The 576,716-nt window shown below is 45.9% G+C and overlaps 1 protein-coding gene across 1 annotated transcript; it reads right to left on the bottom strand.

Moving 5' to 3' along the window:
• Nucleotides 1-184,148: 184,148 nt before the first annotated feature.
• Nucleotides 184,149-575,092, bottom strand: ENTHD1 (ENTH domain containing 1). The gene is made up of 4 exons (XM_069652811.1): nucleotides 574,926-575,092; nucleotides 356,523-356,910; nucleotides 223,375-223,563; nucleotides 184,149-184,704 (listed from the first exon to the last, which is right to left on the bottom strand). Exons 1-4 carry the CDS (start codon nucleotides 575,007-575,009, stop codon nucleotides 184,514-184,516), a joined length of 852 nt encoding a protein of 283 aa, XP_069508912.1. The 5' UTR covers nucleotides 575,010-575,092; the 3' UTR covers nucleotides 184,149-184,513.
• Nucleotides 575,093-576,716: the final 1,624 nt, after the last annotated feature.

Genomic DNA, 576,716 nt, shown 5'->3' with positions numbered 1-576,716 from the left:
CACTAGATGCAGTGTCTGGGGGCACTCCATTCAGCTCGTAGTGTCCAGACATGCTCGCGCAGGCAAGCGCCTTGAAATTTGAACAGTTACTCAACCTCAACCACTCAGCCTTTTCTTTCATTCTACATTCCAAGATCCAGGATACTTTTCTTGCCTTGAGAAGCAACCTTAGGGTTCAAAACACATGTCGGCTGACCACTTTCTAGACTATCAGTCTACCTTTTGAATATTAAAAAACATTGGGGGTTATTACAAGGTAGGAGGTAACCATGCCGCTATTAGCCGCCCTTTCCCAAGCCCCCGCCAGGTCTACCATAGCTCCCGTTACCTTCTGTTTGCTGGAGCCACATTGCAGTTTTTTCCTCAGGTGTTGCGATGACTCTTTCCATTCGGCTGCTTGAAATAACTCTCATCGCTCTCCACTGTGTTGCTGCGGCTCTGCAGGGTTTCCGGCCTCTTGGTATCAGCGCTGTTGAAGGACCACATGGTCCACCACCCTGAGGTCATGCCACCGTCGGCCTTTCTCCAGTTTCTGCTCAGGTTGGGCCTCCCTCATGTTGGAGAATTCCTCCGACCTTTCCACTGCATCCTCTCGACTGAGGACTTGCTCCCTCTTCAGACTTCTTAGTTCCCAGGTTTGAACTTCCTGGGACTGACAGGCTTCACATCGGGCTGCCCTTTCAAGAGTCCTTCCTTGCTGTTTATGTCCATCCCCAGTGAGGAGAAAGTTTGGTCATTCCTTTGTGTCTCTGAAGAACTCATCATTCCTCCTTGGGCCACCTCTGCCCAGTACTGTCTAGAGCTGTAAAAAAAAGGAGTAGTTTGCTGTCAAAGAACAAGCTACTTTCTTACCTGGTAACGTTCTTTCGACGGGATGTTCCAACGTATTCCTTATCTTTGATATACGTTTCCAGCTTGCTGGCCTCAGAAATTTTTTCTGTAGAGGGCGCTGCGCGTCGACGTCCGCCGAGTAGATGTCCCTCGACGGCCACCGTATCGGCGCCAACGTCACCATGCCCGTAAATAGACATGCACTGCGTCCGTTGCTCAGTTCCGTTTTGTAGTATAAGAAAGATATGCCTGAATTGGTTAGTAACCTTGAAGGAGCGAAAGCTGCAACTACAAGGGAAGTTATCACTGCGGGGATGGATGGGAGGGGCGATAAGGAATACGTCGGAGGAACATCCCGTCGAAAGAACGTTACCAGGTAAGAAAGTAACTTGTTCTTCGAAGGCATTGTGTCCTCCGACGTATTCCTTATGTTTGATAGACTCCCATAGCAGTGGTATGTAATTGGAGGAGGGAGTGATAGTGTTATGTATCCCTTTAAGGGTGGACCGAGTGTAATACCGCTTTGCCAAATCTGGTCTCTTGAGCAGTGGAGGAATCCAGATTGTAAAATTTTGTGAATGTATCTGCGGACGACCATGTGGCAGCCACACATATGTCCCGGACCGGTACCCCTCTCTGGAGAGCCGAAGAAGCTGCGATACCCCTGGTTGAATGAGCCCTGAGGTCTTGTGGTGGCTCTTTCCCTGCTAGTCTATAACATTCCAGGATGGCCAAGATAATCCACCTGGAGATGGTTTGTTTTGTTATGGGTAGTCCCAACTTGTGACCCGAGTATCCTACAAACAGCTGGTCTGCTTGCCTGATTCTAGCCATTCTGCTGATGTAAAAGCTGAGAGCTTGTCTAAGGTCCAGCCTGTGTAGCATTTCCTCCTCTTTCCCCGGATCGGGAGGAGGGTAGAATGAAGGCAAGGTAATTTTCTGAGGAATATGGAATTCAGAAACCACCTTTGGGAGAAAATTAGGCTTCACCTGGAGGACAACCTTGTCCTTGTGGAAGATTGTATGAGGGGGTTTACAGGAGAGAGCTTGTAGCTCACTCACCCTCCTAGCCGATGTTAGTGCTACAAGTAGGACAGTTTTAAGTGTGAGAAATCTTAATGCGCAAGAGTGAAGTGGCTCGAATGGAGTGCCCATTAAGAAGTTTAAGACTAAATTTAAGTCCCATAATGGAACCTGGAATGGTTTTGGAGGGTAAACATTAGTCAGACCCTTGAGAAATTGTACCACTAGAGGAATTTTGAAATACAATGGTTCCTCTGCAGTGCGCTTGAAGATAGAAAGCGCTGCGAGATAGCCTTTTACAGTGCCAACTTGAAGGCCTGAGTTTGCCAAGTAGAGTAGAAACGATAGCACCGTTGGTGTACCACATGAAAAAGGGTCGATATTCTCTTCCGTACACCAGCTGCAAAACTTGTTCCAACGGCAGCGGTATAAAGACTTTGTTGCCAGTCTTCTGGCCGAAAGCAACACCTCCACGACGTCATCAGGGAGATCCCAATCCTTGTACCTCAACCTTTCAGAAGCCAAGCGTGAAGGTTGAGGGTTCTGATGTCTGGATGGAGAACCTGACCTCCCTTCTGCGAGAGAAGATTCTCTTTGAGTGGAAGACAGATTGGAGGACAGATGGACATATCTAGAAGGTCCGGGTACCACGTTCTCCTGGCCCAGTCCGGGGCAATTAGGATCATGGTTTTCCGGAATCTTCTCAACCTCCTGATCATTTGAGGAATAACAGGGACTGGTGGAAACGCGTAGAGGAGTGGAAACTCCCAGTCCACTACGAACGCGTCTCCCAGAGCTCCTCTCTGGGGAAATTCCCTTGAACAGAAAAGATCGCACTTCCGGTTGGTGCTTGTGGCGAACAGATCCACCTGAGGGGTTCCCCAAAGGGCGAAGATCTCTTGAAGGACTTCCTGAGCTAGCTCCCATTCGTGTCAAATTCTTCTATCCGGCTAGATGGACTGCCGATAGAGAGATTCCTTCCCGAATTGCACAAAACCAGAGCTGCATTGCCTCTCTGCACAGTGGTAGTGAACCTATGCCTCCTCTTTTGTTGAGGTAGTGCATGGCCACCGTGTTGTCCGTCATTATCAGGACATTTTTCCCCTGTACTGATGGCAGGAAAGCTTTCAGCGCTAGTCTGATCGCTCTCAGCTGTAATAGGTTGATATGTAGTCTGGACTCCGATGGAGACCAACGACCACTGATGGTCAAGTCGTTGGCATGGGCTCCCCACCCTGTGAGCGAGGCGTCTGTGACTACTGTTATCTCCGGCCATGGTTGCCAAAACAGTTCTCTTTTCAAGATGTTCTCTGAATAGGCCCACACTGAAGGTCGTGGGCTACCTTGTCCGGAATCCGGAGGAGGTCTGACATTCTCCCTGAGAATTGTGACCATTGACTTCTCAGTGCCCACTGAAGAGATCTCATTCTCAGGCGAACCTCTGGCACAAGGAAGATGCAGGATGCCATGAGGCCTAGCAACCTCAAAAAGTCAAAGGCTGGGAGACGTTGGGCTTTTTGAAACTTGGTGACCATCTGTAGAATATCCTGAGCACTCACCTCTGGTGGCGAGGCTTTTCCCAGGGAAGTGTCCAGGACCGCACCAATGAACTGGAGCCTCTGAGATGGTATCATCTGTGACTTCTTTAAATTGAGGGAGAAGCCCAGTCTGTGAAGGAAGAGGCAGACATAATCTAGCTGGGTCCGGGCCTGTTCCGAAGATACGGCCCTGATAAGCCAATCGTCCAGGTAGGGATAGACGAGGATCCCTTCCCTCCTTAGACTCGCCGCCACTACCAACATCAGCTTTGTGAAGACCCTCGGGCGGAGGTCAGCCCAAATGGCCGAACTCGAAATTGATAATGAGAGTTGCCAATTGTGAACCTCAGGTATTTCCTGTGCTTGAGATGGATTGGCACATGGAAATAAGCATCCTGAAGGTCCAGAGATACCAGCCAGTCCTGGAGCTGGAGGGCCTGAAGGATCTGAGAGAGAGTTACTTTTTTTTTTATTACTTGTATTTAATCATAAAGAAAACAGATTTTTACAAGAGCGTTTTTCAGTCCAACTGAAGGGAGTCCACTCCTAGTTTTGCTAGATAAGTAGTGAGTAATGCATGCCTGGCAATTTGATTCAGTGTGGGTGAAATCATGCGCCAACCTCCGGAATCGCCTTTGTTCTTTCCAAGGCCAAGTTTAAAAGTTTTGCGGCAGCCGTGTGCCATTGAGTCTTTTCGCCCGTTATCAGGCGTTTCCACAAAGTATCTTCATTCCCTGCAAAGGAGGTTGCCGTCAAGGCGGAGAAATATGCAATCCTCGCCTGATGAAGAGCAGGACAACACATCAGCAGATGTTTTATTGATTCAATGACCTCGGGATTGGTACATAATCTACAGTTTGTTTTCTCCGACTCTGCTCTAATCGCTAAAATTTCTCCAGTCGGTAAGACGTTTAGACGGGCTTTTAGAAAAGTTCTCATCAGTAATTTATCGGGATATTTCTTGCAATACGCCATCGGTTCTTTTAATTTGTTGGTGTTCATGGGAAGGTGTTCAAGAAGTTTGCAAGAGGATACTGACTCAATGGTGTTAATCCAGTCCCAACATTCCAGTTTTGTTTTTATCCTGGTTGGGTTGTCTTTCAGTTCTGTTTCTGTACACACAATTTGATGTAATTTTTGTTTTTGGTCCTCAGCCCACTTATTCATAGTTTGATTAGAACCCTTTTCCAGTTCTGATGCCATTATTTGGTAGATTTCCAAACTTTCGGGGTGGATAATTTTCCTATATAACTGAAGAGAGCTATGGTCCACCACTGCCTTCAATGACAGAAGGCCAAGTTCACGCCTGATTGGGGCAATCGGAGTTGAGTTTGGTAGACCCAGGACGGCTCTCCATATGTAACCTTCCAATTTTTGCCAAATTAGAGGAGGAATGGAGGGTATGGCATCCATGCCATAAGTCAGTGATGGAACAATCTTTGCCTTGTAGTAATTTATGGCCGGTTGGAGGGAGAACTTTCCGTATTTTCGGTCAACCATTCTCAGCTGTGCTGTCAGACATTTGGTTTTTGACCATAGATTGACTTGCATACTGCTCGCTTTCTTCGACGAACACTCCCAGGTATCTGAACGAATCCACCACTTCAATTTGTTTCTCGTTCAGATGCCAGTGGAACCGCTCCTTTTTTTTGATGGCCCTTTTTTGCAGAATCATTATCTTTGTTTTAGATTCGTTGATCTCCAAGTTGTTGTCTTGAATATATGATGATAAATTATCCAATTGACGTTGGAGACCAACCTGGGTCAGATCAAGTAGGATTAAATCGTCTGCATACAGCAGTCTTGGGATATGAGTCGCACCTATTTTGGGAGGAAATGATCTGATCTTGTTTTGGCTGTCCTTAAAATCTCCTAGGAATGATATAAACAAAGCTGGGGCCAGGGGGCATCCTTGCTTTACCCCTCAACATGTTTGGATGTATTTCGATGTGAGGCCAGCGTTGTTTAGGCGGACTCTGATGGAGGTATCTCTATGGAGGCTGACTATGGGCTCTAAGATTGTATTCGGACAGTCCCATGTCTTCAATTTCGCCCAGAGTTTCTGCCTATCCACTCGATCAAACGCTTGAGATAGATCAACAAAAGCAAGGAAGACTCGAGGGGCACCTGTCAGAACTTTTTCTTTAAGTATCGTCAGACACATGATGTTTGCGCTGGTACTTGCATTTTTCTGAAAGCCAGTCTGTAGAGGATCATAGCAGTTTGCTGAGATCGCCCATTTCCGAAAGTGACACAGAAGGGAAGAGGCGAAAATCTTCCCAATGCTGTCCAGAAGAGCTATTGGCCTATAATTCACAGGGTCATCTCTGGAGCCTTTTTTATAAATGGGAACGATCAACGCTTGAGACCATGATTCCGGTACAGTTTTCTTTGCCATACAGAGTTTAAAAATCGCGCTTATAAGATTTGACCACTCGACTGGATGTTGCTTTAGGTCACAGTTTGCTAGGCCGTCCGGTCCAGCTGCTCTTGATGAATTTAGTTTCATTATTTTGTTGTTGATATCCCTCACATCTGTCAGGTCCACCCATGAAGAGTCCTCCGCTCTGATGAAAACCTCCTTGTTTGCTTCTGGTTCTTGGAACAGATTTGAGAAGTGTGTAATCCAGTTTGCTTCTGAAACTGGATTTATCATGTGTGATTTTGAGATCTTGTTTGGTTTATTTATCACTGCCCAGAAGTCACGAGATTTTTTGTTAGCTAATGCTTTCAGCATCAGTTCAGCGTCAGCTTGATATAAAAGGTTCCTTGAGTTTTTCAGCCATTGTTTGTAGTCTCTGGTTTCTGTTTTTAGAGTTTCCCACAATGATGGTGAATTTGCACTTTTTGCTTTCCTTCTTAGTTTTCTTAACGTTCTGCGTTTTGTGACCACAGTTGCATTGTATTCGTGGGTATGCTCGACGAACATCACATTCAGGGTTTTTCTTGGTTTCTTAAAGGCCAAGAGGAGAGGAATGTAGCTCGATCTAGCCACTTCGTCTTGCACTATAGGATTTGAAGTTAGAATTGTGAACTGGTCGTTAAGTTTGGAGACGTCCGAGGCAATCATTCGTAAATGGGTGTGTTGTGAGTTTGTCTCAATTTCGGACACGTAGAATTGCGAAAGAGTCTCCTGATGTTTACATTTGAGATGTAATAAATTATGGTCACTGTGCTTTGTTTTTATGACATTGAAGGAGACAATGTTGCGGTGTAGAGAGTCGGAGACGAAAATGTAATCAAGAGTTGCCGAAGATGCGACCCGTTCCCAGGTCGGTAGCAAGGACTCCGAAATCGACACTGAAGCCGAATTGTATAGATTGCGAGATTTCATGGTTCTGTTCCAGGCCAAACCCCTGTTTAGCGCGGTTGAATTAGTAGATCGATTTCTTTCATTTGAACTGGACGTTGCGCAGTTGTAGTTAAGATCACCACAGATCATGATATTGAAAGATTTGTAGTTGATAGAGATTTCGTCAATTGTATTAATTACTTCTTCACACATGTTCACTGTTGAAGTCTTTTGGGGGTTCCAGTACACATTTATTATTGCTACCAGCTCTTGTGATTCGGCTTAGTCTTGGAAGTTCTTGAATTCCATGCGGTTAGGACTGCCAGAATTTCATATGTCCTCTTTATCACCTTTATAATTGCTACCCCGGAACCAATTCTAGTCGCTGTAAGTAGACCCGATGAAGGGCGGCCAAGTGGTCCCTTGTGTGCCGGTGATATTTCAATAGAGTAGCCATCGAGTGCCGGTTTTTCGCACAGCCAAGTCTCTTGAAGGCAAATGATGTCATACTCGCTGAGATCATGGCTCTCAGAGTTGGTAAGGTGTACATGTCCCCTAGTGTTCCAAGATGCTATACTTAAAGTATTGCTTATTGGAGTTGTCAAAGACGAATGGGATGCGGATAACATTGGCTTTGCATCCCTTGGTGATTGCTATTTTGCTTGCCCTGCCGTTAAAATGTTGCGGAACCAGCTCCATTTACCCTTCTTTGTTTCATTTTCTGTTTCATGGTGGGTTCGATTGGTTGCTTTTCTTCCTAATGGAGACTCAGTCCGTAGTGGTCTCCTTTCCTGGTCGCGAAAGCGGTCTAATGAGGCTTGATCTGTATCTCGAACAGACTTATGGTTTTGTCTCCTCTCTTGTCTGTAGTCAAATCTTTCGTCTCTTCTTGACTTATTCGGCCACTGGGCTGGTGTTTGTGGACTTTGGCCTCCTCTTCCAGGTCTATATTGGTCTTCGGTTCTAGATTTGAACCTATAGTTCCTTTTTGGGGAAGTCCTGTGGGAGTATCTTGACGAATCTTTCTGGATCGACGTCGAGATCTCGGATAAACTGAACCCTAGGTGTGCTAATTCCAAATAGGCGTCTTGAGAGAGATCTGTCAAAACTCGTTTGATATGCAGGTACGCCTTTGCTAGTTTCTTACTGTGGTAAGGTTCAATTAGTACGAAATCGTCTGATTTTAAGTTTTGCAGAGTTTTAGTCTTTTTGAGTATCTTCAGCACCATATTTCGGTTTAAGACCATATACTGGTCCGCTGAGGATGTTTGCTCAATCTTAAAGAGACGTGTCTTTGATAGGGAAGGACCACTCCGTCTAGCACGATAGTCTCTGGTGTTTCTCGGTGGACTCTTTTTCCGAGAAGAGTCAGGGACTGTCTGTTTTGGAATATTGCGAGTTATCGAATCTGGAACACCGATGGGGTCCATTTCTTCAGATTTTTTTTTTTCCCGGTCCTTTTTCTTCAGGTTTTTTTTTTCGGGTTTTTTTTTGTTTTCTTCGGGTTTATTTTCTTGTGTCAGAGCATTAGAAACATCAGTAGGCTTGATATTTTGAACATGAACACCTTTCGCTGTCCTAGGGTTCATTGGAATCATCTTAGTTTCATCTAGGTGCTGGCTTAGGTCCATTAGTGAGCTCTGGCTTATAAATTCTTCTACCGATCTCGGAGAGGAAGACATACAAATTACTGAGTTATTTGCGCTTTCAGTTGACTCAGGTAAAGTCGTGATTTCTTTTACTCGTTCTGTTTGTTTGTTTCTTTTTACCATCAGAGGGTCCAGAGCCGAGATTGTTTGATCTCCGCTTTTTCTCGGTTCGTTTCTCTTTACAATTTTCAATAATGGTTTACTTTTAGTTGCAGGTGTTACTGATTTTAGTATTTCACTCATTTTCTGTTGGTTAGACACTGTTGTGGTGATATGAGGAAGCTCTTCTGGTTGCCTAATAAAGCCAGGTGCCAGATCTCTAAGCACAGTTTGCCCATCAGTCTGAGATTCCTTGTCCACTGTAGCTGGGGAGGCTTGTTTTAAACGAGACAAAACGTCTTCTATCCTGCTCAGCTTTTCGTCCCAAGTATCGGTACGGTCTTTATTTTTTTTGTCTAGTGCTGTGATAAATCCTTCAACAAAAATCAGTTTGCTATGCATCATTGCGGTTAAAACCGTACTGTCTTTCAATGAGTCATTAATTGCTTCATAAAGCTTACAAAAGGGGGCCAAAGCAATGGTGATAGCTGACATGATGATTGGGAGGTCTGTTTTTTTTGAAGGAGAGTCTTTATTTCCTGGAGTCGCAATTTCACTCAGTCTTCGATTTTTTGGGGGAGATCTAAGGTGAGATGTTTGTTGGGGTGGTTGGTTTATCACATACGGGAGAGCGTCGGAATTAGAAGTCTCCACATCTGAAAACCGACGAACTGGCAGAGGACAAATATCTGGAGACATCACGTATGGACTGGATTGTCGGTCTGGGAGTTTTATAGGCGTGGACGAAGTTTGTAAGTCCTGTTCGAGGGTTTTGGGGCTAGATGGTTTAGAAGCCCCTTTCGGATTGACCTCTGGCGTGCGTGATTTATCCATAGGTGAACCAGTGACCTCCTCTGGGTTGGTGCTTTTTAGATTTTCACCTCTTTCACTGTTCGAATCAATCCTAAGTTGTTTACTTGGTTCACCCCTTTCAGCTAACCGTTCGTTTCTTGGGGGTTCCAGGACTTCTTTCTCCCCCCTCGATTGGATGCTTTCAATTATTTGTATCTGTGCCTGATTTGGCAGACCCGGCATTTCATTGGTTAATTTCCGTGATTTGCGCATCAGCGGTAGATCCTGGATTGCCTCTAGCATTTCAGCATCTGATAGTTCTTTTGTTTGCTCTAGTTTTTTTTTAAATTGTTTATTTATAAAGTCTTTCAGGGCACTTGACAACAGAGGGGCCGGTAGGGTTAACTTCCCTGTTTTTCTGGCTCTGTGTCCTTTTACTTTGACATTTGAGGAGTATGTTCTCTTTCTCTTTTGGGTTTGTTTTGAAGGTTCCTGTGAGAGTTTAGTTTGCGGTTCCGTTGCCGTGGCTTTCTCCACTTGGGGACTCGTCAAATCCAAAAGCGAGTCCATGAGCAGCACTACGCATGAATTGCTTTGATGTGTGGGCAAGTTCTTTGGGAGTCCACATACCGACACCTCCTCTACATCCACAGTTCCCTGTGTGGGACATTTATCACCGGCTATTTCTTGGGGGATCAAGTGAGGGTTTGTTTTATTCAGAAATGTATCTTGGGAGGCATGGTACTGGGCCGCCACCGTACTTGACGTTGAATTTGTAATGGGCGGTGTGTCCGTTGTGAATCCCTTAGTGGGGCCCCTTGATACCGGCAGTGAGACGACATCGTCCTGGGCGGGCTCTGAGCTCGCGATTTTCTCCACACTCGCGTCCTGGTTTCCCAGAGAATCCACCGCATGGATAGCGTTCGTGCTGCTTCCCGCGGCCTCACTCCCCCTGCCTAGGGCTGGGTGCACAGGTGCCTGGGTCGCCCGTCCTCCGACGGAAGAATCCCGAGCACCACTCGTCTCGATTCCGAAACGGGAAGGCAGAGCCTGCCGGGCAGGGGGCTGATTGCGATTGCCAGCGTGAGAGGGTAGAAGCAGCTGTAATCCATCGGAAAGCGATGCGTCCTGGGGTCTCCCCTTGCAAGTCCATGTCACCGGAGTAACCGGGGATACAGGTATGTCTGGTAACATATTTTTGGTTTTGTTTGATTCAGTGATTTGACCATGTAGTTCTATTGGTCTCATTTTTGAGTCCCCTTCTGAGTCTGAATTTTCCGAAGCATTTACAGACGTGTCAGTCAGGGGGGTTGATTGCGAGTCTATTGATTCAGAGGAAATGTTCGAGGTACTTGGAAGTCTTGTTTCAAATCCGGCCACAGGCCGGTGGATATATTCAGGTCTTTGTTCACTGATTCCTGTGGTCCCTGTGATCCCTGAAGCTTGGGTCGGGAAAAAAAATAATATTCGCTGCATTTGTTGAAGTTTTAGTAACGGGAGAGACGACTATCGTTGCTTTTGGTGGTAGACGCTGATGTTTTTGAATAGGTAGCGTAGATTTAAGGTTTGTGATATTACTTTTGGTTGATTTCAGAGAACTTCGTAAAATTCTAGGGAATTGTTCCTGGGGAGGGAGGTTCGTAGTGTTGGTATTAGTGGGTTGGTAAGACTGGTGATACTGAGTCTCCGATATTTCAATCTGATTAAATGTCTCTCTCACCTCTTTCACCTCCATTGTCCTCAGCTGTCAGTAGCGGACTGCAGAAGACTGCTCTCCCTCTGCTCTCGCTCCGCTCACCGCTCCGCGACAAATGGCAGGTTTAAGGCACTTCAGGCAGCATAAAAAGCGTAGAAAGACTGCAGAAGACTGCTCTCCCTCTGCTCTCGCTCCGCTCACTTTTCGGGAGCTGTTCCCCGGTGGATGACTCTGAGGGATATGTAGAAAAGGTAGGCAGTAACCTTGGGCAACTGTCTCCAACGCCCAAGCATCTGACGTTATAGCCTGCCATTCCGTCAGATGGTGAGTTAACCTGCCCCCCACAGGTGTCTTGTGTGCAAAGGCCTCAGAGTGGTTTGGGGGCGGCTGATGCAGATGCCAAGGGTAAAGAGGCGGCTGCTGCTGCTGCGGTCTTAGTACCTTTGACCCGTCCACCTCGGGTGGATCTTCATTGGCCTCTTTGAGCCGGCTGTCCTCTGCCTTTTCCGAATGTGGAATAATAGCGAAAGGACTTTCCTCTGCCAGAGGTTCCTGGGGGGCGAAAAGGAGTCTGGCGGATAGCAGCTCCTAAAGATTTTGCTGCTGCCTTGGAAGTCTGTAACTTTTCCAGACTGTCATCAGCCTTAACGAAGAGCCGTCAAAGGGCATATTCAAAAGTCTGGCCTGTACATCTGGAGCAAAGCCAGACTTTCGCAACCACGCATGCCTGCGGATTGTTGTACTAGCCGCCATGGCCCTGCTGATACTGTCAGCGGAATCGATGCCAGTTTGAAGACTCGCACATGGCATCTTTGCCATCTTGAATGATGTTAAGGAAGGCTTCCTTCTCCTCTCCATCTGGTATGCAGTCAGCCGCTGATGAAGCACACTCCCATAATGTGTGACTGAACCTGGCGAGCGTACATGTGGCGTTGATGGACTTCAACGCCATACTACAGGCAGAGAAGACTTTCTTTGCCATAGAGTCGTACCTCTTGTCATCCCTGTCCTGTGGGACAGTAGGGTAAGCAGTCCTACTGCTGGATGAAGTTGCCGCTTGAACCACCAGGCTCTCTGGGGTCTGGCGTTTTGACAGGTATTCAGGGTCAGCAGCCGCTACCCTATACTTTGTCGACAGTCTTTTATTGACTGCTGGGATGACTTCGGGAGTCTCCCAATTGGATGCAATTTTTCTTTGCAGGGCTGCATGGAAGGGGACCACCGGGTCCTCCTGTGGACCTTTGTCCAATAGATCCGTTAGATCATCCTGTTGGAAAACAGGTGAAGGCGCAGACCAGCCCATAAACTCAATTATTCTTGCCATCAGGGTTCTATATGGTGTTTCGGCATGTTCCCCTGGGTCTGGCTTTACAAATTCCACTTCTGGGGAAGTGTCAAGTCCACTGGCCTCATGAAGTGAGTCTTGTAGTTTCTTCAGCCTCCTTTCTTCAGAGGTGAAATCCTCTGCAGCAGGCAGTGAGGATCTCTGTAAACCAAAAGTTTCTTGGTCAGAGTCTTCTCTTTCTTCATAAATTGAAGAAAGACCAGGGTATTCTGATCTCTGAAATGGAGTAAAGCCCATTTCTAGGGCTGAAGGAGCCAATCTCGTCGTTATTGGATGAGAAAATGTCGAAGTCGTCGACGCCGATGTAACTGGCCTTGAAGGCGTCGAAAATGGCGTCAAAAAAACTGGAAGGGGCCTCGAAGAATTCGAGAGGATCGGGATCCTACTCGAGGGCATCGACGACAGTCTCGGCGTCGTGCCGGAGGCCCTTGAAAACACCGTTGGCTGTGGAGCCTTGGTCCTCTTTCATCGGCGTCGACGATGGCGTCGAGTCGATCGACGCATCGAGGAACCCTTCGACAACGGCGTCGATGGCGCCGACCCGTGCGTCGAAGGAATCTTCGACGCCGAAGGAACCCTCGACGACGGCGAAGACGGTGCCTTCTTACCCGATGGCTCATGGTGCTCTCGGGTGGAATGTTTCGCCGGGTGCTGCGACTCGCAGCGTTTTGATTTTTTGGGTTTTTCACCCTGGGTATCACTCTCGGCTGTCTTCGAGGGGGTCGAGGCCGCGTTCTCGAAGACGCTTAACATTTTCTTTCTGAATTCCTCCCACTCAGCTTGAGAACTGTGTTTGGTGGGACAGGAAACTCTTTCTGGGGACACCGAAGACGACGAGGAATGGGACCTTCGACGTCTCGTTTTTGAGTGTCTAGATCTCAACGAATGGTGGGAGCTGCTTCGAGATCTGGAATAGGAGTGTTTTCGACGGCGAGGAGACGAATGCCTCGACCGACGAAACCTTCGAGGAGGATTTGGCTGACTTACCTCTCTCGAGCTTCCCCTTTCGCTCCCTCAGGGCTTTCGCCGTCATGGACATGCAGTCCTCACACTCCGAACAATGGTGCTCGGACCCCAAGCACCATAAACAGACCCTGTGTGGATCCGTTATTGACATTTTTTTATCGCAGTCTCGACAGTTCTTGAAGCCGGATCGCGGCGTCGTCGGTTCTGATGAAGAAGCCATCGAGAACGATAAGGAATATTCGTCGAATTAGATTTAGATAAACCTGACTGAACTGAGCAACGACGTTCCGAGTCCCCACGAAGCGCGGAAAAACGGAACTGAGCAACGGACGCAGCACGTGTCTATTTATGAGCATGGTGATGTTGGCGCCGATACGGTGGCCATCGAGGGACATCGACTCGGCGGACATTGATGCGCACCGCCCTCTACAGAAAAAATGTCCGAGGCCAGCAAGCTGGAAAGGTATATCAAAGATAAGGAATACGTCGGAGGACACAATCCCTTCGAAGGAGTAGTTTGCATAACTCCGTCCATCTTCTTCCTCTCAGTTATGTTAAGGTCATTTGTATAGCGCACGGTCGCCTGTAGGCATCATGGCGCTGGAGAGGCAGGAAGCCATAACCAAAACACCACCTAGAGGCCAGAGATGCTGAGAATCAGTACAAATAATTCTTTAAGGCTTTCGAAAGTGCAGATGAGTCAGTGATTTCATAGATAGTGGGAGGGTATTCCGCAACTGTGCTGCTACAATCGAGAAAGCCCAGCCCCCCACCTGAGTGAGATGAAAGTAATGCACACAGAGCATGCCAGTGGCCACAGATCGCAAGGGGCGTTTGGGACATAGCACACAAACTTAGCGCACAGATACTCAACTCCTCGATCATAGAGAGCACAGTGAACAATACATAGTGCTTTAAATTGAATGCACTGGGCTACTGGTAACCAATGAAAAGAACGCAATACGGGAGAGATGTGAGCCCCATAGGGGGTCCCTGTTGCCACCTGGGCTGCCAGATTCTGAAAGCGTTGTAATCGGCCTATCAGTCCCTTTGGATGTGCAAGGTAAAGGGAGTTGCAATAATCCAGCCTACTCGGGATCATTGCAGCTGCGACTGAAGGAAGCATGGGCGTAGGACATGGGGGGATAAATCCCCCCCACAATTTTAAGTGGGGGGGGGGGTGTAATGTCATTTATCCCCCCCAGAATATGTGTTTGGTGTGTCGTGCAGGGATCTGTTTTTGAAGTGGGGGAAGGGGCTGCTTACTATGTAAGCTGCCCTCTCCCCCCTGACCCCCTAAGCATGGGGGCAATACCCTGGAGGCAGATGGGTGATCATCTGCCCCCAGGGAAGGGGGGCAAACAAAAAAAGATTATTTTGTTTTAAAATGTAGTTTTGGGTGGGGTGGGTCCACTAGCCACCAGGGATTTTTGCGTGCCCTCTCCCCCTCACCCTAATTGGATGGGGGGCAACTTATGTAGCCCTCCCTGGGAGCGGATTTCTGCCCTTAGGAAGGGTTACATGAGATGCCCCCATCCATTTGGGGTGGGGGGCACTGCAAATATTGGCACAGCCACCCCCCCAAGCCTGGGGCAGTACGTTTTGCCCCCCCCCCCCTCTGGGGGCAGATGGCCACACAGATGTGCCCATCTGCCCTTAGGAAAGGGGCAAAACAAAAATAAAACAAATTATAACTTGTTTTGGGTGGGTGTGGGGGGTCACTGAACCACCATGGATGTTTTTAGTGGAAAGGGGGTGCCCACAGGTGTCTTCTTTTCAGAAATGTATCGGGTTCTGTTTGCCTTGGTGGCTTCGACACCCTAGGCCCAAATCTGTAGGTTGTCCACATGAGCAAAATCTGCTTTGCCGAAAGGCTTGGGGTTATCAGTGGGTTAGCCTTTCCCTTTCCGCCGAGGTAGGTGCATCCACACATGTGAGCTACTGTTTTTGTCGCAAAGTCCCCAAGATGTCCCCTGTGCCCCCCAGATTTTATGTGTCTCCTACGCCCCTGGAAGGAAGTAATATTACAGGAATCAGATGGAGTATCTTTCTCAAAATGTTCAACGGAAAATGCCCAGTCTGGCATACCGCCGATACCTCTGCAGCCATAGAAAGATTGTCAGACATGATAACCCCAGATTTTTGAACTTAGTAGAGGGCACAGGAAGCAGGCCCAAGGAAGAGAGCCAGAAAGAAGAAATCCAAAGTGAGGGATTAGGAGGAGAACCCACTACCAACACCTCCGATTTATCCCCATTCGATTTCAACCAGTCGTGGCCCTTCCACTCCCCCACGGCTGTCTGGCACTTATGCAGACACGCTGACACCTCAGACTGATCAAGGTCGAGACAGATCAGAAGCTGGTTATCAGCGGCGTACGAATAGCACCTGACGCCGAAGGAGCGGATGAGGCTAACTACAAAAAGATATACCTGTTAAAAAGAATGATGGACAGAGCAGACCCCTGGGGAAGGTTCAACAAAAACTGGGGGTTTGTTTGCACCAACTTATGGATACTCTGCGACCAAAAAAAGATGATTTTCCGTCTGAACAAATGTTGCACTATCAGGAGAGATAAAGGTACAAGACCCCACCTCCATATACAGAAAAAACACATGTAATCACGCTTTCCTGAAAACAAGTGCGACACAGTTCGTGGTCATAGGGTTCAAAAACTGTTTATTAGCACACACAGTTCTCAAAATGAATCACAATTTTGCCCTTGAATGATGACACGTGTTTCGGCAAAACAAACAACAAACTCATTGGGCCTCATTACACGGTACGCGGTAAAAAACTGCATTTACCGGCATGGCGCTATTAACGTGTCCACCTAGTCAAGAGGGCACTAATTGCGTAGCATTACAAGTACGCGGACACGAGCATAGCGCCATGCCGGTAATGACCCTACTGGCATGCCGTTAAAGACCCCAAAAAAGCCCTTAGCGGCACCGACGAAAGCGGCGACAGCACTTCCGACCTCCAGAAGCACGCAAATAGCGGACACCGCTATTAGAGGTCACCATTAAACAGCGGAACCGGAAATAGCGTCATTGCACAGGAACGGGAAAGAGCACGGCGGCTGTCTTTAAAAACACAATCCATTGCCATCCTCCGCTCCCTGGACCTGCTCGAGAACTGTGCCATCACAAAGCCACGAGGATCCCTTCACCATGCCAAAGGCCATAAAAAAAGCACTGACCGCCAGCGTAAAGAGAAGTTTACCAACGAGGAACTCATTATGCTGACTGAGACACTAGCAGCAAACTCTGAAGTGATCTGGAAAAAGGCCATCTGATCTGGGCAGAGGTCGCCCTGAAGGTGAGTGCGGTGGGCACCACCACCCGCACCGTCCGGGAGTGCAGGAAGCGGTGGGACGATCTCCGCCTCCGGGTCCGCAGCATACTGTCTGCGAACCGCAACCTGGCCATGGCCACAGGAGGTGGTGCAGATTCACCAATTAAATTGAAGGAGTGGGAGGAGACTTGCGCCAGCACGATTGGTGTCGAATCAATCGAGGGAGTCGGGAGCATGGAGCATGGTGTGGCCACTACATCAGATGGAGGTAAGTGTACACATGAAACAATGCACTGTGAAAGTTGAGGCAACCCCCAAATGTGAGGCCACATTCAGACATGCACACAACCCTGCCCATGTGAGTGTCACACCCCAACACACATATGCACGCATCACCACAGACAAGTGCCACACAGACCCATGCATGGAAGACCCACTCAACAGCCCCATCACCTGAATTCCCACCAATGAAGTCCCAATGCACAGAACAGCATGATGAACTGAATCTGCATGAAGCACGTTGAACCATCACCAATTCCATCCCCCTTTTTGTCCCCCACAGGCTCACATACAGACAGCGAAGAACCTTCCTCTGCGACTCAGGCCCCCCCTGCAAAGAAAAATCCCAGGGCACAGAAGACAGGGAGGAGTGAGCCCCTGCAGAGGGGTAAACATCTCAAGAGCGCCACTGTGCCAATACCGAAGTCCACACCAGCAACAATTGCCACGCCCACTGACGTGAACCCCCCACCACAGGTCACACTCACGGAGGGGCCCCACTCCGCTGCCAAAAGTTCCACTGGTGAGGCAGCTGCCACAGCGCCACTGTCAGATGTGGAGGATCCTATGGAGTTCAGCATGCAAATGCACACCCCAACCCCCCCAGGAAGCCCAGAAGCAACTCCGCAGCCAACACCAGGATCATGTGTCCATGGCCAGTCTGGCGAGGAAAACACAGGAGGGAGCTGGAGCCCACCGCTGGCTTCACCTGATTAACGGGACGTAGATGTAGGCGCAGCAGCCACACCACGAGCTGGCCACAGTGGCCATGACCTGGCCACCATCAGGCAGCGCCAAGAGGACATTACTGTGCTGGTTGGACAGCATGTGGAAGAGGCTGCCCGTCTCAGGGGGGACATCACAGACTGCTAGGCAGTCGAGGGTGGCGATGGAAGCCTGTACAAACAGGCTGTGTGTTGAGATTGGCCAACTGAGGCAGGTCCTTACGTGTATAGCGGACGCAATGGACCGCCAATTCCCACCACCACCACCACAGGGACAGACAGCCTCCTCATCATCATCATCATCAGCCTCCTCATCAACAGGCAGACAAGCCCCCTCCGCCGCTCCATGCGCACCACTCAGCACACATCATCCCAACCTCCAAATGGTGGTGGTGGCAATGGCAATTAGGGACAGCAGGGTCTAGCTGGCACGTGTGCAGCAGGACACCAACATTGTGCAAGGCACATATGGGTTGTTGTGGGGGGAGGGGTGAAAGGGTGTTTCGGGGGAGTTGTGGGGGTGAGGGGTGTGGGAAAGGGTGGTGGTATAGTTGGGGACATGCACTTTATCATCTCATTATACATCAATACACTGGTGACTAGTCAAAACACAGGCCTGGACTTTGTCATTGTGTATGTGTACTTTATTGATGACAGGGTCCATTTAGCGCTTCACCACAGACACAAGTGCACCAATACCCATATCCATCCTACAGAGTTAAATTGTCTCTCAGAATATTTGGTTGATCAGATGCTATCGCACATCGCGTCCCTCCTGGGCATCGCCTCTTGCATGACCACCATCTCCGTCACCTCCGTCCTCATCACCATCATCCTTATCAGGTGGTTGCATTTCAAGGTCAGCGGGCAGTGGCACATTCCGTCTGATACACATATTGTGCAGCATGACACATGCCATGGTGATCTTGGCCACCTTCTCACGGCCGTACAGGAGAGCCCCACCCGACCTGCTTATGCACCTCAACCGGGTCTTCAAAAGGCCAAAAGTCTGCTCAATCACGACGCGGGTACAGGTATGTGCACGATTGTAGTCCTCTTCGTGCCTGTTCTGTGGGTTCCGTACAGGGGTAAGGAGCCACCTCTTCAGGGGATAGCCGGCATCACATGTATTGGGGGGAGGGAGGGAAATGGGGACCTGTTACTGTTCACCTCAAGAGCGGCCTGTACATATCACACAAATCGACTTTGCATTGTGATTGAAATCCACGATTACCAGCATGCATGCAGACGATCTGTGACTGCAATGTGCAAAGGTGAGCTTGACCCTGCAAGTGGACATGCCCGATTCATGCCTCCGACAGCAATTGACATGTCCTGGGTGAGGCCAGATCTTGGGTGTCGTCCCTGGGCCCAGGCAAAATTGGTACTACACTGCTAGTGTACTGCCATTCCGACATCGATGTTGCCATGCTGTGAAGCATCACTTCAGTGGTGCTATAGGTGCGTGGTTCAATGCTATGGCTAGGGGTGATCCCTTTGCATGCATTTTCAAGGGCACATTGCTATATTGATGTTGTGCTGGGCAAATTCTGTATAACTATCTTGACGCCATGTTGCTGATTTGTGTATTATGTGGTGTGGCATGATGTGCAATGTGGATGGATGGATGTGTGATATTTGGAAACCTGGATTGTTCTCAATGTTGTGCAGCTTCAAATTGCATGTGGGTTCTTCTCAAGTACATTGTGGCCTTCCCTGATGGACATTGGCGTACATCTGTATGTCCATTTGTCCTACGGACGGCTGTCTACACCCAGTTAGAGTATGTATCTCCCCTCCCCCAATCACACCCAGTTGGAGTATGTATCTCTCCCCCCCCCCAAATCACACCCAGTTGGAGTATGTATCTATCCCCCCCAATCACACCCAGTTGGAGTATGTATCTCTCCCCCCATTACACTGCCATGTGCTTGCCCTGCTACTCACCAAGTAGCCACAAACTTTGTCCAGCTTATCGCTCCATGTAGCGTGGTATGGTCGAGTTCCGCAGGACCATTGAATCATGGGTTGATCCGTGAAATCGTGCACAACAATGTGTGATTATCTTGTTTGCGTCGCATACCATTTGGGCATTGATAGAGTGGAATTGCTTTCTGTTCCGGTAGACTACTTCATTGTGATGTGGGACCACCAATTCCACATGTGTACAGTCGATGGCCCCGATGCAACTTGGGATGCCTGCCAGTGAATAGAAGCCAACTTTGGCGTTTGCGATCTCCTGGGCAGACAGTGGCAGGAATATGTGTTCACATGCATGCTTCAGGAGGGCATCGAGTACCTGGTTCAGCGTGTGTGAGAATACTGGTTGTGAGATGCCATGCATCTGCCCCACCGTATGCTGGTAGGTGCCTGTGGCCAGGAAGTGGAGCACGGTCACCACCTTCCGTAGAGGGGGGATGGCAGTTCTGATGTCTATGAGGCTCACAATGTCGTCATGTATCATGTCCACAATGCTGGTGATGGTATCCCGGTCCAGACGGTACAGGGTGTGTATCTGCTCAGGGGTTAGGTTAAATGGACTGGCTCGGATCCTGGGGATTGGTGGCTGCCTCTGTGGTATTACTAGGTGCCCTGGTGGTGCTTGCTGCGCCTGTCTTGCCCTCCTCCTCCTCCTCCTGCGTCTCCTCTGTGCTGCCTGTTGTTGCTGCTGCTACACTGCTATCATGTCCTCCAGCCCATGTAATGCTGCTAGTATTGGAACCATCTTGGTGTGGGAAGGGGTGTGTGAAGGGGTGTGGTGTGCTCCTTTTGTGCTGGCACAGTCTCCATTGCCTCCACCTGTGCTGATTGTGTCCACTGTGGCAGGTGGGAACACTCCTCAGTTCTCTTAACGGCTGGTTCGCGATGCCGGTATTAGCACCATGCCGATAAGGGGTTTTTGGGGCTTTACCATGCCGCTATTTGCATGCCCGCATGGCTTGTGATGGTGTGCTATTAGCAACATGCCGCTATTTACGGGATGAAGGGTCGCGCCCCTGCGAACTAGCAGCCATTAGTGGCACCGTACTTAGCAGTGCCGCTAATAGCGGTAACCCGGGTCGTAATTGGGGTTGGGATTTAACGATACCGGTATTTTATTACCGGTAACGTTAATCCCTTAACGCACAACGTGTAATGAGGCCCATTGCCTTGCTTTGCATAGCCCTGATTTGAGAAAATCAAGAGCACACATAATAGAAACAGCAATAAATAAGAAAAATCAGAGTTATGTAACATATCATGTATAACAGCGTTCCAGACAGAGAAAAAAGGGATGGGGATTGGGAAAGGATAAGGAAAAGATACACAAACAAAACATTGAAAAAGAGTAAACCGTAAGTATTGGGACCAATTTCTCAACTAACATAGCACTATGTAACGTAAATGCACATGATTTTTTGTCGAACACAATATACTTTTCATTTAAAGAGTGAATAATTATTAATATGAATGAAGCAGTTAGCAATCAGCCAAAAAACATGGATATTCCAATGCTCTACGCATTGAAACGTGTTCATTTCGTTTGTCGTTAGATTATACGGCAAACCTTATGTAACTGTGGTAAGTTGCTAAGTATACAGTTGGACTTGTGGGGCACCTAAGTAAACCCACCAAGAATCCCATTTCATGCAAGTGTAGATCACCAATTTTAACATGTTAGTTTATTTTACCTCCTTCAGTCATACTCAAATACTCTGCTGCGGTCTGTCGTCGTAATAACTGGGTTAAATCCCCTGTACAAAACCCGGAATTAAGAGCAGTGTATGAGAAAACTTGAAACATACTCTAAGTCCTTGTGGATAGCTGCATAAACATTTTGCAGTCATTATCAAAGGCCATATGCCAGCACAATTTACAAATTGCATATACATAGACCCCTGAGGAACACCGCAACTAAGGTGACAAGACTTCGACGTGAAAGGAGGACGAGAAAGAGTTTGAGATCTATCAGCCAGAAAAGCGATGAACCAAGCCAGTACCTGTGAAATACCAATCTGGCCCAGGCGGGAGAGCAGGGTGGCATGGTCTACGGTGTCGAAAGCCGCTGACAGATCTAAAAAGAATCCGGGCTCTGACCCACTTTCCCCCTGTCAACCAGCCTGGCCATATCGTCCTGTACAGAGACAAGGACACTCTCCGTGCCCCTGCCAGGCGGAAACTGGAAGATTCAAGAAAGGAAGACAGAATAGGAGAGACTAGTGATTCCAGAAATCAGAAACGGAAGAGAGATAGGCCGGAAATTGGAAGGCAGCGCAGGGTCCAAAGAAGGTTTCTTCAGCAGAGGGATGACCATGGCAGCCTTAAGCTCAGAGGGGATAAAACCCGACTGGCAGGAGGTGTTCACAGCCACAGTGATCTTACTTTGCATAGCATTAAGGGCCATATCCTCGGAAAAGAAGACCAGCTGAGACAATGATATACTCAGATAATGAGTCGCACAGCTCCTGAGTGGGTCTAATGGTAGGGGCGCATTTGGATGAAGAGGATAAAGACTTTATCACACTATAAAGTGCTTTTGGCTGGTTTAGAGCAATGTCAATTTTACGAGCAAAATAACTTTTTTTGCCGTTAGAATGGCCACAGTGTAGGCTGATAGGGAAGCCCTATACTGAAGCCTATCACTATGATCGTACCAGAGAGGCACAGCTCCACCTCACTGATGAGATGAGGCCCAACAAGGCTGACAAACGTGTATGGGGTTGCTGTTGGTACTCTTGTTCAGAAGGGAATTGCCATAGCACTTGAGTGCTGGACTGCCCATTTGGGCGGGACAAAGACTGATATGCAAATGGATATTTCCCATCTGTGAAAGGTACAGTGAGCAAAAAGAAGTGGCTTCAAACTCTCAAAGTTGGTTATAACCACTGAACAGGTTATGCCGTGCTCTATAGAGAGAGGGGCGCCTGCTACCTTTTTTGTATGATCGGATTTAGTCAGCCATTTGCGCTCTAGTTGCCTCACCCCCAATCGGGCAGATTTTAATTGCTCCGAGAACCAAGGCTCGGAAGGGAGCCTGCACGGTTGAAAATGGCACAGTGGGGCGACTTCATTGGCGGCAGCCAGGAAAGAAGTAGTTAAGAGATTGACAGCACAGTAGCCGCTACAAATGTTTCTTTAACAGACAGAACAAGATTCTATAAATTGGTTGAACGCCAGCACCGCCGCCAGACACACCACTTTTAGGCGATGACTCAATATTACTCTGTATGTTCTTTTCATTCTTCCGCGTCTTGGTGGAGTCAAATCTTGCATTAGGAAAGCAGGGAGATTTGCAATAACAGACAGTGGTCTTCTCAGGTTGGTGTTCAGAAGACCTTGAGGATTGTATGGTCTCAAAATTAAGGGGGTTGGGGATTTCCCTCACGAAACGGGAGTCCTTGTCCCCATGAAGGGAGTCTCTCCCTGTGAGCTCTCACATTCCGCCACACCTACGGGGGATTGTTGCATAGTGGGCTCACCTCCCTAGCCTTAGCCTCACAGGGAAAGAGCTCCTCTCTGGAATCGTCACATTACACTGAACAGTTTTCCAAGGTTAGCAGAGGATTTCCATAATTTAGAATTACACTCTGGGAGAGCAGAGAGGCCTGCTGCAGGAGTCATGCGAGGGCGGGAAGAAGGTCTCACATATATCCAGGAAGTTTCTGTAATACAAGATGGTGCCAGGCCTTAATGTAAGCTCTGGCCAAACCACATGATCTCAAGCCAATGACCCAATTACAAAGCGGCATACCCCATATAGCACACAGGTGGAATCCATGTCCCTAAGCATCTCTTAATGTTAGGAGAAACTATAATGTAAAAAGCAACTAGTTAACTGGCGAGAAGGTGCTGGAGGGAGGTGTTCAAAAGGGATTGGCAAGTGAGCAGTCTATTTATAGGAGATCAGGGATGAGTGAGTTGAGGGATAGGGCTCTATTGGAAAGATTAGAGGGCAACCACATAATTTGGAGAGAAGTGTAGCGAGGTCAGACAGAGAACATTTTATGTTAGGCCGGTTGATGATGCCACCTTTGAAGTCCTTGGCTCACTTTCAACTAGCTTAATATGGGCCTCTATCCTTTACATAAAATGATGATTTTCCTAACTTATGTGACGTAAAATGATGATTGGATGAAAGATACCCATCTTCCACAGTTGATTCCTTTGGAGAACCTATGGGTATACTGTCAGGTATATACAAGAGAGAATTCACAAACACTAAGCCACGAGGGAGGGGTTGGGTGGATGAACAGTGCTGAATGTTAAGGCGAGCGCTTCTCTCTGCATTGAGATCACCATCTAGGTCTAAAGGTGAAATTACCCAGGCTAGATCTTCCTATCGGGTATCCCTAGAAACACTGAAACAGGAATTGAAAGAGAAGGCTTGGGAATCCCTGGGGGCCGCTTTAGAGGCTAATGATTCCAAGAATTGTTGGGAGTTTTTGGCTCTGGGGCCTTTACACAAGCGTATTACAAAAGGCACAGGGACCAATGTAGAGGCTAGGGCCTGGGTGGAGGATGTTTCCAATCAATACCAAGACATGGCTGAGTCCACTGTTAGGGAGAATTCTCTTCTAAGGCTAATTTCCCTTACCTATAGGCTCACCCAGCAACTTTGCTGGATTTGAAGGGTTTCTTTTTTTCTCCTGCTAAGAGTGAGACCCTTTTTTCCCACTCTTAGGCAGATTGCTAGTGTGTGTTTTAGTTCTATGGGGTTTTTCTCACCCTCATAGGAATCATCTTTTTAACATGTGTGGTACAAAGCACCCTCCGTGCCATACCACAGGGGTGTCGTAGCGACCCCCAAACAGACTCCATACCTTGGGACTGACGACTGTCTCCCAGGGCATGTAAAGTCCCCATTGACTTTACCAGTCAATTATGAACTAAACCAGTACAACCAATCTTACTATGGAAGTACTGGAAGGAGTTCAGTTTTTCCCCTAACGTTCATTTTCGAGGGGGTACCGTACAGTCCCTCTCTCAAAAGTTTCTTGCTGGTGGCAGTGGTTACTACCATAAATATTCGACCAAATATTTTCCTATGGGATTTTCCCATTGTTCGAGGTTACCACTTTTACTGACAGCCTCTAACATACCGCCAGGTTATTTTAATATTAACTTTACTCCGGTAGGTTTTTATTGCCAGAACTTTGATTATATTTCCTTTCTCGTGTCTTTCTCTATAATCCTAACTGAGGTCGGGGATCCTTTGTTCGTCCTTTTGGCAGGATTCTGCACAGAAGTCCTCCTCTAGGCGCCACTGAGTCTGGGGTAGACAGGATGTTTGGGAGGGGGAATAGGCACGCTGGACAGGGTTGCCTACGCAACCCAAGTCACACTCTGCCCCGATAGGCTATGGGGTTCTCCCACCAGGAGAGCCATCCTACTGTGTGAGTGACAGCTAAGCTGTATGAATGGGGGGTCTTGCTGCATAAAAACAGGGTCCTGAGGACTGGAGGACAAGATGTCGCCAATGGAACTAAGAAACTGAAGAGGAGAGAAGCTGAAGACATCTGCAACGACTGAACCACTGGTGAAGCCCAGCTGCAGATCCTCATTACTTTTCTCCAACGACTTGAGAAGATCTTCCTCTGCAAGAGTCTTCTTCCCTTGAGCTGGTGGGGCCAACCAGTTCGCCAATTGCCTTGCCGGACCTGCCTTGGCCGAATCGCCAGTGCCAAGCACTAGAAGACCGGATAGCCAGGCACCCGGACCGCGATTTAAAGGAGCGTACCTTTTATTCGTCAGGCAGCACTGCGGCTGGTTTCATCCCTGGGCAGTGCAGTAACTCGAACCTTCCTCCACAACGAGAATCTCTCTTCCTCTGCTGGATCTCCCGAACTGCAGGAACTGACAGGAACTACTGCCACCGCAGGAGCCTCTTCCACTTTTAAGGTCCGCCAGGCCTCCCGTTTCATTGGGTACTGCTAAAGGTGTTTTAAATCCTTTACCTACCTACTGGGTTGGCCGCCCCTATCCTCTAACATTGTCTTTCACCTTCTGCAACTGCCTTTTTGAATCGTTAAACAAAGACTTGACTGCAGCGACTAGAATATTTTGCTGCTTGGCCCATTGCCCTGTACTGCTGACTCTCGCACAGGCCTATTGACTCTGGCTAAATCTGTTACAGCTGCCTTCTCTAGATTGCTTCTCACCTAGAAATGTGTTGGTGCATTTAATTCTTATAACCACCTTTTCCTTCCCTCTTTTTAAACTTGTGAAGTGATATTTTGCTCAGTTTTCACCTCAGTATTACATATGTTAAAGTACTGTCTTGCCTAACTTGTACAATCTTTTTGGGAAGTGTTGCTGGTGTGTTAAAGAGTGTAACCCTGTATAACCTGTCCTTTCCCTCCCTTTTGAGAAATTGATAGAGTGCCATTTCTACTTGGTGTTCACTGTGCCGTTTTGCTCTGTTTTCACTCTTGCTCAAACTTGTCTACAATTTAAATAGGGAGTTGTTTATACTTTTCTTGACTTGCTTTTAGAACAGTGATTTGCGTGTGCACATCGGAGTGTGTAAAATAAATATATATATTCTTTTTGATACAAAGCTTTGGTCAGTGTTTCCTTGTTCCATAGTATTGTAGTCCTAATGTGAAAACCCTGAATACTGCTCATCTCCCTCTTGAGATAAGTCTGACTGCTTAGCCACAGCTACCAATTACATCTTTGTGGTACAGACTGATACCAAAGGGGATTTATTGCATATACCTGTAGTCTTAATCTTCTGTAGTGCTCCCTAAGGGAACTTCACAGGATTCTGCCTAACATCCACTGGGAGATCTCCAACAAAACTGCTCCTTGTTTTCCGATGGAGGAAGGTCTCCCAGGCTATTTCTAGGCAAGACCATAATTGTGCCCCTGGCCGAGTTGCCATTCCTGCAGATTTGTTTCAATATATGGAAGATGTATGGGCACTTTTGCTTACCTGTACTTTTAATGGCATTTTTCGAAACGGGTGCTATACCATCCTCTTGGAAAAGGGATATTATTTTCGCCATTTTTAAAAAGGGAGACTGTGCTAATCCCTCTGCCTATAGACCTATCTGCCAATAAAAATATTTTAAAATAGACCTATCTCTTTATTAGATACGTTTTGTGAGATTTGTGGTAGAGTTTTGTTGGGGCATTTGGAACAGTGGATATCAGCGCACACTGTTTCGGTAGATATTCAGCTTGACTTTAGGCCTGGGATGGGTACGTCGAAACAGGCCTGAACCTTTATTTATTATCGGCAAGATCGGTGTGTATTCGAGGAGCGCATATTTTCTTTTTTTTAGCCTTCATGTACCTGAGCACCGCTTTTGCCAAGGTTAATTGCTCCAAGGTGTGGATTGTGCTCAGGTCCATGGATTGCCCTGCTGGGATCATTGATGTTTTAAGATTTATCCACAGTGGCAATCGGTCGTGTGTGCAGTATAGAAATCAGGGCCACTGCGCTTCCTTCTTTGATGTCAATCTGAGGGTCTGCCAGGGTTGTGTACTGGCTCCTGTTCTCTTTATGCTATTCAGTAATGGCCTAAATAAGGCCTTGTTGGACACTAAGGCAGATTATCGGAAGATGGGCAATTCCTCTTTTGAGGTAAGCAGATGACACCATCCTTATTGCCTAGATATGAAAGCCCTTCAGAAGTGGATTACTGGGTACACAATTTTATAAATCCTGTGTGTTCATAAAGTCTAACGCCTAAATCGGCGGTTATGGTCTGTGGTCCAGGGAGGAAGCATTTTAAAATGCAGCCCATGGTGAGTAAGGGTTAAGTTTCTTATCTGTAACTCCATTTCTCAAGCATTGGTATCTTCCATAGATTCAAATTCTATGAAGATACCCCATCGCCAAACTGGGAATCCTAGCTTAAAGGATAGTTCCGGGACTTTTTTTTTTATTGTTCCTATGGTTCGGCCATGTGTTTTTAAGCATAAATCGGTAGATCGTAGAAAACTTTCCTATGGACCTTACCCGACTTTTCGTCCATTAACGCACTCGAAAACATCCGCCATTTTATGATAATCCTATCATTTCCCCCCATCGCCCTGGCTCACCTGCTTTTGCGGCACTAAATCAAATCCCCCGCCTCTGAGCCTGACATCAGCAGACGCGTACCGCCCATTTCCCGTTTCGTGTCAACAATCGCTGCGCCTCAGCTAATGAAGTGTCGCCATGGAAATGGCAGGACGCCTCTTTCCTCTATAAGTATAAACACACCGTTTCACAACACACAGCAGCAGATTTTCGAATCCATTCCTCTCTCTGTGTTACTTTGAGTATTCTGTGACTCGTTTCTGTGCTCTGGTCAGCTACCTTCGCCGCTTCTAGGCCTTGTGAACACCTGTACCATCTCTGTAAATTATTTTACTTTCTTTACCACACAATGGCTACAATAATGCCGTATATGTACGAGCCCGAGTACACCGAGGAAGAACTACTGGAAAGGCAAGCACGCGAAAACGATGGGGATTCGGACGGCAGTTGGGAGGACCAGTCAACGGATGAAGAGCCTGGACCATGTCGCATGGACGGCGTCTCCACCTGGTGCACGTGCAATCGGTGCGAGCTAATGCCAACTGAGGAGGAGAACTGCTGCTGCCGTGAAAATTCCAGGTGCTTGGCCTACATTTCGGAAGGCGAGCCAAGTCCGCAATGCATCACCGAGCTGCCAGAGTTCAGGGAAGCCTGCCTCTCACGGACCGTGTTGAGGATGATGATGGTGCTTATGCACGAACTTCGCGGCACTGTTCGTCCGCGTAATCCGAGTAACGAGTAAGTATACTCTGGTTGTGATGTCAGTGATGCCACTACTATGTCATGGTCGTCTCCCACATATAAAATTACATCTACATATCATTCGAATGCATGTAAATTAGTTCCATATTGTGCATTTTCTAGATCGAATTTTTTTCAAAGCAGAATGACATTTTTTACCTGAATCGACAGTGATAAGAAAGTTTTGTCATTTTAATACAGTTTGCATCTTTCATTTTCACAGGTGGTACAGGCTGGTGGCCTATCGTTGCTTCACTTGGTGGCTTCACGGGAGGCTCGGACACCGCGTTCGGAGAGTAATACCTGCCTGTGCGGTACTTGCCATTAGACAACATTTCCCCAGCGACAGTGGACAATACCGCAGATTTTCCCTGGATGTGCTGCAACCGGAACTTTACAATGTGTAATGTTTATTATTTATGTTCAATTGAAATTAAGATCTAAAATAAAACCCAACATATATTTTAACAATGGTTGTTTTGATTTTTTAAATGAATCTAGTGTGTCTCCATTGAATAGTCTTCCTGTGCTTTGTCTCGTCACACCACATGTCTCCGGCCAGCATCCTCCCTCACGCTGGCCGCCCACCTTCAATCCACATAACCGTTGAACCCATATGCAGCAGACATACATATGTTATTTTGCGGGTTGGTGTTAGGGAGAATTCTCTGTTTAGGCTGAATTTCCCTCCCTAGTGAGTCCCCCAGCAGCTTTGCTGGATTTCTGGGGTTCTTTTTTTTCTCCTGCCAAGAGTGAGACTCTTTTTCCCTCACTCTTGGACATGTTGAACTGTGTTATCTTGGACAAACCTTGTGTTGAATGGGCTATGGGGTCTTTTACTCCATAGGGCCTCATGTCTTTTTGTGATGTGGGTTACACAGCACCCTCTGTGCTGTGACCCAGGGGTGTCCTAGGGACTCCCCAGCATAGACTCCATACCCTGGGACTGACTACTGTCTCCCAGGGCATGTAAAGTCACCAAAGACTTTGCTAGTCTTGAATCCTGAACAGAACCAGTACAAACCATCATATTGTGGACGTACTGGCTGGGGCAATTCGATTGCCCCAGGGTCTGTTAGTCGAGGGGGCACGTCTCCGTCCCCCCTGATCGAGTTTTGGCTGGTGGCAGTGGAAACTACTTTTTATATTCGACCGCGAATATTTCCCTATGGGATTTCCCATTGTTTTAGGCTAACACATTTAATTATTTATTTACGGTAGCCTTAAACATACCGCCGGTTTATATATTTATTTTTATAACTCCGGTTGGGACTTTTTGCCAAAACTTGAGTCTAAAATGGCGTTGGTGTTCGCCTCTGTAACTCTGACCCAAAGTGGAGCCCTTTGTTCCACTTTTGGCGGGCTTCTCCACAGAAGCCCTCCAAAGTGGTGCCACTCTGTCTGGGGTACTTAGGAGGGGTGGAGGGGGATTTAGGCACCCTGGACTGAGTTACCTTGGTAACTCAAGTCGCACTCCGTCCTGATTGGCCCAAGTGGTGAGCCGCCCGGCTCACCACTTAGCATGTTTGAGTGACAGCTAGGCTGGGTGAATGGGGGTTTGCTGCATAAAAGCAGGGCTTTGGGGACTGGGACTTCAGAAGTCGCCACAGGACCAAGAATCCGACGAGGGAAGAGCTGAGCCGACCTGCTTCGACGACACCACCCGGTGGAGCCCTGCTGAACCGTCTCACCACTTTTTCCCGACGACCGAGGAGAACTCTTAACGGAGTGGCTCCTTCCCTTGACTGGTGGGGACAACCAGTTTTCGCCTTCTTTCCGTTCTTTGAGGTATCTCGTGGCCGCCTTGCCTGTGCCAAGCACCCCGGCATCCGGAATACCACACTTTACCCCCATACCGCGGAAGTCGGTACCAACCCTTTAACCGGAGGACTCCGCGGCTGGTTTCTTCCCGGGCAGTGCTACGACCTTTCTCTTCTGCTCTTCAGCGAGATATTCTTCTCCCCTGACCGACGTCGAGCCTTGCTGTCGCTGCCTGGAACAACTGCCCCCGCTGGAGGATCCTTTCCGCTTAAGGTACTGTGTTCCGCCTGGCTTCCCTTGCCACCGACTGTACGGGGTAGATTTAGTCCCCGGCTTTCGAACCTGGGAGTGCCTGGGACACTTTGGCTAAACTTTCTGAGCCACTCTAAACTCTTTTTGACTCTTTGCAAGACTTTGAATCTCTAACTAACAGTGTGATCTTGGGCACATTTTCGCTCCGGCTACTCTAAGAGTGGGCCCTGCCTAGTGACTTTTGCTCACCTGTGACTTTGTGCTTCTTTGAGCCTATTGCAAGTGTTCTGGACCTTAGAGTGGTGTGTTTAACCCATTTCTGCTTTTTCTCTCCCTTTCTTGGAAACTACTAGAGTGTCATCTAACGTTAAGCACTCACCTCTGTTTTAATTAAGTGGTGTTAACCTAGAGTTGTCTAGATAGGAGAAAGGATTGAATCTACTTTCATTATAACTGTGTTGAAGTGTTTTTACCATATTCTTTGCTAGAGTGTTTTTTTTACTTATATGTGTTTTTAAATAAATAACTATATACTTTTGAAACCAAGCTCTGGTCAGTGTTTGCTTGTGCTATTGTATGTTGGTACATATTGTGTATACTTTGCATACTGCCTAACTCTTCTTGAGAGAAGTCTGACTGCTCAGCCACAGCTACCAGGTAAATCTGGGTGGTACAGACTGCTACCAAAGGGGTTTACTGCTCTACCTGTAGTCTTAAATCTTTTGCAGTGTTCCCCAAGGGAACTGCACAGGTTTCTGCCTAACACTGGTGTACAGCGGTGGGATTTGTATTGAGTATACATTTTATTGTGCTTTAGATACCTTAGTGCAACTAACCACAAAGCTTAGCACTGAAAAAGTAAAACCTCTAACATGTCAGTTATAGAAAGCTATAGTCAAGAGTCCCTTGCAGCCAAAACTGCTGATTGTTTAAGAGTGCTCTGTAAACATAAGGATCTCCTGACTAAGGGCAAGAAAATGGAGCTGATTGAAAGATTGTTAGCTAACCAAAGTCTGGGTGATGGTTCAGAGGAACCTACCACTCCAGCAACTGTAGATGACAGTGTTGAAGTTAACATGGAGCAAAATGTTGATGTTTCTGAGGAAGAGTCAGAAGAGGAGGGTGAGGCTGTTGTAACTGTCCCCCCTAGGCCTCTGCCTGCTCTACCTGCTGTGCCTACTGGACCTTTACCAGGTCCCACATTTAGTCCTCAGTACTTTGAACTGGAGAAAATGAAGCTAGAATTGGAGTATAAGAAACTTAATGCTCAAACTGACAAAGAACTAAGGCTAAGGGAAATGGAGCTCAAGTATGACTTAGAAATGAAGAAATTATCTGTTGAGAATGTTTCTCTCTCTGGCTCCTCTAGAAGTTCCAGTCCTAAAAGACCCCGGATGCCTAAAGAATTGGTTGGTATGTATGAGCCTAAGTTGGATGTGTTGGATTGGTTGTCTCTGTTTGAATATAATCATGGGCTCCAGAACATCACAGGAAATGACTTACTCACCTGGTTGTTCTCTAGGCTTCCCCCTGTTGCAACTGATGTGGTAATGGAGATGGGGGAGGAGGATAGGAAGGACTATGAATGTGTGAAACTAGCTTTGATAGCTAGGTTTGGGAAGACCCCTTCCCAGTATCTTAAGAGGTTTAGGAACCTCAAAAAGCATGATGGTACCCCTTGGGCTACCTGGGTGAGTGAATGTTTGAAAAACTTAGAGGGATGGATTAAGGGTTACAAGGTGAACACTTATGAAGGTATGAAGAATTTGTTTATGTTGGAGACTATTTATGATGCCTGCTCTCCTGAGCTCAGACAACACTTGGCTGATTCACAGGAATTGGATCCTAGGAAGCTAGCTAAGGCTGCTGACTTGTGGGTTGCCAACAGGGCTACTCACAAGGATTCTGGGGTAACTCAGAAGAAGGATGGGGAGAAACAGCCTAAAAAGGACTCCAAAGAGAATTCTAATAATTCCTATCCCAAAGAGGGCCCCAAACCACAAAATAACCAGGGTAAGCCACATGGGAAACCGAGTCAGACTACTGTACCTTTTGGCCACAAGCCAGAAGGAGGTCAGAACAAACCACCCTTCCAGAGAGCATTCGGACAATGCTATGTCTGTCAGGGTACTGACCATATCAAAGGAGATCCCAAGTGCAAGGGTAAACCTGCAGGGATCAGCACAGTCTCCTTAGCCTTCACTCCTGAGGATGAAGTACAGATGGCTAGTGCCCACTTCGAACTCTTTGCTGAAGAACCCTTGGGTCTTCAAGCAACTGTAAACTTAGAGCCTATGGGTCTGGTTAGTCCCCAGAATAGGGTTGTGTATAACTCCCTACCTGTTAACTCTAAGGTGTATTATGTGGACAGTGTTCTTGTCAATGGCCAGGATACTCCTGCCAGGAGAGACACTGGGGCCAGCAGAACAGTAGTGGATGAAAGCTTCTTTCAACCTGAGGATGTGGCCAAAGCACCCAAAGGTCCCACTAAGATGTCTGGAGGCCCTGTCCAAATGGTTCCTATTCTACCAGCCCTCATTCAATGTAACAACATGACAGTAAGGATCCCTGTCAGTGTTCAGGCTGAGGTACCTGGGAAGGTCCTGTTAGGGAATGACCTAAGAACTCTAGGAGTAGTGTCACATACCCCCAGGCCTCCCAGTATGGAGAAGCAGAACTTAACCAAATTGGCTAGAAAGGCTACCTTGAAGGACCCTTCTAAGCCTGTGGGACCCTCTACTGAGAACCCCACTACAAGCCCTGGTGTTAGTAAGTTGACCTCTAACCCAGGCACATTTCAGGATAGTATGCTAGGAACATGGGCGCCCCAACCAAGCTCCATCATTGTTCCCCTAGTCTCAGAGTCTCTGACTCCCCCTGCTTCTGAGGAAGAGGTGGATAGATCAACTAGGCCCCTCTCTGGACCTGAGAGAACTGGCAATTCTCAGTGCTGGTGGAAAACCAGAAAAGAAAAGTCTAAGGCCAAAAACCTTCAGACTGTTGGACCTTCTACTGAAGACCCCAACTCAAATCCTAATATTAGGGGGGAAACTCCTAAGATAGGTAAGGGTAGATCTAAGAGGAAGGGTAAGCAGGTGCATTGCCTAACCCCAACCCCTCCAACCAAGAGGCCTAAGACCCAACCTGCTCCCACAAGAGAGGTGGTGAGGAACCTTGGAGGCCCCTCTAGATCTAAGGGAATCCTTTATAAGGACCCCTTCAAAAAGCCTAACATAGGTTCAGAAGTTGTACCAACTTCTGAGGGACTGGTCAACCAGATCCCCTATAACAAAAAGACTGATGTTCCTCAAAGGGTTTGTAGGTCCTTTAGCTTGCAAAAGAAAACCTTTGAGTTCTCCCTTAACCATAGGTCAAGGTGTCACCATCAAAATGCTGATGGACTCTCTAGGATGTATATCATCGACTAGAGGTATGAGGTTCATCCAGGAGTGGATTAAATCCTCCTGTCCCTTAGTCTGGGGGGGCGAGTGTTAGGGAGAATTCTCTGTTTAGGCTGAATTTCCCTCCCTAGTGAGTCCCCCAGCAGCTCTGCTGGATTTCTGGGGTTCTTTTTTTTCTCCTGCCAAGAGTGAGACTCTTTTTCCCTCACTCTTGGACATGTTGAACTGTGTTATCTTGGACAAACCTTGTGTTGAATGGGCTATGGGGTCTTTTACTCCATAGGGCCTCATGTCTTTTTGTGATGTGGGTTACACAGCACCCTCTGTGCTGTGACCCAGGGGTGTCCTAGGGACTCCCCAGCATAGACTCCATACCCTGGGACTGACTACTGTCTCCCAGGGCATGTAAAGTCACCAAAGACTTTGCTAGTCTTGAATCCTGAACAGAACCAGTACAAACCATCATATTGTGGACGTACTGGCTGGGGCAATTCGATTGCCCCAGGGTCTGTTAGTCGAGGGGGCACGTCTCCGTCCCCCCTGATCGAGTTTTGGCTGGTGGCAGTGGAAACTACTTTTTATATTCGACCGCGAATATTTCCCTATGGGATTTCCCATTGTTTTAGGCTAACACATTTAATTATTTATTTACGGTAGCCTTAAACATACCGCCGGTTTATATATTTATTTTTATAACTCCGGTTGGGACTTTTTGCCAAAACTTGAGTCTAAAATGGCGTTGGTGTTCGCCTCTGTAACTCTGACCCAAAGTGGAGCCCTTTGTTCCACTTTTGGCGGGCTTCTCCACAGAAGCCCTCCAAAGTGATGCCACTCTGTCTGGGGTACTTAGGAGGGGTGGAGGGGGATTTAGGCACCCTGGACTGAGTTACCTTGGTAACTCAAGTCGCACTCCGTCCTGATTGGCCCAAGTGGTGAGCCGCCCGGCTCACCACTTAGCATGTTTGAGTGACAGCTAGGCTGGGTGAATGGGGGTTTGCTGCATAAAAGCAGGGCTTTGGGGACTGGGACTTCAGAAGTCGCCACAGGACCAAGAATCCGACGAGGGAAGAGCTGAGCCGACCTGCTTCGACGACACCACCCGGTGGAGCCCTGCTGAACCGTCTCACCACTTTTTCCCGACGACCGAGGAGAACTCTTAACGGAGTGGCTCCTTCCCTTGACTGGTGGGGACAACCAGTTTTCGCCTTCTTTCCGTTCTTTGAGGTATCTCGTGGCCGCCTTGCCTGTGCCAAGCACCCCGGCATCCGGAATACCACACTTTACCCCCATACCGCGGAAGTCGGTACCAACCCTTTAACCGGAGGACTCCGCGGCTGGTTTCTTCCCGGGCAGTGCTACGACCTTTCTCTTCTGCTCTTCAGCGAGATATTCTTCTCCCCTGACCGACGTCGAGCCTTGCTGTCGCTGCCTGGAACAACTGCCCCCGCTGGAGGATCCTTTCCGCTTAAGGTACTGTGTTCCGCCTGGCTTCCCTTGCCACCGACTGTACGGGGTAGATTTAGTCCCCGGCTTTCGAACCTGGGAGTGCCTGGGACACTTTGGCTAAACTTTCTGAGCCACTCTAAACTCTTTTTGACTCTTTGCAAGACTTTGAATCTCTAACTAACAGTGTGATCTTGGGCACATTTTCGCTCCGGCTACTCTAAGAGTGGGCCCTGCCTAGTGACTTTTGCTCACCTGTGACTTTGTGCTTCTTTGAGCCTATTGCAAGTGTTCTGGACCTTAGAGTGGTGTGTTTAACCCATTTCTGCTTTTTCTCTCCCTTTCTTGGAAACTACTAGAGTGTCATCTAACGTTAAGCACTCACCTCTGTTTTAATTAAGTGGTGTTAACCTAGAGTTGTCTAGATAGGAGAAAGGATTGAATCTACTTTCATTATAACTGTGTTGAAGTGTTTTTACCATATTCTTTGCTAGAGTGTTTTTTTTACTTATATGTGTTTTTAAATAAATAACTATATACTTTTGAAACCAAGCTCTGGTCAGTGTTTGCTTGTGCTATTGTATGTTGGTACATATTGTGTATACTTTGCATACTGCCTAACTCTTCTTGAGAGAAGTCTGACTGCTCAGCCACAGCTACCAGGTAAATCTGGGTGGTACAGACTGCTACCAAAGGGGTTTACTGCTCTACCTGTAGTCTTAAATCTTTTGCAGTGTTCCCCAAGGGAACTGCACAGGTTTCTGCCTAACAGTTGGCATCAAGCCTCCCGGCCTTGCCTCCTCCCCCAAAAATACTTACCACACCACTTTGTTCAAGCGTTGGCAATAAAGGAAGGCCGTTGGATTTTATTGATACAAAACATGGTTATAGGTAAATAATCAATATGGTTGATCACAATAAATCATCCTTTTGGGCACCGGGTACAGAGATGACCCCCTCTGGCCCGTGCCGCCTTGCCACCACAGGCCAGCCTGCTGCTGACTAACTGCCTAGGCATCCAGGGTCTCCAGGGTGAACTGCACCCATATATTCTCCTGGGAGGCTGAGGTATTTATAAACTCACCCCCCTGCCTTCCATGTACTAGATCCTTCAGCCTGCCTCTTACATGCAGTTAGATGGCCTCTCCTTGGTGAGGCCCTGCGGCAAACGAGTCTTGTCTGCACGACCAGCGCCCTAATCCACACCCCCCCGCCGCCCTATCAAAGGCAGTTTGCACTGGGGTACTTGCGCTGCCAAGTGGAGCTGTCAGGGAGCGATAAAGGCCAAGAGGTGCCAAAGACCATGTACACTTCAAAGTGGTCTATAGAGCATGGGTTGTTGTTCCCATGTCTACCTCCAGACCCCGTGTCTCCTGCCAAGCATCCCCGCTCACGCTGGACGGCCCCCTGCAATCCACATAAGTGTGTCTCCATTCACGAGTCTTCCTGTGTCTTGTCTGCACGACCACCGCCCCAATCCACCCCCCGCCCTATCAAAGGCAGTTCGCACCGGGGTACTTGGGCTTCCAAGTGGAGCTGTCAGGGACCGATAAAGGCCAAGAGGTGCCAAAGACCATGTACACTTCAAAGTGGTCTATAGAGCATGGGTTGTTGTTCCCATGTCTACCTCCAGACCCCGTGTCTCCTGCCAAGCATCCCCCCTCACGCTGGACGGCCCCCTGCAAACCGCATAATGCCACGACATATACACGTCATTCATTCACAAACACACCCCTGTTTCGAATTCTTTATAACCCACTTCATATTTCTAATGAGCACTTCTTTGCGCTTTGCTAGTCAACCCGTGAAGGTGCTGGTTATCTGCTCTTCGTCTCTGTGAACTTCCGTGACCACTTCGAGGAAACTCCTCAGTTTGCAACCTGTGAACTGCTCCCTGTTCTACGACAAGAAACTACTCTGATCCCTGCATCTAACTGTTTGTTCTTCAAGGTAAGGCCATGTACCATAATCATTTTGCGTCCAATTTCTTTTCGTTCAAGACAGTACATGCAAGGAACTAGTCACATGTTCTGAGTTTACATTGGTATTCATAGAGAATTGTTGATCTTTACTTTTCAGAACTTTCCACAATGCCTGCCTGTTCCATTGGCGGTTGCCCTTCGAAGACCCATAATAAATCTGAAGGTACTATAATGCATGTTTTCCCTAAGACAATAGATCAGATAAGAGAATGGGTCCGATATTGCGGATATCCACCGTCTGAGCTTGAAAGTAGAGTCCTAGAAGTCTTTGCGGACAAGAGGGGTGATCGATACCGCATCTGCAGCAGGCACTTTACCTCTGACATGTACTCAACATCATTGCTAATAAAGAAGAACACACCGCGAGCGATGCGAAAATTGCTCTCAACCGCTATTCCCACTCTATTCGTCCACATCCCTCCACTGGTGAGTCAAGTTTACGTATTTATCTCTCGGCCTTGCGGTAGTGTGTAGCATTAGCTAACAATAATTTCCCCATTTATGTATCCACTCAATATGAAGGCGGAAGATTCTCCATCCATGTCGTTATTGCAGTCATCAGCCACTTCAAGCGCCTATCGGGTAATCTTACTTGGCTATTCTGCCACTGACTTGTTTTAGGCATGTAAATCAATAGTTTTAATTTATCGTGTAATTATTTTACCTAATGGTACACCCTTGTACTCGTCCTCTAGTCTTTGTTTTCAGTTATAATTATTGTTATCCAAAATAATGCAAGTACTGTCTTTCAGGGAGATGCTGAGGAGTCCAACGTATTGACGACTACCGTTGATGTCACTCAGATGCTCGAGGTACGTTTCAGGACAGTTCCATCGATGGAGATCATCAGATCTTGCATTCTTGTAGCGTGATTGTTACACACAATGTTTCTTTCGTTTTTAGCCATTGATATGTCCTTCTGTCGTCGCCCTCCTATGTGTCTTCTTTTTTCAATATTGTGTTCATTACTAATGAAAGTCCTATGTTTCAGGGAGTCGATGGAGCATTAGTCCAAGAAGAAGGGGGAGCATGCAGTTACGGGTCGGCGCAACAGCTTGCAGAAGTGTGCACCGCAGTTACATCGTCCCTTGATGTTCTTATGCATTTCGAGGTATGGATACTGACAGTTCGATCAAGCGAAATCATATGACGTGATTACATCCGCTATACTTCCTTCTTTATTAACGCAAGTACTATGTTTCAGGGAGATGACGGAGCTTCTTCTACAAGAACATCACCCCTAGTAGTTGATGCAGATCTCTGGGTGGTGACACTTCCAACGATCGAGCAAATCGAATCATATTTACATATCCATTATTTATTTTAGACAACTGATCATTTGTGCAGGTCTATTTAGATGAGCCGTTGATGCCTGCACAAAGTTTCTGTTCTTTTTATCAAAATAGAAAACCATACTAATGCAATTACTGTGTTTCAGGGAGTCACTGAAGCATCATCTTCAATAATATCATCAATGGAAGTCTATGAGGAGCCCGAGGTATGGATCTTGACAGTTCCATCTAACTAGATCAACAATGCTTGAATAATTGTCGTTTGAATGTTCTACACAAAGCGTTCATTCGTGTTTTGCTATTGAGATGTACATGGGTATTGGTCCCCAAGTACATTTTGGGTTTTTCGATATTATTATACATACTAATGAAAGTTCTATGTTTCAGGGAGTCGATGGAGCGTCAGTGCGTGATGGATGTGCTTATCATGAAAATATAGTCGTTGCAGCGCAAGAGGAAGTGGAGACATGCACACACGAGTCGGAGCAACAGCGTCCTGATGTTGAAGTTCGAGGCAAGAAAGTTTCAAAGAAAAGAAAGCAAAAGAAGGTTCGTGTCCTGGTCACTATATTATGTTGTTTTTCACTGTTAATAGTTCAATACTGTAAGTTGTGTTTAAACTGAACATCCCTTTTCCAATCTGTCCTCTAGTTTCGAGTGGGTGTACGAACTAGATCTACACAGACAGTGAAGCGAACGAGAGATGTTGCTTGTCAAACCTTTTGGCAGGGACTTGAGACTGGAGATGCATCGTGCCAATGGGAAGAATATGAAGTGATTGACAACGGAGCTATACCACATCCAGCCATTGATAGTGAATGTCCTCCTGGTAGTTCGGATGCAGTCGGAGATGAATTCACAGAATCCACACCCGCAAAAACTATGACCGCGAGAAAGTTGAAGAAATTGTCCTATTCACCCATTGCCGGCGAAGGAACAGATGTTGCAATGGAAGAGAATGAAGTGGACTACAATGAAACACCTTCAATATCACTGAACATAGCGGAAGACGATATCAGAGATTCTACCTTTCATGTGAGTGACATGTCCTCAACGTTACAGGCCGAACCAGCTGGGATGCAGAGTGACAGTATAAGGAAAGAGGCCAAATTCATTGTATTCGATAGTTGTTTGATTGATATTATTATTCGGTTGAAATGTGGGCATTCGGTAGGTGGGGAAGTATGTGGGGAGCCATTGATTAATGTGACTCGTGCAATTCGAGGCACTAACCTTAAAATACATGCCACCTGTACAAAATATCATCCTTTCTCATGGTCTGCACAACCCATGCTGGGACAACTGCCAGCAGGCAATCTACTTTGTGCAGCGGCTGCACTTTTTAGTGGTTCAAGTTTTAAAAAATTAGAGTCTTTCTTTCAGTTTGTGGGAATCCATTTCATTGCGAAAACTCAGTTCTACAAATACCAAACCGATTATCTATTTCCAGCCATTAGCGAAGCTTGGAGAATGGAAAAAATGTCTATTGATAGTACATTCACGGGCAAACGGTTCAGGCTAGCCGGTGATGGACAGTGCGACAGCCCAGGATTTTCAGCCAAGTACTGCACCTACCACTTTCAGGACATGGAAAGTAAGAAAATTGTGAGTTCGGTGGTCGTGCAGGTGTCACAAAGTACATCCTCAGTGGCCATGGAGAAAGTTGGCTTTGTAGCATCATTGCAAGAACTACAATCGCGGGGAATGGTGATCGACCTGATAGCCACGGACAGACACGTTTCAATTGCCAAGACAATGAGAGAAGAGTACAAAAATATGAATCACCAATTTGACGTTTGGCATCTTGCAAAAACAATCAATAAAAAATTGTCGGCTGCAGGTAAAAAAAAAAGATATGCAAGGTATTTCACAGTGGTCTAAGTCAATCAGCAACCATCTTTGGTGGAGCTCAAAAACATGTGGAGGGTCGTTGGAAATTCTACTGGAAAAATGGCGGTCAGTAATGCTACACTGTACAAACGTTCACCGCTGGAACACGAACCAACATTTCCACAATTGTGAACATGGCCATTTGTCCACAGAGGAGGCACGGAAGAAGAAGTGGTTGATTCCTTCGTTACCCACTCTCACAAAGCCATTGAAAAGATTGTATTTGATAAAACTATAACAAAAGCTTTGAGGGGACTCACAGAATTCTGCCACACAGGAGATTTGGAGGTGTTCCACAATATGTGCCTAAAGTACAGGCCAAAACGATTGCATTTTGGCATGGAGGGCATGATAAATCGGACTCTTCTAGCGGTCTTGGCACATAACCATAATGTTGGCCGTCAACAAAGTAGGACGACCGGAACTTTAGGGACGCTTCGCTACAATAAGGCCTTCACTAAAAGAAGTAAACAATGGGTGATCAAACCAGTGTTTGAGGATATGCAATATGAGTTTATTGAGAGACTTATTGTTGACGTCCTAGATAGGCACATAAATGGAGTTGTGAACGAACCTGTGCAGGGGACAACTGCATTGCCACCCAACATTGCCTCTGTTCCATGTCCACCTAAAGAAGAGCTCATTGAGAAATACACATCACGGTTTAAATGATTGTAATTTGATTGTCTGTTCTCTCGAGTCTCCTCATGTCGCAGGCCCATTGAATATGTGTATCTATGTAATGTGTAAATAAAAGTGATTGCTCAGTGTACATGCAATGTGTCTATCCAACCTTGTTCATTTGCGCATTAAATTAAACCAAACAGTAATATAAATCATTTTTCAAAAAATATAGAATGTCTCCGTATTTATGGTTCTGTGGGGCTGCAAAGCACGCAGACAAAATGCAAAGATGGAGTGTAAATTTCAAGTCCTGTGAGATGGCCTTACACTGAATGTAGCTAACTAGGAATGTGTGCTCGTTCAAAGTGAAGGTCAACTGCTTTGATTTTTTCTCGGGTGCCAGAATGGCCCACGACTCAGTATAAGGTTCTATTGTTATTTGACCTTGACAGGCCGGGACCACGTAAGAAACGATAATGAATATAATTTCAGAAACGAAAGCCATTTCATGTTCGTTCATTAGAAGAAATAACGTCGGCATAGAAGGAGTGGTATTTCGGGGCTGCCCTACGCACAGACACAATGGAAAATGCAAATATAATGTAAGTAACTCTTTAGATGAGTTTATACCGCAATTTAATTACTATACAGTAGCTTTAAAGACGGGTTAAGTTGTACTTGTTCGTTCTATGTGGCATATTGTTTTGTACTGCGCACTATCTTGGGGAGAACCATCTCCTTTTACGGAAGCACCTCAAAACCTTCCTCTTTGCTTCTGCTTTCTCTCTCCCTCTCCCCTGCTACAACTGGTCCACTGTCTGCGACCTCGGTCCTGGGCCCTTCCACTCTCCACCTGCACTCCCTGTCAACCCCTGCACTGGGGGACTGTCTCAGTATCCTACAGCCCCCCCTTGACGTATAAAACCCAGTTGCACTGTCCTAGCTATGAAATAATTTCCCGACCTAATATATAAAATGAATAATTTTATTAAAGATCTGATGGTGAGACTAATTTCATTTTTTATGTTTTTCAAACAGGTACATCATCCATTATTGTCTGTGTCACGAGTACCAGACACCGGCGGATGGCTTCTATAATCGCCAATTGCTTCTCCGCGTGAACAACGTTAGCACCCTGACCATTTTGTGGGACGATCGCCAAGTACAAGTATGCCCTTACGCGGTACTAACGGCTAGATGCAACATACAGACCGTTGTGGTGGCCTAGTGCCTCGTTGTTGGAACAGCCATGCGATTATCAGTGCGACCGAAGAGCTTATTTTATCGTAAACCAACACCCTGTGTACTGCACACGAACATCGCTTGCCTCAAGACGAAATATTTTGGATCGAGAGCAAATAGAAATTCATTGATCTAAGACCCTGTGTACAGCAAAGGAACATCGTGTGCCTCGAAACAAACTTTTTGGAACGTGAGCAAATAAAAATGCAAATCGCTGAATATTCTCAAAACATTTGATGTCCAATAAATGTACTTTGCCAAATGTACAATCTTGCCGTTTGCTTTTAAACCACAGTTTCATATTCCGAATTGTGGCGCTGTATTGTGAGATGATCTAAGACCCTGTGTACAGCAAAGGAACATCGTGTGCCTCGAAACAAACTTTTTGGAACGTGAGCAAATAAAAATGCAAATCGCTGAATATTCTCAAAACATTTGATGTCCAATAAATGTACTTTGCCAAATGTACAATCTTGCCGTTTGCTTTTAAACCACAGTTTCATATTCCGAATTGTGGCGCTGTATTGTGAGATGATCTAAGACCCTGTGTACAGCAAAGGAACATCGTGTGCCTCGAAACAAACTTTTTGGAACGTGAGCAAATAAAAATGCAAATCGCTGAATATTCTCAAAACATTTGATGTCAAATAAATGTACTTTACCAAATTTACAATCTTGCGGTTTAATTTAAAAGTACAGTTTCATATTCCCAATTGTGGCGCGCTGTGTTGTGTGAGCTCATCTGTGTTGATTTCCTGGTTCTGTGTGGAGTCGCGTAGAAGACGCCTGGGCGCGTTTGCCTACGCAGCACAGTCACGTCACGGATAGAGGCGGGGAATATGAATGTTTTGATCAAGTCTGTTTCAGGGGCGGGGGATTTGATTTAGTGCCGCAAAAGCAGGTGAGCCAGGGCGATGGGGGGAAATGATAGGATTATCATAAAATGGCGGATGTTTTCGAGTGCGTTAATGGACGAAAAGTCGGGTAAGGTCCATAGGAAAGTTTTCTACGATCTACCGATTTATGCTTAAAAACACATGGCCGAACCATAGGAACAATAAAAAAAAAGTCCCGGAACTATCCTTTAACTTTTACATTAGTAAATAAAGATTTCACAGCAGTAAAAACATTGAAGGGTGGTAGATAACAGGAAAAAGCATACCTTGTTGAAAAAGGCTCTGCAGGACCACTCTTCCCATCTTTGTGTCAGCAGCATGTTTTTCTTGAAGGCCGTAATGCATAGTAAACATGCATGGGACGGACCAGGTGGCTGCCTGACAAATGTCTTTTAGGGGCACTCCGGATCTCATTGCCGCAGACGCTGCCGTAGCTCTTATTGAGTGGGCCTGAGCAGGCGCTGTCAGCAGTTTGTTCGCTTTCGCGTGGCAAAAAGAGACAGTGGATGATATCCACCTTGCGATTCCTTGCTTAGAGATAGCTTGTTCTTTGTTTGGAGATCGGTAAGCGAGAAACAGCTGAGTAGAGGTCCTTGAGGACTTAGTTCTGTGTAGGTAGCATTTTAGTGCTCTTTTAACGTCTAAAGAGTGCAATGCAATTTCTGCTGGTGTTTCGCTTCTTGGAAGAACACTAGCAATGTAATCGATGAAAGCTTATGAAATTTGGATAATACCTTTGGTATAAAATGTGGATTGGTTGTAAGGACTACTTTGCCTTTGTAAAAGCATAGGCATGGTTCGGTCAACGTGAGGGCTTGTAGTTCCGAGACTCTCCTTGTCCATGTAATGTCTATAAAAAATGCAATTTACCAGGAGAGGAACTTTAGGTGAGAAGTTGTCAATGGGTATACTAGCGCTTTCATGAGCCTGGTGAGAACCAAATTAAGACTCCATTGCGGTAGAAATGTCCTTGTAGGGGGAAAAGATCTAAACAAACCCCTCAGGAACTGCTTTATAAATCGATCACTGAAAAGGGGCGTTTTGCTTCTTTCTCTGGTATATCTGGAGATGGTTGCGAAGTGCACCTTAATTGAAGAATGGGAGATGTCTCCCTTAGCCAACAACAACATGTGTGGCAGGACAGCCTCTCGACTTGCTGAGAGGGGGCTGAATATCCGGGTGCTATGTACACTGGGCACAGAACTTTTTCCACTTGCTTTGGTAGGAGTGATTAGTGGATGGAGCCTGTGCCGCCTTTATAATGTCTGCACACTCCTGAGATATATTTAAGTGGTCAAACCTCCTGAAGTCAGGGGCCACGCGATCAACTTGAGTGCTTGCGGGTCATGATGCAGCACCTTCCTGCGGTTTTCTGAGATGACGTTGGGCCGATTGCGTAGACAGATTTGGAAATTGCAAGAGGTCAGAGTACCATGTCTGTATTGGCAAATTGGGGGTATTCAGTATCAGCTTCCATGGGTATGTTTGTATCACTTGTACTACTTTCCTGATGACTGAAAATAGTGGGAAGGCATAGGTGAAGAGGCCGGTCCAAGGGAACGCAAACGCGTTCCCGATCGATCCCGCTGGTGTGTCCTGCTAGCAAACTGTGTGCATTTGTGTTGTGCTTAGTTGCAAACAGGTCAACTTTTGGCCGCCCCAACTGGGAAAATATGATGTTTAATTGGCTGTCACACAGCTCCCACTCGTGGGATTGGCTGGTCACCCTGCTGAAGCAGTCCTCAATTTCGTTGTTCATTCCTAGAAGGTAAAAGTCTTGTATCATTATCCTGTCGGCAATGACCCAATGCCAAATGCTTTGTGCCTCCTGATATATGGTTGGCGACCTTGTTCCCCCCGGCTTCCTGAGATAGAACATGGTTGTGGTATTGTGGGTGAAGATCCTGATGGTGGAGTCTTTGAGAACTGGTAGGAACGACTTTAGGGCCCAGGCCACCATTCTGAGCTCCAAGACATTTATGTGGCGACTGGCCTCCTTGGCTGTCCATTTGCCCTTGATGTGGAGGGAGCCACATGCGCTCCCCAGCCCGGCAGGGAGGCATCGGTTATCAGAGTATTGTGCAGGATGGGGTCCTGGAATGGGCACCCCCTGGTGATGTTTATTGGTGTCACCCACCACTGTTAGCAGCATGTGAGTGTTGGTGTGATTTGTACTCTGTCCTCCCATGATCCAATGACCTGGGACTAGCTGCTGGCAAATAACTCTTGCAGCGGGCGCCTGTTGAGCCTGCAGGTATGAGCGTAATGCAGGAAGACATTGTCCCAAGTAGCCTATTACATTTTCTGACTGATAAGCACGCTCCTGGCTTGAACAGAGGGATCAGTGATTGGAGCGTGCATACTCTGTCCTGGGAGGGACTTACTAAAGCTTTGGTTGTTGAAAAATTAGCCCCCAGAAAATCAAGGTTTTTGCATGGCCACAGCGAAGACTTGTCGAAGTTTATCTTGAATCCAAGTCGCTGCAGCAACTGCTTCATTTCCAAGATAGACTTGTGTGCTGCTGCGATGTTTGGTGCCTGCACCAGCCAATCATCTAGATATGGATAGACGTGATGGCCCTTCTTTCTGGTGGACCGCTGTGAGTGGTTCTAGGGACTTGGTGAACGTCCACGGTGCCGCTTTTAGTCCGAATAGGAGCACTTTGAACTGATAGAGTTGGTTTCCCACTGCGAAGCGCAGGTTTCTTCAATGCTTCTGGTGGATTGGAACGTGAAGTAGTGTCTTTTAGATCTAAGGACGCTAGGAAATCATTTTTTTTTTTATAAACTTGTTTAGCTTGCATAGGTTGAGTAGGAGTACAGGGCGACTGCTTCTGTCCAGTTTTCGTACTACAAAGTATCGGGAGTAAACCCCCTTGTCCCTTTGCCGCTTTGGCACCTTTTGAATGGCATTATTTGACAACATTTGCTTTATTTCTTGATTTAGCACTCTTAGGTTGAGGGAAGGAACTGTTTAACAGGGGGATATTTGGTGATTGCTTATTGAATTCTAGAAAATGGCAGAGCCGGACCGCTTGCAACACCCATTTGTCGACTGTTACATTGCACAATTGATGTAAGTGATGTGACAGTTTTCTCCTTACTGCCACAGTATTGGTTGCGCAGTCAGGCCTGTGCCTTCGCCCTGCCCCTTTAGGAGCCGACGGATCCTCTTCGCTGGTAACCTTGGGAGTGCATTTTTTGTATCCCTGCGAGAAGAGCAAAGATTTCCAATACACTCTGGAGCTCCTGGCGTTTGCGGAGTAACTCAATCTTCCTGCTGCACCTCGAAAGGCACGTAAAGTGCATTTGGTCTGCAGAGTGGTAAGTGACCTGATGGTGTCAGAGTCAGCCTTAATTGCATTTTACCAGCTCATCAATCTTGGGGCCAAACAGGTTTTTGCCTTTGAAGGGCGTATCCAGGGCCTTCTTCTGTACATCCGACCTCAAGTTGGTGCAGCGTAACAATCCCTGCCGTCTCAATTCCATTCCATTATTAATTTGCCGAAAGCCTGTCTCAGCCAAATCCACTGTGATATTGATGTTGTGGTTCACGGCCTCTTCACCCTCCTTTAGGATGGCAGGCTTTTCCTCTGGTAAGTGCTCCAGAAGGGGTGCTAATCGGCGCCACATTTCCCGGTCATACCTGGATGTAATCGCTAATGTGCTGACCGCCTTTACTGTAGTAGCTCCTACGGAGAGCACTTTCTTTCCGATTGCATCCATCATCTGTCCTTCGGCCACCGGAGGCGCCGTAATCTTACGCACCTGAGCATGGACTTTTCTGGTAGTAAATAACAGAATATACGTTTTTCAAAAGGCTCTTGGGCCTCCTTAGCTCAACGCCCTCTTTTGTGGTTCACGCAGAACTGGGTCTTAGTCTTTTGGAGGATGATTGGCAGAGTAGGGCACCATGTCCTTTTGTCGCAAACATGAGCATCACAGTCTATATATTCAATGTAGACTAGACATTCATCTGGTCATCAACCCTTCAAATTGCTATTTTAGACTAGGCAAAAAGTTTTTTTTAATGACATTTTTAAACATGATAAATCAGTTTATAAGAGATTATTACAATAACAGTCCAAACATACATAAAATACACATCATTATCAACATTGTCTCCACAAATGTACATTAAGCTGCAACAAACTTGGAAAACCAAGAAAAGTGCAAGTGCTTGAAAGTTTTACAGAAACAAATGTATCACATCTTATTTTGGTATAGGAACATGAAAAAATATAGCCAGAATTTTAAGCCCCCACAGTTTGATCTATGTGGTCGCAATTCTTATACACAACATGCATTTTTGGAAAACTGTTCCAGTGGTCTGGCTACCCGATTCATATGTCACAACATCTATTTCATGATGTTGGAACCCATGCTAACCCTCTTGGGACCAAAAAATGTCCCCATTAGTATTCAGCGAGAGGGGGAGGCGGCCTCCCAGCCAATGGGGAGGCTCAGAATGTGGGCGTTACCACATGGTAATCCCGCTTCCCTGAGCCACCTCACGGCGGGCGCCCGCCATCTCCCCTCGCCGGGAAATCAGTTAAGTCTTTCTGCTACCCCCCCTCCCCAGAATTCCCTCCCCTCCCTCCCACCCCCACTTACCTTCTTTTCTGTCCTTCTAGAGCGCGGACGCGCTTGGAACACTTCTGCCCCAAGTGCATCCGCTCCAAATCTGACAGGCTGTCATGGAAAGGAAGAAGGGTCTATGTGTAGTCCCTTCACCCTTCCCATGGCAGACATTTTGTTTTACTTTTTTTCCGATTTTTTCAATGCCCACCATGGAAAGGAAGAAGGGACTACGTGTAGTCCCTTCTCCCCGCCCCATGGTGGCCATTTTGTTTACTTTTTTTCCTTAACGGGCCGGGGTACTAATGGCAATAAACCCTGAGCCTGTGGGCCATTACCACACATATAATGCTCCCGGGGCCTTCGTTAAAGCCCTCACTGCGCTTGGGCCTGTAACTATGGGCCATGGGTGCATTACCTTATGTGGTAATGGCCCTCAGGCTCGGGCTTATTGCCTAAATACAATGCCTAACTGGTACCGTAGGGTTCAGACCAATCTATGAAGACTGACCTTAATTGATGCTTCATGAATAGGCCAGACTTTTTCAGATTATGGAAATATGTTTTGCCTTCATTTCTTTTGAAATGCCTCAACATCAAATACTGTCATTCTCGTCGCGATTATCATTATTTTTTGTATTTTTTTTAATTGGCATTTCTTAAGTTACATAACAATCACCCCCACGCTCTCCCCTTCTTTTAACCCCTCTTCCCCACGACCAGCAGTATCTTAGAAATATAACAAAACTTAAGTGAAGCATTCATCTTATGTTCCATACATTAGTGGGGCCTTAAGCAATGTCCAAAATCCTAATATTCTGTGGGCATAAATAAATTCTGTAGTCATCCTTCAAGTAGTCCAGCAATACGCCCCATTCTGACCTAAACTTACTACCATCCCCTTGCAAGTTATAGGTCACCCATTCCATAGCTAATATTTGCCAAAGTTTATATAGCCACTCACAGTAAATTGGTGCCACCTCCTTCTTCCAGTTCTCTGCGATCACCAGTTGGGCAGTTAGCATCAGAATCGCACATTTCTTTTTATGTGGCCGATCACGTAAGTTGACCAAAGGCCCAAAAAGCATTTGCCAGACCCTTTGTGTGTTGGCACCCAAGACCTCCCATATGGTCCTATTAACCTGGCACCAAAACAGTTTCAGAGCTGGGCACTACCACCATACATGAAGCCAAGCCCCCTTTTTTTGCAATTTCGGCAACAATTCAATGACGTCCCTTTGAAAAGTCTCTCCAGAGTGTAGTGCCATTGAGTAAGAATTTGAAACCACAGTTCCCTTAGGTGGATGGACCGTGTCGGTTTCTGAATATTGACGCAGAGCGATTCCCATTCCCCCTCTATATCTGGAAGTCCTAAAGTACCTTCCCATTTAGTCATATGTAGCCACTCCTCTCGGGGGGGGGGCGCATTAAATAGTGTGTAGAACAATGAAATCAAGTGAGTATCCCCCGTATGTGATGTAATATATTTCTCAAATGCTGTAAATTGTCTTCCCGCTTGAGCTTTATTTAGGGGCTGTATTGCCCAGTGGCGAAGCTGGTAATAACTAAGTCAGTCTTTTTTCCGAGAGAGAGAAGAATTGTTTGCATTGTTTCGAAAGTTTTAATTTCTTGGCCTACTGTTAGATCTTTAAGCCTTGTACAGCCCCCTTCTTTCCCTTTTTACAAAATCTTTAGTCTCCATCCCTGGGGTAAATTGAGGATTCCCGAATATTGGTGTAAACCACCCCAGGATCGTTATGTGTTTTTGTTTCACCACTTCATCCCATAGATCGCTCACCAGTGCGGTTATCCGTGATGCCTTCATACTTCGAGGGCGATTAGCTTTGGATAACCAAAGAACCTCGGCTAATGCAGCCCCCACCACTGCCCTATCCATAGCGACCCAATATTTGCTATCATCTCCTGTCAACCATTGTTTCAGTATCCTTAACTGAGCCTCCTAATAGTAGGTTCTAAAGTCTAGGAAGGCCATCCCTCCTATATTCTTCGGTGCCATCAACATCCGTAATGCCACCCAAGGTCTTTTATTCTGCCAAAGAAAGGTGAATAAGATACGGTTGAGCGATTAAAAAAAGCTCTTAGGAATCGGAACCGGCAATGCCTGAAAATAGAGGAACCGTGGCAAAGTCTCCATTTTTATTGAGGCCATACACCCCATCCAAAATATATAGGGGATTCCATTTTTTGTAGGTCCCTTCTCGAGGCGTCCAACAATTGAGGATAGTTCGCCTCATATAGCGCTTACATATTTTGTTATAAAAACCCCTAGATACTTAATTGTTTCTTCTGCCCACGAGAATTGAGTAAATCCATGAATTTCTGCTATGTTATTTGCTGTTAATGTAAGATTGAGTATTTTGGATTTTTGTTGATTAACTTTTAGTCCTGAAACTGCCCCAAATTTTGTAAGTTCCACTACTATTGCTTTTAGAGATTCGGCCGGATCTGATAAGGCTAATAGCATATCAGTAAATGCCATTATTTTGTGTTCCCATTCTCCAAATTGGATCCCCTTAACAGTTGGCGCTTCCCTTAAATGTTGTAAAAAAGGTTCTAAGTATAATGCATAAAGCAGTGGGGACAAGGGACATCCCTGTCTAGTGCCCCTCCCTGAGCATATCGGGTGTGATAATTGTCCATAAATGGACAACCGCAAAGTTGGGGATTGATCATTTGCCTGTATTCTCTGCAGAAAACGCTTGCCGAACCCCATTTTTTGCATCGTTTGAAAAAGAAAGGGCCACTCCACCCTATCAAATGCTTCTTCAGCATCTAAAGCGAGGCGTATCTCAGGGATACCCCTTCGCTCCATTTTCTCCAATAGGTGGCAGACCCTTCAAAAGTTCTGAAGGTCTGTCGAATCTTAATGAACCCCGCTTAATCGGGCCTTCTTAATATATGAAGTCTATTCTCCATGGGGTTGCTAAATTATTGGTATATATTTTTGCATCAATATTAATAAGCACTATTGGTCTATACGACCCACACTGTGCCGGGTCTTGAACCGGTTTCGGAAATACTACTGGTTTAGCTTCGTCCATTGATGCCGTTACCTGCCCGCTCTTTTCAAAAGTGTTACATAGGCTCGTCAAGGGGGGGCCGAATGTGACCATTTCTTATAAAATATGGCTGTATAACCATCTGGGGCCGGGGCCTTTTTCGATGGGAGTCTCCTTATGGCCGCTATCACTTCCTCTTCCGTAATATACTCATGTTCCTCCCTATCCATTCCTGATAACTTCAGGAGAGATATTCCAGATACATTTGTATTTAGCAGGCCTTCCTGTAGTCTTTCAAAGGAGTACAACGCACCATAGAACTTTTCAAAGCATTTCATAATCCCTTCTGTGTCCTCACTTTCAACAACCCTTCTCGCCCACTTCGCTCTGCCGAACACTTCCTACTCACTTCTCTTCCACCACCATGTACCGCATCCCGCTTCCGTTCTTTCCAACTACTTGCTCCTTTCCACTGGAACCACCTCCCTCTCCGCCCTATCTACTTCTACCCCTCCTTCCCCACTTCTCTAAAATCCTATCTCCTCCAATCCCCACCCTGACCTCCACTACCTCTCTCTCATTTTGATTCCCCTACCCATCGTTACACCTTACTGTTGCTTCTCACTGCGTCCCTACTCTTTTCATGCTATACCACAGCACTCACGTTAATTGTTGTAATTTCTTGCATATGTTTTCTGTTATGCTTTTGCATAAAGCGTTATATAACATTTTTATAAATAAAAAAAAAATACCATCTCTTCCCCTTTCTCATTCTTAATCTGCAGTATCGTTCGGGTGGCCGTTCTTTGTCTTAATTGATGTGCCAGTAATTTTTCAGCCCTATTTCCCTGAACATAGTAATATTGTTTAGTTTGAAGCAAGGTCCTCTGTGCTTTTTTTGCCCTTAATAAGTCTAACTGTCCCCTGATTATTCTTTATGTTTTCATTGTTTCCCTCGTAGGGTAATTACTCATTTTTAGCATTATGTTTTTAAGTTGGGTCTCTAGATCATCTTCCAGTCGCCTAGACATCTTTTCCTTCAGTGCTTTGCAGGCAATCAGTTCTGCTCTAACTACAGCTTTGAAAGCATCCCACCATATACATGGGGAAGTATACCCCATTAAATAGGCTTGAATATTCTTCTATTTCTCCCGAAAAGAATGTGGGGCTAATTCACAGAAGCCTTTTATAATGGCAAAACCTCATAGGAAAACGCTCTGTGAATCAGGGCCTATGTCCGTTCATTAGGATCCATTCTGGAAGAACTTATTTCCACAGTCCTCTATCTCGGATTGGCATAGTCCATATCGCCCTGAGTGGTGCGTGGTCCGATAATGCTATCTTTCCCGCCAAAACTTCTTGGATGTGGCCTGCCATCCTTGCGATACCCAAATATGGTGTATTCGCAACTGGGTTTTATGTACGCATGAATAAAACGTAAATATTGGTTCCCTTTGTTAGCCCACCAAGCATCTACCAGCCCTAATTGTAGAAATGTATCTTTAAGCTGTTGTGATGGTGTACTCTGCGTCGTCAATCCCGCGCGATTAGTATCAATTCCCGCATCCCATATTAAATTAAAACCGCCTGTCAGTATAACATGACCCTCTGCAATATTTTAAAGTATCTCCATCAACAAGCTTTCCTGTCCCAAGTTCGGTGCATATACTGCCCATATTGTAAATATTTCCCTTTTAATGCCAAATTTCACCATTAAGTACCTCCCTTGTTTATCACTTACCACTTTCAAAATCACTAGTTCAGGAGTATTTATAAGTGTGATCAGAACCCCTGCTTTTTCCTCAACCATATTTCCCTGTAGAATCTGAGGGTACCCGTTTTCTCATTTGTGATTTATCTTTTCTACATATGTGGGTTCCTTGAAGGCCGAGAAAATTGGGTTTTTCGCGTCTCAAGAAAGATCCAATTTTGCTACGTTTTGCAGGTGAGTTTAGCCCCCCCGATACTGTATGTAATTATTTTACTGATAAATGTCTGATCCCACCTATGGTATTCATTTCTTTTGAGTCCCGATCCTTTGTCCGTTCAAAAGTTTTCCTAGATATGTTCGGGCAATGGTTAATTTGAAATAGAAAGTATTTTCACCTGTATTAAACCTTTCCCGGTATGACCTTGATTGTCCTCGCCCCCTAATCGTATTCTCACAGTCATCCTGCTGGTCGGTCTCTATCCCTCTACCCCAAACCCCATACCATCCCTTGCACTCCACCACCACCCCAAACCCTGTTTCCTAAACTTTAGCCCAAGTCGGCTCATGGGTTCCATTGACAACCTTGGGTGAACCCGTACATTTGCCGATAAACTACCTGAAAGCAACCAACTGGGGAAAGGTATACTAACCCCTTCCATGAGATCCCAATCTGGTCCCCTACTTCATCTGCAAGTATCCTGTCGGTCCTCTATTTCCACTGTCCCTCTCCCTCCTCCTCTTATTCACAGTACAAATCCCTGTTCCCTTAGTGTACCCGATTCATCTGAGCGGCTGTGAAAATATATTTAGTTTCGTGTCCTGTAAGCATATCGGCCTAAGCACACTCGCATCACACTGCAATTCTATTGTTGCAATAGTAATGGCCACGCTGTCATTTTGTTTTGTCCGCCATCTTGGCTACATGGTTCTGTTCTCTACTCATTCTTCATTTTCGCTCTGAACGTGGTAGAAGACCGCAGCATGAACTCTTTACAAGACAGGAATGCACATTCTACTGAGCATGTTGTTTGTCTTACACTGTAGAACCTTTATGTCCTAACAGGAGCGTAGCTAATCTATAAGTTAGGTCTGTCTCAACCATGTTTTCTTCACATGGTTGAGACAGACACTAACCATTAATTATAATAATGTGCAGCTGCAACATGCTCCTCTAGAGAAAATCCTATTCCCAAGCTCTAGAGCAGACTGACCTTAGGCTCAAAGCTTTAGAGAAGACCAGCCTTAGGCTCCAGGCGCAACATAGACTGGGGCCATTTACTGATTAATGTCCATTTCTGTTGACAACGAATTGCGGTGAAAACTTGTTGGGATTAAATTTGTTTAAGAAATTGAATGCTGTGATTTATTGTTCTCCACATGGTGTACTTGACGATCTCTCACCAACAAACTTCCGCTTCACAATTCTTGTCTATGCCGTTGCAGAGTGAGTTGAGTAGGGTACCCACACATTTATGGGTGATGAATGATAAGGATGCTGGGATCCTTAACGTTGAACCAGTACAAATAATTTTGAAATCAGGTATTACACTGCCACGTATTCCACAGTACAGTATATCAGTAGAAGGTGAATGTGCATTGAAGAGTATTGTTTCAGATTTTATACACCGAGGTGTGATTGAAGATATTTCTGGGAGTGTGTGTAATAGCCGATTCTACCCATATATAAGAAAGGAGACAATGTTTTGCCCTACCATTTCATAATTGATTTGCGCGCGATTAACAAGATTGTTGCGCCACAGTTTCCGATTGTGCTGGAGGTTACGACGATATTGACTAGGATTCCGGCTATGGCCACACATTTTAGTGTTATTGATTTGAAAAATGCTTTCTTTAGCATTCCCGTACACGCAGATAGCAGGTACCCGTTTGTGTTTACCCTAGGAGGACGTTCATTTACACGAGTTCCTCAGGACTGTACCGAAAGTTCAAGTATATATAGCAGGGCATTGAAAGAACAGCTTGACATGCTTGAGTTGCCGTCAACCTGCACGTTACTGCAGTACACTGACTATCTGCTTATTGCTGCAGACTGAGGACGCTTGCAAGGAGAGATCTGTGCTACTACTTATTCATTTAGCTACACATGGACACTAGGCCTCAAAGAAGTTTCAATATTGTCGACAGGAGGTCGCCTATTTAGGCTATCTCCTGTCAAAGGAGCGAAGGCGCCTGACACCTGAACGTATACAAAGCATCTCTGATATGTCTGTTCCAAATACACGGAAGGAAGTCAGTGCTTTTATTGGCATGGCTTCTTATTGCAGACAGTGGATCCCGAACATTTCGCTTTTGATTAAACCCATGTTGGCATTTACAACGAAGGATGTTCCTTTGCCTTTGCCATGTAACGCAGATTGCCAGAACGCTGCTGTGTTCAGCGCCAGTATTGGGCACACCAAATCATTTTATTTTTTTGTCTTGTATGTGTATGAGAGACAGGGTTAATCTTTGGCTGTATAGACACAGGCACATGGGGGGAAAGAGCATACCATGCAGATATTTTTCCTCCATGTTGGACCCTGTTGCATGCACTTTGCCAAAATGTTTGAGAGCTGCGGCTGCATCAGTGAAACAAAGTGAGGGTATGGTTTTAGGTCGCTCTTTAACCGTGATGGTACCTGACACTGTTGATGTTCTACTAAACAGAACACAGACTCAGCATCTCACTTCTGCTCGATTGACTAGATATGAATTGATTTTATTTGCACCACACATCCAAATTAACAGATGCTGTACTTTAAATCCAGCTGAACTTTTGCTGTCGCCACAAGAGGAAGACTGCACTAATGACATGTCCCATGATTGCCTATGTGTCACAGAACAAGAAACAAAAGGCAGAATTGATTTGAGTGAAAGACCTTTGAAGTCTCCAGATGGGGAACAATTTTGTTACAGTTCCTGTTTTAAGTTACCTGATGGTACTTCCACTGCCGCTTATGCAATCACCACACCAGACACTTTTGTTGAGAGTAGAAAGATAATGCATAATTCCGCCCAGGCTGCGGGGATTGTTGCATTGATCAGAAACTTTCTGAAGGACTTAGCGTAAACATCTATACTGACAGCCAATATGCATTTGGAGTGGTTCACAATTTTGGGCAATTATGGGCGGAGAGGGGATTCTTGACATCACACAGCACTAAAATTCAACATGGTACTCTGATACTACAATTGTTATCAGCACTAGCGCTTCTCACACAGCTAGCGATAATGAAATGCGCCGCACACCAGAAAGTGACGGACGACATAGGGAAAGGAAACACTTTTGGCGATAGAATTGCCAAACAGACAGCTACTGATCCGCACTGAGGGATGTATGTGTTGGATTCGGCTAAATGGGTTAATGACACTAATATGATGGAAGAAGGGGTCGATAGTGTGAAAGGGATTCAGGCTGAAGCAACAGCGGAAGAGATCAAACAATGGAGTGAGGGTCTGGCTGGACTAGATGTTGAGGGTTGTTGGGTAGACAATGAGAAACAAAGATGGATGCTGCCCAATGCTTATGTCACTGCTGTAGTTACTATGGCTCATGGTCCAGCACACATATGCGCGAAAAAGATATGCCAGCATCTAGATCACATATGGCACAACGACAATATCCCGGAATTGCTGAACGTTTGGTTCAGAACTGTATGATATGTTTGCAACAAAACATTGGGAAGGGCACACCAACAATGAAGGGTAGTTTTGGGCCTCCCTCCATGCCATTTGAAGGGATTCATTTTGACTTTATCGAGATGGAACTATAAATATGTATTAGTTTTGATTTGTGCCTTTAGCAAACGGGTTGAGGCTTTCCCCCTGAAAGACAACACTGCACTGTCGACGGCCAAATCCATGTTAAAAGAATATTTTCCTAGGTTTGGTCTGCAGAGTGTCATTTGGTCTGACAATGGACCGCACTTTATCGCTGATGTTATTCTGTAAATCTGTGCGGGATTACCGATTGATAAACATTTTCACTCAGCGAGACATCCTCAGAGTGCTGGTTTGGTGGAACACCATAACAGTATTTTGAAGAATAAACCAGCGAGGATGTGTGCCCACAGTAATTTGAAATGGCCTGACGCTTTACCAATAGCCTTACTTTCAATGCAGACATCCGCACAGTCAGAGACAGGACTTTCCCCATACAAGATTGTTATGGGAAGGCCTGCGAATGTATGGAATGCAACAAGACCGAAAAAGTTGGCTGAAATAGAGTACCCATTATTGTCCGACTATTGTGACCAGTTGACTCAAAACTTGTGTTTGATTCACCAACAGGTTTGAGTAGCCCTGCCAGAGAAATATGCAGGCCCAGGCCATCGAATTCGACCTGGGGAATTTGTACTGTTGAAGAACTTTGAGAGGAAAACGTGCCTTGCACCATGTTGGAAGGGGCCTTACCAAGTGCTACTGGCCACGCACACAGTGGTACTTGTGACCAGCAAGAAACATTGGAAACACGCGACGCACATGAAACGAGTGCTGCTGCCTCTGCCTCTCAACAAGTGCGACAAAAAGGAAATCGATAATCATGCGCCAGTCCTGATCGACACCAAGAGCGATATGAAACCACTTCCTGAGTCCCTGGGACTTGGGGAAACTGTTATTTCTTCTTCCTCTGCATCGACTGACCTTGTTTTGTCAGAGATAAACGACAAAACGATCCCTTGTTCATCAACCATTCTGTACCTGGGGTTTTGAGGTACGACCTTCGACCACAAAATCGGATTTGAGGGATTGACATTAGGTTTTGTAATAGAATAGGAAAGTGTGGTAGGACTACTGCACCCACAAGAAACCAACATTGTGCCATTCCCTCGTCATTCCCCGCCGGACAAGCAAAAGGGGCAGGTAGTGGCAAAGAAGACTACAAGCAAAATTGGCCACGTGGTCAGGTGCCACCAACGGATGAACTTATAAAGGCCATCAGTGAGGCTTCTAAACGGACGCTGAAGACTATACCCGCATTTGGGGCTGCTTGCGTAAAGGAGGACATGGTGCATTTCCAGTTTGATGGGCCTGGATATCAAGGGCCATGGTCCCCGGGGACAAAATGGATGATAATAATATTGATAACCTGCCTTATGGTCACATTAATACCCGTACTGTGGTATTTGGAAAGTGCACATCAACTCAATACTCTATTGCCAACTGTTAGTGCATCTACAATGTCTCCCCTACACGTGTACGCACACACTCTTCGTCCACGCATCTCAGTCATAGAGGGGGGGGTTATAATAACAATACCCTCATGATGATTAAGAATGCAACACATGCTATTTTGAATAAAACCAATTGTTGGGTTTGTACACATCTGCCACAGCATGGTGAGATAGGGATAGGTTGGTGTATTCATCCTCTCCAACTGTCTACTGCATGTTATGCCGCATTCAGGGCACTGTTCTTTGGCCGATGGAACGACAGTGCCACTGGCAACTTTGATGGTACAAATGTTAATGAATTCGATCGACTGGTATTATTGCCTCTAGGATGTTCAGTGTTTGCAAACAGAAGCACCCTCAATACTGCCACTGCTAAGCATTCTGACAAGTATTCCAGACCCTACCAGTCAATGATCTCTTTCAAAATGACTCCAGTAGGGAATAAGGAGGTTGCTCCCCCATCATACACCATAAACCATGTCCGTGACTATCTTATTCGGTTTGAGAAAGAAAGGTTGCCGACCTATGGGCTTGTATGATAAATGCATGAACACAGCTGTTTTGGTGAAAGAATAGGCCTCTGTACCTAGGGGGTTCCATCTATTTCATTTGCGGAAGTGAAGCTTATCCTTCGTTACCTAAAGATTGGCAGGGTACAGGTTATTTGGGAATACTTTTACCTGGGGTATATATCACTCCTACTGCCGATATATTGAAAACTCGCCCTAGGAGGGAAGTAGATAGTGACACCCCCCTGCTAGTGTTGGGGGATATTGCAAAATCTATGATTCCATTGTGGGGACAGATAATCAACGCTCAAGAAATTAGGAAATTGGCTAGAATTTGAGAAAACAATCAATGAGACTACTGATATTATGTTGAATATGACGTTAGAACAAAAGGCCATTAGACTAGTGGCCCTTCAGAACAGGATGGTGTTAGATGTCATCCTGGCACAGCGTGGTGGTGTATGCAAAATGGTTGTGTCCGCATGTTGCGTTTACGTGCCTGACTCCGCCCCCACCATTTTGGAAAGCGATAAAGAGACTATACATTCTAGGTTCGGAGGTATATATTCCCTCAGGGGATTGGGATCTTAGCACATGGTTCGGGAGTTTACTACGAACTTGGGGTTGGAAGATATTTTCTGTTTTAGCTATAATCCTTAGCAAAGTTCTATTTTGCTGCTGCTGTATTCAATGTTTACCTGTCCTGGGCTCCATAAAGGAGATTTTTGCGCACGAAAAGGTCAAATTAAAACCAAGCCCACACTTACCTATACATGTCACTAATGCACTGATCATGCAGGACGTTGCTATAAAAGAGTTTATGGCCATTGGGTCAATGATAGTGATGATTCGGGGTGTTCAGATGTTCTATAAGTTAGGTGCCCGCCTGTCTCAACCATGTTTTCTTCACTGAACCATTAATTGTAATAATGTGCAGCTGCAACATGCTCCTCTAGAGAAAACCATATTCCCAAGCTTTAGAGCAGACTGACCTTAGGCTCCAGGAGCAACATAGATAAGCTGTACAGCAAATGTTACCTTGTACCAGAGAACACAATATGCCCTCACGCACTGCTTTGCCCTGCTCCCAAACAGTAAAGTGTCAATAGGAGGACGGGGGAAAATGCGAAAATGTTGTCTTGGTAATACCATCTATGTGGAAAGGTCATGAACCCTGTGGTCCCCATCACATGAGGGGGCTGGACAAGTGTATCGTATGTTATTCCTGAATGTATATATGTGCCGTGCTTTAGCTATTCAGGGCCATCTCCCGCCACAGTGTCTGTATGCATGCATCGTGGGGTGCTGAGACCCCAGTCTTGACTGCAATAAACACTGCATTTTGACCTTGTGACTGGCTATTTCCAATTCTTTGTAGTAAGGCTCATTTTGTGGTCTTTCACAGCCCGTCATCACCCCACAGTTAGTCTCATGTCCGTTAGTTTATCTCAGCCTCTCAGAGCTCTGGCCTTCCTGTTGTCCCGTTTTATCATCGACCACTCCCAATGTCGACTTGGCTTAGAGGTCCCTCCTTCTGCCTCTGATGATCCTGAAGGGTCCCTTCTGCCTTCCAGTGCCACAACATCCAGGCCTCTTCACATGTCATTACCCGGATATGTCTCCCCTTCCAGGTAAAAAGCAGTCCAAATGGAAACGTCCATCTGTAACGCACCTTCCCCTGATTTAGAATACTGGTAACCGGGCTCATTTGTCTCCTTTTGATTAGGGTGGAGAAAGCCAAGTCCTGATACAGCTGGACTTCTGATCCATTGATGGTTAAGGATGTAGCTGTCCGTGCTGCCCTAAGGCCTCCTTCCTTCTGCCCATAGGATGTGAACACAGCCAGCACGTCCCGGGGTCTGGTTCCCGGTTCTTTCCTAGAAGGGCCCACCCTATGTATTCTGTCTAATAGGATGTCGTCCACAGGGATCCCCAGCAGTAAGTCAGCACAGAGAGTTTGTATTGCATGCTTGAGGTCTTTGTCTGCGGTCTCCTCTCTGATATTTTTGATGCGTACATCGCCTTGACCGATTCCCAAGGTCGTCGCACTGGATTTCAAGATTGTGAGTCATCCGTGCTAGCTGTTCCAAAGTTTCATCATTTTTCCACATGTCTTCTGCCAACTCCTGTAGTGCTCTTTCTGGGTCATCAACTTGCTCTCCTAGTTTTGAAATGTCCCCTTTAATTTCTTTTTTAAAATTGGTTTTAGTTATTAATTTTTCAAGGTTAAATCACAAACAACTCCCACCCTTCCTCCTACCCCTTATCCCCCTCCCCCACCTGAATGCCACGAAAATAAAATTTAACAATAACCATTGAAATAAAGACATCTTACAGCAATGGTTTTTGTACAGCATGTTAAGAAATTCCCAACAGGCGTAGTCTTTGAGGGCAATACTGAATGTTGAAGTCTTTATGTAAAAATGTAAGGACAACATCCCAGTCCTCAGCGAAAATGGCAAGATCCCCTGTAGAGAGTATGTCATCCATTCGAATGATAAAAGGTTCCATACTTTAGCAGACCATTGATATTTTTGGTGTGATTCTTTGTGTTTCCAGTTCTGAGCAATTGTAAACAACGCTGCTAACTGCAATATCACAAATGCTTTCTGGAGAGGTTTCGGTCGGTGTCTGAAATCATTGTCAATCAAAAGTAACAAAGAGATGCGTAAAGAAAATGGAGTTTGTATAGAAAAGATTTCAGAAATACTAAGTTCACTTAACCACAATATTGAGCTAGCACCAGGCCACTTAGCCATCATACATGTTCCCAGTCCCCAATATGATCGCATTCTCTCCAGCAATCATCAGATATAGTAGGTTTCATTAACGATAGGCAGACCGATGTATAGTGCCATTGCACCATAGGTTTAAACCAGAATTCTGTTATTTGAATCGATATAGCGAGTTTGGGGATTGTTCGCCAGAGTTTCTCCCAATCCTGGTCAGTGAACTCTATACATAACGTAACTTGCAAGCATGTTTTGTAGCTTATTTTCGTTTTGGGGGAACCTTCCCCCATTATCTTCTATAGATTGGAGATCAAGGCCTTGTCCCTTGAATTAGATGTCACATATTTTTCAAATGGTGTTAATACCCTGGTGGCTGCTGCCTTCATCGGGAGAGCTAAAATCCAGTGCTGCACCTGAAAATATTGGTAACTGGTTTTATCCCGGAAGTCCCAATTCTTGTTTACATTGCATAAATAGTTTTACCATATCTCCCACAATCCTATCTCCCAGTTTCTCGCATTCAGCCATCTTGCATTCCCTACATGCATTTGGTTCCAGGCCAGGGGTGAATTGAGGGTTGAAGAACAGAGGTGTAAGAGGTGAGGGATAAGTTGTTATTGCACGTTTTCTTACTGCCACCTCCCATGTGTTTTCTACCATGTGCATAATTTCACTCAAACATATGTTCTTTGGGCGATTTGGTCTTGGTAGCCATAAAGCCTCCCATATTCTGGGGTCTCCCAGGACTGATTCCACCTGTGCCCAGCACTTCTCTGAGTTCATGGACCACTCATTTAGGACTAATTTGTGCCGAACAGAAATATGTCAAAACATTTGGAAGACCCATCCCCCCCCTTATCAGATGGTAGCATCAGAAGGGATAGAGCTATCTGCAGGGTCTTATTTTGACGTACAAAGGCTAAAATGGCTTTATATATTTTGCAGAAATATGATAAAGGAACTTTAATGGGTAGCGCTTGAAATAAGTAGAGTGCTCTGGGAAGAGTTACCATCTTCACCGAATTTAGGCGGCCCAACCACGAAATTGCGAGCGGATTCCCACTTTTTACGTTGTGATTCAATATCCTTTAACAGAGGGATAATTGGCTGCATATAGCCCATTAAGGGATGGCATAATCTTTATCCCAAGGAGGTTAATTTGCTCTTGTGCCCATGAGAGCTGTGTCTGACTGCAAATACCCCGTTTCCGCAGGTGCTAAGGATACATTTCGGATCTCGGATTTCTGCCCATTGATTTTCAACCCTGCAACTGCACCAAATTCTTCAAATTCTTTGGTAGACTTGCGTATTGTATGTGACGGTTCTGTAGATATAAGCAACATATTTGTGCTGAGTACCGCCAAACAAAACGCCTTTAACACTCTCCATTTGTCTAAGTTTGGCCAATAACGGTTCCAGGTATAGTGCATATAACATTGGAGAGAGGGGACATCCCTGTTTTGCACTACGGTGAAGAGTAATGAGGGAAGATAATTGACCATTTAGTAATAATTTCACAGAGGGAGTTTGGTAGCTCGCTCTAACCCATTTTATATAATTTGGGCCGAAACGCAGTTTTTCTAACGTCAAAAAAAGAAAGTACCACTCCACACAGTCAAATGCCTTTTCAGCATCTATGGAAACTAAAAGTGCACAGATCTGTTTCTCCACCATTTCCAGTATATGACATACTCTGCATATATTGTCATATGTTTGCCTAGATTTAGTGAAGCCTGTCTGGTCATTATGTATTAATGATGGTAGGATATCTACTATACGATTGGCCATTACTTTAGCAAATATTTTGGCGTCTAAATTAATGAGTGCGATGGGGCGGTACGATCCAGTTTTTCGGGTCTTTGCCTGGTTTGGGAAATACTATTTTTCCTCTGCCATGGAAGGCGATATTTGCCCCGTATGTAAAAAGGAGTCAAACAGCTTGGTAAGAAAGGGAGAGAGAGTATTACAGTATGTTTTATAAAACCTTGCAGGAAAACCGTCTGGGCCTGGCGATTTATTGAGTGGAAGTTCACAAATGACTTGTGACACCTCTTCGGTTGTAACGCTTTTCTAAAATTTGGGTTTCTGTGAATGAAGGTTTAGGGAGTTCTATTAATTTTAAATCGTTTGTCTGGAAAGTTCTGGCGTATCAGATTTGTATAGTTTGGAATAACATGTCTGAAATTGTGTTAAAATACTGGTAGTTTCAGAGGTAATTTCCCCAGATGGCAGTTTTCTTCGTTAGATATTACGGGAGGCAGTTTTTTGTCAAGGTTTGGCTGCTAGGGGGCGGTGCATTTTATTGGCTTTTATAAAGTACCTTTGTTTGACCAATAAAAGCTTTTTCAGCTTTCTTTGTGAGGTGAAGATTTAATTTACTAGCTGCTGCGCGGAATGCTTTCTGTATAGCAGGGCTCGTATTTGTTTCAATTGTTTTCATGATATGTTATAACTCTGACTCGAAATTCTATTTCAAGGGCCAACAATTGTCTGTCTTTTGTCCTCAGCAGCAGCTAATTAGTATTCCCCTCATAGTGGCTTTAAATGCGTCCCAAACCACATTGAGCGAGATCTCCCCATCCATGTTTAGATCAAGGTATTCAGTAATATGTACAGCCATTTCATTTCTGTTAACAAGATTTTGTAGTAACATGAGTGGAAATTTCCTGGACCAGAGCTGCGATATCTAATACTACAGTAATTGGGGCAGGTCTGGAAGGGTATTTCAGTGTGTAGTAATTACCAGCTTACTCACCGTAGTGACCACCTTACTCCTAGTCCATAGTCCCCTTTCCTTCATTCTTGTGGGGCATCTCTGTCCTGTGGGAGGGGACCGGAGCACTTTGTAAAAAGCATCCAAATTTTTCACAAAAATGTGTCCCTCCTCTTTCCTGCGCGGGGCCCGGCACGCGGCCGTAACCCAGCCCACCTTGGCTCCGCATCGCCCATCAGTCCTTTTCCATCGCTGGGTCAAAGACCCATTAGCAATAACAGAGGAACCTTATTAGAGGGGACGGCGGGCGGGTGTATGGAGGAAAGGGGACTATGGACTAGGAGTAAGGTGGTCACTACAGTGAGTAACCTGGTAATACTCCTACGTCCCGTCCCATTTCCTCCATACTTGTGGGAGATTCCCAAGCACTCCTTACAGGAACTACGAGTGGATGGAAATACCCCTTACTGAAACAGGTTCTTGAGCACAGCCTGACCAAACTGAGCGTCAGCTCTAGAGCTCATGTCAAGACAGTAATGCTTACAGAAAGTAGATGGGGAGGCCCAAGTAGCTGCCCTAGCGATGGACTCCCAGGGAACATATTTCTGAAAAGCAACCGCGGCTGCCTTGCCCCGCACCAGGTGTGCATGGATACCTTTAGGAGGTATCAGCCTTTGGACGGTGAAAGACTCGGTGATGCAGGCGGCAATCCACCTGGAAATAGTTGCCTTAGACGCCGGCTTGCCTTCAGGGTTACTGGAGGTCACAAAAAGTTAAGAACTCCTAAGCTCGGAAGTCCTGCCCAGGTAGAACTTAAGAGCTCTTCGGACATCAAGACATTGTAGAACTCTTTCAGCCTCTGAGGCATGGGTCGGAAAAAGAACGGAAGGGAGATCGACTGATTAAGAAGGATTTCGGTCACTACCTTCGTTAGGAAAGCCGGGTTTGTCCGAAGGACTACCTTGTCCTTGTGAAAGACCAAGAAAGGATGCTCCACCGACAATGCCTGGAGCTCACTCACTCTCCTTGCTGACGTAACGGCGACCGGAAAGGACACTTTCCAAGACAAGTACTTGAGGTCTACTGTAGCCATTGGTTCAAACGGTAGGTCCCATGGCGGGTGCGGATTACGAACCGGAGGGTAGAGGCGTGTCAAGGCAGCAAAATGCCTCTTCACCACTGAGTTAGTTAGAAAATAAGAACACAAGTCTGTAGAAAGGTAGGTGGAAACCGCTGCGAGATAACTCCTGCAAGCAAGAACATGAACCCCTGACTCTGCTAGGGAGGACACGAAGAACAGCACCGTGTCAATCGTGGCCACCCTCAGATCCAACTTCTTCTTCAAACGAACCTGTGCCATTTACTCCTGTATTGAGATCTAGTCGATGGTTTCCTGGCTGCCTGGATAATGCGCATGTTATCCGCAGACAAACTCAGATGCTCTAAAGACTTGAACTCAGGCACCATGCCGCCAAGCTGAGCGATTGTGGGGAGGGGTGCCACATCTGTTCCCCTTGGTGAAGATCGGGAGTTACTGGTAACCTGATCGGCGGATACACCAACAAGTGTTGAAGTTCTGAGAACCAAAACCTGGCCGGCCACCACGGGGCTATTAGTAGAAGGGAACAGTTCACAGAGTTCTTCAACTTCCAAATTGCTCGATGAACTAGAGGCAGGAAGGCATAAGCTCTCATGTTGTGCCATGGAATCTCAAGAGCATCCCCCAGAGAGGAGGCTCCCAGCCCCCCTCTGAAGGCATACTGAGGAAGCTTCTTGTTTACCGCCGTAGTGAAGAGGTACGCGAGAAAATCCATGAGAGGACCTCCGCCCTCAACTCCCACTCGTAGCTGACCACTGTCCGCCGGCTGAGGGCATCCGCTGTGACATTCAGATGGCCTGGGATGTGCACTGCAAGCAGCCAGACACCATGAAGCACGGCCCACTCCCAAATCTGGATGGACAGGTCCACGAGGGGGGGGGGCGGTTGTCAGGGGGGGACTTTGTTCCCCCTTGCTTGTTTATGTAATACATTGATACCACATTGTCCGTTCTTATGCGGACCACCTTGTTGACAATGAGCGGTCTGAACGCCCTGAGCGCTAGGAAGATCGCCAGAAGCTCATAATGATTTATGTGCAGGAGCTTGTCCTGACGCGACCAGAGGTCCGAGACCTGAAGAAGATCTAACGTTGCACCCCACCCGAGGAGGGAGGAGTCGGTCGTGATCGTCACTGTGGGGACCGGGTCCTGAAACCCCAGGCCCCCAGACAGATTGCTGAGAGATGACGACCAATACAGGTCCACTCTCATGGAATCTGGAATCATTATCCGCATGGAATCCGGATCCACTGCCTGACGCCATGAATTCCGAAGAGCCATCTGGGTCCGTCTCATTTTGAGACGAGCAAGAGGAAGAGCCAGTACACACAAGGCCATAAGGCCCAGAACCACCAGGCCAACATGCTCTCCGACTGCGCAAACATCTGACACATGGCCAACAGATCCACCATTCTGACCCCGGTCAGATACACTCTGCAGTCGATCGCGTTCCAACGAAAACCCAGGAAGATCAGGTCCTGCAAGACCATCATGGAGGATTTCCGCCTGTTCACCGACAGCCCAAGATGGAACAGGAGCTGAAGGAGGTTGCCCACTGCTGCCAACGGACAAGGGCTACGTAAGAGCCAGTCGTCCAAACAAGGATACACATGGATACCCTGGAGACGAAAATAGGCCGCAATCACTGACATCTTCGTGAAGACACGCGGCGCCGAGCTGAGGCCAAAAAGAAGCACCCGAAACTGGAATTGCTCCTCTCCCAAAGAGAAGCAGAGGTATCTCCTGTGTGGATTCCAAATCAGGACATGCATGTACACATCCTGAAGATCCACAATGCTGAGCTAATCGCCCATCTGCAAAGAGGAGCGTATCTGGCTGGGCGTGATCATCTTGAATTTCTCTTGGGGTAGGAAAAGATTGAACTGGGAAAGATTGAACTGGGAAAGGTCTAGGATGGTGCGCAGGCTAGCCTGGTTGGGTTTGGACACCGTAAACAGACGGCAGTAGAAGCCCTCCCCTCGCTCTCCAAGGGGAACGGGTTCCACAGCTCTGAGGTCCAGAATTTTCTGAACCTCGGTCTTGAGGGAGGGTGAGCCCGACAGCTGAAAAGGAGGGTTGAGGGGTGGGGTAAGGGGTAAAGGTAAGCGGAAGCCCGCTCGAGCGACTGACAAGACCCATCTGTCTTCTGTGATGGTCTGCCACGCCTCCCAATGAGACGCAATGCGTCCTCCCACTGGGGTCTCGAGCGAGCTTGGAAAACCCTCATTTGGCAGGCTTATCGGTGGCGATGCCACCTGAACCTGATGAGGAGGCTGAGGAGCAGGAGAAAAACCGCGTGCGCTGTTGTCTACGGCGGTTATTCCCCGCAGGAGTATCCACTCTGCGAGATTTGCGGTCGGGGAAGCCCCTAAAACCAGAGGAAGGTTGACTTTGCGACAACGGTCTCTGGGATTTGAAAGGAGTTTTAACCAGCATAGACAATGATTTAGCCGTCTGAGTGCTATCCTTGGTTTTGGTGAGCTCTACATCAGTAGAAGAATGAAAAAGCTCCTTACCATCCAATGGACGGTCCAACACCTTGTCTTGCACTTCTTTAGAAAATTTAGTGGCATGCAGCCACGCCTGCCGTGAGGTATCAACCCCAAGCATCAGGCCTCGAGCCGAGGTGTCTATGTGATGAGCCGCCGCCTCCAGGAGATCCTGGGCCAAGACCCTGGCATCGGAAAGGCCTCCTTTAAAGTCTTCCAACTTCTCGACCGGGATGTGCTCCTCAAACTCCGACAGATCTTTCCACATCTGCATGTGAGCTCCCGCCAATATCAATTCGGCGTTGGCCTGCCTGAGCTGCAAGGCCGAGTTGGCGAAGATTTTCCTCCCGAGGGAGTCGAGGAGCTCGTCCTCCTTTCCCAGAACCTGAGTAGCCATCGTGGAAGAGGATGCTGCAGGCCTGTACTGCTAAGTGGCCGCAGCCACCACTGTGGAGGAGGGAGGCGGACAAGAGGACAGGGCATCTTCCGAATAATGCAGCCTGTACCTCGCGTCAATCTTTTTATTGACAAAAAGTCCCGAGTGTGGCTTTTCCCAGACTTTTTGGACCTCGGCCAGAACGTCCTTCTGCAGGAACAGGCCGGTACGCTCCAAGGGAGACAGGGTGAACACCCCAGAAAGCACGCCCTCCTGCGGAGCGGGTGCCTCGGGCACCGGAACATCTAAGAAACTCATCATGTCCAGTACCCAGTCATGAAAGGCTCTGATAGAGCGGGGAAGGTCATTGTTGTCCTGATCGCCTTGAGGTTCATCTGACAGGTCAGGATCCTGCTGAGCCGTGTCAGGCACTGCCTTGTCCACTGGGGACAATGGAGGCAAAGGCGGAAGAGCAGGGGGGGGCACCATAGGCAAGGGAGGCGCCGGTGGAACCACCAGAGGAACGGGTGGAGCCGGAGGCGCAGGTGGACATATCTCCTTGAAAAGCCCTTTGAAATATTCCCACAAGGGGTCGGTGCGCATAAGCGCTTGAAATTTACCGAAAAAGGCATCCTCAGGAGATTGTTTCGGGACCTGAGGAGGCCTCTCATGAGTTGGACAAATCCAGGGACGTAACGGAGAAGGGTGCCACACCGGCCCCTCCACCGTATCCACATAAATCAAAGGAGCCGCCCCCGCGGGCAACAAAACATTGTGCGGAAGAGGCACCCGGGCGTTCCAATCATAAACCAGCCGATAAGGATGCGCACAAGGGACCTTAGGTAAACCCAAGAGACCGAGCCCTACACCAGAAGCCGATGGCGTAGTTGTAGGGGTAGCACCTAACATGGCTGCCGTGGTCGTGGCAGGAACGGGCGCCATTTCGTCCGCATCTGAGGGGGAACTGCGGCACGTGAGGAAGTGAGGCAGGGGTCCCTGTGGATGGATCAAGGGTCTTAATCTTAGCCTTAACATAAGGAACCTCGGCCGAGCCGGTACTATGAGGCCTAGAATGTTTTTGTGACATACCAACCGCCAACTGAGCCTTCAAAGGAAGGACCTCGGCACTGCCGGTAAAAGAAGAACTTTGCTTCTTTGCCACCTCAACAGATCAGGTGTCACCACAAGAGCGGGAATGTTGAGCAACCGCTTTCACCGACAAAGCCTTGTCCGGCCTCTCAGAACTGTTGGTAGCTTTAGCCTCTGTACGAGGGACCTCGGACCCAGGCCCGGTAACAGCCTTATCTGGGCGGGCCTCGAACATCCGTTCGGTAACTACAAGCCCAGCCAAGGCCTCGGGGCGCACCCCGGTTTTGTTTGAGGGAAGCCGACAGAGGCCTCAGAGCGAACTCCGGTACCCCACGACTCAGTACACGTACTCTGGTGTTCACAGGCACCTTACGGAGACCCTCAGAGAAAACTCTGGTAGAATGATTAGGCTCAACGGGCACCTCAGGGCAAACCCCGGTAACAGAGCGATCAACGCCCCTCCCAGACCAAGAGGAACCCGGGAAGGTATCCCCCGGCCGGGGTGCTCTGAAAAGTGAAGAACTTACCGGGCGTTTTTTCTTCTCGTCGATGAACGCCTGAAAACGCGAAGGAGGAGTTCGTCGGAACACCTCCTCCCACCGCTCCAACCGACGTTGAAGTGCCCGGACTGAAAGGGAGTCACAGTAAAAACAGGAGTCCCAACGGTGTTCCGGACCCAAACACTCTAAACAAAGAGGATGGTGATCCGCCCTCACGAAGCGACGGTGACACGATGAACAATCTGGAAAGTCTAATTTGAAAGACATAGACAGACTAGTAAACGAACCCTAGCGAGAGCCAGAGAGGAAAAAAGGGAAGAAAATCCTTGATGATGCAAGTGCGTCCGGCCCCGATCGAGTGGAGAAAAGGACTGATGGGCGATGCGTGGGGCTGAGCCAAGGTGGGCGGGGTTACGGCCACGTGCCGGGCCCCATGCAGGAAAGAGAGGGACACATTTTAGAAAAATATTTGGATGCTTTTTACAAAGTGCTCCGATCCCATCCCACTGGACGGAGAGATGTCCCACAAGTATGGAGGAAAGGGGACGGGGGAGTATATGCGTTATGCGACCCAGCAGTGGAGTAGAGGCCCAGACAATCAATTCGGGAGAAAGATCTGTGAGCATACGAGTAGAACAAGTAGCCTTTTTCCTCCCCCTTCAGAGTGAGCCAAATGTCTACTAACAATAGGTTTACAAATGTATCTAGCAGCCGACGTGATGGGGTGGGTGAAGCACAATGTGTTACATTACTTCCGTCCCAAACCGGGTCCCAAGTCAGATTAAAGTCCCCTATTATTAATAAGTCACCTTCCATAAATAGCTCTAATAAACCCATCACATGTTTCAAAAATCCATCCTTACCTGAATTGGGGGCATATACTATTGCTACTGTGATTTTAATATTAGAAATCCTGATGGCGTAAAATGCATATCTACCCTCCTTATGTTTTTGCATGCGGTGTACCTGAAGACCACGGCCTACTTTGACTGCAATTAAGACACCCGCAGTTTTGCTCATAGCACATGCTTGAATTATTGTAAGATAATTCAATAGGCAGAGCTTGTTCCCATCAGATTTGGAGATATGGGTTACTCGAAGCGCCACCAAATCGGTTGGCGGCGCCTCAAGAAGGTTTCCACCGTCCTAGGTGTCTGGGGCGTGTTTAGGCCCCTGATGTTCCATGTTTAGCACTTGAATTATATATATTGTGTAAGATATGGCAAAGGACAGCGTACAATTGACACATTGCTATTATTGTGAATAAAAACACAACATACTTTTGCATTACAGGTAAGGATCTTACCCATTACACCCCCCTAATCCCAACTTTCCCACTATAATCCCCCCAAAAGTCCCCTGGTATGAGCCACGGTACCCAACGAATTCCGGTGTATCAGACCCCAGGTGTGAAGCAACTATATTCTCAGGGCAATGTGTGCGGTAACCTAGTACCCCCACCTGTTACCTTAACAGATAAGATCCAGGATGTTGTGCTCTGTTTCTTCCTCCCAAATTACCGATATTACAAAGCTTATTACATTCGCTGTTGGTTATTTCTATAAAAATGCCTTATTCAGATGGTTTAGGGGTTGGTCCTCTAAAATGAGTCCTCCAGTCCTCAGAGGTCGATTATTCCCAGAGCTTAAGTTGTTGGGTCGGGCGACCAGTCTCTAGTACAGATCGGTTTTCCAGTTCCTCTTCAATTTGTAACAGAGCCATACCTGCCTCTCAGGAGGTGATCCTATGTAGCCTGCCATTGAGCAAAAATAGCATACCAAAGGGAAAGGTCCACTTATATTTCATCCCCCAGGATTGTAGTGTTTTGACCACTGGTTGCATTTCACGCCTTTTTTGAAGAGTGATCTGGGAGAGATCTTGGTAGAGTTGAACCTTCATCCTGTTGTAGGTGATCGAAGATTGCTCTCGGCCCTTCCTTAAAATCTGCTCCTTTTGTGAGTATGCTGAACATGCGGCCAGAATATTGTGTGGGCGAGCCCCCGGTTAATTCTTTTTTGGACCAGTTCTGTGTAGGCGATCCAATGAGATTGTAGAAGTCTCTGCATCCGCGATCAAGTCTGCAAAATGTGAAGTACAGCATCCTTCAATTCAGAGTTCAGAACTGATTCCGGTAGATTTCTTATCCAGATATTGGATCGTCGGGATCTATTCTCTAAATCTTCACATTAAAGTTTGAGGTTGCCGGTCACCCTGGCAAGGTCTTCAAGTGCGCTGTTTGTTTACTCTCTCCTGAGTCAATTCTTGGATCGCCCGTTCATTATCATCAATCCGCTAGCCAAGGGTGGCTATTTCTTTACTGAAGTCTGATAAAGAGAGCCAGGAAATCACTAAAAACCTGGCTCTTCAACACCACAGACTAAATCTGGAAACCGAAACTGGAAAAAAGATGACGACTAATCCGGAAAGCATACAGACATCCCCGACCCGAGAGGGTAGCTCCCACGGCACCTGGATGGGTGACACTGGATAGACTGGAACACAGGCGGCACGCACGAAGACTGAGCCAACTCCCCCAGACAATCCCACCAACACTTTTGGCCGTTCCTTAGTTACCGCCAGGTACCAAAGTGGTGTGGAATTGTCGAGATATTGGAAATCACCACTCTACCTGAGAGGTTGACATTGGCAGGTGCACTGGCCACATGAGTATGAAGGGAGGATAAGGGGAGCTATGAGAGAGCATCGTAGAGGTGGGGGCCAGAGGAGTAAGGAACCTTGTATGCCAGTCGGACCCAGATCAGGACAGAGCCGCACCAGGGGAGACTGCACAAGACGAGCGCCTGAATTCAGCATAGACACGCAAACTAACCAACCCTAATAACAATTTCCCTTACTGCATACACCTCTCTAACTCCAAACCAAACACAACCAAAATCTACAGCACAACAAACCGCACAAACTTCACTACATTGAAACAACAAAACAAAAACACGCATAGTCTTGCACAACATTACACAACGACTACCGGCCGCAAACACCCCAGGCCCAGCCAACGGACCCACCGGGCTGAGGCTGCCGACAGCACATCATTGCTCTCTTGCACTTTTCCTGCCTCCTCCCACGAACTCAACCTCCCCTCCTCTTACAGAGCCGCCAGTGCGCTAGTGGACCACTCCGGTGGTGATAGTGCGCGGTACAAATGTCCTTTAACATTAATTTCCGTAGTGAAGGAAGTGAACTGTGCTTGAAATGAGGCTGAAAACGTGTCCTGAAATTGCTGAAAACTTTCAGCAAAGTCTTCCTTAGACGCAGCCATTGCAGTTCCAGGGAAACTAATTTTCTTCGCTAGAGAAAGACAACCCAAGTTCAACTGAAGTATCTGTTGCCTGGTTCGGTGTCCCCCAAAGCTTTTTAAGCAGATTCTGTTTATTCTGTTTCTCTTGGGTAACCCTGGTGGACGGACACCCGCTGGGTGAGTTTTTTTCCCCCCGGCATAAAATTAATAGATTGCAAAGGCGCAATGCTTGCGGGTTTAAAGCGATGTTGCCCAATTACGAAGAGTGCAGAATCTGACTGTAGAAGAAACTTGGAGGATTCCTACATCGCCCCCAAGTAAAATGCAAGTACCCTTGCTTAAGGATCCTGTGCCAGCCTGCGTGCCAGAGATTTTCCAGCGGTATCAGCTTATGGTGCCACACGATTTGGGGGTATTCCCCAAATGGATGGCAAGGATTGAGGGCCCACCACGCACTTCTACTAGCCCCTGAATTCAGGCATCCTTGTTATCCTGTAAATGTCACCAGCGTTGCTGTATGCTTTACAGTGCACATATGATCTGCTTCGGGCCGCTGTCCCTCCAATTATATATGCATTAATTTTGGTGCCATCTGAGAGCCAACTGTAATCATGCCTTCACCACTACCTGCTCCGTTCCATTTAAAATGGGCTGAATGCACGGCTTGTTCTTTGCGGGCGGTGGGGGGGAGGGGGGGGGGGGAAGGACCCAGTGCTAATGCTGTTGCATTTGTCATACAATTTATGGGCAGGTTTTCCTACGCGCCACGTAAACGAAAGTCACCAGGGTCCCAATGTCTATGAGCCTGCTATTCCCAGGTGGGCATAGGGGTCCGGACTTGCCTGTTTCGCACCGTCCGCCAGCTGGGATGTCCACACCCACATAGATCGCCTGTAACCCGTTGGCAGTTGTGTCTGTTTTCTCACAGCACCAGTCATCGCTTCTCTGTGGCACTGTGTGTAGGTGGTGGGGGTCTGTCAGGCTGCAGCTCCACGCTCAGTGTGCAGAGTGAGAGGGCTGCTCTGCAATTTTCGGGAGGAATTATAGGCAGAACGCTGCACGCAAGTCCTCAGGGTGTGGCAGCCATCCCCCGCCCCTTCAATTTCTGACACAGCACTTTTAATGTCTGATCTAACTGCCACAATTTGTTCCTGAAAGGAGTTCTGAAGCGTTTCCTTTAGACATTGTTGGTGCTCGGCCAGGCATTGTAATAGTTAATCTTTGGCAATTGCCATTTGCTCTCCATGTTCTTTTGTCACTTTGTGTGGAGACAATGTTTTGGAGGAGCACATCCCGCCAGGCAAATCTTTCCCCTCAGACTGCCAGCACCCTGTGATTGTCCCCTCTGTCCTTGCAGTGCTCACCTTATACTGGGGGGTACTCTACCCTTATACATTGTCCTTCAGGATTCACAAACAGCCCCCAGATCCTGTGCCTTGTCTTCTTTGCTGTAGCTTTAATCCTCCTATTACGTGGGTGGTATAAGGCGTCTCTCCTCTTAATTGCCAGATCTGTAGTTAAGAGAAGAGTGGGGAGCCCGTTGCCCTAATATGTCTCCAGGAGTACCCATGATTTCTTGCAAGCACCCCCAACTTGAGTATCCTAGATGCTATCAATGTCCCAGAGATGTGTTTATCCTATCCCTCAGTGTCCTGTCATCTTGTTCTTCACTGTTCCCCTTAGGGTCTGCTTATAGAATGCTGGAAATGAATCACCTTACACTGTATGGCCCCCTCCTCTGGTTGCGACGTGGATCACTTTGCTGCAAGTACCTCCTCCAGGAACATGTGGTGCTCCACCTCCTCCATTGTGCTCTTTTCATATGTATATATGTCAGCTTGCTGTCAGGCGGGGGGGGGCAGGGTCGTTCCTTGCTGTGTCCCTCACCACGCCGTCTCCTCCACGTCTTCCGTGAGGGTCGCGTTCCTCATTCAAGCTGCACTGCGCCACTTTTTATGGCTTCAGCCGGGGTGGCCCACCCACTCGCACCGCGCTATGATGATCTGTGGATCTTCTTCACTTCCCTCGAGCATGCTCACTTGGGTCTGGTTTTTTACACTACAACTCTGGCGAGGTATTCAACCTACTGTGGCTGACTGAAGGTTATTGTGTAAATCTCTTAGCCTGGACTCATATAGTCCTTTAGGTAAAAGTTTGTAAACCTTTTCCTGTACCACTACAAGCTTCGACAATGTCAAAGTCGTCAACGATGGCTTCGAAATCGGTGCCGATTTAGTCGGCTCTGATGCCGACAGTCAGCAATGGCTACGAAATAGTCAACTTCTTGTGTTTCTTCGATAGAATCCTAGATGGGCTAGGTTCCTGACTTGAAGCCCTCAACAATTTCTCATTGGATCGAGAACTCTCGATGTAACACTGGCTTCAAGCTCGGTTTCGAAGATTTAGCCTTCGATTTCCCTTTGTAGTCCTTATGCGGAGAAACTGGAGCATGGCTTTTCTGCTTGTTCTTCGAGGGGGTCGAGGCCGCATTGTCGAAGATTTGCAGCATTTCACTATGAAATGCGGCCCATTTAGCAGGCAAATGCGATTTCGTAGGACACCTAATTACCTTTGTTGAGGAATCACTGGAGGTCAAAGGTGACCTATGACTACTCTTCTTGGCCTTCATCGAAGAAGACAAAGAACGGCGCGATCGACTTCTCGATCGAGACCGTTTTGATTTTTTGCGTCGGGAAGAATCCCTCGACACCAATTTACCTTTACGCTCCGTGAGAGACTTCTTGGAAGACATTTTCAAATAAACTCACTATTTCACTGAAGTGCACCGTAATTCTCTCTAAGCGTTAGCTCGGAAAAACGGACCTGAAGCCAACAGGCGCTGCGGGCAGTACTTATACTGATGATTACATCGACTGTCGAACAGAGGCCCACGAGGGATATTGACTCGACGACACTGCACAAAGCGCCCTCTGTTGAAAATAAATTCCAAAGCAGCTGGAGTTCATTATTATAAGATAAGAATACGTGGGAAGACACAATCCATACAAAGTGTTTATTGGCTCATTGTTGCTACTTAAGCTAATATAAAAACGTACTCTCTGTAATGACTAATGTACTCCTAGTCCCCTTTCCTGCATACTGTATGGGCGTCCCTGCGTAGGGATGGGAACATTTTTTATCACAAAAAAAAACGCATTTCCCCATTTAAATTTTAGGTGCGAGGAAGCACAGCCGTAGGCATGAGCACGCCCAGTTAGACCTGCTTTTTGGTGCCCCACCTCACTCCCCCTTTTTCGCATTGGGCCAGAAGCCTCAGCCTAAAATACTTAGTAGGGGGGAGGGTGTTGGGTCGGATGGATGAAATGGGACTATGCACTAGGAGTACATTAGTCACTACGTTGTGAAACTTTATTACCCCAACATCCCGTCCCCTTTCCTCCAGCACTGTGTGAGCGATTATAACATATTTAGCCTTGTGGGAGGAGGAATAGTCAACCTTCATTGAGGAAATAAATTCCCCAAAACTGCCTGGCCGAAAGCCACATCAGATCTGGCACCCACGTCTCAACAATAATGTTTGCAAAATTCCAAAGGTGAAGCCCAAGTAGCCACCCTGCTTTTAACATCCTAGGAAACTTGCCTCTGAAAGTCACAGAAGCAGCCTTTCCTCTGACTGCATGAGCGTGAATATTTGAGGGAGAGAGCTTATTCTGTAGTCTATAGGATTCTGTAATAGCAGACACTATCCCTCTAGCTATTGATGCTTTGGATGCCTGACTGCCAGGGGAACTTCCCCCAAAAATATCCAGTAAAGATTCTTATTTACCAAATTACTTAGTTCTGCTGAGATAGAACTTCAGCGTTCTTCTGAAGTCTGAAAAGTGTAGTGTTTTCTCTGCATCCGATTGAGGATTAGGGAAGAAAGTCTGCAGAATAATCTTCTCATTTATATGAAATGCTGAAACTATTTTTGGCAAGAATGTTGGGTGAGTTCTAAGAACTACATTGACTTTGTGAAACACTGTAGGGCTCTGAGGGCACCAATGTGTATTTCACTGATCCTGTGTGCTGATGTCAGACCCACTATATCTGTGGAAGCCATGAGCTCACATGGTTTATGAACTAAAGCTTCTAAGACCACATTAATTTCCCTAACTAGATGAGGTCATTTGATAAACCCTGCAAATGTTTTGGGACTACTGGGTTAGAACTTGTGAAGGACATGGTTTCTGTATTCCTATATGCTCCTGTAGCCGCCATATAGGTGCAGCAAGTGTTTATTTGCACCCGTAATGTGCCAAGCGTGCTGAGAAAGACCGCACCTGATCCATGGAGCACATGACCAGATCCACGTTGTTGTATTTCGCCCAAAAACATGACCACTCACTCTTGTATTGGTCCCTGGTCGAATCATTTCTTGCTTTTTGGATTATCTTTAGGTTCTGGTCTGATAGACCTAGATGCCCCAATGTTAACTCATCAGGAACCAAGCCCCTAGATCTAGAGCGCCCACGCTGGGTGTACCACTGCTCCTCCTTCCTGCGTGAGCAGTTGAGAGCCTGTTGTCCATAGAGGAACTGGACAGTGGCTGGGTAGGTGGATCAAATCTGAGTACCCCCACCCTGTATGGCCACTGAATTACCACCAGGATCGTGATGCATCGTGTTGATTTCCTTAATTTGCACAGTACTTTCTGAATTTGGAGGTTCGGATGAGATGTGCAAAGCATCCCCCAGCGATTGACTGCCTGCAACCCATCCATGACGCTAAGTGATGGCATTTCGAGTTCTCCTTTGTGGCAAAGACATCCACCCAAGGATTTGAAAAGTGGTACCAATGCTTCTGGACATAGGTCCCATTCATAATTCCCCACACCAAGCCTGCCCAGCAGGTCTGCCTCAGAGTTGTTTTTGCTCAGATGGTGTACTGTTGTCAGATGAATGTTGTGGACCAGAGCCCAGTCCCAAATCTGCATAGCCAGTCTGCATAGGGCTGGTGATTTTGTCCCTCCAGGCGTTGTTTATGTAGAACATGGACGTGTAGCTGTCTGTTCTGATAAGGACTGTCTTGTCTATGATGAGTGGTAGGAAGGCTTTGAGGGTTAGTCCTATAGCATGGAGTTCTAGGAGGTTTATGTGTTGTCCCCTGTACTGGTGTGACCATAATCCATGGACAGAAAAGCAACCCAGAGAGGCTGTCCAGCTCTCTAATGGTGAGTCTGTCATGATCATGACAGAGGGCTCAAGTTGGACAAATGGAGCCACCCTCATCAAGTGTCCTTCCATTTTCCACCACCTTAGATCGTGGCTCAACTCCTGTGATATGGAGATGCTTTCTGATTAGTATGGCCTTTCCTGATCGCAGGAGTTTGCTAGATGCAGCTGCAGACTACTGTAAGGAAGGAATTGTATCAACAGTAAGACAGACACAAGTGACCACCGTTCAAGGGTGTTTATTGAACTTGTACAAGGGTGTGACGAACCCCTATCTAAACCTAAATCTACAGATGGGAGCAAGCTACGACCATCAAATAAAAATAATGCAGTCCTAGTGGAGTCTTGTCAAATAAAAAGGGCCTATACTAAAAAGACCTAGTGCGAATCCATACCACTAATTTACAAATAATGTGGGGAAATGTTCATGAAAAAGAAAGAAGTGTTCACAAAATGATAAGTCCGGATATTCGTGCCGTTGTTCTCAGCACAGGACAAGGCTGTAGCAAAGCACACACTCTGGCATCTGCGGCATGAGGCTACAGTTCCATTTTCACAGTTCTTGACCTTCTGTATCCAAGCCGCTTTACTTCTTGCAAGTCTCTTGACTCAGAGGGCCTAGTGTACAAAAAATAGCACGAAAACGTTCTTTTCCTTTTCAAGCATTCAATTCGAGTGTTCATCCTGGATCCTCCCTCAGGGGGCTCAGACCCCTTTCAAAAACAAAAGTTCCACATTGGATCCCCCTCTTCTGGGCTCAAATCCCTTTCCAACTATGTTAAAAATAATTATTTTTCAGGTGACTCACGGTTCACCCCGATACCCTCTTCCGGGCTCAGATCTCTTTAGTCTCTCTCAGCCAGGCTCTGACCAATTGTGCTTTACATTAAACAATCGAAGACTTTCAAATGTGCACATGCTTTAGCTTGACCCGTTGCATGACCACTTGGATGTCAATATTTCTCTCTCACACTCAGCATCAGTTGGATACCTAACAGAGACCTTCGAATGAGCACTCACGTGGTGCCGGACCACTCTGTATGGTATCTTTTCATGGCCCCCCCAAAGTTCAATTATAAAGTTCATCTACTTCCTTTTGCTTCCAATTATATTCACATCGCTCATCCCAGACGCTTCACACGCGGTTCAATTTATACAATGTTCCTGCTTGCAATTTTGGTTTAAAACACCAGCTGGTTTGATATCAGTCTTTCCGACTCGCCAGCTGTGCTGGGTTTTCTGACGCTGCTTTGTTGTAGGAGCCAAGGACAGTACCACAGCAGCAATTTCTCCTCCCACCTTGGTTATCGATGTGGAAGAGCGCGGGTACCTCAGACACACTGTGCAGGTTGGATTAGCCTCAGTTCCTGGTCTTAGATTTCTTACTTTCCAATGCTCATGAAAGTAAGTCTTTCCAGTTCAATGGTGCTTCCCTCCTCACAACCCTTTCTGGTCCTGCCGTCTTTCTCGTTGTATTAAACTGCCATCTTGAAACTGCTGTGTCCTCATGTGTTTTGCTTTGCTCAGAGTCTGCTTACATGCTCTGCCTTTTATCCGTGTGGGGAAGTGTGATGGAAGTCAGGTGTGTGCAATGATCCGTAATTGCCCGACCATGGTGTTGGGACATGTCAGGTATACGGCTCTGGTGTTATTCTATTGTTAGTCTATTGTCGCTCACAGTGTTGGGAAAGGGGTGGTGGGTCGAGTTCCTAGGTATTCCACCTGGTAGGATGGGGAAAAGGTATTACAAGCAAAGGGGATACCGTGTCTCACCCTCCGGTGTCCCACTTACACTCGCTGAAGACCCCTGATCCAGGTGATCCTCCCGCACTGGTCCACCCCCAGGAACTGGATCCAAAAGCGATGGCTGTGTCCTGGACACCTGGGTGACAGATCCCCAGGGACTAGCAGGTGAGACACCTTCAGGTTTTTCACACTACTTATTCTGAATCTGGCATAAAGTACTGTAAGAATACATGCCGCCATGAGCTATATGCTGGTACCACCATACAGATGTCGTCCACCTGCTGAGGAAATGACAGGTCACCTTCTCAATGTCCCTGACTCTTTCCTGAGATGGAAAAATCTTCTGTTTCAACATGCCAACCCCAGATCAAATAGCATGTCCATAAGAGTCTGCATCCTTTTCTAGGCTCCCTCTGGAGATTTGGCCCTGACAAGCCAGTCGTCTAATTAGGGAAAGACCTGGCGACTCTTTACCCGGAGAGCTGCTGCCACTGTGTTCATGATCTTCATGAAAACACAAGGTGCTGAATTTAAAACAAACGGGAGGGCATTGTACTTAAAGTAAATCCCCATCACCGTGAATATAAAAAACGTTCTATGTGGTGCCAAATGGGCACGTGCAGATCTGCATCCATCCAGGTCCACGGAGCAAATCCAGTATCCTCTGCAGAGAGCCTCCGCAATATGCACAGGCATAACATCTTCAACTTCTAAAAGGGGTGGAAAAGGTCAAACAAAGATAGGGCCAGTGTGGTGGTTCTTCAGTGTGGCATGGTTCTAAGAGTAAAATCACAATCGACCTCTTTGAGGAGGGTACTTACTCTACCGCTTGATTCTGTAAGAGACAGCCAATCTAAGCCAATAGTGCTGGTGAGCTTAACCGGGCGAGAGGAGGTGAGGAAGGAGGATGTGGTGGGAGCGGGAGTCGAAAACCTGTGGAAATTAGATAGAATCCAAGGGTCCTTGGAAACTTGGACACGCGTGTTGAGTGCAGTGGAACCGGACACCGCCCTCATTGCTTCTTGGCCTCAGAGCCTGTTGCAGAGGAGAGGGACAAGAAAAATCCCTTAGGAGTTGTGAGCTGCTGTTTGCGCCCGTGGATGCTGTGAAACCTGTCAGGCTGCCTGGGCCTCCTCTCCTGGAAGCCTCTAAAGCATCTGAATGACTTAGTTTGCTGGTCCATGCTGTTATGAGCCTGCCCAAAATAGCTGATGATTTGAGAGCTGGTCTTTTTTGTAAGTTCCTCAAATTTTGTAGCGTGCGTTCATGCTGTGCAACGCATGTCTATTCCAATACATAACCCTCTGCTTGCTGTGTCAATGTGTATTTCTAACGTGAGGGAGAGCCCTACTGGCGGAACCTGGGGCTGTGTATAACTAGGGGTGTGGGAGCCGCCGATTTAGAATTGGGACATATCTTGAGTGTAGTATGTTGTACTGTTCTGATATAGCTAAATTGGTGTTAATAACAATCACCAAGAGCCCAACATGCAAGTATTTTGAATAGTGCTTCACATACAGAGAGATTATGATGCTAGTTTGGAATCAATCACAAATCTATTTCACGTCCCTTAAGTCTCAAAAAAAGTTCATGTGTTTATTTACATGTAGTCTAAATGAAGACAAAGGTAACGTAAAATGACATTAGAACAACTAAGGTAGTATTTGTCATTTTGAATATGCAAACAAAAAAGTAAAGACAATATGCATATACATATGGATCCACATCCGAACTAAACAGTAATCGTAGAGTCATGTGGTAAACATTATTTACATAGAAAAGGACATTACTATTGCCGGGAGAGGATTCAATCCTTTACATTAAAAACAAATTAGGAAAAAATTAATTGCCTTGTAGTTCTTGTGATCCATTGATAGACGACTTCAATGAAAACAATATTACAAAAGCAAATTAACTAGAATAGATCAGGTAGCAACAAATTCGAAGTTTGTGGGTTCGGGAGAGAATGGTTGCTGTCTAGTAGTGGATTAAAAAGTATGACAAAGTACTTAATGAGTGGTATTTAGTGTCCACTATACGATTGTTGGGAGCATTGAAAACCTTGTTATAAAAGGTGAAATAAGAGGGTTGAAGAAAAAAGAAGGTAAATGTTGCAAACTAGTTAGGTAATGGCCAATCCTTGGTCTGTGTCAGGAAGAGGACTTCCCTGATATTGAACGTTTCGGCTTTCAGATGTAGAGCCTTCTTCCGGGCCAGTAGGATGGCGGCAGCCTTTAGCTTGTGAATCCGGGCTGGGGGAGGAGGAGTGCTGCAATCACGTAGTTCTAACTGCTGTGTCAATGTGTGCCACCGAAGACTCCAGGAGGTCCTGGGATATAATATTCACTTCTGATAGCCTTGCCTTGAAGGAAGCTTGCCTGTGGGTAGCGAACTCTGGCAAAAAAAAAAAAAATCTGATATATCCCCTACATATTTTCTGGTTAGCGGCCACTAGTATTGCGCCTGCATTGGCCTGATGAAGATGTAGTCCGGAGTTAAGGTAAACCTTTTTACTAAAGGCCTTTAATACCTTGTCCTCCTTTGACAGGAGGGAAGCTGTGGAAGACCCCGATGATAATGCAGCCAAAGAGTTTAGCATACAAAGATACTGCTGCTACCACAGAAAATTGAGGCTGTGGGTGGGATCATAACAAGATGGTCTCCCCTTCTGGTTGCCTGTACTTGGCTCAAACCTCACTCTACACAACCCACTAACAAAACGTTGGATGCTAACCTTTTTTAGCTACAGATGCCACATTCTTTTGCAGGGGGATACAGATATGTTGGAGGCCTCAAAGTTTGGGTCTCTGCCAGGACTCCAGTCTCTAGCTTTTCCTGCAGTGGTGGAGGGACACCCAGAAATGCAGCGAGGCCCTCCATCCTGTTACGGAACAACCTAGCTGATGCCGACATATCCATGTCCTCTTCCTCATCTGTTTCTAACTGCTTTTTGACCTCAGTCGGTTGCTGATCTTTTGGTGGAGGACCCTCTGGGGGAGCTCTTAACTAAGACAGTGCTGTGTCAACTGGTACTGTAGGCAGAGTGCCAGGTGCAGGTAACAGAGTTGCTAGTACAGGGGCTATAGCTATCTGCATCAATGGGAGAGTGGGGTTCCCATAACCAGTGGAGGTGCTGATGATGGATGTACTGGCAGTGGTTGTTGGGGCAGAGTTTCATTTATGGGGTTACTTCTTTCATAAGATTTTTAATAATTCCTGTCAACTTTTGGGATTTCATTCATCCCAGGAAGCGGTTGAAGGATCTCGTCACAGGCTGCGCGAGATGATGCTTGAGCTGCCACCGTTGGCGTCTAAGAAGCTGTTGGAGGCCTGCTAGTCCCTTGCCTTTATTGTATGCACCCCACCTCCAAATAGTGTAGAAATGTGGTGATGTGGTGTAGGCCATGCACCATGGTGTCTGGCCCAAGGACGATACGACCCTAGGAGTGAAATCATGTGTTGGCACTAGCTGGATGTTTAACCTCGGTCTGGTAGCTGGTTGCATCACTTCAGAAGGTGAGGTGCAACATGAGGAATGAGGTTTCTTCCTCCCGTGCCAAGGACGTGCCATTGCTAGCCGCCATTTTGTCTTCTGAGGATGGTGGCTTAGACACCATCTTGTCTGAGAGTCTTCTCCACAGGAATTCTGTGGAGAACATAACTCAGCGCACAGCCTCGTGGTATATGCATTTGACGGCCCTCAAGAGTGTCTTTGGTGCTTGTGGAGACCTTGGGTATAGAACCAGCAGGCTTGTCGCACTCTGGCCTGATAGTCTGAGTACATGCAAACGGCCCATCCTGCCTAGGCCCAGTAAGAGCAGGGATGCCCTTCAGAGGTCACCCTGGTACTATAGCTGTGAGGCCTCTCTGTGCTGGTTCCAGGAAGGGCATATGTGCCCCTCCGCCTGAGGGCGAGTAGCTCTAGGAGACTCAGAACGAAGACAGGTGTCAGGATCCGATAGACCCCTCCCACCTGATGAACTACTCGGGAAGGAGACACCCTGAAAAGGTTCAAATCCCATCAATGAGTAAAAGAGGACTTGGATGAGGTGCCAGAGCGCAGGGCTAGCTGGGCAAGGTCAAACCCACTGCCTCGCCTTCATGCGCCGCATATTTAAAGTAGAAATGCGCTTTTTCTGACATTGTGATGCTCTGTCTTGGGTCCACTTTTATATACTGTATATACTTCATCTTTGCCTTCTTTAATTTCAGAAAACCATTTTTAGGCACACTTTTATGCTTATGACACTCCAATTTTTCTTTACTTTACCTCATTTGATAACTCCATTCATCAGCAGTCTTGAAGTAGTTCATTCTTGGATGTCTCCTCACTTTCTCTGTCTAAATCCTAAATAAATTAAATTCTTTTTTACTTGATTCATTCTCTATTTTTTCAGCTTGTTTTTCTTTCCTTCAGCTTCCTGTCGGGCATCAATCTTGCAACCATGGCTTTATTTTTTATTCCTCTTTCGCATTACAGGCCCAGATTCCAACCCTACTTCAGACTCATCTTTTTGATATCAAGATGATGTGTCATCTGGTAATCTTTGCTTCTACCAACATTTTCTTAAAACTATGTTTATCTTATCCTACTTATTGTTCTTTATCTGTTGCTCTTCCCAACTATGCTTTTTTTTCTATTTTGCATTCTGCTGTGAGAATTTTGTTTGGTCTGCATTGCTCTTCCAATGATTCCCCTTATTTGGCTCAACTTTGTTGGCTTTCCAGTTAAACTGACATTTGAGCGTCAGTTTCTTTGTTTGATTTTTCAATGGATTCATGCTTTGGCTCCTGTTTATCTTTTTTCCTTGATTTTTTGTATCACCAATTTGGAATGAGGAAAAGGAGTTTGAGCTCATCCATGCAAAATGTTAGTTTTCAGAAATATCCGAATGAGCAGTGTGACATTAGCTCATTGTGGATTGTGTATATAAGCCCGATTACCAGTGGTTTACATTTTTCACATGTTTTATGTCAGATGAGCATTCACACTAGTCTAATGAAACGAGTGTCTACAGGTATATCTACATTAATATCTATGCACGGATATAAAAAATATATGCCTTTTATTTGTTGTGATAGTCTGGTCAGTAGATGAATAAAAAGTAATGGTGCCAGTCCAGTACTATTTATCTTTTTTTATGTGGTCGCGTACTAACATTGAAGTAGTAGACGGGCAGCAGAGTTACTTGGGTCTTTTCATCCTAGATAGGCAGCACATCACCGCAGACTAGGTGTAGTCACTCTAAGGGCATTTAGACTCTTTCGATAGGGACGTTATCCTAGTTGTCTTGTCACATGAACTATGTCTTCCCTCTTTTTGTGGATGAGATTTTATTGAGTTGGGTGCTAAAGAGGGTGTTTTGCCCAACAAGCCAATTTTGTGTTAAACTGCCTTAAATGAGACAGTTCTGACAAGCTTCTGCTCTCTGAAATGCCAATTGCTCCCTTAGGAATCGTAAGATCCTGGGATGACATTGCTCAAAGGAAGGGGTCTAGAACAATGTGGCTAGGGCTGGATACAGGGATCAGAGGATTTAAGACGCGTTCTAATCCCCAAAATCTATTCTATCCGCCTATCCTTTCCTCAAAGCATTTTGTAACTTATTTTTTCAACTCCCATGTTTTCAATATTTGATCCATGAAGGGCTCTCCGAGAACCTCTGGGTAGGGCCACCACAAAACAAAATTCAAATAAGTCAAATAGGAGGCCGCTAGTTAGCACAGGCAAGATGGCTGCATGATGTAATCCTCCCTTGCCGTCCGGGAAACAATGGCAGCAGGATCAATGGAAAGCTGCGCCTCTGAGCACCGGAGTGTTGCTGAAGCCCCCAGGCACCTTTGTATTGAGAAAGAGCATATGGGGAAGCAGTGGCCGCAAGGCAGAGAGGCTAGGACAGTGAGGCCTGCGACCCGGGAGCGACTTGCCAATGTATGGTCCTCGGGAGGAGAGGCCCCACCGGGCAGAGCCGACGATTGCGCTACGCCAGTGCTGGCTGCTGTGCGCTGCCCGGTCACATGGCCCACATCGGCTATACAGCATAGAGAAGGAAAAGTGAGAAGAAAAAGGAACTGCCCCCAGCGGCACAGCAGGGCACTCGACCTGGTGGCGAACAATTGTATACGCAACAATAAAGGTAAATGGCGCCCCCGCCGCCCACCCCCTGCGATCTTAACATCAACGCGAGAAAAGATCCCAGTGAAATAACTTGCAGCAGAACAAACATGTGGCGCAGGCGTATAAGCAGTGGAGCTCAGAGTGAGAAGCATGGTGCACCACAGCAAATCTAAAGCCTATGCACTAAACGAGTGAAGTCTGGGTGAGCGGTCCCCCTCGGGTAATTAACCACACCAACCCTGCCACACTAGGGAGCATAAGAGCTTCAGTAGGCAGGGATCTGCAAAGTGACACTGAACGCGAAGAGAACCAACCATAGGGGGATCCCGGAGAAAAACTATGCAACACATATATGACAAAGAGAAACAAAGACCATCCCACGAGAGCCCGACAGCTCAGCAAGTAAATGTCCAGCACAATAGCGACCAAGCGACAACCACAGCGCCTAAACTCCCATAGAACGTACAGAAAAAAAGTGGTATAGATCAGGAGCACGGCTCTGAACAAAAAGGCTACCGACACCTTCTGACATCTTATCCCAGAATCAAACGGGATTTCGAAAACAGATGGGTACGGCAAAGCAAATGCAACCGTCTTATCACATCTCCTATACTCAATCAAGAAAAACTCAGCTGGCACAATTAACATGGCCGCTTTAGATTTGAGCTCTGCTTTCGATTGTGTAATTCGTGACATGCTATGGAGAAAACTGCAAAAGTGTGGATTCCCTGAGCGTATTATTCAGTTGCTAGTATTACACACAGATACGTACTTTAAAATTCAAATTAATCAAGAAGGTGATGTAAGAGAACATTCAGACTTGCACAGGGCTGAAGTAAGGTTGTAACCTTGCTTCTACATTGTTTAATCTATATTTGGTAGACATTGATCTTATTTGGAATCAAATACTATGCGTCCCTGCAAAGCTTGGCCATTTAAAATTAAATGGCTGGCCTACGCGGACAACAGTTTGTTAATTGACAAAATTCCTTTTGGACTGCAAAATAAACTACAGGCATTTGCTTCTTTCGCACATGATCACAAACTGCGCCCCAATGTAGCAAAGTCAAAGATCTTAGTATTTTCAGGTGGGAAAAAATTGCAACGATTTATCTGGGCTATTAATATTTCGCTGCAAAGAATTTCAGCGCTAAAATACTTGGGCTTTGATGTCACAAGTGTGTTTTCTAAAAATCATTGGTACAATTCTTTAGTATTAAAAATGTGACCGTTGATTTCTCAACTGAAGATTAAATTTCAAAAATACTGTAAATACTCATTAAGTCCTGCCATTCAATTCTATTTGTTAAAAATGTAAGCTGTGCTGTTGTATGGTTTGGAATTATGTCTCCATGATATTGATCAGATTCTCAACTCTCTCAAAGCTCGTTTATGGAAGCAAACTCTGGGTCTGGCAAAATCTGTACCAAATGCATGTATACGTATAGAACTGGGTTTATTAAGTTTATCTTCACGATTTTTGTGGCATTAGATGAATACGTTTGCCAAAATGCTACATCCCCCAGGAATTCAATTTATACTGAATTTGCAAAGATGCTTCAGTTAGAGCATCCACAATAAGTCTTATTGTTTGGCTACGCTAAAAAAAAAAAAACTATATCAATGGACTGGGTTGCGTCCCAAGAGGAAATTGGTTCTTGTCATATCAGTAATTTGCACAACATTCACTCAAAAGGCTACCGAGACTAATGTATATTGAGTGTTTTCTGGATGCCCAAATATGTGATATATATATATGCGGTTTCGTATGAACGAGTTGCATTCGCTAGAACGCATTAAGCATTGGATGCTTTCTGGTGTAGAGGGATGTAGATTTTGCAACGTGAGGTCACAACCAGAATCTATCAAGCATTTGCTCATTTATTGTAACTATTTTGAGAATGACAGAATTGTACTCTTGGGGGAAAAGAATGTCATGAATACTAATTTCTCGAGGGAACTACTTTGGTCAAAATGTATGAACAATCCCTTCAAATCATTTATGTGTGTGTGTTGGGACGGTTTGTTTAAAATTGAAGCTGTATTGCTAGAAAGAATGAACTGTGTTGCAGCTGACTGACATTAAATGCACATTCTACAAGAGGTAGGGAGTTAAGAAGTTGTCTTATGAACCTTAAACGACCATTACTCTATTCTGTCGCTTTAGGTGTTGATTTAGTGATAAACATTCTATGTTTGGTTGTTGTTATTTTGAGTGCATTAGAGTATTTTTAAACACTGAGGACAAAAACTGATTTTAATTGTACTGGTTTTCTATATCTGTAGTTTATGTCAAGCTGTTTCTTTTGTCTTTGTGTTATATTTCTTATGGTGTGAAAAGTTTCTTGTAAACTGAAACACATGGTATTAAGGCTACCGACACATAACTGCCTCCCGAAACAGCAAACCAATCATAAAAGGGCGACTTAAAGTAAAGTCATTAGCCCCACTTCAGCCTTGGACCGCCTTAGTGGAGGAAGGAGCCCAAAGCTAATATAGCTACCTCGCAGACAGAGCTGTATCCCAGGACAAAGTCAGTGTCGCAATTGTTCCGTCATGACCCCACAGCAATGGGGGAACCTCCACAGTCGGTTAACGCTGCAATACCAGGTGAAGACAAGACCTCAACGAACGCAGATATTAGACTGCTGCTGGAGGAAATTAGATCGATGAAGACCAGTGTTGCAGCATCAATATCAACAGTCCAGGCAAGCGAAACCAAGCTGGAAGACAGAGGAGAAGTGGTCAAAAATTACCAACAGTCAGCAGCAGTTGCAGATATAAAGACCGAAGGCCGCTTTCAGGACCTGGAGCAACGAGAGGCAGACTTAGCTGCAAAAGTGAATGACCTAGAAAACTGAAAGCGACCCGCGAACATTAGGATGCTCGAACTGAAAGAACCTCAGGGAGATACTCCACAGTCATTAGAAAACAGAGTCAAAGCTCTTGTTGAGGCCGTCTTTGAAGTGCCTCCAACACCAGCCATTGAGGTTGACAGAGTACATAGATAAGGCGGTCCTCCCAATGGCCCAAGATCAGTGACCGCAAAATGCCACCACTACAGGCAGAAAGCTGACATCAACAAAGCAAAAAGCCAAGACAGAATCGACTTCAAGGGGTCAAGTATATGCATCTATCAAGACCTGTCCATAATCACCCTACAAAAAAAGGAAAGATTGTGCACCATTAACATGGCTCTGGGATCAGGGCACCAGATCTGGCTGGGGATTCCCCTTTTCTTTGAACTTCGGAAACAGAGGAGAAGACTAAAGAATCACAAGTGGCGATAAAGCAGCAGGGGTACAGCAGAGATTGCAAGGAAATGACATGAGCACCAATTTGGGTGAAAATATGAGAGGCACTGAACAAAGAGGCCGAGTTCAGAACGCCCACCAAACCGAGGAAAAGCATGAGCATCAAGGAAGTATCAAAGAGTTAATACTCCATGATCTGGCCTGGCACAGGAAAAATATTTTCGTACCTCTCCAGCCAGGGGCAGTCTATGTGAAAGCGACGCATACACCAGTGCTTTCTTTCTACTTCTTTCTAAGCATGGTCTGGCATCAGAAGTAGGGCGCTGAAGGCAGGCACCCAAGAAGGCTCTGCCAAAACCACATGTGCTATGAGCTAAAGGGACTTGCTGCACCCGTCACAAAAGGATTATAGCAACTCAGCACCCAGAGGGTTATAGAACCACCAAAAAGCAGCCCTCGTTTTGCTAAGGGCATCTCTCTCCGTTTCTGGTTTACAATGATCTTTTTGTTGCCTTTTTTTTCTTTTTAGAGTTTTAGGGGTGGGAAGGGCAGCGGGCAGTTGGGGGAAATGGTACTAGCAAATTGGCCAAATGGTCTACGTTCTGGAATGCGTGTTTTGTGCAAGCAATATGTTTTATAACAGGCAGTAGCTACTAAGAGAATACATTGAGCAACTGGTTTCCTGGGTTAGTGTCAGTCAAGCGCATATCCTCCAACACAGATGTCGATTAACCCTCTGATTAAATGCGGCACGCTAAATGTAAAAGCACTTAACTCCCGCCAGAAACGCTCAATAAGAGTTCAAGCATGCAAAGTTGGATGTTTTCTTTGTACAGGAAACCAAATTCAAAAAGGAGGTAAGAACAACTGCTCATTGGAAGGCAACTGGGAGGAGTTGTCTGTGCCTTTAACTTAATTAACAAAAAAATCTGTAAGCTCAAAGCTGGGTCGGCGCCCGTCCCAGACGGCTATACCACAGCCTTTTATAAAACGTTTGGCCAATCTTTGGCCCCATTTTTGGTTAAGCTATATAAGAACATATTAGCAACTGGAGAAGCACCAACGTCCTTTACTGAAGCCAGAATTATAGTGATACCTAAAGAAGGGAAAGACAAAACGGATTGCGCCTCATACCGCCCAATCTCTTTAATCAATGTGGATGTGAAGATATATGCGAGTATCGTAGCAAACCGCTTGGGCAGCATTCTGCCAAAGCTTATACATAACAATCAGAAAGGATATGTTCAGGGAAGACAGGGCTCGGATGATATCCACACTAGATCTAATAGCTGGCTTGAGTGAGGAAGACAGACCAATGCCTCATCTCAATAGATGCTGAAAAGGCATTTAATAGGTTCGAATAGACATTCTTGGATGAAGTTCTTCGAAAGGGAGGCCTGGGAGAGCAATAGATCACAGAAGCACCAGCATAATACAGAAACACGTCGGCCCAGGTAGTAGTAAATAGTGGAGCTTCAGAGAATTTTCAACTAAGCAGAGACACGCGGCAGGGATGCCCACTGTTATACGTCCTCATGATCGAGCCACTGGCTCAGGAAATCCACCACACCAGTGTGCAAGGTTTTCAAAGGAGTGGTTGTGAATACACACTTGCCATTGCGAATGATATTCTTGCATACATCACATTCCCTGAGGTCTCAGTCCTGACCTTGTTGCCAATAATCAATTATGGCCTGCACTCAGGGTTTTGAATCAACATTCACAAAACGACAGTGCTACCCTTGTTATCAGACAACTCCTACACCAAACAACATACAGTGTCATGGTCTACAGATTGGCACAATTAGCATCAGGTACGTGGGTGTGACTCTCACAATACAGATTGGCGATCTATATGAGACCAACTACCCAATACTGTGTGCCGCCATCATGCGAGATCTCAAAAGACGGTCAAGAATGACTATCCTGGGCAGCGCATTGTACCTAAATCAAAATAAACATGCTCCCTAGATTGTGGTTTCTATTTCAAGCCCTTCAGGTAGTGGTTCCCGGGGAGGTCTTACTAAAGATGAAAAGGGAACTTCTCTCCTTTCACTGGGCAGGACAAAGACCACGAATTGCGTACAAAACTTGTTCTTCCCAAGAAAGAAGGTGGGATGAGCTACCCAGACATAAGCAAGTACTATAAAGCAGCCCAGCTCAGGATAATAGTGGACCATTGAGGGAAAATAAAGAGAAACAATGGGTCACCATTGAAAACATTCTCTTCACCCCGGTTACGATGGTAGGATTGCTGTGGGTCCCCCAGAGCAGACTTACCAAAAAGATCCAGACCCACCCCATATTGGCTGTTTTCTGGGCAGTATGGCGACCAGGGCAGACGTGAAAGGTATCACTACATGGCCTTCCCCACTGAGCTGCATATGGGCACCCCCAATAAGAGACCCAGTGGTAGACTTGGAACATTTCCAAGAATTGTATGAAGCAGGACTGACCAGGGTTGGCCAAATGTTGAACAAAGGTGTGTTCATGCCCAATACTGTCCCAGAACAAGCGATGCAGAGACAAAACATCCCCCCCACTCATCGATCTACAACTTAGAGGGGTTCTATCTGACCATTGCTGTAAAGACCACTTAAAGAGGCCCTTAACCCCCTTTGAGTGCATTCTTGACTCCCACTGGCACAAAGGGGTTGTCAGAAATATATACAGCATTACCAACGAGAGGTCATCTACCCACCCCCGCACTCAGACCAGCTGGGAAAAAGGCAGAGCTGCAGGAAGGTATAGAGATCTGGCCCACCTTTTACAGGGCGGTTTGGTCATCAACAGTTGCAATGCAGTATAAAATGTTGAATTGTAGGCTCCTGTCTCGTTGGCACTCGACGCCGCTCAGGCTCTCAAAAATGTATGCAGGGGTCAGCCCGATTTGTTGGAGGGGATGCACACAGGTCTCAGATTACTGGCATCAATGGTGAAGTTGCCCACAAGCACAGACTTATTGGAGGGAGATGTTGGGTTGGGTTCACGCAATCGAAAAGATACAGAGTATGCTCCTCTATTGCTGCTATTCGGGGTTGAAAGGAGAGACGAGGACTATTACTTGCCACATGCCTCCGAATCTTTTTCTGGCAGCAAGAGCATGCTTAGCGCAACAATGGAAAAGTAACACCCTTCCGTCCAAAGTGGACTGGCTCAACAAAGCATTTGACATTTACGAGATGGAGAGCCGCAAGGCAGCCCTCATGGAAACGCACACACATGTAGAGGCGGAATGGCTCCCCTTCATGGAATTTTACAGGAAAGAGCAACTGGGAAGTGACCAGTCACAGGCTATGGGATGATCACAGCAATGAACACAAAGTTACCGCTGGACATTCATTCTTTTACACAACCTCTAATCACGTCACCGACGCCTCGAATGAGGTACAATGGTGAGGGAACACCAGAAAGACCCTTTAAGTGTCATGAGAAACCTGATTTGCCAATTTGCCTTCTTAAATTGTTTAATTATCAGCACCACAAGCCCCCGTTTCGGGGCAGTGACCATATCCCTGTGACACTAAAGTTTGGGAAGGGGGCGGGGATTTGGGGCTTTTATTCCTTTGTTAGCGTCCAATACGTAATTGAGTTTTCAGTATTGCGTCATTACCACAGAAGGTTTTAGTATAATTTTTGTTTCACTGCACACAGGAAAGTTGGAAAATGACGGGCATGACCGTTTTTTTTTTTTTTTTTAAAAAGAGGTCCATGCTGTCGCAGCGGTGTGCATTATCTTTGTAAGTTATTTTGCTGATTATTTTGCTGGAAAAACAAATAAAAATCTAATAAGAAAATAAGTAAAATAAATAAACTAACAACCCCCTCCAATTGAAGCTATTAAAGCTGTGTCCATATAACAAACTGACAATAAGCCATCCTGACATCATAACCTGACAATTTCATGCTCAATTTATCAACCTTGAAAAGAAGAAGGGCTTCGTCAGCCCAGCTGGGATTCAATTCAGCGCTCTGAAGTCTGAACACAGGTACCTCAGTACCTGAGATGAGTGATTTAACCCTATGGGCACAGGTCTGACTCCTGGCTTGACTAATGTCCTAGTCTGACCAAGCTGTGGCCTGGCAAATGTCTTGTTCAGAGTACAATATAAAAATATACAAGAGTACAGTAGGAAAACATGCCCTCCCTTTTTCGAATTGTGGTAATGTGACAGCCTGCTGATGTAATGTTTCAGAGTCATTGCTTCCTCCCACAACATACAGTGGAATTCACAGAACTTCCTAATTAACTAACTGTGGTGCATGATGGGCGTTTGATGCACTTTAACATGCATGCATTTCGGTTACCTTGTTTGACCCTTTTCCCTGATTTATTTCATTCTGGTAAACCGCAGTAAAGTAGCATTTATATGCTTTTTGGGATTAAAATGGATTAAAAAAAACCAGTAAACCTAGCTAGGCAAAAATGATACATGTTTTATTATTTAGAACGTTTTCTATCTGCTCTTAAAGAGTGTCGCGGAGTACTGGACATGCGTGGAGATATGATTCACAGAGCGTTTTCCAATGAGATTACGCCATTATAAAACACTTTGTTGAATCAGAGTGTTTATGAACGTTTATGAAGTTCTGATGGAAAAGGAATATTTCTTGCGATGAGTTTCCTCTTTTAAAACAAGGGAGGTCATTATTTCTGCTCATAGTCATAATAACTTTGAATAGCCTCAAATTGTAGGTGATTCGAAGTTTCTGGCAGTTCTACTCCGCCAGTTCTGAAGAACTCACCAGATACTTGAATGACATTGAACTCTATTGGGTAAACAACATACTGAGAGAACCACTGAATCAACCCATCTCGTTAGAGGAAATACTTCAAGTAATAAAAGAGCTCCCGAACACCAAGGCCCAGACGGGTTGATCGATGAGTTTTATAAAACATTTGCACCCCTCCTTGCCCCCATACTACTGCAGGTCTTCGAGGAAGCGCTTGAGACAGGAACCTTACCCCCGACTTTCCGTGAGGCCAATATGATACTACTGCATAAAACTGGGAAACCCCCAGATGAATGCAGCTCAGAGACCGATCTCACTGATCAATCTTGACAAGATCCTAGCAAAAATCCTGGCCACCAGACTATTACCCCTGATGCCCGCACTGGTACTAGCCGACCAGGCGGGATTAATTCCTGTGCAGAACACAACATACGGTATAAGGCGAATGTTTGGAGTCATCGAAGCGCTAGACCCAACCCTGCAAGGAGTAGCAGCCCTTCGATGCGGAGAAGGCCTTCGACTCCATAGAGTGGCCCTTCCTCTTCGAGGGCCTGACAAGTGTAGGCCTCAGTAACTACTATATCAAACTGGTCGCCCTCCTCTACAACCAACCGCGCTCACACAAAATACTAGGCAAGTCCAGGTCAGCGCCTATAGACCTACAACGTGGGACCAGACAAGGGTGTCCCCAGTCAGCCATCTTATTTGCGCTTGTAGTGGAACCCCTTGCCTCAGACCTACAACCCCGGCACATACACAGAGGCCTGTCCTTTGGCCCACATAAATTACTAATATCCCTATACGCAGATGACATCGCCCTCTATAGAGGTGACCCCATAGAGAATCTGAACCCAGTACCTCGACATCATTAAATTCAGCACTTTCTCAGGCCGAAGAATTAACCATAGCAAGTCGATATTTCCACTAACCTCAGCGACCCGAGAATTCCTAGGAGACTACGATTTTAAATGGGAACACAGTAACGTTAGATACCTGGGCATCCAATTGTCCAGATCCCACCAAAACCTCTTTCAAGACAACTATGGTTGTGTAACAGAAGCGCTCCAAGTAAAAATCAATAGGTGGAAAAGGCTACCACTCACCCTCCGGGGAAGGGTATTGTTGGTTAAAATGGTAATCCTCCAAGCTTCTATACCTATTCGGGAACATCCCAATACTAGTGCCTCAAAAATATTTCCAACAAATTCTTAGTATGGTCCTGGAACTACTTTGGGCGGGCAAACCAGCCAGAGTAGCATACAAGGCTCTAATCCAACCAGTGACAAAAGAAGGGATGGCACTCCCTGACCTAGAAAGATACTACTGGGCAGCACAAGCTCAGTTTCTGGGCCATTGGTACGCCACTTGTTTTATTCGGCCTCACGTCCAACTAGAAAGAGCTCTCGCATCTCCCAATTTGCTGAGAGCAGTCATCATCGGCCTAACACATAACCTGCACACTACCCTAAATCCAGTGCTATCCACCATTTCATCTGGAAGAAAATGGCACAGAAATGCGACATCAAGGTGAGATACTTCCCCTTTCTTCCCACAAAATTCATACCCGTATCCCACTGACCTCGGAGAGGGCCTATCTTAACTGGGCGAATAAGCTACAGCTACAGACCATGGGCGATTGGTTCTGTGACGAGAATTTCATTACATTACCACAAGCCAAAACCCACGAGGCTACCACAGCCCTAGACACATTTATCTACTTCCGCCTCAGGCCATCGCTCCAGGCCCTCTTCCCCATCTTCCCACAGCAACCGCCAACATGGCAGCTCCTCCGCGGGGTAATCCAATCACAAGGGGAGGCCAGACTTGTGTCAATGATTTACAAAACCCTTCTAGCCTACACAACCCCACAGCTTACAGCACCTAGGGCAAGATGGGAGAAATCTCTTTGTACGTCAATACCTGATGAGGACTGGGAATTACATCCTATGCCAAACAGAAAGTATCATTAAATACCCGATATAAACAAATACACCTTAAATACATACACCAGGCATACCACACCCCCGTCAGACTACACTTCCACCACCCCACTATCCCACCATCCTGCAGCCGCTGCAACGCCCCACAGGCTGATTTCATACATCTCGCATGGTCATGCCCGGCCATACACCAATTCTGGGAGATGGTACTGGAAAAGACAACAATCATTGGCACACTCCTTGAACCCGACCCCAAAATATTGCTCCTTGGGTTGACCAAATACCTGCCACCCTCAGTGCGCAAGTTGTGTTGACTGCTGCTGATATTGGCTGGGAGGATCGCTATGTCATGGGGAAGAGGAACTCTCCCCCCCCACAACAATACGACAGTGGCTGAACAACATAACATACTGTCAGGACATGGAATCAAACTTTATCAGACTCCTCCCGTTGCATGCGCCACCCCCGATATTTGGGGCCCGTAAATCTCCAACTTAATGTCCACTTAGAACGATAACTCATCCCGAGACTCTTCCCCAGGACCTATCACCAGCAAAACGGCCCAGCCCACGGATCGAGACTGACTGTACCGAATACGGATTAAAAACACAGTAGAACCTCTTTAGCAGCGGGTGGGAGGGACGGAGGTGGAGCGGACGCAAAGGGCGCTGGTAATGTAGTTTCCTGTTGTGTTGTTGTATGACCTGTTGGAAATACCAAAAATAAAGGTTTAAAAAAAAAAGGAAAGCAGTGCTCAGGAGGGCAGGCTCCCATCACCGATATACGCCGTGAAGTTAAGAGATGCCTCACTGCCCTGCACGGGCCTGGCACAGGACAGCACGGCTCGTTTTCTAGTCTCCCCTGCGATAGAAACACAACATTATTTTGCATTTTTTGGCCATGAGACTAAATATTTGTTATGGTTTTCGGTCGGGGTTTATAAAGCATGATGAAGGCTTGGAACTTCACAGGAGTATTACATGATACAATTGCATATCTTGAAGGAACGCGTGAAATGATGTGCGTGAGGCGCTGCTGTGTAAGGATGGACGAAATACAGCGCAAGGCGTTTGGGAGCCGACTGAGATACGGTGGCGGCTGCGCCACTCCATACCGGATGGGAATGCGTCAGATGCTGACGGTGATCGATATGCCATGGGGGAGAAGGGCAGCCCATTTTGTTGGAATGCACGTTTCTCATTTACAACCGCAATATTTCGACTCTTCAAAGCTAAGTGGGTATTAAAGTGTCACGTGAATATTTTCTCATATCATTAACCTTCATCTCCACCTGCCAAAAACTCCCTTGGCATACTAATGTTTCGGCAATGTATTTCTCTCCCAGGTACTCATATTCTCGCTCCTAAAATAAGCTTAAGCAATGGTTTTCTGACTGGAGAAAAGGTACAGTTTATGGACCTTGCCAACAAAGGACAAGGCCTTGGATCAATTACTGGGCACAGCTGACGATTTTTGAGCGCCATCAACTGCTGTATTGTAATAGAAATGATTCAGTTAAAGATATTTCTGTCTCAATTCCATAAAACATAATAGCCATTTAAGTGCTTTTAGAGTGCCTTCATCCGCTGCACTTTTAAGATATGTATTTTATGCAAATAATATTGCCTAAGTATAAATGAGTTTCACTCTCATGCACACAGATAACAAAAAGGACACACTTGACCTTGTACAGATCTGAGCTTGTGAATCTAAAATTATCCATGTAGAACTGGCTCTGCTCTCAGACAGCAGTGCAAACTTGCCTGTTCCAAAGATCTGACAGCACCAGGTCTTGGGCACCATTGTTGTCGCTCAAGAGGCACACATTTTACAAACACAGATAGAGTTATACCACAGGCTAGGCTACACATCCCTTCCACGTCCACCTACAGACAGACGAGATGACACTCAAATGATGAAGATCATACAAACTCAAGCGAATCAAAAAAGGATCGTGAGCTATACAAGCCGTACAGTTTCAGGGCTCAAATAGCTGAGCGATCTCTCAGTTTTACAGATCATGCAGACTCCGGCATCAGACAGCAGCGTGATCCACAGGTTACATATGATTTAGTGTCTTGCCATATAAACATCTTGCTGCCTCATGGTAGTCTCGGCCTACAGCTCTACCACACTCACTGTACTGGTTACCCACAGTACTACTTGACTGTAATATGTGTCCTACAGCACCACTCCCTCACTGTAACCCACAAGTGGCAGCAAATTATATCGCTGTATGTTTGTACCCATTATATTTGCTGTAACTAAGCTTTAAGTTTACTTGTCCTGTTGCGCACAGCTACCTAAGGGTTCGGTGCGCATTACCAAATAAATAAAACAAACAGTATCACTATCAGTTCATATTTCTAACCACAAAGGCTGCAGCTTCACATTGCAGAGCTATGCCCCAGGCTTCAACAACCTTGCAAGTCCATACACTCACAGCAGACACTTTGTTTTTATGTTTTTTAAAAAACAATATTATAAATGAATACATAAAGCACATGTTTGCAGACTGCATAATTGATGAGACATCGGGTAATCCACCACTTTGGTAGAAAGATACTTATTCAACATCTGTTGAAGAGAAATCTCTCAGCAGTATCTTCATACCTCCCTGCTCCAAAGGGGTGGGCTGGCCTACCGGGAAACCTGGAGATTTCCCAGTAGGCCTCTGCGCCCTGGGCCTCTTGTGTGATGAACTATTTTATTTCCAAATGTTCCGATAGGAAAAGGGTTGGGCTTGTGTAAAATGGGGCCACTTTCAAAATGATTTACAGGGCCTCTTTTGGTATAAACCTTAAATAGAAAATAGGACATACACAAATATAACATATAAACACACTAGCAGACAGGCCGCATTTAGCACATATACGCAATCAGTCAACAAAAATAGAAGATAGAACAATTTAGAAGTGTGCCCAATAGCCTCTGTGGAAAGTTGATCTAGAATGAGCCCAATAACTGCTCTTTGAAAGTTGAATCTAGAAGTGCGACCAGACGCTTTTTGAAATGGTTTTAGAAATATGCCCAATAACTGCTGTTTGAAAGTTGAATTTAAAAGTGTGCCCAATAGCCTCTCTGGAGAAAGTTGAACTTAAAAGTGTACTCAATAGCCCCTCTGTGTATTTGAAGTGTGCCCAATAGCCGCTCTTTGAAAGTTGCATTTAGAAGTGTGCCCAATAGTCGCTCTTTGAAAGTTGATTTAGAAGGGTGCCCAATAACTGCTCTTTGAAAGTTGAATTTAAAAGTGTGCCCAATAGCCTCTCTGTAGAAAGTTGAACTTAAAAGTGTACCCAATAGCCCCCTTGTACTTGAAGTGTGCCCAATAACTGCTCTCTGGAAGTTGAATTTAGAATTGTGCCCAATAGCCTCTCTGTTGAATGCTGATTTAGAAGTGTACCTAATAGCCGCTTTATGAAAGTTGAATTTAGAAGTGTACCCAGCTGCTTTTGAAAGTTGATTTAGAAATGTGCCCAATACCCTCTCTGTAGAAAGTTGAACCTAAAAGTGCACTCACTAGCCTCTCTGTATATTTGAAGTGTGCCCAATAGCTGCTCTTTGAAAGTTGAATCTAGAAGTGTGCCCAGCTGCTTTTTGAAAAATGATTTAGAAGTGTGCCCAATAGCCCCTCTGTGTATTTTAAGTGTGCCCAATAGCTGCTCTTTGAAAGTCGAATCTAGAAGTCCGCCCAGCCGCTTTTGAAAGTGGATTTAGAAGTGTACCCAATAGCCTCTCTGTAGAAAGTGGATTTAGAAGTGTGCCCTATAACCACCTTTTGGAAGTTGAATTTAGAAGTGTGCCCAATAGCTAAGCTCTTTGAAAGTTGATTTTAGAAGTGTGCCCAGCCGCTTTTTGAAAGTTGATTTAGAAGTGTGCCCAGCTGCTTTTTGAAAGTTAATTTAAAAGTTAGCCCAATAACCCCTCTATGAATTTAGAAATGTCCTAATTACACCTCTATGAAAATTAAACTTGGAAGTGTGCCCAATAGCCACTCATTGAAAGTTGTATTTAGAATGTGTGCGCTTTAACACCTCTGTGCAAAGCTGAATTTGGAAGTATCCCAATAGCTTCGCTGTGAAAGTTGAATCTAAAAGTGTGCCAAATAGCCTCTCTGTGTAAGCTGAATGTAGAAGTGCTTAATAGTCTAAAGTCTCCTCTACACAAAATTGAATCTAGAGATGGACCTAATAACTCTATACAAAATAAATCTTGAGGTAGACCGAATATCAACCCAGTGTTGAATTTAGAACTACGGCCAATAGTCTAACATCCACTCTGTACAAAATTGAATCTAGAGGTAGACCTAACACCATCTCTGTGTGCACTTGAATTTAGATGTGTACCTAATAGCCGAATATCATCTCCGTGTAAGTCGTACCTAGAAGTGCACTTAGCAGCACCTAAAACCCAATAACACCTCTGTGCACAGTAGAACCGAGAAGTGCACCGAATAGTCTAATATCATCCTGGTGCAAATTGAATTGAACTTAAAAGTGAGCCTAAAACGTTCCCCCACTGAACTTAGAACTACAATTAGAAAGCCCTCCTAAAATCCACCTAAAAGCTTGTACCAAGCAGGAGTACACCCACTCCCAGAGTTTGTTGGAAACTACCACCGTGGGCTGCCCCCACCCTGCCTTCCCACCGTCCCCCACTGCCCAAATCATTCCACCCCCTTTGCATTTCCTACCATTCCCCTCTCCAAACATCAAGTCAGAGGGGCGCGATGGCGTGCCAACCACCCTAAGACCACTCTTCCCCGAGCCCCTCCACAGACCAGCCAATGTTAACCATGCCCGCTCCAACAGGTACCCCGCGCCCTGCAATTATCAACCCCCCCGCCTTGCCCACAAACCCCTGCCAACTCCCCCCGCCGACCAAACCCTTTCCCCTCCCTAAAAACTGCACGCCTAGCAAGAACCAAGGCTGCATCCCTCTCCCTCCATTCCCCCTACCCTCTCTCATACCCCAATCACCACAAAGAGACTAAAGAGGAAACGTACATGGTCCCCCTCAATCTCTCAGCACTCCTCACCCCCCCTGTCTCGACCCATCACCTCACTCCCGCAATCCCCTCCCTCCCCCGTTGCTTCACCCTTCCTAAAACCCCTCTCCCTCGATTTCTCATCAACCAACTGAAACTCCTAACCACCCACACCCCACCTTCAAATCCCCCGAACCAAACCCGATCATCCTAACACATGCAGCTACCCAACCGCGCCCGAAGCCCGCCAATCTTTCTGTTCGCCCACTATTCCCATCGAGCAGCACCCCTCCACCCCTCTCCCTCCCCAGTCTCCACGCTCTTCGCCACCACCTTCCGCTCCAGCCCCAAGACCAACGTCGCCTACCGATGTAAACTGCATCCTATTTATTGCCTGATCCGTAGCGAAAAACAGACACTGCATCTTTGACCTCCTCGCCTCTGTCAAACCAGACCTGGTCTTTATCACCGAAACTTGGTTCTCTGACGACTTCGTCCCGATCGCTAAAGAAGCCTTCCCCCCCTGACTACTCCCTCATCCCACTGAACCGTCCCTCCAGAGGAGGGGGAGTAGCATTCGTCTTCAAGTCTCTCTTCCACACCTCAATCATCGACAACCAACCTTCCATTACTTCCTGCAAATCTCTCATTAGACTATCCCTCTACCCGTCGCTCTCACACACCTTCCTAATAATTTACAGGCCCCCTGGCTAGGATAGACAATTCACAAACAACCTCTGCGACTATGTTGCCACCCTTCAATTAAACCATCTCAACCTCACCCTTCAACATATGGCTCGACATCCCCACCAACCCTATGACACACTCTCCGGTTGACGGTTTGGACGCAATTAACCGCCAACCCCACATAAATGGCCCGACTCACTATAAAGGACACACTCTTGATGCCATCTTTAGCTCCAACACCGTGATTCATTTAAAGCCCCCTATCCTCTGGTCCGATCACTTAATTCTCTCGTTCGCCATTCACTCTCCCAACCCCCTTCCTGTACTCGAATCCCACAACTCCCGAATCCTAAACTGCAAAAACCCAAGCAAAGAACTCCACAAAATCATCTCCGAATTCACCAATCCGACTTGCAACACAACCGCCCCGACCCCCTCAAAACCACTGTGTGACTCACTCTCCGTCCACTTTTACACCACAGCACTCCAAAGAACAAAGACTCTACCCACCAAACTGGCTCTCTTACATCCACCAAGCAGCTCTCCTCCCATACCAGCCGGCCCGCCAGCTGCGACCACTATGCAACCAACGTTCGAATCCTGTAGTCCATTATCACCAGAACAATTTCACAAACTCCTATCTGCCCGCAAACCATCTGGCTCGCCGCTAGACCCTTGCCCAGCCACAACCCTCAAAGAAATTTTCGCTTCCACCTGCGCAGGAGAGCATGCAAGATCGATCATAAATGCCTCCCTTTCTTCTGGTATCTTTCCCGATGCATTCAAACGGTCCACGTCAAACCCCCAATTAAAAAACCTTCGCTCGACCCTCTTGAGCCCAAAAACTACCGCCCCATCTCAAACACCAGATTCCTTGCCAAACTCATTGACCGAACTGCCTACTCCCAACTAAATGCCTTTGTCGAAGCCAGCAATCTCCTAGACCCCGCTCAATCAGGTTTCAGAGCCCGTCACAGAACTGAAACCACCCTAACCTCTATTTGGGATGACCTTAAAATGACGACAGACTCTGCGGGATGCGCAGCACTGATTCTTTTTGACCCATCCACCGCCTTTGACACAATCAATCACTCAATCCTCATAGACCACCTCCACTCACTAGGAATTTGTGGAACCGCTCTTAAATGGATAGCCTCATTCCTCAAAGATCGGTACCAAACAACGATACTCTCCACCTATACCTCCCAAGCCCGACCAGTCGAAACAGGAGTCCCACAAGGAGCATGCCTATCCGCCCTCCTGCTCAATATCCATTTGATCACCCTCCCACCAATAATTCGCTCACACAAACATCCTGTGCTACAACTACGCCGACGACTCAACTAATTCTAAAACTCCTGAACTCAAAACCCAACTCCCGACCTGACCTAGCCTCCTGCCTCGTCGACAGAACTCTGGATGACCCAAAGCCACCTCCTGTTAAACCCCTTCAAGACAGAAATCATGGTATGTGGCAACTCCGAACTCCTTCCGCACCCACTACCCTGGCCATCTGCCATGGGCAACTCACCAACCCCCTCCAACTCAGTGAAAAATCTTGGATGCACCCTAGACTCTGACCTAACATTCTCGCGCCAAGTCAACATCGTCTCAAAATCCTGTCACTACCACCTTAAACCCCTTAGGCGCATCTTTCCATATCTCTCCTTTCCCAACAGACTCTCTGCGGTCAAATCAATCTTTATATCAAGACTGGACTACGCAAACCCCCCCTTTACCTCGGAGTTCATGCATACCAACTGAATAAACCCCAAAGAGCGCAAAAGGCGGCAGCCAAATTGCTACTTGCGCTCGGCCCAAGGGACCACATCTCCCCAGCCCTTAAGACTCTGCACTGGCTTCCAGTAGCCCAAAGAGTGACCTTCAAAACCTTGTGCATCTCCTATCGAGCACTGCATAAAACCAGACCTCAATATCTTCAAGACAAGCTAAAACCCTACCACCCCCCCCAAGCACCCTAAGATCAAGCTCAGCCGGTCTCCTAGTCATACCAAAGACAAACTCAATCAGGTTAGGCGGATCATCTTTCTCAGCCTTGGCGCCCACGCTATGGAACTCACTCCCACCCCACATCCGCCTAACTGAGGACTTAATGTCCTTCCGCAAACTGCTAAAAACCTGGCTCTTCCCCTAAAAGCAACCCGTACCAAACTAACCCAAACAGACCAACACCAACTCAAGGACACTAATCCATCAAACCACCTGATATGAGAAACTAACAGCTAACAACCCTAATATAAACTAGAAGGGCAAACAGAATTAAACGAATAAAGTAGATCGAAGCTGTGAAGAGATTAATAAGAGCAAAGCATACAGAAACAGTAAAGTGATTTAAACTCCTGAAATGAACAGAATGCATGCAGAGTGAACGAAATGAATGGCGCAGATGAATTAGCTAGAATGGATAAATCAGGCAGAACAAAGGAGTGCGCTGAATGGAAGAATACATGAGTGGCAGAACAACGTAAAACAGGTGAATGTCCGGAACGGATGAGCGTACAGCAGATAAGCGTGTGGAGCAGATGAGTATGTGGAGCGGATGAGTATGTAGAGCACATGAGTTTGGATAACGGATGAATATGGAAGTACGGAGAGGGTGTAGATCGCTGGAGCAGATGAATGTACAGACCGGACAAATATACAGAGCGGATGAGTGTATAGAACAAATGAGTGTATAGATTGGATGAGTGTATAGCGCAGACGAATGTATATGGCGGATAAATATATAGAGCCGACGAATGGATAGAGCGGAGTGGATAGAGCGGATAGAATGAATAGAGCGGATGAGTGGATAGAGTGGATGAAGCAGATGAGGAGATAGAGCGGATAAGAATATATGGAACAGCATATTGCTGCTGATTGCGTGTAAAGCACAAGTATCTAAAGCCTATGAGTGTGGGGAGCAGATGAATGCCTAGAGGCGACGAGAGCGTAGAAGGGGACGAGCGCGTAGAAGGGGATGAGCGCGTAGAGAAGAGTAGATGGAGCGGAAGAGTAGATGAGCGGATAGAGCTGATGAGCTAATTGAGCGGATAGAGCTGATGAGCGGATAGAGCTGATGAGTAGTTAAGTGTACAGTGAGGATGAGTGGACAGAACGGACAAAGGCATTGAGCAGAGTGTAGAGATGAATATATGGAACAAGATATTGCTGTTGAATGCATGTAAAGCACGAGTGCGGAGAGGGGCCGAGTGCGGAAAACGGGCGAATGCATAGTGCATGTGAGGACAAAGCAGATAAATGCCAAAAGGAACGAGTTCCATGGATGTCTGCGTAGAGTAGACGAGATCGTAGAGCGAACAAGCACCGACTGCATCCAATACTGATGAGTGCGTAGAATGGATGAATGAATGCGTACAGCTGCAGAATGCGTAAGACATAGGACAGACAGGAATGCATGCCGGGGGCAGACAGGAGGGGACAAACAGGAGTCCATGCGTGACGCAGACACGAATGCATGCGTGGGGCTGACAAGAGTACATGCCTGGGGACTGACAGGAGTACATGCGCGGGGCCGACTGGAGCGTGCAGAGGGGCGAGCCAGAATGCATGAGGGCGTGGAAAGGACCAGAGTGTATAGAGCAGAATAGGATGCATGGAGTGGCTAGAAGTGCATGGAACGGACTGGAGCGCATAGAACTGCATGACGTATGTTAGGCAGAAACCTGTGCAGTTCTCTTAGGGACCACTGCAAAAGATTTAAGACTAGAGGTGTTGGCAGTAAACCCACTTGGTAGCAGTCTGTACCACCCAGATTTACCTGGTAGCTGTGGCTGAGCAGTCAGACTTCCCTCAAGAAGAGTTAGGCAGTATGCAAAGTATACACAATAGGCACTCAGATACAATAATACAAGCAAACACTGACCAGAGCTTTGGTATCAAAGTATATAATTATTTATTTAAAAACACTGTTGAAAACACTCCAGCACTCTTATTGTAAAATATTCTAAACAGTTACTATTATAATATATACACCCCTTTTTCCTTATCAGATAAGTCACTGTAAAACACCACTTATTTTCATACAGAGGTGAGCGCTTAACTAGATGGCACTCCAATAAGTTTGTGAGAAAGGGAGGGAAAAAGACAGAATATGGAAAGTTATACCACTCTAAGATTCAGGAACACTCTTAGCAAGGCAGAAGAGCAAAAGTCACTGGTGAGCCAAAGTCCAAAGGCTGGGCCCCCTCTTAGAGAGAGCAGAGCACAAATGTGCCCAAGATCACACAGTTACATTAGGCTTAGAAAGTCTTGCAGAGGGTTCAAAAAGAGTTTAGAGAGGCTTAGGAAAGTTTAGCCAGGGTGTCCCAGGCTAACCCAGGTTCGAAAGCCGGGGGCTAAATCTACCCTGTACAGTCGGTAGCAAGGGAAGCCAGGCGGGACACGGTACCTTAAGTGGGAAGGATCCTCCAGCGGTGGCAGTTGTTCCTGGTAGTGGGTGCAAGTTGTGTCGTCGTCCAGGGGGAGAGAAGATCTCGACTTGGAGGAAAGGTGAAGGTCGTTGCACTACCAGGGAAGAAACCAGCAGTGGAGTTTTCCGGTTAAAGGTGGTACCTTTGTTTCGTAGTCGTGGTAAAACGTGGTATCCTGGTTGCCGGGGTGCTTGGCACAGGCAAGGCGGCCACGAGGTACATCGGGAAGGCGAAAAGACGGTGAAACTGGTTATCCCCACCAGTCAAAGGAAGAAGACTCTCCGGCAGGAGATCTTCTCTGTTGTTGGGAAAAGTGGTGAGGCCGTCCAGCAGGGCTCCACCGGTGGTAGTGTCGTGGCAGGTCGGCTCAGCTTCTCCCTTGTCGGATTCTTAGGTCCTGTGGCGACTTCTGAAGTTCCAGTCCCCAAAGTCCTGCTTTTATGCAGCAAACCCCCATTCACTCAGCCTAGCTGTCACTCAAACATGCTAAGTGGTGAGCCGGCCGGCTCACCACTTGGGCCAATCAGGATGGAGTGCGACTTGAGTTGCCTAGGCAACTCAGTCCAGGGTGCCTAAACTCCCCTCTACCCCTCCTAAGTACCCCAGACAGAGTGACACCACTTTGGAGGGCTTCTGTGGAGAAGCCCGCCAAAAAGTGGAACAAAGGGCTCGACTTGGGTTGGAGTCACAGAAGAGAACACAAACGCCATTTTAGAATCAAGTTTTGGCAAAAAATACCAACCGGAGAATTAATATTAATTAAATTAACCGGCTGTATGTTCGAGGCTACCGTAAATAAGTAAATAAAGATAGTAGCCTAAAACAATGGGAAATCCCATAGGAAAATATTTTCGGTTGAATATAAAAACTGCCACCAGCCAAAACTTGATCAGGGGGGGACGGAGACGTGCCCCCTCGACTAACAGATCCTGGGGCAATTGAATTGCCCCAGCCAGTACGTCCACAATATGATGGTTTGTACTGGTTCTGTTCAGAAGTTAAGACTAGTAAAGTCAATGGTGACTTTACATGCCCTGGGAGACAGTAGTCAGTCCCAGGGTATGGAGTCTATACTGGGGGGGTCACTATGACACCCCTGTGTCACTGCACTGAGGGTGCTGTGTAACGCACATCACAAAAACACATGAAGCCCTATGTGGTAAAAGACCCCATTAAACACATCTAGATCCAAAGAAACACACTCAAATCATGTCCAAGAGTGAGGGTAAAAGAGTCCCACTCTTGGCAGGAGAAAAAAATAAACCCCAAAAATCCAGCAAAGCTGCTGGGGGACTCACTAGGTTAGGAAATTCTGCCTAAACAGAGAATGCTCCCTAACAACGTATATAGTATGGTTTGGAATGCAGAGAACGTTTGAAAGGCCATACAACCCATCATATCACATCACCATGCTTACTCTCTCCTTTACATCACCACTCAACTAGAACAGAGGGATACTATGACACCATTCGGTATAACTGTTCTCATACCAACATCCGCCGCTCACTCCACATCACTATAAGTAAACACTGCTGGTTACTCAACCCCAAGCCAGGCGTTCTCCTCAGGCCTAACGCAGCCACTTCCGGTCTGGATAAATCCTGCCAGAACGAACACATGCTCCTGATCTCCCAACCACCACACCTACGGCTAAGAAGCAGCTATTACACTGATAACGCACGAGCTGCACACATACTCGGTGCTCACACGCACCTTTTGACACTCTCTCTACTGATCTGAACTTCGGTTCCCGTTCAACCTACCAGCGCCTTCAGACCATACCAATGGTATATAAGGCGCTATATAAATGCAAAATAATAACATTTTTCAAAATCCCTCAACAATTTCATGCAATCATCATGCATATAACTGATTGAAGGATCCCTACATATCCAAACGATAATCTTATCCGTCTTCTTATACATTACATTCTCAAATACAGATATTTGAAGTTCGCCAATCTAATACTTGTGGTTTCTTGCTCGTTTTCCTGATCGTCAATATTTTTTTTCGTTACTATTAATCCCTTATATAGCCAGCTACCGTGACCCTTGCCCATGCATGTTCACATCCATGAAAAGAATAGCTTGAAACGGGTGGCTAACAGTGCATTCCCTTATCAAACTAATTATTTCCAATACCTCAGACCGAAACCCGCTAACTCTTGAACAGCTCCAGGACCCACCCCTATTCCCACAACCCCCAAAATTAATATTATCTAGCAAGCCTACCACTTTAATCTTCCATTTCCTTTGTTGAAATCTGAAAGATCATGCACGATTGTTAGGCCTCAACTATCAAATGGTAAGGAAAGTCTTTAAGCATTCCTAAAGATCTTCCCTTTTCAACTGCTTATCATCAAAAGGCGAAGGCTGATCTGCTTTTGGGAAACTTTTAGGGACTGACAAGGGCAGTCAGCAGTACCAGCACGCTGTGCTGGTGTTCGAGTATCTTTTTCAGTTTCATCGTTGGAGGCGTGTGCTCAGAGGCGTGTCCCGAGCCCTCCTTTCTACTTACCCTCAGTCTTCCGCGAAGCGGACCGCGAAGGGACTGACAAGGGCAGTCAGCAGTACCAGCACGCTGTGCTGGTGTTCGAGTATCTTTTTCAGTTTCATCGTTGGAGGCGTGTGCTCAGAGGCGTGTCCCGAGCCCTCCTTTCTACTTACCCTCAGTCTTCCGCGAAGCGGACCGCGAAGGGACTGACAAGGGCAGTCAGCAGTCCGCGGGCCGGCGCGCCTGCGTGCGGACTCTACGCTGAGTCGCTCTTCTACAAAATTTTCACGGCTCTTCAGGCTCGGCGGATGGCAGCCCTGGACGAACCTGGAAAGCTGAAACCTGGACTGGAAGAAAAGCGCCTGCTGAGAAACGGCAAACCTCGCCAGCCGCCGACTCATAGCAAGGACCATGTAACCTCGCCTGAGAGCGTGGAGCAGTTGGCTACTCAGAGGCTACAACGGATTTCCCGCATTAAACACGCGGGCAAAGGGATACAGGTAAACACAACTCGCCCAGCCGAGCTGAACGAAGTAAGTGACTTTATGTTCCCCCCGATCGAATCCTTGGGCTTAGATAGTACACCGTCCTTGACGGTGCCAATTGCTGAACTTGATCAATCGATCCCTCAAGAGGCCATTTTAACAATGACATGTCCCACGTCTACCCACACACCCCCCCCACCGTTACCCAATATGGTGGTCAAAAGCCCAGAAGTGGGGTGGGGAAGCCAGAGAAACCTAGAGCTGACCCCTCTGTATGATACGGGTGCGCAAGCGACCCCGCCCGAGCAGCCCTTGACCCCTATACGGGCCTCGGAGGGGGGGGAAAGCTTAACACCGTCCCGTATTCTGGACCCCCCGATGGAGCAAGTGACGCGTACGGGCAATAGTAAAATGCCCCGGGCAGACCCAATCCCGTTTTCGCTCCCAGGGGAGTCAGTAGTAATCATGATACATAATACAGAGGGAGCGGCGGCAGCGGAGGATTTACGAACACCTCCGGGACTAGATGCCCTACTTTCATCCCCCCAACTGCAGTTCGAACTTGCTGGTGAGGAGGGAAGAAACGAACCCAGGGGATTGGAGATCGTAGGGTCTGCTCTGGAAGAGGGGGATGGTCAAGTTACCACTCCCCTTTCTCGGTTGGAAACTCCAAAGCCCAGCTCCAGCTCTGCGAAAACACCTTCATTTTCTTCTAATATCCCCCCCCAGCCCCCACCAGATGCGGTTGTTGCAACTGCTAATACTAACGAGAATCTGAACAATTTGCCGAAACTTTCGGGCGGCTCCCACAAGATGTCCTCACGTAGGACGGTGAGGGCCAAACCCCCATATAAAAGAGGTCAGGTGGGGGGCAAAAAACATCCTATCCCTCACTGCATGGCAACCCTGAAAGAGTTTTTTGGGAAAAAAACACGAATGGAGGGTGAAGGATACCAAGACGTATCAGATGCAGAGCTTCTGGCCATAGTTGAAGAAAGAGCCTTGCTCCCTACAACCTCGAATTTTCCCGTTAAGACGCCTGCTCTGCTGGAGAAAGCGGCGAATACTGTTCCACACTTAACCGCCCAAGGGAGTGGGAGCCGCAACTTAATATATACGGGATCAAAAGTTATAACAGGGTGGGACTCACTACAACCGGTAAATGGTGCTGGAACTTACAAGCAAATAGAGGGAAGGGGGTTAGCAGAATCCCTAGCGGGGGAGATACATTTGCCCCAGGCTCTGGCCAATGGCCTCCCCGCGCCTCCCAAAGTGACCACCCCCCTTAACCCTCGATTTCAGGAGCCCAGTTTGGATCCACACATCAGCGGAGAGGGCCCCCCGCATGAGAAAAGTTCGACCCTCACTAAAGATCGGGGCCCATTGATGCCTCACAGATACCTAGGCGAACCCCCCTCTAACCAAGCGACCGAAACTCCCTCGCAAAAAGAGGATTTCACAACCATCCTAGCTACAGTAACCATCGCGTTGGCTCCATTCGGAAACCTATATGAAGCCATTAGCGACACCTTAAAAGATCAAACTACCCTGATCGCTCACATGCACACCAAACTGAATTTCCTAGAGGGGTTCATTACCGCTTCTCAACAGCTCAAAGGCCAAGATGTGGAAGGTACGAGTGCGGGGAGCAAACCCTTGTCAACGGTCCAGTCAACCTCCGACCAACCGAGTCCTGAAAACAGGCTAAGAAATGTTCGGGGGTCACAACCGACCGAACAATCTAGCTTGAGAAAACCCCATGAGACGACTCAAGGACTCGGGTTGGGTCGGGAGATAGAGGTGGGCATTAGGGCCTCTGATGGACCCCCATCTTTGACGACTGGTGCAACACAGACGGAACTCCGCACAAAGGGGGATCAGTCTTCGAATGAATCAACAGACAGGCCAGGAAGGAAAAATGGATCAGTGGCTCTCACCATCCCTGAAAGTGCAGCTATTCAACCAGTTGTAAAACCAATAGATTTCTCCAAAATGAAAATTCCATCTACCTTCGAAATATTTCAACACAAAGGCCAAAGTGAACTGGTTAGTAAGGGCAAAAAGGCCTTAAAACATAAGCACCCTCAACAGCCCGCACAAAAAGATAAAACAGAAAGTAGAGGCCAAGGTAACCTAGAAAAACCGACCCCACCAACACAAAATCGCCAAGTTTTCAAATTAAAACCCGTGGACAAGACACGGCAGGACCCACGGAGCCCAGAGAGGTCGCGAGAGGATTCTTGGAACTCATTAGACCTAATGAATATGAGTACATACACGATCGAGGACTCAGAAGCAGAAATTCTGCAAGCGCTGAACCAAAAAAGAAAAAAACCTGAAAGTCGCAATAACAGAGAAGCAGATGAACCGAAATCAAAGGCCCTGCTCCTTGATTCTCCTTCGACCTCGCCGCATGCGGCGGAAAAAACTTCTTTGTCACAAAAAAGAGAAAGTAGGAAACTGGGACAACTGCGAGTTAAGGGACATCAGGGAAGAAATCCAGGTGAAGCACACCCCCGAGACCCTCAGCAAAGATCGCGCACCCCAGGGGAGATAAACCCTTGGGCCCAAAACGACAGAAAAAAGGACCGGAATACTGCAATGGACAAACCGAAAGGCCACTATAGATCCAGGGTTCATGCTCTGTCGAGATCAACAGGTCGGCAGGCCGGTGGAGCCATCCGTGCTAACCGCTCGCCTTCGCCTAGACAAAGGAAAACGACAACAAGAACTTTTATTCTGCAAAGAACACACGCTAGACGGGACAGGTGGACACTGAACCGCAAAGCTCTACTCAAACTGTTCCAGGAGAGCCGGCTGCCTCATATCGACGTCACAAAAGACATAAAAATCTTGGAACCGAACCCTAACGGAAGAACAGACAGCTCGTTCCTACACATTGGATCGAATTATATTCAAGATCAAATTTGGAAAGCAAGAGACAATTTGCACAATCTTGGCTTCGATTTGGCATACGCGGGGGAGGGTAATACATCGTCTGTGCCCCCGCAGGAGCGGTCTCACTATCGATCAAGTCAGCAGGAACCCGATCGAGGCACTCTGCCGCACAAGTTCCCTATCGGGGAACAAGCTCTCGGTAAATATGTTGAAAGCCGGTCTCGGCGTGAATCCAACGCTCAGAACACGCAACGGGACGTGAATAGGAGAGCGAGTTCGGAAAGGGAGCTCTTACCGGGATCGCACTCGACACGCAACGCAGCTCACAGAATATTCCAACGCATTGAACAAACAGATGCGACATTGAAGCACGGGAGAAACCTATCTGGAAAAATCGACCCTGTTGTGGAGGGAACAAGATACAGTAGGTACTCCCCGAAACTCCAAGTCAGAAGGAAATAGCCACCAGAGGGTCCCTCTAGTGGCCCCCTCGGGAAAGCAGTGGCGCCCAAGGAACCCCTGGAAGTATCGTTGAAACTGGGATCGTGGAACACCAGAGGATTTGCCCATCTAACTGTCACATCAGACGTCAACCTTGGGAGTTTCGACGCCCTATGTCTGCAGGAAACATGGCTAATCGAGCCTCCCACGCTGGATGGTTTCCAACTGGCACATTCACCGGCTCAAAGAAGCGAGAGGGGCAGACCGAGATCAGGCCTTATCACCGCCATAAGAGTGGGCTCCGGCCTATCTCTGTCAAAGACACTTTTGGCTTCGGAATTCATTCTGGCGACGCTCTTGGAGTGGGAAAGGACGGAAGGTTCCCTAGAGTCTAATCACAGCACAGAGATCCTCTTGATCAATGCTTACTGGAACCCAAAGCGAGTGACCAACGACTATTTCCTCACTCAAATCGAGACGTTAATAGATGACTTTCTGATAACATCTACCTCAAGCGATGTGATTATTGCTGGAGATCTGAATACTGATCTAACCCTTCACTCCAAAGTGATCCATAGTAGAAACAACATGTGGCACAACCTTCTAAACGCAAGAGAGATGCACATCCTCAAGCCAAAAGACGTGAATAATCTCAAAGCCATTCCAACTTGGGAGAGAGAGAATCAAGAGGCAATAATAGATTACATCCAGATTTCGAGGAGCCTACTACCACGTTTCTCATCTTTTACAATCATCAGGACGCAGCATAGCGACCATAACTTGCTTACCTTCTCGTGGCTATCTTGGAGAAGAGAGGCGGTTTACGACGCTCAGAACCTGGTAGTAAATCAGAGCGGGACAAGGCTGAGACTGTCAGAAATAACTATTGCCAAAATAACCACCCAATACAAGGCACGGATGCTGGTTGGCCACCTGCGCCCAGAAGGTCGGATCGAATACCTGCCCCTTCTGACAGTGTACCACCGGAAAAAAGGAGAGTTGAAGCATGAAACTAAAGCCCCGCTCCACACCTACAATGAACAGCTAGTTGTCCGAAGAAAGGGGGTCAGAAAATTGCAACGGGAGGCCGCAAAAACAACGTCCCCAAGTAAGAAGGCTGAAGCGATTAAGGCAGCAAAAACCTACAAATCCTGGGTGAAGTCAACAAAAGCAACCAGGTCCCAGGCTGACGCGGAAAACATGCTGCGTGCCATTTGTGGCCATAAGGCACGCGATTTCTGGTCACTGATCAAGGGAAACTCCAAATTAGTGAACCAGGCACTGCAAAATTCAATTGGCGAAAACACATGGCTATCCCACTTTGAAAAACTTTACGGAGTCCTAGACAAGGAAAAAGAGAGCAAGGCTCCTTGTTCTGGGGACCGGTGGGAAATTCCCCTGGACCTGAATACAATCAAAGGAAAAATAACACAGCTTAATGGGTCCAGGGCGGCAGGCCCCGACGGAATAACCAACTTCGATATAAAAAACAAAATGGAATTCTGGGCACTTTTCATCAAGGAGATTTTCTCAAACTGTGTCAGCCTCTCGACCATCCCATCATCATGGAGACAAGCGATTCTGGTCCCCATCTTTAAAAAGGGAGCAAAAGATAATCCTTCACACTACCGCCCTATCGCTTTATTGGACTCGATAGGAAAGCTCTTTGGTGCCCTAATCCTGGATAATTTCAACAACTGGATTTCCGCGACTGGCCTGTCGGACCCATTCCAGGCGGGTTTCGTGAAAAACGTCGGAACTGCGGTAAACATCTTGGCGGTAAGCACACTCAGAGCTAAAGTGTTCGAGGGCAGCCCGAAGATTTATATGGCTTTCATCGACCTGGTGCAGGCTTTTGATCGGGTAGACAGGCAACGTCTTTGGGCAAAATTACAACTTCACGCCTGTCCCCCAAGGATACTGGAGCCCATAAAGGCCTTATACACGGACACCACAATATGTGTTCGACTGAACAACCAAGGCCATTTATCCTCTTGGATGAGTACGGAAAGAGGAGTAAAGCAGGGTTGTCCCTTAGCCCCTGCTCTGTATAACGCATACACGGCCGATTTCAAAGAGTATGAACCTAGAGTCCGGATGTTCCCCCCAACATTGGGATCCAGCAAAATCTCACGCCTACTATACGCGGACGACATAATACTCTTTGATGTAACCCCGATCGGCCTTCAGAGGCAGATAAATAACCTCGACTCCTATTTAAAAGAAAACAACCTCTTGATGAACCTGGAAAAGACAAAGATCATGATCTTAAGCGGAAACGAAAGGAAGCTGGAGAAATTCACATGGGCGGTAAATAACACCAAAATTGAATTGGTGGACAGCTTCAAATATCTGGGCGTTACCATCAACAAGAACAGTAATGAAACAGTGATGCAGGAGACCATCATGTCCAAAGCGAGACCGCTCATCTCACAATCTCGGGCAGTTCTGAAAAAATATGGAAAATTCACTATGGCGCCAGTGGTGACTTTTTACAAGTCTAAAGTGATTCCAACTCTTACCTACGGTGCAGAAGCTCTACCAAATCTTCCAACATCCTTTTGGTCAAAACTGGAAGGATTTTATTGGAGAAAGGTTCTCAACCTTCCTGACTCGCTACCAATGGTGTTAATAAGAAGGGAACTCTCTCTACAATCGCTGGTCTCCATAGTAGCCCGCAACGAAGCCATGCTATTTCGAAAGTCTTTACTTCCAAGCCCCCCTCTGATCATGCAAGAAATTCAACATGAAATTCAGTCGGGCTCATGCAAAATGCTAACAAAATGGGCGGCAAAGATCGACTCAATGCTAGAGGGCGCTGGAAGCTCTAAAAACGAACTAATCTACAATCCTTCTAAGTTTAAACTGCGTCTATTACATCAAGACTGGATCGATACATTGGAAAAAGCAGCCGCATCGAAGCTGTTTACAGATCTGCCTCCACAGCTGACAAAAGTGAACGAACTCAAGTCCTACTTGTTAAAAGGGCCGGACTCAAACCTCAGGGTGAACTTCTTAAGAATCCGCCTGAACATTCTCCACACAAGGGAAGTCCTATCCCGAAGAAAATTGGTTTCGGACGACGCCTGCAGATTCTGTAGAAAGTCAGCGATGCCAGAAACCATAAGACACCTCCTGTTAAACTGCCTAGGAGTCACGGGCCCCCGCATGAGACACCTGGGACATTTGTTTAAAAACCTACACATCTATGATGAAGAGGAATGGTGGTGTCGGCTATTAAGTGGGGAGAAGACCACTTGGGTGATCGCGGTGGTGGGCTTCTTCCGAGAAATTGAACTACTTCGCTGACGGGGAAGGTATGAGTGGGCAGGTCTACTAGTTGGGCGTCCTTACCTCGATTTCTCCTGGGGGGTAGCTGAACCTCACTCTGATTCGGAATCTGAATTCAAACCGAAAAAGATCGATCTGATGGAGCCCCTCAGGGAATCACGAGATGTTGGGGCTCAGGACAAAGAACGATCGTGGGAATTCTGGAATAGTTAATGTGGAGATTTTGTCTCTTTTTCTACTTTGTAAAAATTGTTTCATACAATTAAATCAAATAAAAAAAATAAAAAAAAAAAAAGAAATCAAAAGATATTGATGCTGGATGCAACAGAGCAAGTGCATTTAGATAAATTGGGTTAATGATGCATTACTGTTTGTTTCTTCTTTGTCTTCTAGAAAGTAGGAGGAATAAAGCACATTCTAAGCCTTGGTTGCTGAGCTCCTTACTTCCCAAAGTGCCTGCAGAGGGGGAAATTGTTAGCTTACCTAAATCTCCAAGCAGTTTCATTCCACATCCCTTAAAACAATACCATGTGAGATTTCTAATGGTTGCTATGGAAGAGCATCATTATCAGAACAAGTGTCATCACTTGGTCTGAATGATGGCCAGAAAGCGATTACCAAAATTCCAGTGACAGTGGCACATCTCAGACTCCGGGGGATTTATTTGTTATGCTACATAGATGCTTCTCCGATTAGATTATCTTTCAGAAAAACTAGAGCGTTCTGCGCTCTTTGCATTTGGGTCTTTTTTCAAAATATTTGCAACAGTCTAATCTATCACTAGTGCAGATAATTCAGTTTCTAGGGAAAGTGTTGGATACACCTTGAGGTATGATCTCTCTAGCTTCAGCCATGTGGAAATCAATGGGACACTTTATGAATAGGTCCCATTTTCCCGCTTTGTGGTTTCAAACTAATACGTCTTTTGGCTTCGTCCACTGCTGTGGAAGCTTTTGCAGAGCTGAAAACATGAAAAATTACCTTCATGATGATTCAGGTTCTCTTTGTCTTTGATCTCGTTGTTCACAACTGGTTGGTACAGCAGGCTATAAACAGTGTGGTCACTTTAAGATTTTGGAAAATGTGGAGCCCTTTAACACACGTGTGTCCCTCTGTCTGCAAGCTTCACCCTCAACCCACATTACCACACCCAGATCTGATTATATATATATATATATTTTTTTTTATTACGCCTAACGGCGGTTGTGGCAAAGCATTTGCTTTACTGGCCATGGCTGGATGGGTGTGATGGAGGGAGAGCAAGGACTAAGAACATGAGTAAGGTAATTTTTAAGTTCTGTCATCCTGCTCTCCCTTAAAATGGAAAGGGTGGAGGAGATAGCAAATACTAGAGAATTCAAACAAACAGGCTGAGAAGCAGCTCCTGGTCAAAAAAGCATCTTTTCTAGAAGACGCATACACTGACTAGTGCTTGCAAAAAGAAAGAGGAGTAGCCCAAGTGGCAGATTTCCGAAATAGGGACCTGCCTTATAAAGGCCACTGAAGCTGCCTTGATTCTGTTAGAATGAGCACAAAGTTTCTAAGGAGCCACCAGCCCCCGCAAGTTATAAGCCTTCGCTTTGCAAGAGATGCCCTACTTAGCTTTAGCCGCTTTATTTAGTGAAGCCTGTGAGGATCAGGGGCGTGTGGTTGCCCTTCCCGCTTCCCTCTTCTGCCCAGGTGTTTCTTGTAAGCTGTGGGGCTAGGCCACACCCCCTTCAGCTTCAAAATCTTCTGCATGAGCCAAAGCCTGTTGGGATCAAGGGCGCAGAGTTGTGCTTCCCTCTTCTGCCCAGGAAGGCTGCCATAAACCGTGGGGCTAGGCCATGTCCCTTCAGCTTGAAATCCGCCTGGACTTCCAAAGCCTGCGGGGATGAAGGGCGCGGGTGTTGCACGCCAGCTTGGTGTTTGGTGACCGTAGGGTGGCAAGGTCTTTGCATCCTGTGTTTGTGTTTGTGCCCTTGTTCAATAAGGCAACGCCTAACAAGGAAAGTAGGGAGAGGATCGCGTTGAGAGGGAGGTGACAGGGAGGAGGCCCTCGTGTTTTGAACTGCCTGATCGGTCCGACGTCACTATCGAAGGTTGACCCCCGCTTCTGTTCCCGTTTCCATTTGCTTATCATAGTCAACATGACAGCCACGACTGCATTGGAGTACACAGCTGTCCCCTCCCTTCCTTTATCCCCACGTACTTTTCCTATGTTTAACCCATAGAAAAGGAAATTGATTGTAAAGTGGAAACTGCCACCATCGTCATGAGGTGCTGATCCTAAAATACTTCCTCATAGCCCCATCAAACTCACGGGGGGGCGCCTATCACCTGATAAAGGAAATACATCACTTCCTTGGGAGCACTTTGAATGTTTCGGATTGTGAAATTATTGTCCGCCCCTTGAAGAGGCTACTCATAGTGCCACCTCAGAGAATGTATGAAGTGGTAGGGCACCTGATCCATGCAAGGCTAACTCGGGGAGTTGTGAGACACTTGCACCTACCACACTTACACCTACCTTTGCTGCCCTTACTGCCCTAGAACCAGGCAATGCTGTAGTCCAACATTCACTTGTACCCCCCAGCTCTGGCTGAGCCAATGCCCCAAATGTAATATTGCTCATTACTGACAGTGTACATGACCGACAAACTAAGAGCGCAGTGTCTAGTATAGTACCACACTGAAAAGTCTGCAGGGGATCGGTCACCTAAGATCGACTTATGCACATCATCTCCAAGCGAGCCTAAAGTCCATAAAGATGAGGTGCAGGACACGCGCATTGAAAAAAAAGACCACCAATCGAGTGTTACCCAAGGTTGCCTTCCAACTTGCACTGGGATACCTGTCACTCCAAACCACTCCCGGGCCCAAATGTCTGTAAATGTGACTTGGCTTTAAGAGAACTGGCTGATATAAAGAGGCTGCTTATTCATAGTGGAAGATCGTCGGGAGGTGGTGCTACGGAGGCGTCAACCAAGTCTGGAGGCTGCTACAAGGGCTCCTCATTCACCACCCGTTAAAGCATACAGGATCCACTGAGTGGCTGTAAATCCAAGTGCAATCCTTGACCATGGCTTCCGCCTGCCAGAAAAGTGGTTTCTGATGCATCATTAGAGGCACAAAGGGACTGGATAACAGATAGGCAGTCAGGAATGGTGCAGGAGGCAAGGAGAGAATCAGAGGGAAGTCTTGGGTTTCATCTGCATAACACTAGAAGTGAGGAGAGAAAGTGGAGATCAGGTGAGCAAGCAGAGCGACAGATGTTAAAGAGCCAGGGTGAACGGTTGGAGACCTGGGGGAGGCCATAGGTGGAGATAGAGGTTGAGAGGAGAAAGAGCCCAGAATAACCTGGGAGAGACGGTCAGTGAGGAACGAGGTCAGCCAGTCAAGTGTCCACTCTGGGATACCAAGGGTATCATTGAGCCGTTTTATGAGGATGGAGTGGTTGACCATATCACATGCAGGAGAGATCAAGTAGAATGAGAACAGCGGGTGAGTTAGATCAAATATGCAAGCAGTACTTCACGTGTGTTCAGGAGAGCAGTTTCCAAGCCTCTGGTTGCTCGCAATCCAGATTGATGGTCGTGGAAGCAACCAACAAGCTCAGTATGCTGGGTCAGTTGGGGAAAGACCAGCTTTTCCAGAAGTTGCCCAAGGAAGGGAGTGAGAGTTGGGGCAGTAGTTAGCCGGACACGAGGGGTCAGCAGAAGGCTTTTTCAATAGGGGGTGCACAAGATAGTGCTTGAGGGAAGAGGGGAAATACCCAGTACCAAGAGAGTGATGGCAGAAATCAGCCAGGGCAAGAGAGGCAATGTTGTCCTTAATAGTTCTGAAAGAATAGGGGGAGACCTGTTTGGAGGAGACCTTCATAGAGTGGACAACCCTAGTTACCTCGTCCGATGTGATAGGAGAGAAGGAGGAGAGGATGGCTGAGGGAGGATGAGAGGCTGGGGCGCTAGGGGGATGGAAGGCGGGGGGGGGGTGGAAGAAAGGGTACACAGGATGTCCTGAGTTTTTGCAGTGAAGTGGGTGGCCAGTGCAGAGGGCCTGGGTGGGAAGAGGGGAGGTGGAGACTGCAGAAGGATTGGCTAGTTCCTTGTAGATGTTAAAGAGTTCAGCCATGTTGTTGGATAATCCAGAGACGTAAGCCTGGCTGTGGGCCCTCTTCTTGGAATGGATGGAGATATGATATTGCCTTTGGGGAAGGCGACAGGCCAGTTTGTCAGAAGATAAGCATGAGGTTTGCTACTTCGGTTCTGCAGCTCTGTACTTGCGTTTCAGGGCTGCTAGATAAGAATCGTACCAAGTGTTACGTTGGGAGGCATGTTTCAGGCGAATACGCATGACTGGGGCAAGAATGTCAAGAGTGTTGGTGATTGCGAAATGGAGTTTGCTGAGAGCAGAGTCGGAGGTAGAGTCTGCAGTGGGATGAGAGGGGGTGAAGGTGGATGCAAAGGCAGCAGCTGACACTTGTTTCATCAGGCGGATGTTGGCATCCAACATCCAAGGTTGGCAGAGTTGGGGCAGGTGGGCTCAGAGGGTGGAGAGGACCTAGGTGAGAGGAGGGAGTGGTCAGACCAGGAATACAGGGAGGCGAGTGGTGGGGAAAGCAAAATGTCAGAGTGGATAAATTCACCGCAAGTGTGTCCAGCCGAGTCGGTAGGACCAGAGGGCAGAATTGAGAGGAAGAGCAAGGTGCAGAGGTCACGGAAGAGAGTGGCTGCTATGATAGAGGAGTCAAGGTGGATGTTGAAGTCACCCAGATGGAGTAATTTAGGGGTAGATGTCAGGAGGAAGAGAAATCAGCCCATTCTGTGAGGAACAGGGAGATGGAGCGAGGTGGCCTATAGATTGTGGCAATGGTCAGGGAGGAAGTAGGAGAGATGAGCAGCTTGCAGACCAGGCTCTTGAAGGAGGAGTATTTTTGGGAGCGTACAAGAGAAGGGACCCACTCAGGTAAGATCAAGGCAACCCCACCGCCAGCATGGCTAGGGTAAGTATTTGAGATGATCTTGCGGCCGGCAGGGAGAAGGGAGTCAAAAGCAGTGACTGAGCTGGCATTGAACCACGTCTCGGTGAGAGCGAGGATATCGAGGTCAAGGTCTTCGAGAAGGAGGCAGATGTCAGCAGAGTGTTTGACAGCAGAGCGAGCATGAAGCATGGCTAGATGAAGCAGGTCTCTGCCTTTAAAGGTTTTGCAAGGAGGGGTAAAGGAGTGTGGTACACCAATCAGTCAGAGGAAGAGAGAGAGCGAGAGAGCGAGAGAGGAGGCGAAGGAAGGAGGTTGATGAGGGACAACAGGCGCCGGTCAAAGAGGCGATGGTTGGGTTGAGGACCTTGAGCCATGATAGTGCCATTGCGATAGACATTAATGATACACCGGGATGATAAGCCCACCAAGAGTACTTCCCATCGAGTGCCACCATTAATGGGTGGGGAGGTGTGACGAGAGAGAGTGGCGATAAGATGAGGAGTCCAAATTTCTAGGGAGGGGACAGAAAAGAGGATATCAGTGAAAATCTGGTAGGCCAGGGTTAGTGGTCAGGATGTTTTTTTCTTCCAGACTTTGAGAGAGGGTGGGTAGGTCATAGTATAGCAGTTAGAATTGATGGGGGAGATGGCGAGTGCCATAAGGGTGGGGGAGAGGTGAGGGTGGAGGATAGAAGGAGAAGACTGCATGCAAGAGCGCAAACTCACCAGGTGGCCTAGCAGCCGGAAAATGGCGTAGGGCACACAGATGTAAGGCACAAGCAAATGCAGATTAGCCACAGAACACACAGGTGCATTAGAAACACTTGAGTACAGAGAAGGGAGAGCCAAGTTGTAAAATCAAACCTACAAATCGAAATTTCCCAAAACGCACACAAATGCAATGCAAAATGGGGGTGCAAAGTTGTACAAAACACACCCAAGTTCGAATTTTCCAGAAAGCACACAAATGCAGTAAAACAGGGGGTGTAGTAAGGCATAGGAAAGCAGAAATTGTCTTGAGGCACATCTTGGATCAACATTTGTGGGTTAGTGGAAAGGTATCATGTAGTGCAGAAGAACAGGTTACTTCTTACCTTGTAACGTTCTTTCGATGGGATGTTCCTCTGACGTATTCCTCATCTTTGATAATTTGTCTCCAGTGTAGGGAGAATTCTCTGTAAGGCTAATTTCCCAAACCTAGTGAGTCCCCCAGCAGCTTTGCTGGATTTTTTGGGGTTTATTTTTTCTCTCCTGCTAAGAGTGAGATTCTTTTGCTCCCACTCTTAGACATGATTTGAGGTGCTCCTTTAACTTGCCATGTGTTTTATGGGCTATGGGGTCTTTTACTCCATAGGGTCTCATGTGGTTTTTTGATGTGGGTTACACAGCACCCTCCGTGCTGTAACCCAGGGGTGTCGTAGCGACCCCCCAACTTAGACTCCATACCCTGGGACTGACTACTGTCTCCCAGGGCATGTAAAGTCACCATTGGCTTTGCTAGTCCCAAATTATGAACAGAAACCAGTACAAACCATCATATTTTGGACGTACTGGTCAGGGCAATTTGATTGCCCCGGGGTCTGTTCGAGGGGGCACGTCTCCGTCCCCCCTGATCGAGTTTTGGCTGGTGGCAGTGGATACTACTTTTTATATTCGACCGCGAATATATCTATGGGATTTTCCCATTGTTCGAGGCTACCAACTTTAATTATTTAATTCTTATAGCCTCGAACATACCGCCGGTTTATTTAATATTAATTTGCCGGTTGGTATTTTTTGCCAGAACACGATTCTAAAATGGCGTTTGTGTTCTCTTCTGTGACTCCAACCCAAGTCGAGCCCTTTGTTCCACTTTTTGGCAGGCTTCTCCACAGAAGCCTCCAAAAGTGGTGCCACTCGTTCTGGGTACCACAGGGGGTGTGGGAGGGGGTTTAGGCACCCTGGACTGAGTTACCTTGGTAACTCAAGTCGCACTCGTGTGATTGGCCCAAGTGGTGAGCGGGCCGGCTCACCACTTAGCATGTTTGATTGACAGCTAGGTTGAGTGAATGGGGGTATGCTGCATAAAAGCAGGGCTTGGGGGACTGGAACTTCAGAAGTCGCCACAGGACCTAAGAATCTGAGAAGGGAGAAGCTGAGCCAGCCTGCAACGACACCACCTTTGGAGCCGTGCTGAACCGTCTCACCACTTTTCCCAACGACAGAGGAGATCTCCATCCCGGAGTCTTCTTCCTTCGACTAGTGGGGATAACCAGTCTACCTTCTTTTTGCCTTCCTGGAGCATCTCGTGGCCGCCTTGCCTGTGCCAAGCACCCCGGCAACCGGGATACCACGTTTTCACCACTACCGCGAACCGGAACGGAAATACCTTTGTACCGGAGAACTCCGCGGCTGGTTTCTTCCCAGGCAGTGCAACGACCTTCATCCTTCCTCCACGACGAGATCTTCTCCTCCTCTGGACGATGCTGCGACTTGCACCCGCTGCCAGGAACAACTGCCCCCGTTGGAGGATCCTCTCCATTTAAGGTACCGTGTTCCGCCTGGCTTCCCTTGCAACTGTTTGAACAGGGTGTGTTAAATCCTCGTCCCTCTAACCTGGGACACCTTAGCTAACTTTCCTGCACTGAACTAAACCTTTTTCAAACTCCCTCCACAAACTTTGAAGACTCTGTAACTGTCTGATCTTGGGCATCTTCCGCCTGGCTCCCTTGAAAGTGGGCCTGGCACCTAAACTTCCTTGCTCACCAGTAGACTGTGCCTTCCTAACTTGCTGTGGTTCTTTAGAAAGTGTTTAGTGTGTATGCTTCCATAATTCTGCTTTTTCCTCCCCTTTTTATTTAACTTGTTGGAGTGCCACCGAACGTTAAGCGCTCACCTCTGTCTGGAAATAAGTGGTGTTAACTAAGACTTGTCCAACGAGTAATCAGGGATGTACATATGATAATAGTGATTGTGTTTTGAACGTATCTTACCAATTTAGTGCTAGTGTTTTATAAGTGTGTGTTAATTATATACTTTTACACCCAAGCTCTGGTCAGTGTTTGCTTGTGCTACTGTATTTCTGTACCCATTTTGTATGCTCTGTATACTGCCTAACTCTTGAGGGAAGACCGATTGCTCAGCCACAGCTACCAGTGAATTTGTGTGGTACAGACTGCTACCAAGTGGGCTTACTGCCAAACACCTGTATTCTTAAATCTTTTGCAGTGGTCCCTAAGGGAACTGCACAGGTTTCTGCCTAACATCCAGCTTGCTGGCCTCGGAAATTTTTTCACTGTAGAGGGTGCTGCGCGTCGACGTCCGCCGAGTCGATGTCCCTCGACAGCCACTGTATCGGCACTGACATCACCATGCCCATAAATAGCCACGCGCGGCGTCCGTTGCTCAGTTCCGTTTTAAGTCATGCATGAATTGGTTATTGACCTTGAAGGAGCGTAAGGTGCAACCACAAGGGAAGTATTACTGCGGGGATGGATGGGAGGGGCGATAAGGAATACGTCGGAGGAACATCCCATCGAAAGAACATTACAAGGTAAGAAGTAACTTGTTCTTCGAAGGGATTGTGTCCTCCGACGTATTCCTTATCTTTGATAGACTCCCATAGCAGTGGCTTGTAATTGGAGGTGGGAGTAAAAATGTCATGCATCCCTTTTAGGAATGAACCGCATGTAATACGGCTTTTCCAAATCTGGTCTCTTGACTAGCGGAGGAATCCAGGTTGTAAAATTTTGTGAACATATGTGCGGACGACCATGTGGCAGCCACACATGTCTGGGACCGGTACCACTCTTTCGAGGGCCGAAGAGGCTGCGATACCCCTGGTTGAATGAGCCCTAAAATTTGGGGTGGCTCTTTCCCTGCCAGTTTGTAACATTCCAGAATGGCCAAAATAATTCACCTGGAAATGGTCTGTTTTGTTATGGGTAGTCCCAACTTGTGACCTGAATATCCTACAAACAGTTGGTCTGCTTGCCTAATCCTAGCCAGTCTGCTGATGTAAAAGCTCAGAGCTCGCCTTGGGTCCAGCCTATGTAGCCTTTCTTCCTCTTTCCCCAGATGGGGAGGAGGGTAGAACGAAGGTAAGGTAATTTTCGGAGTAATATGAAATTCAGAAACCACCTTTGGGAGGAAATTAGGCCTCACCTGTAGGACAACTTTGTCCTTATGGAAAATTGTATGGGGGTAGAGCTTGTAGCTCGCTCACCCTCCTAGCAGATGTTAGCGCTACCAATAGGACAGTTTTAAGCGTGAGAAATCTCAGCAAACAAGAGTGGAGTGGTTCGAAATGGAGTAACCATTAGGAAGTTTAAGACTAAATTTAAGTCCCATAAGGGAACTTGGAATGGTCTTGGAGGATAAACATTAGTTAATCCCTTGAGAAATTGTATTAATAGACGTAGTTTGAAATACGATGGTTCCTCCGCAGTGTGCTTGAAGATTGAAAGCGCTGCGAGATAGCCTTTCACAGTGCCAACTTGAAGGGCTGAGTTTGCCAAGTAGAGTAGAAACGATAACACCGTTGGTGTACCACATGAAAAAGGGTCGATATTCCCTTCTCTACACCAGCTGCAAAATTTGTTCGAACAGCAGCGGTATGAAGACTTTGTTGCTGGCCTTCTGACCGAAAGCAACACCTCCATGATGTCATCAGGGAGGTCCCAATCCTTGTACCTCACCCTTTCAGAAGCCAAGCGTGAAGGTTGAGGGTTCTGGTGTCTGGATGGAGAACCTGACCTCCCCTTCTGTGAGAGAAGATTCTCTTTGAGTGGAAGACAGATTGGAGGGCAGATGGACATATCTAGAAGGTCCGGGTACCACGTTCTCCTGGCCCAGTTCGGGGCAATTAGGATCATGGTTTTCCGGAATCTTCTCAACCTCCTGATCATTTGAGGAATAACAGGGACTGGTGGAAACGCGTAAAGGAGTGGGAACTCCCAGTCCACTACGAACACGTCTCCTAGAGCTCCTCTCGGGGGAAATTCCCTTGAACAGAACAGATCGCACTTCCTGTTGGTGCTTGTGGCAAACAGATCCACCTGAGGGGTTCCCCATAGGGCAAAGATCTCTTGGACTTCCTGAGCTAGCTCCCACTCGCGGGAGACTGCTGCCTGCTCAGAGCGTCCGCTGTCAAATTCTTCTCTCCGGCTAGGTGGACTACCGATAGAGAGATTCCTTCCTGAATTGCCCAAAACCAGAGCTGCATTGCCTCTCTGCACAGTGGCAGTGACCCTACGCTGCCTCGTGTTGAGGTAGTGCATGGCCACCTTGTTGTCTGTCATTATCAGGACATTTCTCCCTGTACTGATGGCAGGAAAGCTTTCAGCGCTAGTCTGATTGCTCTCAGCTCTAATAGGTTGATATGTAGTCTGGACTGCGATGGAGACCGACGACAGCTGATGGTCAAGTCGTTGGCATGGGCTCCCCATCCCGTGAGGCGTCTGACTACTGTTATCTCCGGCCATGGTTGCCAAAACAGTTCTCCTTTCAAGATGTTCTCTGGATAGGCCCACCATTGAAGGTCGTGGGCTACCTTGTCCGTAATCCGGAGGAGATCTGTCATTCTCCCTGAGAATTGCGACCGAGTTCAGTGCCCACTGAAGAGATCTCATTCTCAGGTGAGCCTCTGGCACAAGGGAGAAGCAGGATGCCATGAGGCCTACCAACCTCAAAAAGTCGAAGGCTCGGAGACGTTGGGCATTTTGGAACTTGTTGACCATATGCAGAATATCTTGAGCCCTCACCTCTGGTGGCGAGGGTTTTCCCAAAGAAGTGTCCAGGACTGCTCCAGTGAACTGGAGTCTCTGTGATGGTATCATCTGTGACTTCTTTAAATTGAGGGAGAAGCTCAGTTTGTGAAGGAAGTGGCAGACATAATCTAGCTGGATCTGAGCTTGTTCCGAAGATACAGCCCTGATCAGCCAATTGTCCAGGTAGGGGTAGACGTGGATCCCTTCCCTCCTTAGACTCGCAGCCACTACCGACATTAGCTTGGTGAAGACCGTCGGGGCGGAGGTCAGCCCAAATGGCAGAACTCGAAATTGATAATGAGAGTCGCCAATTGCGAACCTCAGGTATTTCCCGTGTTTGAGATGGATTGGCACATGGAAATAAGCATCCTGAAGGTCCAGAGGGAGGGCCTGAAGGATCTGAGAGAGAGTTACCATCTTGAACTTGTCCTTCCTGAGGAACTTGTTCAATTCTCGTAAATCCAGGATGGGTCTCAGTCCTCTGCCCTTCTTTGGTATGAGAAAGTAGGGGGAGTACCAGCCCTTGTTCCTGTCTTGCTACATGTACCGGTTCTATGGCACCTTTCTCTAGCAGGTCTATAATTTCCTGCAAGAGGAGCAGATCTGGAACTTTTAGACAGCTGTGCCCCGGTGGATGACTGAGGGATGTGTAGAAAGGGTAGGCAGTAACCCTGGGCAACTGTCTCCAATGCCCAAGCATCTGACATAGCCTGCCATTCCGTCAGATGGTGAGTTAACCTGCCCCCTACAGGTGTTTTGTGTGGAAAGACCTCAGAGTGGTTTGGGGGCGGCTGATGCAGATGCCGAGGGTAAAGAGGCACCTGCTGCGGCTTTAGTACTTTTGACCCGTCCACCTCGGGTGGATCTCCTTTGGCCTCTTTGAGCCGGCTGTCCTCTGCCTTTCCCGAATGCGGAATAATAGCAAAAGGACTTTCCTCTTCCAGAGGTTTCTGCGGGGCGAAAAGGAGCTTGGCAGATTGCAGCTCCTAACGATTTTGCCACTGCTTTAGATGTCTGCAACTTTTCCAGACCGTCAGCCTTTTTACCGAATAAAGAAGAGCCGTCAAAGGGCATATTCAAAAGTCTGGCCTGTACATCTGGAGCAAAGCCAGACTTCGCAACCACGCATGCCTGCGGATTGTCATACTTGACGCCATGGCCCTGCTGATACTGTAAGCGGAATCGATGCCAGTTTGAAGTGACTCGCACATGGCATCTTTGCCATCTTTAATAATGTTAAGGAAGGCTTCCCTTTCCTCTCCTTCGGGTATGCAGTCAGCCGCTGATGAAGCACACTCCCACAGTGTGTGACTGAACCTTGCGAGCGTACAGGTGGCGTTGATGGACTTCAACGCCATACTACAAGCAAAAAAGACTTTGCCATAGAATCGTACCTCTTGTCATCTCTATCCTGTGGGACAGTAGGGTAAGCGGACCCGCTGCTTGATGAAGTTGCCGCTTGAACCACCAGGCTCTCTGGAGTCGGGTGTAAGTATTCAGGGTCAGCCGCAGCTACCCTATACTTGGCTGACAATCTTTTATTGACTACAGGGATAACTTCAGGAGTTTCCCAATTAGATGAAATCTTTCTTTGTAAGGCTGCATGGAAGGGGACCACAGGATCCTCCTGTGGACCTTTGTCTAATATATCGGTCAGGTCATCCTGTTGAAAAACAGGCAAAGGCACAGACCAACCCATAAATTCAATAATCCTTGCCATCAGGGTTCTATAGGGTGTTTCGGCATGTTCCCCTGGGACTGGTTCAACAAATTCCACTTCTGGGGAAGTGTCCAGCCCACTTGCCTCATGTAATGACTCCTATAGGTCTTTCAACCTCCTTTCCTCAGAGGTGAAATCCTCTGAAACAGGTAGTGTGGTCCTCTACAATCCGAAGGTTTCCTGGTCAGAATCCTCCCCTTCTTCATAGATTGAAGATAATTCGGGGTACTCTGACCTCGGAAATGGTGTAAAACCCCTTTCTAAGGCAGAAGCAGCCAAACTCATTATTGGGCGAGAAAACGTCAATGTCAATGTGACAGGCTTCGAAGGTGCCGAGAAAACTGGAAGAGGCCTCGAAGAACTCGAGAGGATTGGGATCCTACCAGGATGTCGACAACGGTCTTGGCGTCGTGCCAGAGGCTCTTGGTATCACCATTGGCTGTGAAGTAGCCGTGGTTTTCTCTTTCATCGGCGATGGCGTTGAGTCGATCGACCGATGCGTCGAAAAACCCTTCGACAACGGCGTTGATTGCGCCGATCCATGCGTCGAAGGGATCTTCGACGACGCGAAGACGGTGCCTTCTGACCCGATGGCCCGTGGCGCTCTCGGGTGGAATCTTTCGCTGGGTGCAGCGACTCACGGCTTTTCTATTTTTTGGGGTTTTTCACCCGGGCTATCACCCTCAGCTGTCTTCGAGGGGGTCGAGGCCACTTTCTCGAAGACGCTTAGCATTTTCTTCCTGAATTCCTCCCACTCAGCCTGAGAGCTGTGTTTTGTGGGGCAGGAGACCCTTCCTGGGGAAACAGAAGATGACGAGGAAGGGGATCTTTGACATCTTTTGAGTATCTCGACGAATGGTGGGAGCTACTTCGAGATCTAGAATGGGAATGCTTTCGACAGAGAGGAGCCGAATGCCTCGACTCAGCCGAAGAAACTTTCAAGGAGGTTTTGACTGACTTACCTCTCGAGCTTCCCCTTGCGCTCCTTCAAGGCTGTCGCCGTCATGGACATGCAGTCCTCGGCTCCCAAGCAGATCCTGTGTGGATCCGTTATCGACATTTTTTTTACCGCAGTCTCGACATTTTTTGAAGCCGGATCGCGGCGTTGTCGGTTCCGATGAAGAAGCCATCGAGAACGAGTTGGATATTCGAGTAAATGTAGAAGGTTTATCTGACTGAACTGAGCAGCGATATTCCGAAGCCCCACGAAGCGTGGAAAAACGGAACTGAGCAACGGACGCCGCACATGGCTATTTATGGGCATGGTGACGTCTGTGCCGATATCGTGGCGGTCGAGGGACATCGACTCGGCAGACGTTGACGCGCAGAGCCCTCTACAGAGAAAACATTTCCGAGGCCAGCAAGCGGGAGACGAATTATCAAAGATAAGGAATACATCGGTGGACACAATCCCTTCGAAGATATCTTACAGGAACTCTTGAAATGGGAAAATAAGGCTCCAGTCGAGGATAGAGTTTGTGCAGTAGCTGGCTGCATGCTGGGGAACTGATCTGGGTAGGTGAGAGGTGGTGGGCAATGTGAAGTGTTCTGGAGGAGCCCTCCCAAGTCCCTCACAGGCTCAGACAGGGGCCTTAGTTCAGGGCCTTCGTGATGGGGGCTGGCTAACGCCTGCTGGCGCACTCAATTGGCCCAAGTACATCTGTAGAGCCAATTAGCTTCATTGTTATGCCATCTCCATGGCAACGCTCAGAGGCACTCTGGTGCCTAGGGAGAAGGTGGTGGCCATTTGCAGGAAGGATAAATGTGCACAAGTAAATGTGGGCAAATGCACACACACACACACGGTCAGTGCGTGCTTGAGCAGATTATGAAGCTCAAAGAGCACAGCATTTAATATGCCCACGTGGGCTTACCTGTGCAAGTGTCAAGGAATGGAAATTGTCAGCGCAGTGTGTAGTAAGCTCCTGCTCTGTGGATCACATTGCAGGGGCAGAGGCTGGTGCTAGAGGGGAGTGGGAGACCAGCAGGACCCAAGGAAAGCAGAAAGTGGCAAGGCTCAGACAGGGCCCTTAGTTAAGAGCCTTCGTGATGGGGGCCGGCTAATGCCTGCCGGCGCACTCGACTGGCCCAAGTAGATTTGTGGAGCCAATCAGCTTCGTTGTTGTGCCGTCTCCATGGCAATGCTCCGAGGCACTCCAGTGCATAGGGAGAAGGCAGAAGCCATTTACAGGCAGGCTAAATGTGCGCAAGTAAATGTGGGCAAATGCACACACACGGTCAGTGCCTGCTCGGGCAGATTATGAAGCTCGAAGAGCTTTAGAAGAGCTTAGGGTACAGGGATACCAATCCTTCTCCATTTCTGCTTGGCAAGGTACCAGCGGGAGACCATATGGAGGCCTTTTCTGGGTGGAATGGCATATTTGAACTTGGCAGGTGTGTGCTTAGCTGGGAGGCTAACAACATAGGGCCATACCAGTTTGTTATGGGGGATTTATTTCATTTACAGCTGGAACCCCTCAGAGAGCTGGATGGGCTCTGGCCTGATCAAGATGAATCATGGGGTATCCCAAGACTACATAGTAACCCGCCCACTAGAACACACCCCTCTGCGGTTGAAACTGTCTGAGTCATTAATAGCCTTGACCCTAGTCCCTGGAATGGCCGTTTTAGAAAGGACCAGCCAGCAAACCGCACATATAATAGCTCAAAGGGCAGGTGAAGGATTGATTACGTACTGATCCTGGCCTGGGAACAGACTCATGTTGAGGTCCTTCAAAGACAGGGCAGCTACCACAGACCATTAGTATTATTGCTTAAACCCCTGCTCAATGGTACTGCACTCCACTATGACTGTTGACCTAACGATCACAGGCCATGCCCGTAGGTCAGTAAAACGGAGGATCTTGGAATCAAAAGAATGCATAGCCAATATATATATATATATATATAAAGAGAGAGAGATCATCACACACATTGAACAACTTGCTACCAATGGCTGTGGAGACAAAGAAGTGATTGAGCGTTTTGATAAGATAATCCAAAGTATCCAGACATGGATGGTCAGCTCTAAACCCATTATTAAGAGGGACACTCTAAAGAGGGAGAACTGGTTCGACGGTGCATGTAGAAAAGCTAAAAAAGCCCTGGAAATATCTATCAATTCAAACCAGGACATAGAGTCAATTTACAGGAACTAAGAAACAATTATAAATCCATATTGAAGAACAAGAAAAAAGACTTCATGCAGACAAAATGGGGAGAAATGCTTGATGCCATTAAGCAAGGGGACATTGCAGGTTTTTGGAAAGCAATCACAGGTAATGATCTAGATGGTGGCATTGCAATACATGGCAGCATAACCCCAGATTCTTGGCAGGGCCATTTTGAGGCATTATATAAAGAACATGAAGGCAGGTTGACCCATTGCCTGACTGAAGATATGATAGCCGGGGGTCAGTTCCAAAGCCTCCAGCTTTCTTTAAAGGATGTTGAGGACGCCATCAGGTCTCAATGGGAGGGAAAGCGGCTGGCACTTTTAGAATCCAAGTAGATTTACATAAAGGGGAATTGAGAATATGGGTTCCAATTTTATTGAGGGTCTTTAATGCCTTGTACAAAACAAATGAAGTCCCCAGATCGTGGCAGATGGCAGAAATCGTGCTGCCGATGTATATTAAAAAAAAAGGGGGCAGGGACAAGCCTGAAAATTACAGCTCAATATCCCTGCTGGACAGCTCTAGCAAGATCTATGCAAATGCACTTTTGCAGCACATACAGGCCTGGGCTGACCCGGAGGGTTTACTAATCCGAATGGTGTACAGCAAGACTTTATGTAGCCTTCGTTGATCTAAAGACTGCCTTTGACAGCGTTCCCAAGAGGCGGCTAGGGCAGGTGTTGGTGGCTAAAAACATCCCTGATAGACTACTGGAACCACTCCAATGCTATATAGTAACAACACAGCGGTGGTACGTTGGAGTGTAGCAAGTGATGTGACAAATTCAATGGATGTAGCTAGAGGGGTCAGACAGGGTTGTGTTCTAGCCCCTCTACTCTCTTTTGCACCAGTCTCGCGAGGATAGCTCCGGGGCAACGTGCTTGCCTTAGAAGCAAGAAGACATGGAGCAACACAGGTTCGATCCCCGGGTCTGCGCTTAGAAACCTCTGGGTATTAAGCGCGTTATAAATAACCTATTATATCATTCACATCAACTGCATTATAGAGGAACTTGTGGCATCTGCTCAAGATACACCTTGTCTCTGGGATGAAAGGATCCCGGCGCTGTGTTACGCCGTACTCCTCGCAACAACCCCGGCAGGCTCACACACATCCTCATGTGTTTTGAAAATAAATGGGGGGACCTGGGCCTAGAAATCAATATCACCAAAACTGAAGTTATGGTATTTTGACCACCACATGGGGAAAAACAACCCTCCATGTGAAAGTGAGAAGCGAGAAACTGGAACAAGTCCCTTGGTATGATTAGCTCGGGATCCGGTTCTCAGGCAACACTTGCTGGGGTCCACAATTGCTCAAGACCATGTCTAATTTGGAGAAATACAGTGGCACCAACAAAGCGTTTTTTTCTTCCACACACAGGACGTCCCTTTTAGACCAGCATTCGAAGTGTATAGGGCACAGGCAAAAGCATCTGCCCCTTATGGATTTGAGATTTGTCAATAATATGAAACCCCTGTGTACTGATGAAAATAAATTGAGTCTCTGCTGCTGCTGCTCCTGTGAAGTGCCCAATGTGCTTGTGCGATCTGAATGCAAAATGGTCCCAATTGATGGGGAGGAGGAGTTTAGACCTGCTTTTTACTGGCTTTGAATTTGGGCTTCCCCACAGCTCAAATACCTTGAAGCCTTGAGTCATTTAATGACATTAGATAGCCATCATCCCCTGGCTGACATGTTTAAAAGTGCTTTATTATGTTAGGCCTGAGACCCACAGGCGACCCACAGGCAATCACAAGGAAGGTCAAGACAAGGGTACAGTTGGCTATGAACTATCAAAATTGCATCAATCTGCATAAACTCGTGGCAGTCCTTATCTTAGGGCCCAAATACCTGGCAAACAAGGGTGAACATGGATATGAGGGTTATCTTGATATCTTAAGCTCCCCCATATGCGTGGGCCTTATTTATAGAGTTCTGCTTGGGCTTCTGAAAAGTCCGAAAATGTACACAGCACTGGGCCAACTTGTATGAAAGTAAATGTCCTGCCTGCGGGGCTGAGGAAGAATCAATGATGCACTTTATGTTCCTATGTGATGTCTTAAGACGTCTGAGGATTGTTTATCTCAAGCCGTTTGTCACACCTGAAGGGGTATCCGCAACCCCTCTCTAACCACAGAAGCCGAAGGGAGTACGACCCTCCCACCTTGGTTGTGCACATGCCCCTGATGCATATAAACAGGTCACCATGAGAGCCAATGGGGGAAGTGGGTTAGGGAGAGGTTGTGGATGGGTAGGGAGAGTTTAGGGTTACCGGAAAGAGGGTTAGGGATGCTTAAATGATCAGTACAGGGAAAAAAGAAAGAAGAAAAAAAATACAATATACATGCAAATGCCAAACTGTCTAGAACCCCTTTTGCTTGAGTCAGATGCTTAACACCGACAACCCTGTCCAGTTTCCTGCTGCCAACTACCCTAAACATGAAAGCACACACAATAGATATGATGTAGCCACATAACACATGGAGAGCTGCTCTCTTACCATAAACCATGCATGTTGACACATAGTTCACGTGAGAGAAATGAACATAAATAATACAGCATTGAGATTCTTGCCACCCTCCCCCCAACTCGCTTGGCGGATATCAAGGGTACGCACTGAGGGCAATGTCCAGTTATCCTATGTTCTATTTAGTTCTGCTGTTGGTTAACGACCTGTGCCAGGTCTTCCTGACACACAACTCAGCATTGAAAGAAAATTTCACCAAAAACATTCACATGTTTTAACCCTGTTCCTTCACAGGAGTTCTTTTCGCAAAGCTGTCCACATTTTAAGCTAAGCCATATTCTGCAGACACACTGGATTATACATTCAAGGGTTGTACTAATCTTTGGCTTGGAATCGCCATGCAACGACCCAAAGCGAGTAGGAGAAGGCAATAACATGTGCGCCGGTAGGCAACGCACAGTTCACTGAAGCAGCCCGGGAGCCCAAACACTCCATGGGATTCACCACCACGGCCCGGGATACCAGACCTCCGCTGGCCAGCCTTGCCCCTCAATCTTGCTTTTTTCCACTGTTAGGGAGAATTCTCTTTAGGCTGAATTTCCTAACCTAGTGAGTCCCCCAGCAGCTTTGCTGGATTTCTGGAGTTTGTTTTTTTCTCCTGCCAAGAGTGAGACTCTTTCTCCCACTCTTGGACACGATTTATGGTGTTCCTTTGACTGTTAATGTGTTTTATGGGCTATGGGGTCCTTTACTTCATAGGGTCTCATGTGTTTTTCCTATGTGTGTTACACAGCACCCTCCGTGCAGTGACACATGGGTGTCATAGTGACACCCCACCATAGACTCTATACCCTGGGACTGACTGTCTCCCAGGGCATGTAAAGTCAACATTGGCTTTACTAGTCCCAAATTATGAACAGAAAAGAGTATGAACCATCATATTGTGGACGTACTGGTCGGGGCAATTCGATTGCCCCGGGGTCTGTTAGTCGAGGGGGCACGTCTCCGTCCCCCCTGATCGAGTTTTGGCTGGTGGCAGTGGATACTACTTTTTATATTCGACCGCGAATATATCTATGGGATTTTCCCATTGTTCGAGGCTACCAACTTTAATTATTTAATTCTCATAGCCTCGAACATACCGGTTTATTTATTTAATATTAATTTGCCAGTTGGTATTTTTTGCCAAGACTAGATTCTAAAATGGCGTTTGTGTTCTCTTCTGCGACTCCAACCTAAGTCGAGCCCTTTGTTCCACTTTTTGGAGGGCTTCTCCACAGAAGCCTCCAAAAGTGGTGCCACTCTGTCTGGGTACCACAGGGTGTGTGGGAGGGGGGTTTAGGCACCCTGGACGGAGTTACCTTGGTAACTCAAGTCGTACTCTTGTGTGATTGGCCCAAGTGGTGAGCCAGCCGGCTCACCACTTAACATGTTTGATTGACAGCTAGGCTGAGTGAATGCGGGTGTGCTGCATAAAAGCAGGGCTTTGGGGACTGGAACTTCAGAAGTCGCCACAGGACCTGAGAATCAGACGAGGGAGAAGCTGAGCTGACCTACCACGATGACACCAACGGTGGAGCCCTGCGGAACCGACTAACAAATTCCCGACGACAGAGAAGATCTCCCGGCTGGAGAGGCTTCATCCCCTGACTGGTGGGCACAACCAGTTTACCTTCTTCTCTTCGCACCCCAGACCGTCTTGTGGTCGAATTGCCCGTGCCAAGCACCCCGGCAACTGGATAGCCACTTACCACTGGACCGCGAATAAAAGGACCGCTCCTTTTACCTGAACTCTGCGGCTGGTTTCTTCCCTGGCAGTGCAACGGACTCCTGTCTTCCTCCCCGACGAGATCCTCTCTTCCCCGGGACGAAGCACCGACTTGCATCCGCTGCCAGGAACAACTGCCCCGCTGGAGTATTCTCACCACAGGTCCCGTGTCCGCCAAGCCTCCCTTTCTAAAGATTGCTACAAGGTAATAATAACCCCTTAACCTTCTGGACTGGACTGGCCGCCTTCACCCTCTAACTGGTCCCTTTCTTTTGGTCCAACTCTTTTTGAACCTTTGCAAGACTCTTGTGCACTGCAACCGTGTGACCTTGGACACATTTCGTTTTGATCCCCTTAAAGTGGATCCGGCCTACTGACTCTAAACTCAGTGTTACTTTGCCTTCCTCTCTTGTTGTGTTCGTGAAAAAGTGTTGGGATCTGTTTCAATTTATTCTCTGCTTTTCTCTCCCTTTTAAAACGAATGATTAGACTGCCATCTACGTTAAGCGCTCACCGCTGTCTGAAAATAAGTGGGGCTTTACTTAAGACTCGTCTAATATTCTTCTAAGGGAGTGTATATCTTTTAGTGACCGTGTTTTTGAATTGCTTACTATTAGTGCCTGTGTGTTTTTCTAGATGTGGTTTTAAATAAATAATTATATCTTTTACACCAAGCACTGGTCAGTGTTTACTTGTTCTACTGTGTTCTTTTGACCTATTGTGAATACTCTGTATACTGCCTAACTCTTCTTGAGGGAAGTCTGACTGCTCAGCCACAGCTACCAAGTGAATCTGTGTGGTACAGACTGCTACCAAGTGGGTTTACTGCCAAACACCTGTAGTCTTAAATCTTTTGCAGTGGTCCCAGAGGGAACTGCACAGGTTTCTGCCTAACATCCACTCCTGCCGCATCACGCCACACCCTGCCCGTGCTCCTGAAGGTCGCAACAATCAGCGCCTAGCACATGAATGTGTGGGCCTTTACAAGCTCGGGTGGCACAAGCTGTATGCTTGTTGCCGCCGAGCCCCGAAGGAAATGTAGTTTCTGGGTCACGCCACGCTCCACAGCCCACCAATCCTTACACCGTAGTTTACTCTGTATGGGATTTGCACATTGAATGAGGCCATGGCCTTTTGTAAATCAATGTGTAATGGCGCAGTGTGTATTTCGTCTCCAAATACATTGATAGAGTCTGCCTTGTGAGGCTTCACTTGGATAAACATTAAGCTGTTACCGGATTAAATGCAGTTCCTTTGCTGCTGACCAGCGGTGTTGCTAGGTCTGGAAAAGACCCGGGGCTATGCTGATGTCGGAACTCTCGGGACTGGGGCTAGCTAGTCTTTTGGTTGTAGCGCCTGAGATTCTATCCAGGGCTACAACCGAAAGACCAAGGGCTATAGCTCCCTTAGCCCCCACCTAGCAACGCCTCTGCTGCTGACAAAATATTAATGTGGTGCTCGCTGTACTGGCATTTACATTTTTCAATATATGGTACGATATTTGGACAATGAATGGGAGACTGTTCTGCCTGCTCAGAGCGTCCGCTGTCAAGTTCTTCTCTCCGGCTAGGTGAACTGCCGATAGAGAGATTCCTTCCTGAATTGCCCAAAACCAGAGCTGCATCGCCTCTCTGCACAGTGGCAGTGACCCTACGCCTCTTTTGTTGAGGTAGTGCATGGCCACTGTATTGTCCGTCATTATCAGGACGTTTCTCCCCCGTACAGACGGCAGAAAAGCCTTCAGTGCCAGTCTGATGGCTCTCAGCTCCAACAGGTTGATGTGTAGTCTGGACTCCGATGGAGACCAACGACCGCTGATGGTCAAGTCGTTGGCATGGGCTCCCCACCCCGTGAGTGAGGCGTTTGTGACTACTGTTATCTCCGGCCATGGTTGCCAAAACAGTTCTCCTTTCAAGATGTTCTCTGGATAGGCCCACCATTGAAGGTCGTGGGCTACCTTGTCCGTAATCCGGAGGAGATCTGTCATTCTCCCTGAGAATTGCGACCACCGAGTTCAGTGCCCACTGAAGAGATCTCATTCTCAGGCGAGCCTCTGGCACAAGGGATATGCAGGATGCCATGAGGCCTAGCAACCTCAAAAAGTCGTAGGCTGGGAGACGTTGGGCATTTTGAAACCTGGTGACCATCTGCAGAATATCTTGAGCCCTCACCTCTGGTGGCGAGGCTTTTCCCAGGGACGTGTCCAGGACTGCTCCAATGAACTGGAGTCTCTGTGATGGTATCATCTGTGACTTCTTTAAATTGAGGGAGAAGCCCAGCTTGTGAAGGAAGTGGCAGACATAATCTAGTTGGATCCGAGATTGTTCCGAAGAAACTGCTCTGATCAACCAATCGTCCAGGTAGGGGTAGACGTGAATCCCTTCCCTCCTTAGACTTGCAACCACAACCGACATTAGCTTGGTGAAGACCCTCGGGGCGGAGGTCAGCCCAAATGGCAGAACTCGAAATTGATAATGAGAGTTGCCAATTGCGAACCTCAGGTACTTCCTGTGCTTGGGATGGATTGGCACATGGAAATAAGCATCCTGAAGGTCCAGAGATACCAACCAGTCCTGAAGCTGGAGGGCCTGAAGGATCAGAGAGTTACCATCTTGAACTTGTCCTTCCTGAGGAACTTGTTCAATTCTCGTAAGTCCAGGATGGTCTCAGTCCTCCGTCTTTCTTTGGTATGAGAAAGTAGGGGGGAGTACCAGCCCTTGTTCCTGTCCGCTACAGGTACCGGTTCTATGGCACCTTACTCTAGCAGGTCTACAATTTCCTGCAAGAGGAGCGGATCCGGCACTTTCAGAGAGCTGTTACCCGGTGGATGGCTCTGAGGGATGCGTAGAAAAGGCAGGCAGTAACCTTGGGCAACTGTCTCCAATGCCCAAGCATCTGACGTAATAGCCTGCCAATCCGTCAGATGGTGAGTTAACCTGCCCCCTACAGGTGTCTTGTGATGGGAGACCTCAGAGTGGTTTGGGAGGGCTGATGCAGTTGCCGAAGGTAAAGCAGCTCCTGCGGCTTTCTTTCCTCTACCCCGTCCACCACGGGTACATTTTCCTTGGCCTCTTTGAGCCGGCCATCCTCTGCCTCTTCCATATGAGGAATAATAGCGAAAGGACCTTCCTCTCCAAGAGGATCCTGAGGGACGAAAATTGGTTTGGCGGATTGAAGCTCCTAGTGACTTAGCTGCTGCTTTAGATGTTTGCAGTTTTTCCAAACTGTCATCCGTCTTTTTACCGAACAGGGAAGAGCCGTCAAAGGCATATTTAAAAGTCTGGCCTGTACGTCAGAAGCAAAGCCGGACTTTCTCAACCACACATGTCTGCGGATTGTGGTACTTGCCGCCATGGCCCTGCTGATACTGTCAGCAGAATCAATGCCAGTTTGAAGGGACTCACACATTGCATCTTTACCCTCTCTGATGATATTTAAAAATGCGTCCCTTTCTTCTCCTTCCTGGAGGCAGTCAGCCGCTGATTAAGTACACTCCCAAAGAGTGTGGCTGAACCTAGTGAGCGTACAAGTCGCATTAATAGATTTTAAAGCCATGCTACAGGCCGAGAAGACTTTCTTAGCCATGGCATCATATTTTTTATCATCCCTATCCTGTGGAGCAGTGGGGTATGCAGATGTACTGCCTGATGAAGTTGCAGCCTGGACGATCAGACTCTCTGGAGTAGGGTGTTTAGATAGGTATTCAGGGTCAGAAGCAGATACCCTATATTTCGCTGACAACTTCTTGTTAACCGCAGGGATAACATCAGGAGTTTCCCAGTTAGTTAAAATCTTTCTCTGTAAGGCAGAGTGAAATGGAACCACAGGATCCTCCTGTGGACCTTTATCCAAAATGTCATTGAGGTCATCCTGCTGAAAAACAGGTGAAGGTGCAGACCAACCCATGAATTCTATGATTCTTGACATTAGGGTCCTATAAGGGGTTTCAGCATGTTCCCCTGGGTCTAATTTGACAAATTCCACTTCAGGGGAAGTGTCTAAACCACTTGCTTCCTTTAATACATCTTGAAGGTCTTTCAACCTTCTTTCCTCAGGGTCAAAAGTCTCTGGTTCAGGTGATGTGGTCCTCTGCAGGTCAAAAGGCCTTTCTTGATCTGAGTCTTCCCTTTCCTCATAAATGGAGGATAAAGTGGGGTGTTCTGAGTGAAAAGGGACAAAACTCATTTCTAAAGCAGAAGGAGCCATCATCACTGGCCTTGAAAAGGTCGATGTCGTCGACACCGATGTAAAAATCCTCGAAGGCGCCGTCAAAGGCGTCGAGAAAACTGGAAGAGTCCCCGTAGAACTCGAAAGGATTGGAACCCTGCTCGAGGATGTCGACGACGCTCTCCGCGTCGTGTCAGAGGCTCTTGGCCGAACCGTTGGCTGTGGAGTAGCCGTGGTTTTTTCTTTTATCGGCGTCGACTCAATCGACGGATGCGTCGAAGAACCCTTCGATAACGGCATCGATGGCGCCGATCTATGCTTCGAAGGGGCTTTCGATCATGGCGTCGAAGATGCTTTACTTCCCGGTGGCTCATGGCGCTTTCAGGTCGACTCTTTCGCCAGGTGCTTCGACTCACTGCGTTTAGATTTTTTGGGCTTTTCACCCGGGGTATCACCCTCAGCTGACTTCGAGGGGGTCAAGGCCGCTTTCTCAAAGATGCTTAGCATCTTTTTTCTGAATTCCTCCCACTCAGCCTGAGAGCTGTGTTTTGTGGGGCAATGTACTCTTTCAGGGGAACTAGAAGACGACGACGGAGATCTTCTACGTCTCTTTTTCGAGTGTCTAGACCTCGACGAGTGGTGGGAGCCACTTCAAGACCTAGACCGAGAATGCTTTCGACGGTGAGGAGACAAATGTCTTGACTCTACCGCGGAAACTTTCGAGGAAGTTAAAACTGACTTACCTCTCTCGAGCTTCCCCTTATGCTCCCTTCAAGGCTTTCGCCGTCATGGATAGGCATTCCTCACACTGCGAACACTGGTGTTCGAGTCCCAGACACCACAAACAGATCCTGTGAGGATCCGTCAACAACATTTTCTTCCCACAGTCTCTGCATTTTTTGAAACCGGACCGAGGAGTCGTCGGGTCGGAGGAGGAAGCCATCGAGTACAAGTCGGTTTTCTCGAGGAAATATGTATATTTTGACTGACAAACTGAGCAACGGTATTCCGAGGCACACGAAGCGCGGAAAAACGGAACTGAGCAACGGACGCTGCGCGTGGCCATTTATAGGCAGGATGACGTCGGCGTCGATACGGTGGCTGTCGAGGAACACCTACTCGACGGACGTCGACGCACAGCGCCCTCTACTGGGAAACATTTATTTTCCGAGGCCAACAAGCTGGAGATACAAATATCATAGATAAGGAATACGTCGGAGGACACAATCCCTTCGAATGTATGTTTTGGTCCAGACCCTCAACAAAGGAGCATCTAAAAACAGAGCAAATGACATGCTGTTTTTAGATGCTCCATTTTGACAAACGAGCAGATTACCTTATTCTCAAAGGTGATCTGCGCATTTCCAGGGGGCTGAGCTGTACTGCAAATGATGCGCTGGCCAGCTGCATTGTATACATTAGTGTGGGGAGGAGCGCACATCAGACACTAATGTTCCAAAGGTTCCTGACGCATTTCACTGTGATGGGCTCTTAATGGGCCTGCCAAAGTAAAATGTGATAGAAATATTTTTGTTATTTGTTTTAGGAATAGAAATACACCCCTGTGCGCATATTCCAAGCAGGCACATGGGGTTGCCTTAATTTTCTGCACATTTTCTTTGTTTTTTAATTTGTTTTTATTCGAGTTTTCAGAACAAGTCAAGAAAATACAGATACATTGTAAGGAACATATTAAACTCAATAACATTCCAATTCAGCCCCACCGCCCAACTACCCCCAATTGTCAAGTCCACAACAACATTGTTCCTCTTACCCCCCCTCCCTCCTTTGGAACGGTGTGTCCTCTGGTTACCATGCTCCTTGTAACCGATTTCTTGATCGTGATTTGTGCGTGTGCGTCTGACATATCAACCATTAGGAAGTGTGGTTGCTTCTTTGAGATCTAATTGAAACAGTTGTAATGGTCTCCTCCGAGGGACTACCTTTCCGTTTGGAGTGGTTAGTCAGGGAAGAATCATCATTCCCTTCCGATACTAGTTAACAATATCCCAGGATATATTTATTCACAAAGTCTCCACACAAAAGTTCGTATTGAGTGGAGTTCCCGTGGAGTGCTGCAGTGATTTTTTTCCATTATGCAAATATTGGTGGCCACATTTACCCATTCATTCTTTCCTGGTACCTGGTCCGCTTTCCACCTCATCACTAGGGTGGCCCGTGCGGCTGATAAGAGGGCACGCTAGCCCTGTTACTCTTACGTTCATCTTCACATTCTTCAAACCCAAATATTAGAAGGGGGGGGTCGGCGGTTCGTTGAATCTCATCCAGGTCTTTGATCCACCACAAGACCTCACTCCAAAAGATCCTGATACAGGGGCATCCCCACCACATGTGCCAATAGTTTGCATTTTCCACACACCCCCGCCAACACAGTGGGCTCGTTGACTGAAACATCTTTGAGAGTCTATGCGGGTCATACTGCCATCTATGTAAAACTTTAACGGCATGCAGCTTATACTGGCTGGCTATTGAGACCTGGAAGGCGGCCTTACACATTTTCACCCACCTGTCAGGATCAATTTCATCACCCAAGTGTCTCTCCCACCTACATTTTAAATTTAGGGTTGATCCTTTTCCAGCCTCAATCAGCTCCCTATACATAGAGATCGAGCCTTTAGATTCGGTTCTCGAATTCAAGAGCTTTTCAAAGGGGGTGAGGCCCCTCTCGATCTTCTCCCTCCATTTGTCCCTCATGAAGATATCCTTGAGTTGTAGGAATGGGAAGACGGGAAGGGGGCCCAGCCCCAGTGCTTCCTCCAGCTCCGAAATTGTGACAAAAGCCCCCTCCCTCATAGTTGGCCCACCCCTCCAACCAAGCTCACCTTTCACCAGGTCTGAAATCTACCGTGGCTGGGGACGTCCTCTCCGACTCCAGGTGTCCAGATGTGGCTCGGGGGGGCGGCCACGAAGTGATTCCCCTCACGTTGGTCCCTTCTCTCCATGTGTCCCATATGGTTCCCAGTAGCCGGTCTCAGTCTCCTGATTAACATTTTCCTTGGGACCCACAGCCATTCAGCAACAGTTGCTGGGGCCAGTTGGGAGTTGTCTAGTTCAATCCATTGGAGTCCTTTCTGCTTTCTCAGATGAGGGACCAGGATTCTCAACTGAGCCGGTTCATAATACTCTGAGGTCTGGTAAGCCCACACCACCCTTGCTCTTGGGTCGTGTCAAGGTCTCATAGGCTACCCTGGGCCTCTTTTCCTGCCACAAGAATCGTAAAGTTGCCCTTTTTACTTTGTCAAAGAAGGATTTCAGCATTCGAATCGGAAGCATCTGACATGGATAGAGGAATCTAGGGAGACAGAACATCTTAACTGCATTTAGACTTCCTATCCAAGATATCGTTAACTTCTCCCGCCTGACCAGGTCCTCCCCTAGAGTAGGGGAGGGAAATTGGCGTCAAACATATTTAAGTCTCTTGTGATGTTTATGATACTTTAGAGTGTCACCTGTTAGGTAGAAACCTGTGCAGTTCCCTTAGGACCACTGCAAAAAGTCTAAGACTACAGGTGTTAGCAGTAAACCCAATTGGTAGCAGTCTGCACCACCCAGATTTACCTGGTAGCTGTGGCTGAGCAGTCAGACTTCCCTCAAGAAGAGTTAGGCAGTATTTAGAGTATACACAATAGGGGCAAAAACACAGTAGCACAAGCAAACACTGACCAGAGCTTTGGTATAAAAGTATATAATTATTTATTTAAAACACACTTGTAAAAATACACTGGCACTAATATGTCAAGCAAGTTCAAACACAGTCACTAGAAATATATACACCTCCCTAATTAATTATTTGACAACTCTACGTTAAGACACCACTTATTTAGCAAAACAGAGGTGAGCGCATAACCATAGATGGCACTCCAATAATTTGTTAAAAAAAGGGAGAGAAAAGGCAGAATAGGAAAATCACACAGTACCAACACTTTTAAGAGCCCACAGCAAGTCAGGAAAGGCAGGGTCTACTGTACAGCAAAAAGTTCATAGGCCAGGCCCACTCTTGGAGAGCAAGGCGGAATGTGCCCAAGATCAAGAGAGTGGAAATGCACTCAAAGTCTTTGCAGGAAAGTCAAAAAGAGGTTGGATCAAGTTAGAAAGGTAATGTTAACAGATCCGAGGTCACCCCAGGATATAGAGTCAAGGATTTACGGGACACCTTGGACAGTCTGTTGCAAGAGAGCAGGCGGGACACAGTACCTGAAATGGTGAGAAAGCTCCAGTGGGGGCAGTTGTTCCTGGCAGCGGGTGCAAGTCGGGGCTTTGTCCAGGGGAAGAGAAGATCTCGACGTGGAGGAAAGCTGGAGGTTGTTGCACTGCCAGGGAAGAAACCAGCCGCGGAGTTTCCCGGTTAAAAGGTACTACCGTTTTATTCGCGGTAGTGGTGAAGCGTGGCTATCCGGCCGCCAGGGTGCTTGGCACGGGCGATTCGACCATGAGACGATCCAGGAAGGCAAAAGAAAGGCGAACTGGTTGGTCCCACCAGCTCAGAGGGAAGAAAACTCTCTTGGAAGAAGATCTTCTCTGTCATCGGGAAAGTGGCAAGTTTTGTACAGCAGGGCTCCACCGGTGGTGTCGTTGTAGATGGCTCAGCTTCTCCCCTCTTCAGAAGTCGCCACAGGACCTAAAGAATCCAAAGTTCCAGTCCCCAAAGACCTGCTTTTATGCAGCAAAACCCCCATTCATCAGCCTAGCTGTCACGCAAACGTGCTAAGTGGTGAGCCGGTCGGCTCACCACTGGGCCAATCACACAAGAGCGCGACTTGAGTTGCCAAGACAACTCAATCCAGGGTGCCTAATCCCCTCCCACACATCCTGTTGACCCCAGACAGAGTGGCACCATTTGGAGGGCTTCTGTGGAGAAGCCCGCCAAAAAAGAGGAACAAAGGGCTCGACTTGGGTTAGAGTTTCAAAGGCGAACGCAAACACCATTTTAAAACCGAGCCCTGGCAAAAAGACCCAACCGGGGAATAAATATTAAATAACCCGGCGGTATCTTTAACATTGCACCAAAAAGTGGTGAGTTTAAAATGAAAGGGAAAATCCCATAGGAAATATTCTGGTGGAATATTTTGCGTGGTATCCACTGCCACCAGCCAGAAACTCGACAAGGGGGGGACTGGACAGTGCCCCCTTGGAAAACAGACCCAGGGGCAATCAAATTACCCCTACCAGTACTTCCACAATATGATGGTTTGTACTGGTTCTGTTCACAATTTGAGACTAGTAAAGCCAATGGTGACTTTACATGCCCTGGGAGACAGTAGTCAATCCCAGGGTATGGAGTCTATGTTTGGGAGTCACTATGACACCCCTGTGTTACTGCACTGAGGGTGCTGTGTAACATACTAAAAACACATGAAGCCCTATGGAGTAAAAGACCTCATAGCCCATAAAACACATTACATAGTCAAAGGGCATTCTCAAATCATGCCTAAGAGTGTGAGAAAAAGAGTCTCACTCTTAGCAGGAGAAAAACAAAACCCAAAAAATCCAGCAAAGCTGCTGGGGACTCACTAGGTTTGGGAAATTAGCCTTAACAGAGAATTCTCCCTAACATCGCCCCCGCTCTGGGTATGGAAGACAATGGATTCTGAATGTGTAGAAGTAGGTCGTCTGCATAAAGAGCCGCCTTGTATTCTTTCCCGCCCATCTGAAGCCCATCAATGTGTATGTCTCTCCTATGTTTCTGGGCAAGGGGCTCCAGAGAGAGGGTGAATAATATCACAGAAAGGGGCACCCGTGTCGGGTGCCCCTTCCCATGCCAAACCAGCAAGAGTAATTCCCATTCACAAACACTGAGGCTTTGGGGGACGTGTTTACAGCCTGTATTTGGGACAAATTACCACCTGGCACAAGACCCCTCTCAAAAAGCCCCATTCCACCTTGTCAAAGGCCTTTTCTGCGTCGACCAAGAGGAGGGCCGGATCGCTAGTCATCTTCTGTGATTCGTGAATCAGATGTAGCATCTTTCGCATAGTGTCTGCCCCTCGTCTCCCGACAATGAATCCAACCTGAGCATTATGTAAAACGGGGCATATGAATTTCCAACCTGATGGCGAGGACCCTCGTATAGATCTTGGCATCGATATTTAGCAAGGATATGGGGCGATGTGATCCACACTGTTTGGGGTCTCTCTGGGAATTTACCCTAATGAGTGCGCGCGTGAAAGATTCCGGAGCAATACCTGTCTCCAGGATCTTGTTGAAGAGGTTGGCCATCAAGGGGAGGAGTGGGGAGAGGAAGGATTTGTAAAACCCGGCAGTGTAGCCATCTTCTCCTTGGGGCTTTCCCTAGCAAGAGCCTCTTCACAGCCTTCTTAATTTCCTCGGCAGATATGGGGGCGTCTAGAACAAGGATTTCATCATGGATGAGCTTCGGCATCTCAACGTGCTAGGTATCTACCTAATCCCAATTGTGTAGGGTTGGTCTCAGATTTATACAACGCCTGATAAAAATTTGCAAACGCCTCTGTAATTTTCCCCTCTGTCCCCTGGACAGCACCACCTCCCTCTATAGACGCTACCCTCCTCTCAGCACGTTGACCCCATAGCCTGGCGACCAACAGTGTCCGCCTTGTCTCCCTTTTGATAAAACTTCTTTTTGAGAAGTTGTAATTTTTGGACTACCTGCCCCTCTTCAAGGAGTCGAAGCTCCTCCCGCTTCCGTTTGGTCTCTAGGATCTTTACTTTCCTACTGCCCCCAACTTTCCTCACCTCTTCGTCTAGTCGAGTTCTCTTTCCTCTATTTATTTTCTATTAGCCCCCTCTCGAATCAGCCACATTGCTTTCCCCGCCTCCCACACAGCCATCCTACAGGCCTCTCCAGTGTCGTCTTAAAGTATTCCCCGATTTCACCCTCCAGTTCAGTCTTAAAGACCAGGTCTTTCCAGAGAGATTCATTGCATCGCCACCTTGATCCCTTGCGTGGGAGGCCTTACCAGCTCAGGTCTACCGTGACCATGTCATGGTCTGACCACATGACCGGAACTATGTCAGACCCCTCGCTGCATCCCTCAGTAAAATAGAGGTAAATCTAACATCTTTATGACCCACACCCGCCCTCCCTCTACTGGTTCACGTGTACTGGGGCTACCTTCTCTCTTGTCCAATCTGAGATCTGCGCACATATTAAAATCTCCTCCCAGGATTACATGCCCCAAGGCCTTCAGCATTATTTTGGGGGGGATCGTCTCGGCGAGAAAACGGGACTGTCTCGAATTGGGGGAATACACTGGTGATCGTAACCTTCTGCGCCACTCCTGCCAAAATTAGCGTTCTTCCTTCTACATCTGCCCATACCCTGCTGACCTCAAATCCTTTGATGCGAATCCCCACTGCCGCTTTCCTTGGGGGGGGGGGGCAGAGACCCAGTGTTCGGTCCCCATTCTCGGGTTCAATATTCTGTTCCTCCCCACGAGCATACTTAGTTTCCTGTAGGAACATCATGCCCAGTCCTGCCCTTCGGAACTCCCTGCATACCAGAGATCTTTTAGTCAGGGAGTTCAGACCCTTGACGTTCAGCGTTCCCACCCTGAGGAGACCACCTCTCCGAGATTCCTGATCACCCGCCATCTGTTATGTACCTTAGATGACCCCTGTATGGGGATTGACGGCCAGGCATGTAAGAGCACCCACAGTATCGCAAAATCATAGCTTATAGATGATCCTGTTCCCCACCCCCATCTTGCCCTTCCCGCGCCCACCACTCCCTCCTTCGCCCCATACCCCTGACGGCGTCCGATTCAACCCGGTTAAAGTCACCGAGTCAAGTGCAGACCACCAATGGAGACCGTTGCCTCATGGTCCTGCCTGAAAAACAACCAAAGTAACGTTGAGCCCTCTCCCTCTCCCCCTCCATCCATGCCAAAATCAGAACCTGAATTTTATAATCAGACCAATATTATTCTTATTCCTCCTCTCCCCCTGGCCAATGCGTTCCTAGGATCTAAGATGCCGAATTCAGATAATGCGTAAGGTAGCATTTTAGCTCACTAGAACTGGTGAATTCTTTGACATCACCACGCCCGTGATCAGGCCCCCTGCAGAGTCTTTGGTATAACCAGTCGCCCACTCTTGAGGATCAGGGTCGGCACACTTCAGTTTGTCATACTCTGGGTGACCACGCAATACTCATAAGATAACATTAACCCGGAGACCCCCCCCCCCCAAGCACTTATACAATAATGCGTGTTCAGCTCTCACGCTGCGAGGGGGTGACACGTGGCCTCAAGGTGACATGTTGATTATTATTGCAAGTGTTTAGTCTTCTGCATCCCGGGAAACATTTCCACTTCTGTATTTCCTGGAGCCCGGAATACGTCTTCTCCTTGGGCCTTAGATGCGCCACTGCCTCTCATCCCTGCTCTTCTACTCCTGATCTGGTCTCTCCTCGTGTCTGCCTAACAAGGCTGTCATTCAGTTCTTAATGTCTTTAAGACCTCAGCCTCTCTTTTTTGCCTTCAAGCTCAAATGTAAAGGAGAACGTGTAGCCCCATCTATAACTGACTCCTAGTTCCTTCAACCATTTTGTGAGGGGGATGCACACCCGCCTGAGGGCCAGATTGTGTGAGGAGAAATCTTGAAATATCACCCTCGCCGCTTCAAGGGTGATAGGCCCGCTGCGTTTAGCCTTCTCCAGAATTCTGGCCTTATCTTGGTAATTATGGAAATGAACTAGGACAGTCCTCGGCCCTCCTGCTGTGCCCCCCGGTCTGTATCCTTTCAGTTATAGGCTTGTCAATGGCATTATCTTCAAATAAGAGTTTCATTATATCGTGGAGCGTCTTTTTCAGGTCCCGGTCGGATTCGCCCTCTTTTTCCGGGATTCCAAAAAAGCATAGGTCGTTCCGCCTCGCTCGATTTTCCAAATCGTCCATCTTAAAATGGAACTCCTCCCGCTGTTCTATTTCGGTGATCCTTCGGTCCATTTGAGATTCTAAGGTGTTCGGCGATGTTTGGTTATTTTCGACCTCTTCGAGTCGCTCTTCCATCTTGTCCATCCTATGTGATTGTCAATTTTTCCCCCCCGTTGTTGGCCCCCATATTTTTAATCTCATCCAATAGAGCTGCAACTTCTCCCTTGGTAGCTGCAGCCTCTGCCCCCGACGCCGCCATTTCTAATCCTTGACAGGGATCGGTTCTCTGGCTAGGCCAAGTGTATTATACAGTGCCAGGTTCTGTCTTATGTCCATGGATTATATGACGTCCACTTATGTGAAGGTGCACAGTTGTCAACACACTGATAGTGAATAGGCTTTTCTATCTTCGCTCAGTGGAGGCAATCTTCACTTGACGCAATTGCGATGCTTCTGACCTGGAGGAGGGCACACGCCCCAAGCAGCTGGGGGGGCCCATCCCTCACAGGTTCATGTGAGCCAGGTTTTCGGCAAATTCTTGGGCTGACTTTGGAGAGGAGTGTCAGAGGGGGCTGCTGTACAATTTGAGAAGATCAGACGATATCTCACTGGGGTGGGATTGCACAACCATGCGGGGTGGGGTGAGAATCACGTGTACTGAACAGGTCTTTATAAATTTCAAAACCATGGTAGTTGGGGACCTGGCGAAGATTCACAGTCATGAGGGGGGGAAATCGGGTCAGATATTCGACCACTTTGGTCAAGGTCAGCGTGCGACCCAGAGGCTGAAAGGGCGCCTCCTTGTCATGGCTCCGCCGCGGATCTATTCTCGTTTGGGGGCTTTGAGTTGTCACTGGGTCCACATAATGTAACCAGGTGCGTGTAGGGAGGCCTCAGGTTTGTTTCTCCCTTCTTCCCCTTGGTCGGGCCCGCTGTGGCTAGAGCCAGTTCACTGACTTTGGAGGGAAGTTGGGGGCCCAACCCTTTGTTTCCCTGGGGAAACACGTCTATCCGGTTTGGGGCCAATCTCACTCTGCCAGGGAGGAATGCAGAACTTCTAGAGGGGTCCGGGAGTAGTCCAGTCTATTATGTCCGGCCCAGTCCCATAGATCATTGACCCAGGTCTTTCTAGGAACTATGGATACAGCCTTCAGGGGGGGCCAACTCCTTCTGCTCTGTTGCACGACTGCCTATAGAGGAATGGGACTGTGGCCCTAGTGTTCTCGAATGAGCTTGGGGTGTCCCCCTCGAACCACTGCCAGTCAGGGTCATGTGTGACCCCCCGCCTGCTCCAGTGCAACCGTGGCAGTCGTGTGTCTTTGCGAACGTTCTGATGGCTGGGAAGCCAGATCTTCTAGGGGCCTTGTCCGTTCCTTATTTGCTACTCCAGATGGAGGGGTTAACCGGCACCAAACCTCTCCCCCCCACGTCTCATGAAGGCACTAGTTCAAATCACAGTTCGTTAGAGGACCCAAGTGGGAGTCAATGGGTGCTAGAAGTGTAACCCGTTTGTTGTGGCAGATTATGGAGCTGATGGGGGGGGGCCTTAATATCTCCTTCCTGTGCTCCGGGTTCCCACTCACATCAGTAGGTCTGATGACCCAATGCCATCCCCGGGACCCATCCGGAGTGAAGGAGGTCGTCTCAGGCTTAAGAGCATATGTTCTTACGGGTTGTTGGGCCCAGGGGTGAAGCGGGTATCCTGCTCGGAACTCTCCAGTCGCTGGGGACGGGATGCCCCAAATTTGCTGAGGTCATCTGGGTGGGTCCGGGGACTCTGAGAATGGTAGCCCTCTCCGTGCCAGCCCCGAGCACACCACAGGAAGGGTGGGGTGGGGGGGAGTCAGTCCTCTTCCCTCTCCGCAACACTCACCAGGTGTGGAGGGAGTGGAGCAGGGACCAGAGCGGGGGCCCCTTTCCCCGGGTCTCATCCATTGTCTAGCAGTGCAACACAGTCGGCGCGTCCCTGCTTCAGTTCCCTAGTCCGGCGTGGGGAGTGGAGCAGTATCCTTTCCACGTCATGCGTTTCGGGTCGGTGTGATCAGTCGGGGCACCCAGCCTTCTCTCTTCTCGGGTCCACGACTGGCCGGGGGGGGGGGGGGGGGGGGGGTCTACGCGTTAGGTCTTGTATGGGCCCATGCTGCATGGAACCTATGTTCTGCAGTGCCCCCAGTCGCAATCACAGGCCCAGGGACGTTTCTTTTGAAGCGCTGTTGGTCTGGTGGTCCTTTCTCTGGCAAAATAAATCAGATTTTCTCTGCTGTTTTGTTCAGCTCGTGGGGGGTGAGGGGTGTTCATACACTACAGCACAGCATTAGTTTTGGAGTGGGGGTCCCTAGGTGGGGGCTCATGCCACATTCAGGACCGTTGGGTGCAGAGCTCATACAGAGTTACACTGCATCCGTGTGCCCCCTGGTGGCCAATCTCTTTTCTGCACATTTAAAAGTGCATCCTGATTAAAAATTTGGGTGTGTTTGTAAATGTGCAGAAATGCCCCCTAATGTGCGCACATGCGCAACGATGTAAAAAAAAAAGCCATCTGAATCTGCACATATGAGATGCACCCATTCAAATATCCTTTGTGTATTGAGCTGCTCCTTTTTGTGGCATAAGTGATGAGATGTGCTAGCACTTTTCATTACTTGCACCCAAAAAACATGGAGAACTTTTTTTGCAAAAACAGCAGTTTTTCAGAGGTGTTTTGTAAAAAAAACTGCGATTGTCGTGCTTTTTTTTTTTTAAAACAGCCATTTTGCAGAATTTTGCGGGATAAATTAAATCACTATAAACTGGAGGGTCTGGTTAAAAGGCAGGGAGCGAGTATGCAAACATGCCCAAGACCCCTCTGTGTACAAATCTTTTTGGTAGGTTGTCCCCTCAGGTCTAGCCTTGTCACAATACAGGTGTCTGTATGCAGGCGTATGAGTATACTTAGCATGCCCTGTAGGAGACCCCATTTAGCCAGCTTCTTCCAAAGCCTACCTCTACCGACCAGGTCAAAGGCTGAAGAAAATTAATAAAGCCCCAAAAAATGTTTGGACTGTTGGACCGATTTGCCATATTATGCAAGATTTCCAAAATCATACCATTCAGAGCTGTGCCCATATTTTTATGAAATTGTGACAGGAATTTGCTGAGGTGCCCCAAATGGACCGCCCGTAATCAACCTCCCTTAAAAGCAGAGAGGATAAATTCTTACTCCAAGAGAGTTATCGTTCAGTAATTGGTCAGGTCCAGTCAGTCGGTTCCCTTTTTTGAGGACTGGCATGCTATAAAATAGTTTCGAAGGATCTGGTGTTCTCCTGCAGTCAATATTTAAAAATAAGGTGTACAAAATAGTGCCCCAGAATTCTGATGCCGATTTCATCGTCCTATCTGATAGCCCATTCAGACCAGCAGCTCAAAAGTTAATGGCCCTTTTAATAAGGAACAAGAGGTCATCATAGTAAAATGTGTGTGCCCATAGACTAACCGGTACTTGCCGCATAGTGTCTTGGTTCTCAAGGGGCTCAGAGGTTTATGCAGGTAACATACCTTTCAAAGAGGCTGCTTGCTATTTTAGAACCAAATCCAGGAGTAGCTTAATCCCATAAAATCATGTATATGAGCTGTTCTTCAAGCTTGATATTCCTTTCCCCAAAAGTAATGTGCATCTTTACCGAATAGTGTGCACTGTGTGTTTAAAATAAAGTTTAACAAGGTATTGATAATGAAAATGGCTTAATTCAATTAATGGAACAAGTGCATATAGTTCTTTTGGAGTTAAAGTGTTAATGTTAGGATGATGTGCAGTTGCTTCTTTAAAAAGCATAAGTTCTTCAAACAAACCATGTTGATGGGGCAAGGGTTTGCAACATGCAATTTAATTCTGATACTCTTTTACAAAGATTGTCTTGTTCCTCACAGGTTTGCTAAAATCTTTGTAATGCTACTTCCTAAAACTTGATCTCTAGCTCCAACTTTTTCAACTAGAGTTGAAGCAGTCATATTTAGATAACGGTTTCCTGTATTAAGGGTATGAGCAACGCCATAAGATAGGTTTGCTAATTCACTTTCAAAACGCAACTGAAACGTATATTTATGATTTACTCTAAATCTTCGATCTGCTGAATACATGCAACTTGTTCTATATTTGGAAGCAGATATTTATATTGGCATGTCATCTAATCTTCCACCTCTCCTGTTGGGAATAATTGACCAAAGAATCTTTCTACTAAGTATCTCACGCACATAATGTGCCCTTTGCTTGTCTCATTTGAAATTATTATATGTAATCAAGCATAACTTCTTTTAAATGTAAAATGTGGATAGTGTATTCTTCATAAACGTTTTCTGTATTTTGTAGTTCAAACATTTCAAATTGTGGCTGTTTTGTCTATTACATCTTGAAGGTTTAAATTGATCTTCAACACTTCATTTTTATAATGTTTATTGCTTGCTTTTAACCATGTTAAACATTGTGTCACATTGTGTAAATCAACACGTTCTTGCCATAAGTTTTAAATTGTTGGTGGCACTCCATTAATCTTATCTATAAAGCTCAATATCTGTATGTGTGTGTATGTTTGTCCGGCTATGCAAATCCATACTGTTGAACCCACGTCTACCAAATTTGGCATGGATTGCTCATTTGTCTGGCTCAAGATTATAGTCTATGTTCGGATGCAAAAATTCTATGCAAAAACCGTTGTGTGTGTATGTTTGGCCGGCTATACAAATCCACAGCATTGAACCCACTTCTACCAAATTGTGCATGGATTCCTCATTTGACTGCGACAAGATTGTAGTCTGTTTGGATGCCAAAAGAAAATGTACTCTGTAGTCACCCCGATTTACTAAACTAGGTACTAGAAGGCAAAATTCAGGAAAGTGTCGAATCTGGGAAATGGCAAAGTTACAGTTTACTTCACGAGAAGAGGGCATAATCAATCTTTCTTAGATATTTTATCAAATGTGCTGGAGCCATTAAGTGACTGATACATGCCTCCCAAAAAACGATCATCACTTGGAAAAGCTCCATCTGATGCAAAAGCAAAAATCAATAAGGCTATAGCAGACCCCCACGTGCATGTCAGCTACAGACCCGGGCAACGCCAGGTGGTACCACTAAAATAGTGCATTTTCAATGGCACGACTTTGACCTAAAGCTTCAGCATTGTAATTTGCCTTTTAATGCTTTTGTTAATTCGTTAGCTGGTTTTTCCCTGACTTTAAACGTACAATTGTTTGAAAAAGACATACTAATTGGGTAATTAAAAGTCCATATAAGTTTACATCTTATGCACATTTTAGAGTAGGTTGGGGTTTCATATTGCCCACAATTGAACCCATTGGTAGATTATTTTCATCAAAATATTTACAATGTAAACACATTGTTGCATTTTCTTCTCATGGGAAATAAATACATAATAGGTCCAATCCACATTGTATTGCCCTCTTTGGGGATTGTGGTTTTTCCATCTAGATTAATCTTTTTGACTGACTTTATAGGTTAGGCGTCTATAACGTTCATGTACATGTAACAGGTGTTTGCTTACTTCAAAAATCCATGTTTAAATTTGTTTATCGTATAAAACTTTGAGGATCGCATAGGTGTTGTAAATCAATACTTGAGTTACTGTTTTCATTTGTATCTTGGAAACATTCTGAATGTTCGGCTTGTTTGTTTGCAAGATTAGTAAACGTTGCGATTCCATACATTGGTGCAATTGTAAAAGTGATTCTGCTGTTTAGCTATATCCATTTTCCAAACCAAATGTATAGTATAAAGGCTATATTATGTGTACCAACCAAGCGTTGGTTTAGCTAAAAAACATATGGCCCAAATTTACTAAGGAAGATACGAGTCATAAGTCAAAGTTATGATCGATATAATTCAGAACCTATGTGGAGGCAAGAAAAAAATATATATTTTTTCAACACATCTTTTTATTGTTTTTTTAAGACATACAGCTACCAACCAGAGGTTGGATATTGGCGTTACTTTTAAAGCTTGATTTCTGTAACATGAATAAAAAACAAAATCAGAACCAAACAGTTTCGCCGAGAGCGCGAAGAAAAAGAGAAAAGGTGGGAGGGTGGGGAGAGGGGAGACAGGGGAACATCGATTTTCACAATAAGAAAGCCGTTTCGGGAGTCCGCTTCCTGCAGTTGCATATTGGGGCGGGCGGCTTTCCTTGGCCTAAAACCGCCAGACAGAATAAGGGTTTAAGGTTTGGCCCAGGCATGGCCTCGGGAGTTCCTTTGTCTCTTTTGCTTCCGTCGGGTGCTGTTAGTCGAATTTCTCCATCCAACGCAGGGTTGGGGGTCGTTTTGCCACCCTGGGAATTGCTGCGGCTAAATTCAGCATGTGTTGCGCATGGATTTATCAGCAATAAGTAAATGATGCTTGGGCCGGTGTACTAGGGCTGGCCTACAGCCGGCCTACAGCCTGTAGGAGTAAAAATGTGTATATGCTACACCGTTCACAATGTGCAAATAATGAATCCACACCATATGATATGGAGTAAACTGTGTCTATTAGAAGTAGGTTGCACACAGACCGCCAGCACTTCCTTCCTCCAAGATAGGAAAGTAACAGCTGGTACAGAACTAAATTCAAGTCTAAACATTCTACACTGTAACCTAAGCATTCTACACTACATCACACACCTGCTGTGCAAACATTCCACTTAGAACATCATATACATCCTAGATAATCTCCACTAGTAACTATTTACATAAGCATCATTATAACATCTCCCTCATTTGTCACACACACAACTTCTCACAATGGCAATCCTATTCTTGTTCCACACTTGTCCTCCACATACTCACACCACCCTTCATCACAGCAACAACACGCACAAGATCAGAATATAGCAAATGACTTTTCCTCTTTATCACCCTTTTCTTGATCCTCACCCAATCACCACATTCCGCTCTAAATTCCTTCTTGCCTCTTCTCCTATTCTTCCTCATAACATTCTTCTTTCCTTTCTTTTAATTTCTTCCTTACCTCCTCAATCACAGTCAGCTTCTCCTACTCTCCCCAACCAGGGCAGACTAACTTCCGAATAAGCTTTTCGACCCCTCATAAATTCAAAAGGTGACACCCTTGTAACAGAATGCGGGCCATCCTCAGCACACACCTTTTCTGAACAGTGGTTTTCCTGTCCACACCACACACACCAGCCATCCGAATCCCTTCCTTAATGCACCTATTCATCCTCTCCACTAACCTGTTCCCTTCGGGATGGTATAACGCTGATTGCTTATGACTTATATCACAACTTCGCACATAATCCTTGAAACAACCACCCATAAACTGTAGGGCATTGTTGGTTAAGATACTGCTGGGAAATCCCTCCCTAGCAACATTGTCTCATAAAAATGCAACTATATTTTCACGATTATTCCCCTAATAACTTTACATTTACACCATCTCGATAACATATCCACCAAAACCACCAAATATATACCTTGAGCAAAACCCATATCAACCGGACCAAGTATATCCATGGCCACATGATCCCCGACTTTCTGCCGAACTTCATTCGACATCATGGGTTGTTCCTTTGCCATGACACCCTTACAACTCTTAATACATCCTGCAAACTCCCCCAATTGTCTTTATCTCCCTGTCAAAACATGGCCAACAGTAATCACTCCTCAAGATAGCCTTGGTTTTACTAATACCCACATGTCCTTTGTGGGCAATATCAATAATCCTTGACCTAATTACTCTCTTTGGTAAACCTCACCTTTCTTAGGCAATCCCGCTTCAACATAAACCTTATTTTTGATAACACCTCATCGCCATCTACGGCCCTTACCCACTCTTCCTTACTTATTATGCCATCACACGTTACAAAAACCAACTCCATGGTATCATTTTCCTGGCTTTCCTCTACCTTTCTACCTAGCCTGGATAAACAATTAGCTAAGACATTGGGCCTAACTAGTTCGGCGGTAGCCAGGCCTGCATTACAGGCACGGCTACCGCTGAACTCGCAAACAGCACTGCCACCCGCGAGTGGGCACTTACCGGCCCATTGCGAGTTGAATGGGCCGGTAATTGCCCATTCGCGGGTGGCGGTAATGCCAGGCTCTTCATCCCCATTGTACCACATAGGGCAGAGTGGGGATGAGGAGCATGGATGCACCGGCACCGTTTATAACAGTGCCGGTGCATCCTTGTGTTTCCCTCGCAGGTGTCGCACAGCCCGCTAGGTCAGATTTGGCGGGCTGGCAGGGACCCACAAGGGAAACTCGGAATAAGGCGGTATGGTATGGACAGTGCCATACCAGCACCATCCATAACGTCCCGCGAGGGTCGTAATGCGGCCCATTATCCTTGCCTGCAACCAACCACATCTTGAGCCTATGGCATTGTAATCGCATAACCCATCCTGCAACACGCCTTGAAACCTTATCCAAACCCTTGCATTCTAAAATGGCTTTCAAAGTCTAGGGTCCGTTTTATTACAAAATCTGTTCCCCACACAACATTCTTACATTTCTCAACAGCCCAGAAGCAACCTAATGCCTCCTTTTCCAATATCTCAACTTTGCACCCCTCCATCCTCTGGGTGCATGTGCTATTATCTCCTATCCTTGATTTACTCGCGACAAAACCGCTCCTATCCTTACTTCACTGGCATTAACCGTGATAATATTCCTTCTCCGCGTATCAATTTTTTTAGTGGTGCAGCAAGATCAATTTCTTTTTTAATATTCATAAACTCCCGACTACACTTTTCATTCCAAATAAACTCTTCACCGTTTCTAAGCAACATTCTCATCTCCACAACTCTTTCCGAGTAGTTGTGAACACATTTTTGATAAAACACTTACATTCCTAAAAAAAAGAACGTAAATCCCCCTTAGATTTGGGTTCAACGACATCCTTAATTGCACTCGCCATGGAACCTTTGGGCTTTATCCCCTGCACAGATATCTCATGGCCTAAATACTCTACCTCATCAACACGAAATTCACACTTTTCCACCCTTAGAGTTACACCGCTTGATCCCAAAATGTTTAGAACAAATGTCTAATCTTTCATCATGCACACTTACACTGTCCCCACATACCAGTATGTCATCCTGAAAACAAAATACTCCTTTGATTCCATGGAATAATTTATCCATTATCTTTTGGAAAACGGAGGACACAAACAAAAAGGCATTCTACGAAATTGAAACATGCCTTCATGTGTAAGAAAAGCTGTCAATTTCCTACAGTTCTCCTCTAACTCTACCTGATGATCTGCTGAAGCCATATCTAATTTGCGAATATTTTCCCTTGTCCGACCATGGCCAGCATCTCCCCCATATTGGGCAATGGACAGGGGCGTAGGAGATACATAAAATATGGGGGAGGAGGGACAAGGGACCTCTTGGGGACAAATATCACTGTATAAACCAAGAGAAAAGAAGAAAAGAAAACCGAAGAAAATTAAAGGATGCAGCAGCAATGAACATGTCTTTGTATGTTGCATTTCTGGATTTTTCATTTGACTATGAGCTCATGGTAAGAGAGGAAATTACAATGACTTCCAGTGGGCCACAGCTAGGACGCCAGCTCGTTAAGAGGCAGATCACCTGTAAGTGGACTCCTGCCAATTAAAGGAGTTGAAGCCTTTTCTGCCAACTGCAAGTTGCTACGTTTTTGTGTGGGGCAAGGGGATGTGTGTGCCTCTCGGAATGGAAGGATGGGGGTTTCAAAGAAAGAGGAAATCTTGTTTGTACTTCTGAGTAAGCCCTGTAATGGGAGTAGAGGGACCAGGTGTGTGATGTTGCTGCTTTGACTGTCCTCCGGGGGTCCGGGGGGGAGTTGGGGTGGAGTATTACAGCAAACGAGGATGAGCAATCGCAAGCCCACCCCCTTAAAAGCACTCCCCAGGTCAGCGGCCGGATGGGTCGGGCCCGGGGAATGCCTAGTAGGTGGGGTGTATGTGGACCCATGGCAGTGGCCAGATGGGCAGCCTGCTATGTGGGCTGCCCCTCTAGCGCCCCTGCAAGGGCCGAGCAAGCCTCTCACAATGAGTCTGGTCCCTCTTATTCAATCTCATGCTGGCTTCAGAGCCTAGCCTTTCTTTGCCTTTGTTATTCTGAATGCAGAGCTGGATTCTGTTCCCTTCTCCTTTAACATTTGCTGCAAAGCCTGATCTATTTGATTCTCTCATATGTTACTAGGACGGCAGAGCATGGGTCCTCTGCCCTGTTACATTATTCAAAGAGCCCCTCTGGCCTTTCTTTTTCTCTCTCTTGTCTCACTGCTTGCCTGCTTAGTACATACCTCCTTGCTTGAACACTCAACATTCTCCCTAACACAGCAAAGGCAGCTGCAGTCTGTGTTAACTTCTATGTGTTGCGTGTCTTGAATTGGCTTCTTATGTACGCTTTTCTGTCTGCAGGGGAAAGGCATTTGCCAGTCACTACCATTAAGGTTCTACCTGGCCATAAGAGGGCAACAGCTAGCCAATATTGAAAGAACATGGGCATATTATGCCAGAGGCTGGCAACTGCCTTCCTAATGCCTACACAAGAGACACACCTCTTGCCTTTGTTTCTAACAGTAATTCAGTGGATGAAGAAACGCGAGAACACATATTGCTTATAAATGAAGGGGATGATGTCACACTTGTTTAAGACATTTTGATCATGCCAGGAGCTATTTTCCAGCTGCAATTAAGCAATTACCTTTTAGACTTCTGGCTTTAAATAACGTTAGTATCACCTGGAAAGCACAGAGGTTGCTTAACAGGGTTCCTTGAGCACGAGGGGTACCCTACTCGTGGGCATGGATGATTGGAGGGCATTCTTCCCCTGGTTTGTAGCCTGGCCCCTACAGCCATGATGGGGGGAGGGGCCTATTACTTTTGGTTGTACGTACCCTTTGAGGGTGGGCAGACATTGCCTCCTGCTTTAGCCCACTAACAGCTCTGTTTTGCAACTTTATCACACAGACCGGTCAGGTGGCATGTAACTCAATGCTACTAATGTTACCAGCCTCAGAAGTCTGGAATCCTTTGCCACATCAACTAGGGTACAGGCTTGCCACCTGAGACTTACCCATGTCGGCATTTGTCGCCCTGTGGGGAAAACCCACACAGAAAGAGCAGGGCACAGTGCCCTTGTGGGTTTTTCACACTTCTTCCTTTGGGTGGGCACAATTCACTCCGCAGAGAAAGTGGCACATGCTGGGCAACATTCTCCCACTTTGACAATGTCACGCAAAGAGCGAAATTGGCCATTTGAAATACCTCTGTCGACTGCTCAACGCGAGATGGCAATTAAGGGCATTTGCCAACGCACTCAAGAAGCACAGGACACCCTCACCAGCAAAATGCCATGCTCACTCATTCCTGATCAGGAATTGGCATTTATCTGGGGTCATGTTAAATGTTATTTATATATTACATGTGTAGCATCACGCAAAAGCCCTAAGCATCAAGGCGCAAAGTAAACTGCATGGAGTGGACCACTTCCATTGGCGCACGTTTTTACTTTTCCGCCACAAAAAGGAAGATTAGCGTAAAAGGCAGGTGAAATCACATTGCTTTTCCACTTTGGAAGAGTGTAAATACCACGCGCAATTAGCGATTTCTGGCGGAATTGACAATGGCTTCCTCTGGACTCCGCCCGCTTTTACCAGGTTTAATTTCCAAGCAGATCCCAGAGGAACCCCTTTCCTTATTTAAAGCATGAGAATCCATGCTGGCAGTAAGGCCGCATTTGTCTGGTGGAGCGGGAAATACATGGGGTCCTGGTGTGTCCACTCTGCTCCCGAACTCCACCCAGAAAATGCACGAAAATTTGGCCAATTAGAAAAAGCGACAGTAATAGTGTTTTCCACCACTTTTTTCGAACCAATTGACCTGGAAAATGCTGTGTTGCATCGGAAGCTGAATGCATTCACTCTGCCTATTATCCCACCGGAAGATTAATCCAGGTGCTGAACACAATATTCCTTTGCACAATCTGCGTTTGGAGCATTAACTAACTGAGCTACCTTACAAAATGTAATCTCCACTGGGGTATTACCGTCTTAACCCCTTAACTGCCATGAGTATTTCCCCCAGGTGCCAAGGCCTTTTTGGTGATTTCGGTATGTTGCCATTCAATCCCTTATAACCTTTGTTACATGAGATATCTCCGCCAAAGTTGGCCCCTTCTCCCCCCCACCCACATTTAGGCAGCCGTAACGCCACCCAGGAATCCTAGTTTGCTGTAGGGGGGTGAGAGAAAATAACCAAAAAGGAGAACATTTGTTTTTTTTTTTTACAGAAAATGCCAATAAAATGTTGTACAAAGAAGCCTGTGGTGTTTTCCTTGTAAGAGCTAGGAACAAATGGTTTGCTGTGCTGGATTCACCATTTTCCAGGCTTTCAAGAACAGACTGAGTGGAAACCAAAATAACATTTTGATACATACATTTCTGAAAAGTAGACAATATTACAAGTTTAGGAAGGGGTGATTTGCAAAGGTCAGGCAACAACTATGTGGGGAAATATTCCATAGTTGGGTGGGGGGGGGAATAAAAAAAAAACGGGAAAATGACAGAAAAAAACTCTGGTCACCCACCGAAACACACAGCCAACACATGGCCTACCTTCCCGCGTTCCCATAATTTTCCCGAGGAAAACGGTACCCGACATGTGTGGGTGCACCTACCTGGGTGCAAACGGAAAAGCCTAAAACACTGGTAACCCCAAGTCTTTTCGCACAGCTGATTTTCAGGAATTTTGCTCACGTGGACAACCTACAGATATGGGCCTATGGTGTCGAAGCCACGAAGGAAATCAGGGTACCCCATGCATTTCCGAAAAGAAGACACCCATGGGAATCCACAGAGGTCTGACTTGTACGATCACCCCATAATTTATGACCCACAATCCCTGACAGTCTGAAATTTGGTGGAAAAAACTCATTTTTCACTTTGTCTGGGGATGTGGGTAATGCATTCAGAGGCGATTAGCGCAAGCCAGAAGTCTGGATTCCCACAGGTGTCTTTTCAGAAATGCATAGGGTAACCTGTTTTCCTTTGTGGCTTAGACACCCTAGGCCCAAAACTGTAGGTTGTCTCGCCAAACCCTTTGGGGGTTACCAGTGGTATAGCAGTTTCCCTTTGCGCCCAGGTAGGTGCACCCACACATGCGAGGTACTGTTTTTGTCGGGACACCTGTGGGAACGCGCGAAGGTAGGACATGTGGTGCTGGCGGCATGTTTCGGTGGGAGGCAAGAGGGAAATGTCTGAAAATTGTCGTTTTCACCAAATTTCAGACTTTGCCGGGGATTGTGGGTAATACATTCTGGGGCGATTCGCGCAAGCCAGACCTCTGGATTCCCATGCGTGTCTTTTCGGAAATGCATGGGGTTCCCCATTTTCCTTGGTGGCTTCCACACCCTAGGCCCAAATCTGTACGTTGTCCACATGAGCAAAATCTGCTCTGCCGAAAGGCTTGGGGTTACCAGTGGGTTAGCCTCTTCCATTTGTGCCCAGGTAGGTGCTCCCACACGTGTGAGGTACCGTTTGCGTCGGGACACCTGTGGGAACGCAGGATGGTAGGACATGTGTTGTTGGCAACGTGTTTCAGTGGGTGGCCAGAGTCAAATGTCTGAAAATTATGTTTTTTCCACCAAATTTCAGAGACATTTCCCTCTGCCCACCCACCGAAACACACCACCAACAACAGAGGTCCTACGTTCTCACAGGTGTCCCGACAAAAACAGTACTTCACATGTGTGAATGCACCTAACTCGGGCAAAGGGAAAAGGCTAGCCCACTGAGAACCCCAAGCCTTTTGGCAAAGCAGATTTTGGTCATGTGGACAATCTATAGATTTGGGCCTAGGGTGTCGAAGCCACCAAGGTAACAGAGAACCCCATGCATTTCCGAAAAGAAGACACCCGTGGGCACCCCCCTATCCACTAAAAACATTCATGGTGGTTTAGTGACCCCATTCCCACTCAAAACAAGTTATCTTTTTGTTTTTGTTTTGCCTCTTTCCTAGGGGCAGATTGTGCTAGCATTCTACCCCAAGGGAGGGCTACATGGGATGCCCCCCATCCATTTGGGGTGGGGGAGAGGGTCACCCCCCTTTCTACTAACAACATCCACGGTGGTTCAGTGGCCCCCCCCAGACCCACCCAAAACAAGTTATATATTTGTTTTATTTTTGTTTTGCCCCTTTCCTAGGGGCAGATGGGAAACATACTGCCCCAGGCTTGGGAGGTGGCTCGGCCAATATTTGCAGTGGCCTCCCCCACCCCAAATTGATGGGGGCATCTCATGTACCCCTTCCTGGGGGCAGAAATCTGCCACAAGGGAGGGCTACATAAGGGGCCCCATCCACCTAGGGTGGGGAGGAGGGGGGGCAATCGGAGGTCCACCTCCCTTTCAAACAAAAATATCCTGGTGGTCTAGTGCCTCCCCTACCCAATACAAGTTATAATATATATATTTTTGTTTTGCCCTTCTCTAGGGGCAGATGGGCACATGTGTGGGGCCATCTGCCCCCAGGGGGTGGGGGTTCAAAACATACTGCCCCAGGCTTGGGAAGGGTGGCTCTGCCAATATTTGCAGTGGCCTCTCCCCCCCAAACCAAATGGATGGAGGGCATCTCATGTACCCCTTCCTAGGGGCAGAAATCTGCCCCCAGGGAGGGCTACATAAGGTGCCCCCCCATCCACTTAGGGTGGAGGTGGGGGCGGCCACCCACTTGCAAAAATCCCTGGTGGCTAGTGGTCCCACCCGCACCCACCCCACCCAAAACTACGTTTATAAGTTTTTTGATCGCCCCCCCTTCCCTGAGGGCAGATGATCACCCATCAGCCCCCAGTGTATTGCCCCCATGCCTTGGGGGCCTCCCCCCACTTCAAAAACAGATCCCTGCAAAACAAACACATTCTGGGGGGATAAATATTACATCCCCCCCCCCAATTAAAATTGTGGGGGTACTTGTCCCCCCCCCTGTCCTACGCCCATGGCAATGGATGGCGATCTAGGAAACACACCTGTTCAGCTCTCGCAAATCCACACAAACATAAAATTGTGGGGGTATTTGTCCCCCCCCTGTCCTACGCCCATGGCAATGGATGGCGATCTAGGAGCACACACCTGTTCAGCTCTCGCAAATCCACACAAACATAAATCACCTGATGGTTTCTTTACAATTACTAATGGGGTCGTCATTCCACGCCACCTGCTCTTTGAATACTTCCATGTGCAATAACCTCTGTAACTCTTTATTTACATCCTCTCTCAAGGCTAAAGGTACGGGTCGTTATTTTGCATTAACAGGCACACATCCTTTTTAAGAACAATATGATGTTGCATTCCTCTCACCTTTCCAACACCTTTCTTTAAGGCATGTTTGTAAATATCACCCATTGATGTGCCTATTTGCATCACCTGATCCACTCTATTGGGATCTAATCTCACCATTAAATTCTTTTGAGCCCGCCCACCCCAGGAGCATCAATCCCTTTTTGGGGATATAAACCTTTCCTTGTGCACCTTCCTTTTAGCTCTAAATCAACCTAAAAATATCCCAATAACTGTATTGTGTCTTCATTATACCCACCGGGGTTTATATCTGTGCGCATAGCCCCTTGCATCTCTTGTTCAAAAATTTTCCTACACATCAATGATATTTTAGATCCCGAATCAGTCAAACTATTCCTTACATTCGCTCCTACATTCGCGTACGGATGTTCACACTCATCACCATTAGAATCTTGTACAACATTCACAGTAATGTTCTAAACATTGCAATTCTCTTCCTCATCAAATCCTACATGTCCCTCCTCATCATTGACCACCATAATTCTTCTTTGGTTAAATTGATAATTTTTACAACAGTTCGCGAAATGTCCACGCCTCTTAGGCTCTGTGTGCTAAGTGTTTCTCCCTGGCCACGATCAGGAAGCAGCAAAATGTGCGTTACTTGCACATCTAAAACATAAGCGCTCCCTCTAACCCTTTCTCTCCCCTTTCCATTTACTGGGCTTGACTTCCGTTCTTTCCATCACATTGGGTTTTTCCTTCCCTCTTTTGCCTCGCATCAACGTTTAACAACATTTAATACTTTGACTTTGCCTTCGCTGTTGTCTTTTTCTGTTATTTTTGCCACACAGAACATAGAATGTTTAACTCTCTTCTCAGTGTTAAAAACCTCCTCCAATGATGGGTCATCCTTCAACCATAAACGCTTCCCTTATTTTGTTATAATGTATCATGAACTGATTTCTAATGTGTTCATAAAAGGATTCCTTAAACTTGCACGATAGGGCTAAATGTCTCGATGCTGCAACAAATTCTTCACTCTCCCCTTTCTCTTGGGTCCGAATACCAAAATGATATCTTTGTAATATTGCGCTTGTTCTAGGGTTAAAGTTGATATCCAACTTTCTCACAGAAGTGTCTAGATCAGATATGCTGTCTCCGTCCCCTTCTTCTGGAAGAGGTGGTAATGTGTTGTATACACTTTGTCCCTCGTAGCCCAAAAAACGCATTAGTAGTGAAACTGTCCTATCCGTTGAGTACAAGTTGCCACATGAAGCCCTTATATAGTGAAGGAAACCCTTCAACACAGACCATTTCACTTTCGGAGGCCCTGGAAATGCCATAAAAACAGATGGGCCTGGCAAACCAGTTAAAGCCATGTTGCTGCACATTTTACACTGGACCTATGTTTACTTGGCTGTTTTTCAGTAAAATTCTATTTCACCCTTGTGTTATCCTTGCTTGGATATTTCTCTCATGGAAACCATTTTTGCTTCCTATCTTGTGGAACTTTGCTTCTCACTGTTTAAGGTCAGGTCAGTGGTTTTCCTTTCCTTTTTTTATCTGTCCCTTTTAATTTTCTCCTCTTTTGCTTCTTGGGTGCTTGGTACACAAGACCTTTTGTACACAGTTTCACTTTAAATACATACGATCATGTTTGGAAGATCCGTGCATGCTCCGTAGCCTGAGGTCTGCTTTTGGAGGTCAGACAACACTGCACGCATGTGCAGCGTGTAAGCGTTGATGGATTCACTTCACTCGCTTTTGCGGCCTGAACAGTGATATTGTAACGCGCATCCACGCTATGCGCCATCCTCCTCTCCTTATACTCGGCTCCAACCTCAATCCGTGTCCCTCAGAACACCAAGGCCTTCACTACTGGTCCGATGCAGGACCAGACAACGGTATACCACCGTAGTAATAATTTAACGATTAGGTGGGAACGAGCCTTCCGGAGGCACTGTCTTTCTCTCTTTGTTGTTCTTCACTGGATGTGTCTCATATGTCTTTGCATGTTGGCCGCTGCATACGCCGAGCTAGGCAGAGCGGCTTATGTTACTTGTCCCACGTTGACCACTGCAACGCTCTCTAAACAGCAGAGCGGCTAGGCCTCATTTGGGTGCCGGGGTTCTGCCTACTTCAGCAATCCCATCCTTGTCGCCAATGTAAACTGTTTATTAGATGTAGGTTGCACAGAGACCCCAGCACTTCCTTCCTCCAAGCTAGGAAAGTAACAGCCAGTACAGAACTAAATTCAAGCCTAAACATTCAACACTGTAACCTAAGGATTCTACACTACATCACACCTGCTGTACAAACATTCTACGTAGAACATTTACATCATATATGGGGATGGGGAGCAGGTGCAAGTGGATCTAGGTCACCTGGCCTAAGACCCGCCCACCTGGTGCCTTCCTGTTTGCTGCTCTTTTTCACCACTTAGCAAGCACCACCCACCTTCTTAGCCCTGCCTCTTCCTCCCTGCTCCCAACTATTAGATCAAGGGTGTGTCTCGGTCTTTCTTCATCTGCCCTTCGCGTCCTAGGGGAATTCCTGTTTGGACCCGTTCGGACCCAGGGACCGACCCCCTGCTCAGACAGCAGGTAGGCATGCACTAACATGTGTTACTCCCTCTGGTCCCCCTGTGATGTTCCCTTGTGCCCCCCCATTCTCGCACACAGGTGTTGCCTGTTTTCCTTGATTCTTCTACCCTGCTCACCCTGACCCCACTCAAGCCCATTTCTGCAGGAGTCTGTCCTGATACATTCGGGTTTCACCATCACCGTCTTGTGGACAATGCTGGATTTGACTTTTATGGATTTCATTCATTCACGGTGCGTCACCCTTTCTCAACTCTCATGCTGAACTTTTGCATCTTGTACTCATGGTGGCCCTGAATCATGCTGTTCCCATCTTCATCTTGTATCCTGGCTTGCAACATTATGTGTTACTACTGACTTCTGCAATTGTATACTCTCCCCTCTTGCTTCTCCACTCTTGACTGCTAACTTTGTTCTCTCCTCCTTTCCCTTCTCCCTTTTCATATCTCCTCCCCTTACTTTCTTCTATGCACTTACTCTATCAGAATTGTCCTTGGACCTAGTATGATAGCAACCTCGTCTGTCTCCTCCTCCCTCCCCTTACTGCTTTTTTCCTCCCCAAGCCCCCTCCAGCACTATCTGAAATGTCGTCAGGCCTAATCTGATAGTCGCTTGTTTTGTTCCTCCCCTACCTTTCAGCACCCCTCTCACTCACCTCTTGTTTTTTTTCCGGCTCTACTAGAAATGTCGTCAGGCCTAGTACGGTAGTTGCCTGTCCGTTTCCATTTCCTTCCCAGTCTCCCCTTCCCTTCCTTATCTATATTTTAGCTCTTGCACTATCTGAAATGTCGGCAGGCCGAGTACGGTAGTTAATTTCACATCCTTACTGTTCATGGCCTGTAAGAATGTCATTGTTTTTTCCCTTGTTCCCTCCCTTGCCTTGAAGCGCTTTGAAACACATTGTGTATAGGCGCTATATAAATAAACTATCATATCATAGATAATCTGCACTAGTAACTATTCACATAAGCATCATTATAACAGTATAGTTTATCACCCTCAATGTGGGACCCGATATCAAAATCTTAGTCCACCTAATGAGACCAAAGATCCAAAAAGTACTGATATTACACTTTGTTTTAATCAAAAAGTTCCATTAATTTGTTATGGTCACAGTTACAATCACAATTTCAAATATTTCACAATGTTCAATGCAAGATCCTATATTGTCAATCACATACATGACTATGTCTTAATACGGTTTACCAATTGTTTGAACATAGCTCACAAATATTCAACAATTAGTTAGCTCAGCTTCTAGCCCCAAGTCATAGCATTTTGCTCAATTTCAAATCTTGCCCGACATACATAACATGTAGTTTCCCTTATAGTTAATACAGTTAGATCAATTTTGCCGCAGATAGGGAACAATGAGTAATATTGGAGGACAAATGCATACATAGGGTGTTATTGTCTCACCCTGTGGTGCCATGTTCTGTAAATTTGTAACTTCTGTAACTAAGCTGTAAACCTACTTGTTCTCATGCGCCCTGCTACCTCAGGGTCTGGTGCGCATAATAAATAAACAAACGTGGATTCAAGCTAGGATGACAGCATATTCAATATTGGTTAGAAATATTCCATCACCAGTGGTTTTGCTTGTGCTGATGATCACTCGGATTGGTGAGATTTAGCTCCTATGTTTAAGATATCAATGCCTGTTAAGGTATAGGTCCACCGCCATAAGAGAGAAGTTCCTGGCTACCTTGCACTGGTATATTTGGAAAGGATGGGTATCCACTTTTTGTGCGGTTGATACAGTGTACGTTTATTTAAGTGGTGACTTATAGTCTTAACAGAGGTCAGCCGACACATGTTTCGACCTCTAGGGTCTTTATCAAGGCTTGGGTCCGTGAGGAGGGTTTTTTGGTTCTGGAGTCCCTGATGGGGCCCCAGTTAGGGAGGAAATTATTCTATATCCCCGGTAATGCCCCTGCCACTTGCAGCATATTGCTTAAGTGTGTAACTTGCAAATTATGTTCGTCTCCAGTTGCCGCAACTTCAATTCTTGGTCCCCTGCTCTTGCCAACTGTGGCTTTTTGCAAACAAAAATCGTATCCCTGACTTCCCATTCCATTGGTGCTTCTCCGGCCATTGAGAGGCCAGAGGAAACCTCTGGTGCTGGCTTCCAAGTGTTGCCAAGTGTTTGAAATCTTTTATATGAATTGTCACCCCATTGTTGTGAACAAATGACTTGGAATTGTTATAAGAATATTTCCCACATTGAATGATGGACCCAATTTGTTCTCGAGTGTTGTTACCCTTGGTATAGATAATGCCAGTCTTAAGGTTACTCTGGTCATGGTCTAAATGCAATATATGACAAAGTTTCATGTGGAGACACCTGGTCCTGTGGCAATTATCCCTAGAAATCCTTATGCAGGAAGCACTCTTATAGATATCCTTACTGTGAGCCAGATACAGATTCTGAGAGAGAGACAAAAAAAAAAGAGACCTAAGAGAAGTGCAAGGGAGGAGGATTATGAATTGCATGATTTGGACAGTACAGCACATTTGGGGAACATGTGGTATCAGCACATGATAGCGGTGGTAGAGAGTACTTCTGAGGAGGTTTGCTATGTATGTGCAATCATTCCTTATGCTATGGGAAAGTTTATGCAACACCCCAGGCCCCAGTGGATAACCAACTCCTCGGAGGTGGGAAAACAGCTGTGGGGATTTTGTGGGTGGGATTGTGATCATGCATTGCTGTTCGGTCAGCGCGCGAAGTGTCTTTTATGCCTTAGTCTGGTGAAGACACCCATAGGCCATTGCATAGGACCTTGCATTGTGTATTGGTGGAGAATCAGCAAGCTGGTACTTTTTGGATTGCCAGACAGGTGAACGAGCGTCGGTGCGTGGACGGCACCTGCGCACAATTGAGGTGGTGTGCCAAACTATGGCAGAATTAGCTGTCTAAACTGAATTGTGTGCTTCACTGGTACTATACATTTAGAGTGTGGTCTGAACTATTCAATATCCAGCTTTCTAGTTGAGATGTTAAGTTCTTTTAATATTTGTACATAGCCTCTCTCTTCTTCCAGTGAAGGAAGTAGCTGAGTATTATGAATATCTGCCATGGTTAATTCACTGATGAGCCCAATTTTTTCTACTGCCACCCTTCTTTCCGGTTTATTCAAAAAGAATTTCCTGAATTTCAGTTTTCTGACAAACTTAAATAAATTAATTTGGAATTCAATCAAATTACTCTCCTTAGATGGTTAAATGAGAGGCCTTTATTTAATACTAAGGTTTTCCCTAAACTGAGTATTCTATCCGATAAACGTGTGACAAAGTTTGTTCCCTTCCCCTCCTCGGTTTCCTGGATCCTGCTTGTGTTAGTCTTCTTGTTTGATCTTCTATGTCTCTTCCTAATAGTTCCTCCTCTAGTCTGGTATGTGTTGTAATATTTACCTCAAAAGGATCTTGGACTCTCACTTGTATCGTATAGGCTTTTTGATTGCCCCGCTTGTACCTCCTGATCTGGTTTAAGAAAAAAAAACTCTTCTGCACTGTTTGTTTTTCAGTCGGCCTCAAGATGCTTGTCACGCTACTTGGAGCATTGGATTCTATGTCAGATTCAGAGTCTATGTCCGAACTTCCTGGAGAGGATGCTCGGGTGCCATCAAGTGAATGTGCTATATTATACTATATAAGTGTACCTGGTACAGTCTTGATCAGCCAGGTAGTAACCATACTATAGCACATAGATCACAAACAAAGATCAAGACCCAGAAGTGATATACAGAACTGATTACTTCTAATCAGACAACTTTCCTTTTTAAAATAAATAATATTTTTTCAACATAACCTCCATTTTGCAATCTACAACATAATAAAACACTCTTCATGTTAGGGAGAATTCACATTTATGGCTAATTTCCCTCATCTAGTGAGTCCCTCAGCAGCTTTGCTGGAATTCTGGGGTTTATTGTTTCCACCTGGTAAGAGTGAGCCTTTTTCCCACTCTTGGGGGTGTTTTGCCATGTTTATTTCTACTGTTGTGTGATCTTGGGCTCTGGAGCTACACCACGCCATGAGCCCCACTTTTTGTGTGTGTTACAGCACCTTCAGTGCAGTGACACAGGGTTGTCTTTGGGACTTCCCACTGACTCCATTTTTCTGGGGCTGACTACTGTCCCCCAGAAACAGGTAAAGTTGCCATTTACCTTATGTAGTCATTTCAACTGCAGACCCAATACACCCCATCTTACATGGAGTATCGGAAAGGGTTAATTCCTACCCCTTTTTGTCTTTGCCTCTGAGCTTTATTTTGCTCTCTTAACACCAAGACATGGCTGGTGGCAGTGGTATCTACCCTAACATTTCTACCGCGATTATACCATATACACGTGGTACTGTTTTAGGCTATTGTATCAGCCTCGAACTTAAACCCGCTTTTCCAAATACTTTTTATTTTGGCTCCGGTTGGGTTTTACCGCCATTTCTTTCTGTTAAAGTCCTTCTTATGTTTTACTTTGCGCGGCAAACCAGGTTTGCCTTCTTTGTTCGCCGACCTTTGGCGGGCTTCTGTCCAGAAGCCCTCCTTTGTCGTCTGGGTGTCTAGGTGGGCTGAATGTGAGGGAGGGGTGCAGTCACCCCCTGCACTGGGTCTCCTTGGAGACCCGAGTCGCACTTTGTATTGATTGGCTGAGGTGGTTGTCTGGGCCGGACAACCCCCCCCCCCCTGCTGAGTGATTGACAGCCAGGCTGTGTGACTGGGGGATTTTGGCATAAAAGGCCGGACTCTTGGGCTGGAAGTCAGAGTCGCAACTGGAACTGCAAAGAACCAAAGAGAAGCAGAGAAAATGGCTGCTGCAACTCCCAAGTCCCGGTGAAGCCCTGCTGCAGTCTACCCTCCAACGACAAGAGAAGATCCCGTCCAGAGTCTTCTTCCCTTGAGCCTGTTGGGATCAACCAGCTCACCTTCCACAGTCAGAGGATCCTCTTCTCGGTCCAAATCGCTGCACACAGCTGTAGTGGTCCGGATAGCCATCTGAAGAGCCTCTGTTATAAAGGAGCGCACCTTTTATTCACCATTGCTTCGCTGCTGCTGGCCTCATCTCTGGGTAGTGCAGATTGCTCCAGACATCGTCTTTGTCGCCATGACTGAAGCTCCAGGAACCGCAAGTCTGCAGGAACTACAAGGAACAAGTGCCGTAGCACCAGCTTTTCTTCGAACAAATAAGGTACTGTGTCCGACTTTGAGGAATTGGGGAGAACCCTTTCTCCTCAACCAAGGCTCGTCCTCCTTCCCTCTTATAACTTTTGCTTCCCTTTTGACAATATCCAAGTACTCCCGGCGATCTCGAATAGTGAACTGTTCTATCCTTGTGATCCTCGACAACAGGGCCCTGTCCCACTTGACACTGGCGCAGGCGTATTGACTTTTATCTACGTTTTAGAAAGTGTCTTTTGATTCTATCTGCCTTGACAAAAGTATTGCCTATGATTTTTATCCCCAATTTTCTTGTGTTAATTCATGTGCTAAGTTTGACTACGGCAACATTTCTCTCGCGGGTACGCTTTTCTTTCGTAAGACCGAACCGTCATTACTGTCAAAAAGTGATCGCGTAACAACCCCTGGTAACCTTTGTTTCACAACACCGGTCTGTCAAAAACAAAGGTACTTACCTTGAATTGTTCTGCACAAGGGGAATTGGTTGTGTGTAGTGTATTTACAGTGTGGTTTTAATTTAGTAGAAGCGAAGTGTTTTGTGAACAGATGGTCTAAAAATAAAGTTTACTTTTTAACCAGAAACCTTGAGTCAGCGTTTGCTTGAGTCACAGTGATTGTAATCCTTTCTGTAATCTCTACTACTGCTCATTTGCTCTTGAGATAAGTCTAGCTGCTCAGCCACTGCTATCACTTTTTCTGTGTAGTATAGGCTTGTACCAAAGGTGAAATTGTACTACCACTTGTAGTCTTAATCTTGTGTAGTGGTCCCTAAGGGTACTGCACAGGATTCTGCCTAACACATGTCACTGTTGTTTTTACCCTACAGTTCCACGAGTACATGCATACCAAACTGATCATGCATCACCATTTAATATCCCTCTCGACATAGCAACCAACTAGAAACAATATATAGGTCCTTTAAATTGATGGAGGCTTTACAATAACACTTTGATTATATTTCAATATACCCAATTGCGTTTTAATGCTGTCTATTTCTTAAATAGTCATGGACACACGTTTCAGCCAGAATATATGAGCCCTTCTTTGATGCTCCAGCTTTCCTCAGGACAGAAGTGGGTGCCGTACTATGCCCCAATATAAACAACCTTTTGTACTCCTAGCGATCTCAACCATTAAGCTCTGGACCTTGTAACTCTAAAAGGTTCTTCCAAGTAAGACTACGTTGTTCAGTCGAGGGGGGGCTGGGTTGCACCAGTGAATAACTATGGTAGGCTGGTTGACTCCCTTGCCCAGTTCAAGTCCGTCACGGAATGGGGCATGGTTATCTTAGAGTAGATAAAACCAACTAACTGTAAAGGAGATTGTTTGCCCAGCCGCTATTGTTAAATCTTGCTCCACACTATTAGCTCCTCTCATTGCTAAATTGTTAATGCATCCTTCCAGGGGAACTATGTGCCACTCGAGATGAAGCAGGCCTGGATCCCTTTTGAAAAAACCTTCATTGGATCCTGAGTTAGCAGGAAACGATCGCCAGATAGATCACAAATATACCTTTTCTCCTGAAAATCTTGGACAAAACTGCCCATTGTCAAATTCAAGAATTCCTCGGCCGGCATAACATTCTAGGCCCCAAGCAATCAGGTTTCCGAAGCTTTCACAGTACGGAATCCAATTTGCTCGACATGAAATGTAACAGCGTTCATCTCTGTGACAGAGGAAACACTGCATTACTGATGCTTCTGGACCTCACTGCAGCTTCGACCTGATATTATTCTATTTTGGTGCCAGACTGCAAGACCAAGCCTCATTCTCCTGTGAGGCTGCATCTTCGGTTCAATCCTTCCTGACTAATCTGACGGCAAGAGTCTTCTATGCCATAGCAGAGGGCCATTCTATCGTGTGTGGTCCATCAGGGTCATGTGTGTCCCTTACTCTTTTTAGAATACACTAAGGGGGAAGAGGGGCACTACTCATTCTGCTACAAATTCACTTTAATTGTATGATATCCCAATAGTAATAAATTACTTTGATTTATGGAGGTTCAATGTTAATTTCAGGTGCAACGGGGTATAGTCTCTAGGCCGTCAGACTACAGAACCATAAAATAAACGAGGCCTGTTGCCAACAGGGAACCCTTTTTGCACTCTTAAGGGACCGAAGTCCGGTGAGGTTTTATTGGGTGCAGGTGCAAGCTACTAGTCTAACTCGACTCCTTACGCCCATAAGGTTAACCTTTTTCATGAAAGCAAACATCCAATATAATTAAGAGCGTCAATAGAAGCAACAAAGAATATTTTAATTTTGTGAAGGTGGATCACCCACCAACCATCATCACCCATTAATACCAGGTATGTAATTCAAATTTAGATTAACAAAGATGAACAATATTCCTGACAAGAAATCCTATACAAATCAAAAGACGATGCATAACAAATCAACGCAAATTGAATTCTTGACAAAATTCGCTTTTGGTTTTGTGAGCATCAGCATATTACTCCTTTGTGATACAACCTATATATTATTCATTGAATACAGGTTACTATTACTCCATTGTGATACAACCTATATATATTATTCATTTAATATAGGTTACACATAATACAGATCATCCAAAAAGCTAAAATGTTGTGTCAGCAACAACTATGACCAACGCGTTTTGGATGTTACATCCATCTTCACGGCTTTGAGACTTAGGCCCTCATTCCGAGGTTGGTGCAAAGGGAAAACGATGCCAATAAAGGAATACCGGCATCGATTACTGTTACGGCATATTCTGACCAACCAGACCGCTATTAACGGCATCGCAAAGTATGATGTAGTAAATAGCGGTCTGGTCACACACACACACAATGCACCATGCCGGCATTAGCGGCATGCCGTAAACCGGAGTAGATCACAAGTGAGGCGGACATGCAAATAACGGCCTCATGAAGGTGGAAAAAGTGCTTACCGGCACGCCGTAAATACCGGCATCGCTGACATGCCGTAAAAAGCCCTGAGCAGTGTTCCAAACTGCCACAGGTGCACACAATCAGCACAGGTGGAGGCAATGGAGTCAGGCCCAGTACAAAAGGAGCACACCCACAAACCACACCCCCTCCCACACCAAGATGATTCCAATAGTAGTAGCATTACTGGAGCTGGAGGACTTGCTTGCATTGCCACAACATCAACAACAACAGCCGCCACCACAGAGGAGAAGGAGGGTGAGGGTGAGACAGGCCCAGCATGCCCCACCAGTGCAGCCACCATTACCACGCCGGCAGCCCACAATCCCTTGCATCAGAGCCAGTCCCTTCAATCTAACCCCTGAGCAGATCCACACCCTGTACCCACTGGACTGGGACACCATCACCACCACAGTGGACCTGATACACAAAAACATAGTGAGCCTCATTGAAATATGCACCGCCATCCTCCCCCATACCCCCCCTCTCTACTGAAGGTAGTGTCTGTGCTCCACTTCCTTGCCACAGGCACCTACCAGCACACAGTGGTGCACATGCATGGCATATCACAACCCTTATTTTCCCGGATTCTGAACCAAGTGCTGGATGCCCTCCTCAAGCACCCAAGGGACTACATACCCTACCATGGACTCTCCAGGAAATATTTGATACAAAAGTTGCCTTCTATGCACTGGCAGGCAGGCCAAATTGTGTAGGTGCCCTCGACTGCACGTGGAGTTGGTGGTCCCGCATGCCATGGAGGTGGTGTATCGCAAGCAATACCATTCCATCAATGTGCAGATGGTATGCAACACCAGCAAGATCATCACACATTGTGCCCGATATCCCGTATCAACTCATGGCTATGGTCCTGCGGAACTCCACTCTACCATGTTTCATGGAGCGACATGCTGGAGGACGTGCCAGGCTGCTTGGTGAGTTGCCTGACTGGGCCATGGCAATGCATCGGGGTTGCGAGGTGGGTGGATGCATACTCCACCTGGGTGGGAATGGGGGGGGGGGGAATGCATACTCCACCTTGGTGGGAATGTTGATGTGACTGCACGATGTGCACATCACCGAACACTGTGCCCCAAAGCATCACAAACGGTACATGACACCCAAATCTCATAGTAATGAAGAAAGGTTGGCACCTATCACTTTATGACTAACAGGTAACCACCCCACATCCCACAGCACATGCACCACCCATCAGCGGCCCTCACCCTCCGCAAGGCCATCCTGCACCATGCAGTGCACATGCACTATGTTGCTGTCTCCAGCATATCACCACACAGTACAATCATCCCTGGGAGTGCATTGAACTGAACCAACTAGGGAATCCACAGTGTCACCGGATTGGCACACCCACAGGAGTGCTGCATGTCAACATGGAAATGATCAGCGCTGAATGCCCAAACTACTGCCAATGCTCCCTCCAAGTAAATCTCATAGAACACAACACATCACTAGTTAGACTCCAACACTGCTGTATGCATACACGATGCACGTGCAGCGAGATGTCAGTGCGCACCATGTATCATCTTGAAGATGCAACCCACACCATTAGTCCATGGCACAGGACACAGAGGGACTTAAAATGGGGTCAATGCATCCAGGGACATGTGCATGTGGGCAACGATTACCTGCAGGCATGTGTAGTACAGCTGTCCATCATGAATTGGCGAACATTTACCTTCATTCCCCTCTCATGCAGGTGATGGTGGCTATCCCTTGACCCCTGTCCGAAACCCGCAACAGGCACGGGGAGGACTAAAATCGTTCCCGTACACGTGTGGTCATAGAGCAGACCTTTGGCCTGTTGAAGGCACGATTTCGCTGCCTCAGCCGGTCGGGTGGGGCACTCCTCTACAGGCATGAGAAGGTGGCCAAGATCACCATGGCGTGTGTAATGCTGCACAATATGGGCATCCACCGGAACGTGCCCCTGCCCCCTGACATGGAACTGCTACCACCCGATGATGAAGGGGATGAGGAAGATGCGGCAGGACATCACGTGCTGTGCGCCAGTCAGTGATAGCACAATATTTCTGACATACATGTCAGCAGAGGGGGGACATAATGTTTGGACATAGGGCACTGGGTGTGGGGGTAAATGTACACTATGCACTGTGAATGATTAAATGACACATGCGCAATGATGAATGTCCACTCTGGTCTTTTTCACACACAGTGTATTGAAAGTAATATTAACGCGAGTGACAAAACCCTCCATGACCCTCACCCCCCACAACTCCCTCACACACCCTCAGCCTCCTCCCCCCACACAAGTCCCATAGAGTCCACAAAGCCTACATGAGGCTGCCAGAACATTCACTCAGCACTCCCAGAGCCAGGGGGTGGCATGTCCCATCGGCGCAGTGCATGGACCGACCGGCGGAGCGGGCTGGTTTGTGTTAAACTGCTGGTGGATGGTGAGGCCTCCTGCTGAGGTTGTAGGGCGGGATGACCTGCCTCCAAAGCATCAGGAATGCGCCCTAGCACCTGACGAGGGCCCAGACCTCTTCGCAGAGGCGGTTGGTGTTATCCGTGAAGGACCGGTCCAGTGCTGACAACTCTGTGCGCCACTCCTCCCTGGCATGACGTTTGTCCTGCACAAATTCTATGAGTGCAGTGAGCAGGTCAGCCCGCTGTGGTACTGCGGCTGCACTTGTGGCTGTGCTGGGAAACTGGCTGGCATGCCCAGCCTGCACATCCTCCCTGACACTGAATACTGGACTGATATGTCCCTGGGTGTGGTCTTGGCCGGACTGCTCTGGGGTGTTGGTGTTCACGGTATCGCTCGTAGATACCTGGGGGATGCAATTTGGGTTGGGGTGTAGACAACATCCATTATATCATCCTCAATGATGCCTCAGAAGTCATCCTGGCTGTCTTCCACTATGAGGGGTGCCGTGGCCGCTACCTCCCCAATCACACTGGATTCCTCTGTGGGGTGTCTACAGGTGTCTCCAGGGAGAACAGTGGGTGGGGCGTGCCCTCCACGGGCCTTGATGGTGCTATGTGTCCCTGCGGTGGCTTGCTTGCTGGGACACGGCGCCCCCTGGCTTGTCCCCTGGAAGTTGACGGACGGTTGCTGTCCTCCTGGGACCTTTTACTGGGTGTGGCCTGTGCAGAGGTGGTGTCCTGCTCTTCACTGTAATGCTCACTGCCTGTGGGGGTGAAAGAGGGACGGCATGAGTGATGTTTAGATAGGCATCATACATACATAGGGACGAGTGCTCATCCACACAATTGTGGGTAATAGGCATTTGTGTTGGAAAGGGCACGTCATTTCATACATGGGTGGTAAATGCAGCCATATGTTGGTGTCACTCATGTTGGCCAGGAACAGTGCTGTCTGACATGCTCACTATTTTAGTCATGCATGCTGTGTGCCTCCTGGAATTTTCTACTTTGTGTGGTATGCGTCATGTACGATATGGCCTTGCAGCAGGCATTAGCATGTGTCTCACTTGCTTCGGCATACTTTACAGGGAGTGTGTGTGGCCGACCATGGCGTGAATCTTTGGACAGACATTGGCATTGACTTTCATCAGATTTGGCTTAGCAGTGTTTACTTTGGACACTCACCCCCACCAGAAGATGTTGTGGCGCCACACTCCATCTCTCCTACGCCTTCAATTGATTCTGGGCCAATCATGCTTGCACATGTGTCCTCTCACAGGGTGAGCTTTATGGGTGAACTTGGTCCTCCTCCGGTTTCCAAGGCCTGGGTGCGATTTACCAATATGTTGCACACCCTTAGGCGCAGATCATCCCACCGCTTACAGCAATCCTTCACCATGCGGGGTGTTGCCCACTGCACTAACCTTCTGGGCAACAAGTGCCCAGATCTCTTTTTTGCAAAGCACTGCCTCTCTCTTCATGTTGCTGCTGAACACTGTGCCTGCATGCTCATGCAAAGTGTCAACGAGCATCTGCAGTTCGTCCTGACTAAATCTCTCATTTCTGAGGCGGGCAAATCCCTTAGTCAGTGCTTTAGCCATTCTTGGCTAGTAGGTGCTTTTCAGTCGATCAGCAGTGTCCCAGGGGTCCTGTGTGCTGAGGATGGCAATGGATTGTGTTTTTAAAGATGGCCGCCATGCTCCTTCCCGTTCCTGTGCGATGACGCCATTACCAGGTTCCGCTATTTAACGGTGACTGTAAATAGCGGTGTTCGCTAATTACGATCACTGCCATTTACGGTCACCGCTAATGTTGCATTGGACTATGTTGGAAGTGTAATCTGCGCTTAGCTTCATGCCAGTAAGGGCTTTTTGGGAGCCTTTTGCGGCATGGCGCTAGGTCCCTTACCGGCATGGCGTAAAGCTCGTGCCCGCGAAGTCATAATAGTCCTTTATTAGTGGGCTGGTGCCAGCACAGACACTATTTGCGCTGTGCCGGTGAGGGACGTTAGTTACCTCCAAACTCGGAATGAGGGCCTTAGTGTTCCAATTTGTTCAAATTACACTATGAAGATTCAGTCGTACACCTGGAGTAACAGATGTATTGGTTTAATGTGATTGTTTACTATATGGACAATGTCTGTTGATTATTCAGTTCACAAGTACAGGGGTACACCAACCTGTTGTCTTTCACTGTAGTGTGCAGAGGTGTAAATGTCCTGTGCAATGAGGAGATGATGTAAGTTGAAACTATTTATGTGGAATGTCAATTACCACAGGGTGGACATGCGAAAGTAGTAAAATATATAAGCATCCTACTCACCCGCCTGGTGGAGTCAACCCAACCGGGCAGAAATAACGTGACATAGTCAGCTGCAGTTTGCCGAAGGGTATCTGAATCACCCACTGTGGAAAAAACCACAGCGAGTCATATATAAATGCACAATTGAAACGTATTCGCGACAATGCATTGCGTCGGATCGCAAACATTGCTCGCTTATAAGTGCATGTATGTATACAGTCGAGACGATGTGTGGAGTTCCCGGCCTGTCGAGGCAACGGAACCGCCATGTCACAGACCATAATGTTACTAGAGCCAATGTGTTCTACGGGCTAACTGTAGCAGAGATATAAATGTAGCCATTAAAATAGGTAGTCGTCACCATTCATGTAAAGGAACATGATGGCGGTTTATGAGAGTATAAATGCTGCCAGTATGTACGGTCTTTCCCTTGGATAGCAAGTGTGCCAGCGATGTCTGTATAAACCATACATCCCCTGGCATTGCTAAAGCTGTTCTTACCTGGTCTTAAACATCCAAGCCGTCTGTCTAGAGACAGCGCAGCTGGAGTAATTAATGTATATATAGTTTCCATGGTATACGGGAGTATGCGCATCAATGCAGTGGCAGCAGAGTCTGTCATATTACTGTGGGACATGTGAAGTGTCATTCAAACACCAGAGCTTGAGGGGTATCTTCTAATGAATCTACATAAAAAGTGTGTGGTTGGCAAAAGGTATACCCCGCCGTTTCTGGCCCTGGCGGCAGAGTGAAGGATTCTGGAACTGTTTCCTTGGCAACCACATGTCTATATACCGGTTTGGAGGCCCCTAACACCTGTTGGGTGTGTCAGAGCTAATTCAGTCAGTTCACAGCGTTATCACAGTGCCTAAATAGCAGATGTCTCGACCTTGAAGCAGGGGGTCTCCTAGAGTTGAGCGGATAGGTGGCGCGGCATGGATGCCGCAAGATTAGCATAGATGGGGCGCAGGGCATCTAGCCGAAAAATATCGGCCTGGTGCCCAATGCTCGCTCATGTGTAGTAAACTACATAAAGTAGTCCGATATAATACAATGAACCATAAGTAGCTGTCTGGCGAAAGTAGATCTACAGTTCTCCAGTGAATATTGTAGAGGCTGGGGACAGCAGCATGGGAATACTAACCCTATTTGTGGGGTCAAAAGACCTGCTTTATGCATACTATGTGTATCAGTGTACATCCAGTGACGAGTATCAGTGTGGGGACACCATCTTCCCTTTGGGGGTTGACCGGTCTATGCGTATTCTAAATATGTAAGTCTAAGGCTGTCCGGTGCTTGCTGTATGGCCACAGTCTGCTAACATTCTGGTGTTTTCAAGGGGAGAACATGTCAATGCGCCCACCCTGGTGGGGAATCCTGATGGCAATCCCCCACCTCATTCGCGGAATAAATATTTCAGTTCACATTCTTATGCCATCATTCTCCTGAGTCACATCTTCTCACATAGATAGACCATGCATATTTCAAACAAAACACATCAAGTCAAATTTGCAATTCATTCCAGATGGGCTCAATGAATCAAGTAGGTCTATTCAGGTGATCTCCCTCTGCAATAGCTTTTTATGTAGATCGCCTCCTCGGTTTCCCAATTTAACCTGTTCCAGTATACCGCATTTCAATTGTGCTATTGTGTGTCTAGCCTCAATGAAATGTGAGGAGACAGGGGATTTTAGATTCTTTGTTCGAATGCTTGACTTGTGTTCTGTCCACCTGAGTTTGACTTTGCGCATTGTTATGCCCATAGTATAGCCCACATGGACACGAGTGCATACAATATGTTGGTGGCATCACAAGTGAGTGTGAGTGTGTGAGAGAGAGAGAGAGAGAGAGAGAGAGAGAGAGAGAGAGAGAGAGAGAGAGAGAGAGAGAGAGAGAGAGAGAGAGAGAGAGAGAGAGAGAGAGAGAGAGAGAGAGAGAGAGAGAGAGAGAGAGAGAGAGAGAGAGAGAGAGAGAGAGAGAGAGCGAGAGAGAGAGAGCGAGAGAGACAGAGAGAGAGAGAGACACTCGGGGGACCAAACTCTGGAGCTGGGGATCCATTTGGCGCATGGACCAGTTCGGTTTGATGATGATTTTTTTTGGATCTTTTAATCCTATTGCTCTGTAGGGAATGTGTCGTCACGTATACCAACTGTTCTCCTTGTTCCAGTGATTTTGTTGTCAGTAAGGTATCTCGATGCACATACTCTACCCTGTTGGCAATGTTGGAACTAGAGCAGGGATTGTATCCCCTCTCGACAAACTTTCCTTCAAGTGTAACGGCTTGTCTCCTGTATTATATATCAGAGACGCTTCGTCTGTACCTCAGGAACTGGCTCAAGGGCGCGCAGTCAATAGTGCGCTTAGGGTGGAAGCTGGTAGCAAATAGTAAACTATTCCCATGTGTTGGTTTTGTAAAGATTCTCGAATTTAGGCAATTATCTTGATGGTAAATTTTCACATCCAGGAAATTGATTGTAGTGTTACTGGTTTGTGTCGTGAACTGAATCCGGGGATGCATACCATTCATCATTTTGAAAAATTCCCCCCCCCCCCAATTCCTCCATTGGGCCTGTCCATATAAAAAAACACGTCAATGTACCGGACAAAGATGGATGGGGTTGCCATCATGGTGAATTCAATACGTGTTCAGTTTCCAAAAAAAGCATGTATGCATTGGCTTAACTCGGTGCCAAGGCAGCACCCATGCTGGTGCCTGAAAGTTGTAGAAAAAAAATGTATCTCTGAACTTAAAGGAATTGTTCATTAGAACTACTTTGAGCAGCGTGAGCAGAAAGGTCTGATCTAAGTAGCAACCATTCTACTGCTGCATGGACAATATATGTATAAAGCGAGGTTACGTCCATGGTGAAAAGTATGTCCCGTCCCTTCATGAACCGTACACCGTTCAGTAGAGATAGAAAGTGCATTGTGTCTTTCACATAGGTGGCACTACTTTGCATCAATGGGTGTGTATTTTCCAAGAATCTCAAGGTGTTGAGATACCTCTGCTTCATCCAGGACTTCTTTGATGAGAGCACGCAACTTCAGTTAGATCAAAGGTGACCTCTTTGTAGGTCTCCTCATCTATCAATTGTCTTTCTACTTCCTCTAGGTAGTCTACTTTATTCATTAAAACCTGGGCTCCCTCTGATCTGCTGGTTTAAAGATGTCAGGATTATCCAGTAGACCCTTGAGGGTCTGACGTTCTCTATGGTGAAATTACCACGTTTCTTCTGATGGAAACGGAGCTCGTTAAATTCACCTAATGCTTTTTTTTCAAAAACTGGGGATGTGATTCTGCACCAGAGGGTTGAACGTGCTCTTGGGTGTTAGTTCTATGAAATCAGATGGTTCCTCCTCTGTAAATTCTTGTTCTATGGAGTCAAAGAACACTTTCAATTTGGAGTTTCCTCATTAGTTTAAAGAAATCGAATTTCTCTTTCAATAGGGTACTAGGGTATTGGGGTACAAATGTCAGGCATTTCTGTAGGGCAGTTTGTTTTGTGCAGGTGAGTTGATATGAAGAGATATTGAGCTAGGTCTTTTTTCAACCGCTTTCTTCCTGTTTTTTTCTTTTGTCCCTTTCTAGTAGGTCTTTTAAAAATAAAATGGGTGTCTTCGGCCGATGATCGAGGATGAAGGCTCAGCTTGGGGTATAGTTTCCTGTGTGGTCTCAAATTCTGCAATTCAGGAATCCGAGGAAGTTGTTTCAGGGTTAGTTGCCCCTGTCTTGGGTGTATGGAGATGAGACCCTCAGGGCTCACTGCCCGTAGTAGTCCTGCCTGCTGTAGACTACAACGAGTTTATAGTATTGTGTCACGGCCACATCTCCTAATCTTCTTCACCTCCAACTCTTGTTTATATTTGGCCAACTTTAGATTTGTGTCCTGGAAGACCTGTTGTAGCTGTTCAGCATTGAAGCCCACACTCAGGCTTGTTTTAATGTTGTTTATATCTTCTTCTAAGGCACTCACACTGTGTTCCAGTTCCTCAATTGTTAAGGAGGACAAGCAAGCACTTGTTTAGAATCTGTCGCCACCTCTTAACAAAAGGTGGGGTTGTCCTTGCATAAAGTTGGCCCCAACTTTACTCTTAGTCCCCTTGGGATTCTTTGTACTTTATGAGACTGTGCTATGCTAAAGTTGACGCGTGTAGCTTCTGGTTAATTTCCCGAATTGTCCATTCCAACTCTTTGAACGTTGCCTATGGGCTTCCCTCTTCACTAAAACCAAGTACTTCAGCTCTGTTGCTGGTTGTTTGATAAATTTTAGCAAAGGACATAGTGAACCTTGAGTGATTAGACTCAGGAAAGCAGTGTGCTCCCTCGGATTATGGCCTATAACGAAACTAGAATACACAAAGGGGGAGAGGGGAACTACTCATATTCACTTTAATTGTATGATAACCCAATGGTAATACATGACTTTGATGTATGGAGGTTCAATGTTAATTTCATGTGCAACGGGGCGTAGTCTCTAGGCCATCAGACTACAGAACCATAAAATAAACAAGGCCTGTTGCCAACAGTGAACCCTCTTTGCACTCTTAAGAGACCTAAGTCCAGTGAGATTTAATTGGGTGCAGGTGCAAGCTACTAGTCTAACTCTACTCCTTATGCCCATAAGGCTAACTTTGCGTGAAGGCAAAACATCCAATATCATTTTTTTGAAAAAGTCACTACAAACATTCAACAAAAATGTTTGTTGTCAGGGTGGATCACCCACCAACCGTCATCACCCAGTAATACCAGGTATGTAATTCAAATGTAGATGAACAAAGATCCACAATATTCCTTACAAGAAATCTTATACACATCAAAAGGTGATGTATCTTCACCATGCCTCTATTCAAGCTGTTGAAGTCAGGAGGTAGAATATATGGCAACTACACAGATGACACAGTGCCCTATTCTGCTTACAGGCAATGACTCCCAGGATTCGGTGACCATTTATACCACCTATAAACTCCTGGATGGTATGAAATGGATTGGCTCTTAAGGCCAAAACTGAAATTATGATAGACTGCACTGCACCCAAAATACGAAATCTGGACACTTTCAAATTGCAGTTTGTAGTCAGAGAACCTTTTCCAAAGTTAAGACCTTGGAAGTTTTATATCCTACTACATCAAACACCTGGCCCAAATCAGACCATTCCTTGGTTCCTCCAATTGTGCTACCCTGGCCCGCACCATTTTTGGTTCTCATCTCGATTATTGTTCCACCCTGCTATTGGGCATAGGAAAAGTGGAACCTAATCGCCTCCAGGTGCAGCAAAACAATGCTGTTCGGGTAGTCAACGGTTTTCGAAAATCCAGTTAGGTGTCAGCAGCTAGGCGTTCCCTACACTGGCTACCCGTTGGCAAGCGGATCACTTTTAGGACTCTGTGTCTCACCCACGCCTGTCTGTATAGGAAAAACCCTGTCTATCTGTCAAATCAGCTTTCATGGCTCCCAAATAGACAGGCCCTGAGATCTAAAGTAGAATCTTTTAAAGTTGCCATATGAAATAAACATAGGAAACCAAAGGCAAGGGTCACATGGGTAAGTACCAAAATTGTTTAAGTACTCATCGATTCGAATAAATGAGGAGAGGAGAGGCTCAGTCAGGTAAGCAGTTATAACTTCATATTTTAATATTGATCAAAATCATAATAGCATAAATATCCATAATTCGTTCACACATTAACATCCTTAAAAATCATTCAACTCTGTAATGTTACAAGGTAACTTTATCAAAATATTATAAAGACTAGAGATTAAATCTAAAAATAGCCTATCTATTACTACTTAAAGTGATGCATAACCATCTATGTTGTGATACATTTCATTAGGTTATGATGGAAATGCTGTCGCAAAAAGTGCTTGGTGCCGAAAAGTGCTGTGCCAAAATGCTATGTGCCTACTGTAGATACAGAATCATCTACAGCATCTTAAACAATACAGTTTCGGCAATATGATATAGTCTCGTTCAATCAATAGAACTGATGGTCGCCTCTAGAGTACAAATAACATTGGAGACACACTGGTACAAGGATTTATACATAGTTTGCAAATAACCCAGTGGGTCCCATAGTTGAATCGCTGTAATAATCCAAGCTTGATTGCAGATCTCAATTCTGATAGTAGCATCAACCCAGATAAAAACATTTAACACAGCAACTGAAATAGGAAAGAAGAACAAATAATAGACATTAAAATAAAGAAAACTGACTGAACCTCAAACAGACCACACATTATAAAAGTGTAGGACTATCAATATTAAACATAACATGTTCACCTAGATTAGTCCACACGAGCTGCAGAAAACCAATGCTTTGTTCACGCAGCCCAACAGGTAAAAAGATAACCAAATTACATCTGAGTAGACAAAAAAGTGGAGTTGGAGATATATCTAAATTATCCCAACCTTCAACACTGTAGCACAGTGAATGCTAACCCAAGACATACACAGAGTTTCACTTCCAAAAAAGTACTAACCTCCGATTTTTATTATTTCCAAACTTGGAGTGCAAGGAAGTCACTGGAAGTTAAAATCATCTGATGTTGAACTGTGTTATGTCCAAAATGTCAGAGAACTTCAAAGGAGTGAAGTAAGAAACAGCCCTTTAATAGGGGCTGGTGAAAAAACAGGAATGAATGAACTTGTCAGACCTAAAAGTTGCAGAGAAATAACTATAGCAACAGCCCAAGAAAGATATGGGAACATTGAAATAGACTCAAAGGCTAGATCATGGTCCGTTTTCTGAAGTGTCATATGGGCAAATCTCAAGGTGGATAGTAACACCCAGACATTGTATTTATAGGTGGATTCAGTTGGCCATACTTCTGCGATGGAGTTTTTGCATAGAAGTGAAATTCTATAATGCTGCGGCTCGAAAACGTAAGACTGAGATTAATAATAAAAAAATAACAATCTACTGCAGGCGAACTGTTGAAAAATAACTAAAATGAAGAATCATATTCTTTGATTTATTTATTCATTTTAGACGTCTAGTCCCATTTCCTTTGTTCAATCTACTGTTAAGGGAAATTAAGTTCATCCAGAATTTTGATTTTGGCTCAGTCTTACAGGCAGTGTAGAACCCTTTCCGCCTCCGAGGCAGGGTTCGGAAAAAAGACAGGAAGGGAAATCGACTGATTCAGATGGAATTCGGTCACTACCTTTGGTAGGAAAGCTGGGTTTGTCCAAAGGACTATCTTGTCCTTGTGAAAGACCAAGAAAGTATGCTCCACCGACAATGCCTGGAGCTCACTCGCTCTCCTTGCTGACGTAACGGCGACCAGAAAGGACACTTTCCAGGTCAACCGTAGCCATTGGCTCAAAGGGTTTATGGCACAGCGCCGCCAGGACTACATTTAGGCCCCAAGGCGGGTGCGGACTAAGAACCGGAGGGTAGATGAGTGTCAAGCCAGCAAAATGTCTTCACCACCGGTTTAGTTAGAGAATAAGAACACCGGTCTGTAGAGAGGTAAGCGGAAACCGCTGAGAGATTAGTCCTGCAAGACAGAACATGAACCCCTGACTCTGCTAGGGAGGATACGAAGGACAGCACCGTGTCAATCGTTGCCACCCTCGGGTCCAATTCTTTCTCCAAACACCAATGACAGAACCTGAGCCATTTACTCTTGTATTGGGATCTGGTCGAGGGCTTCCTGGCTGCCTGGCTAATGGGCATGTTATCTGCAGACAAGCCCAAACGCTCTAGAGACTTGGCCTCGTGCACCATGCCGCCAAGTTGAGCGATTGTGGGGAGGGGTGCCACATCTGTTCCCCTTGGTGAAGGAGATCTGGGGTTACTGGTAACCTGATCAGCGGAAACACCAACAGGTGTTGAAGTTCTGAGAACCAAAAAACTGGCCGGCCACCACGGGGCCATGAGCAGAAGGGAACAGTTCACAGAGTTCTTCCCCTTCCAAATTGCTCGATGAACTAGGGGAAGAGGCGGGAAGGCGTAAGCTCTCATGTTGTGCCATGGAATCTCGAGAGCGTCCCCAAGAGGGGAGGCTCCCAGCCCCCCTCTGGAGGCGTACTGAGGAAGCTTCTTGTTTACCGCCGTGGCAAAGAGGTCCACCTCTGGTGTGCCCCAACGCAAGAAAATCCATGAGAGGACCTCAACTCCCACTCGTAGCTGACCACTGTCCGCCAGCTGAGGGCATCCGCTGTGACATTCAGCTGGCCCGGGATGTGCACCGCAAGTAGCCAGAAGCCATGAAGCGGCCCACTCCTATCTGGATGGGCAGATCAACCAAAGCAAAGGTGCCCACCCCACAGGCAACGAAACACTGTGCGGAAGAGGTATCCAAGCATTCCGGTCATAAACTGACCGATAAGGATGCGCACAAGGCCCAGACACCAGCCCTACACCTGAGGCCAATGGCGCAGCTGTAGGAGTAGCGTTCAATATGGCTGCCGCGATCGTGGCGGGAACGGGCGCCATTTTGTGTTCACCTGCGGTGAACTGCGACACGTGAGGAAGTGAGGCAGGGGTCCCCGTCGATGGATCAGGGGTCTCAACTTTAGCCTTAACATAAGGAACCTCGGCAGAGCCGGTACTATGAGGCCTGGAATGTTTCTGCGACATACCAACCGCCAAATTAGCCTTCTCAGGAAGGACCTCGGCGCTGCCGGTAAAAGAAGAATTTCCCTTCTTTGCCCCCTCAACAGATCTGGTCTCGCCGCAAGAGCAGGAACAGTGAGAAACAACCTTCACCGATAAGGCCTTGCCAGACCCTCAGAAATGTTGGTAGCTTTAGCCTCTGTACGAGGGACCTCAGACCCAGGGCCGGTAACAGCCTTACTAGCGCGGGCCTCGAACATCCGTTCGGTAGCACCAAGCCCCACCAAGGCCTCGGGGCGCACCCCGGCATAAGAGCCAGTCGTCCAAATACAGATACCCATGGATACCCTGGAGACAAAGTTAGGCCGCAATCACCAACATCATCTTCGTGAAGACACGCGGCGCCGAGCGGAGGCCAAAAGGAAGCACTCGAAACTGGAAGTGCTCCTCTCCCAAAGAGAAGCGGAGATATCCCCTGTGTGGGTTCCAAATCAGGATATGCATGTACGCGTCCTGAAGATAAACAACGCTGAGCCAATCGCCCATCTGCAAGGAGGAGCGTATCTGGCTGGGCGGGATCATCTTGAATTTCTCTTGGACAAGAACAGATTGAACTGGGAAAGGTCTAGGATGGTGTGCAGGCCAGCCTGGTTGGGTTTGGGCACCGTAAACAGCTGGGAGTAGAAGCCCTCCCCTCGCTCCCCTAAAGGGAACGGGTTCCACAGCTCTGAGGTCCTGAAGTTTCTGAATTTCGGCTTTGAGGGAGGGCGAGCCCGACAGCTGAAAAGGAGGGTTGAAGGGTGGGGTAGGGGGTAAAGGTAAGCGGAAACCCACTCGAGCGACTGACAAGACCCATCTGTCTTCTGTGATGGTCTGCGACGCCTCCCAATGAGACGCAATGCGTCCTCCCAGCGGGGACTCGTGCGGGCGCGGAAAACCCTCATTTGGCAGGCTTATTTGGCGGTGCCACCTGAACCTGAGGAGCGGGAGAAAAACCGCGTACGCTGTTGTCGACGGCGGTTATTCCCCACAGGAGTATCCACTCTGTATTTGCGGTCGAGGAAGCCCCTAAAACCGGAGGAAGGTCGACTTTGCGACAACAGTCTTTGAGACTTGAAAGGAGCTTTAACCAGAACAGACAATGATTTAGCCGTCCGAGCCATCTTTGGTTTTGGTGAGCTCTACATCAGTAGAAGAGTGAAAAAGCTCCTTACCATCGAATGGAAGGTCCAGAACCTGGTCTTGCACTTCCTTCGGAAACTTAGTGGCATGCAGCCACGCTTGCCGCGAGGTATCAACCCCGAGCTGAGGGGTCTACGTGATGAGCCGGAGCCTCCAGGAGATCCTGGGCCAAGACCGTGGCATCGGAAAGGCCCCCCTCTGAAATCTTCCAACTTCTCGACCGGAATGTGCTCCTCAAACTCCGACAGACCTCTCCACATCCGCATGTTAGCTCCCACCAAAATCAATTCTGCATTGGCCTGCCTGAGCTGTAAGGCCGAATTGGCAAGATTTTCCTCCCTAGGGAGTCCAGGAGCTTGTCCTCCTTTCCCAAGACCTGCTCCGTGAGTGGCCGTCACGGAGGAGGATGCTACAGGCCTGGATTGCAATGTAGCTGCAGCTACCACTGTGGAGGAGGGAGGCGGACAAGACGACAAGGCCACTTCTTCCGAAGAATGCATCCTGTACCTCGCGTCAATCTTTTTATTGACAAAATGTCCCGAGTGTGGCTTTTCCCAAACTCTTCGGACCTCGGCCAGAACGTCCTTCTGCAAGAACAGGCCGGTACGCTCCAAAGGAGACAAGGTGAACGCCCCAGAAAGCACACCCTCCTGCGGAGTGGGTTCCTCGGGCACCGGACCATCTAAGAAACTCATGTCCAGCACCCGGTCATGGAAAGCTCTGATAGAGCGGGGAAGGTCCTCGTTGTCCTGATCGTCTTGCGGGTCATCTGACAGGTCAAGATCCTGCTGAGCCGTGTCAGGCACTGCCTTGTCCACTGGGGACAATGGTGGCAAAGCCAGAAGCGCAGGGGGAGGCACCACGGGCAAAGGAGGTGCCGGCGGGGACCACGGAACGGGTGGAGCCGGAGGCGCAGGTGGACATATCTCCTTGAAAAGCCCTTTGAAATATTCCCTCATGGGGTGGGTGTGCATAAGCGCTTGAAATTTACCGAAAAAGGCATCCTCAGGAGATTGTTTCGGAACCTGAGGAGGCCTCTCATGAGGTGGACAAATCCAGGGACGTAACGGAGAAGGGTGCCACACCGGCCCCTCCACCGACGTAGCCACATAAATCAAGGGAGCCGCCCCCGCGGGCAACGAAACATTGTGCGAAAGAGGCATCCGGGCGTTCCAATCATAAACCGGCCGGTAAGGATGCGCACAAGGAACCTTAGGTTCACCCAAAGGACCGAACCCTACACCAGGGGCCGATGGCGTAGTTGTAGGGGTAGTACCTAAAATGGCCACCGCGGTCGTGGCAGGAAAGGCCGCCATTTTGTCCTCATCTGAGGGGAACTGCGGCACGTGAGGAAGTGAAGAAGTGAGGCAGGGGTCCCTGTCGATGGGTCAGGGGTCTTAACTTTAGCCTTAAAGTAAGGAACCTCGGCAGAGCCGGTACTATGAGGCCTGGAATGTTTCTGCGACATACCAACCGCCAACTGAGCCTTCGAAGGAAGGGCCTCGGCACTGCCGGTAGAAGAAACTTTCTTCTTTGCCCCCTCAACAGATCTGGTGTCACCACAAGAGTGGGAACGGTGAGCAACTGCTTTCACCGACAGGGCCTTGCCCGGCCCCTCAGAACTGTTGGTAGCCATAGCCTCTGTACGAGGGACCTCGGACCTAGGCCTGGTAGAAACCTTATCTGCACAGGCCTCGAACATCCGTTCGGTAAATTCAAGCCCAGCCAAGACCTCGGGGCGCACCCCGGTTTTGTTTTTGAGGGAAGCCTAAAGAGCGGCCTCAGAGCAAGCTCCGGTACCCCACGACTCTACGAATAGACCCCACAGGAGGGGCCTCGGAGCGTACTCCGGTGAACACAGGCCCCCTACGAAGACCCTCGGAGAAAACTCTGGTAGAATTATTAGGCCCGACAGGCACCTCAGGGTGAACCCCGGTAACAGAGCGATCAACACCCCTCCCGGCCCGAGAGGAACCGGGAAAGGTATCCCCCAGCCGGGGTGCTCTGAAAAGTAAAGAACTTACCGGGCGTTTTTTCTTCTCGTCGATGAACGCCTGAAAATGCCTAGGAGGAGTTTGTCCGAACACCACCTCCCATCGCTCCAACTGACGTTGAAGTGCCCGGACCGGAAGGGAGTCACAGTAAAAACAGGAGTCCCAACGGTGTTCCGGACCCAAACACTCTAAACAAGAGGATGGGGATCCGCCCTCGCGAAGCGACAGTGACACGATCAACAGTCTGGAAAATCTAGTTTAAAAGACATAGACAGACTAGTAAATGAACGCTAGCGAGAGCCAGAGAGGAAAACAGGGAAGAAAGTCTTCTGAGGATGCAAGTGCGTCCGGCCACGATCGTGCGGAGAAAAGGACTGATGGGCGATGCGGAGCCAAGGTGGGCGGGGTTACGGCCACGTGCTGGGCCCAGCGCAGGAAAGAGGGACACATTTTTGAAAAAAAATTGGATGCTTTACAAAATGCTCCGGTCCCGTCCCACAGGACGGAGAGATGTCCCATAAGTATGGAGGGAAGGGGACAGGACCTAGGAGTATGCTTTTTGTATCTTTAAGGGCCTGTTACTGAATACGCCGCTAGCACCCTCGTGGTTTTCAGGAGCATGTAATGCATTGGTGCCAGGAACATCATCCTGACACTAGTGTATGCAAGAGGGGTGGCCAGTGCATCTCTTGCCTTGCTCTCCAGCCCCCCTGAAATAAGGTGGCCTGCACATTGCTAAAGAAAATGCACATGAAAACAAAACGCATCCTCGCACGCCTTTCCTTCGCGTTTATGAGAATCTGTCCCAAGCTTTAAAGTGTCTTATTTTTACATACATTTTCATACCCAAGTTAGAACTGTGTTTTCAGACTAATTTTCCAGTTAACCAAGCATCAGGCAATTGGCCCAGGGAGCAGAGTTCAATGCAGTGTTTGGAATTTCTAAATCAACGGATAACCCTCATACATAAGCAGTCATAAAGAAGCTTACAGAATTAATATCGTTCCTCCATGATAAATGATATGTCCTCGGAGTGGTGTACATAATGACCCCCTTAAAAATACTATATTTTCATTCTTGACATGGAGCCAAACCCAATGTCTAAATAAAGGTGAAGTTTCTATTCTTACAAAATGTACACTCTCATCAGTGGTTCCTCGACAGGCGGTGCCAGGTACAAATGGTTTTATGCCAATGCTCCTCTCCAACTAACAGGAAGTCATGGTGGTGCTTGTACCAATAAGGACCATGAAAATAAGCATGGTCCAGGAAGAACAGAACATTCTCTGCTTGCATTTGCAGGATGGATCTGTTGAGATGTCTGAAGTCCACTGTTGGTCTCATGCACTTGGGGAGCTCAATCAATAGAAAAATATTCGGGGACATTCCCTGAACTCCTTGTTTCCTGTGAATTTATATGAACCACCTCCTTGACTTTTTTCCGGAGCATGCCCAGCTGGGTCACTGCCTGTGGCAGATGTGAAGCCAGGTTGTGGCTGAATTGTAGGGTATGCGCCAGACCCAGAGTTTGTAACAGTCACTGGCCCAACAACTTATTTTCCCACTCTGAGGCAAAGTGGGATATTCTTCCCCCAACAGGTGGTGGAGGCATCCGTTGGAGGTTTTCCAGGCTTGCTTTTGTTGCAAGCGGTGTTGCTGATAGCCACCCCTCCTTGTTCTATGCGCGGATTTGTAGCCTTTTCTGTCCCCTTTGTAGAACCTGATGCTGACAGCATTATATTTTGTGATGGTTTCAGCCGCTAACTGCTTGCTTAAGCTGAATATCTGCTAGCAAAATATTGCTCTGTTCCTGAGCGAAAAGAGTTGGGGCCACATTGTGTTATTGACTCTAATTCATTAGCTGTATTTGTATCTGATCCACCCCTCTCACCCCCTGCCCCACACTTAAGTGGTCTCAAACCCATTCCCAAACAGCTGTTCACTGTTGAACTGAAGGTCAAGAACTTTTCCTTGCACATCTTGTCTGACGTTTGTGCACTTCCACCCATCCCACCCATGTGCCTGTTCATTTCTGAAACCAATGTCTGCCCCTCACATGCTTAGACGAAAGACAGATTTTGTACAAGATGCCTTGGGCTTCTTTTTGTCTGTCTTCAGGTAGATTAAGTATTTTTTTCAGGCATCTTTGTCAGAAGGTGATGTCACTAATTAGATTTGGCGCCCATTGTTGCACTCCAACAGCCAGCACAAATGTAATTGTGAAGCATCTTTAGAACATATGTGCATCTTCTGACCTGGATCGCCACTGGAAAAACGGAGCAGGGGTTTTGAAAATCCGAAAGGCCTTTATGCCAAATGTTGGGGACAATGGGGTAGAAACACAATCATTTCCCTCCTTCAAATGCAAATAAGTATCTGCCTTTTCAGAAATGTTCTGGATCAGAAGTTCAAGTGCATTCATGAACCTCTGCATCAGGGAGATAAGAGAAGGAGTTCCCAAATGACAAACCAGCAAGATGTGATGAGTGGGGGCATCCTTTGGTGTTTTGTAATCTTCCCATAAACCATCACGGAAGCTGATGGATAGACCCATTGGTCTGGTTGATCGGTTACATCAAAGTCACCATTCTCATCCTTTGGATGGCTTGCATAGTTTACCGAACACTGGAACGTATTCATGTTTTTGTCCTCCCCTTCCTCGAAAAAGGGAGATCTCACCTTTTTCTGTGTCTTAGGTGGGTTGTTTAAGGGGTTGAACAGAAGCTTTTTCTGTGCATCAAACTGCAAGAATGGCTTCCATTGATTATATGGTTTCCCCAGTAACAGAAGAGACTCGATTTCGCCTTATCCCTTTCTTTTACCTTCTTAGTCTGCTTCTCTTCTTTCTTAATAGCTTTGTTCTTCTCTTGTCATGTCTTTCTCCATTTGACTTTTCATTTGCTTCCTTCTATCATTTTCCCTTTGCTTTTCCAACTCCTACGTCCTGAATCCTACCATTCTGACCAGAGACTGAATTACCCTTATTGAGGTTCTGCATTGCTTCTTATCTGACTTATAAAACAGACACTGTGTTCCTCGTTCTCACCTCTATCCCATCCCTCATCCTCTCATCCCCGTTTTCCACCCCTCTCTAAAGCCTCTTGTATTCTTTTGCTTCAGCATTCCAAGCCACTGCTCCTCGTTTGATCCTGTTCCCTCAGCTCTCATTCCCACATATGGCCTCACTTGAGCTCGCTTTTTTATTCTTCTCTCTAGTGGCATCTTTCCCTCTTCCTTTAAGCATTCTACCATTGTTCTCATTCTTAAAAACCTCTTGATCCTTGCTTGCGCCTAAATACTAATCTTTCTTCATTCCTTTCTAACCTTGTGCGTGTTGTCCACTCTAATTCTTGATCTTGAATCTAATTCTCCCTTTCCTCCACTACAATCTGGTCCCTGCATTGATGATTCCACTGAAATTGCCAAATTGCACATGAAACATTTTCTCATTTCCTCTCACGATTACAGTCTTCCATCTGCAGCTTTTGATGTGGATCATTCTATTCGCTGCTCTTCATTTTTTCTCTTTGTAGATCTGGTCCAGCTCTTTCCTGGTTCTCCTATTTTCCTGGAAGAAACAAAGTTGGACGGATATGGCACACTATTAGTGGAGGTAGTCCTGTAATGGATTAATGTGTAAAGAAGGAAATTGAAAGAAATTAGAGAATAGATGTGAGGTGCAGAGGAGAGATAAGCAACCTTGACACCTAGGTTGCGTAAAGTAATAAGAAACAAAAAAGTTCCCAATTAAGGAACTCACGTCCCCTGCACACTTTCCAATATCTGGATGACCAGACCAACAATTTGTATTTTAAACAGTATTTCTAATAATATATTTATAAAGAAACATTTAGCGTAAAAAAGCTTAGGGAAGTCAATTCTTGAAGAAATCAACATTGTCAGAGTAGGTCACAAGAACCGAACTTCATGTTTAATCTTGTTATTGAAATTGTGGAAGGCCCAAAGCGTTTCGAGTGGTACAACACTATTCATCAGGAGCAAATCAAACAGTTCTAAGGAAAGGTATGTACAAAATTTACATTAGAATAATGTTTTCCATTGACAACAATTTTACAAAAACGGCTTGTACAACCAACTTGAAAACAGTATATAGGCTAATTAAATGAGCATCATTGGCGCTAAATATGCTTACGAGGTGAATTGACACCCAAGGGCTAACATTTTCAAACTCAACAGTTCCCTTAATGTTACAATTTACAAAACAAAGTGAGTCAGCATCATGAGCTTACTTAATAGACTGGACTGTGTTTTAAGAAAAATGGTAAGGTCATGTGGTGGTTATAACAAAAGTGGACTGAAAAACAGAAAAGGAAATTCTAACCTTGTGAATATATAAGAATATCTTCGAGCGAAGAGATGGTGGATCCAGGAAAGGGATCCCAAGTAATCGACCAAGCAGTACTAAATTAGTAATGTCAACACACTCATATCTGTAGAAAAGGAGTGGGCATCAGAGACTAGTAAATAAGTGCAGTAATCAGGAAAGACTTGAGCAGTAAACTTAAAAATACACTTACAATTGATAGCGATCTATCTGGGTAGTGGAAAATCATCTTTAGCCATGGTGAGAAACCCACGGTAGTCAGGAAACCAAGTAGGTGGCTTGGAAATACTTAAATTGTAGCCAGTGACTGGGAGCTTTGTTCAACAGATGTCCCAGTCACTGGCTACAATTTAAGTATTTCCAAGTTTACTGCTCGAGTCTTTCCTGATTACTGCACTTATTTACTAGTCTCCGATACCCACTCCTTAGGATATCAATGGCTACTTTCATTTTTAACGCAGTTATCGAAAGGGTACTTCTTGAAGCGGATTGTCCCCAGGCCTGCTCTGTCTGCTTGTGATGCATTTCCACTGGGGTCGCCCAGTGGTCTTGAATTGACACATGCGCCTCCTGCAGGATGGATAAGATACAAGGAATGCCCGAAGAGGGGGAACTCTCAAAGCTACCTTTCAATTGTCTATAGATGGTGCACTTGATGGGAGTGTGTATGAAGGAATCTATACCTTCATGATTTAGCTCATTAACCACTTTCAACTTAAGTACCGTTATTTTTGTCGATCCGTGATAAATCTTATGACTGGTGTTCACCCCTTGGGCAGCCTCTCTCCACTGGAGAGAATTGGCAGTAGTGCCCCAGGGTTCCCTTCCCATCTTCTCCTTAAATTACATTCTGTTATTCCTCTTTTAGAGGGCATTATGGCACCAGTGGTGTTTTGTTCTGCGGTGAAAACTAACCTTTGTGATTTATTGCAGGTGAGCTCAGAAAAGCGTTGGCTACGGAACCTTTTTTTTTTTAACGAGAAAAATGACAAGTGCTCCTGTAAACATCATGCACAGGAGTATCCCCACTTGATAGCCCTACTTAGCTTAGACAACCTCGCTTTTGGACTAATGAGACTTTACTCTTCTGACTTGATAGCCAGATGTTCCAGAGTGTTAATGTTATACTGCTGTGAGGTTCCTCTCCTGCTGGACGAACAAAAGATTGTGATGCGTTTGCAGCCAACAGCTGTTGTTGACCTTGCTGCTTCCTTGAGAATTGGCAAGACGGGGACAACCTGTATGTTTCTCCTTTGGGAGTCCCGAGGGAGACGATAATGTGGCTGTAGTGAAATCGAGATAGGGTGGGGTCAGTGTCAGATTTGATAGCCTGCAAGGCCTCATCCATCTCCTTCCTTACAGGGTATCTCAGTTGAAAGGCACATTAAGTACACTGCCCTGAATCATGGGCCTGGGCATAGTGCCTTTTAACCAGCCTTGTCTTCTCAATACAGGCCCATAGCCCATCTGTTAAATCCAGTTTCTACCAGATCATCCATGATGGAGATTGTGTTGCGTACGGCCTGCACACCACCTTTTATGGTAGCTTTTGCTTCTACTTGCATGACCTCAGGTACACGTTCAAGGAGTGGTCCCATTTGGAACCACATTCCCCTATTATACCTGATCAAGGTGGTTAAAGAATGTTCCGTCATAACTGCCTTAGCACCAGTGCAGAGGAAACTCTTCAAATATGGAGGGCCAAAATGTAAATTCTTTTGTGGAGCAGTGGAACATTCTGGTGAAGGATTGCTGGGCCTCGTAGAGGCTTTCTCAAAACAAGCGAGTCCTGGATACACTGTCCCCTATGCCATTTGGTGCACTGTACAAAAGGTTATACCTCTTCTCTACTTGCCCTTTTAAAGCAGGGGCTGAATATGGATTATACATGGACAGCAAGACTTTTCAGCATATTGGGTGACCAATTTATCACTGAATGAAAGCCCCGTACTCCAGGGTGGTGCATCCACCAAGGTCCTCTCTGGCGGAGCATTGTTGGGGCCACATGGTCATCCCATTCATTGTGATCAGCTCCATGAGTTGAGGTAGTGTCGATGCCACCTCACTCATAGCAGTCATGTTTGTCTGGTTTCAGTGGGACTGGAGCCTTCTCAGTAGCAATACATCCTCCACCACAGGCTGAGGTACCAATATTTCCTCAGAGGAAGTAAGTTTGGCTGAGGCTCAGCTGGTACTCTCACATTAAATTCCCAATTCAGCATCTTCAAAGGGAATATTATATGTATTGCAACTGCGTACCAGGAATCTGAAGGGCTTGATCTGGATCGGCCCCTTTTTTCCGGCAGTTACTTGTTCTCTCCCCCCCCCCCCATCAATATGTTGCGATTGCAGACTCAGTGATGGGTTTATGTCAGGCCTCAGACCCCTTATTAGCCCCGTAAAGCAGACTACCAATGCTCTTCAAAATCATTATCAATGTATTGCTGTACAATTTCGTAATTCCTTCAGTGGAGAAAGTTCATAGAGACGCTTTTGGATTTGACTGTGCTCCCTACAGTAGATAAAACTTCTGTTGAATGGCCCTTTGAAACCTTTACATCCATAGATGGCATCTGCTTTTGTTTCCTTATTGGTGGTGGCCGGTGGCCTGTGTCCTCTGCCGACGGCTGCCTCTTGGTTGTAATAGTAGCTTCCAAAAGAACCTTGGACTGTGCACTCTGGTATGAAATAGCATTTTTTGATGTGGTTGTCGATGGTAACCCTCACAATGAAAGACATGTAAGCTATAATATGCTCTCTATTGTGCAGGTGTTAGTGCACTCGTGGATGAAAGCCTTTGTTGGTGGCTGTATGCTTTCTTGAACACATAACTGATATGTAGATAGGGGTTGCTCTGTATCTTGAAAAGCTGTCTAAGCTTATTCCTGGCTTGAGTGCTCATCGCAGACCTCGTTGACACCGCTTTCAGCGATGCCCAGAGGCAGCTGTTTGGGCATGTGGCCCTCAATGACATACAATTAGGTGGTGCATAGCTCTGGATCATGGAAGGGTGTCTATACTTCTCCATAAGCAGAGTGTTGGTCGACAGTTCTGTTGACAGCACAGAGACGAATGGCAGAGTTTTTGTTTTCATCTGGGGAAAACACCAGATACTTCACTTGCCTGTTAGTCTAGAGACGGTCTCCATTTGATCCCCATGAGGAGGAGTAGATTTTCCATCATCTGGCTCTTCTTGATAAAGGATCTTACCCTTTTCGTGCCTTTCTTTGAGAGAAGGCGGTACCTTTTGAAGAACCAGCGAGTCTGGACGGGAGCATTCACTGAGCTAGAGGATGAGGCACATATCTCCCACAGGTTTTGCTAAGAATTTGTGACAAAAGGACTACTACTCTGCAGCAGTACAGGGATGGTTACTGACTAAAGCGTCTAATCATCCAACACCACTACTGACCCAAAAGTAATCCCAATCAAAGGTGAAACAAGGCAAAGCATGAACGGTAGAACTCCTTTCCCTCCTAGCACAGAAACATCCAAAACAGCAATACTACTGTTGTGCCAAAAGAAAAGAAATGTCCAGTCCAGGTTCTATAAAGCTACAAAACTTTAAGTAAAAATACACACAACTAAGTAAAAGTGAACTCGGGTTGAAAGACTGGGGGCATAAGGTAAGCATTTCAGTAGTACTGTTCAAGCTGACTGAGACTGCCTTTAAAAAGGTAAAACATGGTGTGTTAAATGTCACTGGGGCCCTTTCGAGTAGTGGGACAAATTCAAATGCCTTTCAATCTTGTTCTTTGACCTCGATGGAATTGATCGAGGAGCCTGTGAGCTTTTGGAGGCACAGATTCAGCATTGGGTTGATCACCATGGCAACCGGGTACAAATCACAATGCATTTCACAAGCAGCAACGTGAATGGGCATGAAGCAGCTTGGGACAGACAAGCAATGTCCGGGTTGGCATAGCATAACTCACAAGCGGTTCTAAGTGGGGACCAGAATCAAAAATGTAAATTTAAAAATAACGAGCAACATTTTTACCTTAACAGTTTTGTCCCAAAAAAAAAAAAATACCAATTTGTTTTATATATATATATAGCCCATCCAACAAACACGTGTGCAAGTTCCCCCCCCTAAAGTGCTCCACTAGTGCATATATTGTGCAAAATACGAATAAAGGGTGCAAAATACGAATAAAGGTTTAATATGGTGGACAAAGGAAGTAGCCGGGATGCGTAAACTTCTGCCTTATTCAGTGAGGCTATAGGACCCAAGATTAAGAAACCAACACAATATGGACAATCTAAAACTATTCAACAAACGATGTTCACATTAGAGAAACTACATAAAAAAGAAACTAACAAATGGTGGGAAATTAAGTCTCTTCAAAATTATATAGACAATCAAAGGATTCCAAGAGGTTTGAGAATTTTAACCATTCCCACCAATGAAGATCCAGACCCCGAAATGTTGCAAGAGTGGAGAGAAGCTACCAATGAGTGCTCATTTAAAATGCTCCACACATTAGTTAAATACGCTAAAAGTGACAGAGCAAAAGCCCTAAAGGACATAGAAGAATTGGAAGCAGTAGTCTATATGGAAGGAGATGCAAGCACTACTAAAGATTTAAAAGTATATATGGACAAAAATCTCTAAATATGAGGAAGAAATCAAAGAAAGAAAACAAAGAAAATTATTGAGATCAAGATTAAGCAACAGGACGAATATATACTTTTGCAAAGAAATATGACAATAAGGAAAGGTATTCAAACACAGAAGCAGTTGCAAACACCAAAAATCTCAGAGGGCAACTCAGAAATAGAAAACAGAGCAAGCTCCTCAACAGATTCCTCCATATCAAGCAACAATGATGCAACACCTCCAATTTTGAAGAAATTAGGTTGTTACATCAAGTGGGCAAAACACAAGGAAAAGGCCAAAACAAGAACAAATCAAATCTCGCTTTCCAAACAAGAGGAAAAGGAGACGAGGGAGAATTGGACAAAGGAAAAACCAAAACGAGAAGTCAATCGAGAGGCCGTCAGATGCCCTCTGGGAAAAACAGTAAGTAATACCGACAGACCAGAAACCTCAAGTTGTCAATTTGTCAAAAAAAGAACTAAGCAGTACTGAAGAAACGGTACTTGAAAAGGGATTATCCTTTTGTCTAATGTCCAATTATGACTACACACAATCACAAATTGATTTACATTGCTTTATTCGAAAATTAAGATTGGTGAAATGTTTTGCAAACAGTGATAAAACAAAGTCAGATCAGAGAACCAAGAAATACCGTCGGAACTAACAATCAACGATATTCCAATGTTAAACACCCTTGACGCTCTGTATATGGAAAATGACACTGGACCCAATGACAGTATTCCCGAACAAGATCAATGGACTACCAGAATTGCAACCAACTTAACAGATGCAAGACCATTCTGTGATCTCAAAAGAAATCGAAGTTTCATCCTCAAGTCCAGAATACACCGAACATTGATCTATTTGAAGATTTGATTATAGAAGAAATGAAACAACTTGCTGTCCTGACTACAGGTGTCCGCCAACTCCCGTTCCTCCCCGCTCTCCTCACCCGATTCCAAGTCCTCCAGGTGTAGTAGTCTGTGTGAGAGGTAGTCCTTGTGTGAAGAGTGTCTTGAGAGGAAGCCACAGTGAGCGCTAATAAATAGCAAACCTGGGACTTCCTTCCCGCGAACAGGCAATTGCGAAGGGAATAAGCCTGAACAGGCAGAAAAAACCCTCCGATGAGAAAAGCAGCTGTAGATGGTCCAGAGCAGGCAGCGGGTAGCAAAGTCCTTGAGGTAGGTAGCAGATGAAAGCAGGCGAAGCCGGAATCCAATGTAGAGGAGGAACTGGAGAAAAGGCAGAGCCACTGGAAGGGAACCAGCTAACGCCTCATCCGGAAAATCAGCAGAGAACCGAAGCAGCTGGGAAGAGAAAACACAGCCGGGAGGGGAGCAGCAAGAGGCGGGTGCGGGATGGGAGCTGCGGCCGGCAGGGAGGCGGAAGAAAAGAAGGGAGCGAGAGGAGAGAGAAAGCGGAGCAGAGAGAGGAGAGAAACGAAAGGGTAAGGCGGCCCGGAGAGGAGTGGACCGAATACCAGAAAGGTGGCCAGAAAGACCAAAGCAGGAAAACTAGCGTCAAGACCCAAAGATGCGAGGAAACGCGGTAAGGAGGGTTACAATGCGGCGATCGCTGGGAGAGGGAGAAAGTAGTACTACCCAGCGGCACCATGTTGGAAAACCTCTAGATCGTCAAGTGCGCTGTGAAAACAACGTAGTGGAACATCCGCTCGACCTTCCAACACATAGCCGCCAACACAGATACAGACGCCAAACAGGGCGGCGGATGACACTTGCTTCCCACCCAAATAGAATGAACCACAATGTAACACAAGAACAACAAGCTATACAAAGTTTACAAATGGACAACTCGATAGTAATAAGAACGGCGGATAAAGGAGGCAATGTGGTTGTTTTCAATTAAGAAGACTACACAAAAGTTTTACGCCAATTAAGAAATAATGAAAACTGTCAGAAACTTTCCAAAGATCCATACAAAGATTACAAGATTGAATATGATATGAAACTTAAGTGGTTTGAAGCAGGTTTAATCTCGTGGAATGATAAAAAATATTTGACTAAGGATTTTCCAGCTACTCCTATTATACATTTCATTTCCAAATTACACAGATCTGCCACCAGGCCACCATGCAGGCCAATTGTTGCATCAATTGACTCTTTTAGAAAATACTTCCAAATATCTGGACAGATTCCCATTTCCTTTTGTTGAAACTTTACCATCCTATACACGGGACACAATCGACTTTGATGCAAATAGATCAAATACCGTGGAAATCCAGCTATTTGCTGATCACATTAGATGTAGTCTCGTGGTACACATGTATTGGATATGAGGAAGGTATGGATGCAATAAAGAGATTCCTATCCACAAGATCTTTAAGTTACAGAGAACACTCTCTAGTGCTACTTGAAATGTTAGCATTCTGTTTGACACAACTCATTTATGTTTGATGACCAATGAAATACCCAAATATGTGGCACAGCGGTAGCCCCCCACATTTGCAAATTTATTCATGGGAACATGGGAAGAGAAGCTATTTGCACAAGAATCAATGGACATATACACCAATAAAGTTATTATATGGCATTGATATATTGACGATTTGTTCATTTTATGGGAAGGATCAGAAACAGAGTGGAAAGACTTCTTTCATATCAAACACCCGTAGCAGAAGTCTAGAATTTACAGAACACCACAGTATAATTGAAGTGATCTTCCTAGATATTAAAGTGAAAATTGCAAACAATCAAACAGAGGTGTATAGAAAACCAACCAGTACCAACAGTGTTACATGCCAAAAGTGCTCATCCAATGAATCTCAAGAACAGCATCCCATACAGAGAATTTCTTTGTATTAAAAGAAATTGCAGTGAAACTTCTACTTTTATTCAAAATGCCAAAATAACAGCAAGGAGATTCCAAACGCGAGGCTATAAAAAAAAAATCAGTTATTAATAAAGCCTATAATGAATGCAACAAACTGACCAGGCTAGAACTACTGACTAAAATAACAAAAAATGGAGACAAAGGCGGATCATAACAGCAAAAAGGAAGGAAAACACATAAGGTTTACTACAACCTTTGACAATGGGGCAAAAGAAATTAAGAAAATGCTGGCCAAACATTGGTATATCTTGAGAAATGATCAAGCCATCAGACCAGTAATAAATCAAGTGTCACATTCAGAAAAGCTAAGTCTCTACAATTTAAAGTGTCTCCAGTCTAAATTGAAAACAAATCGGCTAAAAAAACCAGCAGGGTTTCAAAGATGAGCAAAATGCAAAGCGTGCAAATTTGGACAAAATACAAAGCAATACATCCACCCTCGAACAGGGCGTGATGTTAAGATAACTAAAACGATATATTGTAGTACCAAATTTGTAATATATGTGATAACCAGCAGTTGCAATCTCTGGTACATAGCAAGTACGAAGCTGGAAGTCAAGGTTAGAATTCTACAACATCTCAGAGCGATTAAAAACTTGGACCCACCTTACCGCCAAACATTTCTCTGATGTCCATGGAGGAGATATCCAGTCCCTTAAGTATTTTGGCATTGATGATGTACAGCCTCTAATTAGAGGGGGCAATAGGGAGCGCAAATTGCGACAATTGGAAAGTCGATATATAATCAACTATAACACTAAATCCCCCGGTGGACACAAGGATGAAGAAATGTACACGTTTATAGGGGAGTAAGATGACTAAGAAATAAGTCCAATATCCTGAAATGGAAAGACACATGGGAAAAAGCAATTGGAATGATGAGCTACATTTAGCTTAAATGTCAATAAGAAGTTTAGTTAGTATTAACCAAAAAGATGTCGATGTTGGAACTGAATTGCAATCGAGTCCTCTCACTGATTAAGTGTTTTTTTAAGTGTGATTTTCTAAAGTGTGACCTTTTTTCTTAAATGTATATTCAACTGTGGTTTATAAAGGTTTTAATTTTAGTTCACATTAGCACTTAGAGATCCTAGCATTTAGCATAATTGCTTAAGATGTTTTTGCTAACACCATACGACTTAAATTTAAACAAAGTGAGGCGAGAAAAAGATCAATCTAGTCACTTAAGACATGAGACATTAGAATGTGGTTTTATAAGTGGGAATATGTATATACTCACTTGACAGGTGGCGGCTATACAAAGCAGGTGAATTTACTCAGTTGAACCAAATTAATATACAGGTGTGGACACATTTGAATGGCAAATTACAATCTAATGAAATACTCAATTTTACACATATTGTACATAATACCAATGCTGTATCGTGAGGCACTATGCACTATATAAAATAAAATTATGAATACGTTTTGAAGTATATAGTATATCTCTGTCTGGTATTACAATCAGCCAATATTGCATGAAGTACCAGGTACTTTATTTGAGGAGACATTCAATCTCTTCAAGCATATGCAGCATATTTGCACAGGATATTACAATCAGTTGATATTGCACTATGCACTTTATCATAGTTTATATTGAATTTTTAATCAAATAACTAACATCTTTTAATAAAAATTTAACAAATTATTCAGTGAGTAATAACATTTGCCAAAGATATAAGATCATGAGATTTCTCCCAAGAGAATAATTGAGATCAAATCCAAGTTAAGTACTAGTCACCTTAAGATCTCAAGCATAAGGTTTAATAACATAGAATGAATGTACACATGTGTATATATTCATATACATGCGCACTCTCATTCCACCTGCATAATTATAAGTATAAATATGTCGTCATTTATATGAAGTTTGCCTATATTTTGTCATATGTAATCACACATATTGCTACATGTCTTCAATGTGATTGTTTGCACTTATACTTTATAATATTTATCTTCTCTGACTAAAAGTCAGCGGCAAAATATACCTATCCAACATGGCCGCTTCCAACATACAAAAATAGCGGTCTAGTGGTTACAACACAGGAAATGGAAACGAAGCCAAACAGGAAACATAATATAAGTTGATGTAAACATGGTGTTAGTCTCAATCTGACGAAGCCCAGTTTGGGGTGAAACGCGTTATTGCAATTTTTCATGGGTGTGCTCTTTGTAGTACATACCAAAAATAAAGGTCAATTTTTTAAAAATGGAATATGCACGAGAGGCATACTTTGTTTGGAGGAACGCTGGATGGAGAAGTGCCGCTGCTTACCTATATATATATATATATATACATACATATATATATACATATATATACATAGGAGTTAAAAGTAGTGGGATTATAAACAAAGGGAAACGAGGGCCTTGGGTGCCCCCCATATTAAACAAAGGGAAAAAAGAAAACAAAAAGGGTTTGTTTTCTGAAAAATGGTTAGTTGGAAAAATCACATGTAACCAGCCCAGAGTTGTTCCTTTGTCCATGGATTGCTATGAGACACAGCTCAGGGTCCCCACCAGAGAAGGCAATTCCTTATTCTGCCCTTCCAAACCAGGAAGGTTGCCAGAGCACTAGAGGGGCTGCCTCTTCCAATAAGAGGAGTCCTGGGTACTAGTTTCTCAGCAGGCCGGCAGGCTTTGGTCCAATCAACAGTCAGTCCAAATGTTCCCCAGGAGTGGGTAGGGGAAGACCTACTAGGAGAGATGCGTCTTCGCCTCTATGGCAAATGACTGAAGCAGAGGGTATTGTAACCAGGTTTCAGGAAAATCCTTCTTCAGTAGTCCAATGTAAGGGGAGGGTCTCCCCCTTATATAGACAAAATTCCAGAGTGGGTTGGTTCCCTTGTAGCCTCCTGTAAGGGGTCCTCTAGTCCTGGTTACTGTGTTAAGAATCTTATGCTTGGTGAGGTCATATCCAGTGCACTTTGCCCGCAGGAAAGGGGAGGGACAGGAATTTAGGGAACCCTAGAAAAATGCAAACTGATGGGACCACTATGTGGACTGCAGATCATTTCTGGGATACTCTAAATCTGCCTACTTCAAAAGGACTCCAGTAATTACCACCCAGTGCCTGTCTTCATGGAAGGTGACAACTCAGTCCCAAGGATGACAAAGGCGGTTGCTGGGGCAGAACACATATGGATTTTCCAGGGCGAAGCTCAGTCGGAGGCAGTGAATTCACATGAACCCTTGACCGGAAAGGTCACAAGTAACCAAACTGATTATACAGCCACAAGCAATTAATGTAATTGTATTAAGTCACATCAATTGCTTGTGGCTGAATAATTGGTATCCAGTGAAAATGGTGCCAACAAAAAATGTAGATTGTGAGAACATCATGGTGAAAATACCATGATTTGGCGTAGCATAGGGGTTAGAACAAAGAAAGCAGTAAGCTAAGTGTAAGAGCTGTGGTTAAGGTAAAGCTAATGTCAGGATTAGAGCAAGGTTTAGGGAATTTGTGGAGAGGTAGTGATGAGGTCGGAGTTAGGTTCACTGTTCATTTTCTGAATATTTGATTTTTTTGTATTGAGTCACATGCAAATGCAAAGCTTTAGTGTGCTGAATGGTTAGTGTTAGGTAAGGGTTCATTCAGGGTAGACTAAGCGTTGGAACTAGAGTCCGGGTAAGGGTTAATAATCGAGTTAGGGTGATTGTGGATGTTAGGTTTGAGTGAGTGTTATGGTTACAGCCTTGTACTTGTGTATTAAAAATAGATTTTTTGGCAACCTTTTTACTAACCGTATTTTCACACTTTGCATTGCTTTTATTTTCACATAAAACTGCAAAATTGTGTAATCCCAGCAGTCACAATCAGACACATCTTACCTTTAGATACTCTTCTGCCACCAGACTGCTGTCTCATCATTTTATGAATTTAAAACTGCTTGTTCTCGGTCACAAAGAGAACTCAAAAATGTAAATAGCTTGAATTCTTTACATGCCAGCTAGATGGTATCTTACTGAGGTAGTTATGAATGTTCCCTTGAAATCGTAGACTTCTACCACTTACTTGGCAACAAAGAACAAGTTATTTCTTACCTGGTAACGTTCTTTCAGTGGGATGTTCCTCCGACGTATTCCTTATCTTTGATAATTCGTCTCCAGCTTGCTGACCTCGGAAACAATTTTCTCAGTAGAGGGCGCTGCGCATCGACGTCCGTCGAGTTGGTGACAGCCACAGTATCGGCGCCGGCATCACCATGCCCATAAATAGCCACTTGCAGCGTCCGTTGCTCAGTTCCGTTTTGTAGCATAAGATAAGTCATGCATGAATTGGTTATTGACCTTGAAGGAGCGTAAACTGCAACCACAAGGGAAGTATTACTGCGGGGATGGATGGGAGGGGCGATAAGGAATACGTCAGAGGAACATCCCATCGAAAGAACGTTACCAGGTAAGAAGTAACTTGTTCTTTGAAGGGATTGTGTCCTCCGACGTATTCCTTATCTTTGATAGACTCCCATAGCAGTGGTGTGTAATTGGAGGTGGGAGTAAAACGTCATGTTTCCCTTTAGGAATGAACAGAATGTAATACGGCTTTGCCAAACCTAGTCTCTGGACTAGAGGAGGAATCCAGGCTGTAAAATCTTGTATGTGCAGGCTGTATGTGCGGACGACCATGTGGCAGCCGCACATATGTCTCGAACCGGAACCCCTCTTTGGAGGGTCGAAGAGGCTGCGATACCCCTGGTTGAATGAGCCCTAAGATTTTGAGGAGGCTCTTTCCCTGCTAGTTTGTAACATTCCAGAATGGCCAAAATAATCCATCTGGAAATGGTCTGTTTTGTTATCGGTAGTCCCAATTTGTGCCCTGAGTAACCTACGAACAATTGGTCTGCTTGCCTAATCCTAGCAAGTCTGCTGATGTAAAAAGCTTAAAGCCCGCCTTGGGTCCAGCCAGTGTTGCCTTTCTTCCCCTTTCCCCGGATGGGGAGGAGGATAGAATGAAGGTAAGGTAATTTTCTGAGTGATGTGGAATTCAGAAACCACCTTTGGGAGGAAATTGGGCTTCACCTGTAGGACAACTGTCTTTATGAAAAATTGTATGAGGGGGTTTACAAGATAGAGCTTGTAATTTGCTCACCCTTCTAGCAGATGTTAGTGCCACTAATAAGACAGTTTTAAGGGTGAGAAATCTTAGCGAACAAGCTCCACATCAGGAAATTTAAGACAAAATTTAAGTCCCATAAGGGAACTTGGAATTGTCTTGAAGGATAGACATTAGTTAATCCCTTTAGAAATTGTATTACTAAGGGTAATTTGAAATACGATGGCTCCTCTGCAGTGCGCTTGAAGATCGATAGCGCTGCGAGATAGCCCTTGATAGTTCCAACTTGAAGGCCTGAATTTGCCAAATGGAGTAGAAAGGCTAACACCGTTGGTGTACCACATGAAAAGGGGTCAATATTCTCTTCTCTACACTAGCTGAAAAATGTGTTCCAACGGCAGCGGTATAAAGACTTTGTTGCTGGCCTTCAGGCCGAAAGCAACACCTCCATGTCGTCATCAGGGAGGTCCCAATCCTTGTACCTCAGCCTTTCAGAAGCCAAGCGTGAAGGTTGAGGGTTTTGATGTCTGGATGGAGAACCTGACCTCCCTTCTGTGAAAGTAGGTTCTCTGAGTGGAAGTCGAATTGGAGGGCAGATTGGCAAGTCTAGAAGGTCCGGGTACCACGTTCTCCTGGCCCAATCCGGGGCAATTAGTATCATGGTTCTCCGGAATCTTCTCAACCTCCTGATCATTTGAGGAATGACAGGGACCGGTGGGAACGCGTACAGAAGCGGAAACTCCCAGTCCACTATGAACGCGTCTCCCAGAGCTCCTCTCGGGGGAAATTCCCTTGAGCAGAACAGATCGCATTTCCTGTTGACGCTGGTGGCGAACAGATCCACTTGAGGGGTTCCCCAAAGGGCGAAGATCTCCTAAGGACTTCCTGAGCTAGTTCCCACTCGTGGGAGACTGTGCCCTGCCTGCTCAGAGCTTCCGCCGTCAAGTTCTTCTCTCCGGCTAGGTGAACTGCCGATAGAGATTCCTTCTTGAATTGCCCAAAACCAGAGCTACATTGCCTCTCTGCACAGTGGCAGTGATCCCACGCCTCCTTTTGTTGAGGTAGTGCATGGCCACTGTGTTGTCCATCATTATCAGGACATTGTTTCCCCGTACTGATGGCAGGAAAGCTTTCAGCGCTAGTCTGATCGCTCTCAGCTCCAATAGGTTGATGTGTAGCCTGGACTCCGATGGAGACCAACGACCACTGATGGTCAAGTCGTTGGCATGGGCTCTGCACCCCGTGAGTGAGGCGTCTGACTACTGTCATCTCCAGCCATGGTTGCCAAAACAGTTCTCCTTTCAAAATGTTCTCTCGATAAGCCCACCATTGAAGGTCTCGGGCTACCTTGTCCGTAATCCGAAGGAGATCTGTCATTCTTCCTGAGAACTGCGGCCACTGGGTTCTTAGTGCCCACTGGAGAGATCTCATTCTCAGGCGAGCCTCTGGCACAAGGAAGATGCAGGATACCATGAGGCCTAGCAACCTCAAAAATTTGAAGGCTGGGAGATGTTGGGCATTTTGAAACTTGGTGACCATCTGCAGAATATCTTGAGCCCTCACCTCTGGTGGCGAGGCTTTTCCCAAAGAAGTGTCCAGGACCTCTCCGATGAACTGGAGTCTCTGATGGTATCATCTGTGACTTCTTTAAATTGAGGGAGAAGCCCAGTTTGTGAAGGAAGTGGCAGACATGATCTAGCTGTATCTAAGCTTGTTCCGAAGATACAGCCCTGATCAGCCAATCATCCAGGTAGGGGTAGAAGTGAATCCCTCCCCTCCTTAGACTTGCAGCCGCTACCAACATTAACTTGGCAGATGGCAGAACTCGAAATTGATAATGAGAGCCGCCAATTGCGAACCTCAGGTATTTCCTGTGTTTGAGATGGATTGGCACATGGAAATAAGCATCCTGGTGGTCCAGAGATACCAGCCAGTCCTGAAGGATCTGAGAGAGAGAGTTACCATCTTGAACTTGTCCTTCCTGAGGAACTTGTTCAATCCTCGCAAGTCCAAGATAGGTCTCAGTCCTCCGTCTTTCTTCGGTATAAGAAAGTAGAGGGGTGAGGGGACAGTGTGGGAGTACCAGCCCTTGTTCCTCTCCGCTACAGGTACCGGTTCTATGGCACCTTTCTCTAGCAGGTCTACAATTTCCTGCAAGAGGAGCTGTTCCCCGGTGGATGACTGAGGGATGCGTAGAAAAGGCAGGCAGTAACCTTGGGCAACTGTCTCCAATGCCCAAGCATCTGACGTAATAGCCTGCCATTCCGTCAGATGTTGAGTTAACCTGCCCCCTACTGGTGTCTTGTGAGGAGAGTCCTCAGAGCGGTTTGGAGGCAGCTGATGCAGATGCCGAGGGTAAAGAGGCACCTGCTGCAGATTTTTGTATTTTTAACCAGTCCACCTCGGGTGAATTTTTTGACCCCTTTGAACCGGCTGTCCTCTGCCTCTTCCGAATGCGGAATAGAAGCGAAAGGACTTACCTCTCCAAGAGGTTCCCGAGGGGCGAAAGGGTGTCTGACAGATTGCAGCTCCCAGGGATTTTGCTGCTGCCTTTGAAGTTTGAAGCTTTTCTAAACTGTCATCCACCTTCTTACCAAACAAAGAAGAGCCGTCAAAGGACATACTCAAGAGTCTGCTTTGCACATCTGGAGCAAAACCAGACTTTCGCAACCAAGCAAATCTCTGGGTTGTACTTGCCGCCATGGACCTGCTGATGCTGTCAGCAGAATCGATGCCAGTTTGAAGGGATTCGCACTTTACCATCCTTAATGTTTAGAAACGCTTCCCTTTCTTCTCCCTGCGGAGGCAGTCAGCCGCTGATGAAGCACACTCCCAAAGTGTGTGGCTGAACCTTGCGAGCGTACAAGTAGCATTGATGGATTTCAACACCATGCTACATGCAGAAAATACTTTTTTGGCCATAGAGTCATATCTCTTGTCATCCCTGTCCTGTGGAACAGTAGGGTAAGCCAATTTACTACCCGATGAAGTTGCTGCCTGAACAACCAGATTCTCCGGAGTTGGGTGTTTGGATAAATATTCAGGGTCAGCAGTAGACACCCTATACTTGGCTGATAATTTTTTGTTAACTGCCGGGATAACCTCAGAGGTTTCACAGTTTGCCAATATTTTCCTTTGTAATGCCACATGAAATGGCACCACAGGATCCTCCTGTGGACCTTTAACCAAAATGTCTGTGAGGTCGTCTTGCTGAACAGCAGGTGAGGGTGTAGACCACCCCATAAACTCTTATCCTTGCCATCAAGGTTCTATAAGGGGTTTCTGCATGTTTCCCTGGGTCTGGTTTGGCAAATTCCACTTCTGGGGAAGTGTCCAACCCACTTGCTTCATGTAAGGATTCTTTGGGGTCCTTAAACCTACCTTCCTCAGGTAAATTCCTCTGGTACAGGAGTTGCAGATCCCTACACTAAGGTCTCTCCTGATCCGAACTCTCCCCTTCTTCATAAATAGATGCTAAGGCTCTGGAATGATCAGATCTTGGAAATGGTATAAATCCCATTTCCAGAGCCGAAGGGGCCAAATTCGTCATAATTGGCTGAGAAAACGTGGATGCGGACGTTAAAGGCTTTGAAGCCATCGAAAAAGGCGTCGAGAAAGTTGGTAGAGGCCTCGAGAGTATCGGAATTCTACTCAAGGTTGTCGACGACATTCTTGTGATCGAGGCTCTGGGTATGGCCACTGGCTGTGAGGTGGCCGTGGGTTTGTCCTTTCTCGGCGTCGAAGACGGTGTCGATTTGACTGACCTGTGCATCGAAGAACCCTTCGATAATGGCGTCGAAGGGATCTTCGACGACGGTGTCGAAGTTGCGACCTTGCCTTTACTCGAGGGTTTGTGACGCTCTCGAGTAGTTTCTTTCACCAGGTGATGCGACTCGAAGCGTTTTCATTTTTCGGGTCCTTCACCCAGGGTATCACCCTCTGCAGTCTTCCAGGGGGGGTCGAGGCCGCTTTCTCAAAGACACTAAGCATCTTTTTCCTGAATTCCTCCCACTCAGCCTGAGAGCTATGTTTTGTGGGGCAGGAGACCCTTTTCGGGGAAACAGAAGAAAAGGAAGGGAGATCTTCGACGTCTTTTTGAATGCTTAGATCTCGAAGAGTGATGGGAACTGCTTCGAGACCTAGAACGAGAATGTCTTTTGTGATGGTGAGGAGACGAATGTCTCGACTCTGCCGAGGAAACTTTCTAAGAGGTTTTAACTGCCTTATCTCTCTCGAGCTTCCCCTTACGCTCCTTCAAGGCTTTCGCCATCATGGACATGCAGTCCTCGCACTCCAAACAATGGTGCTTGACTCCCAGGCACCACAAACAGATCCTGTGAGGATCTATTAACATTTTCTTTCCACAGTCTCGACATTTTTTGAAGCCGGACCGTGGAATCGTCGGTTCGGATGAGGAAGCCATAGAGTACAATTCGGTATTTGAGGAATAATGAAGTATATTTGACTGAAGAACTGAGCAACGATCTTCCGAGGCACCACGAAGTGCAGAAAAACAGAACTGAGCAACGGACGCTGCGCATGGCTATTTATGGGCATGGCGACATCAGCGCCGATACGGTGGCTGGGGAGGGACACCAACTCGACAGACGTCGATGCGCAGCGCCCTCTGAGAAAAAAATTCCAAGGCCAGCAAGCTGGAGACGAATTATCAAAGATAAGGAATACGTCGGAGGACACAATCCCTTCGAAAATCGGGTTTACACAAACCAGGATGGAAATTTCTGAAGTAAAGCCCCATTGCAGCTACACATGCTGTGGGCATGCCAATAACTCGTGCCCAGCAGCATGTGTAGAGGGGCTATCTTATATGTGGATGTTGGCAAGTTCAACAAAGCACCCAATGGCTGTCAGGAAAATCTGGGTACAAACTGTGCAACACCAATTTGAAAAAGTCCAGAGTGCTTTCTGAAAGTAAGACCGTTTAGCAGATCCCTGGCAGAATGCATTTTTAAGAGCTCCAAGTTTTGAAAAATCTGGGAGATTCGCTCTAGCAGGTGGAAACCCATCACAGAATGTAAGCTACTGGACACAATTGATCCTTGAGACGCCGGTTGGTCTGTCTCAGTTGGTAACCACTATAATCACGGAAGGATTGCACTGGAGACTAGAGCATCAGTCGGAGGAAAGCCCTCAGGGGAAAAAACCTGGGGAGATCTTGAAGGCTTCTTGGAGGATAGAAGGGTGAAGGCTACTAGCCAGTATCATGAATAGATAATGAAGAATGCAGTACCCAGGAGGGAACAGCGTTTCAAGGAGGTAGGATCCAAGGAGGATGGAAAGAAGAAATTGCAGCACATTTCATTATGGGTGCACAGAAATTTGACCGAATCACCCCCGTCCTACTACAAACTTGTACCCAAAACTGCACTGTTCGGTATAGACCTCTCTCCCACTACACAGGACTCAATTCTAGGTGTGCTTCGACTGGTACTCACAATTGCACTGTTAGGTGTAGGCCTCTCCCACTATACAAGACTCAAATTGTAGATGTAGCCTCCATCTCTGCTTAATATATGCCGATACCTGCTACAGTATGAAAGCCATGACCACTGGTATAGGCCTCCCAATTCTAGACCTGGACATTAATTGCCCCAGCCGAGCAACTTCGCAGCCTACGGTACATATATCATACACCATTAGTGTGGACACAGGCTGCAGACATGGCCAAGCATCCATGCACGATAGAATCCGCCTACAGCAAAGCACATGCGGTCTAGTGCACACAGCCATCCAGACAAACACCTGACGTACCTCAACACCTCTGCCACTAGCATACAGAGACTACCACCCAAAAGGAATTTGTTATAGCTGGACTCACATAGACTCAACAATAGCAATCTATCTCTAACCCTCAACAGCACCCACCCACGTGTCTGACCTTTCTTGGGCTGCTTAGTCGCGCCTTGCCAGCCACCCAAGTACTAGAACGGCAACATGCACACAAGCATCCCCTAAGCTAAACCCCCTAGAATTTTCCAACCAAATCAACTGTCACCAACGGCGTTCAACCGAGGAAAAAGTGCATTGAGGCCACACAAGTGGGGAAAGAGTGCTATATAAATAAACAAATACAATTCTGGATGTGCAGCAGCTTCACATTTACATATGTTTAGGATTGTGACAGAGCCCTCCACTTCTTGATCGATCGCATATAACCCACTAACCAACACCTCAAATTTCTGCATACTGAATTCACACAAAAACCCACACAACCATCACTCTGACAGCAAACAGCACAGACTTCACCACAACACATCGATCACAACAACAGCACCCAAGGACCTGCTTTGATCCTATATGCACAACCAAGCTCAGAGCACTGTGAAAACAAGACTGAAGCTGCCAACAGTACCCCACCTCTCACTTGCCTACGCCCTCTTCAACCACTAAATAAAATATCACTTACCCACCCCCCCCACCTTTTTTGTTTACAGATCCGCCCGAGTGCCTGGAGACCATTATACTGGCCTAGTCTACAGGCCAAGATGCTGCTAACGACTGCATGCATCATCTACAAAACAGTCACGAGTGCCACACCAGCATACCCGACGGCTAGGCTCCACAGGTCTGGTGGCACACTCATTGCGCAGCAATTTGAACAACTGGCTTGAATCACGCAAAGGGATAACTAAACAATGCTTCTCTTTTCACACACCCACCCTCTGGAACTCCATCCCGGTATTGGGGCAGAAGTCCCCCACAATTCTCCAATTTTAAAAATCCCAAAACAACAACAACCAGACAAAAACCTATCACTATGAATGCACAGACTGATGTACAGATGGCCACTCACAGTACTGTTAAAATATGGCAGTCCAAACGCTGGCTATTAACACCCTTTCACAGCACTCTACTGCTCTCAAGCAAAATCCTCACTTAAAACAATAAAATTAAATAAAAATAAAAAAGAGACGGGTAGGAATGCATGCAGGAACGCACAGAAGAATTAGGAGCAAAATAAACAGACTTGAGAAACACACATTTGCTCGAAGGAGGCTGAGCATTGTGATGCAACGCTTCTGGCGGTCTCAAAGGAATGGTTCGGTCAAAAAAATGGTATTGCCCCTACGGGTCGGCCATGTGTTTTTAAGCCAAAATCGCTCGATTTTAGAAACATTTCCTATGGACCTTACCCGAGTTTTCGTCCATTAAACGCACGTGAAAACAGGCATCAGGGAGCTGCCATTTTGTGATAATCCTATCACTTGCCGCATCGCCCTGGCTGACCTGTTTTTGCGGCACTAAATCATATCCCCCGCCCCTGAGCCTGTCATCAGCAGACGCGTACCGCCCATTTCACGACACCAAAGCACGTCTCGTGTCAACATTCGCTGAGCTTCAGCTAATGACATGTCGCCATTGAAATGGCAGGACGTCTCTTCCCTCAATAAGTATCAGACCGTTTCACAACACACAGCAGCAGATTTTCGATTCCATTCCTCTGTGTTACTTTGAGTATTCTGTGACTCGTTTCTGTGCTCTGGTGAGCTATCTTCGTTGCTTGCAGCCCGTGTGAACAAATACCAGTACCACCGCTATAAATTATTTTAGTTTGTTTAACACACAATGGCTACAATAATGCCCTACATGTACGAGCCCGAGTATACCGAGGAGGAACTACTGGAAAGGGAAACACGCGAAAACGATGGGTCTTCGGACGGCAGTTGGGAGGACGATTCAACAGCTGAAGAGCCTGGACCTAGTCGCATGGACGGCGTTTCCACCAGGTGCACATGCAATCGGTGCGAGCTAATGCCAACGAGGACAACTGCTGCTGTGAAAACTCGGGATGCGTGGCCTACATTTCAGAAGGCGAGCCACGACCGCAATGCATCACCGAGCTGCCAGACTTCAGGGCAGCCTGCCTCACACGGTCCGTGTTGAGGATAATGATGGTGCTTATGCACGAACTTTGCGCAACTGTTCGTCCTCGTAATCCGAGTAACGAGTAAGTATACTCTGCTTGTCATGCCACTCCTATTTCATGGTCTTCTACTATATCGAAAATTACATCTATATCGAAAATTACATATACATATCATTGTAACGCATGAAAGTCGTTCAATAGCGTGCAGTGTCTAGATAGCATTTGTCCGAGCAGAATGCCATTAGTTACAAGAATTGTCATTGACAACAAACGTTTATTAAACTTATCTTGGTCATTTAAAAACAGTTTGTTTCATTCCTTTTCACAGGTGGTACAGGCTAGTGGCCTATCGTTCCTTTACATGGTAGCTTCACGGGAGGCTTGGACACCGCGTTCGAAGAGTAATACCCGCCTGTGCCGTTCGTGCCATAAGAGAAATGTTCCCGAGTGGCAGCGGTCAGTACAGGGGATTTTCACTGTGCTGCAACCTGACCTGTACAATGTGTAAAGTCTTGTATTTTTGTGTCATCAAAATAAAACACCACATATATTTTAACAATGCTTGTTTGGATTTTTTAAATGAATCAAGTGCGTCTCCATTCAAGGATGAACGTCAGACATCTGTGCTCCGAATTCAGGTCGCTGTGAAGCAGGGTGGTCACTATCTACGCTAACATAATATATTCTCAATAATGCATGCACTAAATAACACTTGTTCAAAGTCTTTCAGTCGGTTAGGTCTCTATAAAAGAGACACATATCTATACTATCAGCATTGGATTATACAGGCCTTAGGTTAAGGGTCTTGAGCACTATAATACACTGTTTGAAGTGTGGGTCTGTGCTCACATGAATCTCCGGTATGTGGCATTTGTTATTGATAGGCAATGATATACTGAAGTAGGGGTCTAATGTTAGTTGGGGATCTGCTAGGTGGGCATCATGGCGTGGTCAGTGGTCTGGCACATGAAGAGAATACCTTGCAGGGACACAGGGTCAGAATGGCAGTAAGTTTCCACTGGCAATGGTGCGTGGGCAAGGACACGTTTGTGGAGATGAACGAGCTATGTGCTTAGCTCAGGCTGGTTCACATGCAGGACAGTGATCTAAGAGGAAGCGTGATGTGTTACATTTATTAGCCGTTGCAAATACCTCTGGAGTTTTCCAGTCAGAGTGGGAACGAGGGTGGGGGCCATGTGCTCTGCGCAGTGAGGCCTGGTCACCAAGATGGAGTGGAAAAGGGGTACAAAAATGGATTCCCCGTGTCCTGCTCAGTGGTCCCATCTACGCAAATGTCAACCAAACATCACATAAGGGCAAGGGGCGAACCCACTACTGGAGGCACTTGGTCCGAGTTTCTACTGAGAAGTAAAGGATGAGAGGGGCCTGATGGCCCCTCGCTCCCACACACTTGCCTGCATGCCCACCGGCCCATCCATCCCACCCCCCTCTATCAAAGGCGGTTCACACCCGGGGATGAGTGCTGGCATGGGGGCTGTCATGGGCCTAGTTAGAGTCTCTCTTTCAGTTTGTGGGACTCCTTTCATTTAAAAAACGCAGTACTACAAATACCAACATGATTATCTGTTTCCGGCCATTAGTGATGCTTGGAAAATTGAACAATTGTCTCTAGCAAGTACATTCGAAGGCAAACGATTCAGGCTAGCCGGCGATGGACAGTGCGACAGCCCTGGATTATCTGCCAAGTACTGCACCTACCACTTTCAGGACATGGATAGTAAGAAAATTGTGAGTTTGGTGGTCGTGCAGGTAACACAATGTTCTCAAAGTCCTGCCACTACCACCTCAAAAACCTTAGGCGCGTCTTTCCATATCTATCATTTCCTAACAGAGTCTCTGCGGTACAATCAATCGTCATCTCTCGGCTGGACTACGGCAACCCCCTATACCTCAGAATCCATGCCTACCAAATGAACAAACTTCAAAGAGCACAAAACGCGGCGGCCAAAGCGCTACTTGCGCTTGGTCCAAGAGACCACGTATCCCCAGCCCTCAAGACACTGCACTGGCTCCCAGTAGCCCGTAGGATAGCCTTCAAAACCTTATGCCTCACCCATCGAGCAGTACATAAAACTGGACCACAATATCTTCAAGAAAAACTAATAGCTTATCACCCCACTCGCACCCTCAGATCAAGCACAGCCGGCCTCCTAGTAATTCCTAAGACAAACTCAGTCAGGTTGGGCGGAGCATCATTCTCAGCCCTAGCCCCAACCCTGTGGAACTCTCTCCCACCCCACATCAGGCTAACCGAGGAGCTAACAGCTTTCCGCAAACTACTGAAAACCTGGCTCTTTCCCTAAAACCAACCGGTTCCGTTCTAGCTTCATCAAAATAACACCGACCCAGCGAAGCACCTAAAGCAAAAGCAAAAGCAAAAGCAAAAGAAAAAAAAAAGACAAGACTGTATCAAATATTCTCAAAATAAATTAAAACGATTAATGTAGATCTATACAGTGAAATCAATAATATGAATTACTCAATGGATAAAAGAAAAATAGAGCATAGGCGAGCTTGAAAAGCCGATGAGTGTGGCAAACGGATGAGTGAGAAGGGCGAATGAATAAAGACGATTCTAGACAAGTATTAATGAATGTGGAGGATGAAAGCGGTTGACAGGTGCGTCTGGAAGACGGTTGAGTCCACAGACCTGATATATAATACAAGCAAAACCAATGGGGATGACGGATGAGTATGTAAACCAATTGACTGTAGAAAGTCGTCCGAGTGTGTAAACCAATTGACTGTAGAAAGCGGGCCGAATATGGAGAACGGCTGTGTGTAGAGAGTAGAGGAAGGTGGAGAATGGAAGAGCATGCAGACCGAAGGAGCTTGTTGAGCGAGGAGAGCATACAGAGCTGAAGAAAGTGGAGAACAGATGCGCGTAATGAGTAGAGAAAAGTAGAGGGTGAGAGGCCGGAAGTGGAGTTCGACTGAGTACCAACGTGTGGAATGCACATAGAAGATGAACGCTGCTGACAGATGATTGTGGAGAGCGGATGACTGTGGAAGGCGTATGACTATGGAAGGCGGATGACTGTAGAAGTCGGATGACTGTGGAGGGCGGATGACGGTAGAGGGCGGATGACGGTAGAGGGCGAATGACGGTAGAGGGCGAATGACTGCAGAAGGCGAATGACTGCAGAAGGCGGATGACTGCAGAAGGCGGATGACTGTGGAGGGCAGTGAGTGTATAGAGCGAATGAATATGAAGAGCAAATAAAGGTGGTGGACAGATGAATGTGGAGAACACATGAATGTAGAATGCGGCTGAAAGAATATGGAGAACACATGAATGTAGAAAACAGTTGAGTGTACTGCGGGAAGAACATGGACCGCGGAGGGCTTAGGTTAGGGAACGGCTGAGTGTGGCTATCAGCTGAATCTGGCGAGCGACGGTGTGTAGCGAGCGGCGGAGTATGTCAAGTGACCGAGTGTGGTGAGCAGCTGAGTAGGGCGAGAGAACGGGTATGCGTCGAACGAACGAGAATAAGAGCGAGAGAACGAGTGTACTCAAAACAGATAAGTACATTGTACGAAGAGTGAATGGACCTGATGAATGCAGAACTGACGAGTGATTGGCAGATGAGCCTCTGAAACGAATGAGGGCGTAACAGATGAGCCTGGGGAGCGGGTGAACGCACGAAACAAATGAATGAACGGAACAGAGCGCATGACTATGCTAGATGGAAGAGTATGCTATACGGATGAATTCGCAGAGCCGATGAAAAGTGCATAAGAGCAGATGAGAAACTAAAACACATCGCACGGGCCGGACCCCCCTGAATTGCGTGATGTGCAGACTTTGATGTGGAACACAAGGAACTGTGGTAAGAGCATACTTCACTTCACACCCCACGCAAGTAGAACACAGAGATACTATGACACCATTCGGTATAACTGTTCTCATATCAACATCCGCCGCTCACTCCCCATCACTCTAAGTAAACATTGCTGGTTTCTCACCCCCAGCCAGGCGTTCTCGTCAGGCCTAACGCTGCCTCACCCGGACTGGATAACTCCTGCCAGACCGAACACATACCCCTGATTCCTCAACCACCACACCTATCGCTAGGAAGCAGCTACCACAGAAATTCCGCACCAGCTGCACACATACCTGGTGCGCACACGCACCTTTGACTCTCTCGAATCGCTCCACTGACCCGAACCTCGGTTCCCAAGGGCGTTCAACCTACCAGCGCCTTCAGACCATACCAATGGTATATAAGGCGCTATATAAATGCAAAATAACAATAACAATAACAACATCATCAGTGGCCATGGAGAAACGAGGATTTATAAAATCAGTGGAATATCTACAATCGAGGGGAATGCACATCGACCTCATAGCCACGGACATACATTTCAATTGCCAAGACAATGAGTGAGCAGTTCCCACATATCAATTTGACGTATGGCATCTTGCTAAAATCAATAAGAAAATCTCGGCTGCAGGGGAAAAAAAAATTTCAGAGTGGTCCCAGTCTATCAGCAACCATCTTTGGTGGAGCTCCAAAACTTGTGAAGGGTCAGTGGAAATACTACTTGAAAAATGGCGGTCACTGATGCACCACTGTACCAACGTGCACCGCTGGTCAAAAAACCTACATTTCCACCAATGTGAACATGGCCCTTTGTCTCCAGTGGAGGCACGGAAGAAGTGGTTGATTCCATCTTCACCGACACACAAAGCCATTGGGAAGATTGTTTGATAAAACTCTATCAAGAGATTTGAGGGGACTGACAGAATTCTGTCACACAGGAGGTTTGGAGGTGTTCCACAATATGTGCCTAAAGTACAGGCCAAAGCGCTTGCATTTCACCATACAGGGCATGAGACATAGGACTTGGCCCATAACAAGAATCTCGGACGTGAACAATCTAGGACTACGGGTAATGTAAGGATGCCACGCTACACTAAGGCCTTTTCAAAAAGAAGTAAGCAATGGGTGATTAAACCAGTCTATGAGGAATGGAGTTCAACTTTGTCAAAAGCCTTATTGTTGCTGTATTAGAGAAGCACAGATAAGGAATTTTGAATGTTTCTGTGCAGAGCACTGATCCATTGCCACCCAACATTGCCACTGTGCCATGTGCACCCAAAGGAGAGCTAGTTGTGAAGTACAAATCACGGTTTAAATAATTGTAATATGATGTCTTTTTGTAAATAAATGTTATTGTACAGTGTACATACAAAGTTGCTAACCCTAACCCCTACCTTCACCATCCTGGGTGGCGAACAACCTGGGTGTCATCTTTGAATTCTCTCTATTCACCTCATATTGCTGACCTTGTCTATATGTGTATGTATATATTTTGTTGATGTAACTAATTTTCGCAATCTCATGTAAATGCTGCACACTGTTAACCGAGGGGAGGCTTGCGTATTGCAAATAATAAAACAATAAATCTCACTTTCAAACTCCTCGGGTACTTTATACTTTCCCTGACCTTCCCCAAAAAATTAAAAGTCTCAATAGTTATGGTTCTTTGGGGCTGCAAAGCTCGCAGACACCGAGGACCAAATTGGGGGCCTTAGAACGCGCCAATCGAGCCATTGCAGATGGGAGAGAAGCCAGTTCGCATTTGCACATTGAGGCGCAGTACATAGATGGATTCGAAACTTCAAGTTCACAGATGGCTTTACTACGGGATGTTGCAAAGAAAGAATGTATGCTCATTTCTAGTGAAGGTCAGTGGCTTTGATTTTCAGCTTGCGGCCTGAAGAGGCCCACAACTCGCACTGGCAGTATAAGGTTCTATTGTTTTTTGACCTTGAGAGACAGGGACCATGCCGAAAGAACTTCATTTGAAGGGGGCGGGGGGGGGGGGGGGGGTTTGGGGAGTGCAATAACGTAAGAGACGATAAGGCAGAAAATTCTGAAACTAGACCGATTTTCATGTTAGTTCAGTATACGAAAAATCGTCAAGAGCACAGTGGGATTTACGGACTGCATTACGCAGAGACACAATGGAAATTGCAAATATAATGCAAGTAACTCTTTATACGCTTTTATACCGGAATGAAGAATTAATGGATGGATGCATGAATACATGAATGAAGAGCTAGGAAAATGTTTGTGGGATAGTCCTTGTAGCGGGCACATGGGCATGCAGGTCCACATTCCACACGCATGTAGACAAACTGTCGTTTCTCATTGTATGCTAACCTCGATTTATTTTGTTACTTTTCTCATTGATTTTAGAGCCGAACATACTCCATTGCACTATCCTTCAAAGCAAATAGTTTCAGCTCGGCCGTAATAAATAAAATGAATAATAATAAAGATTGGCTGGCGAGACTAATTATAATTTTATGTTTTCAAAACAGGTATATCCTTCCCTACTGCGACTGCCACCAGTTCCAGACCCCGGCAGATGGCTTCAACCACCAGCTGCAGCTTCTTGTCAACAACTGCACCACTTTGACAATCTTATGGGACGATCGCCAAGGGCCCATATGCCCTTACGCGGTACTAGCGGCTAGAAGCAACATATCAACCTTTACGCTGGCCTAGTGCCTACTTGATGGAACAGCCTTGCGGTTCACCGTGCGACCAAAGTGCTTCTTTTAACAAAAACCAACACCCTGTGTACCATAAAGGAACAGGACGTGACTCACGATAAAACGGAACAGTTTTTTCAGATAGAGATAAAAGAAAATAAATGGCATTTGGAGTTCATATGGCAATTGCTGAATATTCTATAAACATTTAATGTCAAATAAATGTACTTTACCAAATGTACTGTGTTGCTGTTTGATTTTAAAGTACAGTTTCATATTCCGAATTGTGGCGCGCTATGTTGTGAGTTGATCTGTGTTGGTTTCCGGGTTTGGTGTGAAGTCGCGTAAAAGACGACTGGGCGCGTTTGCCTACGCAGCACAAACGTCACGGAGAGAGGCGGGGAATATGAATGTTTTGATAATGTCAGGCTCAGGGGCGGGGGATATGATTTAGTGCCACAAAAGCAGGTCAGCCAGGTCGATGTGGCAAGTGATAGGATTATCACAAAATGGCAGCTCCCTGATGCCTGTTTTCGCGTGCGTTTAATGGACAGGTCCATAGGAAATTTTTCTAAAATCGAGTGACTTGGGCTAAAAACACATGGCCGACCCGTAAGGGCAATAAAAAATGTTGACCGAACCATTCCTTTAACTTTTTATGCTTCACAGATTGTCAGGAAAGAGCCGCTGTGCCTGCCATTTTGGTGCAGGGCCTTCTGAGGGCCAGAAGGGGATCAGATGTGGACGTCTCAACATTGCCGTCATCTTGGAAGGAGCTAGTGCACGCCTGTTCCTGTGGCTGGTTAATGCCGTCAGGTGCAGAGTGGAAAACTGCTAGTGGTTCCACAGGGGCCAGTTGGCATAATTCTCAACACAAAATTCCTTGCAGATATCGCAGTTATCTGCAATGTCATTTGGATGTTAGCAGGACAAACGGTCTGCATGCTTGTTCTACACCAAACTCCTCTGCCCACAAGATTTGCAGATCCTAAAAAGGGACTTTCTGGACTCCGACATGGCAAAAAACAAAAATCCCAGGAATGTGTCAACAGCCTCCTCTGAAGCCAATCTGAGGGTGAGGATCTCTCCTGTTGCTCACTCCCTCTTGGAAGCACATTGAAAATGTTTTAGCTTAAAGCCTTTGTCAAAGAGGACAACTTTCATCAAAAATTTAGACATGTCTATTAAGTAGATACATCCATGTTTAATCAATGCAATCCATGTTTAATCAATGTTTTTTGAAGAAATAATGTGCAAGTCCAGAGGACTCCCGTTTGATGTGTTGAAAGAATCCCAAGATGGCCTCCATGCAGGAAGTTAAGGCCCTTTGTAATTCATGGGGTGGGTGGAAAAGGGCCACATCATGAGATGATTAGGTGACTCAAACAAATGGATCTTTAAGTTTAAACTGCAGCTGTTAAATGTACCAAGCACTCCCAAGGTCACCTCATGGAAATTTCAAATAATTTGAATCTATAAATGATCCAATAATAGAGAACATCATTACACCTTTGCTCATCCTTTTTGAAAACCTAAAGACCATATTTCCTCCTGAAATGCTTTGAAGGGCTTCCTGATCCCTTTACTGCCAGGAATGACGAGCTGTGGCCTCTTACCAGCACTTACTACGCCTAGAGATTGTGGCCGGAGAGGGCAAATTCAAAATGTATTCAGTGTTGTGGATTGGAATGAACATATGCTTTTTTCAAGTGTACAACATGTAAAACTCAAAATCGAAGGCATGCACACCACACACATAGGCATTCAAAAACTAGAAGTGGGCAAACCCCATAATGAGCTTGACCTAGAGATACTGTTGGTGGGGATGCTTACAGGCTGTTGTAGAAATCTGTTTTATGTCATGGTCTCTGATATCGTCAGCATGTTCCGACTGGCTCCTGAACCTCATGGAGGGCGACATTCGAATCCTGGTTCGGCGGGAATCTCTGCGCTCATTTGTCAACAGGTTCTCGTCGGTCAGAAGCTTGATGACTTGCTTGGCTTTCTCTCGGACATGGGAGCCTGTTGGACATAGAGAATTACAATGAAACATTTAGCACATGGTGTATCCAGCAGAAAGGAATATGAATGAAATATGAGGAATCATATTGGTCTTTCAAGGCAGTCATGAATGGCATACATCTACACTCTGTATGAATGGCCTGTGTGTTATCATATCAATATCTTTGCTCTTTGGAATTAGCATGTTTCTGGGATCCTTGTCTTTAGACATGTAGCCATTGTGGGCCAATTTGTCTGATGTGAATGAAATACTTTGTCAAAACACCTCACAAGTAGGATACTTTTGTGGGCAAGTTCATTTCTAAATCATGTATTCTCTGTGGTAAAAGACTGGTGTCTGGATAGGTTTGTAGGCAGCACCCGTGCAATAAGGAAGAATCATGTTAAATTCCAGTGATGAGTCTGGCATCCAAAATGGAGGAAATTCTTAAGACTAACCCTAGAACCTATAGCCTGATGAACTCTGAAAAGGGATGAATACTATTTTCAGAGTATGCAATAATCAATGACATATTAGGCCACATTTGCCAGGACGTAAAAAGCAAGATACTGGCATAAACTGACACAAAGGATAACATTGTTTTGAAGCATATCAGAGAAAACATTGGGGCTCATTTTCGGCTCTGCTTTACATTAATGAGACGTAAAAGCCGCCTAGGGCTTATACATCTTTCATAAACATTCCACCCCATTTTCAACAATTTGTTTGGCGGAGAGGAGGGGCATAATGCAAGTTCCGTTACCCATGCTCCCTTCCACTCTGCCATACAAATACTTGACCATTTGCACCTGCATGCATTTTCAAGTGTGCGCAACTTCTAGGGATCCTACGGTGACCGCCGACTTTTTGCACCAAAAAGCAGGAAAACTACATTAGGGATCTATTATGAAAGCTGCCTGCCACACATGGCAGGCAGCATTTACACAATATGCGTGGCAGAGTGCAAAAGGGGAGGGCAAAAGGTGGCGTACACGCTTGTACGACACATTTTGCACTCCACGGTGCAAATGAAGATCCGGCCGTGAGGGCCCATCTACGTGGAAGTCTACAGGTAACGGCCCCCGCCGCCGAATTACTGGCTCATAAAATTAGCAATTGTGAGAAATGATCCTATTGATTGGTTGTGCGCATTCCTAGTAATATTCTGCTGGATCAGAAAAGTTGCTAGAATGTTATGCGGCAGCAGTCGAAGACCACAAGGGTAATTTCTCAAAACCCCCTTGAGTTGAAATGGCTAACAAACTGAAGGGTTTTCAGTGACTGCGCTCCCAACCAAATATGGTCAGAAAGACAGTCTAAAAGTGAGTATTGGGATCAAGAAAAAGTAAAATTACATGAATGATTACGGAGACATGGGTATTGATTTTTAGTCATGTAAGAGTGCACACAGGATATTTCTATAAACATGAACAATTTTTCAACAAAAGAGCCTACCATAGAGTTATTCAAACAAAAATGCCAATTTTTTAGTCAGGTGAAAGTGCACACAGGATATTTCTATAAACTTAAGACAATCTCAAAATATGCCAATTCTTTTCAAACAAAAATGCCAACATGTGTTTCAACCCTAACCGGACCATCCTCAGGGCGTGTGAGTCTAAGAGTTACTTTGTCTCAGAAGAAAAAAAAATACATTACTCTGAGAGATAACATTTGTTCATTTCCACAAGGAGTACATAGTCACCATTATGTACAAAAAGAAAGTATGCCTGATGTTACATTCATCATTCATACAAAAAAATTATATATATATATATATATATATATATATATATATATATAGGAACAGAGCTGTACATGTAAGTATAACAAGAGGAGGAAGGGGAGTAAGAGGGAGGGGTTGGATTAGGGACATAAAACAAAGAAAAAAGCCATTAGTGGTCAGTTATATGTAATTATCAAACTTACATAAAAGAATATATGAAACCTGGTGAGCACAAATTATAGCCCGCTAAGGGAGTCCAAAGCTAACAATATGGTTAGTAGAACGGTGAGGAATCTATTTGAGGTACTTGTAAAACAGAACTCTGCGCCCTTTGTCTTGATTTAGGAACTTGGTATTTGAGGTCACATTGACCCGGGTAACAATGGAGTCCTTGATTCCTCTACTCCATTAGGAAGGTGCAGTTTGTGTTAGAGAAATTTTACCCTTCGGGTGTACTCATGCGCCCAGTAATCGTATTTCTGAAATAATATTTGCTTCCACACGATATCAATTGGTGAGAGATTTATTGCCCTATATTGATGACACGTGTTTCGACGTCTACACCGTCTTTCTCAGATCAGGGCTTCAAAAATTAGTATAAAATGTGATTTTTATAATTTACGAAAAATAACAAATAGTCCTAAAGTTGGTTGCAAATGGCACAATCATCGTCATGTCGTTTGGTAAATAAACAAATAGAATTACACAATGACATGTTTCTTGTTAAGCAAAATGAGTATTAATGCATACATTGTACAACAAACAAAATTAGAAAACATGCAACATAGCCATGTTAGGAGGGGGAGAAGGGTAGGAGGTTTGAGGGAAAACAAAGAAAAGAAAGAAAAAGAAAAGAATACAATTATATTACCATTCATAAGTATGGTACAAAAAATTGAGAGCCTTTTTGTCATCTTGGCTTATTTCCTCTTCATTATATTCTTACCCGATAGTGATTACGGCTTGAAAATGTCTTTTCTTCCAGTCATGGGACAATCCCTGTCCTAATTTACACTCTCTCAGTCAGTGAGTCTGTTTCAACATAAAAAAATTGTTGTAATTCCCTAACTGAACATTATTGTGCGTAATGCATTTATAGAAATTGAGCATTATAGTGTTAGTGTTCTTATTCTCTCTTGACTATGGCTTTGCACGGGCTCAAATATTTTTACTTAGCTGTCACGTTTGTCAAATTCCGTATGTTGGCAAAAAACCTTGTTTATGTTTATTGTGTGCCTTGAGGTTTATTTACGTCTTGCGTGTCTTATTCGCCTTTGGGCTTAAGTCTATTTCAATTCAGTACGTAAGCAGGGACCATGAGGGTCCACGTGTTGCTCTTCTGTTTCAGGGAGTGATGGTGGGCTAGTATTGTTGTAAAAACGTACCTTCGTCGTCTGCATGTTGTGCCTTCCTGTCCTCGTATTACTCTTTCCGCCCGATTGCAGTTTGTTTATGGGCTTGCGTTGCTAAGTGCATTAGTCCTTCTGCTCTTTCTATTTTGGCCGCCATGTTTTGGGCCGATTTCAATATGTGGTAAAGTGTCTTGTGTTTACTTGTCCCAACTCGCTTCGTTTAATGAAGCACGTCTATACAAAACAATTTCGGTTGCTTGTGGTGTTATTCATATCATTGTCAATACTAGATGTCTTATTTCAAATTGATATTTTTTACCTCTACTTCTTTCTTGAAAAATACATGTTCCTCCCTCTTATGTTATGTAGTGATCTTTGTATGAGAAATACAGTTCGATTTAACTATAAATATTTCATTATCACCTATGTATAGTAGATGTACGTTCCCTTATGGATGTCTGCTTAGTGAGTTGGGCTTGTTTTTTACTTTTTCGGAACCCGTGAAAAGTTACCATTTGTTCATGTGCTCTGATTAAGAGACGATGTTGCATGCCATGAGTTGCATGCCATGAGGATTTTCAATCAATGTTACAGCAAGTTGTGCAGATATAAACATCAACATTTTATTTTTCATAAATTGTAAAAATCACATTTTATACTAATTTTTGAAGCCCTGATCTGAGAAAGACGTAGAAACACGTGTCATCAATATAGGGCAATAAATCTCTCACCAATTGATATCGTGTGAAAGCAAATATTATTTCAGAAATACTACGATTACTGGGCGCATGAGTACACCCGAAGGGTAACAATATGGTTACCCGAGATTACCTGTCTAATGCTATGCCACGAATTAGAGAGACATGTGTTTTAGCACTCGGTGTTCTATTCATGTCTTGCAATTCGAACGTTTCCTTATTGTCAGGATCTGGAAACCAGGTACCTTGCGAGGAGCGTAGTAGGTTGACTTCCTCTACTACACCCTCCGTTTCTGATCCTGTCAACACAAGGAACACTCCTGTGGGAGAGCGTATTACTCCAGCTGCCTCACAGGCCCTTCGCAATGCTGATGACCCTTACCTTTCGAGGGTCACAGTTGTGTGTATGTACTGTGATGCAGTACTCTGCAAGGGAGGGGGGGGGGGAGAGACTTCGTAGTGCTTTCAAGACTACGTTTTCTCAGAGCACAAGAAGACCTGCCCACTACGTAAGTAAGGCCCACCCGACATCTTCCTCTCCACCCGCCCTTTCCTATCCCCGTTATTGGTGTCCTCCCTTACACTAGGAGAGGAGGGGAAAGGAGGGTGTTGTGTGTAAAAACCCAAAAAAATATAAAACAAATTTTAAAAAAGGCTCTTTTCAGAGCCGCCTTTCACAGTTTGGAGCAGGGCCCTGTGTATTTTTTAGATGTCCGCGGACATCTTAAATTTTGGGGTGCTGCCCTATCATAACCATTGCACTTTTCTCAGGGAGGAAGTGGTGGCTCTGAAAAGAGCCTTTTGGTGGTGTGTGTTTAAATGGTCAACACCTACTGCAAAATGGATGGCTGTAATTCCAAAAAAGGTTGCAATGCATTTTGTACATTTCTCAGAAAATATGATTGCCAGCATAAGTAAGATGGACTCCATCTCTGCGAAAAATGTATGTTCTGCGAACATAATATTCTCATTGTGAAAAGAGGACATGCCAACATTAGAAAGGCACGAACAGCCTTATTGACATTGCGTCTCGCTTTCTCCATTTGTGGACCAAATGAAGAACGCAGCCACATTTGTCTGTGCAATCCGAGAAAAGAAATTACTTGAGAATTTGGAAACATGTCCATGACCTTCCCAAGTCCTTCGTTCATTGCAAATTGCAAAGAAATTCCAGACACATGTCCTAAACTATTCCCTCCACAATGAATAATCATTGTGTTACTTTGGAGACAGAGCATCATCCAGACAGAGAGGTACCAAGTCCAGCCACTTCATTCCACGCACTCCATGCCAGTGCACTTCCACATGTGGGAATCCAAGATCTACAGCTACTCCACAGCTTTCTGCATGCACCTTCAACCAATGTATCCACGAATCTCCCAAAATCCAGACACTGTTTTCTGAAACACACAGCCATAGCTATCTGTTCTTCTCTCAGGAAAAAGACTGACAAACGGACACAACACACCCACTGAACTTTACTGACCAATCCCTTGCTCTGCTCATTCTCATTTCATATCTCCCCACCCCAAAATCCCCATATGTAATATGCAATGTCCGCGGACGTATTGTAACATGGACAGCCCTTCTACCATTTCCACTTCACTCTGTGCCATTCCCTGATTGGACACAGCTAAACAGTCATAAGCTAAACAGTCACACAACCATCCACCAATCAGATCCAAGACCTTGACATCTAACTCCATCATCATAGATCAGCACTTCAAATGTACTGTTAATCACTGAGTACAAGTGTCATATCATTGGAAAGCACCTACTACAACAACTACTGTCAGCTCCACGATTTCTACTTGCAGCTGCATGAACACAAACTACAGGTATGCATATTTTCTGTATAGTACATGTACAATTTATATAAATGCATAAACAGATTAACTGCCTTTTAACCTGTATAAACTATAAAATGAACTTGTCATTTTCCCCCCATCTGCTATAATCAACTGTCACTTCCAAACCTATCTGCCATTTAATTTTTTTACACATATTTGCAAAGCATGTTGATCATATTTAAAGTAAAATATAAAGACTACACAGTCAAACAAAATTGCATGCACACACTGTCTACATTAACATCAGTGCTATAAACACAAAATTACTAACTTCTTTCCTTTACAATTGCAGTGAAGACCACTCTTCTGAAAAGCAGCAGCAGAATCTGAAGTACAAACAACTTAGAAGTAACCTGCTCATTCCACACAAAAAAGTAAGTTAAATACCACCATAATATTTTTACTGTTACTCAAACACACTGGGGTTCATTCATGGTATTTCTGCACCAAAAAAACAGATTGTGCACCATTCTGCCCACAAATCCCAATTTCTTAAACAGGGATTTGCAGGCAGAATGGCACACAAATCCCTGTTTTTCGGCACACAAATGACATAACTCGGCCCCTAGAATGTTAGTATTCTAGAACAAAGAACTGTTTTAATTCTATGCCAGATTTACTATTTGTGCTTCTCACCACTAGCTTACTTACTGTCATCTGAACCAGAGTATAGTAACATACAAATTCAAGAATAGCCATCCCAACTGTAGTTGCCCAATGCACAATCACACACCATCACATACATCTTTACCATCATACTCAGACACTATGCACACAGCACACATACATTGCAGAACAGCTCAACCCATACCTTCTTTATTTTTTTCAACAGACCCCAAAGAATGCCTACCAAAAAGCAAGTCTGTAGAAAGCAACGCAGAAGTAGAGCAAATGAAAATAAGAAGTGTCCAAAATAAGCATCCATCTCTAGCAGAATGTGTACAAAAAGTTCAAACAAAACAGCTAATACAGTCATTTAGCGAAACAAAACAAGCTTCAAGTACAGAAAGTTTGCCTCCTCTATCAAGAGATAAAACAAAACAGAAAAAAATTAACAAGAATTCAGGTACCCCTACTGATAAAACTGCTCCTATAAATCTTGATAGTGTCAAGTAAGCATACCAAAAACAAAAAGAAGCTTAGCAAAAATGTTCCGCCACATAGTCCTTCAAAATCTTATAAAACAGGAGAGAAATCATGCACAACCCTTAAAACCTACCGTAGAAAATTAATCTTAGAAGCTTTGATACAGTGCAATCCTTCCCAAAAGAAAGTTATTTATTTTAGTGTTAAACAAAATGAAAACCACTAACAAAACTAATGACTAAATTACAAAAAAAAAAAAGACTTCGCAATAAACGAAATGTAAAAAAAAAATAACTTAAATATCTGTGGAGGTTAATGAAGTCACACCACAAGCACAGAACCTTATTTTCATGAAGAAGCATACAAACAAAAGCAAACAAATACAATTGCCATACATAGCAAGCAGTGGACGAGGTTATGAAAAAGTTAATACAATAATGGAACAAGAAATGCTTACAAAAATATCGCCAGAATAATCAGAATTGCCTCTCCATTCGACTGAACCACAACGTCCAGTATACAAATGGCCATGCACGTCAATGTGTAACATTCCCAAAAAATCTTTCAAGTCTTTACGCCAATTCCTCAATCAGTATGTGAAAGGCAAAATCAAAACTACTGCAAAATATGGATACCTGTCCAGTGCGCATATACACAGAACTAGAAGGACATTCATTAGCCTGCATTTCAGGACCTATTTGCAAAACCACCTTCCATCATATCAAAATCAACACATCATTCAACTATAAGAAATCTAGTCTATAAACGGTACAGTGCTAAAAGTCCTGCTTTAGCACCAGCCAATTTAAATAACATTCTTCTACATGGTACAGCCAAAGACCTACGACTATATCCAGAAATATTTTGGAAGTGAAAGCCACTTAGAAAATGCAATAGCTTTACAACAGACTAGCAACAATTCTATGCATGGCAACCTACTACACATACAAAAAAGAAATACTGCATCTAAAAGTACATCTGCTGAAGTACCAAACCATGTGTGTGTTGCCTCAGAACTTTAAAAGTAACAAACTGTAGACCTAACTTACAAAATAGAAGACAAGGAAGAATTGAATTAGCCCTCTACCCTATAGCAAAAAAACAAATACGAAATAACTGACCCCTTAATACTTTGCAGTTACTGCACTATAAAACCACCAAACTCCTTCACGTGCAATCACAAATAATTTGGAATTATTCCCACTAACAAAACACCTACAACAACTCAATTTATACGAGAGCATCAACAGTGCACCCCTTTCAAGCAATAATACACCTTCAACCAAAAACAGCAAAATTACCTTCCTCTGAATTGGTGAAAGGCATTTGTGGTAAAGTAGTGCATTTACCATTAGATCTAAAACAAAATGTGCACACTCTGGGAGTGCAACATCCAATAGAGCAATCTTTAATTATCTTATTAAATGGTGTACCTACAAAAGACAAACATGTGTCAACTGGTAGACTTACATAAAGTTAGACAAGCCTTGCAATATTTAAAAGACAATGAATACTACAAAGAAATGAATAAGCTTCTTCGAGTCACCAGAAACTGGTCAATTTGAGCTTCTAGATCCTGCTACAGTATCCAATATTTTAGACCATTATACAATTCATCCATTCCACCTACTGAGTTGCTAGTTCACTTTCAATGTTACGAGTTGCACACACATTAAAATCAGGAACACACTTTCAAAATATGTCAGCTATGCAATTATTACGAAAAAGTGCAAGACAAAGATGGTTTTACAATCAAGTATTACAAATCTATTATCAAACATGCGTGGTACTAAAGAGTACTGGTTCCGACACCATGGAGATGTACGTTGTATGATAAGAAACCTAGGACCACCCACTTGGTTTGTTACATTAAGTTGTGCAGAATATGCATGGGAAGATTTACATGATTTCCTATGCATATCAAACAAAAAGATATAACACCTGGAGAACTTTGTTTTCTAGATCCTGTTAATGTTTCAAGATATTTTCACCATTGCTTCATTGCTATGCTACACTATATTTGTAATAAAACTGTTCCTCCCCTCAGAGAAGTGCAACACTTATACCAAGCCAGAGGAGCACCACATAGCCACATGCTTTTATGGATTAAAGATGCTCCTAAATTCGGTCAAGACAATGATGCCACTGTGTTACAGTTGAACGGAAAATATGTCACTTGTGAAATTCCATCAGAAGCAACAAATAATGATCTTCATGCACAAATTTTACAATTTTAAAGACACAAATGTGGCAAATAGTAGTCGCAAATACAAAAACAAAGGGAAATACTACACCAAATGCTGCTTGGTTTCCCTAGACCGGTTACAAAAACAGGTCAAGTGAACAACTTCATGTCTTCAGTTAGACATAGTGTAAAGGTAAATCACCTAAAAATACATATTACATAAAAAGAACAGAAGAAGCAAAATGTATCAATGATTACAATGCAATCATTAGCCCGCTTATGGAATGCAAACATAGATGTGCAGTACATTGCAGACAATTCCACTGCAGTTTCACGATATGTTACAGCATACTTAACCAAAGCAGAAAAAACAGAGCTTCAAGACCTCTGGAATGACCGGTCAGACAAAACACTGTCTCAGAAATTGTACAGCTTGGGCATAAACATGCTCTCCCATAGATAATGTGGCTCCTATGAAGCAGCAGATCGTTTAACTAGTACTGCTTTGTATGGAAAATCTGAATATAGTATTCAGAAGTCTTGGTCCTGCTAAATCTAGAAGAGAGTTCAAATCATACGACATAGAAACAATAGCCACAAATGATCCCAACAGCCAAGACATTTTGAAAAACTATTTGCTGGACACATACTACCCAAACAGAAGTACCACTTTGGAAACCATGCGTCTATACTACATAGCCCAAAACTTCATACAAAAATATTTTAAAACCCGATGAAAAAAAAAGGTAGATACAGAGTGACAAATTGTGAAGGCACGTTAGTAAAACTCACCAAACCAAGTTTAATTAATCATATCAAATTGTCATTAAAGACTCAACATAAATAACTATATTACCTGTCCCTGCTACAACTCTTTAAACCATGGAGAAGAGAAAATACTAGATAACTATGACTACTACGAAGACGCTTTCAAAGCAAATGAAAGCACTACAACCAATGTAAACTTTACACACTACAAAACAATGTTGCACAATGAACAGCAACACGAAGAAGAACTCCAGGCCCAACTAGTTAAGGTGTCATGATCTCTGCTTCCAAAAGGTCAGGGTTTTCCCCAACTCCCTTGGAAGCAGATCCATAACCCAGGTTCCGAGTGCCAACCAGTCCCAATTGGGACCTTTTGGACCCAGTCCTGGCGCCAGTGGCACCAGGCTCATAAATATGCCCAGTCCCAGCGCTGGAAGCGCCGGGCTCATAATGCTTGGGTGGACTTACCTGCAGCAGACCATGCTGCTTACTTGCCTGCCAGTTGAGCCTCTGATCCTCTTCTGTTTGGAACTACTTTTCCTGTTGGGTGGGGCTGGAGCCACTCCCTAGATTTAGAACACTGGAACTCTTCTGGAAGGCAGGAACTCTTTTCTTACCAGGAACTCTTTTCTTACTTAGGCGTGGCTGTGGAAGGAGACACCTAAGCACTACAGGAGGCTATTTAAACCACACCCGGTGGATGAATCTTGCTTTGCGTTATTCTGCACCCTCTGCAGCAGGACGCTCATCGTGTCTTCTGCATCCAGTCCTGGGCCTAAGGAAAAAGGCTTACCATCCTGAATCCAGTCTTCAGCAACACCTATAAAGACAAGAAAGAACAGGTTAGCATTCCGGCATCTGAAAGGCAAAGGCTTACCTACTCTTCGTGCGCTCCGGAGGTCTTCATACTGCATTCCGGCATCTGAAAGACAAAAGCTTACCAACTCTTTGCACGCTCCGGAGGCCTTCGGCGCTGCATCCGCATCTGAAAGACAAAACAAGGTGCGTTTAAAGACATTGGGGAACTTTAATACTCACGTGCCATTACTCCTTTCCACATCTAATCCAGTGGGTATTCCGGCACCCTGCAGCCGCTCCGAACTCGTACCTGCAAAATAAAAAGACAGTTAGAGCGCATCGTGAAACAGGCAACAAGCGCTTACTCACGTGCTTCCAGGCGCTTCTATTCATCACACGGGCTCCATCTTCAACTCACTTCAGCCCGTCATCCGCCATCGCCGGAACCCTGCAAAACAAGAGACATCATTACTAAAGACATTTGAATGACTCGAAACTTACCGTTCGTGCAGTAAACGACGGACAGCAGTCCTCTGAAGTCAAGAGGCCTGTGCTACCTATCCAGTGAAGAAACTGGCTACAGCACCCTGCCCCGAGGCAGATGGAGAGCTTGGCATTCACTTACCTAAGGTGAGAGCGTTAACCTTTGGGGGTCTACAGGAGAGGAGAAGAGGAAAGAGATAGGGACACCCCAATAACCCCAGTTCATCAACCCCATATTTTCTATCTGCAGACATCTTACTCTACACGTCAGGCATACAGTGCACAGAGGTCCAGCCCAAAGAGCCAACCGGGTGCTACACATCACTTTTGAAGATACGGTAGTCGCCCAGTCAAGACCGGCGCCTCTGCGAGAATCAGGTGAGCGTTACAGAACGCAAAGCCTACCGCAAAACTCTCGCCCAGGCGCTATGGAAACCTCGGATACTGACCCCCTAGCCCGGTTACTTGGGGAACTAAGGGCAGAAGTGCATGCAACTCGTCAGGAAACGAATGCTCTAAGAAGGGAACTAATTATTTCCAAGGAGAGAACAGACAATCTTGCTAGACAAGTGCTACAGTCACAAGCCGGACAGACCCCGTTACCCGCATCAGGGGCAAATCTTCCTTCAACATCCTCTATGAATCCAGTGCAGATCAACCTACCTGGGAATGTACCTCTGGCCCCGCCTGAGCGATTTTCTGGTGACCCAAAGAGGTTTGCAGTATTTATCAATCAGTGCCGGTTGCACTTCTTATGCCGGCCAGCAGCCTTTCCAACTGATCAAGCTAAAGTAGCTTTTGTACTTTCGTACCTTAGTGGCAATGCGGCAGACTGGTCGATCCCTCTAGTTCATCAAGATGATCCGGTTCTCCATGATTTTCAAGCCTTTCAGCTTAGTATGGAAAAACTGTTCGCAAGACATTCACAGGGGCAGGCCTTGGACAATGAGCTTCTTTCGTTGCGACAGGGTAATCAAGACCTTTTGGCTTATATTGCATCTTTCAATAGACTAATAGTGGAAACTCAATGGCCTGAGGACAAAAGGATTACGCTGTTTTATAGAGGTCTACGTGGAGAGCTCAAAGACGTTTTAGCCCAAGTAGTGAATCCCCCACAAGACTGTTCGGATTACATAGAGTTGGTCGTTCAAATAGATCACAGGCTGCAGAACAGGAAGGCCGATCGTTCCAAGTTTGATGCTCGAGTATTTTCCAAACCGCCAACTCCTTCCAAAGGAGTAGACTCCGGGGAACCCATGCAAATAGGGGGTCTGAAAGGTCCTCTAACACAACGGGAGCGGGAAAGGAGGAAACAGTTGCAATTATGCCTATATTGCGGAAACTCAGGGCACTTTCTTCGAGACTGTCCGGGGACACCTGCCAAGAAGGCAGTAGGAGCTGCAGTTACCAAAGTTACAAACTCTGAGCAGGGAAACGACCTCGCCCGACAAGAATAGAGGTCCTCTTGCCGAGCGTAAAAACCAGTTCCGTGACCTCGCATTTCGCGATACCTATGGTCCTCATTAGCCCTGATAATCCGGATCGATTACATGCAATTGAAGCTTACGTCGACAGCGGTGCCATCGGCAATTATGTGGATCATGAAATGGTTTTGAGGATGAATCTAACTCTTTGTCCCAAGGCTGTAAAGGACGTCATTACTACGGTGGATGGTACGGAGATAGCCTCCGGGCCAGTAACGCATACCACTCAAGAAGTGACGCTAGTAAGTCAAGATGGACACCATGAGAAGATCGTGTTCGATGTGATCAAGGCCCCTCAGTTTCAGATTATTCTAGGAATACCTTGGTTAGAGAAACACAATCCTCTGATCGATTGGCGAGCAAGAACGGTCCAGTTTCCAGAATGTGTCTCTACTTGTCACCCTCCACCTGGTGTTGCACTGGCCGCAATTTCTTCAGAGACTCCCCAGTTACCTCCCGAATACCTAGAATATCAAGATGTTTTCCGGAAGGATCAGGCTAACTCTCTACCTCCTCATAGGTCTTATGACTGCCAGATAGACCTGATACCTGGATATACTCCTCCTTGTAGTAGAATTTATGCCCTCACCGAGCCTGAGAACCTTCACCTTCGACAATACCTGGATCAATACCTGGCAAATGGGTTTATTCGTCCTTCCAAGTCCCCTGCTTCTTCAGCTTTGTTCTTCGTTCCAAAAAAGGAAGGAGACCTTAGAACTTGTATCGATTATCGCTCCCTGAACCAGATCACCGTTAAGAATAGATATCCGTTACCTTTGATCCCTGAACTCCTGGACCAAGTCAGAAAAGCATGCATATATACAAAGCTGGATCTTAGAGGAGCTTACCACTTGGTACGAGTAAAAGAGGGCGATGAATGGAAGACGGCCTTCCGCACCAAGTATGGGCTATTTGAATATCAGGTCATGCCCTTCGGACTTTGCAATGCCCCGGCCGCCTTTCAATATTTTATGAACGATGTCCTCAGAGAGCTCATAGATGTATGTGTTGTTGTTTACATTGACGACATCCTAGTTTATTCTTCATCGGAATCTGAACATCAGAAACACGTGAAAATGGTCCTCGAAAGATTGCGTCAACACAAACTTTTCGCTAAGTTGGAAAAATGTGTTTTCAACGTGACTGAAGTTGAATTCTTGGGATTCATATTATCACCTGGCGGAGTGCGTATGGATTCAAAGAAGGTCGATGCAGTTCTCAAATGGCCATCACCATCCTCCGTAAAAGGTGTGCAAAGCATGTTAGGCTTCGCTAACTTTTACCGCAGGTTTATCCCCGAGTTCTCTCGAATAGTCCAGCCCATCACTGCCTTGTTAAAGAAAAACAAACGTTTTGAATGGTCTACCGAGGCGGAACAAGCTTTCCAGGATTTGAAGACTAAATTTATCTCTGCACCAATCTTAAAACACCCTCGCCCCGAACTCCCCTACATCGTGGAAACTGATGCTTCAAGCCTTGCCATGGGGGCAGTTCTATCACAAAAGGACCCGGTAACCAATCAGTTGCATCCCGTGGCATTTTGGTCCCGCAAATTCTCGCCTCCTGAAGTCAATTACACGATTACTGACATGGAACTTCTGGCTATCAAGTCTGCCTTTAAGGCTTGGCGGCATTATCTGCTGGGGGCCCGACACACCGTTACTGTGATTACGGATCACCGAAACCTGCAATATTTGAAAACCGCAAAAGCCCAATCCTCTAGACAACTCCGTTGGGCATTATTCTTTGCCGAGTTTGACTTCATAATTACCTATCGACCTGGTACAAAGAACGGTAAAGCCGATGCCCTTTCTCGGATGGGAGTGGAAGAACACTTGATCAACCCTAAACCTGTACCAATCATTCCCGAACAAAGAATTCTGGGTGTAATCGCCACAGAATCCATAGAGGAAGTTAAGGATAAAGCCAGGCAACTTGTAACTCCAGCAGATATACAGAATTGGCATCTGCAGGGAAAGGACTTTGCAGTAAAGGACAACTTATTGTATTTCCAAGAACGATTATACCTACCCAGCACAGATTTACAGAAAAAAGTAATCTCTTGTTATCACGACTCTTTAATGGAAGGTCATCCCGGTATAGCCAAGACCTCAGAAAAGATCAAGCGCTACTTCTGGTGGCCGTCTTGGAAAAAAGATATCAGAGACTTTATAATGTCCTGTGGAGTATGTGCCCAAAACAAGAGTCAAAAGGAAAGACCAGCAGGCCTCTAACGCCCTATTGACATCCCACCTCGCCCTTGGCATACGCTTTCTATGGACTTCATCACCGATCTACCTCCATGCTCCGGATACAATACGATTCTAGTAATCGTGGACTTATTCTCCAAGATGGCGCATTTCATTCCGCTCAAAGGCTTGCCAACAGCAGCAACTCTGGCCCGAGAATTTCTCGAAAACATCGTCCGACTGCACGGTTTTCCTTCGGTTCTAATTTCGGATCGAGGTAGTCAATTTATTTCTCATTTTTGGCGAAGTTGCTGTCGGTCGGCTCAAATTGATGTGAGACTATCGACCAGTCACCACCCTCAGACCGACGGACAAACCGAGAGGACCAATCAAACTCTGGAACAGTATTTACGCTGCATGCTGCAACAAACTGAAAAAACTTGGAAAGATATCCTTTGGATAGCCGAGTATGCCTACAATAACTCTGTCCATTCGGGAACTGGGAAAACCCCGTTTTTTCTTTTGTACGGCAGTCACCCTCGAACCTCGGAGTTGGATCCCCTCCAAGATCTTGAAACACCAGCAGTAGACTACCTGCATTCTACAATCACCCAAGCCTTTAAGGAAGCTGTTTCTCACCTTCAAAGGGCTAAAGAACAATACAAGAAAGGAGCAGATCAACATCGGAAGTAAGCCCCTCACTATCAAGTAGGGGATCAAGTCTGGTTATCCACCAAATATCTATCTCTAAAAGGGCCACGCACATTCAACCCAAGATACCTTGGTCCCTATTCCATCACTACCATAGTAAACCCAGTAGCGGTCAAGTTGGACTTGCCCCCGCACATGAAGATACATCCGGTCTTCCACGTCTCTCTATTAAAACCCGTGCAACCTCAAACCCGACTAACCAAATCTCCAAAACCTATCCTAGTGGATGGAGAACTCGAGTTTGAAGTCAAAAGCATTCTGGACTCCAAGATCTCCAAATCTAAACTATTCTACCTAATTGACTGGAAAGGCTACGGCCCCCCAAGAGAGATCCTGGGAACCTGCTGAATATGTCCACGCTCCTCGCCTAATCAAAAGATTTCACCGAACATTTCCTGACAAGCCAAAACCCCCGGAGAAGCCCGGTTTGGGAGGGGCCTTGAGGGGGGTACTGTCATGATCTCTGCTTCCAAAAGGTCAGGGTTTTCCCAACTCCCTTGGAAGCAGATCCATAACCCAGGTTCCGAGTGCCAACCAGTCCCAATTGGGACCTTTTGGACCCAGTCCTGGCGCCAGTGGCACCAGGCTCATAAATATGCCCAGTCCCAGCGCTGGAAGCGCCGGGCTCATAATGCTTGGGTGGACTTACCTGCAGCAGACCATGCTGCTTACTTGCCTGCCAGTTGAGCCTCTGATCCTCTTCTGTTTGGAACTACTTTTCCTGTTGGGTGGGGCTGGAGCCACTCCCTAGATTTAGAACACTGGAACTCTTCTGGAAGGCAGGAACTCTTTTCTGACCAGGAACTCTTTTCTTACTTAGGCGTGGCTGTGGAAGGAGAAACCTAAGCACTACAGGAGGCTATTTAAACCACACCCGGTGGATGAATCTTGCTTTGCGTTATTCTGCACCCTCTGCAGCAGGACGCTCATCGTGTCTTCTGCATCCAGTCCTGGGCCTAAGGAAAAAGGCTTACCATCCTGAATCCAGTCTTCAGCAACACCTATAAAGACAAGAAAGAACAGGTTAGCATTCCGGCATCTGAAAGGCAAAGGCTTACCTACTCTTCGTGCGCTCCGGAGGTCTTCATACTGCATTCCGGCATCTGAAAGACAAAAGCTTACCAACTCTTCGCACGCTCCGGAGGCCTTCGGCGCTGCATCCGCATCTGAAAGACAAAACAAGGTGCGTTTAAAGACATTGGGGAACTTTAATACTCACGTGCCATTACTCCTTTCCACATCTAATCCAGTGGGTATTCCGGCACCCTGCAGCCGCTCCGAACTCGTACCTGCAAAATAAAAAGACAGTTAGAGCGCATCGTGAAACAGGCAACAAGCGCTTACTCACGTGCTTCCAGGCGCTTCTATTCATCACACGGGCTCCATCTTCAACTCACTTCAGCCCGTCATCCGCCATCGCCGGAACCCTGCAAAACAAGAGACATCATTACTAAAGACTTTAAAAAGACATTTGAATGACTCGAAACTTACCGTTCGTGCAGTAAACGACGGACAGCAGTCCTCTGAAGTCAAGAGGCCTGTGCTACCTATCCAGTGAAGAAACTGGCTACAGCACCCTGCCCCGAGGCAGATGGAGAGCTTGGCATTCACTTACCTAAGGTGAGAGCGTTAACCTTTGGGGGTCTACAGGAGAGGAGAAGAGGAAAGAGATAGGGACACCCCAATAACCCCAGTTCATCAACCCCATATTTTCTATCTGCAGACATCTTACTCTACACGTCAGGCATACAGTGCACAGAGGTCCAGCCCAAAGAGCCAACCGGGTGCTACACATCACTTTTGAAGATCCGGTAGTCGCCCAGTCAAGACCGGCGCCTCTGCGAGAATCAGGTGAGCGTTACATAAGGACACTCCTGACAGTCAACCTTCTGTAACAGGAACCCAAGAACCACTGGGACAGCCGCTAATAGCAAATGAGGCAGAATTAGCTATGACAGAAGTAGAACACCATGTGTCAGTATTAAGATAAAGACTTCACTATACTACAATCAAAACTAAATGATTAGCGTAGCATTTTTCAAGAAAAAAAGAAATTGCACATGGTGTACAACATGAAAATGAAGAATGTACCTGACAAAATTACAAACCTATACTACTGTACGTCAGTGGTGAAGCTGGTTCAGGCAAAACATTCTTAATCAAAATCAGCAGCAAGTCCCTTCAACAATTGACAAACAACAAACTGTCAGCTGTTGTCACTGCCCCCACAGGTTTAGCTGCCTACAACAGAGGCGGTGTCACGTTACACCGATTACTACTCCTGCCAGTAGAACACCAAAACAAATAAACTATTACAAACTTTCTACAGAAGCTGCAATGGAACTACGCAGAGTGTTAAAACAAATGAAAATGCTACTAATATATGAAGTAAGCATGGTCTCCAGCCCAATGTTGGCTTTGATTCACCTCAGATTACAAGTACTTAAAAACAAACTACAAAGAGCTCTTTGGAGGAAAACACATTGTCGAAGATCTTCAATTGACACCAGTGAAAGGTGAACCTATTTTTTGAAACCTTATGACACGAACTCTGCCGTAAAACTGTTGGCAGCATAGGAAATGGCAACCTTTGGCAACATTTCCAATACAGAGAATTAACAGAAAACATGCGGCAATCTGCAGATCTCACTTATGCCAACATCTAAGGTTGGTATACTATCTCAAGAAGCACAAGCAATATTGAAAACCTGGCACATACATGCACTTTACGGTGATAATGCATGTGCTACTGATGTTATGGAACAATTAGCGCACAAAAATGTCAATTGTATGGCCTTAATGCCAACTCTTGCAAGCTGTTTCAAATTCAATGAAACAATGTTAAATAAAGAAATGCAACCAATAATGGAAATAAGCGCCACATACAAACTAGACGTACATGGTATGACACTACCCATGTGTGAGCAAGCCACAACAAGACTAAATAGTTTAGAAAATTCAATCTCCAACCCAGCTGGGTTGGAAAAAATATTAAAATTATTTTCAAACTGTAGAGTAATGCTTAAACGTAACCTTGATGTGGATCAAGGACTAGTTAATGGAGCATTGGCCATGGTTGTTGGCTTTCAAACATCCCCACGTGACAACATTGTTTGTCAATACTCTCTTTGACAAACTTTCAGAAGTGAAAAGGATAGGACGCACAACAGCTAGATTCCTTCTCTTCAAAGACATGCATGTACGCAGAGAACAATTTTCTCTTACTCTTGCATATGCAGTAACCACTCATAAATCACAAGGTCTTACCCTAGACAAAGCATTGATAGATATTGGTAACAGTCTTTAAAGAAGGCATGAGCTACGTAGCACTATCACTCTTACGTACACTTGACGGTCTAATCAACTTTCATGCAAGTAAATGCTGATATTCCTTGCATTTTAGAATACAACAGACTACGTTCACTATACATCCTCCCCCCGCCCCCATCTAAAAACATCCTGTTCCACAAAAAGTAAAACTTTGTAAAAGAAAACCAAATCAAACAGAAATGCAACAGGATGTCAGTGCAAATCCTCCAAAGAGAGTAAACGAAGCGAATACTTAAATTACCACAACCAAAGAAGAACCTATTACTCAAAGTAACTCAGGTACTTCTTCAAAGAAACCACACACATTCTGAAAAAATGACTTGGACACAGACCTATCTGGTCCATTTAAATTTTCAAATATAACTGGTGTAAGTTGCTACGCAAATGTAGCAATGAATATTCCATTTCAATTGCCACCAATTGACAACATTTACTTGCACAGTACAGACCAATTGTGTTTGCAAATGTTAGTACTTCATAGAAATGCAACAAACAATCCTGACAACACAGTGTTCATTGAATAAGACACGAATTGGACTACTGTGCTGGAATGGTGAAATTCACTATAAACTCACAGGAAGATCCACAAGAAATTCCAATGTACTTACTACAAGTACTGGAAAACAAAAACATACCTATAAATGAAAACCTCTAGATTTCATACATATGGAAACATACATGCACTCTGCAACAATGTGACACAGGAACAAATGCCTAATGAGCGCTTCGTGTATGTATCCATACCCAATTGTGAATCCGTTCCATTTCAGCAACTTGTACAAAATGCAAACCATGGTAGATTATGTACTACTTGCAATTCAGATAATCGCGCCACCTTACTAATACAAACACATAGTAAAAACGTAATACTAATGCTTCTACGTTACAATGCAGATGGTACCGAAAACAATTGCACGCTGACTGGATTCACACATGGTCAATCACCACTTGGTAAGAAAACTTCACAATAGGTATAATCTACCACACAGGAGCCACAACCAATGCAGGTCACTACACTGCATATATTAAAAAAAAAAATGTGGATGGTTCGAATGTAATGATAGCACCATTACTCTAAAGCATAGATTACCAGCAAATAAATGCTTATTTAATCTTCTTAAAACCAAAATTTAATAACCAAAATTTAATAACCAATCTGTACTAAAACATTAACACTTCAAATAAAAAACTATAGCATATGCCAACAGCTATCCAACTGCCCCAAGATTCTATAACTACACAGATAAATCAATACCACCACATTATAACAAACAATAGACAGTTAGAATATGCCAACAGGTATCTAACTGCTCCAAAAATCAGCTCCAAGCCAACAGATAGAAACAAGTGAACACTGAAAAACAAATGCTGTAGCATAACAAAAAAAGGTTTTTAATCCGACATGGATTTTTTTCCCTACAGACAATAATTTTAGCAACAAACACAGAAACTGAGCAAATTGCACAGTACACTGGTTTGTAATCTACTAAATATGAGGGTCAAAATAAATAAATATATCTATTATTTGATGTTGTAAGTCGTTACAAACTACCAATACTAACATGATCTTTTCTTTATCACAGAAATTGATAAGGAATATATGTACTCCAGTTACCAAACCAAACAGTAAGTATATTATAATAAGTACAACCACTGCAGCACATCACACCCATAGTGGCTTATAACTTTGGTGCATGGCCAAGACCAAATTTATGAGCACCGAAGACTCTAGGCCCTGGCCGCAACCACCGCAGCATATCACACCCATAGAATCAAACATTTTAACTATACCATATGGGCACTTTATGTCTGAACAATATGAATGTTCAGAGACTTGCCTACGAACAGGTATAATGTCCTTAGGTCATTCCCATTTGTTTATTAACAAACATTTCAGGACACTGTTCTTAGAACAGTTTCAAATTGCCTACGAACAATACAGACAGGCATAGTGTCCTCAGGACATCCCCATTTTGTTGATTTACGAACATTCTAGAACACTTGATGTATTCTTAGAACAGTTTCGACTTGCATGCGAACTATACTGACAGGTACCGTGTCCTTAGGACACCCCATTTTCATTAACTACGGACATTAAGGACAGTGCTGCTGTCTGCGGTCAGAACGAACACAACAGGGGTGCCTGCCAGCTAAATAAATACAACATTTGACCCATCTCTTATTCCCCCACCCTCCCCAAACAGTCTTACACGCCAACACACTTGACTAAATAGTATTTTTCCACCAAGTTTCACCGCAGATACAAGATGGCGGGCGTGCCCAGAAAATCTGACGCTCTCAACCACCCAATCAGCAAGCAGGTCGAATGTCTGGGGACATGACACGGATCGCCCAGCAAATCAGGACCCCGTCCGCAGACCGAACATAGATATCACTAATTTTTTGTGACCTACTTCATTTTTAAAAACTACTGGACGGAATTTACAAAAGCACGCTTTTGGGGCCAAGTCGCTGCTCCTGGTCCAAATTTGGTGAAAATCCGTCCAGCGGTTTGGGCTGCAGGCGTGAGCAAAGTTTTTTCCCCCATTCAGTCCATGGGAAAAAGACATTTTGGGACCCCCCTTATAAAACTTTGCCCCCCCCTCAGACCAAACACCAAACTTTGCAGAGTGGGCTATATACTTACTTTTTTTTGCAAAGTTTGGTGAGGATCTGTCCAGGAAGAGCGAAGTTATAAGCCGTCCAAAAAAGTGGTCTTCCTATGGAAACAGCAATATAACAAAAAAACTTGTTGAGGGGACGTTATGGTTAAGTTGCCCTAACAAAAAAAACTGTACACTTCACTACTAAAAAAAAAAAAAATACACCAACACCCAGGACAAAAATGACATCACAAATATCAGATGACATCACATGTGTGCCTCAACTATTTTTGTGCATTCAAAAACGTAAGCTGGGTGGTTTTATTAACTGACCAGCACAATATGAAAAGGTGCAGTGTAGCAAACAGTTACCCTTGTCGTGTCTTCTTAAAGTACTTTCCTTAGGGTCCGGTGGCAGCTCATGACACACATGCATGGCTCAATAGCAGGCCTCAAACACACAATTTTTCTACAGGATGATAAACTGTGGGATGCTGCTAGTTCTTTCTAGCCTACTTCAGTTTCGCTGTATGTGTGTTACGCTCACCTGGCTCCCACAGAGGCGTCGATCTGGACTGGACTGCTGCGGTCTCCACCAATGTGACGCATAGGGCCGAGATGACGGACTGGACTGGCCCACCTAGCTTCGTTTGCTTGGCCCGTAGGAATATTCTTCTGCAAATGGAGAAAGGGAATTAACCACCAGTGGAGTTGAGCGTAAGTCCCCTCAACCCCGCTGTTCTCCCCAGTGATCACCTTGGATGTCCCCTCTTATAGTCACACCGGATGATTTGAAAAGATGAGCTCTCCATCCTGCATTGATCTCAGGGGCGCGTAGATAACCAGTTGCTTCACTGGCTCGAAGGAATTGGCGAGTTCCAGGACAATATTGACTCCGATATTCCTGGCAAGACGCCGTAAGTATGTAGTTCGTAAGAGTTCAAATGCCTGACTTTCACTCTTGTCCGATTACTTGCAGGTTGCAGCTTGACCCTACTGAAGAGTTCCTTGTGGCAACCGGTAATGTTCTGGTAAGGATTTGTATTATCCAACACAGTTCGATAAAATAATGTCCATATGTAACCTGTTGCTTTCTCCCTTATTCAGGCGCTGAGAGAAAGTATGAAGTCTCGGGGAATAATGCCTTTGGCGGTAAAATCAGGTAAGTCTTTTGTGGTGAGGAGGGTTCCCCTTGTTTCACCTTGCTGTCCTTTTGTTTCCCCTTAGGGGCCGGGGTTCGGCTAGGATACAGTGGAAGCTGCACCGACCCGTGAAGAAGAATAGTACCCCCAGTGGTAAAATCAGGTAAGTCTATGGGGGTATTCCTCTGTATTCCCTTGGCTCACCTTGCTGTTCGTGTCTTCTCCAGGTGGCAGAGTGCAGCGGGAACATGCAGGAGGATGCGATGAAATGTGAAGATGCTGCGAAGGCCGGCGAGTTCAGCGCAGCGCTGCAGCAGGCGAGGCGACGCACATAATAACTTTTCTTCCAGCTCGAAGGCGCGATGGATCGGGAATTCAGGTAAGGATCAAAGGTATTGCCCTTGTTCTAACCTTTTCTCCTTCTTTCTCCCTTTTTCTAGGAGCTCCAAACTCGAGGCGGGCGTGGCAGAAGACTGGATGCAGACTTGCAGGCACGGTGAGCGTTACGCTGCTGGATGCAGAATAACGTGAAGCGTGTGCTGCTCTTGTAGCGTGGTTTAAATAGCCTCCAAAGTAGTTGCAGGTAAGTATTCCTCCCCAGTCCCACCCGAGTAAAAAATAAAATAGCCCCGAGGTAAAATAGTCCCTTCCAAGCCTTGTTTGGCTTGGAGCTCTTGCAGCATGGTCTGCATTAGGTAGGTTTTAATCTATGAGCCTGGCGCCATGGGCGCCAGGACTGCACCCAAATAGCCCCTAGCGGGGGTTGTTGGGCTTGCTTGGGTTACTAGATGCCTGCTTCCAGGGTTGCTGGACTTGGTCTGGGTCCCCGGGGTAAGCATCATAACGATGTGCCGCTCAGTTATATGCATTGCTTCGTCATATGTATTGTTTGTTGTAGCACAAGTGTGTATTAAGTCTAGATTTATGAGCTACGTATTACATTTCTGACATTACACAATCACCCCCGACAATCCTGTTACCAACAGAATAAATGGAACCCCTTGTAGGTAGGGCTTTTTTAGGAATATTGTTTTCACACGTGATGTCATGAGTGATGTCAATGATATTTGTGATGTCATCTTTGATGTCCTGGGTGTTACTGTTAGCAATGCACGTAGATGGTGCGAGTTATTGTTGCTTACCTTACTATAATGGGGGAATGTGCAGTGGTGTTTCGTTGCACTGTGAAGTATAACATGGCTTTAGTGAAATTTTTTTAATGACTGTACATATGTATGGCAGGGAAGGGGCTAAACAAGTGATGTCGTCATTGATGTCAGCATTGACATTTGAGATGACATTTTTCATGGTCTGGGTGTTAGTGTTAGCAGTGCATAGGGGTGGTGGCAGGGTTGGGGGCTTAGTTTACCATAACTGTCGAATTTCAGGGGTTTTTCAGTTTTAATTTGAAGCATAAAGGGGAGGTGGAAAGTTCTTTTTTGTGAAGTGTACAGTTTTTTGTTAGGGCAACTTAAACATAACATCCCCTAAACAAAATTTTTGTAGTGAATTTAACTGGTTTTTGGGAGGGCAACTTAACCAGAAGGTCCCCGTTTCTTTGGTAGGGAATTGGCTTTTGGAAGGTGGAGCATAAGCATGAAATTGTGGCAATGAAGTGGTTCAGCAGAATATACACTAATGATATATTTGAAAAATATATAGTATAATGTAGTATACTTGACATACATTTAACATAGAACATACCCCTGCTTATTGATTGTGGAAAGGGGGAGACTGGGCGCCTATTTGCGGACTGGGCTGGACAGCATCAATATTACCCAAAGAGGCGGGGGATAGCTGAAAATGTACTATGGTCTTACACAAAAAAAATGTGCAACGTAGAAGGGCATAAAGATATTAAGAAGTAGTAAGTAACTATGGAAACTTGAAGTTAGGAAAGGAAAACCACACAATAACCATGTAGAATAAAGTGGATGGTACCATTAAAAAGAAAGGATGCCTCCAGCGTAATCACTTCACAGAAACGAGGTAGTGTGGAACGACAGTGGACGGACGGAGTAGGACGAAGGGACATTACAGCAAAAGTGTGAGTGCATGTAATGCGTTTGTATGGGTGATTTTTTTGTGGTATGTAGTGCATAAACAGTCATTTCTTTCTGTTTTCACTCAGAAATGGCAAGTACTTTGGAGTGGCTGGAGGAGCATTTCCCACATGACGAAATGTCTGAAGACAGCGACAATAATGGTACAGAGTGCTCTGCATATGCAAAATAGTGACCAGTATTTTAGAGCCATTTAACCTATGTATTTTTTTTAATAAACCATTAAAGAAAAGAAGAAAGGGCAACAAACGAGACAGAAGACAGGATAAAAAGGATAGAGCAGAAAATGGACACATTGAACCACAATTTTCAAAGTTCACGGGAGTTTGTGGAGGACTGTGTGAGAGGAAAAGTTTGTTATCATTGCCCCACCTGCACGTGCCCTGCTTCTCCATTCCCTAGTGCACCATCCCCAAACCTTGACCAGGAAAATAGACATTTTGACGAAATATCCATCCCTTCTTCCCCTCACAAATCTTCTCCTCAATCAGCCCGTGTTCAATCCCAATTCCCCCATATTTGTTTCCGTGTCCGCTTCCCCCCGCCATTTCTTTAGAGTGATGTGTGTGTGTTTGAAATGTTTTTGTGCAGTAGTTGTAGAGAAAGAGCGCGTGTGTAGAATTCTCTTTTAAAAAGACGTAAAATGCTTGAACAGCGTGCCTGTTCGACCCATCTGCAAGCAATGGAATGTGGGTGCCGTCTACTGGCAAGTAAGACAGATGGGATGTGTGACTGGACCATCTTTTGAACATGGTGCGCACAGACAGAAAGGGTGTCCAAAGGATGTACTACGTTGGCGTACCACTTGGAAACTAGATAATACATGGTTGTAGAACAACAAGATGTCCGGAATAGGTGTAAATGTGTAAAAAGGGAGTGTGAATGACAGTATAGCGGTCCGTATTGGGTGCAGTCAAAATGGTGCCATCCGTAGAACAGGCATGGTGCTTGGCAAGTTCATAAGCAAAGAAAATGGTGTTGTCCTAAGGACACTGGAACTGTCCGTACAGTGAATATAGCATGCGTGCACATGCGCAGTACAAACATGAGTATTGCGAACATCTGGCCAGTTCCCAACTGTCCGTCTCACTTGTTTCACACTTTGAGAACCCGAACACTGTCGTAGGACACTTGTGCGCATGCTTATCTTTGATTCTTTGCATTTGCTGTCCAGGACGTCATCTCGTGACTGCACCTACGCTGAGCATGGGGACTAGTTTCCGCGGTTTGTGTGCTTCCACAACACTAAAAATGAACTTGTAGACAAGTATTGTGGAGTGTAAAAATGTAATTTCACACATCCCAAACAGTAGACCACCTCAGGAGTTGCGCTTTAAAATGTGTGTACTGCTTTGTAGGGATGAAGACGGTCACGAGGCACACCCCTGCAAAAGGCCACAAACCCGAGCGCATCTTAATTGTCCTTCTAGCTGTAGCAGATTGAGGTGCGTTGCCTTTACCGGTATAGTGACCAAAAGGAAAGTAATCGGTATGGCTTCCACGGCTGCTGTTGGGTTATTAGCCTCTGCACCACCCCCAAACCCGCCACCATGACCGCCTCACCAAGGGCCTGCAGAGAGATATGGGTGAGGATGTAGAGATTGACGAAGAAGAGGAACTCTGCACTAGCAGCACTCGGCGGGAGTCATGGGTGTGGCAGTTTTCAGTTTATGGAAACGTACCAAAAGCACGTGCGAACCTGGTGAAGTGTAACTTTTTAAAGATTGAACTGGGAAAAGTCTAGGATGGTGCGCAGGCCAGCCTGGTTGGGTTTGGGCACCGTAAACAGCTGGGAGTAGAAGCCCTCCCCTCTCTCCCCAAGGGGAACAGGTTCCACAGCTCTGAGGAGCAGAAGTTTCTGAACCTCGGCCTTGAGGGAGGGCGAGCCGGACAGCTGAAAAGGAGGGTTGAGGGATGGGGTAGGGAGTAAAGGTAAGTGGAAGCCCACTCAAGCAAATGACAAGACCCATCTGTCTTCTGTGATGGTCTGCCACGCCTCCCAATGAGACACAATGCGTCCTCCCACTGGGGTCTCGTGCGAGTGCGGAAAACTGTCATTTGGCAGGTTTATCGGTGGCAGTGCCATCTGAACCTGAGGCTGAGGAGCGGGAGAAATACAGCGTACGCTGTTGTCTATGGCGGTTATTTCTCGCAGGAGTATCCACGCTACGATTTTTGTGGTCGAGGAAGCCCCTAAAACCAGAGGAAGGTCGACCTTGCGACAACGGCCTTTGAGTCTTGAAGGGAGGTTTAACCAGAACAAAGATTTGGCCGCCTGAGTGCGGTCTTTGGTTTTGGTGAGCTCTACATCAGTTGAAGAGTGAAAAAAGCTCCTTATCAAATGGAAGGTCCAGAACCTTGTCTTGCACCTCCTTCAAGAACTTAGTGGCATGCAGCCATGCTTGCCGCGAGGTATCAACCTCCAACATCAGACCCCGAGCCAAGGTGTCTACGTGGTGAGCCGCAGCCTTCAGGAGATCCTGGGCCAAGACCCTGGCATTGGAAAGGCCCCCTCTGAAATCCTCCAGCTTCTCGACCGGGATATGCTCCTCAAACTCCGACAGACTTCTCCACATCCGCATGTTAGCTCCCGCCAAAATCAATTCTGCATTGGCCTGCCTGAGCTGCAAGGCCGAATTGGCAAAGATTTTCCTCCCTAGGGAGTCCAGGAGCTTGTCCTTTCCCAAGACCTGAGTCGCCGTCGCGGAGGAAGCTGCAGGCCTGGATTGCAACGTGGCCGCAGCCACCACTGTGGAGGAGGGAGGTGGACAAGACGACAAGGCCACTTCCGAGGAATGTAGCCTGTACCTCGCATCAATCTTTTTATTTACAAAAAGTCCCGAGTGTGGCTTTTCCCAAACTCTTCGGACCTCGGCCAGAACATCCTTCTGCAAGAACAGGCCGGTATGCTCCAAAGGAGACAAGGTGAATGCCCAGGAAAGCATGCCCTCCTGCAGAGCAGGTGCCTCGGGCACCGGAACATCAAAGAAGCTCATCATGTCCAGTACCTGGTCATGGAAAGCTCTGGTAGAGCGGGGCAGGTCCTCGTTGTCCTGAATGCAGCCGAGTCAGGCACTGCCTTGTCCACTGGAGACAATGGCGGCACAGGCGGAAGCGCAGGGGGAGGCACCACGGGCAAGGGAGGCGCTGGCGGAACCACCGACGGGACGGGTGGACATATCACCTTAAAAAGCCCCTTAAAATATTCCCTCATGGGGTCGGTGCGCATAAGCGCTTGAAATTTACCGAAAAAGGCGTCCTCAGGAGATCGCTTCGGAACCCGAGGAGGCCTCTCATGAGGTGGAGAAATCCAGGGACGCAATGGGGAAGGGTGCCACACAGGCCCCTCCGACCAATGTATCAACATAAATCAAGGGAGCCACCCCCGCGGGCAATGAAATATTGTTCGGAAGAGGCATCTGGGCGTTCCAATCATAAACTGGCGGCAAGGCTACGCACAAGGGACCTTAGGTTTACCCGATGGACCGAACCCTACACCAGGGGCCGATGGCGTAGTTGTAGGGGTAGTACCTAAAATGGCCACCGTGGTCGTGGCAGGAACGGGCGCCATTTTGTCCTCATCTGAGGGGAACTGCGGCACGTGAGGAAGTGAGGCAGGGGTCCCTGTCGATGGATCAGATCAGGGGGTCTTTAGCATTAACGCAAGGAACCTCGGCAGAGCCGGTACTATGAGGCCTGGAATGTTTCTGCGACATACCAACCGCCAACTGAGCCTTCGAAGGAAGAGCCTCGGCACTGCCGGTAAAAGAAGAAACTTTCTTCTTTGCCCCGTCAACAGATCTGGTGTCACCACAAGAGCGGGAACGGTGCGCTGTCACCGACAGGGCCTTGCCCGGCCCCTCAGAACTGTTGGTAGCCTTAGCCTCTGTATGAGGGACCTCGGACCTAGGCCTGGTAGAAGCCTTATCGGCACGGGCCTCGAACATGCGCTCGGTAACCTCAAGCCCAGCCAAGACCTCGAGGCGTACCCCGGTTTTGTTTGAGGGAAGCCGAAAGAACGGCCTCAGAGCAAGCTCCGGTACCCCACGACTCAGAACTGGGTCTACACACAGCCCCCACAGGAGGGGCCTCGGAGTGTACTGTGGTGATCACAGGCCCCTTACGGAGACCCTTGGAGAAAACTCCGATAGAATTATTAGGCCCGACAGGCACCTCAGGGCGAACCCCGGTAACCGAGCGATCAACGCCCCTCCTGGCTCGAGAGGAACCTGGGAAGGTATCCCCCGGCCGGGGTGCTCTGAAAATCACAGAACTTACTGGGCGTTTTTTCTTCTCGTCGAACGACTGAAAATGTGAAGGAGGAGTCCGCCCGAACACCTCCTCCCACCGCTCCAACCGACACTGAAGTGCCCGGACCGAAAGGGAGTCACAGTAAAAACAGGAGTCCCAACGGTGTTCCGGACCCAAACACTTTAAACAAAGAGGATGGGGATCCGCCCTCGCGAAGCGACGTGACACGATGAACAGTCTGGAAAATCTAGTGTAAAAGACATAGACAGACTAGTAAACCAACGCTAGCGAGAGCCAGAGAGGGAAAAACGGAAGAAAATCTTCCAAGGATGCAAGTGCGTCCGGCCCCGATCGTGCGGAGAAAAGGACCGATGGGCAATGCGGAGCCAAGGTGGGCGGGGTTACGGCCGCGTGCCGGGCCCCGCACAGGAAAGAGGGACACATTTTTGAAAATAATTTGGATGCTTTTTACAAAAGTGCTCCGGTCCCGTCCCACAGGACGGAGAGATGTCCCATAAGTATGGAGGAAAGGGGACGGGACGTAGGAGTATGTGCACACTCTAGGAGTGGAACGTTCAATAGAGCATTCTTTAATAGTCTTGGTAAATGGAGTACCAACAAAGGACAAAAAAAATGTGGCAACAATTAGTAGACTTACAAAGTTACACAAGCATTGCAATATCTAAAAAGACACCAATGACTACTGCAAGGAAATGAATATTGATGAAAGCTTAAGGAAAACAACTAAAATAATTCAAGAGCCATCAGAAACTGGACAATTCCTACGTCTGGATCCAGCTACAGTATCAACTCTTTTGGACCATTACACAAGCATAGATGATGCACTAGAAACTTACCAAATGCGACCAAACCAAAGGGTCACCAATGAGTATTTGGGAAAAAAGTATAGAAGCACATGCTTTTCCACTGTCATTTCCTACTGGCAAAGGTGGGAGATACGATGATAGAGCCACTCAGATTGGGGCATCAGATACCGCTCATTACGAATGTATTCGCAAGATCCCAGATTTAGACAAAATGTGGAATACATATTCCACCTTCTCTATGAAAGTAAATTAGCTACACTATGTTATGGAGTTGCACACATTCTGAAATCTGGAACGCACTTTCAAAATATGTCAGCTATGCAGTTAATACAAAGAGTACAAGAAAAAGATGAGATTTTACAATCAAGTATAACAAATTTGTTTGCAAATATGCATGGTACTGGTTTAGACGGCACGGAGACGGGCATTGCATGATCAGAAACCTTGGACCACCAACTTTGTTACACCAAGTTGTGCAGAATATGCATGGGAAGATTTACATGAGTTCCTACGCATAGCAAACAGCAACAAAAACAGATATATTAACACCTGGAGAACTTTGCTCTGTAGATCCAGTTAATGTCTCAAGATATTTCCATCATCATTTTATTGCAATGCTACACTTTATTTGCAATAAAACTGTTCCTCCCTTGGAGAAGTGCAACACTTCTTTTGGAGAAAAGAATATCAAGCGAGAGGAACACCACATATTAACATGCTGTTATGCATCAAAGGTGCACCGAAATTTGGGCACGACAGTGATAGCACTGTTTTGCAGTTTATCCAAAAATATGTCAAACGTGAAATCCCTTCACAACAGACACATAGTGAGCTGCATGGGCAGATTTTACTATTTCAAAGACACAAATGTGGCAAATATTCTCACTGTAAATACAAAAACAAAGAAATACTACACCAAATGCCGCTTTGGTTTACAGAAACAGATGAAGTAAACAACTTCATGTCTTCAGTTCGACAGTGTAAATCACCTAAAAACACATTACATAAAATGGGAAGAATCAAAATATATCAATGATTACAATGCAACCATTGCCCCATTATGGAATGCAAACATAAATGTGCAGTACATTGCAGACAATTCAACTGCTGTTGCACGATATGTTACAGCCTACTTAACAAAAGCAGAAAAAAACTGCTTCAAGACCTCTGGGATGACCTAGCATCAGACAAAACATTATCACAGAAATTGTACAGCCTAGGCATAAAAATGCTCTCAGAGAATGTAGGGACTATGAAATAGCAGATCGTTTAACCGGCACTGCTCTGTATTGAAAAATCTGACAACAAAGTATGGCTCAGTCTTGGTCCTGCAAAATCTAGAAAAAGAGTGCTAAAATCATATGAGGACATAGAAACAATTGCCAGAAATGATCCCAACAGCCAAGACATTCTAAAAAACAATTTACTGGACACATTATCCGAACAGGAGTACCACTCTGGAAAGCATGTGTCTACACCACATAGATCAAAACTTTGCATAAAAAATAATGTAAAACCCGATGAAAGCAAACGTAGATAGAGTGACCGATTGTGAAGGGAGCTTAGTGAAACTTCACAAACGAAGCTTAATCAATCATGTGAAATTGTCATTAAAACCTCCTCAACAGAAAGAACTATATTACATGTCTGTTACAACTTTTTCAAACCATGGAGAAAAGAGGAAGACATACTAGATAATTATGAGTGCTATGAAGATGCTTTCAAAGCAAATGAAAGCACTATCACCGATGTTAACTTTACGCAGTACAAAACAATGTTACACAATGAGCAGCAACAGGAAGAAGAAATTCAGGCCCAACTAGATAAAGACTCTTCTGACAGTAGTCAACCTTCTGTAACAGGAAGTCAAGAACCATTAGGACAACCACTAATAGAAAATGAGGCTTGAGTTGCTATGGCAGAAGTAGAAAACACTATGTATCAGTATCAAGAAGATACAGAGGCCTTAACTGTACAACAAGCAAAACTTAACGATCAGTGCACCATTTTTGAAGAGGTAACAAAACAAATTGTGCATGGCGTACAACACAAAAATAAAGAATGTACCTGCCAAAATTACAAACCTATACTGCTGTACGTCAGTGGTGAAGCTGGATCAGGGAAAATTCTTAAATCAGCAAGATCCTTCAACAAATGACGAACAACAAACTGTCAGCTGTTGTAACAGCCCCCACAGGTTTAGCTGCCTACAAAATAAGCGGTGTCACTTTACACTACTGCTTCCAGTAGAGCATCAAAATAAATTAGACTACTACAAACTTTCTGCAGAAGCTTCAATGGAATTACGTAAAGTATTCAAACAAATGAAAATGCTACTAATAGATGAAGTGAGCATGGTCTCCAATCTAATGTTGGCTTTGATTCATCTCAGATTGCAAGAAGTACTTATAAGTAATAACGAAGAACTCTTTGCAGGGAAACACATTATCGTTTTGGGAGATCTTCTACAATTGACACCATTAAAAGATGAACCGATTTTTAAAACCTTAGGCCACAAACTCTGCCGGAAAACTGTTGGTTGCATAGGTAATGTTAACCTTTGGCAACATTTCCAAAACAGAGAATTAACTGAGAATATGCGGCAATCTGCAGATCTCACTTATGCCAACATCTAAAAAGTATTAGAGTTGGTGTATTATAGCAAGAAGCACAAGCTGTAATTGAAAAAGCGGCATATACATGCACTTTATGGCGATAATGCATGTGCAACTAATCTAGCGCAAAAAAATGTCATTGTATGGCCTTAATGCCAACTCTTGCAAGCTGTTTCAAATTCAATGAAACAATGTTAAAGAAAGAAATGCAAGCAATAATAGAAATTTGCGCCACAGACAAACTAGACATACATTGTTTGACAGTACCCATGTGTGAGCAAGCCACAAAAAGACTAAATAGTTTAGAAAATTCAATCTCCAACACAGCAGGGTTGGAAAAAGTATTGAAATTATCATTAAATTGTAGAGTAATGTAGAGTAATGCTTAAACGTAATATTGATGTAGAGAAAGGGCTAGTTAATGGAGCACTGGGCACAGTTGTTGGCTTTCAATCATACCCACGTGATAGTAGCATTCAGTTTGTAAATATTCGCTTTGATAAAGTTTCAGAAGTGAAAAGGATAGGGCGCTCAATTGCTTGATTTCTTCTATTCAAAGACATGCATGTACGTAGAGAGCAATTTTCTCTAACTCTTGCATATGCAGTTCATAACTTGCAAGGTGTTAGCCTAGAGAAAGCATAGATATAGGAAAGACAGTGTTTAAGGAAGGCATGAGCTATGTTGCATTATCACTCTTATGTGCACTTGACGGTCTATTGCTAATAAACTTAAAGTCAAAGCTGATATTCCTTGCATTCTAGAATACAATAGATTGCATTCACTGTACACCCCTCACCCTGTTCCAGATCAAGTGAAACATGGTAAAGAAAAGTAAATGAAACAGAAATGCAACAGAATGCAACAGGAAATTCTGCAAAAAACAAAAAAAGCTAAAGTTTCAATTGCCGCAAACATAGAAGAACCTATTAGGGAATGTAAACCAGGCACGTCGGCAAGAAGCAACAGAAAAACTGAAAAATGCACTCAGATACACAATTTACTGGCCCATTCAAATTTACAAATGAAAGTGGGGTAAGTTGCTATGCAAATGTAGCAATGACTATTCTATTTCAATTGCCACCAATTGTTAATATTTACCTGCACAGCATAGACCAATTGTGTTTGCAAATGTTAGTGCTGCATAGAAATGCAACAAGCAATCCTAACAGTGTTCATGGAGTGAGGGAACAATTGGACGACTGTGCTGGAATGGTGAGATTCACTATGACTCACAAGAAGATCCACAAGAATTTCTAATGTACATACCATTAGTATTGGGAAACAAAAACATACCTGTAAATGAAATCTTCCAAATTTCGTACATGTGGAAACATACATGCACTCTAACAAAGTGATACAGGAAGAAATCCCAAATGAGCGATGTGTATATTTCCATACCAAATTGTGAGAGCATTCCTTTTCAACAACTTGTACAAAATGCAACCATGGCAGATTATGTAGTATTTGCAATTCAGACAAACGCTCTACCTTACTGATACAATCACATAGTGCCTACATAATACTTATGCTTCTACGTTATAATGCAGATGGCACCAAACACAACTGCAAACTAACTGGATTTACACACGGTCAAGTGTCACTTGGAAAGAAAACCTTTACAACAGTAGGAATAATCTACCGTGCAGGAGCTACAACCAATGCAGGTCACTACACTGCATACATTAAAAAGAATTCTGGATGGCTTGAATGTTATGATAGCAACTTTAATCTAAAGCAGAGCTAACCTAACAAATGCGTATTTAATGTTCTTGAAGGCAAAATCTACTAAATGTGTACTTCAAAATTGTCAAAGTATGTGAACGACTACAAACAGTTGGAATACGCCCACAGGTATCCATCTAGCCAACAGGATGGAAAAATGACACAAATAAATGATTATCACAGATCGTTGGAAACAAATGCAAAGGCAGAATACGCCTATGTATGTAACTGTTCGGCAGTAAGGCAACAAAGAAAACATTAATGGGAAAAATGAAGGAAACAGGATGGAACGACACAAATGAATATCAAAAATCTGTAGGAACAAATGCAGTTACAATACGCCTACAGGTATGTAACTGTTAAAAATGGGCACGAAGGCAACAAACATAACATTGATCAGAAAAATGAAGAAAACACTGAAAGGAACAAATGAAGTACTTAGTTGCATAAGAAATGAAGGTTTTTTTTTAATCCGACAAGGATTTTTTTCCCCAGACCCAAGGATTAGAAAAGCAAACACAGAAACTGAGCGCAAAGCACAGTACACTGGTTTGTAAACTAAATATGAGGGTCTAAAAAATAAGTTAACTGTCTATTACACAATGTGGAAAAACTGCAAACATTAACACACCTTTTTCTTTCATCACAGAAATGGAAAAAGTGATACTTCCGCCAAGTACTATAACCTATGTAAAAAAAGTTTATGGATTCTGAACAAAGTAAGGAGTAAGTATATTGGCAGGCATTTTCTACACATGGGAATCTACTCGTCTAATCTATGGTACTAATATGCTGCAGTGCCTGTAGGCTGGCCTTTCATCTGCGGTGAGTAACCTACCAACTACGCCTTACAACCAACTTTCATGGAGTACATTTCCTATCCACAACCATTGCTGCATATGAAAACATGGTCCTTGTAAATTAGCTGCTTATAAATTCACTTTTCAGACCATCTGCAGCCATGAAGTGAAGAAACTAGGGCATCAACACAACGACCGCAATCTACCACACCCATATTAACTTGTAATTCCACTGCTTTTAACTTCAGTCTTGCGTGCATGAGCTTTAGGCATGGACCCAAGACTGCAGGGTCTCCCCACAACCACCTCGGTGATGTGTGGGTTATTCTATAGGTGTGTTATCTGTTAAGTTTGATGTCCAGACATGAATAAGTTCATAAGTACTTTAATAAGTAGGAGATACACAGACAGCAGGCACCCCCTTGAGAGGCAGGCTCCAACTGACCACACTAGAATGTACAATAGAACTAAAACACTCTGAATAGAATTTCATGACATCACAATATCTCTACTCTGCTAAGTCTTATTGTAATGTATGCATGACTAATTAAAGAAGTATAATAAATACACCAGAACATTATCCTTCAGTACCTCTGCCCAGAGGCTTCCCTCCTAGGTGTATGTCTGTAGATCTTACATGGGATGGGTGTGCAGTTGCCAAATGTAGTACTTACCATTTAGTTCTTGGTTGCATGGCCTTTGGCTCATAACACCGAGAGCGTACTCCTGGATTTACAAACCCAGATGTTGCCTTTGGCCATCCACACAAGACTCCACGCACTCCTGACAACTTGCCAATCAAAACGCAACACTACAGGTGTGTGCATGTGGCACATGTGGCGGTGGTTGTGGCCAGGGCCTACAGTCTTGTAAGTAAGGCCTTCGGCCAACGGCCATGCATCCAAGACTCTAGGCCCTGGCCACAACCACCGTAGCATGTGCCACCCATGGCGGCGTAGTAATGAATGTAATGATAACCATTAGAAAAAATAATGCATTCATGGCATGTCAATTTCAATGATCCGTAACACCACACGTGTCCTTACAAATCAAACAACTCCCCCATGCACTGAGCGGGCTGAAATACAGGCCTTATTGGAGCACTCCTTTTCTTTGCGTACAAGGAGGCCACAGGACATACGTCCTAAAGTAGGTTAAGTGTATTATTAGGTGCATGGCCTTTGGCCCTGTACCCAAGAGTGCAGATTATCCCCACAACCACCTCTTTGTTCTTGGGTGCATGGCCTTCGGCCCTGCAACCAACACTGTATGCACTCCCACAACTTGCCAATGAAAATGCAACACAAGGGATGTATGCATGGGTGCCACATGCGGCGGTGGTTGTGGCCAGGGCTTAGAGTCTTGGAAGTAAGGCCTTCGGCCGACGGCCATACATCCAAGACTCTAGACCCTGGCCACAACCACTGTAGCATGTGCCAACCATGGCAGCGTACTAATGAATATAATAATAGCCATTGGAAACAGTAATGTACGTGTCCTTACAAATGTAACATCTCCCCCATGCAGCGCACGGGCTCAAATACTGGCCTTATTGGACCCCTCCTTTTCTGTGCATGCAAGGAGGTCATACAACAATTAAGTACGTATAAGTGTACTGTGCGTACAAAGTGTCCATACACATTACATCAGGACGACCGACCCCCAGAACAAGTGCATTATGCACTCATATGTTAAGACTGTAGGCCCTGGCCACTACCACCGTAGCATGTGCCACCGATAGCGGCGTACTAATGAATATAATAATAGGCATTGAGACAAATAATGTGTAAGGAGTAAGTATATTGGCAGGCATTTTCTACACATGGGAATCTACTCGTTTAATCTATAGTACTAATATGCTGCAGTGCCTGTAGGCTGGCCTTTCATTTTACGGTGAGTAACCTACCACAACCATAAAGCTAACCCCACAGGAAAGAAGTAGTAGTGCCCCCTTTAATTAAACTAACAGGACGGGACCCGGAAGTTGCATTCAACCTAAGACCCATCACGAATACCTCTTTGTACTCAAGAAAGTTAATAAAATTGCTGCCATTCAATTACAAAAACATCTTGAAATGTCCCAATCTCTGAACATCAAGCAATCAGGCTTTTGCAGAAATCATAACACCGAGAGCGTACTCCTAGATTTACAAACCCAGATGTTGCGCACCCTGTAGAATAGTAAAACAGGGCTGTTGATTTTACTGGAATTATCGGCAGCCTTTGATTTGTTGGATCACAACCGCCTGCTTCTTACCTTGGTCGACACAGGTAATAGTTCCTTGAATGCAACTGAAAGGATAAAACAATTTCTAAGTAACAGAAAATCCAGGATTTGTTGGGGATGCCTTTTCATAAACATCTGAGATACACTATGGTGTACCACACTGTTTGTCTCCAGCGCTATTTAGAAAATAGAATATTATATATATTATAGAAAACCTCTATGCGTCCATATGTAACAAATGGGCCTGCAATTCACAAATTATGCCGATATCCAGCTGACTGGAAATTAGTGGAAATTACCACCAGGACTTAAAAAAATAAACAGTGTATACAGCAGCATGAAAAATTGGATGACTGAAAATAACCAGGTTACTCACTGTAGTGACCACCTTACTCCTAGTCCATAGTGCCCTTTCCTCCATACTTTTGGGACATTCCTGTGGCCTGTAGGACGGGACCGGAGCACTTTGTAAAGCACCAAAAAATCTTTGCAAACATTTTTTGTCCTTCCTCTCTTTCTATGCGGGGTACTGCACGTGGCTGTAACCCCGCCCATCTCAGCTCTGCCCCGCGCATCGCCCATCAGTCCTTTTCTATCGCCAGGTCAGAGACCTTTTAGCAATAACAGAGGAACATTAGAGGGGACGGCGGGCGGGCGTATGGAGGAAAGGGAAATATGGACTAGGAGTAAGGTGGTCACTATGGTGAGTAACCCGGTTATACTCCTATGCCCCATCCCCTTGCCTCCATACTTATGGGAGATTCCCAAGCACTCCTTACAGGAACTATGGGTGGATGGGAAACCCCATACTGAAAAAGGTTCTTAAACACAGCCTGGCCAAACTGAGCGTCAGATCTGGAGCTTCGGTCGAGACAATGCTTACAAAACACCGATGGAGAGGCCCATGTAGCCACTTTTGCAATGGTCTCCCAGGGGACATATTTCTGAAAGGCAACCGCAGCTCCCTTGCCCTGCACCAGGTGTGCATGAATACCTTTCGGAGGCTGCAACCCTTGGATAGTGTAAGACTGATGCAAGCCGCAATCCATCTGGAGATAGTCGCCTTAGAAGCCCGTCTACCTTGTGGATTACCAAAGAACACCAATAGTTGAGAAGAGCTCCTAAACTCCGATGTTCTGTCTAAATAGAATTTAAGAGCCCTTCTAACATCCAAACAATGCAGAACCCTTTCCACGTCTGAAGCAGGGTTTCGGAAAGAAGACCGGCAGGGAGATTGACTGAATCAGATGGAAATCAGAGACCACCTTCGGCAGGAAGGAAGGATTTGTCCGTAGGACCACCTTATCCTTGTGGAAAACCAAAAAGGGATGCTCCACTGACAAAGCCTGGAGCTCACTCGCCTTGCTGAAGTAACTGCAACCAAAAAAAAAGACACCTTCCACGAAAGGTGTTTAAGGTCCACCATGGCCATTGGTTCGAAGGGTTTATGGCACAACGCCTTAAGGACCACGTTCAGATCCCACGTCGGGTGTGGTTTGCAAACCGGGGGATAAAGGCGCATCAAACCTGCAAAATGTCTCCTAATCACTGGATTAGACACAGAATAAGAGCATTGGTCCGTGGATAGGTAGGCAGATACCGCTGAAAGATACATTCTGCATGACAAAACGTGGATACCCGACTCTGCAAGGTGGTATACGAAGGACAGCACAGTGTCAATCGTAGCCGCCCTTGGGTCTAGCTGTTTTTCTAAGCACCAATGACAGAACCTAAGCCATTTGCTCTTGTACTGAGACCTGGTCAAGGGTTTCCTGGCTGCCTGAATAATGCGCATGTTATCAGCAGACAGGTGTTCTAAGGACCTGAACTCAGGCACCACGCCGAAAAGCTGAACGATTGTGGGGAGGGGTGCCACAGCTGCTGATCGCCCTGGTGAAGCAGCTCGGGAGTCACTGGTAGCCTGGTCGGTGCACACACCGTCAGGTGTTGAAGTTCTGAGAACCAGAACCTTGCCGGCCAACACAGGGCTATGAGCAGAAGCGAACAGTTCACTGTGTTCTTTAGCTTGCAAATCGTCCGATGAATTAGAGGCAGGAAAGCATAGGCCCTCATGTTGTGCCAAGGAATGGAGGAATCTTGAGAGCGCCCCCCAGAGAGGAGGCTCCCAGGCCATTCCCTGAGGCATACAGAGGAAGCTGCTTGTTTGCTGACGTCGCAAAGAGGTCCACCTCCGGCATGCCCAAACACATGAAAATCCATGAGGGGATCTCTGCCTTCAGCTTCCATTCGTAGCTGACCATCAGCCGCGGACTGAGGGCGTCTGCCGTAATGTTCAGCTGGCCCGGGATGTGGACTGCTACCAGCCAGACACCATGTCGAATCGCCCACTCCCAAATCTGGATGGACAGGTCCACAAGCGGGGGAGACTTGGTGCCTCCTTGCTGGTTGATGCAATACATGACACCACATTGTCCGTGCGGATACAGACCACTTTGTTGGCAATGACCAGTCTGAACTCTGAGCGCCAGGAAAATCGCCAGGAGCTTGAAGCAACTTGTCCTGAGGCAACCAAAGGTCCGAGACCTGAATAAGATCCAACATCGCACCCCACTCCAGTAGGGAGGAGTCTGTCATGACCATCACCATTAGGGTTGAGTCCTGAAAACCTGCACCCACTGACAGGTTGCTGAGAGAAGACCATCACTCCAGGTCCGTCCTCATGGAAGCCGTAATCGAAATGAACTTGGGAGTCCGGATCCACAGCCTGACGCCAGGATTTCTGAAGAGCCATCTGAGTACGCCTCATCTTGAGGAGAGGTAGAGCCAAAACGCACAAGGCCATGAGGCCCAGAAGCCTCTGGAACCACCAGGCCGACATGCTCACCGACTGCGCAAACATCGTGGCCAACAGATCCACCATTCTGTCCCCGGTCAGGTAAACCCTGCAGTCGATCGTGTTCCAGTGAAAACCCAGGAAAATCAAGTCCTGAGAGACCGTCATGGAGGATTTCTGCCAGTTCACCGACAGCCTGAGATAGAACAAGAGCTGGAGGAGGAGAGACTGAAGATTGCACGCGGCTTTCAGCAGGCAAGGGCTGCGCAGGAGCCAATCGTCTAAGTATGGATACACATGGATACCCTGCAGGCGAAGATGGGCCGTGATCACCGACATCTTCGCAAAGGCACGCGGTGCCGAGCTGAGGCCAAAAGGAAGCACTCTGAACTGGAAATGCTCCTCTCCCACCATGAAACGGAGGTATCTCTTGTGTGGATTCCAGATCAGTATATGCATGTACGCATCCTGCAGGTCCACCACGCTGAGCCAATTGCCCATCTGTAAAGAGGACCGCATCTGGCTGGGAGTGATCATCTTGAATTTCTCTTGGGGTAGGAAAAGATTGAACTGGAAAGGTCTAGGATGGTACGCAGGCCAGCCTGGTTGGGTTTGGGCACCGTAAACAGTCGGGAGTAGAAGCCCTCCCCTCGCTCCCCTAGGAGGAACGGGTTCCACTGCTCAGAGGTCCAGCCACTTCTGAACCTCTGAGGGAGGCCGACCCAGACTGCTGAAAAGGAGGGTTGCAGGATGGGGTAGGGGGTGGAGGCAGGCGGAAGCCCGCCTGAGCGACTGACAAGACCCACCAGTCTTCGGTGATGGTCTGCCACGCCACCCAATGAGACGCAATGCGTCCTCCGACCGGGGTCTCGTGCAAGCATGGAGAATCCTCATTTGGCAGGTTTTTCGGTGGCGTTACCACCTGAACCTGAGGAGGCTGAGGAATGGGAGAAAAACCGAGTCTGTTGCTGCCTCCGGTGGGAACTCCCTGAAGGGGTATCCACTCTGTGATTTCCGATCTAGAAACCCCCTGAAACCACAGGAAGGCCGGCTTTGTAACAGCCTCTGGGTCCTAAAAGGGGTTTTAACCAGGACTGACAAGGACTTGGTGCTATCCTTCATTTTGGTCAGCTCGACATCTGTTGAGGAATGAAAGAGCTCCTTGTCATATGGCAGGTCCAACACTTTGTCCTGCACCTCCTTTGAGAACTTGGTGGCGTGCAACCAAGCCTGCTGAGAGGCATCAACCACAAGCATAAGGCCCCGAGCCGAAGTGTCAACGTGATGAGCCGCGGCCTCCAGTAGATCCTGGGCCAAGAAACTGGCATCCGACAATCCTACCTTACTCCAGCTTCTCGACCGGAATGAACTCCCGACAGACCTTTCCACATCTTCATATTCGCCCCCGCTAACACCAGCTCTGCATTGGTCTGCCGTAGCTGCAGGGCCGAGTTAGCCAAAAACTCGGCCTCCTAAGGGAGTCGAGGAGCTTGTCCTCTTTCCCCAGGATCCGAGTAGCTGTCGAAGAAGAGGATGCTGCAAGCCTGGACTGTAAAGTGACCACAGCCACCACCGTGGAGGAGAGGGGCGGACAAGATGCTAGGGCCACTTCTTCCGAAGAATGCAGCCTGTAGCACGTGTCAATTTTCTTACTGACAAAAAGTCCAGAGTGTGGTTTCTCCCAGACTCTACGGACCTCAGCCAAAACGTCCTTCTGCAAGAACAGGCCGGTACGCTCCGAAGGAGACAAGGTGAACGCCCCTGGAAGAACACCCTCCTGCAGAGCGGGTGCCTCAGGCACTGGAACATCCAATGGCACAATGTCCAGCACCTGGTCATGAAAGGCTCTAATGGAGCAGGGCTGGTCTTCGCTGTCCTGATTGCCCTGCGCATCATCTGACAGGTCAGGATCCTGCTGAACCACGTCGGGCACCGCAGGCAAAGGCAGCGCCGGCGGGACCACCGGAGGCATGGGTGGAGCCGGTGGGCATATCTCCCTAAAAAGACCCTTGAAATACTCTCTCATGGGGTCGGTACGCATGAGTACCTGAAATACCGAAAAAAGCGTCCTCCAGAGAAAGCTTTGGAGCTGCCAGAGAAGGCCTCTCATGAGGGGGATAGTTGCCAAGTAGGTCCCTCCCCAAATGTGTCCACATAAAATCAAGGGTGCCGAACCCACAGGCAGTGAGATGTTGTGCAGAAGGGGCATCCGAGCGTTCCAGTCGTAAACTGGACGAAAGGGATGCGCACAAGGAACCTTATGTTAACTGTCTGTTTCCGCCACCCTCCCATTACTGTTTTTTCCTCCCCACCACCCCTCCAGCACTATCTGAAATGTCGTCAGGAATAGTATGATAGTCGCTTGTTTTGTTCCTCCCCTCCCTTTCTGCACCCCTCTCCCTCACCTTTTGTTTTTCTCCGGCTCTACCAGAAGTGTCGTCAGGCCGAGTACGATAGTTAATTTCACATCCTTACTGTTCATGGCCTGTAAGAATGTGGTTGTATTTTCCCTTGTTCGCTCCCTTGCCTTGAAGCGCTTTGAAACGTGTATAGGCGCTATAGAAATAAACAATCATATATCATATAACCAACAGAACCAATCCCTACACACGAGGCCGATGGCGTAGTTGTAGGGGAAGCACCCAAATGGCCACTGTGGTCGTGGTGGGAATGACCGCCATTTTGCCGTCATGTGAAGGGAACTGCGGCACGTGTGGAAGTGAGGCAGGAGACCCCAACAGTGGATCAGGGGTCTTCATTTTAGCCTTTACACAAGGAACCTCGGCCGAGCCGGTACTATGCGGCCTGGGATGTTTCTGCGACATGCCAATAGCCAAACTAGCCTCCACAGGAAGGACCTCAGCACTGCTGGTAAAGGAGGAACTACGGTTCAAAAACTCACTCCTTGCCCCCTCAATGGTTCTGGCGTCGCCACAAGAGTGGAACGGTGAGAAACACCTTTCACCGATAACGCCTTCTCAGAACTGTTGGCTGCCTTAGCCTCTGTACGAGGGACCTCGGACTCAAGTCCAGTAGAAGCCTCTTCACGGCGGGCCTCGAACATACATTCGGTAACACCAAGCCCAACTGGGCCTTGGGGCGCACCCTGGTACTTTTCAGGGAAGCCGATAAGGAGGCCTTGGAGCGAGCTCCGGTACCCCACGACTCAGTAGAACTAGGTCTACAAGCAGCCCCCACAGGAGGGGTCTCGGAGTGTACTCTGGTGTCCACAGGCCCCTTATGGAGACCCTCTGAGAAAACTCTGGTACACTTTAGGCCTAGAAGGCACCTCAGGGCAAGCCCTGGTGACAAAGCAGTCGATGCAACTCCTGGACCGGGAAGACCACGGAAGGCGTCCCCCCGGCCGGGGTGCCCTAAAAAGTAAAGAACTCACCGGGCGTTTCTTCTTTTCTTCGATGAACGTAAGAAAATGCAATGGGGAGCGCGTTGGAACACCTCTTCCAATCGACATTGAAGTGCCCGCACAAAGATACAATGGGCCTCCCAGGAGGATTTAGGCTGTCCTTGTGAACCCTAGGAAGAATATATATGAGTGGAGTCCTAGTATCTTTAATGCTGATGAATTGAATCCCTTTCTCACTTATTATGCCAATATCATGGGCTTGTGTAGAAATTGCCAGAATCTCGTTCCTAATACTTTCTGTAGGATCACCCCTCAATTTGTGATAAAAAGAGTTGTCCAATTGTCTCATTACCTCTTTATTGTAGTAGTCGGCATCGCATACAACTACTCCTCTTCCCTTATTGGCTTGTTTAATAATGATGGAGGTGTCTTCTTTCAAATTGCAAAGACAACCCCATTCTACTTTGGAAAAATTGGAAGTGGCTTTATGTTTGGGTTCCATGGGTGATGTATAAATGGAATGGAAATCTCTCAAAACTGCACGATCAAAAGTGGCAGTTTCTTTGAAAATCATCTGGAGTGTAGGGATGAAAACGGACTTGAGTTTAAATGGTGTATTTGAATCATTGTTAAAGTCAATACTTACAACTCCAAAGAAATCCTTGAGACAAATTTTTACGAAAGAAAATTCTCACTTCGATCTCCAATTCCATTTTGCTTGGATCCTCATCAGAATAAAGGAAAATCCTTTTTCCAAAATAGAAGTCCCTGTTCTTCTTTGCTCAAAGTCTTTTTAGAAATGTTATAGACTGCTGAAAGTTTACTTACCGCCGATAGGCTCTCCTCCTGGTTTCAAAATAATTCTCTAGATCTACAGGTGGAAAAGGAAGATTGGCGGGAGGAAGAGGGATATGGACCCTGTAGTATGAAAGTAGTTGGCTGGCCGTATTGTTCATAGTGCCAATTTTGGCATCCTCTTCTTCCCCTGTTTTGGCCTCTGTTCCAATTATGGCCTCTAAATCCATGGGGAATTCTGGTTCGAGTAGGACCCGCTGTCATCAGAACTGTCAGAAAAGATGACCCTTTTCTTGTAAGAAACTTGGCTGTTGCAGTGGTTGGGATCATTCCAGTAACCTAGACCTGCATAATCCGCACTGAGGTATGGATAGACCCTTTCTTTGGTAAAAGCTGCAATACCTTTTTTTCAGTTTTCCATTTTTTGTTAGTAGTCAATTTGATAAACCCTTTCGAATGTTTATCAATTAAATCCAATTTTTCTTTAATGTTTAAGATGGTTGTGACTAAAGCAAAAGCTGCTTCTGGCTTGGTCTCTCGTTTCCCACAAATATGCTTTTTTAAGAGCGGTATTGATTGTGAGTAGCATCAAATTTCGGCTGCATTTGGTTCCAACCCCAGAGAAAGCTGTTTTATATTCATCATCAATGAAGACACAGGGTTCATTGTGAACCAAAAGGCCCTGGGGGAAGATATTCTTTTTTAAATATTCAGTGAGTAGATGCCCATGCATTTCGATACAGAACTTTTTTTTAAGTTTCAAAATGCTCTCACTGGTAATGCATGTACATCCCACTGCTGACCACATCATTGAGAGAGTCCAAAAAGGAAGGAACTCTGATGGCTTCAGCCAGTTTCTCGCTGGATTGTCTTCCAAGGAAATGGAATCACTTCATAAAAGATTTGAAACTAGCAAGTCTATCAACAATGAAAGACAAAAATACCCAAAAACTAGAAATCATGTCAGAATAAATACATTGAATCAAAAGTCAATAAAGTGCAAGAGGACTGGAAATCATGACAAAACGAGGTGCATTAAGTCAACTACAGCTTCAGTGAACACCAAGGCAATTAAACCAAGGTGTTCTCCCAATAGATCCTTAAATCGGTAGTTTTGACGGTTAGATGGATCTAGTAAGTTATGACTGATACACTAAGGCACTCAAAGAAAATGTTAAATACATCAATACTATGAAGTGTCACCATCAACTCAATGGAGCCTGTTACTGCTCATACCAACGCCAGTGCCAATGCTATAATAGTTCATGTTCTTCAATTGAACAATTAAAAATGAGATGAACACATTTTATGAAAAAATAAAACAGACCAAAACAATACATTAAGAAAAGCTCAGAAAAGCTATCAGCACATTAATAAAAAAAAATCTGTAAAACATGTAGTGGAAAGGAGAACAACATGGCTACTCTATAATCAGAAACGACCGCCAATCTAACCTCTCCAAAGGAGGTGGCGTTGCATTCATAATAGGGACAACCTCAACATGAGACTTATCCCCAACACCCAATACAGCTCGACTGAATCTCTATCTGTGAAACTGATTATCGCCCACCAATACAGCGTCACTACACCTCATTTACAGACCACCAGGCCCGCTCACTTCCTTCGCAGAGGATATCCTGTCCATCCTGTCGAACACCAAGCCCAGCTCACAAGTGCTGTTATTAGGGGACCTTAACCTGGGACTATCAGACCCCAAGACTCCCATGGCCACTGAAGTTGCTAGTATCGTATCCAATTGAGGCTTTCAACAACGCATCCTTGAACCTATGCTGAACTGGATTGTAGACTTAACCTGCAACACAACGATAAGCTCCAACTCCGCCTGGTCAGATCACCACATCATTATCTTCCACCTACCAGCCTCCAATCCTAGTACCAAACCTACTATAGAACCTTCTATTCCCACCAGGAATAAAAAGGATATCACTAGGGACAAGCTACTCCCGCTTATCCTACCTATTCTGAACAACTGTGACGCATCCCACATTGACCCCACGGTCTTGGTGGACACTTAACCAAACCCTGCTCAAAGCTATTGACTCCATAGCCCGTCTCAAACTTAGGAAAGCTAAACAAAGCGCTCACCTGAACTTGTGCTTCACTCAACTTCGAGCCCTGCGTAAAGAAAAACATAAGGCTGAAACACTATGGAAAAGCCTCCCCTGTGCTTCCAACAAAGACAACCTCTTCATTGCATCCCTCAACTACAAGGAAGCGATCATACAGGCAAAAAAAAGAAAAAAATAAATAAAAAAGAGACTTACAACCTGCGCATCTCACAAGCTGAATCCAACATGAAGGAGCTATTCAAAATCCTCAAAGAACTAGAATCCCCTGCGCCCATACCAGATGTGCATCAAAGATAGCTCATGGTGCAAGAACATCCAAAACACTCCTCTCCAAAATAAGCACCCTACAAGCCAAAATGAATGCCAAACAAATCTCCCTCCCCACCAAACTCCCAGCACCTAAAACCACCACCACCACCACCCAGCCTCCTTTCAACTTTTCACCACTCACCATCCCAGAGGTTGAAAAAAATCATCAGTAACCTTAAACCCTCTATCTGCCAAGGTGACTCTTGCCCTGCACCTATCATTAAGGAATCTGCTCATGACCTTGCCCCTTTCATCACCTTATTCATCAACTTGTCATTTCACTCTGGAACTGTCCCCAACAATCTGATGGATGCCTGGGTCATCCCACTGCTGAAAAAACCTACACTGGCTCCATCCATACCTACCAATTTCAGACCCATCACTACAGTCCCATTCCTTCTAAAAATCCTAGATAGAGCTGCCTACCTTCAGATACAGAAGTACTTAGAGACGAACCTATTAGGCACAAGACAATCAGGCTTCAGACCCAAGCATGGGACAGAAACGGCCCTATTAGATCTTAAAACGTAAATAGAGGACTTAAAAGATAAAGGCAAACTTGCTCTCCTACTACTCCCAGACCTCTCTGCAGCCTTCGGTTTGGTCAATCACCAAATCCTATGCCAAAATTTGAAATCCGCTGCCCACTTTTCAGAAAATGCCACCAACTGCATTAGCTCCTTCCAGGACAACAGACATGAGAGTATTCACACCCACCTCATCTGCTGATCCATCTCTGGTCCCCTGCGGAGTTCCTTAAGGGTCGTGTGTATCTCCCACTCTCTACAATGTATTTACCAAACCCCTGTTTGGTCACCTACACCAACTACGCTGATGACACCCAGATACACATCCCCATCACTGCAGACTACAATGTTGACTCCAAAGCGCTGAACGACATCTACCAAGTTGTCCAAGCCTGGATGGCGCAACACGAGCTCTGTCTTAATTACGACAAGACCAAGCTCCTCATCCGTGGCACCCAACAAAGACTTAACAAACTTGACCCGTCATTCAGTGCATTCAATATCGATGGTAATGTCATCAAAGTGGCCAAAGAGACTAAAACCTGGAATTTACCTCGATTCTACACTCTCCCTCAATCGACAAACTAACGCTGTTGCCGCTGTCTCGGCTTACACATGTAAGTTGATCACAGCTTGTCGCCCATTCCTCTCTACCCAGAACTGCAACATTCTTGCCAGGACTTTGGTTATGTCTAAACTTGATTACTGCAACGCACTCCATCAAGGAACCAACCAACAAACTACAGATCACCCAAAACAATGCTATTAGAGCAGCCCTTAACATCCCCAGATCGGCACACATCTGCGACACTAGGAAGAGCCTACACTGGCTTTCTGTTGCCCAAAGGATATCACTCAAATCACTGACCTTTACGCACAAATGTGTAAATAACCAGGTACCCACATATCTAGCCGCCCGCTTCCCTCAGTACACCCCCTCACGGACACTCAGATCTGCCCAAGCACACTGCCTCACGATACAACTTAGACAGCCGGCGGTGTCAGCTTCCCAGTCATGGCAGCCAAATTATGGAACTCACTGCCTCTCTATCAGAACCTTGCCCTCCCGTACCCTCTTCAAACAAAGCCAAACTCTGGATATACTCTACATCTGACCCATCGCCACCTTAAGCCACTGGCCGGATCCCACCTTGCTCGACAACTTGTACTGCCTGCACTTGTCTGCCTGTGATTTTAATATGTCTTTGCCGGTAACTGCATTCATGCCATTTCATGTGCCTATGTGCCGCAAGATATGCGCCTGGTTGCCCTTGTGCGCTATACAAATAAATAAAATACAAATACTATATTCTGTGCCCAAATGTGGGAGCTCTGCATGTAATTTTTTTTGTGTCAGGCTCAATCCAACAAGAGACGCAAATGAATGAGTCTATGAACACAAACTGGGATAAAGGCAATCCCTAGTTCCAAAAAGTGAGTATAATTAATAATTAACATTTATATAGCACTAGGAACCCTCGGGTATCTGAGCACTGATTATTATTACCCACGGTGTGTGGTGCTCATTTATCGACCTCGAAAGGATGAAAGGCTGAGTTTGCCCCTGCCGGGATTCGAACCTGCATCAGCAGGTTCTGCACAGATGTCAAAGCGAGCGCTCTACTCGCTGTGCTATCGGACTGGCATAACACGCTAACTCAAAACAGAGCATAGAATAACTACGAGCAAAAAATGGACTGGTGGACCAAGCAGCACTGGCTAACACTGCATAAATGGAAATAAGGAATCCGACCCTCGCCCGTCTAGAAAGCACGGGAGTCTCGGTATTCCAAAGGTCACGTGAATAGAATAATTGATCATAGACTTGCAGGGAAAAGGGTGTTGTTCCACTTCGGAGTCTGCATTCGTCAGACAAGAAGTTTGCCATTGGAAAGAACTGCAGAAAAGCATATGAAAAGGACGTCGAAATGAATTACATAACTGTTCAAACCTAAACCAAGAAAGGCATCACAAGACCACGAAGACTACAGATGAAACCCCAAATCTTCTGGTCAAACGAGCTCCACGAATGAAGCTGTTAAGATAATGCTGCTGAAAGAGGGCAACAGAAAGCTCTCCGATCAAGCAGTTGAAAGGAAAATCAACTCATCCAAGTTTGGGCTACGCACACGGAAGAAATACCTGCAACCGTATTAAACAATTAATTCTGTGCTGGAAAATCCAACCGTGGTAGAAAAAGCCCAAACTAATGTTGCAGACCCGAATATGCATCGAGCCGTATGGTGTAGATGCTGACCAATGAAAAAAATAAGCGATCTCAAAATAGAGCATATAATAACTACGTGCAAAACGTACTCAGGTTCAGCCCTTACCCGTCATGCAAACGTCCATCGGTACTCAGACTGGATGAAATCAGCGGTGCCCAATTAGCGTTTAAATGCCCAGCAAAGGCAGGCGTGCTGACGTGGGCGTCATCCACGTGGTCCTGCCGCTGAATCGAACGGTACTAGACAAAGTGTCCGTAAGGTGCTGATTGAGTCACAATAGAGCATGTTGCGCTGTACCTTTAATTAAAGGCAGGAACGCTACTGCCACGCTTAACGCTAATGTAGACCCATAGGGTCGATAGATCTAAAACTCCATCGGGAACGTGGACACCTGATCGAATGGTGGAGCATAAACAGGTGAAGAAAAGAAACAGGGCTTAAATTGCATAGCACTGTGTCGTAAAGCAAAAAATAAAACATAATAAATAAAAAAAAAATCTCTAAAGGCACATAGTGAGCAAAATCAAATAATTAAAGCAGATGCATAAATAGAAAATGACTTGGTTGGTATGCTGCCGTAGCATTACACCAAATAGGAACCAAACAGAATGAGCATCAAAGACGAACAGACCTCTCACACGTGAGAACCTAGGCAGTAAAACATACTAATACAGAAAATATAAGATCTTATCATAATGAAAAGGCAACTAAGGCTTTTCATCTGAAATGGATAGCATAGATAAATGGCACTGAAAGTAGCTGCAACCCCCAGCCATAAAAATAGGTCACCGCCTGAATGTTGTCCCCGGGTCTATATGGCAATCGTGAGCTAATCCTTTAATTACTCCAGTGTGCCGTTACACACAAGCCAACCATTCTTCTTGTTGGTGACGCCCAGTGTGATAGCTCTCTGTATTGTATATCCGCCATTGCCCAAGTTGAGATAATCTGCTGGCAGTCTAATGGGAATCATTGTCCTGATTAGCCACTCATCCAGGTAGGGATGCAGGTGTATGGCTTTCAGGTGCAGGACTGCTGCCACGACCGCCATCAGCTTGGTGAACACCCTTGGGGTCGAGTTGAGACCAAATGGCAGCACTTTGTATTGATAGTGGTCTTGGCCTATGGAGAACCGCAGGTAACAGCAGTGAGGGGGGCTAATAGGGGCATGCAAATGGATATCGTGCAGATTCACAGCTACCAGCCAATTGCCTGGCTGAAGAGACGTCCATATGAGGGACACAGGTTCAACAATAATTTTTGTTGTCGTAAGAAAAGTTTAAAGGGGGAAAGGTCTAGCACCAGCGGCAGGCAACCTTTTTTCTTCTTCGGAACAATGAAGGAACTTGAATAAAACCCCTGATCCTCTTCCAGAAGAAGAACTCTATTGCTTCCACGAGGAGCAGTTTGGAGATCTTCTGCACGTGTTAACCTTTTTGTGAGAGATAGAGGAGGGCGTTTTGGGAGACAGCAGCTCTTGTGAATCAAAGAAATGGCCTGGTTGTCGCAGGCTGCTGACCTCCACGGTATACGATGAAGCAACACTCGACCTCCCACTGGTGTGCTGTGGACCTGTACCATTCGTCACTTGAACTGCTTTGACTTTGGGCTGGAGCAGGGCTGAAAAATGAATCCCTGGGGGGACGAGCGTGCCCGATTTCTACGGGGCATACTCAGGGACCAGTCCAATTTGTTGAAGCTTTGATGAAGCCTCTAAATCCTCCTCAACTCTTGGAAGTGAATGGCTGCCTCCAAAGGCCGGACGACACATGCTTTGCAGGGGGTTTGGTCAGTGCCACCAAAGATGTTTCTTTTTGTTCAGCTCTTCGTCCGCATCTGAACTAAAGAGCGCAGCCCCATCAAACAGGTCATAATCCATTGCTGGAAATCCGTCTGGAACGTGGTGGCATTTTGAAGCGTTTGACGCCTAATAGATATACCTACGGCCATACCTCTTGCAGCCCTATTCAGGTGATCATACATGACTTCCATGGTAGGCTTCCTTCAAACCCAAGCGGAAACCCGCCTCATAGTCCGAAGGAAGGAGCAAGTTGTCGCCAAGTTCCCTAAAGAACGATAGATTCGCTGCCACCATCACCGCCTCAGCGTTAGCCTGTCAGAGTCCAAGGGCAGAGTTTTGATACACTTTTTTATCTGCACTGTCCAGGAGTTGGTCTTCTCGACCCAGAAGATTCTGCAAGGAACCCAACGAAGAAGAGTGACTCTTACCTAAGAGTGTTGCTGCAGCCACTATCTTGGAATGAGCTGGAGAATGGTTTATGACACAGAGCTTCTCCGACAGGAGGGACCAGTACCTCATGTCCACCCTCTTTGCCACCGGGTGGACTGATGCTGATTTTTGCCAGATCTTCCGAGCTCCCTCCACCATGTCCGGTTGTAGATAAATAACAGATCTGTCCATGGTCTTCCTGGAAAGGACTGAAGACAATACGCTCTGATCCACCTGTGGGGTTTCTGAAACTGGGATTGCCATGTATTCCATCAGGCCTTGTACACTGTCTTGGAATGCTTTGAAAGACATCGGCATTTCCTCACCATCCAAGGTAGCATTGTCCCGATTGTCCGCCACATCATCATCCGGCAGGCCAGGGGAGTGGAGGTAACGAGGGTGTGGGGATCCTTCAGTATGGGATGAACACCTACCCTTGTGTGGTGTTGCCCGTTGTCCTCCAACAGTATGAGCAGATGTGGCACCTCTGAAGATCTAGACCGATGTAGCATTGGTTGTGCTGAAAGTTCCATCGGCTGCTGTGCAGGAACCATCACCTCCTTCATGAGGGACATAAAATACTGCCTCATAGTTCCTGAATGCATGATTTCCGTGAAAGTGTTAAAGGTGTTCTGATGATGGATCTGAGTGGAGGGACCCGGCGAAGCTCTACGACCCCAATTCCTGATAGGCACTGAAATCGTTGGTGCCAAGTATCGTCTGACACTGGGTGACCATTCGACCCACAGTGAAAAAGGCAGGAGCCCAAAGGAGCCGGACGGCAGTGGAGTCAGATATCAATCTCTGTCACCCGGCGGATGTTCTGATATCACTGTGGATGCATTGGTTCCATGTGTTAATATCCCTGCAAAAATATTGCCATGCAAAAATATTGACATATTTCTGCAGAGATATTAAGGCATGGAACCTGCGGGGGACACCGCCGCAACCCTGCATTATTTTTAAAGGAGCGAGGGACACCCCTGCTCTCAAAAAACCCGAAAATTATCCCCCTCAACAATATCGCCTATGGGCGTTACAGACGACCAAATATACAGCGATATTTTTGGTGGGGATAATATGTAGTGATACCTATACATCATCAGTTGTCTGGCCCAGGTCTGACCCAGAAACTGTAACAGAGGATCCGCATTGAGCTATAGCCTGCCGAGGCGAAAGTATGGCCTGGGTCAACACGCAGGCCACTTTTGCCTCCTAAGGCAATCGGATGGCTGGGGCCTACCAGACTGCAGGCCTTTGCCAGCCCTCTGACCTTTGCCCAGTACTTGGAGAAGATGAGGCCTCGGAATGGATTCGGGTAGGCGGCGAAAGGCCCTCAGAGACAAGGTCCTCAGTACAAGCCTTCCTGGAGGAGACCTCAAAACAATGTCCAGTAGAGGGTGAGTGGCCCTCGGAAGCAGTGTCCCCGTTAGAAGCCTTTACGGAAACCTAGGTTCCCTCAGGACAAGGGCCAGTTCCAAACCCTGATGGGTCCTCAGAGATGGAGTCTGTAGTCTCCACAGAGACCTGAGAGCAAACTGTGACGATTCACCAAGAAAACCTGGCCTGGGACCCTTCTCATGTGGCCAGGGAAAGGCAGATACTTCCTGATCCGCACCCTGGGGATGGTGTTCTGCAGGAGGATCACATGAGGAGGAAGCAGGTCAGGACGAATGGTAAAACCCCTTTAATACTTTTCCCAGATACCTGACAATTCTAATGGCTTATAGTAAAATTGAAACTGTAGAAAAAGGTAATTTGAACATTGGGGACTTTGCCATAATGCCAAACTACTGAGACAAAGAAGAGGGATGCAGAGACTCTGATCTGCAAGTTGCAGGTTAATAAGACTAATGTCCCACACATGAGAAAGACTGATAGGCATAAAAGACCCTCTTGGTGCAGGCAATAGAGAGTAGCAGAGAGTATGAGGTGGAATGGTTGCTGTAACACCACATTGCAGCTGAAACTAAAGGAGAAGGGAGACGCCAGAGTGGTCGTAGTTTGCAGTGCGGATACCGGCTCCAAGAGGGTCTCTTCCTTCAGAGACTTTGGTTGCAGAGATTGTGCAGCGGGAAGCGTTATCTGTGAATGCCTTCTCTCTGAAGATCGTGGTTGCAGAGGTTATGCTGTGGGAAGCAGGACGTTTAAAAGCTTTCACCACGTCAAGGCAGGCTCTGATGGCAGGCGAGCACCACAGAGCCTTTGGTGCAAGGAACGCTCCTGTTCTGACCAGCGTCAGCAGGGGAAGACAGAGCAAAGCAGTTTTCCATGCCACCCGGTGCAGAAGAACAATATAAAGGATGGGTTTCCCCTACTTCACTGGCAGGGGGGAAGCAATTTACAGTAATAAACAAGGGTCAAACCAGCGGATAGAAAATTAGGTTCACTCAAAAAGACATCGTCCCACCAAAAGAGAAGGGAAAGAACCCCCAGTCCATCCCACAGATCACCTTACATAAAACAGAAAAAAGTATAAAATACTGAATTTAAATTTAAATCTTTTAAAATGAGTATTAAATAGTTTAAAGGTAATGTACAAAAATATGACATAAAACTGTGTAACACGAATAAAGTGCATAATATGATAAAGTGCTAGTTTCAAGTATTGGCTGCTGCAAGAAATAACAAGTCACAGAAAAAAAAATCACAATAATCCTAAATGTAGATGTGCAGATGCCAGTACGGTTGACCCAAAGTTTACCCAGTGCAGAAGAAGCAGACAATCCGAAGGCAGCGGAGGGAGCGGACGTGCAAGCCAAACCAAGTTGATACGAAATGGAGAAAAAGTCAATACAAAATCTTGGCAAACAGACCAGTCAAGTGTTATGATGATTTTGAATGTCAGAATAATTATCAACAACAGAAGATAGAACAACTATTTCCAAAGCCAAAAGAAGGTCATTAAGAAGCCTGTTGTTTATAGACCCTATTGTCAGAGGGAGAAAGAAGTGATGGGGGGACTGACCTAAACAATCATTGAGCAGGATTAAGAGAGAATCATTATCAGTACTTGCTTGGTGCAAGAGTGGGAAAACAAGAGTGGCAGGAAGGCTGCCCTTCTGACGGAAGGTGTTCAGGGGGAGAGGAGCATAACCTGCATTGCATGTGGCAAGCAAAAGCATATATTAAACATCACCAATGTATCTCATGTTTTTTTTCCCAAAGAAGTAGTCAAACTTGATCAAATCATAAGACTTTCTGAGTTGTATGAAGGAAAACAAAACCACAGAAGTACTTGTAGAAGTAGAAGTACCTTTACTAGTCCTGGCAGGTGTTAAGGAGGCATGGTAACACAAGTGAATACAGATGCAAGATAATCAATGTTCAAGGGTGTTTATTAAACAATGAGGATTGCATAAATGCCTATCTGGCCCTGTCTCTATGGATGGGAGCATGCTCGACCATCAAATAATAAATAACGCAGTCCTAGTAGTTTCCGTCAACAGAAAATGGCCTATACTAACAAAACCATTTGCTTGCCCTTACGCTACAATTACAAATGTGTGCGGGGAAAATGTACATGTAAAGAAAATAGTGTTCAGAAATGATATGTCAAGATATCTGGGCAACAAGGGTCCCTTCCCCACATTTTCAGCACGGGGCAAGGTGGCACACTCGGCTTTTAGAACATATAGGCTTCTTCGGCACAAGGATGCAGCTCAGGACACAATCCAGGGCCTTTCCATGATAAAGTCTCTTTCCCAGACTTCCAAATAATGTTACAACTAAAAGTTCACGCTGGTCTCCCTTTGTCGGGCTCAAACCTTTCACAAGAAAAGTTCAACAATACTTGCAGGGGGCTCCCGTCCCCAAACGTATTACACTTCGGGTCTCCCTCAGTCGGGCTCAGACAGTTTTCGGATGTCGAAGACTTTTGAATGTGCATGGCTTTCTTTACAGACCTCCGCAGAACCACTTAAACTCAAGTTCAATGTTCAGTTTTTTACTCTCCCCTTCTCTGTGTGCTAACTTTGTTCACTGTCACTTTTACAGTTCACAAAACTCAAGATTCATATTTCACAATAGGTCTCCCTCTGCCGGGGTCATATCTTTTAATCACACTTCTTTCAACTTCACCACAGGTCTCCCTCTGCCGGACTCAGACCTTCCCCTTCACAATTTTCCCTATCGAAGACTTTTGACTGGGCAAGGGTTTTGCAAATACCTCTGCATGACCACTTCGATTTATAGTTCACTACATCTCCCAGAATGCAATGCTTCCTTTTCTTCTTTCCAATTTCAACTTATAATATCCACTTTTATCTCTGTCCTACTTCAGCCCCTCAGACACCACTGGGTGTCTTTTTCTTTTCACTCACCGAGGTGGCACGGCACTAGCAGGCAACTCCTCAGGATCTGTGGATTGAGGTGAGGGTCTCACCGCCTGCCCCTCCGACTCCCTGGGTACCGGCATCTGTCTCAGGGGAAGCAGCACTGGCCAGGACTTGGCCTGCTGGGAGCAGCCCTCCTTGCTCTGGCTCCCTCGCCACAAGCCTCCAGCCACACCAGGTCAGCGTTCTGCTCTGCTTTGGCTCAGGTAGCAGGTGGAGCTGGGATTGAGAAGGGAACCCCTGCTGGACTCAGCCACGCAGCCTCCCTTCAGTTCTCCCAACTACTGCTTGCTGTTCTGCCAGAAAGTCCACATTTTATACACCTGTGCTTCTTTAACAGGCTGCCTGTGTGAGTTCTGGGCTCTGCTGGCCTGACTTGCTTGACTCTCGTTAGTGGGACATTGGTTTTCTCTAAAGTTGGTTTCCCTTACTTGTGTCAGGCTGTTCTTATGGGAAATCATCATCCTTCCTAGTTGCCTTTTCCTCATCCTAGTGTTAGATGGAAGTGGGGAGGGGGAGTTGTGCCTTTGATAATAAATAGGCGCTGTTCTCAACTCAGGGCTACAGTTTTGTGTACGATAGAAAAGGAGTGGTGTTCCTAACTTCTTCTGATGTGGAGTATCAGGGTAATGGAAATTAACCTGCAGTTGTTTCTGTCTTAGTAAATTATTTGGGTAAGACAGTCGGGAAGGAAATGAAAGGTTTATTTTAGCCTTTACTGTACATTTCTTGATATTCCTTCTTTTTGAGGGAAAGGGTAAGATGGGGTCTGGATGACAATACCCCACAAAAGCCTCTATAACTTCAACTTCCTCGCTTCTCGAGACGTGGGGATACCGCGTCTCGCCCAGGGTACCCTCCTTGATGCAATCCCAGATTCCCCTACCCAGATGATCCTCCCGCACTAGTCCACCCCCAGCGTCTGGATCCAATGGCGATAGCCGTAACCTGGCCACCTCAATAGTGGATTCTTGAGGTCCGCATGGAAGAATACCCCTAGGTTTCTCACACAGGGGAATACACCAGGAAAAGGGACCTTGTAGCATAGGCCTGGCAGGTGAGTGGACCAGGCAGAAATTATTGAAGTACTGTGGTGTGGTTAAAAGTGTTGAAGAAGAAGTGGCAAGACCACAAAAGAACATTGTGATTAGTTGTGGAATCATCCTGACAAATCAATATTGCTGATACAAGTATTGTGTGAACTGTTATTATCATGACAGGAGCCTTTTTGTTGATCTCAATGAACTGTGGAAGTATACCTGTTTTCGGAAGAAAAGTTGTGGAGAACTCTCTTCCCCAAGTGGAGAGACCAAAGACATGGGCGTAATTTTAGGGGCGAACGGGGGTGTTTGTGCCCCCCAACTTTCATGGCACACCATTTTGTCCCCATTCATTTGGCTGGGGCACCTTTTCATCAGATGTCATGCCCCCTCCAACATTTTCAGCAAAGTTACTCCACTGACCAAAGATGTGTTGAACACTTTGAACTGTTGGTCAAATCCAATTGAGAGACTTATTGGAACAATATTGAAACTTGGTTGCTAGACGGGATTTCCTTATTCTGTTCAACTGTTGGTTAAAATCCTTATTGAATCTGGGGAACAAGAACTCACCCAGGATACAAGGAGAACCAGTTAACTATTCATTTTGTTGCATCTGAATTGCCATATGTTATTTTGTTGAGTTTGCTGTATGTACAAGTGTGAGGGACAGAATCCTTTTGTTAGTGTTCCTTTCGTTTATTTCAGGGTGGGAAATTCTCGTCAGGATAGGGATAGTGAGGCGTTTATCAAACCATTTTTGAGTTGAATAAAATGGCATATTTTGAAAAACCTTCACAAAGTTGTCTGCCTCACATTTCTTACCCCTCACAGAACCCTGGTAACACAGTGGCTAGCTGCAACAGATCCTGAATGGGCCCTCCTGCTTCGGTCGACCCCTAGAAAAGGGAGACAAAGAAAAATACTTGCGGTGCACCGAGGGCTTTGTCCAGAAGATGTCCTCCCACTGCTTCAGTCGACTGCTGAGGGACTTGAAGCAAAGGTTCTCACAGAGCAGACAGGCGTCCCAGTGATGAAGCAGGATCATACACTCCAGACAAAGAATGTGAGGGTCTGCTACCGAGAACGACCTGTGACACCTTGTGCACACAGCGAAACCCACTTTACCCGGCATAAAACGGAATAAATCAGGGGAATGCACAAAAACAAACATTGAAGCTGCTGTGGGGAAGCGGTTGAAGAAAAAAAATAATAAGAAGAACTCTGTGTCAGGTGTCCGACCCGTCCGACGCAGACAGATAGACTATGGGAAGGGAGCACAAGAGGCAGGGGCTGTGGGTGTGGTCGTGCTATGTGCATGTGGACCGCCCCGGCACTCTCCAAAATGTAAAGGCGAAGTGCACTGTGCTTGCTGAAGGTTCTGATCCTTTCCCGGCTCAGCAGGAACTCCCTTAAGTATAGAGGCAGGGGACGAAAAGAAAAGAAAAATCACCACACTCACCCTCGCGTTAGCCACCCTCTGAAACATCCTTGGAAGCAGAGATAATCCCCAAACTACTGAAATAATTAATAATCGCTACCCCAGCAAACCAGCTGCTTATCTTCAATATTCTTACTAAAGCAAACATGTTGTAAAAGAATTGGCACTGTGGAATAATGAGTAGGGTATATTATGTCTCAATCCAATTTGCCACCACCTTCTGTCTTAATAATTGAAATTTACATTGTGCTCCATAACATCAGCAAAGACAAAACTAGGTCCATTGTTGCCGTTACCCCCTTACATTACAAGAGAATGAAGCAGGCAAAGTCAAGATGGTGGACAGGGAGGAAGTGCCAAAATGAACCTCTGGCTGCCATCGTCTTACCCACTGTATCTTGGACAGAAGCGGGTATACCTGCTGCAGCTCTGTGAATCAGAGAAGCGGGGGGTTTATATTTTTGCCCATTCTGAAGAATGGACTTTGAGGATTTTTGGGCTGCAGATCAGTTTGAGTGTGTTATTTACTGGTCCTTCAACCTCCTGTTGTCTCCCTCCACCCTCACCCATGCACCTATAGCCCCAAGGTTATCATGAATTCTAAAGATCAGTAAGCCCCCCTGTCTAATCTAGACTCTCTATCACAGGAGGGTCTAAAGGCCAAGGCCGTATATCCTCGGGGGCTTCCTACTCTAGTGCTCCCACCACGATGGTATCATTGATGTTCAAACTGTAGTTTCTCAAAAACGCTCCCTTTTTCTTGCTCCATTTCACTCCTTTCCCTGTTTTTCAACCTCCTTACTGCCCACTCTCCATTCTCCTCTTATCTACCCTTCCTCTCTCCCTACACTACTTCTCACCTGCTACACCTTCGGTTCTTCTCACTCTCGCCTCTCTCTTTCTCTCCGGCCCCCTCTACTCTCACTCTGCCTCCTCCCACATTCCTCTGCTCTTGCTCGCACCTTGATGTAGTGTATTCTGCAAATGGCGCATTACAAGTGTGAATTATTACTACAATTCTGTCCCTGCAGTCTTCTCACAATCCTCTCCTTTCCATCCCTATAAATTCCCACCTCCACCTACTACCTTCCCCTCTACAGCGCTTTCTCTCTCTACCCCCTCACCCCTACTCTCTGTCACCTTCTATATTATCAGCCTGCCCCGCTACTAACTTATTAATTCTTCTCCCCTACTACTCACTCTCACATACACTCTCACAACCACAGCTACGTTATTTCCAATCTCTCAAACGCACAATACTGCACCTACGCTCCTATCCAACGTCTCCACAGACTCTTCAGCACCCTGCTCCACCTTCCACCATTCTCCTAGTCTTTCATTTCAACTCCACACCTTCTGACCTCACAACAAACACTTTTTGCTCTGCCTGGCTCCTACAGTTCTTTCATACCTGCGACTCCCTGTTTCTGCCCTTTCCTCCTACTTCATTGGGTCTGCGTTCAACCTGATTCTGGGGCCAGAACTAAACTGGTCATTTTCCTTGGTACTCGGTCATCAGCCTTTACTACTAAATAAAATGCTCCAGGCCTGCCCCCTTTTGGTACGCGTCCAAGTAACAGACCCTGTTAGATGTCAGTTTGGCGTTCTTCTCGCTCTCAACTGAGGTAAGGGCATTTCTCTCTGAACCCCTCTACTCTCGCTCTTCTCCCACTTGCCTCTCCTGTTCTGTCCCTCTGGTCTTCTCACACTCCCCTCTTTTCTCTCTCTATCAATTCCCTCCTCCACCTACTACTTTCTGCTATCTTCCCCTCTACAACTCCGTTTCCATCGCTCCCTATATCGCTATCTCTCTCCATCACCTTCTATATTCTCACCACGCCTTGCGAAAATGTTTTTCATTCTCTGCTACTACTCACTCTCACAACCACAGCGACATTCTTTTCACTTAGTAACACTCTCTCTCCTACACACACACACACACCTTCACCTAAACGCCTACCCAGCTTCTCCGGAGACTCTTCTGCCCTCTGCGCCACCTTCCGTCCTTCTTGGCCTCCGGTTTCTGCTTTCTCCCGTTAATGCCATTGGGTCCGCATTCCACCTGACGCTGGGGCCCAATCTAAACTTGTTCTTTTTCTCCGGATTTGGGTTATTAGCCTTTACTGCTTCAGAAACCCCTCTCTGCTCTGCCCCTTTTTGATGTGAGGCAGTTCGAGTAACAGTCCCCATCAGTTTGCTGTGCTGCTCGCTCTCAGCTACGGTAAGTAATGTTCGTCTCGTACTGGTTTGACAGTTACCGGAGAGTCCGTATCTGTATTGTTGCCATCGGTTTTCTTCTGCTGTCCAGTGGGCTCTCCCTGTACCACAGTCCATGGTGGTTCTTGAAGTATATACAACAAAGCACAGAGAACCTGGGTGCGAACTTTGGGTGGAAGGCATTGGTTAATTGACAGTGGTACTAAAAACAGTCATGGTACTTATAGGATGCTCGAAAACAGGGCCTCTGCCTACTATGTCAACCCACCTTTGGGGTAGGATCGACTCTGGCATATGCCCCGATATACTACCTACCCCCGGTCAGGAGGGGTCTCTATTCCCCCTGACAAGGTCAAGGCCCTGGCCCTGTCACAAAGTGCTGCACAGTTCAGCCTTCCGATTAATGCTGCACCTGGGGAAAATTGCCCAATGCCCAACATCACAGATGGCCCTGGCCAACAATGCAGCCCCAGAAAATCAGACCCAGACACCAGTAGGATTCCCAGACACTTTATTCCGGGTTCTGGCCTACTTGAAACTGGAGGTCTCCAAGAATGTGGCAGTAATGAAGTCGCCTCCCCAGGCAATGGAGTTGATGCGAGAGAACAAAAAGGGAGTGATAATCTGCATCAGACCGCATTGACCCTTACCACGAACTCTAAAGACCTCAAAAATCGGTCTCGAAGCAGGAACATTAGTTTGAAACACCCGATGGAGAATATCAGGTGTACGATCTAGTAGGACACTTGAAAAGGGTTTTTGCCCGAACTCTTGACTAAAGAAACTCGAAGACAGATGGAGCTAGTAAGAGTTTGCAGGGTTGAAGTGGCTTTCCTTCACTGAGAAGACAAACACTGAAGGGACAACCTGTTTAAGCCACACACATTTTACCTTCAAAGAGAGGCTTATTGCTCATATCCTGTTTGATTTTTAAAGAACTTTTCTTTAGCTTTTACATTTCTAGAGGCGAGATCTTCCTCGTGGGGCAATTACCTCCATTGTCAGGCAGTTGAGCTTCCACCTATGATGGGGGTGTAGAGGAGCAGACGAGTATGTCACTGATACACTCTGCCCCCTCACCTTCATCATACTAGATGAATACCAGGAAGACACTGTGCATGACACCACGTATAATCCCAATACCGCATCGAGTGTATGAGAGACGTTATGCACTCAGACAACCGAAGTACCCTTGTAATGAGGGTACGACATTGTTTCATCGCCTGCTGTTACATCGCCAGGCTTTTAAACGTGCACATTACATCGTATGTGCTCATGAAATTTTTTATGGGGGTGGGAAAGGACAAATAAGGGTTTGGGCGGGTGGGCAATAGTAAAAAATAAGTGTGGGTGGGAGGTTTGGGGCCCCCCCCCCCCAAAAAAAAATTTAGATGGAATGTGCACGTTTAAAAGCCTGGCGATGTAAAAGCAGGCGATGAAATCACATGGACCCGTACCGAGGTGGTAGCCTGAGATTTGCAGGCACCACTGAATATCGAGGAGTTGTAAAGAAGATCTGACAGATGCAAAGTGACATCATAAGGAGAAGGTACATTGATGCACTGAAACGATATAAGAATACTTAAAGAATGAATATGTAACTAAAGGAACAAGAGTATAGATACCTACAAGTAAGAAGAAACCATATATACAAAGAGGATAAGTAACCAAATGAGTAGTGAATGTATATACACAAAAACGAAAGGTAGACGAGCCACATAGAAGCTTGCTGCAATAAAAAACATAACACGGGTAAAGCGGCCAAGTTGAAAAGATGGACGCCGACTCTCAATGATAGTAAGTGAAGAGCTTGAAGGAAAGAGACCAGAGCTGCAGAGCAGACAGAGGCTGTAAATACAAATGTATGCATGATTACAAAGAATAGCTGTTGGCCAGTGTCAAGGATGCCACAGCGAGAAGCTATTGGAGGTGATATGGGGAGGTAACGAGGAAAAGCAACATACGGCAGGATATATTTCTCTTAGATTAAGTAAATGAGCAAACATTTATGAATGCTAAGTATTGACAATAAAAAATTCAGAAAAGTCTATGGGAGACGGAACAACCAAGTCTCTAGAGGCCAAAGAGGTTAATAACAATCAAGATAATTAAATCAAATAGCACTAAATAAGAGAGGGAAATGGACAAAACCACGGTCTCTTCACACGTGATTCAGAACTCAAAAACAAGGCCTATTCATTAAGCTCCAGGCAAAGATAATGTTACTTCCACCCTCTTAAAAGTCGCAGAGAAGAGAACAGCCCGCAAGGACAACTACAAAGAGGCCTTGACTGAAGTCCTGACCAATGAGAGAAGATGGACTAATTGGGCAAGTAGGTAGTAGTCTGACGTTGTTCTCTGCACCTGAGTTTCGCTTTGCTTACGTGGTGCTGGTGAGACGAGTGCCCAAGGGCTGGGAGAGGATGACAACCTATCATGAGGGCCTATGCATCGATGAGCATACTATGTTGCATGAGCCAATCCGTTACTGCTATACTGTTATAATCTGTACTATAAACAGTTAGAGGGAAGTTCGAGGCTTGCCTACCAGGGATCAGCAGCTAATAAGGTAACTAACACTTATAGACTCTATAAGGAGATATGTTCCCCTACCAAGCCCTAAACCCAATAGGTTTTATTATTTGTCACGTAGGATGATGTCATAGCTGACACTTATTGAGGTATAAAGCCTTTGTGTAACCAATCTGCATTGTTAGTGTGTGGACTACAAACCATTGTTTGCTGAGATTGCCCTACTTTATTGAACTGATAATAAAGTAGTACTTTGCCATATTCATTGAGCCTGTCTGGTCATTTGGGTCCAAGACTGCTTATTATGTTAATTCCATTCTGCGCATAGACACGCCCAACAAGGCTACTGCATATTTGGTAGTGGTGCGGATGGTTCTGATCCAGACCCTCGGATTCTCGACGTCTTCCTTCATTAGCCAGAAGACTCGGAATTTCATGCAGAGAAGCGCAGTATAAACATGTGTGATCTGAGGCGGTTGGCAGAAGAAATTCCTGTCCAGTTCCCACAGGCGCCCTGTGGACTGAAGGCGAACTGGTCAATTTTGGAAGAGTCGATACTGAAGGCCTCGTGATGAATAACGGATGTAAGTAGAAACATCAAAAGTGGTAAATAAAAGGGGAGGGGGTCACATTGCATGTATATAGTGGGGGAACGTAACAGGATTTGTTAGGGAAAAGGAGATACCTCAATACCTTTCCTCAAGTGGTAGGAAGGGACCACATCACACTACGGAACAGAGTGTTATTTAAGGGAATCCTGAGGCTACAGTCAAGGAAGAGTGCCCGACACACTCCTAAATAGAGTAAAATAGAGATGAGATAACATCTATCAGGAAGATAGGACAAGACGATTGTAGGAAAAGTGTGCACACGTGTTTTGGGAGATTTTGAAAAATAGTGTAAAAAATATATTGACTTTTTTGTATTAAGGGTGATAAAGTTGAAAGCTTAAAAATGATAAGAACAATAGTAATAAAAGTCAAAAAAGTTTTAGGCCCTAGAAAAGTAAGCGATTGCTGCCAATGAAACCCAGGAAGTATAATATTTTGGGAAAAAAATATAGGATACAAAAAAATATTCTTAAAATTATCAAAATAATAACAGGATAATATGAATTGAAAAACACTATAAATGAAGAGATAAAAATTGATATTGTTGTATAGGTTTGGAAATTATTTTGGCGAAATTGGTTTGTTGGAAATGGGTGGCGATTGATGGTGCTGACCAAAGTAATTTTTGAAGTGTGATTAAATAAATAAACAAACAAATAAATAAATAAACAAAAACCTTGGTAAGTATTCACGGTTAAAAGCGACTTTTCATAATCGGGGACAATCCCATTTTACATCTATGCAGGAGATTACCAAGATACAAACCTAAAATCAGGAAGTACCACGCTGAGTGGGTGAAGGGCATGACTAATAAAACACTTAGCCCATGGCCTCAAGAAGGTTCATTATAAAAGGCAGTGCTGCGACACATGATGACATACTTGCATGCTACATATACAGGGAACAAGCTTAGCTGTTTTAGAACTCTGGAATATGTACCAGAGTGAGATAGAAGACACACCAGAGAAGGAGTGAATGCTTTATCAGCATAAAGAGGAGGACGTAATGCCCTCAGCTCCTCTTTCTCCTCCTAAGATGACAGAATTATAGAAGACAAACAATGGATTTATCCTCTAAAGGAATTAAAGCAGCAGCGGGGTATGTTAATTCAACCTACGCACCTCCCGCTTATAATAGCGAAGACAGTATAGGAGAAAGTAAAAATAAGGAACGTAAATAAATGTCTACACGCAACAAACAAAGAGTGTAATGAGAGAAAGGACAGACAGGAATAGAAGAGGAGGGGGCATGGCAGCTATTGAGTAGTGCCCTTCTTCATCAGGGCTGGTTTTTCCCCTCACAGGCAGTGCCCCGAGGTGCTTATTGGGGGCAGCACTGGAGGCAGTGGCCTGAGCCTGGTAGGCATTGATCTATGCAGGTGGAGAAGAGGTTGAACAGAACCAAAGTTGGCAGAAAGCGGCGGGCAGAGGTCCAGTCTATCAGGAGGTGTGAGTGGAAAGTACAGCATGCTCCCTCAAAGGCCCTAAATCACTGCAGAGTGGGTGTGGGACCAGCGGTCCCTGAGAGCTGGCATGGCTAAACAGGTGATGAAGCAGAAAGGACATAAAGGCACTCATGCAGGGGTCCGAGGCTCAGAAGCGTCTGCAGCAGTTGACAGTGGCGCATATACACTCGCCTCCCCCTTCTAAAATGGATGCCGACGACCCACCAACAAGGAGGTTAGACTTAATGGCTATGGTGCAGGAACTAAAGAAAGACATTAAAGACAGTGCTGCTGATCTTACCAAAGCTATTGCGGACCTTAATAAAAATGTGCTCACGGTAGCAAGACGGGTGGATGAAGTGGAGTCCTCTGGACTCTAACTCTCCAGCTGTCCTCATTCTACTCGATCTCTCCTCTGCCTTTGACACAGTCAACCACTCCATCCTCATAAAACGGCTCCATGATACCCTTGGTATCTCGGAGGGGGCACTGTACTGGATGACCTCCTTCCTAACTGACCATTCATCCCAGGTCATTCTGGGCACTTTCTCCTCACCTACCCTCCTTCTCCACCTGTGGTGTCCCCAGGGCTCAAACCACTCTTCCTGGCTCTTTAACACTTATCTTGCTCAGCTGCCACTCCTCATTTCCTCCTTCTCCCCCAGCTTCCAGTGTTACGCAGATGGCACACAACTCTTTTTCCAACATCCTGCTGACCCTCGTGAATCTTCCATCATCCCGGACTGCCTATCTGCCATCCAGTCTTGGTACACATCCAACGATCTCTGCCTCAATGCCGGCAAGATCCTTCCTATTGGGACCCCTGCTCCCTCCTTCATTCCCTCACTCTGGCCATCCTCTATGGGCTTCCCCCTTCACCTTCATCTGAAGCCGGAAACCTTGGAGTCATCTTCGACTCCTCTATCTCCTTCCTCCCTCACACTCAGGACATTGCCAAGAAGTCCCACTTTCAACTCTACCTTCTCAAAGGAATTCTCCCTTTTCTCACTTTCCCCCAGAAGGTCACTGTTACCCGAGCCCTGGTTCTTTCTAGGCTGGACTGCTGCAATAGCCTACTCCTGAATCTACCCTCTTCCACTCTAAGACCCCTCCATTTAATCCAGAACAGGGCAGCAAGACTTATCCTTGGCCTCAAGCCCAGGGACCGCATCTCTCCTGCCCTAGAAACTCTTCACTGGCTCCCAGTAGCTGCACAGATTAAATTAAAATCCCTCTACATCATCCACAAGGCTGTCTGGGGCCGGGCACCTCACTATCTCCAACTTTCTCTCACTAGATACTCTCCCTATAGACCTCTATGTTCTTATGGCACAACTCTCTGTGTGTAAATCGTTTCGCTAAACAGAGGGCCCAGAGGCAGCTCTCTTTGTTCAGCTGTCTCCCTCTTATGGAACAGCCTCCCCCTTCCTCTTTGTCTTGAGTAGGACCTCATCAAATTCTGGAAGTTCTTCAAGACTTTCCTCTTCACCTCCTCCATCCCCTATTCCCTCCTCTGCTAATCTCACAGTCGCTATGATTGGTGATCCTTATGTGTCCTTCGGGGTCCTGGCCTCCCTCACCCAATCGTCTCAGCCTCTGCCTACTCACAGCACTTGCCTCGGGAACCCACCTGCCTATGTCCTGTAGGCTTGCACTCACCTACCTAATGCGGCTCCACGCTGCATAGCACTTACTATACTAAGTACTTACTTCTGCTGCTCACCCACGAGCACGGACACTTGAGCACCTACCCCCACTTCCCTTCTTCTCTCTGCACTTGCACCTTCTGAATACGCACAAGGCATAGTGGGTCCGTCTTTATCCTCCACTGTATTTATTGTTTAAATCCTATGTTCCCTCTCTGTTGCACTGTGGGTGCTTTGAAACCGAACTGACTGACTGAATAAGTGCCTAACAAATGGACAATAAAATACAAATAAAGAATAAAAATTATAAGTGAGCAGGGGCATGAACAAGACGAGCTAGCATGGCGAGTGATCTCCTTGGAACACTAGATTGAGCAGGACCTTACTAAGCAGGAAGACGCCAAAAATAGATCCCGGCGGAATAACATACACATCTGTGGAACCCCCAAGACAACACCAGACTGGAACCTGCAGGAATATGTGTTGGCACCTTTCCAGCATTTGCTGGACTCATCTGCTGAGAGAGATTATCCTGGATCGAACCCACTGTGTGTATTTTTCATACCAGCTGAGCAGGAATTTGACTCCTGATATGCTGTCTAGAGTCCATCTGGATCAGGTGAAGGAGGAAGTAATGTGTGCTGCGCGAAGGCGGAAACCGGTGCGGTTTCGGGACATTCCTCTAACACTCCATAAAGAGCTGGCTCAGGTGGCATTGCTGAAGCAGAAAAGACTTTGCATCGTCACTGGCTGGCTCAAGTTCAAGGACATACAAAATCAGTGTATGTTCCGGTGTGGCTTGCGTTTTGAGTGGAAAGTTCAGCTGCACACCATCTCCAAGGAAGAGGAGGCTACTGACTTGGAGGGAAATGGAGAGCCAAGTCCTAAGGTCCAGAATGGGGGCCCGGAGGATAATCTGACTGCAACTTCGGTTCCTAAGAGGGAGAGGAGGAAAATGGGCCGTCTGTACCCAAAAGGAAAGAATAAGGGAGGCCAAAATGCACCCCCTCACCAGACCAGCAATGATCAAGGTTGGAGAGGGCATTCTTGGCGGGTCTCGCACCTTGGGAGGGTCTGGGGAGGTTGTCTCGCTCACCAGCCATGACAGCACCAACAGGATGCAGAGGGTTAAACTTGGGGGTTAAACTTGGGGGGATGCTCACATTAGGACATTATCTGTGAAGGAGTGGGGAGGGTGGGAACGGGTAGTGTGCTGGAAGTTTGTCCCATATTACCCAGTCGGTGAAGTAAAGCCCGGGGGATGGAAGTGACGTTCAACATGTTGACTTACGAAAGTTTGAAGGGAGTGGGGGGGTGGTGGGGGTCATTATTTTGTCTTTTTACAGTTTATGAAACGGTGGCAGTGCACATGAGTCCTGGTCGCATTTATGATCAGGGTTCTGTTGGGTTTTCTGGGACATGAAGAACTGCAACTGGACAATGGCGGCTGAGATACAATTGCTCTCCCTGAACGCTCAGGATCTAAACTCGCTGATCAAGAGACAATCAATGGAACTGCACACCTCTGTGGTAATGCAAGAGACACACTTGCTTCCCAAAGATGAGGCCTGTATGAGACACAAGGACTTCCCCAAACAATACTATGCATCTAGTGGCACCAGAAAGAGGGGGGTTTCAATCTGGATTGCAAAGGATACAGACTTAAGCAAGGAATTTCAATGTAAAGATCCAGACGATCATTACTTTGTCTTCTTCGGGGGCAATTACTGGGCCAGTTGGTCACCTTGTTAGCGGTGTATGTGCCAAATGAGAAGCAGGACCAGTTCTTAACAGATCTGTTGGGCAAGTTAACAGGGTGGTGTGTGGGCAAGGTGTTGGTTGGGGGGGAGGGGTTGATTGTGTAATGGATGTCTCCTTGGATAAAACCCTACTGTCCACCCACAACGATAGTAGGAACAGGCAGGCACTGGCATGCTTCCTTAGGGAGCTCCATCTCATTGAAACATGGCGATTCTTCCCCCCCCCCGAAGCCCGGTCATACACACACTTTTCCGCCACGCATAGAGGATTCTCACGAATCAATATGGTTTTAGTATCGGTTGCCTTTATACCCCAGGTGACCGATCTGGAGATTGGGGTGAGATATCTGTCCGGCCATGCTCCGAGCATCCTTAGGGCGGATCCTTTGGCACCCTTCTCGAGGGCCTGTAGACCCTGGAGACTGAATGATCTGCTGTTAAGGGACTTCTCTCTAAGATCCCATATGGAAAAAGTAATGAGAAACTATTTTCGGGACAATGATAATGGGGAGGTGGACTGGTGAACGATCTGGGATGCCAGCAAGGCATTTATTAGGGGGTAAGTTATCACTCAGGTGGCCACTTTTCTGAGGGAAAAGGAGCTTCTAAGGGTGGGGCTGGAGTGGGAGGTGCAGGAAGCATAATATTTGCAGAAGGCTTGGTGGGCCTTGATGAAGCCAAGAGTGAGGTTAGAGGCGCACCCGGCAGACTGGTCGGCGCAACTCCTAATTCAAACCAAACAATCGTACTATCTGAGAGGGGACAAAGCTAACCACTTTTTTGCAGCAAAACTAAGGAAGCAAAGAGCCAAAAACAATATCACCCAACTGAAAAATCAGGCGGCAATTTAGCAAGGAGAGAGGGGGAGAAAATAGAAATGATGCAGACATTTTATGCCCAGGCTTTACAAAGTGAGAATCTAAACGGTGAAGCTCGGCAAGCTTTCCTGGGGAAAATAGACCTACCCCGAAGAATAGCAGAAGGTAGACACATTTTGGAGGCCCCATTTACTGAGGAGGAGGTGGGCAGGGCTATTGGGACCCTCCCCAGGCACAAGGCACTGTGGCCAGATGGGTTTGGGAGTGCTTATTATAAAACTTTCCGGAGTATATTGACCGCCCCTCTGACAGCATTTTTCAACCGCATATGGGATGGAGTATAGTTTTAGGGGATATGGGACCCTTTAAAACCACTTAAATACTAAAACCTGGTAAGGACCTGACCAAATGTACTAGCTATCACCCTATCTACCTGCTGAACGGAGATGCTAAGCTCTACGCAAAAATTCTGACTCAATGATTAATGGGGGTGCTACCTAAAATTATACATCCTGATCAGTCAGGGTTCATTATGCGAAGGCATACCCAGGACATCATCTGTAGGGCAGTGAATGTGGCGATATGAGGATGCAGAACAGCAAAAAAGATGTCTGTGATAGCACTTGACACACCCAGGGCATTCCATAGCTTGGACTGGGGTTTTCTGAAGCTAGCACTAGTGAAATTGGAATGTGGGACGATTTTTACACGCCAACTTCCAAATAACTGTACGAAATTACAGGTCAATGGACAGCTCTCGACCTTAATCCTGACAAGGAAGGGTACCCGCCAGGGTTGCCCGCTGTCACCACTGATATTTGCCATGGCCATGGAGCCACTGGCGCAGGCGGTATGCGCAGATACAGAAATCCAGGGGATCATGATTAAAGAAGTGTCATATAAGATTGCACTAAATGGTGACTACATATTGCAGTTCCTCTGAGGCACTGCAGGCTCACTCCCGAGGGTTATGAGGCTCCTGGAAGAGTTTGCAAGGTTATCAGGATTTCGCATTAACTATTCCAAATCAAAAACGCTCAATGTCACGGAAGACTCAACCCTTGTAGATAGTTGGAGTAGAAGCTACCCACTGATCTGGGAGCTGGATGATATAGAATATTTGGGGGTAAAGCAGACTCTGACCTATGAGGGACTGTCTGCAGCCAATATTCTCAGTCTCTGGAAAGCTCTGCTAGATGACCTTACAAAGGTGGGACATGCAAGAACTTTCCTGGTTTGCCTGCATAACAGCCATTAAGATGACCCTTCTCCCGTGGTTCTTGGAAACAGGGAGCTCTCTTGCAATCCAGATCCCAGTCCAAATGATCAAAAACCTACAGAGAGGAAATCCTGCGTTTCATTTGGGGGGAAGGAAGCCCAGAGTGCCTCGGAGGGTTCTTTTCCAGCCTCCGAGGTTGGGAGGCTTTGGGGTTCCTGAGATTGCTCGCTATTTCCTGGCTGCACAGTTGGCCCGTATGTTACAATGGTCCTCAGCAGAGCTCCAAATGGGTTGGAGCACTTTGGAACAAGGTGCCACAGACATTCCACTGGGGTTACTGGGGTGCTTGGGGCAGTCGGCGAAGGGTGCAGGGGCCCACTACGCGAAACTACGAAGTGTTCCCTGACAAACTGGGACAAAGCCCGGCAGAACAAGAAGCTAAACTTGGGATTGGGTCCTTTCACACCAATGGGGTATAATATGGACTTCGTACCAGGCAGATCTCCCAAGTTTTGGGCCAACTGGGAGATGCAAACAACCGTAACTCTAAGGGACTTTTATCAGGAAGGGGTTATGTTGCAGTTTGAGGACTGTAAAGTGAAATTTCTGGTACAACGATTCCACTACATCCAGATCAGACACTGGATCACGAATAGGTTGGTCAGGGAGGTGGCTGCCAGGGAGCCCATAGCCTTAGAACTAATGATGAGAGAGGGGTAGACGAAACACAGAGTAGCAAGACTGTATCAATTGTTGGCTGGGGCCACACTCAGGGACATCCTGCATTCATGTCCAAGTGGGAGCAAGACCTGGGGTCACCATAACGGAGGAGGAATGGGGCCAGATTTGGCATCGAGCGCTTAAGAGCTCTAAATGCACGGCCATAAAAGAATCGGCTTATAAAATATGCTTCCAGTGGTATATGACCTTAAACAGATTACACTCTACTAACCCTGAAATTCCTCCCCTATGTTGGCAAAATTGTGGGCAGGTAGGGAACCTGGGCCATATGTGGTGGGCCTGCCAAAAGGCACAAGTTTATTGGAAAGACATTTTGAGCCACAGCAAAGACATATTGGGGATTCAACTACCTCATAGCCTGACAGTGGTGATATTGGGGGCGGTGGAGGAGGATGTATACGCTGCAAGTGGGGCTTGCGCCACTTTTATTACTCATATGCTGGCGACGGCAAGGATTACTCTAGCCCATGGCTGGAAACCAGTGCAGGGCCCAATTGGAGCTATGTGGTGGGTAAGAATGTGGGGCATCATGGTGATGGAGAAGGTGTGTGCAACTACTACTACTACTATGCATTATTGCATGATTCTTGACTATATGCTACAATGTTTGTCTAGTGAACAGTGCAAATAAATAAAGCTTATAAAAAAAGAAATAGAAGAGAAAGCCAGAAGACCAAAAACAGAGAAAGACAAAGCAAGTGGAATGGCAGTAGTACAAAACGGTGGATGGGAGGACAGATACTATTGAAGTTAGATGGGAAGGGTTCCATGTGATAATGTCCCTGCAAAAAGGCAGTGTGGCAAAAGAGTTGCTGCAAAAAGGCTGAGGTTGTGGCAACATTATCACATGGAACCTGCGTGGGACATCCCTGCAACCCCTGTTTTTAAATGTATTTTTTTTCCCCGAAGGGCAGCGGGGGTCAGCCCCGCTCCCCTTACAAATTATCACCATACATAATGTTGTCACTGCCTTTTCCCGATGACTATATGTATGGCGAACATTTGTGTGGGGGAATATTACCGGATACCATGGGAAGGGCATTGATGATGTTAAAGAAAGAGAAGAAAGGGAAAAAAGAGAAAAGAAGGAAAAGGAATGAGAAAGGCCATACAAGGAAGAGAAAGAAAAGGAAAGCACAAAAGAGAAAGGAAGAACAGAGAAGGTATAAAGTACAGAAAAAAGAAAGAGAATGCAAGAGATGAAACGTGAAGAAATAGAAGCCCAAAGACTGAATGAACGTAGGTTGCAAAGAAGGAGATAGGAAGAAGAGAACAGGGATATGAGGAGAAGGGAAGAAGAAATGAGAAAGAGTAAGGGACAAAGAGATGACAAAATATATCATATTGTAAATAGAAGTATAATACCCATTGGAGCACGAAAGCGATGCAAGGAAGAGAGAGGATCACAACAGCCTCGCAGGGAGCTGCAAGGGATACCAAGAATACCGACATGGGCTGACGAGCATGAGGCAGAAGGCATTGGGAAAAGGATTGGGGATCTATACAGAAAGATGGGAGAGAACAGCGGCTACAAGGCTATCAGGAGCATCGCAGGATCTCTGCAGAAGGAAATTGGAAAAAGAGCAGATAATATTTTGATGGACGAGTATAGAATGCTGTCCCTAAGTAGACTAGATCTTGATGATGTGGACCGAGATGATAGTCATACCAGTTGGGATATATTGATGTCAGACAAATAAAGGGAGGAGAATTAGAAAGCACGAAGAGGAGGCACATGCAGCTTTTCGATAGACCCAAATACAGAGAGAGGGGTGAAATAGTCCGATTTACAATACCCTAAAGAGAAAATAGCAGAGCCAACACCATATTCTGAACAACCCCCAGCACAATTGCACAGTGCAGGGGATATGTCCCTGCCTTATGTGAACAGGCTAAGGTCTCTGCCAGGAAGAAGATGAATGGGCAAAACTAGCCACACCTGGAAGACACAAAGTGTAGGGGGATATGATTTTGGACCAGGATTTACACAATTCCTGTTATTAGAGAAAGGGAGAGGACGACAACAATATATTCCATGGCCACAAATGGACAAGGAAAATCTCAAATGTAAATTACCTAGTTTGACTGCAGGTGTGGAAAAATGGATTTATTAGTTAGAGAGAATGACAGCAGAAATGACGTTAGCACTGGGCGACATAAAAGGCATACTGGAAGCTATTCTAGGGGAGAGAGCTGTTGACATTTGGAGACGAGCAGCGTATGCAAGTGAAACTGCACAGAACATGACACATGATGGAGTGCAATTTAATAATTGCAGGGCAGATATATGGAAGGCGCTCAGAGTACAGTATGCTGACACATCAGACATGGGTGCGACTATGACTAGGAAAATGGGATAGGATGAATATTCTGTTTCCTTTATTCTAGCGATTCAAGAGAGATGGCGTCTCGAAACGAGAGAACAGTGAAATGAAACAGTGGCCTTATTTGATCATATTTTATGTCAGGGACTGCCCAAGCCAGTGCAATGGCAGATGAAGAAACAGGTAGCGATGGAAGAGAAACCATGGCCAGAGATACAGTTGACTATTGTACACCATTGTCGATTGTTACAATAGAAAAATAAGAAGAAAGCTGAGAACAGAAAGCAGGAGGAAGCGTAGATAGTTGGGAAATAAAATTCAAATTTCGCTATAGAAGGAGCAGTATTGACGAGTGCTGAAGGGGTGACCACACACGAAGCAGAGTCAGTACAGCAAAGTAATGTAGTGCACCCTATGGATCAGGCAGGATAACATTTTTGGCTAAGAGGTAGAGAGAATGCACCTAGAGGGCGAGGAGGATTTCAAAACCTTCAAGGGCGGAGGATTTAATGGGAGACAGCCACAGCAATGCTGGCATTTTTGGAGAACAGGACATATGGCCCGAACATGTAAAAGTAGAGGATGAGGCATGCAACAGAACTGGAAAGCTCCAAGAGGGGGGATGGTCTATTCTCCACAGTGTAACACAGAATCAGAGGAATATCATGCCAAAGATCACACACAGTATCAGACAAGCGCCACAAATACAGCAAGCACAGCAGGTTGCACAGCTAATGTAGTTGCCACAAGGGCAACCACAGCAAGCACCCATGCAGACATGAAAAACACAAGCACAGCAACCACAATACACACTGATGGAGCAAGCAACAGTGTCACAATGGAAAGCAAACACAGGATCTCCACAGGCTTCAAAACCCAGGATATGGAGTGTGACAGTAGTAGAAGGGAATCCTTTTACGGGTACAGGTGTGAATTTATACCCACAATAGGAAGGCCCACACAGTGACTTGATGTATTCAGTACTATCTGTGACACAAGACCCACAAGAGGAACCAAGGGTCAGGGTGACGATAGGATGCAAAACATTTTTGTTCCTTGAGGACAAGGGAGCAACTTGTTCCTGTGTTCGAGAGGGAAAATAACCAATATCTGGGATTGCCATAAATGCACAGGAAATCTTTGATGCCACAAGTTTGGTTCCTTTTACTGATGAATTACCACTTTCTATAGGTGAACATGACGTGCAATGCCATCACTATACTCTCGGCAAACACCAGTTAACATACTAGGACGTGACTTGATGACAAAACTTAATATGCTGATATCCTTTACTGACAAAGGGATAGTGTGTTCAACACCAGGGATACATTATATGAACGTGAGAGAATTTACATTAGCCTTCACAGGCCAGAAAGCATTACAAGTGGTTCCTTTAGAACCAGAAATATTTTTGTATGGAGTAAATATTTTGTTGACATGGCTTCCTGGACTGACAGGGAAAATATTGAGGATACCTGATGAGGAGGGACAGGTCATTCCCATAGAGCTGTAAGCGGCAGCAGTAAATCAAGAAAGGGTAGTTGTTCATGGGACAGATGATGAGGGAATAGCATGGAGAACAGTGATAGCCCTTAAGGAACGATACAGTCTGACAGATTTGACAGATCAAGACTTGCTTAGAGATGAATATTCAGATGATGAATTTGTGTTTTTCATAAGTCTTAATTAATGGATGAAAATGAGAATAGAGAAATACCACAGAGAATGGCATTGGTAAAAAAGAAACTGTCATTTTTTCAGGAAGACTTAGAGAAAGTGCCATGCATCTTGCGGACTAATAGTCCATATGACGTTGGTCTATTGAGTGGAGCAGGTGCATTGGTGATCAACTTAAACCAAGAGCAATTCTGCTACATGCAAAACGGTATCCTATGTCTAGAGAAGCAGACAAAGGCAAATTCAAGACCATTTCTGCTTTAATAAAGCAGGGAATACTAGTGCCATCAGAATCCCCATGTAACACGGCTGTGTACACAGTGAAGAACTCAACTGGGGGTTCGTGGAGATTTATTCAGGATCTGCGACCCCTAAACAATATTGTTGAAGCAGAGTTTCCTTTGGTCCCGAACCGTGCTACAATATTATGTAACATCCCAGCTAAAGCCAGATATTTTAAAGTAATAGATTTAAAGAATGCCTTCTTTTCAATTCCCCTTCATGAAGAGTTTCAGGATTTGACTTCCTTTTTGTATAGACACAAGATTGCCTCAAGGGTACTGTGTGTCCGCATCAATCTTTAATAAGAGTCCTTCAGATGGAATGGACTTAAGCAATGTACAACTTGAGAGCACAATAATTCAGTATCTGGATGACATTTTGGTGTGCAGTGAGATAGAACAAAGGTGCAGGGAGGACTCAGTTCGACTAATGACAACTAATGACAATACTAGCAGAAAAAGGATATAAGTGTCATGGTCATGAAGTCAGGGGCACAGGCATGCAGGGGTCGCATGCACAGAAGACCTGGGTGGACACTGTCCTGGCGCCTTTGGCGCCAGGCTCATGAACAAAAGAAAACAAGAACATTCATTTAACACCAAAAAGCTTTTATTATGGACATAGCACTTCAGATGCCTTAACCTTGAACATTCCATCCATTAAGCAGGATGCATTAACCTTCAACATTCCATCCATTAAGCAGTCCCAAGTGTATTCTTGGGTGTGGCTGCTAATGGATTGCCTTCGCACGTGCTCACTCTCTAGGAGTGGCAGGGTGTGGCTGATAAATCGGCCCTAATGGGCGTGCCCACGATCTCAGCTATATAGGCTGCCCCGATCCTCAAGACAGATGCTTTGCGTTATTCTGCACTTGCAAGAAGCGTAACGCTCACCGTCCACTGAGGTCAGACTTACCTTTGAAGATCCTGCTTCCTGGACATCCTGCTTCCTGCCAGCATACTTACTAACTGGGGAAGCTGTTCTTACCTGTACATCTCTTCGTCGAACCAAGTATTCATCTTAACACTTTCCGGAATGCTGAAATCTTCATCTTGGCACTGCAGCTCTACACGCTCCATCGTCGACAGCAGCGCCTGCAAGGAAAAACAGAAGACAAGTTTAGACATCGAAAAAAGAGTCACTTTAAGGTTGCGCTTTGCCATACTTCGCACTTTTCCTTAAACCATTACTTACCTGCTGTCAAACATTGCGGTAGCATCCATCTTCCATCTGGCCACGTCTAGCGTCTCACAGCTGCATTGAGGCCGCATTTCCATCTAAGGGAAGAAAACAGAAGAGAGACATTATTGCGGGCATAAATAGGAGCAACATATAAAGACATTAAACAGAACAAACCTCATTATAAGAGCTCAAGAAAGACTTACCAGTCATAAGGAGAAGCATAGTTGCAGCTGGAATGGACTAATCCTTATCAGGGTTCAGTGAAGGAACTAGACCCCATTTGACGCGCCCCTGGCGGAAGTAGCAGGACGGAGACCTTATCCTTCCATAATTCACAGGAGCAGTATCACCACGTACCACCGCTCACAGCTTTTCTACTGAGGGAGAGGCCTGAAGTGGGTGATTCAAGTTCAGGTAGGGCTGCAACGGTGCCCCAACGCCTCTGCAGAGACCAGGTGAGCGTAACAATAAGGTAAATAAAGAAAAACTACAGTATTGTCAGGAAGAGGTCCTGTACAGGACAGCTCATCTCTCAAGAGGGGAGAAAAGTGACACCCCAAAAGAGCAGAAGCAATTATGAACTCCGAAACCTGAGACAGTAAGGGAAATGCAGCAGTTTGTAGCCCTAAGTAATTATTGTAGGGCCTGGCATTTTAACTACAGTACACTCTTAACAGGACCCAAGGAAGCCCAGATAAGCAAAAGTAAAATAGTATGGGGAGACGACATGACTGAAGGATTCTAAGAATTAAAAAAGGCGATTTGAACAGCCCCAGCGTTAGGAATACCAGACCATAGTGAAGACTTTTACTTATTCTCAGATTCAAATGGAGAAGTGATGACAACAGTACTTACAGAGAAGACATTAGGACATGCTCATAAACCACTAGCCTATTATAGTGGGATTCTAGACCAAGTAATTAAAGGACATTATCCTTGGAACAAGCTTTAGCAGCTGCTGCTTTTGCAATTGAAAAAGCTACAAGTATTACAATGGGATGTTCAAACACATTATTTGTCGAGCACTCCCTATTTGCTATTATGGAGAAAGCCAAAAGTGCATTGACTACACAAAGAGCAGCTGGATACAAAGTGATTATTTCAAATCCAGCAGTAAAAATTGTTAGATGTTGACTAGTGAATCGAGTAACATGAATAGCAGAACCAGTAAAAAAGAATGACTATATAGGGCCTCATTATAAGTTTGCCGGTCCAGAAACAACGGTACTGGTAAGCTTGCTGGTACCCTTGTTTCCAGACCGAAAAACTACGAATTCTGCGAGCGGGAGCCTTTCACTCCGCCAGGTCTGACCTGGCGGGCGGAACGGCACCTGCTCGCAGACCTTGACGGATGCACCAGCACCATTAATGAATGGTGCCGGTACATCCGTCCTCCCCATTCCCATTGAATCCAATTGGACTCAAATGGGAATGGGGTTATATTTTCCGGCGCCCCAGGAATGGGCAATTACCGGGTTCGCCGGGGCTATGATGCCCCGGTAACTGCCCATTCCTGGTTTCTGGAAAATTCATGACTCCGGCGGCAGCCGTGCTGGTATTTAACGGCCCGGCTACCGCCATGGTCATAATGACCCCCTATGTGTATGACTGCTGAATCCTATGCTATTCCCCATGTTTGAGAAAACGCTCTTGGAGGGGGGGGTTCTCTTTGTACATGGTTCTTCAAGAATTGACCAAACAACTGGTGAAAGGCATACTGGGATGGCAGTAGTGAAATTAAAAGAGAATGGTGAATTTGAAGTAGTGACAAGTACGAGATTGCCTTCACATTGTTCAGCACAGAATTGGTGACAATTATCGCCGCGCTTCAGTGATTTGAAGATGAAGTGATCGTGTATTCTGACTCTGCCTATGTAACGACAACCGTACACGCAGGGTTGTCACGTTGGAAAATGAGGGGTTTCCTCTGCACAGATAGCAGTCCAGTGCAACATGCATCTCTATTGGGCAAGCACATTAAAGTACTAAAACTCCCCTTGGCTTTCGCTGTGATGAAGTGTGCCAGACCTAATTTCTTGCGGAAACGAAGCCGCAGATGTAGAAGCAAAAAGAGCAGCATATTTGCCAAATATTTCTGATTTCGAATTAGAAGATGTTAAGCAAGGATCAGAACGATGCATGCTGATGCAGAAAGGATTTCATACGTTATCCATTGTACAGTTAATTGAGCTACAAGGTCGAGCCCCACAGGAAGAGCAGGACATATGGAAAAGATGGGGGTGTTCTTTATCCCCCACTGAGCCTTTATGGAGACAGGATAGAACTGGAAAGACAGCTATGCCTCTTGCATTACTGAAGGTGGCTCTGGAACAGCTTCACTACTCTGCGCACACCACCAGAGAGTCTTACAGCAACTATCGTATCAGAGTGGTTCACACCAAATGTGTTAGAACATGTGGCACAGTTTATTGTAAATTGCATTGTGTGCCAGAAATGTAGAGCAGGGCACACCTTGCGAAAAGTGAGAGGAGCAATCCCTAGGTCCAATGGTCTGTTTCAGCATCTACATGTAGAAAATGTGGAAATGCTACAAGTATGCAACGGATATAAGTACATGCTGGTAGTAGTATGTCCCTTTACCAGATGGATTGAAGCAGGTCCAGGCACGCATCCCGATGCCACATGCTCTGCCAGGTTTCTAGTGTGTGAGGCGTTTCCTAGATGAGACGTGTGTGAAGTCCTGTGGTCTGATAATGGCCTGTATTTTGTAAGTGAGTCATTTGGACAGATAGGGCCTCATTACGGACCTGACAGTAACCATGCCAGTACAAACGGCAGGTTGTCGCCAGACCCGTAATGAATTACCAGCGCCTGACTTCCCGGTAACCCCGGGGTATTCAGACCCTGGTGACCGGGAAGTCAGGCGCCGGTAATTTTAAGTCCCCATTCCCATGGAGTCCCATGGGTCTCCATGGGAATGGGGACCACAGAAGCACCAGTACCGTTAAGAACGGTGCCAGTGCTTCAGTGAAACTCTGCGGGCGGGTGCCCTTCCGCCGTCCAGGTCTGACCCTGGTGGGCGGGACGGCACCCACCCGCAGAGTCGTACTGTGCTGGTCTGGAAACACTGGTGCCGGGAGACTTACCGCACCAGTGTTTCCGGACCAGCATAATTATAATGAGGCACATGGTTCTTTTAATAGGTATAACGCATACGTTTTCCTCAGCCTATCACCCACAGACGAATGGTCTCTGTGAGAGTTTAAAGAGGATTCTCAAGGAAAGGATAGCTAAAATAAAAATAACTCTGAAGAAGGGATGGCTGCATTGCCTACCACTTGCTCTATTTGCCCTGAGAAACCAACCTTGCTCAGATCACCACTTAACTCCTCATGAGTTGGTGACTGGACACCACATGAGTACCTCTTGCTCCTCCCATTCGAGTAAAAACTGATGCTCACAGTGTAGCAAAAACATTAGGTGATGAGATGCATTATTATTTAACAAATATGACCGCTAGTGTTTTTTTATTTTTCAACAGATGAACAATCGGAAAGAAGGGTCGCAGAAGATTGGGGAAGATAACCAACCAGCTGATTTTATTGACTCTCTTAAGCCGCCTAGTTTGTACCCAGGAGAAGCTCTGTTTTGAAGGCCTGTACCTAGTAGAGGAGGCTACCCCTACGGCTGGAATGTTACAAGGAAGGAGAGCTTAGCTGCATTTGAAGAACGTGAAGCTCTATAAAGGAGAGGCCCAGACCACTCGACACGCAATGACAGTGAAGCAAGAGAAGAAGTTCCATGCATGCTGACCAGATCGGCTACCAAGGGAAATGATAAAGAATCAATAGATTAAAAAACAATCTGGAATAAAATGGACATTTCCTAAGTCTAATGGCGAATGAATGGACTTGCAGCTATTCCAGAACTTTCTTAGTTGAATTAAAAATAGATTGAACATTGAAAAAAAGACACGAAAATTGCATAACATATTCTTTCTTGCCTGATAGGTCTGGTTGCATGCATTTTTGTATGCTGTTTTTGTTTACACATTACGAACCTATCCAGCTCTAGTGCGACAACACGTAGATGTTTTATTGGAAATCCTAAAAATATTTGTATCATTCGCAGAATTATTATTGCTATAATAACGAAGTTTCTGTCATGAAAAGTAAAGATTTGAAAAATAATTAAAGGTGAATGCAGTGAATTGAAAATGGGAATGTTCCATTATATAAAACCCACACCAACAAGAAGACCAGCTACTCCAAGAGAGGTCATGTGGCATCTGAATACTGCAGTAATACTTCTTACAGCTACATTTTGCCTTATGTGTTGTTTGTATTTTCTTATGCTCTTTACATTCCGTGATATGAACAAGTTACTTACCAACTGTAACGTTCTTTCGATTGGATGTTCCTCCCACGTATTCCTCATCTTAGATATATCCTTACCTTTAGGTTTCGCCTCGGAAAATTGTTTCTCTCTCTCCAGCAGAGGGCGCTCCACTCCCAGGCCGCGGCGTGGATGTACCTCAGCGGCATCCGTCGAACACTGACGTCATCCACCGTATAAGAGCCTCAAGCGCGCCCGTTGGCTTCAGTTCTGTTTTTTCATATATTATATTCCATGGATTTTAGTTAGTTAATGGCATGCCTCTTTTGACCCAAGCCTTAAAAGAGTTTAGAGTGTAATTCACGTAAACTGTACTGTGGGGTTGGTTGGGAGGGTCGATGAAGAATACGTGGGAGGAACATCCAATCGAAAGAACTTTACAGTTGGTAAGTAACTTGTTCTTCGAATGGATTGTGTCCTCCCACGTATTCCTCATCTTAGATAGACTCCCAAAGCAGTTTTGTATTGGAAGTGGGAGTACAGTATCTTCTTTAATCGTGTACAGAATGGAGTACAGATTTAGCAAACAGACCTCTTTGAGAAGAAGTCGAGTACAGTGCATAATGTTTTATAAAGGTGTGCATGGATGACCATGTGGCTGCTGCACAAATATCTTGTACAGGGACTCCCCTCTTTAGTGCTGTTGAAGTTGCCATGCCCCTGGTTGAATGAGCTCTCAGTCCATCAGGTGGTTCTTTTCCAGCCAATCTGTAACATTCGGTTATGGCTAAAATTATCCATCTGGATAATGTTTGTTTAGTTACTTACCGGAAGGCCCAGTTTGCGTCCAGTGTGTCCCACGAAAAGCTGATCACTCTGACGAATTTTTGCCAATCTTGAGATGTAAAAACTAAGAGCTCTCCTGGGATCTGGTCTATGAAGCCGCTCCTCTTCCTTGCTTGCATGAGGAGGAAGATAAAAAGTAGGTAAAGTTATTTTCTGTGATAGATGAAAATCTGAAACAATTTTTGGCAAAAAAGAAGGTTTAACCCCAAGAACTACTTTGTCCTTCCTTATAAAAGATGGTGTGAGCAGGACCGCTCGAAAGCACCTGCAACTCACTTACCCTGCGGGCTGATGTCAATGCTACAAGAAGTATTGTTTTCAAAGTAAGGAGCCTTAGTGGACAAGAATGTAAAGGCTCAAATGGAATACATGTGAGAAATTTTAGAACCAAATTTAGATCCCACACTGGAACCTGGAAAGGTATTGGGGGAAAAACATTATTTAAACCTTTTAGGAATTGAATTATCAAGGGTATTTTGAAGTAAGATTCTTCTTCAGAAGAGCGCTTAAAGATGGATAGCGCTGCTAAGTATCCCTTTATCGTCCCAACCTGGAGCCCCAGATTGGCTAAATGTAACAGAAAAGATAAAATTCTGGGGATATTACATTGAAATGGGTCCACACTCTCTTCTCTACACCAGTTACTGAACTTGTTCCAACGACACCGATACAGAGATTTGGTTGCTGGCCTTCTTGCCGAAAGCAAAATCTCCACCATGTCATCCGGAAGATCCCAATCCTTGTATCTCAGCCTTTCAGAAGCCATGCGTGAAGGTTGAGTGGGTTGACATTCCTGTCGCGATAGAAGATCCTCTCTTCTTGGAAGACGTATTGGAGGGCAGATGGACATTTCCAGAAGGTCCGGGTACCACGTTCTCCTGGCCCAATCCGGGGCAATTAGGATCATGGTTTTCCCAAACTTTCTCAACCTCCTGATTACTTGAGGGATCACAGGGATTGGAGGAAACGCATACAGAAGTGGAAACTCCCATTCCACAACAAACGCGTCTCCTAGAGCTCCTCTCGGGGGACATTCCCTTGAGCAGTACAGTTTGCACTTCCAGTTGGCTCCGGTCGCAAACAGATCCACTTGAGGGGTTCCCCAAAGGGCGAGAATCTCTTGAATGACTTCCTAAGCTATCTCCTACTTGTGAGAGACTGTGCTCTGCCTGCTCAGAGCGTCCGCCGTTGTGTTTTGCTCTCCGGCTAGATGAATTGCCGATAGAGAGAACCCTTCTTGTATTGCCCAGAACCAGAGTTGCATCGCCTCTCTGCACAGCGGCAGTGACCCCACTCCTCCTCTCTTGTTGAGGTCGTACATGGCCACTGTGTTGTCCGTCATTATCAGAACATTCTTTCCCCGTAAAGAGGACAGGAAGGCCTTCAGCGCTAATCTGATTGCCCTCAACTCCAAAAGATTGATGTGTAGTTTGGACTCCGATGGAGTCCAACGTCCGCTGATTGTCAAATCGTTGATATCGGATCTCCACCCTGTGAGTGAGGCGTCCGTCACTACTGTTATCTCTGGCCATCGCTGCCAAAAAGATTCTCCTCTGAGGCTATGATGTCTGCAAGCCCACCAATGTAGGTCCTGTGCTACTTGGGCTGGGACCTGCAGCAGATCTGAAAACGTGGAGAGGAGGGCACTACACTTGATAATTGTATGTTGATCCAATTCTATGACTGAATTCAGCTTAGCATTCCAATACTTTAGCCTGGAGCTGCCAGTCCAAATCGGTCCTATAGCACAAGCACCTATCCAAACCTCGAAAACAAAAAAACAAAGTGAAAAACACCTTGTTAGGAATGGCGCTTCTCAGTTTGCCCCATAAGGTTGCTACCAATAGTAGGTAAAAAACATTTTGTAACAAAATTGCTCAGGGTATAAAAAGTCAATTAGAAAATGGATTTTTAGTAACGGGATATGTTTAATTCACATTCCTGTTGTTTTCTTTACAGTAACGTTGTTTATAAAGGATTGAGTTTTCATCCCAAGTTGCCCATAATACTTAATTGCCAATGCATTTCGGATTTAACCTTCTTCAGGGCAGTATGTAGGCAATACTTTAGTACCATGGGCCTCATTACAACCCTGGCGTTAAGGGGTTAACGGCGCCGTAAAAGGCTGCAGCGCCGTTAAACCCTTAAGGCCAGATTCACACTTAAACGCCTGCTTTTTGCAGGCGTTAAAGTGCAACCTGCTAAGGGACCTTGGTGCTAATTACGGCACCGTAATTTACGGTGCCGTAATTAGCGCCTTCCCCATTCCCATTGAACCCTATGGGCCAAAAATGGGAATGGGGAAGGGGCCCTGGTGAATGGGGATTTACCGCCCCGCCAACCTTGGAATGGGGCGGTAAATCCGCCATCCACCATGGCGGAATCCGGCATGGACCATGGTGCTAATAGCACCATGGTCCAATGCCAGGGTTATAATGAGGCCCCATATGTCTAATTTAATTTTCCATATAAAACATATACTTTTTCATTTTAGGCAAATTAGCAAACCATGTAGTTAACATTTTACCAATAAAGAATCACATACCATTTCGTGTAGAAATAATCCGTGCCCACCAAAGTGGACAGAAAACAAAATAAAAACACATTTTCAGTTAGCTGACATGCTGGTAAATATTGTTAGCATTTTAAACGGAGAAGTAAAACTGAGGTGCTCGTCCTACCTGGGTTACTGTAATTTTCTTATGTGTGTACTGGCTAGTACTCACAGAGTCTCTGTAGAAAGAAGAACAAACTTCTACTAGACTGTTGGAAACACCAGTATTATGGCAAGGTTTCCTCCCAGACCCCTTTCTTACCGTACGTCTTGTTCGCACGAGAAGCATTAGCCGAGTGAGTCGCTGTCAAGCGTCCTCGCGCCGGCTTCGGATTCCTTTTATTGGTCTCCATGGAGACGGTGCGAGGCGTCGTGGTCCAGCTGGAGCACGTACGCCTCGCGCCCCAACCCCGGGTGTGCGCCCTGGGGCGGGGATGTTTCCATGGAGACCATGTTCTATAAGACGCTAAATCTAGAGCTGGAAAGGAACGTAGAGTCAAGCTACACTGTAAAATGCGATGGTAAATTGAGAAAACTAACGTTTGGCCTGCTAGCACAACCAATGTGCAGGGGTTTGCTCCCAATTTAATGAATAAGCAAAGTGGTTATAAAGAAAAACTCAAGCGGTGTAAACAGAGTTTATATTGAAACACACATCTACTGCCGCATGACATGCGTCGGGAGAGGTGTGTACTTAGAAAACTCAAGGCCAAAACGCCCATTTTGTAGTGGGCTGTGGAACAGAATGTATTAGGTAGTAATGTTTTGCAAACGCGGTGCAACCTTAGCTATTACTAAATCATAAATATAAAGGAAAATTGGGGTAAAGCTCACAAAGCCTGTTGCAGAATCAGTTAGGCTACTAATATCATAGTTAGCATATATCTACAAGCTAGATACTATACAATCAAATTGGTCTGGTTACAGTGTACTAACGTTTCTTTCAACCAACAATCGTTTACAAAAAGCACATATAGTTAATTTCTTCATTGTGCCCCCTTGGTGTTAAGGAGCTTAATCGATCAATCCAGAAAGTCTCTCTCTGGTCCATCCTTTTCTGGAATCCTATGCATACTCATTTATGCATAAATTCGAGACAGAACACATACTACAGAACCAACAATGGCAACAAAAGTTGGGCTTGTGGATCAGGTACATCAATAACATTTTTGGAATATGGAAAGGCACAGAAGAACTACTAACATTCTTCCAATACCTCAACAGCAAAGATGCACGTATTCAATTTACACATGAATATTCTCAAGAGAACATCCATTTTCTGGATGTAAATATCAACATAACCAATACAGGATATCATACCACCATTTTTGGAAAACCGACAGATCGTAACAATCTACTCCAACGTTTAAGCTTCCACCAACCTAGTCTCATCAAAAATTTGCCATACAGCCAAATGCTTAGATTGAAAAGACTGGTCAGTGACGCAGAAGACTATGACAGTGCAGAGAAATGGGGAAAAAAAAATTCCTTGATAGAGGTTACTCGGAGTAAGAAGTAAGTGAAGCGCAGTCACGAGTAGCTACTCAAAGTAGGGAAGATCTACTGAAAGTGAAAACCAAACAAGATGTTGCCCCCCCACTGGTATTTGTGTGTAGTTGTGCTAGCAGGCCAAACGTTATTTTTCTCAATTTACCATCGCATTTTACAGAGTAGCTTGACTCTACGTTCCTTTCCAGCTCTAGATTTAGCGTCCTATAGAACATGGTCTCCATGGAAACATCCCCGCCCCAGGGCGCACACCCGGGGGTGGGGCGCGAGGCGTACGTGCTCCAGCTGGACCACGACGCCTCGCACCGTCTCCATGGAGACCAATAAAAGGAATCCGAAGCCGCCGCGAGCACGCTTGACAGCGACTCACTCGGCTAATGCTTCTCGTGCGAACAAGACGTACGGTAAGAAAGGGGTCTGGGAGGAAACCTTGCCATAAAACTGGTGTTTCCAACAGTCTAGTAGAAGTTTGTCCTTCTTTCTACAGAGACTCTATGAGTACTAGCCAGTACACACATAGGAAAATTACAGTAACCCAGGTTGGACGAGCACCTCAGTTTTACTTCTCTGTTTAAAATGCTAACAATATTTACCAGCATGTCAGCTAACTGAAAATGTATTTTTATTTTGTTTTCTGTCCACTTTGGTGCGCACGGATTATTTCTACACGAAATGGTATGTGATTCTTTATTGGTAAAATGTTAACTACATGGTTTGCTAATTTGCCTAAAATGAAAAATAATATGTTTTATATGGAAAATTGGACATATGGTACTAAAGTATTGCCTACATACTGCCGGAAGAAGGTTAAATCCAAAATGCATTGGCAATTAAGTATTATGGGCAACTTGGGATGAAAACTCAATCCTTTATGAACAACGTTACTGTAAAGAAAACAACAGGAATGTGAATTAAAGATATCCCATTACTAAAAATCCATTTTCTAATTGACTTTTTATACCCTGAGCAATTTTGTTACAAAATGTTTTTTACCTACTATTGGTAGCAACCTTATGGGGCAAACTGAGAAGCGCCATTCCTAACAAGGTGTTTTCCACTTTGTTTTTTTGTTTTCGACCTGCAGCAGATCTGACATTTCCCCTGATAATTGGGACCATTGAGTTCTGAGAGCCCATTGAAGAGATCCCATTCTCAATCTGGCACCAGAAAAATGCAGGATGCCATTAGACCGAGCAACCTGAGAAAATCGAAGGCCGGAAGATGCTGGGCATTCTGGAATTTTGTTACCATCTGCAGAATGTGGTGAACTCTCTCTTCGGGAGGCGAGGCTTTGCCCGAGCAGGAATCCAGGACTGTTCCTATAAACTGGAGTTTCTGTGATGGTATCATGTTTGACTTTTTTAAATTCAGAGAAAAACCTAGTTTGTGAAGGAAGTGACAAGTCTTGGACAGATGATCCAGGGCTTGCTCTGGAGAACGTGCTCTGATCATCCAATCGTCCAGATAGGGGTAGACATGGATCCCCCCTCTCCTGAGGCTCGCTGTCACCACCGACATCAACTTGGTGAAAACTCTTGGGGCGGAGGTTAACCTGAATGGCAGAACTCGAAACTGATAGTGAGAATTGCCAATCGCAAACCTCAGGTACTTTCTGTGCTTGAGATGGATTGGCACATGAAAGTAAGCATCCTGAAGGTCTAATGATACTAACCAGTCCTGGGGTTGGAGAGCCTGAAAGATCTGAGAAAGTGTGACCATCTTGAATTTGTCCTTCCTTAGGAACTTGTACAAGTTTCTCAAATCCAAGATGGGTCTCAGTCCTTCTTTGGAATAAGAAAGTATGGGGAATACCAACCATTGTTCCTCTCCGCTACAGGTACATGTTCTATTGCACCTTTCTGTAGCAGGGATAAAACTTCCTGCAACAGGAGCGGATCCGGATGTTTGGCAGAGTTGTATTCCGGGGGGTGATTCTGAGGTTTCTTTAGAAAAGGAAGGCAGTAACCTTGGGATACTGTTTCCAGTGCCCAAGCATTTGAAGTAAAGCCCTGCCATTCTTCTAGATGCTGTGAGATCCTGCCTCTCACCGGGGTCTTGTGGGTCAAAACCTCAGAGCGGTTTTGCGGCAGCAGCGGCTGAAGGTACAAATGCCGTTGCTCGGGCTGATCTAGCACCTTTTCCTCGCCCCCGAGGAAATTTTCTTTGACCTCTCTTATTGGCCTGCCCTCTCCCAATTGAGGAATAATAGCGAAAAGGACGACCCCTCCAGGAAGATGAGCCTGTGTAGGGGCTTTGCTGAGGTTGTCTTATGGCGGCACTGAGAGATTTTGCCGCCGTTTTGGAGGTCTGTAGCTTCTGCAAACTTTCATCTGCCTTGATACCGAACAACCTTGAGCCATCAAAGGGCATATTAAGAAGCCTGGATTGCACATCAGGCGCAAACCCAGACTTTCTTAGCCACGCAAATCTACGTAGCACTGTGCTACTCGCCATGGACCTGCTGATACTGTCAGCTGTGTCCAACCCTGATTGAAGGCATTCTCCCGAAGCCTCCTTTCCATCCCTTATAATAGCTAAAAAGCTATCACGTTCTTCACCTTCCGGGATGTGTTCAGCTGCCGCTGACATGCAGTCCCACAGGGAATATGTGAACCTTGCTAAGGTACAAGTTACATTAGTAGACTTCAAAGCCATACTGCCAGATGTGAAGATTTTCCTAGACCATGCATCCACCTTTTTATCGTCCCTATCTGGAGGGATTGTAGGGTATGCCGCATTCTTTGTGGAAGTGGCTGCCTGTACTGCCAAACTTTCCGGAGTTGGGTGTTTGCTGAGGTATTCCGGATCAGATGTGCAAGGTCTATATTTTGCCACAAACCTTCTATTTACTGCCCCTGTGGCTTCAGGATGTTCCCATGCAGAACTAACCCTTCTTTGTAAGGCAATATGAATTGGTAGAATGTGATCTTGTTGGGGTGTTCCAGATAATATATCCGTCATGTTATCTTCTTGACAGACTGGTGAACTCCTATCCCACCCCATAAATTCTGTAACTCTGCTCATGAGTTTTCTATAACTCATATCAACCTGTTCTGATGGGTCTGGTTTGTCAAATTCATACTCTGGAGAAGTATCCAGGCCACTTGCTGTTTGCAAACATTCTTGCAGATCTTGAATTCTTGATTGAGGGTTAATTAACTCCTCTGGAACAGATCTTGTGCCAAATTTAACACCAGCAGAGGTGACTTCCTCCTCTTCCGATGAATCTCCCTCATAGATGGATGACATGGTCCTGAAAAAATCATGTCGACTCTCAGGTTGAAAAACCTTTTCAGGCCGTACAGGTCTTTCCCTTATTAAAGGGTTGGGCGTCGACGGAAGCGTTGATTGCGCCGAAGTTTTAATCACCTCCTTCGACATCGTCGAAGGAGCTTTCGACGACCTCGATGTAATCGTTGAGTGAGCCGTGGAAACCGCCAAAGGAGCTTTCGTGGTTTTCGAGCATGAACTTGACGTAGCTTCCTTCGAGCGAGTTGTCGACTCGAGGACCTTCGAAGTCTTCAACGACGTCGATGTCGACTTAGATGGCGTATGATCTTTCGACATTTTGTTTCCCTCTGCCTTCGATTTATGTACCAAAGGATCTGTTTTACGAGGTGATCGAGAAGAATCTCTCGATGACGCTCTCGACGTCTTTTTATCGGCTTTCCTTGTTTTGGACCTTCCTCTGTCACTTTTCTTGTGTGCAGGAGCATGGTCTTCTTTAGCTATTTTTGAGGGGCTCGGGCCGCGTTCTCAACATTTTTTTAGCATGGAAACTCGAAAAACTTCCCATTTTCTCGGAGAGTCATGTTTAGATGGACATGTGATAACCTCTTCCGAAGATGTCGAAGAGGATGAGGGAGATCGATGTCGTCTCTTCTTAGCCTTTTTAGAAGACGAAGAAGACTTTCTCGATCTACTCCTCGAATGATGTTTTTTATGATATGTCTTCGAAGACTCGTCCGAGTCTCTCTGTTTTAAAGTGGACTTCGATAAACCCTCCCCCATCGCCAGTTTACCTCTATGCTCTTTTAGGGCTTTGTGGGTCATCGACTGGCACGAACCACAGTCTTCCGTACGGTGGTTGGGACCAAGGCACCATAGACAATTCTTATGTGGATCCGTCAGGGACATCTTCTTTCCACATTTTAGGCATTTTTTAAAGCCTGTCTTCAGTGTGGAAGGGTTCGAAGACGACGACATAGCTTTTTCACACAAAATACTGATGCGCCGTTTAACTCGATTCAAAGCTAACGGAAAAACGGAACTGAAGCCAACGGGCGCGCTCGAGGCTCTTATACGGTGGATGATGTCGGTGTTCGACGGATGCCACCGAGGGACATCGACGCAACGGCCTCGAGTGGAGCGCCCTGTGCTGGAGAGAGAAAACATTTTCCGAGGCGAAACCTAAAGGTAAGGATATATCTAAAATGAGGAATACGTGGGAGGACACAATCCATTTGAAATTGTTTTATAATTTAAGTGAAATACCAGAGAATGTGACATCTCTATTTATCCCTGACAAAGGCACAAGTGATATTTTTTCTGATATTTCTGAACTAATTGCCTGATCTAAAAGGGATGCTGGGGAAGATAATGAGGGTATAAATTCATATCTTGCCAATTTGGCCCATTTAAAAAATAACATGTGGTATCAACCCATGAGAGAGGAGGGGAACAGAATGTCAGATGAAAGCTGCTACATATGCTCGCTCATCCCTTATGCCATGAACGTAGCCAGAACATTCATTGCAAGAGAAATATCTGTACACGATGTGAAGTGCCTCAGCCATCTAGCAGCATGCACAACAAGAGGACAATTCGAAGGAATATGGGCAACCCTACGATGGCGACCAAAGAAATCATTTCCATATGAAGATGAATACGTAAAAACGCAGAAGATGGAAAAAGGCATAGATTGGTTGAGCAGAATGCTCATATATTCATCCCTGGCTGGAGAACAAATTAGGGTTTGCCGAACAGAAGCCGTTGGGATGTGCAGATGTACAGGAAACACCAGGATTGCCAGGAACCTGGGAGAGACTATTGGGTATATGGACGAGTTGCCACCAATACAGGATGGGAAGAAGGAATGTTAGTATGCAGTGCACATTTATTGATGAAAGAACCAGTAGAGATAGTGCAAATTGTAAACGACGGATGCCTAAAGTCATGGGCCAAATATTCAAATTTACTAACATGGGTTGAAAATGAAGCAGGACCAGTGTCCATAATACCAATAAAGAATTTTAAAAACATGCTTCAGGAACCAAGGCCTGGTTATAGTTGGAGAAAATAAAGGATGCAAGCAGACGCTTGAAGTACTAGGAATGAATGGAGGAACTGCCGTGTTAATGGATCACTACTGGCGTGTGGATCAAAGGCCTATATGCAGCTGCCTAAAAATTTGCGGAGGGACGTGTTCCTTGGTGATCATACATGTTCCTGCATTGGTGATTGCCCAAAGTGATATCCATATTGACAGTTTCCCAAAAATGGATGCCCACTTGAGGAAGAAGAGATCGCTTAGCCTCATTGGATGAAAGAGGGAGAACTATTTCTCAGAAAATTCAATAGATGCCTATTATGACATTCCAGATGAACATAAATTGTTCAGCAGAACGGCAGTGATATTCACAGCTATATTCCTGCCAAGAATTCAGACTGCAGAAAAACGTCAAGTGGTTACAGATCACTAGGTGGGAGCTGCTACAAACAATCAACACGACAATGCAAGGATTTAATGCAATTAAAGAAGAACTGAGGGCAATCATGCTCATGACCCTCCAGAAGAGGTATGCCCTGGAAATAATTACAGCAATGGAAGCCTGACCAAAGCAATAACTATGCTGTCAATACTGCATACAAAGATGGTCGATGAAGCAGACTAGACTGAGGATGAAGATTGATTTTTGGCCCTGTTTTCATGGGTTCCAATTTGGCTGGAAAATGCCTTCAAACTACTTGGAGCAATACAAGTGTTACTGTTGCTGGGATTCTGCCTTATAAGAATATTCATTGGACAATGCAAGAAGACAGCAAAGAAAGTAATCGTAATGAAGATAAGGATCGATGTTAACGCTGTGACTGATGAGCACATACAGACTGAAAACACTACCCGTGAGCAACTGAAAGAAAGTCCTCTAGCACCCCCAGGAACAAAGTTCTGTTACCCTAAGGATCATAACAGCTATGTAGGGCGTTTGGGTGTTGTGTCAACCAACTGGAGAGTGCTGCCACGTGACCTGGAGTGTGGATGAACACATAACGAATGCAGGAGACCTGACGCAGGTGACTAAGATATGGATCCCAAAGAAGTCATTCTGTGGAAGAAGAATGAAGAGAATTGAGGAAGGGGAGGTGGTCGAGGACTCGGCTAGAGGGGGGAATGCAGAGGAGCAGACGTGTATGTCACTGATAGACTCCGCCCCCTCACCTCTAAAACACTGTGCATGACACCAGGTATCATCCCAATATCGCATTGAGTGTATTAGAGACGTTATGCACTCAGACAACCGTACCAAATGTACCCTCGTACTGAGCAGGTGGCAGGAGGTTTGCAGGCACCACTGATTATCAAGGAATTGTAAAGAAGATCTGACGGATGCAAAGTGATGTCATACGGAGAAGATACAATGATGCACTGAAACGATATAGCAATACTTAAAGAATGAAGATGTAACTAAAGAAACAAGAGTATACATAGGTACAAGTAAGAAGAAACCATATATACAAAGAAGATAAGTAAACAAATGAGTGAATGTGTCACGACTGCTTGCAGCTGGCGAGTCTGGCCGAGGTGGAAACTCTGACGCCATTAGACTGTTCCGCCACATTTCCTTGAAAAGCTACACTGCGGTCTAGTCTTTTTCCAACATGGCCGCCGTCAGGTATATAACCGTCAGTTACTCAACGGATCAGCACGTTGCAACTGTGCTTTCCCGTGTTGCATGCGCTCTATTCTGTGTTTATTCAGTAATCCTTGTTCCACCTTCCTCCCCTTTTCCTCCCTCTTCCATTTCCTTGCTTCAAGTCTATCCATTGTTACTTGCCACTTCCTCCTGTATCACTACCTCTCCTTCTTCGTTTTCTGCTTGTGAAGTTGTTTACCATCCTCACTTCTGTCTAGAAGAGCTCTTCCGGAGACTTCTGCTTCATTTACGGAAAGATTACCTCTCATCGGATCCGCCTATTCGACAGTCCTCTTCGAAACATCGTGGGTTTTTTTATGACTTCGTGGCTTTTTCCCCTGAAATATATCTGGCTGTCGCGGAGAGGAGTCACTGTGAATTTCTCTATATAGAGTCACGGTGGCTTCCTTTCGAGGCAGACCGTATCTGCTCACAAAGAAGAAGACTCCAGCGCGGCAATCCCGAAGAAAGAAGCTAAACTATTCTACCTCATCAGGTGAGGAGGAGGAAGGGTTTTTGGGGCTGTGCAGTAATTCTAGCAGTAAAGAGGATATAGCAGATTCTGAGATCAATCCGGTAAGAGAGTCTGCTAGTCCTGACAGAATGTATATACGCAGAAACGCACGGTTGATGAGCCATATAGAAGCTTGCTGCAACAGAAAACATAACACAGGTGAAGCAGCCATGTTGAAAAGATGGATGCCCGCTCTCAATGATAGTAAGCGAACAGCTTGAAGGAAAGAGACCAGAGCTGCAGAGCAGACAGAGGCTGGAAATACAAATGATTGCATGATTACAAAGAATATCTGTTGGCCAGAGATCAAGGATGCCACAACGAGAAGCTATTAAAGGGTACAAGGGGAGGTAATGAGGCTAAGCAACTTACACAGGACATATTTCTCTTAGATTAAGTAAATGACCGAACATTTCTGAGCGCCAAGTATTCGCAATAAAAGATGCAGAAAAGCCTATGTGAGACGGAACAACCAAGTCTCTAGGGGCCAAAGAGGGTAATGACACCCGAGATAATTGAATCCCATAGCACTAAATAAGAGGGCAAAATGGACAAAATCATGGTCTCCTCACATGTGATCCGGAACTCGAAAACAAGGCCTATTCATTAAGCTCCAGACGAAGATAATGGTGTACCTACACTCCCTTAAAAGTCCCAGAGAAGAGAACAGCCCGCAAGGTCAACTTCAAAGCAGAGGACTTGGCTGAAGGCCTGACCGATCGATGAGATGGGTGCGGGTCACAGACTTGCTGTATTAGTTGCGACCAACTTGTTTTGATCTCCTGCCAAGTATGGTCCTTTTTTTTTTTCTCTCTCTCTCTCTCTCTCTGTGTCTGTCTCTCTGTCCAAGGGAATATCACTGTCTCTAAGTGTTGGGTCCCAGACCACTTGGGCCGTTTATAAAGCTGGTTCCTTATTTATTCTCTATGGGATTCTGGTACCTTCTACTTCTTGGCAGATATTATCCAGGGGAATACCATGGTTTCGCTCTCTGTTGGGTCACCAAGGCTTCTACCCGGTATCCCCTTCTTTCTCTTTCAGGGTCTCTGACCCTCCTCTTCTCTTGATCTAGATAGGGGTGCAAGCCCTCCTCTCGCCGCTGTTGGTTCCTTTGATAGTTTGGTTTACTTTCCTGCCAAGCTTGTATTTATTTTGTGTCTCCCGCTCTTCTTTTTGGTGTACCTGTTGCTCTTATTCTCTGGGCTCACTCTCCTGCCAAGGCTGTGTTTCTTCTGTATTTCTGTCTCTTCCTTTATGGTCTGCAACCCTCTTATTCTCCGTTTCATAGGTGGGTGCAAGTCCCAATCTAGCAACTCTCATCTTAGATAGCTTGGTTCACTCTCCTGCCAAGCTAACCTTTCTCTTTCCTTTGTTCCACTGTTAAGAAGGGTATCTGACCCTCTTTCTGTCCATATTTCTCTCAGGGTATCAGCCTGTGGTACTCTCTGACTTCCAGGCTTCCCAAACCTCTCACCCGGTTCTCTCTGTATGTCTCCTGGCTTCCCTGTACATCCTGTTCCTTCCCACCAGCCCACATACCTTTGCTTTCAGTTTACATCTTCTGGGTCACGGGACTCCTTCTCGAGGCTCCGGTAGCGTTTGGGTTTGTTTTCGGGTCGGTTGCCTGTCAGCAGAGTTCTGCATCTTTCTTGCGGTCTCCTCTCAGCGTTGCTGTGGACACCGTGAGACAGCCTTGCATCTACTCGTGAGTTAAGTATCGTAGAACCCGGGGCTTGGGCTACGCTCGCTCTTTCTCCCTGCTCTGTGGACGGTGTCTCCACTCTCTGTTTCACGGTTGATGGGTCGGATTCCCTGACAGCTCTTGTCTGGAGGATCTCTTGCCCCTGCTTTGGTTTCCCTTGCCTATTTTGTATCTTGTTGCTCCAATGAGATACTACAGAGAACTAGAACGCTCACCACAGTTTAGCCGAATGATCTTTGTACTCCTTATTTTCTTCATCGCAATACCTTAAAGTTATAGGCCTGGAGAGTCTGATTTTCATGAGGCTTTCTGTTGTAAATTGTGTTAGCTGGATTGACTTCACAAATGTACACATGTGCCGTGTCTGGCAGTGTATCTAATGGGTCAGCCTCTGTGGGAGCAGGAGAGGTGGGCCCATTTGTGGGATACCGCTTTCTTTGGGGATAGTCGTCCCTCATCCCTTGAGGAGCTCCCTCTCCCATGTGATCCACCCACGGTGCACCATCCCCCAGGGGGACTTTTGTACTGGGGACACACCTCCCTGACCCTATGAGAAAGGTCTCCCCTCAGGGGCGAAGGGACGACATCTGAAAATTCATCATAGCAGTAACGATTTTGAGGCTGAAGTAGGTGTATCAATATTATCAGCATTAACAGGAGGGAACATTAAAAAGAGAGAAGCCAACTTTTTATAACATGTATATTGCGATTTAAAAATGTGTATTTTAACTATTTGTGAAAGGTTTAATTATATAAACCAAAGCACAATTAAAACATGTTTACAAAAAAAAAGTCAAGCTACTATGAATGAATTTGTTTTTAGTTTGGGCTATTAGGTGTTGCTGCGACACCTATAAGCAGAAACTATTGCATTGGTGTACAGACAGGGAGAAATGAAAGCTAAGGAGGGACACAGAGTCTGTAGGTGTTGTTTGATTATGTGTCTACCCACTGTCTGATCATGCTAATCCCTATGGCTATTCCCGCCCATTCCTGCCTCTGCCTGCCCAAAACACCTTCTCATGGGAACCCTTTGAGCTCGCTTTAATCAAGCCTTACCATCATGTTTGCATTCAAAGTGTCTGCCAGTGTTTGTTCAAAGCAGTCTTCTGAGAGTTAATTATTTAATTGGAGATGTAAATACTCTACTGGTGTAATAGAAATGACTTACCAGGTCTCCCTTGAGCTGTTAGGGAGAATTCTCTGTTTGGGCTGAATTTCCCTACCTAGTGAGTCCCCCAGCAGCTTTGCTGGATTTCTGGGGTTTCTTTTTTCTCCTGCCAAGAGTGAGACTCTTTTACCCTCACTCTTGGACATGTTGAAGTGTGTTTTCTTGGTTAAACCTTGTGTTGAATGGGCTATGGGGTCTTTTACTCCATAGGGCCTCATGTATTTTTGTGATGTGGGTTACACAGCACCCTCTGTGCCGTGACCCAGGGGTGTCCTAGGGACTCCCCAACATAGACTCCATACCCTGGGACTGACTACTGTCTCCCAGGGCATGTAAAGTCACCAAAGACTTTGCTAGTCTTGAATCCTGAACAGAACCGGTACAAACCATCATATTGTGGACGTACTGGCTGGGGCAATTCGATTGCCCCAGGGTCTGTTAGTCGAGGGGGCACGTCTCCGTCCCCCCTGATCGAGTTTTGGCTGGTGGCAGTGGAAACTACTTTTTATATTCGACCGCGAATATTTCCCTATGGGATTTCCCATTGTTTTAGGCTAACACATTTAATTATTTATTTACGGTAGCCTTAAACATACCGCCGGTTTATATATTTATTATTATAACTCCGGTTGGGACTTTTTGCCAAAACTTGATTCTAAAATGGCGTTGGCGTTCGCCTCTGTAACTCTGACCCAAAGTGGAGCCCTTTGTTCCACTTTTGGCGGGCTTCTCCACAGAAGCCCTCCAAAGTGGTGCCACTCTGTCTGGGGTACTTAGGAGGGGTGGAGGGGGATTTAGGCACCCTGGACTGAGTTACCTTGGTAACTCAAGTCGCACTCCGTCCTGATTGGCCCAAGTGGTGAGCCGGCCGGCTCACCACTTAGCATGTTTGAGTGACAGCTAGGCTGGGTGAATGGGGGTTTGCTGCATAAAAGCAGGGCTTTGGGGACTGGAACTTTAGAAGTCGCCACAGGACCAAGAATCCGACGAGGGAAGAGCTGAGCCGACCTGCTTCGACGACACCACCCGGTGGAGCCCTGCTGAACCGTCTCACCACTTTTCCCGACGACCGAGGAGAACTCTTAACGGAGTGGCTCCTTCCCTTGACTGGTGGGGACAACCGGTTTTCACCTTCTTTCCGCTTCTCGAGGTATCTCGTGGCCGCCTTGCCAGTGCCAAGCACCCCGGCAACCGGAACCCCACCACTTTTACCCCAACCACGAAAGTCGGTACAACCCTTTAACCGGAGGACTCCGCGGCTGGTTTCTTCCCGGGCAGTGCAACGACCCTCTTCTTCTGCTCTTCAGCGAGAACTTCTTCTCCCCCGACCGACGTCGAGCCTTGCTACCACTGCCTGGAACAACTTCCACCGCTGGAGGATCCTTTCCGCTTAAGGTACCGTGTTCCGCCTGGCTTCCCTTGCCACCGACTGTACGGGGTAGATTTAGCCCCCGGCTTTCGAACCTGGGAGTGCCTGGAACACCCTGGCTAAACTTTCTAAGCCACTCTAAATTCTTTCTAACTCTTTGCAAGACTTTGAATCCCTAATAACAGTGTGATCTTGGGCACATTTTCGCTCCGGCTACTCTAAGAGTGGGCCCTGCCTAGTGACTTTTGCTCACCTGTGACTTTGTGCTTCTTTGAGCCTATTGCAAGTGTTCTGGACCTTAGAGTGGTGTGTTTAACCCATTTCTGTTTCTTTTTACCCCTTTCTTGAACCTACTAGAGTGTCATCTAACGTTAAGCGCTCACCTCTGTTTTAATTATGTGGTGTTAACCTAGAGTTGTCTAGATAGGAGTAAGGGTTGAAACTGCTTTCATTATAACTGTGTTTGAAGTGTTTTTACTATATTTTGCTAGAGTGATTTCAACTTATGTGTGTTTAATAAATAAATAACTATATACTTTTGAAACCAAGCTCTGGTCAGTGTTTGCTTGTGCTATTGTATTTGAGTACCTATTGTGTATACTTTGCATACTGCCTAACTCTTCTTGAGGGAAGTCTGACTGCTCAGCCACAGCTACCAGGTAAATCTGGGTGGTGCAGACTGCTACCAAGTGGGTTTACTGCTATACCTGTAGTCCTAAATCTTTTGCAGTGGTCCCCAAGGGAACTGCACAGGTTTCTGCCTAACACTGGTGTACAGCGGTGGGATTTGTATTAAGTATACATTTTAGTGTGCTTTAGATACCTTAGTGCAACTAACCACAAAGCTTAGCACTATAAAAGTAAACCTCTAACATGTCAGTTATAGAAAGCTATAGTCAAGAGTCCCTTGCAGCCAAAACTGCTGATTGTTTAAGAGTGCTCTGTAAACATAAAGACCTCCTGACTAAGGGCAAGAAAATGGAGCTGATTGAAAGATTGTTAGCTAACCAAAGTCTGGGTGAGGGTTCAGAGGAACCTACCACTCCAGCAACTGTAGATGACAGTATTGAAATTAACATGGAGCAAAATGTTGATGATTCTGAGGAAGAGTCAGAAGAGGAGGGTGAGGCTGTTGTGACTGTCCCCCCTAGGCCTCTACCTGCTCTACCTGCTGTACCTACTGGGCCTTTACCAGGTCCCACATTTAGTCCTCAGTACTTTGAACTGGAGAAAATGAAACTAGAATTGGAGTATAAGAAACTGAATGCTCAAACTGACAAAGAACTAAGGCTAAGGGAAATGGAGCTCAAGTATGAGCTAGAAATGAAGAAATTATCTGTTGAGAATGCTTCTCTCTCCGGCTCCTCTAGAAGTTCCAGTCCTAAAAGACCCCGGATGCCTAAAGAATTGGTTGGTATGTATGAGCCTAAATTGGATGTGTTGGATTGGTTGTCTCTGTTTGAATATAATCATGGGCTCCAGAACATCACAGGAAATGACTTACTCACCTGGTTCTTCTCTAGGCTTCCCCCTGTTGCAACTGATGTGGTGATGGAGATGGGGGAGGAGGATAGGAAGGACTATGAATGTGTAAAACTAGCTTTGATAGCTAGGTTTGGGAAGACCCCTTCCCAGTATCTTAAGAGGTTTAGGAGCCTCAAAAAGCATGATGGTACCCCTTGGGCTACCTGGGTGAGTGAATGTTTGAAAAACTTAGAGGGATGGATTAAGGGTTACAAGGTGAACACTTATGAAGGTATGAAGAATTTGTTTATGTTGGAGACTATTTATGATGCCTGCTCTCCTGAGCTCAGACAACACTTGGCTGATTCCAGGGAATTAGATTCCCGGAAACTAGCTAAGGCTGCTGACTTGTGGGTTGCCAACAGGGCCACTCACAAGGATTCTGGGGTCACTCAGAAGAAGGATGGGGAGAAACAGCCCAAAACAGATTCCAAAGCGAATTCTAATAATTCCTATCCCAAAGAGGGCCCCAAACCACAAAATAACCAGGGTAAGCCACATGGGAAACCTATTCAGGCTACTGTACCTTCTGGCCACAAGCCAGAAGGAGGTCAGAACAAGCCACCCTTCCAGAGAGCATTTGGACAATGCTATGTCTGTCAGGGTACTGACCATATCAAAGGAGATCCCAAGTGCAGGGGTAAACCTGCAGGGATCAGCACAGTCTCCTCAGCCTTCACTCCTGAGGATGAAGTACAGATGGCTAGTGCCCACTTTGAACTCTTTGCTGAAGAACCCTTGGGTCTTCAAGCAACTGTAAATTTAGAGCCTATGGGTCTGGTTAGTCCCCAGAATAGGGTTGTGTATAACTCCCTACCTGTTAACTCTAAGGTGTATTATGTGGACAGTGTTCTTGTCAATGGCCAGGATACTCCTGCCAGGAGAGACACTGGGGCCAGCAGAACAGTAGTGGATGAAAGCTTCTTTCAACCTGAGGATGTGGCCAAAGCACCCAAAGGTCCCACTAAGATGTCTGGAGGCCCTGTCCAAATGGTTCCTATTCTACCAGCCCTCATTCAGTGTAACAACATGACAGTGAGGATCCCTGTCAGTGTTCAGACTGAGGTACCTGGGAAGGTCCTGTTGGGGAATGACCTAAGAACTCTAGGAGTAGTGTCACATACCCCCAGGCCTACCAGTATGGAGAAGCAGAACTTAACCAAATTGGCTAGAAAGGCTACCTTGAAGGACCCTTCTAAGCCTGTGGGACCCTCTACTGAGAACCCCACTACAAGCCTTGGGTTTAGTAAGTTGACCTCTGACCCAGGCACCTTTCAGGATAGTATGCTAGGAACATGGGAGCCCCAACCAAGCTCCATCATTGTTCCCCTAGTCTCAGAGTCTCTGACTCCCCCTGCTCCTGAGGAAGAGGTGGATAGACCAACTAGGCCCCTATCTGGACCTGAGAGAACTGGTAATTCTCAGTGCTGGTGGAAAACCAGAAAAGAAAAGTCTAAGGCCAAAAACCTTCAGACTGTTGGACCTTCTACTGAAGACCCCAACTCAAATCCTAATATTAGGGGGGAAACTCCTAAAATAGGTAAGGGTAGATCTAAGAGGAAGGGGAAGCAGGTACATTGCCTAACCCCAACCCCTCCAACCAAGAGGCCTAAGACCCAACCTGCTCCCACAAGAGAGGTGGTGAGGAACCTTGGAGGCCCCTCTAGGTCTAAGGGAATCCTTTATAAGGACCCCTTCAAAAAGCCTAACCTAGGTTCAGAAGTTGTACCAACTTCTGAGGGACTGGTCAACCAGATCCCCTATAACAAAAAGACTGATGTTCCTCAAAGGGTCTGTAGGTCCGTTAGCTTGCAGAAGAAAACCTTTGAGTTCTCCATTGAACATAGGTCAAGGTGTCACCATCAAAATGCTGATGGACTCTCTAGGATGTATATCATCGACTAGAGGTATGAGGTTCATCCAGGAGTGGATTAAATCCTCCTGTCCCTTAGTCTGGGGGGGGCGAGTGTTAGGGAGAATTCTCTGTTTGGGCTGAATTTCCCTACCTAGTGAGTCCCCCAGCAGCTTTGCTGGATTTCTGGGGTTTCTTTTTTCTCCTGCCAAGAGTGAGACTCTTTTACCCTCACTCTTGGACATGTTGAAGTGTGTTTTCTTGGTTAAACCTTGTGTTGAATGGGCTATGGGGTCTTTTACTCCATAGGGCCTCATGTATTTTTGTGATGTGGGTTACACAGCACCCTCTGTGCCGTGACCCAGGGGTGTCCTAGGGACTCCCCAACATAGACTCCATACCCTGGGACTGACTACTGTCTCCCAGGGCATGTAAAGTCACCAAAGACTTTGCTAGTCTTGAATCCTGAACAGAACCAGTACAAACCATCATATTGTGGACGTACTGGCTGGGGCAATTCGATTGCCCCAGGGTCTGTTAGTCGAGGGGGCACGTCACCGTCCCCCCTGATCGAGTTTTGGCTGGTGGCAGTGGAAACTACTTTTTATATTCGACCGCGAATATTTCCCTATGGGATTTCCCATTGTTTTAGGCTAACACATTTAATTATTTATTTACGGTAGCCTTAAACATACCGCCGGTTTATATATTTATTATTATAACTCCGGTTGGGACTTTTTGCCAAAACTTGATTCTAAAATGGCGTTGGCGTTCGCCTCTGTAACTCTGACCCAAAGTGGAGCCCTTTGTTCCACTTTTGGCGGGCTTCTCCACAGAAGCCCTCCAAAGTGGTGCCACTCTGTCTGGGGTACTTAGGAGGGGTGGAGGGGGATTTAGGCACCCTGGACTGAGTTACCTTGGTAACTCAAGTCGCACTCCGTCCTGATTGGCCCAAGTGGTGAGCCGGCCGGCTCACCACTTAGCATGTTTGAGTGACAGCTAGGCTGGGTGAATGGGGGTTTGCTGCATAAAAGCAGGGCTTTGGGGACTGGAACTTTAGAAGTCGCCACAGGACCAAGAATCCGACGAGGGAAGAGCTGAGCCGACCTGCTTCGATGACACCACCCGGTGGAGCCCTGCTGAACCGTCTCACCACTTTTCCCGACGACCGAGGAGAACTCTTAACGGAGTGGCTCCTTCCCTTGACTGGTGGGGACAACCGGTTTTCACCTTCTTTCCGCTTCTCGAGGTATCTCGTGGCCGCCTTGCCAGTGCCAAGCACCCCGGCAACCGGAACCCCACCACTTTTACCCCAACCACGAAAGTCGGTACAACCCTTTAACCGGAGGACTCCGCGGCTGGTTTCTTCCCGGGCAGTGCAACGACCCTCTTCTTCTGCTCTTCAGCGAGAACTTCTTCTCCCCTGACCGACGTCGAGCCTTGCTACCACTGCCTGGAACAACTGCCACCGCTGGAGGATCCTTTCCGCTTAAGGTACCGTGTTCCGCCTGGCTTCCCTTGCCACCGACTGTACGGGGTAGATTTAGCCCCCGGCTTTCGAACCTGGGAGTGCCTGGAACACCCTGGCTAAACTTTCTAAGCCACTCTAAATTCTTTCTAACTCTTTGCAAGACTTTGAATCCCTAATAACAGTGTGATCTTGGGCACATTTTCGCTCCGGCTACTCTAAGAGTGGGCCCTGCCTAGTGACTTTTGCTCACCTGTGACTTTGTGCTTCTTTGAGCCTATTGCAAGTGTTCTGGACCTTAGAGTGGTGTGTTTAACCCATTTCTGTTTCTTTTTACCCCTTTCTTGAACCTACTAGAGTGTCATCTAACGTTAAGCGCTCACCTCTGTTTTAATTATGTGGTGTTAACCTAGACTTGTCTAGATAGGAGTAAGGGTTGAAACTGCTTTCATTATAACTGTGTTTGAAGTGTTTTTACTATATTTTGCTAGAGTGATTTCAACTTATGTGTGTTTAATAAATAAATAACTATATACTTTTGAAACCAAGCTCTGGTCAGTGTTTGCTTGTGCTATTGTATTTGAGTACCTATTGTGTATACTTTGCATACTGCCTAACTCTTCTTGAGGGAAGTCTGACTGCTCAGCCACAGCTACCAGGTAAATCTGGGTGGTGCAGACTGCTACCAAGTGGGTTTACTGCTATACCTGTAGTCCTAAATCTTTTGCAGTGGTCCCCAAGGGAACTGCACAGGTTTCTGCCTAACATGAGCCACTCAATTTATAAGCACCATGTGTGTCCTTCACTGAAGTCATGTTAAAAATAAGTATTGGCAAAGCCACTGAAGTCCTGTTTAAAACAAGCATCGGAAAAGCCAACATTTTTGCCATGTGCATATGTTTTAAGCGTTTGCAAGGAGCTATTAGATGCCCAGGTACTCGCAACATTTTGCACCTTTTACCAACAATGGGTAGTTAATACCACTACGGCTGTGCTGGCAAGTGCCTTTCCCATGCCTACACAGAAGCCCAAACTGTTGGCATTGCCAATGCTTGTTTGAAGTACTGTCTGCGTTGGCTATGTACTTCTTTTTGCAGTCTTATTATCAATGATGCCTCCCTTCTCAGCCATCAGTAGGCTGTGAACAAATGAGTACTTTCTCCTCAACGTGTGCATGTGGGGAAACAAGCTGTTATTTCTCCTATCCCACTGAGTAGAAGATCGGAATGATTCAGTCTGCTTTCTTCAGAGCATTCAGGAACTGTGCAGTCAGGCATGACTTGTTTGACACTTTCTAAATTGTAATTAACATCGCTGTGAGAATGACCGAGCAGTAAGTGAACTGGTTGCAGTCTTGCAAAGCGTTCATTTTGATGGCTGTCTCCTGAACGTTTCGCTCATCTGCTGCCTGCCTCCACTACGCACCTGGGTGCCAAAGTATAAAATTAACAGCACGGAGTGGGGTGCTAAGTGAACTAGCTGCAGTCTTTAAAATGGCTGTTGTCCGTACATCCACATTGTTGTGTGGGCGGACCGTCGTTGCGGCCTCGGCGCGGGACCCGGGTTGCGGCAGTTGCTGTGTATGTTACAAATAAAGTAGGTTGTGTTTCACGTTGGCTCCGCGTCCCTCTTTTGCAGCTTGCGCCACGGGACCCAACAGGGTTCCACAATGGCGACGAGGGGCAAATAACCCGCCCGTGCCAACACGAGGATTGCTGTCGGGCAGTAAAGCGCGTTGGCGCGCCTCCGACTGAAGCAAGTGTTGATACGCGCCGCGCCCACAAATACCGACGCTGGCCTGCACCCCCACAGACCCGCTGAGAATACACCACGGGGCCAGGGGCAGTCGTGAAAGTCAAGCGCAACGAACAGCGCATTGCAGAACGGCTCATAAGCCGGGCGGCCAGGGAGGAGGAGAGCGCACCGGCCGAGAGGCGGACACACGCTGGAACTCCCCGACCGCGCCCAGTCACAGCCCCACGTGCTGGCGCTCCTCAGGGGAGGTACAAAGAAATTTCCCAAGCGCTGCATGGAAATACCTTATAGAAGTGAAACAAATCAAGCTGATAAGCTCCAAAGAAGCCCAGCCATAAGCTCACAAGTGAGCCACACACGTGAGACAGGAGGTAAATAGGCCAAGGAAGGAAAAAGGAAGCAGACAAACAATGAAGATAGAAGGTACAGACAGGGCAGCTGCAAATGATCTAGCGCTAAACACAAATCTTCTGACACACCGATCCCTCACGCAAGCATGTCAGACCAAACGCTAGCAACAGCTTCATCCTCAGGGAGTGCAGACAACTCACAAGCAAATGATCAACAAGCAGAGACAGCCAGTGGCACGTCACAAATCATGCACAGGCCAAGCCCATTTCAAATACCAGACACCTCAAACTTGGGGCCTCGCTGGGTCACATGGCTCTGAGACTTTAAATTCTATGCTGGAGCCATAGGCCTAACAGATGACGAAAGGCTCAAGAACACACTGTTCATGGCAGTAGGGCCGGCGATGAGAGACATTGCGGGTGAACTACTGAATGTGGACACTGTGACATATGGAGAACTTCACGCCAAACTCTCAGAATACTTTGCACCACACACCAACATTGATTACGAGCGCCACATATTTCACACTACCAGACAGGAGAAGGGCAAATCCATAGACAATTTTGTCATGCGCCTCCGCATCAAACTGAAACATTGCGAGTTTCACAAATATTCAAACGAAGAAGCACTCAGATCACAAGTAATTGCGGGATGTCTCTCTCAACCATTTCGCAAACAACTATTACAAAAACAGAGGTCATTAGAAGAAATCTTAGCGCTGGCCCACATGGAGGCAGCGGTGGAGTCACAACTCGACAACCTGGGCAAAGTCTCTATGCAACAGCCCACAGGAAACCCTGACACCATCAACAAACTGTACGCAACCCCCAACCAAGGAGAAAAGCGCCCTAACGCTACATGTTATAAATGCGGATACAAATACCCACACGCGGGGGAGTGCCCAGCAATAGGGCAACAATGCGCCGCGTGCGGGGGAATGGACCACTACAGGGCAATGTGCAAAAACGCGCTAGGACCCATTCCAGGCAATCAGCAAGCCCAAGAAAGGTGCAGGATCACCCGCCAAAGCCCACCAAGCTCTAGAGGGGAGAGCGAACGCACAACCTCCAGGAGAGAAGACAGAGACCGGAGGAGCTTCTATCCACGAGAGGACAGGCGACTGCCAGAAGGAGCCAGACACTCTCAAAGAAGGCGTTTCGTCAGGTACATTGAGATGCGATCCCCCACCAGCAGCAAAACCCCATCTTCAGAAGAAGACCAGAGAAAAAAAGGATACGTGTGGGCCCTCAACAACACAACGGCCACCCAACACAGCCCAATCCTCACATTGCATGTCAACAATACCCCGCTAAAATTCCTGATCGATACCGGGGCAACAGTCAATATCCTTAGTGAACAAGCATATGAGTCGCTCACACCGCCGCCAAGGATCAGGAAGGCCTCTGTGGACATATATCCCTACGGTGCCACAACCCCTTTACCATGCAAAGGCACGATCACGGCATGGTGCACTCATAAAGAGCACGCAGCAAAGATTCCCCTACACATTTTGAAAACGGAGGCCAACAGTGGTTGCATTCTAAGTTTTCGGACGGCAGTGGACATGGGTCTAGTGCACATATTGTACCAACTGATGGCGCACAAATATTTTGCCAAACCAGAGGCGATCGAACAAACCTTCCCCAAATTGTTCACTGGTCTCGGGAAACTAAAGAACAGAAAAGTGCATCTTCACATTAACCCACTCGTCAAACCCGTAGCCCAACACTATCGGGGCATTCCAATCAACATTCAAAGGCAGGTGGAGGACGAACTAGACATACTCATCAAAATGAACGTAATTGAACCCGTCTCAGGCCCCACGACCTGGGTATCACCCATTGTCCCCGTCCCCAAGAAGTTCCCGCACGTATCCATACGCTTGTGTGTCAACATGCGCAGAGCCAACGTCGCCGTCGAGAGAGAGAGAGACACCAAGCACCCAGAATCACAGATATGATTCACCTCCTCCACAGGGCGAAGATCTTCTCAAAATTAGATTTAACAAAAGGGTACCACCAGATTGAAATTGCTCCAGAATCCAGATACATCACCACATTCGTAACCCACCTCGGCCTTTTCCAGTACAAAAGGCTCAGTTTTGGCATCTCTTCAGCTGCTGAAATTTTTCAAGAAGAAATACATCGGGTAATTCGACACGTCCCAAACTGTTTGAACTAGTCAGACGATGTACTGGTATACAGTAAAACAGAGGAGGAGCATGACATGGCACTACACAGGGTATGCCAGGCCCTGGAGGAAGCAGGACTCACGTTAAACAAGGCTAAATGGGAATTCTCAAAAGGGTCACTAAGATTCTTTGGTCATATCTTTTCAGAAAAAGGGATGAGACCAGACCCCGACAAAGCTCTTAACTCAGCCACACCCTCCAAGACCACGACTGACTTGCGCTCCTTCTTAGGGCTGGCCAGTTAGTGCTCGAGATATCTGAAGGACTACGCCACTGTAAGTAACCCCCTGCGCCTGCTCACATGCAAAGATACACCGTTCATCTGGTCGACAGAGTGCCAGAAAGCATTCAAGGCGATCCGGAATGCCGTCTCGCAAGCAGATGACATGGCTTACTTCGCGGCTCTTCGGGACACTGAAATCATCGTCGATGCCAGCCCAGTGGGACTTGGTGCCATCCTCACCCAAAAAGACTCAGCAGAACCGTCCAACATCCACATAGTGGCTTACGCCAGCAGGAGACTGACCGCCACAGAACAGGCATACTCCCAGGCAAAAAAGAAAGCCTAGCAGTGGTATGGGGGCGTGCAAGTATTTTCACTTGTTCTTATTCGGAAAGGAATTCACGATAGTCACAGATCACCATTTACAGCGACCCCAAAGCTAGAATGCCTGCGAGGATAGCCAGATGGGTTCTGCGTCTACAGGACTACAAATTCACGGTAAAGCACCGCCCTGGCAAGGAAGAGAATCCAGCGGACTACTTGTCCCGTCATCCAACGGAATCAGCCGAGTCACAACCCTCTATCGCAGGCGCATACATAAACTATGTAGTGCATCATCTACAACCACTGCCGGTAGGATGGGCAGAACTGTCCACACAATCAGAGCTAGACCCAGCCCTCTGAATAGCGAGACACTGCCTGCAGACGAACAAGAAAACACTCATGAGGCAGCAAGCAAGATCAGAGGCAGAAACAACACAAGACGACGTCAAGTGGCTCGATCTGGTCAGAGACGAACTAACCGTAGTGGATGACCACATATTGTTAAAAGGCTGCAAAGTGATCATTCCAAGAACACTTCGAGAGAAGACAGTGCATCTAGCTCACGAAGGGCATATAAGGGTGATAGCAACAAAGCGCCTCCTCAGACAAAAGGTGTGGTTTCCACAACTCGACAGACTGGTAGAAGACATTGTGGGGGGTTGCCACATCTGTGCGCAAGTAGCACCACCTCCACACCCAAACCCACTGCAAATATCATCATTACCGAAGCAGGTGTGAGAGGAACTTGCAGTAGACCTTTTTGGACCACTAAGTGACGGCACACATGTAGTAGTGCTCATGGACGAACACTCATGGTTCCCGAACGCACAGATAGTTGAAAGCAGCTCAACATCGAGCGTCATCCCAGCGTTAGATCGAATCCTGTCGGCGTACGGAATCCCCAATATCATAAAGTTGGACAACGGCCCCACATTCGCAAGCCACGACTTCCAGAACTTCGCCAAATATATGGGTTTCCAACACCGCAAAATAACCCCTCGCTGGCCGCAAACGAATGGCATGGTCGAGAGATTCATGGCCAGCATCAAGAGGACACTCCAAATTGCAAACATCCAAAACAAACCTTTCGAGCAGGCCCTCAACCAACTCCTAAGAGAATACAGACACACACAACCCACCGCACGACGGGGATATGCCCGCGGATCTGTTGTTCCGGAGGCCGGTCAAGACGAGGCTTCCTGAAGATCCCAGGCCCCAAGAGCCGACGGCTCTGGAACAAGAGGCAAGAGTCAATGATGAAGTGGGAAAAGCAAAAATGAAGGAGGTCACAGATCGCAAGAGACGAGCCCGCGAGACCCCCATGCAACCAGGAGATGAAGTATGGCTTCGACAACCAAAGAACAGAAAGGAAGACGCCACATTCGCACCTACTCCACTCATCGTGACAACAAGAAAGGCACGATGGTCATGGCACAGAGAAGTGACTGCTCATCATCGACACGAAGCATATTGTACTTCAAACGTGCGACTTCCAACCAGGGAGAGTCCTGGGAAATGAACAGCGACAACGAAGAAGAAAGAATTCGAGATGAACCATACCAAGGAGACGGGGAAGAGTCCGAAGGTGAGCAAAACACTGCGTCGCAGACAACTGAGTGGGCGACCCCCCATAGCTCAAGACGACCTCAAAAAAGCTGCATGAAGCCGCTTCGCCTCATAGAGGAAATGGGGTAAAGCAGCGAGAATGGACTAGCATGTTAAAAAGGGGGGAGATGTCCGCACGTCTACATCGTTGTGTGGGCGGGCTGTCGTTACGGTCTCCGCACGGAACAGACAGGATGTTACGCAGGGGTTTGGAAGGGGCAAGACCCGGGTTGCTGCAGTTGCCGTGTATGTTACAAATAAAGTAGGTTGTGTTTCACGTTGGCTACGCGTCCCTCTTTTGCAGCTTGCGCCACGGAACCCAACGGGGTTCCAACAGCTGTGTCCCGAATTCTATCCATTTCGATCACCAGGTGCTGTGAAGGCAGCAAATGTGCAAAAGGTTCGGGACACAACCGCCTATAGTAACACTCTGTCTCTGCACACTGCAACCAGTCCACTTGCTGCGCCCATTTGCCCACTCGTATTCGCACAGTGCAGTTAATTATATCCTTTGGCCCCCACACCTGCATATATTTGAAAATCAAAAACCCTGAGATTTCTACGGACCGCTGGGTGCGACACCTCGCAGCCCCTATAGGTAACATAAACTCTGCCTTCGACACACCCCAGCTATAAAGGGGGCACAGATATAAATATATATATTAGAGGGCCTGCGGTAGCGGCCCTGTAGTTATGGTTAAGCTGCTCAGCTCATAGGAAGAGCACTTTTTGGGCAGTTTATAACTTTGCTCTCCATGGATGAAATCCTTACCAAACTTTGCAAATAAAATATATGGTCCGTCTGAATTTTATTGCAAGTTTGGTGAGGTTTCATCAAGGTGAGGCAAAGTTATCGGGGGGTCCCACATAATAATTTTTTTATAGATGTAATGGAAAACATTTTTTGCTCACGCCTACAGCCCAAACTGCTGGACAGATTTTCACCAAATTTGCGGCAGGAGCTTGCCCCGAAAGTGTGCTTTTATAAATTTGGTGTATGGCGTTGCTATAGGGGGATTTAGGGGGGTAAGAGGGCTATAGCCCCTGGTCTTTTGATTGTAGCTCCGGATAGAATCTCAGGGGCTACAACCAAAAGGCTAGATAGCCCCGAGTCCCGACAGTCCAGAAATTAGCATAGCCCCGGATCTTTTACAGAGCTAGCAACACCCCTGGCTGACGGGCATCTGATTGGCCTAGAAGGCGACGTGAAGTCTGCAGACATCGGACGCACCCACTGATTGGATGGTGAACAGCGTGAAGTGCGTCAGATTTTTGGAAATGCCCGCCATGTTGGATTCACGGTCATCCGCTGGTGTCCGCAAACATCGCTGTAAAAACATTTAAAAAAACACAACATTGTACTTGTCAAACTTATCAAACAATCTCTGGGGAGGTGAGGGGTGATGAGGATGGGATGGGATGGGATATGGCCGTAAGAAGCCAAAAAACAGGCGCTTTTCATACCCGAAGTCCGCAAACAGTCCAGATGTTTGGGTACAGTCCTGTGATGTTCGCAAACAGTTCAGCTGTTCAGGGACATCTATACCTATTTCTGCATTACAGGGGTGGTGAAAAGCAGTTTTTGGATTGTTTATAACTTTGCGCCACCTAATGAAACTGCATGACATTTTGGAATTGTATTCTAGACCTGTTTCTGAATGGTCCTGTCCACCACTGTCATGCTAGCCCCAGTGTTTCTGAAACCAGTGGAAGGCTGGCCATTAATGAGGAAACTTCTAAAAAATCTTCTAGTATTTTGTGGGATAGTCGCCATTACTTCTAAGTACGGTACACTAAGGAAATCGCTACAGGAGCATCATAGGTGATTCCTGGAGACGAGGGGAGGACAGTAGCCTCCACCTCAGGCATAGAGTAAGGGTAGGTCAGGCTGACAGCTTGGAGGCCAAGTCCCTTACCTTCACACTTTGGGTCACCCTTTCTGTGGTCCAAGACCACACCGTCCCAACAGGTGCAAGTAATGTGAGGGACTGAATTGGACCCACTGGGAGCCTGCTTTGCAGCAAAAGCGCCACTACACTTACTCTCACCCCCATGAGACTTATCCCCACTAGAATATTGGACCTTGGAGGGATAATGTTTAGTTTTATTAAGATGTGGCTGCTTCTTTCTTGGACTCCTTAGACTTCTGAGGGATCCTTTTCTCTTTGTCCTTGTCCTTCCCACTGGGATTCTTAAGGGGCACCCTGTGGGGGAACCCACTTATCAGTCAACTTGGCCAGCTTAAAGGGATCTAAGATATTCTGGTCAGCAATGTATTGACGCAGCTCTTTTTTATTTATTTTATTTATTTAACATTTATAAAGCGCTCACACAGCCCGCAGGCATCGAGGCGCTGTTACAGGAATTGTTTGCGTAATAGTGTTTTTTTTTTTGTCTTAGTTACGTATTTATAACGCGCTTAAACACCCAGAAGTTTCTAAGCGCGGACCCGGGGATCGAACCTGTTGTTGCTTCGTGTCGTCTTGCTTCCAAGACGCGCACGCTGCCGCTGAGCTATCCTCCCGGGCTCTGGTGAACAAGCGCGGACCCGGGGATCGAACCTGTTGTTGCTTCGTGTCGTCTTGCTTCCAGGACGCGCACGCTGCCGCTGAGCTATCCTCCCGGGCTCTGGTGAACAAGCCTCAGACAATTCAACAAAAGACTTTGCTTTGTAACCATCAACCAATCCCATCATATTAATATGTGCAGAACTCACCCAATCAACCCAAGACAAATTCTATCTCTTCTTATAATCCCTGAACCGCTTAAGGTACTGGGAAGGTGTCTGGCCAAACCTGGCAACCAAAGCAGCTTTCATACACTCATAGTGGCTTCTTTCTTCCACACTCAGTTTCAGAATACAGTCATAACCAGTCTGAGGTACTATACTTAGCAAACACTTGGCCCAATCTCTATGGTCAACATTATGGAGACCACAAGCCATTTCAAATGATTCTATTCATTGGAGGATATCAGAACCCTCCACATACATACCAACCAAATATTTGCTAAACTTGATAACAGGAGACGTGACGCACTCAACTGGTTTGGCTGAAGTCTCCACCCTAGCTTTCGCCAGCTGGAGTCTCTGACATTCAGTGTCTCTTTCATTGAGCACACCTTGTTGTGCCAACTCCTTCTTCAACTCAGCTTCAGTCTCTAACTTGTATTATTCAAAGGCTAGTTTCATCCCCATTAACCAAGTTCCAGGGCACGTCCTCAAGAAAGAATGCTGGGTTTTGGAATAAAAGTGACAGGAGAAGTGGCAATCCGAGGGGCAAAATCTGTGACTTCACCAGGGGTACTGACCCGATCAGAGCCCTCCCCTCCCCCAGTTTCCTCATGAGTATCACAATCTGCCTGGAAATCCACAAAGGAAGCTATAAGGTCGGCCATAGGCTTATCTTCAAAATCTATTTCTCGCACTTCACAAGCACTCTGGAGAGGCTCTAAGCTCATCCTGGTCAATTTAACATTTGCAATAGTTTGCATTGTTTGTAGTGCAGTTATCAGTATACACTACTAGACCCCTAAATTAATAAAGAAGTGTGGATATTTTGTTGTAGCTAGGTTAAGCACGGTCTTAACACCAGTGATCACACCGCTGTACCACCAGTGTAAAGACTGGAGGGGGATTTCTGTACTTCTGCCCTCTATATGGTATGGTAAAGGCACAGAACACCCCAGCCAGGGCACTCAATTTGGTAGCAATGGACAAGCATCCAGGCCTAAGCTTTCAGGAGATACTGGAGGCAGGTTCTTAAGTACAGTGAGTCCCCAAGCCCCCACAAAGGAATGTCCACACACTATGTTAGGTGATAACACAGCTTCTTTATATAAAATAAGATTCAGGAATATATATACATTTAAAAAATAACACTTTGTACTTGGAAATACTTATTCAAAGATTGGCAAATATATATACACTATATGTGGTCCCACACAATACTTAAATTCAGTAATAGATGCACTAACTGCAGACGGATTTAAATATACATGTGAATTCTTAAGTGAGGTGTATCAGCATACAAGAGGGAAGACAGGCAGGTTAGTTGTGAACAGTGGCAGAATGCTTTCTTTAGACTAGATTTATTTATTACATTTATATAGCGCGCCTAAATCTGGGTGCTTGAACTTAAGAATACGGTTACCTTTCAAAGACTTGGTTATACAATACGGTCACAGTTACAGGCATAATATCAATACATGCTTGTACAGTTGCAATAGTCATATATGAAAGTTCAACATTTCAGGCTTCATCATTTTTAAAAGAGCATATACAAAATACGATATCGCAGTTTCTCGTTGTGCTGTGTAAGTCTTGTCTGAGGTTGGTGGACAAGGGGGGAGACCAAGTGATCATTTAGAGGAGCAGACTAAATTCTTAATATCCTGGTTGAAGAGCCATGTTTTTAGTTTTAGTTTTTTTGCGAAAGGACCATAGTGAAGGGTCTGTCCTTAGTTCCGTGGGCATGGCATTCCAGTAGTTGGCTGCGATAACAGGGAAGCTAGATCCTCCTGCTTTTTGTCTTTTGTATCTTTTTGTGGCCAGTTGCCCTAAAAAGGCTAACAGGGTTGGTCTGGCTGATAGAGTTTTGGAGATTAGGTTTGAAAGGTAACGTGGAGCGATGTTAGATAGACAATTGTGAGTGAGAGATAATATTATGAATTTCATTCAGTCTTTTACTGGTAACCAGTGAATATTTCTTCTGGTTGATGTTATGTGGTCTGATTTCAGTTTATTAAGAGCTGCTCTGATTGCGTTATTTTGGACAATCTGGAGATTCTTAATGTTTTTCGTTGAAGATCCTGCGAAGATGGCATTGCAGCAGTTGATCCTAGAGAGGATTAGTGCTCTAGCCAATGTGACGCGGTTCTCCACCGTGAGGTAGGGTCAGACAATCCATTCGAAGAACAAGTTACTTACCCCTGGTAACATTCTTTCGACTGGATGTTCGTCCCACATATTCCTCATATTTGATATATTGAAGTCTGTTTGCTGCTTGCTTCGTAAAATGTTTTCATAGGGTCGAACATAGTGCAGCATAGAATCTAGGTCCTCAACGGTCTCCGTAGACTCCTTTGTGAAGTCGATGCTGATATATATTGGCACATCAGTAACCGTTACCTCAGTTCTTAGTTTTTTCCCCTCCTTAAGTAGCATGCTGTGTTCCAGAAGGAGATAGTCTTGACATTGCGAGAAAGGAAGGTGTAAGACACAGATATTCTAGGCAAGAGGGGATGGGTGGGAGGGCGATGAGGAATATGTGGGAGGAAAATCCAGTCAAAAGTAAGTAACTTCTTCTTCGAATGGATAATGTCCTCCCACGTATATCTCATCTTTGATAGACTCCCAAAGCAGTTTGAGTTTGGCAGAGGGTGCTAAGAATTTACTTTATTTGTTAATGTTGTGGAGGACAGCTTTGCCAAATTAGGCTTCCTCTCCTAAAAAAGAATCTACACAGTAGAATGTACTAAATGTATACAAGGACTTCTATGTTGCCACTCTGCAAATGTCCCTCACTGATACACCTCTTTCAAGAGCCGATGAAGCAGCCACTCCTCTAGTAGAATGCGCTCTTAGACCTTCAGGTGAATCCTTGCCAGCCAATGAGTAACACTCAGTTATGCACATAACAATACATCTAGAGATGAATGTTTTGTGACAGCTAATTCTAACCTATGACCAGCATAACCAATAAAAAGCTGATCATCTTGGCGAATATTTGCAGTCTTTGTGATATGGAAACTTAGAACCCTCCTTGGGTCTAAACGATTAAGTAAGTCTCTCTTCCTCCTTAGATGGATGAGGAGGAGAATAAAAAGAAGGTAGTGCAATACGTTGTGCCAAATGAAATTCTGATGCAACCTATGCAAGAAAGATGACTTCAACCTTAAAACTATCTTATCCTTGGAGAAGGTCGTGAAAGGTTGTTTGGAAGATAGAAACTGTAGCTCACTTACCCTACGGGCAGATGTGCTAGCCACAAAAAAAGCTGTTTTTATGGTGAGCATCCTTTGAGGGCACAAACGTAAAGGCTCAAAAGGGAGCTCCCATAAGACCTCGTAGTGTAAGGTTTAGCTCCCATGATGGCACGTTGAAGGGAGTAGGTAGAAACAAATTTGTTAAGCCTTTCAGAAATGGTGTCACAATTGGTACTTTGAAATATGATCCCTCATCCAGAGATATTTTGAAAATTGAAAGGGACCAATCCTTATATCTCACCCTTTCAGATAACAGGCGTTAAGGTTGAGAGTTCTGATCTCTGGGTGAAGAATGTGACCTCCCTTTTGCGAGAGTAGGTCCTCTCTTTGGGGAGGACAAATTGGAGGGCAGATGGCCATTTCCAGAAGGTCTGGGTACCATGTTCTCCTGGCCCAATCTGGAGCAATGAGGATCATGGTTTTCCCGAACTTCCTCAACCTCCGTATTACTTGAGGAATCGCTGGGACTGGCGGAAACTCGTATAGTAGTGGAAATTTCCAGTCCACTATGAACACATCCCCTAGAGATTCTCTTTGGGGAAATTCCTTGGAGCAGAACAGCTTGCACTTCCGGTTGACACTGGTCGAGAACAGATCCACTTGAGGGGTTCCCCAAAGGGCAAAGATCTCTTGAAGGACTTCCTGAGCTAGTTCCCACTCATGGGAGATCGTGCTCTGCCTGCTCAAAGCATCCGCGGCCGTGTTCTTTTCAACGGCTAGATGAACTGTCAGAAGAGTTATTCCTTCTCTTAGTGCCCAGAACCAGAGCTGCATTGCCTCTCTCCACAGGGGCAGTGACCCTACACCCCCTCTCTTGTTGAGGTAATGCATGACCACTGTATTGTCCATCATTATCAGGACACTTTTCCCCCGTATCAGGGGCAGGAAGGCCATCAGCGCTGGTCTGATTGCCCTCAGCTCCAAAAGGTTGATATGGAGTCTGGACTCCGACTGAGACCAGTGTCCGCTTATTGAAAGCTCTCTCATATGCGCTCCCCCCATCCTGACAGGGAGAGGAACGTCACACCTGTTGTCTCCGGGTATGGTTGCTAAAAATGTTCTCCTCTCATCACATTCTCTCGGCTGACCTACCACAGGAAATCCTGGGCGACCTTTGTCGGGACCTGGAGAAGGTCCGTCATTCTGCTGGAGAATTGAGACCACTGCGATCTGAGAGCCCACTGAAGGGCTCTCATTCTCAGACCGGTTTCTGGCACAAGAAAAATGCAGGATGAAATTAGGCCGAGCAACCTTAGAAAGACGTAGGCCGGGAGATGTTGGGCACTCTGACATTTATGGACCATCTGCAAAAGATGTTGAGCCCTTAACTCGGGTGGCGAAGCTTTTCGCGAGGATGAATCCAACACTGCTCCAATAAATTGAAGCTTCTGAGAGGGTGTCAAGTGGGACTTCTTGAAGTTCAGGGAGAAGCCCAGCTTGTGGAGGAGGTGGCAGGTGCTCCTGGGATGACCCTGACACTGTTCCGGACAAACAGCTCTGATCAGCCAGCCGCCCATGTAGGGGTAGATGTGAATCCCCCCCTTGTTAGACTTGCTACCAGCACTGCCATAAGCTTGGTGAAAACCCTCAGGGCAGAGGTGAGCCCGAATGGCAGAACTCGAAACTGATAATGAGAACCGCCAACCGCAAACCTCAGGTACTTTCTGTGCTTCTGATGTATCGGCACATGAAAGTAAGCATATTGAAAGTCCAATGACAGCAACCAATCCTGGAGTCGAAGGGCCTGAAGGATTTGCAAACGAGTTACCATCTTGAACTTGTCCTTCCTGAGGAACTTGTTCAAGCATCTCAAGTCCAAGATAGGTCGCACTCCTCCGTCCTTTTTTGGGATTAGAAAGTAAGGAGAATACCAACCTTGGTTCCTCTCTGCTACAGGTACCAATTCTATCACACCTTTCTCCAAAAGGGTGAAAATCTCCCGTTGGAAGAGCAGAACTGGAACCAAGGTTGATTTTGTTCTTGGGGGGCAATCGGGAAGTCTTTTCAGGAATGGTAGGCAATATCCATCTGCTATTGTTTGTAACACCCATGTATCTAAAGTTATGCTTCACCAACTCTGGACATGGTAAGACAGTCTACCCCCTACCACAGTTCTGTGGTTGAAGAAGTCATTTTGGTGCTCCACTTGCAGCTGAGGGTAACTCTGCAGGTGCTGAATGGGGAGCCCTGCCTCCTCTACCTCTTCCACGATAGGGTCTTCTTTGTGGAAAGTGACCTCTTCCTCTAGATATGGAGGAATAGAAACGAAAAGAACAACCTCTCCATCCTTGATCTGTAGATTGAGGTTGTCTAATTGCCGCCCCTAAAGATTTTGCTGCATCTCTAGAAGCTTGCCGTTTTTGTCGACTGCTATCGTCCTTCTCCCCAAAAAGAGAAGTACCGTCAAACGGCCTGTCTAGCAGATGTGCCTGTGACTGAGCATCTGCTGAAAATCCAGATTCTATTAGCCAAGACATACGTCTAAGCACTGTGCTGGCAGCCATGGCTCTACTGGTCGAGTCCACCGTATCTAAACTAGATTGAAGAGATTGCCTCCTGGCATCTTTGCCATCTTGTATCAGGCTTAGAAAACCTTCTCTCTCTTCTCCCTCTGGTATGTGTTCTGCTGCTAAAGCAGCTACACCACAAAGGGTATGTGTGTCTTTCGCTAATGCACTTTCAGCATTGGCAGATTGTAATGCCATACTTCCTGCAATAAACACTCTTTTACCTAAAGAGTCAATCCTCCCATCTTCCTAATCTGGTGGAGCAGAAGGATAGGCTGCAGCCTTTGAAGATGCTGTTGCTGCTTAAACCACTAAACTTTCACGCGTTGGGTGCCTATTCAGAAACGGAGGATCTACATAAGTGGTCTTGTATTTTTTTGTTAATAACTTATTAACTGATGGAATAGAATATGGTTTCAATTTGGCTTTTTCTTGTGCGTCGAGGAAGATTCCTTCGATTTATGTCAAGGAACCTCTCTTCTCGGGCTCATAGGCGCACGAGAAGGGGACACACGGGACTCCCTACCGGTCTCAATAGACGCAGAGGGATGGCCACTTTTCTTGGAATCCTTTAGAGGAACACTCGGAGGAGCGTGTTTCTTAAAAATGTCTAACATTTTAAGGGGAGGTTTTCTAACTTCGCTGGAGTCGAGTTCTTCTTTGGGAAACTAACTCTTTCAGAAGAGGAAGATGAAGACGAAGACATAGGCCTGCAGTGCCGTTTCTTACCCTTTTTATGGGAAGAGGAAGACGAGGGTCATGAACCGGACCTCAAACGTCCATGTTTTGAACATTTATTTACAGGAGAGACATCATTCGAGTCAGAGGAAGATTTCCTCTTCGAAGGGGTAAGAGCCAGGGATTTGGGGGAGGGCTTACCTGCATCGTGTTTCCCACTGCAGGGCCTTAACTGTCATCGACTGACACAAGCCACACCCATCGACCTTGTGGCCTGATCCCAAGCACCACAGACAAACACGGTGCAGTTCTGTAATCAACATCTTGGCATGACAGTCCGAACACCGCTTGAAGTCTGTCTTCGATGTGGAGGCCATTCTCGAAGTAAAACGTTGTTTAATCGCTGAGGCAAGTAGCTCTGAAGCGCGGAGCAATGCATAAAAAACAGAACTGAGGTAACGGTCAGCGCACATCCCAATATATATCAGCGTCAACGTCACAAAGGAAGCTACAGAGACCATCAAGGACCAAGATTCTATGCTGCACGACGCTCCACCCTATGAAAATGTTTTCCAAAGCAGGCTACAAGCAGACTTGAATATATCAAAGATGAGGAATACGTGGGAGGACACAATACATTTGAAATACAATTGTGTGTGAATACACTGCTAACCCACACCTGCGCAACCTGTAATGGAAAAGTTAGGTAGTAACTTATCATGTCTTTAACAGCCCAGTCAAGAAATGTTCAATAACCTTCTGCTTTCTTTAAAAGGTTCTACCACCTCAAAGTACCTGACCCCTGAGGCTAGAATATGCTCTTCTTCGTCGCAATACCTTTGGTGCCTTGGCGCCTTGGCAGGCAAAGTGGCAGAGTTTCTCAGTTTCACTCAACGATTCCCTCCGAGGATGGACCCCCCTTGGAAGAAGGAGCCACTGGGATGCTGAGTCCATGAGAAAAATGGAGCCAATGTCTTTCTGAAGTGCAGAAGTTTAGCTCCTTGCGGTTCTCTCCTTTGGTTGACAATTTCTCAGACTGTAGAGGTCCTGTGAAGATGAAACTTGCTGTGGGCTCCTAAAAGGCTTGGCAGATGAGAGTAAGTCCCCTGGGACCTTCCAATGACTTCTGGCGATGACGGGTGCATAGGTCACTTTTGGTGTCAGATTTCAGAATATCCTGGTTTTCTGACTTCCGGTTCTTCAGCGCTGCAGCCACAACACAGACCTCTGGATGGCTTCTGGCCACCTGGACTCCACCACTGAAATGGACCTCGGACCATCACCAAGTTTGGACCCTCTGGACATCTTCGTTAACTTCTTGTGGCTGTTAGGGAGAATTCTCTGTTTAGGCTGAATTTCCTAACCTAGTGAGTCCCCCAGCAGCTTTGCTGGATTTTTGGGGTTTATTTTTTTCTTCTGCCAAGAGTGAGACTCTTTTACCCTCACTCTTGGGTATGATTTGACTGTGTTTCTTTGAATCTAGATGTGTTTAATGGGCTATGGGGTCTTTTACTCCATAGGGCTTCATGTGTTTTTGTGATGTGTGTTACACAGCACCCTAAGTGCAGTAACACAGGGGTGTCATAGTGACCCCCAGTATAGACTCCATACCCTGGGACTGACTACTGTCTCCCAGGGCATGTAAAGTCACCATTGACTTTACTAGTCTTAAATTCAGAACAGAACCAGTACAAACCATCATATTGTGGACGTACTGGCTGGGGCAATTCAATTGCCCCAGGGTCTGTTAGTCGAGGGGGCACGTCTCCGTCCCCCCTGATCGAGTTTTGGCTGGTGGCAGTGTATACTACTTTTTATATTCAACCGCTAATATTTTCCTATGGGATTTCCCATTGTTTTAGGCTACTATCTTTATTTAATTATTTACGGTAGCCTCGAACATACCGCCGGTTTATTTAATTAATATTAATTCTCCGGTTGGTATTTTTTGCCAAAACTGGATTCTAAAATGGCGTTTGTGTTCTCTTCTGTGACTCTAACCCAAGTCGAGCCCTTTGTTCCACTTTTTGGCGGGCTTCTCCACAGAAGCCCTCCAAAGTGGTGCCACTCTGTCTGGGGTACTTAGGAGGGGTGGAGGGGGATTTAGGCACCCTCGACTGAGTTGCCTAGGCAACTCAAGTCGCACTCCGTCCTGATTGGCCCAATTGGTGAGCCGGCGGGCTCACCACTTGGCATGTTTGAGTGACAGCTAGGCTGAGTGAATGGGGGTTTTCTGCATAAAAGCAGGGCTTTGGGGACTGGAACTTCAGAAGTCGCCACAGGACCTAAGAATCCGACGAGGGAGAAGCTGAGCCGACCTGCCACGACGACACCACCGGTGGAGCCCTGCTGGACCGTCTCACCACTTTTCCCAACGACAGAGATCATCTCCCGCCAGAGAGTCTTCTTCCTTTGACTGGTGGGGATAACCAGTTTCACCGTCTTTTCGCCTTCCCGACGTACCTCGTGGCCGCCTTGCCTGTGCCAAGCACCCCGGCAACCGGGATACCACGTTTTACCACGACCGCGAACAAAGGTACCACCTTTAACAGGAAAACTCTGCGGATGGTTTATTCCCTGGTAGTGCAACAACCTTCATCTTTCCTCCAAGTCAAGATCTTCTCTTCCCCTGGACGACGACGTGGCTTGCACCCACTGCCAGGAACAACTGCCACCGCTGGAGGATCCTTCCCACTTAAGGTACTGTGTCCCGCCTGGCTTCCCTTGCTACCGACTGTACGGGGTAGATTTAGCCCCCGGCTTTCGAACCTGGGTTAGCCTGGGACACCCTGGCTAAAATTTCCTAAGCCCCTCTAAACTCTTTTTGAGCCCTCTGCAAGACTTTCTAAGCCTAATGTAACTGTGTGATCTTGGGTGCATTTGTGCTCTGCTCTCTCTAAGAGTGGGCCCAGCCTTTGGACTTTGGCTCACCAGTGACTTTTGCTCTTCTGCCTTGCTAACAGTGTTCCTGAATCTTAGAGTGGTGTACCTTTCCATATTCTATCTTTTTCCCTCCCTTTCTCACAAACTTATTGGAGTGCCATCTAGTTAAGCGCTCACCTCTGTATGAAAATAAGTGGTGTTTTACTGTGATTTATCTGATAAGGAAAAAGGGGTGTATATATTACAATAGTAACTGTGTTTAGAATATTTTACAACAATAGTGCTGGAGTGTTTCAAACAGTGTGTTTTTAAATAAATAATTATATACTTTGATACCAAAGCTCTGGTCAGTGTTTGCTTGTATTATTGTGTATGAGTGCCTATTGTGTATACTTTGCATACTGCCTAACTCTTGTTGAGGGAAGTCTGACTGCTCAGCCACAGCTACCAGGTAAATCTGGGTGGTACAGACTGCTACCAAGTGGGTTTACTGCTAACACATGTAGTCCTAAATCTTTTGCAGTGTTCCCTAAGGGAACTGCACAGGTTTCTGCCTAACAGTGGCGGAAAACCCACTGCACTCAGAGACTCCGGATTCTCCCTGGCAGGAAAAAGTGGTCAGTGATAATGGCAAGGACATTGCTTGAAATGGTCTTAGGCAGTTTGGTACTTTCACAGGTACGGGTGTCCAGCAGCACTATGCCAGTGTACCCTCTCTCCTGGGCGGTAGACTTCAACGGCTTCCAGCAGTCAAGAAATGCACCTTTCGGGCCCTGGGTGACACCAACAGACTTCTTTGACTTGAGAAGTATGGGCACTCTCTTCAGGACTCACGAAGACCCCTTCTCCGGACAGCAGGCACACAGGTCTGGCTTCCAGGGTACTTCTGATGAAGAGTAGCAGTTTTCACGATGGTCCCTCGTAGTTTGAGGAGATGTCTCATTTGCAGGTCCTCTCTGGATCAGTCCTTGAAAGAACATGGAAGCTTTTGGATTACATTAACAAAATGCAGCTGTAGACTTCTCCTCCAGCTGGGCTTCATAGAACAGCTTCTTCTTGCTTCAGCTACGACTTCATCTTCTGATCAAATTGGTGGGTGAAAGTTCCCCTTTTATACACATTGGTTGTCATTCACTTAGGCTGAGCCAGGCTCAGTCAACCAATCACGCAGAGGGGAATTCATGCAGGCTGGAAGTCAATCAGGCTCACAGGCATTCAGGCCATTTACTCCACCCAGACACTAATAACCAAACAATGTGGATTGGGTTAAGTACCCAGCCTTGCAGCAAACTACAATACATTCATGGCAGTTTCATTCAGGACTGTCTCATTCATTGTGTCACACACACAGAAACCAGACACCCATAACACAGAATGTGAGTTCACTTTAGACACCATTCATACAGGTCCCACCCCTAGAGCGTACCCACAACACCCAGCGTCTGTGAAGGCTCCAGTCAGTCTGACAGGAGGCAGCCCCAGAGCCATTTATGGTATTTCCACCCAACAGCCAGTTTGGAGGAAAAAGAACAGAGACATATATGAAAAGATGAAGAGTGCTCTGCCAGATGTCCAGGCTGGACCTCACTGACAGAAAACAGAGAAAACACACACAGAGAAGTAATAGGACAAGGAGTAGGAGGCTGTGTCCCTGCATAAGGCATTTCCAGCATCACAATGACTTACTGTTTTGGGGCATTGGGACCAGCAGGGGAGCCAACCCCAATGCGTGGTAGAGTTACGGAGTGGTCCTAGCCGGGGAGGACCTTTGACGCTGCGGTTTCGACTGCGAGCGGTAGCCGATGGCCGCACTTGAGCCAAGTTCAGGCTCCACGGGCACTGAGTCCTTTACGGACAGTTGAGACTGCTCATCAATTGAATGCAGTGGTCCCAGGTCTATTAATGCCTGGCAGTTGCTAACCAGAGGTGGAAGTATGCTACTGTGCAAACCAGAAGTGACATGCATCACCCGTGAACAATAAATCTTTTTGCAAAGTCGGGAAATCTAAAGGGCTACCTTAAATGGTGCTGTAGGACATTGCTTTGCTTATGAGGCTAGGATCGCCCCCAATTTTTCTTCTTGACTCCAATAAATGTGATCTTTTGTTTCCAAAAAATATACATTGTTTCTGTGGTTATTATGATTGGAAAAGTGACCATTGCATCTATGTCTGGGAAATGGGGTGTGGGGCCACAGTAGGGCTTGGCCCGGCTAAGAACAGTGCCACCAATGGTACCTCTCTGCAAGACTGCAACCAGTCCACTTAGTGCTCCACTTTCGCATTCGTGTAGTGCTGTTAATTCAACATTCAGGACAGAGCTGCCAAGAGTAACGCTCTACAAGCCTCCAACCAATCTATTTCGTGCTCCACTTTGCGCTCGCCAAATCGAACAGAACTGTTAATTAGATCCTTTGGCTCACAGGTGCTGGTATGAGGGGGAGGCCGCCAGGCAGCAGGTAACCAAAACATTCAGAACGCAGCTGCCAAGAGTAACGCACTGCAACCTGCCCCTTAGTGCTCCACTTTGCAAAATAAAGGCTCTTACACCCCAAAGGTAAGCTATGCCTTTGCTTCAAGGATACTAGGTGAAAGGGATGTTACATTAGCCTCTATGCCCCCAACTTTCACAAGAAAAATTCCTTTTGGACCATCTTCCAGTTCTTGCCCACTTTATCAAAGGAGAGCCGATTCTATAAGTGGACCTTAATCACGTTATGGACAAGGCTTTGGATCGGTCAACATGCACAGGTTAAACAGGCCTCACAGTAACTCACAAACTTAGCACTCTGACGCACGGAGGTCATTGCATGGCAAACCAAGATTATGGTTCTCTCATGTACATAAACTATACACCAGGCTTGACAATGATTTTGAATCAGAAACACTAAGTAGAGGCAAACGTGAGCTATTTCAGTTCATAGCTCGGTTGGGTTGAACTTGAGAATCAAACCTGTCATTCGACTGGGGATTTAAGGCCTCTTTATAGACATGATAATCAACAAAGAGAAAGTGGACTAAATTGAGGCGTTTCCTATTTTTGATGCCCCCTTGAATAGCACTACCCATAATGATGTTTGGGATGCATTTAAAGCGCTAATCAGGGGAAAGATTCTAGTACTACTTAACCACTAAGCTGGAAATCTTAATGAATGTAATTCAAAAAGAATCCCTGCTAGCTCTCAGGAAATGAACAGGAAAAGCTTTATTGTCATTGATTTCTTACAAGAAAAACAGCATCTAGTTCTAACCCTGCAGACCCAACTAATCCACTCTGCCCCCAACGAGGCTCCCCTTTTGCCCCTCAAGATATTTGACGCCATATCATTGAGTGCCCTATTTAGGCCTTCTGGGACACTGCTCCTGCCTCTGACAAACTATAAGAGTCATTGTATTGTTATAATCCGTTCCTTCGTTTCCATGAATCCGGCACATCACGTGGTAATCGACTTCCGGGACATAATGATGAATTTTTACAACACCCGGAACCGTACTCCACAGGCGTGGGGAGTAGGTCATCCACCCACTGACGCAGTTCCGGTGTCCTATGTGGGATTCATTGTTTTTGCCGCTGAATGGAGGATAGCTCAGGGGCAACGTGGTGGAGGTTCTAAGGGTTTAGTGTGCATTTTCGCCGGTTTAGGATTTAGGTGACTGGCGAGGCTCCACGAAGCAGCCCAAAGGTAAGGCACGTGGGTGGGCGCTATTGGTGGTTTGGGATAGAGTGCTATTGTTGAAGATTCGATGTGTTCTGAATTTCTTTTAGTTGGTAGTCGCTGTATGCTAGTGGCAGGGGTGTTGAGGTATGTCAGGTGATTCAGTGTAGATGGTTATGTGTGCTGCTAGACCGGAATGGCATAGCCGTAGCTGCATTCTATGGTGCATGGATGTTTGCACGTGCCTGTCGCCTGTGTCCACAGACATGGTGTAAGGTATATTCACTGTATGCTTTAATGTGGTTCGGGTGCAGGTCTAACCACATCCGGATTTCCCAGGTAGTGGGGTAGAGGCCTGTACCTCACAAAATGTGAGACCCAAACACACACAGATTCAAGGCACCCAGACAGGGGGAGAGAGGCCCATTTTTCACAAAATTACTGATCCAAGCACATTCACATTTGAGACTGTTCTACAACCCATAGTCCTAAATTAAACTTTCTGGCAGAGAGTACTCAGCTTCATCTTGAAAGTCATTCTGACAAGGCCTTTCCATGGGGTCCGGGTGTTGTTCTCCTGTGTCTCCCAGTGGGCTAATCTACCCACTGCACTCTGTTAAAGGTAAAATTATAAGACCAATGCTCTTAGCCTCAAAATTAGTCATAGGTCGTGATGTAGAGAAAACATGAAGGGCCTCATTTCAATTTATAGGGGCAGACATTGTGTCTTCTTTTAGCTATGAACAAATTAGCTATGAATTCGACGGACCTGGCAAGCGGCAATTTCTATTATACGGCAACCATTACTAACCTTCTTGACATCAACCTTTGCAGCACCTACGGCAGCTCATTCTGTTTGGCTTATAGAGTATTTGAGTGCAGGGGGTGATTTTGACTAGATTACCGCTTGAAACGGTGATGGAAAGCATACACAATGTTGAATACGTTTCTTGTTATATTAGTACCAACAATTGTAAATATCGCATGATGACAATTCTTTGTTAAAAGATTCCAAACGTTACCATAACATCACTTCATCCAAACAATTGTTTATATGGGGCTCTCCAAGTGAGAAAACCAGTGGGAATTGTTGGGGGGAGGGCTCAGAGGTTTGTTAACAACCAAATGACGTGTATCATTATATGTAAACAGTGAGTATTTCCAAATGTTCAGCATGTTCAAAAAGAATAAAATATTTACTTATTTAATTGTTTGTTTTTTTATTATGGTTTGGTTGTTCAAAGACTACGTAACACAAAAAGTATCACATTACATGCAGTTTAATACAGTTCTATTAATTAGACAAATTAATCCCTAAAACAAAACAGACATAATTCTCTAAAATACACATACATAGAGTGTGAAACACACCCTAAAAACAGACATCCTAAAAATATGTAAATTTAAGTATAAGCAGAAAAACAATTATCACCAATAATCTTCAATAATCCTGTTTAGCTAAGAAATGTCACTGCAGATATAGTTAAAAGCGTCTCATGATCACTCAGAGTCTTTCTTAAAATTCCAGTGAAGAAAATGTCTTATTATGTACACACTTTCCAAATAACATCTGCGCTATAACATCCATTTTAGAAAGTTCACAGTTCCCATTTACACCACTACCCTGTCCTAATCTGCTGTATCCGCTCCCGTAGGCAGCAGATTCAGCCTATAGCGAAGGAATTAGTTACACCAGTAAAAAATCTGGGAATTTCTTTAGATAAGCAGGATAAGCTCCCAAAGGTTTATCGCAAGAGGATAGACTCTTATACAGTTTATAGCCCCTTACTTTCCCAAAAATCTTAATCCAGTCTTTTTCAAATAAAGATCTTTTGACTAGCCCAGGATTGTTAGTCATATCTACCACTGTTTCAAAAATAGCTCTAAGAATAGACTCTGCACATTGCTTTATATTATTCAACAGACCATAGGCACGGGGTTTTCAAAATGTGATAAAGGTCTACATATAATCTTCCAGGAGGGTCCAACAAATTTCTGTAGAAAGCAAGAATCGTCCATTCAACCCAGACCTCCATTGAGGCCATACCTAGTTAAAATCTAAGCGCTGGAATTAGAAGATAATCTGGCAATCACAGCAGTTTCATCCATATTCTAGATTCTACCCTCTGCCAGTCAATAGTACTGGCCAAACAAATTAATCTCCAGACCATACAAAATTGACTTTCATCTGATGAAACTTCATCAAATGGAGTTAAATAAAATCTACAATACTTTAATTTTTTTCATTTGTGCTGCAAATTGACCATAAAATCTTTATGACAAACTAAAGAGTGAAAAAATGCTGTTTACTGGATGAATGCCACCACAAAATACAGAAACTTTACAAAGCAACCGAAAAGCAATGGTTTAGACCTATGCTAATTTGAAATTATGGTAGTCAATTAAGTTTAATATGTAAGAAGGAAATCGTTTTTTACCTGTAACTCCATTTCTCCAGCATTGGTATCTTTCATGGATTCAAATGCTTAGAATATTCCCGTCGTCAGGCTGGGAACCCTCGGTACATTTATAAAGCTGTTTTCTGTAGGAAAAATGTTGACACTTCTGTGTCCTATCTACGTCGTTTTGGGCTGCTTTCGCGTGCCCCAATGGGACGTAGCAGCATAAATGCCCCGCCCCTGCGGCTCCCTTCAGATTTTAACCCCTTCAAAGTAGAATGGGGTATATATATATATATATTTTGCATAAAGGGGAGGCCGGCGGGCGCATGTGAATCCATGAAAGATACCAATGCTGGAGAAATGGAGTTACAGGTAAGAAACTATTCCCTTCTTCAGCATTGGATCTTTCATGGATTCACATGCTTAGAATAGATTGTATAGCAGTACTCCTAATTTGGCGGTGTGAATGCAAACCAATACCATCCGAAGCACACATTTCCTCTTTTTTTTTTAAACTTCAGCGGTTACACATTGGTTTAAAAAACAACAACAACCACAATATACGTTAAGATTTATATATATTGATTAAAGGTCATTCCCCTGAATAGGGTTTACCTCACTGAAACAGATGACGTAGGACTGCTTGTCCCATCTGTACATCGTCTGCATGCTGCCGTTCGAGGCAATAATGGCGGGTAAATGTTTGTGGCACTGACCAGGATGCCGCCTGACAAATGTCTCCCAGCGGAATTCCGGCCCACAACGCCAAAGACGAAGTTGATCTCGTGGAATGAGCTCTCGGATGTCTTTCCAGCGGTTTCCCCGCTTTCGAGTGGCAAAAGGCAATCGTCGACGAGACCCATTGAGCTAGTCCTTGTTTTGAAATTACCTTTCCTTTTGTCAACGGACCATAAGCCACAAACAGTTGTTGTGTAGTTCTGAATTGCTGAGTCCGATGAAGATAAAACTTTAGAGCTCTTTTCACATCCAAAGTATGCAAAGCTTTTTCCACAACCAATGAAGGAGTCGTGAAAAAAGTAGGCAGTACAATCGACAAATGTTTATGAAAGAGAGTAGGACCTTTTGGAATAAAATGAGGGTTGGTTGCCAGCACCACCTTGTTCTTAAAGAATCTCAAGTACGGAGGATCTATGACCAATGCTTGTATCTCCGAGAGTCGTCGTGCTGAAGTGATAGCTACCAAAAAAGCCAACTTCCACGACAAGAACATCATAGACGAGGAAACCATAGGTTCAATGGGAGCTTTCATTAGTTCCGCTAACACTAGGTTAAGACTCCAGATCGGAGGAAAGCGTTTAATCGGTGGAAATGTACGAAATAAACCTTTCATGAAGTGCTTTATCAGCCTATCACTAAACAATGATGACGACTGCCTTCTCCACGTGAACCTTGAAATGGCTGCCAGGTGTACTGTAATCGATGAAAAGGATAACCCACTCTCCGTTAAATGCGGCAAATATGGCAGAAGCTGTTCCGGTTACCTTCAGGGGCTGCAACCCAGGCTGATTTTGACACCACACTCAGAATCTCCTCCACTTGCATGCATACGAAGTGTTCGTGGACGGAGCTCGCACGGCTTGCAGAATTCGACGGCAATTGGATGAAATAGTCAGGGTACCAAACTCCGAGAAGTCACGAGCCATGCTGCGAGGTTGAGACTGTCCGGATCGTGGTGCCGCACTGTTCCCTTGCCCCGGGTCAGGAGGTTCAGGACTTTCTGAAACATTACCGGCCATGCTATTGACAGCTGTAGCAGGTCGGAGAACCACGCCTGTCTCAGCCAATAAGGAGCCACCAAGATCACTCGACATCGGTATCTGTGAATCCACTGCAAGGTCCGTCGTATGAGTGGAAACGGGGGACAGGCTACAGAAACTTCTCCGTCCACGGGAAGGAGAACGCTTCCCTAAGCGAATCGATCTGTGGCCATCTGCTGGCGTACTGTTTGCACTTCTTGTTCTCCCTTGTCGCAAAGAGATCCAGAGAAGGCTGTCCCCACATTCTGAAAATCTTCGACAACTGAAGCTCATCCAGCTCCCATTCGTGTATCTGGTCCATTTCCCTGCTGAGGGAATCCGCTTGCACGTTCTTTACTCCCGGAAGATGGTGGGCTACGATGGTTATATTTTGTTGTAGAGCCCACTGCCATACCTCCTGAGTCTCGGTGGAAAGAGTTCTGGAGTGAGTACCTCCTTGTTTCCTCAAGTAAAACATTGTTATCGTATTTTCTGTCAATATTCTCACCACTGACCCTTTTATGTGCAGTAGAAAAGCTTTCAGGGCCCAACGCACTGCTCTCAACTCTAGCACATTGATATGAAGGAGCGACCACCGGCCTTGCGTTTGGAGAGCACCCAGATGTGCCCCCATCCAGTCAGCGACGTGTCCGTCACTATGGTCATGTGAAACTCCGGTTCTTGCAGGGGAACCCCTCTGGATAGGTTTTTGAAGGCTTGCCACGATCGAAGTGGTTGCAGGAGCTCTTCGTCGATGGACAGTTTCTCAGACCGAAGTCCCTGGCTCTGGGCCCATCGGTCTGCCAGGAATTCTTGAATTGGCCTCATGAAAAGCCGCCAGTTGTTCACCAAAGGGATGCACAAAGCCATGGCGCCCAGTATCGACATGTATCTTCTTACCGACACATTGGTGTTGACTTTCCATTGCCTTGCCAGCTGATTGAGTTTGTGGATCCTCTCCACGGATGGTCTCACCAATCCTGACTGAGTTTCGAACTGTGCACCCAAGAACACTAAGCTTCTTGACCGAGTCAATGAGGACTTTTCGAAGTTTACCGCAAATCCTAGTCGTCGCAGAAGCTGCATGGTGGCCTCTAGACTTGCTTGAGTTGCCACAGGGGACGATCCCCTCACTAACCAGTCATCCAGATACGGGTAAACATGATGCATCTATTTTCTCAACCATGCTGCAACTGGGGCTAGGCATTTCATGAACGTCCTGGGAGACAATTTTTGTCCAAAAGGGAGCACTGTGAACTGGTAGTGGGTCCGCCCGACTACAAACCATAGGAACTTTCTGTGTCGTTGACGCATTGGTATGTGAAAGTACGCGTCCTGGAGATCCAACGACGCTAGAAAATCCCCTTGTTGAATCGACCGGATCACTTCCTGAAGTGTGAGCATTTCGAATTTTAGATTTTTTAACGTTTTGTTGAGGTCTGAAAGGTCGAGAATTGGAAGCCATTTTCCGTTGGGCTTTTTCACCAAGAAGTATTGTGAATACACTCCTTGACCCCTCTGCGACACAGGTACCAATACTATAGCCCCTTTTTGAAGTATAAGTACTACCTCTTGTTTTAAAACATTCAGGTGGGATTGAGCCGAAAACACTGGTGGAATGTGCGACGGCTTGCTTTTGAATTGTAAGGAATGACCGAAATTTACAGTGTCCAATACCCACCGGTCTGAGGTTATCTTTTCCCATTCGTCGACACAGTGAGACACCCTGCCTCCCAGGACGTTCTGAAACCTGTCATTGCTGGTCTTTAGATTGTTTGTCTTTCGACGACAAGGAGTAACCTCCCCTCTTCCTAGAGGCTTGATAGTCCCGACGTCTTTTTGTGGTCTGAGAAGCCCGCCTATAGCCCTGCGAGGAGTAAGACGGTCTATTGAAAGTACGGTCCTTTGATGACGAGAACCGGGAGTTTCCTGACGCTCCTCTAAAGGGGCGAAATGGATGAAAACTTCTACCACTCTAGAGGGCTTCCAGAGAACTTGCCGTGTCAGAGTCCTCCTTCATGCCTTTCAAGGCCTTGTCCACCTTTTCACCAAAAAGAAGGTCTCCCTCAAAAGGCATATCCAACACCTTATATTGCACTTCAGATCGAAAGTTGGTGCATTTAAGCCATGCTTGTCTCCTCAGAACCACCCCGTTGTTAACCTGCTTGAAGCCAGATTCTGCCAGGTCCACAGCGATATTTATAGAGTGATTAGAGGCCTCTTCCCCCTCTCGGACGAGTAACATCGCCGCCTTTCTGTGTTCGTCTGGGAGATGTTCTAGTGTGGGTGCCAAACGATGCCACATCTCTCTGTCATACCTGGCCATTTCTTTTCCAGTCTACCTTTTATTGCCGGCTCCGAGAATGGATGACGCATCGTTTGTAGTCCTTCTTGCCATACATGATCTAAGATGGGGACTGAAATCACCGACTTCCTTCTCTTTCCCATATGATTGAACAAAAAACAGTCTTTTTTCTCTTCCTCTTGGGCCAGTCCAAATTCGATACAAGCCTTACTCATCATCGCATGGAAAGAACCAATGTCATCCGGGGATGATGGCTGGGCTGGGCTTCTTGGAGCTTCCATCTCCACTTCCGACTCCCAGGTCGGGTCCCTGGAGGGGGATAACGATACATCCGATATGGACTCTCTGACTCAGATTCCGGCAGCTCTCCTTCCTCCGGGCGTGCACATGGAAGGCCTTCACGGGCCGGCACCGCCGTCGACACTATCGGAGTTGGTCGATGGGAAGGACCTGGCTCGTCAACGTCTGGTCTCGCCGGAGCTGTCACCTGAGGTAACTTCTCATCCAATTTCTTTAACAAGTTCTGCAATGTAGATAGAACTTCCAGAGATAAAACAGTTTGAGGGTTAAGCAACGGGGTTGTAACCGGGATACTTGTCCTGCTCGAAAGAGTCAGCCTGCTAACCCCTTGCAACTCAAGTTCTGCAGGTTCAGCCACCTGCTCATGCTCGTCATCCACAGAGGATATGGACAAGGCCGCCTCCTGCTGCAACAAGGTTTCCGGCAAAACTGGGTCGTATACCTCCGGTCGCCAGGCCTCCTGTGGAGTCTCCGTCGACGAGGTTAAATTCTGCACTGCCGTCGTCGTCACCGCCACCTGCGGCGGAACACCTGAAGAGACGATCTGCGTCACTGGCAGTGAGGGCGTCGTTGATCGCCCTCCCGTCGACGACACTGGTAGCTGCGCAGATCCTTGAGGCATTCCCGCCTTTTTTGAACTTGATCTGTGTTTTGCAGAATCTCGACTCGAGGATGATCTATGATGATCACCTGAGGAGGATCTTGATTGTTCTTTCCTCTCCTTCTTAGACGAGGAGGACGACGAGGTTTTCGCTTTCAGCGAAGATTCTCTCATGGAATGTTTGTCCGAAGAGCCTTTCTCCATTTGACGCGCCTTCTTCACGGAGGTTCAGCCGATGCTGAACGGCGGGGCACACCTAAAGATTTAGTTGTGGAGGCCAAGCTATGTGTGGAGCCCACCTCCGAAGGGGGGTACGCACCCGCTCTGTCGTTTAACCAAGCCACCAGCCGCCGACTCCGGTCTTTAAGGGTCTTCTGGGAGAAGCCCTTACAGATGTCACAATTGTCTGCTGAATGATGAGGGTGGAGACAATATATACAGTCCATTTGGCCATCTCCTTCATACACTTTCTTTAATCCGCATGTAGCACACGGGCGAAAAAGAGCTTTTCCAGACATTAGGAAAAACGACGAAACAACTTAGCCAAAAATAGTAGATGACGCGAGGTGATCCCACTACTTTGGAAGACGATTGAAATCTGAAGGGAGCCGCGGGGATGGGGCATTTATACCGCTACGTCCTATTGGGGCATGTGTAAGCAGCCCAAAACGACATACATAGGACACAGAAGTTTCGAAATTTTTCCTATGGAAAACGGCTTTATAAATGTACCGAGGGTTGCCAGCCTGACAACGGGGAATATTCTAAGCATGTGAATCCATGAAAGATCCAATGCTGGAGAAGGGTTTGTGTTTAAAGGGAACTGCCATGCCTTTGCAACTCTACAGTTGCTGATGACCAGCTAATTGGCTCATGAATCATTTGAACTCCATGAATGCAGACTAGATGGTAACTTTGTAGGAGCATTGTAAACCTATGTTACCCCCCAAGAGATCCCAATGCAGTTTGGGTCTTAGTAAAACTTGCCAGCCATTTCGTCCTGCTGATAGGAAACACCATTTAGAATCAGTGAAATACCAATAAAGCTTAAATTAGCCTTTATAAGCCTGCTCCTTAAAAAAGGCAATCTAGATCTGACCAACCTACCAAATTTCAGACCAATTGGCAGGCTGGCTACTATTGCTAAATGTATGACCTAGACACACACACTGTCTCTCGTGCTCTCGCCCACTGATCTACCAGTGCTTGAATGTCTTTACCTTGTTCTCTTCCAGAATCATCCACATATCGGAATTCCTCCAAATTCTGAAAGTTGAAGAGCCCTTCCCTGCAGTGTTGAATGAGCCTCTCAGACCCATTTTTAAGGAGATACTCCACTAATGTGAGCGACTTGTATACGTGGCGCCAGTTTTTGCCCCGGTCATTCAGCCTCTGCCACAAGATGCCCATGATCTCAGAGAGGGCAGTCGCATTATATGTTAAGTCTGCAATTTCCAACATCAAAGTGCCTGATGGGCCCCAGGGGTCGTTTGATGTCGCCTCCCGGACTTTCACCACTGGCAAGGTGAACTGGTTGACAAAGTTCTTCATGCTTCTCCGGAACGACATGGACAAGACACTGGATTTATTCTCTGCAAGATAATATTTCTGTAAACAAATGGGAAAATTTGCATGTTAGTTAAGAAAAAGCAAATAACATTTCACTTAATTCAGTAATATCTCTAATTTTCAAAGTCAATATCTAAAAATGGGTAAAAGGTTGCTTTTGTGAAGCCTGCCTAAAATTTGCTAAATGCTGACAAAGTACACCTTCAATTCTATTATTTGCATATTTACTGATGTTTATCAATTTAGTTTTGGAGAGAGGAAAACCACCTTCATGTAATGGTGCAGCAGATGTATATTTTACAGGCTGACATAACCTTGTATTATAGAGGCCAGATGAAGACCTCAGAACTTATACACTAATAAAGCAGTGTTCACTTTTGGAGCCCACAAACCTTGAGGAAAATGCACCAGTTTGGATGAAACTATGCACAAAAGGCACTGCTCTCAAAAGATATGTCAGCTTTTTTGAATGCAAAACAAAATGAGACTAAAGTAATCCTTTGAAAGATGTATAGTTGATCACAGGTACACAACTATATTGTAGTCTCATTGTGGGTTGGTCACATGTAATTCCATGAAAGATCTCAAAGCATGTAAAAACACCATGTTGATTTCTTTATTCCTATTCTTTCAACCCTTTTAGTCATATACATTAAATGCCCATGTTATTGCAGTCCTAGTACTTCAAACAATAAAATCTTGAGTGTGTGTGACTCTGTAGACCCTAGTTTTCTCCCCACAAATTGTGGATAGAGCTTTTTCATTCAGTCCCTCTTTTGTCTGCTTAGATTTGCAACCATATGATAGCTTTTCCGGGATAATGCAATTATGGACGTTTGAAGTGACTGAAGGGTCGAATTATGAGTTTTATAGTATTACCTCTGACAATACCACCAAACTGATTTATTGCTACCGCATGCAGTAAATACTACTTATCCGGAAACGCCCACATGATTACAAGTATTGCGGACCTTTCTGTTATTCACTGGTTTGGAGTCCCATAGGACTCTATTGGGTCCGGTATTTACTGTATGTGGTAATTTCCGCATTTGGCCATGTTTCCTCCACACAAAAGCTGGCATAAAAATGAGTTTCGGCAATGAAACTCGTAGTTTGCTGGTGCGATAAAATATCCGGCAGTGGTAGTTACCAGATAGCTTACCACGTCCCACAAGCCTGTAATTAGGTGCTAAAGGTAAAGTAGTTATCATGGTGATTAACCTTTCTTTAATGACTCTGACACCAATTAACCCGTTCATTTAGATGCATGTGGAGATTCTCAGTTAATAAGTACAGAGGTGTAGCAGAAAGCATGAAAGCTTAGCCAAAATGGGCTCCACCTTCGAGTAAATACGCACAGGAACGTTTTTAAAACATGAACAGTAACCAAAGAGGCTTTCTTCCGATAATGCCAATCCCTGCAGGGTTGTATTGAAAGAAGCTCCTGAAAAACTATTGAGGCTGCTATAGATCTAAGCTTTCAGGCGTGAATATTGTGATGAACCAGATGAAGTACTCGGATTACAATGGGTCATTTTTCAATGTGGTTTATTTAAATTAAAGGAAAATCCCTATCTGGCCCTATCGCTATGAGGGAAGTTCCTTACCTTCTAAAACAGAAACTAACAGTGCTCGTCGAAGTAAAAAATAAAGAGTTCAGAGTCCAAATCAAATTAACTGGCCCTAACACTTTTAAAAATCTAACTAAAAGGAAAAAGGGAGACTTACACAACATTCTTGGAATGGGCTTCTGCCTTGTCCAGGCAACTTGTTCATAATCTCTAAGTTCCTTTGGAATATATTGACACAGTTCACAGTTTTCTTATAGTGTTGGATAAAAATACAAATATCCTCTATATTGCTTTCTCGTCCCCCTTTGGAAAAGAAAGGAGAGTTCTTCTTGTATTACTTTTTCTCAGATTTTTGTCAGTTGTCAACTCCCTCCAGGATCACTTTAAATACACTTCTATGTATCCCACCTTCGTGGCACTGGGACTCCCCAAAGTCCTGTCATTCTTTGACAGGGCTATTGGTTCTCAGTCGAATCAATAAACATAGGGCTTTTCCCTGCTCAGGTATTAACGGTTCCCGTTAGCTAGTTGGCTTGGCTAGCCTTATTGCAGAGTGTTCAAACTCCTTTCCTTTGTTCCAAGTGGGACCTATGTCCGTCTGACTTTATCAGTTCCTTATATGTCGGTCGGCTTTTCCCAGCCTTGACATAAAGCACACATATCGCTTTCACTCCTTTTAACATAGGTTGTGTGTCAATTTCGGTTCTATTAGGCTCGCCAGCTGGTTTTGGCTTCTCCAGGCTTGATATACAGTGTCTGTCTCTCTTTAACTCTGTTTTACCTGGGTCCTGTGCCCGTTTTGTTTTTCTCACACTTTCGTACCTTTGTCAGTTTCGGCAATCTTGGAAAACAAAGTTGGTAGCCATCACTGGCACGCTCGCGTTGGGAGTGTTCGCTTCCCTTTCGGTACTCTTCTTATCAGCAAAGGCACTTGCCATGTAGAGCTCAGGAACCTGGGCTCCTCTAATTGTTCTGGTCTTGGTGTTGGTTGCCAGGCACTAGGCTCACCACTGTTCTCCAGTCGTCGTGCCATCAGGGAAGACCGTTTCTTTCTGTCTCCATTTCTTGCCTGACCTGAGCCTCTTGCTCTGTCAGAACGCCGCCTCCAGCTAGTGGGTCACGCTTCTACAACGCCACCGGTGGCTCTGTGGTTTGGCGTAGCTCTGCCCCTCCATGCCGTCATCTCAGAGGCTCGCCTCTGCGTTGGGATGACTCTCCTCCCTCTCTAGGAGTCGCTTCTACATTCACAGTCCACTCTGCTCTTTTGCACGTCATCAAAACAAAACAAATTGTGTCCCTCTTCTTTGATTATGGTATTTAGAAGATTTTCAGCATTGCCTGAAGCCAATAGAGTGCAATAAAGTCGTTGGTTAAAGTTGTAATGGGAAGTAACAAAGTCATTCCTACACCCATATAGGCAGAACATGTGTTTTTGACTAGAAGTTCCTTATTAGAATGGGAGTCCTTGTCCACAAGAGGGCAGTCACTTCCAGTGAGGTCCCACTTGCCCAGATCCCTAGCGGAGGGTGTCTTGCTTAGTGGGCTCACCTCTCTAGCATCAAAGGGGGTGACTCACCTCTAGCGAGAAGGGACAAATAGTCCAGATTTGTCACAATATTTATAAAATGGGGGCACCAAAAGTCTGAAAAGGTCTGAAGACAAATCATTTGATCTTCAATCTTTACATGGAACCTCTTGGGACCCTTACACACCCAAAGGGGGGAACAGTTGCTCATGAGAAACCTATGAAGGTTATGCCCCAACTGTACTTTTTAACATGAAAGACGCAGGCAAACATCTAGTATGCCATCGCCTAGAACCCTCCTTGCTCCACACAACATCTGCATCCACCAATATGCAGATGACACACAGTTCTACTTAAAGATATCCTCCATCGAAGACATCCACAGGCTCAAGGCCTGCCTCTCAGTGATCCCGTTATGGATGTCTAATGCTTACCTACTGCTGACTAACAAGACCAAATACCAGGCCATCCAGACCTGGCTCTCTGCTTTGCACCCGAGGGCATCACAAACCAGCCGGCCACCTGTACCACGTCCCTTGGGTTTGACATCGAGAGACACCTCTCCTTCAAACAGCACATAGCAAGTACAAACGGCTTGGTACCAGTTTTTCTCCTGTGGAAAAATAAGCCCTTCATCCCAGAAAACAATTTGAGGTCTGCTGTTGGCTCCTCTGAGATGAGTCATGCATGCTGCAGTACGACTCTTCAAAGGACTCTGTACATTCTACCACATCACCCCGACACTCATCGAACTGCACTGACACCCGCTGCAAGCCTGTTTCATCTTCAAATCCTGCTGCATTATCTACAAGGCTGTCACCCTGAAGTCCCCAAGCTACCTCACTGAGAAACTCAACATCTCCGAAAGCCTACAATCCTCCAGAATTAATGACATGTGCAGACTTAAACTCCACTGGTGCAGGAAGGAAAAAACGAGAAGACAAGCCTTCTCTGTCTACGACCCAAGACTCTGGAACCTCCTCCACATCAACATCCAACTCACCCTCTGGCTTTTACAGTTCAGTAAGGAGCTCAATACCCTCCTCTTCAAAGAATGGCTCCTCCCTAACACCTAAGTCCATACACCATCCATTCCCCACCATACCTGAGATTAGGTGACCTGATCCCCACTGTTTCCTCCCTCAGTTACTTGTGGACCCATTGTTGACAATTGCTCTCCCTCCCCTGTTGTTAGATGCCAATTCCCTTGTTTCTCTGCTCCCTAACCTTGTTCTTTCCCCTCTGATTGTAAAGCCTTCCATTGCTTCCCGAAGCTAGGTTTGTGCTCAATAAATACCCTAATAATAATAATAAAAATAATAGCAATAATAAAGTAAGTGAAATGCAAGGATGACTCCTTCATAGAATCAGGATAGGGCTCTTCAGCCTAATGGTCCTTCATATCCCTTTGACCCAATGTATTGATAGTGCAAAAGACTTTAAAAGGGAATTTGAAGTGATGCATTATGGCCCTTTTCATATAATAACAGTAGTATATAGGGATTCCTTTCATCAAACCCAAAAAGGGACATAGTTTGCATAATGTAACAGGTGGGGAAGCCCCTTTTTGGTCTGACCATGGGCAAAGTTCAAGGATATATGTCATTAGTTCAGCCCCATCTTCAATGTCATTTATTTTAAGGATGTTTTCAAGGCCGAGCCACACCCCTTTTATGAAGGCCATTCAGGCCCCCGGTATCAAGGTCGCTCCCCTTCCTCCTCCCCAAGGCTGTGGTAGGTGGCACAAAGGTGTGTGCCAACCAGCCAATCAGCAGCTGTGGTGGGAAACAAGCCTGGCCCGGCAAAGATGAGGAATCTGATAAGCAGAGGGGGCGGATTAGCTGAATGGATCAATCGCATAATGTATATCAAGTATCTTTGTCCAATATAGTTTTAATGCACGCATGTGTCTTTAAAACAAATCAAGTAAGATTTTGCAGAAGCATATTTTACAGAGATTAAAGAAACCCCAAAAGAAAAAAGTGGAGCCTGTGTGCTATCTACCAAAGTGCCCCGTAGATTTAGATAATGCTACCAACAGCATGGTAGAAGTTGTTAAACAATATCATCGATTGATTTAACCTAGTGCCTTTGAAATTTGCTATTGGGACCAAGATATGGGATATGACGGTACAGAGGCGGCTATCAGTAAAGCAGGACTAGAGCTTTTGCGCCATGCACCTATTCCCCAGTCGCAGTGACGTCTTTATGGGATGGCAAAAGGGGCACGTGCCCTGGGCCCCCACTTTGGAGGGGGGGCCCACAAAGGTGTCTACTCTAAAGAAGTTAGTGACCATTGTTTAAAAAACTTAAATAGCACACGTCAAGATATTGTATGGCGTGTTGCTGAGGCTCTGAACCTATTGCCTGTCCTAAGAAATACTTACTGCTCTGATCAATTCATCCTGTAATGCTTTCTGTGTTCACTGTCCCACACATAGTTTGTGTGTTCACGACGAAAACTCCTGTAGCAATATCACCTTTACATGGGAATTATATTGATCAGGTGCAATAGCCAAAGTTGAAATGCATACTGATAAATGTGAGTGCCGTTTGTGTTCAGAAGATAGCTCAGTGTGTTAAGCACTAATTGTAGAGATTTGTGTTCATATGCAAGATTATAATGCTGAATTCCAGCAAGGCCTACTCAGCCTTTCCTATGTTTGAAGTTGATAAATCTGCAGCTATGTGTACTTTGTTTTGTAGTGCAACAGGTGCTATTTTCAGCAGTGTAACTGTACCTGTGGTTGCTATAAAAACAAAAAACGAATATAGCATCAGTATGGTGAAGGTCTATAAATTGGTTTCTGTAGATGGAGGCTTGTAAAACCTAGGCAGCAAATGAAGACTATAAAGTGTTAGTCCGAGAAGTGATTAGGTATGCAAATTCAAGACTGGAACCAAAGCGTTCATGCTTTTATCCTGGCTTCCCTAACAGACGACACAGTGATCCTGGACAAATCAACTTATTTCACTGACATTACTGTACTGTCTTCCTTGGAAAGGTTGCCTTTTCACATGCTGGGGGTATTGTTTAGCCCATTCGTTACCAGATCTGACTTTTTATCTAGGTCATTTCAGCAAAATAGACAAAAGAGAGCGGATGAGATATTGCAGGCCTGTGGCAAGCATATTTTAAAGTCTGCTCATTTGGCACAAAAAATTGTTTGCTTTTTTGTACTCGCAAAAGGTTTTTGTGTATGTTTATGAATAGCAATTTCACAAGCCTGTGTTTTGGGCCAATTTAAAGCATTGAAATACAAAAGAGAAGCCCAGATTTCATATTTTAGGATCACATCAAATAGTATGTTGGCACCTATATACTTCCCTTGATGATCGAGACAATGAAGCTAGAATCATTCCCATTTTGCAAAATAAGCTTCTATAAAATGTTGTTTTTTAAAATGGTCATGTTAGGTTATGTGATTTGTCTCCTTTCTAAATCAGATCTATCAAATGGGATTATTTCAGTTCATGGTACGTACTAGAAATGCAAGTGGTAAAGTGCATAAAATTGCAGAGTAATTACAATGCGTAATCCTGAGCATCTCATTTAATCTTGCATTGCCTAATATGTGAAAATTGGTAGTCCCTAAACCATTCACAATTGTCACCCTTCTGAGTGATTTTGTTTTCACGGTATGATCTTCATAACAGCTTCACACATGGTTTAACTGCCTACAGTGTTGCTTCCTCTATAATAATAGTGAGCATTGATATATTGCACATCACAGCCAGTTTTTTCTTTGCTCTCTAATGGCAACCCTACTTGAATACATGGGCCTCATCACGACCCTGGCGCTAATGGTTTAACGGTGCCGTAAAGAGCGTCGGCGCCGTTAAACCATTAGCGCCTGATTACAAGGTCCCTTAGCGGGTTGGAGGCTTTAACGCCTGCTTTTTGCAGGCGTTAAAATCCAACCCGCTAAGGGACCTTGGAGCTAATTACGGCAACCGTAATTTACGGTGCCGTATTTAGCGCCTTCCCCATCCCCATTATGCCCTAAGGGGCAAAATGGGAATGGGGAAGGGCAAATGGTGAATGGGGAATTACCGCCCCCGCCAACCTTGTGATGCGGCCGGTAATTCCGCCATCCACCATGCCGGAGACCGGCATGGACCATGGTGCTAATAGCACCATGGTCCAGCGCCTGGGTCGTAATGAGGCCCCATGTCCCTCATCTAATCTCAATCTGTCTGGATGCGTGTACCTTCCTGGTAGCAGCTAATCTTCATCCATTATCTATTCCATGGTAGGTTTATCTTTCTCCTTGCTTCCAGTTGGTCTCCATGCTTGCGCATTTTTGCATTCTGTGAGGGAGCTAATCTGAGTCGTCTGTCTATTCTGGATTATGTGCGCCTTTTACATACGATCTGTGTCCTGAATTTATACTATAGCTAGTGTATCTTCCTCGTTACTGCTAATGATGAAAACTGGCCTGTACCTATGCTAGAATGGAAGTAGCCTTGTCGTGGACTGCTGATGTTGGCCTTGAAATGCTACTTCTTGATCATTCTTATTACAGCAAGAATGAAGGGGGTAAGAGGACTGAAAGGGAGTACCATTGGCTATTTTAATCGCTGCGACGTAACATGCCAAGCTATGTGTTGTGACTGCGATGAGGGGGGAACAACCAGATATTCTGGGTACCTTAATTCATTTGGCTTGATGGAAGGAGGCCCCCCAAAGGTGTCTGTGCCTAGGGCCCCCAAAGTGTTTAAAATGGCCCTGCCCCGTCCACATGGACGGTGTGAAAGTGGATGTGAACGATAGCAAAATTCATGAGTATATGGAAGAGCTAGAAGAAATCTTTGCACAAACCTTTGATGGTGGTGACACAGAGGATGCAGAAACGATGGACCATAAAAATGTTGTTCTTACTGGAGATATAAATATTGATAAACCCATTGATAAATGTGTTTTTCTAGGGTCCTGTTTTGAATTATAAGGTTAGTAGCATTTTTTCTTTAGCAAAATATTGAAAAAGCCATGCAACAGAACCATATGTTTCACCACTGATAGCTGTGAGCTTCTTATGTCTATGTTTTTCAAACCATAGAGAACAAGCTTTTATCCAAAGTCGGGCAGTGTGTTAGGATTGTCAATTTGTGGAGGATCTGTTAAAAGTTAAAGAGGGGTGAGCAAATGCAACTGTTGGAGGAAGTTACTGATCAAGGCACAACTGCTGCAGTGGTAAATATTTTTTTAAACATGATTATTACAACAATTGTTGTGGTCATCGTTATGAGGATCTGCAGAAAGATATTCACAAATGGTTCAAGGACTCCTACATGCCAGGAACTATTAGAAAAATGTGTTATATGATAGATCCTGGTAGCGTGGTTATGACACTGTTTACAAGTTACTGGGGAAAGAGGTGCACCCCACTATAGTTAAACCTATTAACATGACTTTGATAGAGATACGGACCCACGATGTAAGGAAGGCATGGTATCAACAGTAAAACAGACACAAGGGGCCATAGTTCAAGGGTGTTTATTGAACTTCAATTGGGTTTGAAAAACACATATCTAATCCTAAATCTAAAGATGGGAGCAAGCTACAACCATCAAATAATAATAACGCAGTCCTAGTGGTGTCTTGTCAAAATTAAAGGGCCTATACTAATATACCTATTGCCAATCCTTACCTCTAAATACAAATCGGGAGGGAAACAATATTATGCAAAGAAAAAGTGTTCACGAAATGATAAGTGAGGATATTCAAGCCATTGGCTTCCCTTCCCCATGTTTTTAGCACGGGACAAGAAGGCACACACAAGCTTAACACAGTCTCTGGCTTCTCTAGCACGAGGGTGCAGTTCAGAACGTCAACAAAATGGTCTCCTGTGCCAAAGTCTCTTTGCCATTCAAAGTCTCTCCTTTCAGACGGCCTGATGCAGCAAACTTACAATAAAGTTGCTTTCTTTTTTTGTATTTCACATATACACAATTTTCTTAGGTGATTTACTATTCACACAGATATCTCTCCCTGCCGGGCTCAGATACACTTTAACACAATGTTCTCAGGATTTTCACGTATCCAATTTCTCGGGTGATTCACTGTTCAACCCGGATCCCACTCCGCCGGGCTCAGATCCGCTTTGACACAAAGGTTGCAATTGATCTCCCTCTGCGGGGCTCGGACCCACTTTATGTACTTTGTCATGAACCTTCTCTACTGCATCAACATCAAAGACTTTCGATTGTGCTCAGGATTTTGCTTGACCCGTCGCAGGACCACTTTGATTCACAATCCTTTGCCACTTTTTCGTTTTTGTTAACTCTCAGCTGGATACCTTACAGAGACCTTCGATTGAGCACCAACGGCAGTGCCAGACCACTCTGTCAAAGGTATCATATCTTGGTTTCAAAATTCAATCACTCATCTGCAGTTCAACTTTACTCACCTTGGGTATCACATGCGTTTCATACAATGTTCGTCCCAGCACTCGCCATACAATGTTGTCGCTTGCAACCTTGGCTTCAACACAGACTGTTCTTGTATCGGTCTCCCAAATTCACTGGCTGTGTTGATTTCACTGACGCTGCTTTGTTGTTTGACCCAAGGACAGCACCGCAGCAGCTGACGATTCTCCCCGCCTTGATTATCGACACAGGAGGGCCCCGGGTACCTCCGACACACCCTGCAGGATTACTCAGCCTCGTTTCCTGGCCTCACGCTTTCTATTCTCAACGCTTCGTGAAAGTAAAGTTTCCTTGTGGAAAAGGTCAAGGGAACTTCCCTCCTTGCGATCCCCTTCTGTTTCGCCGTCTTTCGCCTCTTGTTAAACTGCCATCTTGGAACTGCTGTTTCCTTGTGTGCTTTGCCTCGCTTAAAGTGTGCTCTCATGCTCCGCCTTTTATCTGTCTGGGGAAGTGTAATGGAAGTCAAGTGTGTGTGATGGTCAATAATTGCCTGACCTTGTCTGAACATTGCACTGGGACACGTCAGGTATACGGCTCAGGTGTTAATCCGTTTTCTCTCATAGCAGGCTGTCTGTGAGAAAGTGTTTGTGTTATAAAAGGGGCATGGGGGTTGAGTTCCTAAATATCCTACCTGGTAAAATGGGGGTAAAAGTGCTACACGGAAAGGGATACTGCGTCTCACCACTCCCTGAAGACCCCTCATCCAGGTGATCCTTCCGCACTGGTCCACCCCCCGGAACTGCATCCAAAAGCGATGGCCGTGTCCTGGCCACCTGAATGACAGATCCCCGGGGACTAGTGGGTGATCTCACACTATGAACTTCAGACACTTGTGGATAGAGTCATATATGAACAAAATATAAAATATAATTTTGCTAATAAGAAGCGAAACAGGTTTTTACGCCGCTGAAAGTTAACATACAATGTTTCAGACACAGACTGACATGTATATATTTACTTCTAGGAAAAAAGGAGAACTAAAAGCACACACAGCGCCCCTAAAGTTGAAAAGCTGAACAGTAACTGCTTGTTCAAATTCCTTTGTCATCTGATTAAAGAAAAAATGCCTCTAGTGAAACCAGAAATGTCCTAAATTTGAAAACTGTTGACAACAGCAGGGTATATGCAACGGGAGTATCCACTCTGTCATGCAGTGTTATTGGTCCATATATAAAAATGGGATACATTCTTTGATGTTTCGCCCGTACGTTGATCTAGAAGTGGATACGTTGATCTAGAAGTGGATCTGATCAATTACACCAGTCTTACTTCTGTATTAAAGAACATTCATTGCACAAGCATTAATGTTACAATCTGTTGAACGTAACTAGCGTATTATGTAGTCAAGCTTTCAAGAGGTGTGAAAGATTTTATAAAATTGTGAAAAGCACAACACAACATTTGACACTACATGTAACCCTGATTCCTTCATGAATTCAACTAAACATCTGTTAAACATGTAATAAAAATAAAGGTATTTATGTATGAAACATCTCTTGTGTTGTTTATTATTGGGAGACGAAAATGGCAGAGAAACTGTTACTATCATGAAAGATGTGTGGGTAACCCTGGGGTTGTTGAACCCCTTTTTAAAGACGCAGAAGCGGTGAATGAAAAGATCAAAAGAGAGAATGTGATAGATTGGTTATAGGGGGAAGACTTTTACACTCTACATAAGCCAGCTATAAAGCATTCTCCTAGAAGAGCAGTGATAACTGGTTATAAAGACTTGCAATGGCAAGCTGCTTTAACTGATTTGCATATGTTTATAAAACACAACAATGGCAGCCAATATATATTAACGGACATAGACCTCTTATCCAAGTACGCTTCTGCAGGGATTCTGAAAGATAACATGGGCACATACTTGGCTAATGCTTTTAAATGAAAGGCTGTACACATGTAAAACTGCAGACGGATGCTGGTAAAGAGTTTCTGAACAAGTCATTGAGAGCATTGCTAAAGCAGTTTTACATTCAGCATATAGTTACACATACAGAGGTCAAGGCATCTATAGTAGAGTGTTTTAATAGAACATTAAAAAGCACATTATGGTGTTATTTTAGTAGTTGCAATATATACTAATAAACAGATGTCCTGCAGATGTTTATGAAGTCATATAATGCTAAGTACTACAGATCTGTCAAAATGACTCCTAAGGATGTGACTGGCGATAATGTGTTGATTGTGTGGCAAAACCTCTATGCATTAAACTTTAAGTAAAAGAAAGAAACATGAAAAATGCATCTTTCTATATCACTCTACCATCCAACGCATCCCTAGACCGTTTTTCAGACAACTGGAGCTCCACCTACACTGTGAAATGAGCTTCACAAGTAGATTTAAAAGGTCAGTGGAAAGTGAGATACAATAGCCTAGAACATGGAATATTTTTAAGGGAAGCGAATCAGAGTTCACAGTCATAAAAATCCTACATCGATACTACATGCTTCATTCCCTCATGGGTATTATGAGAGTTTCAAGATATTAGGGAGGAACCCCGGGGTGCACTCATACAGCAAATATCTGTGTGCGGTCTCTATCTATTTCCGGGTAGATTAATTATTAACAATCACGAGAGAGGGACAGCTCTAACGGGTTAGAACACTGAAGAGATTATACAACTAAATCCCTCAGCATTATTAAAAGCAATGTAATCGTCAATAACATAATTCAAACAAGAAAATCACACACATGATTAATACACAAACGCTAGGTTCTAATCTCTAGTTCTGTCATTTACAGTTCCCACAAAGGTGGCCTGGGCAACAATTCATACAAACAATGTACGTTGGTTTCATAGAATGGTTGTCTTGTGATTCGTGATAAAGAAGAACCAGAAAGTATACAAGAGCTTAGTGCTCATAATCGTTTTTTTACCTTGTAAATTAATTCACAAGTTCTCATCTTAAAATGTTTTAGTTCTTGAAAACATAAATGTCGAACATTCTTCAGGAGTAAATCACCCAGCAATTAAAAAGAGCATAGATACGCTACCGTGTTTGCAAGTGTTCACCCGTAGTTTCTCAAGCACATATTCTTTACCTGCATCAGTTTCGTGATGGCGAACAAACTGAAATTAGTGGTTTTCAGAACTCTCCTATGGGTCCTATTCGGTGCCTCTCATGATTCTCATGGGTTGCCTTCTGCTGATGGATGACGTAGATGTGCTTTGATGGCGCCTGTTGAATCGGTCTGGGAGGTAGGTAAATGTATCTGGTGATACCCCTTATCGATGGTTGATTCGCAGGGAGCTTCTTTCCCGTGGTTATTATCCACCTCCACATATAAAATATGATGGTGATGCAGAGGCGTCCAGTAATTGATTTCGGTCTGGGACCTGGTCGGCTTCAGCGCGTACGTATGGGTGATTAGTCAGAGTAGAGTACCAACGATGTCTAGCAGAGCCCGAGTCGTTCGGTAGGCTTGCTTACAGAGCGACTCGGGCTCTGCTAGACATTGTGGCCTCAAGGAGTGACTTATGCGGGTACTCTACTCTGACTAAGCACCCATACGTACGCACTGAAGCCGACCAGATTTAATTTGCTGTAACCGTTTCTCAACTGTATTTTCTTGTCGCTGGCGTGAGGCTCGTGATAGTTCAATGGCTGCTGTGGTTAGGTGCTCTTTTCTAATAGCAATGGAATGATGTGTGAAGGGCAGTTTGGATATGTAGAATGGAGATGGTTTGAGAGGGTTTTTTCTTGAAGTTCGGAGCTCCGATTTGTCCTTAGGTTTGATAGGATCGGGGGGTGGGAGGCATTATTGCCTGAATTGCGGTCTTTGTCATTCGATTTTGATGATGTTGTCACGTATGTGTAGGAGGCGAATGCCAGTTTTCGCTTTGTTTGAATGTCGGGACGCGGTACGTGGTCACGTGAACCCGTACTTCCTGGTTATACAGCGTTTCTGGAAATACGATGGCTCCTCCGCTTAGGGAATGGGTGGCTTGATGGTGGGTTAGGGCTTCGAGGGTCATTGCTGTATACTGCCGATCAGACCATGTTAAGTGGATTGGTTGGTAAATTAGATTATCGTCTCGTTTATGCAGTTGAATTTAATCGCATTTCTTTTTTTTTTCTTCTTTCCCTCTGAAGTTCGACCCTTTTAGTTGGATGAAAAGGAACATGTTGTACTGTTTTATTACTTATTGTGTGAGCAAGGTTACGGAACGAATCCCTGATCCTAGTCCTTTCATTTAGCTCTATCCTTCATGTGCTGCTTAAGCGTGTTCTCTCACGGACTGTGACATGGCTAGACCTATATCACTCCAAAACTTTAACATTGAATAGCACCAGAATAAACAGAAAATGGGTTTACAATGGAATTTTCAGTGCTTGCAACGTGATGGGGTATAATGAAGTGGATATTTGTTTGGTGATTGGTGGCCAGTACTTGTGTCTCTCATATAAGAGGCACTGTGCTTGATCTAGGACTATGTAGCTCATGGAGAGAGGAAGATACTGGGTAAAGGTTTGATAAACAAGAGTTTGAAGGATGAGCTGATTAGATCGTAGCGCTCAATGTGCAGAGTTATAGTGTTGATAGTTTAGCCCTTCTTATTGACAGTTGGGTTGCCGGATGCATAGTAGGGCGGAGGTATCACCTTATGACTAAGGAGTAGGATGTTCGGTATGAAAGAGTGGAATACAATTTTTAGGTAAGGTGTCATATAGGGTTGCAATCTGGTCATTGCTTTTTAGGCGCATCACATGAGTTTAGGTATTCGAATGGATAGAATGGCGGCCGCAATGTCGAAACAAAATAAGGGGGACCTCTAGTTATTAATGGTAACACTTAATTAGTAGAGTGAGGGTGTTTCATTGTTGGTAACAAGGGTGAATATGAATATGGAATATATTCAACCAGAGTCTTAATGTTCCTATGAGGTTGCATATTTGTGATTCTGCTGAGATGGGCCGAAGAAAATAGAAACAAGACAAGGAAGGTTCTGAATTTTAAGATTGGTTGATGTCTAATAGGTATTATTGATATGATAGGAATCCTTAAGAGGGAGCAGGGTGGTGCATCTTTCTGCATAACTGGGAGTTCCAGAGGTTTGGGATGAACAAATCCAAGGTTTTTGAGTGTTATTTTTTTTTGGTTAGTGTCATTTATGTTGTGTGGTGGTGTATTGTACTTGTAAGTTTCATCACAGGGAATGTTCTAGACAATTCTGTCATGGCTATCACATATAGGAGGAGCTTGAGGATCATTTCTTGGAATGTTAAGAGGGCAAATTTTGTAGATAAGACAAAAATGATTTTGAAGAAACTTGATGAGTTGGGGGCTGATGTAGCCCTTCTTCAAGAAACGCATTTATTGGAGGTGGAAGCAGATAAATGGAAGAGAAAATGGGTTGGAAATGTGTTTTGTTCATCTTTCAACTCAAGTTCAGGAGGTGTATGCTACTTGATTAGGAAAAACATGCCTGTTTCTAAAATGTGCTATGAAAAAGACAAGGAGGGAAGAACTGTGTGTGTAAATCTGATGATTCAAAATGTTAATTATTGTATCCGTAACATATATGCCCCTAATGGAGGGGATGGTGCCTTTTTTTAGCACTCGGCCAGTTTCTACAAATTGTTAATGAAAGGAATGTTATTGTGGGGGGATTTTAATCTCTTACTTGATCCCCTGTTGGTTAAGAGTGGGGGGAATTTGCACGATGACAGCAAGTCTGAAAGAGAAGCCTCGAAGAGGTTAATGACAGAGTGGAATTTCTCAGATGTCTGGAGATTACAGAATCCCCAATTTAGACAATACTCCTTTTTTCTGCAAGACATAAAATGTACTCCCGAATTGATTTGTTTTTGGCATCTGGTCTATGCACACAATGTTTCAATGGTGCAGATATCAAAGGTATTACAATCTCAGATCATGCTCCCATTTCGCTGGAATTTACATTGTCTTACCCAATGCCTAAAACCAATACATGGAGTTTAAATGTGACTCTTCTTGACGACAACGACAATGTTGATAAGACAGTGAAAGAAGCATGTTTTTTTGTGGCTGAGAATTGGACAGGAGAGGTGAAGGGTGAATTTGTATGGGAGGCCTTTAAGGCCTATTTAAGAGGAATGCTAATTGGACTTTCGAGTAAAAAGAAAAGGATGAAAGTCAATGAGATTCAAAGTCTAAATGAAGAAATCGAGGTTCTTGAACGACAGAATATGCAAATATTTTCAGACAGTTATTTGGAATTGTTAAAGAAGATGAAGGAAACGTTAGAAGATCTACTTACTTCAAGAGTTGAGAGACTGCTATTTAAACCTAGATGGAAATATTATGAAACAGGTGAAAAATGCAATAGACTCCTGGCCCATCGCCTACGTGTACTAGAAAGTGAAAAGACGGTCAGTGCGATTGAAAATGAAGATGGAATTGTGATTCATGATCCTGTTAAAATTAATGCAATATTCAGGGAGTATTACTCCAAACTGTATTCCTCGGAGATCCATGTAAATAAGGAGGGTTTAAAGGACTATGTGAGCGGTTGTAATCCTAAAAGTCTTGACGCAAAATACAGAGATGAACTTGAAAAAGAACTAAGTGTCGAGGAACTTAAAAGGGCTGCAAGTATGCTAAACACTGGAAAATGCCGGGTCCAGATGGTCTGCCGGCTGAGTTGTACAAGATTCTACCGGGTGAAGTACACAATCTGATGTTGGACATGTTACATGCTTCTCTAAAGGAAGGTCAATTACCAGCGACAACAAGGCATGCCTCAATATCAACGTTTTTGAAAGAAGGGAAATCGCCTTTGTTAACGAGCAGTTATAGACCTGTAAGTATGATTAATACGGACAATAAAATCTTTGAAAAAGCCCTAGCATTGAGAATAGAACAATTTCTACCAACAATAATAGACCAAAGTCAAGCTGGTTTTGTGAAGGGGAGGCATGCCTCTGATAACATGAGATGGTTGTTGTTAACTTTGTTTGAGAGTAAAGGCTATCAGAAGGAGGTGGTGGTGGTGTTGTTGTCGTTGGATGCAGAGAAAGCTTTCGACAGGATAGAGTGGGAGTACCTCTTGGCAGACCTGGATGGTTTTGGATTTGGGTGTAACTGGATACATTGGATTAGGCTCTTATATTCTTCTCCGACTGCTTGTGTAAAAACAAATGGATATGTCTCTGAGCCATTTGATCTTGAGAGGGGAACGAGACGAGGCTGTCCGCTCTCTCCTATTTTATTCGTGATTGCAATGGAGCTACTTGCGGTCAAGATTAGAGAAGATGTGAAGATTGAAGGAGTACATTTTGGAGAGGCTTGCCAAAAAGTTTGGCTCTTCGCTGATGACATGCTGCTGGTCAACCAAAACATCAAATAATCAATTCCAGTGTTGATGGATCAAATTGAGGCTTTCCATAGATTCTGAGGATATAAGATCAATTGGATGAAGTCAGAAGCAATGCCAGCATCAAACTCTTGTTCGACCTTAAGTTTGAGTATGTACAGATTTAACTGGTGTCCTGAAAAGATGCGTTATTTAGGGATTTGGTTGACAAAAGACGTGTCGAAAATGATGGAGATCAATCTTGCATGTATTATCCAAAACTTGGAATCAGACCTGAAAAGGTGAAATGAACTAAAATTGAGCCTTTGGGGTAGGGTACATGCTATCAAAATGACGTCGACTCCAAGAATAAACTATGTGTTGAGCATGATTCCTCTACAAATCAAAAAGGGTTTTGTTAAGAAAATTGAGAGTTTGATTCAGGCCTTTCTTTGGGAAGGTAAGCAGCCTCGTTTGAATTTGTGAAAGCTGCAGTTGTCTCAGGGGAGCGGTGGTCTGGGTGTTCCAGACTTTAGCACCTAGCAACTGGGGATTGGTGCAAGACACCTAGTTCCATTCATTGAAAACTCAAATGATGTTTGGACGCATGCGCAGTCTAGAAGTTCTTCACCTCTCTCCCCTAGAGCTATTCTTACTTCTGTGGATGGGGCTGGCTGCAAATCATTTCCGCCAACAACTTTTATCAGAGCCTGTTGGAGGACTCTTCTGAAGAAAAGCAAACAGGATATAGTAGATAACTCCATCACCTCAATCTGGCTGAATCTTGATATAATGTTGGATGGGAAATCCATACTCTGGCCGAACTGGCTATTAGGGGGCATCCAGTGTCTAGAAGATCTAGTGGATGTGCAAAAATGGCTCAATTTTAAACAACTGTTGGCAAGTAAGAGCCTTCAGGATTGTACAATGGGGGAGTATAGAAAGCTAAAGAAGACATTGATGAACAAAACTCCAGATTGTTAGGGAGAATTCTCTGTTTAGGCTGAATTTCCTAACCTAGTGAGTCCCCCAGCAGCTTTGCTGGATTTTTGGGGTTTATTTTTTTCTCCTGCCAAGAGTGAGACTCTTTTACCCTCACTCTTGGGCATGATTTGAGTGTGTTTCTTTGAATCTAGATGTGTTTAATGGGCTATGGAGTCTTTTACTCCATAGGGCTCCATGTGTTTTTATGATGTGTGTTCCCAGCACCCTCAGTGCAGAGACTCAGGGGTGTCATAGTGACCCCCCAGTATAGACTCCATACCCTGGGACTGACTACTGTCTCCCAGGGCATGTAAAGTCACAATTGACCTTACTAGTCTTAAATTCTGAACAGAACCAGTACAAACCATCATATTGTGGACATACTGGCTGGGGCAATTCAATTGCCCCGGGTTCTGTTAGTCGAGGGGGCACGTCTCCCTCCCCCCTGATCGAGTTTTGGCTGGTGGCAGTGGATACTACTTTTTATATTCAACCGCACATATTTTCCTATGGGATTTCCCATTGTTTTAGGCTACTACCTTTATTTAATTATTTACGGTAGCCTCGAACATACCGCCGGTTTATTTAATTAATATTAATTCTCCGGTTGGTATTTTTTGCCAAAACTTGATTCTAAAATGGCGTTTGTGTTCTCTTCTGTGACTCCAACACAAGTCGAGCCCTTTGTTCCACTTTTTGGCTGGCTTCTCCACAGAAGCCCTCCAAAGTGGTGCCACTCTGTCTGGGGTACTTAGGAAGGGTGGAGGGGAATTTAGGCACCCTGGACTGAGTTGCCTAGGCAACTCAAGTCGCACTCCGTCCTGATTGGCCCAAGTGGTGAGCCGGCCGGCTCACCACTTAGCATGTTTGAGTGACAGCTAGGCTGAGTGAATGGGGGTTTTCTGCATAAAAGCAGGGCTTTGGGGACTGGAACTTCAGAAGTCGCCACAGGACCTAAGAATCCGACGAGGGAGAAGCTGAGCCGACCTGCCACGACACCACCACCGGTGGAGCCCTGCTGGACCGTCTCACCACTTTTCCCCAACGACAGAGGAGATCTCCCGCCGGAGAGTCTTCTTCCTTTGACTGGTGGGGATAACCAGGTTCACCGTCTTTTCGCCTTCCCGACGTACCTCGTGGCCGCCTTGCCTGTGCCAAGCACCCCGGCAACCGGGATACCACGTTTTACCACGACCGCGAACAAAGGTACCACCTTTAACTGGAAAATTCTGCGGCTGGTTTCTTCCCTGGTAGTGCAGCGACCTTTATCTTTCCTCCAAGTTGAGATCTTCTCTTCCCCTGGACGACGACCCGACTTGCACCCACTGCCAGGAACAACTGCCACCGCTGGAGGATCCTTCCCACTTAAGGTACCGTGTCCTGCCAGGCTTCCCTTGCCACCGACTGTACGGGGTAGATTTAGCCCCCGGCTTTCGAACCTGGGTTAGCCTGGGACACCCTGGCTAAACTTTCCTAAGCCCTCTAAACTCTTTTTGAACCCTCTGCAAGACTTTCAAAGCCTAGTGTAACTGTGTGATCTTGGGCGCATTTGTGCTCTGCTCTCTCTAAGAGTGGGCCCAGCCTTTGGACTTTGGCTCACCAGTGACTTTTGCTCTTCTGCCTTGCTAACAGTGATCCTGAATCTTAGAGTGGTGTACCTTTCCATATTCTGTCTTTTTCCCTCTCTTTCTCACAAACGTATTGGAGTGCCATCTAGTTAAGCGCTCACCTCTGTATGAAAATAAGTGGTGTTTTACTGTGACTTATCTGATAAGGAAAAAGGGGTGTATATATTACAATAGTAACTGTGTTTAGAATATTTTACAATAAGAGGGCTGGAGTGTTTCAAACAGTGTGTTTTTTGTTTTTAAATAAATAATTATATACTTTGATACCAAAGCTCTGGTCAGTGTTTGCTTGTATTATTGTGCCTGAGTGCCTATTGTGTATACTTTGCATACTGCCTAACTCTTCTTGAGAGAAGTCTGACTGCTCAGCCACAGCCAACCAGGTAAATCTGGGTGGTACAGACTGCTACCAAGTGGGTTTACTGCCAACACCTGTAGTCTTAAATCTTTTGCAGTGTTCCCTAAGGGAACTGCAAAGGTTTCTGCCTAACACAGATGCAAACAAAGGGTGGCATATCTGGTTGAAGGAATATGCATCAGAAGACCATTAGGCTTCTAAAGTATGCAATAAACTGAGTCAATACAAGGAGTCAAATTCAGATTTATTGGTCAAATGGTCAGATACATTAAACACTGAGATGTGCGAGAATAGATGGTTGAATATTTGCAAAAATGTAACCTTAACATCCTTAAATCTGGGTGAGAGAAGTCGTCTGATCAAGATTCTAAACAGGGTTTTTTGGACACCTGAAGGATTACATACTAGGGGCCGTGCTGGAGATGAAGACATGCTAGAGGAACTTTTGAGCATATGATCTGGGAGTGTTATGAACTAAGGTGCTTTTGGAAGAGGATTACATTAAAAATGAATGAGGTTCTCTTCCTGGATGTGGAATATGACTATGTAAGTGTGATTCTGGTCGAAGATTAATTATTAGCAGATCTCACATACCCTCAAAAATGTTCAGGGCATCTAATTCTGCAAAAAAAGTTATTCTAAGGAAGTGGAAAGATGTGGAAAGACCTAGGTTTGCAGAATGGATTTCAGACCTAAAACAGATGGCCAGAATGGAAAGAATTATCCTTTTCAGAGATAAATAAAATGAACTTATTTGACGAGATTTGGGGAAGGTTCCTAGAAATGATAACCTAAGAATGTCTTTATATCCGGCATTCCTCTATTTTTTTTCTAGTGAGGTTTACCCCAATGTGATGAATACTGTGATGTACATATATTGTTTATGTTTTATTGGATTGTTAATTTCTTGTTATATGTTTTGTATTATCTGTTCTGATTGTAAATCGAATAAAAATGTAAATATAAAAAAATAATTTAAAAAAAGTGCATCCAGTGCTGTGTACTCCGGCCTCTCTCTCGCGGCAAAACATCCCCCCACTCCTCCTGCCTCCCATCCCTCCCACGCTCCACGATCGGTCCCCTTCCCCATAACAGACAATCCAACCTGGGCAGTCCCTGCACGGCTGCCCCTGCGGCTAAAGGCCCCAAGGCAAAGGGCGGCTCCCACAGTAGCGGTTCCAAACTGTGTCTGCAGGTGTCAGCAGGGGAAGCCAGTGGCAAGCCGTCAACCATCAGCGGTCATCAAGGTAGGTGTGGCCTGGGTGGGGAGTAGAGCATTCACTGCACCCCAAAACCCCACCACTCTAATGACTCCATAAACATAGCACACCAGACTGTTAACACCGACCAGCTTCACAAGTGAGGACTGTGACCATTAGCCTCCACAAGATCCAGATACAACTGTTAATTTTAGCCTGCATCACAGACAGACAGAATTGTGAATGTAGTCTTGAATCACATCTGGAGAGCATTGTGACCATTAGCCTGTGCCACACTGGGATAGAACTGTGAATGTTGGCCTGCGTCACATTAAGATAGAACTGCGAATATTAGCCTGCGTCGCATCCAGAGAGGATTGCGAATATTACCTCGAGTCACACCTAGAGAGGACTGTGATTACTAGCCTATGCCACACTAAGATAAAACTGTGAATATTAGCCTGTGCCACATTAAGATAGAACTGTGAATATTAGCCTGTGTCGCATCCAGACAGGATTGCAAATATTACCTCGAGTCACACCTAAATAGGACTGTGATTACTAGCCTATGCTATGCTAAGATAAAACTGTGAATATTAGCCTGTGCCACACTAAGATAGAACTGTGATATTAGCCTGTGTCCCACTAAGATAGAAGTGTGAATATTGGCCTGTGTCGCATCCAGACAGGATTGCGAATATTACCTCGAGTCACACCTAAATAGGACTGTGATTACTAGCCTATGCCACACTAAGACACAACTGTGAATATTAACCTGAGCCACACTAAGACAGAACTGTGAATATTAGCCCGTGCCAGACTAAGACAGAACTGTGAATTTTAACCTGAGCCACACTAAGACAGAACTGTGAATATTAGCCCATGCCACACTAAGATAGAACTGCGAATATTAACCTGAGCCACACTAAGACAGAACTGTGACTATTAGCCTGCATCACATCCAGACAGGATTGTGAATATTACCTTGAGCCACACCTAAGAGGACTGTGATTATTAGCCTATGCCACATTAAGAAAGAACTTTGAATATTAGTCTGCGCCACACTAAGACAGAACAGTGAATATTAGCCTGCATCACATCCAGAGAGGATTATGAATATTACCTTGAGCCACACCTAGAGAGGACTATGATTATTAGCCTGCACCAAACTAAGATAGAAACTTGAATATTAGTCTGCGCCACACTAAGGTAGAAATTTGAATATTAGCCTGTGCCATACTAAGATAGAACTGTGAATATTGGCCTGCGTCGCATCTACAGAGGATTGCGAATGTTGCCTCGAGTCGCACCTAGAGAGCACTGCGATTACTAGCCTGTGTCAAACTAAGATAGAGCTGTGAATATTAGCCTGCGTCACATCCGAAGAGGATTGGGAATATTACCTAGAGTCGCATCTAGAGAAGACTGTGAATATTAGCCTGCTTCGCATCCAGAGAGGATTGTGAACATTAGTCTTGAGTCACACGAGAGAGGACCCACAAAATTAGTGTGCGTCTCTTCAGACAACAATGCTAATAACGCTAATAACCAACCCTACTAAAACCTCACCCCTCTGCATACACCTTTCAAACTCTACCTAAACACAACCATACCTCTAAAATCACAGCAAACCGCACAAACTTCACTACACTGCAACAACAAACAAACCACACATAGCTGTACACAACAGCACATGACGGATACCAACCGGATGCTACACCAAAAAGCTCAGCGAACGGTGTTAACCAAACTGAAACTGCCAACAGCACATCACAGCTCTCTTGCTCTTTCTCCAAACTTTATCCTACTAACATAACCCAACCGACCCCTTTTTTTCAGATCCGCCAGAGCGCCAGGGGACCACTCCGGTGGTGATAGTGCGCGGTATAAATATCCTTTAACATTAATAATATTCACTATATTAAAAGGGACCATGCTCCAGTGTGTAAAGAACATGTTGATACTATCAACATAGTGATAATGGATGATCAGGCTGTTCCTGTCTCATTCAAGTATGGGAAGGTTACTGTGAAGCTACATCTTTGTCCTCGTAAGATCTTTGACTATTAAAAATCTTGGCTGTGATGGAAAACTATTGTACTCCTGCCCTTTATAGGGATTAATACATGTGCCAAGTGGGTCAAGGCATGCCTGCCTTCCATGGGGCTCCTGTCATGTACAGTGCAGAATTGGGTGGTATATTTAGAAGCTTATTCATTAGAGCCTCATTTGAAGAGAGGTTTGCAGATGAATAAGCCCCATGCCATCACTGTTGCTATGAACAATGCCATGGGTGTGTTGGGTTCGGTATAAGAGCACTGTATGATCGTATAAATAATAGGACGCAACAGACATTGCCGCAGCAGGTTGCTCAGCAGGGGCCTGGACTAATCTGTGTGCGAAAAGCAGGTACTAAAAGAAAAAGAAAAACTACACATCGCAGACCTTATAGAAGATGAAAACACAAAGTGCTGTCTTTGATTAATCCTGTGGAGTCATCACTGATTCCCCATCAAAGATCTCCTCCCAAATGACCAGAGGACAGCATCCGCTACCTGATGATCCTGACCCTGGGGATGGTAATATAAAGGAGGATCATCTGGGAGGAGACAACTGTCGAAGAAGGTGGTGACCCCATCAGAAGAGATGCAGTATTCTTCGCTTTCTAAGGAAGAAGACCTCATAATTCCTAAGTTTGTGATGGCTTGTTGCCACTATACAAATTCATCCAATTTTAAAACCCAGAGATCCCTTCCTGAAAACCACTCTAGGCAAAATACCATTCAACCAACACACACCAACACACACACACCAACACACACACACACACACACACACACACACACACGCCTACCGTCCCCCCACCCCTTCCCTTCCCTCTAATGTGTTTTCAAATAAAAACTCTAACCAATATCACCTTAGGAATGCTAGAAATCCTATGGACTCCAACACCCATAAAATCACAAGTACTGAGATGAGGAGGAAGCAGGAGTCAATGCAGACTGATAGAAACACAAAGCTAACCATGCAGACTAGTTGTTATGATGCTGCCTGAGTGCACAGGATATTTATAAATGGTGTTTGCATTTGGGAAATGGGAAGAGCCAAAGAGGAAGGCAGATCTGGAGAAGCAGGCAGCATGGAGAAGGACTGTGCAGGAGAATGCAGGCATTTCCATGCTAATGCTCGTGAAGACTTACCAGCATGGCACGAGGCCAAGAGAGATGCAATGGGCACAGTGCGAGGACCGGTAGCAGCAGCAGAGTTACCGACGTCACGGTCATGTCAAGAAGCTGCAGTCTTGCTGATGGGTGAACGTGGAGCGGTCAGGAGTGCTGGAGGACGTTATGCAGAGTGAGGGAGGCCTTCCCAGAAAGGTGAGTCTGCCCAGAACCATACAATTGGGGTCGCCGGGGCGTTCCGACAGGCATGTGAGTCATTAAGAACATTTGAATACTGACCAAGTGGAATACAAAGGCAGAGCTTGCACAAGTCCTCATATATGAAATGTCAATGTGGGGAAAGTTGGAACAAGTATTACCTTAAGCCCATGAAGAAGAAGGACAATGAGGTAATACAACTGTGCTAGATTGAAGGACCGTAAAAACCAAGAAGTCCTGGTGAAAGAAGCACACCAGACAGTGAGCATTTCAGTGAGAGATACCTGGCCGAGAGTATACCAGGTGTACTGGCAAACAGAACACCAGGCACTTTGAAGATAATTAAGAACTTTAAAATTATGTCAGCATGGGATGGAATGTACTGCTTTGTGTTGGGTGAGAGTTGCTAATTCTTACTAAATCTCTGGAATGTATTTGAATTATATTTGTTATTATTGTGATATGTTTCTGAATTATTAATGCAAAAAAGAATTAATAAAACAGCATTTTCTGTGGAGATATGACTGGAAAAAATTAAATATCGTAAGCTGTGGACTGTCCATGTCACTGCCAGAATTTCCAGTTCAATGGTGGGTCAGTTACATTTTCATGAAGGCAATTTCCTGCCGATATGAAGGATAGGTTTTTCTTCCACATCTTTGACTTGGGAAGCTTGTAGGCCAAGCAGGAAAGCATTGGTCTGCAGGATGAATTCCTTGGGGAATTCTGGCATAGTTAGCAATGGGATTTTACATAGCTTGGATTTCCGTTGTTCAAAGGCCTTCTGGGCTTGGCCATACCAACTGATGGGATTTCGTTGATATTTCCTAGTTTCTCTGTTAATGGTGCACAGAGTGTGGCAATATTTGGAACACAGCAGTGCTAGTACCCCATCAACCCAATCAAAACTCTGATGTCCTCTTTAGGGCTGAGGGTACTCTGAACTGCCTCTATTGCACTGTTGTGGCGTAGTAGGAGACCGTTCCCGACTTGGAAAACTAAGCACACAACGCTAAATTTGAACTCGCCACTAGTCCTTGGTTAGTGAGAATTGAATTTTGTTGAGTAAGAAATGGGGTGCCATTTGTATGCTTAGAATTGAGGTGGCGAGTGACCTTTTTATGGATGGCTAGTCATTTTTCTCCATGAAAAGTATTGGACAGAGTTCTGTGCCAGATGACATTTGGCAGTGTTAGCAGTCAGGTCAGCTTTTGCTAGGCAAGCACAGGCAGCATAGAGGTGTTGCATATGTTCCTTCCATGACTCGCTGTGTATGATGATGTCATTAAAGTAGGCCCCGACAAATCTGCTGCATACTTCCAGGACTCTATTCATGAGTCGTTGAAACATGGCCGGCATACAGGTACACGTGTGTAGAGGAGGTCCCAGATGTGGCTTGCACCCCTACCCCCCATTTTGAGGTACCAGGAACGTACTCGCCAAAGTATGTGACGTATGAGGAGCAAATGAACCAACAGAGAGCAGCACTCGGGCTCTGCCCAGTATACATCAGAAGAGCAATACCTGTTGAAGCACCAGTAACTAGACAACCATGGGCTGCACGATACCCTCTTAGACAACCATACCAGCAGCTGAGACGAAATGAAGAGTACCTACAGATGGTCCACGAAGAGACCCAAAGAGCCTTAATGGATGGCCAGTGGAAATGACAGAAGGGCCTGGACAGACTCGCGGATGAACGAAAACATCTACCAAGGATAGCACGCCAGTACGGGCATCTATGAAAAAAAGATGTAATGACACAGGAGAAGAGACAATGTTTAAACGTAAGGAAACGTTGCTATGAAGCAAGATGGAGGTAACCAACCAGCTAACACGTGTAAATAGGCTTGGAACGCAAGAAGCTAAGAAAATGATACTGCTGGCAATGCTTAGTAGAAGAATAGAGCGGCAAGCGCCAACCATATATCTACCTCAATAAGGCACATTATACAAGTGCGACTCGATTTTGTAAGCAGAAGTGTGCCCAGGAGGCCAGAGGCGTATCAGGCCAGGTTTCATATTCCAATTAAAGCCAGAAAGGAGAGCGGAATCGAAAGTCAGCAAAAAAGTTGCTCATGCCTGGGAATTCGAGGTCAACCCAAGGAAGGGGGGAGAGCGGCAATGCTGGAGAATCGAAACTTCAGAGCACACCAGCCTGCCCCGTGAAGGTCAAGATAAGGGGGGCCCAGGCAGGTGACAAAGCTAAGGAAGAATCAAATACACGAAAAGCTGGAAACTGAAGCAGATTCACGGTAAACAGACATGTGACCAGCCAGGCGTGAAGAATTACCAACGTCTGATGTCACCCAGATCCAAGGATGCCATAACTTCTCCAGATAAGAGTCTACAGTTTTGAGGCCATACCCAGCCAACTAATTGACACACAGCCCGAAAGCACTGATTGATGGAAGGGAGGCAGGGTGAATCTTGGGGCACTAGGCACCTGGGTGTCCATTCTGCATGCTGCTAATTAAAATGGAGATGTCTAGGGGTGTAACCTGCCCAATCACAATGGACCAAGTTATCAAGGGTCCTATAGATAGTAGAACCAATAGGACGTTGTACTTGTAGTGACGTCTATCACGTGTGATCTAGAGGGAGGGGCATAGACGCCCACCCGATAAGAGTTATCCAATCCGCATGCTCTGTTACCATATACAGATATAGTACCTATACTTAAGTTACCTTTTCCAACCAATTATATTGCATGACAAACTTGTAGAGTTAGACGTCAATGATGACGAGTTTTGAGCATAAAAGTTACTGTTTGGATGAGGTTCGAGGAAGTCGAAGCGAGACAGGCGCTCGCACCACTGCTGATCCACATTTGTTTCCCCGTTTTCTGTACTTGTCATTAAACGGACTTCCCTTTGCCAAACTATTGAGTCTTCATTATTGAGTTGTGTTGGAGTAAGTGAATCCTGCACCCCCATTCCTCACATGGTGCAGCTATCTTGTTTTCCAGGTACTTGAGGGTGAGCTCTGACCTATGGGCCTGTCAGAGGACAATCCGCCCCTCGAGTACACGGGAATCACGGGGGGCAACCGAAGGACAACACAATGAACTGGAAGAGTTCATCTGAGGTGGAAAAAGTGGTCATCTTCTTTGTTTCTGAATCCAGAAGTTATTGCCAGTAACCTTTTGTAAGATCCAATGTCGATATAAAGATGGGTTTACCCAAGCTCATTCACTGGAGGCATTGGATGTGCATCCAATTCGGATACTTCAATCAATTTTCACCAAATGTTCTGAAGTCCTTTCAAAACTTCCAACTTTAGCCAGCATTGGTACGACCACTATTCGGGAGGACCAATCGCTGTAGAACCTGTCAATGACTCCCATCGTCTTCAGTTCCTTTTCCATGCCCTTGGCAGTTGGTAGGGTTTTAATCTTACCACCCTCCATGGTGGTGTCTTGATTTAATGGAAAACTTCCTTTACTCTTCCTGGCTTTTTGGAGAAGACATCCGGGGAGGCTTTCAGGAACTCCACCAGGTCTTTGTGGTCCAGGGGGAATCATCACCCCATGTACACTCATAGGTAGGGGAGTTTGTCTAGTTTCAGTATTATGCTAGCAGAAGGGGGTTGCTGTTCTCCCTCCAGGTTTTGAGTTTTTTGGTATGGTAGTGTTGAGATGGTTTCCTCTGATCCACATGTTAGACTTTGTAAGTCAGGTCAGATACCAGTTCCATAATAATTCATGGCCATTTCCATCTCACAAACAACTTATTTTGGGTTGAGGGCTGGAGGACCATCACCTTATCTCCCACCTTGAACGTTCGCAGTTTGACCTACCAATTATCAAAGTGAGCCCTCTGTGATTCCGGTGTACCTGAATGCCGTTGTTGTTGTCAATCCAGGATAGTGTTGTAGAGTGGTATCCATCCGGTCCTGATGTTTGCGCAGTGAGGGAGTTAACCTCCTGACCCAGACCAGAAAGTGTACACTAGCTCGGGACAGGAAGCAGTTCCCCAGCACTACGAAGAGAGGACCCCCCCACAATTTACGTGATGCTAGGCAGTGCAAGGTCCTGGGCGTGGGTGGTAAGGAAGGTGAGCAGAAAAAGGGCTGGCCAGCAAAGACTGAAGGCAAGAAGTAAGTAACTGAGCCAGCGGAAAGGCAGGATGATCAGACGAAATCCAGTATAGGAACTGAGCAGCGCTCAGCAGCATTATCTCGAAACAAGAAGAGGTTGCGTTGCACCAAGACCGGTGCCCGCAGTGTCTTTATGGTGTGCGGCGTCCAAAGAGGGCCGTGCCAGGACACGGGTAGCCAGTAACAACAACCCACGCTGCTTGAAGCCCACAGGAGACAAGGGATATTGGGCAGGAAACGCGGAAGAGGGCAATCCTGAAGCCACAAACGGGCCTGCCATGGAAGGGAGGCATGGCGGGCTGCACGGGTAAGCGCAGTGATACCCATGATAGGATCTGTCCTGTCTTGCTTGTGCTGATTGGTTGTGGGACTTTAGCAGGATTTTGATTTTTTCCATGTGCTTTTGAGTATTCCGTGCCAAGGGAAGGTCACTGGTATACTGATTTTTGTGTCCTCTCACTTCTCTTGCACTGTATCAATCACATCTCGCGGGTTTGCCCGTAAACCATTTGGAAGGGGGAGAATCCTGTAGAGGTTTCTGGTGTTTTCAGTATAGCAAAGAGGGCCCATGGGATCAGGTCATCCCAATTCCTTCCACAGAGGTTGTTTTTCCCAACTTTACATGGACCCTCAAATCACACACACACCAATTTCAAATCTATTAATTGTGTGTACATGATATCACTAAAAAAGTGTACAAAATGTACTGGAGAGCACCAGTCGTGCGTTAGGTTTCAGCATGCCCAATCTTTATATAGGAATGGGAAACAAACCGGTTGATTACAATTAGATTATTATTGGCTCCATAAAAATCAATCACAGAGGAGTACCTACTGATTTACGACTCTCTCACTTAGACCAGAAATAGATACAGAAAGCACATTTCCACAAGTCAGGTTCAAATGATCAGGTTGCAAGAGCTTATAGTTCATCAAAGCTTAGAGAGGGGAAAGTTGGATTTTCTGACAAGAGGGTGGCTTGGGTAAATAACCTATACCAACAAAATGACTCTCAATGTCTGTTAGGCAACGTTTGTATGCATTACCCTTTGGGTGCACTACACACAACGCTGACTACAGGTATAGGAAACCCAACCTTTGGTATAAGCTTATACTACACAGTTTTGGTAGCGTGTTGAGCAGCCAGGCTTATCTCAAGAGGGGTCAATGTGAGCTGTAGGGGAGTAACACAGAGATTCACAGTGACAAGTATTCAAATAAACGCTTGCACACAAGGTTTCTTGAATAAACATTTATTCTTGAATAAACATTTATTCGTGAATAAATAATTTATTTATCAGTCAGTTAGAGGAAGCCTTCTGCAGATGGGAGCAATATAACAGTAACACTCAAAATACTTCAAAACACACTCTTAGCTTCTAAATCAGTAAAGCCCTTTTGGGATGGCCCACAGACACAACCTACACCCTCAGGTGACTTCAATAGCTAGGGTGCTGGGGACATTAATATCTTACTGTTTGCATTTAGAATAATGTTGAAGTTAGTAAAAGGAAAAGGGTTTTAGAACAACAAGAGACCACTATATTCTTAAGCAGGCACATACTTTTGGATCCCCTAAGCAGAGTCATTGAGTATAATAGGCTAGGCCACAGTCAATGGGCACATGTCTTATATAGGATGAAGCACTTCTGGTAAGTAGAAAAGTCATTGCACAATGTTTTAGAAGTCTTTGAAGAAAAGAAGAATCAAATGTAGGGCCACAGCTGATTAGACCTGTGAGGGGTAGAAGATGCAAGCAACTCTACAGCGAGAAGTACGTTCTCTCAGACTTTACAGTACCTTTGTATTGAAAGAAAGTGCAGCAGATGACTTCTGATCCTGTGCAGCTCTGCAGATATCACTGTTCCTGAGCCTCAGTCGTGGGGACAAGAGTGAGGACTTCAGGGGACTCCTGCACTGCAATGGGACGGTCACTGCTTGCAAACGGCAATCTTTGCAACAAGTGGCACTTCGGTGTTTCAGCTCCTTGCGACTACCGCAAATAGCAACACTGCGGTTCCTGGCTGTCGAGATGGACCTTCCTTGCTTCTGGGGTGCCACACTCTGTTGAGGGGGCTCAGGCTTGGTCAGTCCTGCTTCCTGGGCGCACGGAGGATCTTCCTGGTGCTCTTGGCCAGCTTAAAAGCAACACACACAATCTGGTTTTCTTCTACCTGGCTATATGGTTTCCATCAGCAACTCTGTGGAAATGCAACCAGCTCCGAGAAGGATGTCCAGATGGCTTACTTTGGAGTTGATTGGTCCCACCAACACCAGGGGAGAAGTCGCCCTTGCAGGGGCTTCTCTGTTGATACGAATTTGGAGTTTCAGCACAGCAGCAGGGCTTCGCCGGGCAGACCAACGGTCCAGGAGTTGCAGCAGGCGTCCTCTTCAAGTTATTCTTCGGTTCCTTCGTCCAGTGGCCGACTCTGCCTTCCAAGCCAAAAGCCTCACCTTTTATTCAGTTCTCTCCCATGCATTCCAGCCTAGCTGTCAGTCACCCAGCAGGGTGGCTGTCCTTGCTGGAGAGTCAGCCGGCCAATCACTACAGAGTGCATTTGGGTCTCCTATGAGTAAACACAGGGAGTTTCGGGCACCTCCCTCATTTCCTGCCTACCCCAGACACCCTTTAGCCAGAGGTGGACTTCACTCTTGAATCCCGCCAAAGGCAAAGCGAACAATGGGATGAAACCTGGTTGAGTAAATCTCAAGAATTACCTTCCCACAAAGAAATGGCAAAAAAAAGAAGAGTGGGGTCATTTTGACAAAAATGGCACCCTTGGGTGCTTTACTGCAGCTGCGAACGCAGCCCATGGTAAATGCACACTATCGGTAGTTACAACAAAACCACTGCCGCCAACCATTCAGTGAAGAAAGGGTAACATAAAAAATGTTACATGAGAAGCTAGACAAAGGGGATACTAGGTAACCCTTCCATCACCCTGCTGGGTCTAGAAAGTTACAAACATAAGTAAAGTCAATTTCACTTTACTGCTCTGGGAAACAGTAGTTTATCCCAGAGAAGGTATATAAACCTTTGGGAAATCAGAAAGACTTCCCTGTGCCACTGCACTGAAGGTGCTGTGTGACAATGTAAAGATGATGTCTATGGAGTTTATCAGACTCCACAACCAAAAGAAACAAAGTCCAGAAATCACATTAAAATACACGAGAGAGTGGGGATCAGGGTCTCACTCTCTTCAGGTTAAAAAAATGAAGTCCTCAAAATCCATCAAAGTTGCTGGGGGTCTCTAAGGTGGAGGGAATTAGCACATTTCAAAGAATTCTCCCTAACAATGTCAGTAGGAATGCCAAATATGAATATGAATCAAATGAATAGTCACTCAAATGTTACTTAAATCACATGCCTAAAGGCACAAACTGACTACATTTCCTGGGATTAAAGTGCCACTTTAATGTACTTGTCGTTTCTAGATAACCAAGGAAAATCATAAAAGCATGACAACTAACATTAATGACCTGTCATGAATACAAATAATAAAAACATAAAATAATATACATAGATCACAATTAAAACATTTCATCCACATATGTACAATTAGATCAATCAAATACATTTCTTGAAAACGCAAATAGAACTTCTTAACACAGCATGTGTTATGCCTCCAAAAGAAATATACGGCTAATTTTCATGCCTTGACGTACACAGGTCCCTTTTGCGTAATTCTCTAATTTTTTGCAGCGGGGTGCAAAAATAAAGTGCAAAAAAGGTGGCATACATGTTGGTAAGCCACCCTTTTGCACTCTGTTGTTCATAATTATGGCAGGCAGTGTTTACAATGGAGTCGCAAGGAATCTGCCTGCTTTTTCCTGGTGTAAAAAGCAGGTGGATTCTATAGGCATCAATAGCATTTGCCCAAGCATGAAAATGCATGCTGGCGCAAATTATGGATTATTTGCATGGCGGGGAACAAGGGCAAGGCACAATCATAATAACGTACGATCTGCCCCCCCCCTCTCTGCCATGCAAATTGTTAAAAATCAGCAGAAAGTAAATTAAATGCATAAAAGCCTCAGACTGGGCTTTTACGGATTTTATTTACATTGTGACTCATCGAAAATGAGCCTCTCTGCGACCTTCTTCAGAGGATAAATATTTTGCAGTGGCACGGGCAATAATGTTAAATCTGTGACTATATAGAAAATATTAAAAGAAAATGTGTTGGGCGGGGGTGTTGTGTATCATTTTTTCATATTCATGAACGCTCTTTGAATGTTTTTTGAATGCTCTTAAACCTAACACTAATGTAAAGTGCACACACCTAAGGAGAACCACACAAGAGAAGAGGATTCTTAACTATCTTTATTGACAATGTAACTCTCGCATGTGAGGGAAAACCACAACAGGGATTTTCAATGACCTCATTTTTTGTTGATATAGTTATTGGTTTATTCTTAATAGAGGGCTTCCTTTCTACAAAAAGGAGAGGGAACGTGGTGGCTACGAGGCGAGAGAAGCCTTGTGGCATTTTGAGCTCTCCCCATTCTGCAGATTTACCAGGTTACTCACCGTAGTGACCGCCTTACTCCTAGTCCATGGTCCTCTTTCCTCCATACTTGTGGAACCTCTCTCCGTCCTGTGGGACAGGACCGGAGCACTTTGTAAAAAGCATCACATTTTTTTTCTTCAAAAATGTGTCCTTCCTCTCTTTCCTGTGCGGGGCCCGGGACGCGGGCGTAACCCCGCCCACCTTGGCTCCACCCCTCGCATCGCCCATCAGTCCTTTTCTATCGCCGGGTCAAAGACACATTAGCAATAACAGAGGAACCTTATTAGAGGGGACGGCGTCGGGCGTATGGAGGAAAGGGGACTATGGACTAGGAGTAAGGTGGTCACTACGGTGAGTAACCTGGTAATACTCCTACGTCCCGTCCCCTTTCCTCCTTACTTGTGGGAGATTCCGAAGCACTCCTTACAGGAACTATGGGTGGATGGAAATACCCCTTACTGAAACAGGTTCTTCAGCACAGTCTGACCAAACTGAGCGTCAGCTCTAGAGCTCATGTCGAGACAGTAATGCTTACAGAAAGCAGATGGGGAGGCCCAAGTAGCTGCCCTAGCGATGGACTCCCCGGGAACATATTTCTGAAAAGCAACCGCGGCTGCCTTGCCCCGCACCAGGTGTGCATGGATACACCTTTAGGAGGTTTCAGCCTTTGGACGGTGAAAGACTCCGTGATGCAGGCGGCAATCCACCTGGAAATAGTTGCCTTAGACGCCGGCTTGCCCTGAGGGTTACCAAAGGTCACAAAAAGTTGAGAAGAACTCCTAAGCTCGGAAGTCCTATCCAGGTAGAACTTAAGAGCTCTTCGGACATCAAGACAGTGAAGAACTCTTTCAGCCTCTGAGGCAGGGTTTGGAAAAAAGACCAGAAGGGAGATTGACTGATTCAGATGGAATTCGGTCACTACCTTCGGTAGGAAAGCCGGGTTTGTCCGAAGGACTACCTTGTCCTTGTGAAAGACCAAGAAAGGATGCTCCACCGACAATACCTGGAGCTCACTCACTCTCCTTGCTGACGTAACGGCGACCAGAAAGGACACTTTCCAAGACAAGTACTTGAGGTCTACCGTAGCCATTGGTTCAAAGGGTTTATGGCACAGCGCCGTCAGGACTACATTTAGCTCCCATGGTGGGTGCAGATTACAAACCGGAGGGTAGAGGCGTGTCAAGCCAGCAAAATGCCTCTTCACCACTGGGTTAGTTAGAGAATAAGAACACAGGTCTGTAGAAAGGTAAGCGGAAACCGCTGATAGATAAGTCCTGCATGACAGAACATGAACCCCTGACTCTGCTAGGGAGGACACGAAGGACAGCACCATGTCAATCGTGGCCACCCTCGGATCCAACTTCTTCTCCAAACACCAATGACAGAACCTGAGCCATTTACTCCTGTATTGAGATCTGGTCGAGGGTTTCCTGGCTGCCTGGATAATGCGCATGTTATCCGCAGACAAACTCAGATGCTCTAAAGACGAACTCAAGCACCATGCCGCCAAGCTGAGCGATTGTGGGGAGGGGTGCCACATCTGTTGTTCCCCTTGGTGAAGAAGATCGGGAGTTACTGGTAACCTGATCGGCGGATACACCGACAGGTGTTGAAGTTCTGAGAACCAAAACCTGTCCGGCCACCACGGGGCTCTCAGTAGAAGGGAACAGTTCACAGAGTTCTTCAACTTCCAAATTGCTCGATGAACTAGAGGCGGGAAGGCGTAAGCTCTCAAGTTGTGCCATGGAATCTCGAGAGCATCCCCCAGAGAGGAGGCTCCCAGCCCCCCTCTGGAGGCATACTGAGGAAGCTTCTTGTTTACCGCCGTAGCGAAGAGGTCCACCTCCGGTGTGCCCCAACGCGAGAAAATCCATGAGAGGACCTCCGCCTTCAACTCCCACTCGTAGCTGACCACTGTCCGCCGGTTGAGGGCATCCGCTGTGACATTCAGCTGGCCCGGGATGTGCACTCCAAGCAGCCAGACATCATGCAGCACGGCCCACTCCCAAATCTGGATGTACAGGTCCACGAGGGGGGAAGACTTCGTTCCCACTTGCTTGTTTATGTAATACATTGATACCACATTGTCCGTTCTTATGCGGACCACCTTGTTGACAATGAGCGGTCTGAACACCCTGACCGCTAGGAAGATCGCCAGAAGATCCAAATGATTTATGTGCAGGAGCTTGTCCTGAGGTGACCAGAGGTCCGAGACCTGAAGAAAATCTAACGTCGCACCCCACCCGAGGAGGAAGGAGTCCATTGTGATTGTCACCATGGGGACTGGGTCCTGAAACCCCACGCCCCCAGACAGATTGTTGAGAGATGACCACCAATCCAGGTCCACTCATGGAATCCGGAATCATTATCCGCATGGAATCCAGAGCCACTGCCTGATGCCATGAATTCCGAAGAGCCATCTGGGTCCGTCTCATTTTGAGACGAGCAAGAGGAAGAGCCAGTACACACAAGGCCATGAGGCCCAAAAGCTTCTGGAACCACCAGGCCGTCATGCTCTCCGACTGCGCAAAGATCTGACACGTGACCAACAGATCCGCCTTTCTGTCCCCGGTCAGATACACTCTGCAGTCGATCGTGTTCCAACGAAAACCCAGGAAGATCAGGACCTGTGAGACCATCATGGAGGATTTCTGCCAGTTCACCGACAGCCCAAGATGGAACAGGAGCTGAAGGAGAGACTGGAGGTTGCCCGCTGTTGCCAACGGACAAGGGCTGCATAAGAGCCAGTCATCCAAATAAGGATACACATGGATACCCTGGAGACGAAGATAGGCCGCAATCACCGAGATCATCTTCGTGAAGACACGCGGCGCCGAGCTGAGGCCAAAAGGAAGCACCCAAAACTGGAAGTGCTCCTCTCCCAAAGAGAAGCGGAGGTATCTCCTGTGTGGATTCCAAATCAGGATATGCATGTACGCATCCTGAAGATCCACCACGCTGAGCCAATCGCCCATCTGCAAAGAGGAGCGAATCTGTCCGGGCGTGATCATCTTGAATTTCTCTTGGGGTAGGAAAAGATTGAACTGGGAAAGGTCTAGGATGGTGCGCAGGCCAGCCTGGTTGGATTTGGGCACCGTAAACAGCCGGGAGTAGAAGCCCTCCCCTCGCTCCCCAAGGGGAACGGGTTCCACAGCTCCGAGGTCCAGAGGTTTCTGAACCTCGGCCTTGAGGGAGGGTGAGCCCAGACAGCTGAAAAGGATGGTTGAGGGGTGGGCTAGTGGGTAAAGGTAAGCGAAAGCACGCTCGAGCGACTGACAAGACCCATCTGTCTTCTGTGATGGTATGCCATGCCTCCCAATGGGACGCAATGTGTCCTCCCACCGGGGTCTCGTGCGAGCGCGGAAAACCCTCATTTGGCAGGCTTATCGGTGGCGGTGCCACCTGAACCTGATGAGGAGACTGAGGAGCGGGAGAAAAACCACGTACGCTGTTGTCTACGGCGGTTATTCCCCGCAGGAGTATCCACTCTGCGAGATTTGCGGTCGAGGAAGCCCCTAAACCCAGAGGAAGGTCGACTTTGCGACAACAGTCTCTGGGATTTGAAAGGAGCTTTAACCAAAACAGACAATGATTTAGCCGTCTGAGTGCTATCCTTGGTTTGGTGAGCTCTACATCAGTAGAAGAATGAAAAAGCTCCTTACCATCGAATTGGAAGGTCCAACACCTCGTCTTGCACTTCCTTAGAAAATTTAGTGGCATGCAGCCACGCCTGCCATGAGGTATCAACCCCAAGCATCAGGCCCCGAGCCGAGGTGTCTACGTGATGAGCCGCAGCCTCCAGGAGATCCTGTGCCAAGACCCTGGCATCGGAAAGGCCTCCTTTGAAATCTTCCAGGTTCTCGACCGGGATGTGCTCCTCAAACTCCGACAGACCTTTCCACATGCGCATGTTAGCTCTCGCCAATATCAATTCGGCGTTGGCCTGCCTGAGCTGCAAGGCCGAGTTGGCGAAGATTTTCCTCCCGAGGGAGTCGAGGAGCTTGTCCTCCTTTCCCCGAACCTGAGTAGCCGTCGTGGAAGAGGATGCTGCAGGCCTGGACTGCAAGGTGGCCGCAGCCACCACTGTGGAGGAGGGAGGCAGACAAGATGACAGGGCCACCTCTTCCGAAGAATGCAGCCTGTACCTCGCGTCAATCTTTTTATTGACAAAAAGTCCTGAGTGTGGCTTTTCCCAGACTCTTTGGACCGCGGCCAGAACGTCCTTCTGCAGGAACAGGCCGGTACGCTCCAAAGGAGACAGGGTGAACGCCCCAGAAAGCACGCCCTCCTGCGGAGCGTGTGCCTCGGGCACCGGAACATCTAAAAAACTCATGTCCAGTACCCAGTCATGAAAGGCTCTGATAGAGCGGGGAAGGTCCTCATTGTCCTGATCGCCTTGAGGGTCATCTGACAGGTCAAGATCCTGCTGAGCCGTGTCAGGCACTGCCTTGTCCACTGGGGACAATGGAGGCAAAGGCGGGAGAGCAGGAGGGGCACCACGGGCAAGGGAGGCGCTGGCGGAACCGCCGGAGGCGCCGGTGGACTTCTCTCCTTGAAAAGCCCTTTGAAATATTCCCTCATGGGGTCGGTGCACATAAGCACTTGAAATTTACCGAAAAAGGCATCCTCAGGAGATTGTTTCGGGACCTGAGGAGGCCTCTCATGAGGTGGACAAATCCAGGGACGTAACGGCGAAGGGTGCTACACTGGCCCCTCCACCGACGTATCCACATAAATCAAAGAAGCCACCCCCGTGGGCAACGAAACATTGTGCGGAAGAGGCATCCGGGCGTTCCAATCATAATCCGGCCGGTAAGGATGCGCACAAGGGACCTTAGGTTCACCCAAGAGACCGAGCCCTACACCAGAAGCCGATGGCATAGTTGTAGGGGTAGCACCTAAAATGGCCACCGTGGTTGTAGCAGGAACGGGTGCCATTTTGTCCTCGTCTGAGGGGAAATGCAGCACGTGAGGAAGTGAGGCAGGGTCCCCGTCGATGGATCAGGGGTCTTAATCTTAGCCTTAACATAAGGAACCTCGGCCGAGCCGGTACTATGAGGTCTGGAATGTTTTTGTGACATACCAACCGCCAACTGAGCCTTCGAAGGAAGGACCTCGGCACTGCCGGTAAAAGAAGAACTTTGATTCTTTGCCCCCTCAACAGATCTGGTGTCACCACAAGAGCGGGAACGGTGCGCTTTCACCGACAAAGCCTTGGCTGGCCTCTCAGAACTGTTGGTAGCTTTAGCCTCTGTGCGAGGGACCTCGGACCCAGGCCCGGTAAAAGCCTTTTCTGCGCGGGCCTCGAACATCCGTTCAGTAACTACAAGCCCAGCCAAGGCCTCGGGGCGCACCCCGATTTTGTTTTTGAGGGAAGCCGACAGAGGCCTCAAAGCGAACCTGGTATCCCATGACTCAGTAGAACTGGGTCTACAAACAGCCCCCACAGGAGGGGCCTCGGAGCATACTCTGGTGTTCACAGGCCCCTTACGGAGACCCTCAGAGAAAACTCTGGTAGAATTATTAGGCCCAACGGGCACCTCAGGGCGAACCCCGGTAACAGAGCGATCAACGCCCCTCCCTGACCGAGAGGAACCCGGGAAGGTATCCCCCGGTCGGGGTGCTCTGAAAAGTAAAGAACTTACCGGGCATTTTTTCTTCTCGTCGATGAACACCTGAAAATGCGAAGGAGGAGTTCGTCGGAATACCTCCTCCCACCGCTCCAACCGCTCCAACCGACGTTGAAGTGCCCAGACCGAAAGGGAGTCACAGTAAAAAAAGGAGTCCCAACGGTGTTCCGGACCCAAACACTCTAAACAAAGAGGATGGGGATGGGGATCCGCCCTCGCGAAGCGACAGTGACACGATGAACAATCTGGAAAGTCTAATTTGAAAGACATAGACAGACTAGTAAACGATGCTAGTGAGAGCCAGAGAGGAAAAAAGGGAAGAAAATCTTCGAGGATGCAAGTGTGTCCGCCCCAATCGAGCGGAGAAAAGGACTGATGGGCAATGTGCGGGGCACAGCCAAGGTGGGTGGGGTTACGGCCGCGTACCGGGCCCCGCGCAGGAAAGAGAGGAGGGACACATTTTTGAAAAAGAAATGTGGATGCTTTTTACAAAGTGCTCCGGTCCCGTCCCACAGGACGGAGAGATGTCCCACAAGTATGGAGGAAAGGGGACGGGACGTAGGAGTAAATTTATTCCAAGTTTGTTTCCCTCTTCCCTCTCTTCCTGGTTTGGCTTTGATGGCTGCAGTCGACGCTGGTATTGCCCAAAAGGGAACAGCGGTTCAAGGTTGGGGGTCCCCAGGAGTTGATGGAGCTCCGAACATGATCCGTCAAAACTTCCATGGCTGGGAACAATGGAGGTTCTAGCCGGCAGTGTAGGCCCAACCTGGCTCCCACACAGTGCAGTGGAGGCTAGGACGAGCAGGGAAGCCCTGGTACAGCCTGAGGCTCTCAAAGTGCCCATTGGCAAGAAAGGCATTAGCGGTACATCCCATCAACATAACGCTGTGTTCATAAGAAAGCAAGAGCAGATAGCAGGTACCTATTAAAGGAACATCCAAAGTAACTTCTTCCAGAGTTGACTGTAATGCTTATGTGTACAAATTGAAGACGAGGGAGTGCCAAGTAAAGTATTCCCTTCCCTGTTAATCAAGATGTCTTTCGTTCACATTCCCTCAGCACCATGATGTACCTCTGCCAGTGTATTCTCGTGGGCCACAATAAGGAGGCACTGGAAGCCCCAGGAATTAATTTCCCTCATTGGCATGTGAAAGTAGAACAAGTTACTTACCAACTGTAACGTTCTTTCGACTGGATGTTTCTCCCACGTATTCCTCATCTTGTGATCATTCGTTATCTCCAGCTACGCTGCTTCGGAAAAAAAATGTCTCGGCAGAGGGCGCTGTGCTCGAGGTCGTGGCATCGATTGTCCCTCGAAGTACTCCGTACTCTGTCGACGTCACCGATGGTATAAATAGCTCGAGCCGCGCCCGTTGATTCAGTTCTGTTTTTTCGATGAAATATATATAGGAGGAACACCCAGGCGTGCCCCATGACCGATACATTCTTCGTGAGAGGAAAGTGTAAGAAAACGTAAAACTGTACTGTGGGGTAGGATGGGAGGGTCGATGAGGAATACGTGGGAGGAACATGCAGTCAAAAGAACGTTACAGTTGGTAAGTAACTTGTTCTTTGAATGGATTGTGTCCTCCCACGTATTCCTCATCTTGTGAAAGGCTCCCATAGCAGTATCAATTTTGGAGGCGGGAGTACTAATTTCAGTTTTCATGGACAGAATGCAGAACTGCCTTGGCAAATAAACACTCGTTAGAGGAGGCAGTATCCAAACAATAATGTTTAACAAAAGTATGCATTGTTTTTCCAGGTTGCAGCTGCACAAATATCTGCTGCTGGGACTCCCCTCTTTAGAGCCGCAGAAGTAGCCATTCCCCTTGTAGAATGGGCACGAAGCCCATCTGGTGGTTCTTTTCCCGCTAATCTGCAGCATTCAACTATGGCTAATATGATCCAGCGGGAAATTGTCTGTTTTGTTACAGATTAGCCTAATTTATGACCAGTATAACCCACAAATAGTTGGTCATCTTGTCTCAATTTAGCCATCCTTGAGATGTAAAAACTAAGAGCCCTCTTGGGATCTAATCTGTGTAATCTCTCCTCTTCCTTGCCCAGATGAGGAGGAGGATAAAAGGTTGGTAGTACTATTTTTTGTGACAAATGGAAGTCCGAGACTACTTTTGGCAAGAACAAAGGTTTAACTTTAAGGACTACCTTATCCTTATAAAAAATAGTACATGGTGGTTTGCATGAGAGAGCCTGAAGTTCGCTAACCCTGCGGGCTGATGATAGGGCCAGAAGAAGGACAGTTTTTAGAGTTAAAAGCCTCAACGGACATGAGTGCAGAGGCTCAAAAGGTATGCAAGTCAAGAATTTTAACACCAAATGTAAGTCCCAAGTTGGTACATGAAAAGGTACTGGAGGGTATACATTAGTAAGCCCTTTTAAGAATTGAATTATTAACGGTATTTTGAAATATGAAACCTCTTCCAAGGAGCGCTTGAAAATGGACAGCACAGCAAGGTATCCTTTGATTGTTCCTATCTGGAGCCCCAGATTAGCTAGATGTAGCAGAAAAGAAAGCACCATTGGGGTGCCACACTGAAAAGGGTCCACATCCTTGTCTTTGCACCAGTTACTAAACCTGTTCCAGTGACATCGGTACAAATATTTTGTTGCCGGTCTTCTGGCCGAAAGCAAGATTTCCATTACGTCATCCGGAAGATCCCAATCCTTGTATCTCAACCTCTCAGAAACCATGCGTGAAGGTTGAGTGTCTTGACGTCTGGATGGAGAACCCGACCTTCCTCTTGCGAGAGAAGATCCTCTCTTTGCGGATGTTAGGGAGAATTCTCTCTTTAGGCTGAATTTCCTAACCTAGCGAGTCCCCCAGCAGCTTTGCTGGATTTCTGGAGTTTGTTTTTTTCTCCTGCCAAGAGTGAGACTTTTTTTCTCCCACTCTTGGACATGATTTATGGTGTTCCTTTGACTGTTAAATTGTTTTATGGGCTATGGGGTCCTTTACTCCATAGGGTCTTGTGTGTTTTTACTATGTGTGTTACACAGCACCCTCCGTGCAGTAACACAGGGGTGTCATAGTGACACCCCACCATAGACTCCATACCCTGGGACTGACTACTGTCTCCCAGGGCATGTAAAGTCACCATTGGCTTTACTAGTCCCAAATTATTAACAGAAACCAGTACAAACCATCATATTCGATTGCCCCGGGGTCTGTTAGTCGAGGGGGCACGCTCCGTCCCCCCCGATCGAGTTTTGGCTGGTGGCAGTGGAAACTACTTTTTATATTCGACCGCGAATATTTCCCTATGGGATTTTCCCATTGTTCGAGGCTACCAACTTTAATTATTTAATTCTCATAGCCTTGAACATAACGCCGGTTTAATATTAATTCGCTGGTTGGTATTTTTTGCCAAGACTCGATTCTAAAATGGCATTTGTGTTCTCTTCTGTGACTCCAACCCAAGTCGAGCCCTTTGTTCCACTTTTTGGTGGGCTTCTCCACAGAAGCCTCCAAAAGTGGTGCCACTCTGTCTGGGTACCACAGGGAGTGCGGGAGGGGGTTTAGGCACCCTGGACTGAGTTACCTTGGTAACTCAAGTCGCACTCTTGTGTGATTGGCCCAAGTGGTGAGCCGGCCGGCTCACCACTTAGCATGTTTGATTGACAGCTAGGCTGAGTGAATGGGGGTATGCTGCATAAAAGCAGGGCTTTGGGTACTTAAACTTCAGAAGTCGCCACAGGACCTGAGAATCCGACGAGGGAGAAGCTGAGCCGACCTACCACGACGACACCACCGGTGGAGCCCTGCGGAACTGACTCACCACTTCCCGACGACAGAGAAGATCTCCCGGCTGAGAGGCTTCTTCCCCTGACTGGTGGGCACAACCAGTTTACCTTCTTCTCTTCGCACCCCAGACCGGTTTGTGGTCGAATTGCCCGTGCCAAGCACCCCGACAGCCGGATAGCCACTTACCACTGGACCGCGAATCAACGGACCACTCCTTGTACCTGAGAAACTCCGCGGCTGGTTTCTTCCCTGGCAGTGCAACGGACTCCTGTCTTCCTCCCCGACGAGATCCTCTCTTCCCCCGGACGAAGCACCGACTTGCATCCGCTGCCAGGAACAACTGCCCCCGCTGGAGTATTCTCACCACTTTAAGGTACCGTGTCCGCCAGGCCTCCCTTTCTAAAGATTGCTACAAGGTAATAATAACCCCTTAACCTTCTGGACTGGGCTGGCAGCCTTGACCCTCTAACTGGTCCCTTTCTTTGGTCCAACTCCTTTTTGAACCGTTACAAGACTTTTGTGCACTGCAACCGTGTGAACTTGGACACATTTCGTTTTGATCCTCTTAAAGCGAATCCGGCCTACTGACTCTGAATTCACTGTGTTACTTTGCCTTCCTCTCTTGTTAGGTTCGTGAAAAAAAGTGTTGGGATCTGTTTCAATGTATTCTCTGCTTTTCTCTCCCTTTTTAAAACGAATTATTAGAGTGCCCTCTACGTTAAGCGCTCACCGCTGTCTGAAAATAAGTGGGGCTTTACTTAAGACTTGTCTAATATTCTTTTAAGGGAGTGTATATCTTTTAGTGACCGTGTTTTTGAATTGCTTACTATTAGTGCCTGTGTGTTTTTCTAGATGTGGTTTTAAATAAATAATTATATCTCTTTTACACCAAGCCCTGGTCAGTGTTTACTTGTTCTATTGTGTTCTCTTGACCTATTGTGAATACTCTGTATACTGCCTAACTTTTCTTGAGGGAAGTCTGACTGCTCAGCCACAGCTACCAAGTAAATCTGTGTGGTACAGACTGCTACCAAGTGGGTTTACTGCCAAACACCTGTAGTCCTAAATCTTTTGCAGTGGTCCCACAGGGAACTGCACAGGTTTCTGCCTAACAGCGGAAGACATATTGGAGGGCAGATGGACATGTCTAGAAGGTCCGGGTACCACGTCCTCCTGGCCCAATCCGGGGCAATTAGGATCATGGTTTTCCTGAACTTTCTCAACCTCCTGATTACTTGAGGAATCACAGGGACTGGGGGAAAAGCGTACAGCAGTGGAAACTTCCACTCCACTACGAATGCGTCTCCCAGAGCTCCTCTTTGAGGAAATTCCCTTGAGCAGTACTGATCGCACTTCCGGTTGATCGCGGTGGCGAACAGATCCACTTGAGAGGTTCCTCAAAGGGCGAAGATCTCCAGAAGGACTTCCTGAGCCAGCTCCCACTCGTGAGAGACCGTGCTCTGCCTGCTCAGAGCGTCTGCCGCTGTGTTCTTTTCTCCGGCTAGGTGAATTGCTGATAGAGAGATTCCTTCTCGTATTGCCCAGAACCATAGCTGCATCTTCTCTCTGCACAGTGGTAGTGACCCTACTCCTCCTCTTTTGTTCAGGTAGTACATGGCCACCGTGTTGTCCGTCATTATCAGAACATTCTTTCCCTGTACAGAGGGCAGAAAGGCCTTCAGCGCTAGTCTGATTGCCCTCAGCTCCAAAAGGTTGATGTGTAGTTTGGAAACCGATGGAGACCAACGACCGCTGATTGTCAGATCGTTGGTGTGTGCTCCCCACCCCGTGAGTGAGGCGTCCGTCACTACTGTTATCTCCGGCCATGGTTGCCAAAATGACTCTCCTCTGAGAATGTTGTTGTTGCAAGCCCACCATAGAAGATCCTGAGCAACTGCGCTCGGGACTTGCAGAAGATCCGACAAATTCCCTGAGAACTGGGGCCACTGAGTTCTGAGTGCCCATTGAAGGGATCTCATTCTCAACCTGGCTTCTGGTACTAGGAAAATGCAGGATGCCATGAGGCCGAGCAACCTGAGAAAATCGAAGGCCGGTAGACGTTGGGCATTCTGAAACTTTGTTACCATCTGCTGGATGTGGAGAGCTCTCACTTCGGGAGGCGAGGCTTTTCCCGATGAAGTGTCCAAGACTGCTCCGATAAACTGGAGCTTCTGGGATGGTATCATGTGGGACTTCTTGAAATTGAGGGAGAAGCCCAATTTGTGGAGGAAGTGGCAGGTGATAGAAAGATATTCCTGAGCTTGTTCTGGAGAACTTGGTCTGATCATCCAGTCGTCCAGGTAGGGATATATGTGTGTACCTCCTCTACTGAGACTTGCTGCCACAACCGCCAACAGTTTGGTGAAAACCCTCGGGCGGAGGTCAACCCGAATGGCAGAACTCGAAACTGATAATGAGAATTGCCAATCGCGAACCTCAGGTACTTTCTGTGCTTTGGATGGATTGGCACATGAAAGTAAGCATCCTGAAAGTCCAATGATAACAACCAATCTTGGAGTTGAAGAGCCTGAAGGATCTGAGAAGGAGTCACCGTCTTGAACTTGTCCTTCCTGAGGAACTTGTTCAAGTTTCTCAAGTCCAAGATGGGTCTCAGTCCTCCATCCTTTTTTGGGATGAGAAAATATGGGGAGTACCAACCCCTGTTCCTCTCCGCTACAGGTACCAGTTCTATGGTACCTTTCTCTAGCAGGGTTAAAATTTCCTGCAACAGGAGCGGATCCGGAGTTTTGGCGGAGTTGGCTCCCGGTGGATGATTCTGAGGCCTTTTTAGAAAGGGGAGACAGTAACCTTGGGCTACTGTTTCCAGTGCCCAAGCATCTGAGTTAATGCCCCGCCATTCCTTCAGATGTTGAGAGATCCTGCCTCCCACTGGTGTTTTGTGTAAATAAGGTCTCAGAGGGATTTGGAGGTCGGCTGCAGGAGTGGCTGAGGGTACAGATGCCGCTCCTGAGGCTGATTTTGCACCTCTTCCTCGTGCTCCACGAGGGAAGTTTCATTTGCCCCTTTGAGAAGCCTGTCCTCTTCCTCTACCAAATGAGTAGTATCGAAAAAAACAACCCCTCCAGGAAGATGAGCCAGAATAGGGTTTTAGAGGCTGGCGTAAAGAGGCGCTAAGTGATTTAGCTGCCGCTTTCGAGGTCTGAAGTTTTTCTAGGCTTTCATCAGCCTTTCTGCCAAAGAGCTTCAAGCCATCAAAGGGCGTGTTGAGAAGTCTGGCTTGCACGTCTGGTGCAAACCCCGACTTCCTCAACCACGCAAATCTGCGTAGCACAACGCTTGCAGCCATGGATCTGCTGATACTATCAGCAGTATCCAGTACAGACTGGAGACATTCCCCCATTGCCTCCTTTCCGTCTTTGACTATATTCAGGAAGCCTTCCCTTTCCTCGCCTTCCGGAATATGATCAGCTGCTGCCGAAATACAGTCCCACAGGGTATGGGTAAACCTGGCTAGGGTACAGGTGACATTTGCCGACTTAAGTGCCATACTGCCTAACGTGAAGACTTTACGTGCCCAGGCATCCATTTTTTTATCCTCTCTATCTGGAGGGATAGTTAGATAAGCAGTTTGTTTTGAAGTAGATGCTGCCTGAATGACTAAACTCTCTGGAGTCGGATGTTTATTCAAATATTCAGGATCCGTTCCAGCTGGTCTATATTTTCTTGGAAAAGTGCTATCTGCAGCAGCAATAGTTTCTGGTTTCTCCCAGTTTTTCTCCACAGTCCTTTGGAGGACCCTGTGGAAATGGAGAACAGGATATTTCTGAGGTCCCTTGACAATTATATCCGTCATGTCATCTTGTTCAAAAATGGGTGAAGTATTACCCCAACCCATATATTCAACTACCCTGGTCATAAGACCCCTGTACCCAGCATCTGCATGATCTGCAGGATCAGGTTTTGGGAACTCTAATTCTGGGGATGTGTCAACTCCACTGACAGAATGTAGAGTATCACTCAGGTCTCTCACTCTAGATTCCTGGTCAATAAGTTCCTCAGGGACTTGTCTTGTACCATAAGTAACTCCCAAAGGAGTAACCTCATCTTCTTCTGAAGCAGACTCTTCATAAATTGCTGACATAGATTTGAAAAAGTCTGACCTGGGCAAAGGAGCGACTCTCCTTTCTTCCTCTTGCATCTGCTTCGAAGGAATTGGCAAATCCTTCGAAGTTGTCGAAGGGGTCTTCGAAGTCTTCGAAGATGACTTCGATAATGGCTTTGAGGATGTTTTCAGCTTTGGAATCGAAATTATCGATGCTGAGGGCGTCGACAAAGTCTTCGATGACTTGTGTTTCTTGTATGGCACTGGAGAAGTGCTCGACTCTCGAAGAGTCTTCGACGGTTTTACGTCGACTCAAGGTTTTTTGGATTCCTCGACGCTACCGATCTTTGCTATGGTAGCCTTGGACTTCCCTTTGTCGTCCAATGGAGCGACTTTAGGGGTATGGCTTTTCCAGGGTCTTTCGAGGGGGTCGGGCCACATTCTCGAAAACCATCATCTTTTTGCGGAATTCTTCCCACTTACTCGGAGAATCCGATTTAGTCGGACAAAGAATTTCTTCGGTCGACTCTGAAGAAGAAGATGATGATGAGGGAGATCTATGTCCCCTCTTCATTTTTTTCGATGATGACGAAGAGTGTCTCGATCTACTCCTAGATCGAGATCTCTTTTAGAGCCTATGGCGATCCAATTCCTTAGAATCAGTTGCTTTCTTGTGTCTTTTTGACAAAACCTTTTTTGAGGCCTCCCTACCCACCGACAGTTTACCTCTCCTCTCACAAAGAGCTTTCTCAGTCATAGATTGGCAGGACCTGCAGCCGTCGGTTCGGTGACTGGAACCGAGACACCAGAGACAAATCCGGTGGGGATCGGTGATCGACATCTTAGACCCACAATCTGCACACTTCTTGAACCCAGTCCTGGGTGTCGAAGGTGTCGAAGATGACGACATTTTCTTCACAGAAAATAGAAGCGTGCCGTTCTCGATAGCGAAGCGATCGGAAAAACGGAACTGAAGCAACGGGCGCAGCTCGAGCTATTTATACCATCGGTGATGTCGACAGAGTACGGAGTATGTCGAGGGACAATCGATGCCACAACCTCGAGCACAGCGCCCTCTGCTGAGAATTTTCTTTTCCGAAGCAGCGAAGCTGGAGATAACGAATATCACAAGATGAGGAATACGTGGGAGGACACAATCCATTCGAATTATAGTTTTCCCTGCTGAACAAGGACTAATCCCAATGGCCGTACAGACCATAAGTCATAGTACCCGCGCATTAAACAATACAATACAAATACAATATGTGTTTGCTAGTCCAATCATTGCTACTATTTACACATCTGAGCTGCATGCTTTGGGCACACAGACAAATTGGCTGAGAGGATTAGGACACGGGGACAATGTGGGAAGCACTTGAACAAACACTGTGAGAAGGTTGCACTGCTATTGAACAATTCAGCTTCTAGCCCCTTCCAGTCACCCCCTTTCAGCAGCTCAAAACCCCAAACCTCAGCAGGAGATGAAACTCCTAATGAGCTAAAGGTACTAGCTGAATGCAGCATAACAGTTGCCAGACTAGCTGAGCCCTCCTTTTCTTTCTGTGTGCGCTTTCTCTCTGCCTGCCTGCATCAGCCTCTCTGCGCCATCTTTCTGTTGGCCTGCTCCAACCCAAGCCATCTCTCTTTTGGACTTGTATCAGCGTCTCGGCAACACCTGCGGGTACTTTCATCGGCCTGCTTTCTTCACCACCGCTATCTCTGTGTACATTCATTGACCATTGTGCTTTCATCGGCCTACGTCATTCATCCAACGCCATCTGTATGTGAGCGTTCAACCCAAGTCATCTCTCTTTTGGACTTGTATCGGCATCTCGGCAACACCTCCGGGTACTTTCATCGGCCTGCTTTCTTCACCACCACTATCTCTGTGTACATTCATTGACCGTTGTGCTTTCATCGGCATGCATCATTCATCCAACGCCATCTGCATGTGAGCGTTCGACCCAAGCCATCTCTTTATTGGACTTGTCTCGGCTTTCTTCACCACCACTATCTCTGTGTACATTCATTGACCATTGTGCTTTCATCGGCCTGCCTCATTCATCCAACACCATCTGTATGTGAGCGTTCAACCATAATGCCATCTCCCTTTTGGACTTGTATCGGAATCTCGGCAACACCTTCGGGTACTTTCATCGGCCTGCTTTCTTCACCACCACTATCTCTGTGTACATTCATTGACCATTGTGCTTTCATGGGCCTGCCTCATTCATCCAACACCATCTGTATGTGAGCGTTCAACCCAAACCATCTCTCTTTTGGACTTGTATCAGCGTCTCAGCAAGACCTCCGGGTACTTTCATCGGCCTGCTTTCTTCACCACCACTATCTATGTACATTCATTGACCATTATGCTTTCATGGGCCTGCTTCATTCATCCAACACCATCTGTATGTGAGCGTTCAATCACAATGCCATCTCTTGGTAAACGCGAACATTTGAAGCCAGAGACATCCTCAGCCTTTTATACATGTGTTTATATAGATAGATGGTGAGATACTCCTCTACTTTGTGTATTTTTACCCTTTTATGCTGTACAGTTCTACAATGCCAACAGTTGGTATTAGCTCTTCTCGTTGCGTAGGTTTCTTTAAAAAATGACACTTTTTAGTTGTCTTTATTCTCGACAGAAAGACATATCGCAGTGTGATGCTCTATAAGGCATGATCAAATCAATTCAAGACAGGTAATAAATAACTCGACCAGCAATGTGAGAGATGTCACTGAAAGCAAGTGACCTAATGACGTGTTGGCAAACACAAGATGTAAAAATAAAAAACATGTCAGACATCAAACAGAGTGGGTTCCCGTTATGCCAATAGACATCCAATGCCCCGCATAACTGAAATACTAGGTTCTGATCCCAGCAATGCCCAGGCTTACGAGATACTATGAAGTGCAATGGCTCGTAAAATGACTGCAAATTGACAGAAAAAAAAGACTGTACCAAAGATTTGTCTTCAAAGATAAAAAAAGAGATAAAAACATAACAAGAGTCAGCTTGTAGATATTGCATTGCCTCTCCCAGCTCAAAGTAAGATTGGACAAGAGGGTTGGAGGAATGAAACACACACATTAAACTCCTTATTAGTTTAGCGGGACTGTGCAATAGATCAGCAGCAATACTTTGCAGAAAGAATTGCTTGATTTTGAACTGAGTCCTGGTTTTAAATTAAATATGCTGACTTAGCAAAGGTCACAATGTTGCACGATTTCAAGATCGTTTCTTAATTACTCAACTACTCTTTTAGAGTGGTCTACATATGGCAACACTAACCGATTCGACATTTATATAGATGCTTCAGTGTTTTTTCTTTACTAAACCTTTGTATGGGGTAGCCGCCACTCCTTCAGAATAAAAAAGAACTCTTTTTTTGGACAAGTTATTTATTTATTTAATGTGTTACAATTTAAATTAATAAACTTTATATACACAGTGGTACAAAGACAAATATGTTTGGCAAAGCTGTATGCTGATATTTCTCCATTACTTCAATAGGCTTCGTCCCTCACGATTGCTTGGACCTGAAATTAATGTTTTAAAATGATGCCACTAACAATAGCAGTAACTGGCCTAGTAACTGAGACATTAGTCCACCATGTTTAGCTTCCATGTAGCCCATGCGTCGACGATGAATGTTCGAGTTCGAGTTCTTTTATGATTACATTGCAGTTTACATGTTTAACTGGTCTTTGTATCAGGATGGTGGATGACGATGGACAAATGAGAAGTTACATGTACTGTTGCTCAGGCAAACAAATAAACAAAACTTGAGAAGAAAAAAAGAAATTAGGCAACCACCCTCTTAGCAACAATCTGACATTCCCTTTTCTCAAGCCATGCTTTTCAAGCATTTCTTCTGCCAGTGAAACTATCGTATAGTAAGTAGCCTTCTCAGTGTCATGCAAATGGCAATCTTATCCTTCCTGCGAAAACGCGAAGCTTCCGCCAAGAACTAATCAGGGAGCCTGCTGCAGTAGTAGACCCATGATCAGAGAAAAGCTTTGCGCTGGAGATCCTCACAATGAAAGAAGCTGCTGTCAAACGCCTCCCAAAATAGCTATCTCTTTTTATTCCGCCTCCTGGAGATTTAATTGGGAGGCAGTAGCCTTGTCGCCATTGTAACACAATATAAGACCTGCTGCCTAACAAGAGACTAGGGATGATTTTTCTCAAAAGAAAAAAACATTTGTCCATTTAAGCGCGATTAAATATTGTCTGTGCATGCACGTGAACATTTTACTGCCATTGGAGAGGTCACATTGTGTGGGTTGCCTAAGCAACGGAGTTGAATTTGCATCGTGGCTGAGAGCATTTCAGGACCCAAAGCAGAGTTAATAATGCTACAACATTGCCCCAGTGTATTGTGGAAAAAGGGATGCTGCTAAAAAGAATATTTATTTATTTTATTTATCAATCGCTATACAACTAGCAAAACATATAATAAAATAAAGAATGCTTGCATAACAATTCACATACAAGTCAATTGTGTAAACATTCCAACCCATACAATAAAACCACCAATCGTCATATATTAAGAACATCCATACAATCTCATCTAAAGAGATCAAAAAAATCAATCACTATAACATGATCTCTTAAAAAGACAATTCCTTCAATGAAAATGCTCACTTTAAGCATCTTAAGAATCCTGTCACTTCGATACCAACCGAGGAGAGGTATCCCCCCCAAGCATCTCAACCAAAGGGATTCACAATCAGTGAAAGCTTCATCCGAGACCAAATTCTTGAGATGTATAATGTGAAGTGGTAAAAGTGCTTTTGCCTTAGTAGTATTTCCAAGGTACATAACAAATTCCACCTGAACTTCAAAAATTCCTCCTGGTAATAACGATTAGGAAAGATATTCGATAGGGCGCAACCACCCCACACTGTTTATGATCATGAATAAGATGAGATAATGAGGGATAACAAAATTGAGTGTAGAACACCAGTCAGCTTGATACAGCGCATATTTAACCGCTCCCAGATGCTGCCATAAATCTGAAATACTTTTCCCAGTTTTAAGGAGAAAGCTATCACATTGATGTTTCAATCTGTTTGATAGATTTACACTTTTAGTGCCCAATATGTTGTCTAACGCTTCATACAAAGATTTCTCCATTAGGAGAAGTATACTCCGATAGAGGTTCATAAGCCTCCATTTGACTCTAACTCCTAGAAATTTAAGACCAAGTATATATCAAATGGCGGTCACAGTTACCGAATTAGGAACTCTTAAGACCGTATGCCAAATTAAAGTCTCCAATTTATCGAGGTAATTTAAAATTCAGGCACATCGCAATTCCACTCCATAAATAATTTAAATAAAGTTACTCACCGTAGTGACTACCTTACTCCTAAGCATAGTACCCTTTCCTCCATACTTATGGGACATTCCTCCGTCCTGTGGGACGGGACCAGAGCACTTTGTAAAAAGCATCACATTTTTCAAAAAAGTTTTACACGGGGTACCAAACGCTGCCGTAACCCCACCCTCCTTAGCTCCGCTCAGCGCATCGGCCATCAGTCCTTTTCTATCGCCAGGTCTATGACCATTAAGCAATACCAGAGGAAACCTTTTAGAGGGGACGGCGGGCGGGCGGATGGAGGAAAGGGGACTATGGACTAGGAGTAAGGTAGTCACTACGATGAGTAACTTTATTATACTCATACGTCCCGTCCACTTTCCTCCATACTTATGGGAGATTCCCAAGCACTCCTCACAGGAATTACTGGTGGATGGAAACTCCTTACTGAAACAGGTTCCTAAGCACAGCTTGATCAAACTGAATATTAGCCCTGGAGATCAGGTCCAGACAGTAATGCTCACAAAAAGCCGATGGGGAGGCCCACGTAGCCGCTTTTTCAACGGTCACCCAGGGAACATATTTTTGGAAGGCAACGACAGCCGCCTTGTCCTGCACAAGATGAGCATGAATTCGCTTTGGGGCCCGAAGACGCTGAATGGTATACGCCTCAGAAATACAGGCCGCGATCCACCAGGAGATGGTCGCTTTCGAGGCCGGCTTTCCTTGCGGATTCCCGAAGGTCACAAAAAGCTGCAAAGAGTTCCTAAGCTCAGATGTTGTGTCCAGATAGAACTTAAGGGCTCTTCTAATGTCCAGGCAGTGCAGAACCTGTTCGGCCTCCGATGGGAAGAATACAGGCAATGAAAGTGACTGATTCAAATGAAAATCAGAGACCACCTTCAGAAGAAAGGCGGGATTTGTTCGCAGGACAAACTTATCCTTATGAAAAGTAAGGAATGGATGCTCCACCTACAAGGCCTGAAGTTCACTTACACGCCTTGCCGAAGTCACAGTAATCAAAAAGGACACTTTCCACGAAAGGTACTTAAAATCGACAGTAGCCATGGGCTCAAAAGTCTTATGACACAAGGCAGTAAGTACCACATTCAAATCCCACCTTGGATGCAGGTTGCGAACAGGAGGATAAAGATGCATCAGGCCCGCAAAGTGTCTTAACGACTGGATTAGACAATGAAAAAGAGCACTGGTTAGTGGACAAATAAGCGGCCACAGCTGATAAATATGTCCTGCACGACAAGACATGGATGCCAAACTCTGTCAGATGTGAAACAATGGACAGGACCATGTCGATAGTAGCCTCCCTGTGGTCCAGCTGCCTAGCCAAACACCAGTGACAGAACCGTAGCCAATTACCTCTATACTGTGATCTTGTTGAGGGCTTCCTGGCCGCTTGAATAATACGAATGTTATCCGCAGACAAATTGAAGCGCTCTAAAGCTCTGAACTCAGGCACCAAGCCGCCAAGCTGAACGATTGTGGGGAGGGTTATCGGGGATGGTCCCCGACCTGCTTCACCAGAGCCAAGTGGAAGCTTGAGCAGCGGGCACACCGATAGATGCTGAAGCTCCAAAAACCAAAACCTGGCCAGCCATCAAGGGGCTATGAACAGCAGGGAGCAATTCACAGTGTTCCTTAGCTTGCACAGCACCCGATGGATCAGAGGAAGAGACAGAAAAGCGTAGGCCTTCATGTTGTACCATGGAATTTCGAGAGCATCCCGCGGTGAGGAGGCTCCGAGCCCGTTCCTGGAGGCATACAGGGGAAGCTTCCTGTTTGTGGATGTCGCAAAGATGTCCACTTCTGGAATGCCCCAACAGCGAAATATATCCGAGAGGATCTCTGTGTTCAGTTCCCACTCATAGCTGACAATTGCTCGTCGGCTGAGGGCATCTGCAGTGACATTCAGCTGGCCCAGGATGTGTAATGCTACCAGCCAGATACCATCCTGAATGGCCCATTCCCAAATCCGAATGGCAAGATCCACAAGAGGAGGAGACCTGGTACCCCCCTGCTTGTTGATATAGAACATGGACACTGCATTGTCCGTGCGGACACAGATCACCTTGTTGACAATGCCTTGTTTGAACGCTTTCATCACCAGTAATATCGCCAGGAGCTCCAGATAATTTATATGAAGCTGTCTGTCCTGAGGCGACCAAAGATCTGAAACCTGAAGATGATCCAACGCTGCACCCCAAACCAGAAGGGAGGAGTCCGTAGTGGCAGTCAATAGTGGGCAAGGGTCCTGGAAGGGAGTGCCCACCGACAGATTGCTGAGAGACGACCACCACAAGAGGTCCGTCCTCATGAAAGGTGGAACCAGTATCATTTTGGAATCTGGATCCACTTCTTGAAGCCATGAGCTCCGAAGAGCCACCTGCATCTGCCTCATCTTGAGATGAGCAAGAGGAAGAGCCAGCACATACAAAGCCATGAGGCCCAGAAGCCTCTGGAACCACCAGGCCGACATGCTCTCCGACTGCATAAACACCTGACACATGGCGAACAGATCCGCCATTCTGTCCCCAGTCAGGTACACTCTGCACTCGATCATGTTTCAACATAAACCCAGGAAAATCAAGTCCTGAGAGACTGTCATGGAGGATTTCAGCCAGTTCACCGACAGCACAAGGTGGAACAGGAGCTAAAGGAGAGACTGAAGGTTGCTCGAGGCTTTCAGTGAACAAGGACTGCGCAGCAGCCAATCGTCCAATTACGGATACACATGGGTACCCAGTAGCTGAAGATAAGCTGCGATGACCAACATCATCTTGCTAAAGACACGCGGTGCCGAGCTGAGACCAAACGGGAGCACACGAAACTGGAAATGCTCCTCCCCCATGGAAAACCATAGGTATTTCCGATGCGGGCTCCAGATGAGGATATGCATATAAGCATCCTGAAGGTCCACCATGCTGAGCCAGTCGCCCATCTGTAGAGAGGACTTTATCCGACCGGGGGTGATCATCTTGAATTTCTCTAGGGGGAGAGAAATGTTGAACTGGGAAAGGTCTAGGATGGGTAGCAGGCCAGCCTGGTTGGGTTTGGGGACCGTGAACAGACAGGAGTAGAAGCCCTCCAGTCGCTCCCCTAGGGGAAAAGGTTCCACTGCCTTGAGAACCAGAAGCTTCTGGACTTCGGCTCTGAGGGAGGGCATCCCCGACTGCTGGAAAGGAGGATTGATGGGTGGGGTAGGGGGAAGGGGCAAGCGGAAGCACGCCCGAGTTATTGACAAGTCCCACCGGTCCTCGGTGATAGTCTGCCACGACTCCCAGTGAGACACAATGCGCCCTCCCACCGGGGTCTTGTGCAAGCACCGAAAACCCTCATTTAGTGGGCTTCTCGAGGCGAGACCCCAAGATCCTTAGGAGGAGGCCAAGGACCGAGAGAAAAACCGGCCTCGCTGATGACGCCGACGGGAGTTTCCCTCTGTGTCTTTCGATCTATAAACCCCTGAAATCCAGAGGAAGACCGAGGCTGCGAGGGCGTACACTGAACCCTAAAAGGTGGTTTTACCAGAACGGACAAAGACTTGGCCGTCTGAGTGCTGTCCTTAGTTTTAGTCAGCTCTACATCCGGTGACGAATGGAACAGTTCTTTGCCGTCAAAAGGCAGGTCCAGAACTTTATCCTGAACCTCCTTGGAAAACTTGGTAGCATGAAGCCAAGCCTGACGAGAGGTGTCTACGCCAAGCATGAGGCCCCAAGCCGAGGTGTCAACATGATGCCCCACAGCCTCAAGCATATCCTGCGCCAAGACTCTGGCATCTGACAAGCCAGCCTTAAAATCGTCTAGCTTATCCTCAGGAATGAACTCCTCAAATTCCGACAGACCTTTCCACATTTTCATATTTGCCCCCGCTAAAATGTGCTCTGCGTTCGCCTGGCGCAACTGCAGGGCCGAATTAGCAAAGATCTTCCTCCCCAAAGAGTCAAGCAGCTTGTCCTCTTTGGCCAGAACCTGAGCCGCCGCTGTAGAAGACGCTGAAGCCGGTCTGGATTGTAGCGTGGCAGCCGCCACCACTGTAGAGGAAGGAAGCGGGCAAGACGCTAAGGCTACCTCCTCCAAAGTATGAATCCTATAACGAGCATCAATCTTTTTGTTAACGTGCAGTCCAGAGTGTGGCTTATCCCAGACTTTGCGGACCTCGGCCAAAACGTCCTTCTGGAAGAACAAGCCGGTGCGCTCCTGAGGAGACAAGGTGAACGACCCTGAAAGCACTGGTTCTTGCGGAGGGGGTGCCTCAAGTACTGGAACATCCAGAAGAGACGTCATGTCCAGTACCCGGACATGGTATGCCCTAACCGAGAGGGGCTGGTCATCGCCATCCTGATCCCCTAGCGTGTCATCCAAAGCGTCCGGATCGTCCTGCGCCACGTCTGGCTCTGCCGAAGACTTGTCTATTGGAGACAAGGGCGGTAGAAGCGGAAGATCTGGAGGTGGGCCAACTGGTAGAGGTGGGACAGCTGCCGGAACAACCAGTGCTGCGACGTGAACCATCGATACAGAATTCGGCCCTGGCGGGCAGATTTCCTTAAAAAGACCTCTGAAATATTCCTTCATGGGGTCGGAGTGCATTAGCTTCTGAAATTTTCCGAAGAAGGCATCCTCCGCCGAAGGTTTAGACACTGTGGCAGGCGGAGGCCTCTCATGAGAGGAATAGCTCCAGGGCCGCAAATGAGAGGGCTGCTGAGAGGGGCCATCACCAACAGGGTTGACGTAGTTCAATGGCCCAGAAGACACAGGGAGTGAGACCGAGTGCTGTAATGGCATTCGAGCGGTCCAATCATAAACTGGACGAAACGGTGCACAAGGAAAATGGTGTTCACCTCACCCGAAGAAATGCTCCCAGCACCCAACACCGATGGCGTAAGTGTAAGCGAAGAGTCCAAAATGGCCGTCGCAGTTCACGTGGGAACGGGCGCCATTTTGTCAACGCCTGAGGAGAACTGCGTCACATGTGTGAGTGAGGCAGGGGTCTCCACAGACAGGTCAGGGGTCTTGATTTTAGCCTTGACACAAGGAACCTCGGCAGAGCCGGTACTGTGTGGCCTAGGATGTTTCTGAGACATACTAATAGCCAAATTAGCCTCTGAAAGAGGAACCTCAGCCACACCGGTAACAGAGGAATTACAGTCAGCGACCTCACTCTGTGCCCCCTCAACAGAACCGGTATCCTCACTAAAGCGGCACCAATGAGGAAGCCACCTCACCGACAAGACCTTAACAGGCCTCTCAGTTCTGTCGGTCACCTTAGCCTCTGATAGAGGAACCTCTGACCCGAGTCTGATAATAGCCCCCTCATGAGGGGCCTCAAACTTTGTGAGCAGGCCCCTTACGGAGGCCCTTGCAGAACACTCTGGAACTCTTTTTAGGCCTGGAAGGCACCTCAGGGGAAACTCCGGTAACAGTGCTTTTAAAGCCCCTGCCGGACTGGGAATACCCCGGAAAGGAGTCCCCCGGTCGGGGTGCCCTAAAAACTAAAGAACTTACCAGGCGTCCCTTCTTCTCGTCAATGAAACTCTAAAAATGCGGAGAAGGAACGCGCTGAAACACCTCCTCCCACCGCTCCAGACAACGTTGAAGTGCCCAGACCGAAAGGGAATCGCAGTAGAAACACGAGTCCCACCGATGAACCGGACCCAAACACCCTAAACAAAGAGGATGGGGATCCGCCTTAGCGAAGCGTCACTCGCAGGAAGAACAACTATGAAAATCTAACCGAAACTGCATAGACGGACTACCACGCGACCGCTAAGCCGGAGCAGGAGAGAAGGACACTGGAAGGAAAAAATCTTCCAAAGATGCAAGTGCTTCCAGTCCCGAACGTGCAGAGAAAAGGACTGATGGGCGATGCGCTAAGCGGACCTGAGGAGGGCGGGGTTACGGCCGCGTACGGTACCCCGCGTAAAAAGAGAAGGACACATTTTTGAAAAATGTGATGCTTTTTACAAAGTTCTCCGGTCCCGTCCCACAGGACGGAGGAATGTCCCATAAGTATGGAGGAAAGGGGTCGGGATTTAGGAGTATTGAGATTGCCTTAACCTTATAAAAACACAGTACTGGTTTAAGGGAAAATCTTCCATATTTCATATTTATCTTCATCATCTGACTCGCAAAGGTAACTGCATTCTGTTTCAGCATATTACAAATCAGAGCTTTCTGTGGTTGCCTACAAATTGGGAAGGCCAGATATATTAGATTGTCTACCTATGTCAGATTACCTTTACCTAACGGCCACTACAATGTATACTGCCTCTTATTCATGGAAAATGGCATAATCTTACATTTCCCCGGATTAATTGCCAAAGCGCTATCCTTTGCAAAATCAGAAAATGCAGATAAAAGTCTCTGAAGACCAATGGGGATACGGTCAAATAGAAAAAAATTGTCAGCATAGGCCAACAATGCAATACTCGTTGACCCCAAGTTAGGTGAAACAAAAGAAACAGGGTTCTCATATTCCCTGACATCAGAAACATAAAAGGTTGAAGAGGCAGGGAGCAAAGATGCACCCCTGCCTCAGTCACGAGTCAGTTTCAATCCCACTGGATAAAGAGCTCTCTTGATTCAATCTGACCTGGATTACAGAATGATCATGCAGACCAATAATTAGTCTTAACAGACCTTACAGTATCCCTCACTTTGCCAGTTTAGACATAAAAGATGTTGATTAACTCAGTTAAATGCAGCAGAAAGATCTATTGAGGCCACATAGATTGATGGAAGCTTTTTAGATCAAGCTAGATCCTGAAGGCACTTAACAATAAATCCATTAAGATTAGTATTGTGGCCCTTCTGAAACACGATTTGTAATTTGTTCAACCTTCACACCCATGGGCCCAAGACTCAAGATGTCAAGGAGTTCCCCCTTCTCACCTGAGTCCGATCTTTGCTGGATTTATTGGTCGAAGCCTTCTTGCGGACGGATCGGGTCTTGAATAAGGATGCACGAGTCTCTTCCGACAGCGTGCGTTCAAAGTTCCGGGATGCAACGATCCAGGAATCTGGGAAAGTAAGAGGGTGCACTACACAGCACACGAGTCCAGGAAGTAAGAAGGAAAGGAGAGGGACTAGGAATGGAGTTTAGAAGGGACAGGGGGCCTGATCACTACTTTGGCTGTAACCCTTAAATCCGGCGGTAGCGCTATTACTGCTGGATTTAAGGGTCCGCCAAATCAGGACTTCGGCGGATTTCGCCCCAGCTCTGAGCTTGGGGAAATCCGCTGAAAATCCACACTATTACCGCCGGCGGGAAATCCGCCGGCGGTAAGAGCGCGAAAATTCCCCATTGAGCCCAATGGGGAATGGGGCATTCCCGAATGGGCTCAATGGGGATTAACGTTAGCACCGAACTCGTGATCCGGCGCTATTAGCGCCGGGGAGTTCGGCGGTAGGGCTAATACCACTGGCGGTAAAACCACCGGTGTTACCGCCAAAGTCGTGATCAGGCCCAGAATCAGGGAAAACAATACTGCGAACTACGGAGCACACGTCTGGTCGCTACTTCGCAATAGCATTGAGACGCGCGGAGCCGCGGGGGGCGTGGTCTATTAATAGAACACGCTACATCCAACGTGTGGAGCGAGGAAGGTGTTTCACACTGGACGGCCATGTTGGGAGTACCAGGGAGTGTAAGCCCCGCTGAGACAAGGACCAGGAAGTCCAAAAGGGGCACGTTCTGTAGGTAACGACACAAGATGGCAAAGAAGAAGGGAAGCAAAAACCTTACTACCCGCATCCTTGCCACATAAGCTGACTGGGGATATTCCCCTAGATGGCGCTATTCAACATTAGAAGGGTCAAGGATGACAGACAAGAAACCCATTTCACACCTTACAAGTCATTCCCTTCATTCCCATATCCGGCTAACAGATGAGATCATGTAGTTCTACCCCTCTTCTCCATTATCATCCATTACACATGAAGAATTCAAATCCCAGAGAGAAAAAACAACCTTTTCTCATCATGTATTTCAACTCGAAAATACACTTCGCCAAATCCTCTAGCAACAGTTCCAGGCAGCCTACTGCAGTATGCCAATAAAAATGTACCACAAGTAGACATTTAAATAGAGACAGATAACCAACTTTACCTCCACCAAAAGCGCACAATGCAGAGAATGTGTTAACTTGCTTGTACTTAAGCCTTCTTAAACCGACAAAGCATCTAAAACCGGACACAAAGAGCCAGGTCTCCTGAAACATTATAATTCCTTGAGATCTTATTATACCTATCGCCTCCAAATTAGTACATAATGGACAGTCCCCCATGGGTTCCAGGAGATCACGGGCAACAATCAAATGCGTCAAAGGTGTGTTTGTGCATTTAAGTTTGATGACTCACTAGTCCCTTGAAACGCAGCAGCCAACCATAGGCAATCTACATGTTCAGCTGCTTGTGAGCTGCCACTCTGTGTTACAGAAACTGCTCTTTTGCCACTCCCTATCAGATTTACAGAGACAACAAAGCCTTTACTGCCGTGAATTAGGGGAGTCATATATGCACATGTGGAGACATTTCCTTATATTTAAGTATTTCAAAACCCCACTGCTGCAGGGACAAACTATCCTTCAGGATGATGTCATATACAATTCTAGATCCAATGTGTAATAGGACATGGTCCGTTCTAATAGGGTCACTAAACTCAACTCTATCAATATCATTATTTGAGATTGGCCTATGGTTGGGGATTTCCGCAAATATTGCCAAGATATTTGCTATGTTTAGGCAAACCTTTCACATGTAGCTTATTGATCATTACGCCTGCTTGTAGGTGGACAGGGCGGACAGGCAATTTCTTCTATGGAATAAACGACCCAGTAACCGATAGGGAGCTTTTCTTCTCTCCCCAAAAAGAATGTTTAAATAATTGAATATAGCTACAAAAAAGAGATTGGAAATTTGTTTTTTCTTACAGAGATTTTGTGTATAGTGCACACTGCTGACAAGACATAGGAAGGATACATTAGGTTGGAGATTTGAAGCACTTGCGTCTGATGCCCTCCTTAGCGGTACGAATTTCACACACCGCCTCGTAGTGGCAGTTTTATGAGACAGGGCCCCAAAGGTAGGAATGGTGAAACGGTCCATCATAAGGAGAGCGTGATGCTGGGGCCAGTTTGGAATGTCAAAGGTACAGCAATGGTGTTTTTTGTATTGCTGTTTCAGTGACTTTACTTTTTACATTTCACTATTTGTATTACATTTTGTGATGGAGTATTTGGAAATTAGATCCTTTGACTCTAAGATGCTACTTCCTCAGTGTTTCTGAAAATTTGAGTAATTCAGTTAGTGGTGTAAAATGTGAATTTCTTTCTTTTTCTTTGCCTTTGTAAATCAATTGCAGCAAAGAGAGGAGGTGAAATATGCTCCTCTCCTTTCGAATCCAAAATGTACATTATTTCCATGTCACTGTTCTTCATCCCACTACTTTAATCTTGAGGCACCAGCCTCAAGGACAGGAACCTTCCTCCCCAATTAATAGTGTTTGCCCTTCCCTCCAAGAGGTAAAACACCTCCTCCCAACCACAATCCACAGTTAAAATTGTCTTGTCCTATGGACAGGGATCTACAACCTCTCGCTGCTGTGCTTTGAGGCGCACAGTTGGGGACCCTTGGGAGTACTTTACCTTACACCTGGGTAAAGGTATGGGTGAAACCAGGGGTGACTACTGAGTCTGCTGCTTTGGCGAGGGGGCTTGATTGAGTTTACACAGGCACCACGCAGCACAGAGTATGAGCAGTAGGCGTTGCACATGTTGTAGTGCGTCTTGACGAGCATCCCGGGACAGAGAGTCGCTCTATACCTGGGAAGAGGTGAGCGGATGCTGAAGACTGGTTTCATGTGTGGCGCTCTTCTCTGGTGATCCAGGTAGGAAGTGTTGGAGGAGATATCCTGCTCGAATCATGATGTGGTACTGCCACAGATGTGCAGCAATGGTCTGCACACCTTGTACAGTCTTTAGGCGAATGGAAGCACTGGGTTCCCCGATCCAGATGCAAATCGGGTGGTGTGGCTGGGATACAAGATAGTATAACAAGAGGCTATCCAAAAGAGATCTTACATAAAGCTTAATGTAAAGCAGTGATTACAGACAGAAAAAAACTTTTTGAACACTGTACCGAAAACTAAAACCGTACCATTTATACATGCTGCGACCTACCCCAACCAGAGTTATCAGATCTCAAGGATCATAAGAAAAAATTCGAAAATGTCCAATTTGATCCACAACTATATCGATTATTTCCTAAACCACCAGTGATGGCCTACAAAAGAGGGCACAATTTCAGTGTTATTTTAGTAAAGGCTGAGAAACCTCTAACACTGACATGGAGAACCTTTGATAAAATAAAGAAAGGTACATTCCCTTGCCTAAATTGCAGTAATTGCACCAAAATGAGAGGTAACTCAATCCAGCATCCCTACTCTAGCCAGAAAATCAAACTAAAAGAAAATGCGACTAGTAATACCTCTAATGCAATTTGCGCAATCAAATGCCCATGTGACAAACTACAAGAAAAGTGAGAGAGAGAGATGGATGGAACACAAATCCAACATTAGAACAAGATGTATGAAATCCCCTGTAGCTCGTTACTTCAGTGAAAAGGGACCCAATATCTCACAGATCAAGTGCATGGTTTTAGAAATAGTCCATAATCTACAAAGAGGAGGTAACCTAGTCATCTCAACAAGAGCTATTTTGGATAGCTTCGATACTCTGATGCCAAAAGGGATGAATGAAGAATATCATTTAGGCAGTTATATTTAAAGGAATACTTTTTTCAAACCTTCTTGCTCTAAATAGTCCATGATTGTCTCTAATGCCTCTCTTTTCTATTGGTGTAGTCAACAATCTTACCGAATGATATTTTGACATTGCGTTGTAATGCATTATTGATCTCCATACAAATATGTTAAATAACATTATGATTTACTGACAAAATACAATCCTCAAAAGATTGTGAGTGATTATCATAGATGTTATTCTTCTACAGTTATTTTTCAAATAATGCTATATCTATAAGATCAATTTGCAATTTAAAAATGTTTTAATTCCTTTATATATTCTTTTATATCTTGATCTCGTCATTTTATTCAGTAATTGGCATTTAATCATGTCGTATTTGTCATCTCTCTCTCCTTATCTCAACTTATTAGACACATACAATTAATAGGGTGTTCACAACAATTGTAATTTACTACACCTTTTGACTCTTGTATGCTTTCAATATGATGGCGCAGTTGATTTCGGGCGTCGCTTAACGCTAGGACGACATCTACATGTTGACGTCATCACGTAATTAATGCTATTACGTTTTTACATGAATCGGCCATCTTGGCTTCTGTTAAGATGGATTTCTGAACTCTGGGCTGGTGGGCAGAGGTTCAGAAGGCCAACCTAGTTTCTTGGAACAGGGTAACCTTCTGTACAAGCCAGACCAATCAAGGTAGAATTGGCAGTGGTCAAGACTAGGTCTCAGGAGGGGTGAGGGTGATTGAAAGCCCACAATGAGCACAAACAGTAAATTACACTACAAATTACTCTCAGTCAGGTGTATATATCAAAAATACATATACATGTATTAAAGGCCTTTTAAATCAAACACAAAGCAAATTTTAGCAATAATAACTAAACCAACACAACACTACTATTAAACAAATATACAGTCACCAATGGCCTAAAGGGAGGGCACACAGTATGGGTCAACATAGTGAGCACACAGTGCAAATATCGTTTAGGCAGTCCTTCACGAATCAAACCCTAACCGGGAGGCAGTCCAATCCCTAAGATGAGTGGAGCTTTGTGCTCAAAAGTACTTTTGGTGCTGGTGCACGCGATTGTGAGGTTGAGCCAAAACGGGATCTCTTGCAGGGGCTGTAGCGACTCAGGAAGGTTTGTGAGGCAGTGAAGAATAAGTTCCCACTATTCAAGGAGTGTCTCCCCACGAGGGCAGAACAGGATCCAAGAGTTGGGAATAGCTCGGAAGCACAGGCTACCTCGATAAACGAGAGTGGCCCTCTGGGGACACTTGTGCGTAAAATGGACGGATGCACAAGGGGCCACCGGTAAGGGTTACACATACTCACTGACCCTCAGCACACTCCGGACCAAAGTTCAGCAGTGGAGTCCACTTCGGTCGCAGGTTCCAATCCTGCAGTTGCACGGCTCTGCAGCTTTCAAGGGCTGCGTTCCAGGAATGTGCCTGTGGCGGGACAGTGGTGATTTCCCTTCTCATGTTGAAGGGGTAAGGCCAATTCTGCTGCAGCGAGTCTGAGGGCACAAGGGGGCACAGCAGTAAGGCACCCATGAAGTTCATCACCACAGCTGGGTTCAGACATACTCTCCTGATTCCTGACCTAGGAATGCTAGGTGTACGAAACTCATCGGGAGAGTGCCTTATACACAGCTCTTCCAGTCTCCTAATGCTCAAGTGTTAACTCGAGACGGTAGTGGTTCCAGGGCAAAGGTCCCGTGCAAGCTGGTCAGTTCACTGGCCGGTCCAGGAACACTTCTGAGAAGGCTCGCTTACAGGTGGAGGTGCCGAGAATAGTTAGTCCCACTATTCCAATGGGTCAAAGGGCCTTTGCAGACCTTCTAGGTTCGATCAGAAACAGGGGGTCCAGCGGGATGACAGCAAGCTCAGGGTGCCAAATCTTCCTGCGGGTCACCAGCGGTTCCTCAGTTCTTCTTCGTGGTTTCAGGATAGTTGGCTCCTACGCTAAGTTCGGTGTGAACTCAAGAGATCGACCTGAAATGGGTGTAAGATGCCTTCTCTTATCCAGAATCTCCTTTGCACCAAAACAAAGAGGACCCAATGAGAGAGCTGCTCACATACAGCCATCCCAGATGTGGACCAATCACAACATCTCATTAGCATTGAAGGTACTCTCCTTTGTTCTTACTACCTTGATCGTATTAACTTATATACACCAAATCACTTTTTATGCTTGAACATACTTTATTTTATAATTTTTGTTTTTTTCCGTTTTCTCAATCATTATTTCATTGCTTTTCTCCTTGCCTCCAGAATTTGTTCCTTCACAGATCAATATTCTTGTGTTCTTTGTTTACTCTAATTCTCAGGTACATCAGTTTATTATAATATGAGTTGAATAACTTCCATGATCATCATGAGTATAAATTCAGAATTTTTTGTTGTGATTGAGTATATGTCGATGTTTGTTGATTACTTCGAAGCAACTGTCATCTCCACATGTACAATTTTGAGTAAATACTAATGAGTTTAGTGACTATAGAGCGAATTAATAAGTTTTCGTTTTTTTGAATTCTTTTAAATAATTGGTACATTTAACTTTTGTCTCAACATTTAATTATAAGGTGTTTTCATACTATTTCTTGTTTACATTATAAACAGAAATGTTTGTGCTCCTGATGAAGGGAACAATATTCCAAAATGAGTTGGCACATTTTGACTAAACCTGAACACTGATTTCAATGGTTATGGAGTTTGGATTACCTCCTTTGAACATTTCTACACTTGACCTCAGAATTTAGACAAAGGGGTGGCATGTTTCAACAACACTTTAGTTTATAAATAAAGAAAAGAACCTACCTCACCCTATCTCTAAAGGGTTATCCCTACTTAAATAAATATCAACTTGGGTGCTCGTCGTCAGGATGTTTGTCCAAATCACAGATCATGCCCTGGCATGGTTCGCCTCCTTTCGCTCAGGCTGGCCCTCCCAGGTGGAACTCGGGCCCTTTCTCTCCTCTACCACTCTCTCTACTTGTGGTGTCCTCCAGGGATCTAACCTTTCCCACTGGTTCTTCAATATCTACATGGCCCCCTTGGCCCACAGGATCTCTACCTTTACCTCTAACTTTCAGTGTTATGCGGATGACATGCAGCTCTCTTTCAGGCTACCCTAGGCCTCCTCCTCCTCCTCGCTCATCCCTGTCTATCCGCAATTCAGGCTTGGTGTGCTGCTAACAATCTATGCCTTAATGCCAGTAAGACAGAGATTGTCCTCATTGGGACCTCTGCTCCCGCTTTCCCACTTTCTCACTGGCCTGCCTCCATTGGCCCTGCACCCTCACCTACCAATGATTCAAAAAATCTTGGGGTCATCTTCGACTCCACTCTCTCCTTCTCTTATCACATCTCAGACATCTCTAAAACGTCCAACTACCAATTGCACCTCCTCAAAGGTATTCTACCTTTTCTAACTTTCCCCCAGAGGCTCATCACCTCGAGAGCCCCGACTCTCTCTAGGCTGGACAATTGCAACAGCCTCTTTCTCAATCTTCCTACTTCTACTCTCCATCCTCTACAACACATCCTGAAAAGAACTGCAAGACTTATCTTTGGCCTCAAGCCCTGGGACCGCATCTCTCAGCTGTGAAATCCCTCCATTGGCTCCCCGTGGCTGCAAGGGACCCTCTGCATAATCCACAAGGCTTTCTGGGGCCAGGGGCTGCACTATCTACAACACTCTCTTCCTAAATACTCTCCCTTTAGAGTCCTCCGCTCATCCTCCTCCAACTCTCTGTGGGTGAGTCGCTTTCACAAACAGAGATTTGGGGGTATATCTGTATCCTCTGGAGGTGCTTCCCTCTGGAACAGCCTACCTGCCTCTCTCCGTCTTGAGCCAGAGCTCCTTAAGTTCCGGAAACCCAAGACCTTCCTTTTCTCTTTCTCCTTCTCTCTTCCTCTCCCCTGCTAACTGCCTTTCTTTTCTCTCCACCCTTCTTCTCCTCCCTAACTCTGTTCATGTTTTGCCGACTGGTTGCCTTGTTCATCTCCAGAGCCTACAGGTCCCAGGCTCCCCTGCCAGTCTCTTGCACTTTCCTCCGGGCCACTGCACTTTGTTCAACATTACTGCACTTTCAGCTTACGCTCCTTGAGTGGGGCAACCTCTCTGCACTTAACGCAGGGCCCGGCTGGACTGGACTCTTTGGCACCCCCCCTGGACCACCCATCTCTGCACCGCTGTCTGTATGTATGCATGACCTAAATGTACTAGGACCAGTTAGTTTGTCTATCCTGTACCCCCCACCATTTTCCACCCCCCCACCTCCTGAGCTTGGTCTCAACTGTATGCACTTGCACTAGGAGAAATGTCTTCAGGCCTAGTATGTTAGTTTTTATGTTTAGATCATTCGGAATCATCAAGGCCTAAGAATGATTACTGTTTTCCCTTGTTACCTTCCCGCCTTGAAGTGCTTTGAGGCACTTCACCTGTGTATAAGCACTATAGAAATAAACAATAAATAAATAAACAAATGAAAAGTATCCGTCTTCTGTCCAAAATATCTACTCTAACACTACCACTAATCTACAAAAGGGTTCAGCATTCAAATGAAAATAGTACCAGGAGAATTACTCCCTTCTCCTGATGAACTGGCTCAGTATTTATCTATTTTCCAACAATCCATTGCACGACCTTCTGATTCAAAGAGAGTATGACCAGGAGAATGACTCCTTTCTACTGACCCTCCTCGCACAGCCTTGAGGGCTGTCTTAGGATATTCTTTGGCAATAGTCCTCAAAAGTCTCCTCACTTCTTCCCAAGGGCTCCGAAAGCTTGCTTTAGAGTTTCAGCAATTATTCCCTGTTTTATGATGTTATGAAGATTACCTCCAGACAGCTCCTGCTGTTTAGTATCCTCTTTAGTCTTACTTGGATTACAACTGGGACGAGGGAGATTACTCCTGATGCACTCTTGACTCTTAGATCTTTGAATATCAGTACTGCGATGAGGAGGATCACTCCTGATGCTCTCTTTTCTCGTGGTTCTCCGGGTGTCACTAGTACCACTGGGACGAGGGAGATTCCTCCCGATGCATTCTTGAAACGTAGGTCTTTGGATATCACTACTGTGATGAGGGAGATCACTCCCAATGCTCTCCTGTCTCTTGATTCTCTGGGTGTCACTAGTGTGACGAGGGAAATTATTCCCAAGGCTTTCTTGACACTTGGTTCTCTGGGTGTCACTACTGTAATGAGGGAGATTGCTCCCAAGGCTTTCTTTGCTCTTGGTTCTCTAGATGTCACTACTGTGACGAGGGAGATTACTCCTGAGGGTTTCTTGACTCTTGAGCTGTCCCAAGTTCCTACCGGGTCTCCAGCTGCTCCTGTTACCTGTAGTGTGTCGGGACTGCATCGTCGGTTCTTTCTGGGGTGATTGGCCGACTCACGTTGCTTCAGCGCTTCCTGCTACCTTCACTCCACTCCCTGCTTCATTCCTGTGGCTCTGAGACGAATTAGGCCACACAACTCCAAAGCAGTTGCAGGAGCACAGGATCTACCTCCCAAGGTTATGTCACCGCTGACTTCTCTCTCACTCTTCCACTGGTCAGGAGCTTGGCTTCCACTGCAGTGCTTTACCAACCCTTTCTGGATGTCCCCACCACTGCACATCACAAGGCTTTAGCATTTTTGTCTAACACTGAATGGTGCTGGCACATTACCTTTTGATCATAAGCTTGCGGGCACCACATAAGTGTAATGAATTCAACGGAGTCATCAAAGATTCCCCGGCGGTGACGACCTTCCATGTGACATGGGGGACGGCAGCCACTACCTGATCCTGACCCTGGGACGGCTTTATGAGGGAGGATCACATGGGAGGAGATGTCCCTCTATCCCATGGGGAAGACCCCCTAATACCCAAGACCTTAATGGCCTATTGTGAGATGCTTTTTCCCCCTTCTAGAAGAAGAAAAGAAACCTCTTCTTCACATTTTTCTGGTCAAACACCCACCTATGACCTAAGCACACAAAGCTCCAACACAACACTTTTTGCTTCTGAGGTACCTTTGTGTAAAATCACTGAGAAGAACTATTTAAACACCATGGGCCTCATTACACGGTATGCGGTAACCATGGCACTATTAGCACCATGGTTGCCGCCGGTATTTTACCGTGTCCGCCTTGGTGGATGGCGGAATTACCGCCCTACTCCAAGGTGAGCGGGGGCAGTAATTTCCCATTCACCAAGGCACTTCCCCATTCCTATTTTTGCCCCCATAGGGCTCAATGGGAATGGGGAAGGAGCTAATTAGGGTACCGCAAATTGCAGTACCGTAATTGGCACCAAGGTCCCTTTGCAGGCCTGTTCCTTAACGGCCGGTAAACCCTTACCGCATTCTGTGTAATGAGGCCCCATGTGTCTAATGACACCCATGGACTTCAAGTCCCAGAATCACCCAAGTACTGCGACGAGGAGGATGAAGGCGTTTGTACAAGGTAACAAGAGTTTGAGGCACAACATGCAGTCTAATTGTTGTTTCCAAATCACCAGTGTGCAAGTCATTTACAAATGGCAACTGCACTCCTGAGTGTGGCACTGCAGGAGAAGATGTTGGTTCCTATACAGAGGCTCCTGAACGTGAGAAGCACGTACCGGTGTGGCTGAGCAGAGAAAGTTGCAGAGGCTTAAGGGGAAACGTTGTGCAAAAGAAAGAAGTGCTGTGGAGATGCTGAGAGCGGCAAGGGAGGTCCTGGGTGCTCGGGCTGCTCGAGGAGGCAGCGTTCTCCGTTTCGGGACCTCAAGTGAAGCAGGCGTGTGACCGCATAGCCACGAAGGAAGCCGGAAGGACATCTGCTCCCTCCTGTATGGAAAGCGGTGAAAGAGTCACACAGCAAATGCGTGGACCATTGACGATGGAGAGAACCAGTGAGTCTACCCGAAGCCAATGGGCATTCTGGCGACCGCGCCAACAAGAGTTTGAATGTGACACCATTGTTAAAACTAAAGAAGATTGTTTGAATGCAGAAAATGGGAAGTACAATCCCCAATGAGCTACGGATGCATGAGATGCAAGTGTGGGGCAAATCTTGAACAAACATTACCGCAAACATATATACCAAGCCAAGAGCAATATATACAGTGTTTGTTACACAGATGAACTGTGAAACACATAAGAAGTCCTGGTAAGGGAAAAACACCAGGCAATTGAAACACATGCAAAGTCCTGGGAAGGGAAAGACACCAGGCAACTGAAACACACGAGAAGTCCTGGCAGGGGATTATACCAGGCAACTGAAAACCACAAGTGAAGTCCTGGCAGCAGAATACACCAGGCAGCTGGCATTGCGCAAAGAGTCTTGGGAGGAGAGTACACCAGGCAGTTGGAATTATATAAAGAGTCCTGGTAGGGGTGTTTACTAGGCACTATGCAAAGCTTCTAGAAATACTAATGAAAGACAGTGTTTTCTAAACAAAGGAGACATTGTTAAAGAAAGACTGTTACAGAACTTTGCCTAACCAGGAACCTTGTGAATCAAGGAGAGACACAAAGGAACTGCTAGTAAAATAGACAATTGCCATGCTACTTAAGAATCCAGGGGAAGGGGTTCACCCTATGGAATCAAGGGCTTCCACCTCGGACAGCATTTTCATTAGAGATATTCTTATTTTTCAGTTGTGATTTTTGTTTGTTGCCGAGATCCTGTTAAAGACATTTCCTTTCACATTTTATTGTTTTGTTTGTAGTGTGAGAGTCAGGATACAACATTTTGGACACAAGGAGAGCTTTTACGTTATTGACATCCTGACACAGACAGATCCTTAGTTTTTGGTTTTAGGTAGGGAAGTTCCTCTTTAGAATAGGATCAGAGAGACATTTTCCCAACCCAGCCCATCACTTATTTCCTGGCCAAACTCCTGGAAAAGCAGGCAATCTCCCAGCTTGCTCCCCACACGGAATCTGTTGGTTGTCTCCACGACAATCAGATCAGTCTGGCTTCAGAGCAACCAGAGGCACGGAAACTACTCTCCTGAACACCTGTGAAGATATGCTCACTAATCTGATTCTAGCCTTCTGTCTGTCCTCATCCTCCTTGATCTTTCCTCTGCTTTTGACACTGTCAATCATGCCATCCTGATCAATCGTCTCCGTGAGAACCTGGACATCACCGATCAGGCCTTGGCTTAGTTGACCCCCTCCCTCCTGGACCGACCCTCCCAGGACCAACTTGGGTCCTTTCTCTCCACCACCTCTCTCTCCACATGTGGTCTTCCCCAGGGCTCTAACCTCTCACCCTGGCTCTTCAATGTCTACTTGGCCCCTTTGGCCCACCTTATCTCTACCTTCTCTTCCAACTTTCAGTGTTATGAGTATGACACTCTGCTCTCCTCCAGGCTCCCCTCAGCCTCCTCCCCTCTCTCGCTCATTCCTGATTGTCTATCCACGATTCAGGAGTGGTGCACCTACAACAATCTCTGCCTTAATGCCAGTAAGACTGAGATCCTTCTCAATGGGACTCCTGGTCCCGCTTTCCCTCTCTCACTCTGGCCACCCTCCGTGGCCCCTCTTCCTTCGCCTTCCTTTGCCAGGGCCCGCACTACATCCAACTCTCTCTTCCTAAACACCTTCTTTCTCAAGCCCTTTGCTCAGCCACCTCCAACTCTCTGAGGAGCAGACACTTCTCCAGGCAGAGAGTGGGGGTAGATATCTCTCCTCTGCAGGTGCCTCTCGCTGGAATGGCCTCCCTGCCCCTCTCAAACTTGAGCGGGACCACCTGAAGTTCCAGAAGCAGCTCAAAACCTTCCTTTTTGCTTCTGCTTTCTCTCTCTCTCCCCTGTTAACCGATCTGTCTGCTGCGCTGACTGGTTGCCTGGCTACCGTCAGCATCTCACCGGTGCCAGGCTCCCCCATGATCAGTAGCCCCTGCACTGCCTCTGGGCCTACCGCGCACTTAGGGGCTGTATCTGGAACCCTACAGTTCCCTGTCTCCTTGCACTTACACAGATCCGCGCTGCCCTGGCTGCACTTACTCAGAGCAATGCTGCCCTGATTGCACTCCCCTCTCCCATCCGCCTGGCACCTTCCCTCTCCCTCCCCCCTGCACCTATGCATATCGGACTTGCACAATCTGAATGACACAAGGCCTAGTAAGATCGTTTATTTTGTCCTCTCTCGGTCTTCCACCCCTTGTCTTGTTGCGCCTAGAAACATTTGGGTACAGGCGCATTATAAATGACTTATCATATCATATAATATAATTATTATTTAATAAATGTCTTTAACCAAAAACATGACAACTTTTTGTCTGGCTTTTATTTATGACTCCTCACAGTTCCTTCACATGATTTGGACTTGCCCTAAGCTGACTTTTGGGACCAAGTGCTGCATATGGCAAGTCAAATGCTTTAGTTACAGGTCCCCCGTGACTTATTATGCTGTATTTTTGGAGGGCTTCCTGCGCTTGCTAAAAGTGCCAGAAAGTTAATGTAAATCTGTCTGTTGTTAGCAAAGAGTGCATCCTGATGCTTTGGTCCAGTTCTGTACCACCCTTAGCTAATAAATGGCTAGTAGATCTCTCATGGTGCAGTGACATGGAGACAGATTACTGCATGCTAGCCCCTGCTAGTCCAGACCCACTAATATTTGGGAGCCAAATACATTATTTAAAGAGTTCATTAGGTGTAGAAAGCCTGATGAGGACAATGTAAGAGATGTGGAGGCACCACAGTTGGAGACATAGTGTACCTTCCTCTGGTCAACTGCGGTATTGCGATCTATTGTATGTTCTTGTTTTTTAATATGTTTGTTGAATAAGTGTCCTGAGGATATACCGTTATTTTGCTAATTTGATTTCCTCTGTTAACTCAGATATGGAAGTGTTGAGAAGATCTGTACACCCATGGTGCCAAAGCAAACTTAGCCGAACATTGTTGTAATAATTACCGCTGTATGTACTCTTTATTTATTTTTGTAAAGTCATTTGTTGGTTGTCCATGATGTGAACCGAAATCAACATTTTTTTTAAAAAAAACAGCTTATTAAATGTGCAGGCCATTTCCTAGTTACAACAAAGTTAAGTAAATGTGAAATAAAGCGGTATTCAATCAACACTACAGCCAAGTCAATGCCTAGTCTGGGATGCTGAGGAAAACCCTTATTAATGTATTTTTATGTCTAGTTCAGTACTCTGGATGACCAACCTTGTATAACACCCCCCTCTTAGAATCCCCCTGACCCCACTGAGCCAAGAAGTAGGTTTGTTTTGCAAATTAAAAGGTTTGAGAATTTAAACATATATATATATATCACACTTTATAATAAATTCATATCTGATAGTACACTTAGACATATGATGTTGATCAACAATGGGTAATCTGGCACTAGCACACTTCTTTACAATTAATGAGGAGTTAGTATAGGATGGATAAAGTAGCACAAATACTTTCATGATTTCAAGGGAAAAGCAATGAGGAATAAAATGCAGTACAGAAATACTTGATATGATTTTAGCAAAAGATAAGATAATCACTTTTTCTCTGGCAATTCACCCCCCTCCCCTATGCAATGTAAGAAATGGAAGGAGATGGAAAGAGGAGCACACAGTTCTCAGGAATGCAATCAAATACAATACGAAATTCAGTTCCCCCCCCAGCCAGCTTAGAGGAAACAGGTAGGAGTTTGAAACACAGGCGCAAAATGCTTTTTAAATGTGATGGCAATGGATGGGAAAATGTGCCAACTGATTTTAATTCCCTCTAGAGATTCAGGGTGAGTGGGAGATGCGTGTTGGTATTAGTTCAGGCTCACTTTAGCAATGCTCTATGATTATTACCAAGTTGCAAACGGATTTTAACAAAAGAAAGAATGGAGCTGCTATTTTGACAAGTGGAGAAATTGAGCCAAAATCGCAAATCGCAGTAAATTTCGCGAGTGTGTGAATAGCGATTGCGGTAAAAGTATAAGTAGGAAGTCGGTTCTAGGCTTGTTGGAAAGCTTAAATTCTAAGCTTTCAGAGGAAAGTTAAATCTCGTTCCTAGCCCAAATGGTTCCAGAGATACGGACAATTAAATAAAGGTAGTTTTTCGGATTTAAAGTAAACTCAAAATGACAGGTGACAGCTTGCAGCTGCAGAATTGACAGGTGACAGTTGTGCAGCTTTAAAAATGACAGATGACACGATTTCTAGGAGGCAGTTCTACTTAGGTTAAAATAGTTTGGATTAGATTATTTTAAGAGATTGGTTCTGCACAGTTCTGCTAGGTACTCACAATATAAATTTGAACTAGGCCTCGTCACGGATCTGGTCAACATGTCCGGCTGCGGTTCTGTCTGCTCGGCGGGTCAATCAGGCACCGGTTCTGCTCACAGCGATCTGGGTCAGCTCTGCTCTGCTGGTCTAGCCTCTCTGGATTCTGGATGTAACACTGCTTTCTGGGTACTGCTACAGGTTCTTGCAAAAATTCTCGGCAAAACTTCAAACAGCTTGCCCGGCTGTTGAATAGTTTGGTTAGTTTTGAGGCCTGCTGAAGAGGATTCAGCTGGTGGATTCAGGCCTCTCTGCTACAAATTCTGGAGTTAATTTCTGCTACAGGTTCTGGAGATTGATGGATTTGAAGTCTGGATCTCTGGATGTGAAGTTGTCGGTCAGCATGCTCCGCAGCAAATGGAATTGAATGTCTCTACCTGTCCCAGCAGTCTCTTTTTATGTGTTTTGGAAAGTGGGTGTGTGCGTTGGTCATAACTAAACCTGCCCCTCTCACTTATCATTGGCCAATTCCTCCTCTCTCCCTTGATTGGGGGAAGGAAATGTGAGTCAGAGTGATGCTGTAGGTTTTATGGTCAGAGGAACCTCCCCTTGTCAGATTGCACACAAATCTATTTCTGACCCAAATACATATTTATCTATGTACCATTTTTCTAATATTATAGGTCCAGTTAACATATTTTCTGTAGCACCAAACCATCCGATCCCTGTCTTTGTACGATGTCGTGTCCACCGATGACAGAATTCTCCCCTTTTCATCCAGATAACGACCTCTAAACCTTTCCAGATTTTACACAAATGTGCACCAGGGATATGGGTTACAGATGATAAAGTGTCAGATTTTTAACATGCATACATTTGGAGTGAGACCCTATTTTCTGCTAGCAACCCCCCAGAATACACCACAGGGTCCTAACGCCTCTTAAAATGTTCACAGAAAAATCACAAAAATAATGATATTACTTATATAATTCTGACAAGTCCGCACTATGAGTTATCTATCTTTTTAAAATTATGCTCTGGTCAAAAAGGGGTATGGCTTCCCACATCACAGGGTGGAATAACTGGTTTATCCACTTCCCCCAAGCCAGCTTGTTCACAGAGGCACAGCTGCCCCCCAGTTTCTCCCAAGAGGAAGCTATTTTACGACGCCCCCAATATAACATTTGCCTGAGTCCAGGACAGGCCTTTGGTTTAACTCCCTGTAGTCCCCAGCTGCCACTCCCCTTTCAATCAACAGGGCCATGTGACCTCAGGATGCAGCCAGGCCTGGCAGCCAGGCCTGGGAACACAGCCGTTGATCCAGTTTCAACTCCTGTCGGGGGTAGTTGTCAGGCAGAATTTAGTTTCATTAAGCCAGGTTTCAGCTAAATGTCACTTTTTGTTCCCCGTTTTCTACATTCAAATCAAACTGACAATTTTTACCTATACATTAAATAATTACTTCCTTCAAGTCATTTCAGAATATAGTTTTACATTGTATCCACCTCTTAGCAAGTCTTTCCTTGGTCTGGTTTTGTTTCATATGTTCAGTTTTACACAAAAGTCTGGTGTTTTTAAATTGCCGGCTTTCTGATAGTGGTGAGTACTGGTAATGCAACCATTTTTGGGATTAAGAAAATGAATTCCCCACAGTTCTGAATTGCTTTTTGGCAATCAGCATTGCCATTCCCAATGGTTTCAGGCTACTGTGTGTGTAGCCCAATGGTGGTTTTAGGCAGTGCCCTCCTGTGCTCACAACATAGGCAAAAATGGGTGGCAGCCTATTCTTCATGTTTTCCCTGTGCACTCTCTGGGGAGTTCTGGCCATCATGATGTTTTCCATGCCAGTACTGCACAGTTTTATGGTAGGGCTTGGATGCATGGGTAAAAACATCCCACAAAGCATATGTGAACATCTGGAATACACGGGTGCTACAAATTCATTATGTGATTAGTACAGAGCATAGCGTAGCAAACAACAAGCATGCTAAGCCAATATTTCAACACTGTAACTTTACAATTTGCTTATGAAAAATTATAACAGAAAGACATAACAAACACGGGTACTTTAACCAAATATTCAGCAACATGCGTTTATGGCAAACACGGGTAGCCATCCAGTGTATGCCTAATTTATGTTTCGGCTAAATCACGTTTGCTCTCTGGATGTAAAAAGATAGAGTAAGGAAGACAGAATAGGAGAGAGAATTAGGAAAAGGGCTAGAAATGTGTGAAAGGGTGTGTAGGATTATGTTAGAGAGGAGGGGAGAGCATTAGAAAGGAAGGGACATGGAGGGACGTCTTAAATGGAGTGCTGTAAGGATAGAGACGGTTATTCAATTGCTAGAAGGACTAAGGATGCATTGAGGAATTGTTGCAATAACCACATTTTTTGGTCATTAGAGAAATCAGTCCACTTTACTTTAATATGATTCCCTGGATAGGTAATACAATGTTTAATTTAGTGGGAATGGTAAGGAGCACTATATTCTCTTCTCAGCAGATCCCACATGCTTTGCTTCTGTGTCACTAGCCAGAGAGGGGAAACTTGGTGAACTCAGCCAGCTCAGTCCTGGTTGTGATAAAACAGTAAAAATACAATTGTAATGAACAGGGGATCTGAACTCAACAGTGTTGTATTACGGAGGTTTGCAGACCTCTGTGTTTTTTTTAATTGCTTGCTACTCTAGATTGGAGGTCTTTAAGAATCGGTAAATTTAGAAAGTGACAGAGGTTCTCGGTTAAGTGTTTCTTCTAGATTGTGACTTCCACCATGCCCTATGGGACAGTTGGCCTTGATCGTTCCAGTGGGATGCAATCATTTGGATGGCCGCGGCGGTTAATAGTATGTCTAGTAGCTGGGTATGTTTGGAAATATGGGTGTTGCCCCTGTTCAGAGCATTTAGGAGTTCTTTTAATTAGGGAGTTTGGTTTAGCTGGAGAATGTCCATGGTGATTTATGATAACTCTGCCCAGAATCTTGAAATAGCTGTGCAGAAGAAAATCATATGTTCAAGTGAGGCTACATGTTCAGGCTCTTTGCATCTCTAGCGCAAGGGGTTGGTTGTGACTTTGGCCTTTTGCAGGCAGTCTGGAAACCACAACCCTCTGTGTAAAACCAGGAAGAGGGTTTGAGATTTACTAGCCGATCTGGAGGCCTTAAAAATGCACTTGTAAATGTGTTTCCATTGGATAGGATTTAGATTTAATGATAGGTTCTGTTCCCATTTGATGTTAACTATTGGGGTGGATTTTCTTTCGATGTACCATTCAAATGCATGTTTTTGGTATAGTACACTATCCCCATATAAAGGAAATCATCTGTGTCCTGTGGGTTTATGGTTTGGTTGTTTATCCTAAGGCTAGTTATTGTACTGACTTTCTTCAGGTAAGTACTTTGCATGAGGCTTCCAGTACCTTGCAATATTTATACTTCTGTGGGTTTGTCATCAGAGTCTGCAATCTAACAGAACATTGGAAAGATCGGGCTTCTTGCAGTTCAATCCATTTGGTTACACCTCATTGAAGTGATATGTGAATTCATTGATTTGACCTAGTATGAAGGCATGGTGATATTTCTGGTGAAAATTGGGGGGTTCCCTTTCCACAGAAATGTAATGAGAATGGAGTCAAGCTTCTTATAGAATATTTTAACAAAGAGGATGGGGATCATGGTTCTATGTATATTTCCGCATTGCTAGGGGATATAGGACCACTGGTGAGATCATCATTTTCATTATGTCCAGTCAATCCCATCAAGTCTGGTATGGGGGAGACCATTTCGAACTTTCCTTTTAGTTTTTGAATAATGGAGGATTGGAGTTTAGAGATTGCTATATCAATGTTTGGGGAACACTCAATTCCTAAGAATTGAATGTAGCTTTTTTCAGTTTTAAGTCATGTATGTCATTTGTGGGACAAGTAATTGACAGTGGGAGGAATTCTGTCTTTTCCCTGGGAAAAACAGTTGCAGCCATCATGCAGCCATCATGCTCTCTGTGGCGGAGATTGGGGGATCCACTGACCCAGCATGCATTGTTTCAAGACCACTGGCGGAGCCTCTTACTTGTTACTATGTTTCGCTCTGCTTTAATGTCTCTTGTCTTCTTCACTTTGTTTGCTCTCTTATTGGCCTTTCCTTGAATGTCGTATACATCCCCACCTCTCCTCAAATTGGTTTGTGTTGAGGTTGTTAATTACCTCCAAGCATCCGGCTAGTCTGATTCCCTTCTCCCACTACTGGCTGCGACAAACAGCAACATCTACTGCCATGAGCTGCTTTGAACTGAGGCCTGCGTGGATCTGCAGTGCGGGCGGCCTCTGGAAAAGGTGGCAAACCTGGGCGAGCTGGTGTATACTGCCTGCAGTCAAGTTGTCGCGCAGACGCGCATGCAACGATTAGGGTGCAGGGCAACCTCCATTATGAACGGCGATCATTAAACCCACTGCAGATATAATGCCCTGCAGTGCCGTGATTAAGGACTACCTGTGTGCGAAGCAGGACAGGTGCAGTGTGTAGCGGGGCAGGTGCGGTGGAGGGATGCAGCATTTTGGGTGCACACATTGCTCCCATACACTGGCCTTCCGTGTGGGGTGCACCCCATGACCTTCAACGCCCTGTGCCATCCTCTTGTGCCAGATGCAATGAGACCTCCCCTACATCCATGTCCTATACCCGGCATGAGTCGCGCTGATGTCTGCCATCTTTACAGCCCTGTCCGATCTACACGTGGCAACACAGCTTCTCTTCATTTCTGTGTTTCTTACACGAGTCCGACACGGATTCTTTGTCGAGACTAGAGCCTTCCTATTATGCAATAAACTCCTTTACTGACAACCAGCATCAAAGTTTAGAATTTGTATTTCAAAAACCAAAACATTTTAAAACAACACACCAACATGAGAAAAAAAACACAAAAGGCCTGGCAGTGGCACGCGACTCAGCATGGTTTTCTTTCGGCGCAAGTCCAAGCGGGAGAGGCTCACGCCGTGCAGCGTTGTAAATGTGTGCATAACAGCGCCATCTTGCGCCCAATCTTCTCCGGTACACTCTTGATCTGAGACACATAGGGCCTCATTACACGGATGGCGGTAAGGATTTACCGTACCGGTAAAATACCGGTACCGGTAAATCCTTAGCGCCTTACTACGAGGTCCCTTTGCGGGTTGGGGGATTTAACACCTGCTTTCTGCAGGCGTTAAAAACCAACCTGCAAAGGGACCCAGGGAGCTAATTACGGTACCGCAATTTGCGGTACCGTAATTAGCGCCTTCCCCATTCCCATTGAGCCCTATGGGGCAAAAATGGGAATGGGCAAGGGCAATGGTGGAAGGGGGAATTACCGCCCCGCCAACCTTGGAATGGGGCGGTAATTCCCCTTTCCGCCAAGGCGGTGCCAGTATTTTACCGGCATGAACCATGGCGCTAATAGCGCCATGGTTCTCCACCATCCGTGTAATGAGGCCCAAAGAATCTAAACCCCCACTCAAATTAGTGCGAGGGGTTAGCCATTATGATCCCCTGATGTTAATTATGCAAAAACATTAGTCACAGTCTTGAGCTGTAATCTCAGGGTGCCATCTTCTGTGGCCCATGCCTTTCAAGTGTCCCAGCATTAACGACTCTGGGTGCTCTCCCTTCTTCTTGAAGAGCCCTCCCAAGGGCCATGTGGACAGCGGCATGTCGAACACTTTGACCCAGGCACTTAAAATGGGTGCACGTCCTCCAGATGTTACCCATCATAACCGCCACTCAACACGAATATATGCCCCTGACCTGCAGTTTACACCTGCCTTGAGTCATCATTCTTCAGGGTGGTGCTGGCATGCTGTTTTTATTGCGTGGCTTCCAGGTACTGCAGCGCTATTCCAACTTCCCCACTTGAACCGCTGTCAGTCGTCACACAATTGCATTCCCAAAGTCATAATATACAAGCCCTCCTGCCTCTGTCTCGTGTAATCAACCCCCACCAGGAGATTCCATCTGCTGGGGCTGCATTGCGTGTTGTCAATGGCTATTTCTCACTGCCTCCTGTAGTACTTTATCCTGCACAATGGCTTTTACATAAAGTCTGGGTAATAGCTAGCTGTTGCACCGTTATAGGCTATATCCTCTGCTTCTCTTGCCACCCTAAGTATGAAGTCTCGGTCCCTGTAATTGAAAACTGTTAGGGAGAATTCTCGGTATAGGCTCATTTCCCAAACCTAGTGAGTCTACCAGCAGCTTTGCTGGATTTTTGGGGTTTAATTTTTTCTCCTGCTAAGAGTGAGACTCTTTTTCTCCCACTCTTAGGCATGATTTGAGAATGTCCTTTGACTTTGTAATGTGTTTTATGGGCTATGGGGTCTTTTACTCCATAGGGCTTCATGTGTTTTTCGTAAGTGTGTTGCGCAGCACCCTCAGTGCAGTACCACGGGGGTGTCATAGTGACCCCCAAACATAGACTCCATACCCTGGGACTGACTACTGTCTCCCAGGGCATGTAAAGTCACCATTGGCTTTACTAGTCTTAAATTGTGAACAGAACCAGTACAAACCATCATACTGTGGAAGTACTGGTAGGGGTAATTAGATTGCCCCTGGGTCTGTTTTTCAAGGGGGCACTGTCAAGTCCCCCCTTGTCGAGTTTCTGGCTGGTGGCAGTGGTTACCAGGCGAAATATTCCACCGGAATATTTCCTATGGGATTTTCCCATTCATTTTAAACGCACCAATTTTTTGGTGCAATGTTAAAGATACCGCCGGGTTTTTATTTAATATTTATTCCCTGGTTGGGTCTTTTTGCCAGGACTCGGTTTTAAAATGGCATTTGCGTTCGCCTCTGTAACTCCAACCCAAGTCGAGCCCTTTGTTCCACTTTTGGCGGGCCTCTGCACAGAAGCCTCCAAAAGTGGTGCCACTCTGTCTGGGTCTACAGGATTTGTGGGAGGGGGGAATAGGCACCCTGGACTGAGTTGCCTCGGCAACTCAAGTCGCACTCTTGTGTGATTGGCCCAGTGGTGAGCCGCCCGGCTCACCACTTAACATGTTTGAGTGACAGCTAGGACTGATGAATGGGGGTTTTCTGCATAAAAGCAGAGCTTTGGGGACTGGAACTTGGGAAGTCGCCACAGGACCTAAAGAATCCGAAGAGGGAGAAGCTGAGCCGACCTGCAACGACGACACCACCGGTGGAGCCCTGCTGAACCGAACTCAACACTTCCCAACGACAGAGAAGATCTTCTTCCAGGAGAGTCTTCTTCCTTTGAGCTGGTGGGGTTAACCAGTTTGCCTTTTTTCGCCTTCCTGGATCGTCTCGTGGTCGAATCGCCCGTGCCAAGCACCCCGGCGGCCGGATAGCCACGTTTCACCACTACCGCGAATAAAAGGGTAGTACCTTTTAACCGGGAAACTCTGCAGCTGTTTTCTTCCCTGGCAGTGCAACGTCCTTCAGCTTTCCTCCACGTCGAGATCTTCTCTTCCCCTGGACGAAGCACCGACTTGCACCCGCTGCCAGGAACAACTGCCCCCGCTGGAGCTTTCTCACCATTTCAGGTACTGTGTCCCGCCTGGTCTCCCTTGCAACAGACTGTTCAAGGTGTTCCGTAAATCCTTGACTCGCTATCCTGGGGTGACCTCGGACCCGTTAACATTACCTTTCTGAACTGATCTAACTCCTTTTTGAACTATCTGCAAAGACTTTTAAAGTGTACTTCAACTGTGTGATTTTGGGCACATTCCGCCTTGCTCTCTCCAAGAGTGGGCCTGGCCTATGAACTGTTTGCTCTACAGTAGACCCTACCTTTCTTGACTTGCTGTGGTTCTTTAAAAGTGTTGGTATTGTGTGTTTTCCTATTTCTGCCTTTTCTCTCCCTTTTTAAAACTGAATTATTGGAGTGCCATCTAAGGTTACGTGCTCAGCTGTTTTGCAAATAAGTGGTGTCTTAACTTAGACTTGTCGAATAATTTAATCAGGGAGGTCTATATATTTCTAGTGACTGTGTTTGAACTTGCTTGACATATTAGTGCCAGTGTATTTTTACAAGTGTGTTTTTAAATAAATAATTATATACTTTTATACCAAAGCTCTGGTCAGTGTTTGCTTGTGCTACTGTCTCTTTGTACCTAATGTGTATACTCTATATACTGCCTAACTCTTCTTGAGAGAAGTCTGACTGCTCAGCCACAGCTACCAGGTAAATCTGGGTGGTACAGACTGCTACCAATTGGGTATACTGCTAACACCTGTAGTCTTAAACTTTTTGCAGTGGTCCCTAAGGGAACTGCACAGGTTTCTGCCTGACAAAAACCTTGAAAAAATAAAGGGGTAGTCCTGCACTCAAAACCCTGATCCTTCAGGTGTAATATATTGATATCCAAGGTTGGATCAGTAGAATGGGGAGGACTGGAGCCGAATGAATGGTGGCGGCCGGTGGTAGGAATCTCCTTGTCGTATTAAAAGCATGTTATATGGCCTATTGAGTCGGCAATTTATACACTGACCCAGGAGGGACCTTGGGTCATGAAATCGTGGTGAAGATTTTCGAACCCCAGTGTGGGAGCCTGTACAGTATTGGCACTGTTTCCAGTGGAGGATTAAAGTCCATTTTCCCGTTCACCTACCTTCTATTTGGAAATTGGGGGATTGTATGGGCCCATATTTGATAAGAACAGGGCTAAGCACTTTTCTTTGCCTGACGTCCTGAAGAAGGTCTCCGACCGAAACACTTGTCGACGTTTTTGTGAAAGATACCTGACTGCAATTCGGTATCAGATAGACCACGACACCTAATATTAGGGACTGGGTCATTGCTCAATGTATTTAAAGAAGGGAAACATTATTGTTCCAATGCCCATTGATGCACTAAACACCTTGGGTGTTCTTACTGTTTAAATGTCTGAATGAATTGTTGTATGTGGCCATGATTGTTGGTATGAAACTGTGTCTTTTTATCAGGTTTTATGATATTTAGATGATTTTTTCTTATGTAATGAATTAATTGAATACAAATTTGAATATGGAATAAGAGTGTCATCCCATTCTACTGATACAACCTTGGATATCAATAACAAAAACCTTGGCCATGGTGAGCTCACCAGTGAAAGGTGAGGACCTTAGGCTTTCAGAGCCCTCTCTACCCAAAAGTGGTTGGACAAAGGTGCTAATGGCAGCATGTTTTTGTTTTCAACAAAAACCCAAGCGAGCCTCCATTTAAGTTCTCCAGGACCCCTAAAATACAAATATTGATCCTCCTCTCCCCTCTCTTCCTGATCAGTTCGAGCCTCTGCAGTCTTAGCACAATGGTCAGATGCAGTAAGTATGGGTGGACTCGCCTATAAGTAACTCTGGAGATTTTCTCTGCACCCTGGGCCTCTTTTGGGTGGCAACCTATGTTATTTCGTCATTTTCTCATCAGAAAAGGGTTGGGCTTGTTGAAAATATGTAGTATAGGACCACTTTGCAAATTATTTTGGTTACCAGTCCACCCCTGCCCGTACATGCTCCTCAAAAGGTAGGAAAAAGATCCTCTGACTTTCCGACTCTGTTTTCGTATCTGCAAATTTGGCTGTTAAAATCACTAATTCTCTGCTGCATTAAATCTAGTTTTACTCCCACATTATCGCCTTTAGTCAAAAGCATAACCTGTGCCTACCTCGTTTCTCTCATCTCTGAGAGGGGTTGGGTCTTCTCCTGCCGACCACTGTTTTTCCTGACCAAAAATAAAACATTGCTGATGAAATTATTGGGCTACCTAAATGTCTTCTCCAAAACACTCTTTGAAAAAAGCTCCCCAACCGCCTGGGAAATCTACAGGCAATAATCCTTTTAGAAGAAGGCCCATCCCCCCTGGATTCTGCTGGACCAGGATCTCTACAAACTCCAATCTGAATCCCTAAATCATTTTGAGTACCCATAAGTCCCGAGAAAGATGCTGCCAGTTTATCAAAAGGAATCTTCATCTCTCTCATAGTGACCCCTCCAGAACCACAAAGAGAGGACTATCCAACATGGTTGATGAGCTCTACCTCAGAAGCCCTTGATGTTTTGCGAGCGCCCTCCTTGGGAGCTCTTAGTGAAGAATTGCCTAGGACTTTAGGGTTTGGGGGTCTGACCTGCAGAGCCTGTGACGAGGGATCCTCAGCCAGCCATACAGCCCTTTGAAGAGACTAGAGCAAGGCCTCACATAATCTAATTGACTGACTGAGCTTTGGCCAGCCATACAGCCCTTGGAAGGGACCAGAACAAGGCCTCACAAAATCTAATCGACCACTTGCATAGTCGAGTCATTTTTATGAAGGCCGATTACCATTTGTATGGTACCTGACCTTGCTGCAGAGTACAATGAAAGTCTGTGGTGTTTTAAACATTTATTTGAAATGTACTGCAAAAAGAATTTCAAATAAAAGTTTCAAATATCAAATAAATATTTTAAACGTTTACTGCAAACTCTGTTTGCAGGAAAATGTCAAATAAAAATGCCACTGTGTGTGGCTGGCCTCCTTAGTGGCAGCAATGCACCAAACATGAAGTTAGCGTATAGTGAAATTCACCATTTTACATTAAGCACTGGAAAAAATATTGTTGCCCATCGCCATGGCTAAGTTACACAACCTGAAGGTCTAGACTCTAGAAGGATTTTAAAGAATTTGCAAGGCCCGAGAGGAGAAAATATTTTCCGGATTGGCACTTGACTTTGTACAAGGAGGTTAAAAATGTTTACGAGTTTGCAAAGTTCCTTAAACTTGTTGCCAAAAGGAAGACTGCTTAAATTCTCCGATCCCTTGGATTCAAGCAAACTCCACTGTTTAGGGCTGATTTAAAGGTGGATTCCCTTGCGTCTCTCCTGAATCAAAGCTGCATTGGCATCCCCCAAGAAGCACAGGGCCTGAGTCTGAGTCAGAAGAGGTAAATACAACTGCCTCTGCCTACAACTGTCTCTGACTACATGAGTAGGTATCATCTGCTCCCCCGCCCTGCAACATTGTCTGTAGACCAAAACACATCTTAAGCAATGCATTATTATGATCTATCATAGAAGATAGAATTTGGCCTGGTCGTTTGTAGGCAATGGAACATTGTTTGCACATGTGCAAGAAAATCTATTTTAAAAAAACTGTTATTTCAGGTTATTTCAGGTTGTGCTCCAGCCTTTTGTTTAACTTTTTCTCGTTTCTTACGGGGTGATCTGTCATTAGTAATTACCGCAACTTCGGGGCTTCTGTGTCTTTTTCCCCCTAGCGCTGATGCGCTGTGGCGACCATATTTCCGGCTATTACTTTGTTTCATTATTATGCTTAGCAAACAGTTCTTACCTCTTGCGACCGACCGGCAAGGCTCCCGCAACTCAAGACACTGGGCCTCACTCCGCCTCACGCCCCCCTCCAGTTTTAGTAGAGAAGCCCCGCCGAAGTTGCAGAGTGTGGAGCCACTGATCAGTCCAAGCCAAACCCAACAATTTCCAAGTTGATGATACGTCGGCAAAACTGCAGCAACAAAAAATCCTTTTTCAGACTATAAGTAGTGTCTCTATAAGACACTCTACCTCACTCAGCCTCACAAACGCATTTATTTATTTTATTTATTTATTTTTATAAAGTGCCTGAACAATTCTGTTCTTATATAGTCCAGATTGTGAACAAATCTGCCCAGGCAAAGTACATATTAATGAGCCAACGTTATACATTCATTAAGTACATGTCTATTTGTTTTTTGCTTACAGTGTATTTTACAAATTCAACAGTATCTTTGGTCTCCAGCGATGCCATTCTTGGGCCCAATCTCCATCAAAGATGGTAACTGGTTCAGTCTTAGCATCATTGCAAACCTTCTCAAATGGGGCATGGGATATTTCATTTGATATTACTGATACATACGAGTCCTATATCCAAAATACCAATGGGCAAATGTGCTGAGACTTTTTAATAGTGCAATGTGTTCATGATTCATAATCTCGTCCCACTCGTTAACCTTTTTCGGATATTCTGTTTTAATTTATAATAGTCCCAGTCCGGTTCCCATCTAATAGTCTGGAAGAATTCCACATTAGATGTTTGATAATTTACTAAGACAGAAGACATACTGTCCTTTAAAGTGGTGCTCAATAAACGTAACAATGGGCATTCTGGGTCCTGCGTCACTTTTATATACAATAGCCCTTTCTTTTTAAATAATACCTCACTCATTAAGGAACCTAGGCCAAGTTTAAGGCAAATTGCCTCTACCGATATGCCATATGCCAGGCCCAATGATTTCCTCCAGATCTTTCCCTCTCGAGTCTTAAGCCATTCGTAATTGTTCTCATAATTCGCCTCCAGGCCATAGAATAGTGTGGCCATTAGGCGCTGTTTATCCACCAGTATTATCCCTTTTAAGGTATATACTGCCGTCCTTTTAGCAAACTTCTCCATCATGGTCATTAAAGAAAGTGCCTTACGTCGTTTCATTTCTTTGAGTTTGATAATCACATTATCTTGCGCTACCACATAACCCAAATAGATGTAGGAGTTCACATCTTCCATGGATCCCTCCTCTACACAGAGCACTTCAGTCTGTTTTTTAGTTTGTTCAGAGCCAATGTATTTTGTTTTATTTATGTTTATTTGCAGGTCATTTGCCTTCGTATAGGCGTTCACTGCATTTTCACTTCTCCTTAGCCCATTTATTGTGTGGTCTAGTATGATGACGTTGTCAGCATACGTAAGCCAAAGCGTATTTCCTATTTTTGGAGGCACATTTTTAATAAGGCCAAGGTTCCCGCCAGATCCACAAGGAGGAGGTTGAACAGCATGGGGACCAACATGCAGCCTTGCTTCATTCCTCTGTATGTAGCTACATCCTTTGTAAAGAGCCACTTACTGTTCAATCTCACCTCAACACTGTATTTTCGTGCAGCTGCATTAATACATTCAGCAATCCTTGCAGAATCTTCCAGTTTACCAGTTATTGTCACAGACATTTTCGTACAGTTGTGTTGAAGACTGCCTGGAAATCCAGATATAATGTAAATAAGGGGGATTCTTTTTTTATCGTGTGCTGCACTAATCAGTGTGTTTAAAGTCAAAGTATTATGAGTGGTGACTGACCCTGTTCTAAAGCCCGTTTTAAATATACTTAATATTTGTTGTTTCTTTATTCAATTCTGTAGTTCTTTGAAGACCAACGATGCAAACATCTTGCTTGACACATCAAGTAACGATAATAGTCTATAATTTCCCTGGTCTATCCTAGCCCCTCGTTTGTGTACAGGTATCAAAAGGGCTTTCCTCCATGAATCATGTGTTATCCCAGTCTTAACAATTATTCTATATGAAAGCAATCCAGATACTGATACGGAATGTGAGCATACTTACCTTTGCACAGCAGTGAAAACAAGCATAGTTAAAGACAACAGTTTTTCTTTTGTCTAGCATGGGATCCACATGTTGCAGGCACTGCCATAATGGAATTACCTTGCAATAATGTGACAAAAGCTAACAAATGGTGCTAGTAATTGGGCATGTTATGGCTGTCTGTTGATGTGGTTGTGACGTTTCATGAAACTATATCAAGTATCATTGGATGATTTAAGAATGGCTGGGTCCCCTCTTCCGACCCCTGGTGGCGAGTGATGCTTATTGCTGGTATCTGCCAAGACACTTCACCCGGGCCACACAATCTAACAAATCATAGGTATACTCAACTAGATGGTTCCGGTAAATATTAATTACCAACAAATCCCTTTTCAACTTTTAGCCCTCTGGATTACATGTTAGTGCTATTGCCAAAATCACCAGGTGACTGACATTTAACTGCCTGCTTATTCAATTAAAATAGTTCCTTATTGCATTAATTAGCCCTCCTGACGGTCTCCCTCCAGGGCCCTGTACAGCTTGTTGAAGAAAAATGTTCTAACAATTCATAATTGGAGCCTCCTTTTGCCATACCTCCTGTAAACTGATAGTGTGTAATTCCCAAAGTACGTCAATATCCCTTCCTGCCGTAAGGAGGTGGCTAAAACCTCTCGTATTCCAGGAGGCAACATGAATGCTAAAATCCTCTGCTTGATAGCCAATCTCACCTTTCGTTCGACCTGCAGCTAAACATGCAGATTTACGCCCAATCATTCGACTTATTAGATTACCAGAATGTTCCTCCATATATATTTTCCTAGCTGTGGTCAGTTAAATCACACACCCTTATTTTCTCATGTCCACCTCTATCACAAATGTCCTTCATAGCTGGCTGCTGCCAATTAAACAGGTAATGGCCCATTATTAAAACACTTTTACTTCTGATAGCAGGGATTCAAAAACAAATTTAGATTTTATATGCAGAACACAATATCAGTCCTTTGTGATTCAGGGAAATTGACCAACAAGATATCCCTGGAATACAGGTTTCTCAGAGAAGCAATATTTGCTAAAAGATCCAACACATTTCTATCTGTTTAAATAACTTTTTGTTTGGATCTTAAAATTAATTCCAGGCCCAGGATACCATACACCCCCTCTTGATTCATTGGTGTGTACTCCAGGGAAGTCTGAGATGGTCTCCTAAAAAAACATCCTTTTGGGTGATCTTTGTACATTTTTCATACTCTGGAGACAAAACGTTATGAATCATCAAAGGTTTTGGGAGCATTGCCGCCAAGTCCAAACCTTCAAACAGTAAGATAGAAGCATCCTTGTCATTAGACAATTGAGGGTCAAAGACATCCCGCTCCTCGTCTACCCCTTTTCATGCGTAGAAAGATCATCAATCTTTTTCCCTGGCTCCAGAACGATCTTTTGTAAAGAAACGGCATTATAGTACAACTATTCTTTAGATTGGATTCCATAGACAAAGCCCCCTCATTTACTCCTTCTTGAGAGATGGACAATCATGCTCTCAACTTCCGTAAACATTTTCTAGAACAACATTTCCTCTTAGTCTTAGAGCCTTTCATATTCTTAGATTTCTTCATGGTCAAGCCAGGCTGGTTATGGTGACGATGGCATACTTCGTCCACCGAACCTGCGGTCTCATTATCGACCCGCCTTAGTTGGCCGCTGGACGAATCTGTATTTGAACGACTGCAGACTTCAAACTCATTCCTCTTATTTTGTGCCGCCTCCCCCACTTTCATCGCACGTGATGGGTGCAGAACCTCCACGCAGTCCTTCTCGGCTCAAGAGTATCTACATTAAAAATGACTGAAGGTAGCTCACTCTCACTTCTATTACTCTGACTATTAGTTGGATTACATAAAATACTACAGCTGTCTTTTGCAGTATTTTTAGCATTTATATACCCTTCAATAAAATTAATCTTCGAGTTCACCGATCTCATTTCAGTTTTAACTTCACCAACATCATGATTTATATTTTTGTAAACTCTCACTCAGGAATTCAGCAAACAAGGTAGAGCCGATTTTGTAGACACCTCTGCACTAACGAAAGGGATTTGTTGGGGGAAAGACCTAAAGTTGACATCAATGTTATTAGGAGATCCCAACCTCATCTCCCTTTCTCGCAAGCAACTTCTTGAGGCTCCCAGCAATGATATACGATATGCTTCATTAGAGGACAAATCAGGGCTTCTTGCAGAATCATAAATAGGCTCAGTCGGTCCAAAAAGATCTGTGGATTTCTCCAGAGGTCGCTCTTGACTGCACAGATTGCGGCATAACTTCCTCCATGAATTCAGCCATTGCACTCTTGGGCGTGTCGGCTTCAATGATGAAAGCATTTGTTTTGCCAGTTCTTGTGAGACTACCGCTGCTAAAATGGACACATCAGAAATAAGATTGATTGTGGGAATGTTCATACACTTTTCTACAGTGATATCATCACTGTTATGAGCTGGAGTCTCCTTGCAGCATACAACGTTCCTAGAGGTAACTTGATACTTCAATACCCCTTCATTCCCCTCGGAGGCTTTATAAAAATAGCTTGTAATCTTTTAAGCCTCACCAACATCTGTGATTGCTGAGAGCGACTAGCTCTGACTTAATCGAAGGTGCATTCAAACTCTGTGCCACCAGTCTTGCTCCACAGGGCATACATTGCCATTATAATTTAGTCACTTACCACACAGGGTTATCGAGACTGAATCACCTACATCAACTGCTCCAACTGCACTTCCTGTGCGCTTCGCACCATGACTAGGAATACATCATCTTCCTCCTGTGACGTATCAGCAATGTTTTCCCCAGAAAACCTGGCCTGTGATCCTCATGTGGCCAGGTAAAGGCAGACGTTTTCTGAGCCCACCCTGTGGGGTGTTGTTCTGCGGGAGAATCACATGAGGGGGGGCAGCAGGTCAGGAGGAATGGGAAACCCCCTTCTTCAACATCCCCCAATACCCCAACCTTCTAATGGCTTTTGGTAAAACAAAAGAAATAAGAAAACCTAACTTTGTCATTAGGGACTTCAAGTCCCATAATTCCCTAAGCACTGAGACAAAGAAGAGGGCTAAAGAGGTACAATGTTGCAGGAGTGGTCAGATTGTTAATACAGATGACCCACACCTGAGGAGAAAGAGAAGCTTAAAAGGCCCCCTCAGGTGCAGGCCATGGAGAGAGAGAAGAGCAGAAGGAGCAAGAAGCAGAAGCGCGTGGTACGTGCAGGCAGCCCGGGCAGAAGCTGAAGGAGAGAGAAGACTACGGGACCACTGTTCGGCAGATATCAGCTGCCGGTCCTGAGAGGGCCTGTGTCTCGCGAAACCTGAAGTACAGAGGTCTTGCAGCGGGAAGCGTACACGAGGGAAGCTTGCCCTCTGGAGACATGGTCTGCAGAGGCTACGCAATGGGAAGCAAAAGCGAGGGAAGCTTTTCTTCCAAGGAGGCTGTCTCTGGTGGCTGGCGTGCACCAGTGGGCCTCAAGGCTTTCTCCGGTGGCTGGACTACACAAGAGGGCCTCAGTAGCAAACAGAGCTTCTGTTGCAGGTGCCACGGGCGAAGGCAGACTAAAAGAAGCAGTCTGCTGGGTCGCGAAGAGCCACAGAAGCAGAAGTCCTGCAATCGGCAAGGGGATACGAAGCGCATGCCTTACTGAGTGAGTTCACAAGCTGGTAGTGTCCCCGGAGCACTCCGCACCCGCTCGTGTGTTGGAGGCAGGCGTGCAGCGAGTGAGCAGCACTTGTGTATGAGTGAAATTAGTTTGACAAGTACTTTTGAATATCAAACTATTGAAAAGCAGCAAAGGCCTAATGTAACCAAACCAAATGACTGTGGGCCTCTCCAAGGGTTGGGCGGAGCGGTAAAAATGTGTCGCATTACCGCTCCGCCCAATCCCGAGTTTGGGTGGAAAGTTGTAGAATTACCTCCAGCTTTTAGCTGGAGGTAAATCTTGCCACTTTCCGCCCATTTGTGGCGCTATTAATGTTAGCGCCAGCAGTAATAGTGCCCACCATGCCCCTTAGAGTCCTATGGACTCTTTAAAAAAATAGGGACTTACAGCCTTACCGCAACTCGGGATTCGGCGCTTACTGCACCGAGTTGCAGAAACGATTTTTGGATTGGCGGTATCCCGGTGGAATTACTGCCAGGATACCACCCAACTTGGGATATGAGGCCCTGTAACTTTAAACATGTGAGTCTGTGGAAAACCTAGCAACCCGACGGGGCGATATTGTTAAGAATTAAGACCTACAAGCATTGCCCAAACCAAGATAGACCAAGATCAGGGCAAATACAATCCAGCAGACATTGCCTAAGGCAGAAGGGGGCTAATGAAAGGTCCATAATTTGTGAAACTTGTTGGTCATACTTTGTCCAACATAAGGTAAAAGTGAGTATAAACTCACATTTCAAAAGTCAAGGAAAAAGCAGCATAAGACCTTATCTTTGTCAGTATTTGGTTACTTGTGCGGTGAAGAAACAAGAGTGACAAAAAGTCTGCCCTTCTGGAAAAGGATATTCAGAGGGAGAGGAGCATTTACAGGAGGGTATTAAAGAGCACCAATGTGAATCTTGTTTCCCCTGAAGAGTTGTTAAAGGTTTTGAAGCTGCAAACTGTTGAATACTATGAAGCTGTTGTGAATCTTTTGTCAGTTGATCTTGACCACAAAAGCAGTTGTGATGAAATGCTGTTCGGACAGGGAAGTATAACTGGATGGACATTCTTTGAAGGACTAGGCCTGGCCTGGGAGTAAACCAGGTGGAAGTTCAAGAAGTGCTACAAAGTGGTCCTCACAAAGACAATTTATATTGTTTATGGTGCTGAAGGAAGAACTGTATGAAGCTGTTAGAAAGAAGTTGTATTTGTTTAGAATTTACAAGTAGTGGCAAATCTTCCTGACAGAGACAATTATTGTTGCCATTGATGAACTGAGAAACTTTCCTTTATATAAAGAAGATACATTGTATAATTGTTGAAGGAAGAGGGAGAGCCTTCTACTTTCTTTGTTGAATCACTGAAGTGTTGGACCTTTCTATTGACGAGTTGAAGTTCCAAAGAACGGTGTTGGAACTTTGTTGCAAACCAGGATTTCCTTATTTTCTTTTTTTGAACCGTGAAGCAGAATCAATCTTAAATCCGGGCAAGAGGATTTCGCCCAGATTATAAGGAGAGACTGTGGTTACATTACGAATTCAATCTTTATTGTTTTGAACAGTGTTCCAATCATGGGTTCTTTTCCCTCCAGTTGTGTACCTCCAAACTTTTTGCTGTTGCCTGGCCATCCGAGCATGACTTTTGCCAGTGGAGCCCAGCCTTCTGCTGTACTCGGCTGGGCTTCTGCTAATTTTGTTATGGGGAAACTGACATGCCCTTAGGACAGTCAGTACTGGGAGACGTTGTTTCCCTTAGTCTTTCACCTTGTTGCTATTCTTTAGTAACATTTTATTTTTAACTTTGTTTTTTATTTACATCTTGAGTATACAAACAGGTGCTCAGGTGGCGCCTGGCACTAGGACATCAACAAAGAGAAAAAGGTTTTCTTTTTTCACTATTTTTTAAAGCCCTCCCTACCATCCCACCCCCCAGCACAAAAACATACCAAGTTCCAAAGGATTGCTGGTTAAAGAAGCTGTGGTTAAAGAAGAACGACAAAGTCTCAGCTAAAACCATTCAGGCTGGTTGACGTAGTGAGGTTAAACACCCTTAAAACAATTCAGTCAAATAGAGGCTAACAAGAGGCGGTACAGAGAATATCACAGCGAAACCGCTAGCATTTAGGGATCACAATCTCATGGAGTCACATTCCTCGTTCATAAGGACAACCGTCCATTCCTGCACAAAGGAAGACATAGGGCCTCATTAAGAGTCCGGCGGTAACCGAGGCGGTAAAACCGCCTGGTTACCGCCGGACTCGTATTATCATTCCGCCTCCGTGACTCCCGGAAATACCAGGGCATTACGAGCCTGGTATCCCGGGAATTCCGGAGGCGGAATTCGGTAAATCCCCAGTCCCATTGAGTCCTATAGGACTCAATGGGAATGGGGAAGTGGAAACCCCGGCACCATCTCGTGATGATGCTGGTGTTTCCACGTCCACCTGCAGGCATGCGGTTTTAAACCCGCCAGGTCAGACCTGCCAGAAACATCACCTCCCGCCTGCAGGACTCGGGATCGGGCGGTCCGGAATTAACAGTGGCGGTGGGTTTACCGCCACTGTTAATTCAGGGTTGTCCGACCTATAATGAGGCCCATGGTATCATTAGTTATGGCCGACAGCTTCTCGTAGATAAAGATAGCACTTAACTTATTAAGCCATTCTGCTTTGGAAGGGGAGAAGGTGCTTTTCCATTTTTGAGCAAGTGCCAGTCTCCCTGCTCTCAACATCGCCCCAACAACTTTCGGGAAGCCATTCAACTCGGCGTCTGGCATGGATGTACCCAAGAGGATTTCCAGAGGGAGTAGGGACGGACAAGTGCCCGCTATATCCTTGATCCAGCTAAGCAGTTCAGACCAGTACACCTGGATCACAGGACATTCCCACCACATATGATACCAAGTGCCGCGTTACAAGCACATCCTGGGGCACAACAGGGATACATTTTTGAACATTTTGGACAGAGTAGCCGGGGGCCGGTGCCAAGAGTGGAGTATCTTAAAGCTGTGTTCCATGGCCGAGGTGTACAATGACCCCGAGAAGATGGTTTTGAAAATTGCCCTCCATGTTGGGTCCTCCTAAGCCATGCCCAGCCTCCCTTCCCATATTTGCTTAAAAGGCTGCTTACCTTCCAAACCCGCCGTGACCAATGAATTGTAGATCTTGGAAAGGGAGCTCTTCCTGGTCGGGAATTCAGCTAAGATTTTTTCAAAGGGGGAGAGGGGGCGATTCAAATCAGAGACCCACCGAGGGAATTCTGGGTGAGAATTCCTTTCAGGTGTAGATATTCAAAGACGGAGGGAAGGTCATCTCCCAATGCTTCAGACAATTGGCCATATTCAATAAAAAATACCCTGACGGAAGAGTTGGGCTGCCCTCTCCAAACCCTTATCCGACCACGACTGGGTGTCGCAGAAGCCCTTGGACCCCAGATTGAAGGGGAGACCCCAGAGAGACGATAGGGGGGATGGCCAGAGGAGAGCTGTTTGTTAACCTTATCCGGTTTCCAGGATGCCCACAGAGCGGCAAGAGTAGGGTGCAATTTGAGGTGAGAGGGAAGAGATTTGGGAGGGGCCCACAGTAAATCCGTAATTTTCTTCGGGTGAGAGTGAATTACCAGGTTACTCACCGTAGTGACCACCTTACTCCTAGTCCATAGTCCCCTTTCCTCCATACTTATGGGACATCTCTCCATCCTGTGGGACGGGACCGGAGCATTTTGTAAAAAGCATCCAATTTTTTTTCAAAAATGTGTCCCTCCTCTCTTTCCTGCGCGGGGCCTGGCACGCGGCCGTAACCCTGCCCACCTTGGCCCCGCCCGCGCATCGCCCAGTCCTTTTCTATCGCAGGGGCAAAGACCCATTAGCAATAACAGAGGAACCTTATTAGAGGGGACGGCGGGCGGGCGTATGGAGGAAAGGGGACTATGGACTAGGAGTAAGGTGGTCACTACGGTGAGGAACCTGGTAATACTCCTACGTCCCATCCCCTTTCCTCCATACTTATGGGAGATTCCCAAGCACTCCTTACAGGAACTATGGGTGGATGGAAATACCCCTTACTGAAACAGGTTCTTCAGCACAGCCTGGCCGAACTGAGCGTCAGCTCTAGAGCTCATATCGAGGCAGTAATGCTTACAGAAAGCAGATGGGGAGGCCCAAGTAGCCGCTATAGCGATGGACTCCCAGGGAACATACTTCTGAAAAGCAACCACGGCTGCCTTGCCTCGCACCTGGTGTGCATGGATACCTTTAGGAGGTTTCAGCTTTTGGACGGTGAAAGATTCAGTGATACAGGCGGTAATCCATCTGGAAATAGATGCCTTAGACGCCGGCCTGCCCTGAGGCTTACCGAAGGTCACAAACAGTTGGGAAGAGCTCTGAAGCTCAGAAGTCCTGTTCAGGTAGAACCTAAGAGCTCTTCGGACATCCAGGCAGTGTAGAACCCTTTCCGCATCTGAGGCAGGGTTCAGAAAAAAGACCGGAAGGGAAATCAACTGATTCAGATGGAATTCGGTCACTACCCTTGGTAGGAAAGCTGGGTTCGTCCGAAGGACTACCTTGTCCTTGTGAAAGACCAAGAAAGGGTGCTGCACCGACAATGCCTGGAGCTCACTCACTCTCCTCGCTGACGTAACGGCTACCAGAAAAGACACTTTCCAGGACACGTACTTGAGGTCAGCCGTAGCCATTGGCTCAATGGGTTTATGGCACAACGCCGTCAGGACTACATTTAGGTCCCCAGGCGGGTGCGGACTATGAACCGGAGGGTAGAGGCGTGTCAAGCCTGCAAAATGCCTCTTAACCACTGGGTTACACAGAGAATAAGAGCATTGGTCTATAGCAAGATAAGCGGAAACCGCTGAAAGGTAAGTTCTGCATGACAGAACGTAAAAACCCGACTCTGCTAGGGAGGACACGAAGGACAGCACCGTGTCAATCGTAGCCACCCTTGCATCCAGCTGCTTTTGCAAACACCAACGACAGAACCTGAGCCATTTACTCGTGTATTGGGATCTGGTCGAGGGTTCTCTGGCTGCCTGGATAATACGCATGTTATCCGTAGACAAGTAAAAATGCTCTAAGACTTGAACTCAGGCACCATGCCGCCAAGCTGAGCGATTGTGGGTAGGGGTGCCACATCTGCTGTTCCCCTTGATGAAGAAGATCTGGGGTTACTGGTAACCTGATCAGCGGAAACACCAACAGGTGTTGAAGTTCTAAGAACCAAAAAACTGGCTTGCCACCACGGGGCCATGAGCAGAAGGGAACAGTTCACAGAGTTCTTCCCCTTCCCAATTGCTCGATGAACTAGGGGAAGAGGCGGGAAGGCGTAAACTCTCATGTTGTGCCATGGAATCTCGAGAGCATGCCCCAGAGAGGAGGCTCTCAGCCCCCCTCTGGAGGCATACCGAGGAAGCTTCTTGTTTACCACCGTAGCGAAGAGGTCCACCTCCAGTGTGCCCCAATGCAAGAAAGTCCATGAGAGGACCTCCGCCTTCAACTCCCACTCGTAGCTGACCACTGTCCGCCGGCTGAGGGCATCCGCTGTGACATGCAGCTGACCCGGGATGTGCACCGCAAGCAGCCAGACGCCATGAAGCATGGCCCACTCCTATATCTGGATGGACAGATCAACCAAAGGTGCCCCCCTCCGCAGGCAACAAAACATTGTGCGGAAGGGGTATCCGAGCATTCCGGTCATAAAATGACCGATAAGGATGCGCACAAGGCCGAGAAACCAGCCCTACACCTGAGGCCGATGGCAAAGCTGTACGGGTATCGTTCAAAATGGCCGCCGCGGTCGTGGCGGGAATGGGCGCCATTTTGTCATCACCTAAGGGGAACTGCGGCAAGTGAGGAAATGAGGCAGGGGTCCACGTTGATGGATCAGGGGTCTTAACTTTAGCCTTAACATAAGGAACCTCGGCAGAGCCGGTACTATGAGGCCTGGAATGTTTCTGCGACATACCAACCGCCAAATTAGCCTTCTCAAGAAGGACCTCGGCGCTGCCGGTAAAGAAGAATTTCCCTTCTTTGCCCCCTCAACAGATCTGTAAGATCTGCAAGAGCAGGAACGGTGAGAAACAACCTTCACCGATAAGGCCTTGCCAGGCCCTCAGAAATGTTGGTAGCTTTAGCTTCTGTACGAGGGACCTCAGACCCAGGTCCGGTAACAGCCTTACTCGCGCGGGCCTCGAACATTCGTTCGAGAGCACCAAGCCCCACCAAGGCCTCGGGGCGCACCCCGGCATAAAAACCAGTCGTCCAAATACGGATACTCATGGATACCCTGGAGACAAAGTTAGGCCGCAATCACCAACATCATCTTCGTGAAGACACGCGGCGCCGAGCTGAGGCCAAAAGGAAGCGCTCGAAACTGGAAGTGCTTCTCTCCCAAAGAGAAGCGGCGATATCTCCTTTGTGGGTTCCAAATCAGGATATGCATGTACGCGTCCTGAAGATCCACAACGCTGAGCCAATCGCCCGCCTGCAAAGAGGAGCGTATCTGGCTGGGCGTGATCATCTTGAATTTCTCTTGGGGTAGGAAAAGATTGAACTGGGAAAGGTCTAGGATGGTGCGCAGGCCAGCCTGGTTGGGTTTGAGCAACGTAAACAGCCGGGAGTAGAAGCCCTCCCCTCGCTCCCCATGGGTTCCACAGCTCTGAGGAGCAGAAGTTTCTAAACCTCGGCCTTGAGGGAGGGTGAGCCCGACAGCTGAAAAGGAGGGTTCAGGGGTGAGGTAGGGGGTAAAGGTAAGCGGAAGCCCGCTCGAGCAACTGACAAGACCCATCTGTCTTCTGTGATGGTCTGCCATGCCTCCCAATGAGATGCAATGCGTCCTCCCACCGGGGTCTCGTGCGAGCGCGGAAAACCCTCATTTGGCAGGTTTGTCAGTGGCGGTGCCACCTGAACCTGATGAGGAGGCTGAGGAGCGGGAGAAATACCGCGTACGCTGTTGTCTACGGCGGTTATTCCCTGCAGGAGTATCCACTCTTCGATTTTTGCGGTCGAGGAAGCCCCTAAAACCAGAGGAAGGTCGACCTTGCGACAACGGCCTTTGAGTCTTGAAGGGAGGTTTAACCAGAACAGACAATGATTTGGCCGTCTGGGTGCTGTCTTTGGTTTTGGTGAGCTCTAGATCAGTAGAAGAGTGAAAAAGCTCCTTACCATCAAAATGGAAGGTCCAGAACCTTGTCTTGCACCTCCTTCGAGAACTTAGTGGCATGTAGCCATGCTTGCCGCAAGGTATCAACCCCTAGCATCAGACCCCGAGCCGAGGTGTCTACGTGGTGAGCCGCAGCCTCCAGGAGATCCTGGGCCAAGACCCTGGCATCGGAAAGGCCTCCTCTGAAATCCTCCAGCTTCTTGACCGGAATATGCTCCTCAAACTCCGACAGACCTCTCCACATCCGCATGTTAGCTCCCGCAAAAATCAATTCTGCATTGGCCTGCCTGAGATTTTCCTCCCTAGGGAGTCCAGGAGCTTGTCCTCCTTAACCAAGACCTGAGTAGCCCTCCTGGAGGAGGATGCTACAGGCCTGGATTGCAACGTAGCTGCAGCCACCACTGTGGAGGAGGGAGGCGGACAAGACAAGGCCACTTCTTCCGAATGGCGTGTGTCGTGTGTTACGTGCGTTTACAACAATGGTGTTGAGAGGATTGTATGGTGGCACCTGAACCACGGCAATCAGCGGTTGAAAAAGAACTTTGGGCTTTTGTTGGTCCATTACAGATTGTGTTTGATGAGTTAGAACTTGACACAGTAGCCGTTTCACGTCAAAAGACTGATCATTTTCCTCAAAGGTTTATTATCTTCTGGGAACACATTTGGCTACCGCATTTTGCAAGTGTGTTCTTACTCAAATCCATTGAAAAGGATTACTAATATAAGCGGCTGATATCCGGCTGGATGTAACTGTATTATTGGCGACATTGGATCCTTGGAATACACAGATTCCAAGATTGCATTAAGGATCAAGTTTAGATCCATGCCCACCAGGACTGGAGGGGACGATCACTGTAGAATTTTAAGAAGAGCTACCCCTGATGAATGTCAGACATCTAAGAGTCAACAGACAGAAACATGTTGAGTTATATATAGATTGCAACAAATGAATTTTTCACTGATATTTGTATGGTAAATGTTGTTTTTTTAGTTAATGTGGTATGGTTGTTTTTTTATTTTTACATTGATGTTGTGTATGTAATCGTCCTGTTTTTTGATAACCTGGTTTTAGGGCTGTTCCTTAATCTGTGTATTATTTAACACAGTTTTAATGAGAATTATGTCTTTTTTCTATAATAAAATATTTTTCTTAATGATATAGCTTTTGTGTGTTACACCTTTCCTTCCCATTAAAATGTGAATTTGAACTGTTTTCTTCTATACTATAAAATATTGTCTTGGGGTCCCCAGACAGTGAAAACAGTAGGTCTATGTAACGGACCTTGCTGTGGGGATTGTTTTTGTTTTGATTTGACCTCATTTGTACTGCTCTAGGGACTTCTTACCTGGGACTAATTTTGAGGCTATTTAAACCACGCCCGACCAGCAACACACGCTTCGCGTTATTCTGCATCCATCAGCGTAACGCTCACCGTGCCTGCAGCCTGCATCCAGTCTTCTGCCACGCCCCCGCCTCGAATCCGGAGCTCCTAAAACAAAGAGAAAAGATAGGGACAAGGTTAGAAAACAAACTTATTTCTATTCCACACCTGATTCTGGATCCATCTCCTCTCCGGACCTGTAAAGAACATCATTTCTGCACGCGCCACACCTCCAGATGCAGCGCCGCGCCATACTCACCAGCCTTCACAGCATCCTTCGGGTCGGCGCTGCCTCCATCATTTCTTCGCCGAACTTCGGCACCTAGGAGACAAAAGAAAACCACAAGGTGAGCCAAGGGAACCAACAAATATAATTCTTACCACCATAGACTTACCTGATTTACCACGGGAGGCATCCTTTGTGACTCTCCATATTTTCACGTGCCGCATCTGTAAAGAGAGACAAAACAACACGTTTTCCATGTGCAACATTTACCGGACAGCGCCGGGTAATACAGACTCTTACCTGAGCGCCACCAGCTGCCACAAGAGCATCTTTTCACGAGCCAGCTGCAAGACAAGAAAGGAAGGGGGGAACAAGAGTGAACATCAGACATATTGAACTCTAGGAACTTAATACTTACTGGTCCTCACCAGGAACCTCAGAGTCAATACTCTCCGGAACTCTCCCGAGCCTTCAAACCAGTGAAGTAACTGGAATCAACGCGCCCCTGCAAATCCACGCAGGATGGAGAGCTCATCTTTCAAGAATATAATGTGAGATTGCTGTGAGGGCATTTCGGAGGTGATTAGTTGGGGAGGACTGTGGGGGTGCCATTACTTGAATCCACAAGTGGCCAAATCCATCTCTCCATTTGCAGGAGAATATTTCTACGAGTTAAGCAGACAAGATTAGGAGGGCAGATCCAGCCATTCATCGCTGCACTACGCATCACGTGGGTGGAGACCGCAGCTGTCCGGGTCCGACCGACGCCCCTGTGGGAGCAAGGTGAGCGTAACAGAACGCGAAGCCTATCTACAAATCCCCAACCGGGCGTTATGAAATCCTCAGAAACTGACCAACTAGCCCTACTGTTTGGGGAACTTAGGGCAGAAGTGCACTCCACGCGCCAAGAGACTAATGCCCTCAGGAGAGAACCGATTGTGTCAAAGGGGCGCACTGATGATCTTGCTAGACAATTACTGCAAAACCAAGCTGGGCAAACACCATTACCTGGATTCGGGGAGAATCCAACTCCTGTTTCATCAAGCAATCCTGTGCAAATGGTTCTACCAAGGAGCATTCCTTTAGCTCCACCCGAACGTTTTGCTGGGGACCCAAAAAAGTTTGCCGTGTTTATGAACCAATGCTGCTTGCACTTTTTATGCAGACCTGGAGCTTTTCCGAATGACCAAACCAAAGTAGCCTTTGTACTATCATATATTAGTGGCAGCGCAGCGGATTGGTCAATTCCATTAGTTAACCAGGATGACCCTCTTCTTCGGGATTTTCAAGGTTTTCAATTGAGCATGGAAAGACTATTTGCCAGACATTCACAGGGACAGGCCCTGGATAACGAACTTTTATCATTACGACAAGGTAACCAGGATCTACTAACCTATATCGCCACTTTCAATAGGTTAGTGGTGGAAACCGGATGGCCAGAGGTAAAACGAATTACATTATTTCATCGTGGACTTCGGGGTGAACTCAAAGACGTTTTGTCCCAAGTTGTGAACCCACCTCAGGATTGTGCAGAATATATAAACTTAGTGGTCCAGTTAGACCACCGACTTCAGAATAGAAAGGCTGATCGAGCTAAGTTCGAGAATCGGGTATTGGTTAAACCCAATGTTACCTTCAAAGGAACAGATGTATCAGTCAAGGGACCCTTAACTCAAAAGGAAAGAGAAAGGAGATGGCAGATGCAATTGTATCTGTACTGTGGGGCCTCAGGACATTTTCTACGGGATTGCCCTATAAAAACATCTAAAAGAGTAGTCGGAGTTGCTGATAAAAATCAAATAGAGCCTGATTCGGGAAACGACCGCGCTTGCTGAGCTTGAAAAAGGATACTTAGACCTCGCACTTCATCATACCAATGGTCCTTATAGATCCAAGGCAGCCATCACGTATGCACGCAGTGAGGGCATACATTGATAGCGGGGCTATAGGAAACTATGTGGACCATGAGTTGGCTTCTAGGATCAATCTATCTCTCTGCAAAAAGACCACTTTGGATGTCATCACCACAGTTGATGGAACTGAAGTTGCCTCTGGGCCTGTAACTCATTCCACCGCAGAGATGACACTATTGGGTCAGGATGGGCATCAAGAGACTATTGTGTTTGATTTAATCAAAGCCCCGCAGTTCCAAATAATACTGGGGATATCTTGGTTGGAAACACATAATCCTTGTATTGATTGGCGAGAGAAGAGAATAACCTTCCCGGATTGTGCACATACTTGTTACCCGAAAAAACCCTTGAACCAAGGCCTGGCCACAGTCGCTACTCCAGTCGTGCAGTTACCTCAGGAATACCAAGACTTCCAGGATGTTTTCCAAAAGGAACAGGCAAACACCCTATCACCGCACAGATCATACGATTGTCAAATCGATCTCACACCCGGTGCACAACCTCCATGTAGTAGGATCTACGCCCTTACGGAACCCGGAAACCTTCACCTACGACAATACTTGTACCAATACCTTGCTAATGGCTTCATGCGTCCATCCAAGTCCCCTGCATCTTCAGCTTTGATCTTCGTGACTAAAAAGGAAGGTGACCTCAGAACGTGCATAGACACCCGTGCATTAAATCAGATCACGGTTAAGAACCAATACCCATTGCCTCTGATCCCCGAATTACTAGACCAAGTAAAGGACGCTTGCATCTACACTAAATTAGATCTCCGAGGGGCATATCATCTGGTACGAGTAAAGAAAGGCGACGAATGGAAGACTGCTTTTCGCACTAAGTACGGGTTATTCGAATACCAGGTGATGCCCTTCGGGTTGTGCAATGCACCAGCAGCCTTCCAGTATTTTATGAACAATGTCCTTCGTGAACTCATTGACGTCTGTGTTGTTGTATACATAGACGATATTCTAGTGTACTCCTCTTCAGAATCAGACCATGTGAAGCACGTTCGTGCAGTCCTTGAGAAACTACGCCAGCACAAGTTATATGCAAAATTGGAAAAATGCGTTTTTCATGCTACGGAAGTTGAATTCCTTGGATTTATCCTGACTCCAAAAGGAGTCCGAATGGACTCTCGAAAGGTGGATGCAATCCTCAAGTGGCCATCACCCAGTTCAGTTAAAGGGGTACAAAGCATGCTCGGATTTGCTAATTTCTACCGCAGATTCATTCTGGATTTCTCACATGTTGTACACCTTATCATAGCACTTTTGCGAAAAAACAAACGCTTCTTGTGGACCGAAGAAGCTGAAAAGGCCTTCGAAGAGCTGAAAGCGAAATTCACGTCTGCACCTGTCTTAAAGCATCCACGACCCGAACTTCCATACATAGTTGAAACTCATGCATCCAGTTTAGCCATGGGAGCTGTCCTGTACCAGAAGGATCCTGAAACCGGTCAACTTCACTAAGTAGCATTTTGGTCCAGAAAGTTCTCGGCACCCGAGTTAAACTATGCGGTTACCGATAAAGAATTATTAGCCATCAAATCCGCCTTCAAGGCTTGGCGGCATTATCTTCTCGGTGCCAGGCATACCATTACGGTAATCACCGATCACCGGAACTTGCAGTATTTAAAAACAGCCAAGGCCCAATCGTCGCGTCAATTTCGATGGGCATTGTTCTTTGCCGAGTTCGATTTCGTGATCACTTATCGACCAGGTTGTAAAAATGGCAAGGCAGATGCCTTATCCCGAATAGGGATGGGAGAAGCATATGCGAACCCGGAACCGGTGCCTATAATTTCAGAACAAAGAATTCTTGGCATAACCACTCTACAGACACTAGAGGATATTCAAGTAAAGATCCAACAACTCTTTGATCCAACAGCCCTGCAGGACTGGGTGAAGAAAGGCTCGGACTACTCAGTCATCAATGACCTACCTTATTATCAAGGGCGACTATTTCTACCACACAAGGAATTACAAGAACTAGTCATCTCCAATTATCATGACACCCTGATGGAAGGACACCCAGGTATCGCAAAAACAAGCTAAAATTAACAGACAATTCTGGTGGCCCACCTGACGGAAAGACGTAAAGTAATTTGTAATGTCTTGTGGCATTTGCGCCCAAAACAAAAGTCAGAAGAAAAAAACAGCTGGCCTCTTACAACCTTTGGATATTCCACTACACCATGGCACACCGTATCGTTAGACTTTATTACAGATCTACCTCCATGTAATGGATTTAACACCATTTTCCAAGATGGCCCACTTTATTCCTCTAGAGGGATTACCTTCTGCTTCAATTCTGGCCAAGGAGTTCCTCGAAAACATTGTTGGAATACACAATTTCCTTCCGTATTGGTCTCTGACCGAGGTAGTCAATTCATTCCACATTTTTGGAAGAAATGTTGTCAACTGGCGCAAATCGACGTGAGGTTATCAACCAGTCACCATCCCCAGACCGATGGTCAGACGGAGAGGACCAACCAGACCCTTGAACAGTACCTAAGTTGCATGCTACATCAGACAGAAAGTAATTGGAAAGATATTTTAATGGATTTCCGAGTATGCATACAATACCTCTGTACATTCAGGAACCAGACAAAGCCCCTTTTATACCATATATGGACATCAACCTCTAACCTCAGAACTAGATTTGCCTCAGCATTCTAAGAAGGATCTAGCAGTCACAATTACTGAAAATGAACGGGAAAGGGATCTCTCACACCCGAAAGAGGTGTCAAGAAATGCCAAATTCACGCTAATACAGCTAAATGTACTGTATAGGACATACATGACTCCCCCAAGAGTGGCTGGCTTTAATAAACAAACACGGTCAACATGCCTATGGTGTGGAGGCGGAGAAGCAGACTTGGTACACATGTTCTGGGGGTGTTGTAAAGTGCAGAGATTCTAGGGGAAGGTAGAAAGTGCCTGCCGTAAAGCAGGGGTGAGCAGATATGACTGGACACCAAAGGCGTGCTCCTGGGTACATACCCCAGCAGGCTGAGTAAGCATAAACATATTGTTAAACTGATGGATATGGTGTGCATATTAGCGAAAAGGCCGATCGCTATGGCATGGAAACTGCCTGGGGGCCCACAATATGAAAGATGGTTCAGAGAACTAGAATGATGGTCGACAGCTGAGACCACTACTTGGAGCATGGGAATTAACATGTCTGATAGCGACGTAAGTGTAACATTTGAAGCATGGAAGGCACTAATCAGAGACATGTTCCTCCCAGCGGATGACAGGTCTCCCTGAATGGTATTGTAAACTGTTACATATGTGTGAATCAACGAGAAGCGGATAGTGCAACACCTAACCGAGAATGCCCCCCCCCAGCTGAACACTTTAATGTTGGGCCCAAGCTCCCATGCACTAATGGTCGACCAAGACCTTGATTGACTAGGAGACAGACACTGTTCGTTGTTTATTGTTTATTGTTTGTTATTGATAAATGTTTAATTACCATCAGTAACCATAGCCTTGATGGTTGCATAGCAAATTGCAAGATGTAACCAACAAATATTCGGAAAATGCATGTTTTCTTTTTCCTTAAATGCAAATAAAAACATTTTTTTTTTAAATTATTGGTCTGGCTTGCCAGAAGGTTACCCTGATCCAAGAAACTCGGCTGGCCTTCTGAACCTCTGCCCACCAGGTCAGAGTTCAGAAATCCATCTTAACAAACTACCATGCATACCCTTATTTATTGTATGTATAAGTGTGAGGGACAGATATCCTTTGTTAGAGTGTTTGTTTTAGTTTATTTTAGGCGGGGAAATCCTCATCAGGGTAGGGATAGTGAGGCGTTTACCCAACCTTCTAATTTAATAAAATGACATTTGTTGAGAAACCTTCACAAATGTGTCCACCTCACATTTCTGACCCCTCACACTCCTCACGATATGGTGGAAAGCGATGAGGGATTGGTGGTAGTTTTTTCAGGCGGAAAGCCTGACTGCAGTGCTTCCAATGTACAGAATAGATTGCTCAATAAAGCTCTAATGCCAGGCACAACATAGCTCTCCTCGCTGCTCGATGCTCCAACTGTACTTTGTGTGCACTTTGCAGGTGCGCGCTGCGACTAGGATTATATCCTCTTCCTACTCACAAGATGGTGAAAAGTGAGGAGGGTCTTGTGGTAATTCTCTCAGGCTGATAGCCCCGATTGCAGCGCTTCGAATGCACAGAAAAGCTTGCACAATAAAGCTCTCAGACAAGACACAATGTAGCTCTACTCGCTCACTGCTCCAAGTGCACTTCCTGTGTACTTTGCGGGCGCTTTGCGCCATGATTAGGATCATATCCTCTTCCTCCTCACAAGCTGGTGTAGAGTAGCCCCTCAACGCTCACACCATAACAAATACAACCCACTAGAAAAACAAAAACCAGCACACCTCTTGCAAGGAGACAAGGTTTAATCTAAAAAAAAATACAAGTATGTGCCAGCAAAGAACTCTGCTACCACGGAGGGATCTGACAAAATCAGCATAAGCAATCGGTTTTAAAGATACACAATGCCACAAGTGACGCACATCACATAGGGTACAAATCCATGTAGTTGGTTGGTGTGATCCTATAAACATGCAGCCTGCTCCATACGGGATGCCAGGCGATTGGTCCTTGCATCTTCTATCCATCTCCTTGCATGGGCGGATCTCCTTCCATCATCGGGCACAAAGACTCTAATTAGCAATTTGGTTAGACAATTCATTATTTTATAACTCTACAGTGCACCTGTAGGACATGAGTGAGGTGGATAATTTTGAGGTTGTGACAACTTCTCAGAACTACGTGAACCCCTGCTCCATCCCAGACATGCCAGCGCCTCCACAACTTTCCCACCCGCAGCTTAAATGTGTTGCCTTCTCCCCTGGCACCTCGTAGCACAAATCACTCTCTGATCTTCTTCATTGATTGGCCAAGGTACAGTTTTATGGCCGGTGGCCTTGGGCTGGTCAGTGCACTCAAATGCTTGTGTCCTGGGCTCGGGGGTCCGTGGCCGCTATAACTTAAAGATCTGGACTGGCGACGGCCTAAAGCCCTCACCCCTCCTTCTAGTGGGATAACTCTTCAAAGATCCACTCTGGCCCTCTCCTGGCTTTGCAAAGGCAGGGCTGGTCTTTGCATAAGGCAGTAAAGGCGGCTGCCTGACGTGCCAGCCTCTAAGGGGCGCCAGCCAGCTCAGTCTGAGAGGATCAACACACATATTGCTGCATCATTTGATTTAATTAAGTACACACGTTTACACCAGCACAGGCCCATGGGGTAAGGTTATCTATGTAAACATTTTTTTTTAAAGTGCTACTTGAAATCAGACTCGGTCTGAGAGCGAGAACACTGCCACTGACTGCATGATGCCTGGCTCTGACTACTGGTGCTGTCCAGCGAAGCCAGGCTAGCACCAGATTGATTTTATGATCGGCTATTCAGCTTCTCCTACTTAAAAGCAACATTTGTAGTTTATCAGTCTGGGCCCAGCCAGGCGCGACCGCACATGCCTCCTCCTCAGCAAATGCACTGCAGTCAGAGGGGGAGGTGGCGATTATTGGGCTGGCAGGGCTGTGTTCAGTCAGATCATCAGGACTGGACGGACAGACACTCTAAAGAAACTTTAGATTGCTAGTTCACCATCATTGGGCTTGGATGATCAAGGTCCAGCACAGCTGCCAGCAGGTCCCCAGGGGGGCAGCAGGACAGGAGGAGGCCAAAAACTCTAACGAGCAAGCAAGCAGCTCCAGTGAGGGAGAAGCTGGCCCCTGCGCCAAGATACGTATGGTATTTATTTAGGTAAGATTTGGGTACCGACAACAATGATCCCTCGCCCTCACCCCCTGCCCCCTTAAGAACATAAACAATATGGTGTATTACGAACTGCCTGGAATAGCTAGGTGTCCTGGGGATTATTCTGACAGACAGTAGTACACTTTTCGAAACATCAAAATTAACTCGCAGGATTGAAAAAGTGCTTTTAAATCTCGTGAGTTAATTTTGACATTTCAAAAATGCACGGCCTGATGCAATGACTGGCAATACATGACTCAGTGAGAGTAGACTATGCTGCTTTGGTGAATGGTGAGAACATTTCCCACTACATTCCAGGATATTAAATGGTTAAGTGAGGGTCTAGGAGCCCATGGTCCATCTCGGGGCCGTGCCACTTGCCGATATTGTGTGCTCTTTGACAACTATGTCACCCAGATTCTGAACGTAGACTGCAGAGGTGCTGAATGGAAATTCATCAACAGCAAGAATTCTCTTTATTACTGCTATAAACATGATTTGCCAATGTCTGATTGTTGTCTTCCAAGAATGTGATACAAAACACAATTAGTTTGGACCAATAGCTAGTTGCAAAAGTGCACTGTTTCATTACTTTAATAATGAACTAATAGGGAAGCTTTAAACTACTGGGAAAAAAAATGTAACTGCAAGATATGCCAAAGAAGAATAACCTTAGCTGAAATGCCAAACGTGGGTGATAATATGGACTATGTGTTCGATATTTAGGCATCAGATTTTTGATTGTCTGGATTGTGTGATCATTGATGATGCTTTTGTGCGTAGCTTCTTTCTTGGTGTGGTTACTGTGTGCCTTTCTACACAACACCCTTTTAAAGTAATGTTAAGTGAGTGACATCCCCTCTAATCCTCCCACATGGCGCACCATCCATCCTTGCTCCATTTGTCTGACAAGAACATCCTTTTTGGAAGACAAGCAGATGGATCACTGGGTGTAGATGGTGTAGGTTTAGCGTTCATTGCTGAGGTAGTTATATTCTCGTGCAGCAGAAGTGGCAGAAGACAGTACATCAAACCGAACCTCAAAGTACGCTCTGCCTGCCTGGGACAATGCCTGGTCATCTTAAACAAGCTGTTTCATTGAATCTCCCTGAAGAATGTAAATGTGGAGCAATGTCTAGTGCCTTCTGTTGCGCACCTGCCACAATGGTGCAGGAAGAAGAAGACGCACTACATTCCTTGATTGTTACATAAATGTGCCGTTAAAAGTAGCTCATACCATGAAACTCTTGTTGTTGAGCTCTTTCAAACCCCTTTTTCAGGACAATTGTTCAGTCAGGAGGCCTCCTGTTAGAACTAATCAATCTGCTCAGGGTCCAGGTGTCTTCGACTTAATCAGGTTGTCAGCCCTTTTTGGCTTTCTCAACATGTGGTGGTGATGATGATGATGATGGCAATATCTCATTTTAGCCTGCTGGTGGCTGATGGAAACATTGATGTATTAGCTCTGAAATTACTATTACATTGAGGTGGCCCACAATTATTCAAAGAATCTTTTTGAAGATGTTGAATTAAAGATTTGGGAATGTCTCTGAAAAGAGTTATTTGTATGTAAAAATGTGCTCTGCCTTTGGAATAGGTGTACATTTTGTGTGCACACACACACATTTAAGAGAAGACCCAGTATTGTTGTGATCACAATTGTTTTACAGGGATGGTGTGAGGGCCTTTCAACCTTTTCAAATGAAAGTGCCCTCGAGCCTCCGAGGGCCCAAAGCAACTGCCCCCAGGTTTCCTGTCAGCAGCCTTTCAATATATTCATTGCTCTATTTGCATTCTGGGGCTTAAAATGCGCGCTTTGCAGCGCCTGCATAACAAACTCCGTTTTCTCATCCCACAGGGTATAAAGAAGTGTTATCACCTAATTTCCTTCTAACACTGCTTTGTCCACATCAGCTAAGTGCTGACGAAGAGGGGTTTAGAGTTTACGATAGTATCTAATGTATACATTTTTGTTTGAATTAGCATTTACATCTAGTTCTTTATCAAGTGCCCTATTTACAAAATTTGTAACATACCATTTTTGGGGTGGAGAGTCGCCAATGATGTTTCTCGCCTGGGGTACAATCAGGTGTAAGACCGGCCCTGCTTGCGGGGAACATTCCTTCTGGGTTACATACACTAATAATAAGACACAATGGAGAACTGTGGATCTCCAATGAATTAACCTTCAGCAAGGCTGCAAGAGCTGCAAGCAGAAGATGTATGCACACTCCTCTAACCCTCAGAACAGGATTAAGCATAATGGCATAGCTATGACACTAGGCCTCGATTTCAAAATGGCGTATAACTTCTAAAATGTCTCATTTGACACATAATATTAGTACGAGGATTCACTACATTTCCAATACAATCCAACTTCTATGGGTGAACCTCCTCCCCCTACATTCTCCCCTATAACATCTCCTTCTACAATGTCCTCGTCCTAAATTGCTGAGGGGCCTGGGACTTCCACCCCTGCTCCCAAACATTCCCCCCTTTTGTTAATCCTATATTAACAAACTCTCTTGCCATCCTCTCAGTCTCCTCATACCTCCATGTTCCTTTCTTGGGCACCCACACTCTACATACTGAATGCAAACGTTCTCCCGCTTGAGCATACTGCTCTGGGGTGCAAGTAAGATACATACAGCCCCCATCTCCTTCTAAGTCAGTGGTCTTCAAACTACAAATGGACAATAAGTCCAAATGGCCATGAACAATCGCGTGCCGTTACCGCACCCTACTCCCAGTATTTGTATTTGTATTCATTTTAATTTATATAGCGCCTTAATCCAAAGCCGCTTTACAAGAGGAGCAAGTGAATACAACAAGCAATAGTTAACAATGAATCTAAACCAGAAAACAGTACAATGAACTATTTACATTTATGATGAGGCTAAGTACTAATAGAGGGAAAGAAGGTAGGAGGAGAGGGTGGAGGTGGGTTAGTTGGTGAGAGAGGAAACAATTGGTGCTAGGGGGGAAGAGTGGAAGAGATAGGATTTTAGAGAAGTGCAAAATAAGGGATAGGAGGTGATGGAGCGGACAGGAAGAGGAAGGTGGTTCCAGTGGAAAGGAGCAAGAAGTTGGAAGGAGCGGAAACGGGAGGTGGCACAGGGGGGAGGTGGAGTAGAGAGAAGGAAGACATCTGCAGAACGGAGAGAACGAGAAGGGGTATAAAAGGAGAGAGGGAGGAGAGGTACAGAGGGGTAAGACCATAGAGGGCTTTGAAGACTAGGCAGTGAAGTTAAATTTGAGCTGGGAGTGGAATGAGATCCAGCCTAGTGAGTTAAGAGAAGAGGAGATGGAGTCCTGAGGTGAGAGGAGGCAGAGGGAGCGAATGGCAGAGTGGTAGACAGATTTGAGGGGGGAGAGATGAGAGGAGGGGAGTCCAAAGAGAAGAGTAGAGCAGTGGAAAAGTCTGGAGAAGAGGAGGGAGGAGATGAGGAGTGTAGTAGCTTGGAAGGTTAGGAAAGGATGAATTTTGCAGATGTTGGAGAGGTGGAAACAGCAAGATCTGGCAGTGAGGGAAATGTGATGAGAAAGAGAGAGGTAGGTGACTATGTGCCGACCAAGGTTACGGGCATGAGGAGAGAAGGGGAGTTGGGAAGGAGGAAAAAGAATGCAAGGAGGAGGGGATGTAGGAGGAAGAGTGTTGGCAGGGAAGAAAAGGAGTTCAGTTTTATCTGCATTGAGAGTAAGGAAGTGAAAGGACATCCAAGATTTAATAGCAGAGAGGCAGGAAAAGAGTTTATGGTGGATGTCAGGAGAGGAGAAGGAGGAGAAAGAGAGGAAGAGCTGGGTATCATAAGCATTGAAATGATGTGAGACATCAAAGGAGGAGATTAAAGGAGAAAGGAGGGAAGTATACAGCGAAAAGAGAAAGGGGCCAAGGACAGAACCTTGGGGAACGCCATGGTTGAGGGGAGAGATTGGGGAGGTGGAGCCACCCCCAAGAGACTGAGAAGGTGCGGTTAGAGAGATAGGAGGAGAACCAGTTAAGAACTGAGTCTGTAAGGCCGAATGAGGAGAGAGTGGTAAGGAGTAGAGGATGGTCGACAGTGTCAAAGGCAGCAGAGAGGTCCAGTAGGACCAGAATAGAGGAGTGCTTTGAGTAGCGAGCAGAGAGGAGAGGGTTGAGAACAGAGGTAAGAGCAGTTTCAGTAGAGTGAAGAGGGCGGACACCAGATTGGGTAGGGGGGAGGGGAGAATGGTTAGAGATGAAGGTAGAGAGTTGAGAGTATACAATGCGTTCTAGGAGTTTAGAAAGGAAAGGTAGTAGAGAGATGGGACGATAGTTAGATGCAAGATGGGGATTAGCAGTAGGTTATTTGAGAATGGGGATGATAGCTGCATGCTTAAAAGGAGTGGGGAAGGTGGAGGTGAAAAGAGAGGTGTTGAAAAGGGATGTGATATAGGGAATAAAGAGGGGTAGATTTTGGGGATGAGGGAGGTAGGTATGGAGTCAGAGGGAGAGGCAGTGGGGTGGGTTTTAGAAAGGAGGAGGGAGACTTCAGTTTGAGTGAGAGGGGTGAATGAGGACATGAGGAGAAGGAGGGGGAGGAAGCGGAGGAGGAGGAGGAGAATAAGGGGAGGAGAGTATAGTGTGTCGGAGATTAAGGACTTTGTTGGAAAAGAAGGTGGCAAGATCAGAAGCAGAGTGGGGGGATGCAATGGAATGATCAGGGGTAGGCGGAGAGAGAAGTCGAGTTAAGGTTTGGAAGATACGGCGAGGGTGAGAGGACAGAGTGGAGAAGGTCGGAGAAGTAGGTGCGTTTAGCAGAGTTAAGACAAGAGTCATAGAGGGAGTGATAGTAGAAGTAAGCAGTATGGTTGGGGGTGTAGGGTGTTTGAGCCAGGAACGTTCAAGGCGCCTAAGGCGGCGGCGCATGGAGGAAAGATGAGCTGATAGCCAGGGTTGAGCAGGTTGACGAGAAGGGCGAAATGAGGAGAGAGTCCCTGAGCTCCTACCCACCCCGTTCCCAGCTTTGTCCCAGGGCCAGTGGCAGCTGTTGAATTTTTGAAGTGGAGGGACATAAATATTACTCCCACATATGCCATAGCGAACAAGTGTAGCGAGGGAGCCCGAACCAACCAAGAAGGTTTCAGGGGGGCGGTCCACCCCCAGAATCTTTTTAAAATAACGGGTTAAAATGTTGCATTTTAGAGCATACTTTTTTTTTTTTTTAAAATAGAGTAAAAATCCAAACAGTTTGCAATTTCCGCTGGGGGGCCAAGGGGGAAACCATGATATTTGTTTACTGTACATTTATGATAGAGGTCCAGTAAAAAGATACCATCGCTGTCTCCTTGGACTACAACGCTCACACGCACGCAATCAAAGTGATTATATTTGTATGCAAGGCGCTGGGGGGACCAGGAGGGAAGCATGGTATTTTTTACTGGACATCCATGATAGAGGTCCAGTAGAGAAATACCATCCATGTCCCCTAGACTCCACAGCACCTCATAAGGAGAGCTAATGTGGCAGGTGGGTAGGGGAATTGTGCAACAAAACACTTTTAAAATGTCTTTGTTGTACAACTCCCCCCCCCCCCATATCAGCTCCACGGACCAACACAAACAGAAACGCACACACACACGCATTCACACAGCAAGGACTCTACCATTCACACGAGCACCCATCACCATACACTCACTTATAACACAAGCATACACACATCCATACACATATTTAAATAAAAAATAAATGATCATAAGCATACCTTCTGCCCCAGTCCTGAAGTTTCCTCCCCAGCGCTGGTGCTCCTGCATCATGAACAGGAATCGGGAAGCAAGAGCTGCCTGAGCATTGGTGCTGAAATGCCCCGCTCCAGCCTGCTCTGTCTGTATGGAGTAATTGGAAACATTCAGGCATATTGTAAACCTATGGCAAAATAATCTGTTAGTCTTTAGGTGTTGCTGTGGCAAGTATGCAGCCCCAAATATTGTGTCTGCCCAATATCAAGTGCAAATGAATCAGATTATGGAGGAAGGCTACTGCGCCAGCTAGGAATGGATTATAGATTTAATTTCTTGTTGGGTTTGTGGCATATTCCTTGGATAGAAAACTAAACTCTGAAGTGGGTAATTTGGTAAATTAGCTGTTTATTGATTGGTGCTCCTTCAAGGCTATTTTTTTAAACAAAGTTAATTTGCTTTTTTGCCATAAATCATATATACATTAGTGGATTCTATGTCAAGACCGGAGGCTCCCATTATGCTTCTCTTTCTTTTATTAATATATAAATAGAAAGCTCAGCAGCAAGTGTTAATGCACCTTATTGAAAGCGCAGGAGTGCGTGGCAGACAAAAGGTGCATGAAAAAACACAAAGAACTTAGTAAATATTAACGAAAACAGTGTAAGTCCAAGAAAAAACTCCATTTCCCAAGATACTTCAGGAAAAGGTCCAGCAAAGGGTCACTAACATGTGACTTAGCCCACCAATGAATAACTGGCTGTCCATATAAACAGTCATACTAATTATGTCACTTCCGCTTTCTATCAGCAAAGATAAGTACCCATTTTTTATCTCCTTGTTCATAAAAAAAAAAAATTAGAATTTTAAATTTAAATATATTTTAATAAGGTGAATGATATATTTGCATATTTTATTTAGCGTTCGTATCATAATCAGTATACGCGCGCGTAACGCGCTTCATTGTCTGTCAGTTGCACTCGATCCTCCGCGTTAGCAACTTCGCTGCCGCGGGAGGATCTCTGCAGCTGACAGGAGCCCTCGCGTTCGCGAGCGGCCCTGTTAATTTATTCACCCCTCCGTGCGCGGCCTCCGGCTCGCTCTTCACTCCCACAGAGCCCGGGAACGCCGCACACGGAGAGCATTTCGCTGCGATGGCCTTCCGTGGCCACTAGAGGGAGCCTCTGCTCCCTGAGTCCTTTCCTCGAACAGCTGGCGCTCGCTTGTCATTTCCGTTGCTTTTACAACGGATTTTGAAAGCGAGCGCCAGCTGCAATTACGAGCCCCCCTTTCCTTTCTTCTGTTTCAACGTTATAAAAAGAAAAACAGAAAGAAAACGAAATCGAAGGAAGTATCACAGATAACTTCACAGAAACAGATTGATTTTTTCTTTCAGCAAGGTATCGTGCTCCACACCTTCCTTGTCTGAAATTGAGTGGGCTGAGAGAAGGCTGTCTGTTGCCCACTAAGAGCATTTATATTTAAAAAAAAAAAAAGAGGTGCATTTAAAATTCATTATGGCAGCTCAGTACTTTCCCCAGGCAGATCAGGATTGGTCTGATCATGAGGAGGAAGAGTATCACATAGATGAGGTGGCAATGGCAGACAGCCTCAAAAAGGTGCTGGGATCCTCAGTGGAGACCACCATCAAGAAGGCAGTATCTGAGATGCTCCTGCCTATCGAGCAGCGCCTAGACAGTATGGAGGAGCATCTTCAGGAGACCTCCCCAACAGGGAGAAAGAAAACCCGCAAAAGAAAGCACCTTATAGATGGGGGATGTACTCCGGCTCGTAGGAGCAAAGACTCCATGACCCCCCCGAGCCAGCCTACTCCTGCCACCGCTGCCGACTCAGACGCCTTCTCCAGGCTTAAAAAAAGCCTTCATGGACAGGAAGGACACCCCTTCCCTCGAAAGACCCTCTTACCCCGAGGAAGACAACAGGGGTATTAGACCCTCAAGCCCGGAGGGAGAACAACAGGGCACTGATGACGAAGATAGAGGGGTCTATGATAACTACCATCCCCTTTCATCCTCTGATGAGGATTCTCAAACTATAGGGTCGCGACCCTCTACCTCTGGGATTGTGGCAGTCCCCATCCCCAAGAAGGTAACGGAGGAACCCCCCACTTCCAGCGGGATGTTTGCTCCAGAAGATCTTGTGCACCCCAGATCCTCTGACTGGGAACCTTCGTCCAGAACAACCAATTACATCATGAACAGACTCTGCAAGCCTCTAGATAAGGAAGTAAGGGCCAGATTAAAGGCAGAATGCCCCCGTCCCAATATTCCTGGAAAAGTAGCCCTCACCCCGGAGCTAGACTCCAAGATTATCACATTTCTAGGCAAGAATGTGAAAGACCCGAGAAAGGGTATCGACCGCGCTTGGAAGTCCTGTCAGGACAGAGTCCTGGACATTACTGGTCCTCTAGCCAAGATTATGGACCTGGCCGAGGCGGCCATTGATTCCAGTGATCCCATCGATCCAACAATCCTTTCAGGTTGGGTGCAAAGAGCCCTCTGTCTACTTGGTAATGCCAGTTGCGCCATCTCGGCTGAACGCCGTAAAGGTATTTTATACAAAATTGACGGCAAACTAACCGAGCTAGCAGATACAGAATCAGGAGCAACAGCCCAAGGTCTGCTTTTCGGAGACCCATTCATGAAAGAAATGTCGAAATTCGTCGGCACCTTTACAGCCTTGGATAAGGCTCAAGCCTCCATCAGAAGGGTTTTTGCTACTAAGGTTTTCTCCAGGGCCGGACGAGGCAGAGGTCGCTCCTCCGGCCGCTTCGCCTTTGATCGAAGACCTCAGCAATCCCGTGGACCAATACAATTCTTGGCAGGACCGCTCAGACACTTTCTTTCCCTCAAGAGGGCGGGGAAGAGGTCGTGGATGGAGAATAAGTGCAAGATATCCAGCCCAACAGCAAACTACAGGTCAGTGTACCCATAGCAGCACCTGCGCCACAGACACCCGTAGGGGGGAGGTTAGCTCTTTTTGCACAGGCATGGGACTCCTTATCAGGAGATGCATGGATCAGGGACGCGGCGCGTGGCCTGCGCTTAGAGTTTTTCGCTCAACCTCATCAAACCACTCGTCCTGCACCATTAGTTATGTCCATAGCAGACGAGACAGCGTTAGATGGCGAAATACGCAGTCTACATCTTAAACAAGCGATTCGCCCCTGCTCAAGCCAAGGCGGGTTCTTCAGTCCCATATTCTTGATTCGCAGGAAGCAAAAAGTACACCCAGTTATAAATTTGAGAGCTCTCAACGACTTCATTGTCTACCATCACTTCAAGATGGAAGGGATACACATGCTCAGGGACATCCTGAGGCCAAACGATTGGCTTGTGCGCCTGGACTTGAAAGACGCCTACCTAGCAGTTCCTATTCACCAAGCCCACATAAGCTATCTCAGATTTTCCTGGAAAAACCAAGACTGGGAGTTCACGAGTTTACCCTTCGGGCTCTCCTCAGCGCCCTGGGCCTTTACCAAACTTCTGCGACCCGTAGTAGCTCGCTTGAGAGAACTGGGAGTAAGATTAATAGTCTATCTAGACGACATTATCTTCATGGCTCATTCGCAAGCCCTAGTAGTGCATCAGGCCAGAATAGCCATCGACCTACTGCACAGTCTTGGTTTCCTCATAAACTGGGAGAAATCTGTACTCCGTCCTGTACCAGAAGGATCCTGAAACCGGTCAACTTCACTAAGTAGCATTTTGGTCCAGAAAGTTCTCGGCACCCGAGTTAAACTATGCGGTTACCGATAAAGAATTATTAGCCATCAAATCCGCCTTCAAGGCTTGGCGGAATTATCTTCTCGGTGCCAGGCATACCATTACGGTAATCACCGATCACCGGAACTTGCAGTATTTAAAAACAGCCAAGGCCCAATCGTCGCGTCAATTTCGATGGGCATTGTTCTTTGCCGAGTTCGATTTCGTGATCACTTATCGACCAGGTTGTAAAAATGGCAAGGCAGATGCCTTATCCCGAATAGGGATGGGAGAAGCATATGCGAACCCGGAACCGGTGCCTATAATTTCAGAACCAAGAATTCTTGGCATAACCACTCTACAGACACTAGAGGATATTCAAGTAAAGATCCAACAACTCTTTGATCCAACAGCCCTGCAGGACTGGGTGAAGAAAGGCTCGGACTACTCAGTCATCAGTGACCTACCTTATTATCAAGGGCGACTATTTCTACCACACAAGGAACTACAAGAACTAGTCATCTCCAATTATCATGACACCCTGATGGAAGGACACCCAGGTATCGCAAAAACAAGCTAAAATTAACAGACAATTCTGGTGGCCCACCTGACGGAAAGACGTAAAGTCATTTGTAATGTCTTGTGGCATTTGCGCCCAAAACAAAAGTCAGAAGAAAAAACCAGCTGGCCTCTGACAACCTTTGGATATTCCACTACACCATGGCACACCTTATCGTTAGACTTTATTACAGATCTACCTCCATGTAATGGATTTAACACCATTTTCCAAGATGGCCCACTTTATTCCTCTAGAGGGATTACCTTCTGCTTCAATTCTGGCCAAGGAGTTCCTTGAAAACATTGTTGGAATACACAATTTCCTTCCGTATTGGTCTCTGACCGAGGTAGTCAATTCATTCCACATTTTTGGAAGAAATGTTGTCAACTGGCGCAAATCGACGTGAGGTTATCAACCAGTCACCATCCCCAGACCGATGGTCAGACGGAGAGGACCAACCAGACCCTTGAACAGTACCTACGTTGCATGCTACATCAGACCGAAAGTAATTGGAAAGATATTTTAATGGATTTCCGAGTATGCATACAATAACTCTGTACATTCAGGAACCAGACAAAGCCCCTTTTATACCATATATGGACATCAACCTCGAACCTCAGAACTAGATTTGCCTCAGCATTTAGAAATGCCTTTGAAGAGGCAACAGAACATTTGAAACAAGCAAAAGAGAAATATAAGAAAAATGCTGATCAACATAGAAGTGAAACTCCACAATACCAGATTGGGGATCAAGTTTGGCTGGCTACAAAAAACATACCTCTGAAGGGAATTATCAACCCGGTAGCCGTCAAATTGGAATTACCCTCTAATATGCGCATTCATCCCGTCTTTCATGTTTCACTTTTAAAACTAGTTCAACCAGGAACAAGATTAACCAAACCACCCGACCCCATCTTGATAGATGGAGAACCTGAATTTGAGGTAAAAAATATCCTGGACTCCAAGATCGTTAAATCAAAACTTTTTTATTTAATCGATTGAAAGGGCTACGGACCACAAGAAAGGTCATGGGAACCTAGTGACCACGTCCATGCACCTCGGTTTGTGAAAAGATTCCATCGGAACTTCCCAGACAAACCAGGGCCCAGGGGAAGAACAACTTTAGGAGGGGCCTTGGGAGGGAGTGCTGTCGTGATGCCTACCGCCAGGCATCCGGACCAAGCCCATCAGCCCCGGGAGCAGGCATCTAGACATTTAGTAAAACCTCAGCAGCCCCAGCTAGAGGCTATCTGGGTTCAGTCCTGGCGCCTTAGGTGCCAGGCTCATAGTAGAAATCAGTCCTGGCGCCTAAGGCGCCAGGCTCATAGTCATTACTTACCTCAGGCAGACCATGCTGCAAATGACTCCAATCCAACATGAAGCCTGAAAGGGACTATTTTTCTACAGGGACTATTTTTTACTCGGGTGTGGTTCTAGGGACTTCTTACCTGGGACTACTTTTGAGGCTATTTAAACCACACCCGACCAGCAACACACGCTTCGCGTTATTCTGCATCCAGCAGCGGAACGCTCACCGTGCCTGCAGCCTGCATCCAGTCTTCTGCCACGCCCGCCTCGAATCCGGAGCTCCTAAAACAAAGAGGAAAGAGTAAAGAACATCATTTCTGCACGCGCCGCACCTCCAGCTGCAGCGCCGCGCCATACTCACCAGCCTTCACAGAATCCTTCGGGTCGGCGCTGCCTCCATCATTTCTTCGCCGAACTTCGGCACCTAGGAGACAAAAGAAAACCACAAGGTGAGCCGAGGGAACCAACAAATATAATTCTTACCACCATAGACTTACCTGATTCACCCCAGGAGGCATCCTTTGTGACTCTCCATATTTTCAAGTGCCGCATCTGTAAAGAGAGACAAAACAACACGTTTTCCACGGGCAACATTTACCGGACAGCGCCGGATAATACAGACTCTTACCTGAGCGCCACCAGCTGCCACAAGAGCCTCTTTTCACGAGCCAGCTGCAAGACATGAAAGGAAGGGGGAACAAGAGTGAACATCGGACATATTGAACTCTATGAACTTAATACTTACTGGTCCTCACCAGGAACCTCAGAGTCAATACTCTCCGGAACTCTCCCGGCCTTCAAACCAGTGAAGTAACTGGATTTGACGCGCCCCTGCAAATCCACGCAGGATGGAGAGCTCATCTTTCAAGAATATAAGGTGAGATTGCTGTGAGGGCATTTCGGAGGTGATTAGTTGGGGAGGACTGTGGGGGTGCCATCACCTGAATCCACAAGTGGCTAAATCCATCTCTCCACTTGCAGGAGAATATTTCTACGGGTTAAGCAGACAAGATTAGGAGGGCAGATCCAGTCAGTCATCGCTGCACTACGCATCACGTGGGTGGAGACCGCAGCTGACGGGGTCCGACCGACGCCCCTGTGGGAGCCAGGTGAGCGTAACAGAAGGATCTAGCAGTCACAATTACTGAAAATGAACGGGAAAGGGATCTCTCACACCCGAAAGAGGTGTCAAGAAATGCCAAATTCACGCTAATACAGCTAAATGTACTGTATAGGACATACATGACTCCCCCCAAGAGTGGCTGGCTTTAATAAACAAACACGGTCAACATGCCTATGGTGTGGAGGCGGAGAAGCAGACTTGGTACACATGTTCTGGGGGTGTTGTAAAGTGCAGAGATTCTAGGGGAAGGTAGAAAGTGCCTGCCGTAAAGCAGGGGTGAGCAGATATGACTGGACACCAAAGGCGTGCTCCTGGGTACATACCCCAGCAGGCTGAGTAAGCATAAACATATTGTTAAACTGATGGATATGGTGTGCATATTAGCTAAAAGGGCGATCGCTATGGCATGGAAACTGCCTGGGAGCCCACAATATGATAGATGGTTCAGAGAACTAGAATGATGGTCGACAGCTGAGACCACTACTTGGAGCATGGGAATTAACATGTCTGATAGCGACGTAAGTGTAACATTTGAAGCATGGAAGGCACTAATCAGAGACATGTTCCTCCCAGCGGATGACAGGTCTCCCTGAATGGTATTGTAAACTGTTACATATGTGTGAATCAACGAGAAGCGGATAGTGCAACACCTAACCGAGAATGCCCCCTGTTAGGGAGAATTCTCTGTTTAGGCTGAATTTCCCTACCTAGTGAGTCCCCCAGCAGCTTTGCTGGATTTCTGGGGTTTAATTTTTTTCTCCTGCCAAGAGTGAGACTCTTTTACCCTCCCTCTTGGACATGTTGAAGTGTGTTTTCTTGGTTAAACCTTGTGTTGAATGGGCTATGGGGTCTCTTCCTCCATAGGGCCTCATGTATTTTTGTGATGTGGGTCACACAGCACCCTCTGTGCCGTGACCCAGGGGTGTCCTAGGGACTCCCCAACATAGACTCCATACCCTGGGACTGACTACTGTCTCCCAGGGCATGTAAAGTCACCAAAGACTTTGCTAGTCTTGAATCCTGAACAGAACCAGTACAAACCATCATATTGTGGACGTACTGGCTGGGGCAATTCGATTGCCCCAGGGTCTGTTAGTCGAGGGGGCACGTCTCCGTCCCCCCTGATCGAGTTTTGGCTGGTGGCAGTGGAAACTACTTTTTATATTCGACCGCGAATATTTCCCTATGGGATTTCCCATTGTTTTAGGCTAACACATTTAATTATTTATTTACGGTAGCCTTAAACATACCGCCGGTTTATATATTTATTTTTCTAACTCCGGTTGGGACTTTTTGCCAAAACTTGATTCTAAAATGGCGTTGGTGTTCGCCTCTGTAACTCTGACCCAAAGTGGAGCCCTTTGTTCCACTTTTGGCGGGCTTCTCCACAGAAGCCCTCCAAAGTGGTGCCACTCTGTCTGGGGTACTTAGGAGGGGTGGAGGGGGATTTAGGCACCCTGGACTGAGTTACCTTGGTAACTCAAGTCGCACTCCGTCCTGATTGGCCCAAGTGGTGAGCCGCCCGGCTCACCACTTAGCATGGTTGAGTGACAGCTAGGCTGGGTGAATGGGGGTTTGCTGCATAAAAGCAGGGCTTTGGGGACTGGGACTTCAGAAGTCGCCACAGGACCAAGAATCCGACGAGGGAAGAGCTGAGCCGACCTGCTTCGACGACACCACCCGGTGGAGCCCTGCTGAACCGTCTCACCACTTTTTCCCGACGACCGAGGAGAACTCTTAACGGAGTGGCTCCTTCCCTTGACTGGTGGGGACAACCAGTTTTCGCCTTCTTTCCGTTCTTTGAGGTATCTCGTGGCCGCCTTGCCTGTGCCAAGCACCCCGGCAACCGGAATACCACACTTTACCCCCATACCGCGAAAGTCGGTACCAACCCTTTAACCGGAGGACTCCGCGGCTGGTTTCTTCCCGGGCAGTGCAACGACCCTCTTCTTCTGCTCTTCAGCGAGAACTTCTTCTCCCCTGACCGACGTCGAGCCCTGCTGCCACTGCCTGGAACAACTGCCACCGCTGGAGGATCCTTTCCGCTTAAGGTACTGTGTTCTGCCTGGCTTCCCTTGCTACCGACTGTACGGGGTAGATTTAGTCCCCGGCTTTCGAACCTGGGAGTGCCTGGGACACTTTGGCTAAACTTTCTGAGCCACTCTAACCTCTTTTTGACTCTTTGCAAGACTTTGAATCTCTAACTAACAGTGTGATCTTGGGCACATTTTCGCTCCGGCTACTCTAAGAGTGGGCCCTGCCTAGTGACTTTTGCTCACCTGTGACTTTATTCTTCTTTAAGCCTATTGCAAGTGCTCTGGACCTTAGAGTGGTGTGTCTAACCCATTTCTGCTTTTTCTCTCCCTTTCTTGGAAACTACTAGAGTGTCATCTAACGTTAAGCACTCACCTCTGTTTTAATTAAGTGGTGTTTACTTAGAGTTGTCTAGATAGGAGAAAGGATTGAATCTACTTTCATTATAACTGTGTTGAAGTGCTTTTACTATATTTTTGCTAGAGTGTTTTTAACTTATGTGTATTTTAAATAAATAACTATATACTTTTGAAACCAAGCTCTGGTCAGTGTTTGCTTGTGCTATTGTGTTTTGGTACATATTGTGTATACTTTACATACTGCCTAACTCTTCTTGAGAGAAGTCTGACTGCTCAGCCACAGCTACCAGGTAAATCTGGGTGGTACAGACTGCTACCAAAGGGGTTTACTGCTCTACCTGTAGTCTTAAATCTTTTGCAGTGTTCCCCAAGGGAACTGCACAGGTTTCTGCCTAACACTGGTGTACAGCGGTGGGATTTGTATTGAGTATACATTTTATTGTGCTTTAGATACCTTAGTGCAACTAACCACAAAGCTTAGCACTGAAAAAGTAAAACCTCTAACATGTCAGTTATAGAAAGCTATAGTCAAGAGTCCCTTGCAGCCAAAACTGCTGATTGTTTAAGAGTGCTCTGTAAACATAAGGATCTCCTGACTAAGGGCAAGAAAATGGAGCTGATTGAAAGATTGTTAGCTAACCAAAGTCTGGGTGATGGTTCAGAGGAACCTACCACTCCAGCAACTGTAGATGACAGTGTTGAAGTTAACATGGAGCAAAATGTTGATGTTTCTGAGGAAGAGTCAGAAGAGGAGGGTGAGGCTGTTGTAACTGTCCCCCCTAGGCCTCTGCCTGCTCTACCTGCTGTACCTACTGGACCTTTACCAGGTCCCACATTTAGTCCTCAGTACTTTGAACTGGAGAAAATGAAGCTAGAATTGGAGTATAAGAAACTTAATGCTCAAACTGACAAAGAACTAAGGCTAAGGGAAATGGAGCTCAAGTATGACTTAGAAATGAAGAAATTATCTGTTGAGAATGTTTCTCTCTCTGGCTCCTCTAGAAGTTCCAGTCCTAAAAGACCCCGGATGCCTAAAGAATTGGTTGGTATGTATGAGCCTAAGTTGGATGTGTTGGATTGGTTGTCTCTGTTTGAATATAATCATGGGCTCCAGAACATCACAGGAAATGACTTACTCACCTGGTTGTTCTCTAGGCTTCCCCCTGTTGCAACTGATGTGGTAATGGAGATGGGGGAGGAGGATAGGAAGGACTATGAATGTGTGAAACTAGCTTTGATAGCTAGGTTTGGGAAGACCCCTTCCCAGTATCTTAAGAGGTTTAGGAGCCTCAAAAAGCATGATGGTACCCCTTGGGCTACCTGGGTGAATGAATGTTTGAAAAACTTAGAGGGATGGATTAAGGGTTACAAGGTGAACACTTATGAAGGTATGAAGAATTTGTTTATGTTGGAGACTATTTATGATGCCTGCTCTCCTGAGCTCAGACAACACTTGGCTGATTCCAGGGAATTAGATTCCCGGAAGCTAGCTAAGGCTGCTGACTTGTGGGTTGCCAACAGGGCCACTCACAAGGATTCTGGGGTAACTCAGAAGAAGGATGGGGAAAAACAGTCTAAGAAGGACTCCAAAGAGAATTCTAATACTACAAATTCCAAAGAGGGCCCCAAACAAAACTATAAGGGTAAGCCACAAGGGAAACCAAATCAGGCTAGTGTACCTTCTGGTCCCAGACCAGAAGGAGGTCAGAACAAGCCTCCATTCCAGCGAGCCTTTGGCTCATGCTTTGTTTGTAAGGCTACTGACCATGTGAAAGGAGATCCCAGATGTAAGGGTAAACCTTCAGGGGTCCAGCTTGCCTCCTTAGCCTTCGCTCCAGAAGAGGAAGTACCCATGGCAAGTGGAAACTTTCTATTACTAGCTGATGAACCCACTGGAGTCTCAGCTAGTGTTTCTTTAGTCTCTCTGGGGTTGTGGGAGCAACAGAATTTAGATGTCTATAACTCTATCCCAGATAATACTAAAGAGTATTATAAGGACAGTGTCCAGGTGAATGGTCAGGAGACTCCTGCCATTAGGGACACTGGAGCCAGCATAACTGTGGTGGATGAATCATTTTTCAAGGCAGAGGATGTTGCTAAGGCACCCAAATGCCTCACCAAGTTAGCTGGTGGGCCTGTGCAGATGTGTCCCCAGTTACCAGTTCTCATCCAATGTAATGATATGGCTGTAAAAATACCTGTCAGTGTACAATGTGAAGTGCCAGGTAGGGTTCTGTTGGGTAATGACCTCAAAGCTCTTGGAGTTGTATCTCATACCCCCAGACCTCCTAGCAAAAGGTTTCAGGAACTCACAAAACCTGCAAGGGAGAAAACCCTGAGAGGGTTATCTCAGGAGATGATGACAGAAATCACTCCTCTACCACTGGAGCAACTTACTGCAGTAACTACCAGATCAGGAGCAAAGGGGCAACCCAAGACTCCTAGGAAAAAGCCAGCAGCAAGCACTCCAGTGCTTCCAACAAGGACTTCCCCTAGGTTGTCCAAAGTTACACCTGTAACTCCACCTCCAGCTGAGGCTGAGAGGGAGGTACAACCCTGTGTGGTTGAGCTAGACTCTGAGGAAGAGCTAGAAGGAGGCCCCAACCTTATTGGAGATTTGGACCCTGAGGACCATCCTGAGCTGCAGTCTTTACTGGCAGAAGGTGGGCCTAGCAGGGCAGCTTTTCGTAAGGGGCAAAGAGAATGTCCAACTCTGGAGGGTCTCCGCCACCAGGCAGCTTCTCAAGCTGATGGGCAAGAGCCTGGGAAGTATAGGTTGCACTGGGAAGATGGCCTCTTCTACAGTGAACCCACTGAGTCTGAACCTGGAGACTACAAACGCCTTGTAGTCCCACAGGAAAACAGACAACAGTTCTTACAACTAGCCCATGAGATACCTTTGGCTGGCCACTTGAGTTTCAAGAAGACCAAGGAAAGGCTCTCACTCTACTTTTATTGGCCAAAGATGGGGGCCGAAGTAGATAGATATTGTAAGAGCTGCCATACCTGCCAGACTTCTGGTAAGGTTGGTTCCAAGAATGTGGCACCTTTAGTGCCTCTCCCAGTTGTGGGAGTCCCATTTGAGAGGGTAGGGATTGACATTGTTGGTCCCCTTGATCCTCCAACCTCCTCAGGCAACAGGTTTATCCTTGTTGTAGTAGACCATGCTACTAGGTACCCGGAGGCCATTCCTATGAGGACTGTTACAGCTCCGGCTGTGGCTAAGGCCCTCCTTGGTATTTTTACCAGGGTTGGGTTTCCTAAGGAGGTAATCTCTGACAGGGGGTCAAACTTTATGTCCCACTACATGAAGGCCATGTGGAAAACCTGTGGAGTTACCTACAAGTTCTCAACCGCCTACCACCCTCAGACAAACGGGTTGGTTGAAAGGTTTAACAGAACCATGAAGAGCATGATAGGTGCTTTGGAAGAACCCCTTAAGAAAAAGTGGGACCTTCTACTGCCATGCCTTCTCTTTGCTTATAGAGAAGTCCCTCAGGAGGGAGTAGGTTATTCTCCCTTTGAGCTTCTCTATGGCCATCCAGTCAGAGGTCCATTGGCCCTGATTAAGGAGGGGTTGGAAGGTGCTCCTCCCCTCAAGCCAGTCAGAGTGACTGACTATGTGATAGGTCTCCGGAGGAGAATGTCACACATGATGGCAGAAGCAAGTGACAACTTGAAAGCTGGTCAAGCCCTGGTCAAACATTGGCACGACCAGAAGGCTAACATGGTTGAGTTTACTCAAGACCAGCTTGTTCTAGTTATGCTCCCAACAAGGCAGAGGGCCTTGCAAGACAAATGGATGGGACCCTTCAAGGTTGTGGGAAAACTTGGAGAGGTCAACTATCTGGTGGATCTGGGCAGACCCAGGGAAGCTCCTAGAGTCTTCCACACCAACCGACTAAAAGCCTACATCTCCAGACCTGATGTAGGAGCCTTGCTCCTAGCTTCAGCTGCAGAGGAGGAAGAGAGTGAATCTCTCCCTGATCTCCTCAGAGGTGTACCTTTAGATGAAAAAGTTGAAGGAGTCAATCTCTCTTCAGACCTGACACCTGAGCAACAAGAGGAGTGCAAATCTATGTTAAATCAGTTTGCCTCCCTGTTCTCACTGTCACCAGGCTTGACCCCTTGGGGCCAGCATGAGATACTCACTGGTGACTGTCTGCCAGTCAAAAGCAGAGGATACAGAATGTCAGAACATATCAGAGCCCACATCAAAGGAGAGGTCAAGAAGATGCTTGATCTCGGGGTAATAGAACCCTCTACTAGTCCATGGTCTAGCCCAGTTGTGTTAGTACCAAAGGCAGGATCCAAAGACTTGAGATTCTGTGTGGACTATAGAGCTCTAAATGCAGTCACCAAGACTGATGCCCACCCTTTGCCCAGGACAGATGAGTTGGTGGATAAACTTGGTGCAGCCAAGTACCTCAGCACATTTGACCTGACGTCAGGCTATTGGCAAATAGCCCTGACAGACCATGCCAAGGAGAAAACTGCATTTTCAACCCCAGTTGGCTTGTACCAGTTTAAGGTCATGCCTTTTGGACTGAAAAACGCACCTGCCACATTCCAAAGGATGGTGAACCAAGTTCTGGCTGGGATGGAAGATTTCTGCATGGCATACTTGGATGACATTGCAGTCTTCAGCCACTCCTGGGAAGAACATGTGAACCACCTAGGCCATGTGTTGCAGGCTCTGAAACAGGCCCATTTGACAATCAAAGCCAGTAAGTGCCAGATTGGTCAAAGTAAAGTGGTCTACCTTGGACATGAGGTAGGAGGTGGAGAAATAAGGCCTTTGCCCAGCAAGATTGAAGCTGTGCAAAATTGGACAACACCAACTACTCAAACCCAAGTGAGAGCTTTTCTAGGCCTCACTGGGTATTACAGGAATTTCATTGAGAACTATGGGACCATAGCTTCTCCACTGAATGTAATCTCCTCTCCCAAATTCCCTAAAAAGGTAAAATGGAATGAGGAGTGCAATCAGGCCTTTGAAAAACTGAAGAGAGCTCTTTGCCAGGCTCCAGTATTGAGAGCTCCTGACTACCACCAACCTTTCATTGTACAAACTGATGCTTCCAATGTAGGTATAGGTGCAGTTCTAAGCCAACTGGATGAGAAGGGTAGGGAGCACCCCATTTGCTTCATCAGTAGGAAACTGAAGGATCCTGAGACAAGGTGGGCAACTATCGAAAGAGAATGCTTTGCTATTGTGTGGGCACTGAAGAAGTTTAGGCCATACTTGTATGGTTCTACTTTTGTTATTCAGACTGACCACCAACCCTTGAGATGGTTAATGCAAATGAAAGGGGAAAATCCAAAACTATTGAGATGGTCAATCTGCCTGCAAGGGTTTGATTTCACCATTGAGCACAGGTCAGGGTGTCACCATCAAAATGCTGATGGACTCTCTAGGATGTATATCATCGACTAGAGGTATGAGGTTCATCCAGGAGTGGATTAAATCCTCCTGTCCCTTAGTCTGGGGGGGGCGAGTGTTAGGGAGAATTCTCTGTTTAGGCTGAATTTCCCTACCTAGTGAGTCCCCCAGCAGCTTTGCTGGATTTCTGGGGTTTAATTTTTTTCTCCTGCCAAGAGTGAGACTCTTTTACCCTCCCTCTTGGACATGTTGAAGTGTGTTTTCTTGGTTAAACCTTGTGTTGAATGGGCTATGGGGTCTCTTCCTCCATAGGGCCTCATGTATTTTTGTGATGTGGGTCACACAGCACCCTCTGTGCCGTGACCCAGGGGTGTCCTAGGGACTCCCCAACATAGACTCCATACCCTGGGACTGACTACTGTCTCCCAGGGCATGTAAAGTCACCAAAGACTTTGCTAGTCTTGAATCCTGAACAGAACCAGTACAAACCATCATATTGTGGACGTACTGGCTGGGGCAATTCGATTGCCCCAGGGTCTGTTAGTCGAGGGGGCACGTCTCCGTCCCCCCTGATCGAGTTTTGGCTGGTGGCAGTGGAAACTACTTTTTATATTCGACCGCGAATATTTCCCTATGGGATTTCCCATTGTTTTAGGCTAACACATTTAATTATTTATTTACGGTAGCCTTAAACATACCGCCGGTTTATATATTTATTTTTCTAACTCCGGTTGGGACTTTTTGCCAAAACTTGATTCTAAAATGGCGTTGGTGTTCGCCTCTGTAACTCTGACCCAAAGTGGAGCCCTTTGTTCCACTTTTGGCGGGCTTCTCCACAGAAGCCCTCCAAAGTGGTGCCACTCTGTCTGGGGTACTTAGGAGGGGTGGAGGGGGATTTAGGCACCCTGGACTGAGTTACCTTGGTAACTCAAGTCGCACTCCGTCCTGATTGGCCCAAGTGGTGAGCCGCCCGGCTCACCACTTAGCATGGTTGAGTGACAGCTAGGCTGGGTGAATGGGGGTTTGCTGCATAAAAGCAGGGCTTTGGGGACTGGGACTTCAGAAGTCGCCACAGGACCAAGAATCCGACGAGGGAAGAGCTGAGCCGACCTGCTTCGACGACACCACCCGGTGGAGCCCTGCTGAACCGTCTCACCACTTTTTCCCGACGACCGAGGAGAACTCTTAACGGAGTGGCTCCTTCCCTTGACTGGTGGGGACAACCAGTTTTCGCCTTCTTTCCGTTCTTTGAGGTATCTCGTGGCCGCCTTGCCTGTGCCAAGCACCCCGGCAACCGGAATACCACACTTTACCCCCATACCGCGAAAGTCGGTACCAACCCTTTAACCGGAGGACTCCGCGGCTGGTTTCTTCCCGGGCAGTGCAACGACCCTCTTCTTCTGCTCTTCAGCGAGAACTTCTTCTCCCCTGACCGACGTCGAGCCCTGCTGCCACTGCCTGGAACAACTGCCACCGCTGGAGGATCCTTTCCGCTTAAGGTACTGTGTTCTGCCTGGCTTCCCTTGCTACCGACTGTACGGGGTAGATTTAGTCCCCGGCTTTCGAACCTGGGAGTGCCTGGGACACTTTGGCTAAACTTTCTGAGCCACTCTAACCTCTTTTTGACTCTTTGCAAGACTTTGAATCTCTAACTAACAGTGTGATCTTGGGCACATTTTCGCTCCGGCTACTCTAAGAGTGGGCCCTGCCTAGTGACTTTTGCTCACCTGTGACTTTATTCTTCTTTAAGCCTATTGCAAGTGCTCTGGACCTTAGAGTGGTGTGTCTAACCCATTTCTGCTTTTTCTCTCCCTTTCTTGGAAACTACTAGAGTGTCATCTAACGTTAAGCACTCACCTCTGTTTTAATTAAGTGGTGTTTACTTAGAGTTGTCTAGATAGGAGAAAGGATTGAATCTACTTTCATTATAACTGTGTTGAAGTGCTTTTACTATATTTTTGCTAGAGTGTTTTTAACTTATGTGTATTTTAAATAAATAACTATATACTTTTGAAACCAAGCTCTGGTCAGTGTTTGCTTGTGCTATTGTGTTTTGGTACATATTGTGTATACTTTACATACTGCCTAACTCTTCTTGAGAGAAGTCTGACTGCTCAGCCACAGCTACCAGGTAAATCTGGGTGGTACAGACTGCTACCAAAGGGGTTTACTGCTCTACCTGTAGTCTTAAATCTTTTGCAGTGTTCCCCAAGGGAACTGCACAGGTTTCTGCCTAACACCCCCCCCCCAGCTGAACACTTTAATGTTGGGCCCAAGCTCCCATGCACTAATGGTCGACCAAGACCTTGATTGACTAGGAGACAGACACTGTTCGTTGTTTATTGTTTATTGTTTGTTATTGTTAAATGTTTAATTACCATCAGTAACCATAGCCTTGATTGTTGCATAGCAAATTGCAAGATGTAACCAACAAATATTTGGAAAATGCATGTTTTCTTTTTCCTTAAATGCAAATAAAAACATTTTTTTTTAAATTATTGGTCTGGCTTGTCCAGAAGGTTACCCTGATCCAAGAAACTCGGCTGGCCTTCTGAACCTCTGCCCACCAGGTCAGAGTTCAGAAATCCATCTTAACAAACTACCATGCATACCCTTATTTATTGTATGTATAAGTGTGAGGGACAGATATCCTTTGTTAGAGTGTTTGTTTTAGTTTATTTTAGGCGGGGAAATCCTCATCAGGGTAGGGATAGTGAGGCGTTTATCCAACCTTCTAATTTAATAAAATGACATTTGTTGAGAAACCTTCACAAATGTGTCCACCTCACATTTCTGACCCCTCACACTCCTCACGATATGGTGGAAAGCGATGAGGGATTGGTGGTAGTTTTTTCAGGCGGAAAGCCTGACTGCAGTGCTTCCAATGTACAGAATAGATTGCTCAATAAAGCTCTAATACCAGGCACAACATAGCTCTCCTCGCTGCTCGATGCTCCAACTGTACTTTGTGTGCACTTTGCAGGTGCGCGCTGCGACTAGGATTATATCCTCTTCCTACTCACAAGATGGTGAAAAGTGAGGAGGGTCTTGTGGTAATTCTCTCAGGCTGATAGCCCCGATTGCAGCGCTTCGAATGCACAGAAAAGCTTGCACAATAAAGCTCTCAGACAAGGCACAATGTAGCTCTACTCGCTCACTGCTCCAAGTGCACTTCCTGTGTACTTTGCGGGCGCTTTGCGCCATGTTTAGGATCATATCCTCTTCCTCCTCACAAGCTGGTGTAGAGTAGCCCCTCAACGCTCACACCATAACAAATACAACCCACAAGAAAAACAAAAACCAGCACACCTCTTGCAAGGAGACAAGGTTTAATCTAAAAAAAAATACAAGTATGTGCCAGCAAAGAACTCTGCTACCACGGAGGGATCTGACAAAATCAGCATAAGCAATCGGTTTTAAAGATACACAATGACACAAGTGACGTACATCACATAGGGTACAAATCCATGTAGCTGGTTGGTGTGATCCTATAAACATGCAGCCTGCTCCATACGGGATGCCAGGCGATTGGTCCCTGCATCTTCTATCCATCTCCTTGCATGGGCGGATCTTCTTCCATCATCGGGCACAAAGACTCTAATTAGCAATTTGGTTAGACAATTCATTATTTTATAACTCTACAGTGCACCTGTAGGACATGAGTGAGGTGGATAATTTTGAGGTTGTGACAACTTCTCAGAACTACGTGAACCCCTGCTCCATCCCAGACATGCCGGCGCCTCCACAACTTTCCCACCTGCAGCTTAAATGTGTTGCCTTCTCCCCTGGCACCTCGTAGCACAAATCACTCTCTGATCTTCTTCATTGATTGGCCAATGTACAGTTTTATGGCCGGTGGCCTTGGGCTGGTCAGTGCACTCAAATGCTTGTGTCCTGGGCTCGGGGGTCCGTGGCCGCTATAACTTAAAGATCTGGACTGGCGACGGCCTAAAGCCCTCACCCCTCCTTCTAGTGGGATAACTCTTCAAAGATCCACTCTGGCCCTCTCCTGGCTTTGCAAAGGCAGGGCTGGTCTTTGCATAAGGCAGTAAAGGCGGCTGCCTGACGTGCCAGCCTCTAAGGGGCGCCAGCCAGCTCAGTCTGAGAGGATCAACACACATATTGCTGCATCATTTGATTTAATTAAGTACACACGTTTACACCAGCACGGGCCCATGGGGTAACGTTATCTATGTAAACATTTTTTTTTAAAGTGCTACTTGAAATCAGACTCGGTCTGAGAGCGAGAACACTGCCACTGACTGCATGATGCCTGGCTCTGGCTACTGGTGCTGTCCAGCGAAGCCAGGCTAGCACCAGATTGATTTTATGATCGGCTATCCAGCTTCTCCTACTTAAAAGCAACATTTGTAGTTTATCAGTCTGGGCCCAGCCAGGCGCGACCGCACATGCCTCCTCCTCAGCAAATGCACTGCAGTCAGAGGGGGAGGTGGCAATTATTGGGCTGGCAGGGCTGTGTTCAGTCAGATCATCAGGACTGGACGGACAGACACTCTAAAGAAACTTTAGATTGCTAGTTCACCATCATTGGGCTTGGATGATAAAGGTCTAGCACAGCTGCCAGCAGGTCCCCAGGGGGGCAGCAGAATAGGAGGAGGCCAAAAACTCTAACGAGCAAGCAAGCAGCTCCAGTGAGGGAGAAGCTGGCCCCTGCACCAAGATACGTATGGTATTTATTTAGGTAAGATTTGGGTACCGACAACAATGATCCCTCGCCCTCAACCCCTGCCCCCTTAAGAACATAAACAATATGGTGTATTACGAACTGCCTGGAATAGCTAGGTGTCCTGGTGGTTATTCTGACAGACAGTAGTACACTTTTCGAAACATCAAAATTAACTCTCAGGATTGAAAAAGTGCTTTTAAATCTCGTGAGTTAATTTTGACATTTCAAAAATGCACGGCCTGATGCAATGACTGGCAATACATGACTCAGTGAGAGTAGACTATGCTGCTTTGGTGAATGGTGAGAACATTTCCCACTACATTCCAGGATATTTAATGGTTAAGTGAGGGTCTAGGAGCCCATGGTCCATCTCGGGGCCGTGCCACTTGCCGATATTGTGTGCTCTTTGACAACTATGTCACCCAGATTCTGAACGTAGCCTGCAGAGGTGCTGGCTGGAAATTCATCAACGGCAAGAATTCTCTTTATTACTGCTATAAACATGATTTGCCAATGTCTGATTGTTGTCTTCCAAGAATGTGATACAAAACACAATTAGTTTGGACCAATATCTAGTTGCAAAAGTGCACTGTTTCATTACTTTAATAATGAACTAATAGGGAAGCTTTAAACTACTGGGAAAAAATGTAACTGCAAGATATGCCAAAGAAGAATAACCTTAGCTGAAATGCCAAACGTGGGTGATAATATGGACTATGTGTTCGATATTTAGTCATCAGATTTTTGATTGTCTGGATTGTGTGATCATTGATGATGCTTTTGTGCGTAGCTTCTTTCTTGGTGTGGTTACTGTGTGCCTTTCTACACAACACCCTTTTAAAGTAATGTTAAGTGAGTGACATCCCCTCTAATCCTCCCACATGGCGCACCATCCATCCTTGCTCCATTTGTCTGACAAGAACATCCTTTTTGGAAGACAAGCAGATGGATCACTGGGTGTAGATGGTGTAGGTTTAGCGTTCATTGCTGAGGTAGTTATATTCTCGTGCAGCAGAAGTGGCAGAAGACAGTACATCAAACCGAACCTCAAAGTACGCTCTGCCTGCCTGGGACAATGCCTGGTCATCTTAAACAAGCTGTTTCATTGAATCTCCCTGAAGAATGTAAATGTGGAGCAATGTCTAGTGCCTTCTGTTGCGCACCTGCCACAATGGTGCAGGAAGAAGAAGACGCACTACAAACCTTGATTGTTACATCAATGTGCCGTTAAAAGTAGCTCATACCATGAAACTCTTGTTGTTGAGCCCTTTCAAACCCCTTTTTCAGGACAATTGTTCAGTCAGGAGGCCTCCTGTTAGAACTAATCAATCTGCTCAGGGTCCAGGTGTCTTCGACTTAATCATGTTGTCAGCCCTTTTTGGCTTTCGCAACATATGGTGGTGGTGATGATGATGGCATTATCTCATTTTAGCCTGCTGGTGGCTGATGGAAACATTGATGTATTAGCTCTGAAATTACTATTACATTTAGGTGGCCCACAATTATTCAAAGAATCTTTTTGAAGATGTTGAATTAAAGATTTGGGAATGTCTCTGAAAAGAGTTACTTGTATGTAAAAATGTGCTCTGCCTTTGGAATAGGTGTACATTGTGTGTGCACACACACATTTAAGAGAAGACCCAGTATTGTTGTGATCACAATTGTTTTACAGGGATGGTGTGAGGGCCTTTCAACCTTTTCAAATGAAAGTGCCCTCGAGCCTCCGAGGGCCCAAAGCAACTGCCCCCAGGTTTCCTGTCAGCAGTCTTTCAATATATTCATTGCTCTATTTGCATTCTGGGGCTTAAAATGTGCGCTTTGCAGCGCCTGCATAACAAACTCTGTTTTCTCTTCCCACAGGGTATAAAGAAGTGTTATCACCTAATTTCCTTCTAACACTGCTTTGTCCACATCAGCTAAGTGCTGACGAAGAGGGGTTTAGAGCTTGTCATTGGGCATTGCATGTTTACGATAGTATCTAATGTATACATTTTTGTTTGAATTAGCATTTCCATCTAGTTCTTTATCGAGTGCCCCATTTACAAAATTTGTAACATACCATTTTTGGGGTGGAGAGTCGCCAATGATGTTTCTCGCCTGGGGTACAATCAGGTATAAGACCGGCCCTGCTTGCGGGGAACATTCCTTCTGGGTTACATACACTAATGATAAGACACAATGGAGAACTGTGTATCACCAATGAATTAACCTTCAGCAGGGCTGCAAGAGCTGCAAGCAGAAGATGCATGCACACTCCTCTAACCCTCAGAACAGGATTAAACATAATGGCATAGCTATGACACTAGGCCTCGATTTCAAAATGGCGTATAACTTCTAAAATGGAGTCTCATTTGACACATAATATTAGTACGAGGATTCACTACATTTCCAATACAATCCAACTTCTATGGGTGAACCTCCTCCCTCTACATTCTCCCAGCTCCCCTATAACATCTCCTTCTACAATGTCCTTGTCCTAAATTGCTGAGGGGCCTGGGACTTCCACCCCTGCTCCCAAACATTCCCCCCTTTTGTTAATCCTATATTAACAAACTCTATTGCCATCCTCTCAGTCTCCTCATACCTCCATGTTCCTTTCTTGGGCACCCACACTCTACATACTGAATGCAAACGTTCTCCCGCTTGAGCATACTGCTCTGGGGTGCAAGTAAGATACATACAGCCCCCATCTCCTTCTAAGTCAGTGGTCTTCAAACTACAAATGGACAATAAGTCCAAATGGCCATGAACAATCGCGTGCCGTCACCGCACCCTACTCCCAGTATTTGTATTTGTATTCATTTTAATTTATATAGCGCCTTAATCCAAAGCCGCTTTACAAGAGGAGCAAGTGAATACAACAAGCAATAGTTAACAATGAATCTAAACCAGAAAACTGTACAATGAACTATTTACATTTATGATGTGGCTAAGTACTAATAGAGGGAAAGAAGGTAGGAGGAGAGGGTGGAGGTGGGTTAGTTGGTGAGAGAGGAAACAATTGGTGCCAGGGGGGAAGAGTGGAAGAGATAGGATTTTAGAGAAGTGCGAAATAAGGGATAGGAGGTGATGGAGCGGACGGGAAGAGGAAGGTGGTTCCAGTGGAAAGGAGCAAGAAGTTGGAAGGAGCGGAAACGGGAGGTGGCACAGGGGTGAGGTGGAGTAGAGAGAAGGAAGAGACCTTCAGAACGGAGAGAACGAGAAGGAGTATAGAAGGAGAGAGGGAGGAGAGGTACAGAGGGGTAAGACCATAGAGGGCTTTGAAGACTGGGCAGAGGAAGTTACATTTGAGCTGGGACTGGAATGGGATCCAGCCTAGTGAGTTAAGAGAAGAGGAGATGGAGTCCTGAGGTGAGAGGAGGCAGAGGGAGCGAATGGCAGAGTGGTAGACAGATTTGAGGGGGGAGAGATGAGAGGAGGGGAGTCCAAAGAGAAGAGTAGAGCAGTGGAAACGTCTGGAGAAGAGGAGGGAGGAGATGAGGAGTGTAGTAGCTTGGAAGGTTAGGAAAGGATGAATTTTGCGGATGTTGGAGAGGTGGAAACAGCAAGATCTGGCAGTGAGGGAAATGTGATGAGAAAGAGAGAGGTAGGTGACTATGTGCCGACCAAGGTTACGGGCATGAGGAGAGAAGGGGAGTTGGGAAGGAGGAAAAAGAATGCAAGGAGGAGGGGACGTAGGAGGAAGAGTGTTGGCAGGGAAGAAAAGGAGTTCTGTTTTATCTGCATTGAGAGTAAGGAAGTGAAAGGACATCCAAGATTTAATAGCAGAGAGGCAGGAAGAGAGTTTATGGTGGATGTCAGGAGAGAAGGAGGAGAAAGAGAGGAAGAGCTGGGTATCATAAGCATTGAAATGATGTGAGACATCAAAGGAGGAGATTAAAGGAGAAAGGAGGGAAGTATACAGCGAAAAGAGAAAGGGGCCAAGGACAGAACCTTGGGGAACGCCATGGTTGAGGGGAGAGATTGGGGAGGTGGAGCCACCCCCAAGAGACTGAGAAGGTGCGGTTAGAGAGATAGGAGGAGAACCAGTTAAGAACTGAGTCTGTAAGGCCGAATGAGGAGAGAGTGGTAAGGAGTAGAGGATGGTCAACAGTGTCAAAGGCAGCAGAGAGGTCCAGTAGGACCAGAATAGAGGAGTGCTTTGAGTAGCGAGGAGAGAGTTGAGAACAGAGGTAAGAGCAGTTTCAGTAGAGTGAAGAGGGCGGACACCAGATTGGGTAGGGGGGAGGAGAGAATGGTTAGAGATGAAGGTAGAGAGTTGAGAGTATACAATGCGTTCTAGGAGTTTAGAAAGGAAAGGTAGTAGAGAGATGGGACGATAGTTAGATGCAAGATGGGGATTAGCAGCAGGTTTTTTGAGAATGGGGATGATAGCTGCATGCTTAAAAGGAGTGGGGAAGGTGGAGGTGAAAAGAGGTGTTGAAAAGGGATGTGATATAGGGAATGAAGAGGGGGTAGATTTTGGGGATGAGGGAGGTAGGTATGGGGTCAGAGGGAGAGGCAGTGGGGTGGGTTTTAGAGAGGAGGAGGGAGACTTCAGTTTGAGTGAGAGGGGTGAATGAGGACATGAGGAGAAGGAGGGGGAAGAAGGGGAGGAGGAGGAGGAGGAGAATAAGAAGGGGAGGAGAGTATAGTGTGTCAGAGATTAAGGACTTTGTTGGAAAAGAAGGTGGCAAGATCAGAAGCAGAGTGGGGGGATGCAATGGAATGATCAGGGGTAGGCGGAGAGAGAAGTCGAGTTAAGGTTTGGAAGATACGGCGAGGGTGAGAGGACAGAGTGGAGAAAGTCGGAGAAGTAGGTGCGTTTAGCAGAGTTAAGACAAGAGTCATAGAGGGAGTGATAGTAGAAGTAAGCAGTATGGTTGGGGGTGTAGGGTGTTTGAGCCAGGAACGTTCAAGGCGCCCAAGGCGGCGGCGCATGGAGGAAAGATGAGCTGATAGCCAGGGCTGAGCAGGTTGGCAAGAAGGGCGAAATGAGGAGAGAGTCCCTGAGCTCCTACCCACCCCGTTCCCAGCTTTGTCCCAGGGCCAGTGGCAGCTGTTGAATTTATGAAGTGGAGGGACATAAATATTACTCCCACATATGCCATAGCGAACAAGTGTAGCGAGGGAGCCCGAGCCAACCATGAAGGTTTCAGGGGGGCGGTCCACCCCCAGAATTTTTTTAAAATAACAGGTTAAAATGTTGCATTTTAGAGCATACATTTTTTTTTTTTAAATAGGGTAAAAATCCAAACAGTTTGCAATTGCCGCTGGGGGGCCAAGGGGGTAGGCATGATATTTGTTTACTGTACATTTATGACAGAGGTCCAGTAAAAAGATACCATCCCTGTCTCCTTGGACTACAACGCTCAACACACGCACGCAATCAAAGTGATTATATTTGTATGCAAGGCGCTGGGGGGACCAGGAGGGAAGCATGGTATTTTTTACTGGACATCCATGATAGAGATCCAGTAGAGAAATACCATCCATGTCCCCTAGACTCCACAGCACCTCATAAGGAGAGCTAATGTGGCAGGTGGGTAGGGGAATTGTGCAACAAAACACTTTTAAAATGTCTTTGTTGTACAACTCCCCCCCCCATATCAGCTCCACGGACCAACACAAACAGAAACGCACACACACAAGCATTCACACAGCAAGGACTCTACCATTCACACGAGCACCCATCGCCATACCCTCACTCGTAGCACAAGCATACACACATTCATACACATATTTAAATAAAAAATAAATGATCATAAGCATACCTTCTGCCCCAGTCCTGAGGTTTCCTCCCCAGCGCTGGTGCTCCTGCATCATGAACAGGAATCGGGAAGCAAGAGCTGCCTGAGCATTGGTGCTGAAATGCCCCGCTCCAGCCTGCTCTGTCTGTATGGAGTAATTGGAAACATTCAGGCATATTGTAAACCTATGGCAAAATAATCTGTTAGTCTTTAGGTGTTGCTGTGGCAAGTATGCAGCCCCAAATATTGTGTCTGCCCAATATCAAGTGCAAATGAATCAGATTATGGAGGAAGGCTACTGCGCCAGCTAGGAATGGATTATAGATTTAATTTCTTGTTGGGTTTGTGGCATATTCCTTGGATAGAAAACTAAACTCTGAAGTGGGTAATTTGGTAAATTATCTGTTTATTGATTGGTGCTCCTTCAAGGCTATTTTTTTAAACAAAGTTAATTTGCTCTTTTGCCATAAATCATATATACATTAGTGGATTCTGTTTGTTCAATATGGTTCCATAAATCATATACATGTTATCTGGTGCATTTTAACCAGGATAAATCTACCAAATGGAACCCAAAAAAGGATCGATCAGTTCATTAACTGTAACACCAAATGTATTATTTATGGTATCCAATGTCTGTACATTAGGAGTGCCATACGCAATCTAAAGATCAGGATAATGTAGCACCTCAGAGCAATCCAGAACAAAGATACCAGATACCCACTAGCAGCACATTTCATCACAGAACATTTCAAGGGGAAACCAGAACTCCTGCAATGTGTGGGGCTAGAAAAAAAGGACATGCCCCAGAGAGAAAGTAACAGAGAACAGCTCTTGCGTCAGAAAGAACCAAAGTGGATCAATATCATGGACACTTATTTTTCCGGCTTGAACCAAGATTATGAATTCTTTAATTTGTTATGAGCCAACCCATTTCAAATCTAAATTCAGGAAGTACCGCTTGGCCACTCATGCTGTCCGTCTTGTCTTGGATCCTGGACTTTTGCTGCTCCTGTTTAACGGTGCCCCTTAGAGCGTATTAGCTCTTTAAACACCTGAGTCCCGCCTCTCTGCCTGTTTTTTTCTACAAAAGGCAGCAGCCGCGCACATCCGTGCGTGCGCACCCAAGCGAAGTACCCGGAAGTACCCGCTTGGCCACTTTGCCGCGCTTGCTGCGGTATAGCGGTTCGGGTGGATCCTTCATAGTGGTATCTTCGTTTGGGGTTTTGGCAGATTTAACACTTGACAGCCCTAACACTTTGGCAGCCTCCTAGTCTGTTATTTTTACTTAGGTGAGGGACTGCGTTACGCCTGACCAGAAGTTTTTGTTTGGTTGCTTCCTGATGCATCGAGGCGTATTCACCTTAAGAACTGGGATGCCTCCTCCAGCTCTCATATTTGAAAATGCCCACTCAGACTCGTCTATTGCCCTTGGAAAACGGAAGGGGACATCACAATCTTGCTCCACATCGTGAATTCGCTCTGCCAAAAAAGTGACGTTATCAACGTGCAAAGCGATTTCCAATACAGACATTCGTTCCTTTTGGAAGGATGTGGACTCAAGCACAAAACCCTCCTTTTTTTCCCCTTGTACCTCTCTGCCTCACCTCAAAGTTTTACCTGTAGCCCCTGTCTCATTCCCCATGGACTTTTCAGTCACAGGCAACAAAACTGTCTTAAAGTACAGCACTGCCGCAATCTTCCATGGCGCCCGCGCAGTCAATACTACTAATTTTCTCAACACATCGATTACCGACAGTGCCTTACTAAGTAATCTTCCAACTGCTCCAGCCATAATGACCAACATCACTCCTGAGCCCCCGGGGCCTATTGACATGCCGGTGATTGACTTGGATCTAGATGGCTCATGCTTCTCTGCCCACGACTTTCCATAATTTATCCAGGTCTCCAGATTTATTTCTTAATACCTCTCACACAAATTCAGCTTTGGCTGACTCATATGTAGCTCCGACTCCTCGTAAACCGTGCAAATCTTCCTCTCATCCCTCCTTGCCAGAAAAACTTGATTCCTCATCAAAATTGCCAGAAATTACCCTTACCGCAATGAATTTGGCCATACATTCTATGACCAAACTCTTTGATACATTGGATGCTAAATTAACCTCCCAAGCTGCCCAACTTGATCACATTCTCCTTTGGCAACAAAACGTTCATCAACTCTCCCAATCAGAACCACGCGAGCCCTCTGCTGCTCCTCGTTCAATCACTGGCTTGACATTGGCTGCTTGTCAAACCTCCATGTGTGTGCCTGGCTTAACTTATGATCTTCCCAGGTCTGTTGATGTCACAAAACTCTCACTCGATTCTTCCGCACTTTGTTGATGTTATTTATGATGGTCAGGTCTCCATTCCGGTTTTGGACGTCGTTCATACACCACCCATCATTAATGACAACTCTGTCTCTGCAGTCCCGACTTCTAGTATCAAGCCTGCCTACACGATTTTTCAGGCAAATAAATCTCTTTCTGATGGTGCAAAAATCTTGACAACCAAAACCAAACAATTTATCAAAACCCTAACCCAACCCAAAAGAGCACTCTCCACAGCCTTACAAGCTGTTACTCAGAAGTATGCTTGCCTTGCTCACGCCAAAAAGATGCATATTACTGGCAATTCAAACTTGTTCATTCCTCCCTATCCCCCACTTGATCAACTTGTGGCTGCAGCCTCAGCTGCATCTTCCATTGGTGCAGATGCTCAATTGATCCCAGGTGATCAACAGATTGCCACAATATCAACTTCAATCATCATTGGAAAAGACCCCTAAATGACTTCAGGTGATGCTAATACTTTACCTGAAGTCTTGCCTTCAAATAAAAATCAACATGATCTGTTCCGACAAGAAATACGCAAAGCAGTTGACTTATACATGGCAACCCAACCTGCCCAACAATGCATTTCACCTCTGATGATCTCCAAAGAGACTGACGTGGTACAGACAGTTCGGCTGCAGAATTTGCAAGTGAATTCTGACACAGTCGCTTCTGATAGCGGCGGGTCGATCCGTGCGAATTGTGGTACTTCCCGACCTCCTATCAACCTTGGGCAGGCGAATTCTGACACATCCAACGTTACTTAAAATTCACGCTATCACTGCCGGAATCCGCCAAGGCCATGATCTGGCAGCCCCTTAAATGCGGTGGTAATAGCGCTACCGCCGCATTTAAGGGTTACCGCCAGACTCGTGATGAGGCCGTATATGGCTTGCCAAATCCCAACTGTTCTCCATGGGTTTCATCCTCTTGGCTGGTTCAACGCCTTCCACTGCTGCACATCCACGACCAATCCATCCCCCAGCAATTCCCGCTCAAACTCAAGTCCCCAGACCAAGTCAAAACTCAGCTACTCAGGTCGCCTCAGTGTGTGTGCGCAAATGCTCCGGTGCGCAGCGATAACTAGAGGGCGATCATTCGCCCAGTTCTTTTACCTTACGGAGTTGAAACTCCCGAGGCTTCAAGCATCTGTTAAATAATCGCACCTTGGAGCTAAACTGCCATGATGTGATCTTTCTCCAGGAGATGTGGCTCACTTCATTTCCTATCTGGGATAATCATGACGTACATTTGAACTCGGCACTTGAAGCCTCACGAGGTCGTCCATCCTCAGGACTATTAATTGCTGTTAAAAAAAAAACAATCATATATTTCTAAGGAGCCATGGCTGTCCCCAAATGCTTTCCTTCAGATGATCAAACTTCGTATACATGACACAACATATGCATTGATGAACGTCTACTGGAACCCAATGGGGATTTCCGATGCACGATTTCTTAAAGATCTCAATGCTATGATGGATCGTATAGCCCTGGATCCAAGTGTCTCAAAAATAATAATTGCAGGGGATTTGAATCTGCATTGTTTGAAATCAAATCCCCCCATCGTGTTGGAAGGCTGGCCAAATGGCGTCATTTTGTGGACACAAGAAGTCTTCAGATGCTCAATGGTGCCTTTGAAGCCGATATACCACCACGTTCCACCTGGCATAGAGAAAAAGCTCAGCAATCATTGACTTTATATATACACTAATTCCCACCTAGTTACTCAGGTCACCGATTTTCGGATCTTGTCAGCACACCTGAGCGACCACAATATGTTACAAATGACATGGCTCATTGACAATGCGTTTACACCTAGCACACAGACCCATTTCAGGAGTTCCCTGAGTGTCAACTCCAGTTGCAATCGACTCCGTTGGTCAGAATCTTCACTGCTGCAATTTAACAATCATTTAGCATCAGAATTTGCCAAAGCAAGAAAGAGTGAATTTGTACATGAAGTCCTATATTGTGATGCAATCCAGCTCTTTCAATCAAATTCATGCTCTCAGTCTAAATCTACTGCCAAACTGCACACACATAATCAAGACTTAAGAGAACGAAAAACATTATATCATCGTCAAAAACGTAAAGCTCTTAATCTAACTGACAGCTCTCGGGGTTCTGTTTTGACACAGCTCAAAACTAGGTACAAAAATTGGCTTCGTAGTCGTAAGTTCTTTTTATACCAATGTGATGGAGCCAAAATGTTGAGTGCTCTTTTGACTAAAAATACAGCTGAAATCTGGTCGACCATCAATAATAGGCTAACTGGTCCACAGTGTGCGTTACAATCTCAAGGAGTCTTAGAACAAGAATGGATATCTTACTATTCTCATCTATACGCTGTTCCTCCTACTCGATTGAACTCACCTGACACCACATTTGCCTCACATTTTCAGCTGTCGTTTGACAAGGAAGATGTCTTATTTATTATTCATAAGGCAAGTCGGTCTCGAAATTTAAAAAGAAATTGAATGATGGTAGATGAACCTCCGGAAAATGTGTAGGGCTAATCCGCACACATTTTCCTATGTTCATTGCATGAAATTCACATAGACCCATGTACTCTGGGTGAACACAGCTTACAGGCGCCATCCCCCCTGTCATATTCAGTTGGGAAATGCCAGCGCAGAGTACATCAATGCATCAAAGTGGAGGGCAAAACCTTCCTCCTGCCATGGCCAGCCTAATTAACTATCAAAGGCTCCATGAATCCACCCTGTCCTTTTTGTGTAAGCACTACAGATGGTGGCAGAAATTAAGAACGTTACAAGGTAAGAAGTAACTTGTTCTTCGAAGGGATTGTGTCCTCCGACGTATTTCTCATCTTAGATAGGCTCCCATAGCAGTATTCTATTATTGGAGGAGGGAGTACTGACTTCACGCTGTCTTCTATTGATGAATAGAATGCAGTACAGCCCTTCCAAACCTAGTCTCTTGACTGGAGGAGGAATCCAAGTTGTAAAATCGTGTAAAGGTGTGGACAGACGACCATGTAGCGGCCGCACAGATGTCTTTAACCGGCACACCTCTTTTGAGGGCCGATGAAACTGCAATACCTCTGGTCGAATGAGCCCTAAGGTTTTGAGGGGGCTCTTTCCCTGTCAGTTTATAACATTCCAGAATGGCTAGAATGATCCATCTGGAAATGGTCTGCTTAGTTATTGGTAACCCCAGCTTGTGACCTGTGTAACCTACAAACAGCTGGTCTGCCTGTCTTATCCTGGCTAGTCTACTGATGTAAAAACTTAAAGCCCTTCTAGGGTCTAGCCTGTGTAACCTCTCTTCCGCTTTCCCCGGATGAGGAGGAGGATAGAAAGATGGTAGGGTAATCTTCTGAGTGATATGGAATTCAGAAACCACCTTTGGGAGGAAATTAGGCTTCACTTGCAGGACAACTTTGTCTTCGTGAAAGATTGTGTGAGGGGGGTTTACAAGAAAGAGCTTGTAATTCGCTCACCCTTCTAGCAGATGTAAGTGCTATTAATAAAACAGTTTTAAGGGTAAGAAATCTTAACGAACAAGAATGGAGTGGTTCGAAAGGTGTTCCCATCAGGAAAGTTAGGACTAAGTTTAAATCCCATAGGGGAACTTGAATGGTCTTGGGGGATAAACATTGGTTAACCCCCTTAGAAACTGTATTACCAAGGGTAACTTGAAATAGGATGGTTCTTCCACAGTGCGCTTAAAGATGGATAGCGCTGCGAGATAGCCCTTAATGGTGCCAACTTGAAGGCCTGAATTCGCCAAGTATAGTAGGAAGGACAAAACCATTGGTGTACCACATGAAAAAGGGTCGATATTCTGTTCTCTACACCAGCTGCAAAATCTGTTCCAATGGCAGCGGTATAAAGACTTTGTTGCTGGCCTCCTTGCCGAAAGCAACACCTCCATGTCGTCATCAGGGAGGTCCCAATCCTTGTACCTCAGCCTTTCAGAAGCCAAGCGTGAAGGTTGAGGGTTTTGATGTCTGGATGGAGAACCTGACCTCCCTTCTGTGAGAGTAGGTTCTCTCTGAGTGGAAGTCGAATTGGAGGGCAGATGGACAAGTCTAGAAGGTCCGGGTACCACGTTCTCCTGGCCCAATCCGGGGCAATTAGGATCATGGACCTCCGGAATCTTCTCAACCTCCTGATCATTTGAGGAATGACAGGGACCGGTGGGAACGCGTACAGAAGCGGAAACTCCCAGTCCACTATGAACGCGTCTCCCAGAGCTCCTCTCGGGGGAAATTTCCTTGAGCAGAACAGATCGCATTTCTTGTTGAGGCTGGTGGCGAACAGATCCACCTGAGGGGTTCCCCAAAGGGCGAATATCTCTTGCAGGACTTCCTGAGCTAGCTCCCACTCATGGGAGTCTGTGCTCTGCCTGCTCAGAGCGTCCGCTGTCAAGTTCTTCTCTCCGGCTAGGTGAACTGCCGATAGAGAGATTCCTTCTTGGATTGCCCAAAACCAGAGCTGCATCGCCTCTCTGCACAGGGGTAGTGATCCTACGCCTCCTCTTTTGTTGAGGTAATGCATGGCCACCGTGTTGTCTGTCATTATCAGGACGTTTTTCCCTTGTACAGCTGCCAGGAACGCCTTCAGCGCAAGTCTGATGGCTCTCAGCTCCAACAGGTTGATATGTAGTCTGGACTCCGATGGAGACCAACGACCGCTGATGGTCAAGTCGTTGGGGTGGGCTCCCCACCCCGTGAGTGAGGCATCCGTGAAGGTCTCGAGCCACCCTGTCGGGAACCTGAAGAAGATCTGTCATTCTCCCTGAGAATTGTGACCACTGAGTCCTCAGTGCCCACTGGAGCGATCTCATTCTCAGGCGAGCCTCTGGCACTAGGAAAATGCAGGATGCCATGAGGCCTAGCAACCTCAAAAAGTCGAAGGCTGGGAGACGTTGGGCATCTTGGAACTTGGTAACCATCTGTAGAATATCTTGAGCCCTCACCTCTGGTGGCGAGGCTTTTCTCAGGGTAGTGTCTAGGATAGCTCCTATGAACTGGAGTCTCTGCGATGGTATCATTTGTGACTTCTTTAAATTGAGGGAGAAGCCCAGTTTGTGAAGGGAGTGGCACAGGTGATTTAGCTGGATTTGAGCTTGTTCCGAAGAAACAGCCCTGATCAACCAATCGTCCAGGTAGGGTTAGACGTGAATCCCTTCCCTCCTTAGACTTGCCGCCACTACCGACATTAACTTGGTCAAGACCCTCGGGCGGAGGTCAGCCCAAATGGCAGCACTCGAAATTGATAGTGAGAGTTGCCAATTGTGAACCTCAGGTATTTCCTGTGTTTGAGATGGATAGGCACATGGAAATAAGCGTCCTGAAGGTCCAGAGATACCAACCAGTCCTGGAACTGAACGGCCTGGAGGATCTGAGAAAGAGTGACCATCTTGAATTTGTCTTTCCTGAGGAATTTGTTCAATTCTCGCAAGTCCAAGATGGGTCTCAGTCCTCCGTCTTTCTTTGGAATGAGAAAGTAAGGGGAGTACCAGCCCTTGTTCCTCTCCGCTACAGGTACCGGTTCTATGGCACCTTTCTCTAGCAGGTCCAAAATTTCCTGCAAGAGGAGCGGATCTGGAGCTTTCTGAGAGCTGATCCCCGGTGGATGACTCTGAGGTATGCGTAGGAAAGGCAGGCAGTAACCTTGGGCAACTGTTTCCAATGCCCAAGCATCTGACGTGATAACCTGCCATACCGCCAGATGTTGAGTCAACCTGCCTCCTACAGGTGTCCTGTGAGGGAAGTCCTCAGAGTGGTTTTGGGGCGGCTGATGCAGATGCCGATGGTAAAGAGGCACCTGCTGTTGCTGCGGCTTTTGAATATCCACCCCGTCCACCTCGGGTAGTTCTTCTTTGTCCCCTTTGAGCCGGTCGTCCTCTACCTCTTCCGAATGCGGAGTAGAAGCGAAAGGACTTGCCCCTCGCAGAGGTTCCTGTGGGACGAAAAGGTGTCTGACGGATTGCAGCGCCTAGGGATTTTGCTGCTGCTTTTGAAGTTTGCAGTTTCTCTAAACTGTCATCCGCCTTTTTCCCGAACAAAGAAGAGCCATCGAATGGCATGTTCAAGAGCCTGGCTTGCACATCTGGGGCAAAACCAGACTTTCTCAACCAAGCGAATCTCCTGGTTGTTGTACTTGCTGCCATTGCTCTGCTGATACTGTCAGCCGAATCAATGCCCGTCTGGAGGGATTCGCACATAGCGTCTTTACCGTCCTGTATAATATTCAGGAACGCATCCCTTTCTGCTCCCTCCGGGATGCAGTCAGCCGCTGTAGAAGCACACTCCCAAAGTGTATGGCTGAATCTAGCAAGGGTGCAAGTAGCATTAGCAGATTTTAACGCCATGCTACATGCCGAAAAAACTTTCTTTGCCATAGCATCATATTTTTTATCGTCCCTATCCTGTGGGACGGTAGGATAAGCCGTCTTGACATCGGTAGAAGATGCTGCCTGTACCACCAGACTTTCTGGGGATGGGTGTTTTGACAAAAACTTTGGGTCTGTAGAGGATACCCTGTATTTTGTAGACAGTTTTTTATTTACTGCCGGGACGACATCTGGGGTTTCCCAGTTCGTCATAATCTTCCTCTGAAGAGCTTTATGAAAAGGTACCACAGGATCCTCCTGTGGGCCTTTGTCAAGAATATCCGTGAGGTCATCTTTTTGGAAAGATTGTGAAGGTGCAGACCACCCCATAAACTCTGTGATCCTGGCCATTAAGGCTCTATAGGGGGTTTCAGCATGCTCCCCCGGGTCTGGCCTAGCAAACTCCACCTCAGGGGAAGTGTCTAACCCACTTGCCTCATGTAAGGAATCATGAAGATCCTTTAACCTGCGTTCTTCAGAGGACAATTCCTCTCTAATTGGGGTTACAGGTCCCTGCAACTCAAATGTGTCTTCCTGTTCAGACAATTCACCCTCTTCCATAATTGAGGACATAGTTCTCAATTGTTCTGAACTCATAAAGGGTGTAAACCCCATTTCCAAGGCAGTGGGTGCTGAACTTGTCATAATCTGCCTCGAAAACGTTGATGTCGTCGACGCCGACGTCGAAGGCTTCGAGCGTGGCGTTGAAAACAAAGGCGGAGGCCTCGATGACCTCGACAGAATTGGGATTCTGCTCGACAATCTCGAAGCCATCGTCATCGAGGACCTGGGTATAGTCACTGGGTGTGTCGTAACCGTGACTTTTCTTGGTGTCGACGCCGGTGTCGAAGCTGGCGTCGAGTCGACAGACCCGTGTGTCGAAGGTCCCTTCGACAATGGCGTCGAAGACACCGACCTCAGCGTCGTCGGAACCTGTGTCGACGGAACCTTCGAGGAATGTTTGGAGGTCATAGTCCTACTCGAGGGTTCGAGACGCGCTCGAGAGGTTTCCTTCGCCGGGTACTGCGACTCGCAGCGTTTTTGACCTTCGGGTCTTTCGACCAGAGCATCGCTCTCGGCAGTCTTCGAGGGGGTCGAGGCCGCTTTCTCGAAGACGCTCATCATATTTTTGCGGAATTCCTCCCATTCAGCCCGGGAACTATGTTTCGTGGGGCAAGGGATTCTCTTTGGCGAAACAGAGGAAGAGGAAGACGGAGAAGGGGATCTTCGACGTCTCCTCTTCGAGTGCTTCGATCTCGAGGAGTGATGGGACCCACTCCGAGACCTGCAGCGCGAATGGTGACGAGGAGACGAATGTCTCGACTTCGTCGACGAAGAAGAAGCTTTAAAAGTCTTACCTTTCTCCAGCTTCCCCCTACGCTCCTTCAGGGCCTTAGCTGTCATGGACATACAGTCCTCGCATGCCGAACAATGGTGTTCAGCTCCCAAACACCACAGACAAACTCTGTGAGGGTCAGTCAGCGACATCTTTTTCCCACAATCTCGGCACTTTTTGAAGCCGGATCGAGGAGTTGTCGGTTCCGACGAAGAAGCCATCGAGTACGGATCGAATAACTCGAGGTAAATAGGTTTAACCTGACAAAACTGAGCAACGGTATTCCGAGGCACTGAGTAAGCGCGGAAAAACGGAACTGAGCAACGGACGCTGCACGCGGCCTTCATAGGCAGGATGACGTCGATACGGCGGCTGTTGAGGGACATCGACTCGGAGGACGTCGACGCGCAGCGCCCTCTAGAGAAAAAATTTTCAGATGCCAGCAGAGCTGGAAGGAGATATCTAAGATGAGGAATACGTCGGAGGACACAATCCCTTCAAACGTCTGTTTTCGCCACAGCTTCAAGGCACACTTGACGCTTTAATCAGGAACCACAGAGAGCCCCATTAACTAGAGACACCCTTTGATCCACAACAGACAGGTAGAAGGTTGGGACCTTAATATTCTAGGTTGAGGCAGGAAGTTCTAAGGATACGTCTCAATCTTGTGCCTATCAGAGAAGTCCTAATGTCTCATGACAAGGGTAACGCTTGTGGAACTGGTTGCACTTGGTGCAAAGAAAATATAGTCCAGTCCCTCAAGCATATTCTGTTGAACTGCAGTGGTACCTGGAAGGTGAGGAGAAATTAGTTCAATGCAGTAGAGAGAGCAGATACCCTACACTCTGAGATGTTTTGGAATAGATTGATTGCAGTAAAAAGATGTTGCTCCAACAATCCAAGTGATTCGAGTGCTCCAAGCATTAGGTCTTATTGCTAAATTATGATCAGAAACAGGTAGGTACTTAGGCCATCATATGAGTGATCTGTGCTTAAGGGGATATTTGTGATCTATTCTCAATCCAATGCCTGGCAACTGTATTTACTAACAAATGATAGATTGTGGGGAGGGAAATTGTTTATTGTATATTTTTCTTTTTCTTTTCTCTCTTCTATCCTTTCTCATTCCACGTTCCATTCTTTTTTATGAAATTTAATATATACTTCTTTTATGTTGTACATCTGTTTCCTTTATATGTTGTTATATTGTGAAAAGCCATGATTTGCCTAAGACACAAATAATAATTAAAATATGACACATTTTCACCCCTTTACCTTTTCTGTTGCATAGCACTATGGTTATGACCTCATTCATAGAGGAGATTGTTGGTGGGTACCCAGGATTGGTTCATTAATGTAGGCTTAGCCTACACCAACCACTGTGGCCCATTTAGCTTTAAAAGAGGGCTAAGCCTCTCGTTTGGGCAGATTATCTGAAGACTTTGCAAGGGGTAACAAGAACTCATTTGGACCCTGGCTGAAGGTACAGTCTGCCTTACAGCTTCCGCCAGTGAAGGAAGGCCAGGATTTCCAAAGAGGGAAGCAAGATCCCTACCCTAAACATCACCCAGGAAACAAAGGGAGATACTGAATCTAGAGAACCCTGCAGCAGCTCAAGAACTGGTACCCAGCCAGCACACAGCATGCCCTGCTAGGCTCTGCAAACAAGCTTCCTAGGTGGGAGGTGCCAGAGATTCTCCGAACCAAACGAAGGACAAGGTCATTGCCTGCAACACTATCCTCAGCTTTGGGTCGTCCGCCTTTAAGGACGACACTAGCCCAGGAAGCTAGGAGGAGTGCATCAACAAGCATCTGTCGTGAAATACAAAGTGCCAATTTGCCAATTAGCGCTTCAGATGACAGCATTAGCCGCTGAAAGCCAATAGTTTATTCAAAGTATGTGCTAAATGCTTAAAGTAATGCTGACAGTAATGTGTGGTAGCACCTCCATTACGCTTTAGTGAGCTACAAGAAATATGCAGGCCTAGTAGGGGTGGTAGGTCACATTATGCATTGTGCATAGACAGGCAGGGCGGAGGCCCCAGTGTAGTAGCTAATAGAAACATTATTTGAGTGTTTGGAGCATTATGGCACCTATATAGAGCTTAGATAGCCAATCTTAAGCGCTATGGACACTAAAGCTATGAGCGCATGCCTTTTAGAGCTTGCTCACATGGGGTTAATTGATTTCGGCTTCTCCTAGATTATTCTGCCTTCCCTTAGCCGAGGCTCTGCCGTGCTTTGTAAACAAATCCTGTTTCCCTGAGAAGGCCTGGTACGGCCTTACCCACACGCTGATAAGGACATTCCAGTGCTTTCGCGGAGAGGGCTCCAAAGGAGGGGTAGGAGCGAGCATGGAGCATCTCAGAGAGAGTTGGGTTTTTCCATGAGCAAGCCTATATTTTGCACAGGGAAAGTTCTGGACTGTGCGTCATGTTGATTGACGGCACTAGAGCACAAAAGGTGCACTCACCCAGAACTGGGCGGGAGATCAATCTGTGGACTTGGTTCGAGCAAGAGCGAGTGTCCGGAACCAGATGCTCTGTCGACACCCTGCAGCGCTGTCATCTGAGTGGGGCTGGCAACAGCTAGCTTATGAGGGCCAGGGTCTCCCAGCGCTGATTGAAGGGGCGTAAGACTGTGTTTCTCTGTATTTCTCTAAGTTCTATGCTTCTCTATACTTTGTGTTTGCTCTAATGAGCTTTGTAATCTTCGCTAATACTTGAATTCCAAAGTGTTGCTAAAGTCACTGTTTATGCTTTTTTGTCTAATAAATGCTAAACATTTTGAAGGTGTCATTTTTCACTAGCATGAGTTCACTGCTCAGCACGATAGAACCTGTATTTTGGGCTGAATTGGGTAATTTCTGCTCTCCAGGGCTGGTCCCGAGGAAGATTTTCCCGTTTTCAAGACAACATCAACCTGCGTCTGCTTTAAAGGACATTTTTGAGCCAGTGGAGCCCTTCGAGCTGCAACCGACTGCCCTGCTGACTGCTGTCACGCTGTAGTCGATAACGTCATCCGAGATACCTCGACCAGTGCTTCAGACCCGCCGATCAGCACTGAGACAACAATTCCTGACCCTGAGCCGCTGTGTAGGCCAGCCTGCAGCCGTCTGTCTAGCCGGAAGCAACTTAAAATATTTGAGAGTTTCTGTGAAAGTAATGGACTCAATAAATGTTTAAAAAAAACAAGACAATGTTGTTCAGTAGAAAAAGGGCCAGGAATATTCCTAGGTTAAGATTTAGCTCGGGTAATGGGGTGCTTGAACAGGTCACGAGCTACGATTATCTGTGGGTCCGGTTGACTGTAAACTGTGTCTGGAAGGACCAGGTGAACAGGGTAGGCTTCAAGCTGACCAGCCACTATGGGGCTATGCCTAGATTTATGCAGGCCCACGGGACATGCCCAGTAAGCGTTGTTTTACAGATTTATAAGTGCCATGGCAGACAGGCCCCCCTGTGTGGGGCCGAGCTGTGGGGTGCCCAAAATTCAGACGCGCTCCGGGTCATTGAGCAGAAATTTCTTAAAGCATCCCGGGGCTTGCCGGCAAATACTCTGAATGCCCCAGTTTTCTGGGAGTTAGGTAACCATCAGCTTCTTATGTTGCGCGAGGCCTGTGTTTTACTGGGTGAGACTCTGGACTAGCGACAATCTGAGCCAGTACAGAGATGCTGTCAAAGATGGTTTGTCTCAGACAGGCACAGCCGATTTACCATGCTTCTATGCCATCAAAAAAGAGTTGACTGCCTTGGGGATGGAGAATTATTGTTCCCGCCCAGACACTATTGCAGAGAACCCCAAAACACTGGTAAGAAAAGCCTATGAAAGCAAATAGTTGCAAGAAACACGAGCGAAACTCACAAGGTCTGCCAGTTTGGCTCTATATCAGTCCAGGAAATAATATACTGGTCCTTAAGATTAATTGGACAGAATGAAACTAAAACCAATGAAAGCACTGTATATGAAACTGTGCATGGGGACTCTTCCCTTATCTGAAGTCAGGCACCACTGGAATAGGAGTATACCAGCAGCTTTCCCTATCTGCCCAAATGAGGTGGAAAGCGTAGTGCATTTCATCTTGCTTTGTCCAAAGTTCTCACATTAGGAAAAGATTTCGAATACCGCTATTTGATCAGTTTTGCATTAGAAGAATTGATGTAGAGCATGACCTTTGCTTAACGGGGTATTGCGAGCCAGCACCAATTGTCTGGGGAATTACTTGCTCCAATCCTGGAAGGTGAGACGAGAACATGTCACTTTATCATCACCACTTTATCATCAGACTCGCATCGGTAACTCTGGGTTTTTACATTTTGCTTTTAAACTTGCGGCCTTTGATCCTGGAACAACAGGGCTGCATTTTACAGTGTTTTATTAATGTCTTACAAGGAGATTCACAATACCCCTGTGGTAATCTTGTGTGCTCGTACCGCTTTCCCCATGCGTAAACACGGTGAGATATTGAGAAACTCGGTGTAGGTGTATGGAAAAGAAGCCATTCTTTAGGTCTACAATGGTGAAATGTGTTGCTTGCTTTGGGATGCTTCACAAAATGGTTGCAGGGTTAGGGACGACCGGAAATTCCACCTGCACAATGTCATTCAAGCGGCGGAGATCGTGTATCATTCTCCAACTTGACCCCTTTACCTTTTTTCTATCAGGTATATAACCGTGTAGCATGAAGAGCTGGAGGGCACAATAGTCCCTTGATTTAGGAGTGCAGAAATGGTGTCTCAAATCCTCTCCTCTGCTTCTTTGGACAGGGGATATTGTCTCACTCAGGGCAACACTGCACCTTGTTTGAGTGTTATTTGAACAGGCACCACTCCCTGTAACAGGCCTACATCGTGGGTACTGGTTGTCCATAACCTCTCGGGACATGTGCTAGGTAATTTCCAGTGAAAGGGGGTGCTTTTACAAGGGCCATCATAGGACACTGTACTATGCGGTATTGCAACATTAACTCACAGGGTATGCAAATAGCCAATACTATGTTTCCCTCATCAACCCTGTCCTCAAACAATTATGCATCTGTTATTTCTTTCAAGGGTACCGTTGGCTCAATGCACAATATGGTGCCCCGCTCACCCCGTCTGAATCAGTCCCAATCCCCACAACCCTCTTCTCTGACACCACCAATCCTTCAAAGTCCACTGGAATGACTGTTCCTGCCACAAGCTTCGGAGTCACAACAAGTCTAAAAATAAAATCAGATGGTATCCGCCAACACACTTTTTCCGACCTGGGGCACTACATTGAGTAAAACTGTAATGCCATACACAAACATATCAGGGTGAGTAGGAATGCAGCAAACCACCACCTCCACTCTGATGGCATGTATTATCATCATGGCTCTCACAGCACACATTCCCGGGGTAGGACATACTATTCCTTGATCTGTAAAGGATATGGTCATATTAGGTTTGCTCAGAATCTCACGCCCTAACAGATTTACTAGGGAGGTTTCCGAATATAGTAAAGGTGCACGCACCACTTTGCCTCCTATTTTTACGGATACGTCTTCTGTGAAAGGAACCCTTGCCACAGCCCCAGAGAAGCCTTGTTTGTCGAGAGTTTCACCTGATAACGGGAAGTTTCCTTCACTAATGCATGATTTAATGGCACCCGTGTCAACCATAAATATTAATGGTTTACATCCTATCTCAGCACCCACCAAAGGTTCCTCGTCTGGGTGGGTAGTTATGGACAGGACTGGGCATGCTAGAGTTTTCTGTGGGCTGTCCTAATCAGCATATGTATTTGTACCTGGAAACTTGAAAGGGTTGCCTCCCATGACACTTGCTCCTTGATAATGCGTCACTGTCCCATTGATAACGGCATTGTTACCAGGCACTTGGGTGCCGTATGAGTGGCCTGGCAGCACAGCTTGTGTTGGGATGCCAGGCTGGGCACGCAACTGTGCCTGATGGGGTCATGGTGGCAACTGTGTATATGCTTTGTGTATCTCATATGGTATTGAAGTGGACATTGGGGGTGCAGGAAAGGGTTGCTGCTGTAGTCTTGGGAACGTGGGAGTGTATGGATTGCACCCCGCTCCCATCCCGCTTCTGCACTCCTTCACAAAATGGACAAGTTTGCCACATCCCCAACTGGTCCTGCTCCTCCTCTCGACCCCATTCCTCCGAATCCAACTTTGCCCCCCCTTCCTCCATGAAACCCTCCTCTTGCTCGCTGCTTACCTCCTTGGTACCACTCAGGATATTGTGACTGAGACCCACCATTCCATTGCCCTTGCGGCTGGCCAGAACGCTGCTATTCGTGTGTCCGTTTGCCCTGCTCCTGGCTCTGCTGAGTACGTTTGACCAACTGCCACGACCGCCCCTTCACCTGGTATTTTTGCTAATTTTTTCTGTTATAGTTTGGCTGCCTGAGCCTGCAACCTTTGTGCGGTTTCCTTCTCCCTTTCTTTGATCTACTTACAGTGATGTATAATTAAAGTCTATATTTCGGCCCACCCTCTCGCCTCTATCCCCACAATCTTATTAAGAGCTTTGGGTACTTCTTTGAGCAATCCCCTTCTCTGCCCTCCACATCTCCTGTACTTTCAAAATGTATTGGGCGGGTTCTTCATTTTCCCCCATTGTATACTGCATTATGGATTGCAAATCCAGTGTGTCGGGTATGCCCGCCGAAGTGCAGCCCACACATGCACTCTGATGTCGTTAAAGTGTGCCACATCATGTACATCAGCATCTACCTTAACTCCTGGACATCCAGCCTTAACCCAAGCATCCCCTGATACCCACAATTGCGACAAGCAAACATGTTATATCTCCTACTGCTAAAGGAATCCTAGCCATTTGTTTTTCAAAAGCATGTATCCATTTCCCAGCCCCTGTAGTGAGGGGGGAGCACTTTAATCAGGTTATTGTGTCCATCTGAAACCAAGATACATACTGCGCCCTAACAGGGCCTTTAAGCAATAATGGTAACTGTGTGCCCACTCCCCTTCTTGCTGTCATTAGTGTTTTTCCTTGCCACTGCTGTGCATTCAAATCTATTCCTCAACTGCGGACCCCACAGGCTCGCTACCCTGGGGCAATTACTGGGGACTCTTCTTCTTCCTCTTATTCATCCACTGTGTCCCACTGTTCCTCCCGCAACTCCCTGTTTGTATCTCCATCTGACTTCAATGTCCTGTAGTCTACACTCCCCACCCCTCGCTCATCACATCCCTTTCTCCTTCTCAATGTGAACATCCTTGATCGCGGTACTATTTAATCTAAACAAAATGTCTCCTGCCCTCCATTCATCTAATCCACACCTTGATTTGCCTCCTTCTTCTCCGAGGGCCATCAACTATGCCAATTCCATGTGCGCTGCCTTTAATGCCTCATCTAAATCCTTACGTGGTTTTCTATCTATCGGTACGGCAGTGTTAGTATTTGTTTAGTATGGGGGTGGTAACAAAGATGGGCTGGTGCAGTGGCTGATGGGAGCACATTCGCTGGATTGGTATATCCGGTGGCAGGAAGGATCGGGACACATGCTAGTGGGGGGCAGATGTAACGTTTTTTCCTCAGATACTACTGCTTTAACTACACTTGGGGTTGGCCCGTTGTCACACTAGGATTTACACTCCTCATTGTCCTCTTGTCCTCCACCATTTTCCCTCATTCTAAAATCTCTTTCCTCCTTTGAAGCCTTTTACCTTTATATTTAGCAGCCAAAAATGTGTACATGTGTTCAGTATCCCTCTATTGTTCGTACCCTGCTCTGGCCACAAGCGGAACATCCACCCTTGAGTTTCTACAACAACTGCTTATGGTATTTCTCAATTGTATCCTTATACAACAGCAATGCATTGCACATGTACTCTAACAGTGTAACTACCACCATATTAAAAAGTCATATATGAAAATGTCACACCATGTACAAAGTATAGTATGTCCTCAGCGTTCGTACCAGTCATTCGCTCCCTGGCCCCTGTCGCCCCCTACCACACCCCTTTCTTTCTCGCTCACTCCATGCAAACACACGCACACACCCTCCACCAACAGCACTTCCGCAGGCCCTCCCTTTACCCCCTCCTACTGCACAGTATAGGTTAAAAACACTAAAACTAGCTAAAACAAAGTAAAACAACAACCACTACTTCACCATATTCCCCTAAATGAAATATATTAGGCACAGAAATTCGAGACCTCTAATTATACGGAGCCCCCACTGCTCTAGTCTCTTATCTGTTTTCAAAATATGGTGCCATCTTCTTCCCTACCTCGGAAGGATTCCACTTCCCCATTTCTCTTTTCATATACATATAATAATAATAAAGATATGTATTATATATATATATATATATATATATATATATATATATATATATATATATATATATATATATACACATATATACATACATACATACATATACACACACTAAAAAATACTTTCCACCTCTCCTTTATGTTTCAAATTAAAACCGAAAAACCCCTGAAATTCGACAGTTATGGTAAACTAAGCCCTCAAACCTGCCACCACCCCCGTGCACTGCAAACACTAACATCCAGGCCATGAAAGATGTCATCTCAAATGTCAATGATGACATCACTTGTTTAGACCCTTTCTTTTCGTTTCCTGCCATACATATATATATGTACATTCAGTAAAAAAATGTCACTAAAGGAATGTTATACTTCACAGTAGAAACCAAAAACCACTGCACATTCCCCCATTATGGAAAGCTAAGCAACCATAACTCGCACCATCTACATGCATTGCTAAGACTAACACCCAGGACAAAGATGACATCACAAATATCATTGATGACATCACTGATGACATCAAATGTGAAAATAATGTTGACGAAAAGTCCCTACCTACAAGGGGTTCTTTCTGTTACGTCGGTAGCAAGATGTCAGGGGTGATTGTGTAATGTTAAACATGTAGTAGCTAGCTAACAATTGAAGACTTAATACATACTTGTGCTACTACAAACAATACATATATAGAGCCAATGCATATAAATGAGAGGCACATACAGGGAAACTGAAGTAAGGAAGAAAGAAACAACATCATCAGAAAGTTTATCTTTCTGAATACAAATTAATTGTGTGTTTGAGGCCTGCTAATGCCCCTGAGGCCTGCTAATGCCCCATGCATGTGCATCATGAGCTCAGACCTGACCCTAAGTAAAGTACTTTAAGAACACACGACAAGGGTAACGTTTTCATATACAGCACCTTTTCAATTTTTATATTGTGATTGTCAGTGAATAAAACCACCTGGCCTACATTTTTAAATGCACCAAAATAAGTGAGGCAGACATGTGATGTCATCAGTGATGTCATCAATGATATTTGTGATGTTATCTTTGATGTCCTGGGTGTTAGTCTTAGCAATGCATGTAGATGGTGCGAGTTATGGTTGCTTAGCTTACCATAATGGGGGAATGCACAGTGGTTTTTGGTTTCACTGTGAAGTATAACATTCCTTTAGTGATTTTTTTTTACTGAATGTACATATATATGTATGGCAGGCAACGAAAAGAAAGGGGCTAAACAAGTGATGTCGTCATTTATGTCATCATTGATATTTGAGATGACATCTTTCATGGTCTGGGTGTTAGTGTTAGCAGTGCACAGGGGTGGTGGCAGGTTTGGGGGCTTAGTTTACCATAACTGTCGAATTTCAGGGGGTTTTTCGGTTTTTTTTTTAAGCATAAAGGGGAGGTGGAAAGTATTTTTTTAGTGAAATGTGCAGGTTTTTATTAGGGCAACTTAACCATAACGTCCCCTCAACAAAGTTTTTTTTGTAGTCAATTTACAGGTTTTTGGGAAGGCAACTTAACCATAACGTCCCCTTAACAAAGTTTTTTTTTGTAGTGAAGTGTACAGGTTTTTGGAAGGTGGAACTTAAGCATGACAATGTGGCAATGAAGTTGTTGTGCAGAATATACAAAGTAATTATGTGATTTTGGGCGATATGTAGTATAATGTACGTACTTGATAAACATGTAACATAGAACATACAGAACCCCCTCCCTATTGATATTGGAAAGGGACGGACTGAGCGCCTGTTTGCAGACGGGGCGGAGAGCATCAACATTACCCAAAGTGGCGGGGGGTATCAGAAAATGTACTATTGTCTTACACAAAAAGTGTGCAACATAGAAGAAGGACATAAAGATATTATAAGTAGTAATAAGTAAATATGAAAATCTGAAGATGGGAAAAGAAAACGACACATTTAATAACCATATAGAATGAAGTGGATGGTACCATAAAAAAAAAGGATGCCTCCAGCGTAATCACTTCGGACGGACGCAGTAGGACGAAGGGAGATTACAGCAAAAGAGTGAGTGCAGGTCATTTTTTTTATATGGGTGTGTGTTTTTTTTTGGTATGTGGTGCAGAAATAATAATTTCTTCCTGCTGTTTTGACTCAGAAATGGAAAGTACTTTGGAGTGGCTGGAGGAGTATTTCCCGCATGGGGAAATGTCTGAAGACAGCGACAATAATGGTACACATTGCTCTGCATATGGAAAATAATGAACAGTATTTTAGAGGCATTTAACTTATGTATTTTATTTTTTCAACAGACCAGGAAATGAAAGAAGAAAGGGCAACAAACAAGACAGACGAAGACAAGATAAAAAGGATAAAGCAGAAAATGGACATATTGAACGAGAATTTTAAACGTTTACGGGAGTTTGTGGAGGACTGGGTGAGAGGAAAGGTTTGTTACCATTGCCCCACCTGCACCTGCCCTGCTTCTCCATTCCCTAGTGACCCATCCCCCAAACCTTCAAGAGGAAAATAGACGTTTTGATGAAATATCCATCCCTTCTTCCCCTCACAAATCTTCTCCTTATAACCAGCCCAGGTTGAATCCTAATTCCCCCATATTTGTTTCAGTGTCCGCTTGCCCCGCTATTTCTTTAGAATGATGTGTGCGTGTGTGTGTTTTGAATTTTTTTGTACAGTAGTTGTAGAGAGTTTGTATAAAACATTTTTTTTTTTAAAAGAAGCAAAATGATCTATCCACAAGGAATGGAATGTGGGTGATGTAAAGGCAGTACACCCACCCTTACTAATGTCAAGTAAGATGGATTTGATGTTTGACTGCACCATCTGTTGAAATTGTGCGTACATAAACAGAAAGGGGTGTCCAAAGGATATTATACCTCGCCGTACCGCTTGGAAACAAGATGATACATGTTCGTAGAACACACCAGATATCCGGAATGGGGGTAAATGAGCAAAATGGGAGTGTGTGAAGGACAGTATACCTGTCCGTATCGGGCGCAGCCAAAATGGTGCCGTCCGTAGAACAGGCGCGGTGGCCGGCAAGTCCGTAGGCAAACAAAATGGAGTTGTCCTAAGGACACTGGAACTGTCCATACAGTGAACATAGTATGCGTGCACATGCGCAGCACAAACTTAAGTATAGTAAACATTGCGCCTGTCCCTAACTGTCCGTCTCACTTGTGTCGCACTTTGAATTACTTTGAGAACCCAAACAATGTCCGTAGGACACTTGCGCGCATGCGCACGTTTGATACTCTGCATTTGCTGTCCAGGGGACTTCCATTAATGGAGCGGATGTGGTGAGGACGTCATCATGTGACCGCACCCACGCTGAGCATGTGGACTAATTTGCGCAGTTTGTGTGCTTCTGCAACAGTTCAAAAGAACTTGTAGACACAAGGCAAAGTATTGTGGAGTGTAAAAACGTAATTTCACATATCCCACACAATAACTGAACTCAGGGCTTGCTGTCTAAAATGTTTGTACCACTTTGCAGGGATGAAGACGGTCACGAGGCACACCCCTCCACCCCTACAAATGCCCACACCCCTGAGCGCTTCTTCATTGTCCTTCTAGCTATAGCAGATTGAGATGTACTGCCTTTACTGCAGTAGTGACCAAAAGGAAACTAATCGGTATGGTTTCCACGGCTGCTGTTGGGTCATTAGCCTCTGCACCACCCCCAAACCTGCCACCACCACTACCTCCCCAAGGGCCTGCAGAGAGATATATGGGTGAGAATGTAGAGAGCGAGGAAGAAGAGGAGGAAGAGAATGAAGTGGTGGAACTCTGCACTAGGAGCACTCGCCGGGAATCGTGGGTGTGGCGGTTGTTTTCCGTTTATGGGAATGTACCAAAAGCATGTACGAACCTGGTGAAGTGTAACCAGTGCGAGGTGGTGCTGAGTCGCGGAAGATTTGGGGCATACAGTTTTGGTACGACAACCATGAAGCAACACCTCACTTTGTTCCACGTTGCGGACATTCGCAAGGTGGTGCCATGTGAAGAGCGTAGTCGATTGAGTTCCTCCACAGCATCCTCCGTGTCCGATCCTCCCACCACAAGAGACACCCCTGTGGGGGAGCGCCTCCCTCCAGCTGCCTCACAAGCCATTCGCAATGCTGTTGACCCTTATCTTTCAAAGTTGACAATAGTGTGCACGTATTGTGACGCAGTACTCTGCAGGGGGGGGGAGTTTTTGAAGTGCTTTTGAGGCTGCAGTCACAGAGAACCAGAAGCACTGCTCCTTACCTAAATAAAGCTCACCCTATATGTTTCTCTGTTCACTTGCCCTTTCTTATCCCCATGGCTGGTGTCCCTTCCTTACCCTCCTTTTGCCTCTTCTCCTAGTGTGCCGTGTGCTGTTAAGCAATAAACGTAAAAACAACAAAAAATTACAGAAAAGGCTCTTTTCAGAGCCGCCTTTCTCAGTATAACAATAGAACTATGAAGTGGCGGTCGTAGACCCCGCGGAGTTCTGAAAAAGTTTGCGGACTGTCGTAGGGGAAAAATGGGAGGGTGCAAGCAGAGCAAACACAATGAAGTGTACACTGGGAGTAAGTGGCGGCTCTGACAAGAGCCTTTCGGTGGTGTGTTGTGTGGGTCAAAAACTGTGCATTGGTGAAAACGGATAGTGAGATAGGTTAGTGTGATTGCAAAAGAGATTGCAATGCATTTTGTACATTGCGAAGAAAAATCTGATCGCCAGCACATGTGAGATGGACTCCATCTCTGCGGAAAATGAAAGTGCTGCGAAACAAAATGTTTTCATTGTGGAAAGAGGACATGCCAACATCTCTTAAAAAGGCACACACAGCTTTATACACATTGCGTCTCGCTTTCTCCATTTGTGGACCAAACGCAGAAGAACGCAGCCATATTTGTCTTTGTGCAATACGGGGAAAAAGTATTTGACAATTTGGAAACATGTCCATGAGCTTCGCAAGTCCTTCCTTCATTGCAAATTGCAAAGAAATTCCAGATACATGGTCTAAACTGTTTCCACCGCAATGAATGATCAGTATATCTGGAGGACGCTCGGTCAGTAAAGTAACACAGAGAGGTACCAAGTCCAGCCATCTCATGCCACGCACGCCATGCCAGTGCACTTCTACATGAGGAAATCCAAGATTTGCAGATAAACTGCAGCTTTCTGCATGCACCTTCAACCAATGTATCCATGAGTCAACCAAAATCCAGATAATCTGTTTTCCCTGTGAGGGAGAAGACGGTCTTACAAAAGTACGTTGGTCAGAATACACCTACTGAACTTTATGGACAAATCCCTAGCTCCGCTCATTCACATTTGCATGCGTCTCCACCCCTGAATCCCTGTTGATGATATGTGCTGGCTGCAAACTACCGCCATGTTCGCGGACATGTACAGGATCAGAGCGTGACGACGGTACATTAAAGTACTATTCCCCTTTTTCCGCTTGCTCTGAAAAGACGTTTTTTGAAAATTTTGGGCCAGATACCATAGACATCTGGCATTTTATTTATTTTTTTGTATTTTTTGTCCTTGCTTTACTCTTGCAAACATTACAGAACCTTCTCTAAAGCAAGCCTTACATTCCAAAAGAACATCGCATTTCCCAAAGAAGATAGCGCAACACCAGCTCCTTCAAAGTAATCCGCATTGCTTGGAGCAATATTATCGTGGCTGCAAAAAAACATACCAGCTCGTAGCATGAATGCATGCATGCCGCAATTGATGCTACACCTCTGAATATTTTGATCTGGACAGAAAACAGAATTGTTGTTCCATTGTACTCTACGGGGTAAAGCAGAAAAAATTACTTTCGTTGTTGGGAAGATGGTCATGAGTGCTTCAACCAACTGTGTCAAATCTTCCAACAAAGTACGTGAACTCACGTATCCCAAATGGCAAGCACCGTAGTGCAAAATTATCACATGAGGAGTGGTCATTGTACGCATGTCTCTACAAACTTGCAGAATTGACGCAGCATTGGCATCAGTGTCAGCGCTCCACACCACCTCCACTCCTCTCACATAGAAATGGTGTGCCACATGCCTACTCTCGGCATAGTGTTGTAAGCCATGCACAAAAATGTCTCCAAGCACCAAAACCCTGACCCTCTCCACCTCTGCCATCTTCAGTGTGCGTACCGTCTTTCGACACAAAAGTGTAATGTGAACATCTAATTGGTTGATGCCTACAGTCGCCTTTCCATGCAGGATTTGCTGTAGAAGCCCGTATGTGACACGCCCTACCTGCGGACAAGCGTTGCGTACGTGCGGCACATAACCCTTACCCAGTCATTCCATGCTTTCTACAGCAGTGCCAAAGCGAGTCCCTCATTGGACACAACTAAACAGTCACACAACCATCCACCAATCACATTGAGCATCGCTAATTCTATCTCCGTCATCAACATTGCGCACTTTAAAATGACTGTCGATGATTCTGAATGGAAGTCGCATATCATTGCAAAGCACATACTTCACAAGCTACTGTGCAAGTATAGCGAATTTCTACATACATTTCTACGTGCACATGCATGAGTATAGAGTACAGGTATGTCTATTTTAATCAGAGACTATTTGGAACCGTTCTGATTTAATTTAGACAAAATAATGCTGCTAAATGTGCATAGGGAATACATAACATTTGTCATTCACAAACCGCACGACTGCTTACTGTCTTCCGCATAACATGTACATACGTTGCAAGCATGCCTATTTAGGGCGTAACTCAATTTTGTATGTGAACATGTCGGAGTTGTGTAGTCTGTACGGCCTGCAGTAATGCTACTTGCAATGTGATCATATGAGAATAGTAAGCGCTCCCGATTGCGGTGGTGACATTCCCTTCTGAGGGTCTCCTGATTTCTCAGCATCGTGCTTTTAATTTACAAGTAGAAAATGTTTCCCCATCTAGTACTATGCCTTATCGCTTACAAACCTCTCTCCTATGCATAGTACACCTTGTAAACAAGGCATTTCCATACCCTTAACATTTTTAGCTATTTTGAAGGACTTTCAAGTACCATATTGCAAGTACCATGCAAAGACTGCACAGAGTGAAGTGAAATGTACACCTCCACTGGGTTGAAATATGAAAGTTGAATGCTCTGACGAAAGAAGCACAATTAATGTGTGCAGTATCATCACTGCTGCAAACACACAAAGTAATTGATTTTGTTTTTTTGAATCGCAGTGAAGACTACTCTCCTGAGAATCAACAGCATCTACACTGCAGACGACATATCCGAAGAAACCTGGTCATCTTGCAAAAAAAAGTAGGTGCAGTACAACCTTTATATTGTAACTACTCCTCAAAGAGGCTGCGTGGGTTATTTGTTTATTTTGGGCACCAAAGCAAGCATTGATTTCTAAACCATTCTACCTAAAAATATCCATTTATTGAACAAAGAATAACAGGCAAACTGGCTGACAAATCCCTGTGTGTTTGGTACTCAAATAACAAACGTAATCCTTAGAAGGTTAGATTGTGAAAAGAAGTTGCTGTAGCAAGTTTATGGCATTTCAGTTATTAATAATGATTCTCGTCACAAGTAGCCCACTTTGTACTCTCATCTGAAGCATATTGTAGTAGTATACAAACAGTAAAGTAGCCTTACCAAATCATTGCAAGCGTTCAATGCACGTTGACACACCATGACAAAGGGCTTCCCCATCAGACTCATGCACACATGCACACTGCACACATACATTGGACAGCAGACCAAAGTATACCTTTTTTTCAACAGACACCAAAGAATACCTACCAAAAAGCAACTCCGTAGAAAGGAACCCAGAAGTAGAGCAAATAAAAATAAAGGTGCCCAATGTAAGCATCCACCTGTTGTAGAGTTTGTAGAGAATGTTAGTACAAACCAGCTAATGCAGTTGGTTAGCAAAATAAAGGAAGTGTCAACTACCGAAACTTTACCTCCTCCATCAAAAAGTGTCACAAAACACAAAAATGTTATAAAAAAACGGCTACCAGTACAGCTAACAATATTCCTAATAATCCTGATAGTTTAAGAAGAACCCATAGTAAAAAAAAGTATTTTAGCAAAAATGTTTCATCACAGAGTCCTTCAGAATCTACTAAGAAGAGGACCGAAATCATCCTCACCACTTAAAACCTACCATAGAAAGTTAATCCTACAAGCTCTCGTGGACAGTGCAATCCTTCTCAAAAGGAAGTTGTTCATATTAGTGTTAAATAGGATGAAAGCACTAACAAAACTAAGTACCAAACTACAAAAGAAACTCAGCAATAAACGGAATGTGAACGAAAATAATTTCTTACATGTTTGTGGTGGTCAATGGAGTCACACAACAACCACAGAGCCATATTTTAATGAAGAAGCATATAAACAAAATCAAACAAACACAATTGCCATCTATAGCAGTGGACGAGGGTATGGGAAAATCAATACTACCATCATGGAACAAGAAAGACTGCTTACAAAAGTATCCCTGAAAACTCAGAATTAACTCTCGATTCAGCAGAACTACACCGTCGAGTATACAAATGGCCGTGCACATCAATGTGTGTCATTCCAAACAACGCTTTCAAATCTTTATGTCATTTCCTCAATCAATATGTAAAAGGTAAAGACGAAAGTAAAATGAAAGTGCTGCAAAATATGGATATTTGTCCAGTGCTGAAATACACAGGACGAAAAGGACATTCATTAGCCTGCATTTCTGGGCCTATTTGCAAAAGCACCTTCCATGATATCAAAAGGATAGCAATACATCATTCCAATGTAAGAAAAATATACTATGCAAAAAGTCCAGCTTCAGAATTAGGCATTTTAAATACCACTCTTCTGCATGGTACACCCAAATACTTACAAGAAGAAATTGACCGTATTCAGAGAAAGTATTTTGGAAGTGAGAGCCACTTACAAAATGCACCAGTTTTAGAACATAGTAGCAACAATTCTGCACATAGCAACCTTCTATTGCATACATATAGAAAAGAAATAGTAAAATGTAAAAGGTCATCAGCGGAAGTTCCAAACCATGTGTGTGTGTGTTGCCGCTGAACGTTTTACAAAAGGAACACAAAAAATGTGGACAGAGCATACAACATAGAAGACAATCAAGACGAAGTGGTTTGAATTGGCTCTCTACCTTTTAGCAGAAAACAAATATGAACTAACTGAACGCCTAATATGTTGCAGTTACTGTACTACAAAATTAGACAACAACCACACTCCTTCATGTGCTATTACAAATAATTTAGAATTGTTCCGATTACCAAAAATCTTGCAACAGCTCAATTTGTATGAGAGCATAGTAATTCAAACAGTTCACCCATTTCAAGCACGTATATGCCTTCATCAAAAAACAGCAACATTACCTTCCTCTGAATTGGTGAAAGGCATTTGTGGCAAAGTAGTTTATTTGCCATCAGATCTAACGGAAAATGTACACACTCTATGAGTGGAACGTTCAATAGAGCATTCTTTAATAGTATTGGTAAATGGAGTACCAACAAAGGACAAAAACATTTGGCTACAATTAGTGGACTTACACAAAGTTAGACAAGCATTGCAATATCTAAAATACAATAATGAGTACTACAAGGAAATAAATATTGATGAAAGCTTAAGGGGAACAACTATAATTATTCAAGAGCCATCAGAAACTGGACAATTTGAACTTCTGGATCCTGCTACGGTATCGACTCTTTTGGGCCATTACACAATCCATCCATTGCATTCCAATGAAAGCATAGATGATGCACTAGAAACTTACCAAATGTGACAAACCAAAGGGTCACCAATGAGTATATGGGAAAAAAGTATAGAAGCACGTGCTTTTCCACTGCTATTTCCTACTGGCAAAGGTGGAAGAAACGATGATAGACCCACTCAGATTGGGGCATCAGACTACCGCTCATTACGAATGTATTCGCAAGATCCCAGCTTTAGACAAAATGTGGAATACATATTCCACCTACTCTATGAAAGTGAACTAGCAACACTATGTTATGGAGTTGCACACATTCTTAAATCTGGAACCCACTTTCAAAATATGTCAGCTACGCAGTTAATACAAAAAGTACAGGAAAAAGATGAGGTTTTACAATCAAGTATAAAAAATTTGTTTACAAACATGCGTGGTACAAAGGAATACTGGTTCTGACGGCACGGAGACGTGCGTTGTATGATCAGAAACTTGGGGCCATCGACTTGGTTTGTTATGCTAAGTTGTGCAGAATATGCCTGGGAAGATTCACATGAGTTCCTACACATAGCAAACAGCAACAAAAACAACAGATATATTAACACCTGGAGAACTTTGCTATCTAGATCCAGTGAATATGTCAAGATATTTCCATCATCGTTTCATTGCCATGCTACACTTTATTTGCAATAAAACTGTTCCTCCCCTTGGAGAAGTGCAACACTTCTTTTGGAGAAAAAAATATCAAGCGAGAGGAGCACCACATGTTCACATGCTGCTATGGATCAAAGGTGCACCGAAAGTTGGTCACGGCAATGATAGCACTGTTTTGCAGTTTATCCAAAAATATGCCACTTGTGAAATCCCTTCACAACAGACACATAGTGAGCTGCATGGGCAGATTTTACAATTTCAAAGACACAAATGTGGCAAATATTGTCACCGCAAATGCAAAAACAAAGGTAAGTACTACACCAAATGCCGCTTTGGTTTCCCTAGACCAGTTACAGAAACAGGTGAAGTAAACAACTTCATGTCTTCAGTTCGACATAGTGTTGAAGGTAAATCACCTAAAAACACGTATTACATAAAAAGAAGGGAAGAATCAAATTATATCAATGATTACAATGCAATCATTGCCCTCTTATGGAACGCAAACATAGATGTGCAGTACATTGCAGACAATTCAACTGCTGTTGCACGATATGTTACAGCCTACTTAACAAAAGCAGAAAAAACAGCTTTATGACCTCTGGGATGACCTAGCATCAGACAAAACATTATCACAGAAATTTTACAGCCTAGGCATAAAAATGCTCTCTCATAGAGAATGTGGCGCCTATGAAGCAGCAGATTGGTTAACCGGTACTGCTTTGTATGGAAAATCAGACATCATAGTATGGCTCAGTCTTGGTCCTGCAAAATCTAGAAAAAGAGTGCCAATATCATATGAGGACATAGAAACAATTGCCAGAAATGATCCCAACAGCTAAAAAACAATTTACTGGACACATATAATCCGAACAGGAGTAGCACTCTGGAAAGCATGCGTCTATACCACATTGCTCAAAACTTTGCATACAAAAATAATCTAAAACCCGATGAAAGCAAACGTAGATATAGGGTGACCGATTGTGAAGGGAGCCTAGTGAAACTTACCAAACGAAGCTTAATTAATCATGTAAAATTGTCATTAAAAACTCCTCAACAGAAAGAATTATATTACATGTCTCGGTTACAACTTTTCAAACCATGGAGAAAAGAGGAAGACATACTAGGTAACTATGACTGCTATGAAGAGGCTTCCAAAGCAAATGAAAGCGATATCACCGATGTGAACTTTACGCAGTACAAAACAATTTTACAGAATGAGCAGCAACAGGAAGAAGAACTTCAGGCCCAACTAGAATAAGGAGTCTTCCGACAGTAGTCAACCTTCTGTAACAGGAAGTCAAGAACCACTAGGACAACCACTAACAGCAAATGAGGCTGACATAGCTATGGCAGAAGTTGAAAACCCCATGTATCAGTATCAAGAAGATACAGAAGACTTAACTGTACAACAAGCAAAACTTAACAACGATCAGCGCACCACTTTTGAAAATGTAACAAAACAAATTGTACACGGTGTACAGCACGAAAATAAAGAACCTACCTGCCAAAATTACAAACCTATACTGTTGTACGTCAGTGGTGAAGCTGGATCAGGGAAAACATTCTTAATCAAGATCATCAGCAAGTTCCTCCAACAATTGACAAACAACAAACTGTCAACTGTTGTAATGGCCCCCACAGGTTTAGCTGCCTACAACATAGGCAGTGTAACTTTACACCGATTACTACTGCTTCCAGTAGAGCATCAAAATAAATTAGACTACTACAAACTTTCTGCAGAAGCTGCAATGGAATTACGCAGAGTATTGAAACAAATGAAAATGCTACTAATAGATGGAGTGAGCCTGGTCTCCAACCTAATCTTGGCTTTGATTCATCTTAGATTGCAAGAAGTACTTAAAAGTAACAACGAAGAACTCTTTGCAGGGAAACACATTATCATTTTCTGAGATCTTCTACAATTAACACCAGTGAAAGGTGAACCGATTTTTAAAACCTTAGGCCACAACTGTGCCGGAAAACTGTTGGTAGCGTAGGTAATGTTAACCTTTGGCAACATTTCCAATACAGAGAATTAACTGAGAACATGCGGCAATCTGCAGATCTCACTTATGCCAACATCTTAAAAAGTATTAGAGTTGGTGTATTATCTCAAGAAGCACAAGTTGTATTGAGAAACCAGCACATACATGCACTTTATGGCGATAATGCATGTGCAATTGATGTTATGGAACAAATAGCGCACAAAAATGTCAATTGTATGGCCTTAATGCCAACTCTTGAAAGCTGTTTCAAATTCAATGAAACAATGTTAAATAAAGAAATGCAACCAATAATAGAAATTAGCACCACAGACAAACTAGACGTACATGGTATGACACTACCCATGTGTGAGCAAGCCACAACAAGACTAAATAGTTTAGAAAATTCAATCTCCAACACAGCTGGGTTGGAAAAAATATTGAAATTATCCTTAAATTGTAGAATAATGCTTAAACGTAACCTTGACGTAGAGCAAGGGCTAGTTAATGGAGCAGTGGGCACAGTTGTTGGCTTTCAATCATACCCAGGTGATAGCAACATTCAATTTGTCAATATTCGCTTTGATCAAGTTTCAGAAGTGAAAAGGATAGGGCGCTCAATTGCTCGATTCCTTCTCTTCAAAGACATGTATGTACGTAGAGAGCAATTTCCTCTAACTCTTGCATATGCAGTTACCATTCATAAATCCCAAGGTCTTACCCTAGACAAAGCATTGATAGATATAGGAAAAGCAGTCTTTAAGGAAGGCATGAGCTAAGTTGCATTATCATGCTTACGTACACTTGACAGTCCATTGCTAATGAACTTTGATGCAAGTAAAGTCAAAGCTGATATTCCTTGCATTCTAGAATACAATAGATTGCGTGCACTGTACACCCCTCATCTGAAACAATACCCTGTTCCAGATAAAGTAAAACATGGTAAAAGAAAACTAAATGAAACAGAAATGACAAAATCCAACAGCAAATTCCGCAAAGAAAAGAAGCTAAAGTGTCATCAATTACGGCAAACATAGAAGAACCTATTAGGGAATGTAAACCAGGAACGTCAGCAAAGAAGCAACAGAAAATCCGAAAAATGCACTCAGATACAGAACTTGCTGGTCCATTCAAATTTGCAAATGAAAGTGGGGTAAATTGCTATGCAAATGTAGCAATGAATATTCTATTTCAATTGCCACCAATTGTTAACAATATTTACCGGCACGGTACAGACCAATTGTGTTTGCAAATGTTCGTGCTGCATAGAAATGCAACAAGCAATCCTGACAACACAGTGTTCATGGAGTAAGGCAACAATTGGACGACTGTGCTGGAATGGTGAGATTCACTATGAATTCACAAGAAGATCCACAAGAATTTCTAATGTACATACTATTAGTATGGGAAAACAAAAGCATCCCTGTAAATGAAATCTTCCAAATTTCGTACATGTGGAAACATACATGCACTCTCTGTAGCAAAGTGATACAGGAAAAAATCCCAAATGAGTGATTTGTGTATGTTTCCATACCAAATTGTGAGAGCATCCCATTTCAGCAACTTGTACAAAATGCAAACCATGGCAGATTATGTACTATTTGGAATTCAGGCAATCGCTCCACCTTATTGATACAATCACATAGTGCCTACATAATACTTATGCTGCTACGTTATAATGCAGATGGCACCAAAAACAACTGCAAACTGACTGGATTCACACACGGGCAAGTGTTACTTGGATATGATATGGCATTTGGCATTTGATATGATATGATATGGCAATTGTTGGCATTTGTTGAAAGAAAACCTTTACAGCAGTAGGTATAATCTACCATGCAGGAGCTACAACCAATGCAGGTCAATACACACTGCATACATTAAAAAGAATTGTGGATGGTTCGAATGTAATGATAGCACCATTACTCTGAAGCAGAGATTGCCAGCTAACCTAACAAATGCGTATTTATTGTTCTTAAAGCCAAAATTTAAGAAATAATGTGTACTTCAAGATTGTCCAAAAATTATGTGAAAGACTACAAACAGTTAGAATACGCCAACAGGTATCTAACTACCCAAGAGGATGTAAGAATGACACAAATAAATGAATATGACAGATTGTTGGGAACAAATGCACAGGTAGAATACGCCTACAGGTATCTAACTATTGTTAAAAATCGACAGGAAGGCAACAAACATAACATTAATGGGAAAGATGAAGGAAACATGATATAACAACGACACAAATGAATGAATATTGCAAGTCTGTAGGAACAAATGCACAGTTAGAATACGCCTACAGGTATCTAACTGTTGTTAAAAATCGGCAGAAAGGCAACAAACATACCATTAATGAGAAAGATGAAGGAAACAAGGAAGTTGTTAGTACCATAGTAAATGAAGGTTTTTTTTAATCCGACAAGGATTTTTTTTCCCCAGATCCAAGGATTAGAAAAGCAAACACAGAAACTGAGCGCAATGAACAGTACACTGGTTTGTAAACTAAATATGAGGGAAAAAAAAGGTAAACTGTCTATTATGCAATGTAGTAAATTTTCAAAAAATTCAAAGACTAACATACCTTTTTCTTTTATCACAGAAATGGAAGAAATTATACTTCTGCCAAGTACGATAAGCAGTTAAAAATTGTATGACCATTCTGAACAAAGGAGTAAGTATATTGGCAGTCATTACCTACACATGCAAATCTACACGTCTAATCTATGGTACTAATATGCTGCAGTGCCTGTAGGCTGGCCCTTGCATCTTCGGTGTATAACCTACCACCTACACCTTACGTCCAAGGTACAAGGAGTATACTTCCTAGCGACAACCATCGCTGCATGTCAAAACCATGCTCCTTGTAAATTAGCTTCTTATACATTTTATTTTCAGGCCATTGACTGCAGCCATGAAGCTAAGACACTAGGGCATCAACACAACTAGGGCATTACACCACACCCATATTGACTTGTAAGTGCACTGCTTATGACTTCAGTCTTGGGTGCATGGGCTTTAGCCATGCACCCAAGAGTGCAGGGTCTCTCCACAAACACCTCACTGATGTGTGGTAGTGGTGTTTTTCTATAGGTGTGGTATCCTTCACTGCTTCTGGCCAGAGGCTTCACTCCTAGCTGTATGTCCATAGATCTTACATGGGATGGGTGTGCAGTGGCTTGGACGTCTAGTACTTATAACTTTGTTCTTGGGTGCATGGCATTCGGCCATGCACCCAAGACTGGACACACTCCCCACAACTTGCCAATCGAAATGCAATACTACGGATGTATGCATGGGTGGCACATGCGGCGGTGGTTGTGGCCAGGGCCTACAGTCTTGGAAGTAAGGCCTTCGGCCATGCATCCAAGACTCTAGGTTCTGGCCACAACCACTGTAGCATTTGACAACCATGGCGGCGTACTAATGAATATAATAATAGCCATCGGAAAAAGTAATGCATTCACGGCAAGTTGTCAATTTCAATGTTGTCTACCACTACGCGTGTGCTTTCAACAGTTACATGTTTCCTGTCCACTGCATGGACTGAAGTGCTATTGTTATTACACCCACATCTTCTCTGCGTACAAGGTGTCCATAGAAATTACATCATGAAGACTGACCCCGATACAAATTCATTGATCACCCATGTCTTACTGTCTGAACCTTTCCCAATGCTCTGTGACACAGCAAAATCATTTTATAAATAGAGCATGTGTACGCTGGTTGTTGCTCCGCTTTCGGCGGATTCAAGATGTCGGGCGCATCCAAACAATCTGACGCAGAACACGTCTCGCAGCAGCCAATGGGCAGAGACGTTGCGTATCCGCGGTCATGACGCCAGCCCCTTAGCCAATCGGTATCTTGTTCTCGGACCGAACAGGGAAGTGTGACCGCGGAGCGGACATAGATATCACTAATTTTTTCAGACCTACTTTTTGATAATTATAAAGAAAAGTACTGCACGGAAGGACACCAAATTTACAAAAGCACGCTTTCTGGACCAAGTCCCTGTACCTGCCGCAGATTTTGTCAAAATCCGTCCCGCGGTTTGACCTGTAACCGTGCGCAAAGTTTTTCCCCCATTCAGTCTATGGGAAAAAAGGACGTTTTGGGACCCCCCTATAACTTTTGCCCCCCAGCAGCAAACATCTCCTAACTTTGCATATGTATTCAGCGTGGCCCATATACTTTTTTTGCAAGGTTTGGTGAAGATTCGTCCAGGGGGAGCGAAGTTATAAGCCGCCCAAAAAGTCCTCTTCCTATGGAAACAGCAACTTAACCATAACTACACGGCCACTACCGTGGCTGTGTAATATATATATATATATATATATATATATATATATATATATATATATATATATAATAAAAACATGGAGGAAAAAAAAAACGCACTCCACGTATGAGGTCAGGAAATCCCAAAAAAAGAAATAACCAAAACCTCGAGTGAAGTAAACAACACGAGTTTAATATATGGTAAAAAAAAATGTGTACAAAATGGACAAAACACACAGCAAAACAAAACAGGACGCCAGAACAGTGTCCTGAACGACGTGTTTCGCGCTATACACAGTGCTTGATCACATTAGGGAGACGTGGAAACACTGACAATAGATATATATATATATGCTTCTCAACTCAGTCACACACCATTACACCAAACACTCTTACCTCCTCTTCTTCACCACTCGCAAACCCACGCACTTTTCCCCAATTCCCCCAACTTCCCTCTCAACGTCCTCCCCTGTTATTTTCACCCACAAGAGGTGTACTTACATCTGCGTGTTCACCCATGCTCCTCAGTTACGGGGTCCCATTACTGGCCTGCACAATCCTAGGAACTGCATCCTGCTCCGAAGAGCCTACAGCAATTCTGTGAAAAAGGCTCAAGTACACCACTACGGATTGCGCGCTTGGGACGGGTCGCTGCAGGTGGGCATGGCCCCTCCAGATGTGTGGCCTGGAATCCTCTGTCCCCGCGGAAAAATTTGGGATCACGTTGGGGTCACCAATTTGTAGAATAGCCCCTCAACGCTCACACAAAAAGAAAATACACCCACTAGGGACAAAGGCCCAGCACACCTCTTGCAAAGAGAAAAAGTTTTAATCTCATACAAATACAAGTATGTGCCAGCAAAGAACTCTGCTGCCATGGAGCTCTCTGACAAAATCAGCATAGGCAATGGGGTTTAAAAATACACAAGGTTACAAGTGACGTACATCACATAGGTTACAAATCCTTGCAGCTGGTTGGTATGACCCTATACACATAGACTGCCCCATACGGGATGCCATGTGATTGGTCCAAGGATCTCTGTCCATCTCATTCCACGTAGGGATCTTCTTCCCTCATCAGGCACAAAGGCTCTAATTGGCAATTTGGTTACACAATTCATTATTTCATAGCTCTACAGTGCACATGGTACCAAGAACATGAGTGAGGCGGATACGTTCTAGGTCGTGATAACTTCCCAGAACTATGTGAAGCCCCGCTCCATCCCAGACAAGCCGCTTAAACTTGTAACCTTCTCCCCAGGAGCCTTGCAGCACAAATCATATGAACCGATGGTGGGGCAGACTGTGACCGCTCTCTGATCTTCCTCATTCATTGGCCAAAGTAGTTTTATGGCCAGGGGTCTTGGGCTGGTCAGTGCACTCACATGCGTATGTCCTGGGCTCAGGGGTCCCTGGCCACTGTTAATTAAATCTGGAATTAGATCTGGACTGGTGAAGGCATAAAGCCCTCATCCCCCTTCTCATGGGATAACTCTTCAAAGATCAACTGCGGCCCTCTAATGGCCTTGCAAGGCACATTCCTTCTGGGTCACATGCACTAATGATAAGAAACAATGGAGAACTGTGCATCTCCAATGAATTAACCTTCTGCAGGGCTGCGAGCAGAAGACGCACAAACACCCTTCTAACCCCCGGGAAGGGGATCAAGCGTACTGGCATAGGTATGACACTAGGCATCGATTTCAAAATGGTGTCTAAGTTCTAAAATGGAGTCTCATTCCACACATAATATTAATACTAGGATTCACTACATTTCCACTACAATCCAACTTCTATGGGTGACCCCACTCCTCCCTACATTCTCCCAATTCCCCTAGAACATCTCCTTCTACAAATCTACTCGTCCTAAATCACAGATGGCCCTGGGACTTCCGCCACTGCTCCCCAACACTGGTGAAAAGTGAGGAGGCACTGCTGGTAGTTTTTTCGGGTTGAGTGCCCTGACTGCAGCACTTCCAGCGCACAGAACAGCTTGCACAATAAAGCTCTCAGACCAGGCAGAACATAGCTCTCCTTGCTGCTCACTGCTCCAACTGCACTTTGCTGCTTCTCTCCCGATCCAGTGAAAAAGACATTAACAGAAATCATTGACCCACTTCAAAAACCTGTGATCTATTAAAATGTATATGGTTTAATCCTATTGCATTTGTCTATGTATATGGGGGTCATCCTCAAACTCTAGATCAAGCACCTCAGAAAGCTAATTTGAGTCAAGGTCATAGGGCCATCACCCTGTACACCAGAGGGAAGACCAAGAACTGGTATGATTAGCGCCACTGTTTCCAAGTACTGTAGTCTGTTTCCCGTAGCCCAGTTTCCCTTAATTATAGTAGCCAACATCTCTTTTCCAGGTTTCTTCACTGCTGATACAGTCTAGTCACTCTGGTGATCAGTGGTGGTTGTCTGTTCTAGAGTAGCAGTTCCAGATTTCAAATTAGATACTTTTTTTTTTAGTTTGTCAAATTTGCCCTCCAGGCGTGCCTCAGCATGGTACCATAGGGGCACGCAAGGAGGAAGAGGCCTTGACTCTTCCTTGTAAGTCAGTGTTCGTTTTTGGAGCTGAACTGTGTAAAATGTCTACCGATTTAACCTTATATTTATTCTTTACACTGGCCATTATCTTTTTTGTCTGCTTCGTGTTATATAATACCAACAAAAGGTATACCTCCAAAGCCAAGATTGACGCTAACTCCCTAGGACGAAATCGTTTCACGAGAGATGGGCAAGTAATGACCTGATGTTCCCAGGTTGTAATTAGAGCATGACAGGAACTCCCTCTGGAATGCTCCCAATACACAGAGCTTACATGCCCTGAGCAGGGTATAATCCACAACTAAACATAATGAAAAAGAAACAATACCTCTGACTTTTGGGGCCAGGCAGCAAGTACCATGGGTCTTCCCTTTGCTGTAGAGAATTGCTTTGGTGCAATGCTTGAACTCAATATGGCAGCCATGTATCAATGGAGGCAGCCACTTCATCAACCATGTCTCCCCTCAATTCTTTCAGGATGACTGAGGCCACATATTCAAAGGACTCTAAACTATAGCCCAGAATGTTTGGGCAGCACGCAAGAAGCACATTACCCAGCAGGGGCTTAACACTGCAGATCTCCACATAGCACCTGCATTCTCTTGGTTGTAAAAGTGTGATTAGGCTCCGTCCCAGGAATACAGGGGGGGAAGCCTGATTCCAATGTATCGTGAGCCTATCGATGCATTGGGCAGGGGTGTGAAGTTAATACAGCTCCACCCCCAGGACAAGTTCCTTGTCGTCATGGACAAGAAAATTTCATAAACATATGGTCCCGTGGGCACTTAGGCAATAGGTAAAGTCTATAGAGGATTGTTGGAGAGATCCCAGCCACCACACCTCAAACTCATGTATGCTTATATTTACAGTTTAACGTGCCACCAGAATAGTCTTCTCATAGTTATGTAGTTTTTTGGAACAGGGGTGCATATCTTAAATGCAGCCCCTGTGCTGGAAAGAGTTTGTCGTCATTGCATCTGTCAGATGGGCACCTATGACCTCAGAACCTTTTCTGTGCCACCAGAGAGCTAGGGCTACAGATCAGGATACTGATCCAGCAGGGCATAGGTGTAGACTATACTTTTGGTATGGAGTTTATGAAAGGGGAATATGATGAGCAGATTTCTCTTGCTGGGATTGAATTATCTGTATCATTTTATCTTAACCAAAATCAAAAAAGCCAGAGCTTCTACACCTTTGCCAGATGGCAATCCGTCACAGAGTAATGTAAACCTCATTAAGGATCAGATCGACGAACTCGACCTTAAAGCTCAGTTCATCGCTTCCTCACTCCTCTCACACCCAACAAAGCGAACTGAGAATGAAACTGCCTCCAAACTGCAGACGATTTCATGGATGTGCTAGAAAGTGTGGTCTGGAAACTTATTTTTTTTGTTTTGCTAAAACAAAAACGTTTTTTTACTGGTTTTCTCAGCATAGTTTAAGTAAATAAATTGGGCCTCATTACGACCCAGGCGGATTTCGCGGTGCTAAATGCACCGCGAAGCATGGCGGAAAGCCGCCGATAGCGCCATGGGGGTTGGCGGATTTACCGCCCCATTCCGACCTCGGCGGAGCGGTAAATCCCCAATCCCCATTCTGCCCTTCCCCATTCCCATTTTTGCCCCATAGGGTATAATGGGAGTGGGGAAGGAGTTAATTACGCCACCGTAAAATACGGTGGCGTAATTAACAACGAGGTCCCGTAGCGCCATGGTTTTCTCCGGCTGGTAAAACCAGGCGGAGAAAACCTCCATGGCGCTACGTGAACTCGTAGTATGGCGGAGAGGTACGCCATGCACTACGCTGGCGTAATACCCTCTCCGCCAGGGTCCTAATGAGGCCCATTGTGCTGTTCAGTCATATGTACATTTATTTTTCCCACTGTGCATCCTACCTTTTTATTAGTATAAAGCCACACACTTTGATAAACCAAATAAGACCAAGTTTTATATGCAGCTGAGCATGTTGTGTGCAATATTTAATAAATTTAGGCCACAGAGTGACAAGTACATTTTTCTACAGGACAAATAGATTTGTCTAACAGCTTGTCTCTTGAACAAGTAGATTTGTTTTAAAAATTCCACACCCTGATTGGGGGACTGGCCACACCTGAAATAACCTCCATAAAATCCTGATGGTTTAGTACATCTACGCTGAACTTCTGTCAGTGGCACCCTTTCTACATCACACGGAGAGGAACCACACAGCTATGCCCAGTGGACTCCCCACCTAAGAGAGACAGCTCCACGCAGGGCCTTTGGTTTGTAGAGATATTTTGCTAATCTGAGATTTAGGTTGTGTGACGAATCCCAGAATGTCGTCACTGCTTCCAAAGCGGAAGCCCCTTCCCATGATGCTAGGGAGGTGAGGCCGCTACCCGATATTCCCCCTGGGGGTGGTACTCAATGGGAGGATCTCATGGGAGGATTTCATGCCTATGGGACCAGTGACAACCACATGGGGAGAGTGCAGTATTTCCACTAATTCTATGACCTAATACCCCCTGCCCAGAGTTGCTCCACTTCTCAGTCACCTCATTCCTCTTCTCTCCTACCTCCATATCCTTTGTACTTGTGAAAGCAGTTCACATAGAAAGTACTGAGAGGAGTGTGATGAAAACTGAGGAATCCTCACAAAAACCCTGCCTAAAGTCTCCTCCCAGGAGGCCAGGGGAAGGCAGCCGCTACCTGATACTAACCCTGGGGTGGTGTTAGCTGGGTGGATCACCTAGGAAGAGAAGGCCGCCATGGGAATAAGAGGATTCCCTTTGGAGGGACGAGGTATTTGTCTTCTTCAGAGAGGGAGATTTATATGGTGCCAGAATATTTGATGGCATGTTGTCAGTAGTAGTAAATAACTTTATTCAGATATAAAATCCATTAAAAACACAAAAACCAACTATATTAAAAACATTACACTTGTAACAATTTACCACCATCCAAAGCAAAACAGAATAATTAAAAATCCCTAAAATGTGAATCTATGGACTACTTCCAGGGCTGCCTTTGTAGAGTGGGCTAAATCACATAAAAACCCACATCCTTGCACTGCATTACATAAGCCAAACTATCCCCACATGTTCGCAAGCAGTTCGCTATCAAATGTGGTTTGATCCATTGCCTTCTGAGCTGTATTACGAATCTGCAGTCCAGCAGGAAGTGTGCTAAATCCTCCCCCACGCCTCAGTCCACAGGGACAGATTGCTTCCACTTCAAGCCATGGTAGCATGTTTAACTTGACGCGTAAGATTTTCGATCAGCAGCTACTGTTTTTATTTTGGTAATTGCTGGCCTAGTACTATCATGTGTTGGCCTGTGGCAGTAACATTTTAGGGAGGATAGATTTGCGATTCTCGTCCGGAGAGCCTTTAGCTTAAGTTCTCCTGCTTTATCTTTTAGAAGAGTGTTGCGCTGCCTGCGCCTCAATTCTCCCAGCGCTGTTACATCATTCAACGCCCATCTCTTCAACAAATCAAGTCCACGGTTATACCAGAGCCCCAAGGGCTTGCTGCTTATTTTTATCTTGTCAGAGTCTGACTTCCTTTCACAAAGATAGCCCTATTGAAGGTAGAAAAGATGCTCATGAACCAGAGAAATTATATAGTTCAGAAACAAGACATAAATACCTTGGCTTCTGACAGATATAATTATCCATTAAATGTTAACCAAACATCCAATCCTCTAAAACCTTTTTCTAACAGTTCATTTAATACACAGAGTAAATCCAATAATGTTAAAGTGCTTCCTTTGGAAGAAACGAAAAATCACATTGGGGACTTCAAGTCCCACAACGCTCTAAGTACTGGGACGAGGAAGAGGGTCTCAGAGGCACTAAACTGCAAAATGCCCTTTAGTGGTTCTAATGACCCACTCCTGAGTAGGCATTTTTAATATATAAAGGTCCCCTCAGGTGCAGCCCATTAGTACAAGCCAGTGGGGTTGCAGAAACCACCCATTGCAGTTGCACGAGAAGCAGAAGAAGAGAGGAGACACCAGAGCAGCAGCTATTGGTAAAGCGGATGGCGGTCCTGAGAGGGTCTCCAAGGTGTATAACCTAAATTGCAGAAGTGGTGCAGCAGAAAGCAGCATTGTGGCAAGCTTTCCTTTGGGAGAGAGAGGTTCTCCTGTAGGAATGCAGTGTCTCGGTAGCTGTCGAGCATCAGTAGACACAAGGAGCGAGGGAATGTCCTTTCCTGCTCAACGAGGGTCACAGGAAGCTGTAAGCAGTCTGCCGGGCAGAAGGAGGCAAAGGAAGAAGAAGAGTGAGCTATGTCAACGGTTCGTACGGACGCATGTAGCAGCGCCAGTGAGTTTCCCAGTGGAAAGTAATCCTGTTACGCTCTGTATGTGACCGCTGACTTTTGGCCATTGTTTAAATATTGATCTAATATAAAGAAAGCATGTTGGCAAAATACGAACTTTGAAAAGAGGCAAGCAGAGAAAGGTTACAACTATTATTATAATAGTCAGCACATTTACCAAAGCAAAGAAGGGACAATCAAACATCTTTACCAAAGAAAATAAGCAGCAATACAGAGGCAAGCAAATCAGAGCCAGCATTGCCAAAGTAAAGAGGGAGTCATAGTTTACAGAGTTTATAATTCATGTTGCCTAAATAACAAGAGAACATTGTTGCAGGAAGATTGTAACTGTTGTTGACAGGATAAGGGAGAGGCAATATTCAAGCAAAATAAGAATCATTGTCCTGATATAAAGTACTCTGGGGGAGTGAAGCATAACCTGCATTGCCTGTGGCAAAACCAAGAGTGGAATGAACAACATCAATGTGTAATATGTGTCTGAAAGGAGTTGTGAATGTCGAAGTTGTCGAAAGTTGAAGACTTTCCTAAAAATTTGAAGTAGACCTCACCACAGAGTACTTGAAGTGATGTTAGAAGCTTTTCTCCTGGCAGGCGAGTATACCAGGATAGCAACCTTTTAGTGGTAGTCCTGGCAGGTTAGTGGACCAGGAAAAAATCATTGAAGTACTGCCTTGTGGTAGAAGGCTTTGTTCCTAAAGAAGAAGAAGTGGCCAAGTCACTAAAGTGTTTCATGAATTGTTGTGGAATTATCCTGACAAAACTTTGCTTATGAATCAGAAGAGCTTTGTGGTTAAAGACAAAAAAGTTGTGTTGAACTTTTGCTAGAAGTGGAAAGACAAAGACTTATCAACAAACTGAACTATTGGGTAAAGGTTAAGTGAAGCCAGAAGAACTTTATGATCCAAACTTGGTTACAAAAAAGGAATTTGTTTATTTGAACTTTTAAATGAAATTCACGCTTTGAATCTGGGGAAGGGGAACCGACCCAGGATACAAGGACATACAGTTATTGAATCTAAATTGAACTTGACTGTTATTTCTGTTACATTTGAATTGCATTTATTTCCTTTAAGAGTTTGATGTATGTATAAGTGTGAGGGACAGATTCCTTTTGTTAGAGTGTTTCCTTTAGTTTATTTTGATAGGCAGGGAAATTCTCGTTAGGTTAGGGATAGTGAGGCGTTTATAAAAACCTTTTGAATTAATAAAATGGCATCTTGTGAAAATTTTATACCAAGTTCTCCGCCTCACTTTTCAGACCCCTCACACAGGGGAAGATTCCTAGTGAGTTTCCACACCTACACTCACTTGGTACTTAGACGAGGAGGTGCGGAGCAATACCAAATCACCATTGGAACCACTTTTACCAATCTAGTGGTTCAAAGACATTCATTAGAAGAAACAGGATAAAAACCAAAGAAGGACTTGTCAGAGTGTCAAGCCTTGCCCGGATGAGCCGCAAGAGCCAGGAAGAACCCGACGTGCTGACCGGGATGCCTAGTAGAAGAGGAGAGATTCCAAGAATGTCCCAGGACGCAAGGACAGCACAACCCGTGAGCAGGCTAAACCTCTCGGCGCTCCAGAGGCCTGGGAACCGTGGGAGCTGGAGGCCACGCTAGCCTGGAACGGAGAAAGACTGCGGCGCTGCCACAGAGCAGCGAAGCTCTGGGAAGACACTGGAGTCCCGTGAATGAGCCCAGTGTCTGATACTGAAACAACAACCACGCAGCCTGCAGAAAGAGGTATGCGGGTAGTCGGGAAGACGGCCGAGGCTCAAGCAAGTTGTGGCACAAATCGGAGACCCGAATATAATTAGAGGAAAGCAAAGAGGTACACAAAGTTGTACTACTGCTTGGCAAAAGGCTGAACCAAGCCTTGGGAAAGCCACACTAAGGTTGTATTTGCGAGTCTGGGACTCGCACCCAAATAAAGAGAACAGGGACCTACTGAACAATCCTTAAAGTGCTTGGTAGGATAGTGAACCAAGACTGTATCCGCCACAAGGGTCAAGGACCCACAGCAGCCTGGGAAGCCTCCAGGCCTTTCAACGTCGTTTCAAGGTACGTTGCAGTACCTGGTGAGAGGGAACCAGGTCTGCCCACCAGCTTCAAGGACCCACCACAGTGTGGGATTTGCAAGTCTGGGAAGCACACCCAAATAAAGAAAACATGAACTTATTGAACAACCCTTACAGTGCTTGGCAGGATAGTCAACCAAGACTGTATCAGCCATCAGGGTAAAGGACCCACCACAGCCTGGGAAGCATCCATGCAATTCTTCTTTGTCGCAGTACCTAGTGAGAGGGAACCAGGGCTGCCAGTCAGGGTCTGGGACCCCAGTGAACTCTATTGTAATCCTGAAAAGGGCTGGGGGAAGGGAGACATTCCCCCAACAGCTGAAGTGTAGTTGAGACCACACTGGGAAAACTACAAAGCTACAAAGCGCCTGGAAACACTTTGATGTATAGGAGCCATACAAATGTTCAATAAATAAATAAGGAGTGCCTTTTGTCCAGGGGGCGCACCTGATGCGTGCCGAAAGCACACAAAAGGCAAACCCGTCTGGGCCTGTCCGGGGCCTGATGGGGCCGTAGGCCTTAATAGAATGCCAGAATACTCAGCGTTATTGCTTAATCGTAAGGGCACATACCCATTAGAAACTGCAGTTTACACTCAAGCTGAGATGATGAAGCTAGCTCCTGAGGACACTTGCTTCCCCAGTGGCTGGCCGGTGGGAGCATTGTTGGCAGCCACTCATATGCACTCGGCTAATGTTGCCAGCACTTGTCATAAAGGTGATCCCTGTGATTTCTTGTGTCAAATATCCTGTTTAATGCTGGATCGACGGCGGCACATCACCATGGGATTGGTGAGCTGTTGACGGAGCATCACCTGGATATACCATGGATAACTGAAACATGGTTTATAGAAGCCTCCACCCATGACATAGTCCAGCTCATCCACCGGCACACTCAATACTTCGAGCTGACCGTCCTAGCCCCAAGAAGGGTGGTGGTCTCAATCTTGTTCACCTGGCATCCTTGAAGTGCTCCATCATTCCCATAAATGATGATGCTCCTTGGGAGCAGTTGCTAATTCGGCTCCAGCATGCAAGCAATGTATCTGTGCACCTTTTATTGGTGTACCTCCCGTTTTACCTGAGTGTTGAATTTATAAAGGCTTTTTTGCAACTGGTTGCAGACCTCACCCTTGCTCATACTAATTATATTTTATTAGGTGTGAGGAACCTGAGCGTGTACTTTTCCCCATGAATCCTCCTCTCAGGTGGCCAGGAAAAGGCTTTTGCTTTTGGCTTCCAACCCTTTGGGTGGATATGCGATGGAGGATCACCTGGGTGGAGGGAACTTGGGGAGTGGGGAAGAATTAGGTGAGACATGTTATCCGCCATTCCCTTTCCAAAACAAACCCTCTAGCCCTCAAGCCATTGTAGTCTACTGTCAGCCCTTTCCCTTGTCTTCCTTCCAAAATGTCCCCCAAAATGATCACCTCGACACTGGGACGAGGAAGAGACCAACTAGGAGGACACATCCTCATTTAGGTGAAAGAAACCCATATTCACCTTATATTGTTAATACAGACATACAACAGTCAAGTACTGTCGTGAATCTCTGAGGCAAGGAACGTAAGCCCGTTTAAGACTGCCACAGAACTGTAGACCGTAGACAGAAAAAACCTTCCCCCCCAAGAGTGCGGCCTACAGGATATGAAAGAATACCTGCCTGGCCAGGGGCTTGGGTGAAAAGTCAGGAGCAGCAACAGAGCTAGGGAAAAAACAAAGTCACAAATTAAGTATCAAATATCCAATGGTGAAACCCAGCTGCACCTCCCTCAGCAACCCAACTCTTACCAGCTGTGAGACATGGTAAAGTGATGAACCTATTTGACCGTGAAAACCAAGGTTGTAGGAAGGTGAACAAGGTCCAAAGTCTTGATCCGAGTGATGAAAGTCCCAACAACCTAACCCGAACGGCACAAGGGCGCGTCTAACAGTGTTCCAACAATCCAAAGAAAAAACAGCAGAGCGTACCAGGTAATCCACCAAGATATGGTGTGTGCACATGACCAGTAAATGATGCAGCAGAGCGTCCAGAGGTCACTAAAAGGAGAATAAAATGTGTGTTGGAGCACAGGGGGTGAGTCAGCAGAGCGTCCAAGTGCGAGATACAAGGTGCACGTGAAGTTGACCATAGAGTTATCCGGTGAAGGGAAAGAGAGAGAGAGGACAAGAGAGTAGCTTGCGGTCTGTACAGAAGACTGTATCCAGTGAGAGGAATGCCAGGAAAGCAATCTGTGTTGTCGCATGGAACAGATCAAAGGCAAAGAGAATGAACAAAGTTGCAGTTTCAGGGCTTAGACAGAAGCACCGTCGCAGGGCAGTCCGAAGGTCCAGCAGCCAGGTAACCTACTAGGGAAGGGGCTGGGTGTCAGGAAGCAGAACAGGGATGAAGCGAAAGCAGTCCTTGGAACAATCCGATGTCAGTGTGCCAGGAAATCAAGAATATGCAAGAGCGACTTAACTCGAGGGCAAAACACAGTTAAGGAGCAGCGGAGGAGCTTTTCCAAACAGTACAAATAGCCGCACCATGGGGAAGACGGGAAGCACGTTGCGTGCGAATCACGTGACCGCCTCCAGCCCGAGGATGCTGCGAGGTGTAGTTACTCTGGTATCGGCACTGTAACAAACGCCAAGGCAATTTCCAGGTATGCATGTTCGGCTGTCTGGCTACTGGTGTAGGAAACCGGGTCATGACAAGTACCAAGACGAGTAGGAGACAGCACAGAGTTATGCCCACTTCCTTTTCATACCTCCCCAAACACCATTTTGGTAATGAGACAAAGAAGAGGGCTATGGAAGTATACCGTTGGAATAGTCAGGCATGTCCAGCTAAAATGTTTTCATGAAGATCAGGCAATTGAACTAAATTACCCACATCTCTGGGCCTTTGACAATCCCCAAAGGTATAAGAAGCCTGACTGCATAGCAAGAAGGAGATCATGGAAGGAACCCAGAGGCGGGTTGGCGACACACGCGGGAAAGGAGTAGTATCAGGCAGGAGAGAGGGACGCCGTGGCAGAGGCCTGCCATGAAGGGGTCTGGAAGGCCTGCCAGCCCTCCCCATTGGGTGCCCCCAGCAGGAGCTGTGGGCGTCGAGATACTCCAGCGGCAGCAGAACGACAATGCAGGGAGCAGTGCTCTCTCCGTCTCCGCAAAGGAAGAGCGGGGACACAGGAAGCCAGGCAGCAGTGTGCGGAGCAAGCGAGAAGCCAAAAGGGAGCTGCCGTACAGGGCCAGTGAGTGATACAAGGGAAAACACTCATACCGGGGCGCTCCAGGAGCTCGAAATATGCACTGTTAGCTACCGAATTAATGTAACATTGTTATAAGCACTTTTGGAATGCACAAACAAGTGCTTTTGTAAAAGCGAAAAACCTGAAAGTGATAATAAGCAATGTTGAATGCTGCATGAAAGCAGAAGCAAGTTATTTTGAATACTGAATGAATTGAAAGACATTGTGAACAATTTTGAATGTTGCGTAGCACAGAAGCAAGTTCTGAGTACTTATGAATGGAATGGAATTAAAGGGAGTAAAAGGGAAAGATACCATGGAGTGAATTATTTGATACACAAGTGTTGGCAAAGCCAAGGAAAACCCAAGCAGCGCATGAGAGGAGAATCCAAGTGTTGGGAAAAGTTAAAATAGTTCAAGGAACTGCAGGTTAAGGGAAAATCTGTATTGGCAAGAGCTAGAAGAATACACAAGGTGTAACAAAGTGCATAGTGGCAAACCAGGCCATGGTAAAGTGTTGGTAGAATAGCATTGATGAAAGGAACAAGTTTAACTGTTCAAGGAAAGCAATGGACAATTGTTGATGGAAAGCAGATAAGAAGGGTGATCAGTTGCGTGACCTGTAATGGGTGGACTGTGTGGTCCGACAACTGCGCCTAGACTGAGGGCGCTTTATCAAAGGCTGCTTATATGATTTTGAAGCCAAGAAACAGACTTAAACCAGTGAAGAGTACTAATCACAAGAGAACTGGGAAGTGTCCCAAGGAACTGTTTTGTTTTGAAAAGCTGGAAGATTTGAACTCTTGGGGGAGAGGACACCAGTCTTTTGTGAACTGTCTTGAAGGGGGAGCTGATCATAAGCCAAGAGCGGGAAATAGCTCTACACTTTCTTTTTAACTTTTGAAAACTATTCCTTTTTAAGCTGACAACTCTACACATTGTATACAGTTAGTTGTGAGGGCAAGTGGAGGTTTTGGACACAGACCGTGATTTGATTTTGACATCCTGATGCAGACTATCCTTAGTTTTCTTTCGGTGAGGAAATCCCGCCTTAGCATAGGGCAAGTTAGGCCTTACTCCACCCTGACTTTTAAGTTAAATAAAACTTTTGAGTACAACTTTGAATCGGTTGTCTGTGTCTTGCTTCATGATGCCTTCACATAGGGGACTTTAATATCTGTGCCAATGTTGAGACTTACGCCCACGTGACCAATTTGATCTCTAGGTTGGCTGATTGCCATTTTTTTTTAATTTATTTATTTGCGTCATGTGACCTAAATAAATAGGTCTTAACAGATTAACACAAATCATGACACTAACTTTTTTTGCATAAAAATTCGGACAAAAATAAAATAAAATCCAAGATAAGAATTTCCTTAAAAAAAAAGACTTGAGAGCCAGCAATGTCGATCTTGAACAGTAATCAGAGTGAACCGTTTCCCAGAATGTTACCCAGGGTTATAAACCAGAATAATGAACATGGTTTCCCAGAAGATTGTCTCTTAAACCTTAAAGCTAGGCATTCACAAATCAAAGGCTTCAAGGGCTCTACAGGCCCAAGATAATATCTACATGTTGCATCATGTATACCCTGCAATTTCCATCTAAAACCATTTTCTTGTGTTGGTAGAACATTCAGTCGAAATCGTAAAAGGCATCTAGAACACCCCCATGATGGATATAAGAGCAAATGAGGGGCACAGCTTCCTCTTCTCCTGTTAGTTTCCTCAACCTCTGTGTTTAACTTATATGACCTGGCTCTATCACCAGTCTTAATCCAGTCGTAATCTCTGCATTTCTTCCTGGCTAGGGTGCTATTTATCAGTAATTCATCTTAATTAGTTGATTCAGACTCAGGAAATTCACAGCTTGCCCCTGGTCTTTTCTCTTCATCTCTGTCTTTTCTCTCTCTCTCTCTCTCTCTCTCTCTCTATCTTTCTCTCTGTCTTTTCTCTCTCTCTCTCTTTCTCTCTGTCTTTTCTCTCTCTCTCTCTCTCTCTCTCTCTCTCTCTCTCTCTCTCTCTCTCTCAGTATATCCATTTGTACAAATATTGAGTTTTGTGGTGGGTGCGTGACGCGATTTTGGAACATAGAAGGTGCTGTATCACATGATCCCATGCCGTGACATTGAATGTCACGACGTGCAGAGTTAAAGGCATGGTCTAGTAAACATTTTTATTGTCCCTACGGGTCGGCCATGTTTTTTTAAGCCTAAGTGGCTCAATTTTAGAAAACTTTCCTATGGACCTTACCCGAGTTTTCGTCCATTTAACGCACGCGAAAACAGGCACCAGGGAGCTGCCATTTTGTGATAATCCTATCATTTCCCCCATCGCCCTGGCTGACCTGCTTTTGCGGCACTAAATCATATCCCCCGCCCCTGAGCCTGTCATCAGCAGACTCGTACCACCCATTTCCCAACGCCAAAGAATGTCTTGTGTCAACATTCGCTGCGCTTCAGCTAATGACGTGTCCCCTTGGAAATAGCAGGACGCCTCTTTCCTTAATAAGTATAAACAGACCGTTTCACAACACACAGCAGCAGATTTTCGATTCCATTCCTCTCTCTGTGTTACTTAGAGTATTTTGTGACTCGTTTCTGTGCTCTGGTCAGCTACCTTCGCCGCTTGTAGCCCGTGTGAACACCTGTACCATCTCGGTAAATTATTTTACTTTGTTTACCACACAATGGCTACAATAATGCCCTACATGTACCAGCCCGAGTATACCAAGGAGGAACTACTGGAAAGGGAAGCACGCAAAAACAATGGGATTCGGACGGCAGTTGGCAGGACGAATCAACAGAAGAAGAGCCTGGGCCTAATCGCATGGACGGCATCGCCACCTGGTGCACATGCAATCAGTGCAAGCTAATGCCAACCAAGGAGGAGAACTGCTGCTGCCGAGAAAACTCGGGATGCCTGGCCTACATTTCGGAAGGCGAGCCATGACCGCAATGCATCACCGAGCTGCCAGACTTCAGGGAAGCCTACCTCACACAGGCCGTGTTGAGAATAATGATGGTGCTTATGCACGAACTTCGCGCAACTGTTCGTCCTCGTAATCCGAGTAACGAGTAAGTATACTCTGCTTGTCATACCACTCCTATTTCATGTTCTTCTACTATATCCAAAATTACATCTACATATCATTGTAACGCATGTAAGTCGTTCAATAGTGTGCATTGTCTAGATAGCATTTGTCCGTGCAGAATGCCATTAGTTACAAGAATTGTCATTGACAACAAACGTTTATTAAACTTATCTTGGTCATTTAAAAACAGTTTGTTTCATTCCTTTTCACAGGTGGTACGGGCTGGTGGCCTATCGTTCCTTTACATGGTGGCTCCACGGGAGGCTTGGACACCGCGTTCGAAGAGTGATACCCGCCTGTGCCGTTCGTGCCATTAGAGAAACGTTCCCGAGTGACAGCGGTCAGTACAGGGGATTTTCTCTCGCTGTGCTGCAACCTGACCTGTATAATCTTTAAAGTCTTGTATTTTTGTGTCATGAAAATAAGATACAAAATAAAACACCACATATATTTTAACAATGGTTGTTTCGATTTTTTAAATGAATCAAGTGTGTCTCCATTCAAGGATGGACGTCAGACATCTGTGCTCCGAATGGGTGATGGTCTGGTCTCTGTGAAGCAGGGTGGTCACTATCTATCTAAGCTAACATAACATATTCTCGATAATGCATGCACTAAATAACACTTGTTCAAAGTCTTTCAGTAGGTTATGTCTCTATAAAAGTCACACATATATCTATACTAACAATTACCATTGGATTATACAGGCCTTAGGGTCTTGACCACTATAATACACCAGTTGAAGTGTGGGTCTGTGCTCACAAGAATCTCCGGTATGTGGCATTTGCTATTAATAAGCAGCGATATACTATCAAAGGCGGTTCGCGCCAGTGGATGAGCGCTGGCATGGGGGGCTGTCAGGGGCGCGAAAGGCCAAGGTGCCAAACTGCATGTACTCTTCAAAAGGTATCCCACGGCGAGGGGCCATCGGTCACATGGCCTCCTCAGACCCTGTGTCTCCAGCCAGGCCTCCCCTTGAAGCAGGCCGCCCCCCCTGCAATCCACATAAGTGTTTCTCCATTCAGCAGTCTTCCTGTGCCTTATCTGCACGCCCCAGGCCCATCCATCCCACCCCCCTCTATCAATGACGGTTCGCACCCGGGAATGAGCGCTGGCATGGGGGGCTGTGACGGGCGCAAACGGCCAAGGTGCCAAACAGCATGTACACTTCAAAAGGTATCCCACGCCCAGGGGCCATCGCTCACATGGCCTCCTCAGACCCCTTGTCTCCAGCCAGGCCTCCCCTTCAAGCAGGCCGCCCCCCTAAAACCACGACATACATACGTCATTCATTCACAAACACACCCCTGATCTAATACTTTATAAACCACTTGATTTGTCTCATGAGAACATCTTTGTGCTTTGCAGGTCAGCTCCTGAACATGCTACCTGGCAACCACTGAGATCTACGCTAATCTGCTCGTCATCGTGCTATCCGTGAACTTCTGTGACCGCTTAGAGCAAACCCATCAGTGTGCTACCTGTGGCCACCCACCTATTCTCCTGCAACTTACTGCTCAACTGTTTGTTGGTCAAGGTAAGGCCATGTATCCTAGTCATATTTTGCAGATTTTTAAATTTCTATCTATTTGCGAGTATAGTACACAATATTGCTATGTTCATTGGTCTCATTGCTATTGACTTGAGTTTCCATTGCTATGCTATCAATAGATCTATTTATTTTCATCTGTTTCTATTGTCATCGAATTGCATCCTTCGGGGGTCCAGTCTATAATGCAAGTATGTTTCCTTCTCGTGCAAGACAGAACATCCAAGGGACGAGTCACATGTTCAGATTTTAGTCACATCATTTATACATTTCTGCAACTTATGCAAATACTAAGCTGCACATAATGAACTGGTATAGTTCCTGCGACCAAATCAAACCTTGCATTGATCATTGTATGATTCATTTACTTTTGTATCAAATCTTTATTCTTGAAGATTGTATAATAATGTCGATATTTACTTTTCACATTTATCAACAATGCCTGCCCGTTCGATTAGCGGTTGCCCTTCGAAGACACATGCGAAATCTGAAGGCACTACAATGCATGTATTCCCGAAAACTGTTGATCGAATAAGAGAATGGGTCAGACATTGCGGATATCCACTGGATGAGCTGGAAAGTAGAGTCCAACAAGTCTTACAGGACAAGAGTGGTGATCGATACCGCATCTGCAGCCAGCACTTTTCCTTGGACATGTACACAACATCTTGGGTAACAAAGAAGAATAAACGGCGAACGACACGGAAATTGCTCGAAAACGCTATTCCCACTCTATTCGTCCACATTCCGCCACCGGTGAGTCAAGTGCCCGGATTTAGCTTTAGGCCTTGCGGTAGTGTGTATGTAGCCGAATGGATTAATTGATATTGTAGGTGTTCTATCCCTTGTAATAATTTCGATATTGATATGAGTGTATAGTTTTTTGAATAATGACATTTATCAATATATTCTTTTTCGATTTCATAACCGACAAACGCGACAAACGCAATGTATATATATGGGAACAGGGAACTGTGCTGTATTGAGCATTTTTCAAGTATTCTGTCGCCTTACATGGCTTTTTTAATATTGGCATTTCATTATCAATCATTAATTTACCTTTACAACTTCTTGACTATCCCTTGAATCTGAAGCAAGAACATTCTACATCCTTGACGTGGTCGCAGTTATCAACCACTTCTAGCGCGTATCAGGTAATCTTACTAGGCTAACCCGCTACAGACTTGTTTTATGCATGTCAAGTAATAGTTTTATTCTATTGTGTAATTATTTTACCGAATGTTTGGTTAGTGCTTTCCAATTGATATACACCTTCGTTATCGTCCACTGGTGTTTGTTTTCAGTTATAATTAGTGTTATCCATACTAATGTAAGTACTGTCTTTCAGGGAGATGCTGAAGCGTCCGCCACATCTACAACATTTCTAGATGTTCTTCACCAGCAGGAGGTATGGATACTGACAGCTCCATCGAGCGTCATCATCAGAGCTGGAATTCTTGTCGTTTGATTGTTCTACACAATGTTTAATTCGTGGTTAGCCGTTGATATGTACCTGTGCTGTCGACCCCAAGTGTGTGTTATGTTTTCACTTTTGTAATCCTCACTAATACAAGTACTATGTTTCAGGCAGTTGATGGAGCGTCAACCCCTGCACTTGATGCAGAGCCTGACATTCAAGTAATTCCAGGGGAAGTGGAAGCTGGACCATGCGTATACGAATCGGCGCAACAGCTTTCGGAAGTGCGCACTACATTTGCAACATCCATAGATATTCTTCAGCAGCACGAGGTATGGATACTGACAGCTCCATCATGCGTGATCATATAACGTGATTCCATTTGCTATACTTTCTTCCCTATTAACGCAAGTGCTGTGTTTCAGGGAGACGACGAAGCTTCCACTACAATCACAACATCCAATTTAGATGATGCAGATGTAAATAAATCGGAGAAATAAGTCGATGAAATGTGATCATATTTAGATTTTCCTTGATTCTTTTAGACAATGCATCATTTGTGGTTATCTCTTTATATGTACCTGTGCGTTCGACCCCATGTGTGTGTTATGTTTCCAATATTGAAAACCATACTAATGCAAGTACTGTGTTTCAGGGAGACGACGGAGCTTCCACTACAATCAAAACATCCCATTTAGATGATGCAGATGTAAAGGAATCGGAGAAATAAGGCGATGAAATCTGCATACTTATATTTTCCTTGATTGTTTTAGACAATGCCTCATTTGTGGTTCTCTTTATATGTACCTGTGCCGTCGACCCCAAGTGTGTGTTATGTTTCCAATATTGAAAAGCATAGTAATGCAAGTACTGTGTTTCAGGGAGATGCGGATGCCTCCTCTCCAATACAACCATTCATGGCAGTCCATGATACTGACAGCTCCATCGAATTAGATCATCACTGGTCGAATACTTGTTGTTTGATTGTTGCACACAATGTTTAAATCGTGTTTGGCTATTGAGATGTACCCGTGTGTTTGTCCTCAGGTGTGTTTTATGCTAACAATATTTTGATACATAGTAATGAAAGTACTATGTTTCAGGGAGACGATGGAGCCTCATTCCGTGCTGTTTATGCGGATACAGAAAATATAGTCGTTGCAGCGCAAGAGGAAGGGAGGACATGCGGAAACGAATCGGAGCTACAGCGTGCAGATGTTGAAGGTCGAGTCAAAAAAGTTGCAAAGAAAAAAAAACAAAAAAAGGTTAGTTACAAACAGTTCATAACTTTAAAAAAATGTTTGTGCTGGGGACTATTTTATGTTTTTTTCCAGTCAATTGGACTACACTTTATCTTGTGTTTAAACTGAACATCCCTTTTCCAATCTCTCCTCCAGTGAAGCGAATGAGAGATGTTGCTTGCCAGACCATGTACACTATGGAGGAACTATTAATTGAGGCGAGGCGTGTTCAGGCTCGAGATGCTCATGTCCAATGGCCAGAACATGAATTAACTGTGTTTGGAGACTACAGCAAAGTTGCATTGGACCATAGCTACAGTGCGACCGCACCACCACAAGAAGATGTTATTGAATGTATTGAAGATAGCTCTGAAGTAGTTGCAGATCAATTCACACAATCTACACCCGCCAAATATTTGCCACCCAAAAACCTGTCGACATTGTTGTGTTCTCCCATCAGTGTTGAAGTAATAGATGTCGAAATGACAGAGAATGAACCAGCCGCAGCATCCATAGACACATCACAACTTGATATCAGCGATATTACTTTCCAATGTGTTGAAATCTCCACAACGTCACAGGCCGAAACAACGTTGACGCAGGAAGACAGTCTAATGAAAGAGAGCAAATACATTATATTCGACAGTTGTTTGATGGAAATTATAAGTATGCTGAAATGTGTGCATTCCATTGGAGGGAAAGTATGTGGGAAGCCATTGATTAATGTGACTAGTCAAATAAAAGGCAGTAACGTCAAAATAAATGCCGCCTGTCGATTAAATCATAGGTTCTCATGGTCTGCACAACCAATGCTGGGGAAACTGCCAGCAGGCAATCTACTGTGCGCAGCTGCATCACTTTTTAGTGGCTCCAGTTTTAGAAAGTTAGAGGCTTTCTTTCAGTTTGTGGGACTCCATTTCATTTCTAAAGCGTTGTACTACATATACCAACGTGATTATCTGTTTCCGGCCATTAGTGATGCTTGGAAAATTGAACAATTGTCTCTAGCAAGTACATTCGAAGGCAAACGATTCAGGCTAGCCGGCGATGGACAGTGCGACAGCCCTGGATTTTCTGACAAGTACTGCACCTACCACTTTCAGGACATGGATAGTAAGAAAATTGTGAGTTCGGTAGTCGTGCAGGTAACACAATGTACATCGTCAGTGGCCATGGAGAAACTAGGATTTATAAAATCAGTGGAATATCTGCAATCAAGGGGAATGCACATCGACCTCATAGCCACGGACAGACACGTTTCAATTGCCAAGACAATGAGAGAGCAGTTCCCACATATTAATCATCAATTTGACGTATGGCATCTTGCTAAATCAATCAGTAAGAAAATCTCGGCTGCAGGAAAAAAAAAGGTTTTGAAAGTATTTTGCAGTGGTCCCATTCTATCACCAACCATCTTTGGTGGAGCTCAAAAACTTGTGAAGGGTACTACTTGAAAAATGGCGATCACTGATGCACCACTGTACCAACGTTCACCGCTGGACAGCAAATCAACATTTCCACCAATGTGAACATGGCCCTTTGTCCATAGAGGAGGCACGTAAGAAGAAGTGGTTGATTCCATCTTCACCGACACACAAAGCCATTGAGAAGATTGTTTTCGACAAAACTATCAAGAGATTTGAGAGGACTGACAGAATTCTGTCAAACAAGAGATTTGGAGGTGTTCCACAATATGTGCCTAAAGTACAGGCCAAAGCGCTTGCATTTTAGCTTTCGGGGCATGAAACATCGCACTCTACTAGCGGTCTTGGCCCATAACAGCAATGTCGGACGTGAACAATCTAGGACTAGGGGTAAAGTAAGGATGCCTCGCTACACTAAGGTGTTTTCAAACCAAAGTAAGCAATGGGTGATCAAACCAGTCTATGATGAAATGCAGTTCGACTTTGTGAAAGGCCTTATTGTTGCTGTGTTAGAGAAGCACAGATATGGAATTTTGGACGTTTCTGTGCAGAGCAGTGATCCATTGCCACCGAACATTGCGACTGTGCCATGCCCACTCGAAGCACAGCCGGTTTAAATAATTGCAATACGTTTGTCTTTTTGTAAATAAATGTTATTGTACAGTGTACCTGTAACCCTAACCCCTACCTTCACCATCATGGGTGGCGAACAAGCTGGGTGTCATCTTTGAATTCTATATATTCACCGCATATATGTGTATGTATATATTTTTCTCATGTCTCATCTCATGTAAATGTAAATGCTGCGCACTGTTGCGCACTGTTAACGGAGGGGAGGCTTGCGTATTGCAAATAATAAATAAAACAAACAAACAATAAATCTCACTTTTAACTCAACTCCTGTGGTACTTTATACTTTCCCTGACCTTCCGCCAAAAATTAAATGTCTCAATTTGGGCTGCAAAGCTCGCAGACAACGGGGACAAAATTGGGGCACTTAGAATGCGCCAAGCGGGCCGTGGCATTTGGGAGAGAAGCCAGTTTGCATTTGCACATTGAGGCGCACTACATAGAGGGATTCTAAACTTCAAGTTCTCACAGATGCCTATACTACGTGATGTTGCAAATAAAGAATTCGACACAGCGGCTTTGATTTTCAGCTCACGCCCAGATGAGGCCCACAAGTCGCACTGAAGTATAAGGGTCTATTGTTTTTTGACCTTGAGACAGGGACCATGCCGAAAGAACTACATTTGAAGGGGGTGCGCAATAACCTAAGAGACGATAATGCAGAAGATTCAGAAACTAGACCGAGTTTCATTTTAGTTCAGTATACGAAAAATCATTACCAAGAGCATGGTCCGTTTTACAGACTGCATTACGAAGAGACACAATGGAAATTTCAAATATAATGTAAGTAAATCTTTACACGCTTTTATACCGGAATGAAGATTTAATGAATGGACGCATGAATAAATGAATGAATGAAGAGCTAGGAAAAGCAAGGAAAACGTGTTCGTAGTGGGCACATGGGCATGCAGGTCCACTGGTCTCACCGATCTCGGTCCTTGGCCCAGCCACTTTTCCCTGCACTGCCTACCTGCACTACGGGACTGTCTCTGTATCCTTCAGCCCCTTCTCCCGGCATTTACCTTGCACTTGCCACCAGCTGGCCCTATTATTTAATTTGTATTCAACTAACCATGTACAGCACTTTTACCCCCACTCCCCCCTTCCCCATGCGCGATCAGAAAGACTCCTGGCCTAGTAGGATCGTTGTCTGTCTGCCCTTGTTCCCCACCTGCTTCGTCGCGCCTTGAAACACTTGAGTATAGGCGCGTTACAAATGCCATATCATATATCATATCATTCCTCACGCATGTAGACTAACTGTCGTTTATCATTGTGTGTGGGCCTCGATTTATTTCGTTACTTTTCGCATTGATTTTAGAGCCGAACATACTCCATTGAACTATCCTTGCAAGCAAATAGTTTCCGACCAGCTGTAATAAATAAAATGAGTAATATTAATGAAGATCGGCTGGCGAGACTAATTATAATTTTTTTGTTTTCATATCAGGTATTTGCTCCCCTTCTGCTACTGCCATCGGTTTGAGACACCAGCAGATGGCTTTTACAGTAGACACCTGCAGCTTCGTGTGAACAACTGGAGCACACTGACAATTTTATGGGACGATCACCAAGGGCCCACATGCCCTTACGCTGTACTAGTGGCTAGAAGCAACATATCAACCTTTACGATGGACTAGTGCCTAGTTGATGGAACAGCCTTGCGGTTCGCCGTGCTTCCAAAGTGCTTCTTTTAACGAAAAGCAACACCCTGTGTACCATGGCGGATACAGATAAAAGAAAATAAATGGCTTTCGGAGTTCATATGGCAATTGCTGAATATTCTCTAAACATTTAATGTCAAATAAATGTACTTTATCAAATTTACCGTGTTGCTGTTTGATTTTAAAGTACTGTTTCATATTCCGAATTGTGGCGCGCTGTGTTGACAGATGGTCTGTGTTGGTTTCCGGGTTCTGTGTGGAGTCGCGTAGAAGACGAGTGGGCGCGTTTGCCTACGCAGCACAGTAACGTCACGGAGAGAGGCGGGGAATATGAATGTTTGGATAATGTCAGGCTCAGGGGCGGGGGAATTGATTTAGTGCCGCAGAAGCAGGTAAGCCAGGGCGTTGCGGCAAGTGATAGGATTATCACAAAATGGCGGCTCCCTGGTGCCTGTTTTCGCGTGCGTTTAATGGACGAAAACCCGGGTAAGGTCCATAGGAAAGTTTTCTAAAATCGAGCCACTTAGGCTTAAAAAAACATGGTCGACCCGTAGGGACAATAAACATTTTTACTAGACCATGCCTTTAATAAAGAGGCCTAGCTTCACAATTGTTTCTTCAAAGCTGATCAGGACCTGTCAGACCAATGTCATTGTGCGAGCCCTCCTTGCTGTGCTGCGCATGTCAGGCCCCCTCCATACGCTCCACAACAATGGCAAAGAGTCGGTCCAGGGCGCGTACCTGCTAGTCCGGCAGGCCTGCGGCGCCTGGATTACGGATTCCCACAGCATGCTGTCACTCAGCCCGCCACAAGGACACGCTGTGTTCCATATAAGGCGGTAAGAGGCTCAGTGCTTTTTTTTGTTTGACTAACACTCCTCATGCATTAGACATTGGCCTTCATTTTTGGAAAGCCCCGGCTACGCCTGCACCCACGGACCCACACAGGGCCACCCAAAAAACAGAGAAAGGCTTGGCTCTCACCAGAGAGTGCTCGTGTGCCACACTCCTCCGCTGTTCACAGCAGGCTGCGGCTCCCCTCCCCAGGAGTGCCTGTGCTCCCACTGTGCAACCACAGGAGATCCACTACCCCTTAACCTGGGTTGCGGCTCCTCCGGAGTACCTGTGCGCCCCTCCCCGTTAGCTCACTCCCTTGACGGGCCGCACATCCCTGAGAGAAGATGTCTGCTGACGATGCTGCGCACCTGCACCACGACCACAGGAGGGAACATTGCATCAACAGGGGTCACTCGCACGTCTTTGTGAGTTCGACATAGACGGGGCCCGGCCAATTTGGGACCACAGTGGGAGCTGTGGTGAGAACGCCTGGACATGTACTTTAAAGCCACAAGAGAAAAGGATGACCTAATGAAGAAATGCACGCTGATATAGTCATCAGGCCCAGCGGTCCACAAGCTATTTAAGACCCTCAGCCCCACCAATGACTTCTACTGTGCTGCTGTTAAAGCGCTATCAGACTACTTCGCTCCCATGGTTAATACCGGCTACGAAAAATTGTCATGCACACCGCCATGCAGAGGAGCGAATAGTGCCTTGACAAATACCACAGTCGCCTGAGACAACTGGCCGTAACCTGCACCTGGAAAAACAAAGATGAAGAAGTGAGGCTCCAAATCATCATTGGATGCCATTCCGTTAAACTGCAGAGACAATTTCTCTGTGAGCCGGGCATAACACTACCAAGGATACTTGAGCTGGGACGGTCCTACGAGCTGGCAGACATCAGGGTTTCATAAATGGAATCCGCCTGGAGGTCAGTCAAGCTAAAAAAGGTATGCTCAGTGGTAAAACAGTCCTTGAAAAGCCCAACGAAGGAGGAGCACCTGGAGACAAAAGAAAGAGTGGTACCCCTCTAACCCATCCCCTTGCTCACAATGTAGGTCTGACCTCCCCCATGAGAAATACTGCCCAGTCAAAGGGTACACCTGCACAAGGTGCAGAGTCCAAAATCATTTCGCCAGAGTTTGCAGAGCATCGGCCCCAGCCAGCGTGTCGAGGTGCAGAGAGCGTCCAAGAGGTGCTCTACAAGATCAGGCGATCCAAAATGCCAACACCACGTCCATAGACCCTTGAATGGAGCTACCAGGGGAAGGCCCAGGGGATGAAGATGGGGACGTTTTTTTCATATCAGCCGTGATCACAGTCGGTGATAGGGGGAAGCGCCAACCCAGGTGCTCAGTGACTATCCTAAACACCCCAGTGACCGTACTTCTCGACACTGGTGCCTTGGTCAGAATCATGGGATTAAGCAATGCCGGAAGCTGCCAGGACCTCCGCCACTCCAAATGACCAAGGTGCGCATATTCACTTTTGGAAGCAAACCCCAGTACCCATGGAAGGCGCCTTCATAGCCACCGTCCAGCATGGTGATGTCTCCATAAGTGCCCGCTTCTACATGACCAGAGTTGGCGCCCAGACCCTGCTTGGCTGCGCCGCAGCCGAAGCCCTTAGACTCACTCAATTCGCACATGGAGTATTCATAGAAGACATGCAAACGCTGCTACAGAGTCCAGGACATATTCACAGGCATAAAGCAAATGGCAGGAAAACCGATCTGCCTCCACATCGATGACACAATCCAGCCGGTGGAGTTGAAACACTGCATCTTCATGAGAAAGTAGAGGAGATACAAAATCTAGTTGACCTCAACATCATCGAGCGTGTAGAAGGCCCACCCCCTGGGTGTCTCCAATCGTCATTACCCATAATCCCAAATAGCCTGAGAGCGTCCGCATATGCGTCGATATGCGGCTGCCGGACAAGGCAGTAAGGAGGGAGAGACATTTAACCCCCACACTGGACAATATTATAGCCGAACTGGAGGGTGCAACCATCTTCTCCAAACTCGACCTCCGCTCAGGGTATCACCAACTTGTGCTTCACCAGGACAGTCGATACATAACAACGTTCACAACACATGTTGGCCTCTACAGATACACGAAACTGAACTTCAGCATCTCGTCAGCGGCCGAGGTGTTCCAAAACGATATATGCGGGGCCCTGGCGGGATTGCCTGGAACTCTAAATGTGAGCGATGACATCCTGATACAAGCGAAATCAGAAAGAGAACACCTGGAGCATCTGGAAAAACAGCTCTCTAGAATTCAAGCACTGATGAACCCTCCATCGCGAGAAGTGCAAGTCCCTCAAAAGTAAAATCGAGTTCTTTGGCTTTGTCTTTCAGGAAGGAGGGCTGTCTGCCGATCCGGCTAAAGTCAGAGATATCCAGGAGGCCAAAGCACCAGAGTGTGTCTCGGAAGTCAGAAGCTTTTTAGGGATGGTCACCTAATGTGGCCATTTCATCGAAAACCTAGCCACACTCTCGGGGCCCGTGCAAAACCTCACAAAGCAATCCACAACGTGGAGGTGGACAGCCCTGGAACAGAACTCATTTGACGACATTGAGAAGGCACTGTCAGACAAATTTATCCTAGCTTTCTTTGACCCACAGAAGGACACTGAGATCATCATCGAAGCAAGCCCATTCGGCCTAGGTGCCATCCTCACACAAACGAGCCAAGACAACACCCCATGCACCTTCGCGTATGCCAGCAGAGTTCTCTCTCTCATAGGGGGCAGAGGTATTCTCAGATAGAGCGCAAAGTTCAAACCTTGCTGTGGGGGTGTCGCTACTTCCATGTCAATATTTAAGGAAAACCTGTCAAAGTGGTCACAGACCATAAACCCCTGCTGCTCATCATGACGGGCGAGCCAGCCAACCCACCACCACAAATTGAAAAGTGGTTACCGGCGCTACAAGAACATCATGTACAGACTGGACAGAACAACGCCACAGATTACTTGTCCCAGCATCTGCAAGTGAAAAATGAAGCTGCCCACGAGGAGGTCGCCGAAGTAGAGGAGTATGTCAGACTAGTCACGGAAAACATGATTCTCATGTCCATGGACGTTGCTGAGCTCAAAGCCGCATCGAGATATGACTGATGCTTTTGAATCCTACGAGAAACAATGGAATCAGGTCAGTGTAAAACAGCGCTCGAAAACCTAAGGACCAGAACCCAGAAGGCAAAGGTAACACTGGAGCAATTGTGGAAGTTACGGAATGACCTAGCATTCGCAGACGATGGCCTTCTCCTAAGAGGGTCCTGCATGGTAATCCGAACCAAATTGACTGAAAGAGCAATTGCCCTGGCACACCATGGTCACCCAGGAGCTGCAAAAATGAAGAGTCGTCTCAAACTCAAAGTCCGGTTTCCTGCTCTAGATTCAAAAGTGGATGAGTTTATGCGTGCCTGTAGATGGTGCTAAGCTTCTGCTCCGAAAGGAAAAGAACCTGCCATCCAATGTATACCCAGGAGCGAAGAACCGTGGGAAAGCATCCACATGGACTTTGCCTCCACACAGAGAGACTCCCACTTCCTGGTTATGATCGACCAATGGTCCCGCTACCCTGAAGTCGAGTTTGTGCCATCCCCATCTCTCCCCGTGATCGGGAAAATATTTGCCACCCATGGGTTCCCCAAGACCATGTACTCAGAAAATGGGTCACCATTCCAACGCGCTGACCTCAAAGAATTCCTGACGGAAAGAGGAATTACGCACAGGAAGCTCACACTCCCGTGGCCACGCGCAAACGGAGAATCAGAGCACTTCATTCACACCCTCAATAAAACATTTAGAATAGCGCATGGTTAGGGGGCCTGCGAGAGAAGAGCACTATTCCAGTTTTGGCTTGAATAAAGAACCACCCCACACTGCTCCACACGAATGCAGAGGACCTATTCCAGAGGTGCCTGTTCACGTTCCTCCCCAAACTGAACGGGAGAACTCCAGGAACTATAGACAATGAGAACGTACGGGCCCGGAGGGAAACTGCCATCCACAAGGAGAATACACGCCGCGGCCTAAGAGCATGACCTGGCAGTCGGGGACACCATGTTAGTGAGGACTCGCCACCCGACAGGAATCGACCTCCCTCACCCATGAGCCATCGCCCCTCAAGGTGGTCCGAATGCAAGGGTTGCAGGTAACGGCTGCGGATGACCGTGGGCTGGTAACAAGAAACTCTAGTTTCTCCGAAGGTTCTCGGGTCCACCCTGGCTACAGACTGACTAGCATGGACTGAGAGAGGACAGCGCAGCCCATCTCCCAGATGTGAGCGACACCGAAGACGACAACCCAAGAGAACCACACCATGAAGAAGCAACGGACCAAACCCCCGGGTGGAATGGCCATCAGGTAGGAGACCTCCCACTGAGCCCGAAAGGCGGTACCCCACCAGTGAACTGAGATGGCCCCCATTACACCTAAGGGACTACAACCTGGCCACCTGAACTCGGACACAAGAGGAAGCCAAAGGCCTGGGCGAACTACTCCAGTCTTTGTGTAGCTGTGAGTTCAGTGCAATGCATTTATGTTTCTAATACATGTGTTTCTGTTTTGACATGTTACTGAGAAAAAAGTTTGTTATAAAAATTGGGAGGAGTGTTGTATCACATGATCGCACGCCATGACGTTGCACGTCACAACATGCCGAGTTAATAAAGAGGCCCAGCATTGCGCTCTTTTCTTTAGAGCGGAGCAGGACCTGTGAGACCAACATCCTTGTGCAAGTCTTCCTTCCCGCGCTGCGCTGCGCATGCCAGGCCCCCTCCATACGCTCAATAACAGAAAGGCTCCATTGCAGGGGATTATATCATTTAAAGAATTTAGGCCCAGTTCATGTTGAATAATCGACATTGGAACTGAACTTCGTAGGCCTACATTTGTTTTCCATAGAAGCCCCTCTATGTAATCAAAATCGTAATTTATCAATTGATGGACATTTTCTAGGCCATAACATACAGTTGGTATCACCTTTGTTTCACAAACTGTAAGTAGAGCTTTTAATGAAAACCTTCCAAGCTGACAATGGAGGGATTTCATTTGGCAGGCCATTTGTTTTGTTCTGTTAACCAGCTGTTCGATTAGCAGAGTTTCATTTTTCCTGTCATTAATATAGAAACCTAGAAATTTCACATTGTGAACTTCTTCAATATTCATTGAGTTAAGATGCAAAATTGTAGATAGCTTTCTGCACCCCAACATGCATTACCAACATTTTTGATTTTAGGGTGCCGACAGTCAGGGTGTTACTCATAGCGTACTGGCCGAATGATAAATTATCCAGAAAATTCGGCTTCCCATAATGTTTGGTGGTACAAATGAGGATCCCGCCAAAGTCTGACAAAAAGAGATTAAATAGCATTGGCGCTAAGACGCATCCTTGGTGTAAACAATTTCCGCTTTCAATGGAACTGACATCTGACCACTCCGACCCATTCTGACTCGCAAAGTTAGGTTGGCATGCAAGTGGACTAAACTGTTAGCAGGTTTTTTGGGATACCCCAAGTACTACATTTTTTCCACAGCAAGTTTCGGTCCACCTTGTCGAAGGCCATCGACAGTTCGATCGAAACTGCCTATACCTCCGGTATTTGCTTTCCCCATACTCTCTGCTGAAGATGGCTAATTAGAAGGCCTGCTGTTGTTCCCACTCCTTTGCAGATTCCAATTTGGTTTGACTTCCAAAAGCCAGAAGAATAAGCCCATGCCGTAAGCTCTGGTAACATTAGAGAGGCAAATATCTTTGACTCTGGATCTAGGAGTGATATTGGTCTGTAGTTCAATGGGTTGCATGTGCCCCCTTCTTAGAAATATGCACCACATTTGCAGTATGCCATCTATCAGGGATCGTTTTCCGAATAAGCACAGATTTAAAAACTTTGAAGTTTTTGAGGAGAAATCTGGGTCACTCTTGAGCACCCCATTACAAAGTCCTCCCGGACCGGGTGCTCTTTTGTGGCTAAGCCTTCCAATGATGTTTCTTATGTCTTCTTGGTCAAAAACATAGTTCCAAGGTGATGAGTCTTCCTCCCACTCATTTGGTAGAGGGCCCAGGCTTTATAAATTAGACACGTGTGCTACCCATATGTTTTTTGTAACACTGTCTGGTTTTTATCTCGTTTATTAATAACCCTCCAAAACGTTTTTCCATTGTTTTTCAAGATGGCAGATTAAAAATGGTCACCTTCCCTTCAATGTTTAAAAACCTGCAAGCCCATTACCTTTGATTTGCAGTTTTCGAGACCCATTGCCCCTGACTCTGCAGTCTCTTTCATTGGCATGCTTTAGCTGCCAACACCAAGAAATGCAGCATATGCTGTGGGCTTCTAAACTTACCCTCCACCTCCTCTAAACGGAATAAAATCAACAGGGGGACTGCAGGACAGTAGATCCCCTCAATTTCCTTAATCCACCCCAACACCACAGCCCAATAAATGTGCACTTCCACAGTCCCACCACATATGCCAATACATGCCGCGCCCTCCGCAACCACGCCAACGTAGCAGGCTCACACCCAAGAACATCCTGCAAAAGCAGACAGGGTTTTTTTGCCACCTATGCAGCAACTTAATACCATGGAGCTTATACTGGCATGAGATCGATGTCTTGAATGCTCTGCAGCACATCCTGCGCCACAATCCCGCATCAATTTCCCTTCCCAGATCTTACTCGCACTTGGCACGAAGACTCTCAGCACCCGACATGCCCCCCTACAGGAATGCAGCATACAATTGTGTGATCAAGCCCTTCATTTCCAATTGATAATCCAAAATATGCTCTTTCGGAGTAAGCTCACTCTGTATCTGCTGTTTCAAATAGTCTGCAGGTATTACCCCTTTAATCTACATGTAAGAGAATACCGATAGCCTCCCTATATGCAGGGCCCCCTCGAAGTCCTGAATCGAGATAAACTTCCCGTCTTGCCACAGCTGGCCTACCCTGGCCAAACAAGCCTCAAACCATGCCTGGTACCTAGCAACATCCGGTATCTCCTCCGGTACCGTACCGCCAGCACCCACAGGTAAGTCATAGGTGAACGCCATGTCGTGATCCCCCTCATACCAGCAGTCGGATGCCACAAGTTCCATATCACCCCCAGGATACTTCTACACAGAATAGATGCTCCGGGGACCCACAACCATTCACCCACCATGGCCGGTCGCAAATGGAGGTTCTCCAAATAAACCCATTCCTTACCTTTGTCCTCTCAGAGATGCCATATCAACACCTTTAACTGCGCTGCCCTATACTACTCCCAGAGATGGCGTAATCCCACCCCACCCCTCGTTTTAGGTAGGACCAGAGTATCATAAGCCACACCAGAGCTTCTGCCCATGCCACAAGAACTTCAGCATCGGCCCCTTGGCTTCCCTCAATAACGCCCCTGGGATCGCAGACGGAAGCATCTGGAAAAGGTGCAAGATCCTAGGAAGGACATTCATTTTGAGAGCGTTAAGGATATTGTACGTTTCGCCTATTTTACAGTGTATAAAGCCGGGCTGGGTAATTAGCCTCACAGAGATCCTGCAGCCTTTGTGTAATGGTCACCCCCAAATAACGAAGTGTCTCCAACCTCACCTCCATCCCCAGAGACTCGAGTATTCCCAAATCTCTTTCAGCATCATCGTCAAAAGGGAACAAGATAGATTTAGCCCTATTCATTTTGAACCCAGAAAACTGCCTGTACCGCTGAATCACCCCCAGCGCCACCGGGACAGATCCATGAATCTGTGCTTAGAAACCGAGCTCAGGTATGGTATTAGACACATTATAAAACAATAAATACATTAAATAAATAAATAAATAAATAAATCCATCCAAGGGCAGTAGTGTTGGGTTAGCCCTTTTCCCCTGGGCAATGTCCATCAAATGTAGTGTCTTCCACAATGTTTCCGCTCCCTGTCTCCCTTGTATGAAGCCCACCTGGTTGGCGTGGACCAATTGGGGCATCAGTGACTCCAATCCAGAGGCTAAGACCCTGGTAAAAAATCTTTGCGTCCACATTAAGTAGTGATATGGGACGGTAAGACCCACATGCCTTAACATCTCTCCCCCCTTTAGGGTTCACTGATATCAGAGCCCAGCCAAAGGACTCTGAAGCCTTCCCGTATATATTTAAACAATTTTGCCAGATGTAGGGCAAGAAGGCCAGCAAAGGACTTATAAACCCCAGTTGTGAAACCATCGTTTCCCGGTGCCTTCCCCGCCTTCATCCGAATTGCCAATAAAACCTCTTCCACACAAAATGGGGCATCAAGCAACTTCCCCTCCTCTGCCGTTAAGGCCGGTAGTGAAACCTTGTGCAAATAGTGAATCCAGCTCATCCCCATCTACCTGCGTCTCTAGACCATAGAGTTCTGCATAGAATTGAGCAACGCGTCCTGTTATTCCATCAGGGGACGTATCGATCCACCCCTCAGGCCCACTGATCCCGTCGACCCATCTCTCCGCCCTGTGCCACCGCAGACAGGCCGCTAGTAGGCCGGTGGCACTGTCCCCTTTCTCATAAGACTTTTGTTTCAAAAGTTTTAACTGCCGTACCACCTTACCCAGCTCAATGGATTTCAACTCCTATTTTGGCTCTAGCCTCTTGTATCAACACAAACTTGCCAGCTTGCCCAGCCTGTATCTTGCGCTCCAGGAAAACAATATCTCTCCTCATGGAATTCTCCAAGGATCCTTTCCCTTTTCTTCTTAGCACGTTCTGTGATCAGCAGACCACGCAGGTAGCCTTGGCCGCCTCCCACACCGTGCAATATTCCTCCTCCCCTGTATCATTTATAATCAAAATATTCCTTAATACCTGTCTCCAACTCCTCACAGAACCTGATATCCTTCCAGAGTGAATCCAGGCCTTGCACCCCCACTAAAGAAAATCCCATGTCGACCATGTTGTGATCTGTCCAGCTAATCAACACATGATCACAGGCCCATCAATCTCTCTCCAGACAGAGATAATCAATGCGTGTATATGTATCATGAGGCGGGAAATAAAAAGTATATCCCAAATCACGTGGGTGGAGCCATCGTCACACAACCTGCAGGCCATACATGCTTAGACAATCCCTCAGGCTCCCTCGTCCTTGCCCCTTCGACGGTGTCACGCCTCCTGTACGCACCCATACTAGTGAGCCAGCACTCCCCACTTCTACCCGTGCACAACATGAGCCTCCTGTACGCACCCGTACTAGTCAGCCAGCACTCTCCATTTCTGCCTGTGCACATACAGTACACATTGTATCATGTTAGCTCATAACCCTTGTTTCCATTGCAGCTACCTGGGGACCCAGTGCTTTATTGTTCCAGCCGCCTGTGGCCTGTTTGACTGGTCAGTGAGTGACTCTCTCTCTCCCTGAACGATACTTGGGGAAGAGGTATTCATAGTCTTCGCAAGAATCGGTGCTGACAGATGGGCCAGCCACAACCGCCAGGATCCTTCTGTCAAACTGGCTGTCTGCCCACATGTTGAAGTCCCCGCCCAGTATAAGAAAACCCTTAACTTCCACCATCGGTTGGGCCAGAGTCTCAACCAATAAGGCCTTCTGTCCCTGGTATCCCCCCTCCTACCCGATACTAACAAAGCCTGCCCACTCTGCCCTCGCAGAACTTCACCTCTTCTAACCTCAACTGCTTATGCAGCAGGATCCCCACCCCACCCTTCTGCACCTGCACGGAAACCCAGTACTCTCCACCAAGCAACCCTGATGGCATGTGTCTCTCTTCACCCTCAACCAATCTCATTTCCTGCAACATCAACAGATCCAACCCCGCTCTCCGAACCTCCCTTGCCACTAACGTACGCTTGGTCAGAGAGTTTAAACCTTTCACATTCAACACCCCAACACCCAGTTGGTCTGCCTGTCCCCCCTTAATATCACCTATCATTGCCATCTCCCCTTCCACCACATCTCCAGCCAGCTGACACATATTTATTTGCCACATCTCAACAATCCTGCACCATTTCCCAGGCTGCCCAATCCCACTGTCCCTCACCTCCCAAACACTCAACCCTCCCCCTCCCATTCTAACCACTGAGACGCCCATCAACCGCTGGGTCACCAGGAAAATAACATCCACCCCATCCCCATCTCCACATTATAACACACAACCAGAACGAATGGCATAGCAACAAAGACACGCTACAAAAAATCACACCACCTCCAAGTAGAAGCACAATGGGCTACATCCCTTCATGTCACTTTACAGGCAAGGGAGTGTTGAGATTTCAAACATTCCGGCCCCTACGGACTATTTTCCATTGGCTCAGGCCCCTCCATTCATCTTGGCTCCTCAGCAGCTCCCGTCCCTTGCTCAAGTTCCCTTCTCTGCTATCTCTTCTATTCTCGCTCTCAGAGAGGTGTCAGAGGACCTGTTCTGCCTCTGCACCTTTGGTAATACGATAATCCACTTCCTTGATCTCAAATAGCAGATAAAAACGGAAATGTCCATCTGTAATGTATACCCCTATCCAACAACCAGGAATTTAGAGGCCGGCAGTCCCTGCGCCTCGCCAATGTGAAACTTGAAAGATCTTGGTAGATGTGAATAGTGTCTCCTTCAGATAGGATATTGCATAGGCGTTTCGCCCCTTTCCCGGACCGCCGTCTTCTCCGTGTAACAAACTAATTTCACCACCACCCTTATCGAGTCTCTACCCCTGGCCATCCCTCCACGATGTGCTAATTCGATCTCGATAGTCATCAGCGCTTTGACTACTTTCACTACATCAGTGGCCGACTCACCCTTCTTCTTCTGCATTCTCTATTTTTAAGGTCGTCCATTTTCCATTGATGATCCTCGTCTCTGGTCTCTAGGTCTGACAACCTCCCTTCGAACTTCATTTCCACAAGGTCTGCACTAAGATGATTACTCTCCATTCCTTTGAACTTGTTCTCCAGGACTTTGACCCTGCCCCGCAGATCGGAAACCGAGGCCTGTAGTTCTCCCTGCATTGCCCTGATCTCCTGCAAATTGTCCTTTACATCCTATTTCGTGGTGGGAGCCTGGATATCGCTTGCGGCCACTGGTGGCGGCGGACCGTTAGGGCCTCCTCCCTCCATTGCCGGTGGCATCCGGTACTGCTTCAAGCTCTCTATGCCCCCCTTAGCCGCCAGCGTGGGCCCCGGTCAGAACTCCCTGCAGGTGCCAAAGCCCGCCTCTGACTGCCATTGTACCACGTGTGACGAACCCCCAGAGCACACACCTTGATGCTACTTCATTACTCCAAGAGGGTACCTCTGCTCTTTCACCTTTCCCAACCAGCACTCTGCATTGGGCCGGAGTTCCAGAACACACCGTAGCCCTCCACAGGGAAGGGGGGGGGGGGAGAGCACTAACCTCAACCCACTCCAACAATCAGGACAGGCACCCACCACCTCGAATTCCTCAAGCCCGCCGTGCAACGGGTATCTGTGGGCCCCAATCAAGGCCTATGCCCCTGCCCCCACAGTCTCTGGTCAGAGTTCCTTCCGGAATGTGATCCAAGCCAGCCCAAAAAAAACAGTTCACCACCTTATCTGTGGGGCCTGCAGTCCACCTCTGTCTCCCTACTCCCAGCAGAGCAGGACCTGGCTCCTAGATGGGTCCAACGCATGGGCCCATGTCACGTGACCCTATATGCAGGGCCCCGGCCTCCAAACCACTTCGGGCCCCCCTCCTGCTGTCCACCAGGCCTCAGCCCTCCCCTAGATGCCCAGTCCACAGTGCGGCACCCTGGGAGGGAGGATGGGGGGGCAAGGAAAGCATAACTCCCGCCACTCCACTACTATAATCTGCTCCCACAGAATCTGCCCGCCATGAGTGCCAAGCTGGCTCATCATTGTAGCTGGGCACTGTGAACACGAGGCCGAGCCCAGATCAGCCCACTACGGCAGACAGCAGCCAGAGATCATCCAGGCCGCAGTCCCCTCTCAGCAGAGCTGACTCACCGCCCATCAGACCACCGGGGATCGGGGACCGAGATCTTCCTCTCCCACTCCCTGTCCGGCCCGCCTGATGAGCCCATCCTGGGGTATGACGCCGCTCAGAGTCGCATATTGCCGGGGATCTCCTCACCTATTCTCGTGTTACACTGTGAACAGTGCACTTCGGTGCTGCACTGCCATCCAAGGCGGCCCTCTCCACCGTTACTTCCTTGCTCCCTCCTGACACCGGGCCCTCTGCCGCCGTTCCGCACTGGTAATTTGCAAAAATGTGCCCTCGTTCTGTTCAGTTTAGTTTCTGCCTGCCATGGAGGACGCTGGCGAGCGGAGCCCACTACAACGCGACCATGTTGGTCCGCGCCCCATGATGGTCTCCCCTGCTTTATTTTTAAAGTATATTCGCTAAATTGCACTGTAGACTTTTTTTATATGTTGGATGTTTTTTCCTCATTTGACATTTTAGGGCCTGAATCTCTGGAACATAATACTTTCTGCTAATAGTTGAACAGTCAGTCAATGTGTTTATTCGGATGCAAAGTCCATCAAACACATACAATATACAAAACACAGAATCAATAAAATCCCTTCCCTGATAAAATTCCACATAAAATACAGTCAAATCACATTACATATCGATCTACAAAATCCAATACTAAAATTAAGACGGGGAACAGTATGAACAATTTTCAGGAAATGGACTTTCAAAGTAGCATCAACCAGCCTTACAGAAGAGAGAGCGAACAAATACTTGTATATCTTAATTGTTGGAGGGTTATACAATATCAAGACAGATAAAACAAACTAGAAATTTAGATTCATTCATATAGCAGCCCCTTCATGTAGTACATGGGTCTTTTCAAGAAAGATAACAATGCCCACGCTGTCAAAACAGAATCAGCACTCAAAAGAAACAAAATTGCAGGCCTCTAGGTGCGGATGTTAGCTTCCCTTAGGACCATCAATAAAGTGGACTGTCATATTCAGCTATATCAGGAGCAGAACAATAACAGGTGAGCCAAGTCCTCTTTAGTGTGGCCACACACCGGGCACCCAGCCAAATCCGGGTATCGTCTCCATTTGGCTGTGTTTCTCCTCAAAAGGAGACAGTCCAATCTCGCACAGGTGATGATCAGCCAGCAATCTTTCCTAGTGGCGCCCCAAATATAAATAAGGCTGTATCTCCTTTGTCCGGCTAATCACTGCATGCTCTTTGTCTGAGTTGGTTACATGATCCAAAAAGGTCCTTTTCGTTGCAAATACATCCCCAGAATACATTTATACCTCCTCATCTGGGGTTTAATCAAAAGTTCATCTGAGGGGGGAAAAGAACCTTATATTGCCCTCGGACAGAACTTTATCAATATATGCAAACCACAGGATTCTTCTCCAGCCTTCCCTAGCCATTAGAGACCTAATTATAAAATGGCAGAGTGAGGCATGTTCATTTGCGCAGATTCTAATCCAAAAGGTTATTGGAGCCAACGCCCACTGGTCTTCCCAAAATTCCATACCCAATTCCCTATGAAGAGAAATACAGGGAGATGAATTTTGGTGTCCCAGTAGCCTTCTGAAGAACAAATTCTCCTTTACTTGGACTTCTTGGGCTCTTTGAAAGCCCCATAATGGAGCTCCATAGAGGGTGACAGCGTTTGACTGGGCAGAATATATTTTAAGACAGCATCTAATGGCTGGCCTTGACAGCGAGACAGAAAGCGAGATATTCGCCCTACTTGTTGGGTTACTTTCCCTGACTGTTTTTTCAAATGAGCCATCCCTTTGAGGAATTCCTTGAATCCGATACCCAGGTAATCAAACTCCTTCACCCTCAGGATGATTTCCCATATAGTTCAACAGATATTGACACCTTTGACCATGGCTATTGCCTCGTCTAATATCTCTGTGAATGTTATGTCCGGTACTAGCCCTTGATCAAAGATTCCAACTGACCTTTGCCATTCATTCATGAATGATTGTATACATTTGCCCATATTTCTGTCATTCCAAGTTAAACATATTTTGCCCTGTTAATTATTAGATTAACATTTTTATTTTCCTTTATCCCCAACCTGGAAGAGTCTAGTCTGCCTCTCAATAGCAAAGGATCGCAGGGGTTTGCATCAGTGACTTAAAACTGTTTAACACTTTGGAACAGGCCTTCAGTAAAATACAGAAAGTCAATTCTAGAGGTCAGCTTTTACCGATGCCAGGTGATGCTGCCCTCTAAGTTCCCCTCGACATTGCCATTTAATGGCAATAAATTCCATTCCTTAAGGAATGTCTTCCACTTTCTCACACTCCCAGTCAGTGTAGATCCTGTGTTTAGGCCTTTCCCCAAACAATCAACATTAAAATCCCCTGCTAGTATCAAGAGTTCATGCTTTTTCAAGTTCTGGTTATACATGAGAATTTGCTCAAGCTGCTCCATGTTAGTGTTATGGCTCAGTTCTTTATATTTTGCATGCAAATGTACTATTACAATTGACCCCAGACTACATCGGGTTAATAAACTCACAGCTTGAATACAAGGTGGAAAAGAAAATACTGCATGCATTGAATTCATCCATTCTTTGCTTATTGCTACCAATAGTCTCCCATGATCATTTCCTATGGTCATTTGCTGACAAATCACATAACCATCTATAATTACCTCTTTAATCAAGAAGGACACTTAAATGATGATAAGTTGGCTTTCTCCACATCTAGTAATAGTGTTATCATGGGAGAGTTAATGGATAAAGCCTTGTGAGTTCCAACTAATGATATTAAAACCTCGATCACCCTACAGGTATCTCTGCATCTCCAATTGCATTGGATTCTGAAGCCCACACCCAGTTCCCTGACAATAAGTGGGCCTGATCACGACTTTGGCGTTAACGCCAGCAGGTGTTACCGCCGGTGGTATTAGCCCTACTGCCGAACTCCACGGCGCTAATAGCGCCGGATCACGAGTTCGGCGGTAATGCAATACCCCATTCCCCATTGAGCCTATTCAGGAATGCCCCATTCCCCATTGGGCTCAATGGGGAAAATTTGCGCTCTTAACGCTGGCGGATTTCCCGCCGGCGGTAATAGTGCAAATTTTCGGCAGATTTCCCCCAAGCCAAGAGCTGGGGCGAAAATCCACAAAAGTCCTGATTTGGCAGACCCTTAAATCCGGCGGTAATAGCGCGACTGCCGGATTTAAGGGTTACCGCCAAAGTCGTGATGAGGCCCATTACTTTTCGGATTTTGTTCAAAACCTTTTGGATTAGATTTGACATATGCCTGGGTTAAATGAAGGTTGGATATAGAAGTTGTTACTGGTCGGATGTCAACGCCCCTTCATTTTAATTCATCCAAATGGGTAAAGAGATGCCCTTGTACAAGGTTTAATGGTATGTCAATAATTGCAATATCTAGATTGTAATCAACAAAAACATCCACCCTTTTAATGTCTCTTGAAGTGATACTTCTCAAAGCAGTTCCGATTCAGAATGAGGTCGATTTCATCATGAGGTAAGTATTCAATGATATAGCAATGTTCAAAGTCGGCTCAGACGTGGTTTGAGGTGGTTTGATATGCATTAGCTATACCATTCGACGGTCTATCACCAACCTCTGGCGCCCTTTTATTCAGCATCATCGTAGACCAAGCTGAAAACTCATCAAGGTGCAAGGAGTTTACTTGGGTATAGGCATTTGCTTTCTGGATCGCCTGTTGATTGCCTTGCCTCTTGATTAGTTATAGGAGCTTGGTCAAGAAGAGTCAAAGAAATGTGTTCTTTATTTCCCTTTGGCACTACTTAAGTGTCTGTATTTGAGGCAGTTCATTTTAGAAGATTATGACTACTGACAGTTTTGCCCCTATAAATATGTTTCGCTGGAAACCTTTTGGTTTGGCTTCCCATGTGACTTCAGCTCTGGCCGTTTGTTATCTGATGGGTAACAGTAACTTCTTTGTCGATTAGCGCACTCTTAAGATTCGATTCTCTTTTATTCCCCAAATGGAAGATGCACGCAAACATTTCAGTTTAGTCCATTCTTTATTTTTTGTCTCTTCTGGTTTTTGCTTTTTGTTCCTTGGTATCGCGTGCTGCTGAATCACTGTTATTTATCTCACAGCCTTTCTGTTTCTTCTGCTTCTGCGCTTCTCAGCCATGGTAGTCGGTTCATTATGTGCTGCTGATTCCGTTATTACCCTTGCCTCCCCCAATCCTTCCTCAGATGGTATCTGGGCAAGTCTGATGAATTCCTTCAAGGTTGATTGCGAGAGGGGACTATCATCGAAAGCATTTAAAATGTCATCTGCAGCCCTTTAGGCATATGCCTACTATTCTTGGTAATTTGATCTGGCAGTGAGCACTCGTCAAGGTTACCAAGTTAGCCTCAATGTTAGTAAGAGTTATTCGTAATGTGAACGTTTCCTTGAAGATCACTCAATGATCTAGTTTGTTGGTTTATTTCTGATTTTATTTCACCCAGGCTATCCGTTACAATAGGACTAATTGCTGATTTAAGGCCCACCAGCATCAAGTCGCAGCATTCAACCTCTTTGGTGAGTTCCAAAAGAGTGCCGGAGTGTGTCTGCACCTCTCGCTTCCATAGTTAAAAAACGCAGACGAACGAGTTCAGGACAAAGTTCAATGCTGTGAGGGTACCTTCGCTGGGACCCTGTAATTGATCGCTATATTGATGCAAAATCTGTGAAGATGGTTTAATTCCTTCATCTAGTACTGGTATGTCATTTAGCTGATCCACAATAGTTTGAGTACCCATTTGCACTGCTGTGGTCGAAATGTGGCTCGGTTAAGCGTTGTGTTCATCTCCATTTGCGCAATTATTTGCCAACCCATAACAGAGGCAACTTTTTGCCCCCTTTCAGTTGTCTGTCAGACCACTTTCTCCTTCCTTTTCTGTTGGACCTTCCTCGACGCAGGCAGTATCTAAAGTATTTGGTAACCAGTGGCATTGGGGTAAAGTCTCTACTGGGCAGCTTGCAGAGGCCCCGAATCTTATTGTTCAGACAGTACTCTGGGGGAACTGGAGTGACCCGTGTGAAGCCTTAATAAAAGCTACGTCCCGCACAGCTGAGTCGCTGGCCCCGCTCAAGAAAGGATTATGCTAGCTAAAACCCTCAGCTCCATGGTTTTCATCGGAACAGAGTTATGAAACAGCAGTATTGCCCGTTGGCGCGCAAAGGGTGCATCTGCTATGAGACATCAGCTAAAGCCGAGTGTAAAAAGGCCCTATCCTTATACAAATGGGCAGTAAAGGCTGCTGAATCTTGACAGTATGCAGACCCTATAACCGCTGTGTCCTGTTCGTCCAAGGAGTTCTTTAGAGCGACAAAGGAACTTTCTGCTCCCTGTTCCAGTCGCTCTGACCCGACACACTTGCAAGCTACCTGTGATGCAATTAGCCTGTTCTTCACAGAGAAAAATCGAGAAGATCAAGGAATTGATTATGGCAGCTGGACTGGGAATAGTGGATCCGGCACCTCAAATCCATCCTGGCCGCAGGTCCTTCTCCTGTATTGGATAAAAGTGTTGCAGCAACTCTGTGTAAATCCTCCTCTGCCTCCGACCCTATCCCATTGCATTGGCTTTAGTCCCTTCCACCCAACATGACTGCTCGATTTACTGCTGCACTTCACCAATCTTTTGGGAGTGGGGAAATTCCGGGTGCCCTGAAACATACAATCGTCTAGCCACTATTGAAGAAGCCAACACTTGACCCTCTGTCTCTCGCAAGCCATCTCCCTCCTTCCAACCATAATGAAGCTGATGTAAGTGGTTGTTAACCCCCAGCTTACAAGGTTTCCTGGAGGATAATGGACAGCTGCACCCTTTCCAGGAAGGCTTTAAACCGGTTATGGGGACGGAATTTGTGATGATGTCAATCCTAGGCGACTTGGCCCTGCTCCAGGACTGTGGGGAGGTGGGAGTTCTTATCCTCCTTGACCTCTCTGCAACGTTCGATACCGTCAACCACAATATTCTTCTACAGCGCCTAGTACATGCAGGTTTGGTCAGTCCAGTTTTGGCGTGGTTTGCGTCATTCCTGAGGGATGCAGACTTTGTCCCTTTCAGGTTTTATTGCCCCTTCTCTGGCAATCCTATGTGCCACTCCAAAAGAATCAGCCCCATCTCCCCCACTCTTTAATTCAGATCTGTGCCCCGTGGCAGACTTGATTGCATCATAGGGCGTGTTTTTATACATTCGCTGACGACACCCAACTAGTGCTTTGACTGAATGACCCGGTATCCCACCCCCCTGCCAAACTGAAATCCAGTTTGGTTGAGATTGAACGCTGGATGTGTAAAAACTGGTTGAAGCTTAGAGATCATGATTGCTGGTCCACTGTATGCTCAGTCCTTCTGGCATTCTGATTTCTGTCTGGAATCACTGGGATCTTGTCCTGCTCCCAGCCCCTCGGTGAAGAGTTTGGAGGTTAAGTTCTCCCCTCAGGCTCCAGAGAGGGGCAAATTGCTGCAGTCTGTAGCTCAGCCTTTTTGAAATGAAGGCTCTTGAGAAAGGTGTGCCGTTTGCGCCCTCACAGTTCTGCGCTAATGTGGTCACAACCTCTATTACGGGCACGTTGGATCATTGCAACGGAATCTTCTTGGGCCATTCCGATTTCCTGGTTCACTGGCTTCAGGTGTCGCAAAATTCTGCAGCACATCTGGCACTAAATCCCCCTAGCCAGTCCTCTGCCTCATTGCTACTGGCCAAGCTACGCTGGCTTCCAGTCAAAAGCCGGATTAAATTCAAGGTACTTTGTACCACTCACTGCGCCTTTTTCCATACTGGGCCTTCTTTTTAACAGTCTAAGCAGACTCACTATCTCCCAAGACACACTTTGCAGTCCAACTCCTGCAAACCTGCTGGGCGTCCCTCGCTTCCACAAAGCCCAAGCTGGTGTTCGATCTTTTTCTGTGTTAGCCTGTGGAATGCCCTTCCTACATCCTACTTCCCTGCAAGAGATCCCGGAACATCGGAGTTTCGCAAGGCACTGAAAAGTTTCTGTTTTAGCCCACTCTTCTTTGGTCACCCTTTCTCTGCTGGTGGTCCGTGCCCAGATGCCCTTGTGTGGCCCTGGTCCTTTGGGCTTTATACACGATTTACATTACAATACATTACATGTGCCTCTCTGGGAACGAGGACATCTACTAGTGGCCATAGATGACTACTCCTGCTTCCCAGTTGTGAAGCAGGTGCCGTCCACAGCATTGTACAGCGTGGTGGGAGTACTTGACGAACTGTTCAGTGAGTGGGGAGTACCCAACGTAGTGAAAACGGACAATGAGCCCGGTGTCCAGGGCCACGACTTCACAAAGTTTACAACACACCTGGGCTTCCACCACCAAAAGGTCACGCTGCTGTGGCCACAAGCAAATGGGATGGTGGAGCACTTAATGGACCCGGCAGAAGGCGATCATTGACCAGGTGCCATTGCCACCAGCCCTATGCTGAAAAGTAACAGAAGTTCCCGGCATGAGGCAACAGGGAAGAGCCCGATGGAAATCATGATCTTCTACAAACCCAGAACCCGCCACCTACAATTTGAGGACTACACTGAGGAGCAGGATGCAGAGATCAGGGAGATGCTTTACGCAGAGAGGAAGAGGAAGGTGAATATGTGGGCCGACCGCCGCAGAGGGGCCAGAGATATACTACTGCCGATCGGAGATGAAGTTCTCATTCGGCCAAAAGCAGCAACAGAAAACCGACACCCGGTATGACCCGCACCCCATCCAAGCAGTCGAGGTCAAAGGATCCATGGTCACGGCTAAACGAGAAGAGTGGGACATAACCGGCAAGGCGCCATTCTTCCACAAACACCACACCCCGCCCCCGGAGACCAAGGGAGAGCCGAGATGAGAAGAGGATCGACCTGAGGCGAGAGAGATAGTGTGGACAGCCCCACGGAACCGCCTGTGACTGAAATGATGAGACTGGAGCAGAAGAGTCATTGGAGCCACAAGGGAGACCCAGACGGGTCATCAGAAAACCCCAGAGACTTATCAATCAGATGTGAGAAGCTCCATGATAATTAGGGGGGAGATGTTGTAGAGCAATCTTGGGACACTCGTTCTTTAACAAGGGACTGAGCCCAGGGGAAGGGGAAGGGAGGGTACGTGGGAGCGGGGAGGAAGAGGCAAGCACAAGGGAAAGGAAGTTAGTTAGATGGAGAGAGTGAATAAAGAAAGTTAAACTGAGACCAGCTCTGTGTGCTTTATACAATTGGGGTAGCCTAAGTAGCAGTGCTGGCCTTAGTGGGGGTAGCGCCCCAGGCAGCTTAAGAAAAATGTGGCACCCCACACCCCTTCCCTCCTGCGCGCCCCTGGTCAATGCCGGGGAGAGGGGTGCACATTTTCTTTTAACTCTCCGCTTGGGCGCCTGAACAGGGAGTTATTCACTGGAATCGGGCGCTTATGCTCATGCATGAGCGCCCTATTCTAATGAAAACCACCTCGCTCCCGCCTCAGTGCAGGGAGGTAATCATAACAATAGGGTGCTGATGCTTATACATCAGCACCCTATCGTTATAAAATGCTCCCTGCCGCCGCGGGGGCCTTTAATAACAAAAGGGCAACAATCGCAACTTCTACCACTACGCCAGCTCGGGGGAGCCCTTGAAAGACTCCCCCAATCTAGCATGGCAGGGGGCTAATGGCACCCCGGCGGTCGCCAGGCCCGCCATACTTTAAGGGCAGCCCTGCTAAGTAGCCGCAATACACAAGCCTCCAAAATTGTATATCACCAGAGGTAACTTCACAAAAAAGGACATTACAAGGACTGTCAGTCTTTGATACGTAGAGGCACCATGGTGGCATTGCAATAAATTGCCATTAGTAAGCCAATAAACAAATAGCTTTGTGTTATGAAATGCATGAATGGTCCTTATATTTATATATCGAGCAACTTTAAATAAGAAAAACATGAGTAAGGCTTTATTTATAACGTGAGACTAAATAACTCTCCATTGGGTTTTAAAACAGTAGTCATTATGCACCCCCATTTCTTATCACCGTACCAACATTCTCATTTCTTAAGACATTCACTACCAGTAACCGTCGCTGTTGTATCTACAGCCGTCAACTTCTAATATTGGACAGGGAGGTATTTAAAATAGCTTTTAAAGACGCATGGGCGTGCTCTGTTGCCCAGAGTTTAGCATATCACGCGAACATCAGCAGGACACGGTACAAAGGCTACACAAAACTATTCCACAATTACAGGTGACAGTTTGCCACCCTAGTATCCCGAAATCACCACAAAAGCCTTCATTACATAAACTCGACCTAACCCTTCACCCCTTCTAAGTTCTTTTACTCGCAGCTCCAAACTAAAGGCAGCCCTTACCTGCTCGAAAAGAAGCCGTTGGCAGCGCTCTATTTTATTCTCCCGCCAAAATTCAAACGACTTGGAATTGCAAGTGCAACCCATTTGACGGGACTCGAGCAGGAGAGCAGGGGAGCAGGGGGGCAGGGCTCAGAGTTTGGTTATCTTCAACTACGTTAAAAACAGGACTGAGTGGCAATAAGACAAGAATTGGAGGATTTGTATCTACTTGTTCTGATGTCCTGGGAGTTAAAGATCACATGACGTTACTTTCGCTATTAAGCGCCTGCCTATTTAAAAATCAGATACTGTCTGCCGCCTTCAGTACACGGACTATAGAAATTGCCTTCATTTTAGGTTAAAAAATAGGGTACATATGTCTTGAAGTAATGCCCAGACTTGGATATTTATGTGGAGATTTGTTTGGACTTTCTGATGCAAATCCAGGGCCCAAGTCCTAAAAAAAGCATGGGGGAGTACTCCTTAACATACGCAATGGATAACATAGCAATGTTATCTCAACTAAACACCGATTTTGTTTTTGGCGGGTGAGAGCCCATTGAAATGAATAGGCGTGCAGGATGCTTGGCGGGTGAGTGAGCTCTTTACAAGGCGGGTGATACCCGCCAAAAGCGTGTGAGTTGAGAGCTATGGCAATGGGAAGTGACATCACCAGAAATTAGCATATCAAGGTGAAATGTGCGCATTTCATTCAATTGGCTTTGCAGAACCATACAAATTGCACAGCACGAATGACATTTGCCTTTCATAAAATCAGCACACACAAAAAACCAAGGGATCATTTTTTCTTCTAATGTTTATAAAATGTTAAAAGATGTGCATGTTTTAAACTCAAAGGACCAATACCAATGTTTTCCCTGGAACATGCAGCCCCGAAATGTGACATGGCACCTTTACTTGGGTTTCCGTTTTCATCAGGTTATATAGTGCCTGGTCTGAACCTGATGACCGTGGTTCAAGACCCAAGGTCAGTGTGAATTCAAATAAGACAGTCAAAGTTCTAGTTTTACACACTGCGTCTAAAATACCCTCTATACCGTCCACCCGCGACTTTGTATTTTTTTATTTTATATTTTTAAAGCGCTCACACAGCCCGCGGACATGTTGTTGCATATTTATAATGCACTTAAACACCCAGTGGTTTCTAAGCGAGGACCACGGGATCGAACCTGTGTTGTTTCGTGTTGTCTATCTTCCAAGGCACGCACGTTGCCGCTGAGTTATCCTCCCGGATTTGAGCCATTGTCCCCTTCAGTTCTTTCCCCTGCCCATTAAGCCGCAGTCTTTCAGCCACTGAATGTGCATATTGACAAGCAGAGAAGGAAAGCCAAGTATTATTGGAATTCTTGACTTATTGTACTTGTCATCATCTGCCTGCCTTAAATCGTAACAAACAAGAGTTGTAAATTATTTAAATGCCCCATTGGGAGCCTCGTGGACTTTGCTGCCTCAGCAACTTTGCATACCCTGTCTCTTGGAGGCATCCTCTGATCACTGCATAGCAGTGGGCGGAGCGGTGCTCATCTACATTAAAAAACATATTGTTTTGCTGTTCCTATACTTTTATTTTAAAAAGAAAGGTCGGAATGGTTTAGGTTTAAAATAAAAGTGTAGGAAGAAGTTGAAACTTGCAATGCACACTCCCTTGAAGCATGTTTGTTTGATTGCACGTGGGAGGGGGTGTGGCGATGGGGTTTGTGGGCAGTGGGGGCAGGCCAGCAGGGAACATAGTTCTACTTCTTTTCATACACAGTCACGACTGCTGCAGATGGAAGGCAGCTGCCTGAATGC

Source organism: Ambystoma mexicanum, chromosome 3q, assembly GCF_040938575.1.
Source record: "Ambystoma mexicanum isolate Mex_15411 chromosome 3q, UKY_AmexF1_1, whole genome shotgun sequence".
NCBI classification, from domain to species: domain Eukaryota; kingdom Metazoa; phylum Chordata; class Amphibia; order Caudata; family Ambystomatidae; genus Ambystoma; species Ambystoma mexicanum.
The sequence above is the reverse complement of the archived record's forward strand: the minus strand, read 5'-3'. Positions and strand labels throughout refer to the sequence as shown.

Coding starts and splice junctions, on each gene's coding strand:
- ENTHD1 (XM_069652811.1), bottom strand. CDS start 575,009: ATGGGTTGCACTTGCAATTCCAAGTCGTTTGAATTTTGGCGGGAGAAT. Junction 223,564..356,522: donor TGATTCTGGAAGAGAACAAG/GTAAAGACATTC, acceptor TATGTCCAACAG/GCTCCCATGTCCGAGAGAAA. Junction 184,705..223,374: donor ACAGATTTCTACAACAGCCT/GTAAGCATCCCC, acceptor TTCCTATTTCAG/TTGCTGTGTTAAATGTTTTT.